Genomic DNA, 483,256 nt, shown 5'->3' with positions numbered 1-483,256 from the left:
AAGCAAGTTTCCTAGAGGCAAGCCCCTTACCCCCATGTAAGGATGTTGTTATTTATATATTTTTGTTTTACTGTTTGTTTATATAATATAGAATGGTTTCTATCCCAGCCTTCTACTGACCATGCATTGCTCAGAGTGGCTTGCAGTAATTTACACACTGTTATAAATCACAATGTCATAAAAAACAGAAACATTAAGATAAAATAAAAATAAAATAAAAATACAACATGGGGATAATGCAACAAGATCAGAGTTATGGATAAAATAAAAACTTAAACTGCAGAGACTTAGCAGGCAGAAGATTGCAGCCTTAACATCTCTTTCCTGTTCCTCAAATATTGGGACATTTCCACACATATCCTGCTCCAAATTGCTTAAGCTGAACAGAGCATATTCATTATGCCAATCTGTGCAAAAAGTTTTCATATGCGTAATATACTCAGATCACAGAATTCTTGATTTCTTTAACACAAAATTTGGATGCCCTGTTTATAAACCTTTTTTTCACAGGCAAGGGCACAAAGGAAGACAAAGAGGACTGAAAATAACAGCTTTTCCTCTCCTGATTTCATGCAGTAGAATCTAAAAAGGTTCATAACACCTTTATGGTAACAAACGTATAATCATCAAAGCCCAATGTGTTACTATAGAGAGGATTTAGACTGCTGAAAGGAGAGATAAAGTTGAACTTTCAATGTGCAAAATGGTTGACTCATATATGGCTCAAAGCCATATAAATGCTTGCAAAATTGTTTCCTGGCTCTGCCCATGAAGTGACCACAGAAAAGCTGAAGGATAAAGAAAACAGAGTGGCGAAGGAAGTTCTTCCTAAATAACTAGCTACATTTTTTAAAAAAGAAGACAGCAAACAGAGGAGGTGATGACTGAAATAACCTGTCTAAAAAGAAATTGTATCTCAGTATAGTTTTTGTTCATATATATTTACTCTTGTCATTAGTTGCTTTTTGGACACTTCCTTGAACCTTTGAACTAGCAATATAAAAATCCCAGAAACAAAAGTTCTTTGGTTTTGCAGGAGCTGGGGAAGCCACTGCTGAGTATATTTTCATATGTGGCACATCTACAACCCCCGCCCCTCTCTAATCTCACATCTCTCTCTCTCTCTCTCTCTCTCAATATCAGTATCATACACACACACACAAATCTGGATTGTATTAGGGCTTCTATGCATATAGCCTGAGCTGCTGCACCTTTACAGTGAGTTCAGTGGGACTTACTCTCCATAAAGTGTTCATAGAATTGCAGTCTTAAATATTTCCACCCTCGCATCCGCCTCATTTCATAATTTTCATTATGAAACCACCCAAGTGCCAAAGTCCAAAGTTATGCTCCATCATTTGCATGATGAAACCAGCTTAGCATCAGAGACCAATCTACTGAAAGGTAAAGACTTCTCCAGTCCCTTTAAGTAGGACAGTTGCAGCACATCCTTATGCATGTCGAATCAAAAGTACAGTCAGGGTCAGAAATATTGGAACAAGGATAACTGTTTTGGCAGTTGGCCTCCGTACACCACCACACTGAAGTTGAAAGGAAACACACCCAGATGGGAGTGAAGTCAGGACTTTCAGCTGTAATTCAAGGGGTTTGACAAAAGTAGGGCACTACCCATTCAGGAAGGACAGCCGGTGGCATACACACACCCCCGTTGTTGGTGGCTCATAAGTAATGGAACAAACCAACATCATTTCAAACTTTTTTTGTTGTTCAGTCGTGTCTGACTCTTCGTGACCCCATGGACCATAGCACGCCAGGCCTTCCTGTCCTGCGCTGTCTCCCGGAGCGTGCTCAAGTTCATATTCATTGCATCCGTGATGCTATCTAGCCATCTCATCCTCTGCCGTCCCCTTCTCCTTTTGCCTTCAGTCTTTCCCAGCATCAGGGTCTATTTCAAACTTAAGGATCGCCTTTAATACCTGGATGAAAATCCTTTGCAGTCAATGACTGCCTGAAGTCTGGAACCCATGGACAGGACCAAATGCTGAGTTTCCTCCCTCGACATGCTTTGCCAGGCCTTTACTGCAGCTGCCTTCAGCTGCTGCTTGTTTGTGGGTCTTTCTGCCTTCAGTCTTGTCTTCAGTAAGTGAAAAGCATGCTCTATTGGGTGGAGATCAGGTGACTGACTTGGCCATTGAAGAACATCCCACTTCTTTGCCTGGAGAAACTCTTGGGTAGCTTTTGCTGCATGTTTTGGGTCATTATCCATCTGCAATATGAAGCGGCGTCCTATCAGTTTGGCAGCCTTCGGCTGAATGAGGGCAGAAAGTATAGCCCTATACACTTCAGAATTCATCCTGCTGCTTTTATCAGCAGTCAGGTCATCAATAGACACCAGTGACCCGGTTCCATTGGCACCCATACATGCCCATGCCATAACACTGCCTCCACCATGTTTGACAGATGATGTGGTATGCTTTGGATCATGAGCTGTTCCTTTCCTTCTCCATACTTTTCTCTTCCCATCAGTCTGGTACAAGTTAATCTTGGTCTCATCAGTCCAAAGAATCTTATTCCAGAACTGGGCAGGCTTTTTTAGGTGTTTGCTGGCAAAGGCTAATCTGGCCTGTCTGTTCTTGAGCGTTACCAGTGGTTTGCACCTTGTTGTGAAGCCTCTGTATTTACATTCATAAAGCCGTCTCTTGACTGTAGATGTTGACATTGACATGCCTACCTCCGCAAAAGCGTTCTTGACCTGGCTAGATTTTGTGAAAGGGTTCCTCTTCACCATGAGCAGCATTCTGCGGTCATCCGCTTTAGTTGTCTTCCATGGTCTTCCAGGCCTTTTGCTGTTGCTGAGCTTGCCAGTTAATTACTTCTTTTTCAGGATGTTCCAAACTGTTCTGTTGGCCACTCCCACTGTTTTTGCTATCTCTCTGATGGGTTTATGTTGTTTCCTCAGCCTAATGATGGCCTCCTTCATTCGCATGGACACCTCTTTGGACCTCATGTTGGGAGTTCCAGTGAACAGCTACCAAATGCAAACATAACACTCAGAACCACCTCCAGGCCTTTTATCTGCTTGATTGGTCATGAGGTACCCAGGAAACAGGCCACACCTGGCCATGCAGCTGCTTGTCAGCCATTCGTTCCATTACTTATGAGCCACCAACGATGGGTGTGTGTGTGTGTGTGTATGTATATGTATGTATGTATGTATGTGTGTATGTATATATATATATATATATATATATGCGCGCCACTGGCTGTCCTTCCTGAATGGTTAGTGCCCCACTTTTGTCAACCCCCTTGAATTACAGCTGAAAGTCCTGACTTCGCTCCCATCTGGGTGTGTTTCCTTTCAACTTCAATGTGGTGGTGTACAGAGGCCAAGTGCCATAACAGTTATCCTTGTTCCAATATTTCTGGCCCTGACTGTAAGTCCCAGTCTGTTCAATTGGGTTTACTCCCAGGCAAGTGGGTACAGGATTATAACCTTAACGTTGTGCTGAAATCTCTCTGTTTTAAAATGTATGGGTCTTACAGGCTGCAACCTATACCTGCTTGTCTGGGAGTATGTCCCATTGAACTCAATGGACTTACTTCTAAGTAGTCATGTATAGGATTGCACTGTATGGTGGTTAATTTTGGTTGGATCCAGCCTGCAGTCAGCAGGTTCAGATTTTGTATGGGAAAAACTATTAAGCTAGAGTAAAGATATCCCCACCCATTTAAGACAGCAAACAACAAATGAGTGGAATTGTTTGTGACTAGTTAGGTGAGAATAACCATTTTAAAATAAGATGAACCACACTCTCAATGTATTGCTGGGATTTACAGTTCAGGCATCAAAGTGGTGCTCAACAAATATTTCAAAGCCAAATTCATTCCCACTTCACTTTCACCTTGAAAATATAAATTCTGTTGTCTTTTTGGGTAGTAATATTAATTATTGGGAATAAATGCTGTCACTACATGGTATAGTCTGTGTTCGTCCATTCAGTGTTTCCTTTTACAGGACAACATACAATGTTCTCTATGATGAGATATATAAAAACTGCTATTTAGATGTTGTATGTCACATATTAACCTTTTTTGTATAACATTCCACTAAGTCCATAGGATTTGCCTAAATCTCTCACAGAAATAGAATTTGCCAGAGCAGATGATTATATACACAGACACAAAAGGCCATTAGAATTCATGACAGTGCAAAAAAACAAAAAAAGCGCATGCACGCGCACACGCGCACACACACACACACACACACACACACAAATATACAAATGCGAGGATGGGTTTGCAGATATTTTTCTTCTTTAGGAAAGACCACCTCATAGTGTGAGTACTGTGGTCTGGGTATATAATCTCAAAGTGTATTTCGTGGTGATAATTCAGTGAATAATTGCACTTATCCATTTAGTATCATATCAGAACCTCTAGCCAGAACTGCATTCCCACAGGGATCACTTGTTGCATTCCAGACTTGTACATAGTTGCTGAACAGCTGTCGCTTTGGCCTTTTTTTAAGTGTCTAAAAATATACTTCCTTCTTTCCTAGAAATATGGATTTTCTCTCAAGATTCTAACTGGGATGAGACACAACCCTTGATCACTAACAAGTTCAGGCTGCAGACTTACTTGGGAGTAAGGCCTATTGAATACAATGGGACTTACTTTTAAGTAAATATGCCTAGAAAGGTTTTGAGCTGTCAGTATCACAAGAGCTAGGACTGAGCAACATTCAGCTTGGCAGGTTTGCTTACCTCTCCTTTCAAAGAGATTATAGTATTTTCCCTTTCCACTAGTAACCATGTAAGATCTCTAATTCAATATCATGGCCTCACGTGAATGGTAAGATCCACTTCAAGACTCATCAGCCTATATATGAAGTGAATATTATTTGCCCCAGTGTACAACACTTACAGTTAGGGTGCAATCCTATTCATGTTTAGATAGAAAAAGTCCAATGGCTGGGGAATACTGCAAATTGGACTTTTTTCTGTCTAAACATGCATAGGATTGCGCCATCAATCACTGAATTATATCTTTAATCTTTAAGATGCCACAAGACTTTTTGTTGTTTTTGCTGCAATAGACTAACATGGCTACTCTCTGGAAATTGTTACTTATATCCATTTTGTCCTTTCCTTTGTCCATTCACCCTGTTTGGAGATAGGTGCTCTTTAGTTTGCTTGAATATTCACCATTCAAAATAATTTGCTATTCTCTCCAAACGTATTCTTGGGGTAACTGCTCACCCCAAACTCCAGATCATTTATGAGTGTCAAATAACCACCATTCCCAATGTAGACGTGTACTCCACTTCTTACTATTCCCCATTGTGAAAATGGCCCATTTGCTCCTAGACTCTGCCTCCTTTTGTATTACCAAATCATAAGAGGATCTCTGCCCTCTTATCCCATGACTACTACATTTATTCAGAAGCCTTTGGTGAAAAGCATTTTAGAAGTCCAAGTATGTAATGCCTTCTAGATCAGCCCTGTCTATATGTTTGTTGACCCTCTCAAATAATTCTAAAAGGCTCCCTTAACAGTCACCTAGCAGCAGCCATTCCATCAGGCTGCACCAGAGAGAGAGATGGGAAGCAGGGCCTTTCCAACAGCACTGCTTAGAGACCACCTCCCTTTGGTTCCTCACCTCCCTGAACTGTTTCCATCCCAGCTAGGGATAATGAGAACTCTGTAACTTTTAAGGATTGGTACCTGAGTTTGCTTGTTTCCCTCTTCCCTCCCCATTCCTTTTTCCTTTTGTGTCATGTGCTTTAGACTGTAAGCCTGAGGGCAAGGAATGCTTTGATTTTTTTTTTTATTGTTCTGTAAGCTATGCTGGGAGCCTTTTTGGCCGAAGAGTAGGGTGAAAGTGCTTTAAGTAAATAAAACATCAAACAAATAAATAAGAAGCAGGACTTCTCTTTGAAGGTTTGCTGGTTCTGCTTAGTAATTCTAGCTTTAATAATACTTTTTCTCATCAAGTTACTCAGGGCAGATATAAAGCTAATATGTAAATTGATCGCTCGATTGATTGCCCATCTGGCTGGTCACCCAGCCACTCTGGGCAATGTACAAAGTGTATAATAAAACAGTTTAAAACAATAAAATTCTACAGTAAAAACATATTTCTAAAAATACCCTAACCCACCCCAAATGCCTGCCTGAACAACCACATTTTTAATGTGCAGCGGAAGCTCATTAAAGAGGGGGCATGGTGGAGTTCCCTAGGGAGGGAGTTCCACAGAATTGGGGCCACCACAGAGAAGGCCCTCTCCCTTGTCCCCACCAGTCTAGCTGTCCTGGCTGATGGGACAAAGCAAAGGCCTATACTTTCCAGGTTCCTATCTGGATCCCATTTTTAACAGGGGTATCAGATTGATTGTCCTCCACTTTTTCCAGAAAAAGACTTGTTGTTATCCCACCCTTCCTCCAACAAGCTCAGGGCAGGCTATATGGTTCTTCCTTTCCCCACCCACATTTTATCCTTGCAACAACCCTGTGATGTAGGTTTGGCTGAGAGATAGAAACTCACCTAAAGAAACCCAGTGAAGTTCATGGCTGAGTGGGGTCTCAGCCCCCTGGGTCTTGAACCTGAGTCTCTCCAGTCCTTGTCCAAGGGCTGAACCACTACACCATGCTGCACGTTTCTGTTATAAGACCTCAATGTTACATTTGCTTTTTAAATGAATTTCTGGGTGTATCCTGTCCAGGCCCAGTGACTTGTTAATTTGCAATTTGTTAGTTAGTCTGCTACAACAGGGGAAGGCAACCTTGTTCAGCCGTGGGCTCATTTGGCAGTTTGAGAAACTGTCCTGGCACCACCACAAAATGGCTGCCATGGGAGGCATGACAAAGGACAAGTAACCTGCCCAAAAGACTGAGTACAAGGCAAAGGTGTGGCCTGAGCCCCAGTATACTAAACAATTCCTTAAAAACCACAGTTTTCAGCAGCAACAGAAACCTATTTCACAGCAATTCCAGCTGCTGGTAAGAAAATTCGTTAATTTTTTTTTAAGTGGGAGGGGTAGAGTATCTTGGTGGGTGCCAAAGAAGGTGTCCAGGGGTATGTTGGTGCCCATGGATACCATGTTACCTATCCCTATGTTAGAGCTTCTTCTCTTGTTACCTGTATTTAACTTAAGAGTTCTTCCAGATGGAGGGATTCTAGCACTAACAACCCAAAGTCATTGTGCAGCAATTCCATCTTGTTTCTCTTAATCGATTTTCAATAGTGAGGAAAAAAGTAGTGGGAATATATGGTACGGCTGTGAATAGATGGCAATGTCTGGACTCCCCATAAAATTTTGTGAATGGGGCAAAGTGATGGTACCATAAATGCCTTGTCTGGAAGCCCCCTTCGTTCAACCTAGAAAAAGTGATTTGACTGTACATATCTGTCCAATGTATTCTGCAGTTAGGACAGATGTGAAACATTTTATTTAGATCCTCTGCAATTTCCATAGCCTCCATCAGTAATCCTTTCACACCTCTATTCAGCCACTAATTTAAGGTGCAATACTATCCAGATAGTTGGCAGCCTCCAAAATCAGAAGCTGTTGAGTAATCAGTGCAGGGCGGCTGGAGCACAAAGGCGATCCTCGCCTCCATGCTCCATCCGCCCTGCATTTTTGGCTAGAATGCTAATTTTGGCTGTCTAGCGTGGCTTCAGGGATGGGGAAGGAAGGAGGCTGTGCAGCACATAGGAAGCTGCGTAAAGCAGCTTCCGCAGTCTCCTCCCCTCCATGCCACCAGGACCACCCCCTTTCCCCCATTTCTACACTCCATTTCTAGATGCAGAGAGAACCACACCAGCTATGAGGAGGACAGGTGGGGAATGCAGTTTCTGGGAACCACATTTGGAGCCCTGGCTCCGACCTTGGTTCCCAGAAACAGAAAAATCCTATGGCCCTCTAGGCAGTGTCTAGTGGCCATAGGATTGCTCCCTTACTGATTGAGCTTGATTAGGTTGCTCTCATGGTTCCTATCCTTGGGTCGTATCCCACCCTGACCATCCACCAGCAGAACAGAAACCACTGGCGGAACTGTTTCCTCTTCCCCCTACAACCATCCACCCCCCTCCCAAATCTGCTCCAAAGGATTGGGGGATCCTCTAGAGCAGATATGGGAGACATGCAGGAAACTGTAGTGGGGAAGAAAACAAGGGGAAGTCACTTGCGCAATGTTGGATTTAAGCCCTCATAAGTGAGATGGAAAAAATGCTCATCTATTTTACAAGGTAATGTGGAACAAGAATGGAAATAGCATAAAGCATGTTGCATATGAAACTCCCATCTAAATGATAATATTTATTCCAATTATATTTCAAAGAGATCGCTGAATGCTTTATATTGCATGAGCAATATTATGGTCTAGAAATTCAGATTTAGAAAAAAATTAAAGCTATAACTCAACCCACCCAGGTTTGCAAATGAAACTTCCCATAAAAGCAAAACCCCCAAAGAGACCATCCTTTTCTTCTTCTTCAGTTCCTGGGTTATCTTGAGTTCTTAAAGACTCTACTTCCTCACCTCAACCCTGGGAGAATGAACCAATTTATATTTGCTGCCATTGTAGCTTTCCTATGATGGATTATAATGATATAAATTAAGATTCAAGAGTTTAATGTTTTATAAGCTGTTCTTGAATATATTGAAGTTTGGCTTGTAGCCACAGGTGGTGTATTGCCCCCTCACTATCCATCCCTAATGAAACTTAGAATACCTTTGTCATGTGATGTTTATCAGCCTAAATCCTCTCAGCCAATGCGATAGTTAGTCTCATCTGGGCAGTACAAGAAATGCTTGCTGGAAAAACGTCATCTGAGCATGCAGAGACATCCCAACCTGTCCACTATCAGAGGTGTTCCTCATACCTCCAGTACTGGCCGGATGAAAATGTGTACACTTATTTTCCATTCATCTGAAGGAAGACTTCTTACTAGAGAAATATTGAACCAGTAAAGTGAGGATCAACTGCAGTCATTCAGTTATTAAGGTGCAGTGGCTCTGTTGGTCCCACAAAAATAGAGCAGTAGAATTTATGCAATTATAATCTTTTATTGGACCAGCTGGTATTTTAAAGAGATGACCACAAGCATTCAACATACGTTGAAGTCATCTAGCACTTCTAATTACTTCTTCTTCACTAGCCAGATACAGAGTTAAGGATCTACCCTTACCAACCCATAATGCTTTTCACAGTCGGAGGATTTATATCAACAGTATTGTGTCCCAAAATCTGTTCTTTGCTAGTGTAAAGCCCGTGTCACCATGGGTGCTGGTAGTCCTGCTCCCTTCCTGCTTTTTTGCCCCTCGATCCCCTCACCACAGAGAGGCTGATGAATAATGCAAATGTGGCTCATGCATAGTGAATCCCCCCTCTGAAATTTGCATGCAGCGTGGCCCCTCCCTTGTGCACCCTAATTGGCTGCTGCCATCGCCTTCCCCCTCCCCACTGGCAGCGACAGCTTAACCCCGTGGCTGCGCCTGGGGCCCGTCTTCGCACCACACTGATTGGCCGAGCAGGGCTGTCTGTCATCCCACTGGTGGAGGGGCTGCCCTGCCTGTTTGGTGCAGAGGCAATTAATTGCTATTAAAGCTTGAGCTTTGAACTTTGTCGAACTTGCAAAATTTTCTGCATGTCTACACTGCTCAGGCTTCATTGTAAGACAAAAATGAGCAAAATTGGTCTCATAGATCTTAAGTAATAAGCTGTTCACTACTGTAGTCTTATATAGATTAAACAAGCATATTTTTATTGTTAAAATTTACTACAAATTTTGTTTTAGACATGAAGGCATATGGCACCCAAAATGCTCTCCTTGCTCTCCACCCTACTACTGGCTCTAATGCTAGAGCATGGACTTAAATGTGAGAATCTGAGTTCAGTTCCCTGCTAAGCCATAAGGTTCCCAGGTGTCTTTTGAACTGTCACCATCTCTAAGTGTCAACTCTTCAACTGTAAAACATGAATACAAATGTCATGTTATATACAAGTTGTCAGGGTTACATTATTGTGGATACTACAATCTGTCTTGATTATATTTGCTGCTCACCAATAGTGAGATTAAATGAAGCATGGAAAGTCTAAAGCTCAGTGGTAACCAGTGGTGCAGTTAAGTAATTTTAGACTCTGGACAGAATGATCTTGTCAGGGAAGTGGCAGGGGTGGGAGCTCTTTAGGGCACAATCCTATCTAGATAGGTAGCTGCCTCCAAACTCCGAGGTGACCACCTATCCAAAGCAAAGCAGGAGAAGCACAGGGAGGATCATTCCCTCCATGTCTCTCCTGCCCTGCTTTTTCTGCTAGACAGCCGTTTTCGGCTGTCTAGCCGCGGGGGGACGGGGGCGCTGAGCAGGAGAGGAAGGCTGCTGTACAACACATAGGATGTGTCGTCCACGCAGTTCCACTCTCCCCGCCCCGGAACGCCCCCAGCCCAGCCCCTTTTCAGCCGCTCTGCGCTCCTCTTTCGAGCACGGAGCTTCTCCGAGCTGCCTCGGAGGCAGTGCGGACGTGGGGGGAGGTCAGTTTTCTGGGAACTGACCTCGGAGCGCGGGCTCCAAGAGCGGTTTCCAGAAAACAGCATATCCTATGGCTTTCTAGCCACTGTCTAGTGGCCATAGGATTGCTCCCCTAGATGGTAATGTGTATTACTTCACTTACCTGATGCGCTTGGGGGCCCTCCTGCTCATTCTGTGTAGCAGGAGCCTGGATATTTGCCCCAAAGTCCTGTTGGCATCACTAATGATAGTGCTCATGCTTCCTGTACATAAGATCCCATGCTCAGTGTCTAGCATGGTTAAATGAGCTCAGGTAGCAAGTCTAAGAAAAAAACACACCTGGTCAGATTATACTGAGCAAGATAATCCAACAGACTAGTTCAGTATAAGGCAGCTTCATATGTTCATACAGGATAGGGAGCATTTGCCAAAGCAAAGTTAAGCCTTAAATATAGTTCTGAACAAAAACAAGTATTTTCATAAATAAGAACATGGAGAGATCTAATTGCAGATCCTAGACTATAAAGATTTTCCCCTCTCTCTTTTTTTACCACTTGATTGTGGATTTGGCTGGCCTGACTGAAATGTGACCTAAGGCATTTCTTATTGCTTTGGAAACTGCATCAACATACTTGAACTGTTGTCACATTTGCAGAGAAACTGGTGCTTCTATTTTTAAATAAGAATTTTAGCTTAAAAAAATATAACCTTGAAGCACAAGTTTTTCTGTGATTGGATTTTTTGTTTCCAAGCTGAACAGAGTACAGCAGTTAAAAGTACCAGAAAGAACAAGAGGTCAGGTTGGGTCAGTCAGAAAAAAAATAACTGCATAGGGCTTTTCTCGGAGATATATATGTATAAACAATTTAAGACCATGTAAATTAAGCGACAGGTGTACATTTAGTTTTTTTTTTTAAGCCTTTTCTCTTTAAGGAATAGAAAGTTACTGGTTCTGGCAGTGTAAAAAGAATTAAAGGCACGATCCAGCCAAAGTTTGGTTCTTTTAAGACCCATTGATTTCAATAAGTGAGATTACTGATTTCAGTAAGATAAATGATTTAACCAGGTGTTTAATTCCCCCATTGAAACAGTGGTATTTAAAAAGGCTTAACTGACAAAATTGTGTCCTAAATACAAATAATAATTTAAGCCTCCAAAATTATGATAACAAATTATATCGTCCTTCCTTTGAACCCAGAACAGGGAGTTTTAGGCTCCTCATCAACCTTCTGGCCCTTACTCCCTCCCCTACAATCCATAGAAATGGGTTGCATATCACTGTATTTGCTGTCATTTTATCATACTTCTATGCCTATACTAAAACAAAAAAGTGTAAAATTGCCATAGTTTAAGGCTGAACAATATAAAAAGTCTATAAATTAAAATCTAGAAATGTTATATCTATATTGCTGCTAAAGATTTTAATTACGTGTTAATTAAAGACCTTTGCAAAACCAGAGCAGCTAAGTTGCTCAAATATATGGTCTTGCAAAGCACTGTGCAAAAGCATTCTGCAAAAGCACACCAATGAGGGAGGGGAGTGCACTCACCTTCCAGCACTGCCTAGGTGACAGTGCCTCTACTTATTAGGAATAGCAGGGAACAAAGGAAATATGTAAGACTTGATGCCACATGAAGACATATAAGGGTCAGCCACCAGGCAAAGGATCCATCAGAAATTGGAGACTGAGGGCCAAATTAGATGACTTGCCCAAATGAGAACAAAAAGACACTGGTAGTGTTACAAAAATTGTGTTCTATCCCTGGTTAGCTCATCCAATTTGTTTACCAAGAACAAGAGAAGGCAGAGATCTGGTCCAACACGATTTTATTCTGCAGAATAAGGCAACCTTTGGGGCTAACGCACCAACAAAGATGGCAACCAAATAATGTGATCCAGAGGCTTATATACACAAAGTCTTTGGGGGCTGTCTTATGCCTGCTCTCTACTAATTTCTTTGTCTAGCTGGCACAAACAATGCCCCTCAACACTCAAGCATGGGTAGAGTCTAAGACAGCAGAGAGATAGTCACGTACTCTTGCATACTACATTCTTGACATTCCCGAGTCTCTGATAAGGCACTGTATCTTTGCCAGGATGGCAGTTTTATACAAAGGTAGAACACACACAAAAATCTAGCTACATAAAACAGCTTAAGCTAAGCTAAGCATATTAAAGCTGAAATTTCTATAACAGTAGCTGGTGACCATTGGGACTGATGGGGTAGGGGTCAGGGCACCTAATGATAGGTGGAATCAAGGGGTCACAGTAGCTGTAGCCAACTAGTTCTCAGGTTCTCCCCTTCCTCCTCCCTTGCAAAGACCCTAAGGACACTTAAGCTATGCATTACAATTACTGAGCATCTAACTAAACTCAAGAGCAGGTCTTGCTGGAGAAAAGGTTTGTGATCTCAACTACCCCTTACAGCCAGCCCAATCTTCCAGTTAGGCACCCAATTTGTCCATGGTTAAAAATGCAGACCCAAGGTGAGACTCATTTCAAACAAAGGCAAACTGAGGCAAACACAGCAAATCACTTGACAGAGATCATGATGGCAAAGGAGAATTTGGGTTTGAGCCCCACAACACACTAAGGGTGCAATCTTATGAATGTTTAGACAGAAAAAAATGATCATACCCATGGATCTCTGTCATCAAACCTGTTTTGATCCTGGAAAATCCATTGTGCCTGAGAGCCTTTCTACAGGAGGATTTTATTGTGCACTTGTGATTGCTCACTCAGGATAGTTTGCAGGTCCTTTACAAGACATCGTCATTCTCCAGGACCTCTCCCATGCTTTGCAACCATTAGCGTGGTTTTTTCCTAATGAGAAAAGTCTGGTATTATTTAGAAATGGCAGAACCGGTCAGAGCCACGCGATCCGGTCGGAGCCATGTCCTCCTGGCAGTGACTTACAGAGCTCTGCAGGTTGCTTATCTCAAAACAGCTGTGAAAAGGTTGGGAAACCTTTTTATCTTCCCCTGGAATGAAAAGGGGAAGCTTACAGTACCATCTGGATGAAATCTTGGAAGAACAGCTTCCTCTGCAGAGAAACAGAGGGGCTGGAATCTAAGGTTAGTCGCCGGAGTATCATCTACTAAACGCTGTTTGAAACTCCTAAGCAATTAGGAGACATAAGGACAGACGAGCTCCAAATAGTATTTGTGAATTTAAACTACCAGCATTATATGAGGACTTGTAATTAAATCTGCTTAAGTGTTTGTTTTTGTGTTTCTGCAATCATACTTGCTTGTTGTGCTTTTGAAAGTGGAGGATGGCAGCACCAAAGGAAAAAAAGAAAGGCTTGAGAACCCCATCTATCCCCCCAATTACTCCCCTGGCAAAGATTTCTAGAAATGCCAGAGATGAAGAGGAGTTGCTTGCTTTGATAAAAACTATGTCTTCTCAGCTACCACAGCAGTCAAAGAAACTTGAAACAATTCAGGACTCAATCATTGCCCTTCAGGGGACTGTGGATTTAATTAATATCTTTTCAAAAGATGGAATCAAAGGTTAATGCTCTCGAAGATCAGGTTACTGCTCATGAAACTTCCATGGAAGCTTCTCATAATATTTTGTCTGCTTGGATTTCTCAACTAAAGGCCTTCACATGTAGAGCGAATCTACATATCCTTAGTATTAAAGACGTGGCTACTGTATCCCAGAGTAAATGTTTGCATATTTCTGTTTTCTTTCTCCTTTTTTATATTATATTGTAATAAAATGCCTCTTTGTGTGCGTATGTGTATATGTTGTTGTTTATTAGCCCAGTTGCTTCCGACTCTTCATGACTTCATGGACCAGCCTACGCCAGAGCTTCCTGCCGGCCGTCGCCACCCCCAGCTCCCCCAGGATCGAGTCCGTCACCTCCAGAATATCATCCATCCATCTTGCCCTTGATCAGCCCCTCTTTCTTTTGCCTTCCACTTTCCCTAGCATCAGCATCTTCTCCAGGGTATCCTGTCTTCTCATTATGTGGCCAAAGTACTTTGGTTTTGCCTTTCATATCATTCCCTCAAGTGAGCAGTCTGGCTTTATTTCCTGGAGTATGGAGTGGTTTGATCTTCTTGCAGTCCAAGGCACTCTCAGAATTTTTCTCCAACACCACAGTTCACAGTGTACACATATAAATATATATTTTAGATAGTATTTAAAATGGTTTGATATATACAAATGGTTTGCTTTTGTTTTTTATTTTTTTCTTAATTTTTTCCTTCTTAAATTTCTTTTTATTATTATTATTAATAATATTATTATTATGGGATTATGATTATTACTATTCCGTGCTGGTTAAACCTTTAATGTTTATTAATACGTATTAATTGAATGGTAATATATGGCCAATGGAAATTGACTGTTTGCTCCCATTCCTTTGCTATAAGGACAGTCTTATTCCTTTGCTATAAGACTGAGGTTATGACACTGAAAGACAAGGTTCACTATCTGTGGTGTAGCGCAGGGGTCTCCAGCCCCCGGACCGGTACCGGTCCGTGGCCTGTTAGGAACCGGGCCTTACAGCAGGAGGTGAGCATGGGGTATGTGAAACCCCCTTACCTTGGGTCCACAGGGGTCCGCAGAGGAGGAGAGGCGATCCGTCTCCCCCCCTGGAATCCTCGCTGACCCTGGCCGGCTCCACTCTACAGTGAGTCCGCGGAGCTGCCGGCCGGCTCCGGCTGCTGGCAGACTTCCGGCCGCTGGGATGCAAATGGTGTCCACACAGCGGACGCCATTTGTGTCCCTGTTCTTCAAGTAATAGGCTACGTAAATCTTTATGTAGCCTATTACTGCAAAGAACACAGATGCAAATGGACCCTGCTGGTACGTGGAAAAATTGTCTTCCACGAAACCAGTCCCTGGTGCCAAAAAGGTTGGGGACCACTGGTGTAGTGGATTGAAGATATAATAATACCTGTAATGTTTGGAAGAGTGCTGTATAGGTATAATTTGCAGTTGGATTTATATTTGGATATTTGGTTTGTTCTTATTGAAGTTTAATATAATCCTTCCCCACCGGCCTTCTTTTGCTATCCTCCCTTTCCCCCCCCTCAAAATACTGTAATGTTGGAAACTGAAGATTCTGATTATGTTGTTGGTATTGTTTATTTCATTTATAAAAATAAAATAAAAATAGATTAAAAAAAAAAGAAATGGCAGAACAAGAGTCTTGTGTAATTGTGCAATTCCACTATACCATAGCACCATCTAGTAGTTGTATAACGGAACATATAGAAAGGCAGAGAAACCCTGGGAAAAAGCACGTGTAAAAAAGCGAATCTTAATCCCACAAAGAAATCTGGAAGCAGAAGCCTCAGTAAAGGTATGGGATAAAAGCCTCATGTAGAGATGCCCTAAGTTGACGTATTGGTATACAACAGAAACCTCTCAGGATCCAAGAATTTCAGTGTACTGGGGGAAGGAAAGGAGTTTGGAATTAAACCATTGACCCCAGCAAAGTGTACCTGATGTGACTCTGTCAACACACTCCTATGCACATTTACTCAGAAGTGAGACCCAATGTATTCAATGGGATTTACTCCCATGTAAGTGAGCATAGGATTGCTGCCTGAGAAATGTGGATATCTGAATTATAAATGGTGAAATCAATGCCAGTTCTTTTGGGGAGAAGGATGAGAAGAGGCCTAGCCCCTCAATAATCTAGAGGCAACATGTGCATGAATCATATTCATGCTTTGAGCAGCCCAAATTAGAGAGTGAAGATGCACTACCGCAACGTGTTATAAGGTTTCACAAGAAACAACTTTGAGGAAGTTAAGCTCTTACGAAAAACAAGGTATTCTCCTGCTTTCCCTCTGCACAAACCGTCCATCAGCTCAAGTGGGAGGACACCTAACCTACACAACTACACATGCTGCATTCAGAGCGCACAGTTAAATAGGGAGAGATCAAAGAACACAGGGAGGTTATGTTGAATCAGACCATTGGCCCGTATACCTCAGAATTGTGTTCAATGGTTGCAGAAGCTCTCCCCTCTGAGCTGTGCTTTGTATGCCTGAAAGCTGTTGCACCGGGGCTTACTCCTGAGTTGACATGCATGAATTGAGCTGTGCTTTGTATACTTGGTGGGAAAATGTCCGAACTGTACAAATTATATCTAGCCCAGCTTACTTTGCTTTGGCCCTTCCTACTTTGTACGTGGCCCCATCACTTTTGCCCCATAATTAGCGGCACCCATTGCTGGAATGTGGCCCCTGTGACCCTTGCCAAATTAGAATTCAGCTCCCTGGTGCAAAATGTTTCCCCACACCTGCTGTAAATAAAGACATATAAAATGGGGTAAATACAGCCACATCCAGTGTGTCTGAGGTGAAGAGTCCCTTAGTATCTTCAGGAATTTGTAACTGTGTTGTTGTTGTATTTATTTATTAATATGTACATCACGCTTTAGACGGTGCCTCTGAATATCACTTGCTGGGGAACATGAGTGGGAAGGTGCTGTTGGTAGCTGGCGCCAGATTCCAGTGGGCCCTCAGCAACGCATTGCCGATGGCCCTGCCTCCCCCATGCCTGCCACTGCCCCGTGCCTTGACCACCAAGGCCCCCCACCCACCTGCCCACTCACTTGGCAGCAAGAACCAGCCAAAGCCCCCTCCCCCGGCACCTGTTCATTTGCTCAGCAACCACCGCTGCCCTGCCTGCCTTCTTCCCGTTTTTTTAACCTGGGGAGGGGGGGCGAGCAGGAGCAGTGGAGGCAGCTCACCCCTGTTGTCCTCCTGCTATGGCCAGCAGTGATGGCAAAGAGCTGCAGCACCACTTGGCCAAATCTGGCCCTGTGCATGATATTAAAAGTTATTATTGTTCTTTTTTTTAACTTATGTTTTGAGTAGCAGCAGTCTGAACCAATCGGATGCTGCCTTTTGTGTGTGGAGGGGACACGGCACAGGGCGGTCTTTAAGTCACTCCTGTGCTTTCATTGGCCAGGTTCCCCCTACCCTCGAAGGCAGTATCTGTATTGTTCAGAATCCTGCTACTCAAAATGTAGCTAATTTTTAAATGGGGTGCTGCGGGGCCTGCAGGCTCGGAGCTTCCTTTTGCCAGCAAGGCTGGCCTGCTGGGTCTGTGAAGAGGAGGATGGTGCCAGCTGTGGCAGACGTGGGCCCTTCTGAGCCGCTTGGGCCCTTGGCAGCTGACGCCAGGTCTGGCTGTTGCACTCATGACCTGCGTGTAAGCTTCCTATGGGCATTTAGTTGGGAACAGAATACTGGACTAGATAGGGCTTTGGTCTAATCCAATTTACAAAGAACAAGTATGACAGGTCTTTACTCCAATGGACTTATGATCTAAAATAGACACAGGGAAACAACTTAAGAACCTAAGTAGAGACCTGCTGGATCAGACCAAAAGCCTGCGTACTCCAGTATACTGTTTCCTACAGATGCCTAACCAGATTCCTGTGGGAAGCCCACAAGCAGGATAATAGCCTTATCCCGCTGTTGTTCCCCCGCAGCTGGTATTCAGAGGCATGCTGTCTCTGATCCTGGCCAACTTTCCAATGCTTTCAGAGTCAGGTTAGTCAGGTTAATTCAGAACTTTTTATTAAAATTGCCAGTGTTGCAATTAGTGCCACTTAGACCCATCACAGATGTACCATGATGAAATAGCTCCTTAGAAAAATCCTATACATATTTACCCAGCAGTAAGTATCCCATGATATTCAATGGGGCTTACTCCTAGATAAGTGTGCATAGGATTACAGTCTTAGGGCACAATCCTATGCATGTTTAGACAGAAACAAGTCTTAAAACTCCCAGCATCCCCCAGCTTGGCTGACTAAGGAATGCTGGGAGTTGTAGGACTTTTTGCCTGTCTAAACATGCATAGGATTGCACCCTTAAAGAATTCATTATGACTCTTAGACTCCAATCCCATACAGTGCAGCATGTCAAGATGGGAAGTATACCTAAGGCTTCCCTATTCTTCTTCCTCCATTGGTTTTTCATGCTGTTTTGAGGAACAGTGGTAAGTCATCTTCTTAGTGCCTTCTCTCCCACACCCACCCCCCGTGTTGACTTTGCAGTCTCAACAAGCAGGCAGATGCCTGAGGGCTGAGATAGGACATTTCCTAAGCCTAAATATCACCATTCTATACAGCCGTACTCAACCTGGTGCCCTCCAGATGTATTGAACTTCAACTCCTATCATCCCTAGCCAGCACTGGTTGCGGTCCAGCACATCTGGACTGGTTGCGGGAGGCTGCGAATGGAACATAATCTGTGTCCCCTTTACAAACATTTCCCATTGTACCATGGCTCTGAAACATTCAGTCTTTTTGAAATGTTGTAACAGTGCTAGTCCTTCCGTTCTCTCGTGCTTACTTCCAGTTTGCTAGTTATTCTTTCTCAGCACACTTTCTTTCATTCTGCATTTTTGGCTATGACCTACACCAGCCACTCCCAACCTGGTGCCCATGCTGGCTGGGAAAGATGGGAGTTCAAGCCCAACCCATGTGGCAGGCACCAGATTGGGGAAGGCAAATCTTTTCTGCAATGTGGGTTGGTCAGCACTAGGTGTCACTATCTTTGCATTTTTAAGAGGGCATATTTTTTTATTTTGATATTTTGTAGTTTTACCTCACAGTCACACAAAGCCGCTGGTAACGGATCATTCCACCCCCACCCCACTCCAGTCCAGTCATCAACTGAATGCAGTCTATCTAAATAAGAAAGCAAACCAAGTTGCAAATTCTCATCCACAGGGTCCTTACCGCACTAGACAAATGTTAATTTCCCCATTTGAATCACTACATTTTAGAACAACTACCATAGAAAACCTATAAATACACAATTGCTGCCATAGAGATTTCAGTCTCATGCCATGTTTTATGCCACCTTTTTGCACGGAGCAGCCATGGCCTCCTCCCGCTGGCCCTCTCTGGGGGGCAGAGCAGGGAGGCCATGCTGGCTCCAGGTTTTTGAGGGCCCTTGGGGAAGACGCCCTCCATGGGCTGCCCTTCCTCAGTGAGTCTAACTTCTTACCAGTGTTGTCACCAGCTGCTGCTGCTCCTCCTCACTGCTACCAACTGCTTGCTTGCCAGGCAGAGAGCCGATGAACCAGCAGGCAGCAGCATCTCCCGCTCCTCCTTCACACCACCGCAGTTGCATGGGCCAAGGTGAGAGGAGGCTGAAGAAGCAGGTTGCAATCGTGAAGATGATGAGCAGGTCCAGGGAGCTCTTCTCAGTAGGCCCCCTGTTGGGGTGTGGGCCCTTGGCAGGTGCCTGGGCAGAATCCCCACCAGTGTTGTTCCCAGAGAGAGAGAGTTCAGGTGAGCAAGGGAGAAGATGAGGTGACCGCTCCTTCCATGACCAACCTGCTGGAGAGAGCAAGCGGTTAAGTCAGTGGGCAGAAATGGCAGCACTCTCACTCTTTTTCGAACCCCATCCACCCCACTGTGGTGCTCAGAGAAGGGGAGCGAGAAAGAAAAGATAAGAACAGCAGCTGCCATCTCTTGCTTGCACACACCCTACCCCACCACCCTGGAAGTATGTCACCCAGGAAGAGAGAGAGGGAGGGTGAGCTAGATGAATCAGCTGCTGCCTCCACAGGATCACTCAGCTTTTCCTTCTTTCAGCAGGAATGACTGGGCAAGTAGTGTTTGCTGCCTCTCTGATTGCTTACCTGCCCTCTCCCCCTGGAACAGTGGTGTAGTGGGGCCAGGGTTCACAGGGCCACCCTGGGACTTTCTGATTAGCAGGGGCAATGATGTTATCTGCCCTCAGGCTTCCCAGCTCCCTCTGACCTTAGCTGCAATCCTCACAGCAGCTAGGGAGAAATGGATTTTCAGAGCAACAATATATTGTTGTGATCTATACCTGTTGTAATGCAAAGTATTTTGGGGTGGCTTGGTCTTGAATGGGTAATTAAGATGTATTAACTTTACAAAAGACAAACATAATACACACACACAGAGACAGATGGATCAACACAGCTGTTTATGTTTTTGGACTCTCCTTGGGGGCATTTTAGAGACATAGTTTTTAGATTTTATGGCTGTCCTTATAAATTCTGTGCTTTTAGTTGATTTGTATTTTGTATTGTATTTTGTTCTTTCAACCATTTGTAATCCACCCAGAGAACATCTGTTATTGGGCTGATTAAAAATATAAATACATAATAAGTTGGTCTTCCAGGTAAGCAGGTCCGAAGCTGATTATAGCTTTAGAACTTAAAATGAGCACTTTACATCCTGGAAATAAACTAGGGGCCAGTGCTGCTGACAAAGCACAGGGGTAATATGGTCAAATACCTTGGGGCCAGTTAATAAACTTGTGGCCCCATTCTAGACCAATTGCAATTTCCAAACTGTTTTTAAAGGCAGTCCCATGTATAATACATTGCGATAGTCTAAATGGTAGACTACCAGAGCATGGGTAATTGTGACCAAGCTATCTCCACCCAGATAAAGTTGCAGCAGGGGTATCAGCTGATAAAAGGCACTTTCAGCCACAGAGGTGACTTGACCCTGGAATGACAGTGCCGGATCAATAAGCACCCCAGACTGTGAATTTGATCCTTTAGGGGTCATGCAACTGCATCTAAAAAAGGCTAAATACCATTCACCAGGGTGAACAAACTACCAACCAACAGTACCTCTGCCTTGTCTGGACTGAGTCTCAGAAAGTACAGGGTGTGCAGCTGGATGGAAGACTCCCATTCCATGGCCCACATCTTTGAGGTAAAAACAGGGATTCCTCCAAGGGGTGGAGTTTAGAGGCCAAGCCCCACCCCCTGGAGGAATCTATGAAAGCTCTGCAAGCTGGATGGGGAACCTCTGTGGGCCAGATGAGCCCAACGGGCCAGAGGCTCCCATCCCTGGCACGGACTGATTTAAAAGTGATTTCCCCACCATCATTTGGGATGGAGTGGAGTTCTCAGCACCTTACAGTTCCCAGAATTTGGGGAGGCAAACCCATTGATATCTATCAATATATGTTTGTAGTGTAGATAATCTAGGCCAACCCCAAACTTCATAATAATAATTCTTGGGAAATGAAGGGTATTGGAGATCCTATCCCATTCCATGCCCAGAGTATATATTTCTTATTAGAAACAATATGTGATGTCTCAGGAGATGAACAGCTGAACAATAACAACAACAACATCCCTATCACTCTTGCAACAACAGAACTCAAAATATCTGCTCCCCCACGTTTCAGTTATCTCCTGGTGCTGCCCAAAACTGTTTCCGACCGGGCACCCACTCATAGAACACTTTGGTTCTTACTGACATTGCTATTTCACCACTGAGCACTTAAGGATAGCACTTTGCCCACCTCATTGTGAGTTTTGTGACATAAACAGGGTCTGAATGACCTGTGATCTTCTATTATGATGTGTCTATTGTTCTGTTGCAGTGAGAGGGCAGAGCCATCTCTACCATTTTGCGGTGGCTGACTGTGGCAGCTTATTTTAGGTGTCATGAAAATGCAGCAAATTGTTGGTGATTTTATTATTGCTGTATCTTTTTTAATGTCAGGGAGGGGGAGAGATGTTTGTGGGATTTTCTGCCTCAAGTGCCAAAATAACTTGACTGGCCTTGGATACTATTTTGACTTGGGCTGGGGTTCATCTGCTGCTCTGCCTCAGCAACAAAATGTCTTGGACCATCCCTGGCAGGGACTACAGGATCTCAGATACACATGAGCATAGTCCAGGTCATAGGTAGGAAAAGTAGGGGCTTTGGGGATAAGTTTGATTCTTGCTGGATGGCAGTAAGGCAAATGGGAACTGTTTAAAAAAAAAAAAGGTGTAGATACCAAGGTTGGCCCAAAATGCTTCCAAGCTACTGCCCTGTATAGTCTGACAGGTTTATCCCCATAATTTTAGAGAGGATGCCTCAAAGGGGCAGGTGCGCCAATCAGATTGTGTAATATTTTGTCAGTGCCCATAAAAACATTACTGCCCAAAGCAACTCCTAGAGTCACCAATGCTGTCAGGCCACTTCTGGTAATGTTGTGTGAGGGAAGAAGATTTCTGAGGTGAGTAAAGGCCTAGGAAAGAAGCAGGAATTGCAAGTGGCCGTGTGACAGAAAAACAAGAGCTTGGAAAAGAGAGCAGATCAAAAAAAGAACATGGAGAACAAATGGGAATATGGAAGGAAAGGGATTAAGACAGATAAGGACCAATTCTGAGGAAGGAAGGAGAAAGAAAAAATGGCTAACGAGAAACAGATAGGCTAGTCAGAATGGTGAAAAATAAAAAAGGGGGAAATTTAAAGGGGCAGACAAGGCGAATGGCAGACAAGGAGAATAGAAAAGAATGTGGAGATGGTCAGGTACAAGTTGATAGAGAACTAATTCAGGCCAGAAGAAATGGGACCTAATGCTGTAGCTATAGAATATGGGAAAGGAAGCAAAAAGCAGGAAGTACCTTGTTCTCTCGCCTTCTGAAACAGTAACTGTTGTGGCGGTCAACTGGGAGAACAGAGGTTTGTTGATCAGAAATGGAAGCACATCTGGTAGCTTCTTAGTTCTGAATATTCCAGACCTCAGCTGAATTAACTGTGAGTCAATGACATCTCCCTGAAATTTGAGTATCTAATGTGGAAATTCAAATTCTCTCCATTTTGATTCACAGTTGCAGATTTGCTTCTGACTAATCACTGCCTCCTCTGTGTTTTAGGAACATTTAGTATTCTATTGCTGTTTGTAATGGTTATGGGGGTTTCAGCACCCTCACTGAGCTGATCTCATGTTTATTTTTGCTGAAAGTTTTGTGTAGGTTATGAAAACCTGACTCGCTTGGTAAACAGAAGTGGGGTAGGAAAGATTAGCAGAGAGAGTGGGGAGAAGAGACAGGGAAAACTGATGAGGAATTTGATATGGTAAAGGATAGAAGGGCACTGAGAGTTGGTTTTGAGGGTGGAGGTTCCTAACCTGGACTATGTCCTTGTTTGTATGGTATTACTGTGGCTTGACTGCACTGGTTAGTATAGTGTGGGGTTCTGGCTTGTGTGGAGGCCTATGGAGGTACAGCTGTATATGTGTAGGCCTCCTTTTGCAGACATTTGTGCCATATGTGTGGACACCTAGGGAAGCCCAACACCATGTGTGTAACGTCAAAGGGGGTGGGGTTACACACTGCAGCCCCGCTCATGTGTACAGGTAAGTGAGTGTGTGAACACCTGAATAGGGCTGTAATGTAAAAAAAAAATTAAGGAAGTCTCTCTTCATTGGTAAGACAAAGCTGTTCAGTAATACTTCCTAACCTGCTATGATGCCTTCTGGGTCAGGCATGCTTGCTGGTCTGCACAACTAGCTGACCAGCTCTTGTTGGATGTAAGCTGCTTTTACCTGACTTTGTCCTGGTCTTCACAGGAGATGGGTCTTGCACCAGCAAATGGGATAAATCCATTCAAGTTATGGTGCACACTACCCTCTTTTAACAGGTAACTATCAACAGTCATGGGCATTCCGATGTTTCAACGTAACTGGCTCCACAGTGGGAGAAAGTCCTAGTGCACAGGTAAGTGTTCCACAGATCCAACTCAATCCCTTTTCCTGATATTGGTGCATTTGAGGGATATCAAAATGCTGTAGGCAGATAACTTACTACAAGTTGAGTCAAATGTTTAGCAATTTCTAAAATCCATTTGCAAGCCTACCTTTTCTTTGCAGATACTATAGAATCATAGAATAGTAGGGTTGGAAGGGGCCTACAAGGCCATCGAGTCCAACCCCCTGCTCAATGCAGGAATAAATCTATAAAGATTGAAGAATTGTGTTTTGTAATGGATTCATAATTAGATTCTTGCAGGTGAGGATAAATCATCCTCATGCAATCCCATGGGTGCATGTGAGCAACGTAACAAAAATTAACTTCAAAGGGACCATCACTGGGTAAGTGATTTGCAGGAAGGAGCTCCAAGAACCTGAAACATTTCAAAGCTGCTGCTAAGTATACGTCAAAGGCCACAAGCATCTGTACTTAACACCTGGTGGAACATAAGGGAAAGTATTGCTTTTATTGACATTTTAGTGGTGAAAACGCTGCAAGATGACCAGCAGGAGGTATGAACAGTCTTGCCTAATGTCTCGACTGGATTGAAATGCCTATAAAGAAATCATTTGGGTATTCTCAAATTCATATTGCTTCTTACCTTTTCTCTCCACTCTTCTGTGTGTATTTTTCCTTAGACTGTAAGCCTGAGGGCAAGTCTCATGACTAAATTAACAATATAAGGGTAGTCCTAAGCCAATATAAGATATGGGGAACTCAGGGGAAATGACTGTCCATTAAAAACACCAACAGCATCCATAGTAGCAATAGGATTTGAACCTACACCTCCTAAGCCTCTGTCCAGCATCACTGCCCAAATTATTTTGCTACTGGTGGTGGTGGTGGAGGTAAGTAGCTCCTTTATCAAGGTACCTCTGAACATGATGGACCAGGAGGTGAGGCCATTAGGTGTCTTTTTGTCAAATAAATTGTGCTGTGTTTAATCCCCTTATAATAGGGAACTATCAGCTGCTACACACATTCTGATGCATCAGGGTAACTAGCCCCATGGTGGTGGAACGGGCTGAGGGCCTGTGCACAGGCAAGCATTCCTCAGTCCTAGCCAAAGCCCTTTCCTGCAGTTTCTGTGCTGTGCAACAGCTGTGTGTGAGGCTGCCACACCACATCTGGTGAAGATGAATGTTGCAAATATCAATAGCCTCCTTCACCTGGCTCTCTCCTGAGCTGTATAGAAGCTAGATTTTGCACCTCAGTCTACCCAGTGCACAGGTAATCATTCCTCAAGCGCCTACTTCCTATTTCTGTGCTGTACAACAGCTGTGCATGATGCTGCCATACCACATCTGGCGAAGATGGACAGTGTGAGGAGGAATGCAGATCCAATATCTGAGCAGGTTGCAAATATCAAAACATGGCAGCAGAGTACTTGCTTAGAAGGCAGAGAAAATGTAATTTCTATAATCTATTCACACCATTACCTTTTCTTTTCTGGGACATATATATTGAAAAATACTTCTTTGTAATGGATGCATGATTGCAGATCAGACGCTTGCAGGTGAATGAGGATGAATTGTCCCACAAGTGCATGCAAACTACAATAGAAAGATGAACTTCCAAAGGACCATCTTGGGTAAGTAATTTGCAGGAATGAATCTCCTGTCTGGATTTCAAACCAGAGATGTCAAAAGAATTGTTCACGCAGCATACAGAAATATGCTATCCTGCACAACTCTAATATCTGAATTGCACAGTGCTGATAAACTCAACTTGTGCTTATAAAATCCCTGAGATTCTTCAATGGAGCTTGAGTTTCTGATAACCCTATTCCACCACTGAAGCAAAATTTGAGCACTCTGTTGTAAATAAGAACACACTGTTTGTAATGGTTACCACGGTTTCAGCATCCTCACTGAGCTGATCTCATGTTTATTTTTGCTGAAAGAGTTTTGTGTAGGTTATGAAAGCCTGACTTGCTTGGTAAAGGCTTGGTAAACAGAAGTGAAGAAGGAAAGATTAGCAGTGAGGGTGGGGAGAAGAGACAGAGGAAACTGATGAGGAAGCAGCAAACAAAGAGGAAAGGAAGTGAAAGGAAACCCAAACACCAGGTGTGTGAAAGAAGAGTGAAAAGGCAAATGAGGAAATACAAAAAAGGCAGCAAGATCCTGATGAAAGTATTTGAGAAGGAAGTGAAGTTGAGGAGGCTGGCACAATGTTGCTGTGTCACTAACACCAAAAACTAGTGAAAAATTAATAAATATGTAACAAAACTGCCCAAAAACTTAATTGAGAGAACTGGATAATTGGTCCATAGTTCAGAAGAATAGCTTCCTTGATATGATAAATTCCTGCAAATAGCTTGGAGCAGGCCGGCTGGTCTTTGCAGTTTAACATTGAAGTTTGTCTCTGGAGGACAAGGAGTTGCTGGACTCTGTGCTGCAGGAGTGGTGGATGGGATATCATCATTATTCTGTGGGTATCGTCATCAGGTCTTTGAATCTGAGAGGTGTTGTGAAGTGGTTTGAAGTGGGACACATTTCTTGTGACTTTATCCCCCCCCCCCCCCAACAGTGCGGTGACCACTGCACTATTTATAATTGTGATTTGATATGGTGCAGGACAGAAGGGCATCGAGAGTTTGTTTTGAGGTTGGAGGTTCCTAACCTGGACCATGTCCTTGTTTGTATGGTACTACTGTAGCTTGACTGCACTCGTTAGTATAGTGTGGGGTTCCAGCTTGTGTGGAGGCCTATGCTGGCTAGAATCCATTTGCACCCTCACCTTTTCTTTTCAGGGACAATAAATATTGAAGAATACTTTTTTGTAATGGTTGTATGATCATTGATTATCAGACTCTTGCAGGTGAATGAAGACAAATTGTCTCACACGCCACGAGTGCATGCAAACTACAATAGAAAGATGAACTTCCAAGGGATTTGTCACTGGGTAAGTGATTTGCAGGAATGAAGCTCTGAGTACATGAAACATTTCAAAGATGCTGAAACATTTCCAAGCTGCTGAAGGCCACAAAGTTATAGACCTACATCTGATGGAAGATTAGGGATTTTCTTTGCTTATATTGAAGTTTTAGTGATGAAAATGCTGCAGAAAGATGACCAGCAAGATAGATTTGCCCCAGCTAAAGAAATACTTGTAAAAATTATAACTTAAACCAGAAGAAGTTAATTTCAGCTTGAGAATACAGGTATTTTATCAAGAGCAACCAGAAAAACAGAAATTTGTTTCTTACCATGAATTTCTGTTCTCAAGAGCCTCATGGAGGGCATTCTCTAACCTCAGGATGGCACCTCCCTCTGGAGTTTGTAGGCAGAGCAAGGTTCTCCTTCCTCAGCCTTTCCTTCTAGGCACTCTGCAAGTCCCTTCCCTTCACACTCCTTCTCCATTTGGGGAAGAGACAAGGGTAAAGGAAAAAAAGACAGCATGCATTCAGGCCCTCTTGCCCAAAGCCAAAGAGATTCTTGCTGCAGATTGACTCTGAGGCTAGTGAGAAGGAAACTGGTGAACTTTCAGAGGAGGTGGAGTTTCAGGCCTGCTAAGGCTGACTCTTTCTACCTGATCTTTTCCCCATTTTACTAGCTAAGACTTCCAGCAAACTTCAGCTAACAAGAGAAGCCCACAAACCTGATAAGGCAGCTAGAGATCAGGCCCAAGATGGGGACAAGGCTGCTTTTCCCCAAGAACCAGCCACCCCAGTCTCTGTCCCCTTTCCCAACTCTCCCTGTAAAGTCTGGAAATCAGAGTGGACCAACACTGCCAAGACAAAACCCGTCTCCAGGCTGGTTAACAAACTTCATACCTTGCCAAGCAAGACTATGGAACTTCTAAAAGATCCAGTAGTTGATGCCCACATGGCTGCTCTCTCTTACTTGGTAGTTATCCCAGCAGATGGGGAAACTGGCCCTAGGGATCAGTGCTATAAGAAGGTGGATGCAGTTTTACGTAAGAACTTTGAAGCATATGTGGCAGCCTTCAGAGCTTCTGCCACCAACTCATTCTTTTTGAGAGCCATCTTCAGGTGGACAGAAGACCTAGCAGATGATGATTCTACTCCAGAACCAATAAAAGATAGCTTTAGGAAAATTGCTCATACAGTGTCACTATTGGTGGACTCAGCCCTTGATGCACTGCAACTCATTGCCAGAACTATGGCTACCAACACACTTTCCAGAAGAAACATCTGGTTGTGCAACTGGGATGTCAATCCAGGCTCTCAGTCCCACCTAGTGAATTCCATCTTCGAAGTGGCCAAGCTGTTTGGTGGTCCCTTTGAGAAAGTGTTGGTTGAGACCAAGGATAAAAAGAAAACCTCCCTACTACAAAGAAGGAAGACAGAACAGTCTCTTTCCTTTCAGAACAACACGTTTTCCCCCAGAGGCTGCTCAGCAGGGGGATCCAAATACAGATGGAGGTGCTCCACTGGGATGTCCACTGAAAGGAATTCCACTGGATCCTCAGCCCATTCATCAGGCAATCACCGAGAGAAATACCAGTCGCCCTGACACCAGAGGAGCCCTGCCTGGCTTCAAGTCAGGGAACACCTGCTTCACTTCACTCCAGCATAGAGACATACCACGACAGACCTCTGGGTGAGGGAGACTGTGACCAAGGGCCATGCCCTGGAGCTGGCTTCCCCACCCAGGGACAAGTTTGTGGTGTCCCCTCAATCTCAGGATCCTTTAAAACTTCAGAATTTCCTGGGGGCTATAGATCATCTCCTATCAATCAGGGCCATAGAACCTGTTCCAGACAAGGACATCTGCTGTGGGGTTTCCTCCATCTTTTTCTTGGTGTCCAAGAAAAATCAGGACACCGGGGCCATTTTGGATCTCAAGTGGCTGAACAAGCAGATGGCCAAGGAACATATCATAATGGAAATCCTCAAGTCCATCATGGAGGCAATCTCAGAAGCACGCTTCCTAGCATAAATCGACCTCTTGGAAGCATGTCTTCGTGTGCTGACTAGGCAAGCCCATCGAAGATTTTTAAGGTTTTGCTACAACAGGCACTGCCAATATCAGGCCCTCCTGTTCGGGCTGACCTCAGCATCCAGAGTGTTTACAAAGATACTCGTGGCTCTGATGGCACATCTTCATACGAAGGTAATGTGTCTGCATCTGTACCTGGACAATATTCTTATCAAGTCACCCTCAGAAAGCAAGTCTGCAGGCCATTCAGACAACTCTAAAATGTCTACAGAAACATGGGTTTGTGGTCAATCTGGAGAAGAATCACTTTACTCCTACCCAATAGTTGATCCACCTAGGGGTGATGCTGAATACAGCAGCTCTCGACATTTCCCTCACAGAGGAAAGACATCACAAGATTTGGCAGCTTGTCTCCCTAGTGCTGGAGTCAAGGGTGACATATGTGATGCTACTTGCACAGCTTCTGGGCATGCTAGTGTCATGCCAAGAACTAGTTTGCTGGGCTTATCTTGCTCACAAAACCCCTTCAGACTCTTCTCCTTCCTCTTCAGGAGTATATAGTCACCCATACACACATCAAGGTGAAGATTCCAAGCTCATTCAAGAGGGAACTATGCTGGTGGCTGGAACCAATGAGACTTGAACAGTGTCAATCCATGGTGCACCCAGTGAGGAAGACCATCACAACGGACACCAGCCTCTTTGGTTGGGGGGCCCAGCTGGATCACAAGGTTGCCAGGACCTGGTCAGAAAGGGACAAGTCAAAGAGCATCAACTGGTTAGAACTGAAAGAAGTCTACCTAGCACTTCAGGAGTTTGCAGAAGATGTTTCAGAAGCCCACATATTGATCAGGACAGACAATAACACATCTAAGACATATGTTAACAAACAAGGTGGGACATGGTCTTCATTGTTGAAGCGCTTGGCAAAAGAAATGCTGTCCTGGGCAGAAACACATCTAAACTCTGTGCAGGCAGAAAATTTAGCAGGGGGTATCCAATCTGGCAGTGGATTGGCTCAGTCACACATCCATACAGGAGTTGGAGTGGCAGCTCAACCCTCAGGTATTTCTTCAGGTGACATACCAGTTTGGGAGCCCACTGGTGGATCTGTTTGTCACCAGGGAGAATGCTCAACTACCATGCTTCCTCTCCAGGTTTCACTGTCCTGTGGCAGAAGGGGAAAATGCATTGGAATGTCCATGGCCAGGTGGTCTCCTATATACTTTCCCTCCCTTTCCACTCCTACCCAAGGCGAGCCAGAAAATCAGGTGATCTTCAGCGGAAGTGATTCTCATTGCACCTCACTGGCCAAGAGGACCTTCATTCCTGGAACTTGTCAATCTGTTTCAATAGAATCCATGGAGGCTGCCTGTTCGAAGGGATCTACTGCTTCGGGGGCTGATAGCGCACCCTTGTTCAGAGCTCTTCTGACTAACAGCCTGGAAGCAGAGAGGCAATGGTTAGAACAGTTGGGGTACTCACCAGGTGTTTTGCAAACCTCTCATCCAGATGGGCATCTACAAACAAGGTTTTCAACACAACTTGGACAACCTTCCTCAGTTGGTGTAGGTCGCATGCCTTCTTTGGGAGGGGTCACAGAAATCTTAAGAGTTTCTTCAGACAGGCCTTAATAAAGGTTTGAGTACTAACACTCTTAAGCGCCAAGTGGCAGCTCTGAATAGCATGCTGGGATGCAATGGCAGGGGGTCTCTTTCATCTCATTACCATATTAAGAGGTTTCTTAAGTGGGTATCCCTGATTAATCTCCTGGTAGTGCACCCTTTTCCCACATGGAATCTCAACTGGTTGCTCACAGCCTCATGGGGAAGACTTTTGAACTCGTGGCATCTTGTTCTTTGAAACTTCTCACTCTCAAGACAGTGTTTTTAGTTGCAGTTACCTTGGCCTGCAGGATTTCCAAATTGGAGGCCTTGTCTTCAGATCCACAGTTATGCATATTCCATGAAGGTGGTGTTGAGAACTGACCCTTCTTTCCTCCCAAAGGTTAATTCTTTGTTTCACAGGACTCAGGATAGTTCTCTCCCATCTTTCTGTCCCAAGCCAGTTCACTCTCAGGAAAAGAACTGGCATAGACTGGATGTAAGACAGGCGTTATGTTTTTATTTGGACAGGACAGCTGCCATTAGGAGAGGAGTCTCTCTTCATCTCCTTCCAGCCTAGGGTCTGGGGACAGAAGGTGTCAAAGGCCACAACCTTGCATTGGCTGAAGAAAGACATCAGGGGAGCTTACCAGGGATTGGACAAACAACCCCCAGGGATAACAGCCCACTCCTTAAGGGATGGTGGTGGCTTCTGCAGCATTTAAAAGGGATTTTCCCATAACTGACATCTGCAAAATGGCCACTTGGGCATCTGTACATACATTTACCAAGCATTATAAAATTGATTCTGCTGCTTCTGCAGACGCAGACTTTGGGCATAAGGTACTACAGAAGGTCCTGGTGGCATAGAGCCCTGGTCCCTATTGTCCCACCCTGGGAATTATGTACTGCACTGCTAACTCCCAAGGTTAAGGAATGCCCTCCATGAGACTCTGGAGAAAACAGAAATTTGTTTCTTATTGTGAATTTCTGTTCTCAGAGCCTCATGGAGGGCATTCCACCCACCCAATATAGAGACAAGTGTAGTTTTTGGTAGGATGCTGTTACAGCTTCTGCTGCTGCTGCACATGTATGGCAGGTAGGCAGGGATTCCTAGGTTCATTCCTTCCTGTCCCAGTTGTTTACTGTGACAACATAGGCCTGGTAGTTAACTAGGTATTCTTCCTTTTAATATCTGTTTTCATGACGATTCCGGGCGTAGTTCTGTTTTTGTCTATGCAGTGTGGGGTTGAAGGATTGCTTGCTCTGCCAGTCTGGTCTGGGATGGTAGGGCAGCTCCTCCCCCTGAAGAAGCAATTTTTGGCTCTGCCTACAAGCTTCAGAGGGAGGAATCATCCTGAGGTTAAGGAATGCCCCCCGTGAGGCTCTGGAGAACAACCCTTTCATGTGTTTAGGGGAGATGGGGCATAATGGGGGTGTTGTCTAACAGTTGCAGAAACATTAATCACAACCGCAATAGATGGATGGAAACAACAGGCTCTGTCAAGAAACACAGAAGAAGGAGCTCAATTAATACCTGTCCAGGAAGAAGAAGTCTCTTACGTAAAATAAGACATCAGCCCATACTTGTTTACCTAGGAATTGTATGGCTATTAGTGGAATTCAAGAAGGAACAGTTTCCATCTTGCCCAGCAGTTATGCTGTGGGGCAACTTATGCCACGGACAGAGGGAAATGCACAGGTTCTCCTGGAGGTCAGCCGTGGAACTGGCAAGGCAGAAACTAGTAATGGGGAAGGAGGAATATAGCAAATGGGTTGGTAGGTTCTGGTCCTTGCTCACATGCTCAGGGTAGCAGTGATCACCACTTTTGGGGTCAGGAAGGAATTTTCCTCCAGGGGAGATTGGCTAGAGGTCCTGGAGGTTTTTTATCTTTTTCTGGGCATCCAGTAGGGGTCACATATTCGGCTGTTTGGATAACAACAACAACATGCAAAACTGAACTTGGCAAATAAAAATGCAATCCTAATAGAAAATTAATAAAATCCATAAACCTGGAAATTGATTTTGCCTTTTTTTCATGTTTTCATTGTTCTAGTAAGTACTTGGTTGGTACTCTTTACTGTTTGTTAGTAATTCAGCCAGAACATCCTTGCACTTCCCTCAGGTGGAACAGCATGTTTCCTCAGGAGCTGTGGGGTCCCAAGTCTAAGTTTGCTGAGTAACATGAAGAAAGGGGCAGTCATTTTCAGGAGGAAAGTGGTAATTGAAGGAAGGGTACTTAACCTTTCCACACTGTCTACTTCACCTTGCAATTCCTCCTGAAGGCCATTTTGCCTCCCACTTGGCTACGCAACCAGAAATAATGTGGCTGGTGAGGAACCATCCTGGTGCAAGAACTGCAGAGGAAAGAGACAGGTGGGGAAAGCATTAAACACTCCTTTGTAGGGTGTTGTTGTTGTTCAGTCGTTAAGTCATGTCCGACTCTTCGTGACCCCATGGACCATAGCACACCAGGCCTTCCTGTCCTCCGCTCTCTTCCGGAGTGTGCTCAAGTTCATATTCATTGCATCAGTGATGCTATCTAGCCATCTCATCCTCTGCTGTCCCCTTCTCCTTTTGCCTTCAATCTTTCCCAGCATCAGGGTCTTTTCCAGGGAGTTTTCTCTTTGCATTAGGTGGCCAAAATATTTGAGCTTCAGCTTCAGTATCTGTTCTTCCAATGAGCAGTCAGGGTTGATTTCCTTTAGGATGGACTGATTTGACCTCCTTGCAGTCCAGGGGACTCGTAAGAGTCTTCTCCAGCACCACAGTTCGAAGGCATCAATTCTTTGGCGCTCAGCCTTCCTTATAGTCCAGCTCTCACAGCCATACGTTGCTACTGGGAAAACCATAGCTTTGATTATACGATCCTTTGACGGCAAGGGGATGTCTCTGCTTCTTACTATGCTGTCTAGGTTTGCCTTGCTCCCAAGGAGCGTCTTTTAATTTCATGGCTACAGTCACCGTCTGCGGTGATCTTGGAGCCCAAGAAAATAAAATATGTCACTGCTTCCATTTCTTCCCCTTCTATATGCCAGGAAGTGATGGGGCCAGATGCCATGATCTTCGTTTTTTTAATGCTGAGTTTCAAACCAGCTTTTGCACTCTCCACTTTCACCCTCAACAAGAGGCTCTTAAGATCCTCTTTGCTTTCTGCCATTAGGGTGGTATCGTCTGCGTATCTGAGGTTGTTGATAATTCTCCCGGCAATCTTAATTCTGACCTGTGATTCATCCAATCCGGCGTTTCTCATGATGTACTCTGCGTATCAGTTAAATAAGCAGGGCGGCAATATACAGCCTTGTCGTACTCCTTTCCCAATTTTGAACCAATCGGTTGTTCCATGTCTGGTTCTTACTGTTGCTTCTTGACCCTCGTACAGGTTTCTCAGGAGACAGGTAAGGTGCTCCCATCTCTTTAAGAATTTGCCAGAGTTTGTTGTGATCCACAGCATCAAAGGCTTTACCATAGTCAATGAAGCAGAAATAGACGTTTTTCTGGAATTCTCTTGCTTTCTCCATGATCCAGCGAATGTTGGCGATTTGATCTCTAGTTCCTCTGCCTCTTCGAAACCCAGCTTGTACTTCCAGTACTTCTCGGTTCGCATACTGCTGAAGCCTAGCTTGTAGGGCGGCCACTTACCAAATCACAAAAAAAGGGAACAAACGTGCACGCACACTTGCATAAAATGTGCATGTGCCAATTTATATGCATACATGCAAATTTAGAAGAAATAATAATGTAAGCAGAAATAGAATATATCTCACCATAACATGGAAGATTGAAACCAGGTGAGCTATGTGCCTGCTTGTTCAGTCTTCTCTCCAGGTTGATGGGCAATAGTACTTAAGCTTATTTATCTTTAAACTGGAATTGGACAAGACAGCCCTTCAAACAGAGGACTGCTTCTGTAAAAAAGGACACAAGGCCACCTTACTTGTCCCCACATCCACAGTATACCGCAAAGTGAGGGCTGGGACCCATATTTCCTGACGTAACAGCTGGAATAGGAAAGCTGCATCAGGATGCAGGAATTCCACAACCCTAGCAGCTATAACTTCCTGTAGCATTGTGCATGACATCTTGAGTAATACAGAAAAATGTTTGCCCCCTCCTGCTGGGTATCCTGCCAGCATTACTGTGTTTCCCTCAACACTGAAAAATGGTAACTGCTTCCTTGTTTTCCAGTGTTCTGAGCTGCAGGGAATTCTGGAAGATGTAGGGAGCAAGATTTATTTATTTATTTAACTTAACGTGCAATCCTATGCATATTTACAAAGAAAAAAGTCCCACAACGCCCAGCATTCCCCAGCCAACCACGGAGACTGGGGCATGCTGGGAATTGTAGGACTTTTTTCTGTCTAAACATGCATGGAATTGCACCCTTAAAGATTTATTACCTTTTCAGTATTTTTCAAAGCAGTGTACTCAACATTTCAAAAGTCAAACTTATTGGGCATATTTTAAAATCACACACACCATCAGCCCCTCACCCCATCACAAGATGGAAGAAGAGGCATGTTTTAATAAATCAAATGTGGAGGGCACGCTGTGAGAGAAGAACCTCCTGTCTTAGGGTGGAGGCATATGTATGTCTCATTCCAGAGTTCTGGGGCTGCAACTGAAAAGGTCCTGTTTCTTTTGGAGGCCAGTCTAGCAACCACATAAGATGGTGCCATTAGCAGAGCCTCACTAACAAATCTTAAGCATTAGGGAGGTACAGAAGGAGACATTTCCCAGGACCGTCACTTTAACCCTGTGAATCTCCACACAACTGAACCATAGCAAAAGCTCCAGTTTGGCCAGCTCCCTAGATGGGAGGGTATCTGGTATAATCAGTAATCCAGCCCTGACTGTGGCAGACTAGAGTTCCATTCAGCTTAAAATATCTTAATGTACCCTTAGTGGGACATTAACCACCTTTTCATAAACTTTCTTGGAAGCATATCAGAGATGTCATGTTGACAGTCATTAATTTAAACAAAAACTTATAGAACTTTCCAGAACAAATTTTGATAATTGCTAAAGATCTGAAAAGGCCAGAGGTGGGCAACTTGTAGCCCTCCGGATGTTCTGGCCGTCAACTCCCATCATTCCTCACCATTGGCTATGCTGGCTAGGGCTGATGACAGTTGCAGGCCAAAACATCTGGAGGGCCATGAGATGCCCACTCCCATAAGAGGGAAACAAAAATGATAGTGATGATTGTTAAAGGATCCATGCATGCACCAGTTGTTCTATGTGACCTGAAGTTTGACTCCATCTAGTGGTTACAGTTTGTACCTTTCTCCCATCTAAGTTCACGCCTAAGTGTAGATGCCAGTGCTATCTGTCAAACAACTGACTACTTCAGTTTAAATGGAATATCAATATTACTGGGTCAAGCAAGTGTCTGGGAGAGAAGCACCCACTCCTGGAATGAGAGGCATTTGCTGAAGAAAAGTAGGACGCTTCTGAAGCTATGCTGCTGCGGTACACTGAATAAGACTATTAGTCCACCTAGCATTGTCAACTCTGACTGCTAGAAGCTCTCTAGGCCCGGTCTCAGTTTCCCTCATCCCTGCTAGCTGGAATCCTGGGGACCAATGCTCACATTACAGGAGGGCCAGCACCCCCTCCCCTTTACCTTTTTTCATGGCCCTTCTAGATTGTTTTTCAAAGGCTGCAAGGGAGGGCATGATTTGGCGAACACTAAGAGGAGTAGGGGGTCTTGTTGATCTCATTAAGGACCTCCAACTCTGCCCATGATTCAAGCATTGCCAGGGATTGAATCTGAGACCAACAAAGCATTTGTTCTGCCACCGAGCCTTCTGAAGTTGTATTCATGTAAAGTAGGAAGGCCATCCTAAGGTGGGTATCATGACTTGGCCATAGGTAGATGAGCCAGGAATAGGGAATCAGGAATCATAGGACAAGCCAGTAGTTGGTATCAAAGGTGGTCAGGACTGAAGGACAAGCCAGGAGGCAAGACCAAAGAGAAACCAAGGACACAGGAACATGCCAGAGTTCAGGAAGACCTTGTTGCTCAAGCAAGGTTTAATAGGAACAGGAAGACCTCTTATACTCCTTCCTGCCTAGGAGGATCAATGGCCAGGTTGGGTGGGCAGAGTCAGTTCAGGGCCTGAAGGAACTAGATTGAGTAGGCTGCCACCTGTAGTTCATTGGACAAATACACAAAGATCCTGCAGCTCGTGACAGTGGGTTGCATTGGGGGTGGGGGTGCATTTTCTTTTGCTTTTATAAACGTCATATATATAAAAATAATGTAACAAAAATGGGTGGGAGAGAAGAGAAATAAGGGGGCAACATAAAGTCAGGCATTGAAAGGGGTTCCCATTTAAAAGGCTGCAGGTAAAGGTGCCCCCCCCCGAAAAGGCTGAAAACTTCTGCTTGTGTTATGTGGGATGAGATGGAGAAAAGAGAGAGTGGGAAAAGTGGCTGGTGGCATATCTACACAAGGTAGATTTCCTTTGTACAAGAAGAGACTTCTTGGTGGTATGAGTTTGACAATGGAAGCAATTACCTAGAGTGGTGGTAGGCTCTCCCTTGCTGGAGGTCTCCAAGCAAAGGCTGGGCAGCTCTCCGTTGAGAATGTTCCAGCTCTGATGGATATTCTGCATTGAGCATGGCTTGGTCTAGATGGCCTCTAAGGGCACCTCTAACTCTATAAATCTACATTACAAACTGATTTAAATGTCTGATTTAAATGTCACTCTCCTGCCCTACTATGGGGCTGGTATTTGAACTCTCTACATCCTCTCCCAAAAAATAATTTCCCAGGATTCTGTGGGGAAGCCATGACACTTAAGGTGGTGTAACACCTATATGGGCACATGGACATCACAAACATATTTAAGTCATTACAGGTGCTTCCAGATGGAGGGGTGTTAGCACTACCAATTAGAAGGCAATGTGCAACTATTCCATCTTTTTAATGATTTTTCTGCAGTAGGAAAAAAGACAGAAGTAGTGGTGGGAAAGCATAGGACAGATACAAGTGGAAATGACTCTGCTTGGACCCCTTATAAAATTCTGGGAATAAGCCAGGGCGATGCCATCATAAAAGATCTGTCTGTAAGCACCCTAGCTGTCTTTAAGAAACCCTCATTAGAGCAAAGAAACCCTTTGTATGCAATAGGCAAATTCTTTTCCCAGCACTGGGAGCTTGTGGAAAAGCTGTGCACACAGTCATGTAAGAAGAAACGTGACAACCATATACCCAAAGCAGCCAAAACAGAGTTTTGTGGTTCAAGGGGAAGGTGAAAGATGGTCTGTGGTCCACCAGTAACTACTTGGCCAATTTTCAGTGGACTACCAAGCACCTGCTTGGGAGGGGCTGTAGCTCAGTGGCAGAGCACCTGTTTGGTATGCAGAGGGTCCTAGGTTCAATCCCCGGCATCTTCAAGTTGGACCAGGAAAAGAATCCTGCCTGGAGATGCCAGGAAGTGAACCTAGGACCTTTTGCATGCAAAGCACATGTGTTCTAACTCTGGTTATGGCAACTTATGCAAGTTCAGGGTGGGGTGGGGATCTTACCATGAGAGGGATCCATGATGGATTAGGCAAATTCATCTGAAAGGCTAGTCATAGCTACTAATTAAGAGAACTAGCTACATGCCCCAGAAAAATATATTTCAGGTTTACTATTTTTATCAGAAAGTAATGGTCAGCAAACTCCTGCTCAGGAAACGGTTTGAATGCAAATAATGTGTAATCACGGGCAAACTCTTAATGGTTTATTAACCGTGATCTGTCTTTCATATGTTTACCAGCTGCCTGCACAAAGTTCATGGATTCGCTTTCACAGTTTCCAGCTTTGGAATTCTGGCTGAAGTGGTTTGGCAAGCGCCTGCTCATCATCCACATGAAAGCCACAAAGTTGATATTGTCATGTTTAAAGATAAAGGCTTTTATGGGGAGCTGAACAGTAGAATACCAACCCAATCTACAGAATATTTTACATTGGCTGTATGCTGTAAACAAGCCCCTGTACAGCCTGAAATCCTGGGGCAATGCCCACTTTTTTCCACAAAGAGGGAAGTAGTCATCTGTCATTAAACAGAAAGCACTTTTATAATATCAAATAACAGTTTTTCCCCTAGAAAAACTGGAGTGTGCGCAGGTGTCCTAAAAGATCTGTTTTCCTGCTTTGAGAAGTCAGGTTTGAACTTCTCACAGACCTGGCATTATTTCTACCCAGCCTTGTAGTTAATGTCCTCTTGGGTGTCCTTGTAAAGTAGTACTGCTTTTTTTTTTTTTAATTTTGAACCTTAGATAATGGAGCTGCAGTTAAAAATGCCTGTTTCAGTCATAACACAGATAGCAGATAAAACAGGGCTAAATTAATGTAATTGTTCCTTAATATGCTTGAAACATGAAAACAACCTCTTCTATCTGATTAATTAAGGGTGCAATCCTATGCATGTTTAGACAGAAAAAAGTCCTACAACTCCCAGGATTCCCCAGACAGCCATTGCTGGTTGGGGAAACCTGGGAGTTGTAGGACTTTTTCTGTCTAACTATGCATAGGATTGCACCCTGGGGAGTCTGTCGCCTGCTGGGGTTTTGTAATAGATTCTGTAGAGAAAAAATTATCTGTTATCTTTTAGTATTTCTGTATATGCATGAGGCTTTTTAAAATCCCAGGGATTTTCAAGGTTCGATGTACAACCTTCATAATCACCTTGCCAGGCCGGATTGGTACTTCTCTGTTCTGGTCTGTCTTTATTTCAATGGCAATTGTGTCAATGGCCTAATGCTATTCTATACACACTTACCTGGAAGTAAATCCCATGGAACTCAGTGGGACTTACTTTTAAGCAGGCATGCATAGGATTGCTCTGTGTCTTACACAGGACCTCATCCTTGAAGATAATGCAACTGAGATGAGTGGTCAGTTTTAAAAAAGATACATTTGGGGGTAGGAGGGAATGGGAGGCTTCACACATTCCTAAAATCCATGTACAAAACTTGACACAAAGAGTACATTTTTGGAAACAATGGTCACAGCTATTTTTATGGAGTCTTGTTGGACATCTGGTAGTTGCTCTGGGTCATCTGTTGATGTGATTGGCACTAACAACAGCTTTCTTCCCAGGGCAAATAGCAAGTGGGGGAGATTTTTGTGGCACCACAGTTTAGGATAAAGGATTAACCCCACCCACCCCTCCACCTGCACTGCAGTCCCAATCTCAACTGTCCCTCTTTCACCCCCGGCAGCTATTTCAAAACAACCACCATACATTCAAAAATGAAGATGCATTCAATATAATGTGTAGTTTGTCCCTAAGGCTGAAAAAGCCTACACATCATTACGTTCAAGTCCCATGAAACCCATATGACTGATTTCCAAAGATGCATAGATAGATCAAGCTGCTGCACTATTCCTTGCTTCTGGTTCTCCCTCCAGTCTCAGTAAGCTGTTAGCTATCAGACATCTCAATAGGATATTCCCTGTCAAACATCTGTCTCTCGAGCCTGCTGCAACTTTAGAAAAATGTAAGGCTTCAGTCCTATGTACGCTTCTATGTGAGTGAACTTGCCTGAACTCAGGCTTACTTCTAAGTAAATATGCATTGAATCAGGCTGATTGCCTCATGGCACTGCCAAATTTTAAAAGGAAGGGACATGTGAAGGAAATTATGCATACCATTCACAACAACGATGTAATATGTAAGGCTACTGTTGCTTTGGGGAAAATGCACAACTACTTTTCTTCCTTTGAAAAGTGGGCCTTCCACTGATCTTGCCATTTCCCAGCATCTTCAGGTTCAGGAGGTGCCTTAGCGCCAGCACATGCTTTGCATTCAGAAGGTCTCAGGTTCAATCCCTGGCGACTCCAGTTAAAAGGATCAGATAGCAGATGATGTGAAAGGGTTTGCTGCTTGAGGCTCTGGAGCACTGCCACTAGTCAGAGCAGGCAATAGTGGGCTAGATGGACAAGTAATCTGACCTGGTATAAGACTGCTCAGTGGAGGCTGGTGGCTCAGATGTCAGTGGGGCAGTGAATCTGCTCCAGGTATCAGTCAGAACTGCTTCATACTTTGGATAACTCCTTTAGAGTTCTGACTGATCCGGACTGAAACCTGGAACGGATTCACTGCCACACTGACACTGGGGCCACCAGCCTCTACTGAGATGACTTTCTATGTTATCTTGACAGTTGCCAACTTGTTGAGAAGGACAGCTCCACACATTATGCAGCACCTACAACTGCTGTGTGTACACTCACACTGGGTTAAATCCAACATCATGCCAGTGGAAGTCTGCTAGCGCAACGGGACTTTCTCCCTCTCTCCTCCCCACTCTGCGCCACCTGAGAATCTATTCTAGCGGGTTTCCCAGCTCTCTGCAGCAGATTCTGAAGGCGTGCAGGGGAGAGGGAATTGTCCCCTTCCTGGTTCCACTGACGAAGACGTTCTGTCAACAAAATGGCACCACGGGATCCAGCTCATTATCCTAACGCTTCCATGTGAGGTGTGAACACCATATACCCATGTACACACGTTTGGGTCATGGTTCCCAGATGCATGGTCACAGATGTTTAAAGATATTTCTACATAGGTGTATGATGCTCACACTTTACATGAAAACACGAGCCAGATGCAGCAATTGTGTTTTCCATGTAATGTGTGAAGCTCTCTTAAATAAACAACCTATTTTTCTAACCCTTTCCTACCGTATGCTTCATAGCAGAGGCATACAGTGAGCTGAACTATCAACAGAAGTTGTTGCGTGCCAATTGCTCAACTTAGGCCTGTTGGGAGGGTGAGTCAGTGGGAGGAGAGATAAAGAAAGTATGTCAACACTGGTTGTAAGAAACCTTCTCTCAACTTTCATCTCCTTGAGAGCGTTATCTCCAGAGTCTATTTTTTATTCTCTGTGGCAGTGGTCTTGAATTATAAAACCAAGGAACTTGATGCATGCTTCAGCACTTTTATAAAGTGTATTGTTTGTCAGAATTTCCTTTTTCAGTCTTCTCAGACACAAGGAAATAAAGAAACAGGATCAAAAGGCACTTGAACAGGATTCAGCAGATCTCTGTTCTTTTGTTGGTCTTACTACAGACTTCATGACCTTCAGCACATCTGTTAAGTCTATGTCTCAATCTTGCATCAATGAAATGGCGGTACAAGTACTTCCCTTCCCCCTGGCTCTTCTTATGCCTTTTCTTCAAACTTCTCAAGTGTGGTTAGCTCTGTGGAAATGATAACTGTGTATTACTAAAGTAGTTTAGAATCTCAATTTATGATGCCAGCTTTTGTGCAAATATAACAGTTTTCCTGCACTGCAAAGGCCTTGTGAAAAAGTGTGTTCCTAACCAGGTGAATGTCTGTATGCAAATCAAGAGGATTATTTGTGTCTTATTTCTCTTTGAAGTGATATGGTACGATTGTATATTCAGTATTTTCATCACAGTTGTGTGTGTATGGATGGGGAAACAGTGTCTTTAATCAAGGATGTCCCATGCTCCTGCCTCAGCCCCTCAAACTTGACTACAATAATCACCATTACTTCCCCTCTCCCAGTCCCAGCACATACCTGGTGTCTGGCCTGGCTTTTAAAGTTGAGATAAAATGAATGGATGAATTGATGGGTGGCAACAGCACTAATCTTCCTCTCAGTCCCTGCTTGGGAAGGGAGGAAGGTCTAGAGCCAGAGCAGCTCTGTGTGTGCGCACGCACACGTGTGTATGTGCGTGTGCACGCACTTGTGTATGTGAGTGTGCGCACTTTGACAGGAACCAAACCAAGGGAATGAGAAAGAGGTATATTTGAGCAGGGTCCAAGGAAGCCTGGATAAGGCTATTGCCAGGGTCCCCCCATAACCATGAGGGGAAAACTGAAGCCAATTGAATAGATCGTGCTTAAGAAGGTTGATGCAAACATATTTCCTATCACACACACACAGTCTTTGTATTTATGGGGTGGGTCTGGGTCTCTCAAGATTCGCAGGAGCAAGTCAGGAGCAGCATTATTACAGCTGAGCAAGCCACATTAATGTGAAGAGAGAGCTATTGGCCTAGGCCATCCTCTAGAACAGTACAGTCTCCATGATTGGCAGCTACAACCTACTATTCTCTCACTAAAAATGGTCTCAGAGATCTCTCTAGGCCTCCAGCTGCTGACTCCTGGGGCATGCTAGAGCTCTCTAGTTTCCATACATTAAGTAATCAATAAATTTAAAATTCTAGGAAGGTGACAATCTTCCCCTCTTGCCCCCCTCACCCTATGGACACCCATGTCTTCAATGCAAACCCTTTGTCAAAATATCAGTTCTTCAAATGTATCTAACACATCAAAACATAACTGTGAACATGGAAAGAACAGACCAGTCCACATAGGCATATCAGCATGAGGTGATGATTAGCATGTGAGAGCAGTGTGGGCTCTCCCACACAGGAGGCATTTAAGATGAAGCTGGACAGCCATCTGTCAAGGATGCTTTGACTTAGATTCCTGCATTGAGCAGGGGGTTGGACTTGATGGTCTTATAGGCCCCGCCCAACCCTAATATTCTATGATTCTATGGATATGCTACAACAAATCACAGCATCTCAAAGGCATTCACTTGGTTCACACATTCAGCAGTGAGAAGTCAAACAATGAGGAATCAAGTGATCCATGTGAATGTGAGAACTGCTCATTACAAGAGATGAAGATTATGGAGGGAAATGTTGTATTTCTGCACTCAAACTTAGGCCAAGTTCATCTGAGTTGGAGTTGAGCGAGAACTCCTTACCTGTCTGCCTTTCCTCAGGTTGTTTCTTGTTTTACAAGATGGTGCATAGGCGCTTCAGAGAGTTGCAGATGGCTTTTTTCTTACAATGCAATTCCCTACGTAGCTCCTAATTTTGTACTAAGTTGGCAGCCTTCAGAGAAAGAAAAGTGTCAGAATAAACCGGGATTACACAATAAGAGATAGTACTTAGGGTGCTTCCAGACAAGTCTTTATATAGTGCCATCACCCTGCCCCATTCAAGGAATTTTACCGGGGGGGGGGGGGGTGCGTGTCTAGAAAATGTCTTCCGCTTGTAATCCCTGTTTTCCCACCACTTCTTCTGTCTTTCTTCTCACATGGAAAAAACTGTTAAGGAGTACAAGATGGAATAGCTGCACAATGCTATTTAACGGGTAGCATTAGGAGTCCTCCGTCTACCAACATCCTATATCTTTTCCTCATAAGAGAGAAATAATTTTTTAAAAGGCAGTACACCCATCAAGATTTTTCAGAAACCTATCAGACCCTCCCTAATTGTAGTTCACAATGGCACCTGAACTTTCAGTGCAAGAATAGCTCTGCCCCAGGTAGGTGAATGTTTTAATTTGTTCCACTTCAATCCCCTCCCTTGCAACTGCCACAGTAAAGATGTAGCTCTGTGGTAAGAAAGAGCTACTTGGTCGTTGTCAGCCCAAGGAGAGAAACAAGGCAAGGGATCACTGCTGGTTAAGCTCTTGATATCTCAATCCTCAAGGCTGGAGGCATTCCCTTTCTGAAGGACAAGCAAGAAACGGGGGGCGGGGGGAGAGTGGATATGAGGTGGGTGGTCCAGCTGGCCAAATGTCCATCTCCAACATCCTTCACTCCCTTCCTCCTTGTTCTCAGATTCAAATAAGGACCCACCTATTCACCTCTTCTCCTGACTCCCACTGCTTTGCCTTCTCCCTCAGTCTCCCCCACCAGTTTCCAGGCCAAGCCTAACTCTCTTGCAACATTCTCAGCTCAATTTCTCAGCTCTTGAGTTTGCAATCTCAGTCACACCTACTAGGGCGTATGCCCCGCTGTACACACTGGGACCAGGGCTGGCCCTACCATTACCCAGAGTAAGACAGCTGCATCAGGCAGCTGATTTGAAATGGCAGCAGATTGTTAGTTCTTTCATGTATTTTTCATGGTTTACTGCCAAGGTGAAGTGCTTATGGGATTTTCTTCTTCAAGTGCCAAAATAACCTGGCTACCTGTTAGTGCCACTATGCACCTTATTTTATTTATTATTATTACGAAGATAAGAAAGAAAGCAGTCCCTGCCTGCCAGGCTTGCAGACTAAAAGACAGCACACAAAAGGAAAGAGGACTGGGAGAGGAAGCAAATTCAGACCCTTTGGGGTGGTAGGGAGAGTCGTTTGCGGTTCTGCCTCACGCAGCAAAATGTCACGGGCCGGCCCTGAGTGGTTCTTACTCTTCTGTGTTGCTAAACTTACAACAACTCGTCCGCCCAGTCCCTGAGCTTTCCTGGGTGTGGAGCCAAAACAAACAAACAAACCCCGTTCTCGAAAGGCAGCTGGTTGTGTAGTTTATTTACAACCTCAAATTCAACATCACTTCATGCATGCCTAAAGCTGAAGCGGCTATTCTATTCTCAGAATTATCGCGCTGTGGAATCCGGTAGTGATAGTATATCCCAGGATCCAGAGTACAAGGTTGTGCTCGTGGGGGGGGGGGGGGAAGGAGGCGCGCGTGCCCACCTACCCACGCAGCATCCCTTCGACGCAGAGCTGTAATAAATGGCAGCGCCCCGGACGCGCTTTCCCTTCTCTCTTTCCCGAGGCTGCGAGTAGGGCCGCGAGGCAGCCCGCGCGCCGCACACTCACCGGCGACTAAGGCCTTTGAATGCAGCGCGTCTCTTACTTCACTTAAACACCAGGGCTTAGCCGCCCTTTCGCGCTCAATCGCAGAAAGGTTAGCGCGGGCGGAAGGGCTACTCAGGCCGAGGGATTCCAGCCGGACATGGGGGCTCGCGCCCCCTCCCCCCGCGAGTAGGAAATCCAGGCGCGGAGCCGACGAGCGCGCGCGGCTCCCGGACGCTCCTCCGCTCTCCCCCTCCCGCGCGGCCCGTAGGGGGGATGGGGGCGGCTCCCGCGACGCCAGCCCCCGTCTCCGCCCCTGAGCGCCGCCGCCGCCGCCGCCGCCGCCCCTCCTCCTCCTCGTCCACCAGCGACAGACCCTGGGAGGAAGGAGAAAGCAGCCGCGCTCGCTTTCGGGGAGTTTCGCCGAGCAGCTGTGCGAAGGGAGGGGGGCCGCGGGCGGCAGGAAAGGGAGACGGGGGAATCCGGCAAGCTCGGAGCGCCTTAACTCCTTCCCTGCTCTTCGCACGGTAAGAAAGCTGCACCGGTCGTGGCTGCGGCGGGGCCTCCGCTTGCTTGGTTTGACTCGGCTCGGAGGAATAGCAGCAGCAGCAGCAGCACGAATAGCAGCATTGCTTAAAAGGCTGGCCAGGACCGTTTGCTCACGGTTATCCCGGCAGCGTAGGCCGGGTCGGCTGCAGGCAGCCCCAGTGGAGGGAGCGAATCGAATTGATTTTACCTCCCCAGTAGCAGACGTCGCTGCTGTGGGTCCGGTGCATTTTTCTGGGGCTAGGGTGATGGTGCCGCTTTCGGCTCCGAGACGCAGCCCGCAGTTGGAGAGAAGGGCGACTGCAAAAAGGGGGAGGGCGAGGCACCCAGGCGGGAGGTCTTGGCCTGTCCCAGCCTTGGTTGCCCCTGAGGAAGGCTGCATGCGGGTGTCGGATTCGGTAACAGAGCACAGCTGCCTCGCCTGAAGCCTTGGCTTCTCTCGCCCTCACCCCGAAAAAGAACAATTACAAAAACTTGCTCGGCCAGCCAGCTGCCAATAGGAGGCTTCGCTGAGAGGGGCGCTGGTGCCCGAGTGGGGCAAATCGATCGGCCGCGGAGGAGGAGTGAATTAAAGGCTCTTACCTTTGGGGAGGAAGCGGGTGGACAGCAATAGATCGGTAGGCTTGCGTTTCTTTGGACGTGCCTTGTTTCGGGCTTAGTCGCTGTTGAGAGGTTTCTGTGTTTCTGCTGGAAAGTTTTAGGATCCTTTGCGGAGGCACGGCTGTGGTGACAGTTGGAGATGACAGGAGCTTCCCTCCGAGGCGAAATAAACGGGGAGAATGCCCATATAAATAAAGGGGATCAGCGGGAGATGGTTTTTCTTCTTCTTCTTTGCAACATCGCTGTGGTGGAAGTGCTTTGGGGTTTTGTTTCTTCCGGGGAGAGGGTGTTCTTCTACAAATCCTATTGAAATCAACTGTTCTATTTTAAGCGTGTTTACTCATAAGTAAGACCCATTAAATTCAATGGGATGGACTCCCTATGCTTAAGACTATGGTTATGCTTAGGACTATGAGCCATGCAGACTGATCCTATTTATTCAGGATCAGTTTACTCAGAAGTAAGCACCGGGCTTAATTCCAAATAAGTGAGCATAGTAGGGTTACAGTCTCGCTTGCACATGTTGCAGATGCGCTTAACCATCAGGTTTGCTGGTTAAGAGCACTACACTGAGAATGCCTTAAATAGCACACGCCTATGTATGTTTACTTGGAAGTAAGTTCCACTGCGTTCAGTGGTGCTTTCAGGAAAATGTGCTTTGGGTTGCAGTCTTAGTCTGGAATGCAACACTGAAACACAGCGTTGTTAGTGTAGAATAAAAACCAGAAGAGATCTAGTTTTAAACTAACTGATTGTCAGTGTAGCTTTTAAACTTGATTTACAGATTTATAAAAGCTGATTCAAGACTGTAATCCTGTATACACTTACCTGGGGGTAAGCCTCATTGAACACTGTGGGACTTACTTCTGAGTAATCATGCGTAGGGCTGTGTTATAAGCGTCCCTTATGAAAACAGTCTAATTCACGTTACTCAGAAATAAGTTTTATGGAGTTCAGTGGCATTTACTTTCAAGTAAATATGTGTAGGCTTGCAGCCTCAATAAGTGATTTCTTCCCCCTGCATTATTTGATGCTGATACATGCCTCTCTTTTATAACAACAACTGATATTTACTCAGCTGTTTTTACTTTACTTTTTTCTTTTTTTACTATCTGGCAGTTAATGTTTTAGATTTCCTGGTGGCGTTTTTTTTGCAGGGGTTGCAATATGTGTTTTAATAAGTTAAGGATGGATTTTTGGCAGGGAAGGTGTGAATGTTAGGTCAGTGAATTTAAAAATAAGTGCTACACAGGAGGACCTGTACCTGGATGAGAAAGCTGACTGGGTTTAAGGGAACTCGGCTGGGTGATGTGGAGGCATTGACTTGTCCCATTTGTGCCCAGCTAGATTCGCAGCACAATACCAAGTAAGACTGGTCAGGGAAGTCATCTTATCATAGTCCATTCTTTTTCTAGATCCAGAGTGGCAGTTTTGAGTGTTTGCACTTATGTTGGGGTCTCTGGACAGATTAGGGATTCTGCTGGCATACCATCTACCCTGCTTCTTAAGAGCCTTCATACCTGAGCTCATGGAAATGGTTTTGTTTGATGTTTGTCTTGGGGGATTTCAATATCCATGCTGAGGCATCTCTGAGAAGAATGGCTCAGGCCTTCATGGCTTCCATGACAACCATGAGGCTGTCTCAAGTCATCTAGACCCAGAAGTATGTGGCAGGGCACATGCTCAGTTTGGGCTTTTGGACTGGTGGTGGTGATGGTGATGATGTATGTGGAATTCTAACAATTCCTTTATTATGGTCAGATTGCTGTTTTAAGCTATTGGCAGCCCTAACCTCCTTGGGGGTGGAGGACCAGTTCAGATGATCCACTGTTGGCACCTGATGGATCGAATCAGGTTTCACACGGCTTTCACACTGCTGGGGGGATTTTTTTTGGCACTTTTGAATTTTTTGGAATCTTTGGAATTTAGAGTTAAAATGGGGAATCAACACAATCTTTGCTAAGCATTCTCTCCTGCTGGTTAGAGCCATATTAGCACTTTGGTTCTCCAGAGAGCTTGGAACAATGGATCAACTAGGAAAATAACTGGAATGCAGATGGAGAAAAACTCATAATGAGCCTGACTGAACGAGAACCCATTTGAAGGCCTACTTAGTGGTGTGGTGATAGTGGTGAAGAAGCCATAATTCGCTGCCACCATCATGTCTGTGCTGCCACAACCCAATGCAGCTTTTCTGAGTTGTAAGGGGCCTTCTCCGTCTAGGCCCTCAGTTGGCTTCAGTTGTTCTGGAAGCCCATTGTGACACTCTCTTGCTAGGCATTTTGCAGATAAAATCACTTTAATCTGCCCTTACTTCAGTTTTGATACAGTACAGGTTCAGAATGCTTCAAAATATTGGTCAGTGTTTTATAGAGGAATTGAGAGAGTAGGAAGGGATGAATCTATTTTGGTTTCTCACAGTTTCTTATTTTCCCAATCTTATGTTTGATTTGTCTCAAACTTGGTTTGAGAAGTCTTTTTTGTGTGTGTGGCAAGTTTGCATGAACATTCATGCACATTTTTGTGCGCACCTCTCCTAATCATTGCATCGTTGTACACAATTTTGCTTAATATAAACATTTTTGCAAGCAATTTTCCTAATATAATGCATTTGTAATGTTTTATTCACTAATATACAGATTTTTCTATGCATTTTTTCAGTTGGAAAATTCCATTGCAAGATTCATAGAAATGTGAATTCCAAGGATAACTGAGTTTTGGTTTGTGTATCAGTTTGGAATTGTGAAATTGGGTAAGTTCGCATTATAATGTGAACCAGACAAATTTCTCCCCATCCCTAGGAGGGAGTTGTTTGCCTGGCTGTCTTGAGGGAGGAGGTCATGGAGCTGTTTCTAAGAGGTCTTCCCTAGATGCTAATGCTCTATCTAACTACTGGCTGGTATCAAATCTCCCTTTCTTGGGCAGTTGAGAACTTCATCAGGGACACATTCCCTTGGTCTCTCCCACTGTATGAGGCTAGGTTGGTGGCTATTGATGAGAGAGCCTTTTTTGCGGTGACACTCAAAATATGGAATTTTCTCCAGTTTTTTAGGGTGCAGTCCGATGTGCATGACTAGGGAATGCTGGGAGTCATAGGACTTTTTTCTGTCTAAACACACATAGGATTGCATTCTTACTCACTGACTGTTTTAAAAACTATTTTATTTTTATAACTTTGGTTAGCTGCCTAGAGGTATAACTGAAAGTCAGAATATAAATTATGGACTGCCCCTAATACCCTATTTCTAAATACATTGACTTAGAATTAAGTTTCATTGAATTCGGTAGAACATACTTTCAACTAAGTGTGGTTAGAAATCACACCCTGAGGCCCAACCCCTCAATATACCTACAGCAAGTTTACTTGCATTTAAATGTATGGTCTCTGCAAGTGGACTGATTGTAGTAGTAAAACCTAATTGGGTAAAATCCAACATAAGGCCTACTTAGAGTAGACTAATTGAAATGAATAGGATTTAAATGAGTCACGACTAACTTAAGTCCCATTCATTTTAAAGGGTGCACTCTAAATAGAACTTATGCTGGATTTTACCCAAAGCATAAGATCAGAATCAAGTAGGTACTTTATTTTGATTATCTGATGAGCCGCTATGCAATGACATTGGGATATTTCACTTGAGATAAGAAATAACTTAATGAACAATAATGCAGTCTGAATGGATTGATGGGCAGGTAAACATATAGGTACTTTATCTGAAATTCTATACAGTTCAAACCACAGGGGGTGTGGTTTAAGAGGCATGCTTAAACTAGATTGTATGTACTAGAAACGTGGGCAGATAAAATACTATTGCAATATTTTACATTGCTCTGTGTGTGTGTGTGTGTGTGTGTGTGTGTGATATAGTTTATTCTTAGAAATATAGAAGATAAAAGGATCACAGCCTTACAGTGCAATCTTGTACATAGGTACTTCAAGCTAAGTCCTATTGAGTTTAATGGGATTTAATTCCAGGTAAATGTTTATAAGATTACAGCCTTTCTCATCATGGCATCACAGTGATGGATGAAACAGTACCTGGTAGAATTTTCCCTTCTTTGCATCTCTTAAAGGAGCCCTCTTAAGTCGGGATCTGGCAATCTTATACTCTCTTGGCTTTCTGGCCCGTGGTCCTCTGCCTTCCAATGTTCCTTTGCTCTAGGGTTGCCCCTCTTATTTTCTGGCCTTGCTCCTTTGCCATGCCAGGCAGATAGAGAATGTGGCTGCTACTGTGGCCACTGCCTCCTAGATGGCTGGCCACCCCCCCCCCAAACAATGTAGGTGCTTCCCCTTGAGCGACTTAATGTGTTGTGCCCTGTTTTAGTACTGGTAAGATAGGTGAAACTTTGCCCCTGCTCAGAGGCCCCTCCCCAGATCACCCAAACTGGACGTCTTTTGTCATTGGCTGCAAAGTCAGGGAAGGAGAGGCCCGGGGTGTGCAGAGAAAAAATATTTTATTTAGAACCTGCTTGAGATAGGGGGCACTTTGACTTAGAGTCTCAGATAAACATGCTTCTCTTTGGATCCAAAGCAGAGCCTTGTTTCAGTTCATTTTCCAAAGCTTTGGATATTTCCCTACTGATTATAATGGGGAAATGGACAAATGGCTAAAACCTTATATTTAATGTTTTGTCAGAAATGGATGAAATTTGCAGATATAACCCTGATGGTATGAAGCCTGCCAAATTTAATACAAATGGGTGGAGGGGGCTTATGCAAGAGGAGTCTTTAAAGTTTTTTTTTTAAATAAAGTGGGCAGTTTGCTTTGTTTTTTCTCGTCTGTGTTTTGTAACTGTGTGTTACATGCTCTCTCTCTCTCGTACTGTACGTGTGTATTTGTGACAGAGTTTCTATGTGTGTCTATGTTTCCTGTGTTTCTGTGCTCTACCCTGTAAAAAGAAAAGAGATGAAGGGGAGCGTGTATTTCTGTTTGCATTTTCTACTATGGAGAAAGTATGTGTCGTTTGCTTCCAGAAAATCATAGAAGGTGATATCTGCTAAGATAGTTAGTAAAAGAAGTTCTTGCATTGTTGTACATAAAATAGCTTTGTGTGTGCACGTGCATGTGCAAATGTCATGTGTGAGTTCAATGTTGGGGGCAGAAACAGCCTGTTAGCCCCAGGGTTCATTATGGCCTTGATCCGGCGATGGCTGTGCAGATTGAACCCAGAAGAATACCCTGCAGTGGTAACAGGGGTCCCTCACAACCTGGAATTGGCACTGCTCCTTGTATTACGTTAGAGGTTAGCCCTGAAGCTCTGTGGCTTAAGTGCTTCTTGCAACCTGATCTTATGCATGCTTTCTCAGAAACCCATCCAGGATCAATGGGACATGCTCCTTAGTAACTCTGTTTAGGATTGCAGCCTTAATTATTTATCTAAACCAGAGGACCATCTTCATGAAAATGCATTGAGAATCGCTTTCAGCTTTTTTTCGGCTTTTTCTTGAAATCAGCTTTGGTCTGTCAGCAGCACACAAAGCTGAAAAAAGCAGACTATACCCCTCCCAAACCAACCACTTTCACAGGTCACACTGCGCTCTAATCCGTCTTACTTTGGGGTGGTGTGGGCAGAGTCCCGTCGGTCAAAATGAATGTCATCTACCACATATGAGAGGCTTGGTCCCCACCCCCCTCTTTCCCCTGCTCAGGGAAAGGAAATATATTGTAAGGGATATCAGGCATCCAGAAAAAAGGAGAAGAGCCTTTTCTCTGGACGTTTCCCTACATCCCACCAACAAGTGTGCTTCCCAGTTTCCACAGTCTGCCAGTTTCCACAAAAATGGGACTCCCATGTCCCTATCACAAGATGGAACCATACAGCAGTATCACGCATACGGAGCCACAGTATATTGGCATATTGCTAAAGTGGTATAACAATTTAGTGCTATAACGATTTAGCGGTATGGAGACTTAGCGGTATAGTGATTTAGTGCTATAGCGAATTAGCAATTTCACAATTTAATGTTTTGGGGATTTTGGAGGTTTCACAGTTTAGAGACTTAGAGATTTAGCAATTTTAGAAAATTAGGCAGCTTACCCCAGATTGTTTACTTTAGAGGGGTGGAGAAGGAAAGAAGAATGAATTATAGTGAGTGGCAAAGTACAGAAACCTGACCTGTATCTGCGCAGGCTACTGTGAAATACTGGGAAAGCATAACAATGGGGGAAAACAGGGAGGGGTGTTGACCGAGGTCACAACCAGGTAAAAGACACACCCTGGGCACATCTATCATGCTGGATTTAATTTGGAGGAATGAGGCACACAACAGCTCAACTGCAGGGGAGCTGCATTAAGGGGAAAAATGGACTAAAATACTCTGCGCAAATGCACCTTTTCCGGGGGGGAATCTTCAAGGTTGCTGCAGATTGGCGACAACGTTATGTGTCGCAAATCACTCCAAACTGCTCCCCCACTGCGTTAAATCGGCGGTGTAGATTGGCCCCAGGAGAGAGCAAGCTATGGGCCACATGAGGCCTTTGGCCACTCCTGGTATAGCCTGCAAAGATGGGGAGCTGCACCCAGTTTTCTGCCTAGCTAGTCAGCAGTGCCAGGACTGTAATCTCTGTTGGAATCACTGGTGGTGGGTGGGAGAGGGTTCTGCCTCCCACCCACCCCCATGATCCTGTCACGATCCTGTCACAGGATCCTGTCCTGTATTGCTGTTTCCATGCCACTAATGGCTGCAGTGCTACAGTGATCCCAGTACTTGCTACTTCCTTGGTGCTAATAGCTTCTCTCACCCCAATGCTGTCAGGATAGCTGTTTCTCCACTGCTAACAGTGGCAGAGAAACAGCAGTCTCAATGGGAATCATGGCAAGGGGGAGGGGTGGGAGAGGCTTTTACCTCCCACCTTGCAAGGATCCTATCTCTAGGTCTCAGCACACAGGCAGGAGAGGTTTAAACCTCCTCAGCCCTGTGTGCTGAGATGTGGCTGGGTGGATGGAAAACAGTGTGTGTGCATGTTTGTTTGTGTGCGGACATGTGCAGCCCCTGCCCCATCAGCCAGTACCACATGTGGCCCATTGGGCCAAAAGGGTGCCCACTCCTGACCTAAAGGGATACTTGAACCAATCAAAAGCAGTTATCTGTTGGGACAGCAACAGAAGTATGGCGTGTAGTATAGGTGCAGTGCTCCCTCCTTGGTGACTGTGTACTAGCTAAGATGAAAAATGGTGCTATCTGTCCCTCCAGTAATGAACTCAAGTGGTGAGTGCTGACAGAAAAAGAGCCAAAATGGGGCCACTGAGAAACAAGGAGGACGGTATCATCAGCATACGCAGAGGAACCTTGAGGTCTGCAGAAGTGCAAAAAATAATAAATCCCACCCATGTAAGCAGGCACCAAGAACAAAAGTAAGAAGCCCAGTGAGGACTGAGTAGTCACAGAATGTTAAGTGTGGTTTTGAAAAGAGAGAAAAAAAAAAAAAAAGGCGGGGGAATGGAAAATGGAGGTGGGAAGGAATTATTGTTGTTGCTGTTATTTATACCCCACCTTTTTCCCAGTACTGGGACACAGAATGGTCTGCTGGAAAAGGGCATGGCTGGCTGGAACCCTGAACACTACTATTAGGAAATGAAAATGCATTGCAACGTTTTGTTAAAGGTTCCACATATAGGTATATAATTTAAAAGCACAATAGGGACAGAGGGCATCTTTCTACCACTAGAATGGTCTTACTTGAGTACTTCCTCAGGCTGTGTGCAGTAAATTGGATTCTCCCCTGAGGGTAGTTGTCAGAGTTTTATTTCCTTTATGTGCATTCACATTTGCATTGTGGTTTTTTTTAAAGCGATTCCCCAATTGTATTCACATTAAGCAGATCAGTGCACCGCTGTGGAATAATGTTTTTTCCCCTCGTAATGACAGCAGGAAAGCTGTTGCAAAAATCATTTTGATGGCTGGTTCTTCTAGCCGCATATATTTTGAAGAGAACGTTTTGTGTCTTGGAGCAAAATCTAGCTGTCTATCTACTTGGCACAGCCTGTGACCAGGAACACATTCTACCAGTTCTTTGAAGACCAGAACATTGGTTTCTGAGTGCAATTCAGGAATTTGTTTTCATTTCCCCCCACAGAAACCTCTGGGTGATTGATCGTGACTCTTTGTGATTTCTCTCTCTCCCCGCACCCCCCCCCCAAGTTAAGGACAACTGAAGCTCTGTCATTAGCATATGATGCTTGTAGAGAGCTGATTTGCTGAGCGTCCTTGAGCTTTGAAACTTCTTCAGCTTCTGCTGGCCTATTTGAGTCTGGAATCTGTTTCATCTATATGACAGGGCCAAAAAAGGGGAAAAAAGAAAACAGCTGGCTTTGCTGAAATCAGTGTAATATGGTTTGCATGCGTGCGTGCACACCCCCCCACACACACACACATACTTGCATGGAGCAATCTGAATCTAAGAAGTCTTGAATAAAGCCACAACTGTAGGTATATATACTTTAAAAGAAGCAACATATGGAAAAGAAACATCTTCACTCATATATATGAAACCACAAAGACTCTTCAGCCATGAGCCGCTTTCACAGGTAGTTTCCCACTGTTGCTTGTATCCCATTCTCTTGTCATGAATCTTATCGAAGCTCTGTGAGGATTGTGATTTGGCCTCACTTTTGCTGTCAGAATTGAAGCTGATCTGGAAATGATGTGTTTAATTTTTCCAGGTTTTATTACTCATTTATTTATTTATTTATTTATTTCAAAGTCATTTAGGCTGCCTTTCAGCCAAAGATTCCAAAGTGGCTAACAAAGACAGTACAAAAATAATAATAAAATAATAATTATTTTGTAGCATGGGGTTTTGTCTCCATTACAAGCCTGAGAGAATAAGAATATCTTGACTGGGTGCTGAAAGAAGAACAGACGGTGCTTCCAGATGAGGCTTTTATTGTACAATTGTCCTGCCTCAAACATAGAATCTTGTGAGCAGTTCTTGTAAGCCTCCCATTATTTCCCACTACTACTTCCCTCTTTTTTTGCATACCACAAAAAAATCTGTTAAAGAAGGAAAGATGGAACAGTTGCAGGAAGTTGTTTGAATGATAGTGCTAGGAGCCATCCATCTGGAAGCACTGAGTGTCCCTGAGGAGAACATCTCACAGTCAGGGCACCACCACTAAAAAGGTTCTGTCAGCAGTCACCATGCCACCTCACGTCTTCAGGGGGCAGCACTTGGAGCAGGGCCTCTTATTCTATCTGGTCGTGTCTTAATGTGTTCTTATCAACTTTGAAACTTCAGGATGGGGCAGTATTTGCGAGAGAGAACAACAGTAACCTGCATATAAGGGAATGATAAGTTTCTTTGAATTTGTAACCCCATCCTGAAAGCATCCAAATAAATAAAGAATTCTACCATCTCCTTACTTGCAGGTTGCTCTTGCTGTCTCCCTCCAATCACTGTCTTGCCCGTCAGCTGCTAAGGAACCCATTCTCCTAAGCTCAGTGTGATTCAAACTAGCCTTAGAGCTGCTCATGCTAATGATGCCCATCAGGACCAGGAATAAGAGGGCAGGCTCTGGAAATAACTTTCAACTTGCCTTGGGGCATAGATAGGCTATATAATGAACTTAATTTCTTAAGTTCAGAATAAAAGTTTAATTACTTTAAAGCATAGGTACTCAAGCTACTGGGGCCTAAGGACACATTTGGAGAATTGCAAGGCATTTGGTAGGGAGGAGTTTTTCATGTATGCTGGGATACTGGGCCCGATCTACTGCTCTTGGGAACTCCCATTTCACTTCCCTCCACCCAAGACCCAACTCAACAAGCAGCAATGGGAATCCTTCAGATCCATACCTAGAACCACCAGGTGACCCTGTTGCCAGGCAAGAGAGTTGGAGTGAGAGGAAGAGGATTATTATTTGGTTATTATTATATAATAACTAACGTTTTTGCTGTGCTCCTCTGCTCATAGAGCAGCCAGTGTAGCATTCAATAAAGAGAAAATATAATTCAGTTAAAAGCAATCAATATAAAAATAGACATTTAAAACAATGCAATCTTAAAGCTCAATCTAGATGAAAAAAAAACGGAGACCTAAATCTCACAGTAAATGCTGTAGAAATAAAAGTGTTTTTGGTCTCTGTCTACAAGGTAGCAAAGAGGGTGTTGGGTGAATCTACTTTGGGAAAGTATTCTTGAGCTGCAGTGCCATTACTGAAAAGACCCTGTCCGCCTGCTCACTTGCAAATGTCCTGAGATGATGGTACAGAGAGTAGGGGTGGGGGGCACTGAGGCAGATGTTAAAGCCTGGGCAGGTCTATATGGGAGCAGACAGTCCTTGAGCCAATGAGGGCCCAGGAAGCACTTTTGTTAAAATCTCTTATACCTATATGCAGTGTTTCTCACAAACAGCTGGATGAACGCTGCCGCACACAAGAATCACTACACGCTCAACTATATCAAACAGCTGGTTGGTGCAGGATTGAGTTAGGTTGTCCATGTCCTTAAAAGCAGAATGAGCTTAGGAGAAGGGTCTGTGTTCAAAAACAAACCAGCTTTTTGTCTTGAAGCAAGTAAATAAAACTAATGTAGACGTTACTGTCAGTGGTGCCACGAAGGGTCTAACATGTGCACCCACAGTCTGTTAAAATACCAATCTGTGGGCCTGTTTATCCCTAAATGCAGGAGGGGCATCTACTTTTTTTTTTTTAATGAAAATGAGTATAGGCGGTGAACGTGCCCTCTCCCCTGCCTTACTTCACCACACTCAGCTGCTTTATGCAATTTCCCTTCAGTCCAGCTCTGATACGGAAGCTTGAATGTTTATATAGTTGCAACCTGTTGTGGCTTTTCTGCTAGGTCTCTTATGCCTTTACCAGCTCGAGGAGAGAGAGGGGAATTTAGCAGGAGAAGCTTTTCTTGGCGCAGAGACGAGCTTTTAAATGGTAAGTCTCACCTGAACAATTTCTCTCAGGCAGCTGTTGAAGGCACAGGAGTTCTACAAAAAGCAAACAGTAATAAAGGGCAACACCATTTGTCCTTGCTCATTGCCAAGTAATCAGGGACCTCCATTTTGATGACAAGTCTGACTCTAAGCTTTTTTTAAAGGTATCTTTAAATATACACTTTTAGGGTTCTGGTTTAGCTTATTTGGTTTCTAAACTGGGTCTTTTAAATATTTTCTTTATTTCTTAGAAATGTTCTAGGATAATAAAAAGAGGGGAAACAAATAGCAGCTAATACTGTGAAAAAAATGTTATTGTCTTTACAGTATCTGAGAGCAGAGTTTTTTACCAACACCTTTTGGTAATGCCTTCTTGAAATGAGGAGTCAATGTGGCTTTAATGCTGTAAAACTAAGAGCCATTTTATGAAGTTATTACTGGGGTGTGTTTGGCCCTGTTCCTCTCTTAATACTTATTCACATTGCTAACAGGGAGCCAATGGAAAACAAGTTTCCTGCTACAACTCAGATATTGTCAGTTGACCATGTATGAGGTGACTGGGAAGAAAAAGGAGAAATAGATTTATTTTGAGGGATATCTGATAATTTGACTTTCTTCTTTTGCTGCCTTGTTCCTAGTTCTAATGCACACATGGTGGTGCTCTGGCACATTATGTTTCCCCTTGGGTCCAGCCACACCTTCCATCTGATAGGTTCAAGATGGAGCATATATATGATTCTTCCCTTTTATATCTGGTATGCCACCAATAGACTAAGGCTTGTTCTACACATTATATTCCCCGCATGGAAAATGGTTACAGCCTCTAAAATGTGAAAGGTTGTCATAATATAGGAAGCAGCCTTATACTGAGTCAAACCCATTGTCCATCCAGCCCAGTACTGTTGACACTGTCTGGCAGCAACATTCCAGGGTTTTTTCCAGCCCTACATGGAGATGCCGGGGATTGAACCTGGGATTTTCTGCATGCAAAGCAGGTGCTCTACCACTAAGCTACAGTGCGTCCCGTAATGTGGAATATTTCTCTGCTGCAACTGGTCATTGCTAAGAACATCCAGCAGTTTCATGGAGATTCTTCACATGAAGAATCTAAGTGGTAAGAAAATAACAGTCATGGGTGGTGAACACTTGCTGTCTGGGCACTATTTGCACATGGATGGTGTTAACTGCTTTTTAAAATGTGAGTTGAAAGGCTTAATGATGAGCTAAGATGGTATTTGTGAGAACAAGCTGTGTCAGGCATTAGGAAATGGCATGGCGGGCAAAGACTGCATTTCCATGCTGGAAGAGTCTGCATCTGTTGAATATCTGTCTGCTTTGCATCTGTTAAAATCACAGTGGCTCTGTCAGAAAAGAAGCAGCAACCCTGGGGGGCAATGGCAGCATCTTTGTTTATGGTTTCAGGTCGAGCTGTGGCATATATAAAGTAAGTTATTAAGGTCTTCGCTTTTGTACCTTTTGCTAAAGAACAAAAATATCTAGCAGTGCCTTATTCAGGCAGAAAAAAGCACGGATAGCTGTACTGGTCTATAGAAAATATCTGAAATCCACAGTGTAACAGTATCTTTATTAGGACCAACCAGAATATCACAAACCGGAAAGCTATTTTGTGACGTTTTGGTTGGTCCAAATGAAGTTATTGCCCTGCTTTGTATATTGGGTTTATTCTGGCAAGGTTAGAGCACATTCTTGTCCTATGTGCTGTAGTATAGTGAATTTTGCCTATCCTATAGATCAGGGATGGCAAATGTGCTGGCAACCCAAGATCTGTAGCAGGGATGGGGAATGCGCAGACCTCCGTATGCTGTTGGACTGCATCTTCCATCATAGCTCACTGTTGGGTATACTGGCGTATAGGAACTTGCTGATGGGAGTTGCAGTCCAACAACATCTGGAGAGCAACACATTCCCAATCCATGCTACAGATTTTGGGTTGCCAACTTTGTTACTGGCCCATCTCCTGTTCCTTAAGAAAGGTAGCAAGTGAAGCTTTCCTTATTAATGCCACCTCCTTTTAAACCACAGAAGTGGAACCAGTTTTTTTTTTTCTTTTTAATAGCAATGCTGGTTAAGGAACCATCTCTAGCCTGGTTAATTTGTTACCACGGTGGTGTACTGTTTTCTTGTAGTGAAATTCTACAGGAATTGTTGAACCCCTTTCAGCCTGAGGCTTGGATTCAATCTTGGAGAAGTTCTCAGGGACAGCATTTCAGTGGTGGGTGGGGCCAAAGGCCTAGGGGTGGAGCCAAAACATCAAAGAATACCAACATACTTTAGCTTGAAGCTCTTACTGCCACTAACTAAGCCTTACGAGAGACATTTCAACTTTTTAGAATGGGGATAAACCACGCAAAACCCGGGAAACCACGAAATAACTGAGGATTGGGGAAAGGGGGTGAGGCCATCTGGGAAACTTCAGTGGGCTGGATTTGGCCCACAGGCCTCAGGTTCTGCACCCCTGACATACAGGGACCATATCGGCAGAATGTAGTTCCTTATCACTGACCCCCACTCTCACTCTTTCTGGGGACTTTCTCATGATCGCAAGGGAAGGAACTGTGTCACTTGCTTTGCTCACATAGTTCTTCCATCTGGATATTACCAGAGCACTGCAGAACTGCATCCTGTGTTCAGCATATTAATTGGACATAGGAATGTGAAAAGTGTAGTTGTGGTCCTAAAATAATTTATTATTTATTATTTATTTTGTACGCCACCCTGGAATCTCATGTGATGAATGATGGTATAGGAATATTTCAAATAAATGAATGACATTGTCCTTTGGACATGGATACAGGCTAGTACTCTGAAGCAGAAGCTAACCATGTTTCATATTCTCTTTATACTCCATGGTTCAGAATGTGCAAGTTGCACCAAGATCTGTTTGCACGCACATTTCTTGTCTGATTACCTTACAATAGCCACACTGTTTGGTGTAGGATTTAGAGGGGGTGTTGCCTAAAAACCAGTGGTTGATTTCTTAAAAGAGGCTTTCCAGGGCTCAGGTCTACTATAACCTAGAGGACCTGTCTTAATAATTCCACGGAGTGGCTGGTTATAGCTAGTATAGAAAGAAATGGAAATAGTGACAGAAATGGAAGCTGTATGTTTCAGATGCACTAATCTCTTTTATTATGGTTTCCATATTCACAGACTCTGCTCGGTGCTGAAAATACTTTCTGGAGTAAAACAGTGACCAAGTTAATCCCTATTGAGGTCTCTTTCTGTTACCTATTATTTCTTGACTTAGGAAAGACTCAGTTTAGTAGGTCCACCTACTGCAGTGCCTCGAAGATCCCCAGTTACTTTTTCTCTTTAGAGGAGAACAGCTGCTAAGTTACTGATGAAGTGAGGAGAATCCCATATCTCCATACTGTCTCCATCCACAGTTCTGGGCTCTCTGTGTAGTTGATTCTTGTCTATTTTCTGTGAACTAGAAAGAATAACAGTATTCCATTTTATCAAGAACGTGAATATGTGCTCACTTTTACAAGGTGCTCATAAATATTTTTGCATAGAAGCAAGTCCTTTTTATTTCAATTACATTTATTTCCAAGTAAGCATCCATAAGATTTCCTCCCTCATAAACTGTCTTGTTCCTTTTCTGCAGTTTTGAGATTGGCCTTCACCATTTCCGAGTGAAAATGGTCAGTAACTCTTTATAATGTTAGGAAAGAGAACAGCTGCTTATCAGGAGAATTGGATTACATGTGTGACACTGAAATAGGTGGGTGGCAAGTAAGTTGCCTCCAGCTGTTAATGACATAAGGAAAGATCATATATAGGAAGAAATTGTCCAATCTTTTGATGATATTTGTGTGTGGGGGGGGAATCTATAGAATAGTTATCTGAAAGGGTAACTTTTATAGATTTGACTGTAAATGTGCATGGCAGTAAATTGCTGCTATGGAAATAAAATGAAAGGATCTAATGGTGTCTTTAACTGCAAGAATGCTTATTTCATTTATTCAGCATTTTATACCACTTCTCTGCTGTTTATAGTGCACTCAAAGCTGTAAAGCAAAATACAAAAACACTAAAAATCACAATAACAAAGTGAAAAGTCACTTCGAACAAACAATAAAACTCACAAGGAAACGTTAAGAAGGATTCTTAAAAGATTTCCTTAATGATATCTGGTATGATGAAATTAAGACATTTTCCTGAAGAGCCATCTTTTGATCAGCTTCTGAAACTCAGGGAGAAGTGACAAATTGCAACACATGGACTCTACCATAAAGAAGGTGTGATCAGATCACCCAAGTTTAGGGAGAGCATCTTCAGACACTGGCAAATCACTGCAGCCACAGTAGTTTTCCATTGCTTATACCAGGTTTTTTTCCCAACCCTTTTCTGGTTGAAAAATCCTTGTATCATGTCATGATATCCTGTGGAACCCCAACTCCCCCTCCCTGCCCCCTAAATGAAAAATAAGTAAATTGTTTAATTACAAAGTTCAAAAGTACAATTCGTACTAATTATAATTATTAATTTGTGATTATAAAGGAGAAGTGCCTGAGATGAGTGGCTGTAACATTTCATAGAAGCCTTGAGGAATGCTCATGGATCTCAAGGGTTCCGCATAATCCTGCTTGAAAACAGAATGTATTTCTCTCTCTGTGGGTTATTCTCTCTGTGTCTGGGTTTTTCTTTTGGCCAAGGATTGTTGTCCTGAACACACATTCTTGAAAGAGGATCCACTGAAAAATAAAGAACTTTTTCCAATAAATATTTTTAACACTAGGGTAAAAGTGTTGCAAGCGAGTAGATGTTCAGAGGTATAAACAGGTAGAAAGCAAATAGGAAACTCTGCTTGGAAAAAGGAAAAGGGGTATGACTGGACTGATGGAACACTGAAAATGTTTCCACCTCAGTGATTCTATGTGAACTCAATTGGAAGAGTCAGTTCAGACAAGAGCCATAGCTTTGAATCACCTCCTTTGTATAGATCTAAGGGATTTTCAGATCAGTGATGGTGTAATGTTTTGTTTTAGTGATATTCGTCTAGCCTCATTTGAAAGGTATGATCGAAAAATGAATGCGAATGTCTCCCAGATCTGCAAAACTGCTAGGAGAGAATTAAGTGAAAATGAGTAACTTGGTGAAAGGAGTGGAAGGCCAGCATGATTTCTAAAGGCATTGTGACAAAATGTAATGAAATATTTTATGAGAATAGCAGAACATTTTCTTTCCGTGCTTTGGTTCTGCAGTGCCGGAACAAAGTAGAGGAAGATGAAGCTAACAGAGCAAGTTTTGCATCAAGAAGCTGTCAGGCACCAGCTGTCTTCCAAATGAAATAAGAGAATACCTTGGTGATTTAGGACATTAACTTGGAAATACATGTAGTATTTCATATTCTGGATTTCCTAAAGGCTTTATATGGGGCATAGAAAAGAGTCAGTTCCCTGTTTTGTTTGCCAGACTGTGGACCATCACCTGACGGGTTGAAATTATGGACCTATGAGCCCATGAAGCACCAGAAAAGAATTGTCACAATTCCCCCATCTCCTGATAGCTGTGATTTTGTGTATTTAAAACATCTAAGGTTCAGATGGCTACATCATTCTGAATAGTTTCAGTTTCTTTCCTTTAAACTGCAGAGAGGAGGTTCTCCACCCCTGCTTAAATGGTTTGGAACCAGGTTGTATAAAGGACCATCTCTTCCAACATGAACCTACCCACATGCTTCAGTTGGCAGTGAAGGATTGCTTCATATCCCATCCTAAGCTGAGGCACAACGAATGGACATGTGAGAGGATCTTCTCAGTGGTGGTGTCCTGGCTTTGGAACTCCCTGGAAATTGGCTGTTACCAATTACGTTGTTGTAGGCGCTGCATGCAAAAGTGGTACACAGTTTTACTCATTTTTCTCATTTTTCCTAAATGCTTTAGCCCCAGCTCAAAAGCAAATGCTTTTACTTTTTTTAAAAAAAGACAACGAAAAACAACAGCAGTGTGCCTTGTTTTTGAGGATGTGGTATCCCTTTGCACATAAGTAGAACTTAAGCCCTCACATATGTGTATCAAAGGCCTTTCATAGGGCTTTGAGGGCCTATGAAACAATACAGATATTGATATAGTAAATTAACATACTAATCTATTCTGTGACAGTGATAAACATCACAAGAGTCTGCAGCCTCGCCTAGCAACTTTCCTTTTTTTTGCACAGTCAGCCAGGACCAATTTCCCTTTGGCTCCTCTTCTCCCAGAATTGTCTCCCTCACTGGACATAATACATGTAACTTTATGAAGTATTATTAGTACCAATTTTGATGACACAAAATTGGGAGGGATAGCTAATACTTTGGAAGACAGAAACAAAATTCAAAGTGATCTGGATAGACTGGAGTGCTGGGCAGAAAACAACAGAATGGCATTTAATAGGGACAAATGCCAAGTTCTGCACCTAGGAAAAAGAAACCAAATGCACAGTTACAAGATGGGGGATACGTGGCTCAACCACACTACGAGCGAGAAGGATCTTGGAATTGTCGTCGATCACAAGCTGAATATGAGCCAACAATGTGATGTGGCTGCAAAAAAGGCAAATGCTATTTTGGGCTGCATTCATAGAAGCATCGCTTCCAAATCCCGGGAAGTACTAGTTCCCCTCTACTCAGCACTGGTTAGGCCTCATCTGGAGTACTGTGTCCAGTTCTGGGCACCACACTTTAAGAAGGATGCAGACAAGCTGGAGAGGGTTCAAAGGAGGGCAACAAAGATGATCAGGGGACTGGAAACAAAGCCCTATGAAGAGAGACTGAAAGAACTGGGCATGTTTAGCCTTGAGAAGAGAAGACTGAGGGGAGATATGATAGCGCTCTTCAAGTACTTGAAAGGTTGTCACAGAGAAGAAGGCCAGGATCTCTTCTTGATCATCCCAGAGTGCAGGACACGGAATAATGGGCTCAAGTTACAGGAAGCCAGATTCCGGCTGAACATCAGGAAAAACTTCCTGAGTGTCAGAGCAATACGGCAATGGAACCAATTACCTGGGGAGGTGGTGGGCTCTCCCACACTGGAGGCCTTCAAGACGAGGCTGGACAGCCATTTGTCAGGGATGCTCTGACTTGGATTCCTGCATTGAGCAGGGGGTTGGACTCGATGGCCTTGTAGGCCCCTTCCAACCCTACTATTCTATGATTCTATTCTATGATTCTACCTGTTGTTTTTCTCTTCCTTATCCCCTTTTCCCTTTTAAATTGTGTGTATTAGATTGTAAGATCAGGGACATCTTGTGTTTTTTAAAAAAATCTTTGTATGGAGCCTAGAAAACATTAGGTGTTTTATAAACATAACAACACTGCCTACCTAAAACAGTGGATTGGTATGAAGCCTAAATATTTTAGACTACCAGATCAAGATTATGGAGACTAAGGGGAGCAGACCCCTTTTCCTGGTTGGTATTACTTTGTTTGGAGGTGGTGGTTGGGGCACGTGGAAATGGACTTTACTGAAGCCAAGGCTGTTTGCTGAGTTCAATCTATCAAGGGCGCTATTTGCTTACTGATACTGCATGTCCCAGATCCGGGGGCCTTCTGCTTAGCGAAATGCTGGTATATTTGATGGTACATGGAACAAAAGCACAAATGTGACTATATCAAATCTCAAGCTTGGGAGCCAAACATGCTGTTTTCAGCAGATGCCTAAAAAGTGCTTAGAAAAAGCGAGGTGCAGCATAGTCAGTGGGTAAGTAAGTGAAACATTTGTGGACCACATGCTGTCCCAGCTTTCCTCTTTTTTATTTGACCATATGCTTTGTACTCTGTGGGGTTTTTTGTTTGTTTGTTTTGCCTTGAGAAACTGACGCCTTTTAGTCTGGAATGTGCAAATGTTAATACAAACTAGAAGGCACAAGGGAGACACTTGTTTTATGTAGATAAAATATATATCTATACCTCTATATATAAAGGTACATTCTAGCTAATGTAGGTGCTGCATTCAACTAGGCAAAACAGGACGTGCAAAAACCGATTTGGCATTCCTTGTGAAAACAGCTTAAGAATGTGACAGTGGCATATCAAGGGGCCCCACATTTTGAACAGATGAGTAGCTACTGTGCTGAGAAGCTGGTATCTTCCCATCTCATTTTTTGAGGAAAGATCATAACTGTAAATCTTTTTTTTTATTATTGCAGGTTACTACTGTGCCTAATTTTAACTATGTCTCTTTGTAGACCTCTGGTTACCCACTTGTGTAAAACAGGGTCAAGCAAACCTGTTTGTTCTTTCTTGATCCTAATCTGAATTGAGCCAAAGGGCTTTTTTAAAAACAAAAAAAAAGGAAAGGAAAAAAAGCTCCCTCCTCCCTTCCCACCCTCCATGTCTTCGTTTCATCCTTCATTCTTTCTCCCCACAATCTGTAGTCCTTCACCAAATTTTCCTTTGGGAAAATTATGTTGGTACCATTTTTGAACCCCTATTGCCTCTTCTCTCTCTCTCTCTCTCCCCCTCCCCTTCAGTGTGTATTCTTGATTGCTGTAACTTGCAGACATTTTTGAGCCATTTGGCTTGTCTTGAAATAAATTAGAAATGTGAAGACTACAAAGAAATTTAATCTCCTGTCTCTTGTGCTGGAGCTTAACAAACACAAAAACAATTGGCAGAATTCTAGTAAGAGGTGTGGGAAAATCATCGCCCCCGTTGCAGAAAGTATCCTTAACTCAGTTAATGAAGGCATCCTGAATATTCTGAACTACTGTGTATATAATCTAATGCAGTATGGTCAAGTGTTTTGCAGACTAGCTTGTGTGGCTGTATTGTAATCCTTGGAATCTGTGCAAAAAAAGGAAAGTTGCTAGGCGAGGCTGCAGACTCTTGTGATGTTTATCACTGTCACAGGATAGATTAGTATGTTAATTTACTATATCAATATCTGTATTGTTTCATAGGCCCTCAAAGCCCTATGAAAGGCCTTTGATACACATATGTGAGGGCTTAAGTTCTACTTATGTGCAAAGGGATACCACATCCCCAAAAACAAGGCGTACTGTTGTTGTTTTTTAAAAAAAGTAAAAGCATTTGGTTTTGAGCTGGGGCTAAAGGACTTAGGAAAAATGAGAGGGACTTAAACTTTGTCATGTTATAGGAACATGTGAGTCTAATTATTCACTGATATGACAAAGAAGCACTGAACTGCAGCCTTTGGTTTCTTTGATAAAAAAAAAAATAGGTAGTAGCACTGATGGTTGAGATACGTCTAGAGAATATGACTTTAGAGTGACTTAAGTGTTCAGAACCTGGAAAGTGTTCAGAACCTGGAATTCAATATAAAACATTAAATGTATGTTTTCTAAGCCTGTAATTTTAACCACTTCGCTCATGTGCTTTAGGGTGCAATCCTGTGCATGTTTATACAGAAAAAAGTCCTACAGCTCCCAGCATTCCCCAGCCAGCAATGCTGGCTGGGGGAATGCTGGGAGTTGTAGGACATTTTTTCTGTATAAACATGCATAAGACGGCTCACTTAATCAAAATGCCAGCTTTGACTAGAGCCATTCACAGCAAAGCTAATTACAATTCTTCTTTAAAACTCACCATTTTAGAGAATGACATTGTTTTCTTACGTTAAATCAGAAAGGAGCAGGGGAAATAACATGTAGTAAAAGACTTGTGCCTTCTTTGGCTTGTTGCTTAGTAACAGAAAATGCTTGCTAAGCTCATTTTTGTTGTGGGGAGGGGTGGAACCTGAATCGGTGACCATCTGTCCTGAGCTGGTTGGCTTCCTATTGAATTGGCTTTTGTCTCTCTCAAACAATTGGTTCTCTTTAGGGCCGATATACAATCCCAAATACCACTGGTGGTATTTCCCTCCACACCACCCCCACACCACCTTTTCTAAACACTATGTAGCTGTATTCTAATGCTACTGATAGTAATAACATATACTCTGGAGTTACAGGAGATAATACCATTAATGGAATAATTGTGCTGGTGCATTAGCTACGTTGTCTCTGTAAAAGAAGAAGCAGAAGCAAAAGCCAATGGGTGTTCCTTAAAACAATAACCTACTTCTTACTTTCTCATCATTTTAATCTGCATGTTCATAAAACAATACCAATGTAGCACATTAACATGGACGTTTCACTTTATTAATGCATCAGGTAATTGATATATGGCTAGCTGTTTTATACTTCTGTATGTTTTAAAAATTACATCCAGGTACTATAAATTGTAGTGGATTTGTTTACAAGGCTGAGGCCTGGATTCAGAACTCTGTAAAGTTTCACGGTACGTACAGAGCTCCATATGAGTAAAGGTTTCTATTTATTTCCATGTTGGGACATAACTTAGTGTACTGTGTGTGTGATCTTGTCACTAGTACTGAAGTGATTGGGGAAGTCATTATTTCTGTGTCAAGATTGTTTGGCTATTCATTAAATTAATTTGCCCGTCACTGCCCTAGACATTTTAGGTCACCACCCTTCCTCTAGTACTTTCAGAGCAATGTGCATGGGGTATCCAAGTATTGCCTAGCCCCAGACCTTCTTAGCTTCAGAGATGGAACCACATGAGGTACCCTCAGACTAATTTATGTTCCAAAAAATAACTGAGAGATCCCTGCTAAGACAAAATACTACTTTAAATGTGCACATTCTTTAGTATTGTGTATGTGGTTTGAAAATAATTAGAGTTGTTCATATGCATAATTTTCACTGATTCATATCTTTAAACTGATTTGTAGGCAATGAAGATTTTTCAGGCATTATCCTTAATGATATCAGTAGTTGTTCTGCTTCATCAAGCATAATAAATACTTTAGAATCTTAAGCTGTTGTAACATTTATGCTTCAAGGGAAAAGTAAGATTTGTATTTTATTTAGCCTACCAAAACATTTATTCCAATAATGAAAATATTTGGGACATTGCAACTAACAAAAATAATTTCTTTGGTTTCCTGCTTGTATCCTAACTAGATTTGTAAATTTGCCAATTTTGTATGTTCTTGCCAGTTATTCATTGAGAAGAAAGAGCTACTAGATTTCCAAACTTTGCCATTTCAGTTCTTGCTGTTGTTATTACATTTACTACTACCTTACCTACTTTTCCTACTGCTCAATCTAGAGCAAGAAGGAATACTGTCTGCTGAAGTGGTCACTTACATAGGCTATAGTAACAATTATTTAATTTTTTTAAAACTAGTATACCAGAAACATAAAATCAGTCACTACTTGCCCACCTTTCCAGCATCTGTCAGCATCTATAAAACATTTTGTATACTATTAAATTAGGGACAATAATCTACACATTTCTTGAAACATATCTTCCTACTGTTGTTCTTTAATCTAGCTTCTAATATTTCCATTCCTTTTTAAAAATAAAAACAATCGTTGTGAGATACACTCATATTTAATAATACATTATTTTAAACTAACTTTTAATTTGATTTTTCTTTAAGAGGTTCAAATGTAAATGTCTCAAGAAAGTATGTTTTTCTTCCTTCTTGTAAACAATGTCTTACTTGCAATGATTGAGTAAAAAATCACTGTGTAGCCACCAATTTTTACAGCTGTCTTCTAAGAAGGTATTATGTTGTTTTTCTACTTGTAGATTCCTATTTCTGCCACAAATTACATAAATGACCTTAGGAGGGTTCTAAATGGAAATCAGTATGGTTGCTTATGGATGCAAAGTTTCCTTCATTTCTTTTGTTATTGTTGCTCTGGTTGGTAATAAGAGATGTCTTAGTGGAGAGAAATAGGTTTTGCTCCCCCCACCCCCACTACACACAACTTGCTGGTAAAATATTAACCTGATGTATCTATAAGGGGATGCCATTTTAGTCCTTATGTTAGGAGGACTGAGTAACACTGATTATGGTTTGGGAATATAACTCATGTTCAGGGCCTGCTTGGCTGTGGTTTGCCTGGGAAGTTTACATTAGAGAAAGCAGTCCTATTTGGCATGGGTAATCAAGAGTAAGGCTGTAATTGCTCTTAGCTGTCATTCAGGTTTCCTTTCAAAGTCCAAGGACCCGCTGAGAAAAACAAAAAGCTAATGAAAGCTGACTGTATTCCAGCCTAAACCTTGCAGAATCTGAAATGATGTCCTGACTGTCTGCGTATTCTTATTCTTCTACATTCTCATGGTTACTAAGGTAACTGGTTTTTAGAGGTTTTAAATCTTCATTGTCAAGTATTTCCTTCACTTATTGTTGCTATTTTCAAATTAGGGCAATTTGAACAATGCCTTTTGAATGAGGACTAACGCAGAAAAAAGGAATAAAATGGAAATTGATGTAATGAATCAAATGCATTCCCTTTTTATCAGCCATGGTACTACTACTGTTTCTGTTTTTCAGAACTAAGTAAAAAGAAACACTTCACATTTTCTCACTCTCGTTCACATATTTTCTTCTGCTTGAAGCAATCAGGGATGAGGAAGTATTACAGTGTAAATGCATATGCTGCAGTAATGTATGTTAGCTAACAAGTGAATCTGCTTATGTGCTTATTGAGAATTGCCAATTGGGGAATGTTGTATGTTGATGACAATAGAACTCCATGAATGTTGTAAAAATAACTAAATTTTTGGAGGGATTTACTTTCTTCCACACATTAGATGACATACTCCAGTGCATAATTTGCCACATGCGAAGAGACAAGACTGAGACCAGGCCTAGGAGGGGAAGTAGGCCTATCATTTTATGAGGAAGGGATGCTGGAAGTAAGTTATGCCAATGGTCATATGCACTGGCTTCCCATAGCCTTCTGCGAATATTTTAAGGTCCTGGTCTTAATCTGTAAGGTCTTAAATAGCTTTGGTTCTACATATCTTAAGATCTTCCCTCCTCCCTTTTGCCACATATTGATTTCTGTGGTTAGTTGAGAGTTACTTCTTGGGTGGTGCCCTCTATGTGGTAAATTATGAACAAACAAGGCAAGGCAAAGTTTCTATTAGATTTTGTTACTATCTTGATCTCAAGGATAGAAACACTCACAAATACTTTATAAAATGATGGGACCGTCCCCTCCCCTCCCTCCACACAAAGAGAAACGGGAAAGAAACAGGGTGAAGGGGGTGAAGCCCCTGCCTCAGGCAGCAGAGCAGGAGGAGTGGCAAATTTCACTGCTCCCCTACGGCTGCCTCTAGTGGGTGCTTTGGAGAGCACTGCCAAGTGCTGTCCCACTGTGGCATTTGCCGCAGTGAGAGGGTGGCCAGCTGGGCTTTCACCCTCTGGAGAGCCACATTAGCCAAGTAAGTGGCTGGTGGAGCTCTTCAGAAAGCCGGTGAGGCCAAAATGCCTGGCTCTGAGGGGGTCCTTTCTCAGAGCCAGGAATGGGATGGGTGTCCTAGAAGATAGTCTGTACAGGTGATCTCCTTGAACACCCCACCCATGCCTGCCTCTGAAGAAGGACCCCATCAGAGCCAGGCATTTTGGCCTGGCAGACTCTCTGAAGAGCCACTCCAGCTGCCTCCTCCAGAAGAGCAGCTCAGTGGTAAATGTTAGCAGTAAAGGGAAGGGGGGGCATGGCATGGTAAGGGTAAGAGATAAGGCGTGCGATGTGGCAAGGAGGTGCGATGTAGCGGTGGTGAGGGGAAGGGGGATGCAACATGGGAAGGGGATGGGGGCGTTACACGGCAGTAAGGGGAAAGGGGGATGTGATGTGGGAAAGGGAATGGCATGGGGGACGTAATGTGATGGCTCATGTGCTCTCTCACCTCAGGCTGTGGGAGAGCTTGCATTGGGGCCGGACAGAAAGAAAGATCCCAATTTCTCTTGTGCTGATTACAGTTTTTTTGCAAACAGTTTTCTAAGTGTTTTGATACAAATACTTATGCTTCATTTGAGTGTTTGGTGTAGCAGGCCCTTCAGATAGATCAAGATTGCCCACACAAAGATCCAAGTCTGAGTTGAAAGAAGGTAGTATTTGTGCAGTTGACAGAAATGGGATTTGTATGGAATTCTAATGGCTCGTTGCATATAATTTGTCTTCTTAAGGTAATGTCTTTGCTTTCTGGGACTTTTTGCTGGTATTTAAGAGAGCTTTAGATCTATCCTATTTTTATCTTCCAGTCTTTTCCATACAGTATTGTTCTAAATAGTTTTATTTTCTCATGCAAAATATGTTAGCTGTCATTTGAGCGAGATGCATCTCACTACTTTGCCAGTCTGTTTCCAAAATGTGAATCCTTAAAGCTCACCATCTGTTAGACCGCAAAGTTGTTGGTGCTGGTAATCAGGCTGAACACAATTCTATAATGTTCCATCTTTTTATTGTTTGTATTCCATTAAGAATATCCTAATAACTCTAGGAGTTATTGAAAGTATTAAAATTCCTCATACAAGATGGGTTGGTGCTGGTGCTCCGCCCCTGATACCACTTTACAGTGTTGCTCTGCCCAAAGGGGTCCATACGTACAGTGCAAATGCCTGCAGTGGGACGGCCTTCTCAAGGACAGCTATGTGAGAGTGTGAGCCCAAGGCTCGTGCATGATTTAGGTGACTATTTGAACTGGGTCATAGAGATGAATTCTCTCAGCCCAACTTATACCTTCCAGAATTCAACTTCAATAGCAGGTCAGTGGACAACTTCTTCAGAAAACAGGGCTGACTTTTCAGCTCTTCACATATTTCTGGCACAATGTTTTTTAATTTGACTTTCCCCGTTTTTGGCAACCAGCTTTAACCCATTTAAGAGATGTCATGACACCATTGGGCTAGAAGAGCACAAGCTGTGTGGGATACAAACAATGTGCTGTTTGCACACAATAGCATTGCACAGATTGTGCCTGGGGCTGTAATAAAAGAGTGAGCAGACAGCATCTGGCACATTGCCATATGTTGCCCACCAGGGTATACAATTTAGAGATAATGTTTACTTCCTTTAGCTATATTTTCTTTCTGGCTCAGTATCATCTTTTAGAATAACTCATGATAGAAGCTAAGGGCTCATCTGAATTCTACTTACAACAAGGGATTTCAGAGACAAGAAACACTTGTTCTTCTGAATCCCTGCTAATAACGTAAATTGACACTAGGCACAAATGGGCCTTATCTGTGGTGTTTCAGAGTTCCTTTTACATGCACGTCTGACCATTGGTGAGATGCATGTATTCTCTCTTCAGATAATACCTTATTAGAGAGGAATTTATAAGTAGGGATTATGGTGGTCTTCTCTGCAACCTGTATATGTAAGATATATCCAAGTAGGGTAGGAATGCTACCCTACTTGGGGTAGCATTGGTAGCAGAATTTGGGATGAATGATTTGATCCCATCAACTTGAATTATTATTCTAAAAGTTCTGGCAGCCTAAGTGAAATTTGTAGTACCTTACTTAAGCTATTGGATGGTCATTCAGAAAGTTTGCAGTATCCATTCATTTAAAATATTGTAAACATATTATTCTGATATTTAATCCGTCTTGCAGAAACCCCTCCCACCACCAAGTACATCTGGTTCTGCAATATCATCTTTTTTTATGCCGAGAAGACCCATTTTAAATTTTAAATGCTTACTACCTAATTCACTTCTGTTCCACGAGGAGTCAGAAAAATAGAAATTTTGGAGTTGCTAAACCCATGGTTTAGTCACCTTGACTAAACACACATGTGTGAGATTGGTTTAAGACTAAAATCCATACAGGTTTAAGACTAAAATCCATAATTCTTCATGACAGCAGCAACCACTTTTGAGATTTAAAGCAGTGAACATCATCCACCAACGTAGAATTGGCTCAGTGTCAAACTGCCACTGATTTGTTTATGAAAATCTATTAGTTTGGGAATGAGAGATGGAATTCCTCCTATGGATTTCACTTATTTCTATTTATTTATTTATTTACAATATTTATATACCGCTTCATATCTAGAACAGATTTCGGAGTGGTGAACACAAGAAATAAAACAGCAAAAGAATAAAAAGATGAAAACATCACATTAAAATTATATCTGTTTAAAAACACAATACCAATAAAAAATGTAACTGGTCAATTAAGGAATGCCTCCTGGAACAGTGCTGTGTTCAGGAGGCACCAGAAACAATGCAGTGTTGGTGCCTGCCTGACCTCCAGGGGCAGAGAATTCCTAAGAAAGGGGGCCGCCACGCTGAAGACTCTTCTCCTGGTGGACTCCAGTCAGGCCATAGGTCCATGTGGAACCACCAGAAGCAAGCCCTCCAGTGACCTCAGTGACCGGGCAGGTTGGTAAGGGAGAAGGCGCTCTCTCAGGTATCCTGGTACCAAGTTGTTTAGGGCTTTGTAAACTAGTACTAAAACCTTAATAGTGGCCTGGTAGCCAGGTTTAAACCTGGCCCTTATTCATAGTCTGCTATCATTCCCACAAATGTGGACATTCCAAAATATGTCACACGGCACATTTCATTCTGTGGAAAAGTGTTAGACCTTGTAGGGACTGAATTCAATGCCAAAAACTAATTTATTAATAATTCATTACATTAGAATAAGTGTGTGAATGTATATTAAAATAATTACCTTACTCTAGGCTAAGGTGCACATGCCATTTAAACATAATACACTGGATTCAGACCACTGTGGGCATAGCACCAACATACACCGAAATCCACAGGTCCTCTTTCCACATTACCTGTGGTGTACGCACAGGCATCAGACAAGCCATTAAGGCAGGGTTGGGCAACTCTGGGAGGTCCGAGAATCATTTTGCCTCCCTGGACCGCCCCTCTTGGTGGGCTGCACCCCCTGCAGGTGCCCAAAATGGGAGTGAAAAAAAGCACCTGGAGCTGCTACAAAGCACCATATCAGTCAAAATTAGCTTGTTTCCAAGGTAATTTTTACCCTTTGGGGTCTCTGTAGCACCTACGGAGTGCCCAAAATGTCAAAATTAACTTGGAAACAAGCCAATTTGACCCTTGCAGTGCTCTGTAGTAGGTCCGGATGCCATTTTGTTTGCATTTTAAAAAATAATTGTATTTGGGTCTCCCCCCCCCATTTCAATATGGTGTCTGTATGTGGCCAGAGGTCACATGTTGCTCACCCCTGCATCAAGTGGAATGGAAGTCTGATGTGTAGGGTTGTGCAAGACATTTTTCCCATGTCTTCACATTTTCCTTTATTCTGTTGTTGATTTGTTAGACTCTCATTCATATTGTAACTCAAATCTATTTTTGTTGTGTGCTTCCCTTCACCTTTGATTTCTTTTGCCACCACTGATTTTGGCAGTGGCAGCCAAAGTGCTCCAGGGGTGGGGGTGGGGAATGACGGCTGCCACAAAAAATAGTGCTCCCCTAAACTGGTGGTCAACATTTCCTCCCAGAATGTTCTGGAACAGTATCTGGGTTGTTCCAGGAAAATAAAATGTTCATCAGCATTCCCCTCACCCCCCAAGAACAATACAATATCTGGTGCTTTCTGGGAAAATAACATGATAGCCACCAGGAGCATTCATTGAGATTGGCTCCCCTGCTATTAAATAAAGGTACGCTCCTCCATCCTCTAATAGGTATGAATATGAGAAAATAAAAATGCACCCAGTTTCATTGCTCATAACATTTGTTTTGGAATGAATGAGATTTGAATGTAATGGGCGCCATTCAGTTCAATTTATCGTTCATTCTGAAACAAATGCACATTCATACTGGTGTGTGTATCCGATATCCCTATCTTGCTCTCCCCCTCTGCTTAGTCAGCTGAAGGAGAAATGCAAGATTGGCCCAGCCTTAGTGCCAGTTAGTGCATATCATGGAGGGGAGAGGGAAATGAGGCTCAGTTGTGCCTGATGGGGATTCTTCCATGTGCTTTACCCATGGTGGACTGGTTCAAACCCAGAATATTTTTATACGAAACTTAATTCGTGGTAGAGAATTAGGATGAAATACATCCGATGCAGTATTCAAAGGTAATTGTAACTTGTTCCTTATAAACCTCAAGCAAGGTTTACCCAATAATTTGTTGGCATTTTTTCATTCATTCATTCATTCATTCATTGCCTTTTTCTTCCACCAGAGCAGCTTCCAAAGAACAGAAATAAAACAGTCCCTGCCCACAGTCTTACAATCTAAGAGGCATGATAAAAAGGGAAAGGGGATGGGGAAGGAGGACTAGAAGAGGGGGGGAAAGAGAGCAAATTTAGGCACCAGATTCTTAGTGGCAAAGTTGAGCAGGTCTTGTAGATGGATCTAAACAGAGAGGGCAGGCTGCTGTTTCCTCTCCCTCTGATGGCTTCAGCGGTCAGGTATCTGATGGTGTCTCTAGCCTATTCACATAGTTTGTACTGAATGGTTAAGGAATGTGAGATATTCCTGTCATACTCTTCCATCTTGTCTTTCTTTCATGAATGATACTGTGTAGGGCTGAAAGAAAAATGAAGAGTCTGGTGTACCATAAAAATAAATACATTGATTGTACCATGAGCTTTCATGTATCTGAAGTGTAGTGCTAGGTGGTCTTCTTGGCCTTAGTACTAGGCAACCATTTAGCCCTGACTTTAGCCCTCATCAGCTGACCTTTTTGCTAGTTCTGGAAGACAGTGAGTTGTCTAGGAACTGCAGGACACATTTGCCAAATGTTTCCTTGACACTGTTTCTTGGAACAGGTGGTTTGGAATTAATTGCGGCAGTGGGAAAAGTGCCGAGCAGCTGTCTGTTTGAGGCCCATAAATAAGGAGACAGTATGAAGCTCTGCAGATGGGAAGGAAGGGCATGGACTTGTAGGGGTCACCACCTCTAAGTAGGTGACTGAAGTATTTTGAAAAAACAACAAAGAGTCTTGTGATACCTTAAAGACTAACACATTTATTCTGGCCTAAGCTTTCTTGGCCTATGTCTACTTCATCAGATGCATGAAGTATTACACCTGGCAACATCTGGCAGATATTCTCCAATGCAAAGCACATAACTTATATGTGTCTGATGAAGTGGACAGTGTCCACAAAAGCTTATGGTTAGTTTTTAAGGTGCCACAAGACTCTGTTGTTTTTGCCACAACAGACTAACACAGCTACCTATCCCTCTGTAAAGAAACCTGGTAACAACTTGGCATGCTTTGAAGTTGTGCCTTCAAACTGTTTGATACACTTGCATTTTCCCTAACAGGTTTGCTTCCAGTGCTTAATGTTTCCTTGACATGGTTCTTTGCTGCACTTTCTGTGATTTATGAAGCCATAATACACCCCTTATGTAGGGAAACTCTGTGGGAGGTAAGAGAGATCACCGTGTGGAACAAATCAAGAAAATAAAGGTTTTGTCAGGGGAAAATTCTTTGTCATTGAGATCTCTGATTTCTCATGACCTAATGTGTGAGATTTAATAGCTTTCCCATTGGCTGTTGTTGTGTGGATAAATGTATTTTGATTGTCATGTGATTTCACTATAGTTTTGAGGTTATGTCTTCTCTAAGTGGTGCATAGCATATACGTTTTCCCTTCTATTTACTTAGATTACTGCCACAACATGCTGTGTTCTTGGTGATTACTAGTGACATGTGAATTGTGACGGCAAAGAGTCTCATTCATGACAGTGGCCCGTGGCTGTAGAAATGAATGGGTCATGACCACTGCTTTTTATTAAATGCACTTACATCTAGAGATATAAAATTTCTGGAAATTTTGAAGCCATGAGGAGGGGGGAACATTTTCCCTGTTTGTTTTCCCAGGGAAAAAAAGGATTTTGGGGGAGAAAATAGAAAAATAAACAGTACTTTATTTTTAGCACTCTTGATAGATCTAAAGTCACATTCTTGCTACCCCAACATAGTGCCCTCCAGATGTTTTGGACTTCAGCTCCCATCAGCCCCAGGCAGCATGACCGATGGTGAGGAATGCTGGATTTTATAGTCTAAAAGATCTGGAGGGCACCAGGCTGTGGAAAGCTGCTTTAGGGACATAAAAGGTATTGTGCATTATTTGGTTTGCTCACAAAATTATTACTAAAATTAAACACTTTAAAAAGTAAACTCGGTAAATATTGTAATTATTGTCTGAATAAACTATACTTTTAATTTTAATATACCAGAAATTATAATTTTATGAGCAAAGCAAATTATACATAATATATTTCAGGTTCCTATTTTATATCTGACCAGGAGGAACTTCAGCAAGTAGTTCCTGTAACGTCTGAATGTCCTAGAAGCCAGAAAAAGCAGGAAGAACTGAAGGCGGCAGGGGAAGACTGGTGTTCCAGATATCTGTTCCTTGTGTAAGGAAGTTTAGGGAAAATCCTAAACTAGTTCCTGCTTGTGAGGTGAAGCTTAGGGAAATCTGATCTGAAGGAAAAGCTGTGGAAATTTTATTTAGCTGGAAAAGGCTCCACTTAGGAATGGTAAGCAACCATACTTAATTTAAGAACCGTTAATCATTCTCAACCTATTATTTGAAGAGTGACATTTTATTCACTTTTGTAAATAATTTATGTTAATGAACATTTTATTTTTTGTTCATTTTGAAAGTTTTCTCTAGTAGTGGTGTCAGTCCCATGCCTATGCCATAGGAACCAGGCTACTGAGTTTCTTTTAGGTAGAGAGGATTTATTCTAATGGCAGCAGTTCAAAGGTTTTACTGCTGAGGCAGCATTTCCTAGTGGTGGGGTTTAATTGAGAACTTTACTAAAACTGTGGCAGTGAGTTCTATAGACCAAAGCCTCAAAGTTAATTTTATTAAAAAAGAAAGATTCAGTGGGATAACCCACATGGTGTTCTGTCGCATCTGGTGGCAGTGGCAGGATAACCTACAGGGTTTCTTTCATATGTGGATTTTAGATTAGAACTACACTAATGGACTGCTACAGCACCTAACCCAGAAACATAGGATTCTATAGAACAAAACCCAAACTGTCAAGAATGTGCATTTTCTCACATGTTGGAAAGCTGAGCATGACTTGGAGCATCCTTAAATGTCTATCAATAAAAGATACATTGGATCAATACTTTGAATAAGGAATGAAAGAAATAACTATGCTGGGAATCTTACAGAGAGGACTGAAAAAACATTTTCCCCCATGGCTTCATTATTTCTAGATATTTTAAATCTCTAAGGGTGCAAGCCTATGGCTGCTAGTCAGCGGCTAGACAGCCATAGGATATGTTGGTTCCCGGAGAACCAACATTCCCTTCCTCTTGCGCTGCCTTGCAGGCAGTGTGGAACAGCCCCGCGCTCCATGCTCACAAGAGGAGCGCGGAGTGGTGAAAACAGGGCGTTCCTGGGGGTGTTCTGGGGTGGGGAAGGCGGAAATGCTGGTATGACACATCCAATGTGTCATCTGGCAGCAGCTTCCCCCGCTCCGCCTTCCCGTAGCTAGACAGCTGAGGGGACGATCCCCTCCGTGCTTCTCCTGCCCTGCATTAGATAGGCAGTCGCCTCCGAGTTCGGAGGTGGCCACCTATTCTAGTAGGATTGCTACCTAAGTCTGTCTATGAAAGTCTTTTTATTATATAGTTTTTAGAAATCATTTGCAGGGAGTAGAGGCTGAGCAACAATACATAAACACCTTGTGTTAAATATTTTATTCATCACTCTAAAAGTAAATATTTCATAATCCAAAGCTGTTCATTTTTTATGATCTTTCGGGAAAAACCAAAAACAGCTTTTGGGGTTAAAAACAGAAAAAGCATTCCCCTCTGCCGTATTTTCCCATTTTTTTCCCTGTGGGCCTTCACATCTCTACTGACACCTAGCAAATTAGTTGTGATTTAGGGAAACTGGCCTGCTAACCCTGTTCTGTGCTTGCAAGTGAATTCTATACAAAGGTTCACTTTTCTGTAAATCAGATGGCTAAGCTTTCCTGATTTCTGGGTGAATTCTTGAGGGTGGCGCCGCATGATTCAGTGTCTGGACACTTCGCTGAACTCTTGGTTTGCAAAATTATAAGGATAATATGTTGTTGGAGGCTTCTTCTTCTTCCTGTTCTTTTTAAACACTGCCTGTACTTATGGGCATGGAAATAAGCTGTCCTTTTCCTAGTGAAAGTCTTTTGCTGCGCTAGTTCTATGATGCAAAGCAATGATCCTGCTTTTGTGTGTTTTTGTCTCTTTATGTTTTTATATAGGCATATTGGGGAAGCTGGTGTTGGGGCCCTTTCTATAGTTCTGTAACTACCGTGTGTTTATCATGGCTGCTTGTGAAAAACGTTGAAGAGTCTTTTCATGGATTGGCAGGAGACATTGCCTTGTGTCAAACAACATTATTTTTTTCTGGCGCATGCAATTCTAATCATGTAGTGTTCTGTTCTGTCCTTGAGTTTCTCAGGAGGATTTGTCAAAATGTCCAAAGAAGTCATTGCATCATACAGTCAAAGAGGCTGGGCTCATGTCATAAGCAGAGTAACAGTAACAGTCTCTGTACACATTTCTGGGTGTATAAAGGGACAATTTTAGTTACTGGGAAGGAAAAAAGAGGGTCCGTGGATCCTGTAGAGATCTTTCTACTGCTATACTTTTTCTGTCACACATGCGCACAGAGAGAGGGGGGGTATATGGGTGGGTGGGGGTTAGTTTTTATCTTGGGCTTGCTTCTGTAGACATAGCAGAAACCCAGACAATATATCCCACATTTCAGGAGCGAATGCCAGCTTTTCTGACCAGTGTTCTCATCACCGCATGACAAAGCTGCATCTGCTGCCGTTCCCTCTTCTGCTGCTCTATTAATTAATACTACAGGAGCACTCTCCTCCTTTTCTGGTGATGGCTTTAGGACTGCTTTCAACAATACGTTTTCCTATACAGATTTAAAAACAAAACAAAAAACATGTAAGGAGCAGCTAGAAATGGCCATAGCTGAACATCTTTGTAATGTGGTCAGGTGCTCTTCTGAAAGCAAAGCCCACAGATCCTTCGTTGCCATTCAGATATTTCATGCTCTACTGTTCTCCATTAGAAACTTGGATCTGCAGCCATTGTCCTACAACACTTTTTCAGAATGAAAGAAGATGTAACTTGAGAAGAGAGAAGGTCCTGGGCTTCCTTCCCATGTTACAGTATTTACATGTCATTTATTTGTAATGTTGGAGTGTTGCATTTACATGATCAGAATGAGATCTGAAGATTCATACTTTTTGATCTGTCCTTTGAGTTTTCCTGTACACTCTTTTCCTTCCTTGCAATATATCTAATCTAACTCATTCATTTTTAATGGTTGATAGTGGTTATCTTTTAGAGTATGACTATAATTTCAAAACACTTTATGTTCCACATTTCAAGATCTTAAAACTGGAAAGGGGAGGAATGTGGTTTTCTGCATCTACACACAATACTAGAAGCATTTTGTTGAACTGTTGTTCTAAGATGTTTTATAGCAGCAAAAGAAATAAGTAATTTCCTAAACTTGCCCTTTTTACCTAAGGAGGCTGTAAAAATTGTTAATGAAGATGATGTTGCCTTCTGTTGTGCGATGCTAATTGGAAACGGATCACTGCAGTTTATGGGGCACTTATCCTTTCGGGTGCACAATAAATGGCTCACTTTGAGTGATGTTTCCTCATTGATTTCCTACTTTCTTTTGCACCAGAAGAAGTGGCAGAAGTACCAGAGATAAACATGGAGTTGATTTTGAAGTTGACATAATATCTGTAAGCTGTGAATTTATGTGTTTGCTGGAGCAGAGGAAAACATTATAGAAAGCCATCTTCTTTACACCTTAGTTGTTTTCTTGGCTCTGTTTGTCTAAACACATCTGCCATCAGCCTACTCCATCCTGTATTCTGTCAAATTATTTTATTTGGAACAGTTCCCCTTTATTCCACAAAGATGCTTTAATTATGCTTCTATATCACTGACTATATTGGAAAAAGATACAATGGATGCCATAATAATCACATCCTTTCCTATCCTATCGCCTTGTTCTCCATGTGATGCTACAATCTTATTGCAATAATTGAGGAGTTACTGAGTAAAAACCCCTTTGTGTGAATTTAAGTATAAAGATTTTGAATTAAATTATGACTTCAGTCTGTTGTTTCAAATAACACCCTAGATTTCTTAGAATAATCTCTCTTACTCAATTTGTGAACTGTTCATGGTGCAGTTCACAGTTTCTTAAATCTCCAATACCCCTTTTTCTGTAAACAGACTGCAGGGCTGTGGAAAATATATTATTTGCTTTATCTTTAAGTAACTGTATAGTTGTTAAAGAGGAATAGTCTGCCTCTCCCTATATTTTTTTGTGAAATTATGCCCATTACATGTGAAGTTGCTCTGATATACTTTTCATATTAATCAAATAGCATGGCACTATAATGGTGCATCGTAGTATTTATAATTTGTTGGCCATCTGGTTTTTCATAAAGCGTTTCCCCAAGGCAGACCGTTTCATGCTTTTTGACATTACTCTTCAGAATGTTCATACTAACATGCTTATTCTGTTTAAAATAACCTTCTGATGGAGCAAAATCACACTAATGTTGTAGTGGAAACCTTAAGATGCTTTGTTTGAAGTTTTCAAAAATCAAATACATGTATAATGAATGGTAGAAATGAGTGTTTTTGAATCTACTCATTAAGTGTAATTGGCTTCTAAATTCTCACTGTACAATAGCATGGCTGTTTAATGATCCCCCCTCCCAATCAGTCACTTACTTCTGTAAAGGTGTGATGTTGTTTTTACTCAGTAGGCTGTCACTCCGCTTCTTTGCACTTCAAAAAGATCTAAGGTTACTGATTATGACTTTGCTATTCCCTGTTTAATTGTTATATACTTAAAAGGATTCCTAGTTTTAAAACCGTATGGTAAAGAACACGTATAAATCCTTCAGACCTGCAAGTCTATAAAGTTTCAATATCTCTTGTTGTTGTCTTTCTTTTGAAGATTCATGTGATCAGATTCTACGTGCATTTTTTACAGAGGCCTGTCGGCCAGTTCAGACACGAAAATCTCTCTATGCTGAAGCAGTATTCACATGGAACACTAAACTATAATTTAGAGCTTTTTGTATGAGAAGAAATGAGCCCACACCAAGCCCTGGGATGATACGCTCCCCACTTCCTCTCTTTTGGGACCAGGAGGAGGAATAAACCAGAATTCAGTTTTGCTTTAGTAGATTCCTGTCTTCTTGTTATGTGCGAACTGGCAATTGTGGTTTAAAATAATGTCTAGTTTGTTAAACAATCCAGCAAAAAAATATAGGAAATTTTGGGGCTTGTTTAGCAAGAACTAAAGTTTCTTTTAGACCAAGATTCCTGACATGCATGTAATGACAAATCAGGAATCTGCTAAAGTAAAACTGAATGTTGGTTTATTCCACCTCCACCAGAAGGAGGAGAGGGGAAGGGGGACCATGTGAGCCTGAGGCTTTGTTTGGGCTCCTTTCTGTTTGTGCATGTAGTGTTAAACCATGGTTTTAATGTTATGTGCGACTGCTCTCATTTCTGCCCTGGAGATACAGCTGCCTGGGGGAAATAAATCTGACCCAGTGTCTCTCCAGCTATAATTTTCACTTTACAATGGCGATTCATGTGAGCGTGCAGCACACTTTTTAAATGCCCTACTCATGCAAATTGCTTCCAGAGAAACTTCTGAAACAGGAGCACACTGGGTTAGACATTACTTATTTTATGTGGCTGCCTCTCTGGAGATGCTATGTGGATGGGCTGGCATGAGGCTCACTTCTCTGCCTTTCCCTTTCATCCATGCAATTGTGACAGCAGTGGCCAGTGTGTGGAAAGTAATCCATCACAGCAGCTGCACAAGAGAGTGGCAGGTGAGGGCTGGCCGTGTAGATGCATGGCAGTAGGCAGGCACAGTGGCAGAAGGGTTGTGCCACCACTACCACTGCCTAAGAGGTACTGGCTAGAGGCTAAAAATTGCCACCCAAGATCCCCACTATTGTGCCAGATCCCCACTACTATGGATTGACTGCAACTCTGAAGCCCTATGTTCAGCCTGCCTAAAATATAAAATGGCACTGAGTAGCATTCAGTGCCACAAAGGTAGTTTTAGCCTGGGAGTGAGCAAAATGATCGCATCAACCAGTAGAACTGCAAGGCAATTTCAGGGAGACCTGGGCTACATCTACACTAGTGCTTTTTATTGGTATTAAAGTGCACTGATAACAGTTGGGGCACACTAAACATTCCATATGCCGCTTTTCTAGCATTATTTCCTGTCTTTTATTCCATATTATCCAAAATACCACAACAGATGTCATTGTGTGCATTACAAATATAAATGTGCAGGAGTGATATAACGTTACCATGATGGGATCATATCAATATGACACAACGTGTAGATCTGGTCCTGGTTGATCAAGTACATTTTGCCCACTCTCAGGCTAATGTATGTAGATGTTGTAATGCTCTGGAGCAAAATGGTAAATGTTCACGCTTCAAAATGCTTTCAAAAATAAGATGCTGCTCTACTTAGTTATGTACTAGGAAATATGTCATGCTTATGATATTAATTACTGTAAGTAATAATCAAGGGAACTGGCTTACTTGAAAAGTAAGCAATAAACTATTAGGCTGGCACATGAAAGGAGGGAAATAGTGTAGAAAACAGTTAAGTTGGCTTCCACTACTGGTGAATCTGCATAAAAATGCCCATCGTTCATTTCATTTTATCTGTTGGCACTCATTTGCTGTTTGGAATATATACTTGAGCAACACTGAACAAAATGTACCCCTTGAAGATAAGACTTGTTGTAAATGGTTGTGATGGTGAGAACAGCATGCACGAAAGAAGAATGAATCCTTTGGCTACATTTTAATTGTCATCAAATTAAGGGTGTGTGTGGCTATATATATAAAATATAAATCATATAAATTTTAAAATTTAAGGGTCATTTGTATGGATAACACTTTCAGAAGTATTTACTGGCTTGGATCCAGCAGAGCCCTTATATTTGCAAAACAGCCCCTTCTATCCAGCTGAGGCTTCCATGAACGGAATGGTCTGGGGTTGGGGAGAGACCATTTTAGCTGATTTTCCCTTTCCACTGCAGTCCTGCTTTTCACCAACCCACATTGTTCTGGAGGTTCCCCCCAGACTTTCCAGAAAATATTTCGAGGGGCTGCAGGGCAAAGGGGGAAGCAGCAAAAGTTGGCTTCCCACTCATGGGAGACAAGAGCACCGTATTTCGTGAGTAGAACTCTGCATGTGGTTCTTAGGATCTAACTCAATGCATCTAGACATTTTAAATAAGTCATTGGATAGTTCTGACTCTGTTGGCATGTGCAGTCTGGTCTCTTCTGCCTCACTGGAAATCAGGCCAGCTTGGAAAGTAGGTCAAACTACTCACCTTATGGGTGGTGTGGGAAATGCTTCTTGTGCAAGCTGCTTAGAGGAAAAGGTCAGATTGACCAATAGTGGTGCAATCCTGTACTTATCTACTCAGAAGTAAGCCCTATTGAGTTCAGTGGGGCTTACTCCCAGGTAAGGTAAAGTATGAGGAAGGACCATATCTCAGTGGAAGAGCACATGCTTTGCATGCAGAAGTCCCAGGTTCAGTTCCCAGTATTTCCAGATAAGGTTAGGAAAGAATCCTGCCAGAAACCCTGGAGAACCATACCAGTCAGTATTGACGATACTGGGCTAGATGGGCCAAGGGTCTGACTCGGTATGAGACACCTTCCTATGTTTCTATGTAGGTGGGTATCAGATTGCAGCCTAAGGCAGATCTCTTTTTAAATAGCTATCCTTTCCAGTATCTTTCGAGTTAGCATGTTTGAGAGGCAAGCCCGAACTTTACAGAGGTGTTGGCAGGAACTGCAAAGGTTGAATGAGGCCTCTGTTAGAGCCAACATTACATTGCAGAGGCAGAAACTCCAGTAAAGGGGGTGGGGTGGGGAGTAGAAATTAAATCTTAAAAGGTGTGTGTGTGTGTGTGTGTGTGTGTATATATATATATATATATATATATACACACATATATATATTAATAGTTTTGTTTTTGTTTTCCTATGTAACACATCCCTGGTTTTCAGTTAAGATAAGGTTATGTTGCTTTTATTCCATAAGAGCCTCTAGAATAAAAGAAGAGGAAACGGTGTTCCTCAAGCATCTAATACCTAAAGCACATCTTCATTTGTCTGGATTTTAAAATTGAAGCATGTTTCTGTCCTTCAGCCAAAAAACGTTAACTAGTGTAAGAGTAAGAATTACCCACCCTTGGAGGAAGTCTAACTCTGCCTCCCCGAACCTGGGCCCCTCCAGGTGTGTTGGACTACAACTCCCACTATCACCAGTCAGTTGCAGGGGGATGATGGGAGTTGTAGTTCAACACATGTGGAGGGACCCAGGTTGAGGGCAGCTGTTCTAACCTTTCCCTACTCCTGGTGTTTCTGGGTGTGCCACATAAGCGGATGGAAAGAAACCCAGAGCAGTGACATGCTGAAGCGAAGCAAGCTGCTTCCTCCATAGGTTGGATGTTTTTGGCTCACAGGAGCTTTAATTAATTTTTTATATATTCTTGCAGCAAATTACTGTCCCCCCAACACACCATTTGGGAATGACTGAGATGAGACAATGCTATTTTAGTTTTGCTTTTTAATTTAAAAAACTGGCATGTACAGTACATGAGTATGCAGGAAATGAATTCAAGCAAATTGATGATTTTGAGGCATGGAATGGGGTCTTGGATAGGATGGGATGTCCCTTTTTAAGTTGAATTCCATGTTCCCTCCCCCTCCCCCCATAATAGGAGTGATTGAAGGCCTGGACATTCTTTTATGTTTATCATTAAAAGTGTGTGTGTGAGAGAGAGATCTTGCAGGTTTTAGAAGAAACATTAAACTGTGACAATAGACAGGAAGCAACACTTGGCCAACAGTAATGAGTTTTTTCAGGATTGGGAGCCTTGGGCTATATAGCTCCTGAATGGCCTTTTTCTTAAGGTAAAGCCCCTCCTATGCTGAAAGACTCTGACATTCCTTCACTCCAAAGAATGTTGCTATCATATGAAGTATTTTGGAGATTGCAAACACTGTTACAGTACTAGTGTGTAGTGAAAGTGGAGTTCATTATCTCCTTTGAAGAATTGCTATGGCTGGTCTGAAACTCCTGTGGGATGATAGTACTTTATTTTAAAGATATGGACAATCATACTCTCAGTGTAAACCAGTGATGTAGAATAGTTGTGAACTTCAGTGGCCTTGATTCAAACTGTAGATATGTGACAGTGCTTCATTGCCTTTGTTTGTTTTTCAAATAAGGACAGAACTACACGTACCTCCACCATTCTTCAAAGCTCAGCCACCGCCCACTCTTCTGAGGGCAGCGGGAGGGGGGGCTATTTCCAGGAGTGGGGGGTACTTATCTCTTCACTTGCCTGCTGCTTTCCCCCTCAGCCTGGTTACCAGATGGAAAGGAAACCTGAGGCTAAACTCTAAAGATGCATGATTTGTCCACAAGTCCAACCACTTTATGGTTGTGTGCTGTGGAACTGGCAGCAGAGAAAAGAAAAAACCAAATGAGAAGAGCAGTTCTCCCTCTAGCCATTTTACCAGACAGGATTTCTAAATGTTTTCCTCAAAGGTGACAGTATTGCAGGATTAGTGTTGCTCATGGTAGCAAGTTCAGCAAACAGCCAATTAAAAATAAAATATAATTGGTCATATTCTTCAGTGATATCAAAGATGTCCAGGGTTCCTAAGATCTTTCAGAGGAAACCTTAGTTTTAGGGCCTGTCTGCTTTGCAGCCTCTTTTTGTTTCTGAGCTGTGATTTAGGAAGCTATACCAAGACAACAAATCCCCTTCATGGATCACTGCTTTGTTGTGGCGAAGGGGCTTGCGTAACTCAGTGAAGCCGTAAGCTATGCCATGCAGGGCCACCCAAGACGGACAGGTCATGGCGGAGAGTTCTGATAAAATGTGGTCCACTGGGGAAGGAAATGGAAACCCACTCCAGTATTCTTGCCAAGAAAACCCCATGGAACATATCACAAGGCTAAAAGATATGACGCCGGAAAATGAGCCCCTCAGGTCGGAAGGTGTCCAATATACTACTGGGGAAGAGCAGAGGGTATTTCCAAGTAGCGCCAGAAAGAGTGAAGCGGCTGGGCCAAAGACAAAAGGACACTCAGCTGTGGATGTGTCTGGTGGTGAAAAGAAAATCCGATGCTGTAAAGAAGAATATTGTTTAGGAACCTGGAATGTAAGATCAATGAATCAAGGTAAGCTGGAGGTGGTCAAACATGAGATGGCAAGATTGAACATCAACATCTTGGGAATCAGTGAACTCAAATGGACAAGCATGGGCGAATTTCATTCAGGTGACCATTATATCTACTACTGTGGGCAAGAATCCCTTAGAAGAAATGGAGTAGCACTCATAGTCAATAAAAGGGTGGGAGAAGCAGTACTGGGGTACAATCTCAAAAACGATAGAATGATCTCAGTACGAATCCAAGGCAAACGATTTAACATCACAGGTCACAAAGAGTCGGACACGACTGAACGACTGAACAACAACAACAAATTCAAGTCTATGCCCCAACCACTGAGGCCGAAGAAGCTGAGGTTGATCGGTTCCAAGAAGACCTACAACACCTTCTAGAACTAACACCAAAAAAAGATGTCCTCTTCATCATAGGGGATTGGAATGCTAAAGTAGGAAGTCAAGAAATCACCGGTATAACAGGCAAGCATGGCCTTGGTGTACAAAATGAAGCAGGACAAGGGCTAATAGAGTTTTGCCAAGAGAACATGCTGATCATAGCAAACACTCTTTTCTAACAGCACAAGAGGCAACTCTACACATGGACATCACCAGATGGTCAATATCGAAATCAGATTGATTATGTCCTTTGCAGCCAAAGATGGAGAAGCTCTAGACAGTCAGTAAAAACAAGACCTGGAGCTGACTGTGGCTCAGATCATGAGCTTCTTATTGCAAACTTTCGGCTTAAATTGAAGAACGTAGGGAAAACCACTAAACCATTCGGGTATGACCTCAGTCATATCCCTTATGAATATACAGTGGAGGTGAGGAATAGATTTAAGGGATTAGACCTGACAGACAGAGTTCCTGAGGAACTATGGACGGAGGTCCGTAACATTGTTCAGGAGGCAGCAACTCAATCCATCCCCAAGAAAAAGAAATGCAAGAAAGCAAAGTGGCTGTTTGATGAGGCTTTACAAGTAGCTGAGGAAAGAAGGGAAGCGAAAAGCAAGGGAGAAATGGGAAGATATATCCAACTGAATGCAGATTTCCGGACAATAGCAAGGAGAGACAAGAAGGCCTTCTTAAATGAACAATGCAAAGAAATCGAGGAAAACAACAGAATGGGAAAGACTAGAGATCTCTTCAAGAAAATCAGATCTCAAGGGAACGTTTTGTGCAAAGACAGGCTTGATAAAGGACAAAGAAGGCAGGGACCTAACAGAAGCAGATGAGATTAAGAAGAGGTGGAAAGAATACACAGAAGAACTATACAGGAAAGATCTGAATGCCCCTGATAGCCATGATAGTGCGGTCACGGAACTTGAGCCGGACATCCTCGAGAGTGAAGTCAAGTGGGCCTTAGCAAGCATTACTAACAACAAAGCTAGCGGAGATGACAGTATTCCATCTGAGCTATTTAAAATCCTAAAAGATGATGCTGTTAAAGTGCTGCACTCAATATGCCAGCAATTTTGGAACACTCAACAGTGGCCACAAGACTGGAAAAGGTTAGTTTACATTCCAATTCCAAAGAAGAGAAATGCCAGAGAATGTTCAAACTACTGTACAATTGCGCTCATTTCACATGCCAGCAAGGTAATGCTCAAAATCCTACAAGCTAGGCTTCAGCAGCATGCGAACCGAGAACTACCGGAAGTACAAGCTGGGTTCCGAAGAGGCAGAGGAACTAGAGATCAAATTTAGGAAAGCTATGGCAAACCTAGACAGCATAGTAAGAAGCAGAGACATCTCCTTGTTGACAAAGGTCCGTCTAATCAAAGCTATGGTTTTCCCAGTAGTAATGTATGGCTGTGAGAGCTGGACTATAAGGAAGGCTGAGCGCCGAAGAATTGATGCTTTCGAGCTGTGGTGCTGGAGAAGACTCTTACGAGTGCCCTGGACTGCAAGGAGGTCAAAGCAGTCCATCCTAAAGGAAATCAACCCTGAGTGCTCACTGGAAGGACAGATACTGAAGCTGAAGCTCAAGTATTTTGGCCACCTAATGCGAAGAGAAAAGTCACTAGAAAAGACCCTGATGCTGGGAAAGACTGAAGGCAAAAGGAGAAGGGGACGGCAGAGGATGAGATGGCTAGATAGCATCACGGATGCAATGAATATGAACTTGAGCACACTCCGGGAGAGAGTGGAGGACAGGAAGGCCTGGCGTGCTATGGTCCATGGGGTCACGAAGAGTCAGACACGACTTAACGACTGAACAACAACAACCAAGACAAAATAGAGGTATTTATTGCATGGGATTTGCATATCTTTCCACTCTGTGGATTCCACCATGCTTCTGACCCTACAATTTCCCATGGTCTTCTATGTGGACCACCAGGAATTTTGCGTGGGATCAGAATGGGTGCTATGTGGCTAGTGAGATCTATTAGCTAAACGATACAACAACAATAATCTAAATGATATAAAAATGTGCCCATGAATTAGAATGGGCCAGGTCATGAGGAACAAGTGTGTCCCAAGCCCACTTGAGACGGGCAAGCATTGTGTACAGGTCTCCCTGTTTAAGTATATGAGGGAAGCGCTAAATTGACTAATGAATGCACCATATTTTACGTTGCTAGTGTTGTTGCTTCATAAGGTTATGCACACCTTATGGCCTCTATTAGCTATCACATCGCAGCATGTAAATGCAAGTCCACTACCATTTTAGAATTAATCCTTATACAATAGTATTTGATTATGTGTTTTGAAAAATACATCAGTGATTCCATCGTCTCTTCCATAGGTTAAGGAAGCATATTGTTGTTGTTGTTCAGTCGTTAAGTCACGTCCGACTCTTCGTGACCCCATGGACCATAGCACACCAGGCCTTCCTGTCCTCCGCTCTTTCCCGGGGTGGGCTCAAGTTCATATTCATTGCATTGGTGATGCTATCTAGCCATCTCATCCTCTGCCGTCCCCTTCTCCTTTTGCCTTCAATCTTTCCCAGCATCAGGGTCTTTTCCAGGGAGTTTTCTCTTTGCATTAGGTGGCCAAAATATTTGAACTTCAGCTTCAGTATCTGTCCTTCCAATGAGCACTCAGGGTTGATTTCCTTTAGGATGGACTGTTTTGACCTCGTTGCTGTCCAAGGGACTCGTAAGAGTCTTCTCCAACACCACAGTTTTAAAGCATCAATTCTTCGGCGCTCAGCCTTCCTTATAGTCCAGCTCTCACAGCCATACATTACTACTGGGAAAACCATAGCTTTGATTAGACAGACCTTTGTCGGCAAGGTGATGTCTGTGCTTCTTACTATGCTGTCTAGGTTTGCCATAGCTTTCCTCCCAAGGAGCAAGCGTCTTTTAATTTCATGGCTACAATCACCGTCTGTGGTGATCCTGGAGCCCAAGAAAATAAAATCTGTCAGTGCTTCCATTTCTTCCCCTTCTATATGCCAGGAAGTGATGGGGCCAGATGCCATGATCTTCGTTTTTTTAATGTTGAGTTTCAAACCAGCTTTTGTACTCTCCACTTTCACCCTCAACAAGAGGCTCTTTAGATCCTCTTCACTTTCTGCCATTAGGGTGGTATCATCTGCGTATCTGAGGTTGTTGATAATTCTCCCAGCAATCTTAATTCTGACCTGTGATTCATCCAACCCGGCGTTTCTCATGATGTACTCTGCATATAAGTTAAATAAGCAGGTGACGATACACAGCCTTGTCGTACTCCTTTCCCAATTTTGAACCAATCGGTTGTTCCATGTCTGGTTCTTACTGTTGCTCCTTGACCCTCATACAGGATTCTCAGGAGACAGGTAAGGTGGTCTGGTACTCCCATCTCTTTAAGAATTTGCCAGAGTTTTTGTGATCCACACAATCAAAGGCTTTAGCATAGTCAGTGAAGCAGAAATACATGTTTTTCTGGAATTCTCTTGCATTCTCCATGATCCAGCGAATGTTGGTGATTTGATCTCTGGTTCCTCTGCTTCTTCAAAACACAGCTTGTACTTCTGGTAGTTCTCGGTTCACATGCTGCTGAAGCCTAGCTTGTAGGATTTTGAGCATAGCCTTGTTGGCATGTGAAATAAGCACAATTGTACGGTAGTTTGAAAACTCTTTGGCATTGCCCTTCTTTGGAATTGGAATGTAAACTGACCTTTTCCAGTCTTGTGGCCAGTCTTGAGTGTTCCAAATTTGTTGGCATATTGAGTGCAGCACTTTAACAGCATCATCTTTTAGGATTTTAAATAGCTCGGCTGGAATACTGTCATCTCCGCTAGCTTTGTTGTTAGTAATGCTTCCTAAGGCCCACTTGACTCCACTCTCAAGGATGTCCGGCTCAAGTTCCGTGACCGCACTATCATGGCTATCAGGGACATTCAAATCTTTCCTGTATAGTTCTTCTACTGTGTATTCTTTCCACCTCTTAATCTCATCTGCTTCTGTTAGGTCCCTGCCTTCTTTGTCCTTTATCATGCCCGTCTTTGCACAAAACATTCCCTTGAGATCTCTGATTTTCTTGAAGAGATCTCTAGTCTTTCCCATTCTGTTGTTTTCCTCGATTTCTTTGCATTGTTCGTTTAAGAAGGCCTTCTTGTCTCTCCTTGCTATTCTCTAGAACTCTGCATTCAGTTGGATATATCTTCCCCTTTCTCCCTTGCTTTTCACTTCCCTTCTTTCCTCAGCTACTTGTAAAGCCTCATTAGACAGCCACTTGGCTTTCTTGCATTTCTTTTTCTTTGGGATGGATTGAGGTGCTGCCTCCTGAACAATGTTACGGACCTCCGTCCATAGTTCCTCAGGCACTCTGTCTATCAGGTCTAATCCCTTAAATCTATTCCTCACCTCCACTGTATATTCATAAGGCATATGATTGAGGTCATACCCGAATGGTTTAGTGGTTTTCCCTACGTTCTTCAATTTAAGCCGAAAGTTTGCAACAAGAAGCTCTGATCTGAACCGCAGTCAGCTCCAGGTCTTGTTTTTACTGACTGTCTAGAGCTTCTCCATCTTTGGCTGTAAAGTACATAATCAATCTGATTTCAATATTGACCATCTGGTGATGTCCATGTGTACAGTCGCCTCTTGTACTATTGGAAAAGAGTGTTTGCTATGATCAGCGTGTTCTCTTGGCAAAACTCTATTAGCCTTTGTCCTGCTTCATTTTGTACACCAAGGCCATGCTTGCCTGTTATCCCAGTGATTTCTTGACTTCCTACTTTAGCATTCCAATCCCCTATGATGAAGAGGACATCTTTTTTTGGTGTTAGTTCTAGAACGTGTTGTAGGTCTTCATAGAACCGATCAACCTCAGCATCTTCGGCATCAGTGGTTGGGGCATAGACTTGAATTACTGTGATGTTGAATGGTTTGCCTTGGATTCGTACTGAGATCATTCTATCATTTTTGAGATTGTATCCCAGTACTGCTTTTCCCACGCTTTTATTGACTATGAGTGCTACTCCATTTCTTCTAAGGGATTCTTGCCCACAGTAGTAGATATGATGGTCACCTGAATTAAATTCGCCCCTGCTTGTCCATTTTAGTTCGCTGATTCCCAAGATGTTGATGTTCAATCTTGCCATCTCATGTTTGACCACCTTCAGCTCGCCTTGATTCATTGATCTGACATTCCAGGTTCCTAAACAATATTGTTCTTTACAGCATCAGATTTTCTTTTCACCACCAGACACATCCACAGCTGAGTGTCCTTTCGGGTTTGGCCCAGCCGCTTCACTCTTTCTGGCGCTACTTGGAAATACCCTCTGCTCTTCCCCAGTAGTATATTGGACACCTTCCAACCTGAGGGGCTCCTCTTCCGGCGTCATCTCTTTTAGCCTTGTGATACGTTGCATGGGGTTTTCTTGGCAAGAATACTGGAGTGGGTTTCCATTTCCTTCTCCAGTGGACCACATTTTGTCAGAACTCTCCACCATGACCTTGGGTGGCCCTGCACAGCATAGCTTATGGCTTCACTGAGTTACGCAAGCCCCTTCGCCACAACTAGGCAGTGATCCATGAAGGGGAAGGAAGCATATGCTAAGAGCCAAATCTCATGTTGTGTTAAAGGTGTCTTTACATTTGTGAGTTATATGCATTTTAAATGATAGTCACAGTGTCAGAAGCAGCTTTCCTCCCTGGACAAATAGTGCCTTGAGGGGAGGGAGCTTTTCTTTGGGAAAGTAGCCCATAGGGAAAGGGTTAACCCCTTCTATTTGAACAGTGGTCCCAATCCAAGAGAATCCTCCCATGGCTGCTATTTGTTTTAAAAACACACACAGTTTGGTCCTAAGAGTTTATGTGCATTCGTGCCTTTACCTTAGCGGTGTGGGAACCATTAAGCTCTGGTAAACTCGCCCCATGTGGAAGGTATCCACAGCTTGACTCCTTCCCATGCTTGGCTGGATCTTCTTCTCAGGAGGGCTGATCCTGCTGTGGGAAGAAGCCACATAATGGCATCATCCAACATGGTCTAGATCAGCTTTCCCCAACCTGGTGCCCTGCTGATGTTTTGGACTTCAACTCCCATCACCCCCACTAGCATGGCCAGCGGTTGGGAATGCTAGAAGTTGTAGTCCAAACATGTAGAGGGAACCAGATTGGGGAAGGCTGGCCTAGTTTTTCCAGCCTTATCAGAGCAGTGCAGGAAGGGCATACACTGCAGCGGCTCCCATGTTGCTAAGGTAGTATCAGCTGTAATATCAACTGGGCAATATAATTGTTCCATCTTCTTCTCTATCCATGAATGTGGGAGCCTCAGATGTAATTGTTTGTCATCACAACAAACACTGCATTTGAATGTTATTGCCAAAATGTGCTGTTCCTTTAGTTAATTAATTTAAAATGTCACCTTCCATGGTCAGGGATAGGTCAGTAGGCAGAAGTAACTCCTCGAGAATTTAGAATAAGGCCTGCTGCCATAATTCCTAAAAAAACCAGGATTGACTCAACTATACAGGCAGGCTGTAGTGGCGCAGTTCAAGAACTGCCAGTCATGCGAGAAGCAGTGGGTGAGTGAGTTCAGGCTCTTGTACTGCTTCCAGCATATAGCTGGCTCTTGGTGCAAACGGAACCCCTCAGAATCCCTCTGCAAATATGCAGGACCTCCAGAGTGCACTCCCTGTTTTCACGGGGATGTCCAGGAAACAAGAGCCCCTTAATCAGACCCTGCAAGAAACAAAACGTTGTGGGAGGAACTGAGACTTTTCAGGATAAGTGGAAGACAAACTGCTTAATATTGCTTTTATGAAGTTTTGCTGGTCTGCTTTTTCTAGTTCTGGGAGAAGGCTAACATGCAGAACTTTCAACAGCAGACAGGGCAAACAAACATTTTTATGATTCAAGTCCAGAACTAAATAGTCAAGGTTATAGTGGTACAGATAAACTCAAAAAGTTCACTGAGTTCTCATATCTTGCATGGGGTTGCTTTTCTTGGCAGTCTCAACAAAAGAGTATGCAGGCTGCCATAACCTTTTGCTGCTGTTCCCAGGCATGCTGGTAACGCTTTCTAAAGACTACTCTAACCTTCTCTGGAACCAGGTCATTGAGAACTGAAATATGTCCTTTCTCTCCCTGCTAACTGGGAAGATTATAGGTACATGTGAGCTCTGGTCATCTCTGATTTTTGATCATTTGATTCTGGAAGGAAGTATAAAAGGCATACTTCTATATTCATAATAAATGTATAATAAATACGAAAATAGAACTCCTACAACAGGAGTTCTGTTTTCCTACTAGTGCATGTACAAAAGAACAAAGGGTGCTGCTACTCAGAGTTATATTGCTGGGGGTACCTTGTCCATAGAACATTTGCAATACGCAGCATGAGGACCATCCTAATTGAATGTGCATACAGCACCCTGCACCCATCAGTCATTGTGACCAGAATGAGCAATGCTTTGTAGGATCGATGATTTGTGTTGCGCTTTTTTATGTAAAGTATTTATCAGCTGCCTTTCCAGGTTAGCTCACAAAGTACACTGGCCTGCTTTTTGTAGTCCTGGAAGACAGTTAACCTGCAAAAGATTCAGCAGCAGACAAAGCAAACAAAAATAAAAACAAGAATAAAAAATAAAATAGTGTGAAAAACCAGCATAATAGCACAAAAACAGCACAGAATGAATAACAATGAAACATAAATAGTTGAGCATCCTTTATCTGCCTTCCTGAAATCCTCAAAGAGGACACCAGAAGAATCTCCCTTCACACTCCAGGTTATTCTTTGAGAAGGATGCATCTCAACTACCACAGCTTGGACAAAGTAGGAACATGAATGGGGCTTCTGGTGACCATCAGAGGGAGTTCTATTTTCCTACTTTACATGTTCATATAAGAGAAGGAAACCTCCTTGAGAGGTCCTGGCCTCACATCATTTAGTGCTTAAGCACTTTGAATTGTGCCCCCCCAAAATTGGGAGCCAATGTTTATTTTATTAATTAATTAATTAATTAATTGTCTTAATCGCCCATCTGGCTGGTCACCCAGCCACTCTGGGCAATGTACAATGATAAACAAAACAGTAAAATTAAACATTAAAACATCCAGTGTGGTGTAGTGGCGAGAGTGTTGGACTGGGAGCCAGGAGATCCGGGTTCTAGTCCCCACTCGGCCATGGAAGCTCACTGGGTGACTTTGGGCCAGTCACACACTCTCAGCCCAACCTACCTCACAGGGTTGTTGTTGTGAGGATAAAATGGAGAGGAGGATGATAATGTAAGCCGCCTTGGGTTCCTTGCAAGAGGAAAAAAGGCGGGATATAAATGCAATAAATAAATAAATAAATCCTGTACTAAAAATACCCTAACCCACCTCACATGCCTGCCTGAACAACCAAGTTTTCAATGCATGGTGGAAGCTCATTAAAGAGGGAGCATAGCAGAGTTCTGTAGGGAGGGAGTTCCACAGAGTGGGGGCCACCACAGAGAAGTAGGGATGTACGAAAGTGACTTACCTTTCACGGCTTATGTTGATGGTGGGGGGGGAGGTGTTCCGTCCCTCCCCCCGGAATTCTGGCCGAGGGGGAGGCACTCTGTTCCTCCCCCCAGAATCCTCGAACGGCCGGCTGTGCTCCGCGGCAGCTCCGCGGAGCAGCCGGCCAGGCCCGGCCCAGCCAGGCCAGAGCTGTCCGCAGCCGGATTTCTGGCTGCAGAGGGCTCTGGGTAAAAAAAAAAAAAAAGCGTACGCAAATGGCAGAGGCTATGGCCACCACCATTTGCGTTCCTTCTTTTTACTGTCTTAATCTACGTAAATATTTACATAGACTATGATGGCAAAAATCAAGGGGAACGCAAATAGCGTAGCGGGCACCATATGCATCCCCTTTTGATTCCCCGTTTTAGCCTACGTAAAGATTTACGTATGCTAAAATGGTGAATGAAAAAGGGACGCAAATAGCGCCTGCTACACTATTTACATTCCCCTTGATTTTCGCCGTCATAGTCTACGTAAATATTTACGTAGATTAAGACGGCCAAAAAGAAGGAATGCAAATGGCGGCGGCCGTAGCCGCCACCATTTGTGTACGCGTTGTTTTTTTTTTTTAAACCCACCCCCAACCATGATAGGCTACGTAAAGATTTACATAGCATATCACGTCTTTCTTTTTTTTTTTCACAAGCCTGGAAGTGGCGGTGGCGGCAGCCGGTCGGAAGACTGGCCGCCTCCTTCGCCGGAGCCTTCGCCGGAGCCGCCGCTGCCCGGAAGATCCGCCCCAGGTAAGTCTCGTCCCGGGGGGGATCCATGGGGGGGTGGCAGGCCGTTCCGCCACAGATTTCGGGGGGCCGAATGCACTGGCATTCGGCCTCACCAAGATCCGTGGAGGAATTCTCTGACATCCCTAGCTGCAGGTGACTTTGCAGTAGCCTAAGCTGAATGTTCTAAGGCATGAATGTGAGGGGCCAGTTCCATTTTTGTTAGGAAAGGGTTAGCTGGTTTTCCAAGCTAAGCTGGCAAAAATGACTCCTGGCTACAGGCACCACCTGAGCATGCAAGAGCACTCCCAAAATATGAACCAGATTATAATGGATGAGTGGAATCCCACCCAGAACAGTTCATACACATAGTCCCAGATTATCCAGTACCTCAACCACAAACAACTCCTTTCTTCTCTGGATTAAGCTTCCATTTATTCTCCTTCATCCAGTCCATCACTGATCCCAGGCATTGGTTCAGAACCTCGATTGTCACCCTAGAACTAACTAGAAAGGAAAAACAGAGTTAAGTATTATTTATTTATTTAAAACATTTCTTGGCTGCCTTTCAGGGCAGAAGCTCTCCCAAAGTGGCTTACAGCAATAAAATACATAGAAACGGTTAAAATATTAAAAGCAATAAAAACATAAAAACAATAAAAGCCAACAATAAAACCAGAAGCAACAATAACGGCAGTAACAGCAACAATAGCAGTCAACATATTATCAACATATTGATGACACTGTACACCAGATTCATGGACAACATCACTTAGTGGTTTCCGGTACATGTTAAATGGCACAGGCCAATGGCCACAGAATGGAGTAGCAGCCCCCCATCAGTCTCTAAAACATGAGTTAGCAGCTTATGGCCCTCCAGATGTTGTTGACTGCAGTTCTCATCATCCCCCACTATTGGCTTTGTTGGCTAGGGCTCATAGGAGTTGCAGTCCAACAACATCTGGAGGGCCACAAGTTGCAGACCCTTGCTGTAAGACCTGCCTGTCTTTAAGGGCCAGACCACTGCACAACAGTGAGTCAGTTTTTATAACACAGCAAGCTCCAATGGGTTCATTCACCTGCAGGGTGCCAGCCACCATTTTGAATATAGAAGACCAAGGTTTATCTGAAGGTTGTTTAACCCTTGCATAGCCCCTGCCTCCCAGGTTCGCATAACATGACAAGCCATGTCGCACCCCTTGCATATTCAAAATGATTGCCCGCACATCACACAGCGCCCTGTGGGTGAATTAGCCCACTGTAGATTACTGTGTCATGCAAACCGGCCCATTATTTCCTTTTGCCATCCCAACAAGGGACTCAACAGGGCGCCATGGTTGATGGCTCTGAAAACCATTGAGAAGTTCAGGAGAATCAACAGTCACGCTTCCTCTGTCAGTTTCATGACATATATCATTTACCAGGGTGATTAAGACAGTTCCAAAACCAACCCAAAACCAGATTGATATATTTTCTAGTCAAGCATTGTCATCCAGCAAAGGTTGGAGCTGAACTATCACTACACACTTAAAACACCTTGCTGTAAACACAGACAAGATGTTAGGGGCTGGCTAATAATTATTCAAATCACTGTGTATAAGGAAGGGTGTCCCCCCCCCGAAATTGTTTCACTACAGCCTTCTTCAAGAGTACAAGGTCCATCTTGTCCATCAAGGAAGAATTCACAACCTCCTCTACCCTCTTCTCACTGTTTAATTAGCCAAGAAGAGCAAGACGTATGCATAAGATCACTTATGACTTGTGAATTCTGCATAAGATCACTCATACCAGTTCCCTTGGCTATAGAGCAATTAGTATTCACAGTTCAGTGCCAGCCAGATTTAATCATATTTAGAATAAATATATTTATCATTTAAACACTACTTAAACACTATTCTTATCCAAACCCAAACTAAGTACTGCCATTGCATTGACACTGATATACGGATTTTGCTTCAAGCAAAGCATTGTTGTTGTTGTTCAGTCGTTAAGTCATGTCTGACTCTTCGTGACCCCATGGACCATAGCACGCCAGGCCTTCCTGTCCTCCACTCTCTCTCGGAGCGTGCTCAAGCGTACTAGTTTTTAATATCTCATGATATAAAATGATGGTTTTGACTGCCTTGCCATACCTGTAAATGTTAATATTGCTTATGGCTTGCAATATGAAGCTCCGTTTGGGCATTTCCAGGGTGGTTTACAAAAAGACTGTGTTGGGGAGATGACAGATGCACCAGCATCTCCAGTACTAAAGTGTGTTCTGGCAAATAAGGAAGGAAGGTATGTGAAGGAAGGGGAGCCCTCTAGGTAACAAACCTGCCACTTACGGTACAAGGGAGAGTACATATGCAATATGCCCCTATGCTGAGTTAAATAGGTGTGTCTAACTCTGAACAGAATTGGGTTGTAACTAGCTTACTGTGTTATGTGCTTTCAGCGGTAGTCTATTTTATCAGTTCATGAAGCATCCCATTCAGTAGGCTGTTGCCTATGAAAACACATGCCATAATGAGCTAGTTCATCTCTTAAGATGCTGCACCAAGCTCTAATAGAGCTAGTCATCTTAAATTTATCTGAAGCACATTCCCTTTTATGGGGAGTGGCCAGAAAATCAAGTGAGCAAAGAATATTGTGACCTTAATGGAGAAGAGATAATATATGTGCATGCCACACCTATGTATATGTTGGTTTATTTCTCCTCTGTATTTTCTTAATCAGTCTTCCCACTGCCAATACCACTCCGTCAATTTGCCAAATTGTGCGTTTTTAAAACATAAAAAACAACTAAGTGGAGTTTTTAATACTGGGGTGGTATGATTTGGTTCAGGGTATGCTGTTCAACTGGAAACTGGAGATCACTGGCTTTCAGTTTAAGATGTATGTGTGTGCGTTTATATTCAACACTTAAATAGATAATCCTTTTCTAACGTGCATATGCTCAAAGTACCCTGTCAATAAAACTCAACTGGGTTTAAGATCTGACTTAGTGTAATTAGCTAACCTCTCTCAGTGCTTTTAGGTCGACTCTAGGAGCACAATGGTTGATTTGGTCCCCATTATATTTGTTTAACTGCTCTAAAGTAAGTTTCTAACAATAGATCCTTACACTTAAATAGCGATGGAAGAGGATGGATGCTCCATCCATCATTTAGGCCTTCCCCTCCTGCTGTCTCAACTGATAGGCAGTTTTACTGATGCTGATAGTCAGCAAGAAGAGATCAGGAAGTGAGAATGATGCATCAAAACAATCTCTTGTCCTAAGAGGAAATCGGAAAACTTTCCTCTCAAGGAACTTCTTTGTCAATTGTTCTTTGTTAATTGTGCTCATACCACACAGCAGCATTTCACCCAGTTTGATGGACTATGATGTCATCCTTCTGATCTGTGACAGGACAGACTTTGCAAAGGAAAAGACTTAAAAGACTTGACTGTCAGTCTAGGCATGCTTTGGGATCTTCGGAGTATCCAAAGATACTCTTCGGCATTGCTTGGGTCAACTAGTGACTTTCAAAGTTGCTGCAGTATGTACCTGCTTCTAAGGACGCTCCAGAGCACATTTTGTCCAGGCATCACTAGAGGCATTGAGTCTTTAACAGGACTCTCTAGATTTGCCCCATGATCAGCCTTAGGCTGGAGACTGGAAAAAGGGAGGGGCGGGGGAAAGCAAAATCAATGATAGAACAGACTTAGCCAGGTAGAAATATTATTTATGACCCAGGATAAAGCAAAGAAAAACAAGTAATGAGTCCATCCATTAAAAAAAAAAAAATCAGAAGAAATTGCTATGCCAGACCTCATACTTTAAATATTTTGGATATTTTTCTTATGAAAATTCAAGCTGAGCTAAAATGTAGATTCTCCTCAGAAAACAACAATAAATTGTTTTTGTTGAACTGACCTCATATTTACCACCTTCCAGTTCTGAAGAGCATACAGCGCTCCCTGCACTTTTCATCCCAAGTACATTGTGTCTGTTTTCAAACACACACTTCCAAGCTTAATGAGAACAATCTACTGCATGTATACTCTTCAGAAACATACCGAAAAGAACATTGATAACTTTCTTGATGAATCTTATAATGTTCTTGCAAGCCATTTGGACTCTTTCCCTAACTCTCTACTTCTCAGTGTTTCATTTTTTTAAAGCAAATAACATTCTATATTAATTAGGTCTGAAATATTGGCAAAAAGTAAATGCCATTGAAAGTAAAACGTTTTAAATATATATGAAGTATTTTTATTTAACCATTGCATTTCTCCCTAAAGTATAAATCATGCAAGTTGTAAGAAGTAGCATACTGTGGCTCTGCTTAATTTCTTCTACCCTCCAACTTTTATAAATCAATACCATTTGATCCTTCCATGTTCTGTCTGGTGGGCCTTTAGGGTCTTGGCCAACTTGTGGCCTGAAAACTTTTAGATACATTGGATTTTATCCTGTAAGGAAGTACAACCGTATTTTAAAATTATTTCTGTTTTTGCCTTCCACCTTTTAAGAACATCAGAAGAGCCATGCTGGATCAGACCAAAGGTCCATCTAGACCAGCATTCTGTTCACACAATGGCCAACCAGCTGTCAACCGGGAAGCCACATGCAGGACACAAGTGCATCCATCAACAACTTTTTATCTATCAATAACTAAATATATTTGACAAACTTCTATAAAACTGGTAATCCCATTTCTGGGATTAGACAGAAACATGGAAACATTTTTTGCAAATATAAAGACCTCCCATTTTCTGATTGGTCTAAACAGGTGACACTTTATTTAGGTGACCAAAGGTGAAAGGAGATCACCCTTTCCTTATAAGTATTGGTTCCCTGTGAGTTGTCCCCTGCCCCTTCTAGATCTGTGTTTCTATCTCAAACATGGATATGGAACCTGGGATTCAGGGAAAGCAGATGGGTTTTGAGTCCTCATCTCCTTCAGAAACTAAACATACATCCAGGGAAGGGCCAGAGCTCATTGGCTGAGTATATGCTTTGCATGTAGAAGGCCTCAGATTGAGTCTCTGGCATTTCCAGTTAAAAGGATCAGAAATGCCTGAAATCCTGGAAAGTCGCTGCCAATGAGAGTAGGCAATGCTAGAGTAGATGGACAAATAAATGTTTGCTTTTCTGTAAAGCTCTGTGTACTTTAATAGTGCTTGGTGCCCTTCTTGCCTTAATTTGCAAAGTGGAAGCAGTAGTCAAACTTCGAAATTTGAGGTGGAGCATTGAACCTCAAGTGTTTCGGAAGCTCTGGATGTTTGAGACCTAGAGGGAGAAGTAGTTTGTCCTTTGTTTTCATGCTTTTGGGGGGTGGTCCATACTTTTAGCTCAGTCCCAGAGGAGTTCTACTAGTCCCACTTCGACCCTAATGAAGAAGTACAAAAACAGGAAGTGTGCGAGAACTTCCCTGCAAGTTCTGAACCGATCCATAGGTGCTAAGTATCTCAGCATATTTCTTTTTAACCGATGAAGATAAATAATTCATTACATAGACATGGAGAAAGTAGCAAAAGTGACGTGCTGTCTTTTTCCTGGTTTCTGCTTTAATATGTCAAGTGCAGCCCTTGGATCTGGTTCATTCTGAGTCCAGTACTAACTCTCAGATCTAACTGCAGTGGGATCTGTAAGTCCCACCTTGTGCATTATGGCAGAAGGAGAAGGAGATTAATGTGTTGCTTGTGTTTTCAAGGTACAAGATCCTCAGCTGAGGCCTTCTTCTGTGTCCTACTACTGTCTGAAGTGTATTGGGTGGATACACAAGAGAGGACCTTACTTAGAGTGGTGCCCTGGCTGTGGATTTTGTTGCCTGTGTTACCTTCTTGCTTCTTTTAAGGCACCAGATTGAGATGCTGTAGTTCTTAAGTGAGTTTTGACCTGAGTGGTGGCTGGAAATCTGGAGTCCTGGATTCATTTTCTGCTTTACTACTGCTGGGTTCTTATTCTGCAATGCTGCTGTTTTGTTGACTATTGCTGTTAGTTAGTGTTTCATACCTTTGTTGTCTCTTTCTATATTCATATTATAAGCCGCCTTGAATGTCTCTTATAGACAGAAAGCTGGGATAGAAGTATATTTAAAAATCTTTCCCTGATCTGTGTCAAGTATAAAATAGCTCTTGGTTTTAGCTTGCGTGGGTGCAGAGTTCAGTCAAATACATACGTATTCATAATAGTCAAGTCATATGTGAAATCTACACTTCTGTTCAGCAGTAGCTGTAACCAGAAAAATACCAGCTTTATTCAGTTGTCCCCACACCCCTTAATAACCATCACATGGGAACAAGCCTGTCAGCTGCTCCTCCTCCTGCATGTCCCCATTGCTGTTCCTGAAGCCCCCCATGTGTCATGGGCTGAATTTCTGGAGGAGCTAGGAGCCTTTTCTACTCAGCTAGGCTCCCTTTGCAATTTAGAACTCTGATCTTCCTGGACTGTAAATCACGCAGGTAGCCTAATAAAGTAGAAAAGTCTCCCTGCTGCAGATGTTCAGCCCTCAGCATGGGGAAGGCTGCAGGAATGGCAACAAAAATGTGCAGAAGTGGGCTGCGCTAAGGGGCTTGTCCCTGCTCTCTTCCTCATAAGAAAGTTATTGCATGGGTAGCGAAGTCATATGTGCAAGTTGAATATGGCTATTCATACGCCACCATGGTAAACAGAAGACTGCCTGAATTAACTCTCACTATATTTTATTTGCTGTTTTTACAGTATTTGTTGTAGTTCTGTGACGTCATATTTTTACTGTAAACAGCACCTGGTAACATTGGTATTGAAGGGCAGTATGGACATCAAATAAATCCATTAAAAATGCACAGGTCGTATGCATTTGTCTTCTGGGGCCTAAGTCAGCTGATGAGGCTGAGCTGCAGTTGCTCTGAACTCTGTACTGGACCTGTACCAATTTAGAATTATTTAAGCAGAGGAATGTGCATTGTGCAGAAGCTTAATTGTGTGTGTTTTTTAAAAAGAGCAACAAAAAATCCATCAAATCTCAGAAATATAGAAAAAGAAGTGAAAAGTTATTTTCTATGGCCTTTAAGTTGTTTGTTTATTTTTTAATTTTGATACTGGATTTTTACGTGCTGCTGCAATGTGTTGTCATTTTATGGCAGTGCATCTACTGTATTCCCCTTCATGGATCACTGCCTTGTTGTGGCGAAGGAGCTTGTGTAACTCAGTGAAGCCATAAGCTATGCCGTGCAGGGCCACCCAAGATGGACAGGTCATGGTGGAGTGTTCTGACAAAATGTGGTCCACTGGAGAAGGAAATGGCAACCCACTCCAGTTTTCTTGCCAAGAAAACCCCATGCAACGTATCATAAGGCTAAAAGATAAGACGCCGGAAGAGGAGCCCCTCAGGTCGGAAGGTGTCCAATATACTACTGGGGAAAAGCAGAGGGAATTTCCAAGTAGCGCCAGAAAGAGTGAAGCGGATGGGCCAAACCCGAAAGGACACCCAGCTGTGGATGTGTCTGGTGGTGAAAAGAAAATCCGATGCTGTAAAGATCAATATTGTTTAGGAACCTGGAATATAAGATCAATGAATCAAGGTAAGCTGGAGGTGGTCAAACATGAGATGGCAAGACTGAACATCGACATCTTGGGAATCAGCGAACTAAAATGGACAAGCAGGGGCGAATTTAATTCAGGTGACCATTATATCTACTACTGTGGGCAAGAATCCCTTAGAAGAAATGGAGTAGCACTCATAGTCAACAAAAGGGTGGGAAAAGCAGTACTGGGGTACAATCTCAAAAACGATAGAATGATCTCAGTACGAATCCAAGGCAAACCATTCAACATCACAGTAATTCAAGTCTATGCCCCAACCACTGAGGCCGAAGAAGCTGAGGTTGATCAGTTCTATGAAGACCTACAATACCTTCTAGAACTAACACCAAAAAAAGATGTCCTCTTCATCATAGGGGATTGGAATGCTAAAGTAGGAAGTCAAGAAATCACTGGGATAACAGGCAAGCATGGCCTTGGTGTACAAAATGAAGCAGGACATTTTTCATTTCAAAATGAAGCAGGACATCAAAATGAAGCTAATAGAGTTTTGCCAAGAGAACATGCTGATCATAGCAAACACTCTTTTCCAACAGCACAAGAGGTGACTCAAGACATGGACATCACCAGATGGTCAATATCGAAATCAGATTGATTATGTACTTTGCAGCCAAAGATGGAGAAGCTCCATACAGTCAGTAAAAACAAGACCTGGAGCTGACTGTGGCTCAGATCATGAGCTTCTTATTGCAAACTTTCGGCTTAAATGGAAGAACGTAGGGAAAACCACTAAACCATTCAGGTATGACCTCAATCATATCCATTATGAATATACAGTAGAGGTGAGGAATAGATTTAAGGGATTAGACCTGATAGACAGAGTGCCTGAGGAACTATGGACGGAGGTCCGTAACATTGTTCAGGAGGCAGCAACTCAATCCATCCCAAAGAAAAAGAAATGCAAGAAAGCAAAGTAGCTGTCTGATGAGGCTTTACAAGTAGCTGAGGAAAGAAGGGAAGCGAAAAGCAAGGGAGAAATGGGAAGATTTATCCAAATGAATGCAGATTTCTAGAGAATAGCAAGGAGAGACAAGAAGGCCTTCTTAAATGAACAATGCAAAGAAATCGAGGAAAACAGTAGAATGGGAAAGACTAGAGAACTTTTCAAGAAAATCCCTTTGCAATTTAGAACTCGGATCTTCCTGGACTGTAAATCATGCAGGCAGCCTACTAAAGTAGAAAAGTCTCGCCACTGCAGATGTTCAGCCCTCAGCATGGGGAAGGCTGCAGGAATGGCAACAAAGATGTGCAGAAGTGGGCTGCGCTAAGGGGCTTGTCCCTGCTCTCTTCCTCATAAGAAAGTTATTGCATGGGTAGCAAAGTCATATGTGCAAGTTGAATATGGCTATTCATACGCCACCATGGTAAACAGAAGTCTGCCTGAATTAACTCTCACTATATTTTATTTGCTGTTTTTGCAGTATTTGTTGTACTTCTGTGACGTCATATTTTTGGAGATTTCAAGGTAACGTTTTGTGCAAAGACGGGCATGATAAAGGACAAAGAAGGCAGGGACCTAACAGAAGCAGATGAGATTAAGAAGAGATGGAAAGAATACACAGAAGAACTATACAGGGAAGATCTGAATGTCCCTGATAGCCATGATAGTGCGGTCACTGAACTTGAGCCGGACATCCTAGTCGGTGAAGTCAAGTGGGCCTTAGGAAGCATTACTCACAACAAAGCTAGCGGAGATGACGGTATTCCATCTGAGCTATTTAAAATCCTAAACGATGATGCTGTTAAAGTGCTGCACTCAATATGCCAACAAATTTGGAACACAAGACTGGAAAAGGTCAGTTTACATTCCATTTCCAAAGAAGGGCAGTGCCAAAGAGTGTTCAAACTACCGTACAATTGCGCTCATTTCACATGCCAGCAAGGTAATGCTCAAAATCCTACAAGCTAGGCTTCAGCAGCATGTGAACTGAGAACTACCGGAAGTACAAGCTGGGTTTCGAAGAGGCAGAGGAACTAGAGATCAAATCGCCAACATTTGATGGAGAAAGCAAGCGAATTCCAGAAAAACGTCTCTTTCTGCTTCATTGACTACGCTAAAGGCTTTGATTGTGTGGATCACAACAAACTGTGGCAAATTCTTAAAGAGATGGGAGTACCAGACCACCATACCTGTCTCCTGAGAAACCTGTACGAGGGACAAGAAGCAGCAGTAAGAACCGGACATGGAACAACTGATTGGTTCAAAACTGGGAAAGAAGTACAACAGGGCTGCATATTGTTGCCCTGCCTATTTAACTGATATGCAGAGTACATCATGAGAAACGCCGGGTTGGATGAATCACAGGTCGGAATTAAGATTGCCCAGAGAATTATCAACAACCTCAGATACGCAGATGATACCACCCTAATGGCAGAAAGCGAAGAGGATCTAAAGAGCCTCTTGTTGAGGGTGAAAGTGGAGAGTGCAAAAGCTGGTTTGAAACTCAACATTAAAAAAGCTAAGATCATGGCATCTGGCCCCATCACTTGCTGGCATATGGAAGGGGAAGAAATGGAAGCAGTGACAGATTTTATTTTCTTGGGCTCTAAGATCACCGCAGATGGTGACTGTAGCCATGAAATTAAAAGACGCTTGCTCCTTGGGAGGAAAGCTATGGCAAACCTAGACAGCATAGTAAGAAGCAGAGACATCACCTTGCCGACAAAGGTCCGTATAATCAAAGCTATGGTTTTCCCAGTAGCAACGTATGGCTGTGAGAGCTGGACTGTAAGGAAGGCTGAGCGCCGAAGAATTGATGCTTTCGAACTGTGGTGCTGGAGAAGACTCTTACGAGTCCCCTGGACTGCAAGGAGGTCAAATCAGTCCATCCTAAAGGAAATCAACCCTGACTGCTCATTGGAAGGACAGGTACTGAAGCTGAAGCGCAAATATTTTGGCCATCTAATGTGAAGAGAAAACTCCCTGGAAAAGACCCTGATGCTGGGAAAGATTGAAGGCAAAAGGAGAAGGGGACGACAGAGGATGGGATGGCTAGATAGCATCACCAATGCGATGAATATGAACTTGAGCACGCTCTGGGAGACAGTGGAGGACAGGAAGGCCTGGCGTGCTATGGTCCATGGGGTCACGAAGAGTCGGACACGACTTAACAACTGAACAACAACAACAATCTACTGTATTATGTATTATGCTGTTTGGCATCAAGTTGGAAGAACTTGTAATATGGGGCAGGCAAACTAGCGTCTCTCCAGGTGTTTTGGACTAAAACTCCCATCGGCCTCAACCAGCATGGCCAATGATCAGGGATGATGGGAGTGGTAGTTCTAAACATCTGAAGGGCAACCCCTGGCCTAATGAATATTTTAATAAATACATAAAACATGTTTTGCTAATTCAATCAACATTGACCTGAATATCCATGAATATAGGGCTGTCCTTTTAAAATGAGATACGGTTTTAATGCAAATGCACTTTGAAAGAAAAAAATTCTTGCTATTTCTTGCAGCAAGAATGGCAACTGACTGTGATCTGCTGAGTACATTTTGAATTCACAGGGAATGAGATGCTGAACGAACAGTTGTTTTCCGAGCAAACAGAGAGAGAATCCTGGCATGGGCAAGGTTGTGCTGACCTTACCTGGTGGTCTGTCCATTGACTGACATGTTTCAAAGGTTAAACTAACTGTGGTGGAATTGTAATTGGCAGCACACTGGCTTTTTTCCAAATCACACTGAAGAGTGCAATAGGCAACAGTGCGAGCTTTGTGTGCATAGGGGGAGGGAAACGGGACACAGAGACACGTACATACAGAGGTCAGTACCTGGACAGTCCTGCATTGGTTTTTCCTATTGCCTTCCTCCCTGCTCCAAAACAGATTTTGTAGTTTTAACGATCCTTCTTCTTGTGGGGGAAATGGGTATCAGTTTTACACTTGTTAGATGGCAGAAACAGATTCAAGAAAAAAGAAAAGGAGAGTTGCACTCATCAAGAGGGGCAAAAAACAAAATACACGGGGGCAAAAAATGTATTGGTATGCATTCTTGTTTTTGTATTGCCCTTGTGTTGTGAGCTGCTTTGGGCACATTTTGTGGGAAGATGGCATACAAATTAAATAAAATTAAAATAAACAAATACTATTAATTTTGCCATTTCTTGCACCAATAGATCCCCCCTTTTTTATGTTCTGCCAGAATCAGGTTAACATCCAACGTGAGCCTAAGGGCTCCTGCCCAAAGGGGTTGAACGCAGATTCTTTGGCCAGGCAATCCTATGACTCCACCAATACTTTCAGTACTGAAATGCAGGGAGAGGAGACATGAGAGGCATTTGCAACAGTCATACTTTGAAGCATGGTCACCCCTGCCTGGCTTTCTGTGTGGGGTACCTTTGCTTTAGATAGTGGACTAAAATTCATGTTGGGTGTTTTGTGTGTGGAGTTGTGCGGCGGGATACCTGTATGCACTAGTACAGATTTTCTGGACAGTTTTGAATTGGAATCCCCCCACTCCCCCAAGGAAATTGGGATCTGATTTGGCAGGTTGCTGGGAGTTGTAGGACTTATTTCTGTCTAAACATGCATAGGATTGCACTTTTATTTGGCTTATATTTAGTAAAACAAAGTACACCATCTTAGTTTTAACTGCAGTATAAATATCTCAAAAAGTTTTTCCAATAGCAAAAAGTAGTTGAACTGAATTATTTCATTAGGAAAAAAACAAAACAAAATAGCAAACGTTGTTGTTCAGTCGTTCAGTCGTGTCCGACTCTTCGTGACCCCATGGACCATAGCACGCCAGGCCTTCCTGTCCTCCGCTCTCTCCCGGAGCGTGCTCAAGTTCATATTCATTGCATCCGTGATGCTATCTAGCCATCTCATCCTCTGCCGTCCCCTTCTCCTTTTGCCTTCAGTCTTTCCCAGCATCAGGGTCTTTTCCAGGGAGTTTTCTCTTCGCATTAGGTGGCCAAAATATTGGAGCTTCAGCTTCATTATCTGTCCTTCCAATGAGCACTCAGGGTTGATTTCCTTTAGGATGGACTGATTTGACCTCCTTGCAGTCCAGGGGACTCGTAAGAGTCTTCTCCAGCACCACAGTTCGAAAGCATCAATTCTTCGGCGCTCAGCCTTCCTTATAGTCCAGCTCTCACAGCCATACATTACTACTGGGAAAACCATAGCTTTGATTAGACGGACCTTTGTCGGCAAGGTGATGTCTCTGCTTCTTACTATGCTGTCTAAGTTGGCCATAGCTTTCCTCCCAAGGAGCAAGCGTCTTTTAATTTCATGGCTACAGTCACCGTCTGTGGTGATCTTGGAGCCCAAGAAAGTAAAATCTGTCAGTGCTTCCATTTCTTCCCCTTCTATATGCCAGCAAGTGATGGGGCCAGATGCCATGATCTTCGTTTTTTTAATGTTGAGTTTCAAACCAGCTTTTGCACTCTCCTCTTTCACCCTCAACAAGAGGCTCTTTAGATCCTCTTCGCTTTCTGCCATTAGGGTGGTATCGTCTGCATATTGGAGGTTATTGATAATTCTCCCAGCAATCTTAATTCCGACCTCTGATTCATCCAACCCGGCATTTCTCATGATGTACTCTGCATATAAGTTAAATAAGCAGGGTGACAATATGCAGCCTTGTCGTACTCCTTTCCCAATTTTGAACCAATCGGTTGTTCCATGTCTGGTTCTTACTGTTGCTTCTTGACCCTCGTACAGGTTTCTCAGGAGACAGGTAAGGTGGTCTGGTACTCCCATCACTTTAAGAATTTGCCACAGTTTGTTGTGATCCACACAATCAAAGGCTTTAGCATAGTCAATGAAGCAGAAAGAGACGTTTTTCTGGAATTCACTTGCTTTCTCCATGATGCAGCGAATGTTGGCGATTTGATCTCTAGTTCCTCTGCCTCTTCTAAACCCAGCTTGTACTTCCTGTAGTTCTCGGTTCGCATACTGCTGAAGCCTAGCTTGTAGGATTTTGAGCATCACCTTGCTGGCATGTGAAATGAGCGCAATTGTGCGGTAGTTTGAACACTCTTTGGCGTTGCCCTTCTTTGGAATTGGAATGTAAACTGACCTTTTCCAGTCTTGTGGCCACTGTTGAGTGTTCCAGATTTGTTGGCATATTGAATGCAGCACTTTAACAGCATCATCTTTTAGGATTTTAAATAGCTCGGCTGGAATACTGTCATCTCCGCTAGCTTTGTTGTTACTAATGCTTCCTAAGGCCCACTTGACTTCACTCTCGAGGATGTCCGGCTCAAGTTCAGTGACCGCACTATCATGGCTATCAGGGACATTCAGATCTTCCCTGTATAGTTCTTCTGTGTATTCTTTCCACCTCTTCTTAATCTCATCTGCTTCTGTTAGGTCCAATTTTCTTGAAGAGATCTCTAGTCTTTCCCATTCTGTTGTTTTCCTCGATTTCCTTGCATTGTTCATTTAAGAAGGCCTTCTTGTCTCTCCTTGCTATTCTCTGGAACTCTGCATTCAGTTGGGTATATCTTCCCCTTTCTCCCTTGCTTTTCGCTTCCCTTCTTTCGTGAGCTACTTGTAAAGCCTCATCAGACAGCCACTTTGCTTTCTTGCATTTCTTTTTCTTTGGGATGGATTTCGTTGCTGCCTCCTGAACAATGTTACGAACCTCTGTCCATAGTTCCTCAGGCACTCTGTCTATCAGGTCTAATCCCTGAAATATATTCCTCACCTCCACTGTATATTCATCAGGGATATGATTTAGGTCATACCTGAACGGTTTAGTGGTTTTCCCGACGTTCTTCAATTTAAGCCGAAATTTTGCAAGAAGCAGCTCATGATCTGAGCCACAGTCAGCTCCAGGTCTTGTTTTTACTGACTGTATGGAGCTTCTCCATCTTTGGCTGCAAAGGACATAATCAATCTGATTTCCATATTGACCATCTGGTGACGTCCATGTGTAGAGTCGCCTCTTGTGCTGTTGGAAAAGAGTGTTTGCTATGATCAGCATGTTCTCTTGGCAAAACTCTATTAGCTTTTGTCCTGCTTCATTTTGTACACCAAGGCCATGCCTGCCTGTTATCCCGGTGATTTCTTGACTTCCTACTTTAGCATTCCAATCCCCTATGATGAAGAGGACATCTTTTTTTGGTGTTAGTTCTAGAAGGTGTTGTAGGTCTTCATAGAACCGATCAACCTCAGCTTCTTCGGCCTCAGTGGTTGGGGCATAGACTTGAATTACTGTGATGTTGAATGGTTTGCCTTGGATTCGTACTGAGATCATTCTATCATTTTTAAGATTGTACCCCAGTACTGCTTTTCCCACCCTTTTGTTGACTATGAGTGCTACTCCATTTCTTCTAAGGGATTCTTGCCCACAATAGTAGATATGATGGTCACCTGAATTAAATTCGCCCATGCCTGTCCATTTTAGTTCGCTGATTCCCAAGATGTCAATGTTCAATCTTTCCATCTCATGTTTGACCACCTCCAGCTTACCTTGATTCATTGATCTTACATTCCAGGTTCCTAAACAATATTGTTCTTTACAGCATCGGATTTTCTTTTCACCACCAGACACATCCACAGCTGAGTGTCCTTTCGGGTTTGGCCCAGCCGCTTCACTCTTTCTGGCGCTACTTGGAAATACCCTCTGCTCTTCCCCAGTAGCATACTGGACACCTTTCGACCTGAGGGGCTCATCTTCCGGCGTCATATCTTTTAGCCTTGTGATACGTTCCATGGGGTTTTCTTGGCAAGAATACTGGAGTGGGTTGCCATTTCCTTCTCCAGTGGACCACATTTTGTCAGAACTCTCTGCCATGACCTGTCCGTCTTGGGTGGCCCTGCACGGCATAGCTTATGGCTTCACTGAGTTACGCAAGCCCCTTCGCCACAACAAGGCAGTGTTAGGTTTAAACAACTTCAAAGCTTTGCTTGGAAAACATTTTAATGGCATGCTTGCAAACATCTTAAGGTCTCACGCAGCACAATAGCCTAAGCTTCCCTTACACTGTTTAAATTTTAAGAAAAGTGAAGACACTCACAACTTACATACCAATTTTAGCCTGCCCAAATTGCTATACTAATTTGAGAAGTTTGTGTGTTGTGCACATATGTGTGTGATTCTCAGGAGAATGTGGCTGAAAAAGTTAATTACAACTTTGCGCAGTTTCAGTTCAAGTGGGATTATGTTAATAATTAATTGTATGTAGTAGCGCCTGTACAAGTTCTGAGAAAAGACGCGCTAGCAATGTGCTCTTCCTCTATTTCTTCTGAGGCCAGGTGTTGGTGCAAAACGCTCCATTTTTGTGCAAAATGCCTTTTCTCCATAGTTCCCAATCCCATCACTAAAGCTTCCTCTTGTGTGCACACCATGAGGCCAGAGAGATATAGGCCCATAATGCCTCACACCTTTTTATCTTAGTATTGGGCTCCCTGGGCAGAATCCATTGGGGTGCTTACACCCCCACTGATCCTCTTGCATCCTGCTCATTCCGTTGCAGAAGCAGGACCCACTGCTTATGCAGTGAAGATCTAACGCTTCCTAGAGGAAGTCTCAAAATGAGTAGAAACACGATTGGGACTGGTCGGTGGAGCTCTGGTATGTGAGCTCTTCTGACCTACCCCGTTCTAGAAATGAGTGTTTTTGCTTGTTTCCAATTGCCCCTGGAAGTTCTAAATCTCCATTCTGCAAGCAGTGGTTGCCGCTTGTGGATGGGAATTGGTGGGGTACAAGAGAAGCGCCCTGTTGGATTCTGCCCTCTGACTAGAGCTTATATAGTCCTGGTGGTGTGCTGTGATTGACCGCAAGTTTAGTCAGGCAGTGTTTTTTGGGTCTCCATTTGGTTGAGTTTTCATTTACACCAACTCTTTTGCCAATCTTTATTTTATTATTTCCTAAATTTATATTCCTCAATTTCAACTCCAGGAGTGTTGAGAGTGGCAAATAACCCAAGAAGGTAAAATACAATATAAAACCATAACACAGAAAACATTTAAATAACAACAAAACCATTAAATAAACAGCGTCAGCTCAACTTCAACTGCTGATTTTTATTTTTTTTTAAGCTGCCGTTACTGTAGAATTCACTACAAACCACCTCTTCCCCAGGGAAAATAAAAACGTCTTGACCTGGTAGCTAAATGACTTTAGTGTAGGCACCGGGCAAGCTTCCTTGGGTAGGTCATTCTGAAGGTGAGGAGCCACCCGTTAAAGGTGCTGTTCCTAGTCACCACTGTCGGAAGGGGCACTCAGGGAGAGCCTCATGAGAATCTAAGTGAAAGGGTGGACTGAACATTGTGCCAGCATAGGGGTAGTAGCAAGGTTTAGGAAATTTGGGATTTGTTATAAGTTTACTTCTCCCTCAACATGCCCCAATACTGCCCCTTTTTGTTCCTTCCACTGGTGGTGTTGTACTGGCAGTAGGAGTATGCTGGTATAATGTATCCTCTGGCGCAATTGTGATGTTATACTAACATAAGGTTCCTGACGGTGGCGTATCTTGAGATGTACTGCACCCATAATGGTTTATTTTAGATGTATGTTAAAAGAAGTGTTTTCCTTGTATTGGTTGTGTCTGGGGCATTTACTTTTGTTTCGAATAGGGTTGCTACACACTTCGAGCTCTTGTGGATTTTGCAGGTTGCACTGCTTGATCTTGTTAACAGGGTCATTGAGAACAGCCTGGTTCAAATGCAAAGGAGAAAGCCAAGAAGACAAGCACAATCTCAGGATCAAGGCAAAACCAAAAGAAATGTGGGAAATGTAGCTCAGGTACATAGAACCTATGCTGTTCTAGAACCTCCAGGCTTCCTGCTCCTGAGGAGTTCCTGACTCTTGAGGAGCCCTATTATTTCTGGAGAGCCCTCTTACTCCTGAAGAATATGGTTTCTTTGAGCCCTTAATCATGCCCTTTGCCGATGGGAGGCTGCTTGCCCCTACACCATTTCGTGCTGACATTCTCTAGGGCTGGGTGGGTGCTCAGATTCCTTCTCTGATCCCATGGCTGAGGTAAGTTAATTAGGAGCCCCACAGGTGCCTCAAGGACCACTGTTGCTGAAGGGCCTGGTGTGGGCTCTTTAGAGGGGTGGGGTGAGGGGTACCTGTGGGAATGCTGAAGTCGGGGGTCTCATAGGGTCTTTGGCCTCAGAATCTTCACCAGAGGAGGAGACTTCCTGACTTGGGCCTAAGTCAGGCCTAACACAGGCTATGAACTGTAGGAGGTATAACAATCACTTTATTTATGTGGGATTGTTTAACAGACTAATTTAATATTTGAATGCATTATGCAGGACAGATCCCCCCGCCATATGTAATTATTCTAATAAAATCAGTGTGCATTCTGCAACATACACACACATTTTTGGGTACTCCTGGAAATCTTCCTTGACTCATTCAAGTGTGTGAAGGGGTGACAGTATTCCTGCCGTCTAATGGTCTGTTCCTTGGGTGTCCCACTTTCAGACTGTTTAGAAATGGGGAATATCTTGGGGTGCTTGTGTACTGAATTTCAGATTTCTAGGTAATGGCAAAGTTTTGTACTGTTATTATTAAATAGCATTGAAGTTCTTTATTTGGGAATGTTTGTCATGCCCTGCTTTGGGAGAGAGGTGTACAGTTGTCCCATTTTTGGATATGTGTAGCAAACAGACTGTCTTGAGGCTACAGCCCGATTTGCATGTAATGACTAACTATGGGTTAGGTATGCTGCATCCAACCTACTATGCATCCGCTTTCATAAACAACTTAGAAATGCCATGTTCCTGGGTTGTTTGATGCAATACGGGGTGTTCCTGGGTTATTTATGAAAGCAGATGCAAAGCGTAAGTGGTGAGCTCATGGGAGGCAGTGCTCTTGTTCTCTCTGTTGTGGCCTCGCCAAATCATGGATTAAACAATCCATGAATTAGTGTTACATATCAACCAGGCCTACATGTGAACCACATGTTAAGTCTCTAGGTCATGTAGAAGTTTCAGTGTCTCAGGAATCAATGAGTAGAGCCTCCAGGGTTCTTCGTCTACATTTTTCAAAGCGCAATTTGGCCAAGTTTTAGTGAAATCAATGTGACTGTTCTTTAGTAAGTGACCTATTTTAGCTTTTGGTAGTGAGCATCCTTTGAATGAGTTGCCTACAGTTAACTTAGGTGTGTGTTTTTTTTAACCTGAAGTAGTCTAATTAAAATATCCGTGTCAAAGTGGGCATGTTAGGTCACGTTTACATAAATTGATGGTTGAGAAGCACCATGAGGCACAGGAAAGCCTCAGCAGTAATTGACTCTGGAAGTAGCACTGTTTCATAAATCAAGCTTAAGCCATCTGGGACAGCAGCACTTGGCTGCATCCATTTGCTCGGTCTTTCTTTAGTCGATAGACCTTCTGTAGTTCCTGAGTGCCAGCTCTCTGCTGAGCCCTGGCTGCTTTACTGTGTCAACAGCTAGGGTCAGGGCCAGCTGTCCAAGTCTACAGAGGCAGTAAACATTGGCTGGATATAGAAAGCATAACAATTGGCTGCTGACTCAAACAAAAAGGCAAGGACAAAAGCTGCCCAGGGCTAGTGAAGCAACTGATGTGCAGGTTTTGACTTTCTCCTTCCCAATGACTGGCAAATACAGCATAATGTAGGAAGACTGTTGTTCAGTATGGGTGTGTAGCTCGTGCATACTTTCTGTGCAGCACAATTGCTGTTCGTAACTACAACTGGCCTTGTTTGTTGCCAGCTCTCAAGTGAAGTTCATAAAGGTGTCTGGATCTACCTGCCCTGGAGTTCAGCCCACCAGAGGTTTATTTAACCTCTTCCTTGCCTATTTTCTACCTATTTCCCACACTGTGGCCTTTGATTGTAACTCTTGTTTTTCAGTTGTTTAACCTATTCTATAGCTTCAACCAACCCATTTCTGTTATTTAAGCTTAAAAATATAAACTAGAATTAACTTCAGGATTATTATTCCCTCGATGGGGAAACTAAGTGCCTTATGTGCTTTCCCGTGAAGAATTGCTGGAATGTAAGAGATGTGCTGTTTCTATTATTGTGCAATATATTCTAAAAGCCATTGTCTGGGGCTCTACCGTGGACCTTTTAGTTTGGTCCTCCTTTATTTAGTACATAAATACACAATATTGTCCCTCCTTTATTTAACTGCCCAGATTCTGCAATAACATCACAGCAATGGCATGACAAAAGCCATTTGCCTTAATTTGTGGGGAGAATAGCTGTGGTGACAGAGCACTGAGGTACTTTGATTAGCAATTAGCAATACAACTTCCTGTATGTAGTTGTCAAGCCAAAGCAAACTACAGGCTTAGCCATGTTCACTTTGAATTAAGGGGAACTTCCAGTTCTTTGCCTTAACTAGGTGAAAATTATTCTTCTCTGACCCCCAGGAAAAATGACACTTCTTATAATATTTGGTGGCTGTGTAGTTAAGGTTGATGGAACTTCTGGAATAATTGTTTCTGAACCCAAATTAAGCTAAAGCAAACTCCAGCAAATGCAACATGGCTGGGTCATATGGCTACCAGTTTGAATATGCAACCCCTGATCAGGGGTTGGGCGGTGTCGTGTGAACACGGCCAGCATGGGTTATTCTAGGATTAAATAAACCTTTCATATCCCTACTGCTAATCCAGAGTTATGTGAGCATTGTTTAACCCTTAAATAACCCGTGTGGGCCAGGTTCACATGATGTGGCCCAATCCCTGATCACCCCAGTTGGGGGTTGCGTATTCAAAACATCAACTGCACACACAGCAGCTCACTGTGGTGGGTTTTTTAACCCACAGTATCCCGCCACATTGTGAAAACCAGGTCTGAGTCTTGGCCTTCTCTGAAAGGGCACTGATGTAACAGCAGAAGCCATTACATTGTTTTGTCTTCCATTTGTATCCCATAGCATATTAGAACTCATTTTAATTTTTTTTCATATGATTGCATGCCTGAGCTGTGGGATAGATCGTATTTCAAATGCTATTGAATGTTGCTAGTAAAGAGAGCTGATGAAGATATGGGTTGCATACATTGTCTGGGTGTATAGTTGCAAAATACTTTTGCTTATCTTCCTTTATCCTACCAATTAAATTAGGATTAGATCAATTTGAACTTTCTGTTTCCCCCTAAAGCTGCGTTCCCCAACCTGGTGCCCTGCAGATGTTTAGGAAGGATTTGAGAAGCTAAGGCTGAGTTCAGCTGCGACAGTCATATCCAAAGGAAAGCATTATTGGGTGTGGTTTTAGGTATTTAGATTCATCCAATCTTGATCAAGAAATCCTGAACTAACTTTTTAAGAAAATGCTTTTTTAAAAAGTAAGACCTACGGCTCCATCATGCTGTGAATAAGCAACAATTCTTCCTGCGGACTGCTGTAATTAAACAATTCTTGAACGTGTGTCTGTTTCTCTGGAATACAATGAGGAAGCACAGAACACTCCAGCAAATGGGCAGAAAATTGCACTGCCTTTTAAAAAATATTGAAGGAGTCTATCTGCTCTCATATTGCTCTTTAAGGGGGTGGAAACCCTCACAAATATGCCACTTTGCCTACTTAAAAGATTCTGGAGTGGATTCATCATTAGAATATAATCCACTTAGGGCGCAATCCCATTGAGATAGATGGTCGCCTCCTACTTCCTCTGAAGTTGGAAGTGACCGCCTATCCAATGCAGGGTGGCTGAAGCGCGGAGGAGAGGATTCTTTCCGTGCTCTGGCTGCCCTGCAGTTTGCCTTAGATGCCCAATTTCAGGTGTCTAAGTGTGGCTCCAGGGAGGGGGTGGGAACGGGGCTGGAGGCCACATAGGAAGCTGTCTAAACCAGTTTTTGCAGTCTCTTTCCCTCCTTGCCCCAGGAATACCCCCTTTTCACCCTGTCCATGCTCTGAGCATAGACAGGCATGGAAAGGCAGCCGCTGTGGTTCTCTCCGGCCTGGCTATGAGGGTGAGGGGGCGGGGAGCACAGTTTCCCGGCTACGAGCTCATAGCGCTGTCTATGAGCTCAGAGCTGGGAAACCGAAAAATCTTATCTCCCCCAAATGCTGCCTAGGGGACATAGGATTGCTGTCTTAGAGCTCAATCCTTTGCATGTTTAGACAGGAAAAAAGTCCTACAATTCCCAGCATTCCCCAACTAGCATAGCTAGCTGGGGAATGCTGGGTGTTGTAGGACTTCTTTCTGTCTAAACATGCATAGGATTATGCCTCAAATCACTCTTATGGGCTACTGCAGAGGTAATCATGGACTATAACCAAGGCTATGGGCGCAGATGTATGTGCATTGGATTGCATAGGGCCAAGCTTGGGAATGTCAAGCAGTTGATTCTTTAGATGATGGTAGGTATTATAGCAAATTCTCCCATGTTTCAGATGGAACATATCAAAATCAGATTCTTCAAATGGCTTATGCATTTTGCTGATGTGCAGTGAGGTATGGGAGAGTTGAGGCTGGTAAAACCAAAAAGAAGTCCTGTTGTGTGAGACCAAACACATGTATAATAAGATTCTCCAGATTAGACTTTACTGGTGTTGTTAACAACCACAGAAATATTAGACATCTGAAGGATAGTGAGAAGATTTGTGACCCCTGGGTGTGTCTTTAATTACACCCAAACCATGGTAGACATGGGAGATTAAACACTTCTTGAATAGCTTCTACTTTAATTGTGCAATATCAAAAGTCCCACTGTGTTTATTGGAGATAACTCACAGTTGGGTGTACATAGGACTGCAGCATAGTTGAAGGCCGCAATCTAAGGCACATTAAGGCATGCTTGATTCGAAGGAATGGGATGCAAGCAAATGTAACTTTCTGTCCCAAGTGTAGTGAAGGGAGACTTAATTTACATGACCATAACCAATATTATGAGTGTACCCTGCAAGATGGAGCTAGTTTCCTCCTTCCTTATCAAACTGCACAGTTGGAGTCAAACAGTAAATTGCAATGAGCTGGGCAACAAATCTTAAAACCATTACAGGTCTTTAAAATGTCACAACATTTCAAAGGGAAAGGGAACAATGTGCCTGGTAAATTAGATGCAGTAAAGAAAGTGTCACCTCCAGTAGCTTGTCTTGAGTCTCAGCATCATCATCACATTTTCATTGCCTCAAATGCTGCTGAAGAATAGTTTTTATAACTGAACAGTAAATGTACAGTGGATTAATGAAGATCATGTCTTGATGTGTGAAAATGGTCCTTTCCCCCTTCATTTTATTCTTTTGTTACCAGTGTCTAATCTGTTTGCGCATTATCAGATCCAGGCATCACTCTAGCAATGGTATTTATCTGGAATGTTGCCTTTTGTTTACTAGTTTTACCAGGCCTCCAGCGCTTTCTTTGGTCATCTGGTATCTCCCACTAATGTGATTTGCACTCCTATGCTCTGCAGGTTGTCACAAGCTTTTATTAGGGAATTAGGTGAAGTCCTGCCACCCTAGTTGCTAGCAAATCCACAGGACAGCTTTTCTGTGGGTTTTTAATTTTTTTTCCACTTCCATTTTGAAAGATGTGAACTTAACATGTTGCGTGTTTGTCCTTATGGTATTTAAGCTTTTATAATATATTAGCTACAGTGTAAGACATTCCTCTAATGCTTCTATTTCCCCGCAATTAATTGTTTGTGTTTTTGTTTTGTTTAGGTTTATTAGAAGGGAAAACACCCTCTTTATTTTAGAAAGAGTTGGGATTTCTGGTTATTTTCCACATTCTCTTCCAAACTCAGTACCTGACAAACTGAGTAATAAAAGCTGGGCAACCAAAGTTTTGATTTAACTGGTCATTACTGCAGATCCCAGAGAGCTTGATCATACAGTATATTTTTTGTCCTCAAGAATGATCTCAGCTGGTCACTCACATGTATGAACCAATATAATGTAGGAATCCAGCAATATGGATGTAGTTAGTGGGAATTTCTGTGGTCATGATAGCTGGGAAAAGTGCTACTACAATTCCAGGAAATAACTGCTGCATCTGTGATCACCAAGGTCATACATCTGGTATGGTATCATATGTTATGGTTTTATACATATGATATCTTATGTATGGGTGTGTCTCCAGGGGATAGTCTAGAGACTGCTGGACTAGAAGTGTATTGTGTGGAATAGCTGAAGGATCATTCTAGGTTGGATGTGTGTATAACAATTGTGTATATTCACACCATGTTGTGATGCCAAATGGCATTTTACAGCCTGCTATTATCAAGTCCTACTGTTTCGTCAAAATGCATGGTTAGACTGATCCTCTATGGGTAGAGATGTTGTTGTTCAGTTGTTAGGTCTTCGTGACCCCATGGGTAGAGATACAGTCAAGCAAATGCAACCTTTTCAGACCTTGCCACTTCAACATGGCAAGGTCTGAACTGATGGGGTGGGGTCAGCGCACTCGGAGACAGAGGAGGCGGAGTCAGTGTGCCTGGCCTTGCCCTGTACACACTTTAAGCCTTCATGCATTCAGGCAAATGCCTGAAGAGGCTTGTATAAACAGAGATTTATGCATCACAGTTTCAGGTGAGGAATCCTTTGTACTAGGAAGATACAGGAAATTCCATCGTAATAAACATAATTAACAAATAAGATAACATATTGAAGTGTTGCATTTTATTTTGTCTTACTAAAAAGGAAGCAGCTGATACATATATTATAAACGGATTAATTTAGTATATTGCTATGACAGTTGCAGACTCTTCAAATTGTGGAGAAATTGCACACTGCAGAAACTGCAGATAATGACATCCAGTTGCTTGCTTGGAAATCTGTACTTGCTCTAAGCTCTAGTTGTTCCAAACTTATGTGTGTTCTAAAGTTACATGTTCTATGTGAGACAGGTCCATTAACCCATTTTAAAAAATTGTCTCTATAAGTCAGATGTCTTGACAAGCAAGAATAGGTGAGACATCAGTCCCAGCAATGCCTTCCCTTTTCCTGTAGCCCGATTTGAGAACCATGTTGGAAGATGAGAGATATAGGGTTAGAGCCAGTGCTTTTGTTCCATGAATGGAAGGTGCTCAATAGGTCTTATTTCAGAGTAGGCATGGATAGCATTGCACTGTAAGGATGTTTCCAGATGGAGGACTCCTACCACTACTAATTAGAAGGCATTGTGCAGCTATTCCATCTTTTTCTCTTTAACAGATTTTATATGGCAACAGAAAAGTCAGAAGAAGCAGTAGGGGTTCATCACACGGAGCTTTTATCCTGCTATTGAGATGGCTGTCTCTCGGAAGTTTGTGGGCTCTTTACATGACGCTGTTAATGTCCAAGGTGCCTTCTGCAATTTCCCTCAGCCTATCTCATATTTTCCCCAAACGCAAAAAATGTGGTATTTTTCCCAGCCCGTGGAACAGGAGTGCCATAACCTCCCCGTGAAATTCTCCAGTAGCGGAAGAAACCACTGTGTCTGCCTGCTGTGGGCGTTTGTTTTCAGTTGTTGGGGTCAGGATGATGAAGGCATTGAAGATGGGAGTGGGGTTGCACGGAAAGAGACCTGAGCAGATTTGACAGGCGCGAGGGCTAGAATCGCCTGCTGATTGTGACTCCTGCCTCTGCATTTCTCAGTTGGAGGGAGGAAGAGGGTAAAATGCCTCCCTGCAATTAAGGGAGACACATCTGATCCCCCACCCCACCAAGCTCAGAAGCTATGTCTTCTGTTATTTCAGAGCACCCTATTAAGTTCAGTGGGGCTTACTCCCAAGTAAGTGTGCCAAGGGTTGCAGATTTACAGCACAATCTTACCTGTTATGTCTACTCAGAAGTAAGTCAGAGGTTTTCTGGGGGCTGTGAGAAAATAGTACAGCAGAAGTTAAGCTATGAAAACAAGACTCCCCCCCCCCTTTGCACACATGCCAGGGAGGGAGGAAAGCACTCCTTCAGTTCAAACCACATGGCTGCCTTGTAAAGAAGCCCTTCCTAATTCCGCAAAGAAACCAAAAGCAGGAAGCTCTGGAAAGGATGTGGGTTTTTTTTGTGGGTTCATGTAGAGACACCCATGGGAAGGTTGTGAGAGGAAGACAATGAAGTCTGGACCCCCTGTAAAATTCTGTGAACGAGGCAAGGCAATAGCACAATAAAAGCCTTGTCTGAAAGCACCCTAGTTTTCTTGGATAATTAAAATATTTTATGTTTTTTGCAAACCAGATAAACCAATCCTATGACCAGTTTCAATATTGTTTGATCATATTTTAGAGAGATTAGTTGTTTTAGAAATTTACATTTGTTATATTTCTTGTGAGTATGGTCCAATGTAAACAGGGAATATGGTTACCAAAGGACAATATGAATGTGCCAAATATTAGTAATTGTAAAAATATTTGGCTACCTTTTGATATTGAAAGTGCTTTTTTATTTTTGGTTATTTAAAAATGTAATTACCAATGCATACATTTGGATTCAGTGTTACAGAAAAATTCCCACTGGCTGATTCATGGGTAATTATGTGCCCTAGACAGGCATGTTTATCTGATGAGCTGTACAGTGCTGATGGGGCTTGCATCTATCTGTGCGCAACATAAACATTTTATTTGCAATGCCTGTAGTCAAGATATTGCATCTCACTGCCAATCCAGCCTTTTTAGCAGTACAGGTAAATCTAAAATGATTTCTAGGCCACCTTTAATGGTGGAAACTTATAGAGGCATCCAGCCAGCCAGGGGATCTAGGCACATGGAGACTTCAGTCCTCCCCCTACCTTTCTTATCTGTAGATCAGAGGTGAACCTCCAGATGTTTTGGCCTACAACTTCCTTCAGCCCTAACCAGCATAGCCAACAGTGAGGAATGGAGTCCAAAACATCTGAAGGGCCACAAGTTGCCCATGCGGTAGATGAACTATAGAAATGTAGCTTAGATGTAGAAAACTAGAAATATATTGTTGTCTTAGCTTGCTTAGATTATACTTTGGGTATAAGTATATCTTTCTAATTTGTTTCTGAACCCCACTGCTACCACTTACAAATACTAGCAAGCAGATAGGAGCTTGGTGTTCTCTTTAGAACTCATAGGACTATGGATTAGGATAGTTTATTTATTTGATTGTATGAAGGTATTTCTATACTGTCCTTCAACATCAGTTTTCTGGGTGATTTACAATTTGGGGGTGTGATCCAGTCATTCAGTGGCTCTGCGAATATGCTTCTAAAATGATGAGAGCTCAACAGCACCAGTGCTTAGGTAGTTCTATCGCTTTTGCATATTTGGGCATTTTTCTGCACAGAGATTTATGACTGTTTTGATAACCTCGTTTGATAAGGAAGTCAGTTACCTTGTATAACTGCAACATAACAGGTTGTGTTTTTTTTAAATTAAGAGTGCTGTTAAGCTGTGGCTTTCTGAAATAAGGGAATAAAGGTTGTGTTGGGCATAAATAAGGCAAATGTAGCAATCCAATTTGATGGTAATTCTGATAATAAATCCAATAATTGCTTGCCAGTTTGTCCAATAAGAACAGCACCCTTAATTTAAAAAAAAAAAACACAACCTGTTATGTTGCAGTTATACAAGGTAACTGACTTCCTTATCAAATGAGGTTATCAAAACAGTCTTAAATCTCTGTGCAGAAAAGTGCCCAAATATGCAAAATTGATAGAACTACCTAAACATTGGTGCTGTTGAGCTCTCATAGTTTTAGAAGCATATTCGCAGAGCCACTGAATTACTGGATCACACCCCCAAATTGTAAATCACCCAGAAAACATCACTGCCTTGTTGTGGCAAAGGGGCTTGTGTAACTCAGTGAAGCCATAAGCTATGCTGTGCAGGGCCACCCAAGACGGACAGGTCATGGTGGAGTGTTCTGACAAAATGTGGTCCACTGGAGAAGGAAATGGAAACCCACTCCAGTATTCTTGCCAAGAAAACCCCATGGAATGTATCACAAGGCTAAAAGAGATGATGCCGGAAGATGAGCCCCTCAGGTCGGAAGGTGTCCAATATACTACTGGGGAAGAGCAGAGGGAATTTCCAAGTAGCTCCAGAAAGAGTGAAGCGGCTGGGCCAAAGCCAAAAGGACACTCAGCTGTGGATGTGTCTGGTGGTGAAAAGAAAATCCGATGCTGTAAAGAACAATATTGTTTAGGAACCTGGAATGTCAGATCAATGAATCAAGGTAAGCTGGAGGTGGTCAAACATGAGATGGCAAGACAGAACATCGACATCTTGGGAATCAGCGAACTAAAATGGACAAGCAGGGGCGAATTTAATTCAGGTGACCATTATATCTACTACTGTGGGCAAGAATCCCTTAGAAGAAATGGAGTAGCACTCATAGTCAACAAAAGGGTGGGAGAAGCAGTACTGGGGTACAATCTCAAAAACGATAGAATGATCTCAGTACGAATCCAAGGCAAACCATTCAGCATCACAGTAATTCAAGTCTATGCCCCAACCACTGAGGCTGAAGACGCTGAGGTTGATCGGTTCTATGAAGACCTACAACATGTTCTAGAACTAACACCAAAAAAAGATGTCCTCTTCATCATAGGGGATTGGAATGCTAAAGTAGGAAGTCAAGAAATCACCGGGATAACAGGCAAGCATGGCCTTGGTGTACAAAATGAAGCAGGACAAAGGCTAATAGAGTTTTGCCAAGAGAACACGCTGATCATAGCAAACACTCTTTTCTAACAGCACAAGAGGCGACTCTACACATGGACATCACCAGATGGTCAGTATCGAAATCAGATTGATTATGTCCTTTGCAGCCAAAGATGGAGAAGCTCCATACAGTCAGTAAAAACAAGACCTGGAGCTGACTGTGGCTCAGATCATGAGCTGCTTCTTGCAAACTTTCGGCTTAAATTGAAGAACGTAGGGAAAACCACTAAACCATTCAGGTATGACCTCAATCATATCCCTTATGAATATACAGTGGAGGTGAGGAATAGATTTAAGGGATTAGACCTGACAGACAGAGTGCCTGAGGAACTATGGATGGAGGTCCGTAACATTGTTCAGGAGGCAGCAACTCAATCCATCCCAAAGAAAAAGAAATGCAAGAAAGCAAAGTGGCTGTCTGATGAGGCTTTACAAGTAGCTGAGGAAAGAATGGAAGCGAAAAGCAAGGGAGAAAGGGGAAGATATGCGCAACTGAATGCAGAGTTCCAGAGAATAGCAAGGAGAGACAAGAAGGCCTTTTTAATGAACAATGCAAAGAAATCGAAGAAAACAACAGAATGGGAAAGACTAGAGATCTCTTTAAGAAAATTGGAGATATCAAGGGAATGTTTTGTGCAAAGACGGGCATGATAAAGGACAAAGAAGGCAGGGACCTAACAGAAGCAGTTGAGATTAAGAAGAGGTGGAAAGAATACACAGAAGAACTATACAGGGAAGATCTGAATGTCCCTGATAGCCATGATAGTGCGGTCACTGAACTTGAGCCGGACATCCTCGAGAGTGAAGTCAAGTGGGCCTTAGGAAGCATTACTAACAACAAAGCTAGCGGAGATGACAGTATTCCATCTGAGCTATTTAAAATCCTAAAAGATGATGCTGTTAAAGTGCTGCACTCAATATGCCAACAAATTTGGAACACTCAAGACTGGCCACAAGACTGGAAAAGGTCAGTTTACATTCCAATTCCAAAGAAGGGCAATGCCAAAGAGTGTTCAAACTACCGTACAACTGCGCTCATTTCACATGCCAGCAAGGTTATGCTCAAAATCCTACAAGCTAGGCTTCAGCAGTATGCGAACCGAGAACTACCGGAAGTACCAACTGGGTTTCGAAGAGGCAGAGGAACCAGAGATCAAATTGCCAACTTTTGCTGGATCATGGAGAAAGCAAGAGAATTCCAGAAAAACGTCTCTTTCTGCTTCATTGACTACGCTAAAGCCTTTGATTGTGTGGATCACAACAAACTGAGGCAAATTCTGAAAGAGATGGGGGTACCAGACCACCTTACCTGTCTCCTGAGAAACCTGTACGAGGGTCAAGAAGCAACAGTAAGAACCAGCCATGGAACAACCGATTGGTTCAAAATTGGGCAAGGAGTACAACGAGGCTGCATATTGTCGCCCTGCTTATTTAACTGATATGCAGAGTACATCATGAGAAATGCCGGGTTGGATGAATCACAGGTCAGAATTAAAATTGCTGGGAGAATTATCAACAACCTCCGATATGCAGATGACCACCCTAATGGCAGAAAGCGAAGAGGATCTAAAGAGCCTCTTGTTGAGGATGAAAGTGGAGAGTGCAAAAGCTGGTTTGAAACTCAACATTAAAAAAGCTAAGATCATGGCATCTGGCCCCATCACTTCCTGGCATATGGAAGGGGAAGAAATGGAAGCAGTGACAGATCATATTTTCTTGGGCTCCAAGATCACCGCAGACGGGGACTGTAGCCATGAAATTAAAAGACGCTTGCTCCTTGGGAGGAAAGCTATGGCAAACCTAGACAGCATAGTAAGAAACAGAGACATCACCTTGCCGACAAAGGTCCATCTAATCAATGCTATGGTTTTCCCAGTAGTAACATATGGCTGTGAGAGCTGGACTATGAGGAAGGCTGAGCGCCGAAGAATTGATGCTTTTGAACTGTGGTGCTGGAGAAGACTCTTACGAGTCCCCTGGACTGCAAGGAGGTCAAATCAGTCCTTCCTAAAGGAAATCAACCCTGACTGCTCATTGGAAGGACAGATACTGAATCTTAGCTCAAATATTTTGGCCACCTAATGCAAAGAGAAAACTCTCTGGAAAAGACCGTGATGCTGGGAAAGACTGAAGGCAAAAGGAGAAGGGGACGGCAGAGGATGAGATGGCTAGATAGCACCACCAATGCAATGAATATGAACTTGAGCACACTCCGGAAAAGAGCGCAGGACAGGAAGGCCTGGCGTGCTATGGTCCATGGGGTCACAAGGAGTCGGACACGACTGAACGACAATAACAAAAGTGGATAAAGAGAACATCTTAGCCATTCAAAACACTTATAGATCAAAATGGATAAAAGAACTCCAGTGTTCTCTTTTGACTGTGTCCAATTTGTTCGCTGTTTTTAGCGATGGAATAATTTGTGTTTAATTCCTGTGTGTTTTGGATCATATACTGAGACTGCAATCATACACATACTTACGTGGGAGTAAGCCCCATTGAACACAGTGAGGCTTATTTCTGAGCAGATGTGCATAGGATTGTGTTGCTCCACTCTGACTCTGAGTGTGTTTATTTGGAAGTAAGTTCGATTGAAATCAGGAAGGCTTTATGGTTTCAGGACTGGGACGTCAAAGTGAAAATAAAATTTAGAGGGTACTAGGGTTTGTTTGGGTTTTTTTTAATGGAAGTTCTTATATTGGAGAGAATGAGCTTTGATGCTTGCCATATTTATTGGGCATCATAATTAATCACTAGAGTTAGATTGTGATCAAACAACTGCAGCTACGTATGTGTTGTGCTTTAAAAATGACTCTGAAGAATGCAGTTACAGGATGTATCTGATAATGAGGGTAGGACATATAAATAGAGTCATAGTGTCCTGACAACGGCTTAAGAAGGTCCCCGTGACCCATGAAATCCCCATTTTCCTTGAAATTGGCTATGCATCTTAAACTGCCGAAATTTAAAATGCATTCTGTACACTGGCTGGTTTTGACATTTGTTAGTTTAAATTAATTGGTACATAAGAACATGCTGCTATAGGAGTAAAATAATATAATGTATAGGACATGGCAAGCTTCTGTTCTCATGTATACAAATGCTACATAATTATAATTCTATGGATTTCAGTGGCCAATTACAGACATTCTAACTTACAAATAGCTCTTAGTTGTAGATTAGATTTAAAGGGACAAATTGTGCAAGAATTGAGTCTGGAAGTTTTCTTTGAAACAAAATCGGTCGTACAAAGACGGTTATTTTCTTTTTCTTTTCTTTTTTTCAAAGTTGGCAGACTTTACAGCTCTGACCAGAGGCCAAAAGGAAGATAAATGGCAACCAACCCCTCTTGTATTTTTGCAAAGTTTTAAACCCTGGGGTTTAGCTGAAGGGACTTAAGGAGTTTTTGAAGTGCAAATAGGTTGGTGAAGGGTAAGCCCTTTCAGAGTTTCATTTTGATGGATTTTTTTCTGGGTGGATTTTTTGGCACTGGCTGTGATCTAGAAAGCTACAGGGTTTGGTTTTGTCTTTGATCAATCATGCAATAAGAACTTGCCATAGGGTGTACTTTTTCTGCATTCATATTGATCCCATTGTGTTTTAAAGTAGTTAATTTAATGGGGGTCTTAAAAAATACCCTACCAAATAAGACATGGGTTAATGGAGTTGTCATTTCAAGGTCATGTTCCAGTGCTGGCAACAGCTTTAGACAAAAGGTTTCTGTAGTAGAAAGAAATGTTTTTGGACCACCACTCTTATTGTGTCTTCTTTAGCTGTGGGGATAATTAGGTTAATATCCACCTTTTGATGTATTTATTTGAATGCATGTACAGATGCTGTGGCAAATGTAATAAAATATTATGAACAAAAGAAATATGGTCATATAATGAACAGTTAGCAAATGTTAAACTGTCATGAGGACTTGATAACAAAGATAACTTCAAGCAATTTATATTAGACGAACAACATAAAATATTGTGCCACTTGCAAACTTATATCATAAGAAACGCCAGCATTTCTTATGATGTAACACACCACAATCATTCATAAGAGATTTCTATGAAACTGGGAAAAGGCACTTAATTTCTTGTGTTTCCCTCATTCTACAAATTAAAGCAATTGTGACAAACATTTACCCTAGTATGGAGCTTCAAGGACACACCCAAAACTTCGTGCAATCAGGGGCTGACCCATTCGCTTCAGCGTCGAGGAGTAACTCAGTACACAATCCCTGCAGAGCCTTCACTAATAATGAAAAAAAATGAGACAGCCTCTGCATTACATGGAGTCCCATGTGTGCACATCAGAACTCTCCTGCCCCCCCCCAGTCGTTTAGATCATAGCCTCTGCAGAACTTGTGATTGGAAAGAGTAATGTATTTAGCTTATGACATAACTGCTTGTAATTTAAAATGCAAATAAAACTAAATAATTTATATATATTAAAATATTAGGGATGCAATCCAGTGCACGCTCACATGAGAATAAACCCCTTTTCAACACAGAGGAACTTACTTCCAAGTAAGCATGCACAGGACAGTGCTATACATCTTGTGTTGAATCCAATCTGGTCATCTGCTAGCATAAGAGAAACCACTGGCAGAAGTGATTTCCTCTCCTCCCTGCAGCTCCCTGCCTGCCCCTCCCCCATCTACTCTAGAAGGTTGGGAGCAGGAGAGCAAAGAGACTTCCAGAGCAGATTTGATATTTGTGGGGAGGGGCTGCAGGTGGGAGGAGAGGACAGGAAGTCCCACTGTGCTGTGAAAGTCCCATTCCATGTCATGGGATCCAACCCCTTACATTTTAAGTCTGTGTTAAAATCCTGTCAGCAACCATAGGTATGTTTTTGTTCCCTCAGTGCCTTTCCTATATTCCCAATTTAATATTTGTCTGTAAAGCTTCATTTTCATGTATGAAATTGTTCTATGTTGCTAAGACTGCACTCTAGAGAAAGATCCTTGACCCAGATCTCTTGCTGTTTGATACCAGTTGCTTACTACCCAGAGTTTATGGCACAAAACAAATGTAAGAATTTCTACCTCTGAGGAAGATAATGTATAAAGTGGCGGACTTGTTAGACCAAGGACTTAGGGATCCCTTACCTGATCCCGACACTTGCTTCGCAGTGGGGGGGAGGCGCTCCGTCCCTCCCCCCAAAATTCTGGCCGGGGGGGAGGCGCCCCGTCCCTCCCCGCTGAAATTCTGGCCAGGGGGGAGGCGCCCCGCCCCTCCGGCCACAAAACCTCATCGTCTGCCGGGACGCAAATGGTGGCGGCCGTAGCCGCCGCCGTTTGCGTCCCTGCAGTCAGCCGTGATATGCTACGTAAATGTTTACATAGCCTATCACGGCTGACTTTGGGGGGGGGAAAGCACATACGCAAATGGCGGCGCCCATGGGCGCCGCCATTTGCGTTCCTTATTTTGGCACGTGTACTCTACATAAACATTTATGTAGACTACGGCGAAAATAAGGCCAACGCTATTTGCGTTCCCCTTATTTTCGCCGTAGTCTACGTAAATGTTTACATAGACTACACGTGCCAAAATAAGGAATGCAAATGGCGGCGCCGATGGGCGCCGCCATTTGCGTACGCATTTTTTTTCTCCCAAAGTCAGCTGTGATAGGCTACATAAACATTTACGTAGCCTATCACAGTGTTTTTTTAAAATCTAGCCGTGATAGGCTACGTAAATCTTTACATAGCCTATCATGTTTGTTTGTTTGTTCGTTTTACTTGGAAATGGTGGTAGCGGCAGCAGGTCGGAAGACTGGCTGCCGCCGCCGCACCACCGCTGAGCTGCCGCCGTGCCGCCGCCGCGCCGGAGCAGCTGCCGCCAGACACATTCGAGCAAGGTAAGTTCCATCCTGGGGGGGGTGGCAGGGGGTGGCAGACCATTTCTCCAGCAACTTCGGGGGGCCGAATGCACTGGCATTCGGCCTCCCCGAGATTTGTGGAGACATTCTCTGACATCCCTACAAGGACTACCAATTTCTTATGATGATCTTCAGAAGAAAACCAAATCAGTCTTTACCCAGATATCAATACCGGCAAACTGCGGGTACTGGGTCTGCTGTAGCTGCTGCCGCCACCAACACCAGGCCTTCCCTGAAGACTTCTGCCTGGCAGACGGCCAGTCCCTGCAGGACCAGGCCCCCAGGTACCGAGCCAGCTGTGCTGCTTCCACCTGCCCCTTCCTGGAGGGGCTATATAAGCTGGCTGAGGTGGCCTGGGAGAGCCAGGGCCTGCAGGAGAAGCTGCCACCACTGGGGAAGAGGCGTACCTGCTGCTGGGCCTGCTGCTGCTGTGCCGCCGCTGCCACCCCCCCCCCCCCCATTATCACTACCGTGGACTCCTGCCTGGCATTATTTTTAAGATTTTTTTTTTTTTTAACTTCTGCGGGATTCTGTTGTGTTTTTAGGGGTAGGTAGCCTGCCTGATAGGCAGGAGCGAGGGGGCATGTGTCCACTTGATGGAGGCAGTGGGGGGAGTGTTGGGGGCCAGAACATACTGAGGCTGGGCGGCAGGCACTGGTGGAGTGCTAGGGGCAGGCCATGCCAGGTAAGGAGAACAAGGGAGAGATGTGTAGTATCTCTTGCCTGCTCCGGGCCTGTCCAGAGCCAAAGGATGGCTGGGGGAGGTGTGACTCCATTTTCTGGCCTTTGTTTGCTGCTCTGCAATGCCAGGTCTGCTACCCAGAAAACCTCCCTCATCCATGATATGATCCTGGATGAAGGTGCAGACCTGGCATGTATTACAGAGACCTGGCTGGCCGAGGCCGCTGCTCCAACTCTTGCAGCCATGTGTCCAGCTGGATTTTCGTATGCACAGCAGCCGAGGGCTGGGGATCGAGGAGGGAGAGTGGCTGTTATCTACCGAGAGTCCTTGGTCTTCACCAGACCCCCTCTCCGGGAGACCAAGGTTGCTGAGTGCATGTACTGGAGGTTGGGCCCAAAGGGCAGTCTGGGGATTCTGCTCGTGTACCATCCACTACGCTGCATGTCTGACTCCCTGGCCGAGGTGCTTGAGGTGGTCTCTGATGTGTGTGGACAGTCCCCTAACTTATTGGTGTTGGGGGACTTCAACGTACATTCGGAGGCCATCCTCACAGGAGCACCTCGGGACTTCATGGAGACCATGGCTTCCTGGGAGCTGCACCATATTCTAACTGGGCCCACCCATGTAGCCAGTCATGCACTAGACCTTGTGTTTGTTTCTGGAGAAGCGGGGAGTGATCTGGAAGTTGGGTATATCCACCACCCCCTTGTCATGGTCAGATCACTATCTGGTGACGTTGGACTTCTCGGTTCCACAACCCCTCCACAGGGGTGGAGGACACATTAAAATGGTCCTCCCCAGGTGTCTTATGGATCCAAATGGATTCCTGAACGCGCTTGGGGATTCTCTGGAGCACGCCAACGGCCACTCGGTTGAGACCCTGGTTGGTGGCTGGAATGCCGTAATCACTGGGGCATTAGATCGGGTGGCTCCGAAACGCCCTCTCCCCCTGAACAGGGCTCGGAGTGCACCATGGTTCAATCCGCAGTTACGAGCTCTGAAACAGGAGGTGAGACGGCTAGAGCGCTGGTGGCAGAAGTCTCGCTCCAAAGACGATCAGACACGGGCTAGAGCTGTATCTTCAGCCTATCACGTGGCGGTGAAGGCAGCAAAAAAGGAATATTATGCTGCCTCTATCGCGTCTGCAGAGTGCTGTCCCAGGAGGCTGTTCCAAGTGGTCCGGAGCCTGGTCGGTCCAGTGGCTCTGGAACCACTGGAGCATTCTAAGGCCTCCTGTGAGGCCTTGGCACGGCACTTTGCAGATAAAATTGATCGGATTAGGAGTGTTACTCTGTGTGCTGTGGATACAGTTAGTGAGCAAGAGGCGGCCTGTGGCAAGCCGGTTTTGTGGGATTGGTTCCAGCTTCTTCTTTCTGATGAAATGGACAAGGTGCTTTCATCTGTAAGGCCGACCACCTGCTTACTTGATCCTTGCCCATCTTGGCTCATTATGGGCTACAGAGAGAGACTGGGTGAGGGGATCAAGGCAGTGGTGAACGCCTCCCTTGAGGAGGGATTGATGCCATCAGCCCTCAAGGAGGCAGTGATAAGACCGCTCTTAAAGAAGCCCTCCTTGGATCCCCAAGTTCTGAACAACTTTTGCCCAGTCTCAAATCTGCCATTTTTGGGCAAGGTGATTGAGCGGGTGGTGGCGATGCAGTTGAAGGCACACTTGGAAGAAACTGATTATCTAGACCCATTTCAGTCAGGCTTCAGGCCTGGGCATGGGACAGAAACGGTCTTGGTCGTCTTGGTGGATGATATGAGGAGGGCTCTGGATAGGGGTGAATGCTCCTTCCTTGTTCTCCTTGACCTCTCAGCGGCTTTTGATACCCTTGACCACAGTATCCTCCTGGTCTGCCTGGAGGGGTTGGGCATTGGAGACAGGTTCCGGTCCTTCCTCTCCGGCAGGTACCAGAGGGTAGCACTGGGAGAGGAGGTTTCAGACCCGTGGCCGCTCACTTGTGGGGTGCCACAGGGTTCCATCCTCTCCCCGATGCTATTTAACATCTATGTGAAGCCGCTGGGGGCTATCAGGAGGTTTGGGGTGTGGTGTCATCAATATGCGGATGACACGCAGCTCTACCTCTTGTTCAAATCTTTACCAAGGTTGGCTGTAGAATCCCTGTCCAATGTCTGGAGACAGTGAGTGGCTGGATGGGGAGGAATAAGCTGAAGCTGAACCCTGACAAGACCAAGGTACTTTTGGTGGGAGACAAGAGGAGGCTGGGGGATGTTGACCTGGTGTTGAATGGGGTGCGGCTACCCTTGAAAGACCAGGTCCGCAGCCTGGGGGTCATTTTGGACTCCCAGCTATCCATGGAGGCTCAGGTGTCAGCTGTGAGCCAGACAGCACTGTATCAATTCCATCTGATACGGCGGCTGCACCCCTTCCTTCGCGCCCCTTCCTTCCCGACCATCTGCTCCCATCGGTAGTACATGCCCTGGTCTCCTCTTGTTTAGACTACTGTAATGCGCTCTACATGGGGTTACCCTTGAAGATGGTTTGGAAGCTGCAGCTGGTACAGAACGCGGCGGCTCACCTGATTAAAGGCAGCCGCCGGCAAGATCACATCACTCCAGTGCTGAAGGAGTTGCACTGGTTACCAGTTGTTTTCCAGGCCAAATTCAAGGTGTTGGTTTTGACCTTTAAAACCGTATATGGTTCCAGCCCAGCCTATCTTAAGGAGCGCCTCCAGCAACACCAGACAGGCTGCTTAACAAGATCAGCCTCGGATGGCCTTCTCTCTGTCCCATCAGCCAGGACAGCTAGACTGGTGGGGACGAGGGAGAGGGCCTTTTCTGTGGTGGCCCCCACTCTGTGGAACTCCCTCCCTAGGGAACTCCGCCATGCCCCCTCTTTAATGAGCTTCTGCTGTACATTAAAAACGTGGTTGTTCAGGCAGGCATTTGGGGTAGGTTAGGGTATTTTAGAAAATGTTTTTATTGTAGAATTTTATTGTTTTAAACTGTTTTATTATATGCTGTACATCGCCCAGAGTGGTTGGGTGACCAGCCAGATGGGCGATTAATAAACAAATTAAATAAATAAATAACTGAAGGTACAATCCTTATCACACGTACTAGGAGTAAATCCCATTAAACTAGGGATGGGGGAGAAATTTGTTCAGTTTGCATTTGCAGTTTCGAACCAATGAGACAACCGAAACATAGTTGCTCTTTGAAATCCTTCTTCAAATTTTGCAGTGGAGTTCTCAAGTTTAAGAAAACTGCATATAAAATGCATATATTAGGGGAAAGTGCACACAAAGATGCATATATTTGTGAAAATAATGTGAACAATTCAGGATATTAGGAAAATTGCTTGCAAAAATGTGCATATTAGACAAAATTGCGTACAAAAGTGTGTATGACTTTTCATGCAAACCTTAAAAAAATATATTTTTAATGTTTGGAAGTCACAGAACTTGAGATTGGCAAAATGAGAGAAACCTAAATTGACAAATTCATTCATCCCTATATTAAACTCAGTGGGACTTCTCAATAAATATGCTTAGGATTGCTCTGGGTTACATTCTCAGTCACCTCAAATTGCTGGCCAAGTGACTGCACTGATGTTGTCATTTTGTCCACCAAAGGCCTTGTTTCTGTTATGAGCACTAACTCCTCTGGCTCTGCTTCTGAAAGGTAATCCATATTTTTGCTAGGGAGGCAGACCTTGGAAGGAATGGCAGGTAATTGGGCAGAATTTGCTAATCTGTTTATCAGCACAAATATTAAAAAGCTCAATACAATGTACTTGGTAGATGATATATAATCCTCCAGTATCTATAGTTAGTCTTGCTAGAAGCAATATACCTAAAAACGGATTCTTTTTCCATCTTTAATGGGAGTACCTATGGTAGAGCACTTCTGGGAGATAGTCTCAGATTAGGGCCAAAATCTTGTCCACTCCAGACCTTCTTTACCATACAGAACAAGAGAATGTAGGCTTCTTCCACAAGGAGCTTTTGAAACAGTTGTACACCCAGGCAAAACTTTGTATAGCAAGGAACTGAAAATGTCACCAAGTAGCAACAACATTGGCCGAACAAGGTGTGATGATCATGTGTTCGTCTTTTCCATTTCTTAATTAAACTTTACCGAATTGGCCTAATATCTGAGAGTTTAATTGCTTTCTTCACATATTTGTAAGTGTGATATAGTAATATTATTATATGCTTCCTGTATTGTATGGGATATTGCTGACATTTTTGTGTTTTTCGGTATATGTTTTGGATTGAAAAGTTTAATAAAAAATCATGTTTAACACCCCCCCCCCCCGACATGCTAATTTGGACTTGTGCATAATTCACTGAAGCCACTATTTCCATGCTAAATCAGGCATTTGGACCTTGAAGTGTCAAATTTTTCTGTATATGTAAACTGGAGAAACATTCCTGCTGTTAAGTACCCTTTCTTGTTCTATATAAAGTTTAGCATGTATAAGGTTTGGAGCCTAAAAACCTACTGGCTGTTTTCAGACGTAACACTGGACCATGGTTTCATGTCATGAAAATAAGCCGCAGCAAGCTTCAGACTCTTGTGCTCAACCCCTTCTCTCTCTTCTCCTCTGGCACAGCCAAAAGGACGAGATTCGAAGCCCAGTTCTGTATTTTGTTAATTGTAGTTAAGCATTGCATCCAAACCCTAAACTATGGGGAATCTGAACTATTATTTGTTGAAACAAGCTAGTTTCATAAACTATGGTTTGAAGTTGACTTGATTCAACAAACCATAGTTAAGATTAACCACAGTTTGTCCAGGTTTTGGACGTCAGAGCAAATTGTGGTTAATCTAAAATGGAAATGAAAGCTTCTAAGCTCCTCCTCACAGTCACATCAGAGGTGTGTGTGTGTGTGTGTGTGTGTATATGAGCCTGAAATTTGTGTCATGCATGAGCCTGAAATTTGTTGTGGCTTAGTGTTATGTCTGACCAAGACCAATATGTGGCCATGTGTTCAGGACTCTTATTTTGTTTTGTAGACAGTTCATGACTTCCAACTCATACATATGCTGAACTATATGTTGGAATCTCACAAATTTGTAATTGTTTTAAAAAGTTGGACTAATTGATCTATCCATATCATCATCCCCACCACCACCATCATCAATATTTCTTTTGCTTTGTTTTATTCCTGTTCCCTAGCAAAGATTGCTTTGTGTTTCTATATAAAAACTGATTCTGTGATTGTGGAAAAATAAAAGATCTCTATTCCAGAGGACGAAATAGATAATTTGAATCCACAGCTTCCCTTTCAGTAGAAGGGGAATGACTCTTTCCATATGTGGCATCTCATTAGTTTGTTGCTGGGAGATGTTAATATGACCTTCCTTTGTTACAGAAGTGATTTACTGCTCATCACAGCATCCTCCTTCTTTTTCTCTTTTTTTTTTTACTGCCCAAATTACACATTGTGTAATGGCTAATTGCACTTATCAAACAAGTAAAATGTTTAAAGACCAGAATGAATGTACATGAAACGATTATGGTGTGGGTTTGCAATAGTCAATTTAAATATTTAAAAACAACAACAAATCTTACACTAAAATATGTACAGAAATCAAATCCCTTCCAAGTCAGTTGAGCTATGCTATGAATGTATTTAACACTTAAACAGAAAGCATATTTCTTTAAAAGTTATGCTATTAGTCTCCACACTGTGTGTGTGTTTTAGTAAATGTACACACTTTATCAATACTTCTTGTACTGAAACAAAGAGATTTTCTAGGAGTATCTATTTGGAGTTTCCAGTTGCCCTATGCTTTAAAGAGTTACATATATCTAATTCCAGAATATTTGTAGTTCACAGAAGTGAAAGAATGAGTGTCCCTGCATCTTGAATTGCCTTTTTACATCTAGATTTGGACACCATTGCTCTTGTAAATAGCAAACATATAATTTAATAACAATGGGAAATGGGAAAATATCACATAAATTGGGTAGAATCTGGATTTAGTAAGATTTGGAGTCGACTCATTGAAATAAATAGGACTTAGGTTTGTCATGACCAGCTGCTCTATGTATGACTGGATTCAATCCAATATAGCTTTTAGATCAATGCATTTTTTATTTCTGTGAAATATCCTTAAATGGAACTTGTTGTCCTTTATTCTGTTACTCTTTTGGAGTAATTGCTATACAGCTGATTGAGTGTGTGTGTGTGTGTGTGTGTGTGTGTAGAGTAATCCTAATTCACTTTTCTGGCATGTATTTTTTCTGTGTTCTGCCTTGATTTGAGTAAAAGATGATTTTCTTTGCAATTGTTTTCTTTTTCACTTGTGAGAGATTTACGATGTCAGAAGGACAGTGTTAAGGCTGCTGTTGTATTTCTCCCCTGAGTTCCTAGAGGTGATGTTATCTTTTGTTCACTCAGCAGTATGGTCATTTCTAAGAGCATCTGTCACTTGAGGCATTATAAGATGGATGAGTCTCAAGTGAACTGCTGGTTGAAGCAAATGGTGAAAATAAGAAAAGACAAGGGGTTTGGAGGCTTTCAGAGAGGGCAGGCGACAAGGAAACAGTGTTTGAAAGGCAGGCAGTACAGAAAGAAAGCACCAAGATGGATCACATCTTGTCATATTTGGACCCCAAGATTCTTCACTGGATAATCTGAGTTGGTCATTTGAATCATGGTAAAAAGAAAATCTCATCTTTTTCGTTTTAGTTGTATTTTGTCATCACTGGGATAGAACTGTCAGGAACAATTGGGCGTTGTCATATTTGTCTCTACATAGGGCAAAAAACCTTTATTTTGTAGTTCTGACTGAGCATGTTATTTTTCATTCTGATGTTGTGCCTTGTGTGTGCATGATGTGCATTTTTCTTCAAACCATTTACAAAAGAAACATAGACAAGTATGCTCTGTGGCTCAAGGACTAGCATTGTGCATAGTTTTATTTCTTCTTAAAAACGTGTTTGGTTCCATGCTGTTTAGTTTAATACCAGGTTTTACCTGCTTATATCATTAGTGTCACGTTTTGAGATGAAAAAGCATTGAAACTGTAAACAACTTGAAATTACTCACTCCCTGTTGTTTCAATACAAGAAGTATCTCCATGATTTCTTAGTTCAACTAATTGTGTTTGACATGTCTTAATGAATGAAAATTATTTTTTTAAGCTGCTGGAACTGACGTTTTCTTGGAAGAACAGAATATATCTTAGCTCTCCTGTTTTTGATGGAGCTTTTGGAGGAATCAGAACTGTTGGCATGAAAAATGATTTTGTCAAATTGCTTGCTGTGTCAGGCTGTGAGAGGGAATCGGGAGAGGAAAAGGCAAAGAAATTAAGATGATTAGAAGCTTTAAAGCATCACAAATGGTAGAGTAGCTCCCTTCTCAATGGATGTAAATAATAGATGAAAGACTGAGAATGACAACAAAGGATCAGGGTGCTTAAGAGAATGTGTGCAGCCTGAATGGAGGTCTGTGGTCCAGGGCCAAAGGTCTTAGCTTTGAGTGTAATTAGAAGAAAATACAAAGATGTCATTACTAGCAGGTGAAATGTCCAGCACGTGGCCTCAAACATAGCAGTTTCAGCCCTGATGCTGTGGAAATTGGATTATAGACTTAAACAAAATAATAATAATTAAAGTATTTGCAAGGTCTTACAGTGTGGTCAGAAGCAATGTCGCTTGACTTTGATGACCATTAGTGATGGTTTTAAAAGTTGGTAGTGTGAGAAGTGATACAGATTAGAGAGAGCGAGAGCACAAGAGTGCTGGAAATCAGGGGAATGAAGAATGTTTGGCTAGCTTGATCCTAGGCTCTTCTGGGTTATAGTGAAAGGCAAGTCGCTACTGAGAGGCTAGAGTCCTAAGTGAGTCTGAGTTTTTGGAAGTAATGGGAAGTAGTTGGAGACTTGATTTTATATTCTCATTCCGGATCCTCAGTACTGTACAATCACCATGATTTTGAATGGGAAGTACATTGCCTGAAAATCAGGTCATTCTGCTTGCATATGACACACTATATGAAATAATTCAAAAACCTACCCAATAAGATTTGGATGAATGAAACTGCCATTTCAAGGTCATGTTCTGGTGCTACCAATTACTTTGAAAGACAAAGGTTCCTGTAGAAGAAAATGTGTTTGGAGTCTTGGAGATTACAGCATTGCAATGCTTAATTTAGGCATTCTTACATAAACACTTTTTGTGAAAGGGAGGGTGGAATTACATGGTGACTTATCAAGCACTGATGACAAGTTATTCATTGTTTAGTAGTTGCTCGAGCCACTTGAGAGCCAGTTATATGGAATCTGGCCACACTATAAGCGGGTCTTTCCCATGCTTCTGCAACCACTCACTCAGAGCCTTGTCATATTGCAGTGTTGAAGTCTACAGAAAATTGTTTCTCCATATAGTTAAAGCTACCCATGCAGTGCATTTTTAAGAAACTATATGGTTAATGGTTATGTGATTTCTTTCTCCAACTACCATCTCTACCTCACTTCCCATGTTCCAGGGATTTCAGTGGAAATCACTTTGATACAAGTATGCTTAGGATTGTGGCAGTAGTTTATGAAAGCAGATCAGTGGCAGACTTTTCATTCTCTCAAAGCAAGTTTCAGTCTGTGGCACAGTTTTTATAACTTGTTGTTTCTATTCAGTATTTGACTTCTAGGTTTTAGCATTCTCTTTCAAATGAAATGCTTCTCTTACAAATACAGGATTTCTACTGATGTTGTGCTAAAATAATGCAATGGCATCAGCATATCAGTTGTTCACATTCCTTTTTGCATCATTTAACTTCGTGGCTACTTTTTCATCATAAATAACAATATTCTTGCAGCAAAACTATGTTACTGATTATATTTTCCTTTCGGTATATTTATGCCAGGTAAATGTTGCCTGATGAATCTCTTGAGCATGGTGAAGTTAAAATATTTAAACTTTTCCTTTTATCAACCTAATGTGGGTGCCTGCATCCATATATGCTAGTGGTACCGAATTTTAATTTTGTTAGTAAATGAGCTTTTCTTTCGTTCAGAGGAACAGATCTTACTGTACTAAGTGCAAGATATATTTATAAAGGCCTATTAGAAAGCAAACTTTAACTCTGGAACATTATTACTATTACCCTCATCCTCCTCAGTGTCAAGTGTCATTTAAGAACTTCTTGGCTAAATGGCAAATCTGGAGAATAAAACCTTTTCCATTGTCTTTAATAGGAAATATGCCACATGTATTCTCTAATTTTTGATTTGGGACATTTGGAGCCAGTCCTCCCTACGTTAGGCCAAGTGGACACAAAGGAGTATCCATATGGTAGTCACTTGAAATCCAAACTTGCATGGAAGCTTCTCTGTATGGTGAACCAGTGGTGTGTAACTTCTGGAGCTGATACTGAGATGGCTACTATATGTATGGGCTTGACTTTCCAGAAGTGATTTTTTTCCAAGAATAGACCTTGATATATTTTTTTTCATTCTCAGTGTTTTCAACATTATGTGTAAGAGATTGCAAGTTCTATTATAGTAGCTCTTTTGAGGAGGTTGCTGTTTACCAGTCTACCATAATCTATTGTTTTCTGTATTAAAATATAGGGCAATACATTTTGTGTGTGTGTGTGATACAAGAAACAGTGCATTGTAGTCCTATGCATGTGTTTACTTGACAGTAAGTCCTGTTGAGTCCAGTAGGGATCACTCCAAAGTAAGAATGGATAGGACTGCAGCGTGAATATATAATTAGGAACAAAATTTAGGGAAGCTTCTAATGGGGCTTGCCATATGGACATTTTGTGAGGTGACTTTAAATGTTTGTTGTTACACGTAATTGTTTTGGATCTCCATCTTCCTCTGTTATTTTAAACCATGTTATTATTTTATAGGTCTTTAAAATTTTCAACAGTCTGGATCAAGTGGCAGAATAACTTTGAACAATCGTCCATCATGAATGCGTTTAAGAAAGGTTGAAAGGAATACAAGAAGGTAGGATTCTTTCCATATTCATAATTAAGCTTTTGTGATTATGCATTGATCATAAGTGTCTGCAGTGGCAATAGAAAGATATTCTGGCTCATTCCCTAATGTAGACATTTCCCTCAGAAATGAAGCTGTTTGTTCAGCTGAATTTTCAGTTTCATTAATGCTTATGTTAATATGTCTCTCTATGAACTTGTCAGAGCATCAGCATAATGTCAAGATTTATAACCTTGTGTACCACATTCTATTCCTAGTCACTTACGTTATTAGGTGCTGACACATTGGATCCAGTTATTCATTTGTTATAATAAATCTTTAGAAAATACGAATATGTTCAGAAACATAAAGATAATTATTTTTGTGGTAATGCGAAATTAAAGAAAAGGGGGTTAGGGTTAGCTCACACTCAAGATTTTTATTTGGTGTTTCAAGACTGCCAGATAATTGACAGTGAGAATTACCCTTGTTTATTTATATCGTAAGATTAAGTATAAATATTATGTGTATTATTAGTCTGCTGAAGATATAATTTATCTTAATATTTTTTATTTCATTATTTGAAGTATTTATATTCTGCCTTCCTAGTTCAAAAATTAACCACTCAAGGAGGCTTAAAAATCAATTTAAAACCACCAAATCATGTTTAAAAGCACAACAAAAAACACAATAACAGCAGAAAGAAAGAACAAAAAATCAAAGTATAACAAGAGAGAAACTGCAAAAAAAGAATTAGCCTGCCTAAATAAAAAGATTTCAGTACATGGCAGAATACTATCAATGAGGGGGTATTAAAAACAGGGTTGATTTGAATTTATTTAAATATTGTGGTTTTAATGTTTTATATATTTTATATTGTTTTATTGTGTGCTCTTTGGTTTTAATTTTTGTGAACTGCCCAGAGAGCTTCGGCTATTCAGTGGTATAGAAATGAAATAAATAAATAAATCTCTGAAGGATTTAATTCAATTTTAATGATTTAAATTGCAGTTTAAGTCACTAGTGAGGAAGATTATATTTAATCATCATTTTTTAGTAGAAGTACATTATTGTTTAATATAATCTTAATACATATTCAGAGATGTAGCTTTCATTAGAAGGTAGGTACGCAGCGGAGGATACATGCAGCAGAAGTTTCCTGCATGAATGTTTTGTTCACTTTTGTTTTCACTTTCTATTCTCCTCCCCTCTTCCTTTCATTTATATCTGGACTCCTCTTCGTTCAGATCTACTCTAACTCCGCAAATTCTCTATTCATTGTCTGTTTCTATCTTTGCACTTAGAGAGGGGCGAGGCCTTGAAAGACAGAGAGAGCACATCCACTTCTGTATACCACTTGCAGTGCAGAATAGGATTGATCAGGTTTTCTCCCATCTCCATAAACTACTGTTAACATATTAATAGAGTATAATTAGAAGTTGTATAATTAGTATTCATAATGATATCTTTGACCTAGGCTCTTATTTCCTAATTGTTTTAAGAGAATTTCAAAATCTGTTTTAAATTTAAAAAATCCAATTTAAATCAAAAAGATCTGATTGTTTTGATTTAAAAAAAATCATTGATTTTTATCAACCCTGATTAAAAAATCTCCTGGAGTAAGAAGTCTGACAGACTGGGTGCCACAAGTGAGAACAACTTCTCATATGGTCCCACCAACTGTGCCTCAGATGGCAGTGGCACATGTAAGACGGCCTCTGCTGATGATTGTCGAATCCAGGCAAGGTCATACAGGATGAGGCTGCCCTTTAGGTATGCAAGTTCCCCTAAGCCATTTAAAGGTGAAAAAGTGTGAACCAACCAGAGAGTTTTGGCTATTGGGCGGTATAGAAATGAAACGAAATAAATAAATAAACACCAGAACTTTGAACAGAGCCCAAAAAAAACCTTGCAGCTGATGTACTAGAAAGACCACATGCTCCAAAAAGTCCCATCTAGCTGTGTTCTGCCCTACTTGTGGTTTCCCGATAGTTTTCAGACACTATGAAGAACATATTGTGGCAGGGCCTGGGCTTCCAGTTCAGCCCTTGGGGATTTCCCAGATGGACATACCGCCTTCCATTGGCTCCACCCCCTTTCCCCAGACTACCTCTCGTTTGGTGGTTTCCCAGCGTTTGCACAGGAAAAGGTTGAAATGCTTCTTCTAATTAATTACTGGAAGTAAGCTATTTCAGCTAAAATATGCTGGCATTGTTTGTATTCTGACTGTGCCACCTTTGCCTTTGGCACCCACATAGCATTCCTGGTCACCACTACCACCTGAGAATCCAGTAGTAGAACTGGATCCAAGAGAACTCCCAGACCACAAGCCCCTACCACTGAGCCAGCAGGCCTTCTGACCAGGTACACTTCTGTTTTGTCTGGATTAAGTTTCCATCGATTTGCTCACATCCAGTCCATTACAACTATAAGAACACCAATTCAGAAATTAAGAATTAAAAACAATATGGTGGTGAGTTTGAAAGCTGTAGATGAGTCTTTTGTGGGTTCTTTCAACTGAGAATGATACCATAGTTTTAAAAAAATCTTTGGGAAGGAGGACTCTTAAGACGGGGTGGGCAATTTGTGGCCCTGTGGATGTGGTTGGACTACAGCTCCCATCATACTATATTGGCCATGCTGGCTAGGGCTGACAGAAGTTGCAGTCCAACAACATCTGGAGGGCCACAAGTTGCCCACCCCTGCTCTAAGACTTACTATGGGGATGAAACTCTGTGATAGAAGATGTCACTTGTTGCTTCCATTTAGAAATGCATGTACATTGTTACAAATAGTCTGATGTGATATATTTCAGTCAAATATTTAATGAAAATGGGAGATATTTGCATTTTTCTGTCGGAAATATAAACTATGTAATCATCTATGGAAAACTCAATATAAAAAATAGAAGGGGAAAGTGCAGAATATATATTTATTTAAATAAAAAGAGGGCAACAGCAGTCCATGCTCTGATAACCTCTCAATTCGAGTATTGCAGTGGGGGTTCCCTTGAAGAAGGTCTGGAAGCTGCAGCTGGTGCAGAATGCTGCTGCCTATGTGTTGGCAAGTGCAGTGAGATGTGAGCATGTCATACCAGTTTTGAAATCTCTGCACTGGCTGTCAGTGATCTACCAGGCCCTGTTCAAGTTGTTAGTACCAGTGGACAAGGTGCTTCCATCTGTAAGCACCTTGAAAACAATGCAGTGATTACTCAAAGCCAACATGGATTTGTCAAGAACAAATCCTGCCAGATGAATCTGATCTCATTTTTGGACCAAGTAACCTCCCTTGTGGACCGTGGAAATGCTGTGGACATAATATACCTTGACTTCAGCAAAGCTTTCAACAAAGTGCCCCATGATATCCTGATGAGCAAACTAGCTCAAAGTAGGCTAGATGGAACAACTATCCAGCGGATCCACAGTTGGCTACAGAATCGGACTCAAAGAGGCCTTCAATGGGGCCTTCTCAAACTGAGGAGAGGTAACGAGCAGGGTACTGCAGGGCTCAATCCTGGGCCCAGTGCTCGTCAACATTTTTATTAATGACTTGGAGGAGGAGGTGCAGGGAATGCTGATCAAATTTGCAGAAGACACAAAATTGGGTGGGATAGCTAATACTTTGGAAGACAGAAACAAAATTCAAAGTGATCTGGATAGACTGGAGCGCTGGGCAGAAAACGACAGAATGACATTTAATAGGGATAAATGCCAAGTTCTACACCTAGGAAAAAGAAACAAAATGCACAGTTACAAGATGGGCGATACGTGGCTCAACCACACTACAAGCGAGAAGGATCTTGGAATTGTTGTCGATCACAAGCTGAATATGAGCCAACAATGTGATGTGGCTGCAAAAAAGGCAAATGCTCTTTTGGGCTGCATTAATAGAAGCATAGCTTCTAAATCCCGGGAAGTACTAGTTCCCCTCTACTCAGCACTGGTTAGGCCTCATCTGGATTACTGTGTCCACTTCTGGGCACCACACTTTAAGAAGGATGCAGACAAGCTGGAGAGGGTTCAGAGGAGGGCAACAAAGATGATCAGGGGACTGGAAACAAAGCCCTATGAAGAGAGACTGAAAGAACTGGGCATGTTTAGCCTTGAGAAGAGAAGACTGAGGGGAGATATGATAGCGCTCTTCAAGTACTTGAAAGGTTGTCACTGAGAGGAAGGCCAGGATCTCTTCTTGATCATCCCAGAGTGCAGGACACGGAATAATGGGCTCAAGTTACAGGAAGCCAGATTCCGGCTGAACATCAGGAGAATCTTCCTGACGGTTAGAGCAATACGACAATGGAACCAATGACCTAGGGAGGTGGTGGGCTCTCCCACACTGGAGGCATTCAAGACAAGGCTGGACAGCAATCTGTCAGAGATGCTCTGACTTGGATTCCTGCATTGAGCAGGGGGTTGAACTCGATGGTCTTGTAGGCCCCTTCCAACCCTACTATTCTATGATTCTATAAAAGTCCTAAACAGCTCAGCACTCAGGAACTTGAATGACCACTTCCCTCAATACTGACTGTCCTTGGATTTAAGATTGGCAGAGGAGGCTTTGTTGTGGTTCCCTTGAAGAAGGTGGCTTCTAGGTCTACCACACCCGGCAGGGCCTTTTTGATGGTGCCCCCCTGCTTTGGAACTTTCTCCTGACGTTCAGTTTTTCCCCACACTGTTGTCATTTAGACACCAGTTAAAGACATAGTATTTGTTCAGGCTTTGTGGGCATGGGCAAATACTCTATTTGTTTTTTTTTTTATTGATTGTATTTTCTTTGTTGTATTTTATTATATATTTCTGATTTTAGAGTCATTTTTTTAAAGTTGTATATATGATGTACTGTGTCTTATATAGGTTGTTAGCTGTCCTGGGCTCTTTGTGAGGAAGGGCGGGATATAAATCAAATAAATATAAATAAAATAGTTTACAGGGGGGGGTGACCTCCTCTCCTTTTCCTTGCTATGGGTCAGTTGAAGAGGCTTGACTTACTTTATATGAACATTGGACTCCTATTGTTTCTTGTTGTACTTAAATACCGCAGTATTTCCAGGAGGCCAGAGATCTATTCCTGTTTTATGACCTGTTGTATCCTTAGGGGCAGGAGGCCCAATAGGGCATTCAGGCCCAATAGAACAAGAGGGTCATTGCCATCATCCAGGCCCTAATTGTTGCTTTTTTGGTTACCACGCAGACACCAAACCAGCTTTCAGGAAGATTTTAGATGGGAACATCTGGAGCATAGTGGGGGGAGGGGGAATCCTTGCATTTTGTTTCACCAGGTGCTAGGAGGAAGCAACATTAGCCTTTTTGATATGGGAGGCAAGTTCTGTGGCTCCTGAAGTTACGTTACAACAATTGAAGAGGTCAAAGGACAGCTGAGTGGGGTCAATGAGACACCATGGGGTGCATTTCGTTACTTAGTAAATGAAGCAACATCCTAAAACCTTAAAGGGTTTTCTTGGAATCTGTGTTGTGAAAAGGTTTTATGAGTCTGATAGCCAAAAAAGTGCTGATTTATTTAAGGGATGCTTGCTTTTGTCTAAATTAAAGGAAAATCCTTACCAAATGTTTGCAGCTTTGGTAGTACAGTCAGTATAGGACTGAAAAGCACAATTACAGAATGGGAAGCATATGCACATTCTCACTTCCCCAAGTTATACTTCCAAGTGACTTTCCCTCATTCTCATGAGACCTGGGACACTCTTCAGTCCAATTGATTTTAAAGTGCTTAATCGGATTTTAATGGGGGAGTTGACCATATGCTTGCTTTTCTTCCATTGAAATGAATGGAACTTAAATGTTCTCCACTTTGGCTGGGTTGTGCTCTCTTTGAGTAGGTATTGAAAGGAAGAACCTGCATTTCTAAAAGGAAAACATTGTTTTTCTCAGAACACTGGTCCTTGGCCACCAAATGACTATTTTCCCTTTTATTTAAAACTATAGAAGTGTGTGTGTGTGTGTGTGTGTGTGTGTGTGACAGACAGACAGACAGACAATGCACACACTGAGCATTCAGACAAAAGAAGAAGAAGAAGCTGGGGGGTGGGGTTAAGCCATTTACTTGCTCAAAAATGTTGAAATTTATTTATTTATTTATTTATTTATTAAATTTATTAATCGCCCATCTGACTGGTCACCCAGCCACTCTGGGCGATGAACAACCCACCATAAAACAATTTAAAACAATAAAATTTTACCATAATTTTTTTTTTTTTTAAATACCCTAACCCACCCCAAATGCCTGCCTGAACAACCACGTTTTTAATGCATGACAGAAGCTCATTAAAGAGGGGGCATGACGGAGTTCCCTAGGGAGGGAGTTCCACAGAGTGGGGGCCACCACAGAGAAGGCCCTCTCCCTCGTCCCCACCAGTCTAGCTGTCCTGGCTGATGGGACAGAGAGAAGGCCATCCGAGGCTGATCTTGTTAAGCGGCCTGTCTGGTGTTGCTGGAGGCGCTCCTTAAGATAGGCTGGGCCGGAACCATATAGGGTTTTAAAGGTCAAAACCAACACCTTGAATTTGGCCTGGAAAACAACTGGTAACCAGTGCAACTCCTTCAGCACTGGAGTGATGTGATCTCGCCGGCGGCTGCCTTTAATCAGGTGAGCCGCCGCGTTCTGTACCAGCTGCAGCTTCCGAACCATCTTCAAGGGTAACCCCACGTAGAGCGCATTACAGTAGTCTAAACGAGAGGAGACCAGGGCATGTACTACCGATGGGAGCAGATGGTCAGGAAGGAAGGGGCGCAGCCGCCGTATCAGATGGAGTTGATACAGCGCTGTCTGGCTCACAGCTGACACCTGAGCCTCCATGGACAGCTGGGAGTCCAAAATGACCCCCAGGCTGCGGACCTGGTCTTTCAAGGGTAGCCGTACTGCATTCAACACCAGGTCAACATCCCCCAGCCTCCTCTTGTCTCCCACCAAAAGTACCTCGGTCTTGTCAGGGTTCAGCTTCAGCTTATTCCTCCCCATCCAGCCACTCACTGTCTCCAGACATTTGGACAGGGATTCTATGGCCAACCTTGGTGAAGATTTGAATGAGAGGTAGAGCTGCATGTCATCCGCATATTGATGACACTGCACCCCAAACCTCCTGATGATAGCCCCCAGTGGCTTCACATAGATGTTAAATAGCATCGGGGAGAGGATGGAACCCTGTGGCACCCCACAAGTAAGTGGCCATGGGTCCGAAACCTCCTCTCCCAGTGCTACCTTCCTGCCGGAGAGGAAGGACCGGAGCCACCGCAATACAGTGTCTCCAATGCCCAACCCCTCCAGGCGGTCCAGGAGGATACTGTGGTCAACGGTATCAAAAGCCGCTGAGAGGTCAAGGAGAACAAGGAAGGATTATTCACCCCTATCCAGAGCCCTCCTCATATCATCCACCAAGGCGACCAAGGCCGTTTCTGTCCCATGCCCAGGCCTGAAGCCCAACTGAAATGGGTCTAGATAATCAGTTTCTTCCAAGTGTGCCTTCAACTGCACCGCCACCACCCGCTCAATCACCTTGCCCAAAAATGGCAGATTTGAGACTGGGCGAAAGTTGTTCAGAACTTGAGGATCCAAGGAGGGCTTCTTTAAGAGCGGTCTTATCACTGCCTCCTTGAGGGCTGATGGCATCACTCCCTCCTTAAGGGAGGCGTTCACCACCACCTTGATCCCCTCACCCAGTCTCTCTCTGCAGCTCATAATGAGCCAAGATGGGCAAGGATCAAGTAAGCAGGTGGTCGGCCTTACAGATGAAAGCACCTTGTCCACTTCATCAGGAGGTAGAAGCTGGAACCGATCCCACAAAACCGGTTTGCCACAGGCTGCCTCTTGCTCACTAACTGTATCCACAGTGTGTGGAGTAACACTCCTAATCTGATCCATTTTATCTGCAAAGTGTGGAGTAACACTCCTAATCTGATCAATTTTATCTGCAAAGTGCCTTGCCAAGGCCTCACAGGAGGCCTTAGAATGCTCCAGTGGTTCCGGAGCCACAGGACCGACCAGGCTCCGGACCACTTGGAACAGCCTCCTGGGGCAGCACTCTGCAGACGCGATGGAGGCAGCATAATATTCCTTTTTTGCTGCCTTCACCGCCACGTGATAGGCTGAAGATACAGCTCTAGCCCGTGTCTGATCGTCTTTGGAGTGAGACTTCCACCACCGGCACTCTAGCCATCTCACCTCCTGTTTCAGAGCTCATAACCGCGGATTGAACCATGGTGCAGTCCGAGCCCTGTTCAGGAAATGTGCTTACCAATATATGAATGGTTGGTTTATACTGAGTCAAACTATTGGTCTAGCCTAGTATTATCCTACCTATAATCAGGAACAAGCTTTCTGTTTTATGTTCAAATCAAAGGAAACCTTCAGGTATTCATGTCCAAGTCAGGAGCTCCCAAAAAATTGGGGAGTGGGAGGTAGAGAGAAAAGGCACAAAGGTACTCCTTTTGGGGGGGGGCAGGAAGGGGTGTGAAAGAAGAACGTGCGCACAGATTATAGTACTTGTTGCCATAGCTAACAATTTGAGAGGTCCTAGGTCTTGCCCCCATCATTGGCACAAGCAATCAGTTGTCTTGGAAAATTGCTGCTTCCCCCTGGCTGTGCCTGACGGGCACTTACCAGCTGGGGGAGCACTTTGGGAGCACTCTGAAGGGGAGGCACGGCTGCGTGTATGCATAGCGTCACCTCATCACGTCATGCATTGGCCAACATGGGGGGAAGGGCATTATTTAAGTGGGCTCCACCCCTGCCCAGACTCTTTCCAGACTGCTTGGAGCCCGCCTGCCAGTCAGTACAGGCCTTAGGGCTGTTCACTTCTGGGCAGGGTAAGAATTTTTTAACTTGGTCCCTGATTGGCTTTGAGATGCAGGGATTTTTCGCCTACCCTATACTATCATATTGGGGAACTTGGGCAATTGGATTGGACATTTTAAATAGGTTGGTCAGGTGGCAGGGTTGTGTGGAAAAAGATCAACAGGAAATCTCTGGTGAGAATCCAGAAGAATCATTATGGGAAAAGGCAGTTTCCCAGACTTGTCCTTGGGCTGTGGAGGCTGGAAGGGCAAAGGAACATCCTTTGAGGCCTGACCATAACATACTCAGCCTTGGGGCTTCGGGTACTGTGGGATGGAATGGTCTCCCTTGATAGGAGATAGCTGGCTGGACTCAGGCTTGAGTGTGGAACTCAACTTGCTGTTGTCATGATGCAGGAGGAGGTCCTTAAGGGACAACTGCCTCGCAACTGCCTCACACCATTCCTGCAGAGCTGTTTCCATGTAAACAGTTAAATAAAATGTGGCCCTAGTTTATTCCACACCTGTTTCTTGCCGCTTTCTTCTGGGTGGATGCACAAAAGAACATTCAGGAAATAAGAGAATGGTAAAACAGAGTGGTAAAAGAAAAATTAAAATAAGAGAGTGTTAAATCAAGCCATTTCTGTAGTTTTATTGGAAGAACTAAGAAATGTTTGTATTTTGTTTATGCTGCAAGACTTCTTTGTTAGCCGTGGTTTTCCGAGACCTTGTAATGAAAGAGGTCTCTACCATGCCTTCCCCTCTTCCCTTTGTCCCTTTGGCCTCAGATACAGGGGAGTTATACATTGCCTGAGTCCTTCCTCCTCTATCCCATTCTTTCCCTTGTTGTATCTGGGTGCCTGGAGAGAGACAGGGAAATTCTCCATGGTGCCAATCTAGCCTTTAAATATGTGCAGACATGTGTGTCATATATGCCCTTCCTGTGTCTTGCTTCCATGAAACATCTGGAACTTAGGCTGCGAGAGGTGGTGGGCCTATTGTCATAGCAATGGAGCCATCATTTTCCACTCCCTCCTTGCTCAGCTGATCACAAGATGCTGGCTCAGTTGCCAGGGCAGCTACCAAGTCCATGGAGCCATGAAGGCAGTTGCAGCCCATGGGCAATGGCCATGGGGCTTTTCTGGGCCTCAGTCTGTTGGACTTTGTTGGGACAGCTGTGTGGAGTCCCTGACAAGTTCAGTTAATGTCCTTAAGGATGCAATCCTATGCATGTTTAGACTGCAGAAAGTCCTACAGTTCCCAGCATGCCCCAGGCTGGAGGAATGCTGGGAGTTGTAGGACTTTTTTCTGTCTAAACATGCATCGGATTATGCCTTAAAATAAGTTGACTTCATTGTTTGATGCACAAGAGCAAGACACCATTCAGTGGTCAATATTTGCTAAATTACAGAGAAGCTATAGATCAGAAATTCTGATGTTGATGACAGAGTAGCACTGCTGATAATGTTACATTATGTTCTCGTTTATAGTATTCACTGTGAGGTTCACCCTTTATCCTATCTGCATGTACAATTCTTGTGACATTTGACTTTGGGATGCTGTGAACGACTATGAGGGTTTCCCTAACAAAGTTAGATAAGAAATGTATTATGGGAATTAAATTAGGTGTGGTGTTTGTACTTTTTGGGTATTCCTGTACAAGAAATCATCATCACAGTTGAACTAGGACAGCAAAATAGGCAAATTTCCGCAATAATTTGGATTGAATTTGCTGTTGCACTCATGCCCTGCTTGTGGGTTCCCGGTCGACAGCTGGTTGACCACTGTGTGAACAGAATGCTAGACTAGATGGACCCTTGGTCTGTTCCAGCATGGCTGTTCTTATGTTCTTAATTTTATCAATGTGATCTCACTCTAGATTTGAACCAGATTGTACTGTCTGACTGAAAACTAGGTTATGAAAACTGCATGATTAGACATTTGTAGTAGGGAAGATGTGATAGTCTTCCCTACTACAAAGATAGTAGGAGATAGTTACATAATTGATAGTTTGAGATAGTTACATAATTGATAGGTGTGGTTTAAGGCAACTGATCATTAGACACATGTAGTTATAAGGTCTGTTAATCGTGCTACTAATTGTTTAACAGTTCATTAAAGTGCTTGGATGGAAAAATCCTAAAGGTAACTATTATTTCCTGCTGTCTAAAGGTGTAGCCATTAATTTGTCTGCTTTATACTTTTAGTGAAGTAAATGTCTCATCTGCTCAAAAATTAATGCTGTAGTAAGCCAGTTATGTTTAGGAGCACATTATACTTCTATGCCGGCAGTGTTGTTGTGGCTATACAGGTGTTACTGCAACGGTTTCCATAGTAAGCCATATAACAGCCTTCTCCAATCTTGTGCCTTCTAGATGAGTTGGACTACAACTCCCATAATTCCCAGTCAGCATGGCTGTTGGCTCCCTATCAGTACAAATTAGACAAGCACTGATCCTTTTGGGGTTTTGGTGTCTAGTAAAGCATACTTGTTCCAACAGGCATTCCCAGAACAGTAATCTTGCTGCATACAGTAATGATATACAGTATTTTAGTGCAGTATTTTATACCCCATTGGTTTGTACATCATTTAGAAATGAGCGATTCATACATATTGTTAAAAAAAATAAATTCAGTTACGAATGTGTATTAATTAGCTATGCACTGACAAAATATTTTTGGGTTTTTTCTGCCTTTTTCCTGTCTAAACATGCACAGGATTGTGGCTTTAATCATTTCAACCATTTATACTCTGCCTCTCAATAAAAATGTCCGAGGGGGCTAACAACTGGTTGCCTGTAAGGACATGTGTTTCTTCTACCCCTGATTGCCCTGTGGATACCGCTTTAGTGGCCACTATTGAATTCCATATAACTTTGTGGAAGATGCTGAGTCACCTCTTATATCTTCTTCATGCATATAACATACATGTGCTGCTGCCCTTATCCCCAATTTTGCATGCCCTGCTGGCCCTCCTCCAACCTTTGTGTGTAGAGCCTGAAAGTCTAAAAAACAAATAACTGTACAGTACTGGCCTTCCACATGATCAGGGACCATGCACAATCAAGGATCCTGACTGCATAAAAAGTGTATTTTTTCAGACCTTCAGGCTTTAGGTGTGAAAGTCAGGAGTGGAGCCATCATGATGGGATGGGGCCAGTAGTGTAGTGCTGCCTTCCCTTTCCAGTTGCATACATTGTACATCCAGAGAGGTGCTGAAGACAGCTCCAGTGGAGACGCTTTAGAATCCAGTTTTGCTGTTTTGGAGGTTACACTAGCTTGGGATCATTTGGGAACAGTGAAGATCTTTAGAGCGCTCATTATTTATGGCAAGGCTTAAGGATTTCTACCATTGGTTTCTTGCCTGGGCAAACACCTGTCCCACCCCCACACATGTCATATTACTACTATGTGCTGTCAGTAGGGTCCAAAAACTTGACATCTATATAAATTATGATATAACCACAATAATAGTTTTGAATTCAGTGTATCTATGCTAGTATGTTTCTAATTTGTGTTCATATTTTAAACATCATTGGAAAATACAAATTGGAACATAATGGGCATATAGAAGTCTTCTAAAATGGTTTACATACTATACTGATGTTTCTAAAAAGGCTTTCCCCCCTTCACATTGTATTTATTTATTTAGTGCCATTGATATCTGTTATGAAGGGGAAGAAGGATAAAAGGAGAGAGCCCCAGTCCTCTTCACTGATTTTGCAGAGACAATAATTCTTTCCCTATGTCATCTTTTCCTTTTTTATTTGCCCATGTTGATTTAATATTTCTGAATCTACCCAGAGCCACTTTGAAAAGACAGTTTATAAACTTCCCTGTTGGCAAATAAATTATGCACAGCCATTTATGTCCTTACACGATGTTTCTTCTGAACCTATAGAACCCTGCCTTCCAAAGCAAATGGGAATACAGTGCAGTCAATACAAACATTGATCTGCATGTGGAATTACTGTTTCCTCTGTGCTTCAGATTGGATGTGATACTGTGATTTCATAGATACCACCAAAAACGACAAGAGAAGAAGAGAGAGGGTCAATAATTCAGTGGTAGGGCACATGCTTGGCATGTATTTTGTACCAGTATCTTCAGTTAAAGGATCTCAAGTAGCAAGCTGGCAAAGGACCCCTCCCTGAAACCCTGGAGAGCAGCTTGGAGTAGACAGAATTAGCTAGTTGGAACAGATCATGGGCTAACCCAGTACAACACAATTTCATACGTTCAGGGCGCATTTAAATAAATTGGACAATTATGTGGGTGGACAATCAAATACTGCAGAATGTCAAAGTGACTATGCAAAAGGGCGGTCACGTTGGTTGACTTTTATACTAGAGAGTAAAAGAAAGTGAGAGATTCTTGTAGCATCCTAACTATTTGTGTGACCAACTGTTGCAGTTAATTTCTTAACAAGTGTTGGAGCTCAAGCCTGCTTTGGAAGCCACTCCCTCTTACTTGAAAGTTCTGTTCCCAGTCCTATGGCTAGCCAGTGCTGCCAGAAAGGCACTTTATATATTCTTTGATTGTTTTTCTTTCTTTTTACATCAACATTCCAGGACTGAGCAAGGCATTGAAAACTAGTTCTTAGGCTGAACCTTGGTGATTTGTGGTTCTTGCAGCTTCTGTTGCATCTTGCATGGAAGAGGCCCTTGGTGTGACTGATCTTGCATCTGGTATGTATTCTCATTGCTATGAGAATGCTGTTCTCATCACTGTTGAGATGCTCACATAGCAGAGACAAAAGCAACAGACTATGGTTGGTTTGGGCATGCTGCCCCTCTTCTTGGTTTTTATGTTCTCCTGATAGCTACAGACATAAGCAAGTTTCATTTTATTATTTCAATGCTAGCCTTATAAACCTGTTGTTTAATTGCCAGATTAAAAAGATATGCTTTTAGTTGTAAATGAAAAAGTGGATGTGCTACTTGATCTGCCAATTAAATGCCATAAGGACAGCGACTATGCATTTAAAAATAAAAACCATCTCACCATACAGACTGGCTGATGCATTTGCCACATCAAAATTAAAATATTAATTGTTAGTAGTGATGTGGTGAATGTTATATAAAGCTTCACGGAAATGGCAGTTTAAATGAGATATATTTGACATCAGTATTTGTGTTTTTTAGAGAGTACTGCCCAGTGCTGATATCCCTAAATGTTTAAGGGAGCAATCCTATGGGGATATACGGCTGCCTCTGAACTTGGAGGTGACCGCTTACCCAATGCAGGGCAGGAGGAGTGCAGAGGGGATAGTCTCCTTCGCACTCCAGCTGCCCTGCATTCGTGGCTAGATGGCCGATTTCGGTTGTCTAGCTGTGGGATGTCGGAGTGCAGGGTCGGGGGAGCAGACGACACATAGGAAGTGCTGTACCAGCACTTCCGAATGCCCTGCCCCAGGAATGCACCCTTTTCCCTGCTCTGTGCTGCTCTACCAAGCGCGGGGACGATCTGTGCTGCCTACGAGGTGGTGGGGGAGGTGGTGGGGAGGGGGTTCTCTGGGAACCAACCAATCCTATGGCCATCTAGCCACTGTCTAGCGGCCATAGGATTGTGCCCTAAAAGACCATAGGTCTGTTTTTAGAAGGCTTGAATAATTCCCAAGTTGACTGGGTTGAATAGACAAGACAAATCCTTGAAAAGTAATGAGAACTAGAATGATTGTAAAATAGAAGGTCACATTAGTAGCAAGCTGTTGTCTTAATAGGCTAGATTCACAGAGTGACATATGGCACAAACTTCTCATAAGTAGCTTGTAGGTTGCCATGTTAATCGAAGAGACTTTCTTTTTTATTTCAAATTGCTCACCAATTCATCCCATTTGCTGGATTTGGTTACTGGTATCTATAAAGCAAAATGTATCATCCTCTGACATCTGAATAGGTTCATTTGAAAGCAATCCCCATTTATTTCAAGAGGACTAATTTACAAGCAAGTATGGGGTCACAAAGAGTCGGACACGACTTAATGACTGAACAACAAATGTGCAAGATCATAGCCTTGGTTGCAAATTACAAGTTCATTGTTATTTGTTCTTCTGAATCTGAAACCTCAGGGGCAAAAATATGTCCTAGTGGAGCACCAGGAGAATTTTTTAATTGAAAAGACAAATAAACCTTGGTTATTAACATGAATTTAGTAATTTCTTGTGGAATACTTTATTTTTTTTTAATAATCATGTTTCAAATCCATGTCATTTTGCGTAATACTATTAGCAACCACTGCCCCTGTTCCATGGTACAAATGGGAAGTTTACATAGAATTCAAGAATAGAAGGGAGAAAAATCAATAGAGAAATGTATAATATGGTATTGTCATGCTCCTGCTGGAGGAATCCTCCTCTGAGGAAGAGCTAGAACTCCCAGATACAGACAATGCCAAGGAGCCACCCATATCAGGAGATCTGGGGAGCCAGGGCCCTCAGAGGACATCACCTCTGGCCCCGTAGAAGGAGGGGAGTTCCCCCTCTGAAGTAGAGGCTGGGTAGCCACCTAGCCCCCGAGAGCATCGCGACCTCAAGAAGCAGGCCAACAGGACTCCTTTGAGAAGGATTTAGATTATAAAGGAGGACTCCTTGGGAGCAAGGCTCTTCTCCTGAGTAGGACTTTTGCTATAGGGCCTGTAAGGCACAGCAGCTGAGCCCTGGGTGTGGCTCAGAAAGCTCTGGTTATATAAGCCTTCAATTTTAGCCTAGCCAGTGCTGGAACAACATTGTTTATGAGCCCCTGTGCCTTGTACTGTGTTTCCTGGACCTTGCCTTGGGAGGGGCCATAGCTCAGTGGGATAGAGCACATGCTTGGCATGCAGAAGGTCCCGGGATCGATCCCCAGCTTTTCCAGGTAGGGTGAAGAAAGAATCCTGCCTGAAACCCTGGAGAGCTGCTGCCAGTCATTGTCGACAGTACTGGACTAAATGGTCCAATGGTCTGACTCAGTATAAGGCAGCTTCCTATGTTCCTATGCCTTGTGACTGACCTTCTGTGCTACTGACCCTTGGACTCCTATTGGACTCTGCTTCTGGATTGAGTATGGTAAGTTACTGCTTAACTGTGCCTTGACCTTTGCTTGTATCTGGACCACTCCTGCCTTTGCCTGATCCCATATGAGACTGGAACTTTTGTGCATGACCATCTGTCTGCTTTGTTGCCTTGCCTTTTGGATTGCCCCATAACTTGCTCTAATGCTGAGTGTGATTCAGCCATAGCAAGATGGGTATGTCCATCTAAGTATCATGGAAACAAAAAGTTTGGTTAGTTGCTCTACTCCTTTTAAGTTTTGAAACATAACTTTTGTAAGGATCTACTGTTCTTATAGGTAATGGTTCATAAGCAGTTGCATTTCCACAAAGTATAGTTTACTGGGAGTACTGAAGGACTGTGAATCCCTGAATGATGCATACCCAGTTAACCTTAGGTTGGTGTTGAAATGGTATGTCTGGGACATCTACAGAGGATCCGATTTAGGAATTGGGAAGATGGGGAAGTAGTGGCACAGCAGGTATAGAAGTTTAGCAGCTGTATCTGTGGGATTTGTTGGCTTCCACAGGGCACCGAAAACCCTAGTAGAAAGGGGCCATCTTTTCATAAATCTGAGGAAACTCTACAATAAAAGCCCAGGAATACTGCACTATATTATGAGATGGTGTGGGTTCTGTGATACTAAAGGCAGAGGCTAACATTACTCTTCTGGGAATAATAATAAAATTACTATTATTATTATTATTATTATTATTATTATTATTAACAACAACAGCAACAGCAACAACCTAATAATAATAACCTAATAATAATTGAGAGAGGCCTTCCTGGAGGTGGCTCCTGGGCTATGGAACTTCCTGCTGAGAGAAGGTAGATTTACTACCTCTCTGCTGTCTTTCCACTGGTAGGCAAAGATGTTTTTATTCAAGAAGGCCTTTGGCAGGTAAGCTGGTCTGTTGGGTTGGGCGCTGTTTTATTTTGTTATTGTTGTGTTCTCAGACTGAATTTTAATGTATTTTATTATTGTTTTAACCAAGTTTTTATTGTAATTGTTTTTATTTCTTATGATTGTTAGCTGCCTTGAGCTCCATTTTCTTAGTGGAAAGGCAGGATACAAATCAAAGAAAGACAGAGATACAAGATTGTAATGCATCTTGTTAAAATAAATGGGGTTGCCATCTGTGGCAATCTGGAAGAGCACTTGGGAAATCTGCCTGAGGATTACAGTTACACTATATTGTTGGAATGGGTATGGCATATTTCAGTAGCATAATGAGATGCTAGTAAATTATGTTCACCATGTCATCTTCCCTGCTGATGTTGTAAAGTCTTACTTAGCTTGAAGGTTCTTTCAGCGGAGAGGTGTATTAATTATCATAGGAGGTGCAGTAGATCATGTCTTCAAACTATTTAGAAATGCAAAGCAAGTTGTGTTCAAAGTCTATCCTTGACTGAACTTAAAATGTTTTTTGGTGGAAAACGTTTAGCTGTATGTTATTCCACGTTGCCAGAAAAGTAAACCCTTTGCATACCACAATACATTTTATGTTGTTTCTTTGGTATTGTGATAGAATTATTTGTGCAGTGAAAAAGCTTTCCTTGGACTTAAAATGTTTATTTGTTATTAGCTTGACACAGTATTAGCCAAAATATTAATTTGTATTCCACTTAGGCATGTTTTTGTTCTTTTCTCAGATATCTATCACAAAGCTGCTGAATATTTAGCAATAGCAATTTTAGGGCATGTGTCAGACCAAACTACACCATTTAAAAATTCGTGAGTTAGGAAGTTATGTCTCCCATTGAAATACATGGTATTCTAATGTACTTAATATTTTGGCTGGATCATGTTCAGAATTACTGGATCATGTTCAGAATTATTAGCAAGTCAGCATGAATCCATTTACATTTACTAGATAGAAATATATACAATTATGTATGGTGTGAGAAAGTGGATATGGAGAAGTTTTTCTTCCTCTCCCATTGTAGTTGAATCTGAAAAAGCAGAAGGTTAGAAGATTAGGACAAATAAACTGAACTACTTCTTCACATAGTGCATAGTTAAACTATGGAACTCTCTACCACAAGATGTAGTGATGGCCACCAATATGTATGGTATTAGAAGGGAATAATACAGCATTGGATTGTTGTTAGGTTGTGAACTCTGGGGGCTTTTAACTATTGGTTGTCATTATGTGTGAACTCAGAACCATGGGTTGTTCGTGGGTTGTTTTGTCAGGCTACAGAGGCAGTGGTAAAAAAAAACAACCCACAACAACAACTCTACATGCTAGCACTACAGCACTGCGTAGGCATTTGGGATACAGGGAGGGAGTGGGAAAAGGAGGAGGGAATCAAGCAACCCAGGAACTGAAAAAACAACCCGCACTTTACGTGATCATCTCATGGGTAAACTCTGGGTAAGGCAACAACCCATACTCTGGGTTGTTGTTACATGCAAACCAGGTCAGAGAGGGATAGAGATGGATGGATGGGTGGATGGATAACACAGCTGCCTTCATTTCTGGACTGTCCTTGGGGAGTGGCTATGGGCACTGTCATGATGAGCTCATGCACTTCAGAAGTTCCACTGCACCACTGGCCGCTACCCACTTCTGATTAGAATAAGGGCTGCCCAGCAGCAGGTGAGAATACTGCATTGTCTAATACTAGATAGAGATAGGATAGAGTAGATCCTATCTGTTCTCAGAAAAGTACCTCATCATTCCTGGGCTCCAGAGCATCTTCAGTTCCCTCAGTTCATTTCCTCAGCAGTTTCAAACCTGCTGTCAGGTTTGCTTCAGTGGGAGAGAGTTGAGAGCTCAGAAAAGAGCATTGATGACAACTGGGAAACTTTAAGTGGGACCTGTAGATCATACTTTCCCAGAAACTTCATCTTTTAAATTTCCATTTCATTGACATTTCTGCAGTGCTTCAGTTTGAATAGTAAGCTAGTCCAGCCCAAACAGAATTCCTATCAAATTCCTATGAAGAATTAAACACCCCAGCTGAAATCTGAAGTGGTCGTTTTTAATGTGTGTGTTTTTTTAAGGGAGTTGTGCAAACAGATACCTTAGAGTACTTTTCAATGACAGTGAACAACTCCATCAGTGAAAAGCAGACTGGCAGATTTAAACAAAAATGAGAACAATGAGTGCTTTTCCAAGATGTTATTTTTATGGGTTTCTTTCCCACTGCTAATATTTTATCCCTTGTGTGCAAAATGTTTTTCATTCATTACTTCTTGTTTCCTGTAATAAAAAGATGTGTATCTGCATATGCTAAATCTGTTGTTAACCCTTTACTTTTGTTTTCCAGATCATGGGGAATTCATATGCAGGGCAACTGAAATCGGCCCGTTTTGAAGAAGCCCTTCACAACTCGATAGAGGCCTCTCTAAGATGTAACAGTGTTGTTCCTCGGCCCATATTCTCCCAGCTCTATCTTGATCCTGACCAGCCTCCTGTTTCACCGGAAGGTAACCAAGCAAGTATGGCATATTTTAATTGCCCTTCTTACACTAGACAAAATGTTGTGTGTTTTTCATTAAAAAAAAAAAAAACTTTCCATAAGTATTTCTTTCCACTAACACTTACATGCAAGCATGCTGTCTTTTTATAATGCACTCTAGACGTTAAACCAAAAGTGGAAGAGCTGGACAAAGAATTGATGCATCGTTACACCCAGAATGGAAGCTTGGATTTTTCCACTAGCCAAACTATTAATGAAATGGAGGAAGACGAGGAGGAGGAAGATATGTCTGATTCCAGTAGCCCACCTATCCCGTACGCACAAAAACCTGCCCCAGAAGGGTCTTGCACTACTGATGGTTGGTTTAAGCCTTCCTTATCTAAAACTTAAGCTCAATTAGAATATTACTTTGGCAAAGTCTGTACATAAAAAAGAAATTAGAATTGTTAATGTGCATATGATAACATTATAACAGTTTCCAGAACGGTAACATGTTTAGTCTGTTGCAGCAAAAACAACAAAGTGTCTTATTGGCCCTTAAAGACTAATGGTGCAATCCCACACGTGTCTACGCTGAAGTGAGTTTCGCCGAATTCAGTGGGTTGAACTCCCAGATAAGTTGGTATAGGATTGCAGCCTTACATAATAATTCTGTTACTCTTCAAGGTGCCGTAACACTCTTTGTTCTGTTAACATATAAGGCTGTGATCCTGTGCTGTTATATGACTATAACTTTCATTCAATCTGAATAGGATTTGCTTTCATGTAAACTGGATGCAAGATTGCAGTCTGAAACTTTCTGCAATTCAAAGTTGGGAAACAAGCAATATTGGAAACAACTATTCCTTGAGGGAATTTTAGGAAGTGTTTATGGTAGACTACACAGACTGATGTAAATCATATTTTTTGGAATCAATATTTTTTGGGTCATCTGTTTAGGTTCTAAAATGTTTCATAATCCTTATTGATGTTAGAAACTAATTTCATTGTCTTTAAAACAGAACTAGGGAGGCAGTACTTTTCTTAAACAAAAACAGACTTTTCTTCAAAATGCTTTAGACCATGGATGGGGTACAGATGCCCTCCAGAAGTTGCTGTACCATAACTCCCATCATTCATAACCATTGGCCATGCTGGCTGGGTCAAGCAACATCTGGACAGCCACAGGTTCTCCACCCATACTTGAGACTATTGCTTCAAAATATGGGAAGCAAGCTTCTGGGTTAAGTTGAACCATTCAAGTGTATGTGTTGACAGACAAAATGAAAGGTGATTGTATATCTCCAGTCCAGTGCTATCCTGGTTAAAGTTTTGACAGTTCTTTTAAACAAAAGAACAAAATTGTTTAAACATAGACTGTATTCCTTCGATTACAAACTGGCTTTATTTCCTGGAGACATCAGACAGTGAGAGTGTTGAGATGATCAGTGGGGGAAACAATGCAGCGTCGGTTGTTTCCCTGGCCCCCGCATGTGCCAATCACGCAACCAGGATTACCCCAATTACCCGCATTGCCTGAACCCGGCATGCAGCCGTGGTGACTTTTCACCAACCCTATAGCCCCTACTGCAAGCCATGCGTTGTAGGGTGGGTGAAAAGTCACCACAGCCACGCCATGCACCGGGTTCGAACAGTACGGCAACCCATGGCACAGGTAATTAGGGTAATCCCAGTCACATGACTGGCATGTGCTGGGGTGGCGGAATGATTAACACTGCATTGTTCTCCCCCACTGATCATCCAAACCCAGTCAGTGAACGTTTTCAACAAGATGTAGGAAAAACAAAGCAAATTTCAAAGCTTCCACATGCACTCTCATTCCAGACACAGAGAGCTCTTATAAATAAAGTAGAGAACAAACAGTGAAGAAACAGAAGAGATATTACATTAACAGAACTCAGAATCATTAGTATTAGCTGATGATTGGGCAGGTTTTTTTCAGTGACCTTTGTGTCTTTCTTCCTTCCATCTGCCATAGGACACTGAATTACATAATCTCTGTAATAGGGTATGGTTACAATCCTATATACCAGCTTTCCGCAATCTGGTGCTCTCCAGAAGTTTTGGACTACAATCCCCAGCATTCCTGACTATTGATGACCCCATGCTGACCCCATGCTGGCTGGGGGTGATGGGAGTTGAAGTCCAAATCACCTGGAGGGTGCCAGGCTGGGAAAGACTACTGTGTGCGCTTACCTGGAGACATGCATAGGATTGTGCCGTAAATTATATTAGTTATATTGGTGGAATTGCTACTGTAAGGTACTGTCTTTGAAGATATTCCTGTCTGAATAAACTGATTCTGAGTAGTAGCCTTATATTATGGCCATGTTCCAAATTGTATCTTTTGGCCCAAGAATAGGTCCATACTGCAGGCAGTTATATGCTGAATGTGTTCAGGGGTAATCTCAGTTTCACAGAAGACCAGACTGGATAATATTTTTCCCCATTCTGGCCCATTGCATGGAGGAGAGGGCATGCAAGTGTGTACCTGTTTTCTCATCCACCCAGTTTTCTGCTCTGACCCTGACATCCTACATGTCCATGAAGGGATGTCTTGTTCTAACATCCTATATACAGCCTATATGTATAAAATCCATTGTATGCAAGTCAAAATCACATCAATGATTTTCCAGAAGAAAATGCAACAATGGACCATGTGATTTTGGCCTCCAAACATTGGACTTTATGTGCCTCAGCGAAGTGGCTTCATCATGTGCCTTCAGGCTATTGCCTGGAATTTGTATAAACTTCAAATATATATAATATGTACCTTCCTCTTTTTCTTGTATTCTTTTTGAGCCTTGATATTCTTAAGACTGAAGCCTTTCAGTAGGAAGTTGTGATTCTGAATTCTGTTTTAACAGTTAATAGATATTGAGCATTCTACAGATAATGAATAATGACAGTCTTAAAGATTAAAAATTAATACCTGGTGAAAGCTCTCCTGGGCAGTAGTACTACTACTAGAATTTTGTCCTCCTTCTTGCTCCTGTCTTGTGCCCACACTAGGTGTATCACTAATGTTGTTCAGTTGAAAAAATATCTGTTTCTTACTACTCAGCATTAGGAATAGAAGTGCCAAAACTAATGGATGCCTCTTTATTAATTTGTAGTAAAATTGTTCTGATACTTTGCCTGATACTTAAATAGAAACATGCTTTGAGAGGGATGAGATACATTGAATGTTCTTAATATTACTATAAAATTGTGTATGAAGGAAAGGAAAGGTAGGAAAGGTTCCTCCTGTGCAAGCACCGAGTCATTGCTGACTCCTAGAGGGATGCCACTTTCACTGGCGTTTTCATGGCAGACTATAGCGGGGTGGCTTGCCATTGCCTTCCCCAGTCGTGACTACCTTTCCCCCAGCAAGCTGGGTACTCATTTTACCGACCTCGGAAGGATGGAAGGCTGAGTCGAGCTGAGCCAGCTACCTGGGACCCACCTTCCGCTGGGATCGAACTCAGGTCAAATAGTTGTTTTTAAATACCCCAGCCTGTTTCAGTTTCTGGGCCTTCAGGGTGTTGAAATGCAAGTTAATTTTTGTGTGGGTTCCTGGTTTTTATATCCACAACATCTTCATTCAATTTCCCAGCAGCCTTGTAGCTGCCAGTGTAATGGTTAGTGTCTTTAATAGAGCATTTGTGAGTTGTGGAGCACAAATTATACTAGTCATGTTGTTTGGTTGTAAACTGTTCACTTTTCTGCACTGTGAGAAGTCAAACCTTAATTTCAGAGGCAATTAGGCAGGCGGGTACTTAATTCCTGATCAGTTGCAGTGAAGATACCTGATCAGTTGCAGTGAACATACAAGTGGAAGTAACTGTGAACTGTAATTCTTATGTAAATCTTGATAGGTAATTTCTTATGCAAATTCTTTATCTTAAAGCAGCACAATAACAGGTCTGTATCCCACAGAGGAGATGTTAATTGTTACTGTTAAGAAAGGGGGAAGGCTGGGTGGAGAGAGAGAGAGGCAATCTTTGCTTTACACAGCATCAGTGCTTTTGTTTGTGTTTTCACAGCTGTGTTGGCCAAACTCTTTTGTTTTTAGGGGGTCAGTTCTGTATTGTTTTTGAGAGATGGTTGTAGAATGCAGATGGACTTGGTTGGCTAAAAAAACTTGACATTTCTTGGGAAGACCAAAATATCTTGCTGGCTATTTCTTTATTTCATACTGCTTTTGTCATTTTGCAAGTCACGAGGTAGTTTTAAAACTCCACTCTGCTGATCGAAATTAACTGGTGGCCCGGTAGCAAGCTTTGTTTATGGAATCTGTCATCTTATATTGTATAATTCTTTACTGATCTCTAAAATCGTTCACTGTATTTTGGTAACAGGTGAGAAGATAATGATTACATTTACAAAACGTGTTGTAGCTGAGTGTTTGTACTATTAAAGGAGTTTTTCAATGTTCCACATTGAAGCCAAGGGTAACACATTAAAATAAGCCCTTTGAAACATGTGGGAGATACTACTTCACTACATGATCATTTAAAAGCATTTTTGTATCTCAGTTTTTCATGAAATAAATGGGATAAGGCAGGTATTGGAAAGTAGTAGTAGTAGTAAGAAGAATAAGTAAACACCATACTTCTTGGCCATGCAATGTCTCTTTTGTGCATACATATGCATATATCCAATGAAGCTATGTGAGTTATAAATTTGTATGTCACTTGTGAATGCAAGCCAACAGCTACTTATATTGGACAAAGGGTAGTAACCATCTGCTGTAGATTATACTGTTACCAATACAGAGAAAGTTAACCCCATCGAAGCCCAATTCAAAACACTGCATCTTAAATTAGTCCCAACAAACTTGTCCCATCAATGTCAATTGGTTTAAGCCAGAATTGGAGCCAGTATTCCAGTACCAGATGTGTCAGGTATTAGAAGATTTCTATAGTTTACTACACTTTTTATATAGTTTAACTTTATATAGTCAAAACTATATAAAGAGGATGCTATGTCTAGGTTTAAGACTGAGTTATATGCTAGTTTAAAAAAAACACCATACATCTGATTACAATAATTTGAGATACAAAAAGCAAAGGAAGACATATTGGTCCTTGAGAAAAATTCCAAAATCCAAAGTTGGAAAATGTTTTTACTAGGACCAGCATTTATTTTATGTTATTTTTGTTGGTGCTAAAATAATAAAATGTTGACTAACTGTGGATTTTGATGTAATTTGAAATTACTCTTGTTAAAACTAAGGAATATGTTGATTCAGTTTTTAAAAGCAGCAGGTACTTAAATCCTAAATAATGATTTGCAGGACCAAGAGCACTGAAAATAGAGGCTAATGAATGGCTCCTGGGAACACCATCTGCATTTCTTTGGAAGAAAATGCAAGATTTTTTACTTCAGAGAAGTTGATTTGCATCCCTTAATTATCTCTTGCTTTGAGCTATCACTGAAATCCCTTGTCTAAAATGCTAAATTGTCTTTGCTGAAACAATAGTGGAAGTGCAAACAAACTTTTGAGTTCCTCAGGAAAATAACATTGTACTCTAGCCATTAGCTGTTGTTGTTTTAATGCAATGTCAACTAAAATGACCAGGCTGCCTAGCAATAGAACCATTCAAAATTTAACTCTTAAAATTCTAATTAAATGCTGTGCCTTTCATATTCCCTAAGTTTAAGTCGAGTTTAAGTCAAAGATCAGGCTTAAGCCTCATCTGTAGATAAAAAAATAAACAAAAAGACAGCAAATTAAAGATATTATATAAATATACATAAGCCATTCTGAGAGCCTTTTTGTTTGAAGAGCACAGTAAAAATGCTTTAAATAAATTAAAGAGCATTTCATTTTGTTCTTTTTCCTCTTTTGAATTTCTCCCCCCCCCTCACCTAAAGAAATGTTCCTAGTAAGCAAGGGGACCCATTCTAAAGGTGTTGCAACATAACTGCAATAATTTCTGTAATTGTACTCAATGTACCATCAACAGTTTTAAATCTTGTGCCTCTCCCTTGCCTTATAGAGGATATGCTGCTTGTACCATACCAGCTTCTCATGACAACAAAGTATTTAATGCACCTTGGATAAAGGAGAAAGATGGGGGTAAATCAACTGCATCTTCTGACCAGGAAGGCAAAAACCTGCCTTTCATCTGTTACAATCCATAACAATAATAACAGCAATATACTAATTTGTTATTTTTATAAATCCTGACAATATATTTGGTGATTGCCTGGTCAGGAATAGATTGCCATTTTCCAATGTACATGACAACTGAAAATGGTAAGAAGGAAGAAAATATGAATAAGAATATACAAAAATGTGAAATTTGAGTATGGAATACATTTTTACACTGTAGCATCACTGGAGCCTACACAAGTATACAATGCATTGCTTGGGTATCCTAAATGGATAATAAAATATGGGCAGGTGTTTGTTTTTGTGCTGGTGTAGACATAATGTTCCTGATTGGAATATGTAAAACGTTAAGGCCATTTCTCCGGTGTTTTTAATCTTAGATTTTTGTGTGGATAGAAACTTCTTACACACAAGTTTAGATAAACTGTGTTAAACTGCTATGTTTAAAATTCGCTTAGACCAAATTGTTTTAGTAACGTCAGATGTAATGTTTTTAACTAACCTGAGTTAATAATCCTCTCAACAGTCCTTCGTCCCCTACCACGTACATACTATGGAATAATGATGATAGTAATTAAGACCTCCTTGCTGTTTTCCTTATCACTTGTGGTATTTACTTCCCTTACCTGTCATCTCTGGATGCCTCTGGCCAGGGCCATGCTCTTTTATATACCGAAGCAGTAATCACCACTGGTCTCGCTGCTGAAATGCTTGATCCAAGAAAGTCCCAGCATGCATAAAGCATACTGGGGCCATATATTCAGTATTATAACAACTACCAAAGCTTACTTTGTATGTGTGTCTGTCTTCATATTTTATATTTTTAGAGATATTTAGCCTCTGCTCATCAAAAACTTCTTCAAGGCAACTTACAAGTCATAAAAACATAAAATAGTAAATTCTATCAGAAGATATGCATATATACATTAGTAATCTTGATTCCCTCAGGAAAGCGAGTTTGGTTTTCCTTTGGAATGATGATAATTACCAATGTTAGATATCTAGAAATGCAACCCCAGTTTGTGCAGCTCCCCTTGTGCCCCCCAAAACTACTCCAGAGAGTTGGGGGACTCTTCAGAGCAGGTTTGGGGTAAGGAGGCTGCAGGGGTAAGAAAGGGAAAGGAAACTCCCATTACACAAGTGGAAGTCCACTCACATAATGTTGGATTTAGCCCAATGCTCTCCCTTTGTGACTTGCTTGCCTTCCTTTGGGCAGTATATCCACAAAGGCACAAACTGGCCCACACTTGTGTAATGATGATTCCTCATCCCATATCATAGCCCACCTTTCACTGATGCAAGAGGGACAATTTCCTCTAGATATGCACCTCCTAAGGTGTAGGAGAGGTCATGACCAATATGGCCTGCCAAATTGATGGGCACTTTTCTTAGTACACAATAGAAGCCTAAATGTTTATAAATTCTAGGGAGCATTTTCAGAATTGATACAAAAAAACTATGGGGACTGTTCCATTGATCTCGAGAATTATGAGATTATAATATTAAAACCTGAATATATATTAATATATAATATTAAAACCTGAATATATAATGTGGATATCCCATGTGAGGATGCAATATGTGTCAAAACAAGCCCAGAGCTGGAGAAGCTTCCTGCAGGCCCTCAGGTATCCCCTGCCTTCACAAAATTGAGAGAGACAGAGAGAGAGAGAGAGAAAGAGAGAGAGAAACTAAACTAAATTAAACTAAACCAAAAAAAAAAAAGCCTCCTGGCTTCCTAACCCCCCCCCCTAAATTTAGCAGGGCCTTGGGCTCAGAATGTGTGCTGCACCGATCCTGTCAACATTCTCAGGGCCAAACTAAACATTCCTTTAGTCACACATAGCTGAGGTACGTGTGATTGTCTCCCCTAATCTCCGGCAAGCACGCTCAGCCCAATTTGGATTGGGACTGGTGCTTTGGTAGAGGAGGGTTTAAGCCACCTCCCCATCATTTTCATCCTGAAATTCCACTCCGCTAGCACTGGATGGCTTAAAAAAAAGAAAAGAGAAAAGTCTCAATTGATTCCAGTAATGCTTTTTTCTTTTCTTTTTTTCTCCTGGGGAGGGTGCAGGGGGGTGTGGGTGGCATTTTGGGATGAAAATGGTGGTGGGGAAGAGGAAGTTCAAACCCTCATCTCTTGAAGCACCATGGTCCTGATCTGAATCGGTGCCATATGTTCTTGCAGGAGGGTTGGGTAGATAATCGAGCATAGCTCAGCTATGCATGATTAAAGGAACATTTAGTTTGGCCCTGAGACAGCAGTGAGCCAACTCTTAAGTACTCAGGGTTCTGTTACCCTTTTCACTTGGAGCCTACTCCTGCTGCTTGTTTCTCTTCAAGGTGAGACCAAAAGAGTGGGGCGATTTTGGCTTTGGACATGGGCTCAGCATCCTTCCCACAGAATCCTTTTGAACTGTGAGAAGCCAGTGGCCCCTTGCAGTTTCAAGGACTGAATCGTGTGTGTGTGTGTGTTGGCTCACATGTGTCCTGAGACCAATTCCTCCCCGCCTCCCGCCCCAGAATACTTGTAACAGCCACTTTGATTGACAGGGTGCATTCCAGCTCCAGCAATAGAGGCACTCGGGTGGCTTCCCCAAGAACCAGTTCCATGAAGCTAGGTATCCCCATGCAAATGAGGATGCGAAGTTCTCTGAGTATATTACTTACTGTAGCTTTCTCCAGCTGGGTGCCTTCCAAATGTGATGGATTACAACCACCATCATCCCCAACCAGCATGGCTGTTGTGGTCCAATGCGTCTGGAGGGCACCAGGTTGGGGAAGTCTGGCTTACTGGATCAGGAAGCAGGGACAAGTCAACATGGAGGCAGTTTGCACATTCAGATGCACATTTGATTTATGTATTCCTGTGGTTCCTGATCCAGCTAGTGATTCAAATGTGTAAGGCTGCTTCTGTGTGCAGTTGTTTTTAGCTGGATTGCGATGAAGAAATATGTGTGGCAGAGAGAGGGAGCCCAAAAGGAAGGAGGACAAGTTGTCTTCCTGTCTGCCCTGTGTCCTTTTCCCCTCATCCCCTTCTTTGTGGATTTCTTTCACAGCTTCCCCACAAAAACATACAATAAAACGTTGTGGCATAAAGTACAACTGGTAACTTCTTTCACTGTAATAGCATGATCCACTAGCTGCTAACTCTTTTTTTTCATGGGTCTACAGTTGTTTTATATATTACTAATTTATCTAGTACCCTTTGTCCATGGACTTTAGAGAACTTGATGAAATATTGAACTAGGACAGGCAGTTGTTTCATGAGGGCAGGGGGAGTATTAGGCCTAGAATGAGCCATATTCCCCTTAGTTGTTCTAAGTGGAACAAAAACTAGTAAATCACTCATAGATGTTTCATGATGTATCGTTTCTTTACAGGTTTTTGTCAAGCAGGCAAAGATTTGCGGTTAATATCGCTGTGTATGGAACAGATCGATATCCCAGCAGGCTTCCTGTTGGTGGGAGCCAAGTCTCCAAATCTTCCTGAGCACATTCTAGTCTGTGCTGTTGACAAGAGGTTTTTGCCAGATGACCATGGAAAAAATGCACTTTTAGGTAAACTGGTTTTCATTAATTATTCCTTGTGCCTTGCCAAATTTATAATGCCTGAAGGTTGGGTTAATGGTATGTTAGGCCAGTCTTCCCCAGCCTCATGCCCTGCAGATGTATTGGGCTACAGATGCCAGCATTTCTGACCATTGATCATGCTGGTTGGGGCTGATGGAAGTTGAAGTCCAAAACATCTGGAGGGCACCAGGATAGGGAAAGCTGTGCTAAGCCAATTCAATACATGGATTTCTCACCATAATATGTTGAAATTCATTTTAAATGCCATTTCTAAACAAAGCCTGAATCCCATCTTTCAGTTTTAATATCATTACAGTCAAAGGTACTCAGAGCCACACAGGGGGTTTATGGGGCCTGGGGCAAATGTGATGTTGGGGGACTTGCCATTGCCTCATACAAGGACCTATACATGGCTTGGGGGGGAGGGGCCACTGGTAGGGGGGCTTGTTTTGTGGAAGCCTAGGGCAAATTGCTCCAGTTGTTCCCCCATCTAAGGAGCTCTGAAGGTATTCTACATTTCTCAAATTTTGAAAATTTGAAATATGTTTTTATCAGCTGCAATCTTATACCCATGTGCCTGGGAGTAAGTTCCACTGAACTCAGTGGGACTTACTTTTGACTATAGGATGTAGAAAGTCTCTCATCCTTGCCATGGAAGTTTCAGTCTCCTTTCACATGCTTCTTGACCAGAGGGGCCAATAGCCACTTCCTGCTCATCTGGGATAATTAGCTATTACTGCCAGGTGAATGGAAGCACTTCCTCTCAGTGCCTCAGAATTTTTCACCCAGCTAGAAAGAGCACCTTTCTGATTTAGCAGGGTACCATTGTAGATGTACACATTGTAGCTGTGGCCCAGTTCGCACGGAATGACAACCCATGGGCTATTGGGGCTGCACGCGAGCAAGCTGCCTCCTGTCCACTCATCGTTTCCGCTTTCTGTCGGGTTTAGCAAACAACCCAGGAATGCCCCGTTCCTGGGTTGATTGTTGCAATGCACACGAACCTAGCACTCTGGGTTGTTGAGGGAGAAACAACCTGGAGTTTTAAAAGGTAAAGGTGTCCCCAACCAGTCGTGTCCGACTCTAGGGTGTGGTGCTCATCTCCATTTCTAAGCCAAAGAGCCAGCGCTGTCCGAAGACGCTTCCGTGGTCATGTGGCCGGCATGACTGAACACCGAGGTGCACGGAACGCTGTTACCTTTCCCGCCAAAGCGGTACCTATTTATCTACTTGCAATTTCTTGCTTTCGAACTGCTAGGTTGGCAGGAGCTGGGACTGAAGACAGGAGCTCACTCCGTCACACGGCACTCGGGTCTTGAACTGCTGTCCTGCTGACCTTCCAGTCTGCAGTTCAGCATCTTAACCACTAAGCCACCGCGGCACTCTGGGTTGTTGAGGGAGAAACAACCTGGAGTTTTAACCTAACAACAAATTATGGGTTGAAATTTTGGGTTGTTTCTCCCTCAACATCCCCGAGTGCCAGGGTCAGACATCACAGCAAATAACCAAATGCAAAGTAGAAGCAGTGAGTGGGTGAGAGGCAGCTTGCTTGCTTACTCATACGCAGCCCCAGCCAACCATGCCTTAATTAACCCATGGTTGGTTGTTACATGAGAACCAGATTGGAGTCTCTCCTGGCTCTTTGTGACAGTACATATAGTTGCAGTTTTTGCTGTAGCTGACACAAAGTGCTGGTTCAGGCTGTGACAAGCCTCTGCACAGTCACTGAGAAAGGATGGCCAGGAAGAGTGCTCTCTGCCACTTCTTGGCTTCTGTGGTTGTTTTTCCCCCATGGCCAGAAGGGGAACTGGAGTGCTGTCTTGATTTCCTTAAATAAACTACACGAGTGCTGACAAATATAATGAGCACTGGTTTGAAGAAGTGCCATGGTGCTCTCATGGTTGCTTTTTCTTAACCTTAAAGACAGAGGCCTGCAATTTATGTCCCGGTACTCTTTTTCTGGTAACTTAGAAGGATTTTGGGGTCTTGGTGGATTTTCTGCAGGCATAGATCAGGATTATCAGCTGCAGGTAGTGGTCCCTCCGTAGAGTCTATTTGCAGCAAGCACAACAGCCGAAGTCCAGAGACAGGTCATGTTGTCTTCTGGCTGATATGGCTGACTCTCTGATCAAAGCCCTGGTTGATCTGTGAAATGCAGAAATGACTCTGGCGGTTGACATGACTGCTGCTGAGCCCCTCTCTGGTATGCTGCTCCATGGTCTACTCCAGAGCTGAGATCGATGAAGCAAAATAGGAGACAGCTTGAGTGCAGATGGAGGAAAGCTCCTAATGGATGCAACTGAACACTGGTGTGCGCTACTGGTCACGTATATTCAAGGGCAGCGAGGGCGGCAAAGAAACAACGTCTCGCTGCCTCTATTGAATCCTCTATGTGCCACCTAGCAGAGCTTTTCAAGGTCATCTGGGGCCGATTACATGCTGGCCCTAAGGACACTCTGGATCAGTCTGAGTCCCACTGTAATAATTTGCTAGGCACTTCCAGGATAAAATCGCTTGCATCTGCCGGGACTTAGACTCCAGTGTTACAGGACGTCAATTAGGTGAGGTATCCAGCACACAGCCTTGTCCACCTTTTTTGGATGAGTTTTAGTTGGTACAGCTTGAGGACATTGATAAGGTGCTTGTATAGGTTCATGCAACCACTTCCATATTGGATCCTTGCCCCTCCTGGCTTATAAAAACTGGCAGGGAGGGAACAGTTGGCTGGGCTAGAAACGTACGCCCTTGTGAGAGGGAGTGGTTCCGCACCGCCTGAAAGAGGCAGTGGTGAGACCACTCCTGAAGAAGCCCTCCCTGGACCTGGAATAGCTTAATAATTTTAGGGCAGTGGCAAATGTTCCTTTCCTGGGCAAGGTCCTTGACTGGGTGGTTGCCAACCAGCTCCAGACACTCTTGGATGACACCAATTATCTAGATACATTTCAGTCAGGGTTCAGGCTAGGTTTTGGCACAAAAACAGCCTTGATTGCCCTGTATGATGTCCTATGTTGGGAGAGAGACATGGGGAGAGTGATCTTCTGGTTCTCCTTGATCTCTTGGCGGCTGTTGATACCATCAGCCATTATATCCTTCTAGGATGATTGTCTGAGTTGGGAGCGGCGGTTACTGCACTGCTGTGGTTTTGCTCCTACTTGGATGGTTGGCTCCAGAAGGTGGTGCGTTGGAGAATACTGCTCAGCCCCATGGATCCTCCAGTATGTGGTTCTGCAGGGGTCAGTTTTATCCCACATGCTATTTAACATCTACATGAAACTATTGAGTGCGGTCATCCGGAGTTTTGGAGTGCGTTGTCATCAGTATGCTGATGACACACAGCTCTATTTCTCCTTTTCATCTTCATCAGGTGATGCCATGGATATGCTAGATTGGTTCCTAGCTGTGACAATGTACTGGATGAGGGGTAATAAATTGAAACTCAATCCAGACAAGAATGAGATGCTGTTAGTAGATAGTTCTTCTGACCGGATGGAGGGTGCTCAACCTGTTCTGGGTGGGGTTGCACTCCCGCTGAAGGAGCAGTTTCATAGCTTAAGGGGTTCTGCTGGAGCCGTCTTTGTCACTAGAGGCTCAGATGGCCTCAATCCCACGGAGTGCCTTTGATCAACTTTGGTGGACCAGGATAACCTGGCTTTGGTCTGCTATGCTCTGGTAACCTCCAAGTTAGATTACTGCAATTACCACATGGGGCTACCTTTGAAGATGGTTCAGAAGCTGCAGCTTGTGAAAAGTGCTGTGGGCAGATTGACAACAGGGACAAGAAGTTCTGAATATATAACACCAATTCTGGTCTGCTTGCACTGGCTGCCTGTATTTTTCCGAGCCAGATTCAAGGCGCTGGTTTTGACCTATAAAGCCTTACATGTCTCAGGACCGTAATCCTTGACAGAGCATATCTCCCAGCATAAACATACCTGTTTATTATGCTCATCATCTAAGGCCCTCATCCAGATGGCTTCTCCAAGGGAGGCTTGGAAGGTGGGAACAAGGGAGAGGTAGCCTCCCAATTATGGAACTATCTCTCCAATGGGGCTTGCCTGGCACCAACATTGCTATCCTTTCAGTGCCAGGTTAAGACCTTCCACTACTCTCAGGCATTTGGCAGCATATGATAAGGTTTGAATCAGGTTCTGGAGCTTTGGCTACTGGGCAGTACAGAAATGTAATAAATGGAATGAATGATCACCTTGTCTGGGGCTGGTTTGGAAATCTCACAGCCCTACATTCTGTCCTGTCTGTGCCTTGGCTTATTCTGTGTCCTGCAGTGCTGGCTGTTCTTATGAGGTACTTCATGTCCCACATTTTAAGGAAATAAGGTAAAAATATGTGTTTTCAGAGTATTCTTGGATTGCATATGTACTCAGTTTCAGCTTTATATATAACCCATTTTGGTACCTCTATTGAGTGTGTGAGAGTCAATGATGTCTTTTGTATTTATATTTATACAAAATATAAATATTCCTATTTGAGGAGCTTATAGCTAGTGATGAGCAAATCTGCCAGGTCAGTCCATTCTGTGCTAGTTCTGTGCAGATTAATTTTTTTACAGAAATAGGTCTGTACTGATTTTGGGGCACATAAATGTGCTGTTTGTGTGCATTTTTCAAATTGTATGCATTTTCATGTGAGAGCTGGACTATAAGGAAGGCTGAGCGCCGAAGAATTGATGCGTTCGAACTGTGGTGCTGGAGAAGACTCTTATGAGTCCCCTGGACTGCAAGGAGGTCAAATCAGTCCATCCTAAAGGAAATCAACCCTGACTGCTCATTGGAAGGACAGATACTGAAGCTGAAGCTCCAATATTTTGGCCGCCCAATGCGAAGAGAAAACTCCCTGGAAAAGACCCTGATGCTGGGAAAGATTGAAGGCAAAAGGAGAAGGGGACGGCAGAGGATGAGATGGCTAGATAGCATCACCAATGCAATGAATATGAACATGAGCACGCTCCGGGAGAGAGCGGAGGACAAGAAGGCCTGGAGTGCTTTGGTCCATGGGGTCACGAAGAGTCGGACATAACTTAACGACTGAACAACAAACAACCCATTGACTAATTGTACACATTTTTGAAATGTATGCATGCAGATTTAATCAGATATGGGATTTCTGTTCTGCGGAATGCATTGCAAGTCTGGAAATGTACGGATTTCTGAATGCACTGTTCTGGGTGTGTGTACCAGAAGATATGGTTTGGAAAAATCGGTAAAAAAAATCTGACAGAGCAGATTCTTCACTTATAGCAGGACTGAGCATCTGCTGGCCCCTTCTGTATCAGCAGGCGTGTGGAATTTTAGAAAACTCAGCAATGTGCAGTTCATTTAAACAAAAAGTGAATTTCTACCCCCTGTTGCAGAATTAAGTTTAAAAATTTGGTAGCAAAAAATCCAAATTCCTTAATCCTCCCCACCGCCCAAGTGTTTTAGTTTCTAAGTACAAAGAGCATAATTCGTCATCTTTCAGGTTCTGAGCAAGTCTTTCATTACTGAACTTTATTCTGTGAGTGACCCTGAGAACTTTTTGCTATAGGGTGGCATATAAATAAAATAAAAAAACAAATAAAGCTGTTTTCAAAATAACATCTTTGTTGAATACATTCACCTTGGCCATTGTGTGTAGCTTGGCCTTTGCCAGCATTCCAAATGTGAACTGTTGATTAGAAATGTGAACTGTTGACAGTTTCACCCAATTTCGTGAAAACTCTACACCTCATGATGCATTTGCTGTGTAAGTCTTCTTAATGCTGAACAAATTGCCTAAACACAGATTTGATTTTATTTACTTATAATTTATTACATTTCTATACAGCCCAATAGCCAAAGTTCCCTGGGCAGTTCACAAAATTATAATAATCAAGGGAATACGTTTAGGAGGTGATTTTGTTATGTAACCCTTACTGACTGTCATTTTTCTGCCATCATACCAAACTTGCTTTGAAATTGGTGGGAAATTTACAATGGTTCAAGGATAATATATAGCCCTACATCTATCCAGCAGAGCCCAATTAAAGATGTAATTTAGGCCACCTTGCAAAAGTAGTTTGACCCTCTGACCTTTCTTCCCAAGTCTTTTATGTTTAGAAGAGATTACAGTACTCTTTGGAGAGAGGAGCTCTCAACTTTTGTTTCAATGGTCTAAGTACTTTGTCTCAAATATTTACTTATTTATGCCCTATCAGAACACCCTGTAAGGGGAAAAGTCTTCTATGGAAACATGGATTACTACTTCCATCAGGGAATTCTTTGGGCTAGAGAGGATATTTATTCCCTCCCTTCTCTCATCCCTTGTTACCACTTTAAATTCTTTTCCCACATAAAAGTAAAAATGAAGCCTCTGAAAATACAAGGACAACTAAGGCAGTGTTAAAAGAGAAATAAGGAGAACATTTGCTACTGGAAAGAAATATAACCCTTGCATCTGCTAACCCTGGGAGAGAAAAGATGGCTTTGTGAAAAGATGTTGAGCATCTTAATTGCATAATTTGTTTTTCCTAACACTGTGGTAGCTTTGGCAATTTTGAAGATTTACTGCTCTTTGAAACAATACTCTAGAAGCGGGGCGGGGTGGGAGAACAGGACCTTTTTCCTATTGAAATGTGTGTTAGCTTGGTTGAAATCTGTTGGGGGTGGAGTGTGTCTTTATTCCAGCAGTGGGTGTGGCTATGACCAAAAGTGGGTGGAGTTATTGATGTGGCTCTTATTTTTGTCCACCACACAATGAGGAAAAAAAGACATTTGCATCCAAGTATACTTCTTCCCTAATGTGTGCAAGGTTCCCTCCATCAGCTTTATACTTCAGGGACAGTGCAGGACAGAATAAATAATATCAATAACCTAGAGTGAGTCCCATGAGGGGGCCTGGCCAGGCTAGGGATGTATGAGAAATTTGTTTCAGATAGTTTTTGATCAGGATTTATCCAGTTTGCACTTTCCAGACTGAACACAGACTTGGACACAATCTACAGTTGAAGTCCGTACGTTTCTGAGCTCGCAATGTGATTTGTGGACCAAAACAGATATGTTCGACAGCATGCGTACATTTGAAAAATGCACACAAATACACTTTAATCAATGGGAGAAGAGTATGTTGTACACATTTCAAATATGTGCTCAACTAATGCATACATATGGAGAAATTTCATGAAAATACACACAGATTTTAATGTGAAAAGAAAACAAAGCTCGCAATCTGATATGGACTCAAGTCAGAACAAGCTTCGAGATGGAACTCAGAGAACTTTCTCAAGCTTGAGTGTTGCTGATTCATGCATCCCTAGTCCTGGAGAGGGTCTGAAGGTCTGGATGAAGAGGCCTGGAGTTCTGCGTTTGGTCCCTGGGCCAGAGGTTTCCCACCACTGCTCTAGGAAGTACAAGAATCAGTGGAACCAAGACTGGTGATACCTGGGGAGTAATGATGCTTTGTTTCTGTTCTCCTTTTAGTCTAGCAGAAAGATGCAATATTTGGCCAAGTAGTGCTTTTGATGATAAAAGCATGAGACTTGGGCACAGGTAGGACATATTCTCAGGAAGATTGTAGGCTATACGGCCATCACAGATTCCCCCCCTAACAGCAATAGTGGACATTTTTTCAAAATGGCCTCCTAAGAAACATTTTCAATCTGCCCTCTTGTATGTTTGATGCTCTCTGGGTCAAAATGAATGTGATTTTGCTTGATTTGGTGTGTAAATACATGTGCAGACATCCACCATACACACTCATACACACATGCACATGCAAAATTGAGTTAAGGAGAATAAGTAATATAACCTTATTTATAATGTTATTATGACATTATAAATAATTGTTTATAATTTGTAGTATTTGATGGGCTCCATATTGAGATGACAGTTCTCAAGGTTCTTGGAGATCTTCTGGATGAAAGTGGATAGACAGGAGCACTTGTTCAGGCTGATGTTACCACAGCAGGAAAAGCTAATTCATTTATACAAGTGTTCCATGTGACATGCACCTGTAGGGCTCATCATCAAATCACAGCCAGTAGCCTCTATGTATTTCTCCAGCAGGCCTATAATGAGAACAGCCAAGACTTAGAAGACAATGGCCACTCCTTGTCACTGGAAGAGTAGTGTAATGAAAGAAGTAACATATGTCCCCAGTTCCGATTCTGGTACATCATTCTACAGTTGGAGCTTGTCTTGATGACTTATGTGAGAGCGATACAAGAGGGAAACTTCCCGCTGTACACTGAGGCCCTGTCCAAGATTGTTCCTTGGTTCTTTGCTTTGCACCATACCCACTATGTGAGATGGATATGTGCACTTACATGATATAGTTTCACTTAAAAGCAGCATTGTAACGTCTACGAAGAATTCATAAAAGGGAAATTTGTCACAAGAAAGTCAAAACGTGCCTTCTCTGTTATTGCCATTGACCAGGCCCACAAGCAGAATAATGCATCTGTAAAAGGTGATGATGGGGCTGTAGGGCTAGCAGAAAACCCATCAGTTCTGTGTCGATGGATGGTGTCTGGTCCTGAGATGGCCTGCATAACTGAAGAATTTGAGAATTCAAGTAATAAGAGATGGGACACAGATGAGTGTCACCGCGAGGCTAAAAAAGCACTCGCAGATGGCATTTGCAAAATCTGTTAAATCTCGAGCTGTAGAAGATATGGGAAACCCATTTAATGAAAACAGCTGTGATCTTATTGTACTTGACAGCAGAAACACTGTAGATCCAGCAGTGGCAGACACACTGCTCAAGATTGAGAAACTTGGAGTTGCCCAATGTGAAACATATGTCAGTGAGAGGCTTGTCAACCAAGATAAACCTATCACTGATCCTGTCAAATGGAACAATCTCCATATCTTCAGCCATCCTCCAGTCAGAGAAAAGTCAAGTAAATGGCTGCAACTGATCTCCCTAAAGAATGAAGTGCTCGCTCTTCTCTAGACTTTACATTGCATCCCAGATACGCAATGGTGTTCTAGATCACTTCTTTCACCCCAAGAATCAAGCCTATCCTCCAGCACTGTCAAAGTTGTGGAGTTTGAGAACAGGAACAAAGTCTGATTTGTTGTACTGTTCGGACAAGCTCACACCTATGGAAGAAAATTTCTCTGCTCCTATAGTGCAGGTGACCATTCTTGATGGTGCAGCCATTGTCAACAAGCTGTGACCAGGGCTTGCAAAAACATTCCAGGATTATGCCACTGATATTTTCCTTCCCTATATCAAATCACAGTTTCAGTATGTAACAAGATTAGACATCATCTGGGATGTGTATAGGTCTGAAAGCTTGAAGAGTGACACACACAGCCAAAGGGGAAAAGGTGTTCGTAAACATGTCGAGCCGTCAAGTCTAGTCGCAAAAAACTGGCAAGAGTTTCTCCATGTTGATGACAATAAGACTGAGTCGTTCTCCTTCTTGGCAATGACGCTAGCAGGCATTGACACTAACAAACAGGTGATTACTACAAACAAGACTAATGTGCTTTGTGTAAATTGTCAAGATGTCTTGGGACTGGCTCTGTGCTCACACGAAAAGGCTCACACTCACATCCTACTCCACTTAAGTGATGCTGTACAGCCGGGGTGTAATAAAGCTCTAATACGCATTGTTGACACTGACGTTGTAGTTCTGGCCATAACATTGGCATAGCGCCTGAACAGTAATGAATTATGGCTGGCATTTGGAGTGGGGATGCACTTCCGGTTTCTTCCTGCTCATGAGTTAGCAAAAGCCCTGGGTCCTGATCGATGTGTTGCCTTGGCAATGTTCCACACAATTACTGGGTGTGATACTGTGTCCTTTTTTGGAGGCAGGGGCAAAGGGACTGCATGGGACACCTGGAATGCATATGGAGATGTTACCTCAGCATTCTGTACCTTGGCTGATAGGCCAAGGCAGTAGGCAATAGAAGAATGGCTGGAGCCACTGCAGAGATTTGTAGTTTTGCTATGTGACCATACCAGCAGCGAAGAGCATGTTAATGATGCAAGGAAGCAGCTGTTCATGCAGAAAGGTAGAACATTTGACATTCTGCCTCCTACACAGGTTGCTCTCATTCAGCATATCAAAAGGGCTGTCTACCAGGCTGGCCAATGCTGGGCCCAAATGATGATCGCAACACCACAGCTTCCCTCGTGGAGTGATTGGGGGTGGAAGAAGAAGGATGGGGGTGGATGGGAAATATGCTGGACAACCGTACCAGAGGCTACACAAGCTTGTAGGGAACTTATACAATGTGGCTGCAAGAAAGGCTGCAGAGCACATTGCAAGTGTCACAAGGCTGGTCTACAGTGTGCTGCTCTTTGTCTTCGTGGTATGCTTTGTACTGACTAATAAGATGTGTGTGTGGAGGTGTCCAACAGTATCCAAGTATATTTGACTTTAAAAAATTTAATGTGGTAGGCGGGTATGACAACGTTGTATTTACATAAAATAAACAGCTATCTTTCTGTTCTTTTTAAAGTTATTTTTTCCCCAATGCCCAGCTTTAAAAAAAACAACATAGGTCTATATTCTATTATAGAACCTTAAGATTTTTGGTTATTAACTCCCATTTGGCTTTTTGTACACTTCTAAAGTTCTAATGCAAATAAATCAGCTCTTATAAGTTCTAAAATATGTATGATTCTCCAAAAATTGAGGAATTGTAACTGCAATTGGTGGCCATATTTCAAAATGGCTGCCAATTTTGTTACAGGGCAAATCTGAGATGGCCCTATAGCAAAACATATTCAATATAGTATGGTCTAAAAGTGTGCCAAATTTCACGCTTTTATCATCAGAGGCACAATTGTTTCACTTATCTGCTAGACTATTTGTCATTCAAGTAATCTGTGTACAACTGGGTTTATATTAGTAAACAAAGCAGGTGAAATGTAAGTATCTGGTGCATAAACTTTAATAGAAGTAAAATTAACAGGTAGCAATGAAACGGCCTGCTTCACGGCATATTTTGGGAAGAATATGAATCTGTATTTCTCCTCTTCCCCCCATCCCCAGGTTTTTCTGGAAATTGTATAGGCTGTGGAGAAAGAGGATTTCGCTATTTTACTGAATTTTCTAACCACATTAACCTGAAACTCGCCACTCAGCCAAAGAAGCAGAAGCACTTAAAGTACTACCTAGTAAGAAGCTCCCAAGGTGTGCTGTCAAAAGGACCTCTTATATGCTGGAAAGGTAACAAATATCCTGTTAGATATGTGCCTAAATTTTTTAGAGATAATTTTAAATCTAGCTTGATTAAACAGTAACTTGTTGCTTTTGTTTAATTTTTTTTAATGGGGAGATTCCTATGATGATATGCAAAACTAAACTGTTATTTTTAGGTAGTAGAAAGTGGCATATAGTTTTAAGTGTCTCATATCAGCTGTTGACTCTTCCACACATTGACCCCATTGACATGTCGCAACAACTGTAAGTGTTGCGAATGAAGCAGGAACGAGTGAGCGAGCATATTAGTTCTAACCACCTCATTGCTTCTCCTGCCACTGGGTGGATTTAAACAACCCAGACATTCTTGGGGGAGAAACAACCCAGAGACAGAACCCATGGTTTGTTTTTGCCAGTTTACGTAAGGCTTTCATTCAGCCAGCCTTGCATTGGCATTGCCTAGCTGGCATAATATTCCTGGTCTTGGATGCAGTTGCGCTTAGTGTTGCCACTGCCTTATCCTCTCCCTTTGTGCAGCGCGTGACTTGTGCGAAGCTTTGTAGATCACAACTACACCTGTGTGCTGCCCTATGTTGCCTCCCTGTTGCAATATCCTAGGAGTTTTGCTTGATGTGAGCAATACATTGAGGTTGCTGCTGTGGAAGGGCCCTTGCTTCTGATGCTGTACATTTTTTGCCTTACCCAACAGACCATGGGATGGTGGTGTAAGTCATATTTGCTCTCCAGCCCTCTTTGTGTGGATATGTGCTTTCCTTGAAGTCACTCTTGAGTTTTTCTCCTAACAGAGCAGGATCATATTTGCTGCAAGGAACATAAAGGATTTCTTAACTGAAAAGAATCTTGAGTTGACAGAATTCCAAGAATGTTGCTTTTGAATGAACTCTGTTGTTTGCTGTATAGCCTTTTAAAATGTTGCGATGTGCTTTTAAATCTTTTTAAAAATGTGTTTAATTAACATCTGTAAGCTAAATTGTCTCACTGTCAAGTCTGGCCGCTTTAATATGTACTGTAGCTGCTTCACTTGCAGAATGTAGAAGCAGGCAATCTTCTGCTGCTAGCCATTCTGCTAAACCGAGTTCGTCAGCATCTCCATCCATGACCCCTGAGAGTGGAACAGCTAATGGATACAAGCCAGGGTTCACTCAGACAGGTAGGAGCTGAGAGTAAATTGTAACCTAGAGACGATGCTTGTGAAATAGTGACTGTGCTGCCATTTAGGCCTTGGGGTTGAGGGTTAATCCAGGTGGATGTCCAGCATACATTCATAGACATGCTGGATCAGACCAAGGGTCCATCTAGTCCAGCACTCTGTTCCCATAATGGCCAACTAGCTGCCCACAGGAAACCCCAAAGCAGGACATGAGTGCAACAGAACCCTCTTGCCCATGTTCCCCAGCAACTGGTATACATAGGCATACTGCCCCTGATACTGGAGGTAGCATATAGCCATCAGGACTAGTAGCCAATGATAGCCTTCTCCTCCATGAGCTATCATTTTAGTGTGGCTCGAGAAGAAGCCCTGTGCCAGCCCCTTTGAAATAAGAACCCCCTTCAGGCATTCTTCCTTCATATTATGACAGTTGTGTGAAGGGGAGGCAGGGCTTGTACTTGCTGGTCCCATTTTCTCATCATCCATGCATTAGGGCACACCTGCCACCGCTATGCTCTCGAAATCGAAAACAGATTTAATGCATTTGTACATTTTACCCCATTGTAGTGGTTTGCTGCTGGTAAACTGCTGATATTTTTTACCACTGCTGCTGAATTCAGTGGTGTGGCAGAGGAGGGAGGGTGGTCTATGGGGTGGGGGGCAGGGAGTCAAAAGTAATCCCTGGGCTCCCTGAAATTGTCCACCCCTGTGTTAGGGAAAGGTTTAAAGTGAGGAGCCTGCTCTGCATACACAGGGTCCCCATATGGTCTAGGACCTTGCGCATGGAGCTCATTCAGATAGAGCAGGCTCCCTGCTTGAAACCTTTCCCCCCAACATGTAAGCAGTGGGGCCAGAAAGGATGCGCCAGCTGGGGTGGATCCAGGAGGCATAGCCCCACTCTTTCCCCTCCTGTGATTGTAATCATGTGAAGGGACAATGCCCCTACAAGCCCAAGGTTGTACAGCAGCCGCACTCAGTGGAGTGCAGTATCTGTGTTTGGCATAACCTACTTACAAGACAAGGGGGAAGAAATGTTTTCCAGTGTTTAAGTTGTCAAATGTTTGGATGAGGCTGAAACTGGGATCTGAATAAAGAGCGGCATGAAACAGTTACTTTAAAAACCATTGCTTTCTTTTTTTAATACAATTTGTTTAATAGATGCATTCATTTAAATTGCCACAGATGTCTGAAGGAAAGTGAGATACACACAGATAATGCAGATATTCTTTTAACTGTGGTTAGGAGGCTGTAGAGCACACTAGGGGGTCGCATTAGCTCTTCTGCCCTCTCCATTCTTTCCACCCACCTTAACTATACTTAAGTGTTTAGTTGGCAGCAATATTAAACATAGTTAAATCTACATTTGCACCGGCTCATAGTTGTAAATTGTATGTTTTGATAGACTAAATAAATGTAAATGTATTTTCCTCAATACCTACAGTGCAAGTTTATGTAAGTGATAAAACTGTGTTGGCTGCTATGGCATCATGTTAAAGTGTAAAAGCCTTCAAGTTAAATAAAAATTTTCATTGGCCAGAATCCTAATGAAGAGTTCTCAATCATTTGAAAGGTTGTATGCTTCTGCACCAGCCTTTCCCATCATGGCACCTTCCAGATGAGTTGGACTACAACCCCATCATCCCCAGCCAGCATGCCGCTGCTTAGGGAAGATGGTAGTTGCAGTCCCACACATCTGGAGGATGCCAGATTGAGGAATGCTGTCCTACACCAATATAAGTTGGCCAAGTAGAAGTTATAATTTTACCCCATCTTGTTCTCTAGGACTACTATGACAATATCTGTCTATACCAAGAAACAGCACTGGTCACATTTTTAAGAACGTTTGCGTAGTAACTGTATCTGTACTGTTATAAGTAGTCAGTTAGCAAAAGAAATATCAACTAGCAATATTTCACCTGCTCTAGTGGGATGTAGCAAATAGAAAATTCTAGCTCACAGGGTTTTGATAGTCACTGCTAGACTATCTATGGTTAGATACACTTTGAATTGATAGGAATTATTCTTATATCCCAGTGGGCAATATCCAGCGCTGCGCTACCGCTAATGCAAATGCCATTGTGCTAGTATGAATCATCTCTGGCGCAACGGCAATAGTGCTTGCTGGCACAATGAGCTTCCTAGGCAAACCCATCACCCCAGCACGTGCTACTGGCATTGCACTAGAGATAGCTTACGCTAGTGCAATGTCATTTAAGTTAGTGGTAGCGCAGCATTGGATACTACCCCATGGTCATTTAAACTTCTAAACAAGACTGAGAATGTTTCAGAACAATGCAAAGAACGTGCATGGCACGATGCATTTTTATGTTGTTGAATACTTGGCTTTGAGGTTTCTTGGCATGGTAACATATAGCCACAAGAGAAGCCATTCTGTCTGGAATAATGAGTAATCTAATATAGACACAGTTTTGTCTTGGGCTACACCTGCCAAGTCAGTAAATCTACCTTCTGTGCTCTCCTTTGTCCTTATCAGCTCATCATGTTTTCTGTTTGGCTTGTTCTTCTGTATCACTGTTTGCTTGTCAGGTCATCGTTGCCAAACCCTTTTTGCTCCTTCTAGAATTATAATCTTTCAGTGAATATCCTATCACATTATCCTCATCAGTACGTTCAGATTCTACCTAATAGATTCTTGGAGGAGAAAAACATTTGAGCAAAATGCAAGTCTTACTATGCTCCAGTGCTAAAACATGCAATACAAAAGGAAAAGGGGAAGGAGAGGGAAGAGGAAAGCAAGTAAATAGCTTCTAGAAATGTTGCATATTTAGCTTAGTTTTTTTCTTGTTTTAGTCACTGTCTGTGTGGAAATTAATATACGAAAAATATGGTAACAGATTGGTGATGAGATACAGTTTCTTGCTACCTCAATTAATAGAACCATGGTGTAGATCAGCTGTACCGAACCTGGTGCTCCGGAGATGTGTTGGACTGCAACTCCCATCGTTCCCAGGTAGCATGGCCATAATGGTTGCAGTCTGAATCCTTCTGGAGGGCACCAGGTTGGGGAAGACGGGTGACATTCTTTGCGATGCTGCAGCTAGTTTTCAAATAGTCTGGGTCAACAAGTGTCTAGTTGTCTAGCCTACTAGGCCCTCTACTTCTATTGTGTGCTGACTGGCCCACCACTGAGTCATTCTGGAAGATCATGGTGCTTTTCCAGATTGCTTGGCCACACTTTCCTCCACTAGTCACTCTCAAAAGGCTTTGGATGTTCTAAAATCCAGTCAGCCTTTTGGCAAATGAGGTGAACTTCTCATGTCCATTCTCTGACTTGATTATTCCAGCTGGCAAATGCTTCCTTCTCCACCTCTCTTTCCCTCCTCCCCTGCCAATCCACTGATTGTTCTCAAAGTATTGTGTTATAGCCAGAGTATATCAGTTTGGCAGGTCTTTTTGGTAATGTCCCTTCCTTTTGCCTTCTGCTTTTTCTCACTGGCTATTTTCACTGGTGCTGGTGTAGTTTGAAACCAGCAAGCCCAGTTTTCTTTTTTTCTTCCTGTGATTAATTTATCCAGTGAAATCCAGTTTCTATTGTTTCCAAAGCAAAGTTCACTCTTAGGTCACAGCAATTTCAGACATGTTGGGATATCAACAGCCTAAAGGGGAAGATTGATCAGATGTTAAAATGTAACCTTGGGGACAAAGAAGTCATTTGTATCTATTTGTGAGAACGGGACCTTCAGTTCAGTATATTGGAGTCTGCCACAGCCAGACTTGTAAGAAAATCAGAATTCTGCACTAAGGTTCAAATTCCGTACCAAGAAAAGCTGCATTCTGTGACTTCTAAGAAAAATAGAGTTAACTTGGATAATGTGTACATTTAACTATCTTGCATAATTCGTTTGTTACTGTTAGTTATGGGGTGGGGGGAACCTCCCAGGGCATTTCAGCCCACCCCTGTTGGAAGCATGTGTAGCCTCCCCCCACTCACCGTGGAGGGCTTATGATCTGACTGGATATGAACCATGAGTGTTCTAGTTTGTCTCTTCAGTCTCAAAGGCTGAGAATTTGGGGCTGTCATCATGAGACTGAAACTTACGCACTAGGCCTCAGCTTACCTGCTTTTGACAGGGCAACCCACTGAGCCATGACTAAGTTATCCTTGAGGATGATATCCCTGGGGAATGTGTGTGGGCCACAGAGAGAACCAGAATGGAGAAAGCAGAGATGTGAATGCAGGAGCGGGGGCACAAAAAATGGGTAAAAATGCAAAAAAAAATTTAAAACCTGTTTGGGGGGCAGGACTTTTGGAAGATTTAAAAAAAAATAACGGGTTTTAAAATACCCGTTTTAAAATATTTTTTTCTGGGGTTCTTTCCCCGGCCTTTACATCTCTAGAAGAAAGGAGCCCTGAGGGAACCACAAAAGCCATAGTCGAGGAGAGGAGAGGAGAAATCGTAACTTGGCAAAAGTGGGCACAGAAGGAGCAAATTGGACAGCTTCAGATGCTTGAAATCCACATGGGGCAGTATGAGGCTGCTTGGAGTGGAGGTCCATACACTTTGACTGGTCTTTGGTAGCCAACTGAACATGAGTGGTCACTAGGACCCTCCCTGTCTTGCAGTGTGTGTGATCTTGCCCCTGCTCTGATGCTGCACCTCTATATAACTCATTGCGAGTTCAGGGACATGCCTCTGCAATTGCACAGTGCTTCCAAGATGCTCAAGATGTCTTGGAAGCACAGCACCAAAATGGCAAGCCCCAGCCCTCCTGTTCACTTTGGAGCCAGAAGGTGGGGGTGGGGGAATCACACTCACAATTGTGTAGCACTTCTTAGGCTTCCCACATGCTTCTAAAGCCCAGCGCAACTGTGTGGTTAATCCTTGTCTGCTCCCACATTGCAAGGTTTGGAGGAAGCCTGGAGCTTGTTATATTCTTTGAAGGGCAATGGAGCCCTCTCCCAGTCCAGCAGAATGGATCCTGTACTTGATGAGCCTAGACGGTGCAGAATCCTGTACTGAGACAGTAGCAACTATTATTAGGGGCAACCATTCTTATGCCAGACAGAGACGTAGAGTGCCCTCGCCTGGATTAGGAAGTCAGTGCCAGCTGTGAGGAGAAGCTAAAGAGAAAGGAGCCTATCCTGGCATTAAAAAGGCATTATGTTCTCGTTGGAATTCACACCTCCCCCTGCCTGGTGAAATAACTTGGGAGAGCTAAGCTGCTGGCGCTAGCAAACACTAATTACAGTCTTGTGTACTCTTCTGATCCAAGTTATCCTTATCTGGTATTTAGCTGTCTTACTGGATTGGGCCCAGTAAAGATTTCTGTGCTTATGCAATGCAGTTGCAGAATTCAGATAGCCCTGACTAGTGTATGTTTCCCTCTATCCCAGTGTTGTCTCTGGTCAAAGAGGCGTTTAAACACTATAGAAACTTAACACTACAAAAAAAGAGTGTGGGAATGGGATAGCGTACACACTTTTATCTTAACCACCTTTGACGAAATATCTGTTACCAGTCTCATTTGGGGGCGACTCATCCATTCCTGAAGTTCTCTAGTTTTTATATTGAGGATGATATTTATGTTTCTGTCAGATGGTTAGAGTATGCTATGGTCAAGTCCAGTGACAAACGTGAGTATCAGAAAACTATCAGTTCTGATTGCATTGCTTTATTCCATTGGGCCATTTATTTATTTCTGCTTTACAAATCTGTTAAAGATCTGGCAAATAGGTAAGCCAGTATGGTGCAGTGGCTAGAGTGTTAGACTGGGAACCAGGAGACCGAGGTTCTAGTCCCCACTCAGCCATGGAAGCTCACCGGGTGACTTTGGGCCAGTCACAGACTCTCATTCCAACTTACCTCACAGGGTTGTTGTTGTTCTGAGGCTAAAATCAAGAGGAGGAGGAGGAGGAGGAGGAGGAGGATTACGCACACTGCTTTGGGTTCTTTAAAAGAGGAAAAAAGGCGGGACATGAATGTAATAAATAAAGAAATAAAATAAAATAAGTCTGTACCTACTTGCCAGATATAGGAATTTAGGCTGCAATCAAAACCCACCTACCTAGGAATTAAGCCCTGTTGAACACAATGGGACATACTTTTGAATAGACATGGAAAGGATTGTGTTATTAGTCTCCTAAAAAGTAGAACTGAATGTCTGCAAGAAGCCCTGGTACAATAAATGGTAGTACTTACTAGTAAGTTAATACTAGGATTTGAGCCACTTTTAAATAAATATTAGTGTTTATAAATGCCTTGAATGTGGGAAATGCATTATAAGTGATAAATATGATGATAAGAATATTTAGTAAATTCTCAGCATTTGTAATGGTTTCTAAGAAAAGTAATTTGTATACTGACTTAAGAAACGTTGAGGATTAATATAGATTTTTTCAAGTAGTTAGTTACAACAATCTCTTTGACAGACTCCTCGGTATTCAGTCAAGCACAGTCTTCCTCTGCTGTTAATTTAAGCGGAATTCAAGATTTGTCTCGGAATAAGAACATAGTGAGACCAGTTGCTTTGCCTGTGCAACTTGTAGGAAACACATTTGCAGCAGGTAATATGTCTTCCCAAGGAGTTCAGGAGGGCTAGTAGAAAGCTATCTGAGTGTGTGAGAAAAAGTGACGGACTTACATGTTCTCAAATTTGTAAAAGTATATGTTAATTCTCTCAAAACATAAATCTGTTTTCTATATACTCTTCTTCCTGGAACAAGTCAAAGCAAAGAGCCTTAAACACTCAAAAGTTTGAGATTTCTAAAATCTTGCTTTTATCGCATGACATTTATAAAGTATTTCATCTATCTACATGCTATTTTTATAATAATCATACTGCGCTCTGTGTGTGTGTGTGTGTGTGTTTGTGAGATAAATCAGTTTAGTCTGTCTGTCTGTCTGTCTGTCTGTCTGTCTGTCTGTCTATCTATCTATCTATCTATCTATCTATCTATCTATCTCATTTATATTTTGCCTTTCCTCCAAGTAGCTCAAGGTGGTGTACAGCTTCTGTCTCCCCCCCCACCCCGCACTCATCCTTTTATCTTCACAACAGCTTTGCGAGGTAGGTTAGGTTGAGAGAAAATGACTAGCCCAAATTCACTCAGAGAGCTTCGTGTCTGAGAGTGGATTTCAACCTTGGTGTTTCCAATCCTAGTCCCACACTCTAACCACTATACCATACTGTCTCTCATTATTAACTAATGAATAGTGATGTGTGCTAGTTTATTTATTGAATAATAGATTCACTAAAACACGAGGTTAAAAAATTGTGGCCTCTGTCAAACATCCAGTTTTCACATTTGGCCTCTAGTTGGCAATGAGGGTTCCCAACTCTCAAAAGGGAAGGTTGCCCAAAGCCCCCTGGCAAGGAGAAGTTGGGCACTTTAGGATTTCCCTGCCCCTGTCAGTGGCTGCATAGCCCTCTGTCAAGTGAAGCCCAGGGTTCACATCCAACAGCAAAGGAGAGGAGATCAGGAGCCCCCTACACCAAACCATACTCCAGAGGTGGGCAACACATGGCCTGCAGGCTGCATATGGCCCCTGCTGCCACCCCCAATGTCCCCAAAATAAAAAAAAAGTTTAACAAAAAATGAGTTTTTTAAACAAAAAAAAATACGGCATCTATAGTGATTATGGAGCGGTCAGGTGGCAAACCAGCAATTCTCCCTGTTGTCTCTTTTCTTTGGGGTGCCCCACAGACTGTGCAGCAGCCCACGGAGACAGGGTCGGTGGGGCAAAAATGCCCCCCAGACCTCCCTAAGTTGCCCACCCTTGCCCTACTCCTACTGTAGCTGACTGATATGAATGGAGATTGTATAGTAACAGTGCTTAGTGGATTTCATCCTCTCCCGGTTCTTAAGGGTGTTTATGTGTATCCAAATTTATATCTGAGTGTTTTGTCTAAGTATTTATATTTTGGTAAAATAGTACCTCAGACTGTACACACTTCCCTGGGGGTAAGTAGCATTGAACACAGTGGGGATTACTTCTGAATAGGCCTGCATAGGGTTGCACTGCAAGGCTCTAATTAAGCTTTTGGGGTTTTAAAAAATCATCTAAAATACTCCCCCACACACACATAAGGAATGTAATTGAGGCAAATTTCAGGAACTAAAATTATGAAATGCCTTTTTTATTAGTGCTGTCAAAAATTGTTTTTTAGTTTGTTGTGCCTTTTAATCATTTAATCAACTGAGGGCGCAATCCTATGCATGTTTAGCCATGGCTGGCTGGGGAATCCTGGGTGTTGAGGGACTTTTTTCTGTCTAAACATGCATAGGATTTCACCCTGAGTGATTAATTAGCTTGAAATAGATCAGTGTATTAACTAAACCACAATACAGATGCCTTTTTGAGCTTTTGAAGGAAGTTTTAGAATGTACTACTTAGGAAAACAAAAACAGCTTCTCATTGGGTTGGATCCAGACTTCAGTATACTTAAAGTAGATGCATGGAAATCAACAAGACTTAAGCTAATCATGATTTAATTCAGGGGGTCTGTTCTAAGTATAACCAAATCTGGATCCAACCCACTGTTAAAAGCAATGGCCATCTTTAATACTTTAAAAAAATTATCTAATGCCCAAGAACTAAAATAGCCTTTCAAAAAAATCACGTTTGTGGTTAGCCTATACCCTCACTGATTAAAATGTATCCCTTTCATTACAGTTGGCTTTCACTGATTAATTCATGAAATTAACACTTACAACCTTCATCCTTTGTATTTATTAATCATGGTTGAATTTTGGGTCTGCTAATTCCACTAGACTGTCATTCCTCTTTTACTTTTTTCAGATACTTCACTGTATCCATTCTTATTGTATAGCTTGGGGGTGGGGGTGGGGGAGAAGAAGCCCTGCACCAAATTCAGATGTGAGTTTTGTACACATTGTTTGATCATCTTATTGTAGCCTTCCTTGATTCTGCAAAACAATTGTTCATTTCCCAACAGTCACCTAAAGGGCACTCTGTGTTTTGTTACTCTCAGCTCCCCTGTCTCTGCGTGCCACTGATGTTGCTGGTGGAAACAACAATGGAGGAAGGAATAATGTGATGAGCTCTACCATCTCCCGACCTGTGCCTCACTTGATGTCTCCTGGCCCTAGCTGTGTGGCTGGGGAGCAAGGTAATGACCAAACCAAAAGAGCCCCTCTGAATTTGTAATTTACTTTCAGTATAACCGCATGACTCCTGCATTTATCACAATGTTAATTAGAGTTTTGAATAGGAGTGTGGAATTACGTTGCGTTAACTGGAGAAGAAACAGTATCTAGGCTAGACATGTTGAACCTCAGGCCCAGGGGCCAAATCTGCCCTTTTGGGGTTCCAGTCTGACCTTTCAGGGCTCCGCAGATGGATCGACCCCTTTTCCCCAACCACCAATCAATTGGTGGTACCCCAGTTTTTGTGCAGCTTTTTCCCCACTCTGAAAGGTTGAAATGCCTCTCCTGAGGCTACTAATTACTGGCAGGAAGAGCTGTAAGCTAAGGTATGCTGGTATTTTTGGCCTCATCCCTTTTGCCTGTGTCCCCAAACTCTTTTGGCTTCAGTCCCACCCGGCACTGGAACACAGTCCCAGAAAGCTTCTATGAAACGGAATTCGGCCCTTGAGCTGAAAGAGGTTCCCCAGAGGTTCCCCATTCAACCACATGTTACAACCACATGCTCAGTGCAGCTACAGAATTCCTGACATCCAGCCTCTGCTTAAACACAGTGGAGGCTGGTGGCTTCAATTTCAGTGGGGTGATGAATCTGCTCAGGGTTTCAGTCAGAAACAGTCAGAACTCTCAAGGAGCTTTGCTTGGCTTCAGCAAAGGAGAACCCATCACATTCTGAGGTGATCTATTCCACTACCGAACAGCGTTCACTGTTGGGAAGTTTCTCTTTGGTAAAAGAATCTTGGTGGGCTTTGGTCTAATAAAGGAGTACGTCTCAGGGAAGTAAGTATTATTTTGGAAAGAGTACTTCCTAAAAACAAATCCTAAGTAAACGTCTCTCCAGCACAGTCCGATCCATGTTTACTCAGAAGTCTCAGTATGTCTAATAGAGCTTATTCCCCAGTAAGTTAGGATTGTGGCCCTAGCCTGCTTTTCTAACAAAGACACTCCACCATTACTTGCCCCTGAAATGTTTTAACTGAAATTCCTATATCAATAAACAATTATTTTGAGTACCTGTTTGAAGCTTTACCTTTGACTGTTTGTCATGTCAAATGTCATGGAACAAACACACATGATGTAGTAACCAGCAAGATAAGTATGGGTTATGAATGCTTCTAATTATCCAAGCTCTTTTCACCATAGATTTTGAGTCACTACAATTCCCTGAATGGAAATCTTTGATTCTTAGGTTGTTTTCACATTTGCCACGAACAAAAGATCATTTTAGGCATGGGTGCTCCAATGTGTAGTTTGATTTGTTGGCATGATATTTTTCAACTGTCTGAATCTTCCCCTTTGGTTGAGTGATCTGTTCTGCATGTATATGCTAAAATGAAAAGAAAGCTTACTGGACTGGATCCATTCTGTGGCTGGAAGGGCACCTTTCATTTGCAGAATTTAGTTATGTATTTAAAATATTTCTTGGCCGCCTTTCAGGGCAGGACCCCCACCCCCAAGGCGGCACACAACGATAAATATTGATGCAATAATAAAACCAGTAAAAACACAATAAAAACAGCAACAGCAGCAAACGTTCTAAAGAACAACAAACACCAGCATAAAATAAAACTTTCAACAGACAATTGAAACTACAGCTCAGTCTGATAAAACATAACCAGGGGAAGGCCAGAGCGAAGTAGCACGCTTTCAGGGCCTTCTTAAAAGCCTGCAGTGATGGTGCCTGGTGGACCTCCAATCGCAACTTATTTCAGAAGTGTGGGGTCACTGCAGAAAAGGGCCTCTCTCATGTGGTCGCCCGCCTAACTACTCTCACAGGTGAGCAAATTAGAAGGGCTTCTCTTGCGGATCTTAAAGTGTGGGCTGATATGGATCAAGGCGGTCCTTCACGTAATTTGGTCCCGAACTGTTCAAGGCTTTAAAGGTAAAAACCAGTACTTTAAACGGACTGGCAACCAGTGCAGCTGGCACAGTATAGGCATCATATAAACTAATTGCCTTTCCCCCACCAACACTCAGGTGGCCACATTCTACACCAGCTGAAGTTTCTGGACCATCTTCAAAGGCTGCCCCGCGTACCATGCATTACAGTAGCCCAGCCTAGACATCACTAGTGGCATGGTCTGTCCTCTCCAGAGAGGACGGCAGCTGGTGTATCAACCTAAGCTGGTAAAATGCACTCCTGGACACCACAGTCATCTGGGCTTCCCCAGTTAGTGCAGAGTCCAGGAGGATTCCTAGGCTACGCACTTGGTCTTTTAGTGGGAGTGTAACCCCATCTAAGACCAGGTGTAAACCTCCATCTAGAGTAGTTGGTTTCCCAACCCACAGTAATTCTATCTTGCCTGGATTAAGTTTCAGATTGTTTACCCTCATCCACCCCAAAACAGCCTCCAGACACTGGTTCACAAGTTTGCACCAGAATCCAGAAGGCACCAAAATCCAGTGGAGGCTCCATCCTGGAGGAAGGGGGCAGGGAGACTATTTTCATCAATTTCTCCTTCCTCCTGCAGCTCCCTTGTTGCCTCTCATGCTGCTCCAGAAGATTTCCCGGCCCTCCAGATCAGCTTTTGGGGAGGCAGGGGGGGCTGCTGGGAGAAGGAGGAATCACAAAGATTGCCTCTCTGAACCCATCCTCCAGCATGAGTGGAACTCTAGTAAGTACCAACTCTCATCCAACCCAAAGCATGCAGGAATTATCCATGCTCATCAAAGCATACATGGAATTCTGGTTTGGAGCAAATGTCTGTAAACTTCTGTTGTTGTTGCTGTTGTTGTTCAGTCGTTCAGTCGTGTCCGACTCCTCGTGACCCCATGGACCATAGCACGCCAGGCCTTCCTGTCCTCCGCTCCCTCCCGGAGTGTGCTCAAGTTCATATTCATTGCATCGGTGGTACTATCTAGCCATCTCATCCTCTGCTGTCCCCTTCTCCTTTTGCCTTCAATCTTTCCCAGCATCAGGGTCTTTTCCAGGGAGTTTTCTCTTCGCATTAGGTGGTCAAAATATTTGAGCTTCAGCTTCAGTATCTGTCCTTCCAAAGAGCAGTCAGGGTTGATTTCCTTTAGGATGGACTGATTTGACGTCCTTGCAGTCCAGGGGACTCGTAGGAGTTTTCTTCAGCAACTTCTGTAGGTCAATATATTATCGTATGTGTTAGATGTACTTTGAGATTTGGGTGCAATCTACTACAAGTGAGTAAAATTCTTTGCATTTGTGACCTGCATTTTCCATTCTGCAATGAATAAACTGTCTCTTTTTCTTTTTGACTGCCATATTAGTGATTTTCTAATACTCCTACACTTACTTCTATAGCAATGAAAAGTTTACCTAGTGCAAAAAGTCACCATATCTAATTAGACAAACTGTTTACACCAAACTGCAGTTGTGAATTAGGTTTTGGTTTCTCTTTAAATAACAAATAAATAAAAGTTGACTGTGCCATATTAGGGCAGACTCTCATATTTTTCTGTTCTTTTTTGTGTGTTCATTTATTTCTTCTTAGCATCCATGTCCAGTACTGGGCCGCCAAAGAAACGGCACCGAGGATGGTCTCCTGGGTCACCAGTCCCTCCTCCTCCTGGTTTAGTTGTGCCTGTTCCTGCTATTCGGCCTCTTCCAAGAGCAGGCAAGATTCATGTTTGTTTGTTCAATCAGTACAACTTGGTGTCGCTCCATTAACTTCCTTACAATTTATGTATTACATTTGTATCCCACCGTATCTCCAAGGAGCTCAAGGCAGTGTACATAGTTCTCCCCTCTTTACCCTCACAACAACCCTGTGGGGTAGGATGGGCTAAGAAGTAGTGATTGAGCCAAGGTCACCCAATCAGCCTCATGGCTGAGTGGTGCCCTTTGAACCTGGGTCATCCTGTTCTTAGTCTGACATTCTAACCACTTTCCCATACTGGTTTACTTGCAGAGGACAGGTCATTATAGTAGCGCCATGATTCTTGTTTAAACCCATGTCGAAGTGTCATCAGAAATGTTCACAAATACAGTTACTGAGATGGACAAGTTAGCTGCGTCAACCACAACATCAGTTTGTCTGTCAGCAGCCCCCTTTTCCCATGACGTGGAATTGGCAGTCACTGGGGCAGTTCGCATGTAACGGCAAATCGCGGGTTTTGCCACGCACCCATGATTTGCCATACATGAGTGGTAGTAAGTGAGCATGCTGCGTCCCATGTGCTCCTCACTTCTGTTTTTAATCAACAACCTATGATTGGCCAGGTGGTAGGTTATGAGTATGATGTAGGAACCTGGAGCACTGGGTTGTTTAGGGGCTAAACAACCCAACGGTTAACCCAGCAGCAAACCCTGGGTATGAAACATAGTCACTGGGTGGGATAAGCTTGGTGTTTCTCTTCTTCTAAGGTGGCACTGGCTAAATACATGCACAACTTAGCAGCTCTGAATACCAGTGCGTATGTGCCTCTGCGCACATCTGAATGTTTATATGAATGCATGCATTTGAGGTGCTATTTTGTGATGATAGTGAATTTCAGTAGCAAAGTATCTCTAGTAAAACATTGTTAAAGGTTAGCATGCACATCACTGGTGTGATAGTAAAATTGCATGTATTATAGGCACACACAGGATTTTAATTGTGCTTTGTAGGAGAGGTGGGAAGGCATCTTTTGGCCTCAAGCCACTTTCTCATTTCAGTGGGATTGCTTTGAAGTATGGTGTAAGAGTGCAGCAGTATTCCAGATGAGAGGAAACTAAAAATTTAAAACAAAATATGCATACTCCTTTTTCTAGTGTGCGTGCGTATGTAATATATAAACCTGTATAAAAACAAAAAAGATTTCTGTTACTTCAACTAAATCACAACCCTATTTTATTCCTGCATTATGTCTAGATTATTGCAAATGATGAATGAAGATTTGCAATTACATGCAAGATAAGATTTATATCCAGTTCTTAAGGCTTCTGGGAGCCTCCTTTAACTGCAAAAATCACTGTGGCTCCTCATGTCTAAAGCTTAAATTTTATGTTTGTGACTTCAGAACTACGTAAACCAACATTCACTTGAGCTTTGAGATCGCAGCCCATGTTTGGCTATCTAATCTGCATACCATAGGTCATAGGCTCCCATCCTTCCTTTATGCTGACAGGTAGCACTGAAAGGTGACCTCTATGAACACCTATAGCCTAGCACTGGGCTTTGTGGGAAGATGCATATGCAGCCTTTTCTCTTTAATTTCTTCCCCTCTTAGCAGCAAACAATAGAGTAGCTCTTTTTTCAAAGGTCATTTATTTTACGGGGTGGAGTTTCGGAAGGATATTTGGTTCTTTCTTTAAATTCATTGTAGCTACAAAAGGAAATGCGGATGTATTTTGAATTTTATTGTGTTTAATGATTGGCAGGAATGGGAGGGGATTTCTTTCCCCTTAAATTGTTCATAGGGACAAATCACAGTATGAGCCTTTTCGTGATTAGAGTTTTTCCCTCTCTCTGTATTTTTATAGAGCCTCTTTTGTCAGTCCCAGTTCCTCAATCGATGTTAACTGGAATTTTACAGCCTCAGCCCATCCCTGCAGGGGAGACTGTGATAGTTCCTGAAAATCTGCTGAGTAACTCAGGAGTCAGACCAGTGATTCTGATAGGTAAGCTCACAATATGAAATAAATCTGCAGCTAAGTAATTTGCCTGAAGTGTTGTTTTTTGGATTAAAGTTCTGATATCTAAATTTTGTGTCTATTTCTCACGTGTTTCAAATGAGGTCAAGGTCAGCTGATTGTTTAAACAAGGTTCATTCCATTTTCTTGAAAAGCTCGTTTACCATTCCCAGAGTGGTGAAAAGTAGTCAGAGCATAACAGAGGATCACTCTGAAAGGGACATCCTTTCATTAATGATAAACTGCAGAATGTTTATCATTAGAAATCTGTTGCTCAAGCCTACCATGAAAGAAGTCTTGTGTAGGTCATACTGGCCTTTCAGTGAAGAACTAAAGGGAATAAGCTTTTTGCACAGGCTGTGAAATACTTTATCCTTGGCACTGGAATTGTGTAGAGATCTTAAGCATTTGAAAGCATTTCTGTGTGATGATGTAAGAATCAAACTGGGAACTGTCCAAAACAAATCATCTTCTTTTTGATACTTAACCCACAAAACTTTCATTCTAAATGTCAGACATTAAACAATTAAACTGAACAACCGCATTTTAAGCAAAGTATTTAATTCCGTGTTATAGGATATGGTCTAAGCACATCGTCAAGAGCTTATGAGAAGAGCTAGGCTAAGGGCCTCTTTTGATGTTACTTATTGGGAAGACATGTCAACTGGAAAAATTCTCAGGCTGCCGTGATCCCTCCCCCATCTTCTCACTGTAGAGAGAAAGTAATATCTTGAAGTGTGATTTGTTTAATGCAGGGGTGGGGAATCTCAGACCAAATCTGGCCCTCCTGGGGACCCCAGATGACCACACGTGCTTTTCCCTGCAACATTTTCCTTTCTAAAAGGTTGAAAGGTCTCTCTTAAAGCTTAGTTAGTGGTGATAAGAGCTTTAAGCTAAAATATGCTGGTAATTTGGTGCTGCCCTTTTTGCCTTTGGCCCTGCCTACCACTGGAATGTGGTCCCTGAGAGCTTCTCCAAAGTATGTATGTATGTATTTATTTATTTAGTCAGTACATTTCTGATCCGCCCTATGGCTAATGTTCTCTGGGCAGATTACAACCACTTAGATAACTAAAATGACACTTTAAAATGCAGCTAAAATATATATAATACAATGCAAATATTTAAAAGAATAAAATACAATAAAATAAGCAATAAACAAAATTGAATTCTGTCCTTGGTCTGAAAGAGGTTCAATACCCCCTGGTTTGATGTCACTATAAACTTCCTGTGAATTACACTGTCCAAAATTATGTCCAGGTCTCTCACTTGAGACATCAATCAGGGACCATCTTAAAGTGTGTCAGCAGCAGCTGTTTTCCCAGGTATGTCCTGGGAACAGCTATTGCATGCACCTTGCACCACATTCCAGGTGATGTTCCTGATTAGGATTCTACTTCTAGGGTTTCTGGCTGGGAAGCAAGGTCCTCAATGTAACTCCTCTTCCCTGCAATGTTCATGGTCATGTGTCTGAACAAACGCTGTTGGGTCATTGTCCCTCCAAGCTTGTCCCATTAAATGGCAGGAACGTTTCCTTTGTTGCAAGCAGAACCTGGCCAGCAGCTTCTATTTTTAGTCAGTTTCATTCCTACAGGGGATGGGTGGAGGGCAATGGAATGCTTCCCAGCTACCTATTTTCCTTAGGAATAAAATAGTCATACCAGAAGCTTGCATTTTGCTGGTGGGAGTTTCACTTTGTCACATCAAATGGCAAGCTAGGGCCCTCCCTATCAGGCTGGGGCACTTACTTGCAGGTAATTTCCTGTGGACCTGGCCATGTGGAGTGCAGAAGTGCAAAGAAAACTATAGAAACTTATTGGGACTGGAGGAGGCAACAGAAAAAGGGAAGCTGAATGCAGACACAGCCTAAGTCTCTACCCTTTGCCAGCTTTCAGCCAGGGATGGCGGAGAATTTCTCCACGAATCTTCGGGAGGCCGAGTGCCAACGCATTCGGCCCCCCGAAATTGGTGGGGAAATTCTCCGCCGGCCCCCCGCCCCCCCCCCCCCGGGATGGGACTTACCTTCGGCGAATGTCCCTCTTGGCGGCGGGTCTTGGCGGCGTTTCGTCGGGGGCGGCAGCCGGTCTCCTGACCGGCTGCCACTGCCGCCATTACAAAATAAAAAAGTAAAGTTAAAAAAACACACACACACACCCGTGATAGGCTACGTGACGATTTACGTAGCCTATCACGGCTAGATTTCCAAAGTCAGCTGTGATAGGCTACGTAAATCGTCACGTAGCCTATCATGGGTGACTTTGAAAAAAAAAAAAGCGCGTATGCAAATGGCGGCGCCCCATGGGCGCCGCCATTTGCGTTCCTTATTTGGACAGTGGTAGTCTACGTAAAGATTTACGTAGACTACGGCGAAAATAAGGGAACGCTATTTGCGTTGCCCTTATTTTCGCCGTAGTCTATGTAAATCTTTACGTAGACTACCACTGTCCAAATAAGGAACGCAAATGGCGGCGCCCATGGGGCGCCGCCATTTGCGTACGCGCTTTTTTTTTTTCAAAGTCACCTGTGATAGGCTACGTGACGATTTACGTAGCCTATCACGGCTGACTTTGGAAATCTAGCCGTGATAGGCTACGTAAATCGTCACGTAGCCTATCACGGGTGTGTGTTTGGGGTTTTTTTTCTGTACTTTTTTTTTTCGCGGCCAGGGAGACAGGGCGCTCCTCCCCGGCCTGAATTTCACCAGCGAGGGATGGGGCAGCTCCCCCCCAGGCCTGAATTTTGGCTGGGCGAGGCGGGGCGCCTCCCCCCCTTGCCTGAACTTCGGGGGGAGAAGCGAAGCACTTCCCCCCCCCCCCGCGAAGCAAGCTGCAGGACAAGGTAAGTCCCTTTCGTCCATCCCTACTTTCAGCTCAGCTTAGTCCTGTTTTCCTTGGGCATAACATTATGCCCAAAGAAAACAAGACTAAGCTGAACTGAAAGCTGGCAAAGGGTAGAAACTCCACTTCTGCACTCCATGTGGCCAGGTCCATGGGAAATTTGGAATCTATGCAAAGCATGTGCTTTACCACTGAGTTCCAGCCCTTACATCTGCCACGCACCTTACAGAATGAGCTCTGCTATTAGCAGAGATAATTTTAATCGGGGTATTTATGGAGCTAGAATTTCAAACTGAAGATATCAACAAAGAATAAGCAACAAAGCAGTACAATGATGCTATGTTACATTGGGCTTTAAATGAGGCACACGCCCTCAGTTGTGTTTGGGCTCCTGGGTTTGAGGCCTCCCCTCATGTTGAGTTAGCAGTACATAAAGGCTCCCTGGGTCTGGAAATGCAAGAGTGAAAAGAGAAGAGCTACATGTAGTTAGGTCAGAGAAAGAAACAGGCGTTGTGAAAATCTGGTGCTATCTATTCTTTCACTTGGAAACAAACTACACATTATGCACAAATGCAGGTAAGTAAGCTCCAACATTAATCTTTAAAAGGAAAATAAATTTTGAGAGGATACAATTTTGAGCAGCAGAATGCTGATGGGGCAGTGAATGGGAAGATGCTTCACCCCTTCTTTGCTAGCTGTTTTTCTTATCCAGACGACTTCTCCAAGCTGTTTTTACTTTCACGGTTTCAGATAGGAATGGACAGATTGATCGGTTTCGCTTTTTATAACATTCACATTTTTTCATGCATGAGTCCATTCTGTCCCATTTCCTCATCAGTTTGATTTTTTTTCAAGTCCACATGAAAATTTGTATGCTTTTTAGTGTGCAATTTTCCTTAAGATTAACACATTTTTTACAAGCACTTTCCCCTAATACCTGCTTTTTGGACGCTATTTCCCCTAATGTATGAATTGTTTGATTGGAGAACTATATCCCCAAATCCGGAGAAATATGAAAAAGGAAGGATAATTTCATTCTAGTTCACATATTGGTTTGCGAAGTGCAAATTAGATTGGTTCATATTAGAATACGAATCAAATACACACACACCCATCCCCAGTTTGAGATGCATTGCACCTGGAGATGCATTGCAAACTTGCACCTGGAACCTCACAAAGGGCAAAGCTGATTGGGATGTGCATGATTTGGAGCAGAAAAAGTGACAGCTTAGAAAAACTTACACACCTCTTCCCCTTTTGCTCCTCTTTCAAAATTACACCTTCTCAAAGCGGTTTTTAATCGAAAAAGCAAACAGCAGTCAGGGGTTTCTTCACATGAATTGTGTGTAATGTGAAGTTTGCCTGCTAGGTACATATATTTCTTCCCTTATGACATATTAGGGTCCCACATCACTTTAGGAAGCATTGGATACATATTTGGGAAAGACATCAAATGCATCGGTTTGTGGTAGCGGTGGGGCAGGAAAAACTACTCATTATTTAGAAGTAGATGCAAGTGTGCTTTCCTTCCTGCACTATATTTCCACTTCACCCAGCTTTGAGCATATCTGTGTCATCCACCGACCCCGCTTCTTGTAAATGTCCTTTAGAAATCATCTAGATCTCCACTTGGGATTGGCTGGCCTATTATTCCATCTTTTATTACTGATTTGAATAATACTGATTTGAATAGATTTCAGTTCATTGCAAAAATGTTTTGAAATAGCTTGAGTAGAGTCTGACTTTTTCTTTTTTAAGGTTATGGCACTTTACCCTATTTCTATGGGAATGTTGGAGACATTGTAGTAAGTCCCATGCTGGTGAATTGCTACAAGATTCCGCAGCTGGAAAGCAAGGATTTGGATCTTTTTGGATTGACTGGGAGTCAATTACTAAGTGTGGAAAACATGATTATTTTAACAATACAGTATCTTGTCCGGCTAGGTAAGGCATTACAAAAATAAAATATATTTATTTTTTAATATATAAATACCATTTCCTACAAATCACTGTTTTTGCTGGTGATATGCCTTTTGTTATTTGATTTTGCATGTAAGAAATCAATAGTTCCCTCAGTAATGCTTTCTGTTTGAGAGAATAAATTTAAGAATGCTGGATTTAGAAGATGTTGGTAACTTTGCCTCCTTTTGAAAGTAATTCACCTTTGGGGGGAAAACACACTTTTATCCTGAAATTCATATCTGACATTTCCTTAGTGTCAAACCTTCAGTCACAGCGACCCCTTTTCAGTCAGAAAGGCTTATAGCTGTAGCGTATTACCATTGTTTTAGGAACAGTATATAACTATTGACATGAAAATGACATCAGCTACATAAATGTAGGCACACAAATGCAGCCTTCCCCCAACCCACTATACAATATGTTGTACTACAACTCACACCATCCCCAGCCAACCTGACCAATTGCCATGCTATCTGGGGTGGTGGGATTTGTAGTCCAACACATCTGGAGGACACCATGTTGGAGAAGATTGCATGACCATGCTGGCTAGGAATGATGGATGTAGTCCAACACACCTGGAAGGTGCCAGGTTGAAGAATGCTGTATGGCCATGATATTTGGGGATGATAGGAGTTGTAGTCCAAGACATCTGGAGGGCACCGATTTGGGGAAGGCTGATTCAGAGTGTGAGGATTAGGAATCCTCTTTCTACTTGTACAAGACAGGAGTTCCAATGCTGTTATCATTCCTCTGTCATTTGTAGTCCGAGGATTTTTTTTTTACTGAGGGGAGGGTATTATAGGAAGACAGGCAGGACTCACTCAAGCACACACGTCTCCTGTCTCAGTGCAGATGCTTACCTGGGTGAAGTTTGGAGACTTCGTAAGGTAAGAATATAACAGATTGCTTACTAGTTGCAAAGTTGTCTGAGTCATCATTGGAAATGCACCAGCATTCCTTAGTGATTACAGACACCCTCCCTATTATGGCTAACCTGTATTTGTAAAGGTATTAATGGCTAATGTTACAGATTTGAAGTGCCCTTGAACTATCTTGTGAAACCAGCAGCTCACATCAATGCTTCATGACCACATGCACACAAAACACCTTCACCTACAGGTTTCCTTTACCCAGGAACATAAACTAACCAAAATCTTTCAGAAAGAATCTATCCTAGGACCATTTCAGTCCACTAGAGATGCAATGGTATTTTATGAAGTTCTCCCTTTGAAGAGTAATTTAGTGCTCCACATTAAAGCAATGGAAGGAGCAATCCTATGTCCCCTAGACAGCATCTGGGGGATATAGGATTTTTCAGTTTCTGGGTTCTGAGGTCAGCACCAGGGCTCTGACTTCTGAGCCCAGAAACCATGCTCCCCGCCCCTCCTCTGGCCCTTCATAGCCAGTGCAGTTCTCTCCATGCTGGCTACATCTCTGTGCTCAGAAAGATGGGGAAAAGGGGGCGGACCTAGGGGAGGGGACAGGACCACAGAAGCTGCATTATGTATCTTCCTAGGCATTGTGTGCCCCTCCCCCCGAAGCTCCCTGGCTAGGCAGGTGAAATTTCCTGTCTAGTGAGAAATGCAGGGCGGCTGGAGCATGGAGGCAAGGATCTCCTCCATGCTCTGGCTGCCCTGCATTGCATAGTTGTCATCCTCCGAGTTTGGAGGCTGATGACTATCTCCATAGGATTGCACCCTTAATGTTCCTGATGAAAGTAATTTTGATTGGCATGTTTACACTTTCCACATAAAATTCCAAAGATGGGGCAAAGCTAGTTTAACACAGTTGTCAAACAAGTGTTTTATACTTGCTACAGTTCCATCTGTCCTTCCTTGCAAGAGTGCGCTGCAGGATCACAATTTGATTTTCAGCAAATCCTAACATGTTCTGCCTGTTCTCCCAAGGTTTTACTGTGACCCTTGGGGAGTCTTACATTTCGGAGAAAGGTTTAAAACCAAAGAGGCATTGTCAAACATTGCGATGGAACAAAAGTGATCCCCCCCACAAAAGTGAACTTAAAACTAACTGCACTAAAGTGTTAGAAAATGCATACCAAATATATAAAACACACTTCTAAGGCTGAAGTGAAAAACAACTATTTCACTATGTTGAAAAACAACAATTTAAAAATGATTTAAATGTTTTATTTTTTAGCTTATCTCTGTGTTGCCATTTTACATACACACACACACACACCACAGAGCAATGTTTCTCTAACTTTATACTCAAAGCAATATATAAGATAGGCATATACATAAAATTGTAAAAGCTGCAGCCCATAAGAATAAAAGCAAGCAAAATATCATGAATCACGATGAAAGCAAAACATAGCAAAAGAAATCCCATTCGAAAGATGCATCAACACTGAAAAGCTCTTGTGGCAGACAGAATTAAAAGATGAAGCCTAGTGGATGACCTTTCAAAGCGAGTTCCATGGTGTCAGTACTGTCACAGAAAAGGCTTCATCCAGCTCTTCGGGGGGGGCACCCCAACAACAGATCTTGAAGGGTGGGGAGGAACTCTGTCACAGAGCCTTTCTACACAAGGCTTTTATTATGCGCTAATTATTGCTCACCCATAGTTTGCAGGTCCTTTACATGACGTTGTCATCCTCCAGGGCCTCTCCTGTGCTTTGCAACCATTATTGTGTTTTTTTCCTGTTGAGGAAAGTCTCATTATTTTTTAGAAATGGCGGAGTGAGAGTGTCATGTAATTGCGCAATTCTACCATATCACACTGCCATCTAGTGGTTGTATAATGAAACATATAGAAAGGCAGAGAAAGAAAACCTCTGGGAAAAAAGCACATGTAAAGGAGTCAATCTTAATCCCACAAAGAATCCAAAAGCAGAAGTCTCTGTAAAGGTACGGGATAAAAGCCTCATGTAGAAATGCCCATAAAAGTCATAGGGGTAGTTAAAAACATACAGAAATGATAGAGGTCCAAACTATATGTTTTGTGGGAGTTCCATGTTTGGAAATCCATCCTCCCTCCCTCCCTCCCTTTTTCTTTCTTCTTAAAAAGCAGACTTGGGGAGGGGGCAATTTGAATAAAAGCCACGGTATGGCGAAGCTAGACAGGTCTGCTTGATTTTTTTTTTAAATGAAAGCCTCACCGGGGAGTGGGGGCGTGTCTGCACATGTTCGGCTCATGCTTGGGCATTTTTCTGCTTAAATTCCCACCCTCAACTACATTTCCTGCTGTAGTGTTCCAGTGGTATATTTACAAAAGCAGGGGGCAATATCCAATTTGGGCCTTCCAGAAACAAGTGATTCCAGTCATTTGGAGGCTTGCCCCTGGAAGTGCTATATTGCATCGTGTAAAGTGCTGTGTTACGGTGGGGCTGGCCACGTACAGAAGGCCACAATTGGATACTGCCCTTTGTTTCTTGGCTCAGAATTGCAGTCTCCTGAAGCTTCTTTTCAGTTAAAACACCCCCCCCCCCGGGTCAGGGGTTTGTTACATGCATAACATGTACTTTCCCTTTTGGTGCTTCTGTTGGCAGATCAACAGTGGGCAGGTCTGTAGGCTGCTCCCACTGTCAGTGGATGTTAAGCCAGGTGCATTGCCAGCTCAGTGGGTGTCCTCCAAAATCTGAGAGCAAGTGTCATCCTTGGCTCTCTTTAGGTATCTTCTGTTTCTCATGCCAGTCTTCAAAGCTGTTATCAATGTGTAGTGCAAACTCTTCTTTGCAGATGTGATAATGGATTCCCTGGCAGACTATCAACTATTTCCTATGCGAGGCTTAATATTATCCCTTGCTGCAACTTTGGATGGAATTGTATGAGGAAAAGCGGACTCTTTCATACACTGGTTAAAATAATAGTTTGTTCTAGTCAGATTTTTATAGCCCTGGTAGGAAAGATGCTTCCTTCAGAGCAGGACATGATCGAAACATGTTGAGCAGTTCTAAGTCATATCCCATGTCAGTGGGATAAAGTTTAATCTTGAGCTCTAATTTCTCAAAACGTGAGAAGCAAGCAGCCTCTTAGTTGTTGGAATGTTTGGTGTAACTTACAGCAGAGCTGCTTTATACAGAGAAAACTTGGCAACACAGCATTTAGTATTGGAGGCAATCAACACAGGCTAGAGCCAATTTAAAAGAAGTTCAAATCAACTTACATTATTTGTGTTTTTATATACATTGTCAGAGAAGGTTATCTAACAAGGTTTAACTACAAACACCCCCTAAAGCTGAATGTGTGAGCATGAGCAAAGGTATGGTTGCTTGCTTCCTCTCTGGAGAGACCACATGGTGCTAGCTGCAAAGGAGAAGGAGGAAGAAAGAGGAGGGAGCAGGAAATAGGAACTGATCAAGCCACAGGACATTCTCTATCACCCCATAGTGTCTAGAAGCATGTGGAGTTGTTCAAATTATCCATCATTAGTTTGGTCAGCCCATCAAAGCCCTGTGAGAAGCAAGGGGCAGCCATTCATGCTCCAGCAAGCCCCTTAAGGTTCTTGCGAGTGCTGATCTTTCTTGTAGTCAAGGGCATTGTTAGGAAAAGGCTCACCTGGGCACAGGCCCCGGATCTTTTTTGAGCTGTGCCCCGGATCTTTTAAGCTGTCCTAATTGTCATTTTTTTACGTTTTCCTGTTGACTTGCATTGGAAAATAGAAATGGCCATAACTTTTTTGATTTGAATGATAAAATACATAAAATTTGAAGATCTGGTAGCTCCCATGGAGCTGATTGAACCTGCAAAATTTCAGGCACTTAGGCCCAGTGGCTTTTGTGCTAGTCACAGGTAAAATTTGCTTTTTTCAAGAAAATCTGTCCAAGCAAAGAGCTATAATTCTTTTATATATCCCTAATCCCTGGTGTAGGGTCACTATCCCTAATCTCTGGTGTAGGGTTGTTGTTGTTTTGAGGTGCAAAAAAACCCTCTCTCCCTGTACTTTTCTGCTCTTACATGCCCACTGTTGGGAACTTGCTTGCAATTAAATTTTGAAGAGGGAGATGGAAGGGAAGAAAGAGTTCCATGTGAAATACTGGTATTTCAAATAGCATCTGATTTCACTGCTCCAAACTGGAATCTTTGGCTTCTGCAGAAGTTTAGTAGCTTCAGTACAGCAAAGAATCCAATCAGCCTCCACAAACTTCTTTCTCCCCTTCCACTTTAATTTTTCCTAAAAAGCTGTAGGACTCGAATTATTCCAAAAGGAGGGTTAGGACTATGTGGTGTCATGATCGAGGAACTGCTGAGGCTTTTAAATAGGTTCTAGAGGGTTTGTTTTTTTTTAAGCTAGAAAAAGCCCTCAGCCACTTCACCTCATAAAGTTAATGTAAGTATGTGAAATCCTTACAAACCCTCCACAGCCTCCTAAATTCCTCTGAAGTACTACCTTTCTGAAAGGAGCCACCTGGCTTAAGGAATTCTCTCTACAACCCCCCCCCCTCCACATTTCCAATCATCATTCTTTTCTTCTTCCCTCACCTATCCTATCCTATTCTTTCTTTCTCTTCTTTATTCCACCCAGAGCATATCTTGGGGAATTCTTAAAGAGAATTCTCTTCCATGGGCAAGAGAAGTTCTGAACTGTGTTTGACTTTATACAAACAGACAAGGGGGTTGGTTTTTGTCCTTCTCTTCAGTCAAGCCTTTGAGAAAAGTGGGTTCACATGGTTGCAGAGAAACAAATCTGGGGCTGTTTTGTTTGTCAGTTGCCATTAGCCAACAATAGGTAGGGCTGTAGCTCAGTGGTAGAGCACACACTTGGTATGCAGAAGGTCCCAGGTTCAATCTCCAGCATCTCCAGGTAGGGCTAGGAAAGAATCCTGCCTGAAAACCCTGGAGAGCCGCTGCTGCCAGTCAGTGTCAACAATACTGGGCTCGATGGACCCAGGGTCTGACTCAGCATAAGGCAGCTTCCTATGTTCCTATGAACAGAAAGCTTTAATAAAAATAGGAGTTTTTGGTTTGTTTTTTAAGTGGAGGGGAGATAAATACTGCTCATTTGTGAAATCATATGTATGCCTACTCAGAAGCCCCATTATGTTTAATGAGGCTTACTCTCAAGAAAGCGTGCATAGATTTCCAGCACAAGTTACTTTTGCAGGGAGGTTTGCACATTGGTGTTCTGTCATGTTTACTCAAAAATAAGTCCTGAGTTGTGAGCATGGTACTGCAGGCTTAATGCCTACCCAGTTCCGGCTAATGAATTGACTACCCTTTCAGCTCAGTCCTATGCATGTTTTGTCATTTGTGGGTGGTGGTGGTGGTTTTGCATGAACTCTAGCTTCAGTGGTGAGGGAAAGGCACTTAATACATGCTCAGAGTTTCTCCATAGCTTAGCCCTAGGTTTGAAAACAGACTCATTGAGTTTTGAAAACAGACTCATTGCTGAGTCCTGGTGAAGTATTGGCACAAATGAAGTTATGGGGAGGAAGATACAATGAGAGCTTGTGCATAACAAGGAAGAGGTAGAGGAGAGTTACACAAAACAAAACATCTGTTTTTATGAAGAGTTGCTGGAGGATGGTAGGATGAGGAGGGATGGTTGCATGGAGGGGAATAGAATTTATAGGGGGAGAATGTAAGTGCTCAGTGGTGAAAGAAAAGCATTCTGCTTATGCTCAGAGGCACTCTCTATTTAAGAACATAAGAAAAGCCATGCTGCATCAGACCAAGGTCCATCTAGTCCAGCATTCTATTCACACAGTGGCCAACCCACAAGCAGGACATGAGTGCAATAGCACCTTCCCACCCAAGTTCCCCTGCCACTAACATTGGTGAAATGTAAATAAATTCCAGTAATTCTAAATTTGCAGGCATGTATATCCTTCAGAAACTTTGCAGGTTTCTTGCCTGGGGGATACCTCTAATGACTTGTGCATTTTTGTACAAATCTACCCAAAAACTATTGGGGAGGGAGTGAATGGAAGGGAAAGCAAATCACTCCCTTCTCCAAATTGGAGAACTCCCCTTCCACATGAACTGCTGCACCTATCCTTCTGAAACTTTGCTGATTTCTTACTTAGAGATACCTCTAGGCTGTCTGTAATTTTCAGAACAGTCGTCCACAAAGAACATACAGAGAGAAATATGTCCTCTTTTTAGACCTCAAAATGTCAAGGCCACCCTTGCACAAAACCCCTTGTGGCTATCATTCTGAAATTTGGTAGGCATCACCTCCTCAGATGGGGCAATAAATCCTGAAATTTTTATCCAGTTCGTCCAAGGAATAACAATGTTATTGGCAGTTCCCTTTAAAAGAAAATCAAAATATGAACCCCGCACCTATTTTCTCTGATATTGGGCAGGTGTAATCCCCTTCTAGGGGGCTACTATTCCTGAAATTACTATCCAGTTCTGACCAAGAGAAAAAAGTTACTTTTTTTCTAATTTCCCATGGTAGTCAACAGGAAGCATAAAGACTCATTTTTCCAAGCCTTCACTCAGGTTTGGTGCTGAGCTGAAGTGGACTGTCTACAAACTGGCCTGAGCAGAAGCGGGATGTTTTCCAAAATGCTGAATCGGGGTCTGAGTTGAAGTGGGGTGGGGGGAGGGTCAGTGCATACTTCTCATGTATGTAATTTGTGCACACACGTAAGTACACCACATGCACACCCCACATACACACACATACATAGATTAGATTAGATTTGGCTATATATATATGTGTGTGTGTGCGCGCGCGTGCGCAAATTTTTGTTATGGGCCTGTGCCCCAGATCTTTTAAGAACCTAGCGACGCCCCTGCTTCTAGTCAATTAGTTTGTAGAGAGTAAGCCAATTCGTTTGTGGAGAATAAATGCTTGCTGTGATGTTCTGGGAACAGCAATAGATAATTGCCAAAATGAGTCATCCCTGAGAGTGAATGACACTGTTCGATTCATCCAGTGCTAACTGTAATTTTACATAAGTCTATTACTGTCAGGGTGGAAACTGAGCCCATAGAGCCCCAGAGCAGTTCTGATTCTGAGGAAGAACAGCAATCCGTGGGAGAGGAGCGCGCTCATCTCTCACAAGCACAGCAGCTGGCAGAGATTCCTCCTGCCAGCATTCCTGGGATAGATAGTGACCCTGGCAGTGAGAGAGCGCTGGAGGGGGGGCTTGCTGGATGCTCGGTGCAGACGCAGGGAGTGGCGACAGATGGAGGGCACAGAAAGGAGGTGTAGCGCTCATTTGGCGCACAAGCAACGGTCGCGTCCCAAGGACCCAAGGGAAAGAGGGAGGATCTCTCCATAGCCCATAAGTTCAGAGTGTTCCCGTGATTCTCCTTCAAACAGGGACCAACTGCCTTACCTGCAGCTTAGGCTACTCTGCTGTCTATCCCCAATGCAATTCCTTGCTTAGTCTCTAGTGATTAGTATCTGTAAGAGTCATAAAGTAATAAAGGAATAAAGCCTTGGAAAGAATCCTCGTCGTCTGTGTCCTGAGTTGGCTGTTGGAGGGGACTGCAAGAGGCAGCTAGGGCACTCCTGACAATTACATACTGCAATACCACCATTTGGAAAGACAGAAAAGGCAATAGAAAAGTAGTGGTAAGAATCATGCTTTTTACTTGTCTCAAAAGTGCAACTTGGGGCCAGAGTTGGCCACACTGGCTGGGGATCATGGGGTTTGTAGTCCAACACATCTGGAGGAAGGGAAGGCTGGGAAAGGCTGCAAAAATATGTAATATTTCTCAAACATTAAACAAGCCTTCCAACAGAGATGCAAACTTGCTAGGGCAAGTGCATGTTTCCCTCTCGTGTCTGCCCTTCCACATTTGTGTGACTATCAAATGGAATGATAGAAGTATAGCAATGCCACCTCCTCCATCCCCATGAGTGTAACATAAGACATTGTGGGCACTCCCATGTCCCATTTCTTTGCTTTAGGCCAATGGAACAACTGCCAATTTCCCCTTTGATTTCCTTCCCTTTGCCTCTTGGGCTTCTAGAAGCACATTATCATATAATTGTTGAAACTGGAGATGGGCCTTCTGTTCCACCCATCCGCCAAGCAGTCCTGTACTTAATCATTACTAACCCATGCAATCCAAACACTGATGTGGCACTTGCAGGGCAGAAGTATGCTACAGAAAGGTGTAGGCAGAGAAAATAGCTCCAGGTGCAACTCTCACAAGTCAGCCAAGCCATGAGTTATGATTCCCCCCACATCAATCTTTCCTGTGCCTAAGGTAATAATCTCTGCCAGCCAATTCTTGTTTCTTATATTTTCTTTACTGTGGCTGATGCATTCATGCATGTGCGCACACACACACATATCATGATGTGTGTGTGTATGTTTTAACTGGAGAGGCTTGTTGTAGCAAATGTTGAGTGCTGTAGTTTGACTATCTTTGACAGCACTCTTACCTGGTAGTAGAATGAATCAGGCTTTTGATTATATATTTTGATGCTTTATTTAACAAAAATTGCAGGTCCTGATAAGATACCTCTCAGGGAAGAATTTGAACAGATCATGCTGAAAGCTATGCAGGAGTTTACTCTAAGAGAGCAGTCCTTACAAATGAGTGCTCAGTGCATCTCCTTGTCGCCAGCTCAACTCCCATGGCTTGCCAGGTTAATTGCCAGTGTCTCCCAGGACATGGTGCATGTGGTGGTTACCCAGAATTCCCTGGCTGAAGGCATTTCAGAAACACTGCGATCTGTGAGTGAAATGAAGCGCCAGCAAAGGCTGCCAGATTACGTTGTTACAATCTGCACGTCGAAGATCAGAGGAAACGAGTTCTGTGTAGTCGTTTTAGGTGGGTACCTTTTCTCGATATTAGAAACTCAGTGTAGGTAAGTTGATGCTTTGTATTGACCCTGCTTTCATTGGTGAAACAAGGCACAGGTGTCTGACTCAGTAGTCTCTTGAAAAGCTAAAACGTGGTCATAATATTGGCATTGGATGTACATGTAACTGCATTGCATGGCGTATCAAACACCTACATTTCAATATCCCTCTTGTTCCTGTTATCTATCCTTTTAAATTTTGGAATTAGAATACTTCTGTTTCTTTGTAAACTCTCAGTGATCTTGAGTGACATTTGTTTCCATTATGAATCAGGGAGTTTTCTTATTAATTTATTTGGATATAGATTGCTTTACGCACAACCATCCACTCTGCTATCAGAGAAGTAGCCAATATTTAATTTTTTAATTAGATTTGTATACTGCCCAACTGGCAAATGCCCTCTGGGTGGTTTACAGTCATAAAACCAAAAAAAACACTAACAAAACAAATGCACAATATTAAACATTTAAAAAGATTTAAAACCATTGAAAACATTGAGGAGCTAGCAGTAAAATTAATAAAGCAGCAGCTTAAATATAAAATGCCTGCTTCAAAAGGAAGGTCTTAACCTGATGTCTAAATGTATACAATAAATACACCAGGTGGATTTCCAGGGAAAGGGCATTCCACAGATTGGGGCTAATGCAGAGAAGGCTTTTTTCCTGGTAGCCACCCATTGCACCTCCAAACGTCCCAGCCAAATTCTCTTTCCTTCACCAAATCACCCCTCAGATTTAGGCTCTTCTTTTCAACCCTGTTTGCAAATTCAAGCTGAAAGTTCCCATGCGAGAATTTTAGGCTCAGCCCTAAATTATATCTGTTGAGTGTCAGAGCTTCTCCACACGAGGCTAAAATCATGCACCCTTACTGGGGCTTCTGCTTCCAGAGTCCTTACGGGATTAAGATCACCTCCTTTACGCATGTTTCTTTCCCTGGGGATTTTCTTTCTCTGCAAGTTCTATATGTTTCATTATACAGCCACTAGATGGCACTGTGATATAGCAGGATTCCAGAAATTCACCAGAAATTTATTGTGCTTTAAAGTCGGATAAGATCTCTTACTGGGTTTTCCCCGTTGAGAATAATGCCACTATAATGGCCAGAAAGTACAGGCTGGATCCCGGAGGTTGATGACATCATGTAAAGGACCTGCAAAAAAATGTAAGTGACCAATCACAAATGCACAATAAAAACCTCATGTAGAAATGCCCTCAGAGTGAAGTGTGCCTCCTCTTTTTTAATGCCAGTCCCCCCTTCCCAGGATGAAAAGCATAAAAAGTTTGGGAAACTCTAGTTTTGAACATATGTATATTATAGAACTGAGCCACATTTTTTAACTTTTTATTTTTCAAATTGACAGTCAAACTTTTGACAAGGTAAAACATTTTTGACTGAAAGAATAGATAAGCTATGCATCCACCACCACCCTGCCACACCCTCCCCTACCACAGCCTTGGAGTCTGTAAACCAGCCTTCCCCAACATGGTGCTCTCCAGATATGCAGGACTACAACTCCCAATATCCCCAGCTAGCACAGCCACCATGCTGGCTGGGGATGATGGGAGAGATGTAGTCCAACACACTTGGAGGGGATCAGGTTGGGGAAGGCTGCCCTAAAAAGGCATGTCCATAGAAGCTGCCTAGCCTCAGGTAGAAGGGAAGCATACCGTCACCAAGCAAGGCCCAGAAAGGCTTTGCAAGGCCCAGAAAGGCCTCTCTCAGCATTTAAACTGCTGTTTCCTCTTCTGGGACTGGGTAACTGAAGATGGCCTTTAACGGTTCTATAGTTGGGCACCTTTTTTAAGGCCTGCCCCTGACAGCTTGCTTAGAGATTGCCTAACTGAATGGGCTAGTTCGTACAATCAAAATAAGCCACCGTGGCTTATTCAAATCGCAGTGTGTGCTGGGCATGATTTCCACAATCACCATCCGGGTGTGGATTGTTGTGTCATCCAAACCCTGATGGCATGGCTTGTTGGAGGGGGAAACAACCCTCCAATAGCCCTACAACAGCCAATGGGTTATTGGGGGGTTATTTCCCCCTTCAAGAAGCCATGCTCTGGCTTATTTTGATTTTGCAAACCAGGCTAATGTGAGCAATAATTTAAAAATGAAACATTTTGAGAGATGTGTTGAGAAACTGATGAAACCCAGAAGTTTTTATTTTGTGTGTGTGTGTGTGTGTGTGTGTGTGTTTAAACCTAGATGAAAACATAACCAAAATTGGTTGTAGGGTTTCAGCTCAGCCCTGATATAAATGAATGTTATTGTTGTATTTATTTCCTTACATAATACTGAATTCAGGGCACAATATCTACCATATGTTCTCTGCTTAAGAGAAGTTCCTGTTTAAGAGAGATTAATTTGATGCATTAATTTGATCAAAATAAATTTGATGCAGACAACTTTGACATTGTCACTCTAGATACAGTTATTGTGTTATGTTCACTTGAGTTCTCTACCCCTTCTGAGCAAGTTCTTCCTCTGCATGACGTCTTTTAACCAGAGGACCACTCATAGGCCAGCCTGACCTTGGGCTATAGCAGGCAAAGGATATGCTAAATTAATGCGAAAATGCACTCTCCTGTTTTTCCTTCTAATCTAGGTGGAGGGGTAGGACCTGTTCACACAATAGTTAATTTGTGTTAAGATGTTGTGCTGTTATTTTTTGGATCGTACAGTGCAGTCATTTACATACATGCAGCCTTTCATATGACATAAAAGAACCTTTGAACCTCTTTCGCACTATTTGTGTACACATGTGGCTTCTGTTAATACAGGATAGAAAGCAGAAGATAACTAATTTCAACCATTGCTAGGTTTGTGTTACAGATGTGGGAAATTAAAACACGCACACACTTTTGGATTATATGTAAATGGACTTTGTTCCTGTATGTGTTAGACTTAATTCTAGCACATACATATCCCAGCAGTGTTGGGAAAGTACATTATACATTCCAAACTATTATTTCCAGGGTGGGGAAAAGTGCAAGAAAGCATGGGGGTGGGGAAATCAGGAGCAGCTGAGAGTAGTTTTGGGACCGAGAACACAATTTGCGCAGCAATAAATATCTCTGACTAGTCCAATATTTTTCTGTTTCAGAACATGAACTACCAATAGATTTGGTGAATAGTAATTAAAAACAACACTTCTATCTACTGCATAGTAAAAGAGTATATAACTTCATATAACTTTATGTCTAGGGACTTTCAAAATGCTTGGATAAATAGAAGTTCAGATAGACAGGAGTCTTCATTAGATGAGGCTAAGCTATCATAGGGCTACAAAATGATTTCCAGTCATCAAGGGTTGTGCAATAGGGGATTCTACAATATTCAAGTGCCTTATAAACTGCTTATATTTGTATGCCAATAAATGCACATGTACTCTAAGGAATTAGTTTAAAATTATGCATGCAAAACACACTTCACTTGACCTTTCTGGTGGTCGTTAAGAAGATGGGCTGAAATGCATGAAGCCAGGGTCCTTATATTGAACAGCGTCCGGTGATTCTTCTCTGTCCTTTCTATTCTCTAGGTCAATATCAGTCTAGAGCATTGGCAGAGAGCATGCTTACTACCAGTGAGTTTTTAAAGGAGATCAGTTACGAGCTCATTACAGGAAAAGTTAGTTTTCTGGCATCACATTTCAAACACACATCTTTAGGTGAGTGGATTGAAGATTCTCCTGTTATGGCTCGCCGAGTTATAAATCTGACCATTTTCACACATTACTGTTTTGCCTAAGTTAGTTGTTTCCTGACTAAATACAGAGCTACTTGCATGGTATCTTGAGACCCACTGCCAGCCACTTAAAAAAAAATCAAATCAGTTTTGAGACATCATAACATTGGCTCAGGGAAGCTCCATGTTTAGTGAAGGAATAGACATGTGAAGTCAGAAATAAGCAGGAGCAAGGAGGGAATGAATTCCCTCTCCTCTACTTAAAGGCATCCACCAGTTTCTTCCCAATGCTTGTTTGTGTAGAGAGGGCTCCCCCTCCTGTTTCACTGTACATTAATCACGGGTTCTTTCTAGGTCGTGGAATATCTATGATATGACAGGGGTGTTGACCACATTATAATGCCTCATTTTAACACAGATGTTCCCAAGAGGGGTTTAAAACAATTATAAAAATAACGTATAGCATCGTAGAATGATTTAGTAAACCAACTGAAAATAAAACAGTAAAAACATACTTCCAGATAAATCCCAAATAACTGGAAGAATAAAAATGTTTTCACTTCTCTCCAGAATGAGGCTGTTCTGTCCCAGGTGACCATCTCAGGCAGGTGGGGTTCTAGCTTGAAGGGGGGGGGGGGGGCTGCTAAACACAAGTTTGAGTTCTGGCAAGGGAAGCAAGACCAAGTTCAGGTTCTGATAAGGCAAAGTCCAAGCAAAGCAGGGAGCACCTTGGAGAGCCCTGTGTGAAGCTCAGATGGGAGAGTCATACAAGCAGGCTCAAATGTTGCTTCAGTGACCTGCAAACTCAGACTGAACCGTAAATAGAGCTGCAGTGGCTGGCTCCAGTGGGTAGCTCGCTCCACCTTCAGTGAGTAACACTTATCCAGTTAAATGGGCCTAGACTGCTTTAGCAGCCATTGACTAGGAAGGCACAGTGGAGGCTGTTGTTACTGGGCTTCTAGCTAGAGAGGTGCTGACAAAACAGACTCCTCTTGTGTGGAGCTTCTGAGGCAAACCCCTCTCCCACTCCAATACGTCCTCTGAATCCATGGTCTCATTCTCCAAAGATAGAGAGTCAAACTCAGGGTCATGACACCAAGCAAGGAAGAACATAGAAAAGTTTCTCCGGGGCATATATCCTGCAGCTCGGGAGCCATAATTAAAAAGGCTGTGCTCTTGGAAGAAGTTAATCTCAGCTGGGGAGAAGACATTTGAAGTACAGTTCTAGGAACTCTGAGAGGACAGGCCTTATACAGGAAAAGGCAATTCCTGAAATAGTCAGAGCCCAGGACTTGGAGGCTTTTAAAAGATGAAAACCAGCACTTTGAACCAAGCTTGGAAGTAAAGTGATAAGTAATGTAAATGTTTCAGAATGGCTGTGAGATATTCCTACCAACTCACACATGTTAACAAATGGGTGGTACTGGCATCCTGAATCAGAATGTTTCCAGACAGTTTTTACAGATGTCCCTGTGTAGAGTCCAATCTGGTCTGCAGGGCATGAATGACAATATCCAGATCTCTTTCATCTAGCAGCAGGCACAGCTGAAATCAACCAAAGCTGATAAAAGGCATTCTGAGCCACAGCTGCTATCTGAGAATCTAGCAGCAATGCTAGGTCCAAGAGTGGTTTGCACTGTTTGTTTAAAATATTTAAAATTTTCAGGCTGTCTTGCATGTATAATAAAAACAATGAAATCCAATACTAAAAGCAGTGAAACAGCCTAAAGCTGCATTAAGACAGATTAAAACTCCTGGGTAAATAAAAAGACCTTCACTGGGCACTGGAAAGATTAAAATTTCACAACAAATAAGCCGCTCTAAAGAAAGGATTATATAGATGGGGCACCATCACTGAAAAGGTCTCTTCCCTTGTTTCCATCTGCCTCAACTCTGAAGGTGAAAGCACCTAGAAAAGGGCTTTTGAGGATGGCCTTGGCATTCTTGCAGGTTCCTTTGGGAATCTGTAGTCCTTTAGGTACAATTGCCCCAAACTGTGAACCTTCTTAGGGGAGAGTATGAGCTCATCCACATCAAGCACATCCCCAACTAGCCAATCCCTTAAGTCTTCAACAACCACTAACTATGCTTTCTCGTGGATGACTGTCCAATCCATTAGTGATTCCCAACAGTTATTCAGAGAAGGAACTGCCACACCTGGATCTGATGAAAAGGAGAAATAGAGTTGGGTGACATCAGCAGCCTAGATACCACACACCTCTGGACAACCTTTCCCTGTAGTTTCATGGGGATGTTAAAAAGCATAGAAAATTAAACTGAACCTTGTGGAACGATGTAGGAAAACATGGGCAGAGAGGGAGTGGGGGGAAGACACAACCCCCCCACACTATTTCTGGAACTTGCTCTCCAGGAAGGAACATAACCACCACAAAGCAGTGTCGCCTTTCCCATTCCTATGGTTTCTAGCCCCCGATGTTCTAACCTTTATGTGAATCTTTATTTGATCAGAACCCGCTGAACATCAGGAAAAACTTCCTGAATGTTAGAGCAATATAACAATGGAACCAATTACCTAGGGAGGTAATTGGTTGGGGGGCTCTCCCATGCTGGAGGCATTCAAGATGAGTCTGGACAGCCATCTGTTGGGGATGCTTTGACTTAGATTCCTGCATTGAGCAGGACATTGGACTCAATGGTCTTATAGGCCCCTTCCAACCCTACTATTCGATGATTCTATGACTATTTGGGCAAAAATCGAGGTTGGGTATTAAATACGACACAGTCTGTCTTTCCACCATTTCTTGTGAAGGTTTCCTAGGGATGTATTACAGCCTGTTCAGATACATTTTTGTTCTAAAAGCAAATTCTTTACTAGGCGATGAATTAGACAAGCTGCTCGAGACAATGCAACAGAGACGAGGAGATAATGTTGTAATCCCTTTCAATGGAGGTATTAATGAATGTGTATCATCTCAAGAAGCAGCTGCCATGGTTTCCACCCAAGAACTGGGTAAGGGTTGCCTCACAAGAAATGAAATGACGTATGTCAAATCCAAATTGTAGCTGATGTCTAGGGACTGGAGAATAAGGCAACCATTCTACCCTGGCCTCACTCCACCAGCCCAGACAGTAAAACCATTGAAAAAGTGAGAATCGAATGCCATGGACATGGAACGATTACTGGGACTTTCCTGGGCCTGGCCATGCAAGGAGAACTGCTTTCAATAGTTCTACAGTTGTAGAATCAGGCTTCCAGGTTTATGCTTGTTACGAACCACCCAGAGAACTTAGGCTATAGGGCGGTATAGAATTCAAATAAATAAACAAACAAACAAAGTTTGCGGAAGATTGACTGCCTGCATTAAAGAACAGATTAGGAGGGGGATGTATCAGTGCAGTGCTGAGAGGGCTCACAGTTATCAGACCCTCCACCCATTATTGGGGCCATAGTGACTAAAGCCGAAAAATGTTTTTTGTTAGCTCTAAGCTATTTCACAAAATCACAAATCATCTCAAAATGAAATAAAACTAAAGTTTGGCACATAACAGGCATAACAGGCTACTGATAACAAAATGCTATAACAGAAACAACCTATTCCTGATCATAATCTTTGAAAGAACCAGTTTTCCTATGTGGAAGGAATTATGAACTTGGGAGATAGAGGGATGGTGTCAGGAAGTGATCCCAAATGCTTTCAATTTTTTATTGTTGCATATATGACATTTTGTGTCCTATTGACTGAAAAAGCTGAAAGATCCCTTGCATGCATGCATACATGAAATTGCTTTTGCTTTTTAAACATGCTGCAGGGGTAGTTTTATATTTTTTAAAATTATATATTTTAAAAATTATTTATATATCACTTTTGGAACATAAGGGCCATATTATCACGCAGCTTTTTCCAACCTGATGCTCTCCAGATGTGTTGGATATCAGCTGCCATCATTCCCAGCCAGCAGGTCCAGTGTCCATGCTAGCTAGAATAATAGGAGCTAAACTCCAACATGTCTGAAGGCCAACTGGTTGGGGAAGACTCTTGTCACACCTTTCCCTAGTCAGAAATGGCATTTCTCCTACAAAGACATGCATTGCTATAATTAGCCTACTGCTAAAAGGGAATAATCCTAAAAATACCCAGTAGGGAGTAAGTTCCATGATTCAGCTGAACTTCCTTTTGAGTAATCATACTTAGGATTCCACTGCACAACTATCAATAATTCAATTTTAGGAAAAGAGCATTCTTGAATGTAAGATATGACAATGGTATTTGGCCGCAGTGAATTTCGTATTTAATAAGGGGAAATATATGAATGGCATGACTTTCCCTATTTTTTATTTTATTTTATTTTATTTCAAAGGTTATCTTGGTGAAATATTTCCCATGAAACTCCCTTCTGGTTCCTCAGTCCTAAACACATTAAAATCCTTTCTGAAATCTAGAGCCCATCTTCAAAAGCAAAATTTCTTGGCTTACAAACAGTATCTTACCCATTATCTTGTCTGTTTTGAGCCAAACCGTACATTACATTGTGTGCTCATTAAAAATGCTATTATGCCCTTTCTCAACAAAAGGCAGCCACAGGGGACTCTCATCTCGACTGAGACTACAACGTGTGGGAGGGGTGTTAATCCTTACCCCTGTGCCATTTTTCACTGAAAGCAAGAAATTTAAAGAAGGCTATAATCCTCCTTATCTCCATTTGGGCCCCAGTTTAAACCCATGGGCAATTTCCATTACACCTGAAATATATATTCTGTTGAGTGACTTCTGTTAATATGATGTGCCAAAAGGATGTTGTGTTAAAATGGAAATAAATGTATTTGTGAGATTTGAATCTTGCCTTCCTCCTCTCCCAGGCTCTGAAAGTGCCATACGTGTGTGTGTGTGGGGGGGGGGGGAATGTAGAGTATGGGATGTTCCCCCAGAATCCTCACATCTAGGTATTGGCCAGGCCCAGGCCTGCTTAGCCTCCAAGAGGGAAACTCATCATCAGGCATGTCTGGGACTAGAAGATAAATTATGGTATTGCTTTCTCCTAGATTTGGACACTGAAACCTTCCAGATTTATCAACCACAGCTCACAATTGCCAGAAAGCTCTTGTCGCAGGTATGTGCCATTGCAGATAGTGGCAACCAAAGCCTGGATCTGGGCCACTTCAGCAAAGTAGATTTCATCGTTGTAGTCCCTCGTTCGGAGGTGTTGGTCCAACAAACCATTCAACGGATTCGACAATCAGGTAAAAAAGCAGAGCAAAAAGAAGGGTGTTAAATCCAACAAGGTGTTTAGATATGCCTGGACTGAATTCATGGTGTTTCCCACTTAAGTAAACAAATCCAGCCTGCAATCTTGGTTAATAAAGATATTTGCAGCTGCATTCCTGTGAATGAAGATCATAATCAGGCTGTGTATTCTCTTCTTTTTGTTTTAGCACTATCAGAACTGTAAACCAAGGTATACAGAATTCTGCACCAAAGAAAGAATTCTGTGTCTTGTAGACATTATGCAAATTAGGCACATTGATAAATATTTGATTATTGTTTCATAAGTCTGTTTCTCCTAGTCATGGGGAAGGCAGGGGAGGGGCTCTGTAGGAAATTGAACCTCTTCCTACTGCAAGCTCTGCTGGGCACTTTTCCTCTGATTTGGGATTTGAGATTACACCAGGTATTACTCATATATTTTCAGGCCTATCTTGACAGCTGTCAAGACTAGAAACTTGATTTTAAAAAACGCAAGTAAATAGTTTCAGGATGCTGAATTCTGTGTGCAATTTTGACACATGCATTATTAAAGAAGATACACAGTGGCTTTGGACAAATTTGCCAATGATGTGCAGCCAAAGGCATTTGAAAAAAAGCTGCACTTATGAACACCCACATTAGATAAAATAAAAATGCAAGCACATTGGACTATTTAATACAGAATATTTCTTTGGTGGAGAACATTTTTTATGAAGGTGTTCCATTGTCTTTAGGGGCAGAAAACTACCAAAAAAAAAAAAGTTGAGCCAAGTTTTCAGCCATTATATCTATATACACACACACATACACACACTTACACACACAGATTGAGAGAGAGATTGAGAGAGAGAGTAATGGCTGAGTTGGCATTGGGTCTATCCTGAAGCAAAGCTGGTACAGTCTCCACTCTGCTTTTGACATGTTTTGTTATTTATTTTGGGGCAAAAACCAAGTTCTCTCCCCAACCCCATTTCTTTCCCCCAGGTGTTCTTGTAGACTTGGGCCTTGAAGAAAATGGAGCAGCTTACCAAAGAGCTGAAAAATATGTGGTGCGGCTAGACAATGAGATTCAAACCAAGTTCGACATTTTCATGAGGCGAGTGAAGCAGAATCCATACACCCTTTTTGTGCTGGTGCATGACAATGCCCATGTAGATTTAACAAGGTAATTCATGCAAAGTAAAGCAGTATAATGAATTTCAGGAGTTTTTAGTAAGCTGTTTCAGGGGCTTTTAGTAATTTGTGTGGCAAGGAGTGCCTTCTCCTGCCGTTGCAGCAAGGGTGAACCATACCTTTCAAACCTGTGGTAAAGACATATTTCTTGACCATGTCTGGACAATTGTGGGGGCAGAAGAAACCATTGTGGCTTAGAATCATAGATGGAGGGGGGCTATAAGACCATCGAGTCCAACCCCCTGCTCAATGCAGGAATCCAAGTCAGAGCATCCCTGTCCAGCCTCGTCTTGAATGCTTCCAGTGTGGGAGAGCTCACCACCTCCCTAGGTAATTGGTTGCATCATTGTATTGCTCTAACAGTCAGGAAGTTTTTCCTGATGTTCAGCCGGAATCTGGTTTCCTGTAACTTGAGCCCATTATTCCGTGTCCTGCACTCTGGGATGATGGAGAAGAGATCCTGGCCTTCCTCTCTGTGACAACCTTTCAAGTACTTGAAGAGCGCTATCATCTCTCCCCTCAGTCTTCTCTTCTCAAGGCTAAACATGCCCAGTTCTTTCAGTCTCTCTTCATAGGGCTTTGTTTCCAGTCCCCTGATCATCTTTGTTGCCCTCCTCTGAACCCTCTCCAGCTTGTCTGCATCCTTCTTAAAGTGTGGTGCCCAGAACTGGACACAGTACTCCAGATGAGGCCTAACCAGTGCTGAGTAGAGGGGAACTAGTACTTCCCGGGATTTGGAAGCTATGCTTGTATTAACGCAGCCCAAAAGAGCATTGGCCTTTTTTGCAGCCACATCACATTGTTGGCTCATTATTCAGCTTGTGATTGACAATTCCAAGATCCTTCTCGCTTGTAGTGTTGTTGAGCCAAGTATCCCCCATCTTGTAATTGTGCATTCTGTTTCTTTTTCCTAGGTGCAGAACTTGACATTTATCCCTAATAAATTTCATTCTCTTGTTTTCTTCCCAGCACTCCAGCCTATCAAGATCACTTTGAATTTTGTTTCTGACTTCTTCCCCTGCATGTGCTGCGCACATGACCACAATTTGCATAATTACCCATGATGCAGCATGGGTTGCTGTGTCATCCAAACCCAGTGTGGTGCTCAGCAGGGTGACTTCTCACCAACACCACAACCCAAAGGGGTGTGGGTAAGAAGCCACCCATGCCATATGCCATGCCAGGTTTGGACAACACAGCAATCTGTGCTGCATCGCAGATAATTATGCAAATTGCGGTCATGTGTGCCTGCAGGGGAGGGGAAAAAAATCACAATGGTTTCTTTCACCCCCGAGATCATCCAAACACCCACACTAGGTTTAAGAATAGGCAACTATGTTTGTAATGCCCTTCTGGTTGCCTGAATTCATGAGCTCTATGTTTATGAAGTGTTGCAGGTACAGTGGACTTTCCCTTGGTATAATGCACATGTCTGGTATGTCAGAGATACTTCTGGTGACAAGGTGATTGGTGGTATGTGGTGTTTGCTTTATTGCAGTGGCCTAGGAGGACTAAGGATAAGGCTTCAGGATATGCTTGATCTATTACTGTAATGTTTGCTAGGGCCTACCTTAGATTATATTGACAAGAATCTAGGTCTGGGATCTCCAACGTGGTGCTTTGTATGATGCATTGTCATTGCTAACTGCTTTGATACAAAACAGGCAGAGTCATAGAGCTCATAGATCCAGGATACTGGCACTGGGCATCAGAGATTTCGCATAGCATAGTGATTAGGCATGGACGGCAGTTTTTAGTTCTCCACACCAGGGCCTGTATGTTGCTAATCTCTGCTTCAAATTTGCTAGTTTGAAATTGGCTCCACAACCACTTGAAAATCTATGGAAGTTTGGGACATGGTAATGATAATCTTGCTCACCATATGGCTGGAGGCCTCAGAACTAACCTCTATATAGTTGGTACCACCAATTGATAAGTTTTTCAGCAGGTACCACATCTGCTTTTAAGCAGGACAACAGACATTTGCATGAAACCTACTTTTATTGTTTTGTAGAGGACATTAAGGACATTAAGCCATTCTTTCTAGGTCTGTACATTAACACCCTGTGAATTTACTGATTCTTTGTGGACCAAGTGACTCCTTCAGTCACCATTTTAATCTTAAGGATGTGAAATGGACAGCAAAAGCTACATCTTTTGTCTCTTTTCCTAGTGCCATTTCAAGCTCTCTGTCCCATGGTGAGCCAAGTCATGGACTTGCTGATAGAGTAATAAACTGCAGAGAAGTTCTTGAAGCTTTTAACCTCCTTGTCCTCCAAGTGAGTTCTTTCCCATATGCTCTTCAGACTCTGCAGTCCAGAATCAGCTCTGCCAATGAGGTACACTGGATACAGTTTGGCAACATGGTAAGTCTCAATGTCACAACTTCAATACAGTTCTTAGGAAGTGTTTACATGCTCCCTGTGAGCATCTTTGGTCTTTAGCCCTGTTGATGTCATAAAGACAGAAGGCATTTTACTCTGTTAATTTAATAAAGGCTGTAGCCAAACTTTGATGGCATCTAAGAAGTAAGAGGCTGCATGTGATGCTCATCTTGCTCATCATTCATTGTGGCCACTAATTGGCATGCCAGTTGCTTCATCTGCCATTAGGAACCCCAAGAAATTGTTTAGTAATGGTATGAACTTTATTTATTTTGAGAAATGTATGACCTGCCCCTCAGTGGTCAGTTGGCATTTCCAGGGCAATTACAAAACAGTAAACAAAAATACAAATATTAGAAAACAACTAAAAAATAAAATCACAAGACAAAAACCCCTCTAATCAACAAAACCTCACAGCAAATTAAAAGACTTTTAAAAGATAGTAATATGAAAAGGCCTGGGAAAGTAAAAAAAGTTATTTGCCTGGCACCAAAGTGATAGCATTGTGGGTGCCAGGCAAGCCTCCTTGGGGAGTGTACTCCATAGACTTGGTGCTGCCACCAAAAAGGCTCTCTTCCTGGTTGCCACCCACCTGATGGTGGGGGCACCTGGAAAAGAACCTCAGATGTAGATCTCGGTGTTTAGCCAATTGATACAGAATAAGATTGTCCAGTAGATATGTGAGTCCTAAGCAACACAGGGCTTTAAGGGCAAGCACTTTGAATTGAGCCTGGAAGTGAACAGGGAGACAATTAAGTTGTTTCAAAATAGGTGTGATAGGAGCCCACCTCCTGGTTCCTGGTAGCAGTCTAGCAGCTGCATTCTGAACTAACTGGAGCTTTCAGACTGTCTATATTGCAGTAATACACTTCCCTCATGGAGGGACAATAGGAAACTTATTATTTGGGATCATTATGGTCCTTCTAGAAAGGATTACTAAAAAATCTGAATACCATAAGGTTGTGCCTAGTGATGGGAAGAAAATTCACTCAGTTTGCATTTTAATAAGAAAACAGAAGGAGGTGAGCATCCAAAGTAAGTCACAAAGAAGAGAAACAGGTTTTCAGGATATATATATCTATATATATATATACATACACACACACACACACGTATATGAAAGCCCTGCAATAATTTTTTTTGCGCCCTGGGAACCTGTTTCTCTTTTTTCTGAGATGCATTTTAATGAGAAATTATCCTATGTTGCACTTTCCAACAAATACATGAACCAAAACTCAGTTATCTTTTAAAATCACAGTTCTCTGCAGTGAAGTTCTCCAAATGTATACAAAAATGTGTATATTAGGGGGAAATGCACACGCATGTGTATATTAGTGAAAATAACATCCAGAAATGCATTATATTAAGAAAATTGCTTGCAAAATACGTATATTAGGCAAAATTGCATACAAATGTGTGTATTAGGAGAAATGCACAAAAAATAAATATGAATTTTCATGTGAACTTTAAAAAAAAGTCTCAGTGTTCAGAATTAACTGAACTTAAGAGTGGAAAAACTGAAAGAAACCAAAACTGACAGATTCATCCATCACTAGTTGTGGCAATATTAAACAATTGTATTTAATATCCTGTTTATGCTGAAAGAAGACATTAATAAGATATATGGACATAATGATGTTCATTTTCACAGGGAGAGGAAGAACATGATAATGATTTAGATGTAGGACAAGTATAAACTGTTTGTAAGAATAAATCGTAAGATTTTGCTTGCAATATCTCTGTTTGGAACAGGAGGAACTAAGCCAAGATGAGAAGCTATATTTTGGCTTGAATGAATACAGCAAATCTCTGCAGTGGGGAATCACAAGCCCTCTCCTGAGATGTGATGAAACATTTGAAAAAATGGTGAATACACTCTTAGAGAGGTAAATACTTTTGGGCTCACGAGCTTCAGAAAGCTTCAGGTCACTAATGAGCAGTGATCAGGAAAGAGTTAGTTCCAAATATGATGTGCATGTGTTTTAAGGTCAACTATTTTTTTCATGAGGACAATATCCCTACCATATATTTAGGATTGCAGCCTAAGTGTTGTTTTGCTGTCTTGAAAAACTACAACCCCTAGCATTATTAGGGCTAATATCTGTCCTGTGTAAAAACCCGAGGCATGTGACTAGAGTGCTGAAGTTAAATTATATCTGGATTGATCACAGACCTTCAGCAGTGGTACCATAAAATGGGTTGCAGCCTTCCCCAACCTGATACCCTCTGGATGTATTGGACTGCGACTCCCATAATTCCCAGCCATTATGAGAATTATGGGAGTTGCAGTCCAACACATCTGAAGGGCACCAGGTTGGGGAAGGTTGTGCTGTTTGTGATTACTAGGGCCCATCTGTATTTCTGCTAGCCATAAAGATAGAAATGTATACCAGGACAATGCCTGTACAGTGAATCGTTTATTTAAAACGAGAGCACTTTGGGGAATTCCAAAGTATGCGTGGCAGAAATCTCTTCCTTGCCTTTGTTGCCTGGTGTCCAGACTGACTTCGGACCAGCATAGACTGACTGGACTCGACTAAAACAGAGCTGTATTCCTTTCAAGGTACCCCAAGCTGCACAGCATGGTGATTCGCTGCTACCTGCTGATTCAGCAGTATTTGGAAGCCTTGATGGCTCTCACCACCATGGCCTCGCTCCGAGACCACAGCACTCCTGAGACTCTCAACATCATGGATGACATCATCACTGCACCGGGCAAAGATAAGAATGGCCGCGGCCATATGCTAGTCATTAGGATTCCCTCTATTCAGCTGGCCATGCTGGCCAAAGAGAGGCTACAAGAAGCACGGGACAAACTAGGCCTGCAGTATCGCTTTGAGATTATCTTGGGGAACCCAGCTTCAGAACTTATTGTGGCCAAGCACTTTGTGAAGAGATTAAAGGTTAGTATATACTTGGTTGTTCTTTGACTTGGGTATTAAATTTCCCATGGAGAAGGGCCATCATAAATATGTAGGAAAGCTACATTTCACTGGACCTCACTAATTCAGATACTGTCTCACCTTGACCATGCAATATGGTGCTCTGAGTAGGCAAACTTATTTTTTTAGTATTACATCAGTGTTTAAGAAATAATACACAACAGTTGATGGCCTAATAATTTGATCATCATCCGTGTGCAAAGGAAAAAAAAAAGATAGCTGCAGGTGTCCCTGAGCTATTGCATTATTAGTGGGTATACTGCATTAGCAAAACTCCTAGGATTTTGCAAACTGTTACAGCTTCTGAGACTGGTGTTGCAGAAGTAATATGGGGCAAAAATGGGATATGGTGGGGACGTGGTGGAGGATGTCAGCATTGAGTATAAGCTTATACATTGGGGCAAGCAACCTATTTTTTCTGGGGGCCAGATTGTCCCCCTGGATCAAGCCAGGGGGCCAGCCCCACCTCAAAGCCCCTTCCCCTCCCATGACATCACCATGCCCCATCCACTTTTTCTTCATGCAGGGACGTTCTTCCTGCCCCACTGAATGGAGGAATCCCAGTTATCCCTGATCTATGACAGGAGATAACAAATGGATTCCCTTTTGTGTCACTCTCCACCTCATGGTGCACCATGTGTGGGAGAGTGCGCAGGTCAGGGGGAGGGGTCTGCAGATGGTGTTCAACTCTCCGTGGGCTGGACTGGGAAATGCTGCATGACCAGATTAGGCCTGTGGGCTGGAGGTTGGCCTCCCCTGTTATACATGTCGATAGAGCCAAGGATCCCCCGCTGCAAGGTGGCTGCCACAACATTTGCATATTAACTCACAAACGTAAGTCCCAAGTAGCAAGGGCCATTGTCCAAATATGCTACCATATTCTTACTGAGTTTAAGGTGTTGACTAGTTTGACTGCAGACAATCATCCATAGGATCAGGCTCTTAGTACGAGATCACTCATAATGCAGTTTTTTATTCAGAATAAATAGCAACACAAAACTGTTGTTGTTGTTGAAAAGTAACAGTTCACTGAGGATCACAATCCTGTGTTTACAAATCATGGGATAAGCAGGGTGGTCTCCAAAAGGATTAGTCAATTTCTGCCTAGTGGAGAAAGTCAACAGAGAACCCTGAAGATAAACAAAATGTATCTGAGCTGAGCATGATTTACAAAGACAACACCTCCATTCCTTTCCCCTCATTTCAGTCTCAAGTGATGTACAAACCACAGTACAGGGTGATTATATTTTACTTCATGCATCTGAGCAGAACCCATGGAACAGGATAATATAAACTTGCAGTCTCCTCTTGAGCAGGAAAGATTGTGAGCTTACCCGGTGGCATGATCCAATCTGCACTGTTTCCCAATCTATTCTGCACTGAGGTGCAGATCACCAGTGGTCAAAAGGAAGTCAATCACTAAGAGAAGAGCTGACGTCTTCCCTTAGCCCTGAGAAAGGAATTAGTCACAGGCCTCTGCACAGGGGAACTTCTAAAACATACTGCACCATACTGACTCATTGACTCACTGTTAGGTGTCCAATTTCTGACCTATTCTTTTACCTCAAAAGGAGTGATTCATAATACATAGCATATCTATGAGGGGGCGAGAGAGAGAGGAAATGTCAGATGGAGAAGAGCAAACATCTGAGAGGGAACTGTCACTGGAAGTTTCTTCCTTCCTGTGCACACATCTTCAAGGCAGTTTTTGTTCAGTTAATCCCCTCTAAAGAGAACATCATTACATATAAGTGTGGTGAGAGACCCTAGCTATTTTTTAATAGCCACGTCATTGGGTGTTTTTGTTTGTTTGCTTGTTGCATACTTAAAGCGAAAGTACACATCTCTGTTTGGGTAGTCAGGCTTAGATTTCATGCTTCAGCTACAATTGCTAGCCCTTAGAGACAAGCAGATTTAGCCTCGGATACCCCATCCCTCTACCTGTGCTGCAGTTTGTCCTTTCCTTCTTCCTCCCTTCATTATATGTTACTTATTGTATAGATCCAGAGCCACATACACCAGAGGGAAGCAGGGAAGGAGGAAAGACATACAGATCAAATCACCACTCCATCGTTCAGAAACTTCCTCCATCATAGATTTTTTTAAAGTTACCACAGCCTTGTCCTCTATGCAGTCTGATGACTCTTGCAACAACTGATACAGAATCCTATGTATGTCATCCTGAAGTGAGTTCCATTAGGTTTAATGGGACTTACTCTAGAATAAGTGTATTCAGGATTGGACTCTTGTTTGCTATTCGGAGTGGTTTTCTGGATGTGAAATAAGTAGTTCTACCACTTCCCATTCTTGCTAACACCATGTATTTAAAGGAGTAGTCTACTAGAGCTGTGCAGGGACCTTCTGATCTGCCTCAGAGGCTGCTTTGGGGCTTCTGAGGCAGGACCAATTCGCTTTGGGCTGATTCAGGGGGGCCCTGAACCACTTTGGCCTCTGGAGCCAAAGTGGAATTCAGCTGGCCGAATCCCACTTCTCCCCCCGCCCACATGCTGCACAAGCCCCCAGTGCCTTACCTGGGCCCTCAGAACATGCACTGGCAGCCATCTTGTTGTTCCAGGGAGTCGTCACCACTACCACCATCTCCTGGACCATTTGTGCAGGATCTATGTCTGGAAATACAGGGGGTCACCATTTAAAAAATAGTGACTCCCTGGAACAAGAAGACAACTGCCTTGCGCATTCTGAGGGCCCAGGTAAGATGCTGGGGGCTGGGCAGCGGTGGCAGCAGTGTGGCTGGGCTTCCGGATTGCCCCAAGGCACGTCGGAAAGACCTGACTTGCTTTGTTCCACTTCATTCACCTTGCCTCAGAAGGGGCCTGAAGCACCCCATCAGCTCGGAGTTCAAGCATTGGGCTGAAGCAGTGCACAGCCCTGTATTCTACATCATTACATGTTTGAAATAACTGGACAAGTTTGATTTGATAATTCATTGCAAGAATCAATGTTTTTATCTTTTAAAACAATCCAGAACTTGATTCTTAAATATGCTAGACATGGAGAGAGAAAAAACACATTATTTTAGAATTTTTAAAGATAGGAATTTTTGGCCCATGATCTGGACATCAAATGTAATTGATCTAATTATTAGCATTTTTTTTTCCTCTAAAAATATCCTGACTGGCCCCCTTCACTGATACCATTTAAGGCAAGTGGTTGATACTGGCTTGCCACTAATTGCTGGAACTTAGTCTCTTCTATTAATCAGCACTGTAATGCTCCAACGTCCAAAGAAATACCATATGACTTATACTGAATTAACTACTCTGATTGCTTTCCAGATTAATCTCTAGGTGAGCTAATCTAATGCTAAACATTCTCTTCCTAATAAGGTTTCTTTGTGAAACCTTAAGGTAGGATAAGGAGGAATATCCAGCTCACTGGTTTCCTTTGCTATACATGTTAATATCCTATCTTCCCAGTGACACTGACAAACCTGATTTTTAGTCCATTTATTTGGACTGTCCCTCAGTAGTTTTAGTTCAATTAATGATGCAATCCTATTGTAACAGAAGAGTGAGTGGAGGGAATGATTGACAGCTGAGACCATAATGGTGGATGGAGAAAGTCAGTTAGAAGGAGAACGGGGGAGGTCAGGGAAGGAGGGAGTTGAGTTAGGAAGGACAGAGATAGTGAGAGAAATTAGGGGTCAGGTAAATTAGTGAGCAGAGTAAGAGGCGGGGTGTGAATGAGATGGGAGAGAAGCTATTGAAAGCAGATATGTGGAGTTAGGTTTTAAGAACATTATTGTGATTATTTCCCCATGTCACAGGGGGTTGGACTCAATGGTCTTATAGGCCCCTTCCAACCCTACTATTCTATGATTCTAAGACTGCTTATTCTGTCTGAACTGTTACATACATATTCATTCCTTTAAATACCTATGTTTTGCCCTGAGTGGAATTGAAGACTGGTATATTTCACCCCCACATACTAAGTATATAAAGAGGAGAGTCATACTGCTCTCTGTATAAATCAGTTGGTGGTGGTAGCTGGTGTTTTGGGGAGCCATAGGGGATTAGGTCATGATTTGGTAGCAAAATGGTGGGATTCAAATTTGTGAGATCAGAATTTATGGGAATTTGTTTTGACAAAGTAGGATAAAAGCCTTGAACCACCCAGAGAGTTGATGACCAGAGCTTTAAGAGAAAAGGTCACAGAACGGTTACACTCAAGTAATGTTTAAAATATTGATTGGTTTGAGTTGTATTCGATTATACCTATATATGTCTACTCAGAAGTAAGTCTCATTGAACTCAATGGGCTTGCTCCCACATATGTAAGCAGAAGACTGCAGTTTAAGTGAGAGGGCTTTTAAGAAGTTAATGATAATTTTAGAGCAAAGCTTGTCACTTGTAAATGTTAATGTGAAAAAAATGACATTTTAAAACTTGTATGGTTTGGTAAAAGTATGACTTTGATTTACTGTATAGGGGCAAGGAATGTTCCATTGGTCCAAACTGCCATAGTTTGCTCTCACTGTTGTCACTACTTTGTTCTTAAAGTAGAACCCTTAGTTCTAGCAGATTTCAAGTGTTAACAGTTTTATTTTCATTCTAATGAAATATCTGTGGGGTGTTGGGTCCAAAGAGTTTCCAATACTTTAAGTAACCATTTGTTTTATTTTAAAAAAAAGGCACTGCCAGCCTATTCTGTGTCCTCGATAGTAGTTAATCATTCCAGGATGTTACTGTTTGTAATGCCAAGATAATTTTGTTTCTTATGAGAATAGATAACTTCTTTTCTTTCCAGTGACTGATGGTAGAAATATATCATCATGTTTGCTTGGAACTAAGTCAGTTTTTAATAGGTCTTATCCGAGTGAGGCATGTGCGAATCAGCAAAATTTGAGCTCACCGAAGTTTTCTGAATTCCATCTCAAAGCTCGTTCTGTCTCGTGTCTATATCATTGTGGACTTTTTCTTTTTTCTTTTTGTGTAAATATTTATGCATAATTTCCCAGATGTACCACATCAATTGTGCATGTCTTTGAAATGTACGTGTTCTTCTCCCATTGATTAAAGCTATTTGTGTGCATTTTTCAAAAGAATGCATTTTTTCACGCAGATTTTTCAAATATACAATGCTGCCAGACACATGTTTTTAGACATACGCGAATCACATTGCAAGCTCGGAAATGTTCAGACTTCAGCTGCAGATTTCATCTGAGTCTATGTTTGGTCTGGAAAGTGTGAACTGGCTAAATCCTGATCAAAAATGAACTGAAATGATTTTTCATACGTACATCCCTACACCAAGTACAGCTTTCCCCAACCTGGTACTCTCCAGATGTGTTGGACTAAACCCCCATCATCCCCAGCCAGGATGGCCATTGGGGTGATGGGAGTTGTAGTTCAGCACATCTAGAGAGCACCAGGTTGGGGAAGGCTGGCCTAATAAGTGTATTTACAACTGAAGTCTGAGACATATTGAGACCATCAGCCCTGGCTTTCTTTTAAATCATGTTATTATATTTTAATTTGTCTTTGGCTATGGGAAACAAGTCACTACCACTGTCCGTTTTATATACAGTATTTACCTTGCTGGTATGATGGGTTCTCTTCACCTTTCTGGAGTTAATCTCTGCAATATAAGAAGCTGATGTGTCTCCAGCTTTATAAAAGATCTTAATATTTGCTTTATTTCCTTATTGGCATTGTTATACTTGATTGGATAACTTTCTTCATCCCTGACAAATAAGAATATTTTGTTCTTCGCTTATCTTCCCAATATATCACCTTTATTTCCCCATGTCACAAGTGCGTTTAAGTGAGGCTGAGGGATAATGAATGTTCCAAGGCCACCCAGTTGCAAAGCATTGGATTGCTTTGGAAGCCAAATCTACAGGAAGGGAAAGAGAGAAATATGCAGCAGACCATCTGCATCCTGATAGCCCCAGAGAACGATTGAATCTGGATACCTGTGCAAGGACTGTTTTTAGTACAGAGAATGTATGAGAAATAATGAAAAATTGATTCCAAGCTTTCTTGCTGTTCTTTTCTCACAGGCGTGGAGAGGAAATGAACGAGACGATTGGTTTCCTCATACTTACCAGGATTTGGAAGGTCTGCCTTGTATTGTTGTTTTAACTGGCAAGGACCCACTAGGGGAAACATTTCCCAGGTATGTTCTGAGTGCAAGTATTATTTTAAAACCTTAAATATCTGCATAATCTCCAGCTTCTTATTTTAAGTTACAATCTGATAACATGGAGTGGCACAATTATTCCCTCTTGGCTGAAGAAAAACAACACACAAACTGTTGTAAAAATATGTTGTTGGTTGAAAGGAAGATTGATCAATTGATTGATTTCAAAGGTTTTATAGACTCTCCTTCAGCAAACTATCATGGTAGTGTATAACCATGATAATAAAACTTCAATAAAAATTACACTTAACAGCAAAACATCAGGGTAAAAATTCAACAGAAAACTTCAGCAAAACAAAGAAAACCCGCATACAATTGATATTAAAGCTTAAAATCCTGGCAATTAGAAAAGTTTTTGCCTGTTGCTAGAATTACATCATAGTTGGCAGCAAGTGAGTCTCCTGAGGATGACATTCGAAAAACTTGATGCCACAACTGAAATGGCCCTCTAACTTCACATGGTGGCAGGATCTGGAGGAGAGCTTCAGATAGTGGGTATGGGTTTGGGGCAAGCTCCTGTGGTAGAAGGTGGTGGTATGAACATTGCTTAAGAATAAGTCCAGTGACCATTGTTCAAGATGCTAAGGACTTTTGTCGCTCAGTTCACAATAGAAAAATAATCAGTAACTTTTTTTTAAACCCTCCTTTGAAGTTCTGAGGGAGGGCAAAGTATGTGACTCACCTTTTGAAATGGTTACTCCTTAATGCCTAGAGCAATTCTTCCTCCTGGCAAGGTTGCACGAGATTGGTTGCATTCATTCTCCAGCATTGCTCCATGCTTCTTTCTATCCTGTCTTGGGTCTTTACACAAAATAAGGAAACAGAGCGGTTTTGATCCAACAGGAAATAAGCAGCAACCATTGCTCCCCTCATCAGGTTTGGGAAAGGGAGTCTGTCTGTCTGGCAGTACAAAGAGAATTGCTCCTAAGGAATCGTATGAATCCCTTCTTTGCCAGCTGCACTCCCGAAGAGAATGGTACTGGTTATTTCTAGAGAGATAGTTGTAGGAAGGATGTGGGAAACAACCCCCAGGGAAGGAAGCAGCTCTCCATCTTTATCAATGAAAGGGAGAAAGCATTCTGCTGGGTCAGGTTAGAAGATAAAAGACTAAAATACCAGCTGCCTTTCTCAAAGTTAAGAGAACAAATTAGGGGTTTTTCCCCACCAGTGGCAGCAATGGGGGCCTAGTTATCAAGATCATGAAGCTGAAGCAGCCCCTCTCCTTGCAGACTTAAATCCTCCAGATCCTGAAGAGCAACATTTGATGGTGACTTTATCCTTGGTCATGACTTCAGAAGGTGAAAAAGCCCCCCAAGATAAATGTGCATAATTTTCAGTACATGTGGGCACACTGTCGGCTCAGTCTGCAGCTCCTACCTCTGTATTTGTAGTGGCCATTCCTTTTTGCACAAATGGACAGGCAGCTAAAAAGTTTCTAGGTAACAGACACCTCAAAGTTGGGTTCTAACTAGTGGTGCCTCCACATTTCATAATTAGTCAGCTCATTGGTCCAAACTCATCCGTTCATAATGGTCACCTTGTAGCAAGCCTAAATCGATGTATTACAAATTTGCTATTACATTTTGAACTGATTGCAAGCTTTGGATCATGTGCTGTCTGCATCTAAACAATGCCATTTCTGCGCATGCACTGAGTTGGTTTAACCCTTGAATGATCCAGTGTGCCCACAACTGCTTTCCTCATGATTGTCACAACCATGGCAGCTTGTCTGTGAGCGGGAAGATTCTGCAGGTCCATCTTCTTTCCTCTATATACCAGCAGTCAGCAAGTAAACATCACCTGATATCATCATGCAGGCTGGCCACACGAAAAGGACCAATCAGTAAGGGGGCACATAACTTGATGATGCATGAGATCATGCTTCACTACGCAGTTCCAAACTACAGCTCCCTTATGCACTTTGCTATTACACATGTACAAAAACTTGTGTACGTGGAATGAGATCTTGAATTAAGGGAGAACTATCATTCAACTCACATGGATGAATTTGTTACTTTCTGAATATATAACAAACTAACTTGGGTGAGTTTGCTCATCGCTAGTTCTAACAGCTATACTTTAAGACAGCTCTGATGGCAGATGCATCTGTGGAACAGTTCATCTCTTGTGCCGTCGACACTACAATACTGATGTGCCACATCTACGGCTGAAGCAACAGAATGTTTAGCTATCAAGTCCAAGCCCTAATATAGTGAGTCATCCCTGCATAGATCCCAAGTTGGGTGATATCTTTAGGAAGTCTTCACAGGGAGTATGAGACATTCTGATCAGTTCACAGGAAGAAGGCATTAAATTTCCAAAATGGTCTAGTCTGCTTGGTCTCTTTGGGTGCTTCCAGGTAAACTTTTTATTCTGCAATTGCCCTGCCTTGTTCATGGAATTTTATGGGGAATTGTATTCCAGATGATGTTGTCTCCCATTTGTAACCCTCCCATGTTTTCCCACCCCTGCTTCCATCTTTTTTTTCTGATTAGAAAAAAAATCTGTTAAGGAGAAAAAGACAGAATAAGTGCATAGTGCCTTTTGATTGGTAGAGCTAGGAGCCCTCAGTCTGGAAGCACCCTTTGGCCTGGAAGCACCCAGCCTCAGAAAACTCTTTGTGTTTGGGGGAAGTCCAGTTGTAGTACTAGGGTCTTATTCTGGCTTCAGCCTAGGAGCTGTTACTGACATAAGAGTGGGCTCTTTTGAGTCAGAAGAATGATACATATCTAACCCAAACTGAAAGACATTCTGATTCCAGGTTCTTTCCCTGGACAATGGGGATCAGGATATCTGTCAGGGCACCTCTGCAATGCCTCTTTCAGTACTCATAAAGCTGGATGTGAGCGACCCTTAATTTATGTAGGGATGAAGATAGCCATCTAATAGCAGAATCCTACACATCTCTACTTAGAAGTGAGTCTCATTGAACTTACTTTAAGTAAGCCTACATAGATCAGTGGATAACTGGGATGCTTCAGAAAACATTGGTCTTTATGGGCAGAGACCTGAATTCCCTGGCCTGCCTCTAGGAAATGTTAATGACCAAATTCCCATCGGGTTTCTACAGTATCAGAATTTAGTGATTTAGCTGGTGAGTTGCCACATTCTTGTAACGTATGACAAGAAGGTGTACATCAGTTGTCAGGGTGGCATTCAAGTTCTCCTTACTGCCCAGGAAAGACACTGTACTATTGTGTGGATGTGTATTGCCATCTTGCTGAAGATAAAGCAAAGAGGTTTAGCTGAACCCAAAACATAGAGAGATGGCAGGTAGCTAAGGAAGCTCAGAAAGCCTTCAATGAATTTGTTCATTGCTTCAGGGGAAAATACCTGATGGCCCTTTGCAAAAGCTCCAGTGAGATAGTTCCCATCAGCAGTTTGCCATAAAGGGCTAACCTTTCCATTAGCATTTTGCATTTCCATGATCCAGAAGAACCGTACCATAAAATCTAGTGGCTTCCCCATTGGTCATGCATGCCATCAGCCTCTTAAGCCTATGTCAGGTGCAGATGACTATAGTGCTGGATATAGTGCATCAAGGACCTCTGCAGCCTCATGATTTGCCTAACACTAGCTGAAAGCTAGAGAAAGAATGGGGTTATCTAGCAGACATACTAGCATGAACAAGAGAGACAAAACAAATACAAGCTTGCACTGCACAAACAGGGATCATGCCTTGACATGACGGAGGTTGATTCGACTGCCCATCTATTGAAAGAATGTGTGAGAGCATCCCGCCCCTCGTTGATGCATGCTCTGGCCACACCTTCACTGGCCTTGTGAAAGGGCTCTATGCACATACTGGCTTGTGTGCATAGAGCTCCTCCACACAAGGGGGATCCTAGACCTATGGAAACACTTTGAATTGCAGGGATCTCGAACATGGATGGTTCAGAATTACTGGAGTTCCTTCAGGAAGGTGTTTGCCAAGATCTGAGCACCAGCATGTTTAAGATTATTTGGTTTATCCCAGAGAGGATGACTACAATGGGCCTTCACATTTTTACTTAGACTGGATCCAGCCTGTAGAAAGAAGGAGGTCATATCTACACTGTTCCAGTTCATTTTTTATGTTTAAAAGAATTCAAGCCTGCTTCTAGGGATGTTGGATAAATCCGCAACAGAATCAAATGAGTTTGGATTTTTATGAATCTGGCCCATGGATTCTGCAGTGAACTGGCTTTTCGCCAGTCGGGTGGATTCAGCAGACTTGTGGACAGTTTTTCTAACTTTCCCAAAATATGCACAAATTTAGTAATAGAAAAATATGCAAAATAAGAAAAACAGCTGTCAGTGTGCATTTCCTCCATAGGCTAAAGCATGAAAGTGTATATTTTAGGGGATTCCTGCATTTTCACAAGTGCGAATTTGTGCAAATGTTAATCTGTGCAAATTCAGAAACTAAAAAAATCTGATTCCGTCGATGAGTCCCGTCGATGGAACAAAAGCTGCCTGACAATCCATGAAACGCAGATGGAATGGATTTTACACAATCCATACATCCCTAGCTACCACTCAGCCATCTTCCAAGGTAGCATTCAATTGAAAACCCCAACAATTTTCTTTAAAATATATTTAAAATCTCCACCAGCAGTGAAAACAGCAGCAACAACAAAATAACAATAAAAGCAGGTATAGCGCAGTAAACAGTTTAAATGAGATAAGAACTACTTCCATTTGGCTTCTACCAATGCATCTTGGGATTTGTACTTTGGCTCAGATTCCTCTGTTAGACTGTGGTTCTCTTATGTTTTTCAGGGTTTTCTGGAGAGAGAGAATGAGTATTAAACCATTCTAAGTCTGAAATATAAATACACCAGAGTGTGCTTTTGTTCACCTTGGCAAGAAAGGCATTTTTCCTAAGCAAAGAGGGTATCCTTTGGGTTGGTGACACATAGGCTTTATAGTCCTAGCCCAGTGGTGCACAACCTTTTCGGCCCCGAGAGTCGCATATGATGTTGGCGTATATTTTCTGCAGTTCTCAGTTCATATCTCCTTCTTCTTTCTGTACAGGTTACTGATACACTATCACACATATGTATGTTGTTTAAATAACAGAAAAAAGGAATCTAGATATGGTAGTACAAACGGAGCAGGAGTCCCTTTTGTCCTGTAATTGAATCAGTGAGCCCATATGTATTGATTAAATCATAGTAAAAAAAAACACATCCTGATGTGATCACATTAGTCATATTTGCACAATGATTTACTCAAGCACTGATGTGCACCTGTGTAATCTGTGTGTGCGTGTACTGGGGGAAGGGATGAACTGACAAGCGCAGCAAATTGTGCATGCACAGCAGTCAGAACAAAGGCTAGAATTAAACAACAGAAGAATTATGTCTTGCTAATGTATTAGTGCCATTCTGGAAACAAGATCTGATAGTTTGAAATGCAAAATCCAGGGAGAAATTTGGATGGGGTGAAAAGTGATGGAATAAGATTTGATGGTAAACTGAGAAATCCCTATGGCTATCCAATCAAAGTCCCCATCTCTGTTACAGGAAAACTAATCCTTTCTATTTCACACCTTCATGGAACAGTACAGATAAGTAACTCACATTTTAAAAGGCAAGAATGCCATTCCCCCGCCCCTGTCCCCAAAAACTTCCTTATATATTTTCCAGGTCTTTGAAATATTGTGATCTTCGACTGATTGACTCCAGCCATTTAACTCGCACTGCCTTAGAACAAGAAGTAGGCCTGGCATGTTGCTATGTTTCAAAGGAGGCAATCCGACGTCCTATTGTGGCCCTTGACCTTAGCGAGAAGGAGCAGGAGAAGGCCAGTGTCGGTGAGAATGATGCTGATGAGCTGTTGATCGACTTGGAGAGACCTCAGAGTAACAGCAGTGCTGTGACTGGAACTTCAGGTTGGCTGTTTATTTTACCATTCTGTGTTGCCCTTGTCAATGAATGCTTTTTGTCTTAGGCATTCGATTTTCTGGATGTGTTGTGAAATCAGTAGGAATGTAAGAGGTGATGCCATTTTTTCAGGAGAAAAGAGAAGGATGGGATATGATCTCAAGAGTTGGAAGGACAGATGAGTGGGAAGATGGTGTAGAGGGGGAAGTGGCAAGCTATGGCCTCTCCTGGACAGAGATAGCTTGACCACAGTGGTACAGGCACTAGTAACGTCAAGATTGGACTACCGCAATGCACTCTATGTGGGGCTGCCCTTAAGGCTGGTTTGGAAGCTGTGGCTAGTGCAGAATGCAGCAGCTTGGCTGTTGTCAGGAGCTTTTTCAGCATGTAACTCCTTTGCTGAGGGAATTGTGCTGGCTGCCTATTCACTACCAGGCCCGGTTTAAGGTTTTGTTTCTAGTGTATAAAGCCCTAAACAACTTGGGACCAGGAATCTCAAGCACTTTCTCCCTTACCAACCTTCTCAATCACTGAGGTCATCAGATGAGGCTCTCCTGGTGGTTCCGCATGGACCTATGGCCTAGTTGGAATCCACCTGGAGTAGAGCCTTCAGTGTGGTAGCTCCCTCTCTGTGGAATTCTCTGCCTCTGGTTGTCAGGCAGACACCAACGTTGTTTTGTTTCCAGCACCTGCTGAAGACATTTTTATTTCAACAAGCCTTCCCTGATTGACCAGCCACTGTTTTTTATTGGTATTCTGTTTGTTAATATTGTGTTTATTCCTTTTACTGTTCACTGCTCTGGAATATATTTAGATATGGAGTGGTATATACATTTTGAAAATAAAATAAAGGTGATCTAAATATGGCACCCCTTCTTGGATCACTGCCTTGTTGTGGCGACGGGGCTTGCATAACTCAGTGAAGCCATAAGCTATGCCGTGCAGGGTCACCCAAGATGGACAGGTCATGGTGGAGAGTTCTGACAAAATGTGGTCCACTGGAGAAGGAAATGGCAACCCACTCCAGTATTCTTACCAAGAAAACCCCATTGAACGTATCACAAGGCTAAAAGAGATGACGCCAGAAGATGAGCTCCTCAGGTCGGAAGGTGTCCAATATACTACTGGGGAAGAGCAGAGGGTATTTCCAAGTAGTGCCAGAAAGAGTGAAGCGGCTGGGCCAAAGCCGAAAGGACACTCAGCTGTGGATGTGTCTGGTGGTGAAAAGAAAATCCGATGCTGTAAAGAACAATATTGTTAAGGAACCTGGAAGTTAGGTCAATGAATCAAGGTAAGCTGGAGGTGGTCAAACATGAGATGGCAAGCTTGAACATTGACATCTTGGGAATCAGCGAACTAAAATGGACAAGCATGGGCGAATTTAATTCAGGTGACCATCATATCTACTACTGTGGGCAAGAATCCCTTAGAAGAAATGGAGTAGTACTCATAGTCAATAAAAGGGTGGGAAAAGCAGTACTGGGGTACAATCTCAAAAATGATAGAATGATCTCAGTACGACTCCAAGGCAAACCAACATCACAGTAATTCAAGTCTATGCCTCAACCACTGAGGCCGAAGAAGCTGAGGTTGATCGGTTCTATGAAGACCTACAAAACCTCCTAGAACTAACACCAAAAAAAGAGGTCCTTTTCATCATAGGGGATTGGAATGCTAAAGTAGGAAGCCTTGGTGTACAAAATGAAGCAGGACAAAGGCTAATTGAGTTTTGCCAAGAGAACACGCTGATCATAGCAAACAGTCTTTTCCAACAGCACAAGAGGTGACTCTACACATGGACATCACCAGATGGTCAATATCGAAATCTGATTATGTCCTTTGCAGACAAAGATGGAGAAGCTCTATACAGTCAGTAAAAACAAGACTTGGAGCTGACTGTGGCTCAGATCATGAGCTTCTTCTTGCCAAATTTCGGCTTCAGTTGAAGAACGTAGGGAAAACCACTAAACCATTCAGGTATGACCTCAATCATATCCCTTATGAATATACAGTGGAGGTGAGGAATAGATTTAAGGGATTAGACCTGATAGACAGAGTGCCTGAGGAACTATGGACGGAGATCTGTAACATTGTTCAGGAGGCAGCAACTCAATCCATCCCCAAGAAAAAGAAATGCAAGAAAGCAAAGTGGCTGTTTGATGAGGCTTTACAAGTAGCTGAGGAAAGAAGGGAAGTGAAAAGCAAGGGAGAAATGGGAAGATATATCCAGCTGAATGCAGATTTCCAGAGAATAGCAAGGAGAGACAAGAAGGCCTTCTTAAATGAACAATGCAAAGAAATCGAGGAAAACAATAGAATGGGAAAGACTAGAGATCTTTTCAAGAAAATCGGAAATATCAAGGGAACGTTTTGTGCAAAGACAGGCATGATAAAGGACAAAGAAGGCAGGGAACTAACAGAAGCAGAGGAGATTAAGAAGTGGTGGAAAGAATACACAGAAGAACTATACAGGAAAGATCTTAATGTCCCTGATAGCCCTGATAGTGTGGTCACTGAACTTGAGCTGGACATCCTCGAGAGTGAAGTCAGGTGGGCCTTAGGAAGCATTACTAAGAACAAAACTAGCAGAGATGACAGCATTCTAGCTGAGCTATTTAAAATCCTAAAAGATGATGCTGTTAAAGTGCTGCTCTCAATATGCCAACAAATTTGGAACACTCAACAGTGGCCACAAGACTGGAAAAGGTCAGTATACATTCCAATTCCAAAGAAGGGCAATGCCAAAGAGTGTTCAAAGTACCGCACAATTGCACTCATTTCACATGCCAGCAACGCTGTGCTCAAAATCCTACAAGCTAGGCTTCAGCAGCATGTGAACTGAGAACTACCGGAAGTACAAGCTGGGTTTCAAAGAGGCAGATCAAATCGCCAACATTTGCTGGATCATGGAGAAAGCAAGCAAATTCCAGAAAAACGTCTCTTTCTGCTTCATTGACTACGCTAAAGCCTTTGGTTGTGTGGATCACAACAAACTGTGGCAAATTCTTAAAGTGATGGGAGTACCAGACCACCTTACCTGTCTCCTGAGAAACCTGTACGAGGGGTCAAGAAGCAACAGTAAGAACCAGACATGGAACAACCGATTGGTTCAAAATTGGGAAAGGAGTACGACAAGGCTGCATATTGATTGGTTCAAAATTGGGAAAGGAGTACGACAAGGCTGCATATTGTTGCCCTGCTTATTTAACTTATATGCAGAGTACATCATGAGAAACGCCGGGTTGGTTGAATCACAGGTCGGAATTAAGATTGCCAGGAGAATTATCAACAACCTCAGTTTTGCAGACAATACCACCCTAATGGCAGAAAGCGAAGAGGATCTAAAGAGCCTCTTGTTGAGGGTGAAAGAGGAGAGTGCAAAAGCTGGTTTGAAACTCAACATTAAAAAAGCTAAGATCATGGCATCTGGCCCCATCACTTGCTGGCATATAGAAGGGGAAGAAATGGAAGCAGTGACAGATTTTATTTTCTTGGGCTCCAAGATCACCGCAGACGGTGATTGTAGCCATGAAATTAAAAGACGCTTGCTCCTTGGGAGGAAAGCTATGGCAAACCTAGACAGCATAGTAAGAAGCACAGACATCACCTTGCTGACAAAGGTTAGTATAATCAAAACTATGGTTTTCCCAGTAGTAATGTATGGCTGTGAGAGCTGGACTATAAGGAAGGCTGAGCACCGAAGAATTGATGCTTTCGAACTGTGGTGCTGGAGAAGACTCCTACGAGTCCCCTGGACTGCAAAGAGGTCAAATCAGTCCATCCTAAAGGAAATCAACCCTGACTGCTCATTGGAAGGACAGATACTGAAGCTGAAGCTCAAATATTTTGACCACCTAATGCAAAGAGTAAACTCCCTGGAAAAGACCCTGATGCTGGGAAAGATTGAAGGCAAAAGGAGAAGGGGATGGCAGAGGATGAGATGGCTAGATAGCATCACCGATACAATGAATATGAACTTGAGCACACTCTGGGAGAGAGCGGAGGACAGGAAGGCCTGGCGTGCTATGGTCCATGGGGTCACAAAGAGTTGGACACGACTTAACGACTGAACAACAACAGAATATGGCACAGCCATTCCCTATTCAGTAACTGTTGTGTGAGGATAACTGTAAAATATCATTAGTAATGGACATCTGCTTCCTTATACACAGAATATCAGAACTCTCAGAATTAGCCTTGCATGTAGGTGGAAGGCTTAAATGTCCTTCTAACTTAGCATCAAGAAAACTATGCTGTCACTTGCTTTCTAAGCCAGTTGTACATCATTTCTTCTGATGCCATATGTGCCTGCCCGGACCTTAAGATCAGCATCAGCGGCCCTTCTCCGTGAGCCCCTGCCAAAGGAAGTGAGGGGGGTGGCTACTAGGAGGAGGGCTTTTTCTGTTGTGGCACCCCTGCTCTGGAATGAGCTCCCTCGTGAGGTTCGCCTGGCGCCTACATTGTACTCCTTTTGGCGCCAGGTGAAGACCTTTTTATTTTCCCAGGCTTTTTAGCTTTCTAAATTTTTATCTTTGCTGTTTTAAATCTGTATTTTAAATTCCTGTACTGCTGCTAGGTTTTATTGTGGTTGTATTGTTATATTGTGGTTTTAATGTTCTATATATTTTAAATTGTTTTATTGTGTGTTGTTTGGTTTTAATTTTTGTGAACCGCCCAGAGAGCTTCGGCAATTGGGCGGTATAGAAATGAAATAAATAAATAAATAAAAATGTAGCCTAGAGTCACAATGGTGATCTCTATAGACCAGCCTTCCCCAATGTGGTGTCCTCCAGATGTATTGGACTACAACTTCCAGCATCCTGCAGCCAGCCATGCTAGCTGGGAATGCTTGGAGTTGTAGTCAAACACATCTGGAGGGCAACAGGTTAGGGAACGCTGGTCTATAAAGCTGTAGCCCAGAAAGCAGTGGTGACATCTATGCTTCTCTTAAGGCAAAGCTGCTACCACAGACCTATAGATGGGTGGTAAAGTGAACCATGATACTATGCCCACCATGCTGGTCTGTCATGTCCTTCAGAGTGAGAATATTGGAGCCTGGATGATGCAGAAATTAGAGCAGGGGTTGGCAGATGCTGGGCTTGCAGGATCTGCTTTGTTTTTTACTAGAACCCTAACATCCAGGAACTAGAGCCCTGTGCAAATGTCACACACTTAGAGTTAAAAGAATTCTGATCCCAGGAATGTGTTTAGAGCATGACAACTGAATGGCGCTGCACATGAAAATCTGTTCCTTCTTGCCCTGAGCTTTCTTCATTTCAGCAGTATAATTGAGGGCTGGGGAGAGTCATTTTGTCATTGCTGTTTTTAAATAATTGAGAGTCAGGAATCCTTGCTGATCTACTGCACATTACCCAGAGATATACTAGTAGGTGCATATCGACCTTCTGCCCAACCCTGGGTTAGAGCATTGAACTAGGGCTGGAGAGACCCACGTTCAAATCTTCACCCAGCCATTAACCTCATTAGATGACCTTGGGCCAGTCACTCTCTCTCAGCCCGACCTGTATTCTTGTAAAGATAAAATGTTAGTGGGGAACCTTTCCTGGCTGGACCCTGCCTTGAGCTCCTTGGAGGAAAGGTGGGATGTGAATGTAATATATAAAGGAAGTATGGGAGTGACCTTGGCCCATGGCTTGCCTGGCCTTTCTTCTTCCATAGGAGATCTGGCTGGTTAGTTCAAACCTTGTGAAATTCATCTTGCTTCCTCACTGCCTCCTTAGCTATTCCAAGTCCAAACCTGGAGAGGATCCCTGTACTTGTAAGAGTTGCATAGAAGTGACAGTTTCAACAGGACTGGCTTTTCTTAATCACTCTGCTTATTTATTTCTATTTATTTATTTAAAATTATTTTTAAGCCACCTTTAAGGGTAGAACCTAGAAAGACAAGATAAGTTGCACCTGGTGGAATGTACCCTTCTGTGCATCTCTTGGGACTCATGCAGACATTATGCTGCTAACGCTTCAACCACGATCAGGAGTAGGCCACAGGATATTGCTCTTCAAATCCTGGTTTCAAATCCTGAACAACAAAACCTAGTTAGAGTTAAGGTGCTGACTGGCATGAGGGAGATGCTTGTGGTGGGGAGGGAGCACATGATCCCATGGCCTCTTCATAATCCCCTAATCATTGTTAAAAGATTGGGAGTGTACTGGTCCTTAAAGGTAGAGGGGCCTGTTCAAACCTGCTAATCCTTTCCACCCTTGGCTTTCTGTCTGGTAGCTTCCAAAGCTGTGTTGCTGTAAGGTTGCCACCTCTTTCCAGGTCTTGCTCCTAAGCCATTAACAGCAGGTGATTTGAAGACAGTAAGCAGGCAACACTTTTTAAAATTCCTATCTACCTGCGAGGATGAACATCAGCTATTGAATTTCTTTCCATCTGGCTGCTGTTAAAGTGGAAAAAGTGACAACCATGTTTGCTCATCCCATTCCTTCTCTTCTTAGACCCTGTGCATCAGGCTCCCCCAACTGGGTGCCCTCCAGATGTTTTTGACCACAGCTCCCATCATCCTTCTGCTGGTGTGGCTGGTGTTGGGGTGATGGGAGTTGTAGTCCTACACATCTGGAGGGCGCCAGTTTGAGAGAGACGGCTCTCTCCTATTGCTTAAGGCAGAGCTCCTATGCCTCTAAAAATGTATGATAGGCTGGGCTGATGAGGACAGCTGTACCCATTTCACTTCTGCTAGTTGCCAAAGGTTTACTGCAGAAGACCTGGCTGGTTCTCTTATTGACCCACTGTCATTTTCAGCTCTTGGTTTTTGGGGCTGTTTGAAAGCTCATAGCATGGGTAAAAACACTTGCGGTATAAAAGTTATAGGGCAGCAAATGAGTGATGACACTCTGTACTGTATTTTATTAAGTATTATCTTTCTTTCTTTCTTTCATTCTTTCTTTTCTTTCTTTCTTCAGGTTCTATAGCAGAAAATGGAGTGAGTTCCTCCAGTGCGGCAGACAAGTCTCAGAAGCCGCTGTCATCCCTGAACTTCCAGAATGTGGCCAGTAGCTCAGTCGATGAAATCTTTGCCACTGCGGAGAACTTGAAACAAGAATGTGACTCTCTAGGCAACCAGATAGCCAGCAGTACCACTTCTAAAGTGTCAGCAGCATCCCCTTCCATCAGCCAAACGTTCCGGTGGCCTAGCCAGTCCATGAAAGACTGCAAGGCCTTGCGTGTGTCCTTACCCCGGACTGTGATCTTGTCTAAAGCTGCCTACTGCCTCCTTGGCTCACAGAAAAGTGGACAACCGCCTTTCTTTTCTTCTCTCTCACCTCATGCCGATGTGTCTTGGGTGAGCTCTCTGAGGCCTTTGGTGCACAAGGACATGACCAGTGAAGAGCAGTCTTTGTACTACAGGCAGTGGACCACAGCTCAGCAACACCACGCGGACTACAGTAACCACAGTGAAACCACCACCAGCAGGAGCTTTCACCCTCGACGGCTACTTCTTACAGGACCCCCACAGGTAAAAGAATGGCCATCTTGTGGTAGACAATTTGGTCAAAATGGTTAATAACTCAGGGAAGACCTGGGTTTAGCCCATAAAAATACATGTTAGGAGACAAGCAATGTGATTATTGAGGTAATTTAAATGCTTTGCTAGTGTCTTCCATGCTCCATGTTTATGTGCTTCCATAATTGCTGCATAGAACACTTTAGAAAGTGGGCACAACTATGTAGGTTTATTTAATGTCGGTAGTACTCTAATTCCAGATGACCTTCCAGTGCCATCTGCATGCTGCTGTGTGTCTCTTGTTCACCATGTGCCAGTGTGCTAATTAAGCCATGGGATTTATGCTGTAGAGCAGAGGTACTGGCATCTGCATGGGGTTTGGAGCAGTGTTTGCACCAGGTGGTGAAGCACCAGGCAATGTTTACAATGAGACTGACAGTGGCTACTCTTGCACATAACTATAAGCAGGATTCTTGCCTTATCCTGGCTTACTATAAACAGCAGCTTGTTGGTGCACACAGCCTATTCACTCCTGCTTTGCTCCTCCCTTCATGTGAGCAGGTAAAACTAGCCAGGAAGGGACTGGTTATCATGGTTCAAACTTGGGATCTTGGGGCAGTATCCAACTGTGGCATTTTGTTAGCACAAATGATGTCGCTGTGGCAGAAACTAGGTTTTGAACTATACGCAAGACAAGAATCCAACTAAAGTTATGTTTGCGCAAGCACGGCTGTGCATTATACTTGTGCAACTTGTTGTGCAATGCATCGCACATAACCCTTGTGCAATCTGTTGAGATCGACAGGCATATGGTCAAGGAACACCTCATTACTTTGAATGAGTTCAAATCTCCAGGGCCAGATGAACTGCATCCTAGAGTCATAAAGGAACTGGCAGAAGAACTCTCAGAACCGCTGTCTATTCTCTTTGAGAAATCATGGAGGACGGGGGAAGTGCCAGATGACTGGAGGAGGGCTAACGTTGTCCCTATCTTCAAAAAGGGTAAAAAGGAGGAACCTGGGAACTACAGACCAGTCAGTCTGACATCAATCCCTGGGAAAATTCTGGAGCAGATCATAAAGCAATCCATCTGGAAGCACCTTGACAACAATGCTGTGATTACTCAAAGCCAACATGGTCAAAAACAAGTCCTGCCAGACAAATCTGATCTCATTTTTTGATCAAGTAACCTACCTTGTAGACTGTGGGAATGCTGTAGACATCATATACCTCGACTTCAGCAAAGCTTTCGAGAAAGTGCCCCATGATATCCTGATGAGCAAACTAGCTCAAAGTGGGCTAGATGAAACAACGGTCCGGTGGATCCACAGTTGGCTACAGAATCGGACTCAAAGAGTGCTTATCAATGGGACCTTCTCAAACTGGGGAGAGGTAACGAGTGGGGTACCGCAGGGCTCAGTCCTGGGCCCAGTGCTCGTCAACATTTTTATTAATGACTTGGAGGAGGAGGTGCAGGGAATGCTGATCAAATTTGCAGATGACACAAAATTGGGAGGGATAGCTAATACTTTGGAAGACAGAAACAAAATTCAAAGTGATCTGGATAGACTGGAGCGCTGGGCAGAAAACAACAGAATGACATTTAATAGGGATAAATGCCAAGTTCTGCACCTAGGAAAAAGAAACCAAATGCACAGTTACAAGATGGGGGATACATGGCTCAACCACACTACAAGCGAGAAGGATCTTGGAATTGTTGTCGATCACAAGCTGAATATGAGCCAACAATGTGATGTGGCTGCAAAAAAGGCAAATGCTCTTTTGGGCTGCATTCATAGAAGCATCGCTTCCACATCCTGGGAAGTACTAGTCCCCCTCTACTCAGCACTGGTTAGGCCTCATCTGGAGTACTGTGTCCAGTTCTGGGCACCACACTTTAAGAAGGATGCAGACAAACTGGAGAGGGTTCAGAGGAGGGCAACAAAGATGATCAGGGGACTGGAAACAAAGCCCTATGAAGAGAGACTGAAAGAACTGGGCATGTTTAGCCTTGAGAGGAGAAGACTGAGGGGAGATATGATAGCACTCTTCAAGTACTTGAAAGGTTGTCACAGAGAAGAAGGCCAGGATCTCTTCTTGATCATCCCAGAGTGCAGGACACGGAATAATGGGCTCAAGTGACAGGAAGCCAGATTCCGGCTGAGCATCAGGAAAAACTTCCTGACTGTTAGAGCAATAGGAGAATGGAACCAATGACCCAGGGAGGTGGTGGGCTCTCCCACACTGGAGGCCTTCAAGACGAGGCTGGACAGCCATTTGTCAGGGATGCTCTGACTTGGATTCCTGCATTGAGCAGGGGGTTGGACTCGATGGCCTTGTAGGCCCCTTCCAACCCTACTATTCTATGAATCTATGAATTTATGCTATATTTTCTCAAAGAGTTTCCCCCTCTGGTTTTGGTTTAGGTTGGGAAGACTGGCTCCTACCTGCAGTTTCTACGAATTCTCTTTCGCATGCTGATCAGATTGCTCGAGGTGGATGTATATGATGAGGAAGATATTAATACCAGTAAGTACTAAGGGCCAATTCTCATTTCTAAGTATCCATTCTCTCTGTCAAGGGTGTAGCTTCCAGAGTGCCCTGGGAAGAGGGAAACCCATTTAATTTTGTGGTATAGATATGTCCACAGTGTTAAGTGAGAGAAACTGGCATTAGCAATGGCCCACCTGAGCAATCAGACTAGGAATGCATGAATCTCTGTTGGTCAGGGAGAATTTGATTTCAATGTCCTTAATCATGATTAAATAACATACATGAAGTAAATGCAAAGAGCATTTTCAGGGACAGGAAGCTGCCTAAGTTCTGCAGACACTAGGATGAATTGCCCATCCTTTGGGCTTTTGAAACTATTCTAATATGAAACGTATGCCCAGTACAACAGTGAAAAGCAAGCTTTCATTCAAAAGCTATATAACAACAACAACAACGACAGCATGAGGAGGAAGAGGAGGAGGATATGTGTGTACACCCCACTTCCAAGTGGTGAGAAGTTTCAGGGTACCAGCTCTTACCTAGGATTCAGTTCCCTTAGAATAGGATCCACAATCCCTCTCAGCTCAAGGGCCAACTTCTATTTTGGAGAAGCTCTCAGGAGCTGCATTCCAGACAGTGAGGGGAGAAGCAAAATGGATGGCAGCCAGAGGCAAAGAAATGATATCAAAAGTCCAAAAAATACCAGCATATTTTAGCTTAAAACACTTGTTGCCAGTAACGAAGCGTTAGGAAAGGCATTTCAGCCTTTTAGAATGGGGGGGAAATTGCATAAAAGCCAAGAAACCATCAAACGTTCAGTGGTTGGGAGAAATGGGGTGTGGCCACAGAAAGGGGATGTGGCCTTTTGGGGAACCTCAGAGGGCCATATTTGGCCCCCAGGCCTGAGGTTTTGTACCCCTGCCTTTGAAGGAGGTCGCTGGAGGCTTACGGCATTTCTGTGATATAAGACTGAGCATAAGATGAGGATTCAGAGCATTAAGACTCCAGCAGATTCCTGTTCTCCATCATGTATCTAGGGAAACCATAGTGCCACAGAATTTCCTGCAGAGAGCAGGGCCAGCTCTCTGCGTCCTTTTCAGATCCAGTTCCAACATGGACTGATTTCTTTCTACAGACTTCACCTGCTCCTCCCCTTCTCTAGCAGGGGAAAGAAGATGAGTCATCTCTGCCCATCACCTCTGCCAGGGATGCATAACCTTTCTGCCCCCAAGGCAAAAATCCAGTGCCAGATGCTGGGCTGCAGGCTGCACATGGGCATGCACACACACACAACACACACAGTGTGCGCACAGTTGCACACACACATTCCCCCCCCCCCCCCCGGATGCACACACATAAGCACTTGTCGCTGCAGAGAAACAGCGATCTCACAGGCGAGGTCACTAGGGCTTGCCTCTCCTACCCCAAGCAATCCCCAGTGAGATTGCTGCTTCTGCACTGCTACTAGCAACAGGAAAACAGTGATCTCGGAGGCAGAGTCTTGTCCCAGCAAAGCCCCAGCATTTCCCTGCCGCAGTCCATGGGCCATACCGAGAGCTTCGAGAACCATGTGTAGCCTGTGGGTTCTGTACCCCTGACCTGTGCCTTCTTGGGCCATCCTAGCTCCCATTGAAACACATTGCCAGAATGTTACCATCTATCAACTGTCCTTTAAGAGGTCTTAAGAGATATGGCCTCAAGGTCCCCACACTGATAGCTCCACTTACAGAAATCTTAAGGTTAAATAGTTGGAAGGAGTGCTGAATCTCTTGGGCACTGGGCTGTCAGGGACCCCTGAAAGGTAATTCAGACCAGTCCCCAACCCACATCCTCCTCCTCCTCATTATTTGATAAATATTTGTGTTATTCCATTTATACAATAGTATAATTTAGGACATAATTTGTCATCCTAGAAATACATGTCATCATTCCTGTTTGTCAATGGAATCTAGCTTTTGTAGCAAGAATGTTATTGGCATTAACGGACTTGCTGGTTCAGACTCAAAGCCTCCATTCTCCGGTAGTGACCTGTCCATTGTCTCTGTAAGCTCAGAAGCTGATCACGGTGATGACAGCAAGCCTGTAATTGCCTCAAAATCTAGTGGTATACTCTCCCTGAACATGGAAGTTCTGTTTTTGAGTATTATGAATACACTTTGATAGACTATATTCTCCATGAATTTGCTTAACCCCCTTTTAGAGCTATCTGATCTAGTGGACATTACCATGTTTTGTAACAATGAATTACATAAGATAATTATGCATGTAGCAGAAGTTTATTTTATTAGTCCTGAACCTGTAGTCCAGGGGTAAGCAAACTTCAGGCTTGTGGGATCTACTTTTTTTTTGTTTTTACTATAACCCCAAGATCCATAAACCAGAGCCAGGTGCTAGGGATGTACACGTAGAATTAAAGAACAGGGTGCCACTAAGCACATTCTGCCCTTGGGAATTTGTTTTCAGTACCAAAACTGAACTGAGCTCAGTTCACAGTTCTTTCACACAAAAGCCCAGTACTGGTTATCTCAGGCTTTCTTCATTTCAGCAGTCTAACTCAGGTGGCAAAAATCATTTTGTTGTTGCTATTGTTAAAACAGTTTAGAGTCTGAAACCATTGCCGATGTACTGCAAATCATCCAGAGATGTACCGGTAGGTCCTGATCTACCTTCTGCCCACCTCTGCTGTAGTCTCTCAGACCCCCATCTGTAAAACGGGGGTAATACTATCTATCTTTAGAGGGTAGTTGTAAGAATTATTGAAATGATGTGTGTGATGTGCATGAAGAACTTATGCAGTAGAAACTACGATACACATATTCACAATTGTTATAATTTTTAGACCATACAGAGGACAGTGAAATTGCCCAGTCTAGCAACGACCAGTGGCCTGATGTTGAAATCATCAGTAAAATGCCCTTTGATCTCAGTGTGCATGATCCTAAGTATGTCCTTATGAGTCCAGTGTATACGGAGCAGCTGCAAAGAATAAAGCAAGGTAAGTGAAATCTGGCTTGGGTTGATAAAAGTTGTAGTCCAACACATCTGAAGGGCACCAAGTGGGGAAAGCTTGCAACAGAACTATCAATTTACTGTGGATGTTTAAATTTCATTTCATTTCATGTATTATATTTTAATACCGCCCCATAGCTAAAGCTCTCTGGGCGGTTCATAAATGAGCAGAATTTCTTACATATGTTGGCTGCTTTCCTTCATTGTCTTTGTCCGCAGAACCAAGCAAAGAAACCAAAGCTGAGGAACCCAGGAAACGGGATACAGTGTCTATGATGTTGACAAAGTATGCAGCTTACAATACTTTCCATCACTGTGAACAGTGCCATCAATATATGGACATAAATCTTTCAGCTCCGGTATGCAGGGCTTTCTTTTAGGCCATGTTTATGCCTAACATGTTTAGCCATCATTCTTTTTGTCTTGGAAACTCTGGTATCTGTCATTCTGTCAGAGGAGCTAGGGATATCTCTAACAGAAATAACTTAATGCCCTCACCAAACACCGACTCCCAAGATTCTTGTGAGTGACAGTCAGTGGTATAAACCCCAACATGCATTTGTAGAGTAGATCTGCTGTAAGGGTTTGCTGAATTTTGTTTTGGAATCCTATAAACCTCTTGGCCAGTTAAGACACATTCTTCCGCTGTCACACAGACACACACAGTCACTTGCATGTGACGCACTCAGAGGCAGTTCAAGGTGTGTACAGTGCATCTTCCCTTTGCCTTGCCTGCCCCTCAATATTCACAAAAAGCTTATTCAATTCAGAAAACTCTGTGGTTCTTTTCCTCCTTTTAAGGAAGTCAAATATCTATTATGTGTCTCTAGTCACTGTTTTGCTAACAATATGAAAAGCAGCCACTTTCTGCTAAGCTGCAGGAGTTTTTAAAGAGCCTGATGTAAGAAGTGAGAAAGTCTAATGTCCTATACTATTAGTTGCAAATAACAAATCTATATAAAATGGACCCCATTTAGCTGTTTTCCTAAATTGGTGCAATATTTTCTATAAAGTATGTTGCCCACACTTGTTGAACAGTATTGGCAGTCTAACCTCACAAACCAAAATATGTTCATGTTTGCACATGGTTTCCTTAGTGGGTTACAATTCCTTTCTCTCTCTTGCATGCAGATGTCTGACTCTACCCTACATGCATTTACATTCTCATCCTCAATGTTAGGAGAAGAGATTCAGCTTCATTTTATAATCCCCAAATCTAAAGAGAGCTATTTTGTCTTCAGCAAGCAGGGCAAACATTTGGAAAGCATGCGTCTTCCTCTTGTGTCTGACAAGGTAGGTGAAACATGCTTTAGCTGCATAAAATGAATCCTATTATACCATCATTTCTCAGTATAGATCTACCCTGAGAAAGTGAGTGAAACAGATGAAGGGTTTTATCTGGGAAGCTGGTGTTCAGTTCCAGATCTGGAGTTTGGTTCCCCTCTACTTTCTTTTAGCCAGAAGGTAACCATAAGACAGAATCTCACAAACATTTCTGGCCACAGGTAAGCCTTGAGCGATCAGGCTTTTAGCAGAATTTGTGGAAGTTTGGTGATGCTTCTTTCACTGCATGATTGGAATCCATAGATCAGTCTGGATAGAGGTGTGCAACCGATGTTAGATGGAGTTTCACTCCTCATGAAGAATCAGGTGGGCAGTTTGGGGGTTCTTCTGGACTCAGCGCTGTCAATGGGGGCGGGGGCAGATGGCATCGGTGACTTCTATCACTTTTGGCTGAATTGCCAGCTGAACTCTTCTCTGGATAAAGCAGGCATTGCCACAGTTATCCATACATTAGTTACAACCAGGCTGAACTACTGTAATGTGCTCTGTATGGAGCTGCTTCTGAATATGGATTGAAAGCTTCAGCGGGGGCGGGGGGGTGATTGGACCATATATGCACATCCAATAACCAGTGGGCCCAGTTCAACATGCCAGTTGTTTAAAGCCCTAAACAGTTTGGGTCTAAGTTATTTGAAGGACTATCTGCACTCATGTGAGCCTGCCTGACCATTATAATAAGCCTCTGAGGGCCTCTCCTCGGCCCTCTGATGAGATCCATCAGGCTCGCAAGCACAAAACACAGGGCCTTTTCAGTGGTGGCCCCATCACTGTGGAACTCCCTGTTATGAGAAATTCATCTGGCCCTTTTGCTATATGTTTTAAAGACCTGGTTTATTTATTTGTAATACTTATATATGACTTAATATAATAAAACCCCTAAGAGGTTCACATATAAATATTAAAAATCACATTTAAAATACACTATTAAAAACCATTCCAGCTACAATAACAATATAAAACAATACAAGGAACAGTAAGATGGAACAGCATATGATTAATTGCAATTAATTATAAGGCAGAGAAAGCCTGGGTGAACAAGTGTATTTTCAGGAGGCATTTGAAACATGCCACATTTTCTGTCTCCCAAACTGCATCAGACAAACTACATCAGTCTTGGTCCCTGGCCAAGGTCCAGTTGGAGGATCACGTCTCCATCTGGCTTCCCCTTGACATCATTTAACCCACAGAGGGCTGGGAGGAGGGTCATCCATCTCCCCACCAAAAGGTAGTTCTTCACCCTTGCTATAAATGTTTCCTATAGAACAGAAATCAGTAGAAACTAGTGACATCCATGGGAAAAGAAGAAGTCAGGTGAGAATTATGAGAAATCCTTGTCACACTGGGCTACTGGTATACACATGCCACTTCCAGGTCCTTCCAACATCAGAAGCAAATGTTGTCCCTCCAGTATCAGAAGCCACAGAGAGAGTGAGAGAGCTGGTGTGTGTGCATAACATATCACATAAGCTATATAGAGATATATACAATCCTCATTTGGCTCATGCTTCCAACAGAATTTGAATGCAGTAAAGAGCCCTATTTTCACTCCATCAAGTGGGCGCCATGAGCATGGCCTCTTGAACCTTTACCATGCTATGGAAGGCATCAACCACCTCCATCTCCTTGTGGTCAAGGAATATGAAATGCCACTTTATCGCAAGTATTGGCCCAACCATATCATGCTGGTTTTGCCAGGCATGTTCAACAATGCTGGAGTTGGTAAGTAAGGCAAGATGAGCAACCAGGCAGCAGGGTGGGGGATTATTGTATGTAAAGAGCATTTACATTGTCATAACACTTTTTGATGCTGAACATACCAGCTGGTGACATGGAAGTATAATTATAGAGATTATAAAAATACTTATGTCCAGTTAGCATTAAATATGTAAATAGTGATAGGTTTTCTTCTTCATGGTGTCTCTAACACATTTATCCTCTATGTCTTCATATACATTTTGTTCTCTTTGGTTTCCGTTACAGTTTCTCTTGCTTACCCTGTTCTGTATTGCATTGAAGACAGTTTGCTTACATCTGGCACTTTGTGTTTGATTGCGATCCCACCCGTTAGCACAGTAATAATAGCCTGGTAGAAAATAGGAGTGCAAGCTTTACTTGATAGCTTAATTGACTAAACTTTCAGAGAGCATTCCTGTGTTCCCTGGGAGGATGTCCCAGGGGCCATAGGATATGGCAAATTCTCCCCACCACTGTGAAATATGGATCTGAGCAGGGATTTCCCCTGCCCCCCCAATGACATAACTACCCCAGGCCAAAGACAGAGTTATGACACTGGGGGGGGGAATCCCTGCTCGGATTTCCTCACCCCTCCCAGCCACCGCAGCGCTCCCTCTCAGCGCTGCGGCTCTTCTTCTTCACAACCCCAGGCGACAAAGGGGAGGGAGAAAAGGGGGCGTGCTGGTGGGTGGGGAGGGGACATGGATCTGCAGGATCCACACGCCTCTCTCTTCCCATCCCTGCACACAGCAAGGTAAACTAGGTGGGCTCAGAGGCCCTTCTAGCACAAAATGCTAAAACAGAGAGGGAGAGATTGTAAAAGCCTGTGTCACTCCTCCGCCCTGCCTGGCTGTTGCCAGAAGAAGTTCGGATAAATGGAGAGCTCCTATGTCAGAGCCCTCTGCCTAGCAAGTATCAATCCTGTAGGTTTTCACATTGCTTAATTAGTGGGGGGGGGGAGCAGTTTTAATTACTACGGTTTGAGAATCGACTTTCCTCCAAGGAGCTCAGAGTGGTGTACATGGCTGTTCCCCCACTTTCCATGTTATTCTCACAATAACCCTCTGAGGTAGGTTAGGCTGGCCCAAGGTCACCCAATGAGCTTCATGGCTGAGTGGGGATATACAGATTTAATCAACAACCAATTCTTTAATCAGCTGATACCTTATTAGGAAACAAGCTGAAATTGGGCACAGGCCTACTCGTTGGAATAAAATCATGGCATTCTTCTAGGTTCATTCAAGGACCTCCCATTTTCATTCACCGCTACACCAAAAATAAGATTTCATAACTTTCTACTTCACTGAATTATTTCAAAAATTAAAATAGCTCCAGTTTGACAGTGCCTTAGAATTTTAGCTGATCTCGCATGGGGACTTCATGGGACTGCCTTTGACCATAGGTTTTGACCCTCTTATTATATTTATTCCTTATTGATTTTATTTATATCCTGCCTTTCCACCAAAAAGTGGTACTCAAGGTGCCCCTCATGGGCCTGTCAGTTTCCAGTTTTGGCTATAACCTCAGTTCCTTAGTCACAAAAGCAATCTTGATCAACTTGTGTATTTTTCATCACAATTATTTTTTCAAAACAAACAAAAGTAGAAAGTGCCAAAACAAACTTTAATAGAGCAAAGTCAATGAACCTAGCCGAGAGGTAGAAACAGATTAAAAATCCCAGCTCAACGTGCTGAAGCTTGAATGTCCTTGCAAAAATCAAGTAGGCTAAACTTTCTAAGCTACCATGTGGTTTTCTTAAGACATGTTCCTCGTAAAATCCTTTGTCATTTTGGATATCCCAGTGGTACGAAGTTACAATAACTGTGATGATGAAAATGATAAACAGCACTCTGTATCATTCTTAAAGGATATTTATTGCACTGAGTCTTCTCAGGGTAGATGAAGCAAAGTGATTGACTCTGTAGCCAGCACTCTTTGGGCAGTGTGCCAGTATCCAACTTATCCTAGCTTCAGAGTCCATCCTTCTTTGGACCCTTTCGTACAGCACAGTTCCACTTGATTCTAACCCCTTAGAGATCAGAAAAGCCAATATCCACATTGTCTTGCTTAATAAGCTCACTACTATTCTGTGGGATTTAGAGGTCTCAGTCTTCCTCTCGCAAAACAAGAGAAAGCTCTATGCTATGCGTTTTCAGGTGCTGCCAGATTCCTTATTAAAGAGCTTTCTTACCATAACTTGGAACTGGAGAGAAACCGTTTGGAAGAGCTAGGAGTCAAGCGTCAGTGTGTCTGGCCCTTTATTGTTGTCATGGATGATTCTTGTGTCCTATGGAACAGTCGTGGTGTCCAAGAACAGTCCAGGTAAGTCAATGTCTCAAAATCAGAGTGATGTGAAGATTGCGACCTATAACAGAATCTTGGAGCAATACACTAGGTCCTTCGTACATTATCTGTGTGAAGGGGGTCCATGCAAGAAAGGGCAGTGGGGCCATGCTGCTGATGCTGCTCCTGGCATCGTGCAGTTCCCCACGCCCTACATCTACACGTTGAGCATAGATATCAGGGGTGGGGAGTCATGTGATGTTGGGTAGGGCCAATGGCTTGGCCCCGCTCCTATCATGTAGATAATGCAGCCAAGCACTAGTATGGTTTGGCAAATTGATCTGGAACACTGTTCTGCATCTCTGATAGATCTAGTACATGACTATAATCAGAGGTTTTTAAAAAGGCAAAAGGAAAATCTTACTAAGAATAATCTCAAACGTATTCAGCACTATTCAGCCACAGATGAAAACTGTCATTTCTCTTTCTGCCATTTGAAGATGAATACATATTTGACATTTATAACAGTTTGTGTGTGCATCAGTGGATTTGATATAGGGCCAGTGATACGCTTTTCTGTTTGCAAGGCTACTAAAAGTTTTGTTTGGAATTCATTGGGCCTTTTTGCATGTTACGATAAGCCAGGGTTCCGGGGACTAGGGTCAAGCAGCACGCTTGTGCATGCTGTCCAATCACTTCCACTTAGCTCTTCCTACCAGCCAAAGCAGCTAAACAAACAATGGACCCTCCATCTGTGGTTTGTTCACCGTGACTTCCATACCGGAGATCCTGGACTTGTCTCTTCCCAAACCAGCCAGAGTCATAAGCCAACAGCAAAACACTCCTTATGACTCTAGCTTGTTTGGGGAAAGACAAGCCAGAATCCTCAGTTTGGACATCATGGTAAACCATGGATGGAGAGCCTGTAGTTTGTTTAGTTCCCAACAGCAGTCACCAAATGCTTCTGGGCAGGCAAAACGCATTTATTTATCACATTTGTATCCTGGTCTTCCTCCAAGAAACTCAAATTGCTGTATATAATTGTCCCCCACTTCTTTCTTTGTTTATATAAACATTTATATCCCATCCTTCTAGTGACTACACACCAGTCAAGCCAGCTAACAACAATTGAACCTAATAATAAAATATTTTTAAATCCCAAAGAAAAATACACATAACACACCAGTGTAGCAAATAAAACAGAGACATTAGATAAAAGTTACCCATCCAATATCGTTACCTGCATAATATCCCTGTGCGGTAGTTAGGCTAAGAGAGAGAGTGACTTGTGTCAGATGATCATGGGTGTGGCTTCTCCCCCCGCCCCTGCGTGTGCTGTGCACGTGGCTGCGATTTGCATAATTACCCACAATACAGTGTGGGCTGACGGGTTGTTCGAACCTGGTGCAGGGTGCAGCAGAAGTGGCTTCTTGCCCACGCCGCAACCCATGGCTCTAAGTAGGGATTGTGGCGTTGGTAAGAAGCCACCCCCACCATGCACTGCACCAGGTTCAGACAACATGGCAACCTGCTCTGCGTTGCAGGTTATTATGCAAATCGTGGGGGTGGGGGCAGAAGCCACAAGGGCTTCTTTTACCCCTCTGTTCGTCCAAATGCAGCCAGTGACTTGTCCAGTGAACTTTACAGTGGAATGGCAATTTCAACCCAGAACTCCATGATCCAAGTTTAATACTCCACCCACTCCGCAACCATTAGGACTTGCCATGTGTTTTTTTTCCCCTCTAATGCTTGAGCTGGAGTCACAGTCTTCCTGGAGCTGCTCACATTCTCTGTGCTCTGCTGCACACTCCATATCTCTATATGGGTTTTGCACTTCTAGGAGCTTCAGTACAGTCATTAGTGCCTCTGAGTACATGTGTAATTTACTACAATAAAAACCTTTTGCCTTTCATAGCCAGTCCATGGATCAAGGATCGACCAGTAAAAATGTGTCTCTGAAGTGTGTTCTGCAGCACATTGAAGCCACACCAAAAATTGTCCATTATGCAATACTGGGCATTCCGAAATGGAACAGCAAGTTGAATTCTAGAACACCCAAAGTTCCCTTCTCCAGGTGCCATATACATGACTTTATCCTGCTCAACATAGACCTGACCCAAAATGTGCAATATGACCTAAACAGGTAGGTAAAGCAAGCTACTAGCATTGCTTTGAATTTATAGATGTAAACAATTACCATTTTAAAAATAAGGATGAGGTTTGCAGACAGACCAATGTGCACTAGAAGGAAAGCAGAATTAGTTCTGGGATTGCAGTTCTTCCATATACAAGTCCATGGCTTGAAATATGGATTGAAAATAATTTTTTTAAAGGAAAAAAGGAGCTGCCAAAAAAAGGGGTGGGGCAAGCTTGCAAATGAAAAAGACTGACATTTGCATTGGAACTCCAGTTGAATCAGGGCATAGATGGTCTTCAGGAACTTTTCCCAGCACAACCCTCACCCCCTTGAAATGAATGGAAGTTTTCTAAGGGTAAAGGTAATGAATTTACCTAGGGAGGTGGTGGGCTCTCCACACTGGAGTCGTTCAAGACGAGGCTGGACAGCCATCTGTCAGGGATGCTCTGACTTGGATTCCTGCATTGAGTAGGGGGTTGGACTCAATGGCCTTGTAGGCCCCTTCCAACTCTATTCTATGATTCTATGAATTTCATGCAATTTCAGTGCCATATCAAGTGCAATTTCCACATGTGGTATACCCCTGCATGAGCCAGATGGCTTAATATGCTTCCTTGACCTGTTTGGAATTGGAAGGGAGGTGAGAATTCATGGTCCAAAGAGCAAGCTTTAGCCAATGTGAATATGATCTCTACTTTGATTTGTCCTTGCAAGAATGCAGCTTACTAGCTGGAAAGAGGGAAAGACTGGTGAGGTTTTGACATGTCTTCCTCCCCTGTAAATGCCACATTATAATTTGGTATGGTGATCAGAAAAACGTCTATTTCTGCTTCATTGACTACACTAAAGCCTTTGATTGTGTGGATCACAACAAACTCTGGCAAATTCTTTAAGAGATGGGAGTACCAGACCACCTTACCTGTCTCCTGAGAAACCTGTACGAGGGGTCAAGAAGCAACAGTAAGAACCAGACATGGAACAACCGATTGGTTCAAAATTGGGAAAGGAGTACGACAAGGCTGCATATTGTCACCCTGCTTATTTAACTTATATGCAGAGTACATCATGAGAAATGCTGGGTTGGATGAATCACAGGTCAGAATTAAGATTGCTGGGAGAATTATCAACAACCTCAGATATGCAGACGATACCGCCCTAATGGCAGAAAGCGAAGAGGATCTAAAGAGCTTCTTGTTGGGGGTGAAAGTGGAGAGTGCAAAAGCTGGTTTGAAACTCAACATTAAAAAAAACGAAGATCATGGCATCTGGCCCCATCACTTCCTGGCATATAGAAGGGGAAGAAATGGAAGCAGTGACAGATTTTATTTTCTTGGGCTCTAAGATCACCGCAGACAGTGACTGCAGCCATGAAATTAAAAGACGCTTGCTCCTTGGGAGAAAAGCTATGACAAACCTAGACAGCATAGTAAGAAGCAGAGACATCCCCTTGCCGACAAAGGTCCATATAATCAAAGCTATGGTTTTCCCAGTAGTAATGTATGGCTGTGAGAGCTGGACTATAAGGAAGGCTGAGCGCCGAAGAATTGATGCTTTCGAACTGTGGTGCTGGAGAAGACTCCTACGAGTCCCCTGGACTGCAAGGAGATCAAATCAGTCCATCCTAAAGGAAATCAACCCTGACTGCTCTTTGGAAGGACAGATACTGAAGCTGAAGCTCCAATATTTTGACCACCTAATGCAAAGAGAAAACTCCCTGGAAAAGACCCTGATGCTGGGAAAGATTGAAGGCAAAAGGAGAAAGGGATGGCAGAGGATGAGATGGCTAGATAGCACCACCGATGCAGTGAATATGAACTTGAGCACACTCCGGGAGGGAGCGGAGGACAGGAAGGCCTGGCGTGCTATGGTCCATGGGGTCACGAAGAGTCGGACACGACTGAACGACTGAACAACAACAGCAACAGAAGTTTACAGACATTTGCTCCAAACCAGGATTCCATGTATGCTTTGATGAGCATGGATAATTCCTGTATGCTTTGGGTTGGATGAGAGTTGGTACTTACTAGAGTTCCACTCATGCTGGAGGATGGGTTCAGAGAGGCAATCTTTGTGATTCCTCCTTCTCCCAGAAGCTCTCCCCAAAAGCTGATCAGGAGGGCCGGGAAATCTTCTGGAGCAGCATGAGAGGCAACAAGGGAGCTGCAGGAGGAAGGAGAAATTGATGAAAATAGTCTCCCTGCCCCCTTCCTCCAGGACGGAGCCTCCACCGGATTTTGGTGCCTTCTGGATTCTGGTGCAAACTTGTGAACCAGTGTCTGGAGGCTGTTTTGGGGTGGATGAGGGTAAACAATCTGAAACTTAATCCAGGCAAGATAGAATTACTGTGGGTTGGGAAACCAACTACTCTAGATGGAGGTTTACACCTGGTCTTAGATGGGGTTACACTCCCACTAAAAGACCAAGTGAGTAGCCTAGGAATCCTCCTGGACTCTGCACTAACTGGGGAAGCCCAGATGACTGTGGTGTCCAGGAGTGCATTTTACCAGCTTAGGTTGATACACCAGCTGCCGTCCTCTCTGGAGAGGACAGACCATGCCACTAGTGATGTCTAGGCTGGGCTACTGTAATGCATGGTACGCGGGGCAGCCTTTGAAGATGGTCCAGAAACTTCAGCTGGTGTAGAATGTGGCCACTTGAGTGTTGGTGGGGGAAAGACAATTAGTTTATATGATGCCTATACTGTGCCAGCTGCACTGGTTGCCAGTCCGTTTAAAGTACTGGTTTTTACCTTTAAAGCCTTGAACAGTTCGGGACCAAATTACGTGAAGGACCGCCTTGATCCATATCAGCCCACACTTTAAGATCCGCAAGAGAAGCCCTTCTAATTTGCTCACCTGTGAGAGTAGTTAGGTGGGCGACCACATGAGAGAGGCCCTTTTCTGCAGTGACCCCACACTTCTGAAATAAGTTGCGATTGGGGGTCCACCAGGCACCATCACTGCAGGCTTTTAAGAAGGCCCTGAAAGCGTGCTACTTCGCTCTGGCCTTCCCCTGGTTATGTTTTATCAGACTGAGCTGTAGTTTCAATTGTCTGTTGAAAGTTTTATTTTATGCTGGTGTTTGTTGTTCTTTAGAACGTTTGCTGCTGTTGCCGTTTTTATTGTGTTTTTACTGGTTTTATTATTGCATCAATATTTATCGTTGTGTGCCGCCTTGGGGGTGAGGGTCCTGCCCTGAAAGGCAGCCAAGAAATATTTTAAATACATAACTAAATTCTGCAAATGAAAGGAGCCCTTCCAGCCACAGAATGGCCTATCTGGATCCAGTCCAGTAAGCTTTCTTTTCATTTTAGCATATACATGCAGTACAGATCACTCAACCAAAGGGGAAGATTCAGACAGTCGAAAAATATCATGCTAACAAATCAAAGTACACATTGGAGCACCCATGCCTAAAATGATCTTTTGTTCGTGGCAAATGTGAAAACAACCTAAGAATCAAAGATTTCCATTCAGGGAATTGTAGTGACTCAAAATCTATGGTGAAAAGAGCTTGGATACTTAGAAGCATTCATAACCCATACTTATCTTGCTGGTTACTACATCATGTGTGTTTGTTCCATGACATTTGACATGACAAACAGTCAAAGGTAAAGCTTCAAACAGGTACTCAAAATAATTGTTTATTGATATAGGAATTTCAGTTAAAACATTTCAGGGGCAAGTAATGGTGGAGTGTCTTTGTTAGAAAAGCAGGCTAGGGCCACAATCCTAACTTACTGGGGAATAAGCTCTATTAGACATACTGAGACTTCTGATTAAACATGGATCGGACTGTGCTGGAGAGACGTTTACTTAGGATTTGTTTTTAGGAAGTACTCTTTCCAAAATAATACTTACTTCCCTGAGACGTACTCCTTTATTAGACCAAAGCCCACCAAGATTCTTTTACCAAAGAGAAACTTCCCAACAGTGAACGCTGTTCGGTAGTGGAATAGATCACCTCAGAATGTGATGGGTTCTCCTTTGCTGAAGCCAAGCAAAGCTCCTTGAGAGTTCTGACTGTTTCTGACTGAAACCCAGAGCAGATTCATCACCCCACTGAAATTGAAGCCACCAGCCTCCACTGTGTTTAAGCAGAGGCTGGATGTCAGGAATTCTGTAGCTGCACTGAGCATGTGGTTGTAACAGATCAGGAATGGGGAACCTCTTTCAGCTCAAGGGCCGAATTCCGTTTCATAGAAGCTTTCTGGGACTGTGTTCCAGTGCCGGGTGGGACTGAAGCCAAAAGAGTTTGGGGACACAGGCAAAAGGGATGAGGCCAAAAATACCAGCATACTTTAGCTTACAGCTCTTCCTGCACGCTTCGGGAGAGAGCGGAGGACAGGAAGGCCTGGCGTGCTATGGTCCATGGGGTCACAAAGAGTCAGACACGACTTAACGACTCAACAACAACAATGGTGATCAGAGCCAGCATGGTGTAGTGGTTAGAGTGTGGGACTAGGATTGGGGAGATCCAGTTCCCCACTTAGCCATGGAGCTCACTGGGTGACCTTTTGCCAGTCACTAACTTGTAGCATAACCCTACCTCACAGGATTGTTGTGAGGATAAAATGAGGCACCAGGAAGACCATGCATGCCCTCTGAAGTTGGCAACCACCGAGCACTGGTAGGCCTCATTGGACACCCCAGAACTCTGACACAGGTCACCCCTTCCCTGCCACAGCTGCAACCAGAACTGGTCATGTGGCTGCATTCCCAGCAGAATTGTGCTCCCTCAGCCTGCCAAACAGCCGGGAGAGTGCAATTCTGCAGATAAACAGGGCACATGATCTTTGTGCACTGTTTCCCTGCAGAATGGGGTGCATGGGGAGTGCACACCTTGCTTCCCAGCAGAATCACACTTCCCCAGCCCGCCAAACAACTGTTGCAGGCTGGGGGCGTGGGAGTGTGATTGTACTGGAAATACGGCAGCGCAGCAGTGGTGGAGTCAGGGGAACCAGTGGGGGCTGTATGTGGCCTGCTTGTTGCTCACCCCTACTGTCTTGAGCTCCTTGGAGGAAAGGTGGGCTAATCTAATAAGTGCAAAAATGCCATTTTTGGAAGAGGATGATTTCTCAGTGACGTGCCAGAGAACAACAAGTTTGAGCCCCACAGACATGTAGACCAGCTTCTGTGGTGCTGTTCTCCCACCCTGATGCTTGGGTATTCTGATGTTTGTGCTCAGTACGTTAGCCATATGGAAGGTCATCAGTGGACCCAGCTACTATATAGGTATCTTCCCACCTTCCCTGTTGGGTAGGACACCACTCAGAGAAGGGGAGAAACTGCTTGCAGCTATGATTCTGCACTAGTAGTTCACCCATCTTCTTCATATGCAGCCATCTTCTCACTTGCAACCCACTTACCATCCATTGCTCAGAACTAGGATTTGAAGGGAGAAGGGAATCTCATTCCTTCCTCCTGTAAATAGCCTCTGTTGACAGAGGCTGCCACCTAGTGAGGAGGGGCAACTCTATAGTGCTAACATTGCTTTTAAGATTGTCCTGCCATGTCACCAGTCAACTGAGTCATCTGTACATGTGGCCATATCAAGTGTAGGGATGGCAGAGAATTCCGCCACGGATTCCAGTGAGTCCGGAATCCATGGCAGAATGGCCTCCTGTCCCCCCGCGGAATCCCCCCGGGACAGAGCTTACCTGGGGCGAATGCGGCGGATGCGGCGGCTCCGGCAGCTGGTCTCCTGGCCGGCTGCAGCTGGGCTGCTGCAGCCGCCATTGGCGTCCTTGCAGCTGTGATAGGCTATGTAAGTATTTAGGCTAACCCGCCCCCCAAAAAACAGCATACGCAAATGGCGGCGGCTACGGCGGCCGCCATTTGCGTTCCCTATTTTTCGCTGTTCTAGCCTACATAAATATTTACGTAAATATAATTGTTGATGGAGAACAACAATTGCAGATATGCAACTTTTATTTTTGTCTTGTTCTAGGATTTTTGGTCTCAGTATAACTTTTTGTAAGTAGCCAAAAGTCATATCAGCTAGATATCTATCATTGCCTTGAATAAACACATGTAAATCTGCATCCAATTGTTTAGGTATTTCTGTGAAGATGTAGATTTTAACTTGAGAACAAACAGCAGTGGCTTGCTTATCTGTTGCTTTAACAACTTCAGTCTCATGAAGAAACACATCCAGGTTGGAGGTCAAAAGGACTTTGATATTAAACCTAAAATCATGGTGAGTGCCATTGCTGAACAACAACACCCCCCAAACATGATCTTTTTTGTTTGTTTTTCCAGTGACAAAGGTTGGATTCTCCTACCCGCCCCTTCTTATTGTGAAGACACAGATGAGGGGAAAAGAATTGTAATAGTTGAGTTGTTAACAGCATAGTCCTGTGCGGGTCCACTCAAACATAAATCCCATTGAGTTCAATGGGCCTTACTCCCAGGAAAGTGGGTATAAGATTACAGCCTAAATTTCTCCAGGTCAAGGGTGGGCAACTTATGGCCCTCCAGATGTTTTGGCCTACAACTCCCATCAGCCCAAACCAGCATAACCAATGGTGAGAGATGGTGGGCATTCCAGGCTAAAACATCTGGAGGCCCACAAGTTGCCCATTGCTGCTCTGGGAAATACTATCTTGGCAACGTGGGACCTTCTAGAAATATATACTCATAGGGTCCTGGGGGGGGGGGGGAATTGATTGCAATAATTAAAATCCACTGTTGCTGTCTGCGTGCAAATTCTGGTGTCCAGTTTTTGGCAGGTGATAAAAACAGGCAGATACATGCACACACAGGGTTGTATCAAGAAACATGCTGCCACTTGCAGAACAGAATTTCTCACATCCCCTCCTGTCCCTGCTTACTGCTTACTAAGGCTTTACAGCTTACTTGGCCTATGCTCCCCTCCCATTCCAAAGCCTTTGCGTCAGGCACTTCCTCTTCGAGGCTGTACTTACAGGAGCTGTTCACACACAATGGTGGCAAAAGCACATGCCGCACCCTTTTTGACTATTCAACCCTCGATGGGGCTGATTAGGGGTTGCTACATGATGTCCGAACCAAGACACTATAGCTTAATTGTGGGTTATACAACCAAGAGTTAACCTAAATATTAATTGTAGATCATTTAACCCACAATTAAACTATAGTGTCCAGGTTCAGACGTCACATAGTAACCCTTGATTGGGGGTTGAATATTCAAAATGGCTGTAGAATCCACCTGACACATTTCAGCAAATCATAGGTTAACCCATGATTTGCTGCCGTTAGGTACAACCCAGGTCATAAACTTGCTGACTTCCCTAGGAAACACAACAAAATGCTCTTAGCTGAGTCTCCCCATCTGTATAGTGGACATCCATAGCACAATATTTCAGCCTTTGTACAGGAAATGTTAACAGTTCTGCTTGAGCCACTGCAGGATTGACTTTCTGGCTTTTTCTACCTTACATGACTCCCTTGCCCCCAACTGCTTCTTTGATAGTCATTCTGCTACCCCTAATGGCTGAAAGCATAACCAGAGTTCGCCATACGTGCTTGTTATGTTTAGCTGCCACTGCTGCGGATACTTCATGCGCTGCTGTACTACCTGGTCTCAACAGGCAGTGCATACTTCTAAGCAGCTGAAGTAGCTGGATGCATGCAATATGATATGGGAAGAGGTCCAGGCCTCTGATATTGGGTTGGATCCAAACTTAAGCTGCATCAACTGCACTATTGCAAGTGGACATCCCCATCCCCTCGTTCCCACAGAAGCCCCTCCAGCACCCTGAAAATGCTATGCGGAGACTCAGGAGACTCTGCAGAATGGGGTAGGCTGTGATATGGGGGGAAGATTGTCCCTCCTCTCCAAAACCTGAGTGGAGGGACAATCTGTGAGCAGAACCCTTCTTCTCACGGAAGGTAAATCCTGGATCCAACCCAGTGTCTGTTTTGCTTGAAACAATGGGAATCTTGTTAAGGTCTGACAACCCTTACCTTGAAGTTTTATGGTTTTTCTCAGGCTTGGCATCAGCATGCAGTATTCTTGGACAGCTGCTGAAGCCACAGCAACCTGGCAGGACCCACTGCTGATGCCTGTCCTGGGCCTGTCTTTTAATTCCCGCTTGGCAGCTGCCATTAACATTTCCCACAGTGCCCCAGAGCAATGCTACATCAGCTGCTCAGCTTCAGTTGTGGTTTCACTGCTGTGGTAGAACCCATAGTGCAGCAGGGTGGCTGGTGCAGGAGAGGGCACAACAGCAAGGGCCCCTCTCAAGCCTGCCCTCATTTTCTCACTTTTACCATCGTGCCCAACAGTTTAAATTGATCATCTAGTACTACCTGCATCCTGGGGCAAGGAGTGGGGGGTATGATAGATACGCTACTCATATTTCACTTTAACATAACTCTCCTTGAACAGGTATCTGAGAGCCTGACTCCAGTAATGCCTTTTCAGTATGTCTGCGCTCCGGACAGTGAGCACACGCTCCTGGCTGCTCCAGCTCAGTTCCTCCTAGAGAAGTTCCTTCAGCATGCCACATACAAGCTTTTCCCAAAGGCCATCCATAGCTTCAGGAATCCTGTCTTGGCCATTGATTGCTATCTGAATATTGGGCCTCAGGTATATATCTAGGAATCTTACAAATAACCAACTCTTGCAGGGGTGAAAATATCCCAGTCTTTAAAACAAAAAAAAATGAACATGGCAGATCAACTGTATGTTGACTTCCTTGGGTCTGTAGCTTCAGTTTGTGAAGCTGAAGAACTGCCATTACTGTTTTAAATTACCAGAAGAGTGGGGGACATGAAAATTGAGATGGGTGTTAACATACATTTCCTTTCTCTCTTTTTATTGTTATTTGGATCTGTTAATGCTTTGGGATTCATTCTGGATTTTTCCTGTCTGTTCTGGATGTTGTTTAAACAACTCTTCCTCTGGCTTTCCAGAGTTGACTGCCTACATTTTTGGCACAACAATTACAATTTATTCAGAGGATTAGCTAGATTCCAGTAAGAGCAGTGTTTGGAGTTCACCATAGATATGATGGGCCATTTGCTGAGGTTAAAATATAAAATGTTTAAGAAAAACTCTAATGTACGTATCTTTTCCCCTCCATTTCTGGTTTAGGTAGCTCTTTGCTATATCAGTTCACGGCCACATTCTGTTAATGTCAACTGTGAAGGGGTGTTTTTCAGTGGACTTCTCCTATATCTTTGTGACTCCTTTGTAGGAGCAGATTTTCTTAAGAAGTTCAAATTCCTGAAAGGTAATGTGATTTTTATACTGAACCTGTTGTCTAGTGCTTCTTCGATGGTTTCCTAGCAGAGTGGACTGGGCTGGCACTGGCACTACATATGCAGGAAACCACCTCCAGTTCCTATTTCTCTAGAGGCCTTTACAACTGGGAGCCATGGTAGCTGGTACCCTAAAGGTCCCGCAGGATACAAAGGCCCCACAAACCAGATTCATCCCAGACCCCAACACACATGCATCCCCAGTTAAGCACAGTCCACTCTCTACTGTCTTGGAGAGTATACTAAAATTATTCACGTTAACTACTCCTTATCAACCCAAACTGTTTGTACTCATAAGGGTGGTAACGTGTTGGATTGTGCTACTCTTTTTCAGTGCATGGTTAAAGGTGAAATGGGGATTCCTATGTTAAATATGGAATAGGTAATATTAGTGAAAAGTTATAATCTCATATATGTGCCTAGACTTTTTCATGCTGTGTACAGTGTCATTCTCTATTCCCGCTTAAGGCTTAACATTACGTTATGTTTGCAGCTGGAAAAGCAGTTCCATGTTGTCAAGGCTTCATCGTGTCACAGCCTATAACGATAAGCAATGTTTAAGGAACTCATGTTGCCACTAGTACTCTGTCCCTTCTTTGGCAGGCCACTGTGTTTCCATGCTGGCCAGGGAGGAAGAGAAGCCCCTCCCTCCACAGCCCGCATAGAATCTAAGCCCCAGTCCCACAAAGATGGCAAAGAGATGCAGCCCCCAACAGATTACCCTGAAAGGTTCCTGGTGCGGGTATTATGAGCCATTTTGCACTTAATGATGCCACGCCTTGGCTGCCTTTCCATGTGCATATGTTGGTTTCCATACGAAAAAGTACCTGGAAACTTTTTTTCCTCAAGGGGGTAGTGAAAATCTATTCCAGTTTTCTGGTATAAAAAGTGTAGCATGTACAGTGAAATTCACTTGGGTAAAGGGCTGGTTCTTGTATTCAGTAGCAATAACAAGACTCCGGCTCCAGACCCTTAGCATTCCCTTATTTGTGTATAGGTAATATTTCCAAGCAGTGGAGAGAAATCTCTGAAAACAAACAATTTGGAAGATGAACAGCAGTATAAACTGTATTTTGTTTTTTAACCTAAGGTGCAACGCTGTGTGTCATTTGCCAAGACAGGAGCTCCTTGCGTCAAACAATAGTCCGTTTAGAGCTGGAAGATGAATGGCAGTTTCGTCTGAGAGATGAATTTCAAACTGCTAACAGCAGTGATGATAAGCCACTCTATTTTCTGACTGGACGCCATATATAAGCTTGAGAAAATGGCAAAGGGAAAGAAGATAACCTGACATGTTTGAGTGTGTATTTTTCCTACTTTCTTTTAAAGTACAATCACTGTGGAGCAAAGTGCAACCAATACTTATATTCACTACTCTAAGGATTTACCAGAATTCTTGCCCAGTCTTTATGTGTTTATCTCTTCTTTTTATGATTGAAAGAGCATTGATTCAACTTAATTCCTCATGGGGCACTGTTACAGAAGCTAACATAATAGCATACCCGCTGTGACCCAGGATGTGGAGAAAAATGTTTTGGTAGTTGCCGGGTTCTCCTGATCTCATTGTACTATGCTAAACAGGGAATGAAACTGACTTTTGGCATCTATCAGCTTGAATGTGTTACATGAGATTCACACTAAGAATGTGGAATTATTTGAAGATAATATGTTGAGGAATGCTGTCCATTTCTCTTCATATCTGTACTTTTGGTACGGTATAACTCAGGGGTTTGAAATGACATAGATATTTGTGTTTAAAAGAGTAATTGTCGTTCACTTTCTGTGCAGTGTTAGCTTAAGGTTTGTAATTTTATATGTATTGAAACTGTTTTGGCAAAATTTCCACAAAAGTTAAAAAGTTTACTACATAAGCCTGAACAAATCAATGAATGTATGGCAGGCATTGTACGCACATGCAGGTTTGTCTCACAATTTTTATTCCACCCTTTTGGGTATCCATTATTGGTCTGAATCCAGAGATGCTTATGAATGGATAAAGTTGATCACCTCAATAAGTGATTGGCTTTTTTCCCTCCAGCAGTATGTATGGAATAGGATTCAGAAAGACAAGCTGCGTGCAGAAACCTGTTTCTGCATGTGGATCATCCTTGACTGTGGTTTGAAATACTTCTGATCAGCCAGCTAAGTAAATTGCTTATGCATATTATCTCCTCAGTGTAAGCTCTACCAAAGTGTTTTCTGTTCCCAATACTACCAAAGATTATGTTAAAGTAATTAAGCAACCTGTCTAGCTTGTTCTTATATAGCAGGAATACCTGGAATTCTCTTTACAGTGGTTGCCTCAAGTTTCTCTAGTTCTTGGGGTAGAGAACCCTACTTTGGGGCTTTTATTGAGAGCATTTACTATCCCATGAAGAATATACAGACCACAGAACAGGGATAATGGAGCTTACTACTTCATGATGTAATCAATGGCTGAAACAAAGCAACCACAGCTTATGAAAGCTAACAAGTCCTTTAAAAATCATCTGAGTTGGGACCAACAACAGAAGCCATATTTTTATAAAGGTCTTAAGAACATCTAGAAAAGTTAGCCAGTTTATTTGAAATACCTAGGCCTCGATCCAACTGAGCACAGACCCAGCACCTGTGTGCAGAGGAGTCCCACTGGACTCATAAAGCTCTGTTACCCACCTTACTCCCCATGTGAGCACATGGATATATGCAGAAAGTAGGAAGGAGCAATGAAGAAAATGGAAGGTCAGTGAGTGCTTCCGATATTTTTATCAGAGCCAGCACATCTGTTACAGAGCATAACTTTCATGGTACAGACAGAAAATTGGCTGGGGATATGGGAGGTGTGCACAAAACTCCTCTCCCAGCAATGCCTCATAAGAACGTAAGGAGAGCCCTGCTGAATCAGACCAAGGTCCATCTAGTCCAGCATTCTGTTCACACAGTGGCCAAGCAGCTGCCCACGGGAAACCCACAAGAAGGACATGAGTGCAACAGCACCCTCCCATTCATGTGCCCCAGAAACTGGTATACCAAGGCATACTGCCTCTGATACTAGAGGTAGCAGATAGCCATCAGGTCTAGTAGCCACTGATAGTCTTCTCCTCCATGAATTTGTCTAATCCCCTTTTAAAGCAATCCAAGTTGGTGACCGGTCACTACATCTAGCGGTAGGGAATTCTATAGTTTTAACTATGCGCTGTGTAAAGAAGTTCTTCCTTTTATCTTTCCTGAATCACCCATCAATCAGCTTCATGGGATGACCCCCATGCTCTAACATTATGAGAGAGGGAGAAAAATGTCTCCCTATCCACTTTCTTTCTATCCTTGCACTGCCTGCACATATGCTTGTTTTGATGGGGGAAACAAGGAAAACAGGTCTACTGAGCCCAGTGGAATTATTTCACATGCAAGTACTGCATGTGTGCTTGACTGGATCATATGCCTTGTCTTTGCTTGAATTAGAGATATATTGAAAATAACATTATTCTAAATAGGCATTGAATTGTTTTAGAATGAACATTTTCACACCAGTCCGTTGTGCTGTGAAATATACTGGGAGTTTAAATGAATCTAGTACAATCAGATCTTCATACTGCAGTTAAAATTGATTGATTTCCATCCCCCCTGCTCACTAATCAGATTTTTCCAGTTTCTCTCACTGTTATCCTTTAATAAATTGATAGTTCTTCCTTCACATACATTCTGACATTTTTCTTAATGCACAAATATTTAAGATGTGTGGCCTGTTTCACAAGATGGTGAAAAAGATATTCATTCAGTGCATTACATTTAATATAATTGAAACACAAACTATACCTGCAACTCAATTAAGAAGCACCTGCCAAAACTACATTTAGAACAAAGTGTTAATCATGCAACTTTTTTACCTTGTGAAAGAGCTGTTTACAAATAATGAAAAGTATAATATATTGATTGAAGTTGAAAAGGAAAGTAATGGTTTTCAAACCTATTGGTTTTATTATAGCTTTACGTAAATGTAGCATATTTCAAATGAACAATTGTTTACTTTAGTGTAGATTATTTGGGATTTTTTGTACCCATACAAAATCTGCCTTATACTTTAATGAATACCTTTATAATTTTTGGGTAGAAGCTTATGTAAGAGCTACAATTAGGGGCTGTAAAGTTGGTGTATTCACTGTGCAGCCTGCAAGATGCATGACAAATACCAATATTCTAGGGATAACTAGGGTTTTGTTCTAGTTTCATTGGCTGAACTTAATACCCGCATAACATGAATTTAATTTGTGAAAAATTCCGAAGAGTTGCCATTTTATTGCAAATTTTTGCAGATATAAAACTTTCAAAATCTTCTTTGTATATTTGATGTTTGCACTAAGTTCTTAAAATTCCAGGTGCTGAGACTTATTAGACTCTCACTAAAGAGGTACAAAAATATCTATAGGCTGAGAACTTGGAGACTAAGGGACTTTTCACACAATCAGGGTTTTGGGGTCACCTTTATGGAAGACTTTGTGTTTGAGTATTACAGTTTCTGGGCCGCCGTGGCTTAGTGGTTAAGATGCTGAACTGCAGACTGGAAGGTCGGCAGGACAGCAGTTCAAGACCCGAGTGCCGTGTGACGGAGTGAGCTCCCGTCTTCAGTCCCAGCTCCTGCCAACCTAGCAGTTCGAAAGCAAGAAATTGCAAGTAGATAAATAGGTACCGCTTTGGCGGGAAAGGTAACAGCGTTCCGTGCACCTCGGTGTTCAGTCATGCCGGCCACATGACCACGGATGCATCTTCGGACAGCGCTGGCTCTTCGGCTTAGAAATGGAGATGAGCACCACACCCTAGAGTCGGACACGACTGGTTGGGGACACCTTTACCTTTTACCTTTATTACAGTTTCTACAAGCACTGTACTCTGTTCTTAGAAAAATGTGGTATCTCCTAGGTAGCACATTCTTATCCTTACTTGATATACCACTTTGTAAACATGGCTTTTTAGTACTTTTAGTAAAAAGAAATTGCATTAAGCATTTGCACTCACGTGCTATCCAAGTCATGCAGTTTTTGTTTAAGGTTTTTAATAGTGCACTCCCTGTTGAGCAACTTGTGCAGGAATATATATTTATCATCGTTGTTGGATGCATACAAGCTCCACTACCAATTATTACTGCGGAATGCTTTGTGAGATTGTGTGGAAAGATCCTAAATGCTGTCTTCTGTATCAGACAAGAACAACTGATTATTCAAAGCAATGTCACTAAGGCAAAGGAAGAAGAGTTTGGGCTGATTACCAGCTGAAACCTCTTAAGAAAATGTCTTCACAAACTTATGGTAAAGGTTCGATGTGGTACAACAATACAAGCTCTTGATATGATATATGGGACAGGTGATCAGAATAAGATACCAAATGCTACTATATTATTATTTTGGTTACAAGCCTTGCCAGCAAGGCAATGACATGAATGTATTGAATAGGCCAGCATTATTTTACCTGTAGACTTGTTAAATATGAGTAGTTGATGGGTCACAGGTTATACTGAATGTAATCTGTAATTATAAACAAATCACTCAGATATTTCTGTAATTTATGCAGTTGCTTTGTATGATCTCTCTGAAAAGGAGTTAAATGTTGCTTTTAGGGCTGCTTCACACTTGACTTGTTTCCTGTACAAATCACTCGTCTTTCTTGGGGGGGGGGGGAGTATGTAAACTGTAAAACAACTTGATGATATGTGTTAAGCTTGTTACATGTACAATTTGTTGCAACTTCCCAGAGTTATACTCTCCATGAAGGAAGTTCATCAGGTTTGAAGCAGTCCTTGATGTAAAATTCTCTTAACCAAAACTCAGTGAATTTAGCTTCACTAGTCAGTCTACCTCACATTTTATTGTTTGAACTGAAGTTGTCTGCAGTTGTTGCTATAGTATGTTTATAATGTTCTTTCATTAAATTCAATGAATGCGTATTACCACTTGAGTCTGTTCTTAATGTTGTATACAGTCTTTCTACATCAAACATCTACTTGGTGAAACAAGTTTCTTAAGTGTTTGCTCCCAGCATTACACAATTTCAGAACATATGATTTTAAGTTTCTGCTATGGTATCAGTTTATACTTTCAATATTTTAAAGGTAAGTGGTGTGTTGAATTATTTAGGCTATCGTTCCCCAAAGCTCGTTACAGGTGGGTGAGGCCAGAAGCAAAAATGGCATGTCATCTGTTAGTGTGTACCATTGCAGATGAAAGCATGACTATACCCTTATTTACTGATTTTTAAATCCCAGTATTTTTAGAGCTAGGATGCAGGGAGAAGACATAACTTGGAATATACAGGAGCGAGTGTTCAAACATTTGCTCCTTCCTCTGCAGTGAGATAAGCCAGTACCAAATTTCACAGAAGACTGGTGCTATTTTGTTTAACATGACCTATTGAGGACAGCTTAGCAATTCTCTTGACAGGTGCACAGATGGTCAGTACCCTGAAAGCCTATCCACAACTAACCAACTAAGCTCAGGAGTGCTGTCCAATCATGAACTGAGTGAGCCTGAACTATGTCTTAATTAGAACTGGTTGTCAGTAGGCACAATAAGGCTGAAGAGTGCACTGTAGCCTTCATTATTATATTACATCAGATTCCAGCTAACAGCAGTTCAGTTCAGATATGACAACCTATGGTTTGTCATTTTGAGGATGAGCAGCCAGAAGCCTCTGGCTTATGTGATCCCTCTTCTCACTTTCTTTGTGTAAGAGGGGAGGGGAGTAGAAGCTTCCACTCCTATGTTGCAGGAAACTATGAAAGAACTTCTGCTCTCCTCCCTTCATGGTCAGGGGAAGGAAAAAATCCATGAACCCAAGGAGCACTGCTGCTCATTCCCAATGCTCCAAGCCATTGTTTGATTGGCTGAATGCAGCTAAAGAGTAACTATAAGGGAGACTATTCTTGTAAAGCTTCACAGTATTCCTACTAATTTGTGTATAGCAGTTTTTAGAGACAGAGCCCTGCCTAATTCCAGCTGGTGTACTCTCAAGGACAGAGTATACTTTACCTGTATTTGTGGCCTGGAAGACGTGGAAGATATTATTCATTATGTATTGCATTACCTGTATCTACCACAAGGATGGGTTTTTCAAAAGGATTGTTGAGACAGTTGATTTTCTGAACAGTGGGGAGTAAATGGCTTATTTATGGGGTGATACAGATAAATAAGGTTTCTCTGTTGTCCTTAGCAGGCCAACAGATTAGATATAAGTTTAGAACACAAATGGGCTTTAACATGCTGGAGATCCCTTGTACTAAAATATATCTCTTGTTTGATTATACTGAGCGTTTGTGATGATTAATAGTTTTTAGCAATTCAATATGATTGATTGGCAAGAAAAAATCAGTGGAGAGGCAGTCTTTGTGAATTACTTGCCTATCCACTTTTCAACCTGAGAGAAGTGCCAAGGTGGGTCACCCTAGTTATAGCCAGGATATTGTAAAATGACTGAGGAGCCAACCTACATTTGCATCACCGTTCTACAGACAGAAAAACTGTGTTGCAGCAGTCCTCCCCCTATTACGGGGACACCATCGAGGAAGTTATCAGGAAGAGGCAAATCTTCACCCTAGTCAGGCTAGCCTCAGTTTGCATTCTCCAGCAGCACTCCATCTTTGGGGCTGCAGTCCACTATAGTCTGAAATTCACATAGTAAGAACCTGACTTTCCAGTCCACTTGTATTATGAAATTAAAGATCAATTCATTGCAAGGTGCAATATCAGCAATGAGTGAAAAAGCAGGCAGCCACTTTGGGTTGTATCCAGTGTTAGTCCTCCTTAGAATAGATCCATTGAAATGAATAGGGACTTAGGTTAGACTAACACTGGATTCAACCCAATGTTTGTGACAAGATCAGAGTGTAAAAGAAGCTTTTAGACATACTTCAGTGTAAACCAAGACCTAAATTGCTAGATTAACTTTTCACATAGCAAAAACTCTAGGTTTGCTCAATCAGCAATCAAAGGGCAGTAGCGGTATTAGACTCCACTACATTTCTGAAAACAAGACTTGTATTTCTCCATGTCATCCCTTCATGCTGTGGGCTTGCTGGAGGCATCTTCACTAAACACACTTGGAAATAGGATGCTGAGCCAAGCTCATCTTGGGTTTACTGTTTCTACAGTGATATTGAGAACCTAAGGTCTTACGGTCTTACAAATGTAAGTATTGTAACTGATGATCACCCCAACTCATTATTTTGATATAAGAATCAGACTAGCATTTCAATCAACTTTTAATATTCAATCATATCAAAGGAATTGCTTAAATGCATTTAACATTAGTACATTATTTAAAAATTATCAAATACTTTATTTTTTTTAATCTACATTATATACAGGTCAAGAAAGGCCACAGTAGTTTTTCAACATATGCACCCTCTGAAACTGGAGGGGTTTAGGCTAAAGTATCAAAGTGAAGTCCACAAATGAAGGCATATATCCATTCTGCTACTGCTGAGGAAATCAGGGACATTCTTCCTCTTTATTGGCTAATCTAACATTCCCTTTTAAACATTTCCATTCAAAGTATATACTGAAACAATGTGCCATGCTGTAGACCATCTTTTATTGATATGTATAAGCTGTTCTTGAACATGTGATGTTTTCACTCCTATACAAAACATGAATGACCTGTAATCAATGGTAACTCCCTGCCCTGATATATTACTACATTGTGGACTTCAAAATGTACTTCAAAGGTGACCACTGTTCTTGCATTAGTTGACAGTCCACTATGAACAATTATAAGCTGCATGTAAACATGACTAAGTTACTATAGATAGAACATAGGGTTTGTTTTTTTTATAAAAATATCTTAAAAAAAATTACCCTACCACTGTACTGTTTACAGTTGTAATAAAATACAACAACCACCGTTTGGTTGCTGTTACTCCTGAGTTCACTGCTAATAAGTGTCCCATTCTCTTGGTTAACAGCTGCAACCAGGCAATAGGTTTTAGCAATAATTTCTCATTACCTTTTGCTATAAAAGTTTTCCCTTTAAGCAGGTTGTTGTCCACTGAGAAAATTATATACCAGGAATTGGCTAGTACCAAAGTACTGTGTTGCAAACAGCTTTCCATCAGGAGTAGGATCAGAAAAAGCAATTTCTTCTTTACTCAAATATGAGCCATATATAAAGTTACTCCTGTTCAAAGATATTTAACAAAAAAAACATGGTGTCAATAGAAACCTTTTTAACATGTTTACGTTCCTATTGATCAAATAATGCTCATGAATCAAATAGCCATTCTTAAACAACCACCAACCATACAAATACTGTCCCCTTACCCATTTGACTTCATGCCTCTCAAAAAGCAGTTAACTTGAGAGTGCGGTTTTTCTTTTTGCCCTCCCTCCAGCCTTACAAATGGCACATAATTCTAACATTTGCTCTTATAATCATGATGAAACTGAAAACATCCAAGTAAAAACAACACTGATCAACAAAAGTGAAATGTAGTTCTGTAAAGAGAAGTTAACTGTCAAGACTTAACACAGTTCATGCTAATACAGAAAAAAAACTGTTTACCGCAGGCATTCTAGCATCCGAGAAGCAATTTTCTTCCGTCGCATCATGCTGAACACCCAGATGCGACTAATGCCACAGATAGCAGGCTCAGGAGATGTTGAGCAGCACCAAGCTTTTTGCCTTTCAAAGGTGACTTTCTCATTTTCTGAACTAACTTCTGGAATCTTTTCTTCAATAACTCTATACCCCTAGAGAAAGAATACTGTTAACATACTTTTATCAGTGCATTAAAGTGCATTAAAACTGCTGATACAAATGCTATTATTTCTGATGTTTTAATGCATTTTTAGAACAGTGCGTTTTTGTCCAATCACACCTTTGCCATTTGGATTACCAGGAATAGAACAAGAAGCTGGAGTCTTACACGTCTGCAACTGAAGAATCAGTGGCCAGACAGTTGCCTAAAATTGGTAGCACCTCTACACAATGTGGTTCTTTAGATTTTAATTAGGCTATGTCCTGCACCAGCTGTTTTTCTCCAGAATGCCTGGGGGAAAACAGTCCTCTGAAAGCTGGTGCAGCTTACAATTAATTTTGTTACTTCCCTCTTTTTAAAGAGCACTCGCTTCCCCAGCCATGTTCCTTGTGGTATCTGGATAAAGACTACAAGAATAGCATTGTCTTCGGCAATCTTGCCACTTGAAACACAACAGAAAGCTAGACTATGAGTACATCCACTTACAGTAGGCGCTCCAGAATGTTTCAAGCAGACGGTCCAGAATGTTTCAAGCAGAAAGCTGACGCGTTGTGTTGTTAGGAAAAAGCTCTTCTGCACCCCTTCCCCCACTATGAACCAGCCCACTATATCCACTAGAGCAATAGTTTTCAACAGCTCAGTCAAGCAGCAGACTGGAGCTAGATTCTTTTAAAAACCAGTCCGCTACATAACCTGAAAGGCTGGGCTGCTTGCAAACAATTGCTATGCTGCTCTTTGCTGTACTGACTACAAATATGCAGCTACTGCTAACCTGCAGCAGCAGGAGAAATTGGAAGCAGGGGCTGTTATGAATTTGAGCTTCAATATCATGTAATTGGACCTTCAAATTGCTTCCTTATTGATTTTCCCCCTATATTAAGTATTCGACGTGCACTGTTGTCATCTGTTGGGTCTTTAAGATATATTAACAGAGCAATCCTATTGGCGAGGTAGGGATGAACTCCGACACTGGAAGAACCCAAGATTCCAAAGCCTGAGTGGGCTTGTACTAGAAAGGCAGAAAGGAGGGAAAAGTGATGCTTAACTTCTTTTTTTAATGCTTAAAAAAAAAATCCCTCGCATTGGTTTCAATAGGAAGGAATTAATCTTCAGCAGCTCCAGGGCTGATGTAACTCTTTCCTACTGAAGAAAGTATTTTGGTATTACTAAATCCATTTCCAAGTTATGAGACTTTGGATTGGTTTGCACAATTGCAGGTGGAAACAACAGAGTATGGACTGTTTTCCCTGCTCCCACGCATGCTGCTCGCACACCCAACATTTACTTAATTACCTGTGCTGCATCGCAGGTTGCCATGTCATCCAAACCTGGTGCATAGCACAGTGGGGGTGGCTTCTACCCCACCTCACAACCTTTACTATAAGCCATGGGTTGTGGGCTGGGTTAGAAGCCACCCCAGCCGCACTGCATGCTGGCTTCAGATGACACGGAAACCCACAATGCAGCAAGTGTAATTAAGCAAATGGCAGGCAGGCTCAGGGGTGGGGGAAACAACCCATACTTAGTTGTTTCTCCTGCTGATTGTGTGAACACAGCCTTTGAGAATACAATGGACAATTGCAGTTTGAATGGTTAATTCCTATGAAGGTGAGGCTTCTTGACTAAAACTACAAGGAATAACTAGGCCAAAGAGAAAGCTAACCATTTGAGTTTTGTATAGAATACGAGTAGCAAACTTTTCAAAGGAATCTTATCCCAGTAACAAGTTTTGGGATATAATACTGCAATTTTGTTTTAACAATCCCTAATCAACCAATTTGTGAAGAGAAAACTCTCTGGAAAAGACCCTGATGCTGGGAAAGACTCGGCAAAAGGAGAAGGGGACGGCAGAGGATGAGATGGCTAGATAGCATCACTGATACAATGAATATGGACTTGAGCATGCTCCGGGAGAGAGCGCAGGACAGGAAGGCCTGGCGTGCTATGGTCCATGGGGTCACGAAGAGTCGGACACGATTGAACAACAACAAATCAACCAATTGCTAAAATAAACTGTACAGTATACTTTTAAAAAGGACTAATTTATAAAGAAGAAAAACAATTATAGTCAAACATGTGAACCACCAGATAAAATAGACTTTTATTATAATTGACATAGCGGGTAAAGAACTGCATCAAAAGACTGAATGTGCAAGACCACTTCATTGGCTCTGCTAAAAGACCACCTCCAACTGTTGCATGGCAGCAGCCATCCATCAAGATGCAGCAGAGGGAGAGATGGGAAGCAGAGACATTCCACTGGCCCTGCTGAGAAACCACTTGGATTTTCCTTTCCCTAAACGATTTCCATTCCAGCTGGTCCTTATAAGAACTAAACTAAGAATTGGTACCGAAATTCACTTTTTCCCACTTCCCTTCCCCCATCCTTTCTTTTTGTGTCATGTCATTGAAAGCCTGCAAGAAGGGACTGTCTTGTTTTCATTGATTAAGCTGCTCTGGGGAACTTTTCATTTGAAAAACAGAGTAAAATGCTTTAAATAAATAATAAAATACTACAGGACCTTTTCAGTACAAAGAGGGCTACAAAAATGAAGAGGACAGTTGCTCTGGACACAGCCTTACTCACCCACTGGATATGTTCTGCAATTAAGCAGCCAGTTACTTTTTTATCATTAGAAATAAATAATAGTGTCTTAGTTCTGGAGCATGTAAGAGGAGCTTGTTGAAATCCCAGGTCATTATCTACCATCTCTCTGATCTCATCAACCTGTCAAAATAGCATAATAGAATCAAAAAAGAATATTGAAAAGTAGAAACAGATTTAATATATAAATTCCAGGACTGATGATCTATAATAAGATGGTACATAGGGACTGATGATTGCAATGAGTATCCTGAAAAGCAATAAAAAGTTATTTTTGCATTATCACCAAAAACTCAAAATAGTTCGCCAATATTAAAGGAAGTGTGAGATCCTACAATTTAACACATTTGCCCATTCTTACAAAATAAGGCCAGCTGCAGTACTATTTCTCATTTTCTTTTATAGCCAAAGTTCTCAAAATAATAATAAAACATTTGGTTTTAAGTCTCAGACCTGTTCTTAAATACTTACTTATATTTATCAACTGATTAAATGTCACTGTAAGCACACAAATAGAAGAAAATGTCATTAATAAAATAAAAATGGCCCTTACCTGTCAACCAACTAAAGCTTTAGCAGATTAATATACTGAAGAATGCAATCTAATAAAACAGATCTAGAAAGTAACAATTTCAGCTGCTGGTTTAGGAAGAGTCCAGAGCTTTTGAAAAATGGAATGGGTTTGATCCAGTTCACAAGGGATAGTGTCTATACAGAGTCCTGTTCTCCCTTCCCCAACACCTTTTTTGGCATCCATGCACACAGACACTGCCTCAGGCTATTATATTGAATGAGACACAGATGTACACCTTCCTGATCTCTATTCAGGCCATCCCATCTACTCAGTCAAGGAAAGTGATAGTGAAGCTTCCCTCGACTGAGCAGAGTGGATGGGCTATATGGGCACAGGGGAGGTGTGCACTGGCTTTCCATTCCCTGAAAGGGTCTGGTGTGGTGTCAGTATGTACACCCTTTCTCTCTCTCTCTCTCTCTCTCACACACACACACACACACACACGTACATACGCTTGAGGGTGGGAGGTTGTTTAGAATAGGAATGGGAAACCTGTGGCCTTCCAGAAGTTGTAGGACTCCAGCTCCCATCAGCCCAATATCTGATGGGCCACAGATTCTCCACCTCTGGTTAAGAACATGGCTCATTTATGCTTCAGCCTGCTGCATGTGGGCACTGTGCTTGCACAAACCCTGTATGTTTAATAAGTTGCATAGAGCCATATTGATTGTTTATGTTGTTTTCCAAGTGTTAGTAATGCTCAGAGCGCAGTTGTTTTCCATGAGTCCATTTCTGACTCAGATCTTTTCTGCAGAGCCTGACAATGTTTTTCTTCCATGGAAATCTTCGTGCTCTTCATAATCAGAAAGCAGGCAGCCTATATTGATTGATATAGTTCAGCTCAGACTTGCATGATTACATATTTTCTTGCAGGACCCAATAAAGTCCTTTAGAACGTATTGTCAGAATGGTCGCTTCCATTGCAAATATGGTGCTATCTACAGGCTCTGGCTTGGCACGATTGTCAAACATGTCATTCCCTGGAGTAACTTGAGTGCTCATATCTATTATCTCTGTACCTTTTCACACCACAGGCCCATGTGAGTAATAAGAGACTCTTAAACTCTTGAAAAGCGTGCACACATTTGCTAATTTCTATGCATACACAACCTATTTTCAGGTTTGATCCACATAAAGATTTAAAAAGTAATGGAGTGCTATGAAAACATAACTATTAATTGATCTTTCTGATTGCAACCTAATTGTGCTGACAGGTGACCGACTTCAAATACTGAAGTGGAAGTCTATGCAGGTATAAAAACTAACTAACCCATTAAGTGGACTTGAGCTGCCAACCTAATACAAATATTTAACCAAGATAGATACATCTATTTACCCATATGCAGAACCAAGAAAAGAATACAGTTTTTAAAAAGTTTGATCTACCTTTCTTAGTGCATATTTTGGATCATCAGGAAGTACCATTATTATCTTGCCATCAGGATATTCAGCCAAAATTCTCTCTTTTTTCCAGCCCTAAAAAAAACCCACCACATATAATAAATACTCAACTAAACACACATCCTTTAACATTGCTTAACCCATAGTTGACAACTATATCTTCCTTTAGCGTTTTGTAAAATAATCTCTATTTTCTTGGCAAGCAAAAATCCCAACTGAGCTGTTTCACTTATCCATCCAAACAGTAGCTTATACAACACAGAGAAGTTAATAGCAAACTATTTATGAAAGTATTTTAGACTTTAGAACTTTTTTTTTTGCCCTGAACAACTCTAACACAAATTAGCTTAGAATCTGCAAACACATTTTGTAAACAGAGCCAATTCCTTAAACAGCAACACAGAGTAAGTGTGTGTGCATGTAGGTATATGTATACCTTCAAGCCTGTAGTGAACAGAAATAAGTATTTTTAAGAAAGTGTTTCTTTAATATAGTTACCTCCACAAATATAAGTTACAAACATTTTAACATCCTGGCATGCAAAAGACCTCCAGGAGGTATTCAATGAACTGAATGGCATGCAATGGTTCAAAATAAGCAGTAATTTATTATGTCACTGGTTATAAACTATCATAGTCACAAAAAGGAGACTATAAAAAGAATAACTACCTTCTAAGAACCTAAAGGGGAAACTTGCTATGCTGTGTGTATCTGAAGTTAAACATACTCAAAAATGAGGTAATTAACTCTTCTTCAGATCCACACTGATGGTGATTAATGAGCAGTACCTGCATGGAAAAACAAAACAAAAAGCCACTTAAGTCTATTAAGATGGGACTCATCCAGAAATTAAGAGTTTATTTTGCTCAGAAAGGATGCCCAAAATAATATTTATAGAAGGACTAAAATAAAGTGTACTTCAATAGACTAATCCAATCTACAAACCACCCCCATAGTTGATGCATAAAACACTTTGAAGGGGGAGGGAGGGAACTCACTGGAATATATTATCCCCTAAATTTACACCATGACTAAAAATGTTCATCTCAAACTTACGTTTTCAGTACTACATACTACTTTAATGCTCTCTTTCAAGGAAACATACTAAACTGATGCTATCTGATAAAGATCGTTTTCGATATCAGCACTATCAATAAGAAAAGTATGTTTCATCAGTGCATGTGGCTTCCTATCCCACCTTATTCAGAAGGCAGCTTAGTTCGATTTTAGAAATCAGAAATATATGTATTTTTAAACCCTGATTCTGTATTCTTGTCTGTTTGGGGATTTCATTTTCTCTCACCAAAGCAAAACTGGGCACCACAAAATGAGGCAGATTTTATAAAAGATTATACTTCCCTACCATTAAGCAGACTGAGGTGGCCACCTCAGGCAGCACATGCTGGGGGGCAAGGAAATAGCAGAAAGTTGTTGGAGGACAGAGCTGTGTGCACCACAATGTCTTCCCTGTTCCACCAAGCTAGCCTTCTGCCCTCAGGTGTGGTGAAGGATGCTATCCCACTGACAGTGTTGAAGCAAGATTCAACTGCCAGTCTTGTCAGTTTCTATACAAAGGAGGGGGAACATCATGTTGTATTTTGCCTCAGGCATCAAAATGTTTTGGGCCAGTCCTGACTCTCTGTCATATGTTATACGTGAGGTTGCCCCTGAAGATGGTTCGAAAACTGTTGTTAGTACAGAATACAGCCACTAGACTGCTAACAGGGTCCAGGTCTTTCGAGCATATGAAGCTGGTGCTTTGCCAATTGAACTGGTTCCCAGTCCATGTCCAGAACCAATGCAGAGTGCTGGTCTTGACCTTTAAAGTGCCTCACAGTTTGGGGCCAGAGTGCTCAAGGATCACCTGTCTCCATATCTGCCTGCTTTGAGTTCACCAGAGACCCTTCTCTGAGTTCACCTCATCCAAGGTGTGACAGATAGCTACCAGAGAGGGGACCTTTTCGATGGTGGTGCCCTAACTTGGGATGCTCTTGTTGTTTTCCCAAGGTTTTTAACATGTTCACTTTCATTAACCTATTTTATTTAGATGTCGCTTTTGTAATTATTTTACCGTGTTTAAAATATTTTTATTGCAAGCCACCCTAATATTTATTTCAAGGGTATATGAGCTCACTAATATTACTAATGAATATGCAGTGGAGGTGAAGAATAGATTTAAGGGACTAGATTTAGTAAATACGGTCCGAGAAGAACTATGGACAGAAGTTCGCAACATTGTTCAGGAGGCGGCAACAAAAAATGTCCCAAAGAAAAAGAAAACCAAGAAGGCAAGATGGCTGTCTGCTGGGACACTGGAAGTAGCCCAAGAAAGAAGGAAAGCAAAAGGCAACAGTGAAAGGAGGAGATATGCCCAATTAAATGCAAAATTCCAGAGGTTAGCCAGAAGAGATAAGGAATTATTTTTAAACAAGCAATGCGCGGAAGCGGAAGAAGATAATAGAATAAGAAGGACAAGAGACCTCTTCCAGAAAATCAGAAACATCAGAGGTAAATTCCAGGCAAAAATGGGTATGATTAAAAACAAAGATGGCAAGGACCTAACAGAAGCAGAAGAGATCAAGAAAAGGTGGCAAGAATGCATGGAGGATCTGTATAGGAAGGATAATAATATCGGGGATAGATTTGACGGTGTGGTCAGTGAGTTAGAGCCAGACATCCTGAAGAGTGAGGTTGAATGGGCCTTAAGAAGCATTGCTAATAACAAGGCAGCAGGAGATAACGGTATCCCAGCTGAACTGGTTAAAATCTTGCAAGATGATGCTGTCAAGGTGATGCATGCCATATGCCAGCAAATTTGGAAAACACAAGTATGGCCATCAGATTGGAAAAAATCAACTTATATCCCCATACCAAAAAGGGGAAACACTAAAGAATGTTCAAACTATCGAACAGTGGCACTTATTTCACATGCCAGTAAGGTAATGCTCAAGATCTTGCAAGGTAGACTCCAGCAATTAGTGGAACGAGAATTGCCAGATGTACAAGCTGGGTTTAGAAAAGGCAGAGGAACTAGAGACCAAATTGCCAATATCCGCTGGATAATGCAGAAAGCCGGGGAGTTTCAGAAAAACATCTCTTTCTGTTCTATTGACTATTCTAAAGCCTTTGACTGTGTGGATCATCACAAATTGTGGCAGGTTCTTGGTGGTTTGGGGATACCAAGTCATCTTGTCTGCCTCCTGAGGAATCTGTATAACGACCAAGTAGCAACAGTAAGAACAGACCACGGAACTACGGACTGGTTTAAGATTGGGAAAGGAGTATGGCAGGGTTGTATACTCTCACCCTACCTATTCAACCTGTACGCAGAACACATCATGCAACGTGCTGGGCTTGATGAATCCAAGGCTGGAGTTAAAATCGCTGGAAAAAACATTAACAGTCTCAGATATGCACATGATACCACTTTGATGGCTGAAAGTGAGGAGGAGCTGAGGAACCTCATGACGAAGGTGAAAGAAGGAAGTGCAAAAGCTGGGTTGCAGTTAAACCTCAAAAAAACCAAGATTATGGCAACCAGCTTGATTGATAACTGGCAAATAGAGGGAGAAAACGTGGAGGTAGTGACAGACTTTGTCTTTCTAGGCGCAAAGATTACTGCAGACGCTGACTGCAGCCAGGAAATCAGAAGACATTTACTTCTTGGGAGGAGAGCAATGACAAATCTTGACAAAATAGTTAAGAGCAGAGACATCACACTGACAACAAAGGTCCGCATAGTTAAAGCAATGGTATTCCCCGTAGTAACCTATGGCTGCGAGAGCTGGACCATAAGGAAGGCTGAGCGAAGGAAGATAGATGCTTTTGAACTGTGGTGCTGGAGGAAAATTCTGAGAGTGCCTTGGACTGCAAGAAGATCAAACCAGTCCATACTCCAGGAAATAAAGCCAGACTGCTCACTTGAGGGAATGATCTTAAAGGCAAAACTGAAGTACTTTGGCCACATAATGAGAAGACAGGATACCCTGGAGAAGATGCTGATGCTAGGGAAAGTGGAAGGCAAAAGGAAGAGGGGCCGACCAAGGGCAAGATGGATGGATGATATTCTGGAGGTGACTGACTCGACCTTGGGGGAGCTGGGGGTGGCGACGGCCGACAGGAAGCTCTGGCGTGGGCTGGTCCACGAAGAGTCAGAAGTGACTGAACAAATAAACAACAACAATAATGGGGAGAGCAATCCTATGGCCACTAGATATTGTCTAGACATCCAGAAACCGTGCTCCCCACCCCTTCCCCCTCGTAGCTTGCATGGAGATAACTGCATCCCCACTACTGCCGCCTCTGCGCTCATAACACGGAGCATGGAGGGGCGAAAACATGGTGTTCCTGGGGGCAGGGATGGGAGACCACAGAAGCTGTATTCGACAGCTTCCTATGTGATCTCCAGTCCTGTTTCCCCTTCTTTCCCCAAAGCTGCACTAAAGTGCAGGGTGGCTGCAGCACGGAGGAAATCCACTCCTCCGTGCTGTTTCTGCCCTGAATTGGATAAGCTGTCGCCTCTGACTTCAGGGGAGGTTGGAGGCACCCGTCTATCTCTATAGGACTGCACCCTAAATAAATCAAAGAGGTGCAGTCCTTACTTGCAAATAAACATGCACGAGATTGGGCTGTAAAAACTGAATCAAGGTTTTAAGAACAGCTCTTGGATTCAAGTGATAATTTATAATACGAGGGTACCTAAAATCCTTCGAAGGATCTAATTAGGTTGGCATTAATTCATCCCCAGTTCCATTGTGTGATGTTTTCACAGTCCAGTTTTAGCTGGAAACAAGTACTGCCTAAAATGCCTAAATTGATTGTAATGGAATACTAATACACTACATAAAAAGAACCTTGTACTCAAGCCAGCCAGATAGGCTATAATGTGAAATAAATAAATAATGACTAACAAAAATGGCAAAGCAATCAAAGGAGGAATAAACCCTACTAAGACTTTATTGGAACAGAAGGGAAATAGAGAATAATGTCCACTAAGGGGCGCTGATACTCCATCTTAACCCCAAGCTCTGATAATTCACTCACCCAAGCATCTTCCACTTTCCCTTCCCAACACTGTTTTCCCAAATGCTCTAAGTTGTTCTGCTCTGCAGATCTCCCTCTGTATGAACGATTTATAAATAAACATAGAAAGGGAAACTAACTATACTATCTTGCGCAAGTGTTCAATGGTTGACCAAAAAATATCAGTAAAAAAGCACACCTAGATCAGATTATTTTTCAATATATCGTTACATTCCAAGTTATATTTGAACCAAAGATAGAATTTGTGTGTTACACAAATGAAGTAGCTTGGTAAGTTCAGTTCAGTTATCCTGGAGGTCTTATTAATGTCAATGCAGAATATGGAAGGTAACATATATGATAAAGAAAACAAACTTCAGTGGTTCTAATATAAGTTACAGGGGTACATTATGATCAGTCTAATAGCAATTTTGTATGGTAAGTACTTTTTAAAAATATATTTTTGATGATGCAAAGCTAAATATTTTCTATTTGCCATACATGTTCATATACGCTAAAAAAAGTTCATGTTGAAAATTTGGCCCCTTGTGTATTTACATTTTGCATGTAAACAGAGGACAACAAATTTGAAAATGCATGCATGGCATTGTCAAGAAACGACTGGCTAGCTTGGTCAACTCTTGGGGGCTAGGATATTTATTCTAATGTTGTTTCATAAAAAAAATCAGGACAAGTAAAGAAAGGCCTTGGAAAAGTATGATTAATTAGCCGAAATAATATATTAATGACTGACCAGCATTCTAAAACATTTCTAACTGGATTTCATTCTTTCCTACAATATACTCAGTATTAAGTAGAATACCGGGTGACCCATAACAAGAGCCTCAAAGCATATAGTGTTTATAAAACAAATGAAGTTTTCTTACCACATATTTCACAGCACTTATAAACTGGTTGTGAAAGAGGAGATGCTGAGTTTCATCCTCAGGATTTGAAGCTGTGTAAAGCATCCCACAAACATTACAGGAAATGGCTCCAAACCTTTTTTGCCCTGCATCCTATATTAAAGAATAAATATATTGCTCATGTAAGAGTAATACACTTCATAAAACAAAGTTTCTTAACAAAATAGACCGACCATAAAACACATGAACCTCTGCAGATTTCATGTTGATAAAACATACAGTAAAAGTGTTTTGGTTTGTTCGTAAATATCAAAGGTAGTGGCTATGAACAGCATTCAAAGGCCTGGCTACTGTTAGGGATAAAGCACATTAGGGCTTCATAGTAGCACCTTCAGGATGGTCCAAACATAAAAATAAACCCATGTTCTCTCCTGCCAGATTTACAAGATGTGTGAAAGGACAGTACATTAGCTACTTGGTCTTGGTAAGTCAGTCAAAGGAAACTAAGCAAGGAGCAGAAGAGCCAGAGTAATGCCCATGACAATGGCAAGACCCCTCCACTAAATTGACTTACTGAAGCAGCCAGAAATTCAGGTGCAGGACTGCTTCCTTCCTACTCTTTCTGCTTGTTTTATTGTATTAATGTTTTGTATATAGGGTGCAGGGAACATTCCTGCACTGTAACCACCCATTGTTCAGAAAAGCATTTTTTTAGTCAGGTAACTTCCATGGCGCCTAGAGATGTGAAGGGGGGAGGGGGAAGGAAAAATCTGGAAAAGGAATGAGCTTCTGTCTCCAAACACACACACACCCTGGAATTTTCCCCCATTTTTCCCCAATGGAAAATTGAATATTTGGGGTGAACTGAAAAACTCCTATGAGGTTTTTTTTCCTTCTGGAATGAGTTAAAATGCATTTTCAGATGAGGTTTTGCTCATAAAGGATGTGTGGTATGAAAGTTTTTATATAAGGCAATTTACAGCATTAAATAATGGTAAGCACTGTGTATACTGTAGAGTTCAATATTTTAGAAGTTGTTATAAAGGGTGCTAACCAAATATGCTGCTGGTACTTAAAATTCTGACACAGAAACCAGACCCCGTGGCAGACACAGATGTCAACTCTGTCCTCTATATCTGCTCTGGAAACACTATTGCAGGATCTAATAATGCCATCCACAACATCACAGATTCATACACCTGCTCATCTTCTGATGTGATATAAACCATCACTTTCTAGCAACGCCCTACTGCATTATACACAGGACAAACAGGTGAATCTCTATGCAAAAGAATAAATGGACACAAATTTGACATCAGGAATGGCAATGTTCAGAAATTAGCGGCTGTGTTATCACCCAACATGTTGTAAATAGCAACTATTAAGGTAATTATCACTGTCCGTACTTTTTGCATTACAATTCCCTCTGACCTCAAAGTTTACAACTCCCCCCATCCCCAACATGTGTACATAAATCTGCCAATTTGAGGTTAACACTTCTAACTAAGTGGACGGTTTCCATGAAAGTATATGCTAGAACAAATGTTAGTCTTTAAGATGCCACAAGACTCTTTGTTGTTTTTGCTGCAACAGACTAAGATGGTTGCCCCTCTAGAATGTATTAACACAATGGCCACAAAACCAGAAGCATAAGGGCACATTTAAGATTTGATGTATTTTGCTTAAAATAGCACAGAAGATGAACACTAAAAATTCGCAGCGCACAAATACTTACTATGATTAGCTGCTTATCACTATCTTTTTCCACTTCTCTTAGTTTTTGAATATGTTCTTCAGATGAAAGGAAGCCACCACATTTTGAGGCTAACAAAATCTTTGGCGAACCTGCCCTTTAAGTAGAAAAATAGTTCAATATGATCAAAACATGCTTCTTCTATTTATATAGAGGAATATATATTTATATATTTTAGTATGAACTTAAAATGTTTTCTCAAAGAAATAGAATCAATATGAAATCAAAGTTACAGGAACCTATTTTAATGCAAATAGAACTAATTTAAAAGTCTTTAGCTATGTTTCTTGAAAAAGTATGGTTTATGTTTTACAGCAAATAAAGTCTGCAAGTGCAAGGACTACACTTATTTGATAGAGTAGAGTTGCAAATAGCCACTTGCTTGGTTGCCTGTGAAAAGTAAGAATTGCTTCTAGGTGTCCACATCTCCACTGCATCCCGATTCTCTCTTTTACCTTAAAGGGTTAAAGTTCAGTGGAGAAACCAGCTTGCTGAGTTTGGGAGGCTGCACAATGGTCTTAGACTATCATGCTCTCTTGATGGAGAAAAAAGAATAGCTCCATATGTTGCCTTTGGAACTCAGCCCTCCTCTTTAAACAGAAAGACTGGGGACTGAGTTCTGAAAGAGACTGGCAGGGCTGTTTTCTTCCTCCCTTTCTTCAGGATGGGGAGGGAAGAGCTCCACACACTTCCTGTTCTAAAGAAGAGAACTGAATTCTCAAAGCAGCTCCTGGAGCTGTTCCATTTCAGGAGTGAAAGGAGGGTAGAAAGCAAACAGCCTCCCGCATGATACCTTCAAGATGCATGTTTTAAACAGGGCTGTATTCTGAAATCTGGCCATTGGACACTCTCCCCATTTTTCATGGTGTGAACAGCTCCACACACTGCCTTCTCAAAGATGCCTGTGTGATTTACGTTTCCCATTTTAGAAATTATGAACTCTATAGCTGGAAAGGAGAAAGTTGTACCTACAAGCTTACAGAATGCTGCTGGGATCTTCCAAGCTAGAGAGCTCTCTTTCTTCTATGAAGGAAGAAACCAAAAGATATGGCCACAATCTCCACAATACAACCCTGTTTAACACAGGGACAGCATCACGGAGAATGTGTGCAAGCAGCTACTATTCACACTGGGCTGTTCAAAGTAGTATAGCATTAATTGTGGCTGTCTAATCTTTCCAGCTTCATATCTGTCCTCAGCGGTGGAAGATATATCCACGGGGGAAAAAGATGTACAGGGCAAGGGAAAAAGGGAGACTCAACCCAGTGGGGCAAGGAACAAATGATTACACTTTATTTGATTTGCAAGGTAGACCATAAGACATATCCATGGGCAGAGAGTAAAAAGTGTTATTGACTATGAACAATGCAGATGTATAGTTGAGCCCATTTGAATACTTTTCTGTATGGCCTTTTTGTCCCAAGAATATGGTTGTGTACACTACAATATCAACTTAGGAATTCTCAAAAGCAAGTTCTAAATGACCTCCTTGGTCTGAACTTCAGTCAATACAAATTACATACATCTCCTTTACGGAATAATTACATTTATATTCATTAAGCTAATCAGAAAATTATGAACCATAACTCACTACATTTATAAAATGCTTTATATTTCCGTTATAAAGATAGAAACCTCTTAACATTCAGTACATCATCTGATACACACAAAAATGTACAGGAAGTGTACATTTTCTTATGCAGGTTTTGCATAATAAAAGCTCAGAGGAGCTGCAATATTGGCTTCAAATTTTCCATAGGTATGACAGGAGCAAGCAATAAATAGGAAGTCCTGGCAGAGCCTAACCCTACTATCAGATGTAAAGATTAACAAGGAGTTTAAATCTCGGGTGGCCAGACTGTTTTCATAGGTTCATGAGTTAAACCATGGATTTCAAGTCTGGGTTGTTTCTCCCCAGCAACCCTCAATTCCAGGTTCAGACGCCACACTCAGCAACTCAGGGATGGAGCGTCCCCATATTGTTTAGCGCAGTGGGAGCAGGCGAGCCATCTGGAGCCAGCATGCTCACTCCTGAAAAACCCACCTCTGTTTAAGTGTGGGTTGTTGTGGTGTCTGAACTAGCCCTCTGTCTGCAGCCACTTCCTTTCATTTTCCAAAACGCAGGAGAACATGGGAATAGAAAGGTAACTATTCTTACGTCAACAACTTTACTGAACTCTGTTGTGATTATACTGAGATATTTTTTAATTTAATCTAAATACAAGGCACAAAGCAATGCAACTCTAGAACTCTTCAAAATGCTGTACCTGCTCTCATTCGTCTCCGGGGTTGTATTTGCAAATAAAGTCCGAACCAACTGTTTGGGAGCTGGACCTACAAATAAATCAATGTGTTACTTCATATCTATCTATCGTTAACACATCTATATCAAATATATGATAGTGATTATAAGCATGTTTGATGACAGAGAAATACAGAAAGAAAGTACTGGCGTTTTTGTAGTTGAAGTACTAACATTTAAATGCCAGAAACAAATCAACGTTTGGTGTAATTTTTTTGCTTTACTGCACACAGTTTCTATTACTGAAGGTTTACACCTGGCCATTGAAAAAGTTTTGTAACCAAATTAAATGCAAATATAACTCGAAGAGAATCCAGGAATCAAGAGTTAAATTCCTAAAGTAAGAGATTTCACTATGCATGAATGATCCCTCCCTAGACACATATTCGGTTTCTCCTAAAAGCATAAAGCTTTTCTGGTGGGGAGAGCAATCCTATGGCCACTAGATACTGTCTAGAAGGCCATTGGATTTTTCAGTTTACTGGCTCCGAACTCAGAGATAGCACTCCAAGCTCGGAGCCAGGAAACTGCGCTCCCTCACCCCCCGCATCCTCCTTGTAGCCTGCGCGGAGAGAACTGTGGTGGCTGCCTCTCCGTACTCGCAAAACAGAGTGCGGAGAGGCGAAAAGGGGGAGTTCCCGGGGTCAGGGAGGAGACCATGGAAACCCCTCTACAGTCTGCAGGCCCATTCCCATCCATGTTCCAAAGACCCAGCTAATGCAGGGCAGGCAGAGTGCAGAGGAGAGGATCCCCTCCATGCTCTGCCCAAGCTGCATAGGATAGTTGCCAGCCTACAACTTCAGTGGTTGGCAACTATGTTGATAGGATTACACCCTAAATGATCTTCAGCCAAGATCCTGAAAGTGTCAGGTTCTACCTCTCAATTTTTAAACAAGGTATGGATTCATACAAGGAACCTCCCACAACATGATGCCCTTCAAACGTTTTGAACTCCAACTCCCAATGGTCAGGAATACCGGGAGTTGTAGTACAAAACAACTGGAGGGCACCAAGTTAGAGAAAACTGTCCTACGCAATGTCACATAATTTAGGACTGTATAGGTCAAATCCAGCACCTTACATTGAACGCTAAACAAATCAGGAAACATTACAGCTGTGTTGTGTTAATACATAGAGAAGTGAAGGCCAGGAAAAAACCTGAAAAAAAATAGGGAGGGGGAATGTTTTTTTCCGGATGGGTTTAAGGACCGTTTTCATTTCCCCCCCGAAAATTGGAAAAACTGAACAGTTTTGGATTATGAAAAAAAATTGGTTTACAATTTAAGACAAAATATTTATATATTGTTCCCCAGGCTTTACTCCCTGTAAAATGATTTCTAAAAACTATGTAATAAGAACACTTTTATAGAAAGACTAGAGATGTAACATGTCTGGAAATAATGAAGCCATGAGGAAAAGATTTTTTAATCCTCTTTGTAAGATTCCCAGCATAGTTAGTTCTTTGATTCATTATTAAAATTATTGATCTAAAGTATATTTTACTGATACACATTTATACTCAGTTTCCCAACAGGTGAATATAGTCACTATTGTGCATTCTTGAATATAAAAGTGCATTCATGACAGTTTGGGTTTTGATCCAATGTTTCTGATCTGTGTTTCTGAGGCTGTAGTAGCCATTTAATGAAGTTCTAAACTATCCAGACAATAATTACAAATTTACTAACTGAGTTGGAAAAGTTTTAAAATACAATGATAATTTCAGGAGCAAATTAAGTCATACATAAAATACCTTTAGGAAGAGAAAGGCTACTTTATGTTCCTAAAGCAGCCCTCCACAACCTGGTGCCCTCCAGATGATTTGGACAACAGTGCCCAGCATTCCTGATCATTGGCCATGCTGCTGGAGGCTGACAGGAGATGCAATCCAAAATATCTGGAGGGTGCCAGGTTGGGAAAGGCTGTCTTAAACCAACAAAATGACTTTAGATCTGTAAATAACTCGAAGAAAACAAGTATTGCTTATTTTTCCATTTTTCCAATATTGCCCATTTTTTCACCCTCCTCAGACAGAAAAAACATGCTTTTTTCCCATGGCCTCAACATTTCCAGAAATTTTACATCTCTACTTAAGCCTCAAGTTTGGGTTAGGGCTGGTATGTCCTGGGTTGCTCTGCAGGAACAGGGGCCTTGGGAAACCCTAGCTGGGCAAGACAGGCTGAGTGGTCCACCAGGATAGCTTGCCAACTGTCTTGTAGTATACTGTGTGGATGGGGAGATGTTCCACTCTCATGTAAGGGTTAGGGTTACACCTCAGGGTAGGGTTAGGGTTGGTAAGGCCAGGTTCCCTGTGCAGGGACAGGGGCCTAGGGAAAGCTAGGGTCTTTAAAGCCTGGGAACAGTGTCCTTGGGAACTCCTCACTGGGCAAGAACAGGCTGTGGTATACCATTTCAATGGGAACATGTTTCTACTTCACATCAGGTTTAGGGTTAACCCTCGGGTTAGGGTTGATAAGCCTCAGTACTTGGATGGGAACAGGGGCCTCAGGAATGCCTTGCTGGGCAATCCAGGCTGAGTGGTCCACCAGGACAGTTTGCCTACTTGTCTTGGAGTATACCATGTGGATGGGGAGATGTTCCACTTTCATGTGAGAACTGGGCTAAGCCTCAGGGTACAGATGATAAGGCTTAGGTCCCTGTGCATGAACAGGGGCCTTGGGAAAGCCAAGCTGAGCCAGACAGGCTGAATGGTCCACCAGGACAGCTTGCAAACTCTCTTGGAGTATACCATATGGATGGGGAGATGTTTTCAGTTTCACGTGAGGCTTAGGGTTAAGTCTCAGGTTAGGGTTGGTAAGGCCTGGTTCCCTTTGAAAGAACAGGGGTCCCGGGAAAGCATAGCTGCGCCAGACAGGCTGAGTGGTCTACCAAGACAGCTTACCGATTCTCTTTCAGTATACAGTGTGGATGGGGAGATGTTTCGTGTGAGGGCTAGGGTTAAGCCTAGAGATATGCAGACCAGGAAAAAACTCATAAAAAATAGGAATGTTTCCCTCCTGTCCCTGGACCATTTTTATCTGCAGAAATAAGCCACATGGGGAAATTCACCCATAGTGGCTTCTTGTTACATGCAAACTGGGTCACAGCGTGGCTAGGCTGGTTTGTTAACCACTCCAGCCACCCACCCTCATGGGGTTCGGATATCATGACAACCCATACCAAGAGAGGATAATTAGGGAAATCAGCCGGCACATGACCGGCATGCACAGGGGTGTTTAACAAGACACCATGGCTTATTAACTACGCTCGTGTCGTGCAAACCATCTCAGTGCATCTGCACGTGGGAATTTCCAGAATGAATAGTAGAGTGGGGATGGGGGAAAATAGCTGACTGTTTTTTATTTTTGCAAAGCTAATCACTGTTGGTTCTTCCAGTGAGCTCATTACAGCAACAGATGGAGGACAGAGTTCCCCGGATTGGTTTGATCATCGTGATAGCATACACTACCCAGATTCCAGCACCAGGCCGACTATCCTGTTGTTGCCTGGCCTGACAGGAACGAGCAGGGAATCCTACATTCTCCATATGATTCAGCAGAGCAAAGCACTGGGATATAGGCATAGTTACTTCCACTTGCTGATGTTTCTATTTCACCAGTTCAGATTACATTTGCACAATTGCAAAGCTGCAGTCATTTATAGTGGGTGAAAAGAATGGCACAGACAAAGCTGGAAGAGGAGACTTTCCATCCCTTCTTTTGCCCTCACCTTCTACCTATCAGCCTCACAGATCTTTGCAAGAGGTTTCTTTGGGAGCCATCTCCAATAGAGAAGGCTCCCAGTGGCCACCGCTACCACAACAGGAAGCCAGCTGTGAGCTGGAAGTCTGTGGCTCAACTCTGACCAACTATGAACTCTGTCAGCAGCCTTAGGCAGATGACTATCATTTGTACTGAAGGCTGCAATCCTATGCACTCCTAGAGATGTGAAGGTCCAGAAAAAAACCAGAAAATTCAGGAAAAAAACACACTTTTTTTGCAGGGGAGTTTGAGGACCGTTTTTGTTTCCCCCCCCAAAACTGAACAGCTGTGGATTATGAAATATTTTCTTTTAGAATTTAAGACAAAGTATCTATACATTGTCACCCAGCTTTTACTCCCCTGGAAATGATTTCTAAAAACTATGTAATAAGAAGACTTTTATAGACAGACTAGAGATGTAATATGTCTGGAAATAACGAAGCCATGGGGAAAATATTTTGTAATCCTCTCTGTAAGATTCCCAGCATAGTTAGTTCTTTGATTCCTTATTAAAATTATTGATCTAAAGCATATTTTACTGAGAGACATTTATGCTCAGTTTCCCAACATGTGAGCAGAGTCACCACTGTGCATTCTTGACAGCTTGGGTTGTGTTCTATAGAGTCCTGTGTTTCTGATGCTGTAGCAATCATTTAGTGAAGTTCTAAAGTATTCAGACAATACTTACAAATGTACTAACTGAGTTGGAAAAGTTTTAAAATATACTGATAGTTTTATGAGCAAACTAAGTCATACATAAAATAACTTTAGGAACAGAAAGGCTGCTTTATGTTCCTAATGCAGCCCTCCCCAACCTCTCGATGTTTTGGACTACAGTGCCCAGTATTCCTGACCACTGACCATGCTGCCTGACACTGATGGAAGTTGAAATTCACAGTATCTGGAGGGCACCAGGTTGGGGAATGCTTTCTTAAAGCAACAAAGTGACATTAGATCTGTAAAGAGTGCTAAAAAATAAGTATTGCTTATTTTCCAAATGTTTTCAAAATTTCCAATTTTTCAAAAAAACACACCCAGAAATATATTTGCTTTTCCCCATGGCCTCGAAATGTCCAGAAATTTTACATCTCTAGTAAAGACAAGACAAGAAAAGCTCACAAACATAAACAAGGGACAGGGCATAGTGTAGTGGTCAAGCTTTCATGCAGAAGACTCAGTTCAGTACTTGGCATCTCTAATGAAAAGGATGTCACAAAATAGGGTTCAGAAGAACCTCATCTACTGCTCTGCTGAGATACTGCCCATCAAAGTAGAAAATGCTGGGCTAAATGGATTCATGGTCTGACTCACTGTAAGGCAACTTTATATGTTCAAATACACCAACATTAAGATAGGGAATAACTAGCAGAGTAGCAGCATTTCCAAGAATAATTTCAGTGTTACAGTATATAACAGATAACCAAGAGGCCAAGTTCATTCAAGTTATTTTTGGATGAGCGTTATTTCCAATTCTTAGTAGTTAGCACTGGCTAAGACCTGATTTGGAGTACTGAAGTCAGCTCTGAGAACCAGAGTTCAAAAGAAAAAATCAGAGGAAAGTTACAAATATCCAAAGAGGAGGAAAGACTAAAGGAAATTGATACCTTATCCTATAGCAGAACAGCACACAATTTGTAATGAACAAACCCAATCCAGCTATTCATAATACAGGATAGAACTGTAAACTACTTGTTTTTGCTGCCTGATTGGGGCAAGGAGGAGGTTGCCCATCTCCTGGCAGGGCACAATGCAAGGCTAGTGAGATATGTTTGCTATGTTGGGTCTCAATTTGTGCAGGTCTGCTCTGTAGAAAAGACAATGGCCACGTTTGGACATCGTTGGCTTAATAAGCTACCCATAGTAGCTTATTTTTGGAATAGTCCACAATGCCCTGCCACACAACTGGGCTAATAAGCTACTGTGTGTAGTTTATTAAGATACTGTGCCTAATCTGACCCATCCCCCTGTTCCTTGTCCCACTACAGTCCTCCTGCCTGAGCAGTGGTGCTGTTTCACCCATTCATTAGATCGCAGCATGGGCTACAAGGAGTGAAATCCCGGTGTGCACCAAAAAGGGGGTGGCACAAATAAACCCTTGGAAGTTTGCAAGATCGTGACCAAACTTCACATGCAGCCTCTCCTAGTCAGGAGGCACCTGATGCACCATCAAACCCCTGTGCAATTACTCCAAAGGAGGGAAAATCCCAGGTGCACCAAAAAGGGGGTGGCCCAAATAAACCCTTGGGGGTTTGCAGGATTGGGACAAAAGTTTTATTTTTCCTTTGCACAGTCCTGAATTTGCATATTTTCAGAGTTGTGAACAGGGATCTTTTCCTCAATACCTTTTCTTTTACGCAAATGCACATTTTCACAGTAGTGATCAGGGAAGTCTGTGATTGTGTAACTTTGCTGTAGTGCGATCTGGGATTGTGCGATCTGGGAAGGCTAGCATTCTCAGCAGAGGAGGCTGTCATCGTGTTACTTTGCAGCTGCAGGATTGCATAATCCGGGAAGGCTGGCCAGAAAAAGAAAAAGGGGGTGGGAGCTATAACTCCCTGACAGTTTGCTAGAATGGAGTAAATTGCACAGGTGGGATGCCTTCATGGGGAGGTTCCAGATGCTGCAGTAGATAATTGCCAAACTGCATTTCTTCAGGGAAAAGTGAGCAGTTCTTTCCCTATTCCCCTACTTCCCAAGTTGTGCAGTTTCATAGTGATCAGGGAAGCCTGTCATTGTGCAACTTCACTGTAGCGGGGTAGCACAATAGCGCGAGGGTGTTATCGTACTAGGGGAAAGCTGTCATTTTGTAACTGTAGCGCAGTATCAGGTAAGACTGTGTTTGTTTGGCTTTTTCCAAGATCTGACAAGACCCTGGGCTGCTTGTCAGATCTTAGAAAAAGGGCTCTGCAGGCTGGAGCAAAGCGACTGCAGCAGTTTTGGCTGCTCTTGCCAGCCAATCTGTAGGCAATCGGAATAAGCCATGGTGAGCTCCAGATGACACAATAACCCATGGTAGGTTAAATAACCCTTACTGAAGGCCGTGGGTTATCAGAGTGGCTTATTTTAGCCAAATAAGCCATTGTGGGTCAAAAGAATTCCTGAAAGTCGACATGATATCCAACAATGGGTTAAATAAGCCATTGTGGCTTATTTAACCTATCGTGGGTTATTGTGATGTCCAATCCCATTCAGTATGAAATATGCTAGCAGTGCTCCTGAACTGCATAAAGGATACTAGTGCATGCTATAGTATAGACCAAGGTAGGCAGTATGTTAACATACCAGCAAGTACACTTAATTAAATGCTAACATTCCAACAGTAAGACCAACTCAGCAAAGGAATGTGCTGCTTAGAAAAGTTGTAAGTGACCTTACCTAGATGTTTCAAGAAAAGTCTAGTCAGCTGTCATGACTACTTTAAGTATAGATTATACTGTTAGATTTCACAATCTATACTATCCTTTCTGATTCATGGTTCTACAACTGTACAGACAAGTGTTTCCTGCAATGCAATAATTAGTAACTTAAGATTCAACTACCAACAACCTCCACAGAAGTGATAAATTTATGAAAATGTATAGAACTTGTATTTTAAAATTCACCTTGAGATTTGATTTCTGCTGTATCTTTTTTTACTTGCTTCACTGGTGGCTGTGCTGAAATTATTTTCATTGGTGTATTTTCCGGACTTGAGTCCAAGTGTAAGTTGAAGCTCTAAAGAAAGTATTGGAACATATTTTAGTAAAATATCTCACCAAATCAAAGACTTATAAAAACCCATGTAAATGACAACAGATCCAATATTGGCAGACAGAATGCAATAGTTGGGGAAGCATAAACATCCAAGTTAATAATTCTTGTTTAATCTGAATACCTTCTTACATTGTGCTAAGTGCAAAAGCCGTTCCCATGATATTGAATTATAAATACTACTAGCTGGAAAAGTCTAGTGTTAACACATATTACAGACCACTTTTTGCACATTTAACTAATTATTAGTAGATTACCTCTTCGTTCTGCCCTTTCCATTGTTAGTTTGACAACAGAAAGGCTGTGGTACACTGCAGAATTGTCTGGTTGCACTTTTGAAAGGAAGTTCTGGAAAACTTCTGTTATGTTGTAAACAAACAGTGAATGTATTAGAAAGTGATCTGGTTCACAAATAATTTGAAGCTACATGGGTGAATTTCCCCATGAGACTTCTTGTTGTGGTGGCTGCCATTTGAATATTTGAGCAGCAGCGGGAGTGCACCACAGCTTGTTGTTACCTGGCGCAGGTGAGTTGTTGGGTGGTTGATAAGCCACCTGCAACTCTAAAACAGCCCATGGGTTTTAGGTGGCTTGCCAACCACCCCAACAACCCACCCTTGCCGGGCTTGCATATAATGGCAAGGTAAGGCGCGCCCTTGACCCCACGGCTCAAATATGGAACATGGCAGCTGCCACAGCAAACAACCCCACAGGGAAATTCACCCACAGTGACTTATTATGTGCAAATCGGGCCATTATCTCACAGTCAGCAAACTGTGCACAACTACGTAAAGTGAAATTAATACACTTTACTTAGAAAGAGTAGCAGCAGGGATGCACAAACCGGCTCATTTTGAAAAGATTGGACTGTGATATATTGAAGTTACTGCACAAAGTGCCTCACAAACCATTACTATTCAAGGTAACCTCATACTGAAATGTATAAAAGGTATGCTATAATCATACAACAATATTACAGCTAATTACCTCATCTGGTGTTGACTCAGAACAATGTTTTGTCTCAAACAAACCATTTTCTATAGCCTGTATAGGGGGATGTTCAACGTGCGACATCTTATCTTTAGTCTGGATTCCTTCAAAGCAAGTTGTATTCAACTTCTGATCATGTGTTGTGTTACCATTGTGTGATTGTATCAATTTTCTTTTTGTTTCTGGCAGGTGTATTTCTAAAGCTCCTGTCTGCAGTCCTTCTGGAATGCTGCTCTTTAAAAAACCATGTTTTGGAGTACTTGAAGAATTTGAAGGAATTTTGTTCACATGATTAACCTTTGTTAATTTTATTTTGGTCCATTTAGAGTTTTTGTTTGCAGTTCTATGTCTGCCATTTACAGTACATTTGACAGGCATTCCTTTTTTGCTAGGAAAAAATCGTTTACATTGGGAGTTCTGTTTAGTTTCCTCTTCAGTAGATATTGCAGTCTGTGGCAACTCCACTACTCTATCTCTTTCTTCCTCTTTTCCATATTCAGCATTAGGGGAATCTCTTTTTACCTCCACTGTGTCTGACTCAATCTCACCTGCAATTTCTTCACATAGCTCAAGAATGCTAATCTTTTTGGACTTCATCACATCCTCTGGTTGATAAGCAGGTTTTAGATACAACGAGGCTGGCAAAGCTCTCTTAGCTTTTGCACTGATTTTTCCATTTTTGTGCACTGACTTCTTTTCCTTACTTATTACACTACAAGTTGATGTTATAGAGCAGGAAATTGTGCTGACAGGTTCATTCCCAGATTCTTGAAGAATGCAATCAAAATTATTTCTTGATTCTATTAGCTTATCTTGAGAAGTGTTTAAATCATTAATTTCAGGATCCATTTCATGTTTTTCCTCTTTCAAAGAACCCATTTTCTCAAAACTTGATATTTCTCTTCCTAGGTTTTTACAGTCATCATTTTTCAGGGGCTTCTCTTCCATTTTCTGCTGGAAATGTTCCAGCTTTTCATTTTTAATACACGGAACATTTTTTTTCATCTGCATGCAATGTTTTGTAGTAGGAGCATGTGTTTCTTTAATTTTTCTACCACGCAAGGATATTGTAGGTACAACAGATATGTGCTGCAATCTTGGTGACTTTCTAGTTTGATGCTCATCATGTGAAACAGTATGTTGTGACTTAGAAAGATCCTGTACCATCTCCTTCCGAGATACTTCCTTAGTTTTTCTGAAATGTAACTGCTCTTGCCTAATTCTGACAGTATTTTTGTTAGAATTAGTACCCATCGACCTTGTAGCTATTTTTCCCTGGTCAGAATCACAAGTTCTTTTGTCACTGAAACATTTAGTCCGTGATGGTTCAGGGTTTTGAGGAGCTGATTTTTTTGCACAAGGATGTTTGGAATTCTGAACCTCTAAGTTAACATTGCTATTTTTAAGATATTTATCAGTTTTAATGCTTCTATCCTTTTTGGCATTTTCTTTCATCAATTTTGTTTCAGAACACAGGTTCTTATGTGTAGCTTTAATGTGCAATGCTGAATGTCTATTACATACAGCTTCAGCAGAACACTTTTTAGTTTCTGCAGATATCTTCTTTTGCTTCTTGCTTTCATGGGAAGTCTTACTTTTGACAACACTGGGTTTTCCTTTCCCTCTTGAACAGATTTTGGAGGAAGCCTTTGTAGAGTTCATATATTTAGCATGGTTTGTCTTGGAAGTCTTCAGGGATGTTTTTGTAGAAGATAATTTACCTAAGGACTTTAAGGATGTTCTTTTCACACATACTGTTTTACAGGTTTTCTTCTTTAATTCATTTAGAGTCTGCTTGGAGTGTTTTTGTGCTCGTTTAGTTTGTGAAGATGGTCTAGACGATCTATGTATGGGTTTATTGAGAGCTGACCTGTTAGTTTTAGTAGAGATTTTGTGCATTTCTTTCTTCAGAACTGTCTTTTTATTTGATACATGTTTGGCATCGAGCAATTTTCTTTCTTTGCTAGTTGTTACTGATTTACTATTCTTATCCAGTTTCCGCCGCTTAGCAGAGGGTTCTACTAGCACAGATTTTCTTTTCTGTGCTGCCATTTCTGAAAAAGACAAGTAATACGTCATTTCTACAGTCTTTCTAACAGCCTCTGTGTAAATTAGAACTTAATTGCAAAGTTTAGTGTGATGACTTGGCTTACTCACAGGTACTTTTTTTATAAGTGAACTCTGTCTCAGTAGATGAAATGAACTGATCTGTGAAAAACACATTCCTTATACATTTGCATCCAAAGATAGCATTACATATCTCCTATAAACACAGAAACAACAAAATATTATTGGAAATGTCAGTATTTTACAGATATCCCCAAGTTCAATTACTTGGACCTGTATTTCACATTACAATAGGGGAACTTACTTCCAAGTAAATGCATTCAGATTTCAATTGGTTTCCTAATTCTGTGAGAAGCTGAGAACATTTTGCAAGCCACATATTAAATAAGCATGTGTTTTAAATAAAGTGACCAAATCTTCGTATGCCTTATACTTTCACATAAGTGCAAAATGTGGTTCTGGGTCAGAATTCAGTGTTTTGATAATCTGATAGGTGTTTGTTTTAAAAGGAAAGCTTCTAGCCCCTGGGGCTGCTAATATAGGCTTGTTTGATGAAATCTCAGAGAGGAGCAGAGTCAGGGGGAAGTATCCTTCCATATCCTAAACAGTCTCTTAGCCTTTCTACAGACCAGGAAAAGTGAAATAAATAATGTAATAGAAAAAGACATACCTGAATTTGACACAGTTAAAATAGGTCACAAAATTCTGCTTTTCTCAAAATTCCGGTTTTCTCCTCACAGAACCTGGGTCACCACATTGCAGTATTTCGATTTTTAGGGAAAGGTTTTAGGGCAGAGTTTGAGGACACAGCATCAACTATAATATTTGGATTATATTCTTTATTCTAGTATTCTTTATTCAGTGTTCATATCGCTCTGTATCTTGTACTCTGTCTACCTCCTCACTATTGCAATCTTGAAGATTAAGCTAAATCCATTTTGAAAATCACAGCACTAACAATTAAGAATAAATATTTTTTCTTACCCTCTCAGGATGCCCCGTTGCTATTTCACTTTAGCCTCTAATAATGACCTTCTATTGTGTACAATTATTTTTAGATTTCTATTATTTTTGCCATTTCACACGCTTTCAGGGGAAAACAAATACTATTTATCAGCAAGTCTCCTTCTAAAACCTATTTTTCTTCCCTCTGATTAAGCAGGAATAAATCTAGACACAAACTATTAGTGTCACAAAATTCAAGAGGAAATACGGATAGATCATTTGACTGTTATGTAAGTTTCTTCTATTTATAATGCCAAGAAATTAGGATAGGTGCCCAGGTCCCCTTGCAGTTAAAACAATTAAAAAAAAATTGCCTGTGACTGGTATCTCAGCTGTTGCAAAAAACAACAACACCCCTAATTATCTATTAGTTATCATCAGTAGCCTTCAAACTGCCATAACTTTGTTCCATTATGATGGAACAAGACAGATATATAACAATAGATTTCATTACAGCATTTTTCTCTAGACAAATAAATAGTATTTGATGGCTAAAATTTACAGCCCATATCACCACAAAGGGCACCCAGCTATGGAAGACAGACAGAATGGCAACAGAAAAGCAGTATTTTGATATGTGATCAAATCTCTAACAAATTTTGATTTGAACAGAAAGGTAAGTCATGTAAAGCTCTTTCCACCTATACTATTGGACCAAGGTGTGTTTGTAGCATCAGTAATTCCAGTATTAAGCATTCTAATGCTTCCTATTCCCATGACAGAACTCATTGTCCCAATTGTGAGAGCACCTGACTTGTGTACAAGGCCAGATTTTGACAGGAGGCGAAGTCAAAACTTTATGTCTGTTAGAAGTACATACATACTAACTGTATTGCACACACATTATTTGTGTCTATACAAATATAGACACACAAGTCTCCACAAATACAGACATATCACACACTTCCTCCAAGAAGCTCTCATTGGCATACAAGGTCTCCCCTCTCCCATTTTATCTTCACAATAACCCTTTGATGTACTTTCAGCTGAGAGACAGTGATAGGCTGAAGGTGAGACTCATGGCTGAGTAGGATTTGAAACCCTGGTCTCAGGCCAGAACTATAACCACTACAACACAATGGCTATGGAAATGGGCAATAACTGTAAAAATTACCCAAGGGATAACTTCTATGCTTGAAAGACCACAAACACTATGGCACTGGAGGAAAGCGTCTCTATAATAATTTCCAACTCTGCTTTAGTTAAGGGTCTCTTCACACATGCTTTTAGGTATAAACACAAGATTCTATATACCTAAAAATATAAAGTGTGAATGTGATAAACAGATGTCTCAGAATCCCTGTATCATTCAGGTACACTTGTCAAGGAGCCAAGATTTGTTGCAGTCCCCTGTTTCATGTACACTTAAGGGCAATCTTGGGCTTGTTGTATAATGGGTAAAATGGCTTGTGGCCAGCTCCACACCTTATATAATAAAACCAACTGCTGCAGGTATACTAGCATTTTCTCAAGCAATACATGAAGTATGGGTGATGTACACATTAAACACCATGTACATGTGTCTCGAAACCATGGCCCAATCCAAGTTCTAAGACACATGCGTATCTGGGTGTTTAAATAATCCGTATTTGCTGTTGGAAGACACTTGTGTAATATCAGCTCACATATAAAGCATGGAGTTGCTCTCAGAGGTGGGTCAACATCGAGTGCAGAGTAGAATACACGAAGCTATTTTGCAGCACCTCTGTAAAGCAAGGCTAGCTGTTGATTTGGAAGCAAAACCAAACCACAGTACACAAACCATGGTTTGAAATCCTGACTTGGCAACCACTATGAAAACTGCGGTTTGTTCAGAGGGCACTGGTTTGGCCAGCCCAACCAACCACGGCTTGACTTTACAAACCATGTTTTGGCATGATGCCTGAACCAACTCTTAGAGAGGTTTGGGTGGGAAAGAACTACGAGGCAGGAAGGCCAAACGGTGGAGCCATACAGAGTTCCATAAACACTCCCCACGCCCCCATATATTTCGAAAACCCAATATATTTAGAGTGGAGCACTAGCACAACCGTATGGAGAGCTTCAAAGTATCAATTTACCTCAGGCATCCCTAATTTATTATAAATCACTTCGAGCCTCTATGAGGAAAGGGGGTCCAAATAAAAGTAACACGATGCATAATTGGGGGGTCGGGGAAGGGAAAACAGGGGCAGGTGCGTCGAGCCAGCCCCCTCCCTTCGCTGCCAGTTTCTCGCCTCCCACAAAGCCAGATTTTTCCCCAGTAGATACCAGAACTCGGCCCCGCGCCGCCCCACCCTCACCGGGTCCCCAAACCCAAACTGCGGGGTGGGGGCGCAGGAAGGCAGCGTCGCGGGCGGGCGAAGGCCACATCGCCTCCGAATACTTATCTCACTTTTTATCCCCGCCCCTCCCTGAGACTGTATGAGGAAGGAGAGCAGCGTTGTCATTTACCTCCGGGGGGATGAGGTAGAAGCGAGTCGACCGAGTTGCCCGCTCACAGCACGAGCCGCGTTTTGACGGCGGAGGAATGACGGGGGGGGGGGGGACGCCTCCGTGCAGGGACAAAGTCGCTTTCGGCGCGCGCGCCGCTCACCACGGCGTCAGCGTCTCTCGCGCAGATTCCTCATGTCACCCGGCCGGCGCTGAATAACAGCGAGAGAGAAAAGGGAAGCGAATAGAACGCCTCCTCACATCCGGGTATCGCAGAGTCCCAAGGGCGCCCACAGTCTGAAATCAGCTTCCTAGAAAGATTTCCGGTTCTTCATTGCAGCGCTTAGCGTTCGCCATGTGCGGGCCAATGTATTTAAAAACACGACAACAGCAACACTCAAAACAACGGCGTTTATATAGGCTCCTCCTTCACTGTAGTGCTTCGAGATGTTATAGCCGTCAACTCCCTCCTGCGCATTTTTTAAAAAGCAAGTTTCATCTCGTTTCCCCTTAGTAGAGCTCTTCTGTTTTTATGAGGAGAAGTTCAACGGAGAGAGTGGCGGAAACAGTAAATGCTTCACTTGTTGAAAGCATTTATGTATCAAATATAAATATTATGTATGTGTATATATATATATATATATATATACACACACACACATATATATATATATATACACACACACACACCTCCTGCACTTTCTGCCACAACGAAGAGTTTTTCCATTCCACAACTTTCAAACAATAAGGGAGTACGGAAGGAAAGATGAGAAGGGAGCATAAACTTTGGCTTTATTTATTTGACTTATATCTTGCCTTTCCACCAAAAAAATGGCGCTCAAGGCTATTTGCTTGAAAGAAAAGAGAATACCTATCTGTAAAGCTCATGGGGGGCGGGCGGGGGGGGCGTCAGGCATATAAATCTGTGCAAGCAATCCAAATATGCCCTTCAGCTGCTGTTGATGATAGGCTGCGTGTTCAAATATGGAAAGGGAAGTGAGACCTTCGGTCCATTGGCTGACAGGCGGTGGGGACTTGTCATTCCAGTGCTGTTGTAAGACAAGCCTCTCGGCGGCCAATATTTCAATATCATAAAACATCGCAATAAAATCATATTGAAGAAGTCACACACCGACGATAGTAACTTTTATTGGTGCTGATTGTATTTTATTGCTGTTGTATTATATTATAGGTTATTGTATTTGTATTATTGCTGTTAGCCGCCTTGAATCCCATTTGGTGGAAAGCCGCAGTCATTTAACAAATCAGTATATTCAGCCAAACAAAGTCATTTTAAAATCACCATTAAAGAAGGTGCGCCAGTCCCTTCCAAAGGTTGCGTGCCAGGCCGCCCATTCAGGAATTCGGCAAGTGAAGCCTCTCCAGCCTCACCATGGGCAAAAGCTGGGGGTGATGGGAACTGTAGTCCAAGACATCTGGAGGATACCAACCTGGGGAAACCTATTTTAACTTCTCCGCTCTCTCTATTCTTTCTTACCACAACCGCCAAGAGTCCAAGCTGTGGTTTTGAAGAACTGAAGAGGCCTGCTCCAACTGAAAGGACTGAAGGAGCAGGCTCAGAAGAACTTTGGGGGACAAGAAAGTATGACTGTTTCGAAGCACTGCAACGAAAGGGAGCCTCTAACTGCCGTTTTGCTGCAGGCTCCCTATCGATTCTTGTATACTTCCAACATTCTTGCCCCACAGCTGGAGGACTCTAAGTACTGCATTGTGGAGCCAGAAGTATGAGAGCTTCTCATAGGCATGTATTTTCTCCCTCTTTGCAGCGACACCATTTCCGCCCGACCCCCAACGAGCAGCCAGCTGACGACTGACAGTTATGCCGACACCTCCCCCAACAGGCACTCCAGCTTCAGAAACGGATTTCCGGCCACGAGCTTTAGAAGGTGCGTCTGCGCATGCGTGGCTGCGCTTGTAGCGGGCTCTGCAACAAGATGTTGCAGTGTGTACTTGTCCTGTTTAACCTTCTGCAAACACCGTTCCGTACCCTCTCCAGCACTATGTCTATTTCGTATGCTCAGTCCGCATTGAGCTGGGGCGGGGCGGGGGTGCTCATTAGGATTTTTCACTCTCAAGTTTTTGTACTTTTGCAAATTTTAGAGTTCCCCTGAGCCTGCTGATATCTTCCTCTTGTGCCTAGGTAGCGCCGTTTTTGCTACGTAACAACCAGCAGCCAGATTTTTTTATTATAAGATTATAGTCCTCAGTGTTTGCTCCTCCTTCCCGCCCAATAAACATAGGATTCCCTCGGCGCAACAGTGGCCTCTGTTGGCCCCCATGGAGTAGAAGTCAAGGAGACTGAATTACGAGGTGATGAGCATTTGCCTGCAAGAAGGAGCCGCCTCGTAAGTTTGTTGTATCTCAGAGTTACTAGTCCTGGGAATAATCTTGCTACACGGAAATATACAATGAGGGGGTTCGATTAAAAAATACTGCATCTTCATTTTCTGGCTCGCGTAGCCAATTAAAACTGGAACATTTTGGGATTTATTAAGCCCAGGGGAAGGAGTTTATAGGTCAAACGCAGGATATAGCAATGCTCTTAGATGTACAAGGAAGATAGGATTAAAACAGGTTTGGGATGGTTTACAATATTAAACTAAGTATATTAAATCAATGCCATTATAAATATGTACAGCTTTCCTGAGTAAAAACAGTTAAGAAAAGTTCTGTTTAAAAATTTCTCTTTAATGAGGTTCTTCTAGCCCCTGTTGCTGTATCTTGACTTGGCAACACTGAGCAGAAAACTGAATTTGTAACGTAATGCTACTTTTGGCTTTGCTAGGGGATTTTTCCCTCAGCTGCCATCCCATTTCTAACACATTCACTTGAAAGTCTCACTAATGTCAATTACATTTCTGACCAAGGCCAGAATCCTATGCATTTTTTCTTGGGAATAAGTCCCAATGAGTTCAGTAGGACTGGCTTTTGTGAGTAGATGTTTGTTTCGGGGTCCAATTCAGAAATAGGTCCCACTGTATTTAATGTGCATACAATGTCTGCCTTCTAAATTTGTTAGAATCATACTTTGGTTTTAGAATTTAGCAGTGTGACTTTAAAAAAAAAACCTTTATCAAAGCCTCCCAAGCAGATCTCATACTAAATTCATCTTATTAACAGGGTAGTAAATTGCCAGGCTTTCTTTTGAATGCTTGCTTCCAAAGCACTTTTCAGGGAGACAGTGTGTGACCTGGCTGAGTGGAAACTTTGAGCAGCTGCAGGTCTATTATTATTATGGTTTTGGGAGCAGGTTTATTTATAACTCATTTTAGATAATAATTTATAACCCTGCTTGATCTTGCAACCAATGCATGCTCTGCTTTTGCCTACTTCTGTAAGGGAGAAGGCACAGGATAATGTAACCATTTTTAAGACATTCAGGGCACAATCCTATCCATGTTTAGACAGAGAAAAGGCCTACAACTCCCAGCATTCCCCAACCAGCTTTGCTGTAGGCCTTTTTGCGCTCCAAAGCTTCAGTATTCTATTAGAATGATAAAAGTGGAGATGTGTGGCCATTCTCGGTACTGGGTGGGGATGAGGCAGATGGATTGGCCAGCACCAGCTCCTTTCACCTGCTGTGAACGCCATTTACCTCCCTGTTTGGTCCTTTACTGTCCAATGCAGTGCCTAGAAGTGGTGCTGCACCTCAGTTGTGTGGCAGATACCATTTTGCTAGGAGCAAAAGGCTCATCAGAACTCCATTCTTTAAATATGAATGCAGAAATGGGTGTATATGCCAGGGAAATGAGGGGAAACAGGATTTAGTTGTTGTTCAGTCGTTCAGTCATGTCCGACTCTTAGTGACCCCATGGACCATAGCACGCCAGGACTTCCTGTCCTGCGCTCGCTCCCGGCATGTGCTCAAGTTCATATTCATTGCATCGGTGATGCTATCTAGCCATCTCATCCTCTGCCGTCCCCTTCTCCTTTTGCCTTCAGTCTTTCCCAGCATCAGGGTCTTTTCCAGAGAGTTTTCTCTTCGCATTAGGTGGCCAAAATATTTGAGCTTCAGTATCTGTCCTCCCAATGAGCAGTCAGGGTTGATTTCCTTTAGGATGGACTGATTTGACCTCCTTGCAGTCCAGGGGACTCGTAAGAGTCTTCTCCAGCACCACAGTTCGAAAGCATCAATTCTTCGGCACTCAGCCTTCCTTATAGTCCAGCTGTCACAGCCATACGTTACTACTGGGAAAACCATAGCTTTGACTATACGGACCTTTGTCGGCAAGGTGATGTCTCTGCTTCTTACTATGCTGTCTAGGTTTGCCATAGCTTTCCTCCCAAGGAGCAAGCGTCTTTTAATTTCATGGCTACAGTCACCATCTGTAGTGATCTTGGAGCCGAAGAAAGTAAAATCTGTCACTGCTTCCATTTCTTCCCCTTCTATATGCCAGGAAGTGATGGGGCCAGATGCCATGATCTTAGTTTTTTTAATGTTGAGTTTCAAACCAGCTTTTGCACTCACCTCTTAGTTAGATGGTATTTAAAGAGGAAAAGAGGTAAAGTATACAGAAAAATGCAGCAAGCTGGAGCATTGGGAGCAGAGCACATTCAGCTGTATACAAGAGGGGCCCCCTTCTCTTCTTCCCCTGCCATCCAATACACATAACTGTTTTTGCTCTCTACTCTACTCACCAATCCTTGGCTCTTACTGGGAATAAAAAACCCCTTAAAACAAGCAGCCATACAGGGATCCCTAATGCTGCTTTGACAATTGCTCAGCTGGTATTCTCCAATTAGTTGTAGCCTGGCAGATGACATCGCATAAACTCTTTCCACCTCCAGGCTTGGATCTATGTACTGAACAGTGTGTTCATAGCCCTGCCTGCCCTCAACTTCTAGGGATAGCAAAGCCAGTTCCTTTTTATGGGGCTGAAGCCAGCAGAAAGAGCTACTGGGAACAGTAGAAAACCATCACAGTGTTGTTCTCAGTGCTGACTACACACATTCTCTGAGCCTCTCCAAGCTTCTATAAATCATATAAATGGTCAGCCCCCTTCTTGGAAGCAAACCCTGGTATGTTTTCTGGACTAAGTTTCTTTGCAATGATTTTTTTTAGAATTTAAGACAAGCTGTTTATATATTATTGCGCAGCCTTTACTGTCCCTGAAATGATTTCTAAAAACAATGTAGCCTTTTTTTTAAAGAAAGGCTAGAATAATGAATGGAAATAATGAATCCATGGGAGGAAATGTTTTTTAATCCTCTCTGTAAGATTCCCAGCATAGTTATTTCTTCCATTCCTTATTAAAATTGTTCATCGAATGTATCTTTTACTGATAGACATTAAAGGATGCTCCATAATGCTTAGTTACCCAACGTGTGAGCAGATTTACCATAACATCATATGGAAGAAAATGTGCATTCTTGAAAGTTTGGATTTTGTTCTACAGAGTCCTGTGTTTCTGGGCTTGTTCTGGTTAGATGCTGTACCAGTCCATTAATGTCATTCTAATCTAAAATCCACGTGTGAAAGAAATGTGGTAGGTTATCCTGCCACTGTCACCAGATGCGACAAAACAGCATGTGGGTTATCCCACTTGTGTTTCTTTTTTTTAATTAACTTTGGAGCTTGGGTCTATAGAATGCACTGCCACAGTTTCTAATAACATTCTCAATTAGACCTCACCACTAGGTAGTGCTGCCTTAGCTATAAAACCTTTAAACTGCTGCAATTAGAATAAACTCTCTCTACCGAAAAGAAACTCAGTAGCCCGGTTCCTATGGCGTAGGCATGGGATTATGCCTACGCCAGAGACAACTTTTCAAAATGAACAAAAACAAGATGTTCATTAACAGAAATTATTTACGAAGGTGAATAAAATATCATTCTTCAAATAATAGGCTGATATTTCTTAAATGTTTTTAAATGAAATGTGGTTGCTTGCTATTCCTAAGATAAGTCTTTCCCAACTAAATCTCCATAGGTTTTCCTTCAGATCAGTTTTCCCTGAGCTCTACCTGACAAACAGGAGCAAGTTTAGGAATTTCCCTGAACTTCCTTACAAATAGGCACACGTGCGATACACCAGTCTTCCTCTGCCTCCAGTCCTTCCCGTTTTTTCTGGCTTCTAGGATGATTCAGATGTTTCAGGGACTACTTGGCTGAATTATATTTTGTACATAGGAAGCTGCCTCATACTGAGTCAGACCCTGGGTCCATCGAGCCCAGTATTGCTGACACTGATGGACAGCGGCTCTCCAGGGTTTCAGGCAGGATTCTTTCCTAGCCCTATCTGGAGATAATGGGGTTTGAGCCAGTGACCTTCTGCATGCAAAGTATGTGCCTGAAGGCCCCTCTGGTCAGACCTAAAATAGGAACCTAAAATATAATCACAAATTTACTTCTAATTTTTTAAAATGTAATGATAATTTTATGAGAAAACCAAGTTATACATAATATAACTTTAGGAACATAAAGGCTGCTTGATGTTCCTAAAGCAGACTTCCTCAACCTGGTGCCTTCCAGATGTTTTGGACTACAATGCCCAGTATTCCCACCATTGGCCATGCTGCCTGCGGCTGATGGGAGTTGAAGTACAAAATATCTGGAGGGTACCAAGTTGGGGAAAGCTGCCCTAAAGCAACAAAAGGTGCATTCCTATGGGCTGCACATTTGTGAAACGGAAGCCTACAAACTTCGAGGCTCCACATATCCAATGCCCTGCCACTGCCAGGCTGAAGCTGGCAGCATGGGGGGACTGGCAGAGGCAATCTTTGTCTCCTCATCTTCCGATTGTTGCGTTTTTCCTTAGGCAGGCTTTTTTGCCCATCTAGCAACAGTACTTCAGAGGGAAAGGGAAGAAGGCTGGAAGAGGCTCAGGGTAGCTCATATCCTTGCCTCCCCCACCCACTGGAACACCCCTTTTCCCCTTCTCTGAGGTCAATTTTCCAACCCCATAGGCCAGCCGGTGTGGTTCATTCTGCACTGGCTGTGAGGGATCAGGGGAGGGGGGTCAGATCTCCAACTCCCCCTTCTCCAAAAATATATGTTATTTTCCAGTGCACCCCTCCCCCGAGGAAAAACATTGGGGTTTTTTGCCATGGCTTCAACATTTCTGGAAGTTTTACATCTCTAGTCTTAAGTAGTCAAAATGGCCATTCCACAATAGTCCTCTGGCATCATAAAGTTGTTCAGATGTTTTTTCATTATAATAGAAATGCTATGCAAGTTTGCCACTCTGGATATTTCTGCCCTATTAGTGGATTTGCTGGTGATATCCCAGAATGCACAGCGGATGAGGAAAGAGCTACAATTGGGTTCATATTTTAATAAGTCAATACACTTCTTCAATAATTGCCTTAAGAAATAGGGAATTTAATGAAACGGTGTGTGTTACGGCAATTGCCATCTCCAAAGGTCAGTATTACGTCAAAAAAGAATAAAGTGGTTAATTTTGAAAATGAGAGGTTCTAGTATGTAACAAGCATTCCTGAAAGATATGCCAAGTGACTTGGGAGGTGTTTCCACCAGCGATTTACTCCCAGCCAGCTGCGTGTTGAGGTCATTGAGGATATATGAGGTCATGGCCATCCGGCAGCTACCACGGAGCTTATCAGGGAAAAACTGGATTTCCTGAGACTGCTTAAGTATGCCCCAACCCCTGCATTTAGCTCACGTATGCTAGTCCTGCCCAGGGGTGTACCTTTCACTATGACCCCAGTCAAGGAGTGTTTCCTCCCATTGTGCTGAATGAGGCTTGCCCTCTCAATGACCACAGAAATAACAGAGAACCCCCTCAGTTGACACAGCACATACAGTCAGGGCCAGAAATATTGGAACAAGGATAACTGTTTTGGCAGTTGGCCTCTGTACACCACCACATTGAAGTTGAAAGGAAACACACCCAGATGGGAGCGAAGTCAGGACTTTCAGCTGTAACTCAAGGGGTTTGACAAAAGTGGGGCACTAATCATTCAGGAAGGACAGCCAGTGGCATACACCCCCCCCCCCAATCATTGGGGGCTCATAAGTAATGGAACAAGCCAACATCATTTCAAACTTGAGGATACCTTTAATACCTGGATGAAAATCCTTTGCAGTCAATGACTGCCTGCAGTCTGGAACCCATGGACAGGACCAAATGCTGAGTTTCCTCCCTCAAGATGTTTTGGCAGGCCTTTACTGCAGCTACCTTCAGCTGCTGCTTGTTTGTGGGTCTTTCTGCCTTCAGTCTTGTCTTCAGTAAGTGAAAAGCATGCTCTATTGGGTGGAGATCAGGTGAATGACTTGGACATTGAAGAACATCCCACTTCTTTGCCTTGAGAAACTCTTGGGTAGCTTTTGCTGTATGTTTTGGGTCATTATTCATCTGCAATATGAAGCGGCGTCCTATCAGTTTGGCAGCATTCAGCTGAATCTGAGCAAAAAGTATAGCCCTATAGGGCTGCAGACTTCATCCTGTTGCTTTTATCAGCAGTCAGGTCATCAGTAAACACCAGTGACCCCATTCCATTGGCAGCCATACATGCCCATGCCTTAACATTGCCTCCACCATGTTTGACAGTTGATGTGGTATGCTTTGGATCATGACCGTTCCTTTCCTTCTCCATATGTTTCTCTTCCCATCATTCTGGTACAAGTTAATCTTGGTTTCATCAGTCCAAAGAATCTTATTCCAGAACTGGGCAGGCTTTTTTAGGTGTTTGCTGGCAAAGGCTAATCTGGCCTTTCTGTTCTTGAGCGTTACCAGTGGTTTGCACCTTGTTGTGAAGCCTCTGTATTTACATTCATAAAGCCGTCTCTTGACTGTAGATGTTGACAATGACATGCCTACCTCCGCAAGAGTGTTCTTGACCTGGCTAGATGTTGTGAAAGGGTTCCTCCTCACCATGAGCAGCATTCTATGGTCATCCGCTTTAGTTGTCTTCCATGGTCTTCCAGGCCTGTTGCTGTTGCTGAGCTTGCCAGTTAATTCCTTCTTTTTCAGGATGTTCCAAACTGTTGTGTTGGCCACTCCCACTGTTTTTGCTATCTCTCTGATGGGTTTATGTTATTTCCTCCGCCTAATGATTGCCTCCTTCACTCGCATGGACACCTCTTTGGACCTTATGTTGGGAGTTCCAGTGAACAGCTACCAAATGCAAATGTAACACTCAGAACCACCTCCAGGCCTTCTATCTGCTTGATTGGTCATGGGGTACCCAGGAAACAGGCCACACCTGGCCATGCAGCTGCTTGTCAGCCATTTGTTCCATTACTTATGAGCCACCAACAATGAGTGTGTGAGCGTGTGCCACTAGCTGTGCTTCCTGAATGGTTAGTGCCCCACTTTTGTCAAACCCCTTGGATTACAGCTGAAACTCCTGACTTCACTCCCATCTGGGTGTGTTTCCTTTCAACTTCAATGTGGTGGTGTACAGAGGCCAACTGCCAAAACAGTTATCCTTGTTCCAATATTTCTGGCCCTGACTGTATCAAAGCCCAGTTCCTTAAATGTGATGAAGCATGATCTCAATGCTCCGATTCACTGCCTTAGGACTCCTTCACAGCTTCCTTATAGAGTTCTTGTGCATTAAAATGGGGGCTGGGTTCGGTCTCTTTCCCACAACGAACGCATTAGTGTCTCCTCAAAAGTAACTCCCATTGTGGTCAATGAGGCTTGCCTTTGAATGCCCACATCAGAACTTATCGAGATTCCCCCTCAATTGAAATGGCACACTTTAAAGCCCAATTCCTTAAGTGCGATTAAGCGATCAAGCACGATCTCGAGGCTCCAATTCATTGCCTTAGGAAGTACTTCACAGCTTCATTATAGATATCCTGCGGGTTACAATGGTGGCTGGTTTCTGTCTTTATATTTACTGCTCTCTTTCCCACAACAAACCCATTACTGTCTCCTCAGAAGTAACTCCTATTGTGGTCAATGAGGTTCTGTGGGTTAAAATTGGGGCTGGTTTCCATCTTTGTGTTCTCCCAGCACAAGCATATGTGTGTCTACTCAGAAGTAACTCTCATTGTGCTCAATTAGGGTTGCTCCTGAAATGCAGGTGCATCTGGGCTTTCAGGGGAAAGGGGGGAGAGGGGAAGCCTTTCTTGTTGGTTGAGCAGCCCCTGCTAGTCAGCTGACGTTCACTCCAACCCCCATCCCCATCAGGGGTTACTGCTGCAGAGAATTTGCTCGTGGAATCCTGCTCACAGCAAAGCTGATTCTTTTTTAAAAATCCGGTACTCCTCCAATAGCTTCTCCTTCTGTTGTCATGGAAATACAGCCCTGGAAGCCCCTTCTACTTAATCCCATGTGTATGGGGATGGGCTGTACAGTTATTAGGGGCAAGTAATTCCTGAATATTACTTCACTACACTGAAAAAAGTCTAAGGATAAGGCCTGCTAGTTTTAAGAACACGTTCCAGTGCATAGCATGGCTCATATTCAACTCTGAAAGCACTTTAAGATATGCTGCATTACAGGATTGGCATGGGGATGGGACAGGAAAAAAGAAAGGCCATTTAAAGCGCAATCCTATGTATGTTTAGACAGAAAAAAGGCCTACAACTCCCAGCATGCCCCAACTGATAGTTCAATTTTAGTTCTTCATTCAGATGTGGCTGAGAAGAGCAACTAACATAATTTAAAGATTGATTAAAAGCCTCTTGAAATTGTAAAAAATCACATCTCTTTCTGAAGGTATTGAAAACAATTCATATATGGTTCCATTCCCTGTTGGATGGAGAGTAAGACTGGAAATAACCCAGTGGCAGTGTTCAAACTGAAACAGTTCTACTCTGTCCTGAACTGTTCCTGTTGATTGCTGTCAAATGAGAAGCTTATCTTTCCTTATATGAAACATATTTTATATACAAATAATGTACAAAACAGCATAAAACAGTAAATGCAAGGCGTTTCTTTAAAAATGTAATTTATTCCCATTCTGCGCTTCAACATAAAACATCTGGTATAAATATAAATGTTATAAGTTAACTGTGTTTAAAAGGTAAGACATATATGGCATCAGCATAAATGAAAAAGCTGTAAATACAATCTCCAGTGTACAACAGGTGCAAAAATCAGTAACACTATTGTAGTCCAATAGTGTTATTAGTTAAAGATGGCTTTTTTAACTGCTATATTTTTTGTTTTAAAAATCTTTCTATAGCATTTCATCTATCAGTGCTCTTAGAGAGAAGCCCACTTACATATTATACAGAACTGTGTTTTTGAATATTAACTGCATGAAAACAAGTAATCAATGCAAGATTCCTTAATGTGAATTATCTAAATAAAAAACCTGAGTATTATCTGTTTACATGGTTTTGGTTAAGTGCAATTTAATGTGTGCAGAGTGCTTTTTAATTTAAGGTCATTCTTAGAAGGCATATTTAAATAAAAATATAAAATTAATAATATTGCAAAATATCTAAGCAAAACTGTTCTTTTGCTCCCAATAATGGATTTCATCCATTTGCTGGCTTATTTGCTAAAGCATGTTAATTAAGCTTAATTACCCTGATAATATGTCACTGTGCTGCAATTATGGTTCCGATAAATTGCTATAAATTAAGGATTTTACTTCCATGTTCAAACACAGCTTGAATAAATTGTTTGAAGACTCTGTCCATGTATGTGCACTTTCTTGGCCATAGTCCTTCCAGAAAACCAATATGGCCTCCATAAGAAGTAAGGATCAAAGCTACATTGGGATTTTGTTTTGCCATCTCTACGGGTATGGCTAAAGAAAAAAAAAGGGGTGGGGAGTATAAGTTACCATTCCAACATTTATTTCTCAAAAGTTGCATGCAAACATATTAATGGATAATTGTGGTTATGTGCAATCTGGTACTTGCATAATGCTGTTTAAGGTCAATCTTGATAATAGAAGTAAATAATCTATAACAGATTAAATATGTAACACATATACCCTTTCAAATGACAGGACTGGGATTCTGCTAATGGCCATCTTTTAATTTTACATAATTTTAAAATAAAAAATTAGAGCCAGAAAGATTTATATAAGCATAGAAACTAAGAATTATGAAATATGCACTTTGTCGGGCTCCCTTCTCTGATGATCAAGTACAATTTATTGGTACAAAATTTGACACTGTCCCAGTACACACTATCACCATGGCTTAAAGAGGATACGCCCGATCTCGGCTGATCTCGTACACTAAGCAGGGTCAGCCCTGGATAGTACTTGGATGGGAGACCTCCTGGGAATCAGGCTTCCTGCAATGAGCAGAGGGTTGGACTCCATGATCTTGTAGGCCCCTTCCAACCCTATGATTCTATGTCTGTGTGGCTACTGGGCACCATTTGCCTAATTACCTGCCTCAGTGCAGCTTGTCGTGTTGTCCAAACCCAGGTGGCATGGCTTGTTTGAGGGGGAAACAACCCTCAAATAACCCAAGAACAGGCCATGGGTTATTTCAGGGTTATTTCCCCCTCAAACAAGCCATGCTGCTCTGGTTCGGATGATGCAACCAGCCCTGCCCAGGCAAGTAATTAGGCAAATGGTGCCTGGCACGTGCTGTGGCTTAAACAAGCCACTGTGGCTCGTTTAAGTCTCAGTGGTCATGCAAACTGGACCACTGTATGGTGGAACACCAGAAGCATATTATACCACTGCCCACTTCTGTACCAAGTGCCCATTCTGTTTCAGGTATAATTCAAAGTTATCTCTGCGTTCAATCAAAAGCAGCATCTTAAGAGGAAAAAACAAAAACCTACCATGATTTGGTGAGAAGACATCATCCAGAGAATTTAAGCACAACACTGGAATTCCAATTCTCTTCAGCCTACGACATGGACTAGCATCTGCATAGTAATCATCAATTGTACGATAGCCAAACATGACTGAGGTGAACTGTTTGTCAAATTCCCTAATGGTTTTAGCCTGCAGTACAGAATTCAAGTTAAGGTCTTCTGTAAGTATTGGTAAAATTAAAATATGAAAATAAAAACAAATGGTTAATCATCATACCTTCATGACAAGGTTCATATTAAATAGCTTATCAAACATTTGCCGATGTCTGTAAAATAAAGAGTGGGGAACCTGAAAACTGGATGAAAAGCCTTCAGATACATATACAAAAGCACAAGGTCATGACTGAGACAAGTTTTATAAACTAGGTCCAATTTACATGTCAACCTGGAAGTGTGGTACTATTGGCTACCTGAAAGACGGGGTTTCTCTCCGTACATACAGCCACTGCATGAAGTGGCACCCGTGTAGGACAGGTCAAGAGTAATCATGTGAGCAAAGCTAGCCAAAAATGTAGTTAAATACAGTCTCAAGAAATCTGTGTATGGTTGTAAGTTTTTTATGTATTAATATAAAGTGCACTAAAAAATAAGGTTGAGATCCAAGTCAACCCAAAGAAAGCAGTAGTATTTATGATTTATAATGTATGCTTTAAAGTGTTTTGCATTCATGATTGCTGTATTTCTTACTGAAACCTTGTTGGTAGTCAGCAATATTATTCCCACAAGTAGGGCTGCATGAACATTTCATGGAGGTTAATGTTCCGTTCAGTGGTTAAGGGGTGCTGTTTCAGCTGCCAAAAAGGTTGTTAAGAGGGAGGAATTAACCTCTTGAGAATGAGCCTGGTTCCCCCTTTGGTTCCTTTAGTTAGTGAAGAGGGACTCAACCCTCAATGATTTCTAATTGTGGCATTTTAGATGGGAACAGAAACTGAGAGGTGGTGGCTTGTCTAAGACCACCTAGGGAGTTCATTTTTTAGTTGAGTTGTGAATCAGACACTTCTGATTACTCATGCGTTTAACCGCATCAAACCACAGACATTTTTAAAGAATGCACATAACTTATATTTGGAAGCCTTTGGTGGTACATAGCATATGCTTAGTGCCAGTTGGTCAAATTAAGAAATTTTACCCAAAATAAAAAAAACTTAATCACACCAGGAGATGTATTTAATAGCTTGTCGTACTACTACAGGAATTTTACGAACAGCAGGAGCAAATGCTATTCAACATTTAATATTTAGTTATGTATTTAGAGTATTTGTAGGCTGCCTTTTAGAGTAAAAGCCGTTATAAGGCAGGCTTCCAACACATAAGTTTACAATATACAACAATGATACATTTTAAATCCATAAAACACCACAATAAGATTGATTGGTAAGAACCAATACTAATAGTAAAAGCAACAACATATAGCCCAGTAAAAATGATAAAATGAAATATATAATTTCAGCTTTGAAAGACCTTTCCCTTATGCTCACCAACCTAATTGTTTTCATAGTCGGGCACACAAGTGTTTGGATCTAAGAGCTGGTCTAAGAATGAGAGTGGGCTGATATGGGTGAAGGTGATCCTTCAGATAACCAGCATCCTTAACATGCTTCACAATGGACCTGAATTTCATGCGAAAATATTGTTTCTTTCAAAACGGATCTGAAGTTGACTCACCTAGTTACTGAAGATTGTAGGCAGGTGGTTAAATAATAATTAAAGAGAAGCCAGTTCACTGGTTTTTCCAGTGAGTCTGCAGATTCAAAAACATTCCATCCTGCTGAAAAAATTGCAGCTGCCTTTAGTGGTGTTTCTCTGCCAGTTTTGCCCAGATAATTTAAAAGAAGCATGCTACAAACAGGAGAGAAGCAAACTTTTGAAATACTATTTCATCATATGTGGCACTCGTATAGTTTTTTGGCATATCGATCCTAAACATCTGTACTAGCAGATATGCCTATGAGACTAGACTCAATGTCAAGGCAGTTCCAGTCATATTAGGTGACAATGAAGACCCAAACCTTTTAATACTGTTTCATTACATCGTATGATGAAGATGCTAGTACAACCAATGCATCTCAAAGATTATATGAATTCACTGGGTTGGATCCAGAAATGCCTTGCACAAGTGGTAAGGCACTTCTGCTTGGGCAAAAGGTAGTGCAATTTCCATCCCCCTCCTTCAGATGTCTGCCACACTATACTTGACAATATTCCCAAGTGTTCCCCAACCCTTGGGATCAGCTTTTTGAAGGCACTGGGAGCCACGGTGTGAAGGAAGAGTCAGAAAAGACTATTCCACAAGCAGAACACTGGTCATAGTTCTCTGAATCCAGTCTGTTGTCTGCTCTTTCTCTAGATCCATCCCCTTATTTTGCTGCTTCAGGAAGACTGACATTTCAGTGTCAGCAATAATACTTTCTCTTAATTCCTCTGGGGTCATTTCACAGATGATATTTTTAGGTATACATTTTGGAAATGTAAACTGTGAATGTGGCAAACATGTTTGCCTCCATGCAAAGTGTGAAATGTTGCTATAAAAGTGTAAAGTGATAGCTGGCACTGCTTTTTTGAAGAGAGACTAAGAATGGCAACAGATAAATGTGTTCTAATTTATAGCTGATGCTTGGTAAACACAATAAAACAACTGAAGAGAGAATGGAGAGGAGAAAAATAAAATATTTCTTTGCTGCCTCAGGTACAGATATGGACACAACAGCCACTGCTGCTCTCACCCTCTTTTATATTCTCAACAGACTCAATAAGGCTTTTGATTATGTGTTTATATCTTAGGAGTCTCTTAATGACAATAATGTCTGTCCATCAGAGGAACATATACCACTGGCTGAACAAATTCCCCCTGCAGCCCCCTTTTACCCCTCCCAATCTGCTCCATAGGACTGGCAGACCCTCTGGAGCAGATATGGGGCGGTGCTGGGGCTGCAGGGGGAGAAGAGAAAGGGCAAGCCTCATAGCATAAGTGGACATCCACTTGTGTGACGTTGGATGGAGCCCATAGTAATAATACCTGTGATAATGACCATCATATTCTGTTGCCTTCAGAAACCTGGAACATGACTGACACCTTGTTATATTTTACATGATCATTGGATTACATTTCATTCAAAGCTGAGGATTATAGTTAAATGCTGCTTAAAGGTTCAAAATCAGCTCCCATCAGTGGAAATCACTTGGGGTCATTATTGTCACTTGTAGTTTTCTGACAGATGCTGTAGGTTCCAACAGATAAACCTGTCAGTGATAATGATAGTGAGGAACACAAGCTGATTATTTAGAGGAGCCAAATAGAGCACCTTTAAAAATTACTCTTCCTCTGTCAGATTATATTCCTATCAGTAAAAGTAGAAATGAGATAAAAAATTAAAGTTAGTCAATTTTCCACTGAGTCTGTATTATGTAAGAGGAATCCTTACCAAGGGCCTTTGCAAATTACTTTCTAATGACCAGAGAGCTATACTACTGGGACGTCTGTTACATAAATACTTACCCTCCCATAGAAACACCTGCTGCCATCAACACAGCTGAAGGGTACAAATTCCATATATAATGAATAACAGTTTCCAAATCTTCTGTATTAGCAGCACAATAAGTCCTTGGTGTCTACAAGGATCCAAAAGGGAGAAAGTGTACAATCATCCTTTTTTTTTTAATCCTTAAGCCAAGACCAACCCAAAGCAGCACCAGGATGGTTTATGCTGCAACAAAATACAGTAAGATTAAAAAACTCCACAAGGACATTTTTTAGAAGACATGGGGTTGGATCTAGACTGACTGTTCTGTGAACTGAAGGGCTTCTTCCATTCTTGGAACAGAAGAAAAGGTAGAAAACACTTTCCCTGATTCACCCTGCACTCCCCCACTCTACTTCTCATGCTTCTCTGGGGGATCCCTCAACCTGCTTGAGCAGATTTTCAGGGGAAAGGAGGGATCGGCGAAAATCGCCTTCTGCCCTTCCTCTAACAGTAGCCTATCTCTGCCCATTGTAAGTCTGGATCTAACTCATGTTTGGCAAGACGCAGTTTCAAATGCACACACTTTGGGCATGAACTGCACTACTAACATTTTACCAACCAATTTCCACCCCCGAATAGCTCTCACTGTGCAATTTAATCATGCTAAAGGTTACAACATATCAAGGTAGTACCTTCTACAAAAGGTGTTTACAGTATATTTGTAATTAGTCTAAGGAACCCAATTGCAAATACATACATACAGTTAGATACAATGACTGCTGCACCAGCATAACATTGCACTGGAGTCAAAAGCCAACTGAGGGTACTACAACATTGTGCAGAAGCATAGCAACATTTGTAACAGCCACCTTCACCAGAAGCACCCTAGCTGCTGGGCATAAAACTGTTGGGCAGGACAGAACTGCACAGAAAGGGGACATGGGAGGGACGTAGCTGAACAGTTTCATAAAAGCAGTTTATACCATACTCTACCCCTGATAACTGCTTTCATATGGATTGCAACTGCCATAGCAAGGTAGGAGAGGCATGTCCCACTTGTCTTGTAAACTGCAGGAATGCTGACACCACTTTCTATCTAATTATAATGTATAACCATCATATTTATATAATGTGTGCATTTATATAATGCACATACATTAACCCAATAATCCTTAAACCAACCTGTAAAACAAGCAAGTAGTATTATTCCCACTTTACAGATGGCGGGCCAAAGCTTAGAGGTGTGGATACAAAGAGCAGAACTTAGACATTAAGAGGGAAACACAGGGTGCCCAACTCTGCATATCCTTCTAACACTAATGCAAGGGACCCTGGAGTATCAGGGAGGGGGTGGGGTTTACCTCTTCACCCACCTGATTTTCCCCTGTAAGTGCCCACCAGGAAATGAACAGCTGGACTCTGAAACAAAAATGAATCAATCTGGGGGAAATTGGTGTGTGTGGGGGGTGTTTCCAGGTGGCAGTCAGCAGATCCAGAAGTGATTAACTTGCCCTTCCTCCTGATAATCTCCCTAAGCAGTGGGTCTTATGGCTGAGCTGAAATTTGAAATGGAGACTTCCAGCTAACAGCTCATGCTTATACCACTACCTTCTACAAAATAAAATTATGTCAGTGGTTCTAATCTCAACACAATAAAATGCATTACTAAATATTTAGCATACAATAAAGTTACTCACAGACATTGTTCTCAAAAGAAATCCATGCTTAGATTCTAATGTGGACTGGGTGAATAGAGACAACCAGTTTACTATGGTGTACAGTTTTCTGCTCTGCAGTTACTTGAACTTCAGTATTAATGCAAATATGGTGTGAATTCCACACACACCACCGCCACATATTCTAATATATGGTAAAGGCTGGAGGCCTTATCAATTGGTAAAGCTTCTCCACATTTACCTCTTGGTGAACTCATTGTGTTAAAATTCACTGCAAGTAAAATTGAATGGGAGATAAACATCCAAGGGTTTTGTGGCAATTTAAAGACTAATACATTTATTACACCATAGGCTTTCATTGGCTAGAGTCCATTTCATCAGTGGCATGAAGAGTTATCCTAAGTTAGAATATACATATGGGTGGAGAGAGAGAAACAGAGAGAAGTAAGCAATAAGGTGGTAGGGAAATGCGATGCAAAAAATACAGATTATGATAATTATATTAACGCTTAAATACGTGTAAAATTATTGCAGTAACCATTCACACAGCAGTTTTGATGATAACACTAATGATGGCATTTGTAAACTAATACCTGGAATGGGATAAAAACCTGCTATCTTAATTCAGGCTGCAGGTAATAGAACTGAACTTCTTGATAAATTGTAATTCAGTGGTTTCATGCTTGACTCTCCCTTCAAAGTTCCTTTGTTCAGGAATTGCCACTCTAAGGTCAATAGCAGTGTCCTGGAAGGTTGAAATATTATCCCACTGGTTTCTGAATAATGCCCTTTCTGATATCAGATTTGTGTCCATTTATTCTTTTGGATAGACTACAGATTGACCTGCATGTCCTGTGCAGAATGCAAAAGGGCATTGATTGCTGGCAGATGATAGCATATATCACATTGGAAGGTGAGCAGATGAAACTAGGTAAAAGGGGAAACATGGGACGTTTCAGTGCAACGAGACTCTGGGTTGGGCTGTAAGTATTTTAAAGACCCTAGTAAATGCTTTAGTTTTGCTCATACTAAGGTGCTCAGCAACATGCAGTGCAATTCTAAGCATGTTTATGCTACAATCCTATACCCACTTAGCTGGGAGTAAGCCTCACTGAACTCAGAAGGGACTTACTTTTGAGTAGACATGCATAGACTTTGTGCTGTTAATCAAAAGTAAGTCCCACTTAGTTAAAGTGGATTTATCCTCTGGTAAGCATGCCTTATGGGCCGCAGTGGCTTAGTGGTTAAGACGCTGAACTGCAGACCAGAAGGTCAGCAGGACAGCGGTTCGAGACCCGAGTGCTGTGTGACGGAGTGAGCTCCCGTCTTCAGTCCCAGCTCCTGCCAACCTTGCAGTTCGAAAGCAAGAAATTGCAAGTAGATAAATAGGTACCGCTTCGGCGGGAAAGGTAACAGCGTTCCGTGCACCTCGGTGTCCAGTCATGCTGGCCACATGACTACGGAAGCGTCTTCAGACAGCGCTGGCTCCATTAGAAATGGAGATGAGCGCCACCCCCTAGAGTCAGACATGACTGGCTGGGGACACCTTTACCTTTAAGCATGCCTTAGGTTACAATCCTGTGCGCACTTACCTAGAAGTAAGCCCCACTGAACATAATGGGACTTGTGAGTAACATGCAGAGGATTGCACCATTATTGTCTCTCTAGAGTATTATTCATAATTTAATTCTTTTAAAAGGCACTGATTGCTTAAAAGATGGGAGTTATTTCTGCTCTCAAGATTAAGAGAACTTACTTGTATGTGCCTGTACTTGTCTATAATACATTTCTTGATTATTGTTTCAAAATCATTAGGATGGGATTGTACATCATAATGCTGAAAATTCTCCACTGAATAGGCTGTAACTGCAGCTGTTTACACTGAAAAAGAGCCTTTTAATGCTAAAATATGTAAAGCCGATTACATGGAATTTCACAAAATACAGCCAAACAAAAGATCTTTTCACTTTATCTGAAAAGAATCAAAAAGGACTTGGTGTGCCACAAAACTGCTTTGTACATTCATTTCCAAAAGTATGTTGTAAACTGATTCTCACACTGCTTTTATTACAGGAATATATTATAAATACTTTGTTTGAAACCAGAGAGTTAAATGTTTAAGGCTGTCCAATATGTAATATTATTTCACATGCAATAAACCTCTGCAGAAGCTGTCAACAGACTGAATGTGACAGAACTTCATGACCATGATAATTTATACAAATTCTCACTGAATCCTAACTTTGAAGACAAATCTATCTTCTTGTTCATTGTTTTTGTTTGCCTTGCAGATGAGGGGACCTCTGCAAGCTTTGCTCAGGGCACCTTGTAGATCACAGAGATAGGAGAGATGCACTGAATGAGCATGTCCCCAGCTTACGGACAGGCAAATCAAAGACAGGCAGGCCAGCCATATAGGTTAGCAGAGCATCTCAAGGTACTTTACCGCCTCAATCCTAAAAATGCTTGGTCAGTGGTCCAAGCAGCTAGGGGACCCTGCTTCTGCTCCTCCTTTCTGAGGCCTACAGGCCTATCTTCAGATCTGGCTTCTGGAGGGTGCTGTCAGTGAGATTCCTTTGGTAGGCTTCTCCCTGACCTCTAGATGGCCTCCCTTCTTGATGGTGGTTCCTCCTCCTCATCTCCTGCTTGATTGCCAAGAAAGCCAGCAGATAAGTGAGCAAGGAAGGCATGGCGAGGAGCGGGAGCAGCTCCTGCTTATTTATCCACTTTGCCTTCTCCCTCTGAGCAGAGGTGGGCTTGGTCCCACTGGCACAATTGTCATCAGTGCCCAGGGACAGAAAGCAGGTGAGTGGTGGCTGCTTGTTGCCATCGCCACGCACCCAGCCACCCGCTTGGGCAAGTGAGGGAATGAGCACTTATGGCAGCAAGGAGCAATAGTCACTAATACTCACTCGCCTGCCCTCTCCGCCTCTGGGCATTGTTGGGATTAGGTTTCCCACACCATGACCCTGAAGGGAGAAGGCTGGCAACAGCAGCTGTTACTCTTCACTGCTGTCACCACTTGCTCGAGCAGGCAAGTGATCCGTGACAGTGACAAGGACTTCTCTCTGCTTCTGGGCAGTGAGCAAGGGAGTGGCAAAAGCAGCACGAACAGGGGTCAGATACCTTCCAGTGTATTTGGGGCTTGGCAGCTGCCTGAAGATGCCAATTCCCAACACATGTTGTCTTATTTCACAATTGCCTTATTCTGCCTCATCTTTGACCATGCCTTACAATCCTGCACCATACATTGCCATAAGTCAGTACCTGTTCCAGTTTTTTGAGGGCTCTTGGGCAAGACACCCTCAATGGAGCCCTTCCCTCAGTGAGCCTACCTTCTCACTGCCATTGTCAGCAGCTGCAATTGCTCCTCATCCTCTTACTCATCATTGCTACTGCTTCCTTGACAGGCAGAGAGCCAGGGAGCAAGTAGGCCATGGCATCTCCTGCTCCTCCTTTCACCACCGTTGTTGTCTGGGCTAGAGCTAAAGGCAGGTGAACAACCAGATTGCAAAGGGGAGAGGAAGAGCAAGTCCAGGGGGACCTCCTCAGTGGGCCCCTGCTGGGGTGTGGGCCTTTAGCAGGTGCTTAACTGTACCAATCCTTGACTCCAGCCCTGCCATAGGTGCACACAGCCCATAGGAATGAATGTTTGGGAGAAGCGATTTTACATTCTGCTTCCTCCTTATATCAAGGCTCTCACAGTGAGTTAGGATGGGCCACTGTGGAACTTGTGTCTCCTCTAGCAGATGCTGATCTCTTTTTATGGGAGTTTGCTGCACAGCTTGAGAACCACAGTATTACACGGACTTACTGCTTTGATTTAATTCACGAACTTGGAGGTCCCTATTTTGTTTTCCACTTCTGACAAATTCTTGTATGGGAACTGGTGGTAAATTACAAAGGAGAATGCAACTAAACATGGAGAATGATGGAGTGATGTGAGTTTGCTATTTGTGTGACACTTTCTAATTTGTTATTTTTGTGCTGTCTGAGATAACGGGTGCAGGGGCCAGAAACTGCCCACTAGAAACTAGCTCTCCCATGATGGCATTCCCATGAATTGCTTGTAGAAGTGTTGCATGCTTCCAGGCATTAGCCCCTTCTCTATATGTTTACATTATGGTTGTTCAACGTTCTTACTTAATTTAAGAGCAATTCTTACCAAGAGATTTTCACCAGCAATTCCTCGATAGTTAAAAACCACACACCTTTAAAAAAACAAAAGAGCACTGTTTACCAGAACTGTTAACTTGAGTGTCTTTGGTTGTGAAGATCCATGCATTTCAAAGCTGCTCCAGTTTATAATTCTAGATTTGCCAATGATTTAAAACAGGGACATTGGACACACACACACATTTTATAAAGACATAAGACATATAGTTAACATATTTTCTATTTAAACTGCCTATCCACAAACTACAAAGAGTGTTTACTGCAAATCAATAAATTTGATCCATTTTAAAATCAGCCAGCTTTAGTCCTTCACTATTAACATATTTTGAGACCTTTATACTTGTGAAATAATAAGGGGGTGGGGAGAGCCTCCCCATCCTACACCCCCAAATAAAGATAGCTAGCACTTCTACATTAGCCTTAAGTTGCCAGGTCTGTTCTGGCAGCCAAGGCTAAGATATACATAAAGTCAGGGCCAGAAACATTGGAACAAGGATAACTGTTTTGGCAGTTGGCCTCTGTACACCACCACATTGAAGTTGAAAGGAAACACACCCAGATGGGAGCGAAGTCAGGACTTTCAGCTGTAACTCAAGGGGTTTGACAAAAGTGGGGCACTAACCATTCAGGAAGGACAGCCAGTGGCATACACCCCCCCCCCATCATTGGGGGCTCATAAGTAATAGAACAAGCCAACATCATTTCAAACTTGAGGATACCTTTAATACCTGGATGAAAATCCTTTGCAGTCAATGACTGCCTGCAGTCTGGAACCCATGGACAGGACCAAATGCTGAGTTTCCTCCCTCAAGACGTTTTGGCAGGCCTTTACTGCAGCTACCTTCAGCTGCTGCTTGTTTGTGGGTCTTTCTGCCCTCAGTCTTGTCTTCAGGAAGTGAGAAGCATGCTCTATTGGGCTGAGATCAGGTGACTGACTTGGCCATTGAAGAACATCCCACTTCTTTGCCTTGAGAAACACTTGGGTAGCTTTTGCTGTATGTTTTGGGTCATTATCCATCTGCAATATGAAGCGGCGTCCTATCGGTCCGGCAGCATTCGGCGGAATCTGACCTATACACTGCAGAATTCATCCTGCTGCTTTTATCAGCAGTCAGGTCATCAATAAACACCAGTGACCCATGTTCTATTGGCAGCCATACATGCCCATGCCATAACACTGCCTCCACCATGTTTGACAGATGATGTGGCATGCTTTGGATCATGAGCTGTTCCTTTCCTTCTCCATATTTTTCTCTTCCCATCATTCTGGTACAAGTTAATCTTGGTTTCATCAGTCCAAAGAATCTTATTCCAGAACTGGGCAGGCTTTTTTAGGTGTTTGCTGGCAAAGGCTAATCTGGCCTTTCTGTTCTTGAGCGTTACCAGTGGTTTGCACCTTGCTGTGAAGCCTCTGTATTTACATTCATAAAGCCGTCTCTTGACTGTAGATGTTGATAATGACATGCCTACCTCCTCAAGAGCATTCTTGACCTGGCTAGATGTTGTGAAAGGGTTCCTCCTCACCATGAGCAGCATTCTATGGTCATCCACTTTAGTTGTCTTCCATGGTCTTCCAGGCCTGTTGCTGTTGCTGAGCTTGCCAGTTAATTCCTTCTTTTTCAGGATGTTCCAAACTGTTGTGTTGGCCACTCTCACTGTTTCTGCTATCTCTCTGATGGGTTTATGTTGTTTCCTCAGCCTAATGATGGCCTCCTTCACTCGCATGGACACCTCTTTGGGCCTCATGTTGGGAGTTCCAGTGAACAGCTACTAAATGCAAATGTAACACTCAGAACCACCTCCAGGCCTTTTATCTGCTTGATTGGTCATGGAGTATCCAGGAAACAGGCCACACCTGGCCGTGCAGCTGCTTGTCAGCCATTCATTCCATTACTTATGAGCCACCAAGGATGGGTGTGTGTGTATGCCACTGGCTGTACTTCCTGAATGGTTAGTGCCCCACTTCTGTCAAACCCTTTGAATTACAGCTGAAAGTCCTGGCTTCGCTCCCATCTGGGTGTGTTTCCTTTCAGCTTCAATGTGGTGGTGTACAGAGGCCAACTGCCAAAACAGTTATCCTTGTTCCAAGATTTCTGGCCCTGACTGTATTTATAGATACATGTCTGCTCAAAAGTAAGCCTAATTGACTTCAGTGGGACTTACTCCTACATAGGTGTGCACAGAGATATAGAATTTCCAGAAATTTTGAGGCCATAGAAAAAAAGTTTTTTCACTTTTTTTTTTTTTTTTTAGGAAAAATTGGAAATTTTGGGGAAATTGAAAATAAGCAATACTTATTTTTTTTTTACCTGTCTTTACAGATCTAATGTCACTTTGTTGCTTTAAGACAGCCTTCCCCGAGCTGACACTCTCCAGATGAATTGGACTTCAGCCTCAGGAATGCTGGGCACTGTAGTCCCAAACATCCTGAGAGCACCAGGTTGGGAAGGGCTGCTTTAGGAACATAAAGCAGCCTTTCTGTTCCTACAATTATTTTATGTATGACTTAGTTTGCTCATAAAACTATCAGTATATTTTAAAACTTTTAGAAGTAAACTCAGTTAGTAAATTATTGCCTGAATAGATTAGAGCTGCATTAAATGACTGCTATGGCATCAGAAACACAAGACTCTATAGAACACAACCCAAGCTGTCAAGAATGCACAGTGGTGACTCTACTCACATGTTGGGAAACTGAGCATAAATGTCTCTCAGTAAAATATACTTTAGATCAATAATTTTAATAAGGAATCAAAGAACTAACTATGCTGGGAATCTTACAGAGAGGATTACAAAATATTTTCCCCATGGCTTCATTATTTCCAGACATATTACATCTCTAGTCTGTCTATAAAAGTCTTATTACATAGTTTTTAGAAATCATTTTTGGGGGAGTAAAGGCTCGGTGACAATATATGAATACTTTGTCTTAAATTCTAAAATAAGCTGTTCAATTTTTTGGGAAAAAACAAAAACGGTCCTCAAACCCCACAGAAAAAAAGGTTTTTTTTCTGATTTTTTCTGGGCCTTCACATCTCTAGGTGTGCCTAGGATTGCAGCCTTAAGTACGAATGAGGATGGTAAGGGGGTTGGGTAGTTTGGGCCCAGTGGGAGGGAATAGCCAGCCTCCTGACCACTTCCCTATTAGCTCCCAGACTATGGAGCTGCAGTTAGTTGCACATAGAGCAAGTGACCCTGACACTGAAACATATCATCAGCTTATGCTGGAAACTGAACTCTCATCAATGGAATATTTGCTGGGGGATGCTGGGAGTTGCAATCCAACACATCTGGAGGGCATCAGGTTGGGGAAGGCTGCTCTACATGCACGCGCACACATACGCCAGTTTTTGGTATGGGTGGGGCATCCCTCTAATCCCCTGACATTTTTCCTGCTAGAGGTAGGAGGTCTCTTTTATTAGTAGAGAGGTGTTCCTACCCTGTCTCCCCCTGCTGTCCCATTTAGGCTGTGGGATATCTGCACAAAGGCCCCCCTCCGTATGAATAGAAGGATAGGTTGCTATAGCCCATTTCTGAAGGCTTCTCCTAGATCATCTCAGTAATTTTTATACCATTTCTGTCTGGCACCTCAGTATTATTATGCTCATATTGCATATGCAAGAGGGGGCACTGAATATAAGCAGTAGTCATCTGCCTAAGGCTGCTGACGGAGTTCATGGTTGGTCAGAATTGAGCCACAGGCTTCCAGCTCACAGCTGGCTTCCTGTTGTGGTAGTGGTGGCCACTGGGAGCCTTCTCTATTGGAGATGGCTCCCAAAGAAACCTCTTGCAAAGATCTGTGAGGCTGATAGGTAGAAGGTAGGGCAAAAGAAGGGATGGAATGTCTCCTCTCCCAGCTTTGTCTGTGCCACTCTTTTCACCCACCGTAAATAACTGCAGCTTTGTACTTGTGCAAATGTACTCTGAACTGGTGAAATAGAAACATCAGCAAGTGGAAGTAACTATACCTATATCCCAGTGCTTTGCTCTGCTGAATCATATGGAGAATGTAGGATTCCCTGCTCGTTCCTGTCAGGCCAGGCAACAACAGGATAGTCGGCCTGGTGCTGGAATCTGGGTAGTGTATGCTATCACGATGATCAAACCAATCCAGGGAAATCTGTCCTCCATCTGTTGCTGTAATGAGCTCACTGGAAGAACCAACACTGATTAGCTTTGCAAAAATCAAAATAAACAGTCAGCTATTTCCCCCCACCCCCACTCTACTATTCATTCTGGAAATTCCCATGTGCAAATGCACTGAGATGGTTTGCACAACAGTAGCGTAGTTAATAAGTCATGATATCTTGTTAACCACTGCTGTGTGTGCCAGTCATGTGCCAGCTGATTTCCCTAATTCCCCTCTCTGGGTACAGGTTGTCATGATATCCAAACCCCACCGAGGGTGGGTGGCTGGGGTGGTTAACAAACCACCCAGCTACCCTATAACCCAGTTCGCATGTAACAAGAAGCCACTGTGGGTGAATTTCCCCGCAGGTCTTATCTTTGCAGCAGTGTTTTCCTTTTTGAATATTCGGGGTGCAGCGGTGCACCCCGTAGCTTCTTGTTATATATGAATCCGGTGAGGGTAGGTTGTTGGAGTGGTTGACAAGCCACCCAGAACTCATGGGCTGCTTTCGGTTTGCAGTTGGCTTGTCAACCACCCCAACAACCTACCCTCACCAGGTTCATATGTAACGAGAAGCTATGGTGTGCCCCCACTGCACCCTGAATATTCAAAATAGCAGCTGCTGGCATGACAAGTAGCCTTGCAGGGAAATTCACCCATGGTGGTTTCTTGTTATGTGTGAACCAGGTTTACAGCAGACCTTGGGTTCTGGGTGGTTTGTTAACAACCCTAGCCATCTACCTTAACTGGGTTCACACATCAGTACAACTGGGTAAAAGGCATTAAGCAGCTGCTACCAGTGACCCTTTCTCCTTGCCGGCACTTTGGATGGGCTGCTGCTGGCCCCCAGCTCCCTCCAGGTCTCCCTGTCCCTGCTTCAACTGTGATCTTTTTCAAGCTGATCCACTCATCCCTTCCCCCTTTTCCCCTTGCTTTCCACTACCCGAGATGGATTTTGACAACTCTCTGAGAGCTGTCAAAATCCCACATGGCTAAGTGCAAAAAACCGGGGAATGCACTTTTCAATGAAAACAGAGTCCTGCCAACTCGGGGTGGAATGAAGAAAGGAGAGGATAGTAGTGCAGCCTTGTAAATAAATACACAAAAGTTAAGTGCCTGCAGAAGCTTTTACTAGCTTGCTGGGGGCTGGCAGAGGAGGGACATAGAGCTGCCTTTCTATGGTAGGTGCAGAGAAGGGGAAGGGGGTTCCCTCCTGTAGCAAACTACTGGGTTTCTATGGTGGATGCAGAGAAGGGACAGAGCACTCCACCGTTCATCTGCCGGCCTGCTCCCTTGCCTGCATGGAATTTCTGGCTACCAGGCTAGTGCTTAAATACACTAGCCTGGTAGTTCCTAGGGGGACCCCAAGGTATGCAGGAAAACTGTGGATCTTTACCCCCCTAAATGCTTCCCCACCTGCCAAGTGTGAGAAGCAGAGGGGCTGCAGCGGTGTTAGGTACTTCCCGGCATAAAAAGCAGAGGGACTGCAGTGGCTGTCTCCAGAGCTCGTTCCTTGAAGTGAGACTATAAGTCTCTTTATCCCTCAGCATTGGCCATGCTAGCTGGGGATGATGGTAGTTGAAGTCCAACAACATCTGGGGATCCAAGGTTGAGAACCGCTGAACTAAGGATATCTACACAAGCAAACAGGCTTCCATGTGCGGATCAGGGATGGTGGGCCTAAATAAGATGTTTTCTCTGTGCTGCACTGCTTTTTAGGAATGGCTGATCCAACAAGAGAGAACTAGTTCGCAAAATGCTGAGAAAAATAGTTTTATTCTTTAAGAAGTCCAACACATTTCAACCCAATATATTAATAATGGCCTCCCTCGGGGAAATTCTTAAAAAAAAAAGCCTTCAGAGAACTCTGTCAGGACTGTCTCATACCTTTAAGAGAGATAGGTGCCAGAGTTCTCTGAAGGCTTTTAAAAAGAATTATCCTGAGGGAGGCCAGTACTAATATATTGGGCCTAAATGCATTGGGCTTCTTAGAATGCAATCCTATGCCTGTTTAGACAGACAGAAAGAAGGACCACAACTCCCAGGGGAATGCTGGTAGTTGTAGGACTACTTCCTGTCTAAATAGGCATAGGATTGCACCCTTGAAGAATAAAACTGTTTTTTTCAGCAACTCGAGATTGGTTCCCTCATGTTGGATCTATTGTGGATTCTTCCCAGTTCTCTCATACTCTCTACTTTTTAGGGAACAGGCATTCATATGCACATTCAAACATGCATCCCCATTCAGAATGTGCATTCAGATAGACATTCCATTGAAAGGCTTGCCGTGCAGATAGACAGCACCTACATTCCGATGCACATGTGGATGTGCATCCAGTTTACACCCATGGCCCCTGATCCAGCAAGTAGACTCCTTAGTTGGACTAAGGCGGTGACCTTCACTGTTTTTCAAGCAGGAGCCACTTTGGTTCCTGTTACAGCCACTGAGGCCACTTGGGGGCCTGCACAGTACACCACCGCAGCTAGCCAATCATGTTGCTTTTTGCCTCTTGGGCCCCTCCCCCCACTACAGCTAATTAGCTGATTGCTCCCGCATTCTCCTCTTTCTCCCCTTACAGCTGCAGGTCTCCTGAGTCCCCACCCCTGAAGTCATTTCCAGTAGCCCAGATCACAGCGGCTGGCTCCACCAGTAAAGCAAACAACAAGGCAAAGCTAGAGAGCCCCTGCTGAGAGTGAGAAGCTACTGCAAAGAGCAAGAGAGTATAAATGATAGAGGCAGAGAGTAGCGCTGGAAGTTACTGTGAGCCACCAGTGGCCCTTGGGCCTTGCAGTGAAGAAGACTGGACTAAGGTGAGGTAGCACATATGGGGTTGGAGAAGGATGGTAAAAACGAAGAACAATTTCCCCCTCTTTGCCTTCCCCTTCTTTGCCTGCTCTGCAATGTTTTAAATTTATAGGACATATCCCTATATTTAGGAATGTATGCATTTAATTTCTAGTTTAAAAAAGGCAAGATGGAACAAAAAGCTGCATCCAGCTATGCTGCTTTTTGTACAAGTTATTAAGCTAAACCCAAGGTTCAGTGTTTTAATAACAACAACAAGTACATCATAATCACATCAAGAACATCAGTTTTATGCAACCATGTTATCTTAAGTGGCAAGCAACTTGAGACAGCCATTGATGGCGAAGGGAGATCCACTGGTGGAGTACCTGCCACATTCTGCAACCTGCCAATAGGAAGGAATTACCCATACCAGCCTGATGGCTGGTATGGAATCACCCTGATTTCTGTGGCATGACATGGAAGTGAAAGGGCTTAAGATGTGGCATTGCACCTGCCCCCAGAATGCCCTGTTTCCCCCTGCTCCACCAGCAGACTATCACCAGTGAAACCCCAAAGTCAGCAGGGCTTTCTGTGGGCAGGCTAGGAGATTTAAAGTGGCATAATTGGAGTCCTGCCAGTGTACCCCCATTTCCAAAAGTTGACCCGCATTTCCTTCACCTCCTTGGCTGGCTTATCAGTGAGAATAGGATTGCTCTCTAAGTCAGTCCTATAAATTAATTGCTGTGTAAGCAGAGTAGAGTGAGCAGACACATGATTAAGATACTGAAAAACAATCCGCTGTGCTTATCTAGCAGCTACAGTGGAAGTGGCAAACAATATGTTTAAGTGAGAAAGCACTGAAAAGGAAACTTGAGAAGCAAGCTTCAGAGCAGCTTTCTGAAAGAGAATATTAACTAGGTGTGTAGAAACAACTTTTCTTTCCAGAGGACTTTTGATAAATAGCTTTCTTCTGCACACACAAAAGAAATTCACTCATTCATTTGCATGCGAAACTTTAGCAGCAAAATAAATATCAGATAAGCCTTAAATATAACACATTAACTGCATGCATTTGGATTAACAGTAAATTATCTGGCAGGAATCCTTAGAAAATATGTCTGCTTTCCATGGTGTGACATTCTATATTCTAGATTATCACTGTTCCCTTTTCCGAGCCCAGAACTTGAGTAACATTGTTATGTGCTGTTAACGCAGCCCAACTCCTCAGGATAAGAGAGTAACTACACTAACACACCATCATCGAGATGGGCTAAGATGCTCAGAAGGGTGGCCAATTCATACATATATGGAAATACACTATCTCCCTTCAGAAGGTACCCTCCACATGTTCCAAGAATGCATGCAGGGAGGAGGGGGCCGTGACCCTAATGTCCCATTCCTGCCAGCTCCATGCCCAGACCTTTGCACATAGCCTCCTCTATGCAATCAGGAGCCCTGCACAATCAGGGTTCCTATTTGCATGGAAGAGCTTATGCACATTCAGCTGAAAGCACGTTGGTTCCATCTTCAGAATTTCTGTCCGGTGTGCAAAGGTCTGGGGGTGGAGCTGGTGGGAACACTGAGTGGAACTAACACATTCTTGGAATGTGTGGAGGACAACTGCTGAAGGTAGCTGCAAACATCTATTTCGTTCCCCTGCACCACCATGAACTAGATTCATGTATCATGTAGACTTCTCACAAGCAGCTGGTTGGCCACTGTGTGAACAGAATGCTGGACTAAATAGGCCTTTGCTCTGATTCAACATGGCTCTTCTTATGTTCTTACCATGACTGATGCAACAGAATAGAGTCAGTATTTAAAGTATGTGCTTGCTATGGGCAGTATCCACCGCTAGTGCAATAGGAAGCTAGCAGTTCCTTAAGCAAATGGAAACGAGCCAAAACAGTCATTTCTGGAACAGGCCGGTCAGCTGAGCTTGCAGAAGGGAGCTCTGCTGACCTGTTCCATTCCAGAAACAAGGGTTTCCCCTGGGTTGTGCTGGCGCAACAGAAAGCAGGAGCACAGCAACAGCATAGGATACTGCACTATACATGGAACAAACATTCTTAAAGCTTCTGCAGGAGTGTGGTCATGTAGGAGAGAGGCACTTACTTCCTGTATTGCACATATGGTCGCGATGTGATGAAAGGGCGAAGGAGGGTCTGCACACGGCCTTCCCAGCACCACACAGTGGGATAGTATGTTTCTGTCACCACAGGGCAATGGTCCTGCAGAAAGCGGCAGAAAGTCTCACTGCCAGTCACCAGCTGAGGTTTCTAAACAGAAAGACAGGCAAGTGTTTAGCAACAAAAGGTGGGAAGGAAAGCAGGAGAGATTAATTCAATCGTTTTTAGTCAGAATGCAATGAATGCATCAAGGAAACAATTTCAGGGTAGTAAGAGGGCAATATGCATGGAGGTCTCTCATATGCTATAGGCAAAACAGAGGCATTCCTGCTGTATGGGAAAATGAGGTGGCTGCTTCAGGTCTTAGATCTGAGGGGCCATAGAACAAGAGCACAGTAGAGCTCTTGTGCAATCCTCATGTCAGTGAGGATCCTTATGTCAGTGAGTCTTCCCCAAGAGAACTTCCTGTGTGTTTGTGTATGGATGGATGGATGCCATTTGGATTTTCTCCCTCAGACACCAACATTTCCTGAGTCAGCTCTGGAGATAAGAAACTGCTACTGTATATACTTGGAAAGCCATGCAAACTAGAAAAGTAGAGCTAGTAACAGCTTGTTAGTAGTAAAAAAAAGAAAAGAAAAAAAAAAGAAGGGGTCATAAGATGAATTAGAATGGGGAAACTAGAGGCAGTGAGTGAGCCATCCTAATATACCAATAGCAACCTCATTCTCTGCATGTGGATCCTTATGTAGCCAGACGGCATCCTCCACATGCAAGAGGGAGGTATATGTAAGCTCAGGGGTGTTATCACTCCTGACCCCATAGGCCCACAATATCCCATCAAAGACTCGGAGGAGGAGGTATAGGGTGCTCCACCCAGGGGTGAACCTTCAATGCCTTCTCCCTCACCCTCCTGGCTAGAAGGCGTGGCACTACCATCACCCCCAGAAGACAACTTTTCAACAGCACCTCCGCCTCTCCTCTTTCGCAGAAGCCAATGGATCAGGCAAGAACCCTTTCAGAAACATGGCCTTCTGCCCCAGGGAGGACAACTATAGTACAGGCTTTGTCAGGCTCAGTCTTCAGATAACTTCAACTCCCTGCTGAGACAACATCCCTCTCATCCAGGCTTCCCCAAACTGAGACCCTTCCCCCACCTGGGACCCTCTCATCAGCCCCAACCAGCACAGCCAATTGTCATGAATGCTTGGAGTTATAGTCCAAAACATCTGGAGGGCATCAGGTTGTGGAGGCTACTCTGCTCTATATCTGCAATAGGAGGGAGGGATCTAGCCAGCAGGGCCCACTGGAAGCTGTTCTTGGTGTTGAATTCCCTGACCGCTGTCTAAGAGATAAACTGACTTGGCCTGATCTTGCTTTGCCCTTCTTGGCTGGTATGGAAGAAAGTGGCCCTGGCTATATCCACTTCCCCTGAGAGCTTCAAGTTCCAATGGAACAGCAGGATAGGGGGAACCCTAAGGTTTGCAGAAGTACAAAAACAAAATTCTTCAGGGGAAAAAAACCCTAAAAGGGAGGGGGAATCCTAAAGACTTACTTTTCCTGACCTATTCTAGCCTCACCTTATGTGTTCCTCCATCAACACCTGATTCTTTCCTAGCCCATCCCACTAATTCTAAATCCTTGCCTTTATCTGCTGCTGCTCTTACATCTTTTGTGTCGGTTCTGCATTTTGCACAGCACTATGTAAGGACTACTAGTACTGGCAGTAGCATGTAACAGTGGATGTGTTACCTACAGAAGTAATCAGGCAGAATCCCAAATGCATGTGGGCAGCATGTGTTGATATGGAACTGAGGTTTTGAGGTGCATGGAATGCCCTGCATGAGGATGGGATTGTGAACCCTGAAGCCTGTGGGGGAATCTCCTGTGTAACTCACGATCTTTTTCCATAAATGGTATGTATATAATGAACATTTGAGGCTCATGATGGATAGATCTATCGATGGCTACTGGTCAAGATGGTTATATGCAACCTCCAGATTCAGAGACAGTATAGCTGCGAGTACTAGTTGCTGGAGATTAACAACAGGAGTGGGCTATTGCTCTCATGCCTTGCTTGTGGGCCTTCTGGAGGCATCTAGCAGGCCATTGTGGGAGGAAAACTGGATGTTGGACTAGATAAGCCTTCTCCAATCCGGTGCCCTTCAGATGTGATGGCCATACTGGATTGGGATGGTGGGAGCTATAGTCCAAGAGATCTGGAGGGTGCTAGGTAGAAACCTTCCTACTAATCCAGCAGGGCTTTCCTTCTGTTCTTCTGAAGCAAAAGGAAATATCTTTTACAAAAAGGCATATTGTATTCAATTTCAGTGAAGGCTGGTGGCTCCGATATCTGTGGGGCTGCGCATTCGCTCTGAGAGGAGCTATCCAAGGTGCTGAACCTATTTGGGGGGTTGGGTTCAGCACCCTAGTTAGCTCCTTTAGAGTTCTGACTAAAACCCAGAGGGGATTCACCGCCCCTCTGACATCAGAGCCACCAACTTCCACTGTTCAAATTATTATCCTGAACGGGAAATGGTCTCAAGTCATCACCCATGTCGGGTTTGTATGTATATATATATAAATATATATATATATATATATATATATATATTTAAATTGCATACAAATCTACAACATGTCCTGGTTTTAGATTCTACATTTGTGTTTTCGTTTCTCTCTCTCCCCCCCCCCCCCACTTCCTCCCCGCCAAACTGGCCATCGGTTCATCTGCAGTATGTACTGCGCAAAGACTGAAGCGCCAGGGTTGGGGTGTGTGGGGCGGGGGGGAGGCGAGCGAAGTCAAACCGATCAGCATTTTATTCGTTCAAAGTGAGAGGCGGGGATGGGGGAAGCGAAATGGACACCCTCCACGCACCCCAGAAGGCACCTCTGCGTGCAATTTATTTATTTATTAATTAGCCGCCCATCTGGCCGGCTACCCGGCCACTCTAGGCGGCGTACAATACTAATAACAACACAACGAATTTACATGGTGTGTAGCTCGCTGGGCTCAGCCGACAGATTCCCGGGCCTCCCCCGGCTGCGTCTAAAGGCGCTGCCTGAAACGCCAGCCAAGGACACGTCTCAGCAGCGGGGCTTAGGCTGACGGTGACCTCGGCTGGTTTTTTCCGCTTCCTCCTGCGGCTTCCCCGTCGCTCGCTCGCTCGCCCGCCCGCCCGCCGAGCTCCACGCGCTTCCAAAAAGCGGCCGCTGGGGGAAGCGCGTGACCTCCCCGTACCTTGGCGATGCTGCTGAGGTAATAGCAGGCGTAGGCGGCCCCGAAGCACAGCACCAGCGACCACCCGGCGACGCCGGACGCCCACAAGCCCGCCCGGACCCGGCTCTCCAGGTACAAGGAGAGCTCGCGGGTCAGCCCTTGCAGGTTCATCTCCAGAAGTCGCCGCCGGGGGAGGACGCGGCCGCAGCTTACATTACAGCCGGGCGGGTATATCGGGGCGCCGAGGATGCTGCCGCCCGCGCCGAGTCCAGCCGGGATGGCGCCCCGTCCGCCGCGCGTTCCAGACGAGGCAGCCACCTGCCGTAGCAACAGCAGCAACAGGAGGAGGCTCTCCACCGGCAGCTGCTGCTGCTGCTGCTTAACTACAGGGCAGCCGAGGCTGCTCCGCCCTCGTTCCTCCTCTCCCTCGGGGTGGGGGGAACCGGCTTCTGGGAATCAGAGGAGGGGGCGACGAGGAGAGTGTGTGTATTGGCTCCTCTGTCTGCCTCCTCTGTCTCTCGATCTACCCGTCGAGAGCAAAGTCCGTCCCGAGTGCGCACATTTCCAAAGGCACACATTCGAGTTAACATTTTGAATAATTATTTTCTTAAAACATATTTAAAAAAATAGACGCCCCCCCCCGTTACTTTCATCAGACGAAAAAAGAGAGATCATCACTTACATACAGAAAAAGAAATATACAATATTAAGTACTTCCTGACATATTCCTTCATAGGTTTTTAATTCTGTTCATGTGTGGGCGTGTGTGTGTAATAAAATGCGTCTCTTCAGAAGTCCACTCCCAGGCTGGATGTGCCTGATCTCGGAAGCTAAGCAGGGTCAGCCCTAGTTAGTACTTCGATGGGGCACCACCAGGGAATCAGGCTTCCTGCACAGAGCAGGGGGCTCGACTCAATGGTCTTGTAGGCCCCTTCCAACCCTATGATTCTGTGTCTAAGTGTGCCTAGCCTTGCAGCCTAATTGTCCATGCATGTGGATTGTTTATTGCCCCAGAGTCTTTTGAAGTGAGTAATTTGTTATCATAGTCTGCCGGGCACTTCAAACCCATTCATCTCTTATTGTTAAGTTTGGTTTCTCCCCCCGCTTTTTTTGCAATCAGTATCCATTTCATAATATTTTTCCTCTTTCCTCCCCATCTCCTTTTTCCTTTTGTGTTGTGTCTTTTTAGATTGTAAGCCTGAGAGCAGGGACAGTCTTTTTTAATTGCTTGTATGCAAGCCGCTTCCGGAGCCTTTTGGCTGAGGAAAGAAATACAGTCAATCAATCAATCAATCAATCAATTGCAGGCTATGTATAAAAGACTGATATTTCTCTCTGTCTTTTTGGTAGTTCCAAAAACAGAATCTCGGATTTTAAATGGACATTTTCTCCTACTATTTATATAATAGGTGCTTTATGTTTGAAAGCTGCTTGTAGGAACCTGCCCTTCTGCTGTCTGTCTGGACACCATCAGTTTTCTCGGGATCTAGCCGTAATCATCCTGGGCCTTTTTTCTGGAGTCCACATACAAATTGTAAGTGTGATAAACTATCAAAGGTAATACCTAACTTAGAAATTCTTTGAAAGAACCAAATGTCGCAGCTTGGCCTTGAACAATGGATGGCTAGTTCATCACAGAGGCTGAAGGGTTTTTCTTTAATTATTATATCCAACCCCCAGCTCAATCTTAGTCTTTTATCTCATGCAGTCTTTCAAACAACAATGGATGCTTGTCTGCTTGTCAGTCTTCACAAATAGGACTCCTTGCCTTTTCTCCTGCTCCCTCCTTCCTCAGCCTATCTCTCCTGCTGCTTATATCTCATTCTCTGCTTGGAACAAATCTAGCAGAGTTTCCACCCATGCACAACCTCTCTCCCAATTAGCTTTGATTCATTTGGCTTTCTGAACATATTGGTTACAGGTAAAGCAAATGCTTGCAAGATGCTGTTTGTTTGCAAAGCCACACACTTAAACTATGAATGACAACACTGTCTATTGGGTGGTATAGAGATGTAATAAATGAATGTGCTCTGGCATTGAACTATCAACCTTATTTAGATATCATGCCCAGTAGCCATGGGCATGATATCTCCCTTTAAACCCATATAGGATATAGTATCCTAGCATCTCCCAACTACCCACAGTTTTAAGCAGCTTTCACAATTCCATCCCTCACCCCCATCCCAAGAGAGTCCCAGGATCATAAGAGTTATCATAAATCTTTGCTTATTTACAACTGTTATAGACTGAAAAGGAATAGCTATTAGCCTAAAGAAGAATCTGGGCAGTATATCTCTGTTGGCTGTTAATCCACTGCAACTACTTTTGGTTTCATTGCAGAATTGAGATCCAAGCACTGAGGAGTGTTTCCCTTCCTGCTTTTCCACTACATCACCTCTAGGTGGCACTGTGGTTTAGCAGAATAGCACAAATACACAAGAAAAAAGCACACTTCCTTTCAACATCAGAAATAATACCCCTTCTCTAAAAAAATTCACGGAAAGTGCTGTTTACAAACAGAAGTGAAACTAGAGGGTCATGACTCACCTTAAACAACTGTGAGTAGGGACTGATGAGCACACAAAAAATGCCTCATGTAGAAAAGCTACGTATTTCAGTTGCTGGGAACATGAGTGGTGGATTGTGTTCATGCCCTGCTCGTAGGCTTTCCATGGGCATCTGGTCTGATCAGATCAGATCACCGGTCTGACTACCAGCGTAGTCAGCTTTTGCGCATGGGATAGAAGAGGGAGCCCTCTTGTACTTTGCTTCAATCAGCAAAATGTCTTGGGCCAGCCCTGGTGATTTGAGCTAACTCTTCACTCTTCACTTGACATGGTGCCTAGCACCAAAGCCTTATTTTGTTTGAACTAACCTGGAAGTAACCCAGATGTGGCTATGGGTTCCTGCCAGACTGCATGAAATCAAGCAAACAAGCAAGCAAGCAAAGCATTTACTTGCAGTCCAGTTCTCTCTGTGACCAGGTCTTTCTAGTCTTAGCCTCGATCTGTGATGATGATGATGATGATGATGATAGGCATGTTGGAGAAATCCACAACAGAATCAAATGAGTTCAGATTCTATGAATCGAGCCCATGGATTCTGCAGCTGATCAGCTTTTCCTGAGTTGCATGGATTCCGCCAACTCGTGGACCAGGTTTTTTTTTTTAACTTTCTGAAATTGTACGCAAATTCAGTCATAGAAAAATACATAAAATTAAAAAAAATACTGGCTGGAAATGTGGATTTCCCCGATAGGCTAAAGCATGAAAATTCACATTGGGGGGGGGGGTTGTGCATTTTGGGGGGATCTGTGCATTTTTGCAAATGTGAATTTGTGCAAATGCAGATTTGCACAAATTCAGGAAATTGGAAAAAATCTGATTCCGTCAATGAGCAGATGACAGAACGAAAGGCACCTGACAACCTGCAAAATGCAGACAAAATGGATTTTACAAAATCCATACATCCCTAGATAATGCTGATTATGATAACGATGATTAAAGAGAAATGTAACCATGTGGACTGGATGAGGACATTTTCCTTAAAGGAACAAACACACCCACACCCAAACGGACTATGTGTTATGAAAGAAAAAGGCCAGAAAATGGTAAATTCTGTAAAAAGCATTTCCCCCCTATTTTTCTAAATGTGATATGTGCTGTGATAGTATGCATACTTATTTACATTCATAGTGACTGTTCATTATATATCTGGTCTTGCTGTACGACCCTGTTCCTGTCACAAGCTCTCCCATCTCCAGCCATCTCTCCTCCCCCATCTGAAGATGCAAAGACAGAACCAAAAGTCACCAATCAGTGCACAGAGAGCAGCTACAATGCAAAAGCAAGTTCCATGGACAGGATGGTGAGGCAAATCAAAAGTGGGAGAGTGAAGTGGAAACTGACATGGGTTGTAGCTGATAGTAGCAAGGCTCCACCAAGCAATAAGGAAACAACAAGAATAGTAGCAATGTTTAAAGGGAAGTATTTCCTTGGAATCAACATGAAAATGGAAGCAGGAGTTAGGAATATGTGTTGCACCAACAGTCCATTTGATGTACCAGGAAATGTATTGTATGCACACAGCTGGGAAAACTACCATAGGCTAGGACAGCTTTGTATCCAGCTATTCTTTTAAGCACCAGAAGGCAGCCCAGTGTTTTAACAATAGAATACTCTAATTGATACTCAACACACATTGCACTGAACTTTCATGGGGGTTCCATGGAATCAATGAGGCACAAGACCTGAAAGGAAGGAAGAGGGGGGGGGGGGAACAAAACCAATGGTTGTCGCCACCTGCAGTTTTTCATTTTGGAATTATAATATTTTCCCCCTTTTGAGATGGCTCGTACCTGCCATCTACTGGGTGGAATTTGACTTGTACTTATTCTTTATTTCAAGCTGTAAAGAAAGGGCTGTAGGTTCGGTTTCTAGGTCTCCATGTTTCTGCTGTGGGGTATGCAAATCATAAGCAGTCGAACATTTGAGCCACTGCTCATCAAGATATGTTGACTAGGGAAAGTGAAAATATAAAATTAACTGGGAAATTTTGCTATAACTCAGGGTTAGCACATTTTAGTCCCGTTGAAATAAGTGGGGCTGAGAATGCAACAGTGGAAGATGTGTGGCTGCTGTCCAAACCTGAAGTCAGAGATCTCCTCCTGTGTTCTTCAGTGACTTGTAATAAAAGAGAATGGATGATGTGATGCACAGTGCCATTGTAGGAGAGAGGAGGAGGTGCAAATGCGGGGATGCTGGTTTTGGCGGCAGCCATGTGCCTCCTATAACAGAGCTTCAGCTATTGGGCAGTATAAAAATGTAATAAATAAATAAATAACATGTGCTTCAGTGTTTAATGGCATAGTTAAGCTCTGAAGGGAGCAATCCTATGCATGTTTAGACAGAAAAAAGTCCTACAGGGCTGGCTGGGGAATGCTGGGAGTTGTAGGACTTTTTTTCTGGCTAAACATGCATAGGATTGCACCCTAAGCCTGATTTAAAATCAGTGGGAATTAATTGCTCTTAACTTTCTCAAGACTGTAGACTTTGAATAGAGTAGCATTGCCAGGCTATCCCACTAGGAGTGTAAATTTACTTAGAAATGCTAAAACGATTCTATTATCATGGTTTACTGCTCTTGTGAATAGTTACTGTGCTTACTTTGCTTACAGTTAAATTCTAATAGGATCTAATATGCATTTCATTACAATTTAACTCTGTACAATTCTCCCCCTTTACATCCATGGGTATATATACTGTCATCCAGGCTCAGTGTCAGGGGTCAGGATGGCTGGGCAGCTGCTGAGGGCCCAGTGACTCAAAAGGGCCCAGCCCCTACTGCAGCTGCTACCAGACTATTACTGCTGCCGTTGCAGCAGCTGCTCCTCTTCTCTCCATTCCCTCACCCAGTTGGCCCCACTGGCAAAAGGAAGAATCATGGGCAGCAGATGGCAAGCAGAGCTTGAAGCCGAAGGGCCTTTTTAAAACAGAACTTTTAAATCCTAAATTTCAAGTAAGGGCAATCTGGACCAATCAGATGCTGCCTTTGGGGGGGGGCAGCCAATGAGGGCACCGGAGCAGCAAAAAGACCAACCTTTCGCCTCTCCTATGCCTCATTGGCCATCCCCCCAAAGGCAGCTTCTGATTGGTTCAGATTGCTTCTACTCAAAACCTAAGGTTAAAAAAAGTGGTGCAGCTTGGGTCCTGCAGGCTGGTCCAGCTTGCTGCTGTGGCATTTTTTGCCAGCAGGGCCGACTGGGCTAGAAGGAAGAGTAGCTGCCATCACCACCACCACCACCACCACCACCCAGTGAAAATAAAGGAGGAAGGGCTGGCTGATGTGGTGGTGTCAGTGGGTGGGAATGGGGGTGGGGGCCGTTCAGGTGGTATGCAAGCGGGAAGGCCATCGGCAGCATGTTGTTGAGGGGTCACTGGAGACTGGCACCATCCCTGCTGTCAAGTGGCGATAACATTTATGCACTTGATGAAGTAGACTAAAATCCACAAAAGCTTATGTGAGAATAAATTTAAGGTGCTATAATAGACTTTGTTGGTTTTCCCGCAACAGACGAACACAGCCACTCTTCTTGTTTGGGTTGACCTAAACACTGCTATGGGTCAGAATCTAATTCAGAAGTAGACCAGGATGGTTTACAGATCCAGTTCAGTCATAAAAATCCTGAGGCCTGAGAGAGTTTAGTTTGGCCTGGTTTCCTATCTGATTTGAGAATGGAAGTGTCTGTAGAAAGCAGAGTACAAACGCCTTCTTTAATGTAGTGCTGGCTTAAGGGCCAAGATCCTCTGTCAGCAGTGGAGGCTGGTGGCTCTGATTCCAGTGGGGCTGTGATTCCATTCTGGGTTTCAGTCAGCACTAGCCATAACTTTAAAGGAGCTATCCAAGGTGCTGAACCCATTTTGGGGATAAGGTTCAATATTGGAGCCACCAACCTACACTGCCTGTCAGTTAGACTGTCAATAAGGAGGGCTCTCGCATTAAAGCAGATGCTGAGGCACTTTGCTAGGAACATTCTCACTGTTACTGCCCAAGATCCTTTCTGTTTTGACTTACCATCGTCTGAGCCACTTGAAGCACTCTTCACCTGGACTCTCCATTCAATCTGGACCCTTGTCTGTCTGAACCTTGTATCATTAAGAACCTGCCATGGAATATAATGCTGGAAACAATGTCTCTATTGCTTGGACCACTTTCTTGTTTGGACTTACTTTCTTGTTTCGATCTTGGATCCCATCTCTTGCCTGGGATCATCACAACAGCTGAGTTTTTAGCCTGTCTGGGATCTAGTATAGTAGAGACTCCAAGGGGGAATGGCTCTGCTGCTTGGGACTTCCACCTACCTGTTGTTATCTTGAAACCTGGATTTAGTCTGCCTGAGAGCATAGACCAGAGAGGCTCTGAAAGGGAATGGCTCTACTGCCCAGTACCCTCATTCTCCCTAGCTTTAATTTATCATGCCCTTTGAGCTTTGATCTGCTTAGACACATGTCCTGTGGAAATTCTGACAGAGACTCTGTTGTTGGACTGATTGCGCCCTGTGGTTATGTGTATTCTAGTTTCTAACTTGCTTTTGAACTATGTCTTGAATTTCCTGGAATGTTACTCTGTTTGGATTTATTGTGATCCTTGACCTTTCCTTCTGTTCTGGAACACAGAGATTATGACTTGGAAACACTTGTCAGATTGATCTCTGACACTGTTGTAGTTAAAGGGCTTTGGACTGTTTCTTGAACTAAGCCTTGGGCTTATAGCTGTCTTCAGATTTCTGAAGCATGTAACCATTAAGTTTTACCATAAGATTTGCTACAATAAATAATCTTACTGACTTGGGTGTCCTGTGTCAGAATGCCAAAGTATGTGCCAGAAAAATCGGGCCCATGCAAGTTATTGCCCAGCTGGTATCAGAAAACAATACAATTAAGGATGGGTGAGAAATTCATTCTATCAAGGCTTTTTTAATGGATTTACCTGATTTGTACTGAACATGGACATGGATGCAATTTGAGGTTGGAGATCCGTACATTGTCAAGTTTGTGATGCAATCCGAGAAACAGAAGAAATGTGTTCATTAACTTGTGTACATTTGAAAACAGCACAAAAAACACTCCGTATATGTCTAAAATGTGCACAATCACACATTACTCAGTGGATGCATGTGCACAATAATGCATACATTACATACAAATTTCTGTAGAGAAAAAACCTGAACAGAACTAGGATGGAATGAGCTTGGTGGTGGAAAAATTAGAACCTCAATGAGATCGAGCTTGACAGGTCTGCCCATGCCTAGATACAATATGTGTAAGGATGATACCTTTCAAGACAAATACAGCTTATGAGATAGCGAAATCTCTCAAGCTTCAAAAAAAAATCTACTAGTATTATACATTAAAAACAATGTTTAACAAACATGGAGCCATCTTAATTTTTCTGTCATGTATATTTTTACAGCAAATGTTGATAGTATAAACCCAAAAATTAAAAGTTCCTGAAAACATTACATTTGTCAGTCAAACCTGCAATACTAAATTTCTTGAGATTATACATGCTTGTCTTATCATAGAATAGCAGGGTTGGAAGGTGCCTATAAGACCATCGAGTCCAACCCCTTAATAAAGGCTTTTATGGCATTACTCTGATGATATCACTCCTTTAAATAAAATATAAACATAGAAGTTATTACTGATCTAGAATTTTGTTTCAGGCTTGATTTACCATCCTTTCCTTCTTATCACATCTTTCCTTGTCTTTTTTAATTAAATCGTAAGCCTATAGGCTTGCCTTTAATTTTATTTATTGTAGTGTACTTTGTTTTGAAAGCATTTGGACATATCAATATATGTATTATTACTGTTATTATTAATTACAATTCATTCCTCCTTATACAGGTAATAGTAACACATTTTGACTTATATAAAGAAGTGGACAGTGTAAATTGTATCATTTTTCCACACTCAGATTCTGTTGCTGGTGATGATTGGTGGTACAGATTGGTGGTATTTATGACCACTGATACAGATTGGATGTGGATACACATCTGGATGCAAAGCAGAGTGTGGATGGGAGTGTGTGTCCCCGTCCATATTTATTTATTTAAAACATTTATATATCACCATTTGTCCTGTTTGGATCTCAGGGTGGTGCACAATCAAAATCTATATCACAATATAAAATACATCAATAAACAGCAAATAAAATATTCAAAAGCGGTGTTTAATATTGCACCAATGTTAAATGCCTGAGTAAATAAAAATGCTTTTGCTTAGTGCCGAAAGATCACAGAATCATAGAATCATAGAACAGTAGGGTTGGAAGGGGCCTACAAGGCCATCGAGTCCAACCCCCTGCTCAATGCAGGAATCCAAGTCAGAGCATCCCTGACAAATGGCTGTCCAGCCTCGTCTTGAAGGCCTCCAGTGTGGGAGAGCCCACCACCTCCCCAGGTAATTGGTTCCATTGTCGTATTGCTCTGACACTCAGGAAGTTTTTCCTGATGTTCAGCCGGAATCTGGCTTCCTGTCACTTGAGCCCATTATTCCGTGTCCTGCACTCTGGGATGATCAAGAAGAGATCCTGGCCTTCGTCTCTGTGACAACCTTTCAAGTACTTGAAGAGTGCTATCATATCTCCCCTCAGTCTTCTCTTCTCAAGGCTAAACATGCCCAGTTCTTTCAGTCTCTCTTCATAGGGCTTTGTTTCCAGTCCCCTGATCATCTTTGTTGCCCTCCTCTGAACCCTCTCCAGTTTGTCTGCATCCTTCTTAAAGTGTGGTGCCCAGAACTGGACACAGTAATCCAGATGAGGCCTAACCAGTGCTGAGTAGAGGGGAACTAGTACTTCCCGGGATTTGGAAGCGATGCTTCTATGAATGCAGCCCAAAAGAGCATTTGCCTTTTTTGCAGCCACATCACATTGTTGGCTCATATTCAGCTTGTGATCGACAACAATTCCAAGATCCTTCTCGCTTGTAGTGTGGTTGAGCCATGTATCCCCCATCTTGTAACTGTGCATTTGGTTTCTTTTTCCTAGGTGCAGAACTTGGCATTTGTCCCTATTAAATGTCATTCTGTTGTTTTCTGCCCAGCGCTCCAGTCTATCCAGATCACTTTGAATTTTGTTTCTGTCTTCCAAAGTATTAGCTATCCCTCCCAATTTTGTGTCATCTGCAAATTTGATCAGCATTCCCTGCACCTCCTCCTCCAAGTCATTAATAAAAATGTTGAAGAGCACTGGGCCCAGGACTGAGCCCTGCGGTACCCCACTTGTTACCTCTCCCCAGCTTGAGAAGGTCCCATTGATAAGCACTCTGAGTCCGATTCTGTAGCCAACTGTGGATCCACCGGATCGTTGTTTCATCTAGCCCACTTTGAGCTAGTTTGCTCATCAGGAGATCATGGGGCACTTTGTCGAAAGCTTTGCTGAAGTCGAGGTATATGATGTCTACAGCATTCCCACGGTCTACAAGGGAGGTTACTTGATCAAAAAATGAGATCAGATTTGTCTGGCAGGACTTGTTTTTGACAAATCCATGTTGGCTTCGAGTAATCACGGCATTGTTGTCAAGGTGCTTCCAGATGGATTGCTTTATGATCTGCTCCAGAATTTTCCCAGGGATTGATGTCAGACTGACTGGTCTGTAGTTCCCAGGTTCCTCCTTTTTACCCTTTTTGAAGATAGGGACAACGTTAGCCCTCCTCCAGTCATCTGGCACTTCCCCCGTCCTCCATGATTTCTCAAAGAGAATAGACAGCGGTTCTGAGAGTTCTTCTGCCAGTTCCTTTATTACTCTAGGATGCAGTTCATCTGGCCCTGGAGATTTGAACTCATTCAAAGTAATGAGGTGTTCCTTGACCATATGCCTGTCGATCTCAAGCTGCAATCCTGCCCCTTCAGCCTGTACTTCGCCTTTGCCAGGGGGGTCATAGACCCTCTTTTGGGAGAAGACTGAGCCAAAGTAGGAATTGAGCACCTCTGCCTTTTCTTTGTCATCTGTTATCATTTTTCCATCCTTATTTAATAGCTGAACCACCATTTCTTTCCTCTGCCTTTTACTATGCGCATAGCTGAAGAAAGCCTTTTTGTTGTTTTTAACATCCCTTGCTAACCTCAGCTCATTCTCAGTTTTAGCCTTCCTGACGCCATCCCTGCAATTCTGTGCTATCTGCCTGTACTCTTCCTTTGTTACTTGGCCTTCTTTCCACTTCCTATATGTGTCCTTTTTTGTTTTCAGGTCATCTGTCAGCTTTTTGTGAAGCCACATTGGCTTCTTCTGTTGTCTTCCACCTTTTCTTCTTGTTGGAATTGTTTGTGATTGTGCCTTGAGAATTTCCTTTTTTAAAAGCTCCCACCCATCTTGGACTCCTTTTCTCGCTAGCATCGCTTGCCATGGGACCTTACTGATCATTGTTCTGAGTTTATGAAAATCAGCTTTCCTAAAATCCAGGGTACGCGTTTGAGTACACTCGGCTTTTGCTTCCCTTAGAACCAAGAACTCAAGTACAACATGGTCGCTTTCCCCCAGAGTTCCTGTAACTGCTACTTTATCCACTAAGTCATCTCTGTTGGTTAGGATCAAGTCAAGGATAGCTGATCCTCTAGTTCCTTCCTCTACTTTCTGTAGGAGGAAGTTATCCGCCACACAAGTCAGGAATTTCCTGGAGGGGCCATGTTTTGCAGAATTTGTTTCCCAACAAATATCGGGGAAATTGAAGTCCCCCATTACTACTACATCATGCTAGCAGATTGCAACTTAGCCTTTTTAGGGAGGACATTCTATAACGGGGGCACCCATCTTACCACGGGGATGCAAATAGTCTTTGACTACGTGTCAAAAGCAACAAGACAACTGTATATATCAAGGTTTAGGTTCTCTGTTACTAGCCTTTGTGGCAAAGGTATATTACTTTGGTGCTGCACAGTTGTGTGAAAAATCCATACATTTACCAGATGGACCATATCAGTGTAAAATTGCAATGCGTAGCTGCATATATTAAGCAAATAAGGGCACAATCCTTTACATGTTTAGACAGAAAAAGTCATATAACTCCCAGCATGCAGCCAGCGTGGCTTGGCTGGGGAATGCTAGGAGTTGTGGGACTTTTTTCTGTCTAAACACGCATAGGATTGCTCTCTTAAGAGTGATATGCAACATACTTGTTTCATGGCTCTCATCTTAAAAACAAGGGTGCATACAGGCTGCCGCTATTAATATGGAACACGGGGTAGTTACGGTGATCCTGACATAGTTGACACGCACCGCAGCAAATCGCCAGTACTTGCTGTACCTGGCAATCCTCAACAGTTACAAAGGAGCAGCCCTTTCCCCATGTCAGGTGGCGCGACGCGTCTCGGCCCCTAGGTGTCGCGAAGGAGCCTCGCTTCTCTTTGTCCGGAACGGGGCCGTAACCGCGCCCTCCTGCTGAAATGACAGAATCGGGACATGCGCAGGAGCGTCTATTGCCCTGCCCCCATTCCCAAGACGGCGGTGGCGCTGCCGTCACGGGGCCCGGATGTAGCGGCAGACGCGCCAGCTTCGCCCCTGCATTAGGAAAAGCGGTGCAAGCGTCTCCAGTAGGGAGAGACCATCGGGGAGTGAAGGGCGGGGGGGTAGGAGGGCCGTTAGTGGGTCAGTCCTTCAGTCGCAGACGTTGCGCTCCGCTGGCGGAGGCCGCATCCAACCCCACCCCCTCAAGTATCGGAGACCGGCCGGCCCGGCTCCGGGTCTTTGTTGTGCCGGCGTTTCCGCGAGGATATCCCCCCCGACCCTCTTCTTCCGCTGTCGGCATCAACGGCGCGGCCTCCCCCGTCTCCTCCCCGCGAGGGACGCCCGAGGCCCTGAGCAGCGATGAGCAACTCGAGGAATAATCGCGTGATGGTGGAGGGCGTCGGGGCGCGGGTCGTGAGGGGGCCCGACTGGAAGTGGGGGAAGCAGGACGGCGGCGAGGGCCACGTGGGCACCGTGCGCAGCTTCGAGAGCCCTGAGGAGGTGGTGGTGGTCTGGGACAACGGCACGGCCGCCAACTACCGCTGCTCGGGAGCCTACGACCTGCGTATCCTCGACAGCGCGCCCACCGGTGAGAGGAAGGGGCGCTTGGCGGGGCTGGGCCGAGGGGAGAGGGAGACGCGAGAGGAGCCTGCCCCCGGCCCCTTCTTTAAGGCCTCTCCGCTCCCCGTGGCTGGCGTGGCGTCCAGCGCCGTCGGGGCGCCGGCTTGGAGACCGCCCAGACAGCTGGACGGCCGTGGGTGTCTGCCAAGGGCTTGCCAGCCCTCAGGGCTCCTAATTGCGAGGAAGTGTTTCCCCCAAACGCTCTGCCTAGGCGGGGAAGCCTGTTGTGGGCACTGGCTGGGGATCTTACGCAGCCCTCAACGGTCAGCGGCACAGAGATGAAACGTGAGGAGCCACAGCGTAATCCTTGGCACGTCTACTCGGAAGTAAGTTTAGTTCAGCTGGACTTATTTCCAGGTAAGCGTGTGAAGGATCGCAGCCATAGCGGGGTAGGTCACTGGTAAACGCTGGGCTGGATCCAGATTTAGGCGTCTGCAGCTGGGATGGTGGAGTGGACGGAGGCGCCTCTTCCCTACTACAGCCCCTCTAACCCCCTTCTATACAGAAGGTCGAGATACCCTGCTGAATGGGAGAGCCACTTTCTGTGAATGCGGCCCATCTGTCCACAGAAGGCAGATCCTGGATCTAACCCCCTGAATAGAAGCAGACCTTACTGTTGGCAATGGGGAGGATTCTTCAAAAGTCTCCCCTTTAAGTAGTGAAGGAAAGTTCTACAAAGCTATTCATGCCATTCAAAGAATATTAAAGTGGAAAGCTTGATTTCTTTGGAGTTGCTTTCTCTGTAGATGTACTTAGGATTGGGGTTTTATAATGCAGGCTTTTGCATCCTTACTTAGAAGACCCCCTGTACTTTGTGGGACTTACTCAGGTTAACATGCTTTGGTTTGCAGTCTTGGACTGGATAGCTATATAGATCAGTTCTCCCAAGCGGAAGCAACTTTTAGGTTGACCTTTCATCTAGCAGTAGACATGTATTGACTCAATAGACATAACATTAAGGGCACAATCCTATGCATGTTTGGACAGAGAAAAGGCCTACAACTCCCAGCATTCCCCAGCAAACTGGCTGGGGAATGCTGGGAGTTGTAGGCCTTTTCTCTGTCCAAACATGCATAGGATTGCGCCCTAAGTATATTGCTAGAGAGAGGTTTGGAGAGCTCTTTCTTCTGGTGACATAGACAATAAGTTCCTTATTGTTCATGTGATAAAAAGCTTTTATAAAATAACTTGAGAAAGTTTGCTCCCATTTTTTGTGTTCTGCTTAGTCAACAAGAAGGGTTTTAGCACCACAGAAGTAAATCTACATTTGACACTGCTGTTTTAAAATTGCAGGGAAATGTTGATGGCAAGATGCCCCTATGTTTACAGAAACACAAACAGAGTTACAGTAATGTTCATGGAAAGTGTAATCTTTGTGCCAATGGTATGATAAATTCTTCAAGGTTGTACTAACAAATTACAGTTCCCTCAGGGACCATGGTTATCCCTTGTGCGCATCACCTAACAGATGTACAGTGCTATCACTCTAGTGGAATTCACCTATTAAGCAAGATCAGTGATGTGGGACAAAATTTTTCTGTGACTTTATCTTTCTGTGGAAAAGGTTATATTTCTAAATATCTATTTTATTAAATTGATTAGCAAAATAATGAATGAATACTAACTAATACAATATCAGTCAAATTGGGCAGTTTCAGAATTGTTATTATACACCGTAGTTCTTTGGACATACTCAAATTAGCATTGTAACACTTTCAGTGCCTTCATATTTTTTTCTTAAAATGTAAGTAATGTCAAGGTATTGTATTCTATTGAATTCTCATATAAACATTTTAAAGACAAGAATTTTAGTAAAATAATTTCTAAATAAAGGTTCGAATAGTTTGAATATGACATTTAAGAGAGCAATCAATCCTGTGGTTCCTGGGAGAGCATCCCAGGGAACATAGGATTGTTCAGAGTCCCCCTCCTAAGGCCGTACACTCTGCTATGACCTCAGGAGGGGGACTCTGAGCTCCGATCTTCCTCTCCCATCCCTCTGCAGCTGCTGTGGAAAGAATCCTGCTAGCTGCTTACTGAGATTGCAAATATGGCCTTGGAAGGAGAGAAAAGGGGGCATGGGGAGGGAAGGGGAGAAGTCAGGATATGAGAAACTCCAGCAGTGCACTATCTCTAGGTGGGCTCAGAGGCTTGTCCAGAGGAAAATGTTGTAATAGGAGGATGAAGAGGCAAAGATCGCCTCCATTGCTCCTTCCACCCTATTATCAGCAGCACAGGAGGGCATTGGACACCTGGAAGCCTCCAAGATTGGAGGTTTCCTTCTAAGGGTAGCGCAGTCCAAAGGACTGCATTCCAAAGCACCTTAATATAGTGCAGTCCATACCTGTCTTCTTAGACATAAACCCCATTGAATTCAATGAGCTTGCTCCCACATAAGTGTGTATAGCATTGTGTCTTTAGTGTGCTTTAATTCTGGCCTCCCGACCCCCTGCCCCCATCAAAAATTCATTTCTGGGTATTAGAAAAAAACTTACGTGTTATTTATAAAACACATAAATTAATATGGTGTACTTTAAAAACATTTACTAAATATATCAAATGTGCTAAATCAGATTCCAATTGATTTGGACATTGGAAAATTTCAGTAAACTTTTCTAACTTGAGAAATTCAAATCACTGTGATGGACTTTGTTCAGGCAGCCCTTTTTCTCCCTAACAGGTAATCAGTGCTGTCAGGTCTGTAGGTGCTAATCAAGTGGGGCCCAGGAGTGTTTCAGTAGGATGCACAGCTGCCTTATGTGTGTAAGATTTCCTAAATGAGGACACTTGCTTATCTTTTTGTGAGGAAGGACCATAGCCACAGCAGTGAACAATATCACCATGTTTAGCTTGGATTACTGTATTAGAATTAATTGAAGCTGAATGTGAAATCATTATATAGACACCAGCTGGTCTGCTTGCTTTTGTCTTTGGTATGTGAAAGGCATGCATTCTTGTATGTTTTTGTTGATCAATTTCAGATACATCATTTTTTCCCAGGGTAATCTGTCCAGCCTTTCTAAGTACCACTGCTTCGTTCATTAATTTAATTTATGTTGCATTTACTTGGCCAGTGCAAATCACAACATAGTGGGCTAGAAACAAAATATTATGAGCAACAATTTCTGAAATGAATTGCTATAGGATATTGGTCGCATTAGGTTTTTCAAGCATGGGAGAGTTTTCGACTTGAACTTTACAACATCAGATCACGCAGTCAGTTCCCCAAGGGCCTTCAACACTATGACACTCCATGGCAGATATATTTTCTATGCAGAATGTCCCAGGTTCAGTCCTTAAAGCATCTCTGGTTGAAAGATAAAGGGTAGTAGGACTGGGAAAATCTACTTGAGATTTTAAAAAGCTGCTATTGGTCCAATTGGGTAATAATTGGCTAAGTGGACAGATAGTCTGTCTCAAAAGAAAGGAGTGCCTTATAATTATATTATAAGGGAGAGAGCCTGTGCCCCCCACCAGGATCTGAGGGGGGGGCATAGGATAGTTCGGTTTCCTGGCTCCAACGTTGGAAACAGGGCTCCAACCTCCGAGCCAGAAAACCACGCTCCCCTCCCTCTCATTGCCAGTGTGAAGAGAACTGCGCTGGCTGCCTCTCTGTGCTCAGAAAACAGAGCGAGGAGACAGGGAAAAGGGGGTGTTCCCGAGGGAGGGGAGGAGGTGGCTGTAATATGACTTATCATATGGCTGCTCCAGCCTCCTTCCCACCCCCTTTGAAATCACCCATCTAGCAGAAATGTAGGGTGGCTGGAACATGGAGGCAAAGATCTCCTCCACTGTCCTCCCCTCCTGCATTGGATATTTGGCAGCCTCGAAGTTTGGAGGCTGCCGGCAATCCAGGTAGGATTGTGCCCTAAGAAATCTTACACAAAAACCTACCTAAAATATCACTTCCATGCAAAGTTTATCATGAATTGTGTCATTTGGGCACTTGGTTGTTTATCATCTTTTTATTTTTTTACTGATTTATCTTTTGTGTTCACCACTCTGGAATCTGTTTTGTATGTGGAGCAGTATACAAATATTGTAAATAAATAAATATTGACATTTTTATTTGAAACATTGACATATAGAGCAGTATCCAATGCTGCCCGTGTTCTAGTGGGACCCACCACTAGTGCAGTGGGAAGCTAGTGGACCCTGCAGCAATTAGAAATGAGCAAGACACTCGTTTCTGGAACAGGTCAGCAGAGCTTGCAGAAGGGAGCTCTGCTGACCTGTCCCATTTTGGAAATGAGCATTTCCACTCATTTCCAGGATTGCTCTTGGAACTTCTAGATCCTGTTGCAGTGGGTCTCACTAGCTCAACAGAAACAGCAACAGTATTGAATACTGCCCATAGTCTTTTGGCAGTAAATGCAGCAGGGCTTCTAAAAAGTCAAAATATAAGTTAAACCCCACTCTAGGATTTGTTGTAATATTTAATTTACTCTGTAGTAATTAAAATTAAGTTACCCTTTTCTTTTGTACATATATATATAGTTTAAAATATGAATCATTAATTTGCTTGGAACTCATTTTTTTGCTCTCTGGAGTATTAAATTTTGTCATGTTAAAAATATTTAAATATGTTAAAAATATTTAAAATTACAGAGTTAAAATACAATTATTTGCAGAATAATTCAAAATCTAACATCTAAAAATTCTTTTTCTAAAATTGTTGCTTACTTGATAACCCACACTCTGTGTTGGTGGAAACAGTGCTACTGTTGCCTACAATATTATCTTATTAGGATTATATGTGTGGCCACTAAATATCCATTCTACATTCCTTAGTTCTAGTTTAAAAATTCAGGGATAGTTGGCTGGATAAGGAAACCGCCCTTCCCCCTCCTCTGCTTGCCCAGTTGGCTTTTGCTTCTCACCCAGCTCCTTTCTCTCTCTTCACACATCTTTCAGTGCATGGAAGAAGTGGAGCCTTGTAGCCACAGCACTCAGAATGATCTCTCCAACTTTGCCTTCTGGCCTCAGAAGGCATGAAGTGAGCCAAGCTGCTCTGGCAGCCTGATTCTCTCAGGTTGTTTACAGCAAGGTTGTGATCTTTTGGTGAGGCTGACAGCTGTTCCTTTCTCCATTCCAGGAAGATTAGATTTAAGGTCATAAAGGAGAATGAGAACTCATCTCATTGTCTGGGGACAATTTTCACTTGCCATAGGCAACCAGGCAATTGGCTATTTGAAGCCTGGATTTAGCTCTTGAAGCTTCTGCATGCCTCTTGTGTTTGTTCATGGTGGCGTCCTCCTGCAAGGTGGTTTGTAGCAAAATATGCTCTTTTACCAGAATTTGAAAAAGCACTTCCTTAGAGAGTAATCCTATAGCCACTAGACCATAGGATTTTTCGGTTTCTGGGAACTGAGGTCAGAACCAGGGCTCCAAATGCAGTTCGCAGAAATTGTGCTCCCCGCCTCCTTGTAGTAGATGCAGTTCTTTCCATGCCGGCTATGTCTCTGCGCTTGGAAATGGAGTGCGGAGTTGGGGAAAAGGGGGCAGTCCTGGGGGCAGGAGGGGAGGAGAACATGGAAGCCGCTTTACATAGCTCCCTTTCACTGCCTGGCCTCCTTCCCTCCCCCTCCCTGAAGGCACGGCTACATAGCTGAAATGGGTCATCTAGCTAAAAATCCAGGGCTGCCAGCTACCCTACATTGGATACTTGGCAGCCTCCAACCTCGGAGGCTGCCGACTCTCAAGATAGGATAATGCCCTTAGTAATCTACTCAGATGGGCAGTAGCATCTATGCGCGGAGGGCTTACCTGGTGATTGTGGAATGACTTGCCTTGTGGACTTCGATTCCCAGTGCAGCTGGTTGATGAACTTCTTGTTAAATAGCTTATGGCTAAAATACCCCTTGCATGTTAACATTCCAATAACATATTATTTTACTGAAATAATATGCGAGTCCTTGAAATATTTCCTAAGACCAGCAAGTTATTTTGACGCAAAGCTGAAACTTGACATATAATATTCTTTGCAAAAAGAAAAATGTTTTCCAGTAATTTGATGACTTAAATATGGGGCTTATGTATATGACTTTACACTGCAGCAACATGTTGCATTAGAAAAAACATATTTATGTGATGTATTTAAGTTGAAGGAAAATTTCTACAGCCTATTGGCTTTTAGTTTTTATCTTAAGAGATGCATTTTTATTGTCTGAGAGACCCTTTAAAAGTTTCATTTTCGTAGCAAAATAGGGTCTTTATACAAACCAAAAATGTGTGTTTGGGTTTATTGCTATAAGGTTAGTTTCATGGAGAAAAGTGCTGATTGGAAAATTATACAATTTCACTTACTCTATTGAGATTAAAAAATCTAGTTTGGTGGGCTGGTCTGTGGTGAAGAGGAGCCAGTGTCCTTAATAGGGTGGTGCCAGCCAGTACACACACATGTGGGCCGAGAACTCTGGTGTCAGACTGCAGCCCCAGCAGGGTCTGCCCAGCACTGTCTCGGTGGGTCTTGACCAGCCTATCATGATTCCAGCCCACTCAGTGGATGTGTGCTGGCCAGAGCTGTCCTGATAATATTGGCATCATTAACAGGGTACCAGCATAGAGTATCCACGTGCGTGAAGTAGGCCCGGAGCGCCCCTTGGTGCAGTCACCACCCAGCTGAGCCACAGGACATGTGAAGAAAGACTTCCTTTTGTTTTGTCTCAACCCTTGCCAATCAATTCATTCAGTGACCCCTAGTCCTACTGTTGGGAGAGAAGGGAAAAATTCTCTGCCTGTTCTCTTTATTCTGTTCATAATTGTATAAACCTATTTCGAGTTTCCCCTTTGTCTTTTTTTCCTAATTGGAAAAGTCCCAAATACTTTAGCCTTTCCCACCCCTTGATCAGTGTGGTTTCTTCTTTCTGTACGGTTCTACTTGTGTGATAAGCACTGTTCTTACATATTCCTCACTTTCACTGTATGTGTGGGTGGTCTCAGCTGTCCCCATATGTTGATAGGCACATCTACAACTTGTGTACAAGCATATGCATGGTGGAAGAGCTCCACACGATCAGGAGCTTTGCATTTTCAGGCTTCTTAATCATGCAGAGCGCTGCCTGTGCTCATACAGATGTGCCTAAGTCCAGGGGATGGAGCCTGCTGCTTGCTGCATGTGCATTGAACATGCAGAGAAGAGCTCTAGCAACTAAAAAGGGTGACTGGAACTATATACAAATATTCCATATGTGTTTGCAAAGAAGATTTTTTAATTATAATACTAGTACTATATTTGCTTATGCTGCAGAATTGATGTTTAGTGAGTAGTTGTATCCCCATCAGCTTATAGGGAACAGTGCTTTCTGAAACAAAATCATGGTGAATGCTTGCCTGAATCTAGTATGTGATTATGTTGAAGAATAATCCTAACATTGTGGGGAGTATATTGGAAAGCTATTGAAATGATGTTGTTAGGGTTTTCGGGTTTTTTGGCATGTACTATTCATGTTCTTCTTCTGTATACAATGTTTGCATATGCCTCTGCATGTACATTCCAGTTTTTTGTGCTAATTATACTCTTTTCCACAGGAATTAAGCATGATGGAACAATGTGTGATACATGTCGCCAGCAACCAATAATTGGCATTCGATGGAAATGTGCAGAATGCACAAATTATGACTTATGCACTGTGTGTTATCATGGGGATAAACATCATTTGAGACATCGCTTTTACAGAATAACCACACCAGGAAGTGAAAGGTAACTTTTAAATTCACATTTTAATTAAAAAAAATCTAGTTATGAGATAGTGCTGTGACTTGGATATAGAAAAGAGTCTTGTCACCGCTAGAAATGTGTAGATGCTCAAGAAATTAACATTTGACTTAAACAATTTTTTAAAACTCTCTTTAATTCTTGAAAATGAAAGTTTTGAACAACTTGTTTTTGATCTGACCGTCGTTTAACCTGTCATTTGATATTTTTAGGGTATTACTGGAATCGCGCCGTAAATCAAAGAAAATCACTGCAAGAGGAATCTTCACAGGTGCCAGAGTGGTACGAGGAGTTGATTGGCAATGGGAAGATCAGGATGGTGGCAATGGACGTAGGGGCAAAGTAAGAGTTCCGAGTACCTATGATAGCTCCCCTGTTACGGATAGAGTGTTACCTCATGAAGTTTGGATTACGGAGCACTCTGGAACTTTGCAGAGGTGGTGGACCCAATATTTTGGGTCCACCCATGGAGGCCTATTAGTCCGGATGGATTTGTGGTGTCTTTGGGGGATTTTTCCAAGGATGTGGCTGGCAGTTATGCTGAGGCCCTGGTCTCCCTCTGAAAGAAGGGCTATTGATAACAGTTGTTCAGACGTCTTTGCTCAGGTGCCCTTTCTTGACTCATAGAGCACATATGAACGGTGTGCCGAGGAACTGATGGTAATGAAATGATTGGGTCAGCAGTTATGGAGGTAGTGGCAGAAAACTCATAATGAATATGACCAAACACAGGCAGTGATAGTGAGGAAGAAAGCTTATACACTGCACAGTATTATCCATCAGTGCTTTTCTGAGTGTTAAGGAGTCTAGTGCAATCTGACATAAAGAATTTGGAAGTGGAACCTTTCGTGGTCTACTGTGACGCTTATTTCAGATAGAATTGCTTGCATCCATACCAACGTAGATGTCATGAAGCAGAATCAAAGATGGATGCAGCCAGTGTACCATCTTCTAGTGCTTTTATAATAGATACTATTCAGCTTGTGCAGTCAGAGCACATGGGTAGGCTACATGGAGGTTTGTAGCCTAACATAAGTATTCTTGATCCTTGTACCTTGTGGCTAAATAGAGCTGCCTGAGAGGTTTTGACTACCTGGGTCACAGAGGTTGTGTAAGAGAAGGTGTGATCCCTGCTACATTAAAAGAAGCAGTATTGAAACCGCTTCTGAAAAAATCAGCAACATTGGACCCACTGGACCTTAATAACTATAGTCTTGTTTCTAATTAGCTCCTTAGGATAGCCTCTTAACTCCATGTGATACTGGATGACACCGATTGCTTATATCCATTCAAGTATGGATTTTTGCCTGGTTTCAGGACAGAAATCGATTTGGTCACCCTAGTGGATGACCTCTGAGGAACAGACAAGCTTTTTTGGTAGCAGCACCAAGACTTTGGGATGCCCTGCACAGAGATATCTGCCTCACTCTTTTCCTGTTAGTCTTCCATTGCAGTATGAAGACCTTCCTATTTTTGAAAGGGCTTTAATTTTTAGAGGTTTTAGTGAACATTGTGTTGTTTTTGTTTTTCTGGTTCTATCTTTCTGGTTTTGCTGCTTCTTTTAAGTAGTGATAATGTTTTGTTGCATTTTTATTGATATTTTTATTGTATTTCCTTTTCTTTGTTAGCTGCTTTGAACTTCTTGGAAAGACAAGACGTAAATGTTTTAATTAAACAATAAATGTAAGCGTTCTTTTCTATAGGTTGTGGATGAAGATTATTTACTCTTTTGCAGCAGAAACATATCTATCTTCTTTACTTTACTAGGTAACTGAAATCCAAGACTGGAGTGCATCAAGTCCACACAGTGCAGCATATGTTTTATGGGACAATGGAGCTAAAAACCTTTACAGAGTTGGCTTTGAAGGCATGGTAAGGAATAAAGCAATACAAAGAATAAAATTGCTTCATGGAGGAATAGTAAAAATGGCTTGTGCTGTGCTATTATTTTCTTTTGTGATACCCTTCTGTCAGTTTGCATGCTATTAGGTACTTCATTGTTCCTAGAGCTGTAGGCTCATGCATATGCATAAGTCTGGTTATGGTTTATTAAACATGCAGACCTTAAACTTTTTGGCTGGCTTCTGTCTCAATGTTAGTGGGAAGTACTATTGTAAATATGATATTTATTGATTTATTTTTTAAAATAAAATAGAAATGGTTAGATGAGAAGATAGCTAAGAAGTATTTAATTCCCCAGAATTGTAAATATGTTTTTAATGCTATCTATTGTTCTAATGGTATGGTAGTGCTCTATGTGCTTTAATTAAATTCAAGCTTGATCAGTGAATTTCTCATGTTGATTTCAGTAATGCTAAGGCATAATCTCAAATTAATGTATGCCAGAAGTGGGACAGATAGTTGTTTTCTTTTCCCCACCCAGTTTAATTATGGGTCATATTTCATGCATAGCATTGATTCATTACTCATTAGAATAAAGTACTTAGTATGGTAAATGAGACTCATTAAACAATGTGAAGATATTTGATATAACTCTATATTTATTTGGCAAATGTTCTTCTTGGTGTTAGTGAAGTCATTGTTCCCTTCCTTTGAAACTTGGATTTAATGTAATCCTTAGTTTTTGTGCAAACTGCCAGTATATTGTAATCAAACCTCAAATTACTCCCATTTATTATTTCAAAGTAGAATGTTCTACTGATTTACAAGTTGTCCCTTCCTCTACAAAATCGTTGCTCCCCTTTCCCTTTCTCACCTGAACAGAATACTTTATTTCTTATGCAGGAAAAATTGTATGTTCTGTGTCAACATTGTGGTTAAATATGTTTTTGCTGAAGTTATGCTTTAATCCTTGTCATATTGGTGTTGCATTTAAATGTGTCTTTCCCCTGGAAGCAGCTCAGTGAGTTGCTGTTCATGTGCATACTTTTTTAGTTGCTTTGGTTTTTTTTTAATCACACTGAATTGTGGTAGCAGAATAACATAAATTACATTTATCAACTGAAATGCAGTGTCAGATTGTCACAAAATTAGTGCAGTGTGCTGTTTTCATGGGTGAACGTATGTTTTGCCTTGTAGTTGTGGTATATATGAGTTTCCTTGTCTTGGGAGTATCGGTAGCCTTTCATTTTCAGCATCATTCTGTAATATATTCATTGTAACTCAGTGGATGACTTACTCTTTTCATGCTGCAATCTGTCAGTACCTCAAGTTTACTGTTCTGGGCTTTTTTTATCCAAGTAATAAAGAAACAGACAGATCTTTGCAGCAGCACATAGTTGGCCTATACACCAGCTGTCCCTTTGTTTGCTCCCTCAGTTCCAGATTATATGAATTAGAGGACTCTTCTCTTCCTGTTCACTCCACCCTTTAGTGTACATGTGCTGAACGACCTTTGCCCAATGGGAATTGCTTCAGAGATAACACCAGATGGCTGTTATTTGGATTAGGAATCGTGAGAACAACAGTTAGGGAGGAGAAACATATTAGAATTTGTTGCTAGGTATATTCAATAGAGGTTACTTCTAAAATAACTTGCCTATGCATCCTGTAAAGTCCACATTTAAAATAGTATGCAGAATTGTTCATTGTGCTAGTGAAGCATATAATTAAAACAATATATATCTGTAATGCTGCTTAATTATTGTGTGTAGAAAAAATATTTTGGCTTCTTTAAAAAAAGAGAAGAGCTAGGCTTTTGCAAGCTATTTTGGGAAACAGCATTGTGAGTTGTGCCATTAGTCTGGTGTGGCAAAGATTGATAAGTGTGTCTAAGTTGGACAAGGCCTCCTATCACTTGAATGTGGATGAAGAGAGAATATGGCATGGTATGAACAAGATGGTGGATAGATGACAGTATTTACTCTCAAATCCATATCAACAGGACCACTAACTTCCTGTTGATGAGTGTTAGTTTGAAACCAGGGTTTAAATCCCTAACAGCATGTACAGAACTGGATAATTACATAGGATTTACGAAAAGCATCTATCTTTCCAGTTCCCATGGACTTTAGAAGGAAGGGGACAAAGTAAGAACTAGTGAAAAACTTGGCTAAAAAAGGACCCACATACGAGGTCATTCTAGATATTGGCTGCGTTCAGCTGTCGCTTTAAGCCATGGTGGTTTAATAAGATATTCAGAGTAGCTTATTTTTTAAATAATCCAGGATACTCTGCCACATGAGTGGGCTAATAAGCTACTCTGAGTAGTTTATTAAGCTATTGTGCATAATTGGAGTCATCCCCTCACCCCCACCCCACTGCAGTCCTCCTGGCTGAGCAGTGGTGCTGTTTCACCCATTGACAAAGGAGTGAAAATCCTGAGTAACTCACCAAGAAGCAAAAATCCCATGGGCAGCAAAAGGGGTGTAATGGCTATAAAACCTTGGAGGTTTGCAGGATTGGGACCAAACTTCACACAGCCTCTCCTAGCCAGGAGGCACCCGATCTACCATCAAAACCCTGTGCAATTACCCCAGAGGAGCAAAAAACCTGTGTGCATCAAAAAAGGGGTGCCTATAAAACCTTGGGGCTTTTCAGGATCAGGACCAAACCTCATACAGAGGTGTAACGCTCTTTTGGTCATTCGCTAAAGCACTATAGTGCTTTCTCACTAAAGTGCTAAAGTGGAATTGCACATTTGTCCCTGTAGACATTGTTGGCATAGAGAGTTTAATGTGTTCCCAATACTGCAATTGCAAAAATGTGCAAATTTGCAAATGCACAAAAGTGCAAAGGAAATATATATATAAAAAAGAGGAACAGATGCAACTGCGGAATAGGGGAAAATGGGAGAATAGGGGAAAAACACGCTCACTTTTTGCCCCATCCCAGCAAACTGTCAGCGGGCTTCCATTACACAGAGAACTCCCACGAAAAACAGAAATGGCAGTGATCTGAACCACTCCTGCTGCCAACTCTGTAGGTGAGCAAAATAACCCACAGTGCCCAACAGACGACACAATAACCCATGGTGGGGTAAATGACTCCTACTGCAGATCATGGGTTATTTTGCCCAAATAAACCATCATGGATTAAAAAATTCCTGACAGACAACATGATAACCTAAGATGGGTTAAATAAGCTATCGTGGCTTATTTAACCCATCGTGGGTTATCATGTTGTCCGAACCTAGTCACAGTCTGACAAAACCATTATGGTGCATACTGGCTCGTTAAAAGCCGAATCAATCTGTATTCAAATGGGTAAAACTAAAGTTCTCTGTTTTTTTTAGTCAGACCTTAAATGTGTCCAGGATGCGAAAGGAGGATCCTTTTACCGAGACCATTGTCCTGTACTTGGTGAGTTGAAGTAAACATAATCTGAATTCTGGTATGATTAGTATATAAGACTCAATTAAGTCAATGGATTTGTGCGTGCACAATTTACTTTGGGATTAAAGCCATAAATCAAGGTAATAACATTTTGCCTAGTGCTTACCATAGTTAAAATTTTAACTGATTTAATTTTTTGTATATTGAAGGTTTTATATTATGTTTTATCATGTTGTGAACCTCCCAGAGAGCTTTGGCTATTGGGCAGTATAGTAATAAATGTATGAAAGAATGAAAATTCACAGTCTATACTACTTAACAGTGCAATCCTATGTATGCTTAGACAGAAAAAAGTCCTATAACTCCCAGCATTCCCAAGACAGCATGGCTGGCTGGAGAATGCTGGGAGTTGTAGGACTTTTTTCTGTCTAAACATGCACAGCATTGTGCCCTTAGCTGTGTTAGAGCTAATTTTGATACTGTTATCTGAACTGCTAAGTGACCGCATGTCCAGCTACATTACACTGCTAAGTAGCTATACTGCTTCATTGAACTCATAACGTGTATATCAGCCAGAATAGGAGTAGGTTGTTAAAACAGCAGTGTTCTTCTATTGTATAATGTTGAAGTCACCATTCCCTTTCTTTGTGAGAGTGAGTTAGGGTTTCTAAATTTCTTGTCATTTTACTCTAACCGTAGGTGAACAAAATGGTAACCGGAATCCTGGTGGATTGCAGATCGGTGATCTAGTAAATATTGATCTTGACTTAGAAATTGTTCAGTCTTTGCAGCATGGCCATGGAGGATGGACTGATGGAATGTTTGAAACTTTAACTACTACGGGCACAGTTTGTGGCATAGATGAAGATCATGACATTGTTGTACAGTATCCAAGTGGCAATAGGTATATTAATCCCATATTTTTACAGGACAGACTGGTTAAGCTGCTGGAATTTGGTTAGCACTTCAAGGGCGATCCTATGTCCCCTAGACAGCTTCTTGAGGACATAGGATATTTCAGTTTCTGGGATCCGAGGCTGGAACCAGGGTTCTGGCCTCAGAGCCCAGAAGCTGGGCTCCCTGCCCCCTTGTAGCCGGCACGGTTCTCTCCGTGCTTGCTATGTCTTCGCGCTCAGAAACTGAGCATGGAGATGGCAAAAAGAGGGCGGTCCTGTGGGTGGGGAGGGGAGGAGACCATGGAAGCTGATTTACGTAGCTTCCAGTGCTCATCCCAGCCTCCTTCCCTCCCCCTCCCTGAAGCCACGTCTAGACTGACAAAATCACCCATCAAGGGAAAATGCAGGGTGGCTGGAACACGGAGGCGAGGATTACTTCTGTGCTCCAGCCACCCAGCGTTGGATATTTGGCAGCCTCTGACTTTGGAGGCTGCCAACTATCAAGATAGGATTGTGCCCTCCATTTCCCTTTGACTCCTACCATATCCCAGAACAAGAATGGGAACGTAAATCTTTATGCTCTTTGGTCATAGATTGCATAGAAATATACCAACAATACCCTAGTGAATATTGGTTGGGGTTTTTTTGCATTTTAAACTTCAGGTAGAATATAGGAAACACACAAAAGTTACAGTAGCACAGAAGCAATTTTATCCATCTCTCCAGTATCACTGCAATACTAAATAATTCCTTTAGTCAGGCAACAGAATGGGAAGTAAGTGATGCTGTTCTTATTGATCTTCATTGTAAATATGCTGAATAATGTGTTAAGAGCTACTTTTATTTTTGTAAAACTTTGAATAGATGTTCATTGCCTACTTTGTGTAGAGCTGTGCCTGTTTAAAACATTTGGTATAGAATCTCTTTGAGAGTGTGAGAAAAGCCTGTTTCAGTTAAATGCACTACTTAAACCAAAAATGCCAGTTAAAATAATATTTTCTGTGGTTTCAAGTATTTTAGTAAAGGGAAACACCAATAAAATGTTCCCTCTCTTCAAGACTCATTTGCAGCACTGCTCCTACCTGCTGTATCTCAGCATCCCTGACCGTTTGTGCAACACAGTCCCTCCTCCCAGGCATACGCATGACTTATAGGCACATTGTACTGCACAGTGAAGGCAAGAACTATTAATCTCTATTACTTTTTTCTAGATTGTGTTTCCCTAAAATACTTAGTTGCCTTGTTACTTGGTTATCTAATTGCATTCTTAGCAGTTAGCTTATATGGTCAGTAACATATTACAGAAATGAGGCCAAATAAGAGCCTGTCCGGATCCTGCAGTGACCAACCATATGCCTGTGTGAAGCCCACAAGCAGGGCATGAGAGCCTCTCCCGTTGTTCCTCAGCAACTAGTATTCAAAGGCACTCTGCCTCTATTCTGGAGGAAGTATATAGCTATCATGACAAGCAGCTGTTGAAAGCCTTGTTGGCCATGAAGTTGTCTAGTCACCTTTTAAAGCCATCAAAGTTGGTAGCCCTCACTACATCTTGTAATACATTGCATAATTTAACTATGTGCTCTGTGAAGAAGTACTTCCTTTTGTCTGTCCTAAATCTCTAACTATTCAGCTTACTCGGATGATCCCGCTACTTGTATTATGCGAGGAGAAAAACTTCTCTATCCACCCTCTCCACACCCTGCATAATTTTATACACCTCTATCATGCCCCCCCATCTCACCTAAAGCCCTACAATCTTTACTTGTAGTGGTGTTGCTCAGCCGCTTGTTCATCATAGTTGCCCTTTTCCAACTCTACAATATCCTTTCTGAGGTCCAGCAGCCAGATCTGTACAGAGTAATTCCAAGTGTGGATGCACAATTCATTTGTATCAAGGCATTACAATACTGGCAATCTTATTTTGAATCCCTTTCCTAATGATCCTTAACATGGAATTCACCATTTTCACAGCTACCACACACGGTGTTACTGTTTTCATTAAACTATCCACAACTGCAAGATTCCTTTCTTGATCAGTCACTGCCAGCACAGACCCTGTCAGTGTATATGTGAAGTTAGCATTTTTTGTCCCAGTGTACATCACTTTACACTTCCTTACATTGAACCACATTTGGCAATTTAATGCCAATTACCCCAATTTGGGGGTATCTTTTTGGAGCTCTTCACTATTGTATTTACCACGCTTAGCCACCTCATTGCTCACTTCTAACTCCAGATCATTTCTTTATAATTTTAAAAGCACCAGTCCCAATACAGATACTTGAGGGACTCTATTTCTTGCACCCCGCTGTTGCAAGAAGTGTCCATCTCTTTAACCAGTTACCAGTCCATAAGAGGTCTTATCCCATGACAATTAAGTTTGCTCTGAAGCCTTCAGTGACGACTTTGTCAAAAGCTTTTTGAAAGTTCAGGTAAACAAGGCCTACCAGATCACTCCTATCCACATATGTATTAATATTCCAAAGAACTCTAAAAGTTTAGTGAGACAGGATGCACTTTTGCAGAAGCCATGTTGACTTTTCTTCAACAAAACTGTCCTCCTGTATTCTTGATAATTTTATCTTTAATATTGCCTTCAACCAGTTTACCCAGAATAGGAATTAAGCTAACCAGCCTGTAATTTCCTGGATCTTCCCTAGATCCTTTAAAAAGAAAATAGTGATGCACAAGAATCCTTCTCATGTTACTTTTAAAACTCTAGGCATTCTCCTTGCAGCTAATAGACTCAATCATGGAAACATACTTGGGCTCTTCTAGAATCAAGCAGTTGCAGACTGGCAAAATGTGGGGTCAGACTAGTTAATAGTGCAATTATCCAGTTACAGTTTCATAAAAATTACTTTTCATAATATTTCAAGTTACTGATATTTTCTAGGTGGACCTTTAACCCTGCTGTTCTCACCAAAGCCAACGTTGTCCGAAGTGGAGATGCTGCTCAAGGTGCTGAAGGCGGTACCTCACAATTTCAAGTGGGTGACCTTGTCCAAGTTTGTTATGACTTAGAAAGAATCAAGCTGCTTCAAAGAGGACATGGTGAATGGGCTGAAGCAATGCTTCCTGTAAGTTTATAGACATTCTTTTGTTAACCTTAATGAAGAACTAGTTAGAAATATATATATAAATGTGATGAGGGCGAGGGGGCATCTTACTACCTCAATCCATTTTCCAGTGTATCCTGGGGTGTTAAAATATCCCACAAACAATGATGTGTCTGTGGTGTCAGAAGAAGTATGTTTCATACTCAAAATATTAGAGAAGTATCATAAACCGTCATGGTAAAACTTCAGAAATTTTTATTATTACTAAAGAACTAACATTTTTGGTCTTGTGGGCTATTTTTCTAATCTCATAGCAGATTTGTCTCTAATGAGGTAACCTGGTGTTCTCCAGTGAAATCCCATGGTTTGTGCCAGCCTACTGACACCCAGAGTACTTAAGCCTCCTTCCCTAGACCAGTTTTCTTTGGAAAAACCCATGAGGACATTTTATACCCCCAAAATGTGGCTTGGTTTGGAGACATAAAAGCACCCCAATGGTTCAATAAGTAGATTCTGGGTATATTTTATGCCTCAGGGGTGTGTGTTTTTTTCCATAAAGAAAGCGGTAAGCAGTAAGAGGCTGAAATTTGGGGACATAATGCAGGTGACAATGCTATAGGAGGACTATGCTGCAGGTCTACTTCTGTGTAAATTCTGCAGTGTAAAGTGCATTTGGGTGTACCTCTGTTTATGTGAATTAATTTACCTTCAAGTGTTGAGGGTGAGAAATAGTTTAGTGTTGAAGGAAAATCCTGCAATCTTATTCTGATTGTGTGGCACAAGTGACCTTATACATTCCCACTGTGCCAGTTGGGTGCAGAAATTCTGTATTTTAATGTTGTATTGGCTTGTGAACTGCCCAGAGAATATGTGTTACCGGGCAGCTATATCAATACACTAAATAAATATGTGCGTTGGTTAAAAACGTGGCTCATGTACTGAGGCTGGTGTCAAGTGTGACCTTGTGCTAGTGTTAGGATGTTTATATCCACTTGTATGTCTCTTGGTGCTGGCATCTGAATTCTTAGGATAAGCCTATGATTCTATGTACTCATGCTAGTAAACTGTTTTTTCTAAAATGCATCCAGAGACACTTGATGCCCAAATATTTAGTCTGGCTACTTCATTATATCAGTAAATGGGAAAGATTTCCCTCCTTCGGGACAATTGCTCTAGTTCTTTAGGACCACAGTTCACGACCCAGACAGATTTCATTTCTGTTAACAATATTTCTGTTAACAATGCCTTGAATGAAATTTTTAGAGAAGAGTCATACTTATGATTTCTCTTCGAAAATGGAGGGCAGTGTGGCAGTTGCACAGCACATGGAAGAAGTTCTTTTCCCATGTAAATCCAGTTTAATATTATGTAAAATTAGCCCAATGGGAGGAAAATATCTCATGTTGGATGGATTTTCAAATGGTTTATGCCCGCAGTCACCATTATGATGGAAGTAAGGAGCAGTGATAAATCTGGAATAAAGGTTGGTGGTCATTCAAGTGTCTCTCTTTTTAAAGGTGCATTTCATTATTGCAGCCTGATGCAGATAACTGATATTCTCCCTCCCTGTCGCCCTCCCTCATTTGGCTTTGCATACCAAATCAGTGTCTAGGATTGGATATTTGTAGTGGCATTCAATCATCTACATTTCTATACAGCCCAATAGCTGAAGCTCTTTGGGCAGTTCACAGCAATTAAAACACAACATGATAAATGTTTAAAATTGCAGTATAAAGTAAAAATAAAAAAACAAGTAAAACATAGCAGCAGTGCAAAGACTTAAAATACAGTAAAATATTTAAAACAACAGAAACTGAAAGACTAAAATTCCTGGGAAAATAAAAAGAACTTCACATGGCGCTGAAAATAGCACAATATAGTTGCCAGGCAAGCCTCTTTGGGAAACTCATTCCACAACCAGGGTGCTAAAATCTTAAAATCTATTATTTTTCAAGTCATTTAATCATCTAGACCAAAGAAATCCAGCAGTAGGTGCTTAAGTAGCCACAGTGTTACTTAGTTATTATAAAATGTACAGCTCCACATTAAGAGACATTCCAGGAGTGTACAATAAGTTAAAACACAAAGTACAAGATGTTACAGTAAAAACAAATTAATAAAACAGTGGCTGGAAGTTACTCATCTCTCAGGAAATCCTTGCCTGAAATGGTCTGGCAGTAGAATTAGGATCACTTATGTAATGTCTGAAATCATTAGAAAATAGCTTGTCTTTCTGAACAAGTTCATAACAGAAACGACTGATTTTTTTATTTAAGAACTATTCACTGCACTTTTTTTAGCTTTTAGCCTGACATATCTTTTTTTATTTTAATTTTTTTAACAAAACAAAACACAACAACATAAACACACAATACACATACACTAAAATATCTCTTAAGATTGTAAGATATCTACCTTTGGCTCCCCTTACACAGCAAATGCTTATTATTATTCTCTAGTTCTTATCTTAGTTGTATATCATACATTGAGTTCACAGACATTATCTCATTTCTCTCCTAATTTTAACAACAACAACAACAACAACAACAAAAAGAGAACCATGTCAAAGTTCAGAATCCGCATACATAGATATAATTTTTCTCTATTTCTTGTACAAATTCTATAAAAGGTTTCCAATCTAACATAAATTTAGTTGTTGATTCTTCTTTAATTATAATAGTAAGTTTTGCCATCTCTGCCAGCTCCATCATTTTCATGATCCACTCGCTCACAGTTGGTATTGTGGTATTCTTCCACTTTTGTGCATACCATAACCTTGCAGCCATTGTCATCTGGAGAAAGAGGGTTCCCCCCTTCTCTTTTACATGTTTATCTATTAGTCCCAATAAAAAAGTTTCTGGCTTTAATTCTGTAGTAGTCTTTAATATTCTTTGAGCTAAAGACTGTATTCGTTTCCAAAATGTTTTAGCTTTTTTACAAGTCCACCATAAATGATAAAACGTTCCCTCTTGATCTTCACATTTCCAACATTTTCCAGAAACACCTTTATACATTTTAGACAATTTAAACGGTGACATATGCCATCTATACATCATCTTATAAAAATTATCTTCAAGACTCGTACATAAAGTAAATTTTAAATCTTTCCCCACATATATTATGACCAACATCTTGTGCCCATTTTATCATACAATCTTTTACTTGTTCATCCTCTGTCTCATACCTTAACAGTAATTTATACAGTTTAGCAATAACTTGTTCATCATTTGTACATAGTGCTGTTTCAAACTCAGATTCTGTTTGTTCAAATCCACCATTTTTCTCATCTATTTTAAACCTTTCTTTAACTTGCAAATATGAAAACCACTGACATACATGACCTTCTTCCAATAAGCTTTCCCTTGATTTTAACTTACATTCCCCTTGTGACGGTTCTAGTAAATTATTATATCTTATCCATTTATGTACGCTATCAAATTCTATTTATTTATTTATTTATTTATTTCTATACCGCCCAGTAGCTGAAGCTCTTCTATGCATTGCTTCTTGTGAAGATATCCAACGTGGTATTTTTTTATAGAACTTTAATTTATATTTATTCCAAATTCTTAATACAGCCCTTCTTATATAGTGATTATTAAAATCTACATTCACTTTTGTTTTAGCGTACCACAAATAACCATGCCACCCGTATCTCAATTCATGTCCTTCTAGTTCTAAAAGTCTTCTATTTTTCAACATCACCCATTCCTTCATCCACATCAAGCATCACGCAGAAAAATATGTTTTAAAATCTGGTAATCCCAAGCCACCTTTTTCCTTTGCATCTTGTAAAATTTTTATTTTAACTCTTGGTTTTTTTGCTTGCCATATAAACTTCATTTTCTCTCTCTGCCACTGTTTAAAAGGTAAATCCGATGTAATAATGGGCATCATTTGAAACAAAAATAACATTCTAGGTAATACATTCATTTTGATCATTGTAATTCTTCCCAAAAGCGATAGTTGTAATTTTTCCAATTTTAATAGGTCTTGTTTAATTTCATTCCACACTTTAACACAGTTATTTTGAAAAAGCATACAATTCCTATTTGTGAAAAGGACTCCTAAATATTTTACTTTCTTTTCAATTTGGAAGCCAGTCTTATCCATCAATTTTTTTTCTTGAACATTCATATTCTTTCTTAAAATTGTTGTTTTCTGTTTATTAACTTTAAACCCTGCCACTGCTCCAAATTCTTTTAATTTCTTCATTAAAATTTCAATTCCCTTTAAAGGTTCTTCCAACATAAACACCAAGTCATCTGCAAAAGCCCTCAGCTTATATTTCTCCTTTTTAATCTTTATTCCTGTAATTCGATCATCTTGTCTTGTATGTCTGTTCAATAATTCTAAAACCAATATAAACAGTAGCGGTGACAATGGGCAGCCTTGTCTTGTTCCTCTTTGTATCTCACAAGGTTTAGTCAAATCCCCATTTATAATTATTTGAGCCTTTTGATCGGTATATACCGATTTCACCGATTTTATAAAGTTTTCTCCAAAGTCCAGTTCTTCTAAAGTCTTAATTAAAAATTTCCAGTTGAGATTATCAAATGCTTTCTCTGCATCTAAAAAGATCAGAGCTGCTTGCTTTAATGGATGTTTTTCCAAATATTCCCCCACATTCAAGACCGTTCTTACATTATCTCTCATCTGTCTCCTTGGTGATCTGTCTCAATTTGGTCCTCATATACAAACTCCTGCAATATTTTCTTGAGCCTTTCTGCAAAATTGTTGCAAATATCTTATAAGATAAAGGTGTCCCCAGCCAGTCGTGTCTGACTCTATGGGGTGGTGCTCATCTCCATTTCTAAGCCGAACAGCCAGCGCTGTCCGAAGATGCTTCCGTGGTCATGTGGCCAGCATGACTGAACACCGAGGTGCACGGAACACTGTTACCTTTCCCGCCAAAGCGGTACCTATTTATCTACTTGTAATTTCTTGCTTTTGAACTGCTAGGTTAGCAGGAGCTGGGACTGAAGACGGGAGCTCACTCTGTCACATGGCACTTGGGTCTCGAACTGCTGTCCTGCCGACCTTCTGGTCTGCAGTTCAGCGTCTTAACCACTAAGCCACCGCGGTCCAAATATCTTATAGTCATTGGTTTAATAATGAGATTGGTCTGTAATTTTTTGTCGCGGTTAAATCTTGTCCTTCTTTAGGTAGTAATGTTATATATGCTGTTTTCTATGTTTCCGGAATCTCCCCCTTTTCTAAAATACTGTTCATCATATATTTAAACTGTTATAAAATTTCTTCTTCACACTTCTTATAATATAATCCTGATATTCCATCTGGTCCCAGAGTTTTTCCCAATTTAATTGTTTTTATTGCTTCCACCATTTCATTTACTGTTATTGGGCCATTTATCATTTGTTTTTGTTCCTTAGTAATTTTTGGTACATTTTGTTTATGAAAATATTTATCCATTAATTCTGGGGAGATATCCTGTCCTTTATACAAATTTGAATAATATTGATTCAAAAGGCTTTCTGAATTGCCACATTATTAGTTAATTCTAATCCACTTTCACTTATTTTCACAATTGTTTTTTTTTTCCTTTCTAAGTTTATAGGCCAACCATCTTCCTGGTTTATTAGCAAATTCAAAATTTCTTTGTTTTACCAAGTTTAATTTTTTTTGCATTAGCTTGACATATCTTGATGGTTCAGGCAATGCTTTACACACAGCTTGACTGAACTAGAGAATAAAGTTTCCACATAAGGTGTAAAAAGCTGTACTTGCGTGCCTTTATAAATTATATGTGTTTACTTCAATTTAGACTTTAGGTAAAGTTGGAAGGGTTCAGCAGATCTATTCAGACAGCGACTTAAAAGTAGAGGTTTGTGGAACTTCCTGGACATACAATCCAGCTGCGGTGTCAAAGGTGGCATCAGCAGGCTCTGCTATAAGCAATGCATCTGGTGGTAAGTTAGATACTTATGTCTACGTGATTTGAAATTTTGAAAGGTGTGTTTATCCAAGAGAAATAATATGAAACAAAAATACTTGTTTAAGTTTGAGGAACATTTCATTTTCTTGATACAGAACGCTCCTAAAAACTCTTTTCAGGAGGATGGGTAGTTGAATGTTTTTGCTTGATGCAAGAAGACGGTGTATTCTAACGATGTTTTATTGTTGTGTGTTATGTAAAAGCTACTTCAGAAGAATAGAAAAACAGGTTTTGAATATAAGTAACTTACAGTGCAATCCTATACATGTCAACCCATAAGTAAGCGTCATTGGATTGAATGGGGCTTACTTCCAAGTAAGTGTGTATAGGATTTACCTCACTTATGTATGGCATTGCAGCTTTAGAGGGTCAAATGTAGCTTCAACAGTAATAAACACCAAATAGTTCACAAGATGGTGTAAAAAAACTTGTAAAGTAGGCAGTTATGGTGGAAATAAAGCTTCAAGAAGTGGGGATGCACAGCAATGTTGCACTGTATCCCCAGCCTTAAATAGGAGTGAGTGTTCCTGTTCAGTGCTCTGGCCAGTCTGGAAGAGAAACCTTGTAGCAGCGTTTGGGCTTGTGGAGCATACTTTTTTTTATTTCACACCTTCCTGAAACCTTTCCCCCCCTGTACTATATAGTGCTAAGGAGCTCAGGACTGGGACTGGCTGCCAGACCTGAATCCGAGCACTTGATTGTTATATAGCTCATGGGAGGGAAGAATATTTTAAACACATAGCATACTCTCCCCTGCCACCCTAATGCTCCTCTCCAATAATACTATAAACTGTTAGGGTCTCAAGTAAGCCAACTTATTATTCTCTCTTCCTCAGTTTTCCATTTTTAATGGCTACTTTCACCATTCTGTGGCTCCTCTGCCCTCAACCATAGACTTGATTCCAAGACCTAACAGTTTGCTGAATTTCCAGTTCTTTTAAACTTCTATTTTTTTTCTCTTGGGATGGAAGTGGAATTATCCAGAATTGTTCGAGAGTTGAACATCATTGTATTTTCTTCCTCTTCTCCCCTTCCCTCCACAAAGGTAGGAGCAAAGACAAGTTTCTTCCTTTGCCATTTAGTGTGAGCTAGAAGTTCCCTCTAGACAACAAAATGAGTTATTGTATTATTTTCTTATTGGAAGCTTACAGGGCCATTTTCTTTTAAAAAACAAACGAAACCTATACTTCTGTATACTTGTCCCCTGAGTAGAGATGAATGAATATGTCATAGTTTGTCAGTTTCACATTTTTCTAGTCTTTAGTTCATTCTCTCCCATTTCTATATCCATTTGTGAATTTTAAGTCCACGCAAAAACTTGTACACATTTTCATGTGTATTTCTCATAATATATTCATAATTGTATGCAGCAACTTTGCCTTATATGTGCATTTTTTGTAAGCAGTTTCCCTAATATAGTGCATTGTTGTATATTTTCAGGAACATACACATTTGGACACAGAATCATAGAATCGTAGAATAGTAGGGTTGGAAGGGTCCTATAAGACCATCGAGTCCAACCCCCTCCTCAGTGCAGGAATCCAAGTCAGAGCATCCCTGACAGATGGCTGTCCAGCCTCATCTTGACTGCCTCCAGCGTGGGAGAGCCCACTACCTCCCTAGGGAATTGGTTCCAGTGTGGTATTGCTCTAACAGTCAGGAAGTTTTTCCTGATGTTCAGCCGGAATTTGCCTTCCTGTAACTTGAGCCCATTATTCCATGTCCTGCACTCTGGGATGATCAAGAAGAGATCCTGGCCTTCCTCTCTGTGACAACCTTTCAAGTACTTGAAGAGCACTACCATATCTCCCCTCAGTCTTCTTTTCTCAAGGCTAAACATGCCCAGTTCTTTCAGTCTCTCTTCATAGGGCTTTGTTTCCAGTCCCCTGATCACCTTTGCTGCCCTCCTCTGAACCCTCTCCAGCTTGTCTGCATCCTTCTTAAAGTGTGGTGCCCAGAACTGGACACAGTACTCCAGATGAGGCCTAACCAGTGCTGAGTAGAGGGGAACTAGTACTTCCTGGATTTGGAAGTAATACTTCTATTAACGCAGCCCAAAAGAGCATTTGCCTTTTTTGCAGCCACATCACATTGTTGGCTCATATTCAGCTTGTGATCGACAACAATTCCAAGATCCTTCTCGCTTGTAGTGTTTTTGAGCCACGTATCCCCCATCTTGTAACTGTGCATTTGGTTTCTTTTTCCTAGGTGCAGAACTTGGCATTTATCCCTATTAAATGTCATTCTGTTGTTTTCTGCCCAGCACTCCAATCTATCAAGATCACTTTGAATTCTGTTTCTGTCTTCCAGGGTATTAGCTATCCGGCCCAATTTTGTGTCATCTGCAAATTTGATCAGCATTCCCTGCACCTCCTCCTCCAAGTCATTAATAAAAATGTTGACGAGCACTGGGCCCAGGACTGAGCCCTGCGGTACCCCGCTCGTTACCTCTCCCCAGTTTGAGAAGATCCCATTGCTAAGCACTCTTTGAGTCCAATTCTGTAGCCAACTGTGGATCCATCTGATCGTTGTTTCATCTAGCCCACTTTGAGTTAGTTTGCTCATCAGGGTTTCATGGGGCACTTTGTCAAAAGCTTTGCTGAAGTCGAGGTATATAATGTCTACAGCATTCCCACAGTCCACAAGGGAGGTTACCTGATCAAAAAATGAGATCAGTTTAATCTGGCAGGACTTGTTCAAATCCATGTTGGCTTCGAGTGATCACAGCATTGTTTTCAAGGTGCTTCCAGATGGATTGCTTTATCATCTGCTCCAGAATTTTCCCAGGGATTGATGTCAGACTGACTGGTCTGTAGTTCCCAGGTTCCTCCTTTTTACTGTATTTGAAGATAGGGACAACATTAGCCCTCCTCCAGTCACCTGGCACTTCACCCGTCCTCCATGATTGCTCAAAGAGAATAGACAGTGGTTCTGAGAGTTCTTCTGCCAGTTCCTTTATTACTCTAGGATGCAGTTCATCTGGCCCTGGAGATTTGAACTCCTTCGAAGTAATTAGGTGTTCCTTGACCATATGCCTAATGATCTCAAGCTGCAATCCTGCCCAGAGCCTGTAACTTCGCCTTTGCCAGGGAGGTCATAGACCCTCTTTCGGGAGAAGACTGAGCCAAAGTAGGAATTGAGCACCTCTGCCTTTTCTTTGTCATCTGTTATCATTTTGCCATCTTCATTTAATAGCTGAACCACCATTTCTTTCCACTGTCTTTTACTATGCACGTAGCTGAAGAAAGCTTTTTTGTTGCTTTTGGCATCCTTTGCTAACCTCAGCTCGTTCTCAGCTTTAGCCTTCCTGATGCCATCCCTGCAATTCTGTGCTACCTGCCTGTACTTTTCCTTTGTTGCGTGGCCTTCCTTCCACTTCCTTCCATATTTTAGGGGAATATATACTTTCCCATAATATATGCATTTTGTGTGCATTTTTTTGATCAAAGAACTGCATTGCAAAATTTGGAGAAGTTAGAATACCGAAAGGTAACTGTAGTTTAGTTCATGTTTTTGTTCAGGAAGTGCAAATCAGGTAGGTTCACATTAAATTACGAACTAAATTAATTTATGTCCCAGCCCTACACCATAGTATTTAGAAACCCACTACTGTCTTACTTGATGGCCATATTTCAGTTTCAGATGGGATAGGCATTTGATCATCCATGTTCAGTACTAGAGGGAATGGTATTTAATCCTGAAATTGTCTAATCTGGTTTCTTTTCTAGAAATATATAATGTTACTACAATCTCCTTGACCTCACAGTACTTATCCCAAGCCACTGCTATGTTGCAATCAAAGGGACAAGTCTGCGTATGGATCGGTAGCGTAGCAGAGAGCACCTTAGAGTACTGAAGGGATTAGAGTCTGTGGGTATAGCTCTGACAGAGTTCATGTACAAAAAAGTCTGGGAATTTATTAATCCTTGTTTGGTAGGTATCTTCAGTAGGTGGCTTAAATATGGAGGTTCCCAAATGGTTTTGGAGGCATGTCCTTTCTAAAAGCACCACTTTCAAATCTGTACCATATTGTTTTGTACTTGAATAGCTAGAGAAAAAGCTGTCCTGTTTAAGAAGGTGTGGAACCGTATTTTTAAATTCTGGTTTCAGTACCTATAGAGGGGGAGGGGAGTGGAAGAAACCTGGAAATGAGACCAATCACCTTGATATGAGTGTTAAAGAAAAGAAACCTAGAGCAAAATAAGAGCTTTCAGATAAATGTGAAAAATTAATAGTTAGTAGTTTGTGCACCTGCATATGCTTACCAAATAAGCTGTATTTTGTCATACCATTTGTGGCAGTACCCCCCCCCCCCCCCGCACAAGGGAGAAGAGTTCAGGGCTATGCAAGATGGATATATTTTTTACATTTTTCAAAATAAGACCATCTTTAAGCACAAAGTGATTGGGAGATGGTCATGTTTGAAAAAAGGGTGTCTTGTCACAGATATACATATGATTCTCAATTTGACGGGGAGTGGGTGGGCACGCCTCTTTTTTTTGCTGTTTTCCAATCTTAGATTACTGTGTTTTCATAACCTCTTATATAGCATTCCCCATCCGGCCAACTCTTCCCTCCCTCTATCTCCCTCACCGATTTCTTCCTATGCACTGAACATTCCCTTCTATCCTCACATTCCTTAATTCTCCATCCCCTCTATGCCAGTATTCTGCAGTGTTCATTTCCATACTCATTGTACTCTTAGAACCTTATTTTCTGTCTCCTATTTTCTATTCCAACTGGGTTCCATTTTAGCCCAATACACAAAGGTCAAAATATACTTTTGTCACACGGTCTTTGTCTCCTCCTTTCCTCTCATCTCCAACCTCTCCTCCTTTTCTTGCCCTACCAGTTTCCTACTCACCATTATTCAAAGTGTAGTTCTCCTTCCAACACTTGAAGTAGATGGTTTTTGATTTTCACCACTTCTGACACCTGCTTCCTACCCCTTTTCCTTTTGTGTTCCTCACAAACTTCAAACTTAATTTCCTTTTTTCCTCGGAATTGTATATACTGTCTTCCTACTCTTCTCTACTAATATGAGCGATGAGTCTTCTCATCTTAACAACCTGCCAGGTGACAAAATAGTGTACACCCAGTCTTGCTGTGAAAGTTCTCCACTATATCTTATCTGCTTTTTCCACTATAGAGAACTGTTACTGCTTTTCTGGTTTGCTTATAGACCCATAGCAAATCACCAAGCAGCTTTTAAACAGATTTGGAATATTGATTTCTGTCATGTTTACATATTATGCTTAAGTTAGAAATACATTGAAGTGCATTGAAGAACAACACAGCATTCAGGTACTGTGATCCTAATAAAATAGTTTTTTATAACAATAAAAAACATTTTTAATATAACAGTAAATGAAATATTCACAGAGAGATTGTCCCAGTTATTGAAAAAACTGTTTGAAACTCAAGAATCTGGGGATCTTAATGAAGAGCTTGTTAAAGCAGCTGCTAATGGAGATGTAGCCAAAGTGGAAGACTTGCTTAAGAGACCAGATGTGGATGTGAGTACCTTATTTTCTAACTCCTAATGCAAAAAGAGCTTCCAATTCATTACTAGGTATTCTTAGAGAAGTTAGGCACTTCCTAATGGTCACAACAAAGATAGACCTTCCTCTTACAATCTTTGCTGCTGGAAGTATGATAGCAGTGAGTTAGAGGTTAGCAAGTTAATCACATTGGGTAAAATCCAACATAAGTCCTACTTAAAGTAGACCCACTGAAATGAAGGAGACTTAAGTTAGTCATGACTAACTGAAGTCCCATTCATTGCAATGGGCTTTCTCTAAGTAAGATTTATGTTGAATTTTACCTGTTGCGCTTAAGGGAGGGAAAACCTGCGCAGCTTCGGTTTTCCACAGTTCATTGTATTTTGTTTTGGGTTTTGTTTATAAATTGGCTCAGTTTGCACAATCACGGTGGCTTAAACAAGCCACAGTGGCTTTTTAAAGTTGCGGTACATGTCTAATTACCTGCCTGGGTGCAGTTTGTGTTGTCTGAACCTGGGTGGCATGGCTTGTTTGAGGGGGAAACAACCTTCAAATAACCCACAGCCTGTTGTTGGGTTATTTGAGGGTTGTTTCCCTTTCAAATCAGCCATGCCACCTTTGTTCAGATGACACAATAAGCTGTGCCTGGGTGGGTAGTTAGGCAAATGGTGCTTGGTATGTGCCGCAGCTTAAACAGGCCACAGTCATTGTGCGAACTGGGCCATTGTGTTATCTTGAAAGGCCTTCGAGATATTATTGTAATTTACCCAGATGTCAAACTTGTCTCCTAAAATGTTTGTATTTTAATTAACCCTGTGAATAACTAGGTTTTTGGGTAGAATCCCCAATTTGTCCAAGCAAAAGACAATTAGGGAACTTTTCCTTAGGACTGTACTATGTCTGTAACACTAGAGATATGTTAATCAGCATTACAAATATATTTAAATTTTATCTTAAAAATAGTAGGAGTATGGGTAAGAATTTGTGAGAGGAGAGGAGATAAGCATTTGGTAATAAACTAATCAAATCTGATTAAGTTTTCTTCAGCATGAATGTTGTTACCCATTTCTCAATCCCTTTGCAACTTTATAAAAGTCACATTTTAATATAAATCTGAAATCCTTTAATAGATATAAGAAAGAGAGCCAGTGCCAGTCAATGTCAGCAATATTGGGCTAGATGGACCAATGGTCTGAGTCAGTATAAGGGAGCTTCCTATGTTCCTATATTGTATTATGTTAGCCTAGTTAGTACGTAAAAGAGATATGGGAGTCTGAAGAGACAATCAATCAGTGATGTCAGTTAGGTTAGTTTTTTGGGGAAAATATTTGTAAAGTATGTTGACCTACTTAATACTCAGTTTAATTGGATTTGCCCTCTAAGATATATTATTGTGCAGTTCTTGAGCATATGTGCATATAATGAATGTATATTTTTAGGCTTCCTTGACTTGATCAATCATGTATTTCCAGGTGAATGGGCAGTGTGCAGGACACACAGCTATGCAAGCTGCTAGTCAGAATGGACATGTTGACATTTTGAAATTGCTTCTGAAACAGAATGTGGATGTAGAAGCAGAGGTAAGTTAATGTTTAATTTCTCAGCTTTATACTTGTAGAAGTTGCCTATAATTTTAAACATGCAACTACTTTGTATGTTCTAAATCAGTCATTTATAACTTCAGTTATTGCTTCTGGGTAAGGATCATCTTGACTCCTCATTTTATTCCTATCATTATTCAACAGTGACCTTATTAACTAGGGTTAGCAACAGTCATGTATAATGTCAGACCATTTGCACATGAAGAGGGTGGAAGCATGTGATCCTGGTGGTTGTGCTACCCCTAAACCATGGTTCTCTGCATTGGTCCTTGTGTTGTAGCTTGACCAGTCCGTTTCATGGAGCAGTTATATGTTTTAATAGCAAAGTAACTGTTGTGATGCGTAGGTACTGCAGATAAGTGAATGCTGTTTACATTTCAACAAAATGGCAAGTGAATCGTATTTTATTTTGTGTCAGTCTCCTGTGCGTGCGTGCATGTGTGTGTGTGTATGCATAAATAAATATAAAAGGCTAGGATAATAGTGCATCACTTCACTCATGGTGTAGAAGGTGCTTAATTATCTCCCCGAAGTTAGAACTATTGTCTAGAACAAAAGTAATAATGACTAATTCAGTTAAATATTAATTGTTTAGGACAAAGATGGAGACAGGGCTGTTCACCATGCAGCTTTTGGTGATGAAGGAGCTGTGATAGAGGTGTTGCATAGAGGCAGTGCAGATCTCAATGCTCGCAACAAACGTAGACAGACACCACTTCATATTGCTGTTAATAAAGGTCACCTCCAAGTAGTGAAGACGTTACTGGATTTTGGTTGCCATCCTAGTCTCCAGGTAATTTGTGCTACTGTTTGCTATTTGTTTTGTTGCCAGTTAAAGGTATGGAATATATGGAAACATATATGTATGGAAACATATGTTCATATGGAAAGTATGTGGAAAGGACGGGGAAAAATGGCTTGGTTTTGAGACTTGTTCTTGATGGGTGCCTTGGTTTCATAGGGGTGAACTGGAGAAACAAACCAGAGACAACCCATGATTCCAGGTCTGGACATAACGACAACTCATGGTTTAATCAACCCAGAGTTGGTAACCCAACAACAAACCATGGGTTCTCTTCTGGCTTGTGACTGGTTAACAAACCACTGTTCATTAATGAGGCCAGATTCACACACAACAGACCAGTTAGCATGACACAGTGCATGCCAGGCAACGTTTTGAATTTGCAGCCCCTGACCAGGACGATCAGGGGGTTGCTGTGTTGTGCAAACCCAGCCATTGTGGGTTATTGGTTAAACAACTTCCACGTAGCCCTTGGTTTGTAGTTAAACAGCCCTCGCATAATCCTATGATAACCCATGTTTCAACAACCCACACCATGTGTGGTTGTTTCATGTGAACCAGACCAGTGGTGCCTTTGGTCACTAGAAAAACTGATCAAGGAATGCGTATCTTCTAGATGGGATAGTACTCCCTCAGAACGATCAGGTTTGCAGTTTGGGAGTGCTTCTGGAACCAAGCTGTTCTTTTCTACAGCTTCAGCTACTTTGCCAGCCTTAATCCTTTCCTGTAGAAGTTAGATCTGGACACTGTTACATATGCCTTGGTTTCATCCAGGTTGGGCTACTGCAATGCACTGGCCTGTTACATGGAACACACTACTCTGATATTGTTCCATCTGCATTGGTTCCTGGTTTGTTTCAAAGCCCATTTCTAAGTGCTGGTTATCACCTTTAAAGCCCTATACAGTTTACGTACAGGACCACTTATTTCACATAATTTTTCCTGCCCGTTGAGATTGTTAGGGAAGGTCCTTGTTTCACTACCATTGGAGGCTAAGTGCCTTACTTGGTGGGTACTTGGGGCAGGGCCTTCCTGGTAGCAGTGCATAGGCTTTGGCTTGCCTTCCTCTGTGAGGCCTGTGTGGGCCTTTTTTTCTGTCTAACTTTCAGAAAGATTGTGAAGACTTTTCTTTTAAAGAAAACCTTTGATATTAGTTGATCTGTTGCTATATTTTTAGGCAATTTAAAACTTGGTTTTATGTTTTATATTTTAGTATGCTATATTTTTATTTGTTCTGTCATATGCTTTGGGGGCCTCTTATATTGGTGTATGAATAAATGACCGAATAAGAAAATAAATGAAATAATAGTCATGGAAGCTATCAGAAATGCACCTTTAACCAGGGACTGGGCATAAAGTGCAATCTTCTCACTTTCAGCTATTTAGAACTCCATTTGCTTTCTTCTTTAAATCATAGAATGGCATGTCTGGATGTTGCCTCTGCAAAAGCTTTAATTCTTCTGAAGAGCAGCATCAAATAGCCCCTCTATAAACCTTTCTTTCAATACCCATTTCTTAATGGCCTGAAATAATTCTTGCAGTGGTATGGTATAGCTGTGAATGCTCTCTCTAGTTACTTTGTCATTCATGCTTTCTTAACTTTGATAGTTTTACTAATGCTATGTGTGGTGCTACTTCAAAATTTTACGTTCTGAAGCTGCAGACTGTCCCCGTCTGATATGATGGTTTGCCAGAAATGTATTTCACCAGTATTCCACATCAACACTGACTTACTATAGTCAGTGATCCGGGTTCAACTCAGGCTAATAGTTTTAGGGTGTTACCCTGTTATGCTCTGAAGTGAATTTGGCTTTAAGTACCTTGGAGACTGTGACCTGGTTTACAGCTGATCATGAGCTAATTAACCCATGATTTGCTGCATCATGTGCTGCTGTCTCTTTAAATATGTAACCTCCAGTTGGTCCGATTGGAGGTTGTTCCATGACATCCGAACCTGGACACTATTGGTTAATTGTGGGTTAAACAACTCACAGCTAACCTACAATTAGTAGTTAGGTTAACTTTGGGTTGTTTAACGCATTATAGCCCATAGTGCCCGGGTTCGGACTAGCAACCTTCAATCGGGTGATCAGAGGGTGCATGTGCCAAATGATGGTGGCACACACATGACAAATCATGGGTTAATAAACATCAGAACAGTTAACTAACGTCCATTATGTTTGAACAGCCTCCCCCTTCCCTCTGCATCCCCAGCATAATCTCTCTGATTTGGGAGGAGCAGCAGTATATTGGTGCTTTCCATGCTATAAGGCATCTAGTATTTACAAAGAGTTAGTGTCCTTTTGTTCCCTTTCAGAGTAATGCAAGTTAGAAATTTTAATAGAATTTTTAAAACAAATATTTAGTATAACTGTTGAAATTCTTTAAACATTGCTGGAAACATTTTAGATAGCTTAGTCCCATAAGGCACTGTCTGTAAAAATATGGTAGTTCACTACTTTTACTGTATCATGGTATTTTATCAAAAGTCTAATCTTGCGTTGATCCAGTTATCATTCATGTGAAATGTATGTTTTATATTATATACTCACTGTTAAGTGTGTGTATTTATTTAAGTCAAATTATCAGATGTTTTCTCTGGGAATATGCTTTTTAAATAGGTATTTATGGGAATTAACTAATACCTATTTTTAGGATTCTGAGGGTGATACACCTCTTCATGATGCAATAAGTAAAAAGCGTGATGACATCTTGGCAGTTCTTCTAGAAGCTGGAGCTGATGTTACTATTACAAACAACAATGGGTTTAATGCTCTCCATCATGCTGCACTAAGAGGAAATCCAAGGTACAGTTAACATTGGTTGCTTTCGCAAAGTAACTACTAGACAAATAATTTCTTTGTGGGGAAGATTACACAATAGTTCAGATGAGAGTTTCATTTGAACATTACAGTTTTTCTGTTGCTCAATTGTTGAAGTGTTAATGCTAGCACAAGTGAGCATATTTACACATTATGGCTACCACATGAAGGTCATCTTAAATATTTCCATATGGTGAACTGTTCCATGTGTAATCAGGTGGCTATTTCCATGCCACCACATTGAAACAGCCTGGGGGTGAAATAGCTAGTAATGTAACTGGTACATGAAAACCGCGGCTGTAATTCTCACAGAGTTGGAAATAAAGCCATATTTCCATGTAATGAATTAGAGCTACTTAAGAAAATATGCTGTTGTTCAGGTGGCTGTAAAACCATCGATACAGGGTGTAACCACTGTACTGCAGCTGTTTGTATACCACTAATATTTGTATGTTTTTATATGCACGGGTAGGCCAGATTACTTCCCTTACCGATGTTACAGTCCCGTCATCTTCCATCTTCAGCAGAACACTAATGCTAGCATGGAAAATCCCCATATTACATGAGTGCAGTGTGGGCAGCTCGACAAAGCAATCATGTTGGAATAGTAACATCTGACTCAGGCCTGAGGTTAAGCCCTATCTGAAGTAGGGTATCATTAAGAGAAGAATCGCTCAGTGATAGGTCCGTGATAGTCAAATGTAATTGTCCCTCGCCCAGAACTAAAATACTGATACCTTGGGGGCAGAATAGCTATTTATTTTTAGGAAGAAGAAAAAACTTATCTTGCCCTGAGATGTAGTTTATCTCCAGTATGGAACAGATGTTTACAGAAAGATTCCTTGCCTGGATCTGAAATCTCTACATATAATAGGTCATGGATTTTTGTATGCGGGGTGGGCAGAGAGTGGCTAATTCAGACATGCCAATCCATGGTTAGGGAAGCTCAGTTGTGGTTTGAGGTGATGTCTGAACTGATAAAACATGTTTTGCACACAGCCAGTGAATGAGAATAAAAAAAACTCCATGCCTTGAAGTGAGATTACAAATAATAGTTTGTGCTAACTGTGGTTTGGTGGAATGTCTGAATTGACAAACCATAGTTAAAATTGCTGTTCCTTCACACTGGAGGTGGGAATGGATTTATGAAACAGTGCCAAGGGGACAGAAAATGTAAACAAACATTGGACAGAACCCAACAGGGCGCTTACACTCCAGCCAATTCCATTCCTCCCTGCCGATTCCCTTCCACAAACAGCGGGTCCCACTGATTCTGTTGCACAAACAGGACCCACCATGTACGCAAGGGAAATTTAGTGCTTTCTGGGGGAAGCCCTGAAATGAGAAGAAATGTTCATTTCTAGAAGGAGGCAGGTCAGCAGAGTTCCCCTATGCGACCTCTGTTGACTTGTCTCCTTCCAGGAACGATTAGCTGGAAGCGCTAAATCACCATTGGTGGGGGCCAATGGATTGGCAGGGTGTAAGAAAATCAGGGGAAGCATAAGCTGATTCTGCCCATTGAGCTCTAAAGTTTGGTATGTTTGTATATCTGGAGGCTCAAACCGTGGTTTTGGTTCTAAACTATGAGTAGTGCAAACCATTATTTTGTGTGATGTCAGCACAAATAAGGCTCCCTTATAACTGGTTTACAAATCAACTTCAAAGCCGTGTCATTCTGCACCACCCAGTGGGTATGCCTGTCCCATCTCCAGGCATATCCATTGGACTTAACATTTGCATAACAACTGTAAGGATTTTTTGTCCCAAGGGTTTTTTCATTTAGTACAGAGATATTATGAGGGGTATGCATATATGGGAGAATTTGAGGCCTGTGCGAGCCTATTAGCATGGTATGTTGAAGGGAGCTTAAGGGATAGTACTTGTAAGTGGGGGTAATGCTTTAGTGTGCAGTGGGGCAAGTAGGGGAGCAAAATCTTCTGTATTAGAAGCTTGCTAATTGCCATATATAAACGGATAAGAGATGTCTTGATAATCTTCCAGCTGTCTGTATCCTTATAAGGGAACTAGGTAATGAGTAAGGGGTCATAGAAAACAATACATTGTGGTTTGGGATTCCCCTGTCTGGAAATAAAGGGAAGAAAAAAGGAGCTGTTGACCACATAAAAGAAGTAAATAATATACGTCAGGGATAGGAAGGAACTTTTAGGAAAAAGGTTTATCCAGGATGTGTTATCAGCAGCAACTCTTTGTGAATGGCCTCTGTTAATAATGTGATGGTCAGTGTCAGTTCCTTCTGCATTTAATTTCCTTCTGGCCTCACTGTTCACAATTCTCCCCCTTCCCCCAAATCATATATATTTATCTGAAACTCTAATCTGATGAAGTAGGCTATAATCCATTAAATCTTATGCCAGAATAAATTTGTTAGTCATTTAAGGTGCCACAAGACTCTGCTATTTATGACCTGTCTGTGTGCATGTAAACCCAAGGAAATTATATGTACACATGTACGTATTATAATAACCCTAGAATTGGGATAATTGTGCCCAGTGGGTAGAAATATGAGATCTCATTGCATATAACTTTTACTTGTAACATCCATCTCAACCAACTCCTGGTATTAGTGGTATGAAATGATGAAGTTTCCATTATCTTTGTAAGCTGACCAAACTTGGAGGAAGTGTAATTTCTGTGAACAGCAGCCTGAACAGAATGCTGTTCTTGTATATGCTGTGTTAATGAACCAATTCATCCATTTTGGTATAACCTGGGAGAGAGTATAATTACCCTAAAGATTGCTTCCATGTTTTATCTTTTCACCCCGAGAAGAACTGTCATGTTTAAAAATGGCAAGAAATGTTTGCTTGGCAATAAAACATTTTCTATGTCAGCTAGCTTCTGTCTTCCACATCTGTGTGATGCAGCCCTCTCTCCAATAAACCTTTAACTATTCAGGCTCAACTGAGCCTGACTGATAATGTGTTTTATTCTACCTCCTTGTTCAAAGGAAATGAAGTATATTTAAGTGTAGTATGAAAAGTAGTTGTCTTGGAGTATTGCACTCCTTTATAATTGATATGTATCTGTATGTATCCATCTATGTGAGAGCAAAAACATTGACTAGTGATTAATATCTAAGGGTTGTATCACATGCTATTGTCCACCAGCAGAATGGAAACCACTGGTGGAATGCTACAGTTCCCTGCATGCCCCCAAATCTGCTCTGGATGGTTGGGGAAGGGGAACATCTGGAGCAGATTTGGGGGTGCATGGGAGTGTAAGGGGAAGTCTCACTGTGCACGTAGAAGTCCACTCACATGACATTGGATGGAGCCCAATGTGTCTGTGTCTATTCACAGGTGTCTATAAATGACAGATAACCACACGACAGCAAATTTATTGGAGTAGTAGATATGTTAATAGCAGTTGATAGTAAACAAGCCCTCATTAACTTTCAGGTTAACCCTACCAGTTTAACCAGTTACAATAGGATACTTTTTGGTGTTTGATCCCACAATGCCCTTGGAAGGACTAGCATAATCACGGATAAATCCCATCAGAAATGTTTATTCACTGGCATTAAACATCTTTGCATGAGCCCATTAGTAGAGTTTATTTACTTCTCTGTTAATTTTTGTACAATGTAATGGAAAAGTAGTCTTGGTGATTGCATGCTATTCTCTGATCTTAATTTGAGACAAACAAAAGTACCATTAAAATAGAGGGGTCATAAATTAAGTGTATTTGAATGCTTTGAGTTTATTTTATAGGAACTTTCTTAGAATTTGCGCCTTAAGCAGAATAAAACTAAACGCATACAAAGGAAGTGACACTAAAAAAAATGGAACCATTGGTCTCAATATCATAGAACAGTATTCAACACTGCCTGTTTGCAAGTGGGCCTACCACCACTCACGCAAGCACCGACAACTGCTTGTGGGCTGTTACCATTAGATACTGCCCATAGTGATTTACAACAGTAGGTGTGTGGGGAGGGAAACAACAATTTCCAATATATAGCTTTTGGTTTAGAAGCAAAGTACCTACTCTTAACCTAGAATAGGTGCTGATGGTTTGTAATTACATACTTGACCACTTTTAAGAAGCCCTTTTTTCTTGCATATTTTCATATCTTGCTGTTGAAAGCATTTGTCTTGTAGTGATCAATACATAGCTACAGCTGGTTGAAGGGGACCAAATCCATTAAAGAAGTGATTTGGTTCCATTTTACCAGCTTTAGCAAAGCATTGAAGTTAAGGAAACATACAACTGTTTTCATCTTGTATTAATGAAAACTTTTCATGTATACTTCATAAGAACTTATATTTACATGATTTTAAATTGGAAATTTCCCAGTATTTTCCATAAAAATGACCCTTTTCTACATTATAAAATGGTAGAAAAAGTGAAACTCCAAATGTTAAGTCATAGAGGAAATGTTTTAAGGCTTACAGTAATTAGTTGTTTATCCTTTCCAGTTATACCTTTTGTAGTCATAGCTTTTAATGAAAACTCGAGGTCTTAAATTGATCCCCTTTCCTTGGGACTGTTGAGCTATAAAATATTAATGATGTACTTTTCTTGGGTATCTGGGCAACATATTTATCACCCAAATGGAACTTATCAGTGAAAGGGAATACTATGGACAGTATCGAGTACTGCTGCTGTGCCTCCACGAGTTCTGCTGCATCCATAGGACCTACTGTTAGTGCAACAAGAATTTAGTGCTTCCAAAAGCAGCCCTGGAAGAGAGCGGAAACGCTTGTTTCAGGCGCAGGACAGGTCAGCGGAGCTCCCTTCTGCAAGCTGTGCTGATCTGCCCCATTCCAGAAATGAGTGTTTCCACTCTTTCTGGCTGCCTTATGGGACACTGTTTTCCCAGTGCGCCAGCAGTGAGTCCTGCTAGTGTTAGATACTGTCCTGTATTTATACAAATTTACTACTGGTCTTAATTGCAGCAGCTGTTGACAGAGCTGATTAGGGGAAGGTAAAGGAGCAGTATTGTAGCTTGTGGCTTGTAATGCTTCTGCAAGTGTTCTCAGGTATTATCCCAGTTAATATTTCTAAAAGCCCTTTCTGTAGTAATACTTGCTTTTTCTGCATAGAATATCTGATGGTGTGTTATAAACAATTACTTTACCTCTCTTTGGGATGCAGTTATTGTACTGCACCACATAGCCTTCGAAATCAGAATTAAAAATGCATATACTGCCAATCAAACATGGCAGTAGATGTAGAAAAGCAGTATTTTATTTGAAAGCTACAAATGTTGACCCAAATTAGAGGGCACAATATTATTTCAGGCCATATGTTAATAATACATACATTAAATATAACCTGTCTGCTTTGTTGCAAGTCTGCTGATGGTGATGAGATTTCTGTAAATATCCATTTTTATCTCTTGTTTCAACAGAAGCATAGCATGTGTGCATCTTGAACTTGAGCATTTAAGGGGCTATAAAACTGGCATCTATTTTTATCATTATGTGGAAACTGTTGTACTGGTCCAGCTGTTCATGTGTTCTTTTGGATGGCAATAGTTTCATGTACTGGCCATATCTGGACAAAAAGTGACTATGGAAAGAACTATGGTAGCATTTGATAATGTCAGCATCTGTTATCTGTGTCAGTCAAATGGTTGAGATGTTTGAGTTATAACTGTGTCAGCAGATGTCCAGAGTTCAACTAGTGCTTAGCTAGAATTCAACAGCTGACCTAAATGAAGGAGGTGACATTTTAGTGTGATGGTATTCTAAGAAATATACTAATATGAATTTTTATGAAGCTATGTGTATAGATTATCTAATTTGTTTTGCTCCTGGTTTACAATAGTGCTTTAAGCAAAGGTGCAAAGTCTGTTACTCAAATCATGCTTAGTTTTTAAAATGTGGGCCTTTGAAAGTTAATCTTTAATTTATTGCTTAGATGCCCTGTTATTAGAAATGGGCTGTACTTATAGAAATAAATCAGGTTTGCCAACTTTGCTACTAGTGAATTCTGCTCCCTGATAATAAATCTGTTGGTTGTAGAATAGAATTCATGTTAGTCACATTACCAATATTGACTATAGTTCAGCACATTTGCTTTATCAATCATGTTTAGATGTTTGTGGCCAGAACACAGTGTATCCGCAAAATAAAAATGAAAGTTAATGGTTTTTATGTGTCTGGCTATTGCGAAACATTCAAGTCTAATTGCATCTGAAGCTGAAGTCGTATTTAATTTAGCTCCACCTAATAACAGCCAGATTTCAGTTTAGAGAACCTTTAATATTTATAAATAGTTGGATTTGTGAAATATAATGTTTATCTGAGCTGAAATAATATCTGTATGATGAAGGTTCCTTTATGGTTTAAGTTCTGCATCTTCAATTTTCACATGATTCTTGCAAATAATAGTTAATGGGTTTCTGAACTCTTCAGCAAAGCTTGACTAACAAATAGTATTGCATATTTTTGTAATTCAATATTTTATTAATATTTTATCTTAATAAATATAAAATATTAATATTAATATTTTATCTTAATAATAAAAATGGCATTTTGGGTGTCTGCCAGGACATTCCGCCTGCTATCTTTGAATTTTTCAAGACATTAATTAGCATTTTTCACTCTTTAACAATTGTCTTTCCTCTTTAAGATCTTGGAAACAAATGGCATCTGTATGCTGGCAGGAGAAAGCTTTAAGCATGCATGAACTGAATAGGAACTTGAGATGACTGCTTGCAATGAAATCACGTATACGATGCTATAATGCTTAGATGCCACTGTGCCGTAAATTCTAATCTAATCCACCTACCTACCTTGAATTTTCACTTTGAAACCTGTCATATTTATTTGCATACTAACATCCCTTGTATGGTTAGCAGTCTGTCCATGTGTGACTAAAAATCTATGATTTAAAAAAAAATTGGATTTAAAACATTAAATCACATTTTCTTGATTTTCATTTTTTTAAAAAAAATTGAATATAAGCATGTTAGCCCTACAGTTAGTCCAAATAGAAGCAATGCCTCTACCACATACATTGAGTTAAAGGAGTCCTTCCCTGTACCTACAAAAGAAAAGCATTTCATTTTCACCTGATAAAAATAAACTGTTCTTGACTGCTCAGTAACTGCCAGAGCTTTCTTTGGCATATCAGTCATGAACACTTAATTTTGTTTGCTACTTTGTTTTTGTAAAGGTCAGGATAGGCCAAGACAGAGTGAAGTCGAAAGGAGCAATACTGGAAAGAAGGTAAAATGTTAGAGTGCACAGGTTCCAATATTCCCATTCAGGTTTCAACAGTTCCACAAGCTATGGCAAGTGTGATGCCGCCCTCTGGCAAGGTGGCAGCCACCCTCCCAAAGTTGAAGCTGCAGAGGTTGTCCTTGCAGCTGTGCAGTGAAACCCCGCACCCCATTTCCAAATTTGGGAGAAGGCTGTGGGTTGTTTGGCAGCCTGGAAGGACTTTGTCTAGGAATATTTTAAATGTGTTCCCTCTATATATAAAAAAGGAAAGAATGCAAAATGTATACAGTGCGAAAAAGAGATGAAATGCCTGGTTGTAAGAATGGAACAGTATAAATAATACTCTATTAGTTGTAAATTAACATAGTTTGGTGCTCAGATTTTCACTGTTGTTTAGAACTAAAAGAAGTATCAAAAGGAAATTCGTTTGAAATAATAAAAGTTGGCCATTCCCCTTCCTAATTTAATTAATGATATAAATCATTGATTTAAAAGAATTTCACCCTGCAGCAAACACCAGATGCTTATTTCATTTTAGCAACTGAGTTGGATCTTGGTTGGGTCTTCTCCCAGATCAAACCTCTTAAGCCCTATTGACATATTTGCTAAACTGGGTGAATGAAAGGCACAGGGTGGCTGCAGAATTGCACCTTGCCTATACTGCTTAAATACCTTTGTTGCCATTTTTAAATATATTGAGATTTTTCAGTATGGACACACAATGGCACATGATCCTTGTGCCTCATAAGTGGAGTAGTGTGGACAGGGGTTAGACTGTATGCATAGGGCTCTGAGCACATGCATAATATTTATGTTATGTCATCAGTGGAAGCAAGGGCAAGCACAATTGGAATAATTGCTAATTACAGCAATGGTACTAGCAAGTACCATCTGTGACCAGCCAGATGGGCGATTAATAAATTTAATAATAAAATAAAATAAATAAAATAATAATAAAATAAATTTAATTTAATAAATTTAATAATAAAATAAAAGTAATGCTTGACAGATTTCTAACTGAAAATTCAAGGCAAGTTAGGCAAAAGGCTGGGGGCAAACCTTTACTAGTACATCGAGTTTATCTACTTTGATGAATGTGTGAAAAGGCCTTGTTTATAATATTGAGTTTGAATGGTCTTGTATGTACACACAAGTTTAGCTGACAAGAAAATCCCTTACTTAATTACTGCTTTACATAGCAGATATAGATAATTTGGCAAAAACTTCTCAATTCTAGGTTATTTTTTGTAATGCTTCAATAAAGAGATTTCGAACTAGAAAATGTAAAAAAAAAAAAAAAGCTAAAGCAGACAATCGAAGTTATCATGACCCTGAAATGGTTCAGTAATGGTTTTTACATATAAGATTAATGTTTTTATTGTATATTCTAGAGTGGTTACTTTTACTTTCTTAGATTTGAATTGACAGAAAATAAAAAGGTATTCCTGTACAATATTGGCAGTGCTCATGTTGTACCACCATTGAATTGCACACTGAACACCCCCCACATTTTAAACAAATGTTAATGTTTCACACATTGTAAAAGAAGTGTGTACTTTCATTCATTTGAATCCTTTTACATGTTAATTTCACCTATAGAAGACCAGCACTTTGATCAGGAGCTTAGTTCAATTTTCTTTTACTGGTAGTTCATACCTGCCAAAAATACATACTTCTTTACATTCCATAATATTGTATTTTCATATGGGTACATAAAGAAGTATGTGCTCTGGGCAGGTTTTAATAGCAGCTATCTGCTGGATGTAGCTGAAAAACATTTTCCCCACTCTTTGTCCTAAGGTGCAAAATAATTGTCCCTAATTAGTCTCAAAAACATGTTTTTGTCCTTGTTTTTTAATAACTGGCATTATTTCTAAAACCCACAGCGTGGTTTACCTGCACAGTAATTCCAAGCATATTAAAATGCATTGTACTGTCATGAAGATCTCAAGTACTTTTCCAGATGTCTGTTGCTTCTTACTGTCTATTAAGCATGCGTATAAAGAGCATGATGACTTCACCGAACGTTGGCCATATAAAATGCCTTCATGAAATGGTAATTGTATTCCACTTTGTGCATGGATTGTCATTGGCCTTTATCTATATTTTAGCCTATTTAAACTAGAGCCAGAAGGCGAGTCAGATGAAATAGAAAGAATAATCTTTGTAAAAAGTCCCAGCTCTAGCATTTTGCTGTTGTTCACAATGTTTTTTTAAAAAAAATATGTGAGGATATTGCTGAGTAAAAAGCTGACAAACTTCAAAGGGAGAAAACTCCTTCTAAATATAAGGCCTTTAGTTGGTTCTGTGTCATGGAATGTGAGCTGGTCCTTACTGAACACTTCCGGAATAGTTCACTTCATCCAGTAGTTCATTTGTTTCAGTACAGAATAATTTGCAGGCTTGCCACATGTATCAGTTAAGCTGTATTGAGATTTTTAGCAGACTACTCAATTCCATCTCTTTTGGTTGAATCCTTCAGCAAAGAAAATACAAGATCAGGTTGCAAGAACCAATATAATGTTGATCATGTTGGTCGGGTCATATTTTTTTTGGAACAGCTGAAATATGTAAATTATAGTTCTGAAAGATGCACAATGATGTCTGTAAAGTTGATTTGCGATCTGAACAAGGAAATATGTTTTCACTTGAGTATTCATTTAGAGAAAAGCTCAAGTAGAGCATCTTAAGAGTCCTGAGACGAGAGGAAAACCGTGAATGTTCAATTCCTGCAGCCCATGACAAAAAGCTAGTGCAGCTGATAGAGAGCAAATCAGAGCCTAGCAAATCAGAGCCTAGCAATAGCTAGCACAGTACTACAAGGAGAAACAGCAATGCAGCATAAGAATTATAACTTGCTCATTTCGGATTTGAACTGTATTGTTGTCATGCTCCCAAATAAAATAGTTTTAATGTTCTCTCTTAGTAAAAGTACCTTGTAGTTAAACCGTGCATCCTATTTTCTTTTGAATAATGAAATGGCTGAAATCATGCTAGCTAGATATGATTTGAAAGGGAGAGTGAGGTAATGCATTTCTCTAAAATTAATACTTTTCAAAATGACTAGACATCAGTGGATACAGTACTTAAAACACAACTAAGATAAGATTTCTTAACAAACAAGTAATCAGCTATGGTATTTCAATTAAACATGATTTCTCCAAACCTACTCTTTACACTACAAATGCTTGAAACTTAAGTACACCAGCAATAAGTATTACCTGCAATAAAGATTAATATCACAAAAATCCAGTCTAGTAAATGATACATGCAGACAGGAGTCCTTTAAACATGTGCAATAATTCAGGACTTCTAATGCTCTGTTACCTGTAAGCTTATCATGCAGCATTTGCAGTTGGAAGAGAGGTATGACCTAGGGAGAGACAGCAGCAGCAGCCATCTCATCTTGAGTGTTCACTCTGTTCGCTGATTCAGCTCTTCATTATGTGGGAGGGGGAGCTGTGGGGAGGTGAAAGTGAGTATATATTTCACTTTCTAAAATAGTTACAACCAAAACACAAGCAGGTATGCTAATAGTATCTGTTACTTTTCCTTAAATACTAAAGTGCGGATCCGTGGAAATAAGTTCCTTGTATCTGCAAGACTGAAAGTTAAAGTATCCAGGATGGCTGCTAGGAAACCCAAAAAAGGATAAACTCATCTTGTTTGTCAGTTGAAAATAGCTAGAAGAAAATGTTCATGAGGTCTTAAAAATTCAGCATGCACCTTCACCACCACTGCTTCGCAAGCAAGCATTTCTTTCTTCCTCTTTAGATGTTTTACTTTGTCCCTTGGTGCTTGGCTTTTAGTTTCCAGACAGCTCTGTTGTAGCTATTTTCCATCTCCAGAGGTCAAATGCTGTTGTTGAGGTCAAGGCTCCCACATGAATGCTATTTAGGCTGTATCCATTTGCCACTCTGGGCATAAGCAAGACTGTTTCAGCTTTATAGGCAGCTAAGCATTTGAAACATCCACTCCCAGGCTGTCCTCTGCCTCTCTCTTCCCTGACCATATTTAGTCAACCACTGCAAAAAATAGTCTCTAGGCTGTTGGTTGCTGTTTCAGGAGCAGAGGGTGGCTCTATCCTTTTCTCTGCCTATTGATTGTTCATCCTACAGCCCCAACAGTACTCAGCCATTTGTGCTGATATGTTTTTAGCAATGTCAAATGAAGTGGGGGTTTGTATTTCTAGATTTTTTTTTTCTTCTGAGATTCACAAGCCTGGTGCATCTGTCAGCATGTTTAGAGGTACTAGAGATCAAAATGAAGGGGGAAAATAGCAAGGAAAATCTCAGGATAAGAGGAATTAAAATGACTCTTCAGTAAGGCAATAATTTAGCCTTAGAAACACTTGTATGGAAATAGATGCAGATTGGAGTAAGGAATTGGGGCTAAATCTGTTTAATAAGTGGGGTGGAAGAAACCTGTGCTCTTTTATTTTAAAACCTTCTGCAACTGGAGGCTAGTTTATTTTAGGAAATACTGCAGTACATCTTATAAATACTTACATGTTTTTAGAGATAGTATGCATGATTTTCGAAGAGCAGCTAAAAAAAGCTGCCTACATTTTTAGTATATTTAAATGTGGCTAAAACTATGTATTCTGTTCATGTCTAGATAAAACACTTTATTGCACAGTAGCAATTAGGAGTGAGCCCCAGTCAGATGGACTCTAAAACATGTCGTTTTTATACAGCCCTTGTATGATCATGGCTCTCCATTTGTGGGAGGGCTGCTAACTGGGGGATTGGTAGAAGATGGTAGCAGGAGACTCCCATGTGCAAACCAGTGCTCATGAGAGAGGGTGGACAGGACATGGCTACTGATTGGATCCCAGTTAAATATTGTAACGTATTTGGAAGGAGTAGTGTGTTAGAAATATAAAATTATTGACCATTCAGAATTGTTTACCTATACCTGTATTCCAAGGACCATGTGCTTCTCTGCATAAACTGCCTGTGCCCTGTCATCAACTTCCCACCTGTTAATGTTAGGTGGATGGTAATGAGAGAATGGGCCTTTTCTATGGGCCTCTCTGACTTTGGAAAGTCCTCATTAGGCAGTAGGTAGAAACATTTTTTTTTTTTTTGGCATAGACATTTTTAACTCCGTGTATTGTTTTATTGGCTGCTGTGTTTAGAAATTTTTAGTTGGACCATTTGATTTGTTTCTGAGGTCATTTAATATATTTTCTTTTTTGCTGGTATCTGTTTTATGTGGGCTTTTTAAATAATCTATAAATCTATAATTACTTGAAAAAGTAATTGAGGTAGGATGTATGTGTGTATATAATTAAATAAATCTGAAGTCCTGGCAGTATTTTCTGGTCTCCTACTCTAGCAGCCTCTTTTGTTTTAACTATGTTCCATGTATGTTCTGGAGGATTCAGGAAGGTTTGAAAGAAGGGGAAGTTGTTTTAACAAACAAACAAAAGCAATGGAGTACTGTGTAAGATTAAAAGTTTCTTTAAGAGGAGCAGATTAACTAAATGCCCACATACCTTTTCCTATTAAAAATAAAACCAAACTACACTCTGATAAACCACTTCAGTTTGCTTCAAGGGAACCCTGTACTGACTTCCATTCATATATATTATGAGGAGGAAGGTATGCCATGTCAGTCTGGCAGACTGAAGCACACCAGGTGGTACATGAGCTCCATGAACATCATTCTTGAAGATGAAGTAGTGATATTTCAGAGGCTAGGGGGAAGGGAAATATGAGATTTAGGGCAGTGTTTAAAGTAGACTCTTTTCATATATGTTTTTACATATTGTACTAAAATGGTGGTATAAAATATTATAGAAATGTCTGGCTGTATTCCATAGGATGCTGTGATTGCATTGCTGGACAATCCTCAGTGGGATAGCTAAAATGCATGTCAACGTTTAAACTGATTGATGGTTGCTAAAATAGTTATTTTTCATACTACTAGAAGTACGTGAGGAGACATTGCACCAATGTCCTGAGTAGCAAACTATATTGGGAGTGCATCAAGGAAGAAAAGAATACTCTCATTGAGTATATATGTTATGCTAAAGTTATAAATAAAATCATTCAATTTAAAGTGATTTTAAAACTAGAAAAAATGATTTCCAATACCCACAACTTACCATTGCATTTTGGGATTTTGTACTTGGATAAATAGTTTGGGCTACTATTAAGGAAAATAGTAGATAATATTACAGTACGTTTATGTGTTTCAGTGCGATGAGAGTGTTGCTGTCCAAGCTCCCAAGACCATGGATTGTGGATGAGAAAAAAGATGATGGATATACTGCCTTGCATTTGGCAGCCCTTAATAATCATGTGGAAGTGGCAGAACTCTTGGTGCATCAGGTAAGGTTCTTATTAATATTTTGGCATGAAAACAATATCCACTTGAAGTAGATGCCTATATGGGCTACCAAACTATTTTCTATATCCATATAAACATATGAAGCTGTCTCTTAGTTGGATCATTGGTACATCTAGCCAAATTTTGTCTACTCTGGCAGTGGCTCTTCAAGGTTTTGGAGGTCTTTCTCATCATCTGCTTCGTTACAGTTTTAACTGGAGATGCCACACTGGATATTACATCGGTTTGTCTGCAGAAATGTACAGAGATCGAAAATGCACATTACTTTCTGATATTTATTTTGTATAGGCACCAATTCTGATATAATAGAAGTTACATTTTGGGCATCATGTTACTGTAATTAACATTGTCCCAAGCTTTTAGTAATAAGTACTTCTATAGGTAGTATTAAAATTATTTCCACTCTTATTTCACTGGAGATAATTATGACTGTGATTATAAAGCAAATAAAGCAGCTTTACAGTAAACACAAGTCCATGGGATTCGATTCCCAGTAGTTCCAGTGCTTGGCTTCCTTGTGGCTCCCTCTTTTAGCTGGAGATGGAGCAGCCTCAATATATTTATGGAGTGGAAGTGTAGGATTGGACAGACTCTGGCCTGGGTGAAATTGGTGTTACTACAAAGACCTTTGCTATGAATCCCATTTGAATAAGGTTGATTTGTCTTGTAGAGGTTAGTTAGCCTCGCAGAGAAGTACAAATAAAAAAGTTTACCCCCTCCATTTTACCGGCCTGAATTTGTTTGTGTCCCAGTGTAGTTTAAGTCATGCATCTAGTAAACTGCTCATTCAGAAGTAGTTGTACTTACCCTAAGCTAGTGAGTATTTGCTAGCTGGATGTTTGAACTAGTCAGTCTTGGGAGGCCATTTAGCTAGACAGTGACATTTTGGGTTATCTGTTGGTTATATCCACTGAGTTTGGAAAAATTATTATACACGACTTATGTTCATAAATAGTCCTGGTATTAGCATTAACTGTGAGAAACAACAAGTTATTTCAGTAAATCGTGTTATGTTTTAAAAACAGCTAATGGAAACATTTAATATTCCTTTCTATATCAAATACTGAACATTTAACACAAGTGATTATGAATGGTTTAAAAAAATGTGTTAATTTAGTTCCGTAAACCAATATATAGGTGTAACTTTTCAGATTTTGGTTTTGGGGAACTTGGGGAAAGTAGTCTCTTCTCTCTTGCTACCTTGCCACACACCTTTTCCCAAGAATATCTGAGGAAAAGGTCCAGTTCAGGATTACGTAGTTTGTTTTAATAACAGTGATGAGTGATAATTAGGATATCTCTTTCAGGGCAATGCTAACCTGGATATTCAGAATGTAAACCAACAAACTGCACTGCACCTTGCTGTTGAACGTCAGCACACCCAAATAGTGCGGGTAAGGTAGCTATAATGTACTACAAGGTGGCGCGTCTCAAACAGTAGTTTTCAACCTATTCCGTGTGTGTTTGTGTGTGATATAACAAAAGCTCTCCCCCCGCCCCCCATTTCCATGGGCTTTTTTGTCTTTCACCAGGCCAGTAGCACACTGTTAGTGTATGGTGGCCCCTTTAAGGGATAGTCTTGCTCCTTCTCTCCCTCTTATATGTAATACTTAAATTCTGTTCAGATGCATGCTGTCTACATGTATTTATATTAACATTAAACATAAAAAATGGCTCCTTATTTTTCTGATTAAATTCTTCCATGTACAAGAGGGAAGGTATCAATAAATTCAGGGTAACCCTGAGGTTTGCAGAAGTACAACAGATCTTTAGAAGAAAAATCTGTGGGGGTGGGGGAAACAGCCCAATGACCATGGAATGCTGACAACCACACCTATAAGAAACTCCCCAAATGAAGAGAATCCCCAAAATGGTTCAGTGAGGACTGAGCACGTTCAGTGAGCATGGAATGCTGTCTGCTGGGCAGAGTGATGGAAAACTGTGGTGGGGTGGGGTGGCTGGAGCCTAGAACAGAAGCATTCCACAGTGCTCCACTTGTAAAATAGAAGTGTGTTTTCACTGAAAACAAAAGTGTAGTTAAGTATAGCCTGAAAGATGCAAATAATTGTAAGTACTGTTATAATGGCCTTGTATAGCGAAACTAGGTATTGTTATTTACTTTTAGAGGGTGTTTGGGTGAAAAACAGATGTTAAAACATTGAATTATTTATTTATCCTCAGCTCTTAGTCCGTGCAGGTGCTAAACTGGATATTCAGGATAAAGATGGGGATACTCCCCTGCATGAAGCCCTGAGACATCATACCTTGTCACAGCTTCGCCAGCTCCAAGACATGCAAGATGTGGGCAAGGTAGATACTGCCTGGGAGCCATCAAAGAACACAGTAAATAAATTGAACTTATTTATTACTTCTCTACTATAATTTCTCTTTCTAGTGTGCTATAAAAAAAAAGTCCTGTTTTGTTTTGGACTGCTTTCTGTTCTCTGAAAAGCAACTATTTAAAGATATTGCTCCACCAAATGTAAATGATACTTAAAAATTAGATTGGTATACACTCAAGGATACCTTATAGAAAAATGAATTTTAAAAAATCCAAAATATTTCAGTGTAACTGGATTTTGCTGATGTCTCTTAAAATGTCTCGTACACATCTCTTAAAGTTCATGAAATGTCATTTCAAGAAACAAGCAGTAATACAGAACAAAGATGGGCTAAAACATTTCTAATACACTTGGCCTCTAACTTTTCAATTGTATGCTTTGTACTAAACTATAGAAACTGACATTGAGTGAGTATGTGTTTGTACATATTTGTATGTGTGGTTGTATGTATCATGAATGTGATAGGGTTTTTTATTAAATAGTTTGGTTGAGGCAGAGCAATAGGAAGAATAATTGCAGGAAAATTTTGCAATATTATTGCAGTAGCATTAACAGGAGTTAAGGATAAACAATGCCAGAAATGTTGCTTGAGAAGATATAAGTGAAGGGTTGGAAGAAGGGCTTGGGACTTTCAGCATAAGACAGCCATTCTAAATACATGTCATGATTTGCTCTATTCAACTTAATTTGTGAATGAAAGGAACTAACTGTACAAAGTTACTTTAGGGCTACTAATATCTATTAATGATATTTGTAGCTTTGTCTGATCAGTCTCGTTTGCTCCTTGAGGCATTATTTTTTAGCTACATCAAGAGAAACTCAAGTTAGTTGCGCATTTGCTTTCTTTCAGTTGATAATGGGACTGGGTACTCAGGGAGCAGAGAAGAAGAGTGCAGCATCTATTGCCTGCTTCCTGGCAGCCAACGGAGCTGACCTTGGTATTCGTAATAAGAAGGGTCAGTCACCCCTTGACTTGTGTCCTGATCCTAGCCTCTGTAAAGCATTGGCTAAATGTCACAAAGAAAAAGTCAGGTTTGTATTATAACAAAGCACTGAGATTTGCACACACTTCACTTTACAATCTTCTATGTTCGATAGATTAGACAGTTGACTTTAATATGAACAAAAATGAATGCTGGTTCTCCCATTTTAGTTTTTAATGCATTAAATCCTTGTCATTGGTTCTTGCCATTTTGGCTACTGAATTACCTGTAGGGAGCAATGTTTCCTTTGCCATTCATGTGCATCAAAAAGCTTAGGAAAGCTGTGAAGTTCATATTGGCTCATTTCACACGACACGACGACTCACCTTGCGAAATAAGCTACACAGTGTGGGTGGTCATCGGAACATTCAGTCAGGCTTACCATGGGTTGTTCTCCCACTCCTTCGCCCTTGCTGTTCCAGATAGCTCTGGCACATATCCCAGGGGACTTGGTAGCAGAATTCGTCTTGTCTGCTGCCAATCCGCCTCCCCGCTCTAATTGTGACCTCAGTTGCCTTTTGACCTTTAAAAAAAATAATTGTGCCCCATTATTTGTGCAGAACGGGGTCGATTTTTTAAAATTATTTTTTCAGCTCTGGGAATGTGTGCAAAAGTCTTCGTAATTTTTTTTTTAGTTCGTTTTTCACAATTGTGGACATGCACAGTTGTGGCTGTCAAATGATATATAGCTTTGCTTTGGCTATTGCCTTGTATGTTTTAGCTGCCAAAGGGAACAAAGTGCAGAAAGAAGCATATACAGTAATTGACAAGACGGGGCTGGATCTATGCTAGTTGGACAGCATTTGATGGCTGACAGCTGGGAGAGGAGGAAAGGGGACCAGATCAGCCCCTTAGCAAAGTTAATCTTATGTTTTAAAGTGTGGGATTTATCCTTGGGGGTACCCCTCTTCCATTCCACCCCTCCCTAAATCTCACCCAAGCATTTTTAAGGGTGATCTAGGGTCCACCCCATTTTTGAAGCTCCCCTTTTACTGTAAAGGGGAACTCCAAAATGGGGTGGACTCTAGGTCACCCTTAAAACCGCTTGGGGGAGACTTGGGGAGGGGTGGAATGGAAGGGGGGACCCTAAGGTTAAATCTTACACTTTAAAGCTTAAGGTTAACTTTGCTAAGGGGCCGATCTGGTCCCCCCCACCCGCATCAGTTGTCAACGGCTGTCAAACTAGCATATATGCAGCCTCATCTTGTCAATTACCTTGTATGTTTCCTACTGCACTTTGTTCCCTGAAACATACAAGGAAATAGACAATAGACAAGGCTATATATAGTTCGACAGTGGCAATTGTGCACTTCTGCAATCGTGAAAAACCGGACCAGTTTTTTTTTTTTTTTTTAACAAATTACGAAGACATTTGCAGACATTCCTGCAGCCGAAAACAAATTAAAATTTAACTTTTGGCCCCATTTTGCGCAAATCTCAGGGCACAAAAAAATGTAAAAACATGCTCCCAAATGAGTGACAGGCCCTCCGAAGTGCCACTTGGGCACCGGTGAAGGGGCTGTCATTGCAAATCATAAAGAAGAGAAACAGGTTCTCAGGATGCAAATCTCTTTATTTATTTATTTATTTGTAGGAAGCCCAGCACAGTTCGGCCTTTTTCTTCTTTTTAGGCCTTCTTCAGAGGGTGGAGAGAAAAGTCTGCAGAATTTTTTTCAGCAAAAGATCAACACAGGAGACAATCTTTTGCTGAAAAAATTCTACAGACTTTTTTCTCTACCCCTGAAGAAGGCCTAAAAATAAGAAAAAGGCTGAAACACATTGGGCTTCCTACAATTTTTTTTTTTGCATCCTGAGAACCTTTTTCTCTTTGTGATTTACTTTGGATGCCCATTTCCTTCTGTTTTCTTGGGCTGTCATTGCAGCACAGGTGAGATCACTTGGTAAGAGTGGTAGGGATATCTGTCACTCTTGCCAAGCGGCTCACTCACCAATGCCTGCAACCCACGATGTGTTGGCGGTTCCAGGTTTGGACGACATGCCAACCCATCATGGATACAACAACCCCTAAAACAAGCCATGGATTGTTAGGGTGGCTTGTTGCCCATGCACAAGCCACCTTGTGGGAATCGGTCTGGAGTCACACGACACAACAACCCATCGTGGCTTGTCATCCAGGATGGGTGGTTCTGCTGTGTGAACCCAGTCATTGTTTAAATTAAACAGGAAAAGCTTCCACTAGACAGTCATTTTGCCATTTCTATATATTTCATCATTGAGTTTTAACATACTGTATTTTTTGCAATGGTTCTGCTTTTGAATTTACAGTCCACAGGGGCTGTTTTGTGCATGCTGTGCAGAGCGTTGTTTCAAATTTGGTCAGAATTTGACTACTTAATGTATTCTCCATTTTCTGGATTCATACAGGAAGTTCAGAATTTGTGAATATGAACCAGAATCAAAACCCAGCTCTTCTCCCCACGCTCCCATCACATGTATATGTCATGTGCACACCAACAAAGTGCTATCACATGCATTCTCCCATCGACAACCCTTTAAATATCATTGGGTATTTTTGGGAGAGCCCCTGGCTTTGCAGGGCAGGGGCTGCAGGAAGCTGTCACTTGAAATGGGGAGATGAAAAATTTCTGAGCACAAGCTGAACTCCGTATGTGGCATTTCAGATCCCAACCATTGACTTGCATTTTTAGTTCATTCTTCGGTGGGCATTGCATATTTTTTAAATGTTTAAATAATAATCCAAAGTTTTGGCATTTATCTGACATGATTTTAAGTAATTTGATCGAAATTGGATGTAGCCATGTTGGCCCATTAGAAAAATATCCACAAAAAAACATAGGACGATACCTTCATTAGGGCCAAACAGAAAGCAACTGAGAGAAGCACTTGAACGTCAGAACTTTTAATCATGCTGGTGATTAGACAAATTCATGAAAGATAAAGTGTCAGTGGCTACCAGTCATGATGGTGATATGCTACCTTCAGTATCAGACGCAGTATGCTTCTGTATACCAGTTGCTGGGGCACACAAGTGGGAGGGTGCTGTTGCACTCATGTCCTACTTGTGTGTTTCCCACAGGCAGCTGGTCGGCCACTGTGTGAGCAGAATACTGGACTAGATGGGCTCTTGGTCTGATCCAGCATGGCTCTTCTTATGTTGTTATGGACAGGAGGCAAAACAGAATGGGTGTTAAGCAATCCCCGCTCTGGGTTTCTTGCTTAATATCTAGCCTGATGAATTTTGATGAATTCAGAAGCATTTCACACTGCTTGAAGATTTAGATGGTCCTAGTGAAAGGTATTACTCTGGTGTTTATTTTATATTTTTACTACAGTCGGTGTTGCTCCTTTAATTTTTTCTTTTTGTAATATCCCAGTCTGCTTCAATATACTCATCCAGCTTACTCTCACCCCCATTAGTCTCATTTTTAAGCTATACTGAATCTCTAATGATTATATACAGTGCAGTCCTATGCATGTCTACTCAGAAGTAAGTCCTACTGAGTTCAGTGGGGCTTTACAGGTAAGCAGATAGGACTGCAGCCTTAGCCACCTTTTCCCAAAATGCTTTTCTCTAAGTTGGGCAGGTAGGATCGTACTGTTATTTCCCTGAATCTACAATGCACATGAGTAAATTTTTTAAAATTAAGCAACAAAATTAAGTTTTATATAGCGCAATATGTTTACAGATATGCTGAATGTTTATATAATAACATGTCTGAATGAACATTTGTGTTTAGTGGTCAAGTTGGTTCCCGAAGTCCTTCTATGATCAGCAATGATTCAGAAACCTTAGAAGAATGTATGGTATGTTCCGATATGAAGAGAGATACTTTATTTGGCCCATGTGGGCATATTGCTACCTGTTCCCTCTGTTCACCAAGAGTCAAGAAATGCCTCATCTGCAAAGAGCAAGTTCAATCAAGAACAAAGGTGTGTGCTTACATTTGCTGCTCATTTCAGTATGAAATATCTTAAAATTTTCTGTATAAAACTGACTTCAAACACATAAGCAAACAAGGCCCTGAGGCTCCAGTGATTCCCAGTGTTCTAATTTAACGTCTTGTCTGTTTTCTCAGAAGGAATGAGCTATCTTTACAATAATGTTTTTCTCCATAATTTTGATATAATTTATTCTATTTAACCTAGTATGTAAAGGCCTGACCTAGTGACACCTATCAGTTGCAATAGCAACTTAGGTGGAAATGAGAAAAGGAGTAACTCGCAATCAGTAAGTAGCACATGAGATCACTTTTCTAGGATCTGCTTTAATCTGTGTGAACATGGGATACACATAACTATTGCCAAATTATGCTAGAATTTAAGCATATTTCCTGAAGTAAGCAAAGTAATTCTTTGTAGTATAGAGGGACAGGTCTTCAAGCAGAGGCTGTGCTCTAGCTCTAGATTTCCTGTACTGATGAAGTTGACCTAGATGGCATACAAGAACCCCTCCAACAATTTGCTTGCTTGGTCAATATCATTGGAATTTGGTCAATATCATTACTTTCTGCTGTGTCTAGAGCAGATGTAGACACCCATTTTTGGCCAACATGTCTTAACGTAAGAGTCCTGCTGGATCAGACCAATGCGCCATCTAGTCTAGCATCTCATTTCCCACAGTGGCCAATCAGATTCTCTGAGAAGCTTGCAAGCAAAACACAAAGAGAATAGTACGTTCCTGTTCTTGCTCCCAGCAGCTAATATACTGTCTCTGAAACTAGAAATTCCATATCATTGTCATGATTTCATGGTTAGTAGCTATTTCATAGATGAATCCCCTTTAAAGTCAACAGATAATTATGTGCTGTATGAAGCAGTACTTTCTTTTGTCTTGAATCTTCTGCCAATCAGTTACACTGGGTGACCCTGAGTTCTAGTTTTATGAGAAAATGAGAACCCCCCCCTCCACTTCCTGTATACCATCCGTACTTCTGTAAACCTCTATCATGCCCCCACCCCCTCCTGCACAGGTTGGCTCGTTTTGTAAATGAAAACACCCCAACTTTGTAGACTTCCTTCATAGGGACCATGCTGATTATTTTAGTTGCCCTTTTCCAGCTCTACAATAAATACCCTTTTGAGATGCAGCAACCTGAACTGTACACAGTATTCCAAGTATGACCTCAACATAGATCTGTATAAAGGCATTACAGTACTGACATTTTTATTTTCAGTAGGTTTCCTAATAATTTCTGGCATGGAACCCACCATGTTTACAGCTGCTGCATATTGGGTTGACATCTTTATTGAGCTATCTAACATAGCCACAAGATTTCTTTCCTGGTTAGTTAGTGCCAGTTCAGCCCTCATCAGTGTACACATGGTTAGAATTTTTTGCACCATTGTGTATCACTTTACACTTCCATATGTTGAACTGCATTTGCCACTTTATTGCCCAGTGATCCAGTTTGGAAAGATGCTATTGGAGCTCTGTGTAATCTCATTTTTTCTTTTTACCATCCCAAATAATTAGGTGTCACCTGCAAACTTACCCACCTCGCTGCTCACCCCTAACTCCAAATCAGTTATGAACAAGAAAAGCACCATTCTCTATTCAAATCTTTAGGGGACCCTTAACTGAGAACATATTTATTCCTGTTATTTAAGAAGTTATCAGTCCATAAGAGGATCCTGCCCTCTTAGTCCATGACTGATAAGTTTACTTGGGGGTCTCTGTTAGAAGATTTTTGAAAGTGCAAGTACACAATGTTCACCAGACTATCCCTTTTGCCTGCTTGTTGACACTTCCAAAGAACTCTAAAAGGTTTGTGAGGTAGAGCTTTTGCAGAAGCTATGTTGATTCTCCTTCAGCAAGACCTGTCCTATATGCTTGATCATTTTACCTTTAACAGTGCATTCTACTAGTTTACCCAGAAGAGGCATTAAGCTAGCTGCCCTGTAATTGCGGAAATAAATACTACTTCATGAGACGTTGAAGAGCTCAATTTTTCTTTGCAGATTGAAGAATGTGTGGTATGTTCAGACAAAAAAGCAGCTGTACTCTTTCAGCCTTGTGGACACATGTGTGCGTGTGAAAGTAAGTGCTTTTGGTGGGTAACAATTCTTCGTAAAGGTAGTGTTATTAATTAATTTCACTTATTGAAATTGACAGAGTTCATCAGGTGATGAATGTGGTAGTGTTCAAAATCTAAAATCCATTTTCCGAGTTCATCATACTTGAGTGTATTTGGCAGATGCCTATGACCACAAACTGTTTTGTGTATTGTGCCTATGACCACAAACTGTTTTCTCCTATATAAATTAGAGGATCTCCATTGTATATGGGAGAAAGTAAATCATGTACGAACTCCAGTTGACAAGGCTGTGGGTGGAGAGTCGTATGTTTTCTCTTCTGTCCCCTTTCCCTTGCCAGAGCACAGGACAACCTTAGTCCTAGATATGTCTGGGTGCATATAAAATGAATGGTTGACAGTTGCTGCTGTGGGGGAAAAAAATATTGTAACCATCCTGAGTGTTAAAAACTCCTGCCCCTCACACTGGCGGGCCTGACACTGTTGGGTATGATGTGTGTCTGAAACCTTCTATAATCTTTCCTTTTTTATTACCAAGTTTGTTTAAAGCACAGCATCGCTCTCACTAACAAACTTCTTTTTCCAGATTGTGCCAGCCTGATGAAAAAATGTGTGCAGTGTCGGGCAGTGGTAGAACGCAGAGTACCTTTCATTATGTGTTGCGGTGGGAAAGGTGCAGAAGATAGCACAGATGATATTAGTGAGTTATTTATTTTTCTCCCAATATGTTTTGGTCTGTCAGTAAACTCATGACTTCTCCCTTCCTTCTTCCCCAACTACCTTTTCCTACACTTAAAACTGGAGAGAGAGCTGGTATAACTGTACTTCTTACTGCTACTTCATGGCCTGGGAAAGGCCAATGCATCAGCATTAAAGAGCCAGGAAATGTAGTTGGAATTGCCCCACATCACTGTTTTCTGAGATGAGCAGAAGTGTATCTCTTAGCCTTAATAGGATAAACGTGCAGATATGTTTGCCCTTCAGTGCACACTCTGACTTTGTGGAATAGTGCAGTGATAGCAGACTACAGATGTAAACTTTCTGGAAATTTTGAAGCCATTGTTTTTTTCCGGTGGGGGGGCTGAAAAAAATGGAAACTTTGAAAAATAAACAATTCCTTTTTATAGCACTCTTTACCGCTCTAAAGTAATTTGGTTACTTTAACATCTTCTTTGTGGTCTCTGTGCATTCACACATATGGGCTCTGTGCGTGCACGGAGCCTCAATTTGGGAAACTTCCAAAGCTGAGGAATTTTGGTGGGAACCCTTCCCCCACCGTCCAGTGCGCATATCCCTAGCTGGTTCCTGCCTCTTCCCTCAGTTCTCTTTTGACTGCCATTGTGTGCGCCTCATGGGAACTTCTTTGTCTTTGACAAAGCGCCTTAGGTTTAAGGAAAAGCTGAGGTTTTTATTCTATCTTTTCTCTTTATCATTTTTTCTGTCTTTATATACGTTTTAATTTTTTGTTCTGTTTTTCGTCTTCCGCGACTGCCGTCACGGGCGTATGGCCCTGTGGGCAACTTTCAAAAAGTCTATCCATTGTGGGGTGAAGTTACCTCACAGATACGGACACAGTCTTTGTCTTTTCTGCTTGGGAGAGGGACATATTGTAGAAACCTGTCAGCACTGCAACACCATCTCTAAACAAGCGAGGAAAAATTGCTCGATCGGCTAAAAGCTGCTTTGTGGAAAAGGGCTTTAGAGTCCATCAAGTGCCCTAATAAAATAGCAAAGGCCGTTGTTCCGATACAGCCAGCGGTATCGCAGCCTTTAGCATTGGGGTCCAAATCCCCTCAACGCTGTGCCTCACCATGCATCAAAGACCCCCCAAACCCGGTCAGTCTTTGGTGCTGATGCTCGCAAAAAGACTCTCAGAGAAAGCTAAAAATTCTAAAAAGTCTGCTCTTTCGTCCTCTGAACATAAGAAGCGAAAGAAGACTATCAAAACTGTTTCTGATGTCACCTGGGACTGAATGAAGGGTGATTCATCTGCTCCTCGAGTTCAGTCACTGCCACCAATTTGCACTCCTGTTTGGGGATGAACCTTCTGCTCCTGTCCTGACATCACCTCGGGATCAACACCTGGTGGTACAGACATCATCGATACAGCCACCTATACTAACACTGCCACTGTTGTTGCCTCCTATTTGAATGTCCTTGGTACTACAGAAAGAGCCCATCCTTCTAACATTTACATCAGAGGGCAAGATTAGGGAATTGTCCCCATTTCAGCCTCCTCTGTGTTTGCCTCGACCAAGGCATGAATTTTATGATCCAGGATGGAATTGGCATCCAATTCGCCTGAATCTGTTTATTCCATGGCATCGTACCATAGGTCTTACAAATTGAGTAGACGAGATCGCTGTTGGTACTGAGAGCACTCTAGGTCACCACACTCTAAATGGGATAGACCTCAGTCACACTATGGCTCTCTAGGCCTAAGGCAGTGGGTCAAGTATGTCGACAGTGGGAGGCGCTATCCTCCTTTGATTGAATGCCTGGGATGGGAGGAGAGTCACTCTTGTTGCCGGCTGTCTGCTACCGTTTTGACGGCTCCAAAGGAGCCTTTGCTGCTAGTGTCAGAATCTATATAGCCCTTTCCACAAGTGGTTCTGCCTCTCCCTGTGCATAGATCTCTGATATGGCCTCCAGCACCATCTCAACAAGATTTGACAGAAATCCTGTTTCAAACAGTACCATCTCCTCCAGCTACAGTACTTCTCAGCCTGCTTCTAAATTGCCACCTCGCGTGTCTGAAACGGAAGGTTATGAATCGGATTCCTCTTCACAATCGTCCCGTCCGTTGTCACTTTCTTCTCCAGTTACTTTGGTGGAAACTAATGAATCCATTTCTCCTTCTGAGGATTTGAGTCAATTTGCTGATCAGATTCTTAGAATGGCACAGGCTTTGGGACATGAAACGCAGTAAGTTGCGCCATCAGTCCATGATGCTATATTCAGCGCCGTGAATGTAGAAGCGCATAAGCCAGTGGCGATTCCTCTACTGCCTACTCTTAACGAAACTATAAAACAGTCTTGGAATACCCCTCCACGTGCCTCTGGTATCGCAGTGGTTGGAGGGCATGTACCATGTACAGGACACTAATGCAGAATATCTCTTTAATCATCCTGCACCCAACTCTATAGTGGTTGAAGCTGCACAAGGCAAGTCAAAGAAAAGTTATTCATCTCCCACCAACAAAGAGGGACAAGAGACTGGATTTACTCATAAGGAGACTTTATTTGTCTGCAGTGATGGGTTTAAAAATCACTAACTATCAAGCAGCAATGTTGGGTTACCAGTTCCTGCTGTGGGACAAGGTGGGCAAGCTTCTTGACCTGTTGCCTGATGATAAAAAAGAGGTGGGTCGCCTTTTTAGAGCTGAAGCATTAAAATTATCGAGGCAGCAGATAAAGACATCTCGCCATCAGACAGACTGTAACTTGAAGGTCTTGGTAAGCTCAATCGCTCTTGGACGTCATGCCTGGCTTCGATCCTCTGGCCTTCCTCAGGAAATGAGGGCAAGGACAGAAGATCTCCCGTTTGATGGGCTGGGTCTGTTTAATACTAAAACAGATGAGGCGTTGAACACAGTCCAAAAAGCTTGGACTACAGCCTGTCAAATGGGGGTTTTACTGCAGCAGCAGCACCACCAACAGCAGCCTCGGTATTGACGTTGGCACCAATCTTCCACTCCTCAGTATCAACCATACAATGCTGGAATAGGTCAGCAACAACTATAGCCTAACAGTCAAGGAAAGTCCTTCCAGCTGTCAAGATCCCACGACTACCGTAGGAAACGGGAAAATAGGGGCAAAGACGTCTTTGACTTACTGCCTGTTTTTCCACTCAACCGTCACACTCTGTTTTTTGGGACACACTTGGCACAATACCATCAGGCGTGGCGAGACATTACGATGGATGCTTGGGTGTTGACCATAGTCCAGGAAGGATATTGCATCGAGTTCGACGCCATCCCTCCACTTGGTACCATGAAGGTTACCACTCCATCTACAACTCTTCTTACAGAGGTTCAAACCCTTCTAGACAAAGGAGCAATCCAACCTGTTCCACACAACAAACTTATGGGAAGTTTTTATTCCTGGTACTTCACAGTACTGAAAAGGGATGACACCCTTTGACCAATAATGGACTTGAGGTAGATCAACAGCTGCATCTTGCCCAAAAAATTCCACGTGGTTACACTGGTGTCTATTCTCTTCTGAGGATACTGGTTTGCCTCTATCGACCTCAAAGACGCTTACTTCCATATCGCCATAGAGTGCTCCTATCAACGTTACCTATGCTTTGCCATCTGTACCGATGCACACCAATTCTGAGTTCTACCCCTTGGTCTCACCACTGCTCCGAGGGTCTTTCCCAAGTGCATGGCAGTTGTATGTGCCCATCTTCATTTGCAGGGCATGTAAGTCTACCCTTACATTGACGACTGGCTCTTCGTAGTTTCAACGAAATTACAACTGATACAGTCGATAGAGGTGACCTATGGTCTCCTAAACACTCTAGGTCTATACATCAGTGTGGAGAAATCTCATCTTACCCTACTGAAAGCATAACATTCATAGGAGCATTGCTGGACTCAGAAGTGGGAAGAGATTTCCATCACCAAGCTGGAAACACTAGTCACCTTTGTTTCAAACATATTGGACAGCAAGGTTACTACAGCATCCAAGAGTCAGCATTTGCTGGGGTTTATGGCTGCGACGACAGCAGTTGTCCAATAGCACGGTTGTGGATGAGACCCGTACAAAATTGGTTTATCCGCCATTTCAACAACGGGTTGGATGCTTACCGGGTACTGCTGATATTACCACCAGAAGTCAAGGACTCTGCGAGGGTGGTTGGTACTGACCAACTTGAATCAAGGGCAGCCTTTCCTCCCACCTTCTCCCTCTGTGATCCTGACGACTGATGCCTCCCTTTCGGGATGGGGGGCACATTGCCGAACTCTGATAGTGCATGGCAGGTGGGCTCACAGAGAGGCCGCTCACCACATAAACGTTCTGGAGCTAATTGCTGTGCTCAAAGCACTTTGTGCTTTCGAGCTGGACTTGACAGGCAAGAAGGTTCAGATAGCATCGGACAACATGACCGTGGTTGCATATCTGAACAAAGAAGGGGGACCAGGTCACTACCACTTGTAGCTCTGACACTCCAGATATTAGACTGATGTGTGCCATGCCAAATAGCTTTAGTGACCATTCATGTAGCAGGTGTGGACAGTGTTGTGGCTGATCAACTCCGCTGAACAATGGTGATTTCTCACGAGTGGGAAGTGGACAGGATGGTTCTGTGCAGCATTTTTAAATAGTGGGGGATGCCATGGATCAATTTATTTGCTACAGCAAACAAAGCAATCTGTTGTCACTTCTGCACCAGAGCGGGACAAGGCAGAAGTTCTATGGGAGATGCCTTTGTTTTTGTTTGGGTCGGGACTCTGTTTTACATTTTTCCTCCCTTCCTGCTAATGACTTGAGTTCTGGCAAAAATGGCAAGGGATGGTACAGATTGCATACTGATAGCCCCTTGGTGGCCACTTCAGCCTTGGTTTGCCCCTCTAATGGGAATGGCGCAGGGTCAGTACTGGCAGCTTCTGTTGATTCCATCTCTCCTCACCAGGGAACACGGTCAGATTCAACACCTAGGTCTGTCCATTCTTCACATGACAGCATGGAGAATTGGATGAGTGACAATCCTGCAATCCCAGCTGGGGTCCAGAGAATACTAGACACGGCACGTAAAACTTCCTTGCAATGTTCCTATTCAAAGAAGTTGACTACTTCTGTGGCATTGGTTTGTCAGCAATCTTTCCACCCCAGACAATTTTCAGTGCATCACATTCTCTATGTCCCCCTCTCACTTTTTGAGAAAGGACTCAAACTTTCCTCTCTCAGGGTTTACTTGTCGGCTATTTTAGCATTTCATCCTCTGGTTGAGGGTTTTTCAGTTTTATCGCATCTGACTGCGAAGAGGTTCTTAAAAGGGATCAGGAATTTAGTACCTCTGCTCTGATCTGTTGTACCGAGTTGGAGTCTTTCTGTTGTACTAAAAGCACTTTCAGCGAAGCCATTTGAGCCTCTCACTGCTGTGGACTTAAGCCTCCTTTCGTGGAAAGTGGCTTTCTTGTGGCCATAACATCTGCATGTTGTGCTAGTGAGTTTTGTACACTCAGAGTTGACCAGCCATACCTTAATTTTCAACAAGATAAGGTGATACTACAACCTGGACTGGATTTTCTGCCCAAAGTTGTTTTGGAGTTTCATTTGAACCAGGACATTGTTCTGCCTACTTTCTTTGCCTCCCCATTTACGCCTTTAGAATCAACACTACATGTGTGCAATGTACGTCGTGCCCTTGCTTTTTACGAGACGAGAACTGAACAGTTCCGATTGTCACTTCGGCTCTTCATCTGTTATGGCAGCAAGCGGAAGGGCCAGCCTCTGTCCATGGAGCGTCTTGCTTCATGGATCATTAAGACTGTTTAGCTTTCATATGAGTTGGGTGGACTCATGCCATCTGCTCCAGTTACAGCTCATTCTTCTTGGGCAGTAGTGACATCTGTCACATTCGACAAAGGCATTTCTATTTCAGAACTGCCGTGCAGCTACGTGGTTGACACTATCTACCTTTGTCAAGCATTACAAACTGGACACTTGGGCAAGAGCTGACTGTGCTTTTGATCTTTTGTCCTGAATATTGCCCTTTCATCAATATTGTAATAGGACACCGACCCACCTCCATTGTAAGTGAGCTTGTTAGTCGCCCATGTGTGATGCACAGAGACCATGAAGAAGGAAGACAGGTTTCTACATGTAACTAGTTCTTCAAGTGGTCATCTGTGCATTCACACAACCTGCCCACCGTCCCCACTTTGGTGTCATGCTTGAGTTCGATGTTGGGTACTGAAGAGTTCACTTCTCTCAGTTATGAGGCTGCAATTTCGGTCTCAAGGAACTGAGGGAAGAGGCAGGAACCAGCTAAGGATATGCGCACTGGATGGTGGGGGAAGGGTTCCCGCCAAAATTCCTCAGCTTTAGAAGTTTTTGGAATGAAGGCTCCACACAGGAGCAGAGCTCATATGTGTGAATGCACAGACGACCACTCGAAGAACTACAAGTACAGGTAGCAACTTGTCTATACTGTGTATAACCTGGTTTGCTCATAAAATTGTCATTAAAATTTAAAACATTTAAATGTAAACTTGGTAAATTTGTAATTGTCTGAAATAAATACACTATAATTTTAATGTACCAAACATGATAATTTTATTAGCAAACCAATACATAATACATTTTAGGTTTCTATTTCATGTTAGACCAATGGGAACTTAAGGAAGTAGTCCCTGAAATATCTGAATTATCCTAGGAGTCAGAAGAAGCAGGAAGAGCTGGAGGCAGGGGAAGCCTGGTGTACAGCATCTGATCCTGTTTGAGAAATTGGTTGCAGTGGAATTTAGGGAAATCTGGTCTGATGGAGAAGCTACTGAGAGCTTATCTAGCTGGGGAAGATGCTATTAAACATGGTAACCAAGCATATTTAATTTAAAAAAACCCTGTAAGCAATCTCAACCTACTATTTGAAGAGTGACATTTAACTCCCTTTTGTAAATAAATTCCCTTAATAAACCTGTTAATTTTAGCTTATTCTGAACGGTTGCTACTTGTAGTGGTGTCAATCCAGTGCTTACACCATAGGAATTAGGCTGCTGTGTTTCTTTTAAGTACAGAGAGTTTATTTTGGTGGCAGCAGTTAAGCGGTTTTATAGCTGAGGCATTATTCTGAATGGTGATTGTAATTTGGAAATATATTTAAAAACTGTTGCTTTAAGTTCCATACACTGAAGCCTCAAAGGGTTTTTTTTTTTTTTAATTGAAACATAGTTAGGATATTTCATTATCCAAAATTCTTCAGTTTTTCAGGGAAAAAAAGCCAAGAAAGGCTTTTATGGGGTGGGGGGTGGGGGAGAAAAGCAATTTTCCCCAAAATTTTCAATTTTTTTCCCATGCCTTCAGCAGACAGTGGCAGGAGGAAAGTGGTGTTTCCAAGGGGACAGTTGCTACCTGTCCTAGGCATGCAAACATTAACATATTGCAACTTATGGCAGATTTGCTGTAATGTCCTAGAAAATGCTATATTTTTGTATTCAAGAATATAAATCTGTATATCTGCTGAGTAGTTTGTCAGCACAGGCTTTATAACAAGACTTCTTAATAAGATATGACATTAGGAATAATGGGTGAATAAGAGTCAGTGAATGGTGTTTACATTCTGTTGACGTAATCTCTAAATAAAATAACCCCCAATTTACATATGATATTCACAACCTATATACGTATTTTACCCATACCTCTTTAGAATGCTGTTCTTCGTGTTTACTTAAGGAGCTCTCTGGATCAGACAGAGAGCCTATTTAGTCGAGCAACCTGTTTCTAACAGTGCCTCTGGAAAGTTTACAAGCAGTCCATGAAGGCAGCAAAGTATCCTCAAAGTTGTCCTCGGTATCTAGTATTCAGGACTTGGAGCTCCCAAACCTTCAGCTATTTCTCAGAAGGAAGATGCTCCATGGGTTGCTTTTTTATGTACCCTTTCCAATGCTGTGACATACAGTCAGGGCCAGAAATATTGGAACAAGGATAACTGTTTTGGCAGTTGGCCTCTGTACACCACCACATTGAAGTTGAAAGGAAACACACCCAGATGGGAGCGAAGTCAGGACTTTCAGCTGTAATTCAAGGGGTTTGACAAAAGTGGGGCACTAACCATTCAGGAAGGACAGCCAGTGGCATACACCCCCCCCCATCATTGGGGGCTCATAAGTAATGGAACAAATGGCTGACAAGCAGCTGCATGGCCAGGTGTGGCCTTTTTCTTGGGTACCCCATGACCAATCATGCAGATAAAAGGCCTGGAGGTGGTTCTGAGTGTTACATTTGCATTTGGTAGCTGTTCACTGGAACTCCCAACATGAGGTCCAAAGAGGTGTCCATGTGAGTGAAGGAGGCCATCATTAGGCTGAGGAGACAACATAAACCCATCAGAGAGATAGCAAAAACAGTGGGAGTGGCCAACACAACAGTTTGGAACATCCTGAAAAAGAAGGAATTAACTGGCAAGCTCAGCAACAGCAACAGGCCTGGAAGACCACGGAAGACACCTAAAGCGGATGACCACAGAATGCTGCTCATGGTGAAGAGGAACCCTTTCACAAAATCTAGCCAGGTCAAGAACGCTTTTGCGGAGGTAGGCATGTCATTGTCAACATCTACAGTCAAGAGACGGCTTTATGAATGTAAATACAGAGGCTTCACAGCAAGGTGCAAACCACTGGTAAAGCTCAAGAACAGAAAGGCCAGATTAGCCTTTGCCAGCAAACACCTAAAAAAGCCTGCCCAGTCCTGGAATAAGATTCTTTGGACTGATGAAACCAAGATTAACTTGTACCAGAATGATGGGAAGAGAAACATATGGTGAAGGAAAGGAACAGCTCATGATCCAAAGCATACCACATCATTTGTCAAACATGGTGGAGGCAGTGTTATGGCATGGGCATGTATGGCTGCAAATGGAACATGGGTCACTGGTGTTTATTGATGACCTGACTGCTGATAAAAGCAGGAGGATGAATTCTGCAGTGTATATGGCTATACTTTCTGCTCAGATTCAGCCGAATGCTGTGAAACTGATAGGATGCCGCTTCATAGTGCAGATGGATAATGACCCAAAACATACAGCAAAAGCTACCCAAGAGTTTCTCAAGGCAAAGAAGTGGGATGTTCTTCAATGGCCAAGTCAGTCACCTGATCTCCACCCAATAGAGCATGCTTTTCACTTACTGAAGACAAGACTGAGGGCAGAAAGACCCACAAACAGCAGCTGAAGGCAGCTGCAGTAAAGGCCTGGCAAAGCATCTCGAGAGAGGACACTCAGCATTTGGTCCTGTCCATGGGTTCCAGACTGCAGGCAGTCATTGACAGCAAAGGATTTTCATCCAGGTATTAAAGGTGATCCTTAAATTTGAAATGATGTTGGTTTGTTCCATTACTTATGAGCCACCAACGATGGGTGTGTGTGTATGCCACTGGCTGTCCTTCCTGAATGGTTAGTGCCCCACTTTTGTCACACCCCTTGAATTACAGCTGAAAGTCCTGACTTCGCTCCCATCTGAGTGTGTTTCCTTTCAACTTCAATGTGGTGGTGTACAGAGGCTAACTGCCAAAACAGTTATCCTTGTTCCAATAGTTCTTGCCCTGACTATACTTTTAAAGCTGGGAGAACCAGAACTATTCACAGTATTCCAACTGTGGCTGCACCACAGATTTATCTGAAGACATTTCCTAATAATTCCTGTGGATAGACTTTTCACTGATGCTATCCACCATGACCCCAAGATCTGTTTCTAGCCAGTGCAGACTCCCATCAGTGAATACGTGGTTAGGATTTTTTTGCTCCCATTTGACCTACTTGAATTTTTTTATTGAATTTAAATTGCAATTTCATTGCCTCTTCACCCAATTTGGAGAGAGCTCTTTGCAGCTCTTCATGGTGGATTTAACCATTCTGAAAGCAGCCACAAGGCTTGTATCCGGAGCCATTTTATGGAGCATTTTATAATTATGGGTTTGTTTTATCTGTATTGGTTTCCCCTAGGTTTCCAGGCACAATTTAAGGTGCTGGTCATTAGCTATAAAATCCTAAATAGTTTGGAACCAGGGTACTTGAAGGACTCCTACACAAACCAGCCTTCCCTTTACATTTGTCATTGGAGGCCTTGCTCTACATCCTGTTGCTATCAGAAGTCTGTTTCACTGGAATGCAGGACAGGGCCTTTTCTGTAATGGTTGTAGAACTTCCTCCCCTGGGAGGTTCAGTAGCCCCTCCCCTTAACAGGTGGGCTGTTCAGATGTTTTTGTTCCATTGTCCCATTACTAATTGTTTTTGTGTCTGTCTGTCCTATTTTGTGAAGCTTTGTTTCTGTTTTCATTTTACTTTATTTCATTTCTAATTCTTGGAAATAATGTTGTAGATTGTCTTAGCTTATGTTGTGAGCCACCTTCAGTGCCTTGAGGCTAAAAGGTGGATTTTTTTTTTAAATATATTGGTGTCATCTGCAGACTTGGGAATATTGTTCACCCTGACTCCAGATAATTTACAAATAAGGTAAACAGCATTTCTCTCAATACAGATCTTTGAGGGAATCCCATTGTTTCTTTTTCTCCATTGAGGAAACAGTTTGTTCCAATAATCTGTATACATTCACACATCGGAGCTGAATTTTGAAGGCCGCGATTGAAGATTATGAAGATTGAAGATGCAGAAGATTAACACATGTGATGGATTCAGATATTTGTTTTTCTGTAGCTGGAACTTCCATATACTGTGCATTAAGTCTTCTGCATCAGGGCTAATGTAATTGCTAGTGTAATTTGGGGTGTTTTCTTTAGCCATGATCTTATCTCTGCTTCATACCTTTCAGAACAGAACCTGCATAAAGTGAAAGATATTAATGCCCTGTATTTAATAATTGTGTGCGACTTACAACTTGAAATTTGTCTTAAAAATATCTCTCAGTGTTCAGATATTTGTACTGCAGAGTTTGCAAGCAATTTCCAGCCAGTGAAGCTCTGATATAGAGAAACAGTTGACAGAATTTGTATTCATAACTTGTTCCTTGGAGTATCTTTATAAAGGAAATCATATTTAATAAGGTTTATTTTAAACTACTGTAATTCAGACATGATAATATGTTTAACAGTTGAAAAGTAATTTTTAAATAGGCTTGGATTCTTTTTTTTCCATTTTTGCAAGTGTTGCATGTCACCATTTCTCCCTCTCTGCATTGTGTAGCCAGTGGAAACATTCCTGTTCTGCAGAAAGACAAGGACAATACCAATGTCAATGCTGATGTACAGAAATTGCAGCAGCAATTGCAGGACATAAAGGAGCAGGTAAAGCAAATAGACTTCTATGATAAATATCAAAGGAAAACCTAAGCTGTAATATTTGAAGTCATTATATGAAAGTTTTCAGAATAAGTGCTACATATGTGGAAAAATACAGATAGCAGGGATATAGTTCACTGCCATTCATAATCATCAGCTGTGTAATGATCTTCCTAAGCATAGGTTCAGTAATAAATTAGTTGAAAATATTTGAGTAAAGTATGGAGAAAGGGTTAGGACATAATCTTCCCTCCACTTCCACATAAAATGTGCATGGATATAAACTGAATTTCAGAAGAAGAGAGCATAGACACATGTCTTGTAAAGAAAAGTCTTGCATGGGTAAGTAACAATGGGAATGCCAGACTAAAGCCAAATTATTCTGAAGCATTCCATTTCTTTTCTTAAAATGTAAAGTATATTTAATATAGGGTGAAGACTTTTTGTTCATAGTGAAATATTAATGTGTAAAGCGTGTGTGTGTGTGTGTGTCTGTCTCTCTCTCTCTCTCTCTGGGGCAGAAGAATAGTCAGTTCTGAAAGAGGTTTGCCCCTTGAGCTGGTAGGCAGAATGAATAATCAACTTATTGAGCATTGAGATCTCTCCCAACTTCCCCTGTCTTCTATATGAAAACAGCCTCTTCCCTCTCCCCTGCCCCCCCCAAGAAGCTGCATGTGATAGGTCAGATCCTACATAAAGTGCAGCTCTCAGCTCCACAGTTCTCTAAATCCAGTTTTTGTACAAATGGTAGCGACTCGCATTGATACTGTGAAGCAGTAGCAGGGACAATGAAGCCTAGAAGTGATGAGGCTGCCATTTTTTTGACAGACCACCACACCCATGTGGTAGGCAAATAGCTCCTCTCTTGATGTAGTTGTCTGTGTCAAACAATAATGGATAGGATGCCCCCCTCCCCCCCCCCCGTGCTAACAGTATGTCCACAGAAGATTCATTAACAGAATCAAATTGGGTTTTTTCAAAATGTTAAAAGCTGCTCTTGGGACTAGAGAATTGGATGTCACGATGATGCCCCATTTTGACTCCTCAGAAGTCGGACAGGGTCCTGCTTGTGGCTTGATATGAGTAGGCTGCAATCAGGGCTTGATTGACTTGAACATTGAGCCCCCGCCCTCACTACTACTTCATCTGTCCCTAGAGGCATAAAAACTGGCAGTGGATCATCCAGCTTTCTGGTGGACCATCATTTCCTAACAGGAGGGAGACTGGAACATCTTCAGTGGGAACGTACTGCTATTTGCATCCATTTTCAAGGGGGAAAAGTCTCTCCCAACTGTGGTTAAAGTCATAGTCACTTTGTATACAAGTGTAATACAGTTTGATGCTGTTTTCTGTATACGTTACACTCAAAGCAGTTCATAAGAAAGTATGACCCCCCAAAATACACCATCCGTAAAAAGGACAATTCAAAACAGTTTCATGAATAATAAAAATACATAACATCAGCATCAAAATATACAATGAATTAATTAATACAGTTACCAGCAAGAACAAAGTGAAACAACCATGGCCTAAGTGATGACAGAAACAGCAGATTGAGCACTTTTAAAGAATCACAGACGGAGGAGGGACCAGTCCTAAGTACCAGGTGTTAAGAGGAGTAGGGTAAAACACCCTCTGGCCTTGACGGTAAGTGACAGGTAGCAAAGCTCTCTGGTGTTGGTGATCGGTTTTTTGCTGGAACTTGTAGCCCAAGTCCCTGCCTAACGGGAATGGACTTTCCACCAGGGAGATGGAGCACCTTCCCTGCTGCCTCAGGAAAGTTGCTGGGTCCTTTGGAAAGGCATAGGAATGTGGAGACAGCAGCAGGTACTTTAAGCACATATGGAGCATATGCAAAAGATAACAGCCCTTTTCAGGATGAGCACAGGGATGGCCATGCATTGTCATTGGGACCCCTGACTCATATCAAGATTGTGTTGTCCTTTTGTTCAATAATGTGATACCTTCCATTTCTGTTGTCAGTGCTCTAGCCAGCAAATCAGAAAATTAGTTGCTGGACCCACCTTCCTAATGTTATATCTCAAAATGCAGAGCCACTTGAAACAAGTTAACCCATTCTTTCAAAAAGCTTAAGGTTTTGGATTTGTATTTGTAAAGAAAGAGATAAGATAAGCCTATTCCTGTTGCTCAGCAGGATGCCAACTAACCAGACACTCTAGGGGGCATTGTTGAGCTACATTCGAATGTAGAGTTTGTCAAGCTCCACAAGGCAAAACATACAAATATTATTTGGATACCTGTATGAGTTGTACTGCGAGGCAAATGGTGGGGGAGGGGGGAGTTCTGTTCAGAAAATGAGGATTCGCCCTCCCTTTCCCAGCACACTAATCCAAATTGCTTCCTTGCCTTCCCAGCAGCTGTAATTAATATCTTGAAAAAATATAGGAGATTCTGTTTGTGGGTCTCCCGTATCAAATCTAGCTTAGCCCCAAGTCAAAGACAGGTTGCACCTGTGTATTCAGAGATGTGGGGAGGGGAAGCAAGCCCACCTATCACAGGTGTTCCTGGCACCATACGATGCAGTTTCGCAGTTCCTTATTGTCGTGCTGCTTTGCCTGAGATGCAAGGACAGACATGAATTAGACTACTGCAATGCGCTTTATGTGGGGTTTCCTTGAAGACAACTTGGAAGTTGCAGCTAGTGCAAAATGCAGCAGCTAGACTGTTGACTGGAATATCTCATAAAGGTCATGTAACACCAGTTTTAAAGGAATTGCACTGGCTGCCAATATGCTTCCGGTTGGAATTCAAGGTGCTGGTGATGGCATTTAAACCCTAAGCGACTTGGGACCTCGATATTTGAGGGAGCAACTCCCTGTATATATGCCTGGCTGAGGATTGAGATCTGTTGGAGCCCTCCTCTGCTTCCTACCAGTGCAAGACATGCACTATAGTGGGACATGGGAGAGGGCTTTCTCTGCTGTGGCACCCTGGTTGTGGAATGCCTTCCCCTTGGAGGCCCAATTGGCGCAGACACTGGTTTCATTTTGGCACCAAGCTAAAACATGGCTTTTCATGGCCTTTGAGGGCTAATTGAATTCCCTAAGGTTGTACACTGTTTTAACTTTTTTATTGTTTTAGATTTTTAAATTGACATTGGCTAGCTTAATGGTTTAATATGTTTTAGCTGTTTAAATTTATTGTTTTATACTGTTTAAAGTTATTTTTTCTCTACGCCGCCCTGCGATCTTATTGATATAGGGCGGGATACAAATGTTTTAAATAAACGAATAAATAAAAATAAATAAATGGGCATGACTTTCCCATCTCCATAGCTGGGAGAGCTGACAGAGAAATGCTGATCCTGGTCATGCCAGATGTAGTACTGGAGCTGGCAGCCATTCGTGCAGTAACACCAGTCTTCCTGACTCAGGGGAATGTCCCACGGACAACCTAGGAGGAAAGGGCAACTGACTAAGCACCAACTGCTCCAAAGAGAAAGATGGGGTAGCCACCTTCAGTGTCATTTTTCTTGGTAGAAAGGTTGGGTACAAATTAAATAAGATGGAATATTTACTTCCAGCTTCACTAGTTAAGAGTCTAGCACTGGCCCTGTTTCTCTCTTTCTGCCCTCCACCTCCAACCCCAGAAGACATAAACCAAAGGGACCAGATCCACAGAAATCTACTGCCACTCTTGCTCATAAGTGTCTGAATGACAACTACTTCTTCCCCAGGGAAGAAAAGGGAACTTACAGAGGAAAAGCTGGATGCACCCTTCAGGACATGCTGGACCCCTGGTTTTATCTAAACGTCTTTCCAGAGCAGCATTTATTTATTTATTATTTTATTGCATTGCATTTCTATACCGCCCAATAGCCAAAGCTCTCTGGGTGGTTTACAAAGATTAAAAACATTAAAACTACAGTATACAGAGATTAAAAGTCATTTGCATAAAAATACGAACAGACAATATATTCAAGAAAACATATCTAAAACAACTTCAAGCAAGCAATCTCAAGCAAACAACCGTAACCATAAGACAATCCAGGATCGATTAAAACTTATCATATGCTGCCAAATGCCTGGGAGGAGAGAAAAGTCTTAACCTGGCGCTGAAAAGATAATAATGTTGGTGCCAGGCGGACCTCATCAGGGAGATCATTCCATAATTGAAGGGCCACCACCGAGATTGTTGCTGTCTTCCAAGCTTCCCTCGGAGTAGGCAGCTGGAGGAGGACCTTAGATGTTGAGCGTAGTGTACGGGCAGGTTTGTGTCGGGAGAGACGCTCCGTCATTTGACCCTCCAGCTGAACAGTGAATTGCCTGAACTGCTCTAGCCATCCAAGGACAAATTAGATAAATTGTCCAAACCACTGTCTCTTCTGCCCTGTAGGCAGTCCCAACCATTCCTGACCTCTTTTGATGCCCTCCTTGCAAATAAAACATTGGTATTAGACAGATTCTAATAAGATAATGGCCTCCTTTCTTTATGTACATGCAAGTTGTGTTCTGTAAACTCAATAAAGGACATAATACATAGAAATATATGGAGATCTGCTCTTCAGAAGTAGTATTACTTCTAAATAACTTGTTTTTAGTCATCATTAGAAATGCCAAAATTGTTTGTGTATCGAGCATTTCGGAATTGTTTAGCTGAACTTCCAAGTAGCAGTGTGGTTTTGTGTGATAATGGAGCATGGAATAAATCTCCATATATTTTTACTATACAAAATAACTGGCTTTTTCAAAGCTCTGTCCTTAGCAGTGAGGGCTATATAAGCAGAACATAACAGAGCATTTAGCAAATGGGAAGTAAAATTATACTTGTGAAATTATTCTGTATTTACTAGAGAGGTAGTGTAGTTTAATGGCTGAGAGACTAAGCTATGAACCAGGAACTCCCTTTTTTCAAGTCTTAGCCATGAACATTAGATGGCTTTAGTAAATGCTGTAATAAATCTAAGCAAAATTAATTTTAGGCAGATAGTTGTTGCCTTCAGAGGTTATTTGCCATTTGTTTCTTGATTCTCACTATCTTAATATAGTAATATATAGTAGGCTTTCTTCAGCTACGTGCATAGGAAAAGGCAGAGGAAAGAAATGGTTGTTCAGCTATTAAATAAGGATGGCAAAACGATAACAGATGACAAAGAAAAGGCAGAGGTGCTCAATTCCTACTTTGGCTCAGTCTTCTCCCAAAAGAGGGTCTATGACCCCCCTGGCAAAGGCGAATTACAGGTTGAAGGGGCAGGATTGCAGCTTGAGATCAATAGGCATATTGTCAAGGAACACCTAATTACTTTGAATGAGTTCAAATCTCCAGGGCCAGATGAACTGCATCCTAGAGTAATGAAGGAACTGGCAAAAGAACTCTCAGAAACGCTGTCTATTCTCTTTGAGAAATCATGGAGGACGGGGGAAGTACCAGATGACTGGAGGAGGGCTAATGTTGTCCCTATCTTCAAAAAGGGTAAAAAGGAGGAACCTGGGAACTACAGACCAGTCAGTCTGACATCAATCCCTGGGAAAATTCTGGAGCAGATGATAAAGCAATCCATCTGCAAGCACCTTGAAAACTGCCGCGATTACTCGAAGCCAACATGGATTTGTCAAAAACAAGTCCTGCCAGACAAATCTGATCTCATTTTTTGATCAAGTAACCTCCCTTGTAGACCGTGGGAATGCTGTAGACATCATATACCTCGACTTCAGCAAAGCTTTCGACAAAGTGCCCCATGATCTCCTGATGAGCAAACTAGCTCAGAGTGGGCTAGATGAAACAACGATCCGGTGGATCCTCAGTTGGCTACAGAATCAGACTCAAAGAGTGCTTATCAATGGGACCTTCTCAAACTGGGGAGAGGTAAAACGAGTGGGGTACCGCAGGGCTCAGTCCTGGGCCCAGTGCGCTTCAACATTTTTATTAATGACTTGGAGGAGGAGGTGCAGGGAATGCTGATCAGATTTGCAGATGACACAAAATTGGGCGGGATAGCTAATACCCTGGAAGACAGAAACAAAATTCAAAGTGATCTGGATAGACTGGAGCGCTGGGCAGAAAACAACAGAATGACATTTAATAGGGATAAATGCCAAGTTCTGCACCTAGGAAAAAGAAACCAAATGCATAGTTACAAGATGGGGGATACATGGCTCAACAACACTACAAGCGAGAAAGATCTTGGAATTGTTGTCGATCACAAGCTGAATATGAGCCAACAATGTGATGTGGCTGCAAAAAGGGCAAATGCTCTTTTGGGCTGCATTAATAGAAGCATAGCTTCCAAATCCTGGGAAGTACTAGTTCCCCTCTACTCAGCACTGGTTAGGCCTCATCTGGAGTACTGTGTCCAGTTCTGGGCACCACACTTTAAGAAGGATGCAGACAAACTGGAGAGGGTTTAGAGGAGAGCAACAAAGATGATCAGAGGACTGGAAACAAAGCCCTATGAAGAGAGACTGAAAGAACTGGGCATGTTTAGCCTTGAGAAGAGAAGACTGAGGGGAGATATGATAGCGCTGTTCAAGAAGGCCAGGATCTCTTCTTGATCATCCCAGAGTGCAGGACACGGAACAATGGGCTCAAGTGACAGGAAGCCAGATTCCGGCTGAACATCAGGAAAAGCTTCCTGACTGTTAGAGCAATACGACAATGGAACCAATGACCCAGGGAGGTGGTGGGCTCTCCCACACTGGAGGCAGTCAAGATGAGGCTGGACAGCCATCTGTCAGGGATGCTCTGACTTGGATTCCTGCATTGAGCAGGGGGTTGGACTCGATGGCCTTGTAGGCACCTTCCAACCCTACTATTCTATGATTCTATGAATATAGCATTTACAAAGTAGCATGCTAATGAGGTATTATGTTTTATTATTTTCCTCTATGCAGTTCTTCAATTCCTTGTTTGTCTCTTACAGACCATGTGTCCTGTGTGTCTGGACCGTCTGAAGAATATGATCTTTCTCTGTGGCCATGGAACATGTCAGCTATGTGGTGATCGAATGAGTGAATGCCCTATCTGCCGAAAGGCTATTGAACGAAGGATCCTTTTGTATTAAAATATAAAGTGTCCTATGGTAACTTGTCATGTTCTTACTAGATTTTGCTCACTGAATCTCCATAAGCTTTAGTAGCAGCTAAAGGTTGTCATGAAAACATTTCTAATGCTACGGAGTGTGTTGCATTGTAAGTGCTGATAACAACAACAGAAATCAGTATTTAAGTGGTCTATCATCAAGAAAGTTAAACCAAGGTTAGGTTAATTAACAGTATAGTTTGTTTATATCTTTTGCCTTTTTCCTTCTCTCCAAACCCTTTATGTTAAAGGGACAATCTTGATTTTCTGTCTTGGTATTTTTATTTTATATCTATGAACTCTACTTTCAGCAACGTTGATTTTTATACTGTCAGATGCTTTCATGTATAAATATTTTTAATTCTCGAATTGTATTTGTTTTAAGATTTTTTCATAGTGGTGTCAGAAGTAAATTACAACAGCAAGCTAGGTACAGGAATTTTAAGAAATAGACACAATAAATGAATAGTGTTTCAGTATTACATGTTGCCTCTAAAATCTGAAAGCCTGTAATTTTGTATGGTCTATTTTTTGCTCCACATTAGTGTGAAGGAGTATAAGAGTTAAAACAAAACTAGTCCCTTATCAAAAGAACTGCTTGGTAGACTCTACACACATAATAGTGGTTCCTTGAATCAGCCATTTGACAAGCCTCCTTCAAAATTTGAGAAACTCCAGGTGTGAGGTTGACACAGTATAAGTTGCTACTAGTAACTAGTAAGAGAAAACCCAATGCACAAAAGCAAACATCCCGTTTGCATGAGGGTTTTGGTGAGGGTCTCAACCATAATCCCTTCTGCTGAGAAACCAATTTTTAGAATGGTGACAGAGTATGTATTATTGTAAATACTTTGTAAAAGAAAAACATTCTAGCTGTAGGGTTGGATCCAGACTTCGTCATGCTTCGAGTAGTCCCATTGAAATCAATGGGCCTTAGGTTAGTCATTATTAATTTAAGTCCCATTGATATCAGTGGGTTTACTGTAAGCAGGACTAAGTCTGGAGGCACCATAGACTAGAATTCAACATATTAGGGCACAATCGTATGCATGTTTAGACAGAAAAATGTCCTGCAATTCCCAGCATTCTCCAGCCACCATGGCTACCTGGAAGGATGCTGGAAGATGTAGGACTTTTTGTGTCTAAACATGCATCGGATTGCACCTTTAGTCCAATAACTAGACTGGAGCACCACATTGCAAAAAGGGAATATACAGCAAGGGTAGTATCCAATGTTGTACTTAGAGTAGACCCATTGAAATGAATGCAACTTAAGGTAGTTGTAACTAAATTAAGTCCCATTCATTTTAATGGATCTACTGTAAGTAGGATTAACATTGTAAATTACCCCAAGAGTTTTAAAAGTTACAGGAAGAATAGCCTCTGTAATAATAATCCTGTTTATTGCAGACTTCACAGTATACGTGAACTGCATTTTCTGTCAATACCTCTGAAATTTCATTGGGAATATTCAGTTAACAATAAGCAAGAGAGTGCTTGATATGTTTCTGAGATTTCTTTAACTTGGGAAGTTGCTTGGGGAAGATAAAGCTTTAAGGGTTAATATAAATGCCACCGAAGGACGTGGGAAAGCAGTTTCCTCTTAATGCTCTGTGGTAGGCTGTAGATACTCCCAGAAATTAAACTACATACTAGAGATGATGCATGATGGCAGAAAATAAGCTTAATTTTTGGATTTATAATTGACAGATGTACCAGTCTTTGTATTTATCTCTGTTTAATTCTTATAAGCATGTGAAGAAACACATTAGATACATGAATTGCCTTTCCTCTAACTAGTAATTGTATTCCTGTTACATTTATTTAACCAAGGGAATTGCTTGCAAAAAGATTCTATATTTGGTGGATGTAATCTGTGCCATATAAATTTGGGTTGAGATTTTGTTTTTGTTTTTGCAAATATTTGCAAATTGCTTGGAACAATGTTGATTGTGTATTAGGAACACTATTTACAGATAGAAACAGGTGCACAAACAAATAGTATTTTCACATAATGGCATAATACCGCCTACATTGGCAATGTTCTGTTCTATTGCCACGTTAGAATGGCAATATCTAGAATGTTTTAAGATTTTATTTCGTGGAGTGGTCAGTATCTATATCAGTAGTTATAGTTAAATGACTAAGGTTGCGGTCCTATGCATACTTGGGAATAAATCCCATTAAACTTGATGTGACTTAGTTCTGAATAAAAATATAGAGAATTGGGCTATGATTCCTAAGCACAGCCATCTTTAAGTTACATCAAAAGTAATGGGTCTTTTTAAAAAAATGATATACATGGTAAATGTGTATCAGAATGAAGTAAATGTGTTAAATGAATATGAGCTGCTTGACTTCCTAGTCAACATGCTCAAATTTACATAATGATAAAACACTTATAAAACATTTGAAGTTTATGTTCTGGTTTGAAATTGGCTACTGAATTGTATAGTTGCAATTTGAAAAGCAAACTAACTGGTTCCAACTTATTAACTATTTCTACAGGCAATCTCCTGAAAGAACTGCATGCATACGCACAGAGAAGTTTTCTTAGAATGGGTAACAGTAAACGATTTTCAAGGATAACATATGAGCCAGTGTTATACAGGAATAATCAAATTGATTTTGAACACTGTGTTTGTGTAAGGAACTAAGCCAGTCAAGGCATCTTACATAGAAACGTAAAGGAAGTACTGAATGTTGTATGTCATAGGAAAACGGCAAATCTCAGTGGTTCAGTGACAAAGGCATGTGTGGTCAATGTAACTTGGAGTTATAGTAGTTCAACACAGCTGGAAAAATTGAATGATAAAGCTATTAAAACACTGTCTCCTCGGTCCCCTTGCCCAGTTTTGCAAACATTTTTATAGCATGACTAGTCTTGTAACCAGGTGACCAAGGCAGCAGTCCTGTATACACTTACCTGGGAGTAATTTCCATTGCACTCAATGGAGCTTACTTCTGAGTAGACATGGATACGATTGCACTGCAAGTTATTCAGTGTTTGAAAGGATGGACGTGCAGTGTTGCATTGATCTCAAATCTAGCAGAAGAAAGTAGGACTCCTGTTTATATTAGGAACTAAGAAGTCTAACCTTTTTGTTGCTTTGATGTTATTTTATGCCATTCTTTTCACCATGTAGCGAACATGTTTTTGTAACTTCCCTTAGCCAGTAGGAAACAGTACATTTGTTTAAAAAATTCTTAATTTATTTGATAAGTACTTTGTTAAACCTTTATAGTACATGAAGTCAGATGTTGAGACTTGAATTTATACTTTTATTAAAGTGTAAATATAAACCTGAGGTGGATAGCTGTGTCAAACTATATTATAGTATCTTGTATATACATCTTAGAAACTGTAGTTGCAGTCCTGCCCAGAGCACCATACATAAAACTCATCCTTACAACAGCAGGACAACCAAGGGAAATGTTCCAGGTGGAGCAGTGAGTTGATGGTTAGCTACCTAATCCAGCAGCGTGCACTCTTCAGTCCGTCCATGTGACATCCCAGCTCCAGTGTTTTGTACTGTGCCTGTGCTAAATAGCAGCTGTACAAATAAGAATTAAAAAGGGGGAGGGAGTTGTAAAAGACTACAGGAAATTGGTCAGAGTAGCTGGCAGTACTTCACAGCCAATGGGTGAAAAGAGAAGCTGTGCAATGCAGCAGTTGGAAACTACATGTTTCTTTCTATTGATGTACAGTAGAAAAGTGCAATTGCCGGAAACCTCTCTCACACTCACATTCATACACCCAGTGTAGAGATTGTGCCACTTACATGAATCTGCCCTTGGTGGTGGTATGGAGAGAGGATGGACTAGAGGTGGAACTACTTCAGTGAATCATGTAGTACTGTGCATTGGGAATTGCTGGGACAATAATGCCACTCAGGTATTACTAGATTCTGTTACTCTGTTTTTCCTCCACCTGGGAGGGGGAAGGGCCTATGTGCACCCTGAATTGGCTCTTGATTATTGACCTCTCACTTTTAATACCAGTGTTACGTGTGGTACTGACTTGGAAAAAGCATTGCGTATAGGTGTTTCATGCAGTCAATATCAACACAAGGAAGATAACATTGAGGATATTATCAGGAAAAGTTTTTAAAATAATTATTGACTGTGGATACAGTCCTAGAACTGGAAAATGGCTGTTTTCCTTGAAAAAACTAGAGGAAAAATCTAAAGTTTGTGCAATTGATTAGAGAAGCATCTTTAATAATATGCTTAAAATTAACTCTTTACAAAGACCTGTTCATACGTAGACCAGGAGTTCGCATTAGAAGTAACTATTATACACAAATATTTCAAAGGTATTTTTGTTTGTATGTTAATTTTAATTTTTTCAGAGCGTAGAATGTGACCCTCAAAATGTAAGATGCCTTACCAATACAATATTGTGACTGTGTTGGAATAGTACATTCTAGGGTTAAACTAGACACAGCAAGAAAGGTGTGATTGTGTTTCTCTATGCAGATAGGGGCCCACTCTAGATTGGGATCATGGGGCAGGAGGAGATTAACCTGTCCCCCAAAAGCTGTTTACCCTGGGAAGAAAAACATGGCTGCCATGTATGTGCCTCTTCCTGGGGCAACAATAAGCTTGGGGGTGATTCCCATCAGGAAACGATGGTGGCAGGGAGAATTAACTTCCTCACCCTCTTTTGGTCCTGATCTAGATTGCCTGATCCTTCAGCTAGCTGCTTGATTTTTTAAAAGTTCTTAAGTTGAAAATGTAATCATGTATTTCTTGTTGTATCTAGAATGGATGAAAGTTATTTGCATCCAAAAATATCAATATGTATGGTTATATATTGATTTCTTTAATGCTATAGAAATAATTTGCACAAGGCTAGTTTAGAACATCTCATTTAAGAACATGGGTGCGAAGAACTAAGCTAGAAAATAGTACACCCACCAGTTTGTTTATTGTAAAAACTAAACTAGTCCTAACTTTGACACAAGTTGGAATCTAGTAAATATTTAACAAAGTGTGGCTTGTTAATGTAACCTTAATGTACATTATTGTTGGATTTGATTATCAAATCTTAATAGACTATTTTGCCTGATAGGATAGGGATAAGATATTTTGTAGAATTGACCAATGTATGTCTATGTATTAGATTGTATAACCCGCATAAACTACTGCCATTATCCAGCCATTTGTAATGGATGCAGGTCCTCATAGAGGTCCACTACCTTCAAGGGCTTCCTTATTCATTTGAATGATAGAAATCCACATTCCTCATGTGAGTCTTTGCCCATGCACATTGACTCCATCCACTGAAATGAGGAATACTCAGATGCATGGGATCTCTATGCACACATTAATGCATTTGCAAAACTGGGTGAACTCCACCAAGAAATACTACTATATTTCCATTCATCTGAGCATGACATGTACTTAGGGACCTCTGCAAGCCTTTTGAAATAAATTCAGGTTGTGCAGCGATGTTTGGTGGAATGTACTTGTTATCAAAGACGTTTTGCTTTCAGCCCCTTAATATGCTACCGCCCTTTAATATTAGAATCTGCCATGCTAAACATTTGTCATTCTCAAGTGTATCGCTAATAGTGCTTATTGAATCTACTCAGTTTATTATAACTTTAAATGATATGTGGCATAACTTGCAGTTGCTGGATGTCACGCTATGGGTTATACTAGCTGGATTGTTACAGGCACTTATGAAATAGTAGTACATTTTGTTTGGCAGTGTTGCATATTAATGGAATTATTTACCTTAGAGCAAAAAATGAGAGTTACTTATTTTTGACCAAAGCTGCATTTTTGTTGTACATCAACTGTGTTGCTAGAGAGTTAAATCAGCAAATGGATAATATGGCAAAAGTAGCCCTGTGCTGGTTATGAGCACAATGGCAGTAGTGAAAGGGCCATGACCAATGGCCATACCTGCTATATTAGCAAAGAATTTGCCTCAGTATTAAAAGGTGACAGACTTCTCACTCCTACTCTCCAGTGCCTGAATTTTATGAATGAATGCATAACTCTTTTTCATTAAATGCTCCACACAAGAAATTTCACATAGCTAAGGACCATAAGATCAGCATCTTACTGTCCATTAGGCCCCTTCACTGCTATGGTTTTCCTAGCCTTCTCACAAATCTCTTCTTGCCCGAGTCTGCTGCTTCTCCCTGTGCGTACACACCCCACTACCTGAAGATTTCAGGGAGACATTGGCTCTGACTAAACTGTTACCATCACTGTGTCCAATCTCCACCTCCACAGAGCGATAGAACTTGAGAAGGAAAAATGACATGGCCTTCATGTACTCCCAAGTCACCTTTTGTCTACCCTAATATATAGCTGGGAGGGTATAAATCTTGTAAGCAGTGCTGTACATTCTCGCTGTTTCCTATAAATAAATAAAATGTTTTAATACGTGTTTTCTTATGTCAAGATTCTGGTAATGTTTCAGTATCTTTAGAAAACTTCTATGAAAGTTTGGTCAGGGCTTTGAAACACCATTCATAGATTATCTTCAAGCAAATATGGGAGACTTGCAGCACAATCCTAAATATGTTTACTTGGAAGTAAGTCCTACTGTGTTCTTTGGGCCTTATTACCAGATAAGTGAATAGGACTATAGTCTTAATGCCTTGACAAAGTTTTTCAGCTGAAACCAGTCAGAAATTACGAATTATGATGCACACTTAGGGCAGAGCCGCCATTAACTTCGGTTGCTAATGGCAATACTGGAGCCCTAGGCCAGGACCCCTATTTATAGCCTGGGTGTGGACCAGAGGGAAGAAGTCCCCTTTCAGGTCTGCTTCTAGACTCTGCCCCCAGAAATTTCCTGGAACAGAGCCTGGGCTACGGCACAGCAAGTAGAAAACAATTTAGCATGCTGCTAGTTGTGCGAGGGAGAAGATCTTTCCAAGCCTGCATGCACACGCAACACACACACAACATAGTTAAGGCCCCCCGTTAAGCCAGGGTTTAACACTCCAGTCCAGATGTGCACAGTTGCAACAGGGCAGTGTGGGGCTTCAGCCAGTGTAACTCCAGCAGCATTTTGTGTGAGGCAAGTCATTGTTTAGATTTCTTTTGCAGTGTCAAGATAACAGCTGACAACAATATATCAAGCAAATAGGATTGCATTGATACAGGTGACTGGTGACCAGAAAGCCCTTAAGGATGGTGTACATCTCATCTGTTCTGCTTCCCATTGCGCTATGGGTGCTTCTGGGCAAGGCTTTTATTGCTCCATTGCCCTGCCTCATTCACTGAATTTTTAAAGGATCTACATGAGGATGTCTTCCATTTGTAATCCTCCTGTGTTTTCCTACCACTTGTCTTTTTTTTCACTATGGAAAATCTGTTAAAGTAAAATGGAATAGCTGCACAATGCCTTCTGATGGGTAGCACTAGGAATCTGTCTGGAATCGCCCTATGGAAAAGGAAAGGTTCCTCCTGTGCAAGCACCGGGTCATTACTGACCCTTAGAGGGACGCCGCTTGCGCTGGCGTTTTCATGGCAGACTGTAGTGGGGTGGCTTGCCATTGCCTTCCCCAGTCGTGACTACCTTTCCCCCAGCAAGCTGGGTCCTCATTTTACCGATCTCGGAAGGATGGAGGGCTGAGTCGACCTGAGCCGGCTACCCGAGACCCAGCTTCCGCTGGGATCCAACTCAGGTCGTGGGGAGAGTTTCGGTTGCAATACTGCCACCTACCACTCTGCGCCACACGAGGATCGCCCTATACCGTGCCCCTTTTCATCCAGATGTGATGTGTGAAGTAGCATTGTCCTCTATTGTGTAAGGTAGGCGGGCAGAAGGTGGAACTCCAGATGTTTTAGACTTCAACTCCCAAAAGTGGTCAGGAACGCTAGGAACTGAGTCCAAAACTTCTGGAGATCTTTCTGCCTACCCCTGGTGTTCTGGGCTTACACCTGGCATGATGTCACAAACTGATAAGTCAGCAATAGCCCTTGCACCTGATCCTAAGCGCTTCTTTTTGGTACACCTTCACTATACACTATACATTATTTTATTTTACAGCAGTGCTGATTAGCATTTCCTAGATAAGAAAATGCCACTGTGTCTAGGATTTCTAAAATTTATCAAGTGTGAAGTTAATGTAGTATAAGCACAATATGGACTGTATTGACACAATGTAGTTTTGCTGACCTTTAAAAACAAAGTTCCAGTGAACATTTCTGTGCTGGATTCAATTTAATTTGTTTATGTGGATGTTGTTAAATTTATATTGCAAATAGCTTTTACATAAGTGCTTTGATTAGAGAGGTTCAGGGCAGTATCCTATGCTACTACTATACCTCCCCTAGTTCTGTTGCTCCTGCAGGACATACCGCTAGTGCAACAAGAACTAGCACTTCCAAAAGCTACCCTGGAAATGAGCAGAAACACTTGTTTCTGGATGAGGACAGGTCAGTCGAGTTCCTTTCTGTGAGCTTTGCTGACGTGCCCTATTCCAGAATTTAGCATTTTTGCTCTTCAGGAACTGCTAGCTTCCCTTTCTGCTAGCGGTGAGTCCCACTAATATATGGGTAATATAAGATACTGTCCTTAGTTTCCTAAGCGTTTGAAAACAACCTAATATATAGCATTAATACAATTTGTGTGATCCCCCCCCGCAAAAAAAAATTGTAGCATGAATGAGCTACAATAATACAGGTTTTTTAGCTACTTGAATGGCTGTTGTGAATCATGTATGTTTTGTTAATGTCTTTTAAATCAATCCATGACAGTCTTCTCAATTATTAAATAAGGCCCAAATAATGCTACTTTTGAATGTATGCAAAACATTTTGCTGTTTGCACAATAATATGTTTTATTCTCTTTACTATGTTACTTGCTTTTTCTGTAGCAACCCTGACACATTCCAATTGTTCATACAGCCTCCTTCATTCTGGCTTTCTGAAGGCATGCAAAGTCTTTTGTGTTTCACATAGCTTTTGAAGATTGACTGCCATGTCCTTTCTCTGTATGAATTGGTTGGTTTTGATGCTCCCGCTGTTTTTCTGCCATTAGTTTTTATTGATAATAGTTTTTATTTTTTAAGTTTGTCAACTGCTGTGTTCGTCTTCAGTGTCCTTTCAGAACCTGAGTTAGCAAAAATTGTACATTATGATCATAGGAGAGGCGACCAGTGAAATTTGCATGTAGAGATATGGTGGACATAGCATACACTACTGTGGTTCAATCCCTTTACTGTTGGTAGTTCTATATCTCTTGCAAACCTTAAGCCAGTCTTGCTGGCTGGGGATGATGGAAGTTGTAGATCAACCCATCTGGAGAACACCAGATTGACAAAGGCTGGCTTAAGCATTATGCACACAATCTCAGGCATGTTCATTGTATGTGCTTTGGATCCAAAGCCTTGTTCCCCACCATACATGCATATATTTGCTCATCTGCACTAGTGCTGTGCATGATCAGGGAATCCACAACTGCTGTGATCCCACACTCCCATGGGCATATAGGATCATGTGTATGTTGCTAGTCACTGGTGCCTGTAGGAAATGGTTACTTGTTTTATTCTAATTCAAGAAGGTTAACAGTGGGCAGGTTTGCACAATCATGAAGGGTCACAAGCTGCCTAATTAGCATAATTGCCCTGCCTGGGCATGTGTTGCCATGTTGGCTAAACCTGGCGAGGGTGGGTTGATAGGGTGGTTTACAAACCAACCTGACACTCTAGAACAAGCTATAGGTTTCAGAGTGGTTTGTAAACCACTCCAGCCACATACCCTCACCAGGTATGTGTTCAAATGTCATGGCATCTTGCGCCCGGTGAGGGTAATTATGCTAATTAGGCAGCTCCTGAACAGCATGTGCAAGAAGGGAAAATAAGCTACTGTGCCCTTTTTTTCCCTCCATGATGGTATGAACCTGGTCACTGTTAGTCTGCTGTATTGGAAACAGAGTCCTGCGGTCCCACATAAAGATTTACATATTTATTGTGTCAAGACGCTATTGTCAGATGCAGTTTTAGTCTAAAAAAAATTAAATGCTGGCCTGATGTACTTATTGAGAGACAACTTTGTGATGCTCCTTGTTGAATTTTATGCAGGTAACAAAGGCAATAGCAGGTGGATGGATGCAATCGTCATCCCTTTTAAGTCAAAGTCAGTGATACTCAATGCAGTTTTATTACTCCCTGGTACCTTTGTACATTCCTCTAAGGTAGTTTATATAGACAGCATCCTTAATTATGATTCCTTGGATTTGGTGTGCTGAAATTAATTAGAAAGTGATATTTATTTATTTGTGGCATTTATGTACTGCTGAATATATTAAAATCTCTCAGCGGTTCACAATATTAAAATACAATATTAAAAATATAACATTAAAACACAGCATTAAAAACACTGATATGTTCCTCATATGATTTTACTTTAAATGTTTTATCAGTTGAGGGGGTGGGGGGATTTATTTCCTCAGTCCTAAGAAGTTCCAACATATGTATATATATATGTGTGTACATATGTGATAAAAAGGCCGCTATTCCAACTCTGGCAGCCATGTGGCCAGCTGGATTTTCGTATGCACAGTAGTTGAGGGCTGGAGATTGGGGAGGGGGAGTGGCTGTTATTTACTGGGAGTCCTTGGTCTTCACCAGACCCCCTCTCCAGGAGACCAAGGTTGCTGAGTGCATGTACTGGAGGTTGGGCCCAAAGGGTAGTCTGGGGATTCTGCTTGTGTACCGTCCATCCCGCTGCACGACTGACTCCCTGGCAGAGATGCTTGAGGTGGTCTCTGATGTGCACGTGCAGTCCCCTAACTTATTGGTGTTGGGGGACTTCATTGTACATTCAGAGGCCATCCTCACGGGGGCACCTTGGGACTTCATGAAGACCATGGCTTCCTGGGAGCTGTACCCTATTCTAACTGGGCCCACCCATGTAGCCAGTCATGCACAAGACCTTGTGTTTGTTTCTGGAGAAGCGGGGAGTGATCTGGAAGTTGGGGGTATATCCACCACCCCTTTGTCATGGTCAGATCACTATCTGGTGATGTTGGACTTCTCGGTTCCGCAACCCCTCCACAGGGGTGGAGGACCCATTAAAATGGTCCGCCCCAGGCGTCTTATGGATCTGAATGGATTCCTGAACATGCTTGGGGATTCTCTAGAGCACGCAAATGGCCACTCGGTCAAAACCCTGGTGGGTGGCTGGAATGCTGCAGTCATTGGGGCATTAGATCAGGTGGCTCCGAAATGCCCTCTCCCACTGACCAGGGTTCGAACTACACCATGGTTCAATCTGCGGTTATGAGCCCTGAAATGGGAGGTGAGACGGCTAGAATGCCGGTGGCAGAAATCCCACTCTGAAGGTGATTGGACAAGGGCTAGAGCTGTACCTTCAGCCTATCATGTGGCGATGAAGGCAGCAAAAAAGGAATACTCTGCTGCCTCTATTGCGTCCGCAGAGTGCTGTCCCAGGAGGCTGTTCCAAGTGGTCTGGAGCCTGGTTGGTCCAGTGGCTCCGGAACCGCTGGAGAATTCTAAGGCCTCCTGTGAGGCCTTGGCAAGGCACTTTTCGGATAAAATTGATTGGATCAGGAGTGTTATTTTGTGAGCCGTGGATACAGTTAGTGAGCGAGAGGCTGCCTGTGGCAAACCGGTTTTGTGGGATTGGTTCCAGCTTCTTCCTTCTGATGAAGTGGACAAGGTGCTTTCATCTGTAAAGCCGACTGCTTACTTGATCCTTGCCCATCTTGGTTCGTTATGAGCTGCAGAGAGAGATTAGGTGAGGGGATCAGGGTGGTGGTGAATGCCTCCCTTGAGGAGGGAGTGATGCCATCAGCCCTCAAGGAGGCAGTGATAAGACCGCTCTTAAGCCCTCCTTGGATCCCCAAGTTTTGAACAACTTTCACCCATTCTCGAATCTGCCATTTCTGGGCAAGATCATTGAGTGAGTGGTGGCGATGCAGTTGAAGGCACACTTGGAAGAAGCCGATTATCTAGATCCATTTTAGTCAGGCTTCAGGCCTGGGCATGGGACAGAAACAGCCTTGGTCACTTTGGTGGATGATATGAGGAGGGCTTTGGATAGGGGTGAATGCTCCTTCCTTGTCTTCCTTGAGAGCCAGCATGGTGTAGTGGCTAGAGTGCTGGACTGGGAGTCGGGAGATCCGGGTTCTAGTCCCCACTCGGCCATGGAAGCTCACTGGGTGACTTTGGGCCAGTCACATACTCTCAGCCCAACCTACCTCACAGGGTTGTTGTTGTGAGGATAAAATGGAGGAGGAGGAGGATTATGTACGCCACCTTGAGTTCCTTGGAGGAAAAAAGGCGGGATATAAATGTAATAAATAAATAAATAAATAAATTGTTCTCCTCGACCTCTCAGCGGCTTTTGATATCATTGACCACAGTATCCTGGACCGCCTGGAGAGGATGGGCATTGGAGACACCGTATTACAGTGGTCCGGTCCTTCCTCTCTGGCAGGTACCAGGGGGTAGCACTGGGAGAGGAGCTGTCGGACCTGTGGCCGCTCACTTGTGAGGTGCCACAGGGTTCCATCGTCTCCCCGATGCTATTTAACATCTATGTGAAGCTCCTGGGGGCTATCAGGAGGTTTTGGGTGCGGTGTCATCAATATGCAGATGACACACAGCTCTACCTCTCGTTCAAATCTTCACCAAGGTTGGCCGTAGAATCCCTGTCGAAATGTCTGGAGATGGTGAGTGGCTGGATGGGGAGGAATAAGCTGAAGCTGAACCCTGACAAGACCGAGGTACTTTTGGTGGGAGACAAGAGTAGGTTGGGGGATATTGACCTGGTGTTGAATGGGGTATGGCTACCCTTGAAAGACCAAGTCTGCAGCCTGGGGGTCATTTTAGACTCCCAGCTGTCCATGGAGGCTCAGGTGTCAGCTGTGAGCCAGACAGCGTTGTACCAACTCCATCTGATATGGCGGCTGCACTCCTACCTTCCTGACCATCTGCTCCCATCGGTAGTACATGCCCTGGTTTCCTTGTCTAGACTACTGTAATGTGCTCTACGTGGAAACCTTGAAGACGGTTCGGAAGCTGCTCACCTGATTAAAGGCAGCTGCCGGCGTGATCACATCACTCTGCTGCTGAAGGAGTTGCACTGGTTACCAGTTGTTTTCCAGGCCAAATTCAAGGTGTTGGTTTTGACCTTTAAAACCCTATACGATTCCGGCCCAGCCTACCTCAAGGAGCGCCTCCAGCAACACCAGACAGGCCGCTTAACAAGATCAGCCTTGGATGGCCTTCTCTGTCCCATTAGCCAGGACAGCTAGGCTGGTGAGGATGAGGGAGAGGGCCTTCTCTGTGGTGGCCCCCACTCTGTGGAACTTCTTCCCTAGGGAACCCTGCCATGCCCCCTCTTCAATGAGCTTCCGCCACGCACTGAAAACTTGGTTATTCAGGCAGGCATTTGGGGTGGGATAGGGTATTTTTAAATAATGTTTTAATGTATAATTTTACTGTTTTAAATTGTACTGTTGTATATCGCCCAGAGTGGCTGGGTGACTGGCCAGATGGGCGATTAAGAAATTTAATAAATAATAAACAATTCAGGAAGATGATGTTAAAGGAACCTGCAGTGAATAAATTGATTGAAATTTCACTTTGAAAATGCTGCTATCTTCACTGTTTGCTGGCAAGCTTCTTTTCTCTCTTTGTTTGCTTTGCTTTGTTCTGCTTGTTTGCTTTTTTAGAGGCAGCTCAAAAGCAATATTTGTTAGGCTTCAATTTTTCTAAGTCAGTACATTTCCCCTTCCAAATCTCAAAGGATGGATTGAAGGTTGGAAAGTGAAAGCAGAATTGGGTGTTCTGTCTTAGTGATGATGCTTTTTCTGATGTACATTTTGGCAGAGTATTTCAAAGGGGTGAGTGGAGTTTTTTTAAATAAAAATTAATCTGTATCTTTAAATTCTAATCTTGCTAAGGTATATTTTTGAGAATCAATGCAATGCACCCCTCCAAAAATACAGGAGCAATTAAGGATATTGCAGTGGAATTTAAAATATACACAGTACATATCAGCTGTTCAAATGAAACCTGGGGTGCTTCCAGACATTAGTGCTATCAATCAAAAAGCATTGTGCAGCTATTCAGTCTTTTCTTTCAGTGACTTTTTTTCTTGGAAGAAATGGTGGGAAAACTTAGAAGGTTCACAAATAGAAGATGATGTCATCTGGAACCCTATAAAATTCTCTGAATGGTGCAGGGCATTGAACAATAAAAGCCTCATTTGGTAACAACCCTGATTTGTTGATTAGACATTCCTTGATTCTATCTATCTATCTATCTATCTATCTATCTATCTATCTATCTATCTGTTATCCAGTAGGGGCCAGAAATGCCTTCTATTAGTAAGATCATCTTATCAAAAAGCAATGTGTTTAGCTAAACATGTAGTTTGCATAAATGTGGGTGAACCAGAGGCCTTCATTTTCTTTCTCCAAGGATACTTCCAGATGGGTGGTTTGTAGCACTAATAAATCATTGCTGTTTTGCTGTAAGCTACAGGTGGAATTGCAATTGACTTTCGAGACTATTGGGGAGATGGCACTTTTTCTGTATGTTCATCCCACTATGTGCCATCCACATATGCTGCTGTGGGTGGAGAAGATCCAATTCACCAGAACAACCATTTGGGGTTGGGGGGGGGGGAATTCCAAAAGATCCTTAAAATATATAAACTGAGCTCTTATTTATGTGCAATTGCCCATTCATACTCATGAAATGACAAAAAGCAAAGTGTTGTAACGTTTGTTTTGGACTTGAAGTTTAATTAGGAAAAGAACACATTGCTAAAATGGTTGTGGATGACAAGCTTGAGCATTACTGACTATGGGCACAAGATAGTTCATGCCTTGAATCTTTTTCCGAGTGCCCTGGATCTTAGTCAGCCTCCAGGCGTGTGAATATTCTTTTTTCTACAGGGCAGGGATGAGGTTGGGGGTGTCTTGTAGCCAGTCAAGATGCTGAAGTAGCAGCCACAGCTGGGTCTCTTCTTTCGGCAGATGGTGCACAAGATGACAAAGGAGATCTTCGACAGATGTGAATCGGGCCTCTAACCCAAACCATTGCTCTATCTGCCTCTCTCCCTTCCCTTTCTTTGCTCTTCTATACGCCACATTTCAGTTTCATTGCAGCCCTACAAAAAGTAGGCGCCATTTCTGGAGAGATGCTGTGCTTTCTTGGTGCCCTTACTTCCAGGACTTGGTCCTCCCGTTCTTCTTTCCCATTATCTGGGCTGTATAGTCTCTCCTTTGTGTTTCTATGACCAATTTCTCAGCCACACTCCAAATATATTATTATATTGTTATTAAATTTATTAATCGCCCATCTGGCTGGTCACCCAGCCACTCTGGGTGATGTACAGCATACAATAAAACAGTTTAAAACAATACAATTCTACAATAAAAACATTTTCCAAAATACCCTAACCCACCCCAAATGCCTGCCTGAACAACCACGTTTGTAATGCACGGCGGAAGCTCATTAAAGAGCTCATCAAATCTTGCATTCTAGTCCTCCCCCCTTATTTCTTTCCCTGAATTGTCTGTCCCTTGATAATGGAACCTCCCATTTTCAAAAGCGGTGCACCTCTGTATCAATTATTGGGAAAGGAACAGTGGGGAAAGGCTATTTCCCTCATGTCCTGCTTGTTGGCTTATGAAATACATCTAGCACCTGAAATGCTCTGCACTTAAGGGCTTCTTTTCACACTTTTTCTCCAAGCATCCTCGTTACTCCATTATACTAGAACTTTGCTTTTCTCTCTTCTTCTTGTCTATATAGATATACACACACACATAAAACCACCCACCACCACCCCATTCACCTGCCCAAGTCATAATATTGCCGCTTTAAAAAGATGGGAGAGTAGCCCAAAGGGCATCAACAGCTATGGAGATTGCGCTACTCTTCTGTCCTCAGAAATGTCAGGCTCTCTGCAGGAAGAAAAAAAGTAGGGAAAATACGGCAGGATTACAAATGGATGACATTGTGTGGACAGACTGTAAAATGTGAGTGAATGAGGCATGGTAATTTCACACTAAATGCCTAGTGTGGAAGTATCCCAAAGTACCATTTAAGTGTGTACTTCTCAAATAATTTAGTAATCCCAAAAATTGCATGACTAGCTTCACATGTCCAGCAAGACTTTGGATTTTGTGTTTCTCAAAACCAGCTCCCCCGTATCACATGGAAAACTGCTTTTGAAACTTGGGAGAGTTTCAAAAACAGTTTGAGATGGGATGGGCCCTGCTGTCCCAAAAGGTGGTGAGAAAATGAAAAAAAAAAACCATGTATAAAGTAGCTCTTTAATTTGTGACCATGTTATCACACATCCTTATAAGCCTGAAAAACAGAAATGAGAATGGAGCTTTCTACTCCTGTATGGATGGCCTGATATTCATAAAAAGCAGCCCCAAATGTTCCATGCCTAGATGCTTGTTGCTCTTGAAAGATATTCTGAAAATTATTAGGCAGTAATGTCAGAAGAACTATACAGGAAAGATCTGAATGTCCCTGATAGCCATGATAGTGCGGTCACTGAACTTGAGCCGGACATCCTAGAGAGTGAAGTCAAGTGGGCCTTAGGAAGCATTAGTAACAACAAAGCTAGCGGAGATGACAGTATTCCAGCCGAGCTATTTAAAATCCTAAAAGATGATGCTGTTAAAGTGCTGCATTCAATATGCCAACAAATCTGGAACACTCAACAGTGGCCACAAGACTGGAAAAGGTCAGTATACATTCCAATTCCAAAGAAGGGCAATGCCAAAGAGTGTTCAAAGTACCGCACAATTGCACTCATTTCACATGCCAGCAACGCTGTGCTCAAAATCCTACAAGCTAGGCTTCAGCAGCATGTGAACTGAGAACTACCGGAAGTACAAGCTGGGTTTCAAAGAGGCAGATCAAATCGCCAACATTCGCTGCATCATGGAGAAAGCAAGAGAATTCCAGAAAAACGTCTATTTCTGCTTCATTGACTACGCTAAAGCCTTTGATTGTGTGGATCACAACAAACTGTGGCAAATTCTTCAAGTGATGGGAGTACCAGACCACCTTACCTGTCTCCTGAGAAACCTGTACGAGGGTCAAGAAGCAACAGTAAGAACCAGAGATGGAACAACCGATTGGTTCCAAATTGGGAAAGGAGTACGACAAGGCTGCATATTGTCACCCTGCTTATTTAACTTATATGCAGAGTACATCATGAGAAATGCCGGGTTGGATGAATCAGAGGTCGGAATTAAGATTGCCGGGAGAATTATCAACAACCTCCGATATGCAGACGATACCACCCTAATGGCAGAAAGCGAAGAGGATCTCAAGAGCCTCTTATTGAGGGTGAAAGAGGAGAGTGCAAAAGCTGGTTTGAAACTCAACATTAAAAAAACGAAGATCATGGCATCTGGCCCCATCACTTGCTGGCATATAGAAGGGGAAGAAATGGAAGCAGTGACAGATTTTACTTTCTTGGGCTCCAAGATCACCGCAGACGGTGACTGTAGCCATGAAATTAAAAGACGCTTGCTCCTTGGGAGGAAAGCTATGGCCAACCTAGACAGCATAGTAAGAAGCAGAGACATCACCTTGCCGACAAAGGTCCGTCTAATCAAAGCTATGGTTTTCCCAGTAGTAATGTATGGCTGTGAGAGCTGGACTATAAGGAAGGCTGAGCGCCGAAGAATTGATGCTTTCGAACTGTGGTGCTGGAGAAGACTCTTACGAGTGCCCTGGACTGCAAGGAGGTCAAATCAGTCCATCCTAAAGGAAATCAACCCTGAGTGCTGATTGGAAGGACAGATACTGAAGCTGAAGCTCCAATATTTTGGCCACCTAATGCGAAGAGAAAACTCCCTCGAAAAGACCCTGATGCTGGGAAAGACTGAAGGCAAAAGGAGAAGGGGACGGCAGAGGATGAGATGGCTAGATAGCATCACGGATGCAATGAATATGAACTTGAGCACGCTCCGGGAGAGAGCGCAGGACAGGAAGGCCTGGCGTGCTATGGTCCATGGGGTCACGAAGAGTCGGACACGACTGAACGACTGAACAACAATGTCGTATGTTCTTCCTGAAGAAGTTGTGTGATTGAACTTCTTAGCAATCTTGCAACTGGGGCTGAGACACAAGAAGAAACACTTGCCTTTGCAACAGTCCTCTGCTTCTCGAAGAAGGGCATAAATTTATTCACCAAAACCTAGTCCAGTCATTACAAGCTTTCTAGATGACTCTTACTTTTTGCATTTGGTGGACAGAGTGAGGATCTTTCAGCTCTTCAAAACATGTGCAGCATCACACTTCAAACTGGTTCCTATTTTTTGGGTTCACCTATTCAGTGTGCTTTAATTGCTTCCTCTAGAATTCTCACTTTTCCTCTTTTCCTGTTTAATTTGTTGTAGTATAAGATTTCTGTTAGTTCCATTGTTTATATTAAAAATACTAAAAGCATAGCTTTTATGAAGTTAAGTCTGTTTATTTCAATGGAGCTAAATATATTGGGAAGGGAAACATGGCTAATGGCAGTTTGTAATTGTCAGAGTTTTTTCTTTAGATCTCTGCTTTAATAAAATACGATTTTCTGAATGTAAGCATAAATACAAAATTTTCACTGAAATATCCTTCCTGCCTGCACAAAGGAGTGGTATTGAATTCTTATGAGTGGAAATAGCAATTACAGGGAATGAATTTACCTGGGACATAGTATGCCTGTGCTGTGGCACTTCAGCCCAATGACATAATCATTTATCATTTCTCCAGGATGTAGACTGTGAAATTTACATTAATCATAACACAGCCTTCTTTTGTTAGACAAAGCACAAAGAGTTCAGTTAAATCATGCCAATGCTGCTTTGCAATAGTTCAGCACATTCAGCCCACAAACCATGGCACTGCATTTCACACAGGTTTTGCCAAAATGCTTTTGCAGTAAAGTCCTGGTATATCACTCTCCCACCAGAGAATGAATCATTGGCTGTGGAGATAGAATGGTCACTTGTGAATCGCCCCCATTACCAAAAGAGAGGACACCAATTTACGTACAATTTGCATATATATATATATATATATGTGCGCAAATTTAGAAATTGTTATTATAATTTAAATAGAAATACAGTACATCTCGCCATACTGTGGAAGACTGTGACCAGGTGATTTGTGTGCCTACCTGTTCAGTCTGTTGTTCAGGTGCTACCTGTTGATGGGCAACAGTTCTTACGGTTCTTTTATCTTTAAACGAATTGGGTAGGACAGCCCTTCAAATAGAGGACACCTTCAAACAGAGGATGGTCCCCTGGCAGCCCTTCAAATAGAAGACTGTCCTCTGTAAAAGAGGACACCTGGTTACCCTAGCTCTGGCGTAATAAAAGCAATTAAAAGAAAACTCCAGAAATACAGTATCAGTAAAACAGCCATTAGGAGATAGAAACAATGTCAATGTACCTTAAAACATGCCTTAAAAGCGAGGGCAGTCCTCTGGCAGCCCTTCAAAATCAAATAGAGGACTGTCCTCTGTAGAAGAGGACACATGGCCACCGTAAGCATGGAGAATTATTGGTCACAATGTTGTACCAATATTCCATTGTTCCCCTGTGCCTATATATTTTGGAAATTCTCCATTTGAAAATGAGTTGGAATCTCTTAAATTTTCTCTTGGTAACTATCGAATGGGACTGTGCCCTCCAGTACCATTGGGTGTCGCTGTGGTCACTGGATTTGGAAAGCATTGTAGTGTGCACAGATGATAAAGAGTCAGAAAAAACAACCCCACTTACTAACTTTGGATTCAGTAGGAGGAGCTGTCAAATCTTTTAAAGAAACTAAAAAATTCAAGGCTCTTAATTCCACAGAGTTTTTCTGACACTTTCCTCTAGTGAAGCAAGCTGAGACATTGTGCCACACACTAGTTCAGTTATTTTTTGTCAGCTGTGTGTTAGCATTTGTGATGATGGTTAAAATGAGGGGCCTTGCCTGTGAAATTGCCTGTATTTGCAGATCTAAGTGCTGAAGGTCATTCTGGCTCAAAGCACCCATCCCTTTCAGGCTGTTCACCTTTCTACCAAAGTCAGACTTGTCCTGAAGAAAAAGAAAATGGCCCTTAAAGCTGGTGCCACAAAAATGTATATACACACACTTGACACCCCCACCTTTCAGCCACCCATAATCATGCACACAAACCAGCCACAGAAGCCTTGAACTGTTAATGTGATATACATTACGCACACTCGGGCCTGCACTTTTCAGAGAGGACTCTTCTGCACAGGTCATTGCTAAGGCCCAAGATAGCTCTGTGTATGTTATCATGAAAATGACAGTTTAAACTGACCTTATCACTGTGTGTTCAATTAAGGTTTATGAGGACTGATAACTTGCTTTGTATGTTCATTAAAACACTATTCCTTGGTAGAAGCAATAGCAATATTAATACCCGTGACTTTCTGTTATTATCTGTTGCTCTTCATGATGAGGAAATTTAGCTGTGGAATAAAAATGAGATGCTTTGTTTGTTTTCACATGCCTAGCTCACTGCTTTAGCTCGGTTGACAAGCATATTTATCTTTAATATCACAGCATATCATTACTGTGTATTTAATTATTCAGTGACTAAAGTTGTTTTTGTGTGTGTGTATGTGTGTGTGTGGCAATGAAAATTATATTTGTCTTTCCAAAATGATGCAGTGCGGTAACACTGACATTAGTTGGAAGCGTTTCACAAATGTTTCCATTTGCTTGTTCTATCTGCAATAGAACCCATTTACAGAGAGATACCACTTCCTTCTTATCCCAAACAATTGGGTATCTTACAAATCCATTTTTTAATCCATATTAATCCAAACAAATTTTAATCCATATTTTTATGTTTTACTTCTGGGACTTGGAGATCTTAGCATAATAAGGGAGCACATGCTTTGCATGCAGGAAGTCCCAGCTTCATTCCCCAGAGTTTCCAGGTAGGACCAGGAAAAACCCCTGCCTAAATCTTTGAGAGCCATTTCCAGTCAATGACCCAGTTTGCACGATCACCGACTGGTTAATAAGCCACCGTGGCTTGTTAACCACCCTGCATGTGCCAGTCGCGTTCTGGGGGGATTAACATAATTACCCTTGGCAGTGTGGCTTCCTGTGTCATATGAACCCAGCCAGGTTAAGCCACCAAGAACTCATGGGCTGTTGTACACACGGTGGGGAAAATAAGCCACTGTGACTTATTTCTCAACTGTGTGCAAACCCAGTGAGCGAAACACAGATCATGCAAATCCAGTCAATATAAGGCAATTCCTTATGTTCTATATTACTCCAGTCTTACACAGTTTGCACTGGCTGGCTATCTGTTTCCAGACTCAATTTAAAATGCTGATTTTCATATTTAAAGCCCTAAAAGGCTTGGGGCCAGGTTTCCTCAAGGAGCATTTATTATTATGTATTTGTGTGGTGTAGTGGCTAGAGCGTTGTACTGGGACTGAGAGACCTGGGTTCATGTCCCCACTCGGCCATGAAGCTCACTGGGTGACTCTGGGCCAGTCACTGTCAACCTACCTCACAGGGTTGTTGTGAGGATAAAATGGAGAGAAGAAGGATCAAGTATGCCACCATCGGCTCCTTGGAGGAAAAGGTAGGATATAACTTACAAATATATAAATGGTACTAAATTTTGATTTTATCTGTTGCTGTCTTGAAACTGTTCTGTTAGTGTTGTTTTGTTTTTAATTTTGTTAGCTGCTTTGTATGTCCAGATCATACATCAACTAGGCCATAAGTCTAAAAGAATAATGTTTTCAGCTGGCATCTAAATGCTTTTAGGGAAGAGGCCATATGGATCTCTGGGGAGCAGAGCGTTTCACAACAAAGGTAATACGTAGTGGAATGTAATGTTTGTGTGTTACTTGTATGTAATGAACAAACATACCTTACAACTATATTCTTCTATATTTACAACTACCTGTGAAGTAGGCTTATTCTAATAGAAGGCTGAGAGAGAGAAACATGCCCATATCTGTCTTTTACATGTAATAAGAATTACATCAAGCTTTTCCAGTGCAATCCTAAGCATTTTTATTTCAAAGTAAGTCTCACTGAGTTCCATGAGACTTATTTCCTAGTAAGTATGTTTAGGTCTGCAGCTTTTAACCTTTCCTTGATTAACATTAATTTACACTTAACATTGATTTACGCAATATGTAAATTAATTACCTGTAAGAATTACACTAACAGTGTGTTTAAGTGCTGATAACATACATGCACTCTGCTCATAGAATATGTACTTACAGAGGGCAAGTATAGAAACCCATTTTCCATAGACGGTAAGATTTATAAATCAGCCAATTTTATAGTGGATACAAGTTTGCAGTGGCATGATTTTGCATAAAAATACAGTATTCTGTACTGTACTGTGACACACTTTGATAATTTATTATTTTACCCTTCTGTCCATTATCCCTTTCACCTTTTGTTTCATCTTTTTGCCACAGTGTTGTAGGTTTTGTGTTATTGATTTTATGTTTAGATGATTGATTTAATATTCTGTAATGTAAGCCATCTTGGGCATTTCAGATATGAAATGGAAAGTTGGGACAGAAATATTTTCAACAAAAGAATCTGCTATCTGCAGAGTGCTCTAGGACAGTCTGTGTTTCCTTCCTTACACAGAATTAACATGCTCTATGGGAAAGCTTGGGACATTCAATAGAAAGTTTTAAGTTGGTGCCAGTTTAATAACAATGCTGTTACTACCCTGCCCTGTGCCATGTAGGATAGTTTTGCCTAAGCAAGCATAAATGGATGTTCCCTGGCAAATGGCTAAACAGTTCCTCAGGTGGTAGTAGCCATACTTGTTTTTTGTGATGCCTGGCCTTCAGTTTGAACATTAAGTGAGAGTTCCCTCCCTGCAGAGTGCAAATTTAGAATACATATTAGCACTTTCTAAAGTGTATTTTTCAAAGACATTGTATTATGTGTTTTATATATTAAGAGGCCTTTTGAGTACATATAAAATGTGTATTTTATATGTAATGAAAAGGCCTCTTAATATTCCATGCATGTGAATTTGGCATAGGATAGGATAGGCTTCTTGGAACAAATCCGGAGTCATAGTCCAGAATTACAAATCCCCTGCAAGATTTAGCTTGATGAAGAGTTTTGAAGAGATTGAAAAATTGCACATTTTTGTGAAGTGTTGGTTGGTCCTAATGAAGTTACTGCCCAACCAATGCAAGGGCCCAGAGTGGATGGTGTTGTAGGTGTAGAGGGGAGAAGAGGGAATCCCATGCTCACTCAAATCTTGTTCCTGTCCTTGGAAATGTCAGATAGTTAAGCCAGCGACAGAGGCTGTGTTAAAACATTCCAACTGAAGTCAATGAAGAGCCCCAACCCACTACCCCCACTCCCGCTGTACTGAGGGCACCAGCTTACTCTGCAGCCAATAATGGCACACCCACAAATGTATCTAAACAGCAGACAGGGAATATACATCTTGGCTAATAGGGCGTAGGGTACATATCATTCTGTCTTTATGTCTGGATAGCCTAGAGTACACAAGTGGGAACTTCGGTGATCAGCATTATGGTAAAGGAGCATTTGGCACAAACAAACAATTTGTTCTAATACAAAAGTAGGAATGGCATGCCACTAAAGCTTATCTTCCCAGAACTCTTAAAGGTACTCTATCTCAGAGCTTCAGACAAAAACGCCCAATATGAAGCTCAACTCTGCTGCAACTGGGGACGCAAAGGCAAAAACCTCCTGCTATTTCATGATATAAAAATGAAAAACTAACTAAATAATGTGAGGAAATAAGTAATTAATGCACCTCTCTTTCAGGAAGCAACAGAGGCTTTACAAGGGGCAATTAATTAACAGTTCTTTGTGAGTAATTCTTCTGCTGTGCTCAACAGGAAGAAATAAAAGGGGTGAACCTCCAAGCAGGAAGCTTTAAATTAAAGACACCAGAGTCCTGAAAACCATGACAGAGTTGTGCCTAGAGCAGTAATTGCAGTTTTAAATTTTTTAAGTCACCATAAATCAGGTCGGTGGGGGAGAATAACACAAAAAACATTGAAATGTGACAATTTGTCAGTGTCTGCACTTTCTCTCTGTCTGTCTGTCTGTCTCTCTCAAAACAACAACAACAACAACAACAACAACTGAATGAACAAAGGATGGCAATTCCTGTCTAAACTGCAAGTGTGGGAAAAACCTGACAGTAAGTTCTTGCCTAAGCCTCTCGTGACTGGATTTCTCTCAGACATATTGGAATCCCTCTCACACTAACACAGCACTACAACAACAGACAGGAACAGATGTGTTGGACTACAACTCTCCATAAACAGAAGAGAAAGTGTTCTCGGGTGCCAAAAACGCTTTAATAAGCCCAACGCGTTTCAGAAAGATACTTCTTTCCTCAGGGGCCTACTCGTCTTTTTCCACATGTATCTCGCAAAAACTTGCTAATGCTGCCTCTGTTACTAATTTTGGATACAATTGGTACCTTTTCCTCTCACTGTTTCTTGGACTATATCTCTCATCATCTGAGAATGGGATTTGTAATCCAACACATCTGGAGGGCTCTATCTTGGGAAAGCCTGGACTAGAATATTTGTTTATTTTAAAGCAGTGGATCAGTAGAAGCAATTAAGGAAGCCGTATGTTAGCTAGATCACTGTTGTGTTACGCTCAGATTGGTATATCTCTGGCAACTATGAGCAAGCAATAAATAGAGCAGCCCTAATTAAAGGGACTATGCTCACCGAGGCCACTGTTTAAAAAGAATAATAATAATTCAAACTGATGAGTAAACATCCAGACAATAGAGCTCAGCTAATCTGTCTCACAATTTTCCTCCCCCCTCCCCCGCCCCTTGCGCCAGTAACCTAATGTGGCAGCTACCATGGCTGCTTGGGGTTAACAATAGCTGCATTTATACATTATGTTTTGCTTGTAAATTGACATATAAGGGCGTGTAATGGGCTTAGGTCACCTGCCAGTGCAGGGGAGATTTCATTCTTTTCTCTCTTTTTAATCCTTTTATTCTCCTGGATGCTCATTCGGCAGTAGCTGCATTTGATCAGATGTGGAAAACAGTACCATGGTGTTCTGCCAAATATTGTCCATGGTAGAGTTACTAAAAGTGGTGCATTAACAATGAAGCCAGTGTGCCTTCCATTCGAGGGGGGTGGGCAGGGACTCTCGGGGCTGGGTTCACTAATATTTTAACTTGATTATCTGTTGGAAATATACGTGTGTGTGTGTGTGTGTGTGTGTGTGTGTGTGTAGATTCTGTACCACTGTAGGGTGGGATTTACTCTTTGCCAGTGTTTATTGCATATCAAGTGTTTATCAGCTGATAACCCCATTAAAAATCTCTGTGTGTGTTTTTCGGGTGCTGGAGGAAGGAAATGTCATCAGTCAGTGGATCACTGGCCACATTTGTTCCCTGCCCGTCTAGTGGGTTTGGAGGTGGGCTTCCCAAGGGATCCATGCTGCTGTTCTGCAAAGACAGTATCAGGTAGCTCAGCCTTCCCCAGTGTTAGGCCCTCCAGGTTTTGGGACTACAACTCCCATTGGACCCAGCCTGCATGGCCAATGGTCATGGATGATGGGAGTTGTAGTCCAAAACACCTGGAGGTCATTATGTTGGGGAGGTCTGCGGTAGCTCCTTGAGGAGCCCACCTCCCTGGGCCCTTGAAAGCTCTCTGTTTTAAGGGTCCAGCTGGTCCCAAAGGACAGGTAGCAGCAGCTTCATTTCAAAGGCTCAGCAAAGCTGTTAAGAGGTCTGGAAATCCATGCTCATGAATAATTACTCTGAGTCTAGGCTTTATGTTCCATAATCCTTATGCAAGTGAATCACTGGTGGTGGCTAATTAATTTATCTGTCTGTCACTGCTGCAGACTTTGTTACTTCAGCAGTATCCCTCTGTATGTAATAGTTGTCACAACATCTGTGGCTGCAGCATTTCTTCCCACCTTTAAAGAGATTCTAGCAATGGCCTTGATTCACTTGCAAATTTCTCACTAGGTCTTTAATTAGGGCTGTGCAATAGCATCTGGGAATACAGATGTTTATTTTTAGTTTTGTTCATTTTTGAAGTTTACTATGTGCAAAGTGGAAATTTCAGTCTTAACCCAAATGCTGAAAGACTGAGCAGCCTTCCCCAATCTGGTGCCCTCCAGTTATGTTGGATTACAGCTCCCAGCATCTGCCAGCCAGTCATGCTAGGAATTGTAGTCCAACATATCTGCAGGGCACCAGATAAGCTGCTTTAGAGCAACAAACTGATTCTGTGTGTGTGTGTGTGCATGTAAAGATAGCCTTAAGAAAAGAATACACCAAGCAGTTGAAGAATGTCAACTTTACACTGTCTGTATATATGTATGTATACTTCACTTCTTGTTGTGTCAGTGCCCATTTGCCGCTTCTGTATCATGTCAGACCCATGGAATCTTTGCTGCCAATTTGCATCTGTAACGAGGGAGGAGAGGGACATCATTCCCTCTGCAATTGTCTGTGCTCCAAAACTGGTAGGAACAGAAATCCTTCATGATGATGGGTAGTGTGACTTTTCTGTGACCAGAGCCTGTCATGTTGCCACAACTTAGTCCTGCAGGTTTGCTTATCCTATATGAAACTCCCTCTCCCTCCCTCCCTTTATTAAGTTATGTACAACTGCCAGTGGAGGCTGGTGGCTCCAATGTCAGTGGGTCAGTGAATCCACTCCGGGTTTCAGTCAGAACCAGTCAGAAGTCTAAAGGTGTTTTGTTCCTTCAGAGTTCTCACTGGTTCTGAGTGAGACCCTGAGCGGATTCACCACCCCACTGACATCAGAGCCACCAGCCTCCACTGGCAATTGCACACATTTGCTAGATGAACTCTGTCGAAAGATAGCTGATACAAAAGATGCACATACCTAAGCATATGTAATTCTTCCCTGTCAGGAGGGGTCTAGAGACAAATGCATCTCTAAACCTGGTACTTATGGGGCACTGTGCCCCTCTAATGCAGGAGCATGCAGAACAACAAACCACCAGATACAAAGGTAGCATAAGCAATGTTAAGCACTGCTCAGAGAGAAGCAAGTGACTCTGCCATCTATGGCCTTGGTCATGTCTCCTACAAGTTCAGTGACAGAAAAGCACACTCAACGTTGCTGCAGCCCTCTGGGGCTCAAGGCAAAGCTTCTTTTCCCACTGGATATAGGAAACAAATTGATCAAATAACCTACTTGGTCTACTTCGAATCATGTCTAGGAGCTCTCAGCCTTTTCTAAGTATCTGACAGGTGTAGTTCCTTATATGGCTATTATTAATGAAATCTAAGTACCCTCCTTGCTTGCAAGAGAGAAGCTTTGGAAAGGGGAGTGGGTGGGAATGGCCAAATCCAGTGAAGCTGAAACCAGAAGTTCTAATGCCCAGGATTGAAGAGGAAGCAAGAGGGTTTCCTGGGAAAAAGAGAACTTGATTGACCTTTAAAAGGTAACCTAAACAGCCAGAGTTGGCTCTATTGTCTGAAGAAAGCTTAATCCAATGGAAGCTGAGAGGGGGAAATAAAATAAATATCAGAGAACTGTAATACAAACAACAAACACCACCACCACTTTCTCCCCTGCGGAGAACAGACCTCCCATTGTGGAAGGCACATTGGGAGACAGGTCTTGTACCAGAAAGCTTAAAGTAGGAATACAGTTAATCCCAATTGGTTCACATTCTACCTGTAATAATGTGTGCCAGTTTGTTGGCTCATGGGTCATTAGCAGTAAGTTTCTGAAGGCTGCAATCCTACACATTGAACTTAATGGGGCTTACTTCTGAGTAGATATGCATTCCTGTGCATATTCTGTAAATTATTTGGTCCCTTTTGCGTAAAATAATCAATTGTGATGTTTATTAGGGTGTTTTAAAAAACAACTTTATTTATTTATTTGTTTGTTCGTTCGTTTATTTAGAAATGAATATTTTGACATAGGGAATATGGGAATATTTTGCAAGTCAACAAGAGAGATCTCATAAGTAAATCAAAATCAGAGATGGCAAGCCCTTTCCTCAAATCCAAGCAACACAAATGGGAATGATGGATTATGAATTCATGCAAACAAAACTTAATCCGAGGCTGTCATTACTTTTTGTAAATGTGCAGTCATTAGTGCTTACCTTTTCCCCTTCCTTCAAAAAACCAAAGAAAAATGAAACACCTTCTGAGCCATACATGGAACTAAAGTTTTAGGTACCAAATACCAACAGACTGGGAGAAATGACACAGTCCTTAAGATCATGGATAAAATCTCAAAGAAAGATGACAGTGGAGGCTAGTGCCTCCGATATTAGTGGGGCAGTGAATCCGCTTTGGGTTTCAGTCAGAACTCTAAAGAAGCTACCCAAGGTGCTGAACCCAATCCACCAAATAAATTCACCTTGGTTAACTCCTTTAGAGTTCTGTCTGGTTCTGATTGAAACCTGGAGCGGATTGACCGCCCCACTTACATTGGAGCCACCAGCCTCCACTGGGGGATAGTACATAACAATGCTTTATTGCCTTTGAGTTAAGAGTTCTCCACATTGGATAGGGCAAAACTGCCTGTTCACTGGTAGGGGCATGTCCACTCTAGAGGCCCCAGTTATGTCCACACTAATCTCCCGAGCGGTAGCTGTACTTCTGGCAGTGTTTCTACCCATGGTAGGTCCTGAAATGTGGGTGGGGGTTCTGGGGGTGGGCCAGGATGGAGATGGCCTTGAATCCACTGTACCTGAAGCCCCTTCATTCACTGGAGAGCCGCCCTTCTGTATGCCAGCCAGAAGCTGGTGTAACTAATTCCCCCCACCCCATTGGATCCAATGGAACCACTGTGGAGGGGATTAAGAAAAACAAAAATCTGTGCAGGACAGAACAAGTTAAGTCTGCCTCCTGCACACCTCTTACCCTGGCTGGAGCAAGGCAGCAGAACTTAGGCTGCTGAAGCCTTGTGTGTGTGTGTGTGTGTGTGTGTGCGTGCGCACGTGCACAAGATGCACCACTTTGTATCCCCCACCCCGCCCCCACTGAGGATTGCACTGTTTCTCTTTAATAGTCTATTGTACAACAACCGAATGTGCTATGCACAGTATTTACTTGTACTTCCACTGAGTTAAGGGTTTGCGCAGCTTACAAAACTCGCTTGTTTTTCTATGCAAACTCATGGCTTCACATGTCCTTTATACTACTGCGAGCTTTGAATCTGCTGGAAATGAGCCATCCAATTATGCTGACATTACTCTTGCTCTTACCATCATACAATGCTATATCTCTATACAATGCTATATCTCAATTTACTTTCAAAAGAATAACACATATTGATATGGTTTGCATGATCAAAATAAGCCACCAGTGGCTTATTTAAATCGTGGTGCACATTGTAGTGATATTGGAGGGTTGTTTCCCCCTCCAACAAGCCACATTGCCTAGGTTCGGATGACACAACACGGTCTGCCCTGGCAAGGATTATGGAAACAGTGCCCTGCACGTGCCTGGCACATGCCACAAATTAAATAAGGCACAGTGGCTTATTTTGATCGTGCAAACTGGCCCATTATTAGGACCAACTGAAAAGTCACAAAGTAGTCTGGAAGTTTTCAAGTTCTGGTGAACTCAGATGCTTGTTTACTACATTGTAACTTTTTAGTTGATCCTAATATAGGTAGGTATTATGCTTTTTGGACACCCCCCCCCCCATGAACCAATATGGCTGCCTGCATTGGGGTGGGGATGTCTATTTTCAGAAGGTTTGGCTTAGCTTGGCGATTGACAAAACTGGAGTTGCAGTAGAACGACTACATGAACACTGTGGCACAGACCCAGCTGAAACAGTACTGCCAGTCCTCAAACGGATGGCTGTCAGGATGTTTCCAGTGTCCACCTCCAACTTTGAAGTGCACAGTAGGTGGGCTGAAGAATGCAAAATAAGAGGGTGGGGGCAGCTGATGCATCTCTCTGGTGATGATAATTCAAAGATGTTTCTTCCCCACCACAATATCAACTTAGGATGATAGGGAAGCAGCATCTCTGATCTGTGGAGAACTGATATTAATTTCAACTAGGATTTTCCCAATTTTCCTCCTCCTCCTCCTCCTCGTGTATACTGCTATGATAGTGTGGTAAGTGCTCTATCTGTACTCCGTTTTTCCTCGCTATGGTCTTCTAAAGCCCATTGACCTCCTGAACGTGTCAATGCGAGTGGAGATGTGCATCTTGATTAGTTGGCATGTGCAACTCGGTGCCCATGACTACAGCTGGATCAGGGCCAGTTTGAGAACCTTGCAAGTGGAAATATTGGTGATGGACTGTTTCTGTCTCTACCATGTTTGTCTCAAAGAACAATTAAGATGTTATTCTTTAAGTTGGTAATTAAAGAATTGGATCCAAGATCTACCTTCTGTTGATGGAAGGGCTCTGCTCACCAAAGGTGCCTCCATCCAATCTCTATCCCGTCTCTTCCTCATCGCAGCTCACCCCAGGCACTCCTGACCTTGTGTGTAGCAGGGGGCTGGAGGGGCTGCTGTGGGAAGGAGGAGAAAATGCGCTTCTCCAGCTCAGCTGCATGGGACTAAATCTGGATCCAACTCAAAATATCTGTGTTCTTTATTTCTGTATTGCATGTTACAAGCTCTTCATTACAAGCGCCATCCAAGGAGCTTAGGACAGCACACATTGTTCTCCCCTCCTCTCTCTCACACACACTTTATCTTCACAACAATCCTCTGAGTAAGTTAGGCTGAATGATGGTGCCTCATCTAAAATCACCCACTATACTACACTGGCTCCCTCATTTATTTAAGAATGTTAAAAATCCATCACACCAAAAAAAAAAAAAAAGTATTCTGCTGAAGACTTAATAGGTGGTAGAATTTTGTTTTTTAACATGAGCTTCTGCACACCTACTTAGGGCCTTTTAGTCCTCTGTGTGGTAACATTTCCTTGTGCCACTTCCCTGCCACTGTTGAAAGACTATAGACCCCCCCCCCAGGCAACATTTGATGCAGTGTGATGAGTTCAAGTCAGAAATTTAAATCAGGAAAGTCCCCCTATGTATATGACAGTGCTTTAGGAGTGGGCATGGGGCTCTTTGGATCCCAGCCATAGTAAATACAAAGTCATGTATCAGTTGAAAACCATCAGATCAAACCATCCATTGTTTTCCTTCTATCCATTCATCGTCAAGTTCCAACAGTGCCGCATGCTATAACATACATTGGTTTAAGTCCTAATCCTCATCATATTATTCTAGCAAATCAGTCGTAGTAATAATACTAACAAATGGTGTAAACAATGGAAGATTGCATAAATAGTGGACATTTCTTCTTCCACAAAAGTCCTTGTTTTCCATTCCTCCAGGTTTTGTCACCATCTGTATGTTGTTAGCTTGAGAATGTCTATTCTATCATTTAGTTACCTTCTGAATGGTAAGGGCCTGTTGTTTGATGTGCCTTCACTTTAATGTAAAGCACACCATTACTAGGTTAATGATCACGAGCTGTCATCGCAGTCACTTTGAAAAGGTGGCAGTGATGAATGAAGCCAGCAGCTCCAAGGGAGGTTGGTCACAGAAGGCCCAGTGAAGTTTATTTAAGCTGGGCTTGATAATGGGCCTGTATTTGAGATGGGCTTTTTCTAGTCACTATTTGGATAGCAGACATTCCCTGGCATGATATGCTCCCCCTGTTATATATAGTACTATACATGGAGAAGGTTAGTTTATCTTCTGAAAACTATTATCAGAATGGGTTTGCAGTGCAGTTGTGGATTTGGGGAAAGGTTGGTTGTGTGAGGCAGCAACACTCTGCCTTAAAGTTTGAAGGCTGGGGTATGGAAGACAGAGAATGAGTGGATAACTAGGAATCTGGTGAGGTCTGTATTACTTACGTGGGATGAGATCCCATTAGGGTGGCCACTTATGAATTGCCAAAAAAAGAAGAAATGCATCACCAAAATAGAGGGGAAAAGGGACACAGGCTTACATAAATTTGCATGTGCTAATTCATATATATATATATATATATATATATATATATATTTATACACACACACACACAAATTTAGAAATAGTTTTTTATAATTAAAATAGAAATACAGTACATCTCACCATACTGTGGAAGACTGTGACCAGATGACTTGTGTGCCTACCTGTTCAGTCTACTGCCCAGGTGCTACCTGTTGATGGGTAACAGTTCTTATGGTTCTTTATCTTTGAACCAGAATTGGACAGGACAGCCATTCAAATAGACGATTCTTTCCAAAAGAGGACTGTCCTTTGTAAAAGAGGACACATGGCCAACCTATCAGGGGACATGTGTGAATTATGCTACCATGCATGCAGGGCCAATGGCATGGATTTTTCCTTTGCAATCAGCATCTTGCCAGAAGGGAAGGTAACAATCAAGTGGAAAGGCCCATGCTATCAGCCATGCTGATGTGGTTGTGTTATGCACAAGCACTCTGTTGCAAAATGGGAATGCACCAAGTAAAGTGAGTCTCATGCTGCTGGCTGCCTGAATGAAGAGGTCTCAGATGTCAAATCCAGAGCAGAACTTCGGCAATTGAGTGTTAGGGGTATATGATCATTCTAACCTTGTTATAAATGTTAATGTGCACTGTGCACTGGATTGTCCATGCAACTTTTTAAAAGACCACCTTGCAAGTAGGTTAAAACAGGAGGAATTTATAGGGATAAATCTAGCATAATCTTTTAATGGGTGCTGGAGGCAGTGCTAATTTAACTTGTATGTGAGGGCTCATTTTGAGAGACGTCTGTGCTTCAGCACCAAGCAGGAAGTACAAAAAGCAGCACCAGCACTTCTTCGATAGAATGGAAACTGTCTTTTCTCATATTCAGTCTTCATTTTCATTTACTCCTTTGTTTCCTATGTGCTTGTCCTGTGGTCTGTGATTATAACCTGGAGGAAAGAAGAAAAAGAAAATATTGTACTAAGCAGTGTTGTATTAGGTGCAGCGTAACATTCTTTTGTTTAGAATAGATTGTGTCATACATGATACAGTTATTAACCTTTTGCTTTGCCATTTGGATTGGTCTCGACCAACAAAGTTGCTCTGTGGCATGAGAATCCTAGGGTCTACTGAACCAGCACAAAAGCCAAAGGTTGGATAATTTGTCTCTGGATTTAATATGTAATCAGATCAACATTGGAGCCAATTTTATTATGTTATTCTGCTTAATCATGCTAGAAGATATCGTACCTTAGAATTATCCTGTTCATTGGTGGAAGGAATCTGTCCATTTTGATTTCATCTATCTGTCATTGCTTCCCAGAGTGGGTCCTGGGGCCACAATAGTGAAAACAATACAAGGATTGAAGAGGAGAGCATTGAACAAAATCATGCATGGTGTGGAGAATGTGGATAGGGAGACTTTTTTCTCCCTCTCTCATAACACTAGAACCCAGGGTCATCCCATGAAGCTGATTGGTGGGAGATTCAGGACAGATAAAAGGAAGAACTTCTTCACACAGCGCATAGTTAAACTATGGAATTTGCTACCACAAGATGTAGTGATGGCCACCAATTTGGATTGCTTTAAAAGGGGATTGGACAAATTTCTGGAGGAAAAGGCTATCAATGGCTACTGGTCCTGATGGCTATGTGCTACCTCCAGTATCAGAGGCAGTAAGCCTATGTAGACCAGTTGCTGGGGAACCTGGGTGGGAGGGTGCTGTTGCACTGATGCCCTGCTTGTGGGTTTCCTGGTCAACAGCTGGTTGGCCACTGTGTGAACAGAAAGCTGGACTAGATGGACCCTTGGTCTGATTCAGCATGACTCTTCTTATGTTCTGAACAACTGCGAAATGTTCTGGTAATACAATTTTGGAAAAGCCTAGTTTAGGGATTGGCTGAAACATTTACCATAGACTAGGGGTGTTGAACATCTTTCAGTCTGAAGGTTGAATTCCATTTCAGAGAAGTCCTAGTGGTGAGCAGGGCCAAAGGCAAAAGGGGCAGGGACCTAAAACATGAATAATACTGGCATATTTTAGCTTAAAGATCTTATTGCCAGGAACCAACCCGTAGGCGAGGCATTTCAGCTTTTTAGAATGGGGGAAAAAAACTGTACAAAAACTGGGGAACAACCCAATGATCAGTGGCTGGGGAAAAGGGAGTGTGGCCCACGGGTGAACCCCAGGAGGCCAAATTCCGCCTCCAAGCCTGACATTCTGCAACCCTGCCATAGACCCTGATCTCTTCTGAAATACTAGAAGATAAGAAGCACCCTTGTGAATCAGAACAAATGCTCCAACTAGTCCAGCATCCTGTTTCCCACAGCACCCAACCAGATTCAACATTTGGCCTTGGTCAGGCATTCAGATCCAGCGTAATTGTCTTATGCTCCAGTGCACCAAGCTAGGAGTTCCGAGTTATCTAATGGATCAAGTACCTGATTTTTAGCATGCATTTTCTCAGACTGCACTTAATACTGGAAGTTGCCTGTGAACTGTGCTTCCCAGCCTAACAATATTTTCACCATCTTATTTGAGGAGAACTGGATCTTGGAGCACTGCTAGTGTTTACTGAAATTTGAATTTCTATATATATTAGCATTTCAGGAATGAAATTTGTGAACAGTATGATGTAGTGGTTAAAGTGTCAGACTGGGACTCAGGAGACCTGGGTTCTAGTCCCCATTCAGCCATGAAGCTCACTGGGTGACTTTGGGCCAGTCACTGACTCTCAGCCTAACCTACCTCACAGGGCTGTTGTGAGGATAAAATGAAGGAGGAGGAGGATTATGCATATGCCACCTTCCTCCAGGGCGAGGAAAAGATATAAACATAATGAATGAATGAATGAATGAATGAATGAATGAATGAAGTATGCATTTCTTTCCCTTTTTAAACAAAAATGTGCCACCTAAGTAGTAGGTAAATATGCACATTAGAGTTAATGTTCCAAACACTCTCTGATAGATCATCCATTCCCACAGAAGAATATCACTTCCTTCTAACCATTATTGGAGGGCTATGTTGTATTACGTGATTTGCAGTTATGCAGCCCCCCAGGTTACCTGAAGGTAACTGCATCCCTTCCCTCTCAATACTGATGGAAAATACCAGTGCAATTTTTTAAAATGTTCTTGTTTTCCCTTGTTTTAAGGTTTTAAATTGTTGTATACCATGGGGCAGTATCCAGCTTATGATGTTGCACTACCGGAAACTAGGTTTTGAATAACGCCCAAGAGGACAATCTAACTAAGGTTATGTCTGCACAAGTGGCTGTACATCATGCTTGCGCAACCCATTGTGCAACTGGTTGTGCATAACTCTTGTTCAACCTGAATCCGCTTGTGTAAGACATTGTGCAAGCGGTTGCATGACTGCTTGCACAACTGGTTGCACAAGTGTAATGAAAAACCACTTGCACAATGGAAAGATTCAGTGGAGCTCTGCTAGTGTTATTCCAGTTTTGGGAATGACTCTGTTGGATACTGCCTCAAACTGATGGCTTTTTAGCTAATAGTTGTTGATGAAGTAGACGAAGACGAAGAAAATGATGTGGCTTATTTTCTTATGATTATTTAAATATTTTGGATTTTCCAGAGACCACTGTAATATAGGAAGTTATGTTCAGATATTCAAATGGTTTCATGATATTAATGCTATTTCTCCTCACATGAAGGAAACATTAGGATTAAAAACATCATTTTCAGGGGTCTGTTTTTTTTAAAAAAGCGATGCATTTAGATACATTTCCACCTGACCCTTTTTAATTCGGTGACCATCTTCTGTTGATATAAGAACACCACTGTAACCAAGGCATTCATTTAACATGCCAGAAAGCCAGGCACTGCCACAGGATTTGTTTTGAGGGTGTATATTTAAATTATTGAGTGAGAGGAAAAGAGACTCCTAATCAGAGGCAGAGATAACAAGAGAGATAGCAGTATTGTAGTGAGAGGAAGAGTTCTGTTGGAAGGTCTTAGGGCAGTCTTTAGCACTCTGTGGAAACTTTCTATCTCCAGCCACCATGAATATCAAAGACAGGAGTCGAAACTAAAAATGGCTTTTGCCATAGGGCTGACTGTGTGCACTTAAACTGTAACTGGCAAGTGGCTGTAGCAGGACTTGGGAATTTACACACTGGGAATGCTGATGCTTTTGGGTTCAGAGCACGGAGGACCTAAGATAAACAAATCTGCCGGTGAGAGTGACTAGTGTTAGGTCAGGCTAAGGGTCACTGAAAGGTCAACCTGCCACGGATCTGGATAGTTTGGTTGTCTATTTACCCACTGGGAAAAGGCAGGGCATGCTGAAGCACTCTCTGATCATCATATTCATGTTTGCAGAAATGGCCTAGTGGGGGTGGGCCAAGCAAATAATCTTGATGATATCTTGTTTCTCAACACAAACAGGACTGTAGTCCATTAGAGGCTTTTGTGTGACAGCATGAACTATGATAGGTAAGTGCATATTTTATTGTATGCGAGAGGTACTTTGAGAAAGAAAGTAGGTTTAGGTACCCATAGGTTGAGGATCCTAGAACAAGGTTTTGTTTCAGAACACACACAAACATTTTGCTAGGAGGAGTGGTGAACACGAGCTGAGCACATCATTGAAATGTTTTTGGAGCATCCCAGAATTCATGTTAAAATAAATAAACCAGTCTTTGATAGTGGGGAAGGCTGGGAAAAAAAGCATACACCTAACTTTTCAACACTGGGAGGGTAAAAGGTCAGTCAAGGAGGAGTCCCATCCAAGTATCATTATACGATGGAATGATCAGTGGAACGATGGACATAAATTTACCTAATGAAGAATGGTGACATCCTCATTTGTTCACATGATAAGAATGACGTGTTAACGCAGGGATATGATTATATATCAGCAGAATATATAAAATGTTAATACAATAGCAAATTTTGTTGATTTGCAGTATTAATGAAGTATTAATTTTTACTTGGACTGATAATTTCTTCTATTTTACTTTATCTTCTGAACATTCCCAATTCATTTGTTAAATCAATAAAGTCATTGAATATCAAATAGATACAGGATCATAAAGGTGGTACCATAAATTTATAACAAAAGAATAGAAAAATAAGAAAAATAAGCAGGGCTGCTGCTTCTGTTACATTTTTTTTCTTACACACACACACACACACACACACAACCACACACACACACACACACACACGAAATGTATGTAGTGTGAGTGCACAAATAATCTTCTGCAGGCTTAGAAGAAGCTTGCACCATGCTGTTTTCAAAACCTAAACAAATATTTATTTTCCACAGCTAACAGAGCAAACCTAACCTCTTCAGATGGCCATCTGAGAGGGGATCAACTGGGTTAGGATAGAGTGCAACAGCCCCTCTGCCAGCAGTCGTGGAGGCAGTGGGAGTACATCCACCTAAGAGACTCCTGTAAATCTATCACCACTAGTAGGGAATAGTAGCCCTCAAAATGGGGTATTCTGGGGGCAAGACAGAGGCAACTTTGGGTTCACTCAGTCCAAAACCCTTCTGTTTCCCAATGAGGCCCCAGTATCAGCCCCCTTACTTGCACCAGCTCCCCATAAATTAAAAGGAGAACCACCAGGAGAAAAGTCATCAGGAACCCACCACCTCATCTCCTAGCCTGGATGTTCGTAAGCCAGCAGGACTATGAATGCCATGGTGGATCTATGGAGGATCTCCCCTTCACCCCTTAGGATTGCTCATTATCAAGGTAATGGCCTGTTTTCAATCAAGGCAAGATTGATTGGGAATTTTCAACACAGATCTGGCTAAATTTGATGATGAATGATGATGATGAATGAATTATCTTTATTCCTAAAAGTGATAAGCCATCATAATTTGATATATCTAAAATAGAATAAAATACAAATAGGACAATAAGCTAAAATGGAATAACATAAAAATAGTAAGATTAAATACAGTAAAAATGGTAAAAAGAAAATAACTAAATTTATATTAATATTTATTGAAAGGGGGCTAAAGTAAAATTTTGGAGCCTAATGAGCTGAGGTTGATCAATTCTATGAAGACCTACAACACCTTCTAGAACTAACACCAAAAAAAGATGTCCTCTTCATCATAGGGGATTGGAATGCTAAAGTAGGAAGTCAAGAAATCACCGGGATAACAGGCAAGCATGGCCTTGGTGTACAAAATGAAGCAGGACAAAGGCTAATAGAGTTTTGCCAAGAGAACACGCTGATCATAGCAAACACTCTTTTCCAACAGCACAAGAGGCGACACTACACATGGACATAACCAGACGGTCTAACAGCAGGGACCTAACAGAAGTAGAGGAGATTAAGAAGAGGTGGAAAGAATACACAGAAGAACTATACAGGAAAGATGTTAGTATCCCCGATAGCCATGATAGTGTGGTCACTGAACTTGAGCCGGACATCCTAGAGAGTGAAGTCAAGTGGGCCTTAGGAAGCATTACTAACAACAAAGCTAGTGGAGATGACAGTATTCCAGCTCAGCTATTTAAAATCCTAAAAGATGATGCTGTTCAAGTGCTGCACTCAATATGCCAACAAATTTGGAACACTCAACAGTGGCCACAAGACTGGAAAAGGTCAGTTTACATTCCAATTCCAAAGAAGGGCAATGCCAAAGAGTGTTCAAACTACCGTACAATTGCGCTCATTTCACATGCCAGCAAGGTTATGCTCAAAATCCTACAAGCTAGGCTTCAGCAGTATGTGAACCAAGAACTACTGGAAGTACAAGCTGGGTTCCAAAGAGGCAGAGGAACTAGAGATCAAATCGTCAACATTCGCTGGATCATGGAGAAAGCAAGAGAATTCCAGAAAAACGTCTATTTCTGCTTCATTGACTACGCTAAAGCCTTTGATTGTGTGGATCACAACAAACTGAGGCAAATTCTGAAAGAGATGAGAGTACCAGACCACTTTACCTGTCTCCTGAGAAACCTGTACGAGGGACAAGAAGCAACAGTAAGAACCAGACATGGAACAACCGATTGGTTCCAAATTGGGAAAGGAGTACGACAAGGCTGTATATTGTTGCCCTGCTTATTTAATTTATATGCAGAGTACATCATGAGAAACGCTGGGTTGGATGAATCACAGGTCGGAATTAAGATTGCCGGGAGAATTATCAACAACCTCAGATACGCAGACGATACCACCCTAATGGCAGAAAGAGAAGAGGATCGAAAGAGCCTCTTGTTGAGGGTGAAAGTGGAGAGTGCAAAAGCTGGTTTGAAACTCAACATTAAAAAAACGAAGATCATGGCATCTGGTCCCATCGCTTCCTGGCATATAGAAGGGGAAGAAATGGAAGCAGTGACAGATTTTATTTTCTTGGGCTCCAAGATCACGGCAGACGGTGACTGTAGCCATGAAATTAAAAGACGCTTGGTCCTTGGGAGAAAAGCTTTGGCAAACCTAGACAGCATAGTAAGAAGCACAGACGTCACCTTGCCGACAAAGATTCATATAATCAAAGCTATGGTTTTCCCAGTAGCAGCATATGGCTGTCAGAGCTGGACTCTAAGGAAGGCTGACCGCCGAAGAATTGATGCCTTCGAACTGTGGTGCTGGAGAAGACTCTTACGAGTCCCCTGGACTTCAAGGAGGTCAAATCAGTCAATCCTAAAGGAAATCAACCCTGAGTGCTCACTGGAAGGACAGATACTGAAGCTGAAGCTCAAATATTTTGACCACCTAATGCGAAGAGAAAACTCCCTGGAAAAGACCCTGATGCTGGGAAACATTGAAGGCAAAAGGAGAAGGGGACGGCAGAGGATGAGATGGCTAGATAGCATCACCGATGTAATGAATATGAATTTGAGCACACTCCGGGAGAGAGCGGAGGACAGGAAGGCCTGGCATGCTATGGTCCATGGGGTCACGAAGAGTCGGACACGACTTTACGACTGAACAACAGCAACATCTTTTCACCAGCCTACTAACTCTGCCTAATGTAAATTGTATAAAGTAAGTAAGGGCTTTTTTTTAATGGCATTTAGCCAAGTTCTGGTGCTTTAATGAATGTCGTAGCCCACAGTTGAGGATTTAAAATTTTATATGAAAAAGAACTTCATGGACTTTGTGATTCTTGTGTCCTTAAATCCTCAGATATCAGATCAGAGGTACACAAGGATCTCTTGGGGCTTTTCTACATGAGGCTGTTAATCTGCTTTGCGTACTTGCAGTTTTGTTGCAGAACTGAGACAAACACTACATGAAGAGCTTTTCCTTTCCTGCTTTTCTACTACATAACCTTTAGGTGGCACCATGGTATAGTGGAATAGCATAAATATACAAGCAGAAAAAGCATTGTCTTTAACTTTCATAAATAATACCGCATTTTCCCTGCTCTAAAAAACCCCACTGAAAGTACTCTTTAAAAACAGAAGCAAAACTGGAGGGTCATAATGTCACCTAAAGAACCTATAAACGAGCATGAGCAGGGAAGGACAAGCACACAATACAAGCCTCATGTAGAAAAGTTCTTACACTCACAGTTTCTCCGTTTATTTCAATGGAGGGATCTACTCCATATATGTAAAATAATGCATCCTTACATGAATCAATACAGAAGATATTCAGGGCACCAATGACTGCACCAAAGCTTCCACATGTCTCTTGATGATGATGACAATAAATTACAGCATCAACTATTTCTGAAAGTCTACACCACCTCACGAGAGTCATGTATGTGTGTGTGTGTTATGGGGAGAACATAGAATCATAGAGCTGAGGATCTCTTGTAGGCCACCCAGTCCAACCCCATGTTTGATGCTGGAAATCCAGAGCTAGAACATCCCCAACAGCCTCTTTGCTTAAAAACCTCCAGTGAGGGAGAGAACACCACCCCTCTTGATAATTGATTCCATTGTCAAACTGTTCTTACTATCAAGACATTTCTCCTAATGTTCAACCAAGATCTGCCATCCTGTAAGCTAAGCCTATTAGAGTTGTCTTGTCATCCAAATGCGTCTATGATATACCATAATTCCAAAACTGTCTAGCTGTGTTTTCCTAGAAGCCTCTAGCATGCAAGAAGGGCTTTTTCTTCAACATACCTCAGAGATTAGCCCTTTAAACAAGTGCAGTCAGCAAAAGGGGCCATCATCCCCTAAGCCATCATCCCCTAAGGCTCAGAGTACTTTGTCAAATATCTGCAAACATTTAGATACATAAAACTACAGCTGTCAGCTCAGCTTAACCACCGTGGTCTCTTTAGTGATGCTTTTCTCTGAAAGTTACTTACCAGAGGACAATGTTGACCAAGCAAACGAATTCCATAGGAGCTGAAGCTTGTCTCCCCTTCACCCCTACACCATGGAAGGTGTGGTAGTGTTGATTTAAATCTAATTTCCATTATTTGAGGTTAGAGTTAGGAGTTACCCGACTTCAAAACAATGAGAAGAGTTGCACGCTTGACTTCTTGTTGGTATCACCCAGGGCAGATAGGAAGAGAGAATAACAGAGACAATGGCTTATGGGGAAGAGAACTAGTCCCCCTTTTGGGGAGTCTGTCATAGAAGCCTCTCTGTCCTTATCCCTACCATGCTGAATGAGAACTTATAACACCCTACTGATCACAGTAAAATTATTGCAGATAAGCCTGGTGTGGGGAATCTGTGGCCCTCCAGATATCATTGAACTCCAACTCCCATTGAACTCCAACAGCCCCAGCCAGCATGGCCAATGGTCAAGCATGATGGGAGTTGTAGTCCAGAAACATCTGGAAGGCCATGGGTTCCCCACCCTGGCAATAAGCTCTGCTCCAGTTTATGGAAAGTTAGGAATCACTATATTTCCAGAGGTCAGATACCATTTCTGAGGCATTCACACATGACAGGCCAGGTTGAAGGTTTTCCTATGAAAGGAAGAGAGACCTAAATGAATTTTCTGATGGCTAATTTGGAAAAAAGAAGACAGTTGACAAAGTAGGTCTTTGAAGAGGTATTCTGATGGTTGTGTATATTTCATGTCAAGCTTTTAGGCCAGGGATGGGCACAAGATCGATCTCCAGAAGTTTGGGACTTCATCTCCCAGAAGCCCCTGCCAGCATGGCCAATGGTCAGAAATGCTGGTAGTTGAAGTCCAAATCCAGCCCCTGACACCTTCTCTGGAATAGAGTTTGGTCTTCCTTGGCATGAAAAAGGTTCAACACCCCTGCACTAGGGTGCTTTGTTTTACACAAAGAAGTGCCTTAGTTATAATTGTTAAATGTTATCTAGTTAAATGCCCTATTTCTGGGAGGGGGTTAATTAAGGGGTGGTGGGGGTGGGACTGTTGAGTATATTCCATGTCCAGCCTCTAGGGGCCTTCTGATCTCTCTGACCAGTTTGCAAGATCAAAACAAGCCACCATTAAACAACCCCTTAGTTGAGGGTTGTTTAACCCTCCAACAAGCCATGCAGCCCAGTTTCGGATGACACGATAAGCCAGGCAGTGATTATGCAGATCACACCTGGCAGATGCCGTGGCTCACAACAAGCCATGGTGGCTTTAAGGCAGGGTGGCTTGTTTGGGTTGTGCGAAGCAGCCCGTTGTTTATATCGGTTGAGAACAAAGCAACATGCCTGCTTCATAAAGGGGTTACCACAGTGCTGTCACCAGGACACACAGACAGAAGAGTTATGGAGAAATCTTTTTTCATTTTTGAAGTTCCTTTAAAAAATTCTACTGCTACCTAACACTGTGAACAAAAAGGCCAGTAACACTGTTTTGATTTATGACTATCAGAAACTGTGGCAGGAAGCTGCCTCCATCACAATAACCCCAAACTCCACCTTAAGTCAACAAGCCATTGAAACAGAAGGCTACAAGGCCTTTGCACGGCCTGGTATTGTACACCCTAACCAACCCATGTATTACGTAGAAAGGAAAATAGTGTGACGGTTCTTTTCCGATTGCAAGCAGATTAGCCATCCCTCCACTGTTTCCCCCTCCTTCTCTATTTTGTTTTGCCAATAACATTAAAAGGTTGTTATAGCCTTCTGTTGAGTTGTGTGTGGGTTTCTTTCTTTTTGGCTTCGCTGCAACCATTCTGAGCTGTGATGTGAACACATCTGTTGAATTCTTAATAGTGCGGTTAAGAAAATGTTAGAGTTTTTAGAGCTGATGGATAGTTTTATTATTGAAACGTAACTTTTCTGTCTTTCTTTGTAATTCCAGGACTAAGAGACTTAATTGAAGGAAATGGCATTTGATATGAAGGAGGGAATTTCACCAGGATACAGGCACTGCATGCGTACCTTATTTGGGCCAATATTAGTATTACGAAACATGGGCAATCTTTTATTTTTGGCAAATTATGCAATGAAAGACAGTCTACCCACTACACTCCTTATTAAGCAGCGTTCTTGCATGGATTTGTATTTAAATGGTGCTGAGAAAGTGGGTAAGGAGCATGAGCAAAGGGCTGGATGCACCTGATCTCATCTGATCTCGTCTGCTAAGCAGGGCCAGCCCTGGTTAGTACTTGGATGGGGGACCGCCTGGGAATCAGGCTTCCTGCACTGATCAGGGGGTTGGACTCGATGGTCTTGTAGGCCCCTTCCAACCCTATGATTCTATGAGATCTATGAACAGGACATGAGCAACATCAGATAGAAGTGTTCATGTGTAACGTACAAGCACACTTGTGGATCTGTACCCCAGTTCATTCCCAGGCCTAGAGCACATAAACTCTTTATTCTCTTTTATAGTAGTAGTAGGTAGTTGCTAGTTTTATTAAAATAAAGTACAATCAAGACTAAATTTCTCAGTAATCTACAGTTTGGTTTGCTAAAAATATAAAAATATTTATATGCACCATAGAAGTCAAGTTGCTGCTATCTTTTCGTAATGCTTGTTTTAAGATGTCACATTAATATCTGGAAGATCTAGCTGAGATGTTTTCCTCTCTCTCCGTTCATGGGGAAAGACAGTAGGGAAGACATCAACCAATTGTAAAAGGTACCAACTATAACCACTGCAATGTTATGCTTTCTTGCTTGGGAGTAGGGTCCCACTAAATGCAATGGGACTTTCTTCTGAGTAAATCACTAGACATGATTAATAAATTGAAGCTGAATTGACCCTCTGTCATGTGTGTATTGCTAGATGAAAAATGTCCAAAGAAAGGGATTGCAAAAGTAGTTGGAATTCCTTGACATTCAAGGAATGTCATATGGGATCCTTGCCTGAAAGATTCTGTACATTTTTTAAACAGTGCAGCCAAAGAACTGTCAAGTAAAATCTGAAATATTTTAGATCATATTTAACAAAGCTAGGAGATAGTCTTGAGTTCCAATGTTTTGCTCTTTGGAATTCTATAAAGCAATAGCATTCTGAATTAAAAGAACATTATTATATCTATGGAGTGTTGAAGTTTTGGAAGAAGAGACCATATTTGATAATAAGTGGTATCTCTCTAAATAAGGGACAACTGGAAACCATTTTTATTTCCTTCTTGGATCCACCATTTTGAATGTGAAGAGGTAGCAGAGAAATCTTGCAAGGTAAAACTAAAAATGTATCACCCATTTCCCAAAGTTAGGTTGCTTGAATCTAAGAGCAACCTGTCCATCATAACTGTGAATGTGAAAAGAAAAGCCAGTTCACTATCACAGCCTTCCTCAACCTTGTGCCCTCCAAATGTTTTGGACTTCAACTCCCATTAGTTCCAACCAGCATGGCCAATGGTCAGGAATCCTGGGAGTTGTAGTCCAAAGGTTTAGGAGGGCACCAGGTTGGGGAAGGCTGCTCTAGCATATTTAATGAATACAGGCATGCATGGAATATGAAAGAGGGATATTCTATAATGGAAAATGTGGACAATTAAACTAAATGGGGGTGTTTCTCTACCAAATACCCCTAAAATGTACAACTGAAAAGTGAAGTTGAATGCTTTAGCTGAGCAGAACTATAGTAAATATCAGAGACTCCAGATCTGTTGCAGAACTTTTTTTATTTTAAAAAGGCAAAGGCATGATTTTCTCTAAAATAATTTTTAGCGAGTCAACATGCTTTTCGGCTTGGATCCAGGATCTCCATTCCTCGAGAAGAAGGGTTCCACTTGCAGAAGTTTCCTCTGCCCAATTTTTGGAAATCTCTCCCTCACCTGATACCACCACTCACCCTAATCAGCAGGGTCTCCTGACTTTCTGTGTAGCATTTTTAGGGGTCTGGAAAGGCTGCTGTGGAAAGGAGGGAACTCTACTTCTGCCAGTGCAGTTGATCCAATGTAAATATGGATCCAACTTGTAGTCTTACATTACTTGCAGAAGAAACAGGGTGTAAGCTAGGGTCTGGCAAAATGCCCTACATTTAAAATGAAGACACTGCTTGACTTGACAGATTGAAGCATACTTAAATCCATTGATTTCAATGGAAATTAAGCATGCTTAGTCGTGTGTTGGATTGTGGACAGGATGCTTCCAGTTGGAAGATGCTTTGGGTATCCAGTGCCTTAATTTCATGCACCTGATACCTACAAGCCATATAGATGCTGTGTCAATTCTTGTGTTGAATCATAAAAGGTCAAGTGGCAGACCAAGTGGTCATTACAGGTATACCTAGGTCTCAAGATGGTAGTCACTGGCTCCCTGCTTTTTTTTTTTAACTTTGTTTTTTTTAAAGGAAAAAAATCAAACATTGAATGTAGATTCCCCCAGCTAGTTGTTGAATTTTTGGGAGACAGCCTCTGAATGAGCTGTTGATAGCTGCACAACAGCTTCAGGCCTATATCTTACAGCAGCCTTCCCCAATATGGTGCCCTCCAGATGTTTGGGCCTAGAATGCCCATCAATCCCAACAAGCATGGCCAATGGTCAAGGATGATGGGAGTTGTAGGTCAACATATCTGGAGGGCACAAAGGTTGGGAAAGGCTGCTGTAAGCATTCACAAGATCTCCTTTGAGTGCACAGAGACCCCAGTGGGGAGATTATGGGCAAATATTCACATTGCCTACACATGGCCCCTCATGTGGGATCCTTCAGATTTCTCTTCTGTCTCCTCCTCCTGTCCCCTGTTCTGTTCAAATAGATTGCAGCATCACCCAGGTGCATTGTAGACTATTTTGGTGGTGGTGAGCGGGGAACACAAGTGTTTAGTGATTGGGTAAGGATTATTTTAGTAGTAGGTCTTAAAATGACTGGGTCCTTTGTGTATTAAATGTTTTATATAAAATTGTATATTCTTTTTTTAAAGGTGGTTACCAATACTCAGCTTCTGTAGAGAGGCTGGATTATAAATCTAAAACAAATAAATAAGAGCACCTCACTACTTGATGCATTTGCCAAAAGCTCTTAATTTCAGTCTCTTCTGTGTCCTTGATTCAGTTACAGAATGGAGGGGCAAGCGATGCATGTTACTTGAAGTAAATGTCAGCGTTCCCACTGATTCTAATAGAATTGCATGCCTCATTTTCTAACAAGTGGGCCTCTATTATGACTAAAACAGAAGGCCGCAAATTTAGTCAGTTTGTATCTTCTGCAAGGATTTGATGGTGCTAATGAGCAGAAAGTCCTTGATGCTTGTGACATCATGGATAAGAAAGTGGAGAAAGCAGCAGATGTCTGACCTTGCCTATCTTGTTACTACTCTTTTGCTGCTGTAGTGAATAACATCTTTTCAAGGTTTCAATACCAAAAATAAGAAAGAGACAATAACCAGAAAATTATGTAGAAGTCAGAATCTTCAAGGTATCATTTTGGGCACTTAGGTAGCACAATTTCCTAGTGAGTTCATAGCAAGGAAGCAAAAAAGGGTGGGGTGGGGGAGTCCGGAGATGAAATGTGGAAAAAGAAAAGCAGTCATTAAAAATGGAGGGTAATATGAAAAGAGTTCAGCTCCACATTTACTTTGGATAGAATCAGACAACCCTCATACGTAGGGTAGCCATCTAAAAACTTAGTCCATTCTCTTTCCTTTCCAGCCATGCAGTAAGAGTTCTCATGCTCAGTTGGCATTGGATAATTTTCCAACAGAATAAACAATGTATTGCAGTGATTTATATTCTATGTAATGCGCCTAGAAGCCCTTTTGATCCTTTCAAGGTTTCAAAAATTGTCACTATCCCCCTAGATACTGATAACAAGCAGCTATATTCTCTGCTCCAGATCCTCACCTCCTAGATGCTCCTCACCTCCAATCTGCACTAGGGCCCTTTTGTGTGTGAGGCAATGCAGTGTTGGTGTTTTTTTTAAAACACAGTCACTGCTCTGGGGGCTACATGAATGAATATAGTGCAGTATCCATTGGCCTTTAAAGTCCTAAACGGCTTGAGACCAGAATTTCTAAAGGAATGTGTCCTCCCATAGATACCTGCTTGGAGCCTTCGGTCATCTTCAGAGGCCCTGCTCCAGGTACCCTCACCAAAGGAAACTAGGTGGGTGGCTACAACAGAAAGGGCCTTCTCAGTTGTGGCACCTCATTTATGGAAAGCTTCCCCAAAGAGGTTTGCCTGGTGCCCACATTGTTATCTTTTTGGAACCAGGAAAAGTCTTGAAGACCTTCTTTTCTCCCAGGCATTTTAGAGTTTGGGGTTATTGTTTTTTTAGATTCTATGGCTGTTTTTATATAAAGATATAAGAAATGTGGAAAAAGAAAAGCAGTCATTAAAAATGGAGGGTAATATGAAAAGAGTTCAGCTCCACATTTACTTTGGATAGAATCAGACAACACTTATATGTACCGTAGCCATCTAAAAACTTAGTCCATTCTCTTTCCTTTCCAGCCATGCAGTAAGAGTTCTCATGCTCAGCTCAGTTTTTATATAAAGATATAAGAATATAAGATTCTTATATCTTTATATAAGAATATAAAGATATAAGATAAAATAATAAAACATCATGTTAAAACAATTAAAACATTTCAAAGAAAAAACCATTCCTGATTTCAGAACCAGCCAGAACTCTAAAGGAGCTATCCAAGTGCTGAATCCTATCCCCAAAATAGGTTCAGCACCTTAGATAGTTCCTTTAGAGTTCTGGCTGGTTCTGGCTGAAACCCTGAATGGATTCACAGGCCCACTGAAATCAGAGCCATTGGAGTCTATGTAATAAAGATTATGAAAAGTGTTCTTGGCAATAGCCACTATCAGCTTATTTTGGAGACTTCCAAGACTCCAAAATCTGTTCATATAGAGATATTTCAACCCTGCCTATCACAGGCACACTCACCCCTTCCAAACAGTAGTGCAGTGAAGCTATTTTAGATTCTGGACTTAGAAGTCTTATTTGGTGTGATGCAGGGGGAAGTTCTTCAGATGGCAACTCGTATTCCTTCACTTATTTCAAAATGTGGTAAGCCAGCCCTGCTACGTTTGGGGCTCATCCTGCTGAGTGGGCCCCCAGACAGACACCCCAAAGTCATGTCCTGACAACACCATGCCTCCAAAGCCTGGGATACCCTTGGGCCTGCATCAGCCCAATCTTGTCCAGACTGAACTTAAGTCTGCTGCTTAAATGAATGTCCAGTCATTTCAATCCACAAATGAAAAGAAGGCTAATGAGATGTGAATACATTTGCTCACATTGATCCTTTATTTTTCTTGCCCCTCCCCTACTGTCTCGTCCTTTAGTAACAAAATCTAGGCTATAAGCATCTTGGGGCAGAGACCTGTCTTTTTATTTATGTTATTCTGTAAATTATTCCATAAAGTGCAATGTACAGTAATGATGCTATCTAATATTTTCTCCAAGCATTTGTCTACAAATGAGTACATCAAGGCAGGATACCCTGATAATGGCATTTATAAACTTCAATGCATTTACAAATCATGGTAATTACATATATTTCAGGTACTCAATTGCAACCCTTAGGGACTAATGTTTTCAAAACATGTATTGTGCTATACTGATACGTTGTAAAAATAGCATTTTCTTTTAAACCTTCCTTTATTTTTGATTGTCTGCATAATGTATTAACAACAATAAAGTCTGAGACATTTTTACAAGAAAGAGACCTTCCCATATTTCTACAGGCTATTCCAGTGTGCGGCTCAACAACCTTATCAAAGGTTTACAGCTGTGAAGAAAGCCTCCTGAGAAAGCAGAGTGGTTGAAATATAAAGTGCTATTTATAACAGGGACAAAAGAGCATTCAGGGACACTGGTCTTGGTACACAAGCAGCAAACTGGACTCTAAAGAGAATGAGATGCAGTTGCAGACTGGCAGAGAGAGAGGTGGACACATGTGAAGGTTAAATTTTCCAAGATTATCTCCACCACTGTAGGAACATGTTAGTTCGAATTGAGGCTCTAGGATTCCTATGAAAATCCCAGAGCCACAAAATGTTTGACCATAAATGCTCATCTAGTTTGCTCATTCTACTGTGAATCAATTTTGGCTTGTGTAAGGTACTTTTTCTAAACTATGAATTTAAAGTTCAAAAGAAACCTTAGGCTGTTTCTTATTCAGATTCAGAAGGAAGCAACAGTGAGATTTGTATGTGTAAATCCATATGATTTCCCTCCCTCTCTTCATAATACTGTACCTTGGAGTAACACAACACAATTGTTTGGCAGTACATCCAGGACTGACAAAATACATGGCATAAATCATGGAAATCACCACCACAAGATGTGGCAATGGCTACTAGCCTAAATGGTTATTAGTCATAGAACCTGTGAGAAAATGTTGCAGTATTGAATGCTCCCATTTAGGACACTTAGGACAACCAAAATGTTCAAGGGGCTAAACCTCCCACCCCCAAGGAAAGGCTACAACATCTGGGACAGTTTAGCTTAGAAAAAGGCCAGTAAGGGGAGACATGATAGTGGTGTACAAAATTATGCGTGGTGTGGAGAAAGTGGATAGGGAAACATTTTTCTCCCCCTCTCATAATATTAGAAGCCAGGATCATCCCATGAAGCTGGCTGGTGGGAGATTCATGACAGATAAAAGGAAGCATTTCTTCACACAGTGCTAGGGATGTACAAAAGTCCCTTACCTGAACCCAAAACTTGATTCGCGGTGGGGGAGAGGCGCACCGTCCCTCACCCTGAAATTCTGGCCGGGATGGAGGCGCCCCGTCCCTCCCGCCGCGAATCCTGGCCGGCCGGGACACAAATGGCGGTGGCCGTAGCCGCCGCCGTTTGCGTCCCTGCAGTCAGCCGTGATAGGCTACGTAAATGCCGAGATAGGCTACGCTATTTGCATTCCCCTTATTTTTGCCGTAGTCTACGTAAATGTTTACGTAGACTACACGTGCCAAAATAAGGAATGCAAATGGCGGCACCCATGGGCGCCGCCATTTGCATACGCGCAGTTTCCCCCCCCCACTCAGCCGTGATAGGCTACGTAAACATTTACGTAGCCTATCACGGTGTTTTTTAAAAATCTAGCCGTGATAGGCTACGTAAATCTTTACGTAGCCTATCATGTTTTTGTTTTTTGTTTTTTTTAACTTGGAAATGGCAGCGGAGGCAGCCGGTCGGAAGACCGGCCGCTGCCACCGCCACCGAACTGCCGCCGAACCGCTGCCGGAGCCGCCGCTGCCAGGGACATTCGCACAAGGTAAGTCCCGTCCTGGGGGGGCAGGGGGGGCAGACCGTTTCGCCACCAATTTTGGGGGGCCGAATGCGCTGGCATTCGGCCTCCCCAAGATTCATGGCAAAATTCTCTGACATCCCTACACAGTGCATAGTTAAATTATGGAATTAACTACCACGAGATGGAGTGATGGTCACTAACCTGGATGGCTTTTAAAAGGTGATTAGACAAATTCATGGAGGATAAGGCTATCAATGGCTCCTACTCACAATGGCTATATATTACCTCCAGTAGCAGAGGAGTGTGCCTCTGAATGCCAGTTGCTGGGGAACGGGTTGGTGGTATTGTTCTCATGTCCTAATTGTGGGTTTCTCGCAGCACTTATCTGGCCACTGTGTGAATAGAATGCTGAACAAGATGGTTCCTTGGTTTGAGCCAGCATGGCTCTTCTTATATTCTTCCTACACCATCACTCTAACCGATTTCCACTGCATTTCATTGCCACTAAACAATTCTTTTGAGTGTTGAGGGGAAACCCTGCCAGACCGACTAACTGGAGTTCTCTCTTTGCTCACAAACAGGTATAGTCCCCAAGGCCATGCCTACCTTACTTTTCCTCTCCTACAGTTCCATAATTGCATGCTCATCAAGACGATGCATGTTTCATTCACTGTGACTGAATCTGTGGCACAACTCCCAGCAGCTTTCCCTGAAGCCAAGACTAAAGTTAAGAACTAACCTTTTTACTCTCTTTCACACACATATTGAAGATAAGGAAAATGCCTTGGGAGGAAAAGGAAGGGGGGAGGGGGGAATAGAAAAATGTGGAAAGAAACAGTGTTAAGCAGCAAACCCTAAGAAAACAGAGGAAAAGACAGACTAGGGGTGCAATCCTATGTATGTTTAGACAGAAAAAAAGTCCTACAACTCCCAGCATTCTCCAGACAGCCATGCTGGTTGGAAGATGCTGGGAGTTGTAGGGTTTTTTTCTGTCTAAACATGCATAGGTTTGTGACCCAGATGGAGGGGGAAGGCTAACAGAGACGTATACAGATGCACTGTCTGGCTCAACTTGAGGGCTTGGCTCTACTGAATGTCCTCACTCGTATCGTAAGAGCCAAGGACAAAGTGAACTGTAGAGAATGTTCATGTACTTGACTACTGGGCCAGAATATATCTTCTGTCCCTGTCAAACCATCAGCCCTGTAACACTTGACCCTCCTGCTGACATTGCTTATGTAGCTAGACAGCTTTCAGCTCTGCATTCATCTTTGCTATGTTTAGTTTGCTTGCAAAGAATAGATGGAAACCTGGAGCTAAGTTGGAGAAGACAGAGTGCTTGATCTACGTTTCAGCTGCTGTCACTGTCCCTTATGGCTAGATGTTTGGTTTAGTGTGCTGGTGACACAAAATACCATCCACTAACATCAAAAGCATCCACAAAGCTCACTCAACAATTAGTAAAATGATTTTGACCAAAAAAGGAGAGAGGAAGTCATAACTACAAAAGACAGTATGGCCAGTGAATGATGATGGAGTCACTTGGATGCCTTTGTTTCCATCTGCAATCATATAACTATAGAATCATAGAATAGTAGGGTTGGAAGGGGCCTATAAGACCATCGAGTCCAACCCCCTGCTCAATGCAGGAATCCAAGTCAGAGCATCCCGACAGATGGCTGTCCAGCTTCACCTTGAATGCCTCCAGTGTGGGAGAGCCCACCCCCTCCCTAGGTCATTGGTTCCATTGTTGTATTGCTCTAATAGGAAGTCCTGATGTTAATAGTCCTGATGTTCAGTGGAATCTGGCTTCCTATTCCGTGTCCTGCACTCTGGGATGATCGAGAAGAGATCCTGGCCTCCTCTCTGTGACAACCTTTCAAGTACTTGAAGAGCGCTGTCATATCTCCCCTTAGTCTTCTCTTCTCAAGGCTAAACATGCCCAGTTCTTTCAGTCTCTCCTCATAGGGCTTTGTTTCCAGTCCCCTGATCATCTTCGTTGCCCTCTTTTGAACCTTCTCCAGTTTGTCTGCATCCTTCTTAAAGTGTGGCACCCAGAACTGGACACAGTACTCCAGATGAGGCCTAACCAGTGCTGAGTAGAGGGGAACTAGTACTTCCCGGGATTTGGAAGCTATACTTCTGATAATGCAGCCCAAAATAGCATTTGTCTTTTTTGCAGCTGCATCACATTGTTGGCTCATATTCAGCTTGTCATCTACAACAATTCCAACAGCCTTCTCGCTTGTAGTATTGTTGAGCCAAGTATCCCCCATCTTGTAACTGTGCATTTGGTTTCTTTTCCTAGGTGCAGAACTTGGCATTTATCCCTGCTAAATTTCATTCTGTTGTTTTCTGCCCAGCACTCCAATCTATCAAGATCACTTTGAATTCTGTTTCTGTCTTCCAGGGTATTAGCTATCCTGCCCAATTTTGTGTCATCTGCAAATTTGATCAGCATTCCCTGCACCTCCTCCTCCAAGTCATTAATAAAAATGTTAAAGAGCACTGGGCCCAGGACTGAGCCCTGCGATACCCCGCTCATTACCTCTCCCCAGTTTGAGAAGATCCCATTGATAAGCACTCTTTGAGTCCAATTCTGTAGCCAACTGTGGATCCACCTGATTGTTGTTTCATCTAGCCCACACTGAGTTAGTTTGCTCATCAGGGTTTCATGGGGCACTTTGTCAAAAGCTTTGCTGAAGATGAGGTATATTATGTCCACAGCATTCCCACAGTCCACAAGGGAGTTTACTTGATCAAAAAATGAGATCAGATTCGTCTGGCATGATTTGTTCTTGACAAGTCCATGTTGGCTTCGAGGAATCACTGCATTGTTTTCAAGGTGCCTACAGATGGATTGCTTTATAATCTGCTCCAGAATTTTCCCAGGGATTGATGTCAGACTGACTGGTCTGTAGTTCCCAGGTTCCTCCTTTTTGCCCTTTTTGAAGATAGGGACAACATTACCCTCCTTCAATCATCTGGCACTTCACCCGTCCTCCATGATTTCTCAAAGATAATAGTGGTTCTGAGAGTTCTTCTGCCAGTTCCTTTATTACTCTAGGATGCAGCAGAGTACATCATATGTGGCAGTGAAGCTTCCAACCCCGATAAGTTAGAGTGGCTGGTTTGGTGGCATAGAAAGTTCAGTTGCTTAGGGAACAATGAGTTTGCAGTTTTGTGAGGGAAGGAACATTGTCAGTTTGGCTAGGATTAAAAACCTCACACAGAAGATGGGTGGGGATCAGAAAGAGATCTTGGGAGATAAGGAAGCAAAGGAACAAGGAGCCAAGAGGCAATAAGGCTGAAGGAAGGGTACAGAGTAGACAATGGACTGAG

The 483,256-nt window shown here is 42.2% G+C and overlaps 4 protein-coding genes and 2 long non-coding RNA genes across 14 annotated transcripts; 2 read left to right on the top strand and 4 right to left on the bottom strand.

Annotated features, from left to right (window-relative positions):
* Nucleotides 1-9,702: 9,702 nt before the first annotated feature.
* Nucleotides 9,703-34,401, bottom strand: LOC146347059 (uncharacterized). The gene is made up of 5 exons (XR_014790137.1): nucleotides 34,261-34,401; nucleotides 27,193-27,337; nucleotides 19,466-19,800; nucleotides 10,635-10,793; nucleotides 9,703-9,929 (listed from the first exon to the last, which is right to left on the bottom strand). It is a non-coding gene; the product is annotated as an uncharacterized LOC146347059 (long non-coding RNA).
* A 4,798-nt stretch (nucleotides 34,402-39,199) lies between these two features.
* Nucleotides 39,200-45,316, bottom strand: LOC146347058 (uncharacterized). The gene is made up of 3 exons (XR_014790136.1): nucleotides 45,085-45,316; nucleotides 43,235-43,364; nucleotides 39,200-41,690 (listed from the first exon to the last, which is right to left on the bottom strand). It is a non-coding gene; the product is annotated as an uncharacterized LOC146347058 (long non-coding RNA).
* Nucleotides 45,317-45,416: 100 nt separating this feature from the next.
* On the top strand, nucleotides 45,417-274,770 carry GREB1L (GREB1 like retinoic acid receptor coactivator). Its single transcript, XM_084849730.1, has 34 exons — nucleotides 45,417-45,587; nucleotides 141,187-141,286; nucleotides 160,352-160,511; nucleotides 160,665-160,862; nucleotides 169,988-170,164; nucleotides 181,161-181,337; nucleotides 182,359-182,481; nucleotides 188,873-189,007; nucleotides 191,437-191,574; nucleotides 195,070-195,192; nucleotides 197,040-197,177; nucleotides 201,785-201,970; nucleotides 211,363-211,689; nucleotides 215,260-215,388; nucleotides 218,242-218,376; nucleotides 220,408-220,605; nucleotides 221,594-221,774; nucleotides 223,956-224,148; nucleotides 225,919-226,052; nucleotides 226,730-227,069; nucleotides 233,131-233,246; nucleotides 238,901-239,145; nucleotides 246,065-246,618; nucleotides 249,033-249,135; nucleotides 251,939-252,094; nucleotides 252,328-252,467; nucleotides 253,240-253,401; nucleotides 254,967-255,171; nucleotides 257,343-257,508; nucleotides 259,385-259,612; nucleotides 265,663-265,804; nucleotides 267,977-268,177; nucleotides 268,685-268,823; nucleotides 269,942-274,770. The coding sequence occupies exons 3-34, from the start codon at nucleotides 160,355-160,357 to the stop codon at nucleotides 270,103-270,105; spliced, it is 5,910 nt and encodes a 1,969-aa protein (XP_084705856.1). The 5' UTR covers nucleotides 45,417-45,587; nucleotides 141,187-141,286; nucleotides 160,352-160,354; the 3' UTR covers nucleotides 270,106-274,770.
* A 2,274-nt stretch (nucleotides 274,771-277,044) lies between these two features.
* Nucleotides 277,045-307,372, bottom strand: ESCO1 (establishment of sister chromatid cohesion N-acetyltransferase 1). 5 transcript variants are annotated; one of them, XM_084849737.1, is made up of 11 exons: nucleotides 307,102-307,372; nucleotides 303,754-303,859; nucleotides 301,594-303,650; nucleotides 300,459-300,570; nucleotides 293,061-293,127; nucleotides 290,776-290,890; nucleotides 289,062-289,193; nucleotides 283,138-283,227; nucleotides 281,160-281,300; nucleotides 278,377-278,564; nucleotides 277,045-277,992 (listed from the first exon to the last, which is right to left on the bottom strand). In XM_084849737.1, exons 3-11 carry the CDS (start codon nucleotides 303,646-303,648, stop codon nucleotides 277,845-277,847), a joined length of 3,048 nt encoding a protein of 1,015 aa, XP_084705863.1. In that variant the 5' UTR covers nucleotides 303,649-303,650; nucleotides 303,754-303,859; nucleotides 307,102-307,372; the 3' UTR covers nucleotides 277,045-277,844. The 5 variants fall into 5 exon arrangements, 4 of the variants coding, with proteins under 4 accessions (XP_084705863.1, XP_084705865.1, XP_084705864.1 ...); XM_084849739.1 differs by lacking the exon at nucleotides 303,754-303,859 and having other exon boundaries at nucleotides 307,102-307,352; XM_084849738.1 differs by lacking the exon at nucleotides 307,102-307,372 and having other exon boundaries at nucleotides 303,754-305,527.
* A 10,520-nt stretch (nucleotides 307,373-317,892) lies between these two features.
* ABHD3 (abhydrolase domain containing 3, phospholipase) lies at nucleotides 317,893-341,774 on the bottom strand. Of its 2 annotated transcripts, XM_084849740.1 has the most exons (9): nucleotides 341,409-341,774; nucleotides 338,154-338,317; nucleotides 333,090-333,272; nucleotides 329,111-329,156; nucleotides 323,305-323,417; nucleotides 321,474-321,647; nucleotides 320,026-320,074; nucleotides 319,773-319,938; nucleotides 317,893-318,774 (listed from the first exon to the last, which is right to left on the bottom strand). In XM_084849740.1, the coding sequence occupies exons 1-9, from the start codon at nucleotides 341,556-341,558 to the stop codon at nucleotides 318,596-318,598; spliced, it is 1,224 nt and encodes a 407-aa protein (XP_084705866.1). In that variant the 5' UTR covers nucleotides 341,559-341,774; the 3' UTR covers nucleotides 317,893-318,595. The 2 variants fall into 2 exon arrangements, with proteins under 2 accessions (XP_084705866.1, XP_084705867.1); XM_084849741.1 differs by lacking the exon at nucleotides 321,474-321,647.
* An 11,596-nt stretch (nucleotides 341,775-353,370) lies between these two features.
* On the top strand, nucleotides 353,371-435,906 carry MIB1 (MIB E3 ubiquitin protein ligase 1). 4 transcript variants are annotated; one of them, XM_084849728.1, is made up of 22 exons: nucleotides 353,373-353,980; nucleotides 361,543-361,714; nucleotides 361,942-362,071; nucleotides 363,497-363,601; nucleotides 366,924-366,990; nucleotides 367,663-367,867; nucleotides 370,756-370,939; nucleotides 376,704-376,848; nucleotides 382,257-382,390; nucleotides 383,848-383,955; nucleotides 384,572-384,769; nucleotides 387,434-387,585; nucleotides 400,999-401,131; nucleotides 402,458-402,544; nucleotides 403,332-403,493; nucleotides 404,343-404,524; nucleotides 408,195-408,387; nucleotides 410,416-410,494; nucleotides 411,076-411,189; nucleotides 422,356-422,456; nucleotides 429,331-429,489; nucleotides 431,997-435,906. In XM_084849728.1, exons 1-21 carry the CDS (start codon nucleotides 353,752-353,754, stop codon nucleotides 429,469-429,471), a joined length of 3,021 nt encoding a protein of 1,006 aa, XP_084705854.1. In that variant the 5' UTR covers nucleotides 353,373-353,751; the 3' UTR covers nucleotides 429,472-429,489; nucleotides 431,997-435,906. The 4 variants fall into 4 exon arrangements, 3 of the variants coding, with proteins under 3 accessions (XP_084705853.1, XP_084705854.1, XP_084705855.1); XR_014790134.1 differs by lacking the exon at nucleotides 431,997-435,906 and adding an exon at nucleotides 417,877-418,033 and having other exon boundaries at nucleotides 353,377-353,980; nucleotides 429,331-429,491; XM_084849727.1 differs by having other exon boundaries at nucleotides 353,371-353,980; nucleotides 429,331-435,904.
* Nucleotides 435,907-483,256: the final 47,350 nt, after the last annotated feature.

The sequence above is a fragment of the Heloderma suspectum genome, chromosome 4 (assembly GCF_057233095.1).
Source record: "Heloderma suspectum isolate Gila_16-S chromosome 4, 16-S_ref, whole genome shotgun sequence".
Classification (NCBI taxonomy): domain Eukaryota; kingdom Metazoa; phylum Chordata; class Lepidosauria; order Squamata; family Helodermatidae; genus Heloderma; species Heloderma suspectum.
This window is presented reverse-complemented; position numbering and strand designations above follow the sequence as displayed.

Coding starts and splice junctions, on each gene's coding strand:
- GREB1L (XM_084849730.1), top strand. CDS start 160,355: ATGGGGAATTCATATGCAGGGCAACTGAAATCGGCCCGTTTTGAAGAA. Junction 195,193..197,039: donor TCGGCCTCTTCCAAGAGCAG/GCAAGATTCATG, acceptor GTATTTTTATAG/AGCCTCTTTTGTCAGTCCCA. Junction 239,146..246,064: donor TGCTGTGACTGGAACTTCAG/GTTGGCTGTTTA, acceptor TTCTTTCTTCAG/GTTCTATAGCAGAAAATGGA.
- ESCO1 (XM_084849736.1), bottom strand. CDS start 303,675: ATGACGTATTACTTGTCTTTTTCAGAAATGGCAGCACAGAAAAGAAAA. Junction 289,194..290,775: donor GTGATAAGCAGCTAATCATA/GTAAGTATTTGT, acceptor TCTTTAATATAG/GATGCAGGGCAAAAAAGGTT. Junction 283,228..289,061: donor TAAGTGCTGTGAAATATGTG/GTAAGAAAACTT, acceptor GGTTTTTTTTAG/GGCTGGAAAAAAGAGAGAAT.
- MIB1 (XM_084849728.1), top strand. CDS start 353,752: ATGAGCAACTCGAGGAATAATCGCGTGATGGTGGAGGGCGTCGGGGCG. Junction 404,525..408,194: donor TGTCACAAAGAAAAAGTCAG/GTTTGTATTATA, acceptor ATTTGTGTTTAG/TGGTCAAGTTGGTTCCCGAA. Junction 410,495..411,075: donor ACACATGTGTGCGTGTGAAA/GTAAGTGCTTTT, acceptor TTCTTTTTCCAG/ATTGTGCCAGCCTGATGAAA.
- ABHD3 (XM_084849740.1), bottom strand. CDS start 341,558: ATGAACCTGCAAGGGCTGACCCGCGAGCTCTCCTTGTACCTGGAGAGC. Junction 333,273..338,153: donor CCATATGTGCAATACAGGAA/GTAAGTGCCTCT, acceptor TGGTTCTTCCAG/TGAGCTCATTACAGCAACAG. Junction 321,648..323,304: donor GCAGGTGTTTCTATGGGAGG/GTAAGTATTTAT, acceptor TCCTGTTTGTAG/CATGCTTCTTTTAAATTATC.